This window comes from Athene noctua, chromosome 20 (assembly GCF_965140245.1).
Source record: "Athene noctua chromosome 20, bAthNoc1.hap1.1, whole genome shotgun sequence".
NCBI classification, from domain to species: Eukaryota; Metazoa; Chordata; class Aves; order Strigiformes; family Strigidae; genus Athene; species Athene noctua.
The window spans coordinates 6,603,852-7,078,934 of record NC_134056.1 but is presented as its reverse complement, the minus strand read 5'-3'; the positions used below and the strand labels follow the sequence as shown (position 1 = coordinate 7,078,934).

General features: G+C 45.7%; 26 protein-coding genes and 1 non-coding gene across 68 annotated transcripts; 15 read left to right on the top strand and 12 right to left on the bottom strand.

Moving 5' to 3' along the window:
* Nucleotides 1-6,720: 6,720 nt before the first annotated feature.
* On the bottom strand, nt 6,721-23,899 carry URM1 (ubiquitin related modifier 1). Its single transcript, XM_074924022.1, has 5 exons — nt 23,830-23,899; nt 20,982-21,052; nt 8,717-8,798; nt 7,691-7,739; nt 6,721-6,978 (listed from the first exon to the last, which is right to left on the bottom strand). The coding sequence occupies exons 1-5, from the start codon at nt 23,862-23,864 to the stop codon at nt 6,910-6,912; spliced, it is 306 nt and encodes a 101-aa protein (XP_074780123.1). The 5' UTR covers nt 23,865-23,899; the 3' UTR covers nt 6,721-6,909.
* An 8,175-nt stretch (nt 23,900-32,074) lies between these two features.
* Nucleotides 32,075-41,525, bottom strand: SLC27A4 (solute carrier family 27 member 4). Its single transcript, XM_074923833.1, has 13 exons — nt 41,436-41,525; nt 38,548-38,714; nt 37,487-37,881; nt 36,644-36,802; nt 36,239-36,308; nt 36,039-36,130; nt 35,399-35,508; nt 34,762-34,971; nt 34,387-34,513; nt 34,074-34,211; nt 33,747-33,911; nt 33,149-33,295; nt 32,075-32,898 (listed from the first exon to the last, which is right to left on the bottom strand). Exons 2-13 carry the CDS (start codon nt 38,706-38,708, stop codon nt 32,741-32,743), a joined length of 1,932 nt encoding a protein of 643 aa, XP_074779934.1. The 5' UTR covers nt 38,709-38,714; nt 41,436-41,525; the 3' UTR covers nt 32,075-32,740.
* Nucleotides 41,526-41,687: 162 nt separating this feature from the next.
* Nucleotides 41,688-41,778, top strand: TRNAR-UCU (transfer RNA arginine (anticodon UCU)). Its single transcript is given in 2 exon segments — nt 41,688-41,724; nt 41,743-41,778. It is a non-coding gene; the product is annotated as a tRNA-Arg (tRNA).
* A 1,568-nt stretch (nt 41,779-43,346) lies between these two features.
* Nucleotides 43,347-49,388, bottom strand: COQ4 (coenzyme Q4). The gene is made up of 7 exons (XM_074923393.1): nt 49,303-49,388; nt 49,000-49,172; nt 48,418-48,514; nt 46,609-46,711; nt 46,132-46,261; nt 45,160-45,253; nt 43,347-44,529 (listed from the first exon to the last, which is right to left on the bottom strand). The coding sequence occupies exons 1-7, from the start codon at nt 49,362-49,364 to the stop codon at nt 44,367-44,369; spliced, it is 822 nt and encodes a 273-aa protein (XP_074779494.1). The 5' UTR covers nt 49,365-49,388; the 3' UTR covers nt 43,347-44,366.
* A 37-nt stretch (nt 49,389-49,425) lies between these two features.
* On the top strand, nt 49,426-55,171 carry TRUB2 (TruB pseudouridine synthase family member 2). Of its 2 annotated transcripts, XM_074923390.1 has the most exons (8): nt 49,426-49,535; nt 49,620-49,736; nt 49,840-49,914; nt 50,476-50,537; nt 50,836-50,917; nt 51,520-51,592; nt 52,037-52,173; nt 52,914-55,171. In XM_074923390.1, the coding sequence occupies exons 1-8, from the start codon at nt 49,439-49,441 to the stop codon at nt 53,201-53,203; spliced, it is 933 nt and encodes a 310-aa protein (XP_074779491.1). In that variant the 5' UTR covers nt 49,426-49,438; the 3' UTR covers nt 53,204-55,171. The 2 variants fall into 2 exon arrangements, with proteins under 2 accessions (XP_074779491.1, XP_074779492.1); XM_074923391.1 differs by lacking the exon at nt 49,840-49,914.
* A 623-nt stretch (nt 55,172-55,794) lies between these two features.
* Nucleotides 55,795-60,798, bottom strand: SWI5 (SWI5 homologous recombination repair protein). The gene is made up of 6 exons (XM_074924115.1): nt 60,775-60,798; nt 58,948-59,210; nt 58,774-58,822; nt 58,171-58,292; nt 56,961-57,055; nt 55,795-56,495 (listed from the first exon to the last, which is right to left on the bottom strand). Exons 1-6 carry the CDS (start codon nt 60,796-60,798, stop codon nt 56,431-56,433), a joined length of 618 nt encoding a protein of 205 aa, XP_074780216.1. The 3' UTR covers nt 55,795-56,430.
* GOLGA2 (golgin A2) lies at nt 60,736-82,111 on the top strand. 4 transcript variants are annotated; one of them, XM_074923481.1, is made up of 28 exons: nt 60,736-60,844; nt 62,189-62,311; nt 62,627-62,707; nt 66,120-66,254; nt 66,885-66,928; nt 67,065-67,128; nt 67,602-67,661; nt 68,115-68,195; nt 70,038-70,076; nt 70,555-70,617; nt 70,844-70,937; nt 71,597-71,703; nt 72,274-72,332; nt 72,584-72,725; nt 73,849-73,938; nt 74,114-74,221; nt 74,321-74,408; nt 74,877-75,220; nt 76,062-76,175; nt 76,459-76,683; nt 76,966-77,065; nt 77,153-77,241; nt 77,855-78,008; nt 78,140-78,207; nt 78,811-78,913; nt 79,167-79,273; nt 79,469-79,637; nt 79,744-82,111. In XM_074923481.1, the coding sequence occupies exons 1-28, from the start codon at nt 60,797-60,799 to the stop codon at nt 79,992-79,994; spliced, it is 3,150 nt and encodes a 1,049-aa protein (XP_074779582.1). In that variant the 5' UTR covers nt 60,736-60,796; the 3' UTR covers nt 79,995-82,111. The 4 variants fall into 4 exon arrangements, with proteins under 4 accessions (XP_074779582.1, XP_074779581.1, XP_074779584.1 ...); XM_074923480.1 differs by having other exon boundaries at nt 74,874-75,220; nt 79,744-82,110; XM_074923483.1 differs by lacking the exon at nt 68,115-68,195 and having other exon boundaries at nt 74,874-75,220; nt 79,744-82,110.
* A 1,247-nt stretch (nt 82,112-83,358) lies between these two features.
* DNM1 (dynamin 1) lies at nt 83,359-153,522 on the bottom strand. 15 transcript variants are annotated; one of them, XM_074923496.1, is made up of 23 exons: nt 153,199-153,521; nt 128,280-128,353; nt 126,966-127,115; nt 125,626-125,829; nt 125,014-125,112; nt 124,136-124,296; nt 122,913-123,055; nt 122,694-122,829; nt 121,447-121,514; nt 116,903-117,041; nt 112,119-112,205; nt 111,845-111,915; nt 111,343-111,394; nt 110,116-110,127; nt 108,741-108,854; nt 98,021-98,130; nt 97,269-97,380; nt 96,036-96,047; nt 93,922-94,092; nt 93,502-93,743; nt 92,897-93,115; nt 89,626-89,662; nt 83,365-85,440 (listed from the first exon to the last, which is right to left on the bottom strand). In XM_074923496.1, the coding sequence occupies exons 1-22, from the start codon at nt 153,357-153,359 to the stop codon at nt 89,641-89,643; spliced, it is 2,559 nt and encodes an 852-aa protein (XP_074779597.1). In that variant the 5' UTR covers nt 153,360-153,521; the 3' UTR covers nt 83,365-85,440; nt 89,626-89,640. The 15 variants fall into 15 exon arrangements, with proteins under 15 accessions (XP_074779600.1, XP_074779602.1, XP_074779599.1 ...); XM_074923495.1 differs by lacking the exon at nt 116,903-117,041 and adding an exon at nt 120,235-120,373 and having other exon boundaries at nt 83,369-85,440; XM_074923486.1 differs by lacking the exon at nt 89,626-89,662 and having other exon boundaries at nt 83,366-85,443; nt 153,199-153,522.
* Nucleotides 153,523-160,989: 7,467 nt separating this feature from the next.
* Nucleotides 160,990-180,574, top strand: CIZ1 (CDKN1A interacting zinc finger protein 1). 2 transcript variants are annotated; one of them, XM_074923602.1, is made up of 16 exons: nt 160,990-161,207; nt 161,544-161,671; nt 163,727-163,842; nt 166,310-166,476; nt 167,506-167,641; nt 168,545-168,605; nt 171,417-171,496; nt 171,857-171,936; nt 172,978-173,160; nt 173,509-173,639; nt 174,060-174,144; nt 174,728-174,841; nt 175,163-175,342; nt 175,980-176,049; nt 177,135-177,256; nt 179,969-180,574. In XM_074923602.1, exons 2-16 carry the CDS (start codon nt 161,571-161,573, stop codon nt 180,572-180,574), a joined length of 2,232 nt encoding a protein of 743 aa, XP_074779703.1. In that variant the 5' UTR covers nt 160,990-161,207; nt 161,544-161,570. The 2 variants fall into 2 exon arrangements, with proteins under 2 accessions (XP_074779703.1, XP_074779705.1); XM_074923604.1 differs by lacking the exon at nt 160,990-161,207 and having other exon boundaries at nt 161,383-161,671; nt 180,032-180,574.
* Nucleotides 180,575-180,713: 139 nt separating this feature from the next.
* Nucleotides 180,714-185,666, bottom strand: BBLN (bublin coiled coil protein). Its single transcript, XM_074923605.1, has 2 exons — nt 185,531-185,666; nt 180,714-182,152 (listed from the first exon to the last, which is right to left on the bottom strand). The coding sequence occupies exons 1-2, from the start codon at nt 185,622-185,624 to the stop codon at nt 181,959-181,961; spliced, it is 288 nt and encodes a 95-aa protein (XP_074779706.1). The 5' UTR covers nt 185,625-185,666; the 3' UTR covers nt 180,714-181,958.
* Nucleotides 185,667-186,831: 1,165 nt separating this feature from the next.
* PTGES2 (prostaglandin E synthase 2) lies at nt 186,832-192,454 on the top strand. Its single transcript, XM_074923945.1, has 7 exons — nt 186,832-187,068; nt 188,115-188,309; nt 188,978-189,033; nt 189,665-189,817; nt 190,326-190,526; nt 190,831-190,948; nt 191,665-192,454. Exons 1-7 carry the CDS (start codon nt 186,847-186,849, stop codon nt 191,791-191,793), a joined length of 1,074 nt encoding a protein of 357 aa, XP_074780046.1. The 5' UTR covers nt 186,832-186,846; the 3' UTR covers nt 191,794-192,454.
* A 3,180-nt stretch (nt 192,455-195,634) lies between these two features.
* On the top strand, nt 195,635-213,345 carry ODF2 (outer dense fiber of sperm tails 2). 3 transcript variants are annotated; one of them, XM_074923777.1, is made up of 20 exons: nt 195,635-195,715; nt 196,423-196,576; nt 197,954-198,079; nt 198,719-198,889; nt 199,652-199,818; nt 200,858-200,987; nt 201,277-201,408; nt 202,224-202,298; nt 203,270-203,341; nt 203,928-204,044; nt 204,926-205,111; nt 205,945-206,054; nt 206,720-206,855; nt 207,539-207,649; nt 208,288-208,392; nt 208,930-209,088; nt 209,954-210,054; nt 210,588-210,750; nt 211,094-211,219; nt 211,976-213,345. In XM_074923777.1, exons 2-20 carry the CDS (start codon nt 196,469-196,471, stop codon nt 212,147-212,149), a joined length of 2,469 nt encoding a protein of 822 aa, XP_074779878.1. In that variant the 5' UTR covers nt 195,635-195,715; nt 196,423-196,468; the 3' UTR covers nt 212,150-213,345. The 3 variants fall into 3 exon arrangements, with proteins under 3 accessions (XP_074779878.1, XP_074779880.1, XP_074779879.1); XM_074923779.1 differs by lacking the exon at nt 195,635-195,715 and having other exon boundaries at nt 196,397-196,576; XM_074923778.1 differs by lacking the exon at nt 195,635-195,715 and having other exon boundaries at nt 196,519-196,657.
* A 782-nt stretch (nt 213,346-214,127) lies between these two features.
* On the top strand, nt 214,128-225,023 carry GLE1 (GLE1 RNA export mediator). The gene is made up of 16 exons (XM_074923508.1): nt 214,128-214,262; nt 214,764-214,988; nt 216,031-216,156; nt 216,358-216,506; nt 216,839-216,899; nt 217,136-217,390; nt 218,177-218,402; nt 219,014-219,129; nt 219,330-219,399; nt 219,750-219,892; nt 220,776-220,966; nt 221,441-221,570; nt 221,903-222,007; nt 222,993-223,075; nt 223,242-223,305; nt 223,984-225,023. The coding sequence occupies exons 1-16, from the start codon at nt 214,134-214,136 to the stop codon at nt 224,050-224,052; spliced, it is 2,142 nt and encodes a 713-aa protein (XP_074779609.1). The 5' UTR covers nt 214,128-214,133; the 3' UTR covers nt 224,053-225,023.
* Nucleotides 225,024-227,111: 2,088 nt separating this feature from the next.
* On the top strand, nt 227,112-279,118 carry SPTAN1 (spectrin alpha, non-erythrocytic 1). Of its 8 annotated transcripts, XM_074923311.1 has the most exons (58): nt 230,368-230,400; nt 235,870-236,109; nt 236,730-236,855; nt 239,318-239,458; nt 240,563-240,709; nt 241,324-241,457; nt 242,190-242,334; nt 242,429-242,583; nt 243,842-243,977; nt 244,521-244,622; nt 245,372-245,509; nt 245,948-246,058; nt 246,516-246,593; nt 246,756-246,911; nt 247,257-247,461; nt 247,591-247,772; nt 248,571-248,814; nt 249,131-249,253; nt 250,023-250,240; nt 250,963-251,055; nt 251,431-251,565; nt 252,057-252,205; nt 253,583-253,642; nt 255,898-256,096; nt 257,321-257,425; nt 258,182-258,205; nt 258,544-258,579; nt 259,854-259,901; nt 260,551-260,642; nt 261,037-261,181; nt 261,306-261,487; nt 261,664-261,763; nt 261,900-262,097; nt 262,223-262,369; nt 262,899-263,002; nt 263,140-263,302; nt 263,767-263,781; nt 265,514-265,645; nt 266,001-266,138; nt 266,492-266,596; nt 266,818-267,026; nt 267,910-268,030; nt 268,188-268,309; nt 268,853-268,985; nt 269,429-269,527; nt 269,754-269,913; nt 270,145-270,221; nt 270,381-270,590; nt 270,846-271,142; nt 271,634-271,746; nt 272,977-272,994; nt 274,815-274,877; nt 275,875-275,929; nt 276,427-276,623; nt 276,995-277,048; nt 277,501-277,647; nt 277,958-278,105; nt 278,792-279,118. In XM_074923311.1, exons 1-58 carry the CDS (start codon nt 230,368-230,370, stop codon nt 278,915-278,917), a joined length of 7,533 nt encoding a protein of 2,510 aa, XP_074779412.1. In that variant the 3' UTR covers nt 278,918-279,118. The 8 variants fall into 8 exon arrangements, with proteins under 8 accessions (XP_074779416.1, XP_074779414.1, XP_074779417.1 ...); XM_074923315.1 differs by lacking the exons at nt 230,368-230,400; nt 253,583-253,642 and adding an exon at nt 227,112-227,215; XM_074923313.1 differs by lacking the exons at nt 230,368-230,400; nt 263,767-263,781 and adding an exon at nt 227,112-227,215 and having other exon boundaries at nt 278,792-279,117.
* Nucleotides 279,119-279,285: 167 nt separating this feature from the next.
* Nucleotides 279,286-286,837, bottom strand: DYNC2I2 (dynein 2 intermediate chain 2). The gene is made up of 9 exons (XM_074923320.1): nt 286,693-286,837; nt 285,732-285,986; nt 284,905-285,014; nt 283,005-283,162; nt 282,464-282,573; nt 281,690-281,857; nt 281,065-281,297; nt 280,107-280,264; nt 279,286-279,529 (listed from the first exon to the last, which is right to left on the bottom strand). Exons 1-9 carry the CDS (start codon nt 286,831-286,833, stop codon nt 279,291-279,293), a joined length of 1,572 nt encoding a protein of 523 aa, XP_074779421.1. The 5' UTR covers nt 286,834-286,837; the 3' UTR covers nt 279,286-279,290.
* A 15,687-nt stretch (nt 286,838-302,524) lies between these two features.
* Nucleotides 302,525-312,932, top strand: SET (SET nuclear proto-oncogene). The gene is made up of 8 exons (XM_074923734.1): nt 302,525-302,888; nt 304,313-304,370; nt 305,388-305,530; nt 306,243-306,346; nt 306,523-306,636; nt 308,147-308,317; nt 308,416-308,562; nt 309,555-312,932. The coding sequence occupies exons 1-8, from the start codon at nt 302,816-302,818 to the stop codon at nt 309,576-309,578; spliced, it is 834 nt and encodes a 277-aa protein (XP_074779835.1). The 5' UTR covers nt 302,525-302,815; the 3' UTR covers nt 309,579-312,932.
* A 2,637-nt stretch (nt 312,933-315,569) lies between these two features.
* PKN3 (protein kinase N3) lies at nt 315,570-335,544 on the top strand. Of its 2 annotated transcripts, none has more exons than XM_074923723.1 (22): nt 315,570-315,747; nt 319,150-319,430; nt 319,983-320,142; nt 321,624-321,753; nt 321,867-322,018; nt 322,397-322,592; nt 322,895-323,086; nt 323,345-323,454; nt 323,949-324,092; nt 325,051-325,126; nt 326,101-326,287; nt 327,437-327,548; nt 328,434-328,510; nt 329,957-330,023; nt 330,606-330,697; nt 331,066-331,242; nt 331,334-331,396; nt 331,943-332,019; nt 332,597-332,739; nt 332,983-333,090; nt 333,665-333,745; nt 334,669-335,544. In XM_074923723.1, exons 1-22 carry the CDS (start codon nt 315,727-315,729, stop codon nt 334,879-334,881), a joined length of 2,859 nt encoding a protein of 952 aa, XP_074779824.1. In that variant the 5' UTR covers nt 315,570-315,726; the 3' UTR covers nt 334,882-335,544. The 2 variants fall into 2 exon arrangements, with proteins under 2 accessions (XP_074779824.1, XP_074779823.1); XM_074923722.1 differs by having other exon boundaries at nt 315,712-315,747; nt 319,150-319,432; nt 319,994-320,142.
* Nucleotides 335,545-336,471: 927 nt separating this feature from the next.
* ZDHHC12 (zDHHC palmitoyltransferase 12) lies at nt 336,472-342,413 on the bottom strand. Of its 2 annotated transcripts, XM_074924021.1 has the most exons (6): nt 342,014-342,413; nt 341,515-341,632; nt 340,613-340,638; nt 340,481-340,563; nt 339,008-339,174; nt 336,472-338,409 (listed from the first exon to the last, which is right to left on the bottom strand). In XM_074924021.1, exons 1-6 carry the CDS (start codon nt 342,096-342,098, stop codon nt 338,100-338,102), a joined length of 789 nt encoding a protein of 262 aa, XP_074780122.1. In that variant the 5' UTR covers nt 342,099-342,413; the 3' UTR covers nt 336,472-338,099. The 2 variants fall into 2 exon arrangements, with proteins under 2 accessions (XP_074780122.1, XP_074780121.1); XM_074924020.1 differs by lacking the exon at nt 340,613-340,638 and having other exon boundaries at nt 340,481-340,567; nt 341,496-341,632; nt 342,014-342,402.
* A 2,087-nt stretch (nt 342,414-344,500) lies between these two features.
* On the bottom strand, nt 344,501-366,141 carry ZER1 (zyg-11 related cell cycle regulator). Its single transcript, XM_074923467.1, has 16 exons — nt 365,983-366,141; nt 360,928-361,191; nt 359,910-360,060; nt 359,181-359,617; nt 357,447-357,623; nt 356,228-356,342; nt 355,565-355,711; nt 355,146-355,319; nt 353,941-354,156; nt 353,289-353,330; nt 352,822-352,941; nt 352,299-352,414; nt 352,004-352,192; nt 350,933-351,030; nt 350,439-350,541; nt 344,501-349,439 (listed from the first exon to the last, which is right to left on the bottom strand). The coding sequence occupies exons 2-16, from the start codon at nt 361,083-361,085 to the stop codon at nt 349,382-349,384; spliced, it is 2,301 nt and encodes a 766-aa protein (XP_074779568.1). The 5' UTR covers nt 361,086-361,191; nt 365,983-366,141; the 3' UTR covers nt 344,501-349,381.
* An 87-nt stretch (nt 366,142-366,228) lies between these two features.
* TBC1D13 (TBC1 domain family member 13) lies at nt 366,229-379,317 on the top strand. Of its 3 annotated transcripts, XM_074923737.1 has the most exons (12): nt 366,235-366,918; nt 367,037-367,110; nt 367,716-367,756; nt 368,244-368,305; nt 368,593-368,692; nt 370,055-370,137; nt 370,294-370,453; nt 371,257-371,464; nt 372,138-372,301; nt 373,810-373,970; nt 374,202-374,259; nt 375,266-379,317. In XM_074923737.1, the coding sequence occupies exons 1-12, from the start codon at nt 366,896-366,898 to the stop codon at nt 375,329-375,331; spliced, it is 1,200 nt and encodes a 399-aa protein (XP_074779838.1). In that variant the 5' UTR covers nt 366,235-366,895; the 3' UTR covers nt 375,332-379,317. The 3 variants fall into 3 exon arrangements, with proteins under 3 accessions (XP_074779840.1, XP_074779839.1, XP_074779838.1); XM_074923739.1 differs by lacking the exons at nt 371,257-371,464; nt 372,138-372,301 and having other exon boundaries at nt 366,229-366,918; XM_074923738.1 differs by lacking the exons at nt 374,202-374,259; nt 375,266-379,317 and having other exon boundaries at nt 366,230-366,918; nt 373,759-373,873.
* A 378-nt stretch (nt 379,318-379,695) lies between these two features.
* Nucleotides 379,696-382,101, top strand: ENDOG (endonuclease G). The gene is made up of 3 exons (XM_074923689.1): nt 379,696-380,193; nt 380,684-380,793; nt 381,391-382,101. Exons 1-3 carry the CDS (start codon nt 379,696-379,698, stop codon nt 381,674-381,676), a joined length of 894 nt encoding a protein of 297 aa, XP_074779790.1. The 3' UTR covers nt 381,677-382,101.
* Nucleotides 382,102-382,310: 209 nt separating this feature from the next.
* SPOUT1 (SPOUT domain containing methyltransferase 1) lies at nt 382,311-388,002 on the bottom strand. 2 transcript variants are annotated; one of them, XM_074923648.1, is made up of 12 exons: nt 387,943-388,002; nt 387,815-387,857; nt 387,446-387,562; nt 386,954-387,113; nt 386,224-386,313; nt 385,824-385,873; nt 385,459-385,589; nt 384,957-385,029; nt 384,485-384,583; nt 383,751-383,853; nt 382,992-383,139; nt 382,311-382,828 (listed from the first exon to the last, which is right to left on the bottom strand). In XM_074923648.1, exons 1-12 carry the CDS (start codon nt 387,976-387,978, stop codon nt 382,754-382,756), a joined length of 1,125 nt encoding a protein of 374 aa, XP_074779749.1. In that variant the 5' UTR covers nt 387,979-388,002; the 3' UTR covers nt 382,311-382,753. The 2 variants fall into 2 exon arrangements, with proteins under 2 accessions (XP_074779749.1, XP_074779750.1); XM_074923649.1 differs by having other exon boundaries at nt 387,937-387,978.
* A 1,423-nt stretch (nt 388,003-389,425) lies between these two features.
* Nucleotides 389,426-400,135, bottom strand: KYAT1 (kynurenine aminotransferase 1). 2 transcript variants are annotated; one of them, XM_074923646.1, is made up of 14 exons: nt 400,039-400,135; nt 397,970-398,091; nt 395,519-395,577; nt 394,434-394,584; nt 393,977-394,126; nt 393,520-393,606; nt 393,268-393,396; nt 392,360-392,480; nt 391,599-391,675; nt 391,258-391,347; nt 390,701-390,887; nt 390,402-390,478; nt 390,041-390,127; nt 389,426-389,717 (listed from the first exon to the last, which is right to left on the bottom strand). In XM_074923646.1, exons 2-14 carry the CDS (start codon nt 398,051-398,053, stop codon nt 389,649-389,651), a joined length of 1,368 nt encoding a protein of 455 aa, XP_074779747.1. In that variant the 5' UTR covers nt 398,054-398,091; nt 400,039-400,135; the 3' UTR covers nt 389,426-389,648. The 2 variants fall into 2 exon arrangements, with proteins under 2 accessions (XP_074779747.1, XP_074779748.1); XM_074923647.1 differs by lacking the exon at nt 400,039-400,135 and having other exon boundaries at nt 397,975-398,079.
* Nucleotides 400,136-403,411: 3,276 nt separating this feature from the next.
* Nucleotides 403,412-426,844, top strand: LRRC8A (leucine rich repeat containing 8 VRAC subunit A). Of its 4 annotated transcripts, XR_012634909.1 has the most exons (5): nt 403,412-403,468; nt 405,056-405,181; nt 415,819-417,982; nt 421,281-423,323; nt 425,059-426,844. XR_012634909.1 is itself a non-coding variant. In XM_074923426.1 (4 exons), the coding sequence occupies exons 3-4, from the start codon at nt 415,826-415,828 to the stop codon at nt 421,554-421,556; spliced, it is 2,433 nt and encodes an 810-aa protein (XP_074779527.1). In that variant the 5' UTR covers nt 403,412-403,468; nt 405,056-405,181; nt 415,819-415,825; the 3' UTR covers nt 421,557-426,844. The 4 variants fall into 4 exon arrangements, 3 of the variants coding, with proteins under 3 accessions (XP_074779527.1, XP_074779528.1, XP_074779529.1); XM_074923426.1 differs by having other exon boundaries at nt 421,281-426,844; XM_074923427.1 differs by lacking the exons at nt 403,412-403,468; nt 405,056-405,181 and adding an exon at nt 408,868-408,967 and having other exon boundaries at nt 421,281-426,844.
* Nucleotides 426,845-429,291: 2,447 nt separating this feature from the next.
* Nucleotides 429,292-438,765, top strand: PHYHD1 (phytanoyl-CoA dioxygenase domain containing 1). 3 transcript variants are annotated; one of them, XM_074923931.1, is made up of 11 exons: nt 429,295-430,491; nt 431,319-431,477; nt 432,106-432,181; nt 432,313-432,360; nt 433,942-433,997; nt 434,180-434,242; nt 434,344-434,365; nt 434,724-434,852; nt 436,364-436,480; nt 436,635-436,761; nt 436,942-438,764. In XM_074923931.1, the coding sequence occupies exons 1-11, from the start codon at nt 430,459-430,461 to the stop codon at nt 436,985-436,987; spliced, it is 876 nt and encodes a 291-aa protein (XP_074780032.1). In that variant the 5' UTR covers nt 429,295-430,458; the 3' UTR covers nt 436,988-438,764. The 3 variants fall into 3 exon arrangements, with proteins under 3 accessions (XP_074780033.1, XP_074780032.1, XP_074780034.1); XM_074923933.1 differs by lacking the exon at nt 429,295-430,491 and adding an exon at nt 430,506-430,958 and having other exon boundaries at nt 436,942-438,765; XM_074923932.1 differs by lacking the exon at nt 434,180-434,242 and having other exon boundaries at nt 429,292-430,491; nt 436,942-438,765.
* Nucleotides 438,766-438,793: 28 nt separating this feature from the next.
* DOLK (dolichol kinase) lies at nt 438,794-444,138 on the bottom strand. 2 transcript variants are annotated; one of them, XM_074923928.1, is made up of 2 exons: nt 444,090-444,138; nt 438,794-441,063 (listed from the first exon to the last, which is right to left on the bottom strand). In XM_074923928.1, the coding sequence occupies exon 2, from the start codon at nt 440,956-440,958 to the stop codon at nt 439,387-439,389; it is 1,572 nt and encodes a 523-aa protein (XP_074780029.1). In that variant the 5' UTR covers nt 440,959-441,063; nt 444,090-444,138; the 3' UTR covers nt 438,794-439,386. The 2 variants fall into 2 exon arrangements, with proteins under 2 accessions (XP_074780029.1, XP_074780031.1); XM_074923930.1 differs by lacking the exon at nt 444,090-444,138 and adding an exon at nt 442,027-442,790.
* Nucleotides 444,139-444,207: 69 nt separating this feature from the next.
* NUP188 (nucleoporin 188) lies at nt 444,208-473,502 on the top strand. 2 transcript variants are annotated; one of them, XM_074923927.1, is made up of 44 exons: nt 444,208-444,274; nt 446,161-446,215; nt 446,796-446,869; nt 447,424-447,508; nt 448,169-448,249; nt 448,721-448,765; nt 449,386-449,478; nt 449,619-449,738; nt 450,140-450,351; nt 451,137-451,251; nt 451,776-451,976; nt 452,659-452,748; nt 453,232-453,297; nt 453,827-453,946; nt 454,423-454,549; nt 454,670-454,825; nt 455,176-455,302; nt 455,939-456,026; nt 456,111-456,187; nt 456,352-456,466; nt 456,803-456,923; nt 457,163-457,229; nt 457,661-457,789; nt 458,996-459,129; nt 459,533-459,639; nt 460,443-460,649; nt 461,327-461,496; nt 461,826-461,895; nt 462,547-462,614; nt 463,230-463,425; nt 463,947-464,024; nt 464,369-464,454; nt 464,891-465,036; nt 466,199-466,380; nt 466,754-466,954; nt 467,632-467,724; nt 467,918-468,076; nt 468,865-469,002; nt 469,404-469,478; nt 470,227-470,436; nt 471,512-471,643; nt 471,782-471,852; nt 472,298-472,427; nt 472,643-473,502. In XM_074923927.1, exons 1-44 carry the CDS (start codon nt 444,249-444,251, stop codon nt 472,811-472,813), a joined length of 5,214 nt encoding a protein of 1,737 aa, XP_074780028.1. In that variant the 5' UTR covers nt 444,208-444,248; the 3' UTR covers nt 472,814-473,502. The 2 variants fall into 2 exon arrangements, 1 of the variants encoding a protein (XP_074780028.1); XR_012634931.1 differs by lacking the exons at nt 471,512-471,643; nt 471,782-471,852; nt 472,298-472,427; nt 472,643-473,502 and adding an exon at nt 469,904-470,085 and having other exon boundaries at nt 470,227-470,337.
* Nucleotides 473,503-475,083: the final 1,581 nt, after the last annotated feature.

The window sequence follows — 475,083 nt, the reverse complement described above, 5'->3', positions numbered from 1 at the left end:
TGTAGCCCTGCCGAGGCTGGTGGCCCTGCCGAGGCTTGTGGCCATGCCGAGGCTTGTGGCCATGCGGAGGCTCCTGGCCGTGCCGAGTGAGGCTCATGGCCGTGCCGAGGCTGGCCGAGCGGAGGCCGGCGGCAGGTGGAGGGGCGCCGGCGGGATGCACCAGAAAGCCAATGACATCATGTTGTGTGGTGGGGTTTTTTTTTTTCCAGGATGAAATGTAATTTGCAGACGACTTCCTCAGCCGCCTGCAAACGCTGGGGCTCTGCAGCGAGGAGCAGGACGGGTCCCCCCAGGACATACCGGCACCCACCAAGGGAGTGCAGGGCTGGGCCTGGGCTTTACTTTTCCCCCTTTTGGGTCAGAAAAATGACATTTTAGTTCCTAACCCACCAGTGCCGTGCGATGGGGTCCCCAGCACACAGGGAGCAGGTCTGGCTGGCGGCTGAGCAAACCACAGCCCGGCACAGCCGGCGCCAGCGCCCCGTCGGGGACCCCCCATCCCCACGGCGGGCAGGATCCGTCCCCAGCCGCCCAACCCGGGATGGCTCCTTTCGCCTCTTCCCTCTTAATTTTGTTTAGAAACTTGTCAGGTTGGTACATAAAGGAGGTGGAAAGATCAATCCCGGCTTTTCATCAGTGTGGGAAAAAGTATTTCACTAATCCATATTTATTGGTGTAAGGAGCCGAGGGGGGGGGAGGGTGAGAGACCCTAATGGTCAGGAGCAAAGGACAGAAGGGACAGTTTAAGGCTGCCCTTTTCGGAGAGGTCACATGTCACCAAAATCTTTCGGTTGTCTCAGGATTGGTTACATTCTGTTCTCTTTTTTTCTATTGAGGTTGCCAAGCAACTGGCTAAGACCAGCCAAGATATTTTCTTTATTACAAGTGGAGCAGAAAGCAGCAAGGAGGAGAGAGATAAAAAAAAAAAAAAAAAAAAAAAAAAAAAAGGGAGAGAAGAGAAGAAGTTTAGACAATTAACATTTATAGGATCACATAACTTCATTAACTCGGCCGAGATTTGGGAAAGAGACTTCAAAAAAAAAGGTGGTGGTGGAGCGTTAGGAATTAAAGCCAGTTAAAAGGCTGGCAGGTCCGGGGCTAAAACAATGCCAGAGCGTCTGCGAGCAGCGACGGGGGCTTCCCCCCGATGGTTCCCGCTTCCCAAAGAGCCGGCCGGTCCCAGGCGATGGCTGCAACCCAGCGCAGGGGCCTTCAGCTGTTGATGATGCTCTTTTTTTTTTTTTTTTTTTTTCAAATGCCGGCTTGCTTTTGATTTTCACACTCCTAGAAGTAGGTTTATTGCTAATAGCGCTGGCAGGGAGGTGGGGGAGGCAGGGCAGCCCTTCGGAGGGAGGTGCGTGGCCGTGGCAGGAGCTGGGCATCCCTCTGGCCCCGGCCATGGCATGGGGCAGGGGCTGCGGGGCCGTGGCTGTCCCCAAGCCCTGGGACACCTTCGTGACTCTGTAGGGTGGGCAAAGCCTAAAGTCCCAGGGGCAGGAATGAGCCTCCATGGGAGGGCAGCCCCCAGTCGCAGATCCCTGCCTGGCCCCGTCCCTGGGCTGTCCCCTGCCCCGGGCCTGGCCCCGCCGAGGGTGGGGGACATTGCTGCGGGCTGGGGACAGGGACTGAGGTCACCCCGCGGGGCTGGGCTGCTCCAAGCATCCTTGGGGCCGCCGGAGTTTCTCTCCCAGCACCAGCCGGTCCCTCTCCCCACACAGCCAGACCCTGTGTGAGGACACGAGGGGAGGTAGAGGAGGGAAGGGACCCCCACGGCGACCCCCCCCCAGCCCCTGAATTCCCCCTTCACCCCCCCCCCCGGTTCTGCCCAGGGACCCCAGTGACACTCAGGGCGGTGGCAGCGATGGGGTGAAGGCGGGGATCATCCCCACGCTCTTCCCCGCGGCTGCGGGGACCCCCGGCAGGTCGGGGCTGGTGGGGGGGGGCCCCGGGCGGGGAGAGGCAGGCGATGGCCCCGCTCCCCCGGCCGGAGCCCGCAGCTGCCGGCCTGGCAAGTCGGTAATATTCATTAGGGGAAAACAATGAGCATTATTTATCCCCAGCACTTTCCCTGCTGGGGGGGGCCGGGGTGGGGTGCAGGTGACCCCATACCCCACGGGGGACCCGGGCAGTGCCACCCCCGCGGTAGCAGGACCAGGGTAGGGTGGGGTCCCCAGGGGGGACCGAGGGCTTGGGAGGGGACCCCAGCCCCAGCCGTGCCCGGCGGCTCGGGGGGGGACCCCGCAATCCCGAGTGGGGCCAACCTCGGCCGTCCCCGGGCCAGGGCGCACCCCGGGCCCCCGAGCACCGGGCCCGGGCGGGTGTGGGGGCTCCGGGCCGGGCCGGGCCGAGCCGGGCCGGGGGCCGGGGTTTGGGAGCTGTGTCTTTAAGAGATGGCTGGCTCCAGGTTGCAGCTGCTGTTTCTGTGCTATAGAGACAGTGGAGATTCATTACTCCTAAAACACAATGGGCATTTATCACCCCGTGGTGTTATTCAAATCCAGTACCAATTGAAGGTCATCCCCATTCTTTTCTCGCCGGCTCTGCAACACATTTATTGTTGTGCCGTTCAACTAAAAGCCCTGCCCGGCCCCGGCGCAGCCCGCAGAGCCCCGGTGTGCGCATCCCTCCCGGGCGGATTTGGGACCCTCCCGGGTGGATACGGCGTGGAGGAAGAGGGGCAGAGCCGGGGCGGCTCGGCTCGGCGCGGCTCGGCGCGGCTCGGCGCGGCGGCAGGTGCAGCCGTGGCCCCGCCGTTGTGCCCCGCCGAGCCGCGGGGGCCGCCCGCTCCGCCCCCGCGGGACGCACTTTCCGCGCCCCGTGGAAACTCGCAGCCCCGCGGGCCGCCGGGGCGGAGGGCGGCTCGGCCAGCCGGGGGTCCGCCGCTCGCCCGTCCTCAGCCCTCCCTCGGGGGGACCTGCCCGGCCCCGCCGCGGAGCGGCCGCCGGCACCGGCACCGGCGGGGGGAAGCGCCGGCAGCGGGCCGGGATTTTCCCCGGCTGGAGAGGGGGGATTTGTTCCCAACTTCGTGGGAGCAGGTCGGTGAGAAGGGGCTGGGGGAGCAGCCTGGATTTTTCCTCTTTTTCTTTTATTTTTATTATTATTAACATCCCACACCCCCCTCCAGCCGGGCATTTATAAATTTCGGCGATTTTTCAAAGTGCCCGAATTTTGAGGGCGATCCGCTTGGAATTGGTTAATTCTCCGAGGCAGGAGCGGCGGCGGCCGCAGCGCGGGGCCGGGGCTCGGTGCCCGCAGCCCGGCGGCATCACCCCCGCCGAGCCCCCGGGGCTACCGGAGGCACCGAGCCCCGCCGGCAGCAGCCGGCCCCGGCGCACCGATCCCCCGCTCACCGGGAGCTGCTCCGGCGGGGAATGGATCGCTGCTTTTCGTTTTCTGGCTTTTTTTTTTTTTTTTTAAGCTTGATGTTGGTTTAATTTTTTTCTCTTTTTTTTTTTTTTTTTGTGTTGTTGTTGTTTGTTTTGGTTTTTGGTTTTTTTGGGTTTTGTTTTTTTGGTGTTTTTTTGTTTTTTTTAATAAGGGCTGATTTTTTTTTTTTTTTAACTATTTCTTTTTTTGCTTTTTTTTTTTTTCCGGAGGGGTGAGAAACGAGTTGATAAAATTAAACCCCCCGCGGTGCCATTAAATCGAAACCGGGATGCGAAGCGCCGCGGCTGCGCTAGAAACTTGTTGGGGCCGGAGAAGCGGCTCCGCAGGGCCGGGGAGCGGGGAGCGGGGGGCGGCGGGCGGCTCCGTGCCCGTGTGTCCTTGTTTTCCAGGCTCCAGCCGGATCCCCCCTGGAAGATCCCGCGAGCCCGGGACGGGAATCTCCGCTCCTGATTGTCCAAACGCAATTCTTGTGCGATGGAGCCGTACGAACCAAGAATTGTGTCTGGACATCTGTAGCAGAGATTTCAACTCCACCGGCCGGGCCCCAGGAAGGTGCTTTGCGGAGGAGGAAGAAGGACGGAGCTTCCCCGGGCTCGGGGCACGGCACGGTAACCGCTCCCGGCTGCAGCCCCGGGAGCCTTGGCCAGGATTTCAAGGCAACTAAATAAATCCCGGCGGCGGCTCCGCACCCGCTCAGCGCTGCCGGGGGGTTCGGTCCTAATGCGTCAAATACCGGGCAGGCACCGGGTAGGGATGGTGAGGCCGAGCCGGGGGCGGCGGGCGGGCGCCCCAGCCCTGCGGCTCGCACCATCCATCCATCCATCCATCCATCCATCCCGCTTTTATTTTCCTCCTATTTATTTATCTTTTTTTTTTTTTTTTTTTTAAATGCGTCTTAATTTAATTTAATTCAGCGGCTGCCCAGCCCTGGGGAGCAGCAGAGATCTCTGCACTGGGGGCCGAGGTCCCCGCCGGCCGGGACACCCTCCTCCTCCTCCTCCTCTGGCTGCAGCCCCGGCTCGCCCCGGGCACACGGAGGCCGCTCTGGTTGCTCTCGGTCTCCACCGAGCCAGGAACCGTCCCCGCCGCTCAGGCAGCGGGTGGGCCCCGGGGCTCCCACCGCCGCGGCGTGGCTCGGAGGGGACGAGGCGGGAGCGGAGCCCAGGGCTGCGGCGGTCCCGCGTCTTCCCGGAGCAGCCCCCACGACCCCGGGACCGGGAGGAAGGCTCGGAACAGAGAGGCTTTATGACTCCGCACGCCAAGCGCCTCCGCCGGGGCTGCCAAGGAAACCCAGGAGGAGGAGGGAAGCATTACAAGATCCGAGCAAAATTTCACCAAGAGCCTATCTAGGACAAAGCTGGAGGCAGCGAATGGTTTAAAAGGTTTTTATTTCAGAAACTTTTTGTTTGTTTTGTTACAGGATTTTGCTGTACTCCTCCCCTCCCCTGGCTTCCCTCATCTGCCCATTTCTAGCTTTTTTTAGTGATGATTGGCAGCTTTTACTACAGCAGGAGCTAAACCATCTGGGTCTACCTGCGCTCGGGAGGGGAGTAACACCTCCCAGGGAAGGAACTCATCCTATCGTGAGCAAACAGCTGGGGGGGATAAGAACAGACAAACCCAGCCTAAGGCAAAAACATAGTGTAGAGGCAGGGCAGGCAGCAGTGCAGAAGATGAACCTGCTTTTTCCCACTTGGGTTTAAGTCCGTTTCAAGCTGCACGCCATGCAGGTTCGTTGTTTTTCAGCCAGCTCCGTTACCTGGAATCCCCGCTCTGCTCCCCCGGCCCAGCAAAGCTAACGGCCACGAACTCGGGACGGAGAAGAGCCTTTGGCCCGTCCATGTCATTTACAAACGGCACAAGCTGGACTCGAGTTGCCGCGGCTGGATTTGGAAAAAGCTGAATATCGGTTCGTTACCAGCAGCGGGCTTGAAGTCGGGGTTTCTGAGACGCAGCAGCATCGTAGTCCGTTAGTTACGCAGGCTGCGGTGGGGTAAACGTGAGAGAGGAGTCACCGGAGATGCCAGGCGGGGGAATTACTCTTTGGCACTCCCTCCACGTCAGGCAGAGTAACTGCTCTGCCAGGCACAGGACGGGAAAGGCTCCTCGTGGGGAGCACTCGGGGTGTCAGGCCAGGCTGCCTGGTGCCCTGCGCTGCTCACCGCCTCCCAGCTCCTCCGCGGCAGCTCCCGGCCATGGAGGACGGCCCGAGCGGTTCGTGGTGCTGATCAGCTCCGGGAGAGCCGCCGCTCAAGCAGGAGCGCTGCTGCCGGGGCCCTGCGCGTGCTGCCGCAGCCGCGCTGAAACGCAGGTGAGCCGGGCAGGGGGAGCGCAGGAAGGACAGTCCTGGTCGGATACTCCTAGAAGCTCGCGGAGTCTCGGACCTGGTGGTACCCAAGCTATCCCCTCTGCCCCCTTCCCCCTGCTCTCGCCGGGGCCTCCCAGCTGGCAGGCAGGCTGGTCCTGTCCGAGGAAACTTCTGGAAAGCGAACGGCATCCATGCCCTAGCAGAGCCACGCACACCCACTTCCGCTGCGCGCACAGGACTTCCTCAGGGCACGCAGTATGAAGCCTCCCCCTCCCACTGACGGAAAGGGTTAAAAGCCACTGACTTTCTCTGCCCATCTCCGCTTTAACCGTGCATCTCCAGCCCCAGCCCCTGCCCGCCAGGCTTCAGCAACGCAGCTCCCCACTGCACAGAACGCAATGCAGGCTGATCAGTTCTGTCCATCACGGTGACAGAAAGATAATTTGCTGCCCTTATCACTCTGTGTTGTCTCAGGCCAGGCATGGGTTTGTTTCCCCTCCAAACAAATGGTTATAAATTGACACTGCTCATGGGCTAGTACTTCACCCTGCCTCAGCTCAGGTATGGAAGAGGCGTAAGGCATCAGAAAAACAAAATCAAAAAAGCCTATTGCTCTTCTTCTTCTCATAAATAAATATCACAAGTGGAAAGTCACTACAGAGGGTTCTGAAGCTGTAATGTCCGCTACCTCGCAGAAAATCTAGTAAAGTAACCTTTTGTTTCCTTGCATTTCGTGTCTCGCCCTTCCCATGGCTGGTGCACAGACTGTACCAACACTAAATACTGTGTTAAAAGAATCCCAGTTCCCATCACCAAGGCAGAGGCACCCCAGCCTTGCCCCAAAGCAGGCACAACTCCCCCAGAACGCCTCACTGCCTGCAAAGGCATATCATCCTACTCAAGGTTCCACACCCCTCTCCCTCCTGTCACAGAAAAACAAAGTCCCACATGCTGCAGGTGCTCTCTGCTTGTTAGGGTACCTGGAAGTGCAGTCAGGAGAGGTGAAATGAGGACCAAAAGATGGATGCTGTTGTGGTGGACAGCAGGCCACGTGCTGGCAGGGCTTTATTTGGATGTCTAGTAACAAGTGAATGCAGTGGGAAGACGCAGAGACCGGACACAGGCAGTTCAAGAGAAGTTTGGGTGGGCTTAGGTTTTTGTTTGGGTGTTTTGCCCAGGGATCTGGATTTACATCCTCTTGTTTTTCCAGGAGTTCACCCGCCGTGCAATGTCGAGATGAAAAGCACATTATCCTGGTCCTGGAGTTTATAATCCAGCTCACCCTGCAGGCCAAGGAAAAAAATGAAAAATGGTTTAAATGTCATTTTCAAATACTAGCTGCAAAGAGAGAACAGCTCATAAAAAGATGGTGAGTGTTAGGGAGAGCAGAAGGGGAGAGACTGATGTTTTTATCCAAACGAAAGCAAAGGTGAGAGATCAGACAAGGAGCTGATGTTCATTATCCGACATCGCTTTCTGGACCAGGGTTTTGACAGAACAGGTGGTTGCCTGAGGCAGGAAAATAGTTCGGGGCTGTTTGTTGTCTGAGCACAACATCAGGCTGAAAAGGGAAGATATTCACCAGTTGCCTGTCCGAGTAGAAATCTCCCCAGGGCTGCCTTCACCTGCTACAGCACCACCTTAGTCGAGCGAAGGCGGTCTGCTCAGGGCTGTGAAGCTGCCTGGTTCCCACCAAGTTGTTACCCTACGCGTGGGGGAGACCTGCCAGCAGCCAGAGGGGTGAAGCCCGTTGCCGGAGGCCAGGGAACACGGGTGATCTCTGTCCAGACACTGGCTGGCTGATGGGACTCAGCAGGTCGGAGATCTGAACAGCCCCAGCACAATACAGGGAGAGAGATCCCAGCCTGCCCCTTCCCCCTCAAATACGAGATGCTTCGCTCGGGGCAAGAATCAGAAATAGCTTATCTGAGAGCAACCACAGACCAGACAGAGCAATATTTTCAACAAAGAAAGTCAAAGTGAAGGAGTACAGACCATTAGTTCCCAGTCTGCGTCGTTGATGAGCACCAAAATTCCTGGCCTCCTGCAGAACAGAGAGAAATAATTAGGATACAGGGCTGCTACAAAGCTTTGCAAATAGTTAAGAACAAGGGATGTTACAGCACAGATCACAGGCTGACTGCCTATAAAGCCAAAGAGAAAAAGGAATCCTATCATGGAGGTGGAAACTGGTACAGTCTGTGCCCTTTCTAGATCAAATAAAGGGGAGGCAGGAGCAATCCCATAGCTCATTTGAATCAAAATGCACCATTCCTGAGGATGCTCCGAGATGACTACATTTCCGTACGATGTAGAAAAGCCAGGTAATTAAAACCCACGCACTACAGTCGAGCGCAGAGAGCTCGATGTGAAGGTAGGGAAAGCTATTCCGGTGCCCCTACCAAAGGCACTAAACACCCGGGATCCACTCTGAGCCCGATTACAGGCAAAGGGATTCCCCCTCTTTGATCTTCAGTGTCCTGCAATTGTCTCTCCTGTTACCAGGGGACCTGGCACACGCTTCAGCTCACAAAGATCCGTGACGAATGTTAAACACCCCCAGCGCCACCCCGCAGTCAGGGATGGCTTGCACAGCTCACTCTGCTCCATTTCTCTTGGCTTTTTTTTTTTTTTTCCCCCCTCCACGAGGTTGGCCCCATTTTGACAATAAAAATACATTTCCCAGAAGAAATATTTGTTGGCGTTTCTCCGAGTGACTGCTTCAGTCCCAGTGATGTCAGCAGGGAATGGGCAGACCTGCTAAAACTCCTGGAATTGAGGATACAGGCACTATGCTGCTCCAGGTGAGATGCCTGCACCCAGATTTGGGGTGAGGGCTGCAAAAGACACTCTCCATGGAACAGGGTGAGGTGTAGTGTGGAACACCTCCCATTATCACTTCAGCAAATCCCATATTTTCATGGTCATTAACTTGCTGCTTGCAACCAACAGGAAAAATGTATCCCAAACCGGGGGGATCAACAGAGAAACACAAGGAGGATTCCTAACAGCTGTACTTACACAGATTCCCCTTGCATAAATAATTCTGGTCGTTCTTTCAACAGATTCTGTTTGATCCACTTTAGCAGGTTTCTGATATCCCCTGAAAGGAGAAAGGACAAGAGTTTACAAACTAGCTAACGGCTCCTAGCTGATGCCAGAACAAAGTGATTGTTTATCCACAAGAGTAGAGGAGGGATATGCAGGATGGATGGAGATAACTGCAAGCATCCAGTCAAAGAAACCACCTAACAGTCCTTACCACCTAACCTTCCTTACCAGCATCTAACAGGCAGCCCTGCCCCAAGGGAGCTCAGAGCTCAGGGCTCTTGCCCCAAACCCCACGGTTTCACAGAAGAGGTTTCCTGCAGAAAAAGCATCCCACAAAGAATAAATGCAGTTCACGCTGAAGTGCCAATCCATGTTGAGATGTCTTTAACACATCCCATATCCTGTGCATTCTGTCATCACCTCACAAACTGATGTTTAACTCTGTGTGTGTTTAATTAGATTTTAAAAGTCTAAACAAGCAAACCTAAGTACCTGAAAGGCCTAAAGGTGGCCACTACTGGTACCAAAACCAGGACACACTCCTGGAGACAGGAGTTCTGGGGCACAAATGTGTACATCACCATGCATTAAACAGGCACGCAGGCCCCAGCCACAGCAGTTGTGTTCTGGACACTTGCAACATCCCTTGGCATCACACCTGAGGCCGTGGTGTGTTCCCCATGCTGTGCCTGCTCCCTCCCCTTACACTTTGTGCTTAGAGCTGCTTTATTAAAGCTCAGCCTTTATCTTTCCATTTCAGTAGGTGACAGGAAGGATTTGTCTTCATGTAAAAGGAGGAGGAGACACTGCTGGCGGGTTTTTATAGTATCAATTTTACTTTGTGAGGCAAAAACAATTTCTTTAGTGATAGCATCAGTTAATTTCCTATTGGAGAGGTGAGAAGCGACAGAGGGGGAGAATAATCCGTTACAGGGTTTAGAGAAGCTGACAAATTGCAATGTGGAGTTCTCCTGCATTTGCTTCTATATTTCACCGTTCCACAAACCACTTCATCATTCTGAATCCACAATCAGTTATTCTCCCGGGGCTCCTTTAAACAGCCCTTTGAAAGCCCCAAAAGAGTTTTGTTTGTTTTGGAGGCACGAGGAAGCTTTTCGAAGGCACAAATGCAACAGTGAGGGCTGGAGCCCCGCTCGCAGGACGAGTGGGGATGGCAGGTTGGGTTTCCATGTCTGTCTCACGTGTGGTAACCTCGCTGTAGTCACAGGGAACCTTTCCACACGCGCCTCTCTGAGCTAAAATCAAACTCTATGTACCATTCCCCATGTGTTTGCTTCACAATGAGCAAAAATAAATGTGTGTGTAGTTGCTCGACCCAGTCCTTGCCTTATCTCAGGATTTTATGGGATCGCCGGATGCTACTCAGAGCAGAGCTGGGGTTCTTCTGAATAATGCTACCCCCATCACTTCTGTCACACCAAGGATGAACAGTCCTGGCGCAGGCAGGTGCACATCAACCAGGCGATGGGGACATGTCCATCTGCAGCAGATGGGGGCCTCATTTCCCAGGGAAAGGGGGAGGGGGATGCTCTGAGATTCCCTCTGTTGCCCCCCGGTTTCCAAGGGCATCAGTGCCTCTGGATGAGAGCCTGACCCCCAGCACACTGGTCCCACCGCAGGGCTGCCCGGAGCATGACAGGTATTGCTGCCTCCGAGCACTGGATCGCTCTGATCAGGGGAAAAAAAGCTGCTTTGTGCCTGAAAACTGCCGGGTGAGCTGGATCACCTGCCTGGGGCCAACCCATGACTCCTCTGTAATTGTTAAGAGCACAGAATAAAATTTTTTTAAAATAGTTAAGAGCACAGAATAGACCATTTTCTGCCACTTTCCTAGCAACGTGCAGCAGGGATGGTGAGCGCCGCTCCAAAGGTACATCTCTACCACGCCGGTCGGTCAGCTGCCAGAACAAGAGTTAACTATATTTGCCTTCCCCTGAAAAATGCTGCTGCAACGTAAAGCCCTCAGGATCTCACACCCAAACGGCTCCTGCTCTCCATCACCTAGAAATGAAAGCCGGAGAGGAAGAAAGATGGAGAGAAGCCTTCAGGAGAAGGAGGGGGGACGCGAAGGGGACACCAGCCCCCCCTGCTTCAACACCCGCGAGCTGTTTCATATTTATGCACTTGCGGCAGGGCACACAACAATGAACTGTGCCATATACCATTCTCCTTGCGTGGAATAAGCAGCCCTTTCCTCTGGGACCTTTCAGGAGAGATCATTTAAACAGAAACACGCTGCACCAGCTGGATAAAAGACAGCCACCTAGAAGCAGCCTGGACGAAGGGGCGAGAGGACTGATTTATTCGAGGCTGAGCTGGAAGACTCCCTCACCCCTACTCCTTCCATAATAAATGTTATTTTCAGCCCCACCTGAGCCTACATTCATTTACCGCTCCCCAGAAGTCACGTACACACATATTGAAGAATTTAGACAGTAGGAAAAAAATTGATACCCCTGTGCATGCCTGGAGCTTCTCTCCTCCAAACAGCAATGAAAATTAAGACCCCTTCTCCGCAGTCAACCTTAACACATAATACTTTTGGCTGCTTTCTCAGCATTGAATTTTTTCCCCCACCTTCATGTCTCTACATTCTGTACACCAATATTACTAGAACAAATCAATTATAAAGGATGAAAAATGACCAGAGACACACCAAAACCATCTCCCACAAGTAAGATATTGAAAAGGAACAAGATTACTTCCATTGCAAGTGGTCTGGGGAGAAGCCATCTTGCAGCTCAGTGCCTCAAATAGCAGTCTTGATCAACAGCTCGGGATGCTGTATGTTATCATGATGGAAATAATAAGAGGTAAATTATAGCACAACTGCTTATCTCTTACAGTTGACATACACAGTGTCCCTAAGACATTTTCTTTCTGACATATGCCATGGGTCTAACAGGTTTCCAGCTCCCTAGGCTGAGGATTTGCTATGCAAACAGCCGGTTCTCTATAAATGACATAGAAAAAAGGAAAAAAATCTCAACCTGGTCAGGCACCACATCCACTGACAGGTTAAACCATCACTACGACACAGCAGTTTTACGCTCGTCTTGGTTCTGAAGCTGGCCCCCATCACAGAACAGAGGCATTTGCTACTTGCAGGAGTACAGTTGTACTGTGTATGCTGCCATGGGGCTGCAAAAGCAACCGTGCATTTTGGACCAGGAGTGAGGTTCAGGTGAGAGCTGAGACGATACAGCATTTTGTTTCCACATCACCAACTCAAGTCCAGCAATATTTTTATCGTTGCTGCACAGTCTCAATGAAATCCTTTTGGTAGCCTACTCCATTTCATTCACAGCAAACAAATATCCACACCAAAAAATCCACTCTAATCATCATTAACTATCCTCACCATTGGCAGCATCAGCAGAGAAGCAAGAGTGAACCAGCCAAGGAAGCTGAAATATTCTCAAACTGCAAAGGAGGGACTGAAGCACATGGTAGGAAATCCCTCTCTTATTTGTATACAGAGACAGCTTCTGTTGCCTGTGCTAACAGTACATCAAACCTCTCCAAATTCTCAGAAAAAATAATCTAAAGTTAATTAAAAAAAGAAAAACCGACAAACGTTTGAGAAAACTGCTTAGTTCAAGTGCACAGATGGGAGCTCAAATCCACAATACATACATAAAACAAATCACCCAGCGAAACACACAGCTCAGGAAAACGAAGTGTGTGTTTGCAGTGACACAAAGTCATTGGCTTGTCACGCAAGCAGACAGGATGCAAAAACTGCAGCGAGCGTGCATACAAAAACCCAACAGCGTCGGCTCATTTTCAGCCCAGCTGCATCATAAACACTCCTGGTTGTGGCAGACAGAACTGCACAGTCTGCTCGGTCCTCTTGTGTATCCTCCAAGGCCTGATCTTCTGCATTACCCCAACTGTTCCTTGATGAAGAATCTGCTGAGCTTCCTCTACAAGAGTAATGTATCTAAGACTCCATTTTAGCACTGCCTGGAACAAGAGCCCAGGTTCATCCAGGCTCACCCAGCCCTCAAAACCAGGGCTGAAATCCATAGATCTTTCCTAGCTCAATAAAACCTCCTGGGTCTGACAGATTCATCAGTGATAACTCAGCAAAGAGGACACTCACTGTGTGCAGAAAGAAACCAGGAGCCTCAAATAAGAAACATCAAGCTGGGTGTTGCACGAGAAGGATCTCACACTGAACTGATAAATGTGCAGAAACGCAGAAGGATTCTGTGCAACCATAATACCAGTTGACACGGACACGCAGGGAGCTGCACAGGTCGCGGGCAGATTCACACACACACGTGCAATGACCAGACACCTCCGTGTCCCCTGCCTTGAAATCCACGTACAAACCCGCACAAAGCACACGCTGCCTCCAAGGGCACCCAGAGGGTGTAATTACACCCATATTCTTGCCTTGGCTGCAGAACTGGGAGCTTAATTCAGGGAAATAGGGGAACCCTACAAAGGCCGAACCATGGAAAATTCCCTTCTGGTCCGTAATAAATAAGATATATGCAGCACTGGTCACTAAGGGGTCAGTGCTGCAAGAGCACAGCGCTTTCCCGGGCCGCCTTGCGGATACCTCCCTGTGGGGTACCATTTCTTTGACCCAGAATAAGATCATTTATCATACTGACCATGGCTGAGCTCCAATTTGCTGAGGTCACTAACTCTGGACGAACGCCGCTCCACCCACATTCTCAGCCACCGGCCTGTAACCATGACAAAGGCCCTTCCCTGCCGCTCCTCTGCCATTATTCCCCCTGCCTGCATGGAAAAGCATGGAAAGATAATTTGTATGCCCCTTTCCCTGCTTAAGCAGCTTGTTTTTAAAATACATGAACCAGCTCCCAATACCTGCTGCCCCTCCAGGTGTGTGCCTTCCCTCTGCTCTTGAATCTGATGGCCCTCCAGGAATCTGCTCTCTAAAAGAGCTTGTTACAAAACCTGACCTAAGGGATCCTTGAGACTTCTCCAGCCTCCCATCTCATATGCAAATCATTCACTGAAGCAGACGATGGTGTGCCATAAACTGCAGAAGAAGACCTGCAATAGCTGATATAAATGGAGTCACAGGCAAATGGGTTTGGTACTATGCAGACTGAGCAGCGAGGCAAAATTTTGCAGCAAGAGCAAAATCCGTCTTCTCTGACAAATGCACAAGCCAATCCTGCCATGCACTGGAGTGGGCAGTGATTTAAGTACTAGGGAAAAAATTAGGGGGTAACTACAGCCAGACATAAGAGAATCCTAATCGTTGCTCTCATCTGTTCTTGTCTGCTACAAACGAAGACTGAGGTCTTGGCTTCTGTAATTTTTAATTGCGTCATGTCATCTTCTTCTCACTTCTCAGCTAGAGGGGCAACGCTCTTCTCCATTTTCCTGGGGCCACAAAATGGGAAGGAATCACAGGGGTCTTTTGTAGCCCTCCTGTTAGCAGTGAAGACTCAGATTCCAGCCGTCACTCAGCAATTTTCAACCCTGAGATTTTAATCACAATACCAATACTCATGAATTGGAGAGGAGCTGCTTGGGATCTTCCACTCCCCACAGGTTGCTGGTAGGAGAACACAAGTTCAAGGGATCTCCAATCTCACTCGCTAGTCAGCAGCAAGCCTCCAGATCCATCAGCTCCTTTGACACAAAAAGCACCTCCAAGCTGATTCTCAGGGTAAACCTAATCCCTACTCATTTCCAAAATCAGAGCATCTAATCCCGTAACACCCAACACTATTGTCACTTCAGGCTCCCAAATAAATGCCAGTGCACCAAACTGTCTCTTTTAATTAGGATCAGAGATCACTACTGCTGGCCCAGGGTCTTGCCTCTCGTTCAAAATTGTCAAAGAAAGGAACCGAGAGAGCCTCAAAGACTATCACACCAGCAGTGAAGTGCCAGATTGGGAATTGTAGACATTAAAAATAACATCTCGTTAACTGGTCCTGTGATTTTATCCCTCTGCCAGTGCAGAATTATTCTTAACAAAAGACCATCCTGAGCCTCACCCACTCCAATTTTAAGATGCTTTAGCAATGTAGACCTGCTACCAAACCCCAAGGAGACCATGGCATGGTCTAATAGTTTTTGCAGTCAGGAATCTTCTACTAATGCACCAAACTCCCATTTCTTCATTCCTCCCTATCAATCTATGCTAGATGATATTGCGTCACCCTGGCTATAATCTGTCCTTCCCAATGATAAAGGAGATATCCCACCTCATCACTTTTCCATTCATTTATCCTGCTTAACCTTGAATGTTGCTGGTTAATTTTTTTTTAAACTGCTCAGGAAGACAATTCAGAGAATGCATTACTAACTGCAGGCATAAAGCTCAGCTGAAACCCATCAAACTCAAATTTCCCTTCTCTCCTATTTTCTTGGCTTCTGGGTTTTGTGTGCATGCACATGCATTGAGGGTTAAAAAGGAAAACCTTATCACTATTACAAGAGACTGCACAGAGCTGATATAAGACCCCAGAGCAGAGAGGAAGGTGGCTACTCCTGGCAGTGAGCAGAGGGATTCCCCGACAGCCTGGCACTGCCCTGCACGCAGCCAGCCTGGCCGAGGGGATCCCCCGGGCTGGGCTCTCCCTGGCACTGCCAGCTGGATCAGAAAGCGCCTTGAAGTCAACTTGTCCCCCTCCCAGCCTGGCCGGTGGCTCGTGTCCCCCCTGGCTGTTGGATGAGTCAAGTGTCTCAGCTCAGGAACTGCCATGATTTCATTCCTCTAAACAGAGAAATCGCTCCGAGTCCAGTCCTCGCCTCTCACACTTTCAGGCTCAGATCTGCTTTGCTATTATTAGACTTTCATATATGGCAAGCACCATTAAACCGATTCCTGTCCACCCAACCCAGCCACCCCCACAGATACTCCAAGCCCCTCAGTCTTACTTGAAAGGGGAAAAGAAAGGGCCAGTGAGATGATCAGGGTGGAGGAGAGGGGGGGTAAGATTTACAAGTGAATGGAGGTAAGAATGGAGCAGTTTGTGGGATAAAGGGGCTGCAGAGGGAGCTTTACAGATGTGCAGAGGGACGGCGGCTCATTGTTTAATTAAGCAGAAAGTGGCTCTTTTGAAAAGCAATTTTGCACAGGAGCTCTGAGCTCAGCAAACAACTCCTGCGAGTGAGGGCAGGAGGAGAAAGGAACAGCTGGCCCGGAGCCGTGTGAACCGCATGCTAAGCGGTTTAAAGGGCCCGGATCCTCCTCCCCAGCCCTGCTCCGCTGCCACCCTCTGAACAGTGCTCTCAGCACAGCAAATCCCACCAAGAGAAAAGAGAGAGCAGAGGCGGGGGGCTGGCACAGAGAGGTTATCCTGCTAGGTGTCCGCACTGCAATACAGCGGCTGGGAAGGAGGGTGGAACAGCCAGGCTTTGTTATCCCAGGGATTTGGTCACACACAAGAGCTGGTTTCTCGGTGCCTGGGAAGCTCCTTCCACAATGAGTTGGGATGAGCTGATCCCGTAACGTGGCTCCACGGCCTCCCGGGAGAGCGCTGGGACTGCTCGGGCGCGGGCATGCGTTTGTTCCTCCGTCCCCTCCGTCGGAGTCGTTCCTCGGGCAGACGCGACGCGTGGCCTCGCCGGGACGGCGCCCCGAAGCTGTGCACGCAGGCGCTGAGCCCCGCACCAGGGCTGCCGAGGTGGCAGGGGCCGCTCCATGGCAGCTCCCTGCAGCAGCATGCCGGGCTCCCGGCGCTGCAAACGCGGCTGCTCGCACCGACTGCTGGAAAGAGCTGCCGGGATCCAGGGCTGAGCCAGTCCAGCCTGAGGTCCTACCACGTGTAACCCACTGAGTCCTCTTTCCTTGCCAGCAAATAAATAATTACCTGCCTGAGAGAGATGCACAAGCAGGGGAATAACCCCGGAGTCCCTTGGGACCTGACAGTACCTTACACTGTGGTTAAGAAGATTTGACTGCATGAAATTCCACAGAGCTACAGGGGTTTTTTATCATTCTTCTAATAAGTCTCTGCATTATCAAATATATATTTTATTCTTTCTTTGGAGCAAGTTTGAAAATGTTCAGAATAATAAACAGAGCAATAAAAGCATTTCAGAATATTAATAACTACGACACACTACCTAGCAATAGCACTGGGCATTTACAAACAACTGATGCCAACTGCCACTCTTGATTTTACATGTTGTTTTGGCACAGCACCCCAGTCAACCCTGAACACATGCCATGCTGTATTTTTTAAGCCACTCTGCCCGTAGCACAGGTCTGATATCCTGAGATCCCCAGGCTCTTTTCCAAGAAGATGAATGCTCCCAACTCCCCAGCAGTCCTCCATGCTGCACAGAACAAGGCCCCTGGAAAGCAAAGCTCTTGAGGAGCAGACCATGCTCTTCTCCATGGAGATTTAACATAAGCAGCACTTTGCAGATTATTTTAATTTTCCCTCTAAAAAAAAAAATCTGATTAGCAACAGGCTTTTCCCCTGGGGTTTTGGTAAAGGGAAACCACAATCAATTACCAAAACATACTGATTAAAAATTTATCCTTCCAGACTTCTAAGTGCCAAAACACACAGTGAATTCTTGATTACCCCAGAAGGTCTGAGTGCTTACTGCTGAAACTGGTCACCACTGCTCCAAAAACACAAGTCCCATCACTGAAACCACTGGAGAAGTTGGAATTTGAAGGCCTGGACTGGCAGCTGAGCAGCCTGCAGCACAACTGCCAGAGACTTTACAAACAGCCCCAAGCTCTGGATACAACATCCAGCAGACAGCACAGCAGAGAGGTTTTGTAAACACTCTTCATCAGCATGAGGCTGCTGAGCTAAACCTGAAATGACTACAAGGGTTAAACAATGCCAGTGACTTCCTACCCTTCCAACAGCGTCCATGCAACTCGCATGGCCATAGACAAATCCACCACTGTGAGTCCCAGTGAGATGGAGGAAGGAGCCCCGGCATCGCTTGCAGAGCAGTCATACAATGATCTATTTGATTACTGAAGCACTTGGTTAAATTACTGTGGCTTGTTTCAGGAGGAGACTGCCAAATACATTTTCAGTTTTTAATTTAGGGTTTCTCTCTTTTATGCTCCATTGTCTCTAATAGCCTCCTAGATGCTTGAAAATAAAGTTGATTTCCCTGCCAATTTAATCCTCTCTCCATGTGACAAATATCGTTATTCCCCCAGCTGCTTTCTCCCCCACACACTGTTTTTATGCAGAATAAGCCAACAGGGCATTAATGTCTTTACATCCTCTAACAGCATTATCAATGAGATCATCAAAATAGCCAGCAATTTGGGACAAGATTCTTGTTTAACTTGAGGTCTTCTTTCTAAAACAGCTCTGTAAGATAACACACTCCTGCACAAACTGTGGCTTATATAAATCTGCCCGCCTATGCAGATATATCACACCTTTTTAAGTTCCTACTTGGCAGCAACTTCAACATGCAGGCTAAGACAGCTCCGCTTTGGAAATAAAGAACTGCTGTTTTACTGACATTAGGATACAAGAAGCCCCATGGATAATAAAAATAAGTCCCAACACATGGCTGTACCCCTCGTGGCTTGCTCTTGTCCCATTTGCAGTTTCCTTCCTCCTGCCTTTCCTAATCCCTCCAGGAGCCCATCTCCAGGCATCAGAAAAAGACAGAGAATCAAAGTTTTTTTAAAAAGTTAACTGGATCTGGAACCCACCTACTTTCCACCTAGTGCCTGTTACCAGGAAAAAGGAAATGACCACACAAGAATTTGTTCAAACAGCATTATTATCATTCAGAGAACACTGCCCTTGTCAACTACAGAGCACAGCTTGTTTTATCCATGTAAATATTTGCAGGTATTTCTTCATATAATTTTCCACCTCCCTTCACCTCTGGGATATATATAAAAATGCCTAAACACTTAAAATATAGCTGGGCCCAATGTCCCAGAGAGAAGCAGCTGCTCTGCAAAAAAGAGGACAAAGACAAAAATAACCTAGAAAGAAAGGAAGAATGGGTAAGAGAGGCCAAAATGGCCAAAAATAAGCTTGCCGGCTAATGAAATCAGTTAAAATGGGGTTAGAAGTGCAGGTCTTCAAGCAGTGTTCATAACACTCTGGGGAAAGATCTGTAGTAAGTGATGGACATGTGGGGTAAGATAAGCAACAGGATGCACCGAGTAGAACTGAGCCGTTTTATTTCTCTAATCATTATAATTCTGGCTGCACGAGGGCAGCAGGGAACATACTAGATATATCTTTATTTACCCAGAGATAGGTGAATTAAACTCTCTTAGTGTGAATGAGGAAAACACATGGCATTAGGAACAATGTAAAATTGCAAGAATTCACCCAATTTCTTATTCACGTTTCTGATATGATTATACTGATTCCTCACCACTACAAATTCTCATCTGGAAATCTTACGCAGAGGTGTCTCTAGCTATCCCTTACTGTCAGACATTAACCCCACATCTGCTTACATCATCCCTGTGCTTGGTGTAAATGTCACTAGAGCAGAAGCCTCACAACTCAGTGTCTGTTCTTCAGTCGCTCCAATCCACAACCAGCCCAAAACCCAAAACCTCCCTGTCACTCAATGCACATGAGAACAGCAGGTTGCAAACCAGGGGAGCTGGCAAGTGGACACACTGTCCCTGCTGCCACTCCTGTCACAGGGATAGCAGCACCTGAAAAACAAGGCAGCGTGAAAAGCTGGGAGCAATAACGTGTCAGATGAATCTGGAAGGAATGACTGGAGATGACGAGTTTGAACCCTGAGACTGAGCCAGATCTTCAGGGAAAGATTTATCCTTTAGGATAAATCCAGCTCCTAGTGAAGTCTACAGAAGTCTTCCCAGCAACTTCAAGTGGGAACAGATTAGGCCACATACAACTGCACCATTGACAACCATCGGGCTAGAAAAATCATTCTTTGATATTAAACCCCACCTTCCCCTGATAGAAATAAACATCTCATGTAATAACCTCTTCTTCTTGAGCATCTGATCATGACTTGAGCACCACCAATGTGGTGGATATCAGTGTGTATTTTAAGTTTACAGAACACTGAAGAAAACAATGCTCTAGCCCCCAAGTTTATAAACTAACTAAATGAGTGTTTTGGCATTTCTTTACTATCTTCCAGTTAAGGATCTTAAGTGTTTTAACAGTCCTGGAATTTAATGTTGAACTCTCTTGTGATGCATGAAAATATCACTACTACTTCACTAGCAACAGGGGAAAGTTAAGAACACAACTAAACTCACAAAGCAAATCAGCATCAGGTCATGTTTCTGGATTCCTAGTCCCTGTCCTTAACCACCAGATAACACTACTGCAGTGCTCCTATTACATTTGAATTACACATACTTATGTCCAAGCATCAAAAACGCTTCTACCAATCTCTAATTACTTCCAGGCACAGCAAGAAGATTTCAGGCCTGAACATTCACAGCACATAGATTATGGTATTAGCCATTCACGAGATATTAGTTGTTAACATTCCCTGATGCTTTGTATTATTTTGGTTTATAATCCTACTCTCAAATAGCATAAAGCACTGCTATCTAGCTGGAAGAATTCAAAACATACCTGCTGCAAAATTACGTTGCAACTGAAGTATGCACACACATAAGGAGAAACGAGAGAGTTAGTACAGCAATTCTCAGTATTGATATCCTGAATCAAACCAGAGATTATGACTATTTATCACTGCAATACTCAAGTCTTTAGCTTAACAGCATCTTATTTTTATTGTAGGGAGGGCTATAGGCAGGATGTCCAGCATCACGTTCGAGCATTAGCTGTGTCATTTTCAACTGCAGAGTTAATATAAAACAATTACATATACTTGAAAATCAAATGAGTAGATAAAATATATTAATGTTACACTGCTACACACCCCCCCACATATATATATGCTACACACACACACATATATATATGCCTCTTGGAAACCTCAGAACAGGCAAGAGAAAACAAGGGAGAGAGGAGGATATTGGTGGTTTCAAGTATCAAGACAAATGTAGACTGGATGGAAACATTCAGAGGCCGTTGTCTATCCAGGAGGAGGAAGGCAAAAATCTTAAGGAAGGATTCAAGTCACAAGTGCTTAGAAGACAGGAAAGATGCTCGGGCTATTTCTGCTTGGTATTTACTTTGAGCACTAACCAAGCTATCTGATCCATGGCATGTCTGAAAGCATTTCTAAAACACAAACCAGCTTTGTTTCATTTGTTGTTATTCTTTCAAGTTATCCAACAGGTTCTGATACTCACAAGGCTCTGGCTGACAGGGCAAAGTCACCTGATGCTTTTTGACACCATCGAACAAGAGTTCTGCACCACCTCTGAAATAAAAACAATGAACCACTGAGATTTTGCTTTATTGTCAAAAGGAAAACAGTACAAAAGAGGCGATTTACATAGATGCCACAACAGAGAAAACAAATGACACAGACTATGTTTAGCACAGGATTCTCTTTGTCTTTTTCCCCCTCTTGCAAACCACAAGTTCATAGGGGAAGTTGCCATCTCCCATCGCCAACACATACAGGAGGCTCCGCTGCGGGCCAGAACCCCACGGTGCCAGGCATCACCCCAACAGAACAGGAAGATGGCTCCCATCCCAACACGCTTACAAACCGCCGTGCAGCGTCTCGCCTAATGCCTCCCCTCTCCCGTCAGCTCTCGGCATTGCTTCAGTTCAAACAATATTACAGCCACCACGCTACGTCCAGCATCGCTCATCCCTCACACCTTTTAGCCAGAAGTCTCAAGGCGTTTCACAAAACATGAAAAATCGTAGCATCTTCTGGAATAAATATTCCCCCAGTTTCCACTTGTGAACAGAGAGAGGAAATGACTCACACGAGGTTACACAGCAAGTCAGCTGCAGAGCCAGCAGTCCTTGAGTCCTGGCAACCCTTTCTTATTCTACATACATTCCCTCTCAGGAGGGACTTGACTGGGAGAAGCAGAGAAACCAACGAGGATGACAAGTTCAAGTAAAAATAAACAAACACACAATCTTCCTCCTCTGAACAACCTGGTGAACATCCCTTTTCTGGTATTCAGAAGGTACTGGGGGACTAACCTCAGATAACTAAGTGATGGCCTCTGCAAGCACCAGAGATCAAATGTGAACAAAATATGCAGAGGCTGGCAAGTACAGGAGCTGGTCTTCACACTTGAAAAAAATGGGATTCCAATTGGTTCCAAGTACCTCATCTCCTTAGGCTCTTAGAAAAAACAGTTAATTTTTGTAACTGCAACTCATAAGTCTCAGCATGCTCCTCACCCATATTCCTTTTCTAGAAAAAGAACAATTAGGAAAATCTTGAACTTTACAAACATGTCAGTTTTCCTGATGTTATGAGGGCACAGGCCAAACTCAAGTCTTAGAGGATTATGAAGCTTTATGTGAGTAGGAACATGGATAATAAACACAAATGCTACTTCAAGATACAGAACACAGAAGCAGGTAGCGTAAGCTCTTGACTGAATAGGATAACCAAAGTTTTAACAATTAGGGAATTCTTACAAAACTCAACTCGATACTCAATTGAGTTCAAAAAATGACAAACCCATTTTCAAAGAACATATAATTGTGGCAAAATGTTCTTCCAACTTAAAACATAGATTAGAAAGATTTTCTTATGAGGTCACTTTCTGGAAACTTATTGGTGCCTCACATCCCTTGGAAACAAACACAATAAAGAGAAGTATTTAAAATAAATAATCCCCACCTAAATATCAACAAAGATACATCCAGACATTACTTAAGTTCCTTTAAATTCAATATCTAAAAATGCCACACTAGGTTTTCTTGGCTCTGCAATGGAAGAGCACAACAGGACCCTTGTTATGCCCTCGGCAGCATTACTTATATGCAGCAACTCTCCTAAAGAGCACTCTGTTGGTGTTCTTCCACCAGCTCACAAAAAATAGTTATCTGAAAATTGAAGCAGCGATTATTAACATGAGCCGAGATTCATGCGAGAGAACAAGCCACAGCAATTATATGAAAAACATTTTTTTATGTAATGAAAACAAGGTCACGCTTTGTTACAGCGGGAAATGTAGATTGCAAGATAAGGTCCTTCTGTAATGCGCTAGCTGTGGGGAACTCAGCTGTGATTTGTACATAGAGAGCTCATTTATGCATTTCCAAGGGAAGCAAAAACGCATCTCACTCTTCTGGGAAAATTAGGAGAGTTACTGCAGCTGGAAGTGGGAAAGACTGAGGAAAGGATTCTTAAGGAGATGGGTATTTAAAGGGTTATGGCATTTCTGTGTTCGTGAAAGGGTGGGAAAAAGCAAATAAATAGTAGCCTTTTAGCTTCTGCTAAAAGGAGGCTTTAAGAAAATCGCACAAGTATTTCCACAAATATGCACAGACTTCCACCGCAAACACTTTTAAGTTCCCAGTGCCAGAGCGTTAGCAATGCAGATACTACAGCAAGGAAGACCTGAAAACCGAAATGTTACAAAGCGAGAACCCGGCTATTTTACGCTGAACTGAAATAACTGAAACACATGGCAAAGTGAGTGCGCGTGTACACACATAAACACACACACATATATATATCTATGTACGGAGAAAAAAAGCCGAAAAACGAGTAAGAGGTTTTTATAAATAATTTTAATAATTTAAAAAAAAAAAAAGTTAAAGGGGAGAAAGGAAAGGACATGTACCAGACGCTCACACAGAGACGTAAGCGAGGCCGCGCCGCCGCCTCGCCCGGGCGCAACGGGCAGGGCAGGGCGGCGGCAGCGCGGCCGCAGCTCCGCGCTCCCCGGGCAGCGCCCAGGGCCTCAGGGCCGCTCCGCAGCGCTGCAGAAAACCGCCCGGCCGGTGCCCGGGCCCTCCCGGCGGTGCCTGACACCCCGGCCCGGTTCCCCGGGGGCGGCTGCACCCGCCACCCCGGGCCGCTGCCCCCTGACAGTGGCGGCACCCGGGCCCAGACGAGCTCGTCGCGGGCTCCGCAGGCCGCACGCAACAGCCGCTCCACCTCAGGGCCGCGGCCGCCTCACCGAAGGGCCCAGCCCGGCCCTACCCTCCGCCCGGGTCCCCCGGCCCCCGCTGCGGCCCCCAGGCCCCGCCGCCGCCGCCGCCCGCGCTCACCCGAACTCCACCTGCAGCGACACGGGCGCCGCCATCTTGGCGGCGGCGGGCGGGAGGGGAAGGCGCGCGCGGGCCGCGCCGGAAGTGCCGCGGCGGCTTCCGGCCGCGCCGCGTTGCCCGGCAACGGGGGAGGAGGGGGCGGCCATGGCCCCGGCGGCCGCGGCCTCGCAGGGCCCCCCCGGGCCTTCCCCCGGGCTCCCGCCGCAGTCCACGGTTGGTGCGGGCGGGCTGCGGGCCGGTCTGGCCTAAGGAGGCCCCTCAGTGGGAGCTTCCTCAGTGCCGGGGCCCAGCGGCCGGGCGGACGCTCTCCTCAGGGCTGCTGGAAGGGAGGCCCGCTCCTCCAGAGGTGTGTGCTATGCAAGGCGATGTTATTTTAAAACACCCCTTTCTGCATTAAGTTCACCTCTTGCTACACACAGAGCCCTTTTTCACACGCTGACAGCACTTCAGCTGCCCAAAGGCACGGAGCTGCAGCAGGCGTTTCCCAGCAGCGAAACCAACCTGCTGCCTCACAGTGAATTTGAATTTTTAGTGGAGAAGCAGAAATAGCCGGCCCGGGTGAGACTAACGACCTCTCGTGTCGCCACCATGGAAGACGTGCTTCTGCGCATCAGAGAGGGCGGCAGTTCAGCATCCCCTTCTGCTCGGGGCAGCCTCTCTGAGCAAGCACATCTCCACGGCACCGGGCACCTTCCAGCACGGCGTTAAACAACGCGGTTCACATCTGTCGCCTGTTTTTTTTTCTCCCCCCCTGTCCCCAGAGGGAGAAGCGTGTGCACGGGCGGGATGGAGCCATGGCGGTGACAGCTGGGCTGTGCAACGGCGCAGGCTCTGCTCCCCCACAACATGGAGCAGTACTGGGCAGCACTGGTGGAAAAACTGCAGCCCCTTAACCCTCCCTTCACTCAGCGGAGGGTTTGGATTTAAAAAATACGTGTACGCGTGCACACATGCACATAGAAATGTAATATATATGCATACACATGGTGCATTATGTGTAAGGGGCATAAATTTACACAGACAGATTGCTCTTCGTTTATGCTAACGGGGGTCAGAGTATGCCTAACCCCGAGAGCAGAAGGTGGTGGTGTTTGTAATGGCCTTTTGTTCTCAGAGGAGATCATTCTCCAGGCTGGGCCCCAGGAAAGGCCGATCCCCAGCACAGATGAACGCTGCCGTCGCTGCCGGGGTTACGTGATGGCAGAGACATGAAGCTGTTGACCGTGGTCTTCATCCAAAAATTCCAGCTGGATTTTAAATGTATCTAAATCCCAAGGCTTTTGAGTATCACAGAGATACAGCCCAGGATGTTGAACTGATTGTATGGGAAACTGGCTGAGGAAAGAAGCCTTAGACAAAAATCTTACTTCTATACACTTCAGAAATGACTGAAGCACTCTGTATACAGAGGATCTGGTAATCTGGACTCCAGATCAGTGTTTGCAGTTACAGTTTTATATGAGCTATTCTTCCTTCTTCCAGAAATCATTTATGAGGCCAAATAATAGGAGAACTGGCTCCTGAAAGAATCTCGATTCCAGAGTTATAGAAATACAACAAAATATTACAGATTTAGTGTTAGTACTTTCCCAGAAAAGCAAAAAGAAATTAAAAATAAAGAGAACAGTAATCATAAATACCAATTTGGCTCATTCAAGCATTCAGAGCTGGTTACTGTTAACAATTGCCCTGGAAATACAGTCAGCCAGCACATGAGATACGGGGGACGTTTTTATGGACATTGTGTGCTTGGGAGAGGAGCGAGTCCAGTCTCTGTGCCGGGTGCTGAAATCAGAGCATCACAAATTCTCCAGCATATGCTTAGGGATGGGGAAAGCAAGCACGTAATCTCCTTGAGGAAGTGTAATGCTGACATCGTTATTTCTAAAGTGCTGTAAACACCGATGGTATTTGATAAACAGGAAGATAAAGCAAAACTAGATAAAGACAAGGCTCCTGCCTTGAACATGTACCCTGGGTTCAGTTTGCTGCAACACACGGTCTTCTCGTGCAAACCCAGGGATGTGTCACTCTGCTTTACTTAAGAGAAACTTCTCTTTTTATACCCAATCTTCCCTGGCAGATCCCTCACTTGGTCCCAAGCGTGGAACAGCGCTGGGCAGGACCAGGCGTCCCCAGGCAGCCGGGGTGCTCACCCCGGTTACGTGGGACAAGAGGCAGCCGACCAGGGTGCTCCAGCTGCACCCGCCTTTCCCCTCCCGCAAAGTCAACTGCACCAAACAAAAGAACAGGTTGGAAATTGAGCCTGGCAATAAAGAGGGTTTAATTTCTTTTGTCTCAGCCCTGGCTTTTTTTTTTTTTTTTTTTTTCCCCCTGCCATTTGCACGTTTTTTCTCTCCCCTTGAGTGCAGAAGGGGCATGCCTCTGTCCCTCCACTGAAGGTTTATTCTGGAGGAAACGGTTTAGGTCGCCATCATGTTTTACAGGGAAACGTAGTTTATAAATACAGCAGGGCCCAGCGCTACAAGGAAACATTTTATCAGAGAGCCCCGAACTGACGATTCAATTATTTTTCAATAAAACATCAGGGGAATGCACAAACAGCTGCTCGCATCCTTCCACACAGCAAGTCAAACTTCAAGGGGAACAATAGCTGGCGAAAGGGGAGCCATCGTGGAGGCGGTGACAATGGGTTTCCTTACTCCGGGCTTTGTTTGATTTCCCCGTCTCAGTTTTGAACTCCCTCCACCGGAGAAAGGCGAGGGGGTAGGACGGGGAGAGGGGGAAGCAGGCAGAGGGGAAGGAGGGTCAGTGGGAGTTAAAGCCTTTTGCAGCCTTTCTCTCCCATTCATGTGGTAATTGGGTGTCAAGCAGAGATCAGTAAGATGGAGCCCGGCCTCTGTGCCCGGGTTAAACTGCAGCAGAAAGAAAGCGGGAGCTGAACCGATGGAGGCCTGAATGTCATTAGGGCGGGAGGAAGCGCCTCTCCCCCAGGAGCCCTTCTGCCGGGGTGCTGGGCTGGGGGGGCCGCTTCCCATTCAGGGCATCCCTGAAAGCAGCCAGACAAAGCGGGAGGGCGTCAGAACAATGCTGCACCCCCGGCTCTACCTTCAATAGGGAGCTCTAAACAGGCGTTTAACCTTCAGAATAGCTGAAAGTGATACTCAAAGCTGAGGAGGTGGCTTGCCCGTTGCTGTTAGCCTCTTCCTGCGGCTGAGCCGGAGGCCACTTGGATGGCCGGAGGCGAGGAAGGAGGCTCTGCCCGCCCTGGCTTCCTCAGCCCCGTTGGCACGGCGCTGGGGTGTGCAGGGCCCCGTGCGGGTCGTGGGAGGTGTCACCTCCAGGGCAGGATCAGCCCCGACTCCCCAGGCTGGTGAGATGCTGGTGTCCTGAGAGAGGGCTGCTCTGCACCCTCGAGGATGGAGCTAGAGGAAGGCAGGGTCATACTGAGGAGAGGGACGTGGCATAGTAGGGGTTGTGTATCCCACTTCCCAAGCCTGGGATCATTTGGTGAGGGATCTGGGCAACAACCCCCATCCTGAGCAGGAATATGTCCCAGCCTAGGACACAGTCACCATTGCCTGGGATTCTCCAGGTTGCCAGCCTGCACTGCATGAGCCCAATGGCCCAAAGCTCTCCCAGGGCCTGGCCTGGCATCATTTGTGCCTCTGGGTAGGATTTTTAATTAACCAGGAGGAAAGAGGATCAAACCCCAGGTTATCTTGGAAGGTGGGTTTTGCCACTGAAACAGGCCAGGCTCAAAAAGAGCAGAGCAGGACCTGTCCCGTGCTCCCGGAGCCTCACCCTGCTGCACAGCCTGGCCATCCCGTGCTGTTCAGGAGCTAAGCAGCAGACAGCCCTAAAGACATTTGCTTTGCTAGTGAGGCCTTTCTGCTTTAAGGAGAAAAGCTTCCGTCCCTTCTCTCTGCGCCCAGGATGACAAGACGCAGGCGCTTTCCGCAGACCATCATTTTGATGGAATCACCTGCAACACAGCCCCTTCGAACTGGAGGGGGAGAAGCTGTCCTTGGCCCTGCTCCTGGTTACACTGGAACCACTCAGGAGAATCGTGTATTTCCATTTCTAAAGAGTGCACCAAAGGATAGACCCTCCTTTAGTCCAGAATATTTCCCTCTCCTGCTTAAAGGCAAAGCTAGCTTGCCAGCGTGTGGAGGAGTGGGCGGCTGTCATTGTTTGGGAAGACTCCAGCACACCAAGAGTGGCAGGAGAAGGCTCGAGAGATGCAGCACTAAAGATTCTCAAAGACTTTCTCAGCAGAAGAAATTAATTTCATCCAGAAAGGTCCTGAGCAGCTTGCAAAGCTCCTGCCTGCATTTAGGCTAAAATACACTCCAGTTTGTTACACACCAAGCATGGCTTGGCTGAGCTGGACCTAGAGCTGGAAAGAGATCCTGATCAGAAAAAAAGTTGTGGCATTATTTTTCTTTATATTATTGTCACTGTCCAGGATGCAGGGTCTGGGGAAAGCAGTCATCTCCATGGTAAAAAGCACATTTGGTTTGTAAAGGTCTTTGCCTTTGTTTAAATTAATAGGCTAATAATAATCCAGGAAAGGATTTTAATGTTTTCTTAACCTCATGCAAACAGCTTTTAAAGTATTTTAATTAAAAAAGAATAATACCTCATACTTTATATATAGCACTTTTATCTATATGCAGCTGTTGAGCCAGACTAGCTTATTGATCAAAGGAGAGAGATAAGTCTCACAAGGTGTCTCTAATCATAGACAGAAGATTCAATTAGCTTCTTCCTTAAAACCGCACAAATAAAAAGAAATTTAACAAAATCAGACTATGATTAAGCACCGGCTGCTTCTTTCCAAACACCTCTCTGCTGGAAGTGTTTTGTCCCAGCATTGATCCTGGGCTCAGTACTGCACTTGCACTCGTATTCCTGGGCTGAGAGCTTCAGGGACGCTTGCACTTTCATTTTTCCAGCGGAGCTGGGACTTTAAAAAGGCTCCGGGATTTCAACCCAAAGCTGACAGCCAGTGGAAAAACTAATTGGTGTAACTGGGTTTTGCAGGGAGTCTCAAAGCATTGCCAAGATCGACACAACCCTCCTCAGTAAGGACAAACACAGCGCAAACGGTGAATTGTCCTCAGCCACCAGATCTCCAGCGGGGACCAGAGCCGCTACTTTTAACCCCCTCGATGCTGCAGTGCTGTCAGCATCGCCAGGCGGGGTGGCTCCTTACAGCATAACTCACGGCCACGAACACACCTTCGTGGGGCTCCCCCCTCCCTGGGAAACCCGGCTCGGAGGCGTGTGTACGTGGGACGTGCACAGCCCTCCAGCACAGCACCGCGCTGCGCCGGTACTGCCCAGCTCTGCAGGTCTCCTCCATCAGAGCCCCCCCTGCAGTTTGCTGAGAGGTTTCCCAGTCATTCAGCACCCTCTGTCTCCCCAGAACAGGAGCTCTCACCTCAGGGGGGACTCATCCTGCTTCTCTAGCCTGCACTCTGCAACTACGACCTTCCTCCCCCTCGCAGCCAGCTGGGAACGCAGGGCTCGGGGTGAGCTCCCTGCTATGCTCCAGCCAGGGCCCAGCCCCTTGGTTATGTTGGCACCAGCAAGGGCTAAATCCTGCTCCTTGCATGGGCCTCAGCTGTGCCTATAATCCCCATCCATCCCTAAAACTCAGCAGTACAAGCTGGTCTCCAAATAAATAACAACAGTACTTCCATAAGCTTCCAAAGCTATTTGCATCTGTGCTTAACAGGCAGCGCCCCAAAGCAGGATTTGTTTGGCTTTTTTAACCTAACCTTCTCTCAGACAGACGGAAACACAGCGCTGAGCTTTGCCCCACAGTCCCTCTTCCTTCAGAGCAGGTTTGTGTGCAGGGCAGCACGGCCACCTCTTCCAGGAAGGGAGAGCAGCGCTCCTGTACCCTTCTGTATCACTTCAAACCATCCATCTCCAGACCATGACCTCCAGGGCTGACTTTGGGGTGGCCAAGCTTTCACCCGTTCCCTTTGCAGAGCGCTGGGTGAGGCCGGGTGGTTCAGGTGGCTGCCCCACCACCCACCTGGCACAACAGGGGGACCTCGGCGCTGCTCAATGTTTCCACCAGGCACAGGAGCGTGAGCAGAGGGGAAGCCAGTGCCTGGGATTGCTGTGGGCCTCACACCCAGCACGACCTTCTGTACCCGAAATTCCCTCTCCGCCTCAAAGAGGGTCTGACCTCTCCCCCGCATGAGCGACCCCCCTGCTCCCAGCGCTCTGTGCACGCACACCACCCCCCCTTCCCTCCCCAGGGCTCTGAACACCCCGGGAGGGCTGTGAGAGCCCAGGGGAGCCCCTGAAGAGTTTCCCCCCTGAGGTGAGACATTTGCTGAGCCCAGCCCGCCCTCCACCGGCGGCTGTGAGAGGAACAGCATCCAAAAGTGGGACCCAAGCATCTGCACACCCTGCACCAGCCCCTCGAGGCCTGGGGACACCCCCAGGCCTCTAAATATGACCCCCCCCCCCCACAGGCAAAGCCATCCTGTTTAAGGGCTGAACCCCACAGGCACTGCTGGCCTGGGGGGATGAGGCCTGTTTTCCACTGAGCTGGGGGGCTGCTTTGGGACAGAGGCTGTCCCAGGAGCTGCACCCTTCCAGGAGCAGTGTCGGACCACGCTGCTCGGCCACGCCACGCTCCTCCTGTCCTCACTGCACCCCCCCGGGGCTGGCTGCAGAGGAGGCCAGATGCAGCTCTGAGCTGGGCCCTGCCCAGAGTCACTCTGGCCAGGGGACTGAATAAGCTAAAAGCTTTAATTTTAGTTTGAGATGCTGTAGAACTCATCAATTTGAGCATGCCTGAAGGTATATAACAGATGCAAATTCTCAGCACTTCTCCCATGGCGTGTCTCACCTGGCAACACACTTCACCCAGGCTCATGCAAGATATTTCTCCCTGGTACCTACATTACCATGAAGGAGACTGTTTCTCCTGTCTCCAGGGTTGGATGCAAAGCACCCAAAAGATGGTTCTGGCAGTGAGGGAAGGGGAATGGGTACCAAAAAAACCTGTTGGCAAGGGCAGAAATGAGCTGGGAGGTTAAGCGTGGCCAAACATGGAGAAAAGCAGCAGCAAGAGGAAAGAGGGAAGAGGAGAAGGGTGGAAAATCCAGACATGCCAGAGTAAACAGGGAAAACTGGGCCAGGACAAACTGGGATGGCAACACTGAGAACAGAACCAGGGGAAAGGGGGAGTGGGGGGGTGGTGGTATCTCATCAATAGGTTGTTTTCACACAGTCATCAAACCCAGCAACAAGGGACTTGCTTCCCCATGCTCTGAGATGAGCTAAAGTCCGCACTGGGAGGTTGTGCTCTGGAGTGACAGTTCCCCGTTCCCAAACCAGCACAGACCCCCACCGCCCCACAGAGCAGGACTGCGCAAGGAAGAGGTAGGAAACTCCAGCATAGCCCATACTCGCATTTAATCGTGAGGACAGGACAAACTGGGGCAGGCAGGTAAGTTGGCATGGAAGCACAGCTAGAAGAGCAGGCGCACCCCGCCCTCACAAAAGACAGATGCCATTTCAAGGAGTAACCCTGCTAAAAGCATAGAAACAAATCATTAAAAAAACCAAAACAAACCCAACCCAGAGTTTTCTCTGGAACAGATGTTCCTGCGTGGTTTCCGAGGACTGGAATCAGACATCACTACTAAGGCTGTTTCATGTCAGACACAACACGGGGAATTCACATAGCGCAAATCAGGTGTTGAACACAGACATTCCAGTTCGGGGCCTGTCTCCTGCGCTGGACAGGGAGGGCTCTTGTGGGAAGGGATGCAGAGCACATGAAGTCAGGCTCTCTCAGAGACCACCCTCTGGAGGACTCTCTCTTTCCCCTAGGCAAGTTGCCTCCCACATTCAGGGCACAGACATCACAGCAGGAAAGCCCCAAGAGCTGCTCCATGGTGCTGAGTACGTCTAAGCAAAGGCAAACCAGACCCTTCATCCCCACTCTCCCACCTGCTTTCTGCAAGGCAGAAGGTGCACGAAACAAGGCTGCATCCACAAAAGGTGGACGCAAGAGACCCAGAGAAGTGTCCACAAGATAGCGGGGTTTGCTCATGTCCTTCACCGTGGAGCAAAGCCCCAAGGATGTACACAGCTGCACCCACGCTGGAAGAGGAGAATCAGTCCCAGATGAGTGTCCCGTCTCCCTACGAGAGAAAAGGGCTCTCCCAAGAGAGGACAAGTCTGGGCTATCCCTCCACCTAATGCACAAGCCCAGGACACATTCAAAAGTGTAGACAATAAATTAAGATTGAAAAAAAAAAAGTCAGCATGTATAATATATATATATATATATAATATAATGTGCGTGTGATTGTGAAAAATAGAAATGTCATTCCCAGGAGAGAGCAAGGCATGGCAGAAACACATCCCTGTCCTTCTCCTGAGCCCAGCACTACCCTGCTCCCCTGATTCACAGCAGAAACACACCAGCGGGGCCATGCAGGGGTTATGCCTGGCACCCAGCTTCCCTCTGCCAGCGGGGACCCTGTGCCAAGGAGGAGCTGGCTTCTTGGTGGAGGAGTGGGGAAAAGAGCCCAGCACTGGTCCCTTCACAGCCTTCACCAGGAAGGGTTGCTGCAGGCAAGGAAAGGGAGGGAAAGACAGAAAAGCAAAGTGGAATGCCAGGGGCACCCCCACCCCTCCTCAACTGGCCAGGGCCCTGCCCCTCCTGTGGCACAGGACCACCACTGCTGTACCAAGTAGAAAATAAAGCCATAATGAGTCTATGCTTTGGTATGTAACCATCCCCCTCCCCTTGATCCCCACTGTGTTCCCCTCAAACCATTATCTGTAAAACTCGTCAAATAAAATCTCTAGTGTGCCTTTATATTGCTCCTCGAACCTTTTCTTCCCCAGTGCCTGCCTTGCCCCCCTCTCCCCAGCAGGATTCAGGGGGTGCCTTGAGCCCCATCAGTTACAGCTTCTGCTGTCCCGACTGGATCCTGCCGAACGCTGCCTGGTCCAGTGGCAGGTAGCGGCCTTGCCTGGAATCCAGGAAGTACAATCTGTCCTTCACCAGCGCGGGGTCGAAGCCCTGCTTCCGCAGCTCCATCTTCTGGAACTTGTAAGTGCCTGGAGCATGGAGAGAAGGAGGATTGAGGGGTCACTGGCCACACACACTCCCATCCCCACCGCACCTGTGGTGCCCCAGACCCAGCCTTGCACCCCCACACCTCCAAACCAGCAGAGGAACTGGCTGGGGGCTCGATGGGGCAGAGTGGTTCCATCCTGACCCTACCACAGATTGGTCTCCATAACCAGGTTTCCCACCCCAGGCCCCCCCAGCTCTGTGATCGGTGTGAGTGCGTCTGCCGTGGCTCACTTGTCTTGGAGACTTCATGCAGGAACCGCAGGAAGACGGGACGTGCATACAGTGGCAGGGCTTTTTTCAGCTCGCTGGCAAAGCCTTCTAGGTCACAGGAGTTACTTGGGTCAGCGATGGCTGCCATTCCTGCCTTCCCTTCAATCCCTAAGAGGTAGAGAAGAAGGGAGAGCACTCAGACACGCTGTTCATATAGCACCATCTCCCACTGCCCCGCAACAGCAAGGCCTCTGGCACAGACCCTGCTTTGCACCAAAGGGCTGGCGTGTCCAGCTGTGTCACCACCCTGTGGCTACGGCTGCCAGTAACACCCTGCGGTCACGGTCACCTCCTCCCTGAGGAGGCACTTGCAGCCTGTCCAGAAAGGACACAAGGTCCTTCCAAATCAGCCAGAATCAGACCAAAGCTTGAGAGAGGGAGGGAACCCTCTGGTTCCCACTAGGCACATCCTCAGTGGCCTCTTCCCAGCTCGCCCACAGGGAGCCTCGGTCCAGCCTCTTGCAAAAGGACACGTTGATCTGGACGTGCAGGACATGCTCACATATAAGTGCCAGAAGTCCGCCTGCCTCCCCTGATTGTCCTCTTCCCTCTCAGCTACCTGGGATCTCCACCCCATAAACGACCACGTCCGTCAGGTTGAGGATGCGGCTCAGTGTCCCCTCCACCTCTGTGGTGGAGACGTTCTCCCCCTTCCAGCGGAACGTGTCCCCAGTGCGGTCCCGGAAGTACATGTAGCCGTATTTGTCCATCACCAGGACATCCCCTACAAGAAAGTGAGGAACAGGCGAAAAATGGGGTGTCAGAGGTGCTAGGAGGAACCCTGGAGCACCTCAGGGCAGTGCCACTAGCCTGGGACAGCCCCCACACCCACCCAGGTACCCTTCTCCTCTGCTCTCAGCGGATGGAAGGGCCCTGCTTGCCTCACCTGTGAGATAGGCAGTGTCCCCTTTTGTAAACACGTCCCTGGCTATTTTCTTGTTGGTGGCTGACTGATTCAGGTAACCGTCAAAGTGCTGCAAGGGGTTGCTCTTGACAATGCGGCCCACCAGCTGCCCTGGCTCCCCTGCAAGGAAGAGAGGGGATAAAGTGGGGAAGCAACCACCCACACCCAAGCAAAAAGGGTGTCTAATGGGAGTTTAACTGAGCAGAGACTCAAACTTCAGAAATTATCTTGAAGTATTTGGACAGATACACACAGACACAGGGCTGAGGAGACGTATCACTGTGGTTGCCCTCACCTGGTTTGCAGCAGATACAGACACCATCCGGCCCCCGGATCAGCTCCATGGTGTCCTCATCCACCCTCACCAAGCCAATGGGGTACACACCTGGTAGGATCCTGCTGTTGAAGCCGCACGACCCAACCTAGAAGAGAAAGAGCTCAGAACTGTGGGCAGCAGGAACATCTCTGCCGCCCCGAGCCCACTGCCCACACACATCCAGGATACCACAGAGCTGGCACCCCACAACAGCCCAAACCCCTACAGGTGGATGGCAACTCACACCAAGCCTCCTGGAGCAAGAAACTATGAACAAACAGCCCATCTGGGTTTCCAACCCTGCCCAGGCCAGCAGGCACCCCCTGAGACATGTGGAGAGCGGTGGGGTCTTACATTGTTATCAAAGTTTCCCAGGCTGCAGTTGCACTCAGTGGCCCCGTAGAACTCGGCCACCTGGGCGATGCCGAAGCGGGCCATGAACTCCCGCCAGATGGAGGCACGCAGCCCGTTGCCCAGCGCCATGCGCACCCGGTGCTGCCGCTCCACCTCCTGGTACGGCTGGTTCAGCAGGTAGCGGCAGATCTCCCCAATGTACTGCACAATCTGGGAGGGACATGGAGGGAAAACTCACTACGACCCCTCTGCCAGGCCCTGGGGCTTTGGGGTTTCTTCAAGGACAGGTAAGAATGTCACAACATACCCAAAGTCCCCTAAAGAGGCCTCAGTAAAACCCAGGAGTCCTGCTAGCTCATACCGTGCCCATCCCTCCCTGATTAACCCCCTCCTCCAGTCTGTGACACCTATCCAAGACCTCCTGGCTGATGCTGGAGCACGGGAAAGGTCTGGACATGTAGAATTACACCCCAGGTGAGAAAGACGCAGCTCCACCACCTTGGAATCTGGTTTGGGATGGACAGGCAGAACCGATCCAGGCCTCCCCCTCTTCCAGCAGCTGGGGTCTCCCCAGCACGGCACAGATCCCCAGGCTCCATTCCCCATTCCCAGCTGGCCCCTTGCCTCACGGCCTCACCGTGCAGTTGTATTTCACACAGTCGTCCCAGAAGTGCGAGGCCGAGAACTTCTTGCGGATGACAATCGTCATGCCCTGCAGCAGGCACTGCCCGACCCCCACGATGTTCCCTGCAGAGAGGCAGCCAGGGGAGCCCTCAGTCCCCAGACACCCCCAGCCCAGCCCGCTCGGGGAGAGGCCTGGCAGGGCAAGGGGGACAGCACACGCTAGCTCACAGCAGATGGGGGTTCACCAAACCAAAGCCCCCAAGACCACAGGCACTGGGGAGGAGATGTGTGGCAGTGAGATCTGGGGCAGCACTTTGCACCCAGACATCCCAGCAGGTCCCGGCCAGCCAGGCGGGCACCACTTCCCCTTCCCCTGACACTCCACGGGGAGCAGCAATAAGGAGCAGCTATTCCAAAGCCAGGCTAGGAGCTGGGATAACACCCCACACACACACTCCCCACTCCAAAGGTCAGCCAGATCGATTCTTGGCTGCCGGGGAAAAAGCAGAAAGCCTCCGTCAGACCCTGCCAGCAGCAGTCAGCTCCTCCTCAACAATGAGATTGCTGCTACACCAGCCTCCAGCCTGAGCCCCGGACTTGGCTGAGGGGAAGACACAGTTCCAACACGCAGGGCTCCATAGGGCACACGTTACCTGCAGCGTGGTAGAGCGGGAGGCAGTCGTACATCACATCGTCAGGCCTCATGTGAAAACCATAGAAAACTAAGCTGGCCATGCGGAAGTACCTGGGGTGGGAGGTGAAGAGGCATGTCAGCACCAGAGCCAGGGGCGCTGTGCTAAGACAGGGCAGAGCTCAGCCCTGTCCTCCGCCGAGGCCCTGCCCACGGCCTTACCGGCAGTTCACCACAATGGCAGCCTTGGGCAGCCCCGTCGTGCCGGAGGTGTAGATGTAGAAGAGTTTATCTGGAGAGCAATGAGAAGACAAGGTCACTGGGACAGGGGAACAAGTCATATTTATACACTCTGCTAGTGCCAGTTGAGCCAAAACTCTAGGTGACAGTGTCAGGAACATGCTGGGTTCACCCCAGGCAGATCAGGACAGGTGGAGAGCACAAAGAGGGTACTGCTCCACACAGTGCCGGGCTTCAGACACCAGAGTAAGACCCATCCCAAACACCCTAGGCCCTGCTGCGGACGTCTGCCATCAGCATCCTGAGCAGATGTTCTTGCCAGTGTTGTAACTGGCTGATCCACAGAAACGCCACCGCAAGTTTGGCCCCCAAGAGCTGACCACGTACCAAGAAAGCCCTTATCGGGGGGGGTTGGCTGGTGCCGCTGGGCCATCTGCAGGAGAGGGTCCAGGTGTTTTGCACCAGGAAGCGTGGATTCAGGGCTTCCTTCCCCGGACCAGAAGAGATGAATAGATTTCTCCAGGGAGGGCTGCACTTCCTGCATTGCTGAGAAATTAAAAAGGAGAGATGGTGAAAGACTGCAGGGTGGTTATGGCACAGAAACCCCCTGCCCTCCCAGACAGTCTCAGGGCAACACTGCCCCAGGTAGCAGTACCCTCGCTGTGCTCAGCAGAGTCCCCAAAGGGTGACAACCATCACAGGTGGATGTTGTTTCCATGATTAATAGATGCTGAGGCCACAGCTTGGGCCTCTCCAGGGACTAGAAGATCCTGTTCTCCGCCTCTCCCCAGCCAAAACCTCTTTGGTGCCAAGAGGTCTGTTGACACCATCAACCTCAGAGGTGTGGGCTGAAACACATGGAGCTGAGGTGCAGCAGGGATGTGGCTAACAGCCACAGAGAGCAAGGGGAGGCTCATCCCCTGTGGTGGGGCAGGCCCAGCCCAGCCCAGGCCTCTATGCAGGGGATGGAGCCGAGAGGCACAAGAAAGAATCCTCACACCCAGGCTGGTCTGTTGGGAGCCAGACAGCACTGAACACCAGATCCTGCCCAGCTCCAGATCCTGGCCAGTGGCCAAAGGGACCAACAAAAAAAAAACCCCAACAGATACAGTTCCAACTGTCCACTCTTCCACATCCCTGCTCTGTGGTGGGTGGAAAGGAGGACTAAATACACTGAGATGCCCCCCTCCCGAGTTCAGAGCACCCCTGACACATCTGCCTGCCCCTCACCTTCCATCATCTCCACCCCAAAAACCACAGCCTTGGAGTTGGAGATGGTGATGCAATGCAGCAAGGCCTCCATGCGCAGGTGGGAATTCACGAGGGCAGTTTCCACCCCAATCTTAGCCAAGCCGAGCCACAGCCCCACATACTGATTGCGGGACTCCATGAAAAGAGCCACCACGTCACCAGAGCGGAAGCCTTGGCCATAGAAGAAATTGGCCACCTGATTGGAGTACTCATCCAGCTGCCGGAAGGTCCAGCTCTCGCCCGTGCCTTGGAAGATCAGTGCCGTCTTCTCTGGATACCTGCTCGCGGTCTTCTGAAAGATCTTGGCAATTGTGTTCTTCTCCCTCACGTGCCTCCATACCTGCCACTTCACCCGCAACAGGACCAGCCCCGTGCTGCCAAAGGAAGATGAGCAAGAGGGCAGCTGCTCAGTGACCCCAGCATAACCACTTCCTCCAGCAAAGCCAGCACAGCATGAGGAACTTCCTAGTAGCTTCCTTCCTAGCCCAGCACTACTCCAGGCCCTACTCTAGGTCAGCAGCAGCTCTGGGTGCTCCCCTGAGCAGTGTGGACATAGGCAGAGCTCATCTGCAAAGATGCTTATAGTCAGGAACTGACGGAGGCCAGGGAGAGATGTGTTTTGGAAGGCTGCAGACAGGGATGTCCCGGGTCAAAGGGGCATCTTTGAGCCTCAGCTGCTCTCCAAGAGGTGTCACCACTCCCTCCCCACAAATCCTTGCCAGGAGCTGGCACAGCCTGGTACCAACTCAGAACCGACCCTGCACAGGCACCTGGTGCCATGCCAGCAGCTTCAGGGACAGGGTGAAGTACAAGGACAGTCACTAGACTTCAGAGCTCAGCTGAAATCTATCTTTCCTGTGAAAACTTTGCCCGAGAGTTTGGAGCCGCTCGGGCGCGGCAGAGGGAGATCTTCCAGCTGGGCCAGGTGCCAGCAGAAACCCAGGGCTGTGCAAGTTGCTGGGGGCTCACACATGCACCGGGGCAGAGCAGCGGGCCAGGGGGAGGGTGGGTGGTTGGGCCATCCCAGCCAGGACACCTACGTGACGTCCCTTCGTATTGTCTTGATGAATATGAGGAAGAAGTCCCATCCGCCGGATCCCAGGTAGAAGATGAAGAGAGCAGGGATGGCCTGGGCCCAGGACAGCTCCAGACTGACTCTGAAGAAGAGCAGCAGCGCTGCAAAAGCAGCCAGACGCAGCATCGTGGCCTGGGGAGAGAGAGAAACCACGGCCATCAACCCGTGCACACTGGGCCTAGCGATAAACGAACCCATGGGCGGGGGATGCGTTAGCAGCCCCCAGTTTCCTGCATGAGGTCCCTGAGTCATCACTCCTCCTGGCAGCAAGGATGTAACCCAACAGCCCAGAGCTCCCACAGATGTAACTTTACCAGACCTCGGAGATAGCCTCCAATTAAGCCTCCAGCACGGCATCGCTTAGTGCCAGCCGAGAGCCCGGCCATTCCCACCCGAGAGCCACATCCTGCCCACCAGCCAGGGGCACGAACGCGCCCCAGCAGCGTGAGACGCAGGATAAAGTCACTTCACAAACGTGGGAGCAGGGTCATGGCAAGAGACCTCGTACAGATGTTTGTCAGGCACCAGGGTGATGCCGGGCAGGACTGGCTCAGCCCCTCACTCCCAGCCTGGCAAAGCCCAGCTCTAAATTTCACCTTACCCCCGGGATCCCTGTCTCCCCATAACCCAGCTCTCCTGCACACCTGTCTCTGGGACAGCCAGCATGGCTGGTGGGAGAGCGCAGCTTTACATGCTCCCCGACACAGCTCAGACAGGAACAGGGACAGGAAACTCGGTCCTTTGAGCTCGGCTCATGTTTGCAAACCCTCCTGTCGGTGGGCAGTTTCCTGGCCTGGCTCTGCTGGAGACACTGCCAGAGCAGGTCAGGGATGAGGTCAGAACAAGGCAGGCATGCCCTGCCCAGGCTGGAGAGGGCAGAACAAGAGCTGTCGCTGCTGCCAGGAGTGCCCAGATCCCCACCCCATGCCCTGTGGACAGCAACTCAGTCTCTGGTACCTGTCCCCCAAAACCAGCACCTCTGTCCCCATGCCAAACACACCTCAGATGTGACTGTTGAGACTCACGGGAGACCATGATCTAGCAAAGGCTCTTTGGGCAACAGCATCGGGCAGAGGAAAGTGACAGTGACGTGAGCCTCACAGCTCAAGGGCTCCTAAATAAAACTGGTCCTTCCTGGCATGGACACAGGCCGACGGGGAAGGAAACACTCATGTCATTTCCCTTTCCCTCTTGAAGGTGGATTCACTACTCGAAAGCTGGCAGCCCTGAGTAGGCCCTGCCACATTCGGTGGGGCCAGAAGCCACACTTGTGGCTCTCCCTCTGCTCCATGCAGTTCCCCCAGGTGCGGGGAGCCTCTGTGGATTTGGTAGGAGATGCTGGCAGGGTGAAAGCCAAGGCAGTGCCACGTGGTCACCGTGCCCTGGCATGTCACACAGGCTGCCTCAACTCTGAGCCGTGCCACTGGCAGCAGGCAGGGATGCACCAGAGCGCAAGATGCCACTGCTGGGTGGGGGCCCGGGGACATCCTCCTGTCCACAGCCCCTGCTGAGATCCCCCCTTGTGCCAGCAGCCTCTGAGCTCTCCCCACCAAACACCTCCCAGGCCTGAGGTCCCACAACACAGTCCCTCAGCCTTTCAGCAGGGCAAGACCCACTGCATTTTTGCCCAGGAGCCTCTCTCTGCAGTTAAACAGGGCAACTCTTAGATCGGTATCAAACGACTACGCCTCGGCCAAGACCGGGGCCCTTTGTTACATCAAACAGACAGACGTGGAGAGCTGGCGGTGGGGAGCCACACTCTGTGTGGGCAGCAAGGTGCTTAATCTCCCACTTGAAGGCAAGACAGGCCCAGACAGGCCCCTGTTATCCTCTGCTCACATCTCTGCCTCACACCGGCATGCCCGGTGCCTCCTGCCAGGAGATAACCGGTCCATTACTGAGAGATAACCAGTAAGAGATTACCGAGAGATAACCGGTGCATTACTGCCAGGGACGTCCAGCCCTGCCGTTAAGGATTCAGGTCTTGTCTAGCTGCATCAGCACAGAGAAAATTAAGACCTGCCTGTAGTTCCAGGGCCAGCGGGCACAAAGGCAAACCGCAGGGATCCATCACCCGGGGGCACAGAGACCCACGGAGAGCTGGGCAGAGGGACCGGCCTGCGGAGCAGGTGACTGGGCTCCAAGAAACCCCAGCGCTAACGGTCAAGCTCCAGGGGCTGGGAGATCCCCTGAGTCATTTCTCCAGCATGAGCAACTGGGGAGGCACCTGTCCCCCCACTTAGCCCTGGGCAGGGTGATGGAGTCCCCCCCGTCCTTCCCCGGGGCCGACGGACTCATCCCCAGCAGGGAGGGCAAGCAGCCCAGCCCGGCCCCATCTGAGGGGGCAGAAGAACCAGGAGGCCCAGGGGGGCCTCACACCGGGGCTGCGCCCCTGACTCTCGCCCTCAACCCTGGCCAGGCCCCGGAACTGCCCGGGAAGAGCCGGTATCCCCGGGGGGAGCCCCGCAGCCCGCTGAGCCGCGGCGCCTCTTGAGGAGACCGGGGAGGCTGAAGGGTGCCGGTACGGCCCGCAGGGCCCCAGCGCCTCATGAAAGAGACCGGGGGTTTGAGGGGCCCCGGTGTCACCCGCGGTGCCTCAGGAGCCGGCCGGGAGGCTGAGGAGCCCCGGTACCTCGTGAGGAGATCGGGGGGGGGGGGGGCGCTGAGGGACCCCGGTACCACCCTCAGGGCCGCGGCGCCTCACGAGGAAACCGCGGGCCGTGGCGGCCCCGCCCGGCCGCCCGCGGGGAGGCAGCGTGGCGGCCGCGGCGGAGCACAGCGGCGCCGGGAGGTGACGGCGCGGGGGAGCTGGCGGCCGAGGAGGGGGGGAGGAGAACGGTGCCGCGCTCTTACCGGGCTCCGGGGCGTCCGCTGCGGCCCGGCCACCTGCGCCGGGAGCGGGGCCGGGAGCAGGAGCGGGTCCCGCCCGCCGCTGCAGCAGCGCGGGGCGGGGCGGGACGAGCGGCGCGGCCCGCCGGGAGTCGTAGTCCCGGCCCGGCCCCGGCAGCGCGGCCCGGCGGCGGGGGGGCGGGGCGGGGCGGGGCGGGGCGGGGCGGGGCCGGCGCGCGGCGGGAAGAGGCGGTGAGGGCGGCGGGGCAGAGCGAGGGCTCTGTGGCGCAATGGATAGCGCATTGGACTTCTAGCGCGTGTGACGGGAGTCATTCAAAGGTTGTGGGTTCGAGTCCCACCAGAGTCGCATTTTGCCGCCCTCCGCGGGCTTCCGCGAACCGCACCGGGCCGCGGGGAGCCGCCACCGCCGGCCGCTGCCGCCCCGCGGGGAGACCCGTTTTCGGAGCGGAGCCACGCTGCGGCGCAGGTACCGGGAACGGACCCGCGGCCGCTGCCGGGGGGCTCCGTGTGTCAAACGTACCTCGGCCTGTGCGAGGTGCAGCGGCAGCGTCCCCTCCCCTGGAAGTCGCCGTCATCGCACCCCCAAAACAGCCCCCGCAGCACAGACACGGGCTGCACCAAAAAAAACATTTTCACACGGCACGGATCTGCCCCCTCCAAAAAAAATATTTTCACATGGCTTGTGCCTGACCTGCCCAAATCACCCCCGCTTCCCCCCTCTGCCGCTGCCGCCTGCCTTCTTGCAGACTCGGCGAGCGGCGGCCGTGGCGAAGGGGAGCGGCGGTGGCCGTTAAGTGACCCGGCTGAGCAGATGCAGTTTAAAATTACATGATGTGCCATTTCTGTAGCGCTGGCACCAGCCCACCAAGCAACACGCGGCGGCACAAAGGCGGCACAACCGCCGCCGGCAGCACCAGCACCACAGAAAATAACCCAAAGTGCAGCGAAACCCGCTCTCGTGACCATCGTTTCCCGTGTTTCCTTGATCGCTGCTCACAGCTTCTGGAAGCGACGAATCTTTTCTGCCCGTTGGTTTAACCACCCCAAAGCTCCGACACATTTCTGATGCAGAAAAGCACATTTCCAGGTCATTTTAGGGCCAAACGCTTCTTTCATCTTGACCAGTGCAGTAGGACAACCCCCACCCTGTGCATTTCACCAGCAGCTGAGGGATGTATTTATATGATATCTTTTATTATCTTCTTGAAATAAATAACTCCAGAGGCCAAGGGGAGGCATGAGCCTGGTTTTGGAGAAAAAACCAAAGTGTGGCTGATGGGGGGGAGGGGGTAGAGGGAGAAGTTGAAAACAGGGAGTCAGGCACCACAAGAAGGAAGCCAGTCTCTGTCCTGGTGTCTGCTCTTAAACATAGCTCAAAACCCAAGAGTTTTGTCCCTGTCAGCCTCTGGGGATGGAGTGACACACCATCAGCCTCTGCTTCTGCCTCCAACATCCCTCAGGAGACTGGGATGGGGCCAGTGAATCTCACAGCAGGGCAATGCCCCGTCCCCCGGCTGCATAACCCCTCCCAGGACCACCAAAATACCCCAGTCAGAGCACCCCTGCCCTCCCCTGGGAACCGGGATCACTTTAGGAAGCCCCCAGCCTTGCCGCCCTTCCTGCTCCACACCACGATCTTCCCCTGTCTGGGCCTTTCTGCAACAACCACCACAAGGAGCCACTCAGCAGCCCAGCACCCCCAAATCCCAGCTGGAAAGTTGCAGCTCCACAGCCCGTTTTGCACCCCGGTCCCCCGGGATGTGCGGGCACCCCTGTGCCCTGCTATCACCTGCCACCATGAACAGCAGACCCCGCTGGAGCTGAAAAGGGGTGAGGTTTCACATCAGATCTCCCCCTCAGAAGGGCAGATGGGGTGGAAGCAGAGGGCTAACAAACCACAAGCTCTACCGTGGATTTTATTAAGCAAGAAGGAATTTCAACAGCAAACCCACACATACAGAGAGCTCCGGGCCTTGTGGCTCTGCCCTCGCATCCGACAGCTCTGCTCTCCAGCTGCTGGCAGTCTGGAGCCCTGTTTAATTAACCCAGACAGCAATCAGCTCCCAGACGCAGAGCAAGCAGCCGCCGTTTCTGCACTCTCAGGATTCAGCCCCTTATTCCCGATCACGTAATTTTGTTGCCCAAGGAGGGAATAGTTCCTCTTGAAAAACAAGCGCAATCACGTGGATTTCAGCATTTTTGATGGGGAAGGACTACGAGGAGACACAGCAGACTGGGATCAGCTCTCAAACAGCCAATCCAGCAGGGATAATATCGAAAGGTATTTCCCTGCCTGCTCCCACGGGCATGCAATTGCACACCGCCTGGTCTCCAAGGCATGAGGCACATTCCACATGACCCATCAGGAGACCAGTTAGGCACCAGTACAAGAAGGGATTTCACTGTTGCACATACCAAACCTGCCCCTGGGCTGCTCTATGAATCAGTAGTTTAGCTTCAGTCCAGGGTGGCCCCAAGACTTCAAGCCTCAACCTTTCCAGGGAGGGTGGGAGAAGGGATTTACCTCCACAGCCCAGAGCTGCAGAAGGCTGAGGAAGCAGTTTGCTGCAGTGTGTTGTAAACCAGCTCTGCTCCCTTCCCATCCCAGCATTTCAGAGAATCACTACTGAAGCGCTGTTGCTGGGGGGTACCCGAGCAGCCAGACCCAGCTGGCAAAGGCATGGCGGGTCTTGCCATCCCTCCACTGAATCACAAACAGCAAAAAGGGTCAAGTTTTGTCATGGCACAGGGAGGTGCCACTTGTCCTCTACCAACAGGAGGGTGCCAGCTCTTGCCAGGAGAAAACTCAGCCCTTGGGTCTGTGGTGGCTGGTAGCAGAGCCACATTGTGCTCCTGGGCAGGAGATGGAGCGTGGCCGGGGACAGCTGCTGTCTGCCAACGGGGATTCCCTGTCCCCTCCCCAGACTTGAGCTCTCACACTCGAACGGCCGGGGGAGGGAAGATGCCGATCTCCTCCCGCAGGGACTCCACTGGCTGCTCCCAGCGCTGCTCGTAGTAGACATTCAGGATACAGCTGGCATTGCGCCCGCTCCGAATCGCCCAGGGAACCAGCTCAGTGGCCAGGACCTGCAGCTTTCTGGAACAAATGATACAGGAGGTGACAGTTTTGATTTCCACGTTTTGTTTTTGATTTCCTTCTCTAAAGTCCCCATTGCAGGCAGATGCCAAACCCATGTGTCCCGTGTACCCCTCCACCCTTCTACCATCCCTCCTGCTTAACTCACAGGGAAAACTGAGGCACAGAAAAGAACAGTGTGCCAGGAAGGTTACAGTTGGCAGCAAACCCAAGACTAGACCTCAGGTTCTCCACACCCCAAACAGTGCTGGTCCACCAAAACAGATGTGGTGGGGCAGGGAACAGCCACCAGTGTGGTGACGGTCCTGCTGGCTCTCAACATGTGCCCAGCCACGGGCAGCCAGGCCTGGGCATTGCTCCTCCTGCCTGGCACAGGAGATTTGGTGCTAGAAGTAGATGAAGCATCAGGTTCTGCTTCAGCAACCAGGCAAAGCCATGCCTCCTGCTGTCACTGCTTCCCTGGGCTGTGGGGACAGAGCAGCAGGTTCGCACGAGGGATCCCTGACTGACTCCCCCCTGCAAACGAGCTGTGCACCCTCTTCATCCCCAGAGGACACCAGAAAGTATCACCTAGGCTGGCACATCCCCGGGGCAGAGACTCCCTCCTCATCGGGCAGTGCTGGTGCCTACCGTGCACTGAGACGGACGGGGCCGAACGCTGCTCCCAGGACACACATGGGCAGCCCCGTCTGGACAGCTTCGAACCACTTCACCACGACCTCACCTGGGAGGGAGCAGGGAGCTGTCAGCAGGCAGGGCACCCGGGTCGAGGGAGGGCCAGCCAGGGCCGTGCGGTCCCTCAAGGCAGGTGCACAAGCTGCCCCTTCCCTGGGATGCCCACACACCCATCCCCTCTGTCCCTGTGGCAGGACTCAGGAATGCTTCCCAGGGCTGGCTGTGGCCTCATCCTGTGCCAGGATGAGCCTCATCATACACCACCCACACGAAAGGGATGGCCCACAGGGAGCAGCACCTCACACTGATGCCCCATGAGCTTGGGAAACACCTCCCAGGCAGGACAGCTCCCTGCAGATCTTTAGACACGCAATTGCTGAATTGACTCCCTGCGTGGCTCTCCCTGACTCTCAGCACAGGACAGACTTTTTACAGATGCTGCCAGGGCTCAGCCAAAGCCTGCGTAGGAGACCTGACATGCTGGTTCCCGCAGGCTCACCAGCAAGGCTCGACTTGCGGCTTGCTATTGAGTCAGACACAAAATGAGGGCAAAGGACATGGAGACACACAGATAAGGAGAAACCGGGAACCCTTCACTTCTGCCTTCACTCAGAGCTTGCGAAACATTCCTCCCTCACTGCCACCCTCCCTGCCAGGCAGCAAACACCCACTCGCCTGCCCAGCAGCTGCCTGCACCCAAGGCTTGGGCAGAGCATCTCCCAGCAGGGGAAAGGTGACATCCCATGCCCTCTCGGTCACCACAGAGCCAGTGATGCAGGACAGAGATGATGCAAACCGCCCTGCACACCAACCCGGGCTGAGGATCAAGGAGTCTGACCGGTGCAGCCTGCTCCGTCCCTGGGAGATGGAGCTGAGCATCGTCAGTGGGGTTTGGCAGCTCAGCCCTCTGAGCCCACTGCTGCTCACCTAGCATGTTGGTTGGCATGCCCAGGAGGGTGTGCATCAGGTCGTGGACTTCCCGGTACCGCTGGATCACATACGCCAGCTCTTCATCATCAACAAACTTGGGTGGCATCCGGGTGTCTGGAGAAACCTTCTGCAAATCCAGAGAGGTCCAGTTCAGCCCCTTCCAAACCTCCGGTTTCTGGCCTCATTGTTTAATACACAGCAATACATGGTACCTTTCCTCAGTGCATCTCCCGGCCTCCAATAACAGGGGTCAGCATCATTTACATAGATGAAAACTAAGGACTGTGCAGCACTGGTGACAAATCCAGCACTGTCCAACACTCAGCATCTCATCCTGTCTCCTCAACTCCCTCTCATTCCTGGAGGGTTCCCCACAGGTTCCTCCATGGCTCTAATCTCCCTCTAAACCACATCCATGCTCCCAACACAGGGATCAAGTCCAGGCATTTGCACCCTATGAAACCCCACACTCACGTTGTCCTCCAAGAACCGGACGTACTCTCGGCCCAGCGAGCCGTCCGGCAGCCCCCGCAGCTTGGACATGTCCAGGGTGGAGAGACGAATGCGAGGCCGTTCCCTGAAAGCAAAACACAGGTCAGTGAGTCTCCCAGTGAAACCCACAGCAGGGAGTCCTGGAGAAAAGGAGCCCCTGGAAGCCCTCATCCCCTGCCTCTGCCCCTCCTGGGCATTTTCCTTGCATGGATCTTGACTGCCCACTGCAAGGATAGCATCATCCTTATTTCTGTTGCTGAAGCTGGGACACAAATTGCTTAAAGGATCTATCTGAAGCCTTAGCAACAAAATTGCTCTTATCTTGCACCCCTGTAGCAACTCCAGTTGCAAAAACACCGGTGTCCTCCACACCAAAATGCTGCTGCCATGTGGGCTGTCAGCCAGGCAGTCTCCAGCAACAGCCGGTCCCGGGAGAGCAGAGCTCTTTAGCATCTCTGCAAAGCAGCCAGAGCTTCAAAGGAACCCTAAAAAGGGGAGGGAATTCGTTCTAAACACAGGTTTAATTTTTCTCCTGCTCAGGCTTTCACTGCCAGCCACGTGGCAACCATGCATGGAAAGGTCTTCTCTCCAGGTTGTTGACAAACAGGTGCCCCACAGCCCTGGAACTAAACAAAAGCCTTTTTATTTCCATACACAGGATAAATTCTTCCCATGATAAAAGCCCTGGATCCAGCAGCTGCTCAGCCCCTGGAGTGGAGGTGTCAGAGATAAGCAGGACTAGCACCAGCTTCACCCTGGCTGCAGGCTCTTCCTTCTGTATTTGGTGTCAAAGGGACCTCAGCAGCTAGAGAATTATATGGAAAAAAAAAAAAAAAGACTTGTGTGCACAAATCACCACTGCAAATCCACGCAATACCACAGGGCAAGGAGCCGGTGGGGACACCTCTCCCCAGGCCACAGTGCCTGTGCTGTCCCCTGTCCTTGGGCAGTTCCTCTGGGTCTCAGCCCCATCCTGGTGCTGTGTGTCCTTTGCCAGGTCGGCGTCTGGAGCCAGGATCAGGCTGCTCTGCACAAACGTGTGGCAAAAGGCAGCTTCTCCCCAGCCCCTACGTGGTACAACCCAAACAATACACAAGCGGCAGGCGTGACACATAAGAAGGAGCAGGGAGAAAGCAAGCAAATAGGCAGTAAGATCTTGGTTAATAAGAGATTCATAAAGTCCCTCCCGACACACTCGACAAGTCCCTGCAGACATGGAAGCAAAAGTGATCAAGACTTAACAAGGAAGACAAGAGAAGTGGCCTTATTTCACAGCTTAGGGAGATGCTGCAGGCGCTGGAAAAGAAAATACGGAGGTGCCTAAGGAGGAGGCAGACCAGTGGAGACAAAGCCTCCAACGCAAGGAGTCGCAGCAGCAGGCACAGGGGAGAAATCCATGGACGTGGTGGGTTTTCACCCATTGCTGAGCGGTGATGAAAACCCACCACGTCCATGGATTTCTCCCCTGTGCCTGCCGCTGCGACTCCTTGCGTTGGCACCTGCCAGTTCCAGCAGTGAAGCAGAACAGACAGCCAGCAACATTTGAAATAGGGCTGGGCCCAGCGCCTGCTCTGCTCTTGCCCTTAGACTTGCCACAGAGCTCTCGTGATCATTAAAAACAGAGTAAAATAAACAGCCTGGAGGGTTAGAGCTAACGAAAGGCCTGTGCCATTTTCAAGCCAGGGAGCGCAGGGCTCTCCCTTCACAGGGCCCAAGAAACATGCTTGGACTCATGTCTCTCTCCCCACCACCAACCACGCAGCGAGAGAGGGGGGATGCGGAGGGACGCACTGGAGGATGCGGTAACCTTCAGGGTGGTGTTTCATCTTGTCTCGCAGGCTGGGCAGGGCCAGGCAGCCTGTGGTCTCCCCAAGGACTGCTACCATGTCTGAAAGAGAGACCAGAGAGTGACCCAAGAGTGGTTTTTGCAACATCCAGCCGTCCTCAGTTGGCAGGTGAGGAAATGGGGCAACGAACCCCTTGGCCAGGAGCAGGCAGCAGCCTGTGGCAAAGCAAGGAGCCCCACAAACCATGATCTTCAGCTTTGGGCTTCTCTGCCCCGGTGACACCCGCAGGGAAGGATGTAGGAGCAGGCGTGAGGCCTGGGGGACCGAGGAGGAATGAGATGGGGCTGGGTGGCATCACAGGGGGTCAGGAGGAGATCACTGGGGTGTGTTTGGGGTTCCTCACCCACTTTTCTACAGCCTCCTGCCCCGGGCCATGGCTCAGCCCTGCACTTGCCCCATTACTAGATGTCTCACTCGATGGGAGGAGAAAAAAAGTTCCATGAGAAATTCCCGGGAGACACGGGGCGGGATTTGCTGGACGTTAATAAGGCCGCTGGGTGGAAGGAGCCCCCCCAGCTCAGCTTACCGTGTCTGTAGGGGTCATAGAGAGCCATAAAGGCCGAGCCGGCAGCCAGCAGCGCTTTCTGCAGCGGGCTGGTGGGGATGTGCCCGGGGTACAGCTGGTAGCACCCTTCCTCCTCCTCCTCCTCCCCGCTGCGGCCACCCCGGGCCGGCGGCTCGGCGCGGCTCAGCCAGGCTCTGCCTGCGGGGAGCAGGGGGTGAGGGACCGGCCCGGAGAGACCCCAGCGCCCGAGGGCACCGGAACGGGGCGGCCACCGCCCCGACGGTCCCGGGGCTGCCGGCGGAGGGCGGGGACGGGGACAGGCACTTGCCTGGGGAACCGGGGCCCGCCCGCAGCAGCGGGACCAGCGCCCGCCGCAGCAGCAGCATCTCCCCCCGCCGGCGCCGCCGCCTGCCCCGGAAGCGCCCGGCGGGGCGGGGCGGAGCGGGACCGGCAGCGCGACATGGCGGCGGGCCCGGGCGGGCTCTTCGCCGTCTACAAGCCGGCGGGGGTGGCGTGGAACCGCGTCCGTGAGGCGGTGGAGTTGCGGCTGCTGCGCGGTGGGGACCGGCGGTGGGGACACCCCCCCTTCCCCCCCTCGGGGCTGCCGGCCGCCCCTGACCGCCCCCCCGCTTCTCTTGCAGAGCTGAACGCGGCGCCGGGGCGCGCCCCGCGGCAGCACGTCCGGTTCCTACCGGCCCCGGGGGGGGCGGTGGGGCTGGTGGCCACCAGGGTGCCGGTGCTGGCCGACCATCCCCTCGGTAAGAGCCGCCGCGGGGCCTCGGCCGGGGGGAGGCGGGCGGCGCGGTGGGAGCCCCGGGGTGGCGGAGGCTGCTACCGGCCCCGACACCGTCTCCGTTGCAGTCCGAGGCCCGCGGATCAGGGAGCTGAAGATCGGAGCAGGTCACCGGCTGGACGTGAAGGCCTCGGGAGTCTTCGGTGGGTCTCGTCCCGGAACGGTGCCGCGTCCCACCGGCTGCGAGGCGATGGGTTTCCGCGTGGGGAAGAAGCGGTGAACGCTCCGCCGTGACCCAGCAGTAGCCCCCGGGTCTCACAACCCAGCTGGGAGCATAAATGTTAAAACGCAGAAGGACCGATCCTGCAAGACACTGGCAAGGCTGGGGAGACGGGAGCGACCCTGCACCCCGGCACTGTGAGGCACCAGGCTCCTGCCAGTGACACCACCAGCGATTGCTCACGTAACCCCCCATCTCCACCCCGCCACTTGAATCGGCTGCCCTGTGGACAGCATTGACAAGGTTTTGCCCCGAAGTCCCCAGGTGGAAAGTTCTAGAGAAATCCAAGAGCCCTAGTTACAGCCTTATCATAGTTTTGATGACAGGCAGTAATTTGGGGGTCTAATTGCACAGACATGACCTCTAAGGAGGTATGGCCCGTCCAGGGGGAAGAAAGGCAACGTGAGTGTGCAACGCTGTGTAAATGCACATCAGTAACTTTCTGTGCGGTTGAGTAACGGGTTCCCCCTCTTCTGTGTTTCAGTGCTTGGCATAGGCCATGGGAACAGGCTACTCACTGATCTGTACAACTGCCACCTGACCAAGGTAGGGCTTGGCTCTGACCGGCCTCACAGTATCCGAGCTCAACCTCACCCTTGTTTCCTGCCCCGGTGACCCAGACTGGCCGGGTGACGGTGGTTCTGCTGTTGAGTCTCAAACCCACCAATACTTTTGAGAGCTTTCCAGGGTCCGGAATTTCACATGGCTGTATGAGCTGAGGACGCTGCTGTCTTTGTGCAACTTTGTCATAGCCTGCACTGCCTGGCAGCCGCATGGCACAATGTTGCTACTCTATTGCTTGGAGTATTTCTTTGATAAATTGCACTCTTTGCTCTTCTTCAAGGTTTACACTGTTGGGGGGCTGTTTGGTAAAGCCACTGATGACTTCTCGGACACAGGGAAGCTAGTAGAAAAGACAACATTTGGTAAGAAACTGGACTGATGTATTGCTAAAAACAAAACCCCAAACCAGAACACCAAACAACATGCTAACTGTAAAGTATTTAACCGGGTAAACTGCACAGCGATAAAAGGTCCATCTTAAGTGCTTTCTAGTTGTTACTTTTACACGCAGCCCATGCGCAATCCTGACGTCATAGTTCATCTGTTCTAAATACAACCACAGTATAGACAAAGCCAGTATGAGTCCCGATCACAGTGGTTGCTATAGGGTTGGGTGGGTCGCAGATCTCTCTGTAAATCATATTTAAGAGACAGTGGTTAGAAACTTTAACTGAATGAAACTCTTCAAACAGCCAGTAAGAGAAACTGGAGCCAGCATCTTGAAATCAATTAAGGAAAATAATTCTTCCCTTTGTATCGCGGTGCTGTGCTGCTCAGTGCGTTACCACAGTACAGCCAGGAGAAGTGACTCTGCTAAAGCCACCTCAGTGGTTCTCATCAGCCCATTTTGATGTGACTGCCTGCCAAAGGGACGGTAATACCCTGATGGCACATTTCAGACTGCTGTCTCTTTCCAGTTTCTGGGTGGATAATTGAGACTTTGTTTCTGCCTTAATGTTTGCAGATCATATCACAAGGGAGAAGCTGGAACGGATTCTCGCTGTCATTCAAGGAACAAATCATAAGGCCCTGCTGATGTACGTATCCAGTGGGGAAATGCAGCTGACCTGATCCAACTGCCATTTGCTGGTCTTTAAAACAAATGAGATGATTTTGTTAGCCATAATCAAAGTCTTTAAAGGTTGTAGTGCTAGACAGGAACAGAGAGAAGTTACTCAGAGTGCGCCGTGCTCTGGTGAGAGGTTGCAGTTAAGCATCCCTGTATCCTGAAATCTCCAGCTATTTTAGGACCTATTAGCTACACTAGGACCTACAAAAATATCTTGTAGACATGACCGAGTACCTCCATCCCAAACTGTGCTACACTACTGACAGTACACATACAGCATTAAAATATATGCAAAGACTCAACACACAGGCAGTTTTAAGAAGAAAAATTGCAGCTCTGCTTTACTGGGGGCGAAGATATTTTGAATCCCATTGAAGAGAGTTAGTGTCTGCTTCCTTTCTTCTTTTTCCAGGCATTCTAACATTGACATGAAAACACAAGAGGCATATGAGCTGGCTGTCAAAGGGTTGATCCGCCCCATGGGAAAAAGCCCTCCAATCATCACAGCAATCCGATGCCTCCAGTTCGCACTTCCAGAATTCCAGCTAGGTAGGACTGGTACAAAATGTACTGGGGAAGTCTGAGTACGTATTACAGCAAGTCAGTCAGTACACTGCAGTTTCTTTGTGATTTAATGCAAAATGAGTGGCTAGAACTTTGTATCAACACGTAACTGGTAATCTCCACAAATTTAGTTTTATAGTTTCCAGAGTCACAAAAGCACCTGCTTGTTAGATGAACTGTTTAGTGTGGTTGAAAGATTTTTCGGTAGGGCAAGACCCGGAACCTCACAGTACCGAAGCTGCTTTATAAATCAAGCCAGCTGCACACTTAGCTCACAGGTTATTCCTTGCTAGTTCCAGATCTTAGACTGAAGCAAGAAAATTTGCATGGTGAATACATACGGGGCAAAATTCTTCCTTATCCCAGTGTTTCAGTGTAATGCAGTTCAGTGTTAATGGGGTTTTTTTTAAGGTGTGGTTTGCTTTCCTGCAGCCAGTCTCCTCACAAACTATTTTACTAAAAGGGTACCTTTTCTTACCCACTTTGAAATACCTTAATTTCTACATTACTCTCCTGTATCTATGAGTTTGTTCTGTAAAACATTCATTTTGGGAGGGGCTAAGACACCCTGCAGTATTCTGGAAAATCATAATCCAACCGTGCTGTATCTTAAATACTCTCTTTTACCAAGCCAGTTCTTTCCGGTAACTGTGAGCGGTGTCTGGATTTACAGACAAGGTCTGAGTTTGTTTGCTTCTTCTGAAGGAATCTCTCTGTCCTCCTAGAAATCCAGTGCTTGCATGAGACTCAGCAGTACCTCCGAAAAATAGTTCATGAGATTGGTCTGGAGCTGAAATCATCTGCCGTGTGCACGCAAGTGCGAAGAATACGGGATGGTGTTTTCACACTGGATGATGCTCTCCTGAGAACCCAGTGGAACCTGCAGAGTATACAGAATGCAATTTGGGACTGTCAGCTTAAAGTGAAAACAGAGATAGAGAAAACGCTAGGCCATCAGGATAAAAGTCCTCTTCATAAGATGGATGTGGAGATGGCCCAGGCTGCAGACAGCTGAGTGTGTGCCACGGAGGGAACGTGCACAAGCAATCTCTGTAGCACAATAACGCAGCTACATGCTGACAACATGATGGACAGCAGAAGGAAAGAGGTTAATTGCGGTTCACTTCTACCCTTTCCTTGAGATGGCTGTAATCAGAGAAGCATTTTTTTCAGTGACAGGCTGTATAATTTTTTTTTAAAGCATCGCAAACAGCTCATTAACAGGAGTTAGCTGTGCCAAAATTCCTGTTGACTTTGGGAACATTAGGTTGCTAAGGGATATAAAAACCCATCCCCAAATTGTTTAGCAGCAGGAAATAGACAGCATCTTAGAGAGCTGTATTCCCTTGATTGCACAGATTTGTTTGTTCCTTGCAACTGGCAGCATAGCTTATCTACTATATGGATTTTATTGTCCCCTGTTGTCTTGGAGTATTTTCATTCCATTAGCCCTGCTTTCAGACACGTAAGAGCTCAAAGTCAGACTAAAAGAGGGACGTGCAGGAGGAAACACAGCTTGCACAAAGCAATGCAAGGAAATGGTTATATCCAGAGTAGGCGTGTGTGATGAGGAAAGTGGCTTGCAATAGCCACTTGATGTGTAAGATACATAAGAAATAAAACTGAAAGTGACCTAAAGGGGAAGAGCCTGATTCTTGGCTCAGTACTCATCCATGAGTACACTAACTCATTGAAAAAAGAGCATGCTGCTTTTAAAAATTTCTTTTTTTCTTTTTGTATTCCTGATCAGCCAAGGGTGTTCAGGGGTGTGTGCTATCCTGCTCTGCAGCAGCTTCATGCAGACAGCATGTACTGCCCTTCAGTGAAACTCCGTAAGCTCTGTCATACTATTTGTTCTCTGTTAGCTCATTATAGCCGGGTCTGACCTAGCAGAAATACACTTTCTTAATTTAAATTAAAAATCTGAAGTTAACACCATTATTGCACTCAGTATTTTTGCAGCTATACACTTAGTTAGCAAGTTTGGAGATTTATTTATAGAAAGCAGTAGATTTGTTCTGTTCCTCTTCTGGATTTGGACAAAGGCCAGCATATCGTCCTCCAGACAATACCCATTAAGGTACAAGAAGTAACTCTGGGAGGAGCAGTAAGAGGGGCTGTGATGAAGAACCTAAAGAGTGCTCTCCTGTCCTGAAGCACCCCAGGAGTCATTAACTTAGACCCTGGAATCTGTTAGTTCTGTGTTTCCCTGCTCTGCACAGAGCAGCAGCAGCAGAGCGGAGCTGCCACCACGTGGCACGTCACCGTGCCAGCCACAGGGGCTCCCCAAGGGCAGTTGCTCTTATCTCAGCTGGTTGGTTCTGTGGGTGTTCATCCTCCGTGGACAAGGAGTGGGGTCAGGGCCCTTCCCATGGACAACTGTCTTGTGCTAACTGAAAAGCAGACCCATCCCTACAGGAGCATGAGCTCTGGAGTCAGCCACAACACTCCCACAGCTACAGCTGCAAGTTTTAATCCTTCTGCTCCTACAAGGAGGGGAAGAAAACACGGATTTCTCAGTCCTTAAATAACCTTCAGTAACTTCGGTAATGGAGTATACTTCATCCCCCCTAGCTTACACCTAACACAAACTGAAGGAATTTCTGTACATACTTCCCATTGCAAAAACCATTTCCAGCTGCACATGCCGCTGCCAGATGAACGTTTTGGCTAGAACACTCCAGGCTCAACTAGTTCTTCCACGCAGAAAATACCAGCCAAAACAGCAACACGCGTATTGAGAATAAAGTTAGCGTTGCCCAGTTCTAGCCGCCTTATGACTTTTTTCCTCCCCTTAAAACTACAAAATGCAGGAGCTTCCCACACTTGGCATGAGTAATTTATGGTGGGAAGGATACACCTGTAACCATACCCCTGAGAGTCCATTCCTACATGGCCACAGTAAAATCCCTCCCAAGCACAGCTGCACATCAGCAGAGACTCACTGGAATGAATCTCTGCATACACAGGCTTTGTCTGTGCCCCTGCTCTAGACCCCTCCCCACAGCTTTTGTGGCAAAACAAGATACTTATTAGTGATGCTTCCGTGCCAAGTCCAGAACCAAGAGCACAGAAACAATTATCTGTTCTCAGCAGCAGCCTTGTGACTGTTTTCTGGTTTCTAAGCACTATGAAGACAGATTCGACTCAAATTTGGAAATAACGAACAGACCACAGCCTGGGCCTGACTGGAGACCAGGGCAAACTTACTGGCGAGAAGGTCTTAGAAGTAAAAATGGGCAGAAGGACATCAAGCTTGAGTGAAAAAGGGACAATGGGTCTGCAGTCAGCAGAGCACTCTATCACTTAGAACTGCCCAAAGCAGCCAAATTTAGTCTGTGCAGTCACCCTCGATCCTAACACCTGACATTGAAACGCTCATGTACTCAACATAATTTTGTGTTTAGGACACCACTCACTTTCACAGTGACTCTGCATTTAGAAGAGTAAGGGTAATTCTGCACCCACCCATCCCTGGGTAGCACTGCCACATGGTCTCCATTAAGAGTCCTCAGAAAACATCTGAATAATAGATGTTAGAGTTGTCTCAAAGTTTAAGAATTTGTTCCCAGGTTCATGTGATGTTTTATAGGCTCTTCAAGTGAATTACTGAGAAATGGGATATCTGCTTTATTCAGACCGAACAGTTCAACAAAACTTCACATTTTGCCATTTACCACAGAAATGATACAAAACCTCTAGATACCAGAGCAGTTAAGTACAAAAATGCAGAACATGCAGACTTATCCAGATTTGATCATAAAACAAAACCCCCAAACCACAACAACTTCAGCCTTCTTCCCGCCCTACTTCTGAGGGTTTTTTTCCTTTTCTTTCATAGCAGCTATTACATTGCACATTTGTACTCCCTCCCTCCTCTATCCGTTCAGTATCCAAATAGCCCCAGATGTGGTAGAGAAGCAAAGGCTCCATGGAAAGAGTCTTAACACCAACCTGAATTACAGCCTTCCTGATAAAAAAAATAAAATACTGTTGATCAGATAGTAAATGAAATTATCCAAAGTCCTACATCCCTTTTCCACAAGCAAGAAACAGTTGACAGATTCAACAACTTCCAAGTTCCAAAGCTTCTCAGAACTAAGGCTGCTAACCCATACTCTGTTGCAGTTCTACATACATACGTGAGGCCACATTATGTCAGTTCTAAACTGATATGACACCAAAACACAGTGGCCCAGTAACAGTCATTTTTGCAGGACGTGGCAATCTTTAGGTTCAATATTAGTCACTAAGCTCCAGATCGTATTCAGGGTAGAGCTGCTTTGTAGTAACCCCTCGGATAACAGCTAGAAAAGAAAGAAATACCATTGCTTTCATGAAACAAAATTCAGATCAGTCAGAAAATTTGTGTTTTCCTCCCAGTAGCCCTAACTATCCCAGAAAACCTCCCATAGCTAAGAAACCAATCTCAGGTTTTGCAGCTATGCTCTCTGCTTGTCTCAACACTTTTATTTTTTTAAGCATATGAAGAACCAAACTGACAAAAATTAGTAAGACTTCCCAAATTTTGGTAATCCATAACACAGACTAAAATACGAGTAATAACAATTATTTCATACGTTCAGTTCTAAAAACAACCTAAGAAAATAATGACAGAAGCATTTGTGCTTGCACAAGCGATTGGGTAATATAAACGTAGAATTGAAGAATTTTTAAAACAAGCTCTGCCTTCATGGCATAGTGGCTTCCCTCCCTCCATCTATATGAAAATGTTGACTAAGAAGTCCTTCAACAGCTTTCCCCTTCCTTACCCAGCTTGCCCAGCAGCATCTGTCCAGCATCTTTAATATCATTATACTCATGAAGCAGAGAGATGTGCTTCTCCAATTCCTCCAGGCTGTAGCCTCTGCAACAATAAAACCAGAAAGGTCAGAGATGACACAGAGGGATTGCTGCTGCTGCAGAGCGAGTGCTGCCACTACTGACCAAGCACAGCAAGGATATCTGAGGTACCCAAACTTGGCACATCAGAAGCAGAATCTAAGGCAGCAGGTACAGTTGCTGCAAGTCATAAACATGAAAGCTACAAATGAGGAGATCCTCATTTTGAGTTTTTTTGCCACATCAATACTTATAGAAATAACCCCAATTCACCTGAATTCTCAGAATCAAGCAGAAGCAGGAATAGGCTGTAGTGAATTCAATTTATATGTATCTCTAACCTGTAGCTATGGGAAAAAAAAAAATCAGTCTGTTTATCCTAGAGGATAAAACAAAAAAGCTTTTGGAACAGCCTTTGTTGTTCTACTGTTTCCATTCTATGCACTAGACATTATCTTAGAAAATATCACTCCTTTGCAATGAATAACCACCGAGATTCCCTGTCTTTTAAAAATCAAGCAGCAATTTTATCTCAAAACAGTTGCAAATAAGCAGCTGCCACAGCATGTCACAAGAAACCACAATAAAACAGTTGCACTACCCTGTATGTGGCACCCGTCATGTCAAAGTGTTCTACAGGCCCCCTGCTTGCCTGGAGAATACCTCTGCTTCTTGAACACAAAGGTTTAACCCACTCACCTCACGCAAAACAAGTGAGCACTTGATCAAGATGGAACAAAAAAGGAAACAGTTTTATCTGGGGCTAAATTTGGCAGGTCATACAAGTAATAATCTCAATTTTAATTCTCACATGAACAAGCTCTTCTGGTAGCATGACGTGTTGTGGTATGATGGTAAAAATTATTCGTTCCCAGTCTGCATGTAATTACCTCAGCAACATCTGTGATAAAGTTAAAATCATCTTATGCAAGCTACTAGTAAAACTTGTTTTGCTTTACCAAATAAAACAAAAAGAATTCCCTCTTGTAACAGGTCCTGTAACTCAAAACAACAGTAATCAACCACAATAAAAACGGCATCATAAGGTCAGCTTTTAGCTCTAATTCCTGGACCACATTTTGTTTTAAAACCAAAATAATTGATGCATGACAGCAAACACTGAGCTTGCCAATGACATACTCTGACAATAATTGTGCAATTTCCTGGTCTAGAGCAAGGTCTTTCTGTTTCAGCTCTTCGATTTCATACTTCAGGGCTTCTGAATTGGCTCCATTAGGTTGGCAGGACCTCGGAGATGGGACCTGTGGAGCACAGAAGACATTTATACACTAACTCAGCCCTGGATAAGATGCTACAGTGCTGGAGGGCACTAATCAGAAAATACTCTGTGTAGAAGATGAAGAAAAAAGAAAAAAGTATCTCCTGGGCAGGGAGGTGGGGGAAGCTCTTATCAGTTTCTGTAAGGTTAGCCTGGTCCATATCATGTTCTACAGGGCTTGGCAAATTTACAGCATAAAGTGAAAATAAAAACTAAAAATCACAATCTGGCTTTTAAGAGAAGCACCCACGACATCGCAGCGCCAAACGGCTGGGCCGGCAGCTCCTCAGGCAACGAGCAACTTCAGGAAAAATCCTCCCTGCTGAGCCAGGGCGAGCTCCCGTAAAGGTGCGAGCGGCTACCGGGGGGCACCACCCGCCGCCGGTCCCTCGGCCGCAGAGGCCGCTCCCGGGGGAAGCCACCAAGCAGGGCCCGCCTCCCCCCCAGCCCGGGCGGGGACTCACCGGTGACTTGAAGCCGGCAGTGCCGCTGCGCCGGCCGCCACCGGGGGTCCTGGCAAAGCAGAGGGGCACCGCGTCAGGGACCGGGCACCCTCGCGGCGGGGCCGGGGTGGGGGCACGGCCCGCGGCGCAGCGAGGGAGGGGGAGGGGGAGTGGCAGCGGGGAACCGGATCCTACCTCCTAGACAGGACCCGAGGCGGTAGAAGCGGCTGGCGGGGGCTGCGGCCCGCGCCCGGCGGGACCCCCTCGGCCAGGGCTGCCGCCTCCCGCCGCACCGGAGCGGCCTGTGCCGCAGGGCACGCTGGGAAATGTAGTCGGGCCGCCGCCGCGGGGCACGCCGGGGGGTGTGGTCGGGCCGCCGCGGGGCACGCCGGGAGTTGTAGTCGGGCCGCCGCGGGGCACGCCGGGAGTTGTAGTTTTCCCCTGACAGGGCCCGGTCGCTGTTCCCGCGCCCGGGGGACAGCGCTTGAGAACAAACTTCCCCGTGTGAAGCTGCAGGTGATATTTAGGTGGGGCAGGATATAACCATCCTAATTACTGCAGCCCAGGTGATTACACTCAGTGCCTTCAAAAAATGCCTCAGAGCCACCTCACCTCTGGGGCTGCAGCCAGGCTCTCAGGGAGAGCTCTGAGGTGCCTGTGGGGCCACTCACACAGTTATTATTTTTGTAGGGGAGAAGCTGCCACTTCCCGAGCCACCGGCTGCCCCACACGTCCTGCCCGGCCAGAGGAAGTGCTCGTGGGTGGTCCAGCGCAGCTCCTCGTGTGTGGCTGTGCCCTCCGCAGGCCCTGGCCCTGGTACCAAAACCTTGCCACGCAAACCCAGTGCAGCTTCTCAGACCAGCGGCTCCTTCCCGCAGCTCTCCTGGCCTGGCTGGTGAAGGTAAACGTGTCCCTGTGCAGCGCCAGGTGCTGGCAGGAGCCGTATCTGATTTCCCGGGCTGACCGCACGAGCCAAGCTCTGCTGTTGTCACACTTGGAATGTCAAAGGCCTTGGGAATGGGATTCCACACCAGCAAAATCCGACCGCCTGCACTAGCCGTGACTTCAAAGGCAGAGCTCAGACATCAAAGCGACGCATAGGAAATAGAAAGCTATGTACATTTGTAGGATGTGCCCTACAAAGGGCAAGAGAAGCCTGCCCAGCTCCCCAGGCTGGTTTCTAGCCAGTGTGTACAACTGAGTCAATACAGGAGCACGGAGTGGGGCACAGTGTCACACAGGAGGAGCGGGGCAGGGGGCTGCAGGGTGTCACACCAGAAGACCAGCACAGGGTGTCACGCTGGACGAGCAGCTCAGGGTGTCACACAGGTGGAGCGGGGCAGGGTGTTGCAGGTGTCACAGAGGCGGAGCGGGGCAGGGTGTTGCAGGTGTCACAGAGGTGGAGCGGGGCAGGGTGTTGCAGGTGTCACAGAGGCGGAGCGGGGCAGGGTGTTGCAGGTGTCACAGAGGCGGAGCGGGGCAGGGTGTTGCAGGGTGTCACACAGGTGGAGCGGGGCAGGGTGTTGCAGGTGTCACAGAGGTGGAGCGGGGCAGGGTGTTGCAGGTGTCACAGAGGCGGAGCGGGGCAGGGTGTCGCAGGGTGTCACACAGGTGGAGCGGGGCAGGGTGTTGCAGGTGTCACAGAGGTGGAGCGGGGCAGGGTGTCGCAGGGTGTCACACAGGTGGAGCGGGGCAGGGTGTTGCAGGTGTCACAGAGGTGGAGCGGGGCAGGGTGTTGCAGGTGTCACAGAGGTGGAGCGGGGCAGGGTGTCGCAGGTGTCACAGAGGTGGAGCGGGGCAGGGTGTTGCAGGTGTCACAGAGGTGGAGCGGGGCAGGGTGTTGCAGGTGTCACAGAGGCGGAGCGGGGTGCTGCAGGGTGTCAGGGCGGAGGAGCGGGGCGCCGCAGGCCGCCGCCCGCCCGGCACGGAGCCGCGGTGAGCGGAGCAGAGCACCGGCCCGGCGAGAGGCCGGGGCGGGGCGGGGCCTGGCGGCCGCCTCCGCCGCTCCCCGCCGCGGCTGACGTGGCCCGGGCGCGGGGCGGACATGGCGGACGGCAGCAGGCAGAGCAGGCTGGCGGCGGCCAAGAAGAAGGTGAGGGGCCGGCGGGGGACGGGACCGGCGGGCCGCCGCGGGCCAGGCAGGCGGCGGCCGCTCTCCACGGGCCCCGGGCGGATCGGGAGGCGCCGGGCCGGGCTCGGCCTCCCCCGAAGGGCGCGGAGCAGGCCCGGCCGCCGCCGCCCCGCTCGCTGCGGGCCGGGCTGCGGCGGGGGCCGCCGGGAGCCCCCGGGTGTCCGGCGCTGCGGCCGAGCCTTCCCGGCCGGCGGCCGTCCCCAGCCCGGGGGAGGCGGCCGGGGAGAGGCCGGGCCTGGGCTGCTGCGGTGCTGGGCGGTCTGCCTGGCTTGCTTTGGTGTTTTCCCTTCCCCCCGCATCTCCCCCACTCCCCCTTTGTGGTTTTTTAATATTTTTTTTTAGTTTTTCTTTTTTTTTTTTTCCCCCCCTTATTTTTTTCTCCGGGGCTGCTCGGCCCCGTCCGTCCCGGCGGGATGCGCCTCTATCTCAAAGTCATACGAATGGGAAAGTGTCCTGGAGCAGTTCAGGCTTCCATTTTGAAATCCTCCGAATAATGGGATCCTTCTTCTCATGTGTTATTTTTTTCCCACCTTGACTCCGAAGCGCGGGCGCAGCCATGCCCGGCCTGCCGGTGTCTGGCGCAGGGGGACGGGGGTGTTTTGGCTGTGCCGGGGGCAGGTGGAAGCGGGCAGTTTACATAACTGCCTGGGACTCGCTCGGTCCGGGGTTTCGGTGTTCAGTAACATACACAAAAATGCCGGAAGACCCAGCAGGTTTCAAGTTACAGCTTATCAGACTAGCTTTTCCTGGGTGAAGTGGATATGATTTAAAAATCAGTTGTAGATTGCTTCTTCTCTTACTTCACAGTTATTACAATACCTGTGGCGATTGTCATTTTCCTTCCTAAAATCTTTCACAGAGTGGAAGATCTTGCTATCAGGCACTGCTTTTTCACTTTGCATTCAGGATTAATTGCCCGTTAATAATTTTTCCTTATTGATCTTAGTGATAACACTAAAAAACCCCAAAATACTTCTTTTAATCTCCTTTCAGTTGCAGTATGGAGTATCAGATTGTTTCCCAAGAACATCATTAGATGTATACATAAGTGGAACATTTACAACTCTGAGCCTCTTGCCATAAACCCCTTACACTAGTTCTTTAGGCTTCTCTGGATTTGTTCAATATTTTTTTTCCCCCCCCAGAGGGACAAACTCTTTGAAGACTGCTTTTCTTGTCCTTACACTTTTTACATTCTTTTACCCTGTGGAGTTTGTTGTTTGATTTTTTGGGGGGGGCGGTGGGATATTTTATTCATTGAAGGCATATTGTGGTTGGACTTCAGATTCTTCCTTTTTTTCTCAGCTGAAGGAATATCAGCAGAAGAATAGCCCTGGAGCAACTGCAGGAACTAAGAAAAAACGCAAAACTAAAGAAGGCAGTAGACCCGAGACCCCCACCAATGATGACCGGCAGCCTCCAGAGAACGTGAGTGTCTCATTCTTTCTCCCAAATCATTTGCCACCTCCTTGTTCTTTGGTTTTCCAAAGAGCTGGGGAAGGGTTGTGCCAGTGTAATAGATGAATGGCGTAGATGCCTGTGTCACCAGCATATGAAGTGTGCTACAACAGTTAGCAACTACCTCTCCTGGAAGGTGCACACTAGAGTCAGGGTACATGCTGAGGTGGTGTGTGATGTACACGAGCTGGAGGATGCTGGTTTCTTTGGCTGCCTTTGATTGCCATTTTCTCTCTGTCCTTTTCTGAGCCGTTTCTCTTTCCCCTTTTCTTTCGCCTCCTTTAGATTCAGAACATTCTGAAGGTGCTGGTGTCAGACCTTAACCGCTCCAATGGGGTAGCCATACCCTCATTGGACAAGAGGAAGGTGAGGCAGTGCTCGTGTCCCTCGCAGTGACGCGCTCTCCCTCCTGCATGCTTCGGGTTCTGTTTACACTGACCTTGATTTTTCGGATGGAGCCTTGTCCTGACATATCCATTGTCAGTCGCTTGAGTTTTGTTGCTGTGTTTATTAACATGGAGCTATTTGTTACCATCCATTTCCATTGCTCCTAAGTGCTTGTTCCCTTCTGGTTTGTGTCAAACTTAACATGTGAAAAAGTGAACCTTGTCAGAAGTTCTTCCTTGAGACAGCTGAGCTTTGAGAAAAACTGGGAATTTGGGGTGAGGCAATAAACTAACGTAACCACTGAGGAACAGTGCACTAGGAAGTGGTAGTGTTTTCTTAGTCTGTATTTCTCTAGTTGTGCATGTCATTGCTGAATTTTCTAGCACTTCATTTCTGAAGGGCAGGTTTCTGCTTATCTCCAGGCAAGCAGCTGCCCTAAGTAAGCTGCCTAGTTATTCCAGCCAACCCATTTTATGGCAGGCGATGAAACTTGCCCAGGTGATGTACAGTCTGGCAAGTACCACTGGTTTAAATATGTATAGGCAGGAAGTCAGATACTTCGAGTCAAGCATTTAGCGTCTTCATGTTCCCAAGCTTCTGAAGGAAAGGGCAGGAAGCATGCCAATAAGCAATAGAAACGTGTTCAGGAGCAAACATAAACAAGCCTTTTCAAAAATTTCTTTTCAGACAGTCAGTTTATTTGAACAAGGCTCAAATTGTGATAGCTCAGGGACATCAAATTTTGTAGCCCAGAATTTCCTTTCAATTTTGTCGTACCAGAGCTCTGCTTTTCATTTTCACTTGCATCATTTTTGTAGCTTATTTCCCTACCATTGTGTCAATTTGGTTGTCATAAAGTAACTCATTATTTTTACTGCATATCCCTGTGTCTCCAGCAATAAATACAATTATAGTAATCACCAGGGTCACTGGAGAGATGCAGTGAAACCTGCAAGATGGAATGGAGTTCTCTGAATTGCCTTTGTATCCCTTTTCTCCTTTTTTTTTTTTTTTTTTGTATGTGTGTGTGTGATAATACAGCAGCTGTTTTGTCCAACAGCCAGAGTGAACAGCAGAAACTTTCTCCAACTGGAATTTTGTGTGTGTAGGTTGTGTATCAGTAGAACTTGAGCGACGTGAAGACATACTGTCAGCTTTTACTTGCTCCTGCTGCCAGACAGGCACACCATGTATTTTGATTGAAGCTTCACTCTTGTCATGGGGACTATTTTCAGTTAATACTCATAAGCTCAGTGTAAGTGGATCTTGGAGAAGGAGACTTGTTTCACATTGGAGGGTGAGATGAAGATGGGTGGTCCAGTGCTGTTGCTGAGATGGCATGTGCAGTGAAGGCCTACCTGTGTCTACAGTTTTAGTCCTGTTCTGAAAATGGAGAATTTATTACTTCTGTGTGCATTCTTGTTTTCCCATTGTTTTTTCCCCTGTTTCTTTAGCATAGATACATTTTGATCTGATTGGCTGTTAAAGGAATTTGTGGATTATTTTGTCTGTGGTTTTAGGAATAATTTTGAAAACTTATTTTTAATTGCAATATTTAATGAAAGAAAGGTTTATCTTTCCAGTTGCTGTCTTGTAAAAATCCTGAGTCAGGAAAATGCTGTTCAGAAACTCACTTGACGCTAATAGGGCAGAAAAGCTGATCCTTGGCATCTGAGCTACTGCTGCCATTGGTGTCTTAATGTGAGGCAGACCCCTCCCATTTCACCCTCTTCAGCTTTCTTGGCTGTGAAACACAGAAAACCCAACAAAATAGGAGCCTTTGTGTGAAAGCGAATGGATCCTGCTATAAGCTAAGCTGAGCAGAATGACTAACTTTACATTATTAGAGCCTCACAATGCATAATTTCCACATAAGTGTCTTGTTCCTAACTATTTTTGTTTCCAGCAAATTCAGCTTTTCAAATAGTCCGTTCTTTTTAAAAAAGTTATTTCAAAACTGCTTATTGTGAAGGCAGAAGGAAGGAGTTCTTGTGGCTAAAGGCACGTTACTGGTTTTTGCATCTTGAAGCATTAAGCAAAAAGAATGTCCTGATCAGAAGAAATTAGGGAAACATTTTTGAGATGTAGTGGGGAAGGTATTCCTTCTGTCCATCTGATGTTCTCTGTTGATGAGTGTCTGAACCAATAAAGCTGCAGTAACCTGTAGCTTTCTAGGGAATTCCTGACCTTCCTATTAAGCACCTAACATATGTTGCTCCTTGAGAGCACAAGTATCTGTCCTGCTAAAAAGAAATTAAGAAACTTCTATTTGTTTCCCTCTGCAGTCTTCCATCTTACTGCTTTCGTTAAATCTGTCTTCACTGTTACTGTACTCTCCTTGCTGCTTGATTCATGAGTGAAGTGCTGAGCAGGTAAACAGAGAGTGCCAGGAGAGAGATTTCTTGTTTCCTCTGAAGTGCCAAGAAGGAAGTGACTGGAGTAAGAGGTAGCTCTTTCAAGATGGAATAGCAGAGAGCTGCAGTATATTGGTGGGGTTGAACGTTGACAGGCAATTTCATTTGCTTTGTAGTGTTGTTAAATGGTGACTTAACTGAAGCTGGATGATGCAATAAACCAAATTGCCATAAAACACTAGAACAGTGCTCTGGGCCTCTACAGCTCTCCCATGCTGTACAAGATAAATGAAATTGTCCAGTTCACTGTGGCTTGGTAGAGGTGTCATCAGATGGTATTCATCCTCCCACGAAGGCTGGATGAGAACTTGCATCGCTGTCCAGAAATAGTTTTTTGGCCCTTCTCTTTTCTATTTAGATGCTTGTAGTCACGGGATTCCTAGCCACAGGCACCTGCTCCCAGCCATGTGGAGTTTGGCCTGTTCATAAATGTCCTGTTTCTAAACTTGTGGTTCATGGCGTGCCACAAATTTCATCAAGTTTTAGATGGAGCGTTTGAGTTTGACTAACCCAGTTTTCAAGCAGTCACTAACCTGTTCTTTTCCATCTTACTTGCAAACAGTGATCAGTGTTTTCCCCAGACACATCTTGAAGGTAGTGCTTTTCAAAGCAGAGTGACTACCATCTGGCTTTGCCCTTGCTTGCTTTTTGGCAAGTCCTTTGCAGTAAGTCTAGTGTGTGGACTTAAGAGCTGGGTGCCGTTATTTCCCTGTGTTAAAGAAGCGAGTTTGATTATGGGATACCAGTTCTTCAGACTGTCTCTGAGAGGGCACAGGTCTGGGACGGTGTTTGATCGTGGGTTGATGGAGTCACCTGTTTGCTCTGGGGAGAACACAGATTCCCTTCCACATGTTTCTAAATGATTAATTGTTCATATCTGTCTAGTTTTCAGAGATAGATCACAAGGTGATGCGTTCATGTGTGTGTTCATTCATTTTGCATGAAGGCTGTAATTCCTGTGATGTGTTTTGTGACAGGCATACTTTGACAGTGATGTTGCCACTCGTAATGCTGAACAGCTTGCTACCGATGTCCCTGTGCTATCTAACAGCAACAGTCTACCTAGTTGTGGTTCTGTTCTGCCTGCTCCTGCGAGCATGCAGCTGACACAGGTTTGTGAATTATCATGAATATTGCCATTGAATATTGGTTAGACATACCACATTTTTTTGGGGGAAAGATGATCTTCATAAATATGACATGACTAGTTCAGATTTTCTCCTGCTAACAATACTGCATTCTCCACTCTCCATCTAGTCACTATCTGTTTGGGAGAGCAAGGAGAGTACTAGCATGCACATGCCCCTGCGTCTTCCAAAGCTGTTCTCCTTCCCCTTGTCTCCTATTTCAGTAGCAGAAAATACCCTTAATAAGACAGAAGGTCTCCAGTCAGATCCAGTCAGATCAGTCAGATCAGTGTTTCCTTTCACTACTTAAAGATTCAGTTGAAGTTTTTTTTCCAGCAAAGCAAAGTGTTGGTTATATTGATAAATAGTAAAGCAAACATAAAGCCTGTAATACTTCAGTTTCTCCCTTCCAAGAAACCTGGGCTCACACCACTCGGAAATTATGTGTAAGCCAGGACTGAATTGGTGGTTTTAAGTTCATCTTTCTCTGGGAAGCAGTAATTACAGGCACTGGGGAACCTGAGCCCAGGTGTAATCAAGTCTTAGTGACACATTCACAAATGTAACTCCCATCTTCTTTTACAGGCTTCTAAGTTTTTGTATTTCAATCCACAGATTCATGAAGCTGAAGATCATAAAAACGCTTTGGATGAGAACAGGTGAGTGTCTGTGTTTGATAAACAGTTTTGCAACAGGATCCCAACAAATTTAAGGTTTTATTCCTCCCCAGTGCTGTTCTGATTGGGGCGGTTCTCTGGGAGATATTTTCATCGCAAGGTCCTGCTTTGTTCTCAGGTCTTTCTCGTCAACAGAGAGTCTCCGCCAGTTGTCTGAACAACTCAATGGCCTGGTTTCTCAGGTACGGCCTCATTTTGATCCACTTGTCCTATTAATTCTCTTGATGTTTGATGTGAAGCTTTAAGCAGTCAGGTCAAGGAAACACTCCTCAGTCGCAGAGGTGTCTGCAGTCATCCTACTAAACAATATGATATTTAAACATTGAGAAGCAAATAATCCTGTTATAGGCATGTGAAATTTCAGCAGTAGGAAGAAAAGTAGAGTGGGATGAATGAACAGCATGTATTCATGGAAAGACGTATTCTTGATTTAGTGTAAAGGAATCTGAAGTCAATCTGCATAATTCATATCAGCTTGTCACAGAGGGAGTCTTGCATCTATCCTTAGCCAGGAAAGTGTGTTTTCTGTGCCTGTGTGTGGTAATTTGAAGTGAAAGGTGCTATAAGAAGTATTATTATGATAGTCGATTCTTACTTAATAGTGATTTGTTGCCTTGGGGATTAAAACTGATTTATTTGACTGATTTACTTGTAGTCTACGTCGTATGTGAATGGGGAAAGTGCTGTTTCTTCCACAAATATTAAGGAAATGGAAGTAAGTTTTTCTTTATCTTTTTTTTATCTCTCTTCTTTTTTTACTTTACTGTTGATCACTTACCTGGACTCTGTGCTTGCAGCAGTGTTACTGAGACCTAACTGAATGCACAGTTCATGTACATTGCTGTCTAGGGTCATCTTGTGCTGTAGCTGGGTAGTTGTGATCAGCTGTAGGAGGCAGGTGTCAGAGGTGTTTCCAGTTTAAGGACTGGGGATAATCTAGCTTCCATGAAACTGCATTTGTCAAAATGAAGCCTCAGTGGAAAAGGATGAAGTATCTTGATGTCCCAGCTGCTTTTGTTGAAACCTTAGATTTTGTTTTGTTTGGAGAATCTGATTGTATCAAACTGTGATAATGATTTATTTTTCTGTCCTTTTTAATTATTGCTTTTTTCCTCCCCTCCTCCTCTTCTGCTCCATCCTTTTTCTCCTGATTGCATGTGCCCATCAGACACGTTACCAGGAGCTGGCAGTAGCCCTGGACTCCAGCAATCTAACTAACAAACAGCTCGTTACAAAGATAGAGGAATTGGTAAGAAACAATCCAACCAACCAGTTTGACATTGTCTTTGCTGCTCCTCCATGCTCTCTGGGTGTCTGCAGGGTTATGGGTTCTCTCATAGTGCCACAAGGAAGGCTGTTGTAAGGAACAAAATGGGCTGTATGGAAAACTCATTAATAGGATCAAAGTTTAAGGCCACTTGTGGATGTATTGGCTCATCTGAGGAACAAGAAACAATTTAGTTGTTTCCATTTAAGTGTGCTCTGTTGATCTCATCATGCTTTCCCTGGATGATAAGCATCCTGATAAAACAGCTATTTCTGATCCTGGTCTGCATCCTTGAAATACAGAATTCTGGTGCTGGCAGCAGTGTGAAAACCTGTTTCTGCAGGTGGTGATGCTGTTCTAAATATACCAGCAGAGTGGGAGCAATAGGTCTAAGAGAGAGCCTGGGGTGGTTTCTGATCATATCCTCAGCTTCTCTTGGCACGATGAATGAACTGCTTTGTGCTGTGGCCTGCATGGATTCCTGCTGCTGCTTTTCAGCCTTCAGCTTTAACACTGCAAGAAATGCAGCTAAGTGGACTTGTTTCAGTCTGAAAAGAGCCTTTCTTGTGCCCAATGCTTTCCCCCATTTTGTTCCTCTCTAAAAACTACACTTTTCCCAAAGTTCAGCATTTCCCCGTGTACCCCATGACCCCTCTTGTTGTTTTATTTCTGGTTTTGGGTTATTTTTGTTCCATTCTGTTTCTTTTTTTTTTTTTTTTTTTTCTTTTAGCTGGGCTGCAGAGGTACCTGGTATAGTGTGTTGCCCACCCAAGATTCTCCTTGTTTGCCTGCTTTTCTGTTTGCCTGGAACTATGTAGGGCCTTTGCTGCATTCGTGGTCTTGCCTTTGCTTTTCCTGGTTATGTTGTGCACTGGCATTGTTAGAATCAAAACTTCTAACTCATCACCCTTCCATCTGTAGCCATGTTTCAAAATGCACTGAAGTAGTAGTAGTAAAGAAACAGCTTGGCCAATGTTCATTCTTTGGGAAGGGGAAAAAGTACTAATTATATAGTTACTTATGAGGCATCTGTGAGAAAACTGCCAGGGGGACAACAACAGCAAATGGCAAATGCAGCAGCACAGTTTGTGTGGCAGCCTGGGTAGACAGCTGCCACTGGTGTCTCCCTCACCTCGTATCTAGAGATGCACCATGTATAGTCAACAAATCTCCAAATACTTAGAATCATGGAATATCTCAAGTTGGAAGGGACACTTCACCCATAAGATTGAAATTGGCTAGGACAGAATTATCCCTTTTCTTTGCATTTGGCTTCAGCTTGCTCTTGTACCAGCTTTTGCAGAATCCTGCCAACATAAGTGCAGCTCTGCATGACTTAAAGGCCAGTTGTTAAGTGGGATAAGGGTCTAAGGTCTGCATTAAAGGAAAAGATTATGGTTTTTGATAGAGGTTTGGATTGTGGTGTTGTGTTTGTTTTTTTTTTTAAAAAAAGCATTTTTGGTGATTATCCTAATACACTGGGATTACTACGATTAATTTCATAGACGTGGGGTGAAGTTTAACTGAAGTTGGTGGATGCTCAGATATGACCTACAGGGGTTTCAGCAGTGGTATTTGGAAAGAACTGTGGTAATGTACCGAGCAATGAAAAACATATCTGGCATATAAAATATATTAGTGAAGGGAGCCCCAGATCTATTATTTTTAATTGCCAAGACGAACTTCCCAGTCTTCTACAGAAATGATAATGGAAATTCTGTTTGCATTAATTGGGCATGTATCCTACTTCATTAAAGTGAAAATGTGTTTCAGCAGTATGAGAGTATTTTCTCTTAACACTGGCACATCAATTTTCTTCCGTAGAAACAGCAGAACCAAGAAGCAGTGAATCAGCTGGAGAAGGTAAAGTGTGTCCTATTTTTGGATAGATACAGAAATAGGTACCTGTTTCTGTGAGCAGAAAGCATAGTGGACTGTGGCACAGGCATATGTGATCTTATGTTAGATTCAGTTTCATTTGTAGCATAACATTGAATATTTTGACTTCATGAGTTAGACCTGGCAGGTAGCATTCTTATTTTGCCAAAAGCTAATATTTAAATGCTCAAGTATTGGAGGAGTGCAGTGGAGGCAAGAGATGCTTGCATTCCAGACTGCCACATTTATTCTAGCAATGCTTGTGTTATGCTGTCATTGCCATTCTAGGATGGATAAATAATGAAGTAGTTCAAATAATGGAAAACTGAAGTATGTCTTTAAAAGTACTGGTTTAGATGCTGGAAGTACTACCAGTAAATCACTGCTTTTTTAGTTTGACATAAAACGACAAGGGTTAACTATTTACATTTTTGTGCTGAATAGGCATCATTTGTTTATACAGGAAAAGAAGGATTTTGAACAGAAATTTTCTAAAGAGCAAGCAGCGCTGAGGGAACAGCTACAGGTAAGGCAAAGCCTCCATTACAGTAAGATCACCTGGCTTCTGCTGTTTTCTGGATTCCTGACCACTCGTAGTCTTTATCCTGGAAGCCATGAGTTCATTCCTTCAGGAACACTGGGAGTCAGTCAGCCAGACTGTACTGAACTGCAAGAGCTCTTTACCCTTACTAAATTAATCCTTAATTACAAGCAAAGATGTTTTGTACTTAGCTGATTTTCCTTTCCCAAAGGTTCATATCCAGACTATTGGAATTCTAGTTTCTGAGAAGTCTGAGTTGCAGACAGCGCTTGGACATACTCAGCAAGCTGCACGGCAGAAATCAGGTAATTGTGAACACTCCAGCTCAAGCTGTTGCTTAAACTGTGGATTTCAAGTCACCGGCATGATAGTTGCTGGCAGCCAGCTCACAACACACACCGACTCCTTAATGAGCAGTACTTGGCACCGTCACCGCTTCTGTCATCGTACTGCCCCCAGATGGGAACGTGTTGATCCCATGGCAGTTGAGGTTCTTTTGTGCATCACTAAAGCCTTGTCAGCCCTTTTTGGGCCTGGTGACTACCCCAGACTGTTCCTTTCTGACTTTATTCTGATGCTTTTAAAATTTTGTTCTCTTTTCTCTGGCCTCCCTCCCTCCCACACAGCTGTCGTTAATGTAGGTTTTACCCGAGCCTTTCATTCTGAACTAAATTTGAGCAATTTATTCTATTAGAAAAAAACAAACAACCAACATATTGTCTATTGTTCTGCAAAGGAAGTGTCATCATCTCCCTCTAATAGTGAGGAAGGTAGTTATAGAGAGCTTTAATGCCTGGAGTTGCTCATGAATCACCTGTAGAGCCAGGAGTGGAACCAGGCCTACTGATTTACAAAGCGCTGCGCAGCCTTAAAAGCTTGTTGACAAAGTAGAAAGTGCTGTTCAGCCAGTTCCAAAAAGCTCTGTGTGGTCTAGCCTCAACTGACTCTGCTCTGACTTGTTTAGGAGAAGCTGAAAACCTTGCTGCTCGTTTACATTCATCTCGCCAGAGGGTATCAGAGCTAGAACGTACTTTGTCCTCCATCTCTATGCAGCAAAAACAGTCAGAGAAGGTAAGAGTCACCTCTATTTATGCTTAACCAGCAGCTCTGCCTTTGGCTATTCACTTGTCACTACACTACTGCAATGTCTGTAGTCCCTGCTTAGAGAAGAGACAGAAACTAACCTTGTTAATTGTTAATTAACCTTGTAAAGCCCTGTATTCTCCATGATCAAGGCAAACTTTGTTCAGGATTCTGTGACCACTAATCATATGGTCCAGTTGCTGTCTTCAGATCTGGCGCTTTACTTCGTTAGTCTTGCCAGCTCCACGCAACAGAAGCCTGACGGAGACCTTGTCCCAGGAGGGTCTCCATCAAACAGACACTTTAGTATTGATGTTCATCCAAAAGTTTGCAGAAATAACCTCATGTTCAGTTAGTAGCATCACATTTGAAAAGACTGAGCAGACTTATTCCTGGCAAATTCAAGAGGTTCTAAGCAAACTTGTCCTGAGGATTGTGACAAAGTTATGACCTTTTCTACTTTAGCTGATATGCTAAAGGTGAAACGAAGTATTTTTTTAACATTTTATTTGTTTGGCTAAAGTCAGTAGACGAATCAATAATTTCCTTTTTCTCCAGCATAATAAAGAGTTAGTGAAGGAACGAGACAACTTGAAACTGGAACTGTACAAACGAAGGTAAGTCCATTCTGCTTGTTACTGCAGAGTAACAGTACTCTTCTCAGTAGAGCCACAAAACATAACAAGGGGCATGGACCACAGGTGGTGACTTGGGAGGCTGGCTATTCAATTAAAAAAAAAAAAAAGTAATTAGATGTGAGTTTCTGTTGATTCCAGCTACTATGAAGAACTGGATTGTAAATTTATGACATGGACATCAGCAGACCCATAGTACATAAAGTGACATTTTAATTGTTTGCTTGTTTCAGCAAAAGTAGTGAGGAAATAAAGCAGCAGAATTCGGAGCTGTCAGAGAAGGTTCACTCCCTGGTTTCCAAGAACTCTGCTATGAAGTTGGATATGGAGGATTTGCATAAGAAACTGGAAATGGCTGAACTGATGATCCAACAGGTAACCGTAACACTTCTGGGATGTGAGGGCAGATCTCACTGATCATTGCAACACTTTGCTTCTGACAGTGGGGGCAAGACTTAACTCTTATTTTTAAAGGAAAGCAGAAAATCCCATCAGGACATCCTCTTTGAAAGGCTTTCGCTGAGGCCTCTGAGGAACAGACAGTCTATATTCTAAAGTTTAATGGTTGGACTGGATGATCTTCGAGGTCTTTTCCAACCTAGATGATTCTGTGAGTCGGAGCAGTAGATTGAAAGACATTGTGACACTGGTCTGCTAAAAGAATGTCACACAGTATGAGAGGGTAACTGAACATACCAAGTGTGAAAATATGGTGACTTTTCCTGCTTGTGTCTGTTCAGCATTTTGGTTACTTGGTTGTTGTGTGGTCTCACTGAGTTGGGTAGGGGTGGTGTTTGTACTCGCCCTCGCAGAGGGAGGTGAGTTGGACAGTGACAACTTGAAGGTCAGCTGGGGAAAGTTAAGAGAAGCAGCTGGTTAGAAAGGGAATGCATGAACTGTTAGCAGTTCAGAGAGCAGGCTTGGTGTTCAGGTGAGCCTATGAGGGTAAAAAAAAGGTTTTTTTCCTTTTTTCTTTTTTTTTTTTTTCTTCTCTCTAGACAGTGGCTTAAGTTACCCTTGAAATAAAGCCAACTGCTACTCTCCTGGGAAAAGTACTGTGTGTCAACTGAACCAGCCTTGCTACTTAGCCCACTGACATGTTTGACACTGGCTTTAAATTCCTGACATGTTTGACAACTTTTAAGGTCACAAGCTTTTATACCATCTGATCTGGCTGTATAATACAGAATCTGGAAACACACAAAGTTTCTGAGCCAAATTGTTTGATTAAAGCCTATTTTCTTAATTAAAAAACCCAGTAAATATAAAATTGGTAGGGAGGAGCTGTCCCGTTCAGCCTGTTTTACAGGGCTAAAAATCTATGGGTTTTGATTTTATCCTTTTATTTTTTTTTTCATCGAACTTAACTGAGTTGGAGCACTTTAAAGAGCTATAGAAGATTACAACATGGATCATGTGGCAGGTTACTATCAGGGGAAAGGCTACGCAGAAATTGAGTCTTAACATTTTGCAATAATTTTTTGATTTTTGTTGGCAGTTCTCAAATCAAGCAGGGAGTCTGGATGCAAATCAGCAGTTGCAGATGGCACTGGAGGAGAAGGCGAGCCTGGAAACCCAGGTTGCTCAGGTAAGAGGTTGTATGAAATATGATCCAAATCTTGATGTCTGTAAAGAAACTTGTGTGGCAGAAGAATGCAGCCTGAGCTTTGCATTCACACTGGTTTCCTCAAGCTTTATTCCTTAAGCAGTCACTGCCAAATTTATTTAGATTTTAGATTTTCTCTGTGTTTGATTTTGAACAGCTCTCAGAGTCACTTCACCAGCTCCAGGCAGAACGAGATCAGTACGTAGAGAAACTGAAGGAGGAGCGGAGCATTTGGCAGCAGCGGGTACAGCAGCTCTCGGAGCAGGTAACATCAGGGGCAGTATCACAGCTGCTTCTGACAAACACAGGCAGGAGGAAAGGCACCGTGAACATTGTTTTAACTTCCACTTGTGTGACCTTGCAGGTCCACACAATGGCAGAGGAGAAGGAGAAGCACATGGCCCAAATTCGGGAGCTGGAAGCCAATGTTGCAGAGCTGTTGAGCAAATCAGGTAGGGCTTCCAAAGTGGGGCTTCACATTGCAGAGTACCGCTCTGTCGCTGCTGTGCAGGAACTTCTGCACATGAGGAGCAAGTAGGTGTGATGCTCTGAAGCTGTGAAGGCAGCTGAAAGCCTGGTGGCCCTAAGAAACCTTTCATCCTAGGAACCAGCAAGTGAACTACTTCAGCTAATGGACCAGACTGTGTCTTTAGCATCTGCCTGACTGTGCTGGCAGCCTCTCTGGCCCAGGAGTTTGGGAAGGCAGGATGCTCTTGTGAGGGCTGTGAGGGAGTTGGCAGCACGTGGCATGTGGGGTAGTTTTGCTCCTGCGTTCCTTTCTGTGCCCTGCAGCGAGGATTGGATACTGCAGCTGGTGATCCCCTCTGGGACGCAGAGCCCTATAGGCTGGGGTATGCTTTGTGTGATGTGTATTACACAGAGATTTGACTGAGCTGCTTTTGATTCCATTTCCTCAGCAGTTAAGCCCATGGATGTTGAGCCTTCCTCACCAGCAGAGCCCACAGCAGCTGAGCTGAGCCTGCAGGAAGAGATCCAGCGGCTGCAGCAGGAGAAGGAGGAGCTGCATGGGCAGTACCAGGCCCAGGTCCGGGACAACGAGCAGCTGAGCCACCTCAACCGGGAGCAGGAGGAGCGGCTGCTGGAGCTCGAGAAGGCTGTGCAGCGCTACAACGAGGAGTCTGCGGACAGACAGCAGATCCTGGAGGACATGCAGAGTGACAAGGCCACCATCAGTAGGGCACTGAGCCAGAATCGGGACCTCAAGGAGCAGCTGGCTGAGCTGCAGAATGGGTTTGTCAAACTGGTACGTCACATTCATGCATCTTTTCCCATTGCTTCCCTCACTGGTGCAATCCTTTTGTAGCACAGATGTAAAAAACTGGCAGAAGCATTATCTGTTTCTCATCTCTGAGGCTACGGATGCTCCTTTTTCTGTGACACATACCACTCTGATAGGAGGTTCCCTGTAATTCCTTACTCCCTCAGGTGCTCTGGCAGATGAACCAGTACCTTTGTCCAGAGCAGTTTCCTTTTCCCTTTCATCCCCTGGCAGTCAGGCTGTTTCGCTGTTTCTTTCTGCAAGTATTCCTCCTGCCCTTTTACCTTTGAAGATACCTGTTCTCTGTTCCCTGTATTTGCCCGTGAGGAAGAAGTTCTCAGCAGTCATCTCTCCTGCTGCTGTTATTCTTACCCATCCTGGAGCTGAATCCTTGCTCTTACTTGCTTCTTCCAATGTAACAGCTTCCCCCTCTGGGGCCCTGGCAAACTGACACATGGTCTAGCCACTGATTTTTCTTCAGTCCTTTCTGAACTCCTCTTCCTTGTTTTTGAATGTCTGTTGGCTCTGTTTGGGATATTCATGCCACCCATCTGCTTTGGAGCTGACAGGCTGTGTGACGTGCCAGGCCTCTTCTTGGCACTGTCCCAGTCCCAATTCCCTTGGCCCTCTCCCTGCTCTTCTCCCATCTTCTGAACCTTTCTTTAAGTTATTTACTGCCCTGAGCAGTCAATTTGTGGCCCTTATTTACACCCCAGAATAACACGAGGGATGGCACCCTGTTGTATCAGGAATGAACATGGTTTATTGAGAATATATTGTTTGTTGGTCAAGGCAATTCCCTTATAGTGTGGTATTTGTCTTGCAGACAAATGAAAACATGGAGGTTACAAGTGCCCTACAGTCAGAGCAACATGTAAAGAAGGAGCTGGCCAAGAAGCTTGGGCAGCTGCAGGAGAACCTGGGGGAGCTCAAAGAGTCGGTAAGCAACAGCCGGCAGGATGGCAGGGCAAGTACGTAGTTTATACTGGCTGGCAACTTTCCAAACTGTGATGGGAGGATGGAAATTGGTATTGCAATGATCAAGCTGGGAGCCTTCCCCTGTCGTCTGCTGTCTGATGTGGGGGACCAGCATGTGGGGGCAGATGGTGGCTGCCTGCCTCGTTGGTGGCTTTGGGGCAATGTTGACAGTTTAGATCATGTCACACGGATCAGCTTTTCTGGCAGAAATGGTTTGATGTGACGGTTCCATCTTGTTGTGTTAGCTGGAACTGAAAACACAGGAGGCTCGGGGTCTGCAGGAGCAGCGGGACCAGTACTACAGCCACTTGCAGCAGTACACCGTGGCGTACCAGCAGCTGGCTGCCGACAAGGAGGAGCTGCACAAACAGTTCTTGCTTCAGACACAGCTGATGGATCGGCTACAGCACGAGGAGGTGCAGGGGAAGGTGACAGTGGAAATGCACCTCAAAGAGCTGCAGCAGACCAAGGTAATGGTAAAAAGGGGAAAGTGGAAAGATGGGAGGAAAAGTGCTTAACTACATTCCGTATTAATTAAGCGAAAGGTTGGACCAGGTGATCTTTCGCAGTCCCTTCCAACCCGGGCTGTTCTGTGGTTCTGTGATTACATCCTGTGTGATACAGGTGAACAGTACCTGGCTGGAGCAGAGGCAGTGCTTTTGTGTGTGTGTGACACTACTACCTGAAGATGTAGTGACCGTCTCCAGTCTGGCTTGTGCAAGTTTCAGTGACCTTCTGCTTTTCTCTTGCAGGAAAGTCTGGAAGCTGTAGCTAAGGAAAACAAAGAGCTGCAGGCCCAGATCAGTCAGTTAGCAGCAGACCTGGATGGCAGGATTCTGCACCGACTAGAGGGTGAGTAGCTGCAGCTGGTCTCCAGGGTGGAGGTAGAGCTGGGCTCTCTGCTGTACCACCTCCTTGTTTGCCTTCCTCCTTTTACAGGAGACGGAGTTGAAAGTGAAGCAATGACCGAAGACATTCAGAAATCTTCATTTGTGATCCCAGAGAAGTTTGAAAGCCATGAAGAAATGGTGAGTGTTAATGGGTAGAAAAGCCTTTTGTTTTAGTTCTGTACAAACCTTTAAAAAAGGAGGCAGGTTAAATTGCAGAGAGGTTCTGCTGGGTGATGGAGTAGGCTGTTTATCAGCTGTCATCCCTGCCAGCTGAGGCGCAGTAATGAGGGAAGTGTAACAGTGCCTTGTGCAGAGCAGCAAAAACCCAAGACTTCTGCAGCATCTTTGCAAGATAGGCTGGAAGTCTGGCAGTGGCTTTAATTAGGAAGACAACTCAGCTGGCAGAGTAGCTCTCTAATTACAGTGATGATGTTCTCTTTAATTTGGAAGGTAATTTAGAAATGGTGTCGAATATCTACTAGATTTTTCTGTAAGTACAGTCATAATTGAAAAATACTGCAAGCAACCAGCTATCATGGGAGCTAGTATTTAACCTGCGTATTTGTACTACTTGGGAATGAGAAAAGATGCAGTAGTTGCTGCTTGGTTTAGTTCCAGGGCAGTCACTTACTACTTTGGTTTTGTACCCACAAATAAAAAGGGGTGAACTGCTACCCTGTCCTGACATGCACCACTGATCATGCTTCACACAGGAGCAGCACTAACGTGTACACTCTGGAATTCTTCTCAGGTCACTTTCTTGACATCTGCCATGTCCCAGGTGGAGAAGGAGAGAGAAGACATGAGGCAGCACCTGGCTGCTCAGAAACAGCAGTGCAGAAGCCTCCTCCAGCAAATAGCAGCTCTCAGGCAGGAGCAGCAACGTAACGTCATGCTGGGTGGAGGTAAAAATTTGGTGCAGTTTGGGTCAGTGTGAATACAGAGGCACATCCCCACCAGCTGCTCTGGCCTCTGAAAGGTTTTGTGAGCACATCACGTCCAAGGAGGAACTGTAAATTACATGTGTCCCTTCCAGGTTCCACTGTGGATACTGTTCCAGTGGAGGTTCACGAGGCTTTGAAAACTGCCATGGAGAAACTACAGGTAAGCAAAGGATCTCTTCTTCTTCCAGCCCCGCTACACTGCTCAGCTAGACTCTGATCCAGCATCGGCCTCTTCCAGCACACACAGACAAATTGTAGGGGAATAAGTAGCAGATGTTCCATAATAATAAGCCACTTCCTATAAAGCTTATCACTGCTTATCTCAGCACAGCAAAGCTTGCAGCAGTAACTCCCCTCCCACCCCCAAAGACTGAGTGTAAGGGCCTAACACTGATCTGTGGTCTTCTTCTAAAGAAATAGCTGAAAACCAGACTTGAGTATCTTCACCCTGCTGGGATGAAGCAGGTGGTCTGCAGCCTTGGAGCCAGGTATGACCAGAGCTGTGCTGTTCCAGCAATGAGAAGGTTAAAAGGCACTTTGTTTCATCAGCCCTTCTGCTTCCCAAAACGCAGAGATGCTTTTTTACACCTTTTCTAGCTCTCTCCTCTCTGTTCCTTTTTAGCATCAAATTGGACACAAGTTGTAAAGGCAGCACGATTTGTTCCCTAGGCTCAGGCCGGTGTGAATGGAGGGTGTCGTCTTTAACGCGGGTATTCTTTGTACGTGAGCAGTTCAGATGATTGATACCCATTTTTGTGCTCAGTCCCGTTTCACAGACCTGATGCGTGAGAAAGCTGATCTGAAGGAACGGCTGGAAGAGTTAGAACATCGCTGCATACAGCTGTCTGGGGAAACGGACACCATTGGTATGTTCAGGCAACACCCGCACACGCTGAAGCTGGCTCAGTGTGTTATTTATTTGGGGAACAGAAGGTCCCCGAGAGCTTTTGGAGCTGGAGTCCTCCCTCTACCAAGCAGTTCATGTCTCCCGCTGCTGCCTCACTAGGCTCGATCTCCAGTCCAGGGCTGGATCCTCACGCCACATAGTTGTGTGCTCACCATAAGGCTTGTACCCTGATCTTGCCAACACTCCCTCCTTACACTTCTCCTGTATTCCAGGGGAATACATCGCGTTATACCAGAGCCAAAGGGCCATCCTCAAACAGCGGCACCAGGAGAAGGAGGAGTACATCAGCCGACTGGCTCAGGATAAGGAAGAGATGAAGGCAAGGAATCCTTTCTGCACTGCTGCTGCAGGCAGGGCAGGCCTGGGGAGCACTTGCACAGTCCAAACCTCCATGTGCCGCTCTTCTGCGAGCTTTTAACTTTAAAGCTGCTAATTTTGTGACGGAGGCAGGACAGCAAACCGTAGCGTGGTGTTTGTGTGCACGTTTCACAGGCTTTCCTTTCCTTTGGTGCAGATGAAACTACTGGAACTGCAGGATTTGGTGATGCGTCTGGTCAGGGAAAGAAATGAATGGTACAGCAAGTATGTAGCGGCTGCTCAAAACCCAGAGCTGTTGGCGAGCCAGAGTGAAAGCGTAGTGCCAGCGGAGAGGCGCATTGAACTGAACGCTACCGATGGAGAAGGTAAGCTGCAGCCACGACCCGCTCTGTGACGTGGAATAACCCACGCTCGCAGGGTCCCGTGTGGAGGGGAGGAGTCACCTGCCTGCCCGGTCTGTGTTCCCTGCAGGGCTACGAGATGTGAATTTGTCAGATGAAGCAGAACAAGAGGCTGCTGCTCTTCATCAATCTGGTTTCACCCCTATTGACAGTAAAGCTGCTCAGCCAAGCCAAGAGGACCCCACAGCAAAGCAAATAATGCAGCTTCTCAGAGAAATCCAGAACCCTCAGGAGAGGCTGGGCTCCCTGCTGGAAAACCCCTGCATTCCCTTCTTCTACCGTGCTGATGAGAACGATGAGGTCAAAATCATGGTAGTTTAAGTGGCGCTATATCTTATTTACAGCAATTTTCTATGAGCCTGCAAGGACTTAACTGATTTGTATGTGCCCACACCTCTGCTCAGTGCCCTTGGGCAGAACAGAGTCCTAAAGACATCAGGAAAGAGGGATTTCGTCAGACAGAACTTGAGTATGAGACCTCATCTTCTCCTTCTCTTTCTTCTGTTACTTGGTGTGCTTGGAGTACGGGCAGACTCAAACTAATCCGGGGCAGCGGCTGGTGCTGGGACTTCACCTGGGCCAGGTGCAGGCCGGGGGGAAGGGGATTCCCTAACTTTGGGCAAGATGATTTAATCCCTTACCACAGAGTCTGCTGCCAGCAGCGACTGAGCAGCAGTTCTGATCTATCACTCATGACCGTCATCGGCCTCGTTCCTTCCAGGGCTCCCAAAGTAACTAACTTATTCTGGTAACGAACTCTTTGGACTCTGAACAGGTTGTTTTTGTTTCATACTACGTATCTTAAACTTCCTACTTTCTTCTGCAGCCTGCCTCTTGCAAACTGTATCTGAAACCGGCCTTGTCATCTTGAACAGCCCCCAGATACGGGCTCCTGGCGAGCTGGGCAGCACGGCCGCCCCTGCAGGCTCGCGGCTAGGGGAAGGGACTGCAGGTTGCCTTCTGAGTCTCTTTGGTTACTTGACAAAGCTTTATGTGATTCTTGGGAGTGGGGTGGAAATGTAACTGCACTTTGAAGGATGGTGTGTTTCACTTGTATGTGTCTGAAGGTTTTATTTATTTAAAAAAAAAGGGGAGAAATAAGTAAAAGGAAACCACTTAATAAACATGCTTTGTTTTGAATTTCTGGACTCTAGGGGTTCTAGTTCTCCATTGCTTAACTTTCCTTTTCTCCCAGTTTGGCAAGGAGTGTATTTGATGCACAGATTTTGAGATCCTGTGCCCCTGGTGTAAGTTCCTGGGACACATCAAGAGAGGTATCAGCTGGCACTGCCCTGAAGCCAGAGCCCTAATTTTAAGGAGAAAACAAACCACAGTGGGAGGTGAGAGTCCCCTGAAGCAGCAGCAAAGCAGATCCCTCGGATGTACAAATAGAAGTGAACTGCACGTGGACATCCTGCAACTAAATCTGCCTTTCAGGCGAGAATGGCCCTTGGTGGGAGGGTTAGTTTGAGCAAGGGAGTTTTAAGGAAGACTGCAGGGGAGGTTTAAGGGACATGACAGTCACAGCTGGAGCCTGGGCTCATGCCTGAAACAGCCTGCGCCACCTCCCTGTTCACCTGTCAAGAGAAGAGATGGGAGCACAGGAACACAGTATCAGTTTTGGGTTTTTTTCAATGACAAAAAGAGACAGTTCATTTCTTCTATGTCCAAGTTTGTCAAGGTTTACACCATGGTAGAGAGCTTTTAATGCCAGAAGCAGGTAGTATGGGGTTGGTTTAGTTGTTTTTTAATGGTTCATTGTGATGTTTCCATATACAACTGAAAAGAGACACACACAGAACAATTAGTGCTTTTCTGTGAACCCACCAGGGGAAGATGGAAGCTGTTGTTTGAACTCCCTTCATCGGAATGGTGCTGGTGGTGTCAGCTACTGGCACAACCCAGGGGCCAGGGGCTCCCGGCTGCATGGGTTTGTGTACATAGTGTATCTGTGTAAAATGCTGTATATTCCTTGAAGAGAGACTAAGCCTTTTGCAGTGTTCATGTCTGCTTAGGCTATTCGTAAATCTGTATCAGAACTAACAGGGGCAGGGCTGTGATTTAATACAGAGCATTATTATAAATGGAATAAATATTTATTGGGTGTTCTACTCTAGTACTGTGAAGGAGACAAGACCAGTGAAGAAAGTCTGCAGGCTGGTGCAGAGGTGACTTAATCCTGTTACAAATTTGCTTTCTGAATAAACTTATTCAGATGGGCACTGACTGGATGTATTTCTTCTGCATTCATCACCTTGAAATTTGGCCAGAAAAAGGAGAGTAAAGAATGAATTCTTTATTAAAAATACCTGCACTGGTATCAATGCCCTATTTCACTTTGCTTTCATGAATGCTTTTCTGTAGACAGGCTGCTGACAAGCCTGAGAGCTCCTGGCTTGCATTTCACATTCAGACCCTAGGTTCAGATTCATTTTGTGCCCCCTTCCCTTTAGGAGTGTGGCCCTGACCCCACCTTTACTTGGAGTGAACTAAGAGCAGGAACTGCTGTTCAGCTGACACAGAGTAGCTTTAAATGGGAGCAATTGACAGCCTCTGCACATCTGATTTCAGGAAAAGGTAGAAAAATGCTTCTTAAAGGCCATAAGCACCAAACAACAGGAAACAGCTGTTACGCTGGAAAGAGAACACAGTGTGACAAGGTTGTCGATCGGGGGCAGGGTAGCAGGTACTCTCATCAAACATGCTTAACCTCTGACAACCAGCCACTAGAGGTTTCTACTTCTGCAAAATAAGGAACAGTTCAGTGACAGAAAAAAAATAGGACAGGGTAGGGCAAGCAATGGTTATTGCTTCAGTTGCCTAGAAGCTGCAGTTACAACACAAGATGATGGAGAGAGCTAGAACACACCTAGGAAGGAACTGCTAGAAATCAAGTCTGTTCACTCAACCCACAACAGTACTACAAATAAAACCTTCAAGGAGATTTCTAGCTTATTAAAGCCTTAGTAGGGTGCTAGGGAGATGCCCCAAGTATCAGAGTCAGCTGTAGCCAAGAGCACTCAGCTGAATCAGGCACTGATGTTACGGTGATTTAAGTCAGCAACCCCAGTGCTCCTGGTCCCTTCCTGCAGAAGTAGGGCTGGAGCCCCATTACACAGGGGCTTAACGAATCTGCTGCAGTTGTTGGGATGACAACAGTGCTAAATTCAGGAATTATGGAGAGAGATGCTTGTCACTGTGGGAAGCAGCAACCGTGATCTGAGACTACAGCACTCACTGTTTTGGCATGGAGACAGCAGGAACAGGTTGACTCCGTTTGTATCGGGGCAGAAATCCCTCTTCAGCTTAAAAGCAACTCCCAAGTAGGGACGGCCCTGTGTGTTAGACTGCACTTCAAATACGGGCCCAAAAGATACCACCTGACAGAGAAACTGCAACTCAACACCCGCTTGCTGTGTTCCACAAACAGCCTAGGCAAAAATACCTTTTTAAAACCAAGCAATTTTGTGTGCAAAACTCCCACCTTCTGTATGTCCAGTCACTGAAGCACCTCCATGAATTTTCCTTTACAATGGAGAAAGGGAGTTAACTTCCACATCTGACAAGCTGTTTCACTCTACTGCAGCTCCTGGACACCCCTCCTGATGCAGATCTGTTCCACCTTCCCTATCAGTGACAGCACCTGCTTGCATGTATAGCTTTTTAAGCTCTATGGGATGAAAAGATCAGGTTATAATTAAACACTGTGAAAATCACCCAGAGAAAGAGATGGTTTTATTCTAGTCATGGAGACCTTCATTATACAGAAATGATAGTTTATTTCATCCAATAAACAAGAGTGACAGGTAGATCACAAACTGCATCACAGCTACTACCAGCACTGAGACAGTTCACCCACAAGTCTGGGGTAATACAATAACCCAACTGCACACAGCAGAGAATTCAACGATCAGCTCAAAAACTCAACATTAGGATTTGGTTAACTTTTTGGATGTGTGTGTGTGTGTGTATATATATATATGTATATAGATATTCTTTCCATACTTAAGTATTTCCTAGAATCCACATGGAAGCACAAATGGCTTTAAACACCTGGACATATATAGATTTTTCATCTTATATATATATTTATAGATATTTATAACAGTAAAGATATGTTTCTCATTACTACAATATACTTGTTTAACTCCTTTAAGCAGCTGGGAAGAAAAAAAAAAACAACAAAGTGTTTCACTACAATCACATCTGATATGCATGTGTCACAAAATACAAACAAAACAAGCCATGTGTGAGATTCGAGTCAGACCATTCCAGGACAGAACAGCTAAGAGGCAGGCAAAGAGTCTCAGAGGGAGCAGGCCTACATGTCAAATGGTGGTTTTGGGCTCTCCGGGCGGGAGGGACTGGCCTTACCCGGCCGGCTGGAGTTTAAAGACAAAAAAAAAAAACAAAGAAAAAAGGAAAAGGGGAAGGGAAGGAAAAGGGGGAGAAGTAGTAAAACAATAGTTAAAATACAGAAAGGAACTAGCATCAGAACAATAGGATCCACAACAGAAATAAAGAGCAATAGCACTGAAATAAGATAAATCTGAATCAGGCCTGTGAAAGCCTACAACACAGGTGGCTCAGTTAGCTCTGGTAGAGACATGACATCCGAGATGTACAGGGTTGTTATATTTTTAATTCTCAAGTATTTTTTTTTTTTTTTTAATACACGTAGCATGAAAAGTAAAAACCAAACCTTAAGAAGATGAACTGCGATCAACAACGGTTACAAGTTTCCCCAAACACATACCATCCACATGCAAGAAGAAAAGGCTACGGAAGAAGTCACCACAGTACCCAAAAACACTGAAAGATGTGCTTATTCAAAGCAGAAATATTTTTCAACAAAACATTACACAGCAAACTCCCTGAAAACATTTGGTTGTCCGTTTGCAAGGGGGGAGCAGCGTATCTATCCCCCTCTCCCTGCTGGGTTCAGGAAAGTCAGCCAAAAGTGATGATGCAAGAGCACTGCTGGCAGGAGCCAGTGTGTCACCAGCAGGATTTCCCCAGCTCGTCCGGGGAGCTGAGCGCGAGCAGGTCCGTGTGCTCCCTGCGCGCTGAGGTGTGTGCGCTATCTCAGACTTCACTCTAGCAGGACTATGCCAATCCATTGAGTTCCCCCCTTTCTCGATCTCCCTGCCTCACTTGGATATAAAGTTGATTGCACTGTTCCCAACATGAATTTTTGCACCTTAGAAGTCAAACTAATACACAGGACATTTAATCTGTTCCTAACGGTGTCACATGTTTTGACAGTAATTTTAAGTCACACTTTTGTCTTCTTAACTACAAGAAAAGAAAATAGCTACAGATCAGTCCTAGGTGCTACAGCTAACTGATGCAGGCAGGACACTTATCCAGGCTAGACCAGGCAGATGAAATTACTGGATGGACAGCTGCCACTCGGACTTAAGGACGTCCCTGCGGCTGCTCTCTCCAGGGAGCCTGTGTACTTCAGGGATCCATGCCACGGAATGAAGGCTACTCTATGCTCACAAAGCAATACAGGACGCACAAGTGAAGACGAAGAGCTCGATCACTAGGCTAGTGTTTTACGACACACCAGGAAGGGGTGGTGGGAGGCAGAGATGTGGGATGGATGAGAAGAGTGACTGTGGCTGTGGAAGGGAGGGTGGAATGGGGAAGCCGCCAGCACGGCGTTCGTCGCCAGCTGTCTACAGCCTCGAGTTATAAATCTAAGAGGGACGGTTCAGCCGGTCGGATTATGGTAGGTCGAGTAGGTGAGGCAGGGCCCCTTCTGCTGTGAAAAAGCAGAAAACAAAAACAAGAGAACACACACTGTGGTTAGCACAGCAATTGCAGTCACAATCACACATGCTTCTCCACCTCGCCTGAGCCAGCAAGAGAATAAAACTGGAGGCACAAACGACTAGAGCGTAACTCCACGAAGGAGCCTTCCAGGTTTACACCAGGCCTCGCACTGGCCTTTCTGCACAGCCTGGATCACCACTGGACAGCAAAGTTTTTCTTTCCCTCTGAAATTTAGAAGTGCAGAGATGTATTGCCAGTGAGCGTGCTGGCTCTGGGATGAGAGTTGAGAAGCATGGACAACAGTGAGCTCCTGTATCAAGCACATGACAGTCACACGGCATGGATGGGGTCCTCTGAGACGCGCTGCTGTCAGAGGCTCTTGGCTGGTTTGGAGGAGCACCTTCTTCCCCTGCCCTCGAGGCCACTGAGATTCCCTATTCCAATACGTGACACTGATCTTTGATGTTAGGGGCGAGTTTGCTGCTTTCAGTTCTCTACTTCTGGTGCTCAACAAATGCAGCTTCTACTTCAAAAAACCGAATTGCTACTCCATTCTGTTCCAGCTCTTTTGCTGGTCCTTTAGCTAAGTGGGCAGCAACTCAAGTGTTTGCTCTCTGCATAGATTCAAGTGTTCTAGGATCTCCTTCCTGTAAGGGACTGGGGAAAAAACAAAACCCCAGAAGACAACAAGCCTGCCATCTCCCTCATTACTCAAAAGATCACTTCAGACTCAGACTACAGGCTTTAAGAAGTCTACAAATAAAAAAAGTGTTCTGTAAGTCAACAAGTCCAATCTGTGTTTTTCCTTTAAAGCATGCTCCCTGCAGTGTCTGCAACCTAAACAACCTACACATGATGGTGTATCATTATGATAATTAAATTGTTCAGTACCAAGCCAGAGTAGTTTTACAGTCCAAACTGCCCAAGATGCAAAGAGCAAACCCAAGAGGATGTAGATCTGGTAGAGAGGAAGTATTTGCATTGATCATACAGAACCAGGTGTTATGGAATTAACGCCTGAACAATTCCACACTGATAAACTTTAATTTAGATTACAGAGAATCAACTGACTGCTGTCAATGAAGGCCCTCCCCTAACACAGAGGCTGAGGGACTGGAGGAGATTTGCACCCGTACAGTTTTCTGAGGTGGGGAAGTCTTCCTTGTGTACTGACTCCAAGTCTATAATCATGCTGTCACCAGAGGAGCTCTACTCCCATAAATTGGGGCAAGCTCCCTCATCTTAGCAAAGGAACCAGAGCATCTCTACAGTCCTGTTTATTAGACCTCAGCAGAATTTATTGCTGCATCTCTATCAAGGCCCAGATCTCAAAACAATTAAAACCACTTGTTCCTTGCCTTGGGAAACGATATATTAAAAAAGCTTAAGGCAGTAAACCATTTCCAAATGTTATTTCCTCAACTGAAAATGTCAGTGGAGACTGCAAGACCCCACTGTCAGCATGTCAATCAAGTTACTGCTCCTGTACAGCAAATAATGATGGGATTGAGCTAATCTGGAAGCTGCAACCACCCTGGAAAGATGCTGAAATAATACTATCTCCCAGAAGCAGAACTTGCAATGAGATGTTACAGCTGGGGAATCTGTGAACCTGAGCTTCACGACATGAGGGATCTGTGCGTTATCTCTAAAGGGTGCTCATGTGTGAATGCAGCCATGTAAATGGCTACTACTGTCACTGGAACAGTAACAGCACTTGAATTAAAACCTTACAAAACCAGCTCAACCTTCAGTGAGATGCTGCACATGTGTTAGAAGTCATTTTTTTGAGAAGCTTGAAGGGCTGTTTGCATTTCAGGAGTTTGGACAGTTGTGTTAACAGACTCTGTGGATTTACATGAAAAGGATGCTTGAAGTTGCTGGACCATGTAATGTGTTCTGGCAAGAGAGGTTGCTTGACCCTACGAGAATGAATAGGGCTGAAAGGAGCACGAATAATTTTCAGGTAGATAGGCTGCTTTTTTTGTAGTGTACTACGATTGATTTCTGCAGACACTTCTTTCTCTCAGCACTCAGGGTATTTTAGGGGGAGAGGCTGTCACTTTTTAAAGCTACAGGCTTTGTCTCTGCTCAGGTTTTCTGGAAACACTTTCAGAATCTGCCTGACAAGGTTACAAAAGGCTGAAAGCTTTCTCAGCACAAAAAAGGACAGAAAAGTCTCTCAGACAGCAACATTCACCCCTGAAATGCTGCTTCAGTCTGTCCCACTACATTGCTAGCCAAGCCCTTTTACATCGCTGAAAAGTCACTTTCTTCTGTCAGAACAACAAGAAACAAAGTTTTGCTCACAGGGAAGCCTGTGGCAGTCTCCAGGTCAAGGGAAGCATGACTTGGGTCCTGACAGGAGCCCAAGGAGATGTGTTATACTGACTGTCATGTCCCTTGAAGTCAGTCTTTCAAGCCATACCCAGACTCGAACACTGAGCTAGTCCTATCTAGAAACTAACAGCCTAATAGTTCTGCTGATACGGTCCTAACAGAGATGATAGAACATTACTTTTACTCCCTTGGGCTGCAAAAGGTTTGGGGTGGTTTTTTTTTTTTTTTTGAGTTGTTTGCTTTTTGGTGTTGTTTTGGTTTTTAATTTTTATTTCCTTGGTGCTCTTCATGCCAGATTAAGAACAGAACGCCCCATAACAGCGAGTCCCAGAATGAGGTACAGACAACAGCAAGCGTCTTTCCTGAGGCTGTTCACCAAGATGTGTGTTTCTAGGGCTGCAGGCAGAGTATTGGAGGAAACTGCTGATTGCTCCAACACCTCTGCAGTGTGTCATCACTGAGGAGGGCTGACGGATGACGTCCTCAAAGAACATGTCAATCACTGAAAAATCCCTGCATTGGTTTGATGTGATGTGGCACCTCTCAGCTCTCACTGCAGTTACATGCAGTAGTTACAGACAGACATCTGCTGCAAGATGGGGGCTAGCTGTGACACCAACCCCCCCGCCCTGGAACAGGGCTTTGAATATCTGCTATTCTCACCGAGATAGGGCACACACCCCCCACTCCCAGTTCTCTCTGCCACAACCAGCAGCAAGGGAATCTACAGGAACTGCTGCTGCTCCACTCCTCTCAGTCAGACCTTTCACTTCAATAAACAACATCTACAGAGAAAGGAAGAAGGGGCCCAAAAAACCTGCCCTGTTCTGCCCTCTCTAACCTTTTTGTCAATAAGGGCTGGAAGTTCCCAGGAAAAAAGACTCAGGAGAATTTGCTACATCTCCCTCTTCATGCCCACTCTCAGCATTAACAGGACAAGGAAGAGTTGTTGGGGCAGCAGAGTACACGTACACCTGCCCCAGTACCTTGCTACATCACTGAACAAGTACAAGGCTGCAAAATGCAGGGAGAGATAGGAAAGGGAAACAGGCAGGAGGTCAGGGCAGAGTGTTTGGGGGGGGGGGACACAAATCACTAAAGGCTTCTTCTCACATGGGCAGAAGGCAGAGGAGAGAAGGCAGTTTGGAAGCAGAAGAGTAACCTAGAAGGGAGAGGGTCAAGTGGAGAACAAGCAAAAGGAGTTCACTTCTAACTGTCATGATGGGACACAGGAGTAACAGGGAACATTCAATGTCAGAGTCACCCTGCACTCAGACATGGAAGTCCTGATATTAGCAACCCAAACTCCTCCTGCCTTCCATGAGCACTAAGGACACAGCAAGAATGGGAGCACTTCTCCAGCCAGACATTAGAATAAAAGAAGAGGAGTCTGAACTAACAGCTCCCCAAGTCTCTATCTTGATCCTAACAGAGCTGACAAACCAAACCAAAATAGAGTTCATTCAGCTGATCTCCCTGTCAATATGGATATAAGCCAAATGAAAGACACACACAGTTTAGTCCTTGTTGCCAGAGCTCATTCCCCCATCCCATCTCCTCTATCTAGAAGCAGAAAAGAATCCTCTAGTGACCTTAAGTCAGGTACTGAGGCTTTCCCAGCTCCTGCAGCTCAAGCAGCTGCTTTGTCTCTGATCAGCCAGTTTTTCTGTTCAAGACTCCTCCTTTTATGAGATCCTGGCAGAGGTGGTTCATTGGACAAGGGACTCTGTTACTAATACAAGAACTAGGCAGCAGAGGTGAGCTGCAGAGCAAAGTAATGGAGGATGGGGACACAGCGACTCATGCATTGCAGGGAGAGTGCAAAACGTACCGTGGCTGCCAGTCCTCAGGGGTCACTGATAGTGATTCTGAAAGACAACATGAAATCAACATGGCAGTTCAGACAGTTCAAGGCAGAGGCCACACAGACTGTCAGGAAGGTGGAACAGAGACACATGCGCTTGCACAGACACACGTTTGCACGTCCCCCTCCAGAACATGGCACCAGCGTGCACTGCTGGGTCGGACTGCTCTCCACCGTGCAGGACTTCACACACACAGTCACAGCATCATCTCTGCACACATCCAGAACGCTGCTGGGCACAGGAGTGCGCTGAAAGCCATCCAACTGCTCACACACCCACGGGCCATTGCTCACTCACCCACCACTCACACACCCAGGCCGAGGTTCATACCTGCTGAGCCAGCAGTATACCTGCGTCTTGGCACAGGTACCTTCACTGTCACTGAGGATTCCTATCTTCTGACCATATGAAATGCTAGAGTTGAAACAAATGGCTCAGGAAAGAGGGAGATGCATTCCTGAGCACTACCCAAAAAGGGAAGCAGCAGGTGAAGGCTTATATTTTGAAGGTCACAAATCATATGATCAGCTACTCCGACTTCCTGAATAATTCAGGTCATAAAGCTGTGTGAAGTTATTCTTGCAGTGATGCTGATCACTTGCATCTTTTTCCTTAGATGTATCAGAGAATGGAGAACCCATTAATTCCTTCAACAGATTTTTCCAGCGGTTAAAGTCATTCTCACTTAAACTTTCTTATTTCTTCTTTGAGCTTGCCTAAACTCTTTCACCTACAGTTTCTATCAAAACTATTTTAAACTGAAGAGCCTAAATTACCTGGAGGAGTATCTTCAGAGTTCTCTTTTCCAGAGCAAATCGTCCTGCATAACTCCAATAGGCATATAGTCTGAATGCAGTCCTTCATTGCACACAGACAGGACCTTATATTGGCTGTAACTTTCAGCTCCCAAAGGTATGTGTTTGGCAACATGGACTTCCATAGTAGACTGAATAAATGCTAAGTACAGTGGCAAGGGTGGCAAGTGTTCTAAGTGTCCTTAATAATATGGAGGAAAACATTTCTGTGCAAGCAAATGGACCATGTGGTGTTTATATATGAAAGCATGTGTCTATACAGTTATGTTTATGAGAAAGGAGTGACACTTGTCTAAGTTCATCATTCATAAAATCAGATGCTCACATCAACTGGAGGCACAAAACTGCCAAACTTCTACACGGGCATCAGTGTGCCTACACACACAAAGTACATCCAGCCACAACCATGGACTTCCAGTTCACTCCATAACACCAGTTTCTACAGCAAAGCCCACTCACATCATATTCAAGAGCTTTGCTACACACACACACACACACACACTCTAGTGTAGCCCGGTTAGCAAGGGAAGAGATGGGTGTTAAAAAAGCAACAATGGAGATGGCATTCGTTCACCCATGGCAGAAGGACCCAAGTCCAAGTGCTAGCAGGGAACATTCTTATTCTATATACAGTAGAGGAAGAGAAAGAGTCCCTTGTCATTGGAAATTCTCCATTCATCAGTGAACTCAAATGACAAGCTGGTATCAGGATCCGGAGGAGTCTATGAACAACTGGAAGAATCAGAGAATGAGCATCACTTCACAGCTTCTGGAATGACATTCTCAACTCCAGATCAGGGCAGTCAGAAGCATGCAATCCAACCATCTCTCCTTCTAAAGCAAGGGATCACTCAGTTAACTATGAAGCACACTTTTTCTCCTCTGCTCCAGAGCTGTTCCCTACCTTTCCCTAAACCCTTCTACCCCATGCAAAAGGCAGAAAAGCCATTAAGATAGGCTATAACAGACGTCTTAAAAAAGGCCAATTCATTTCAGGCCTTTTGGGGAATCCTATAATGACGATCAGGTATATAGAATATTTTCATGAGTGAAGAAATGAAACTGAGTGAAAGAAGAAAGATGGATACAGAAAGAAGCGTAAGTATACTAAAGCCAAAATCACAAAAGTAACAGTATATGGAAAAGCAGGATCACAGGAAGCAAAAGCCAAAATACACAGTAGATGCATGCTGACATCCTCTGCAGTCCCTGGGGCAACACTGAGACACACATGTGGACAAGTTACTGTGGGAGCTGCATCGAGGTGCATAGGGAGGACTGGGGCAGAGACACCAAGAAAGTAAAACCATTTGCACACACCAGAGTCAAACTGGTCTATAATCTCTTTGGACTCATCCACCATTGGGCTGGATACAGCTGGGCAGAGAATACTTCCCCTCCAAACAGGCAGCACCAAGTATGAGCTGGGGCACTATCACAGAGGGAAGACTGAACTGTTTCTGCCACATAACCATCACCACCCATTGACCATCTGGGTGTTGTCACAAAAAGTGGCAAAGCTTTAGACGTGTGCTACCAGCATCCACTGGAAGAGATGCATTTGCCATGAGGGAATGTTCCCTCTGGCATGTCACTCGGGAGTTTCTGGTTATGTTCATGCTTTACTCTGAAATTACCTTCCCTTCCTCACGGGGAGACCCAAGTACCCAACACAGAAGCATTCCCGGTTCCAGACTGCCTCCTAAGTCCTATTCAGGAGCACGTGTTTAGCTGCACAGGGGATTATCCCTTACTACTATGTTGAACTGAGTTTGAAGTGACTGACAGAAAAGGAATTAAGTCTCCTAATGGAAAAAGCAAAAGCCCTGTGATTTGAATCCCCTAGACTGGAAAATGTTCAAGTCGATTACAGAAGCAACAAAAATGCCTAAAAAATCCATTTCCCTGCCAGTGATACTGCAATATTTTCCTAGCCAAAAAGCATCTGGACAGCTTAGATGAAGGTGTCTCCAACTCACCTTGAAGAACTCTCGGCCAGGAGAAAAAGGGGCAACTTCAGACTTTGGGGAGCCCTATGCAGAGGGAAACTGCCTTGAAAGATATACTGTCACTCCAGTCCTGTGATTTTTCTGGTCACCACCACCTACTTGTGAGCAGAGGCATTGGTATGATTGCTTTAATAAAGCGCTTGGGAACATGGTCCTCTTCCCCCAAGCTTTGCACAGAGGTTTGTGCAGAGAAGAGGCTGCCCCTCTGTTCCTGAGAGCTGCCTTGACATTGCCTCATCTGTACAATGAAATCTCAGTGGACAACGATGCTCCTGCCTATGGACCCAATTCAAATAGCCAAAGACCACACACTCCATTCTCCTTCTATGGCCCAGGCAGGCTAAGTACTGCCACGGCTGCTACCCAAAAATTGGACGTATCCCACCTGCATGGAGCAGCATTTCAGGACTTACCTGGGAACACCAGGAGGAGCACGATTAGGCCGAGAAGGAACCTGAGGTGGGGGCCCAAATGGATCAGGAGAGGCACCTGGCCTGGAGGGCACAGGGGGGGCACCACCCAACGTGGACCCACCAGCAGGAGGTGGTCCAGGAGCTGGGCCTCGAGACCCAGGTCTGGCGGGTGGAACAGCGGGAGCTCTCCTCTGCGGTGTGGGGCTGGAGGTAGGAGACCTGGCAAACAGACAGAGAAATTCAACTGCAACAACAGGCCTAGGATCCCTCTGTGTCACCATCAGGTCCCCACACGCTGCCTTCAGTGTTCCTTTGTTAGTTTCATGTCACTTTACGTACCACCATTTGGCTTTCAGGTTGCCTTCAAAGCTACTTCAGGCCCCATCTAACTTAAGGGTTTAGAAGCCTCCACATCCTCTGTAAAGATGTAGCAGCCCTACACGGCTTTCAAGGCCTAGGAGCCTCCCAGCACAAATATCCAGAGCTCTTCATCCACAGGGAGAAGAGGGAAAGAGGAGAACTCCCTGTCTCAGTAGGAGGCCCCAGCTAGCCACTAAAGAGGCATCAGGCAGGTCTGTGGGGCTCTCCCCCTGAGCCTCTGGTACCTGCGTCCAGATGGTACGCTCTGCACCTGCAGCCAAGAGTCGTCCACCGGTGGGGGCATGGGGGTGCTGATGGTGCTGGTGTTGATGTCCCCGATGATGTTGAGGGCCTCTTTCAGGGCATGGTACATGCGCAGCATTTCGTCACGTCGCTGGGCCTGCTCTGCAGATTCCTCCATCAGCGTATTTTGGTCACCACAGGAGTACAGGTTTGCCAGCAACTCCGAATGGATAAAGTCCTTAGTCTGCAAACAAGCACAAAGGGGGAATCAATTTCCACTGTCTTCTCCAAAAGACTCTATTCTGTCCCCACCTCTTCCTCCTTCCAAGATGCCTTTGGTTTTAACTCATTCTTCCTCTCCTTCCCTACTTTTTCCCTCCTCTGTGTCTCCCCACCACCATTGACCCCAGTCTGATAAGTACATTGTTTATCATGAGGTGCATGATTGTCTTCGGCATGAGGTCTCTGATGGTTTTGTTGACAATTGCCATGTAGGAATCCACCAGGTTCCTGATCGTTTCCACTTGTCTCTCCAGCTGAGGGTCCATGGAGTGCATGAAACTGTCTGATCCATTCTCCTCTGCTTCACTGGCCTGCAGAGAAAAGAAGAAACATTGATTCTTCAAACGTAATGCAAAATTTCCTTGTCAGAGCGCTAAGAAAAGAAGGGGACACGCAGGAAGTACATGCAATAAATAAACTCACATTTTGAGCTGTGACTGTCAATGCACAGCTCACCTTGTACAGACTTCTTCAGCTCAGATCTGAGGAGCTTTAACAATAAATCTGCTCTCTTAGCAGAAAATTATTACACAAAGGTGAAAGGCAACAAAGACTGCTGACCCCTGTTCACAGGTTATGGCTGTAATGAATACTCAAAGCTGTATTTTTATTTATAAAGTTTACAGCTTCCTGAAAGGTTCTTCATTTGAGCTGGGTTTTCCATGCCCAGATTCAGGTTAAACCTGAGAATCACTCGCCATAAATTAAGTCCTACAGGCTCTGACACACTGCATCTTTAGCCTCATTATACAAATGAGAAAAACAGAGAGGTGAAATAACTGCACACCTCAGTCAGATGACCACAAGTAGATGGAATAAAAGTGATCAGGATGATTTTCTAGGTTAACTGCAAATCCTGCATCGTAAGTCATAATTATCTTTTCTTTCACACCAAGCAGATGAATCTTCCTGTCTGCCTTAAATGCATTGTTTAGCTTTCCATAAGGTAAAACCTGGTGTCAGGGTTTCAGCTGGGAGAAAGTTCATTTTAGTAGTTGGTGCTGTGTTTCGGATTTAGTATGAGAATAATGTTGATAACACACTGATGTTTTAGTTGTTGTTGCTAAGTTGTTGCTAAGTAGCACTTATCCTAAGTTCAGGATTTTTCATGTTCCCCTGCTCTGCTGGCAAACAGGTGCACAAGAAGCCAGGAGGGAGCATGGCCAGGACAGCTGACCCGAACCAGCCAAAGGGCTATTCCATACCATAGACCATCATGCCCAGTATATAAACTGGGAGGAGTTGGCCAGGCGGGGTGAATTGCTGCTTGGGCATCAGTCAGTGGGTGATAAGCAATTACATTGTGCATCTCTTTTCTTGAGTTTCATGTCTCTCTCTTTTTATTATATATCTTCTCATTACAATTATTATTACAATAGTTTTTATTATTGTTATATTTTATTACTGTTATTATATTTTAGTTATTAAACCGTTCTTATCTCAAGCCACAAGTTTTACTCTTTTCAGTTCTCCCCCCCATCCCACTGGGAGGGGAGTGAGCAAGCAGCTGTGTGGTGTTTAGCTACTGACTGGGGTTAAACCACGACACCTGGACTGTGCTGTCTGACAGCAAGCAACTGCCAAGGCTCATCCATTTGTGATCAAGTTCAAAGCAGCAAAGCATGAAAGACTGTGGTCTTTCTCAATGCTTATTTAAAAAAACCCCTTGATTTTGTAAAGAAAAATATTTCTTTTAAACAGTCCCAGTCTGAAGGATTTGCAGCAGTGGAGGAAATTGCTTTTGTTTTGGGGAACAAAATATATGAGAAAGGGCAAATTCTTCTGTTCATTTGAGCTGTTCCTGGGACGTTCTTACATAATGAAGAATGCAAATTCTCAATGAGAAATAAAGTAAAGGAAGTGGATGTCAAACTGGACAACTTAAAAAAAAAAGGGTAAAAAAAAAAGTTTGCACTGAGATTCAGAAGTCACACAAAAAGGAAGAAATAAAAAGAAAAAAGGAAGAAATAAAAAGAAAAAAGGAAGAAATAAAAAGAAAAAAGGAAGAAATAAAAAGAAAAAAGGAAGAAATAAAAAGAAAAAAGGAAGAAATAAAAAGAAAAAAGGAAGAAATAAAAAGAAAAAAGGAAGACTCAAACCAAGAACAGAAATGAACAGCAACAATCCAACAGAAGGTACAAAGAGGGAGAAGAAGCAAATGCTTCTCAGGAAACTGTGACAAAAGGGAAAAACAAGAGAGAACTATCTGGTGAGAGCCCCAGAGGGCAACACAGGCAGAAAGAGTCAGACTTACTTTGTCCTTGTCCTGGCAGGCCAGTTTGAGCATATGTGGAAAAAATTAAAACAAAAAGGGACAAAAAATAAAAGAAGACTTTTAGTTGGTCTCAGAATTTGGAGAAGATCCCATAACAGCACTGAAAAAGCAAAAGAACAATCCCACTAAAAATACATAAATATCTAGATTACCCTGGAAGAGAAACAAGTGAATTGCTTTGATAAGCCAAGAATCAAAATGGGACCATCTGCAAAGTAAATCTTACTGTTCACAACAAAGGGCAATGGCTGCTTGTTAGTCCTTACACAGGGTTTTGGGACAGTCAACCTAGTGATCAGTGCTCCTATGTCAAACCACTCCGTTTGCACATCAATAGGTGGCACCTATCCCTTGAGAATGTGTTTAAGAGGCCCAGTCTGGTTCAAAGCTCATCTGAAGTCATGTCACTGTTAAGGTCCATCCCTAATCCTCTTTTTTCAATATTACATCAGTTTGTCAGGAAATGCTTTAAGGCAAAAAACCACAATCTTAAAGTGTAACAGGGAAGATGAATGCAAGAATTCTATTAGGAGCAACAAATACAAACAGATTAGCAATTATCACTTTTCTAATGGGAAAACTATTTATAGCAGCTTCCTCTCACAGAGGAACAGGAAGGCTTTGAACAGGAACATATACCACAATTCTCTAGAACATACTTTTAAAGCAGAGCATAATGCTGACAGCAAGTGCTGTGGGACAAGGCTAAGGGAAGAGATAAGACATCTTGCTAAAGTAGCATATTAAGGTATCTACAAAGCAGAAGAAAAATTCAAAGAACATCCCTTCCTAACTGGGCAGGGGAAGGAATGGGAAAACAACTACTAAGCAGACAAAAAGCTCCTAACAAGGCTGTACAGCGTTACTGAAAAGGATGGTGCCTTCGCTCAGTGGACACATACCACTTCTTATTCAGGTAGCTAAATGTCCTCCTTATATTGGAAATTTAATGCCCACAGAACAAGAGAGCTTAAAGGAAGGGTTTATCCAGGCAGCCTCTCCTACTTTCAAGCTGCCAGTTACTTTATACCAAGCTTCCTTAAAGGAAGCACCAGGACATAAAAAAAAATTTGGTGTTTTGTTCAAAAATATCCTCAGCTCAGAAAAGAGACAAAACCTTCCCAGACTTATTTTTAGCGTAAGAGGATGAAGCTACCCTTCTTAAGATACATGCTGCGTTCCTTCTCATCCATTATGATGGCTGTAACTTACCCCAACACGCTCTGGGTAGACTCCTGCCCGAAGGAAGGAAGCCTTCCAGCTATCCACCTCCTCCTGGGTCTCGCAGGCCAGCTCCAGCTGCCGGTAGTCCTTGTAAACATTCCTGAGAGGAAGACAAACATTTTATTCTTCTCTATTGCAAATCAGAGATTTGCCCATATTTGACAAAGATGTCAATGACCAGGGAGTCTTCCTATCATTTTAAGGCAGAGACATAGTCTCTTGCTAGTATCATCATGATGACACTGCAGAAGGGAAAGGAAATATTTTTAATGAGCAAGTTTGCCCCCAAAATTGTGTATTTCAACAGAGCTTGAAAGATTCCCTTTTCAATTCTGCTCACTGTTGGACTTCTCCAGCCAACCTCAGTCCCCTATCTCCTATGGCTTTTCCTAGTCACTCATTAAGAACACTGATTATAAATATATATACTCCAGCCATAGCCAGACCCAGGTAGTCATGCCAAACAGATGAAGTCCTAAGGTAATGCTGCAGGCCATGAACTGGTGAAAAAAGAAAATGGTACACATCTGTAAGATCAGAAGGAATGAAGTCTGAAGTCCCCCATCTCCTTCAGAAACGGCTGTCCTTAAAGGATACACACATCCTTCCTGGAGAGCCATCCCAACACACTCATCTCTACTCCCTCCTATCTATATAAACATATTATTTATGTAATAAATAGTATTACATAAACCCCGTCCCTAGCTTCAACAACTCTGAATGTTGAGATGTGAGCATACCTCTGTTCAGTGTTGAAGAGAGCAAAGATGTGCTTGCTGGACATGAACCCCTTCTCAACATCTCGCAGTTTCAGGTTATCCACTGGTAACATATACTTCTTCTCCTTCTCCTGAAAAGGGAATCAGTAACAAGTCACTCACTGCTCAAACGAATCCTCTACTCTGCCAGCACAGAGGAGTCAGTCAGCAATACAGCCCCCACATGACCAGGGAGGCTTTCTCAAACCAGGTCCTCTGGTCCCTTAAATCTGTAAGAAAAAGGGGCCTCTAGAAACAAGAGTTTGTTCTTTCTGACTGATTTTGTCCTGTGGTCCAACAACCCCACTCCATTAACTCCTCCAGGAGCAGGCAGCAGCACGGCACTGTCACAATTCCCCCGGTTGTGATTGACATCAAGGTCCTCACTCTTCCCAGCAAGGGCTCAGTCAGCACCGAGACCCTCACCAGCCACCTGACACCCAGAGCAGGTCTGCCTGGGAAAGGTTCCTCAGACCCCTTTCTCAGGACAGCATTAATGGGGGGAAACACTGCTGCTGGTCAGAGAGGGGGCACAGCAGCCCTCACAGCCCCACTGTCACCACCTCAGTGTTTTCCTTTTCATCACTACAAGCCTGCATCCAGGTTCAAGAAAAGCCAGGCCTGTGATAGAGAAGCTGGTTTGACACAGAAGTTATGAACTATAAATTCACCTCTTCAGTAAAGCTGACTTTCCCACTTCATTCCATCACTCTCCTACACTCTATTGGTTACTGTGAACCCTGATAAAGTGTTAACTAACCAATAATAAATATGCATAAGATAATTAAAGACCAAATCTGGCTATAATAATACATGTTACCGTAAGGTTATCTGAAGGCCTCCTGTGTTGAAAAAAATCAAGTAACTATGCTCATTAATGAAAAATCTCATGCTCTGAATGATTAGACACTCACGTAATACAGGCACTTTACTGCTTGGTGAATGTTAAAAACCAGAGTCTGAAATTCTGGCAACCAGACTCAGAGAACTTTAAGGGATCCATTTTTCAGAGTAACTGCAACCACAACCCTCCTGTCTCGTTCACCTCCAGCTAAACACAGAACAAGGCATTCAAAAACCCAACTCAATTTGACCCTAAATATCATCTTTTAAACACCAAGCTTAATCTTAATTTTTATGTTTACATTCAGAAATCACCCTCCCTGCTTAGTCTCAAATTTAGATCTACAGCAAATTAACAGAAGTTACCTTGGTTTAAGGTTCCCATTTGGAACATTTTATTCCAGCTGGGTATTATACCCCAACATAACAAGAGAGGGAGCCATCACACTGGTCTCCAAAAGGCAAAACGCAGCTATCCAAGACTGAAATAGAAACAGAAGATGCTTTTGTGTGCAAGCATGCATGTGTGACTGTCCCCTTGTGAGCATCTTGTGTGTTTGTAGACCTTCCTTGGCTGGAAGCAACAAACATGATTACTCTCAGGGGAAACAAGAATGGAAAAACAAAGACAGTCAGTGAGCTGAGATCCTGAAGAGCTAGCTAGAAAGGAGGGGCAGACAGAGCAGCAGATAAGGATGACAAAGCTGCTGAGCTCAAACACCCAGAGGATGGCAAGTCCAGCCCAGCATCCTCTTAAGTTTCAGTTAAACTGACTTGAGTTTGCTAAGGACACTGCACAGTTCAGATCAAACTATTCCAGTCTGTTACAAAATTTATCCAACAAGAATATCCCAGAAGCCAGCATCCAGAAAACGGAAAAGATCATTTGGGTAGCTGCCAAACTCTCCATGCTCTCTCAAAGATGCCAGGCTATGAAAGGAGGAGAGCTCTTCCAAGCAAATTTCCCTGGATTTTTAATAACACTGATCAGTCTAGATTAGAAGTGGGCAAGCATTTTTGCAATGAGACATCTATCAGCCAGTTACTGGTCTGAGCCACACAGACCATTCCAGGTTCTATAAGCCACAGCTTCCAACTTCGGGTTATTATTGCACTTGTTTAGGTTGAACTAGTGACCTAGAACTGAAGAACACCAACTGCTAAGTCCCTAGGCAAGACAGACCATCCCCACTGGAACTCCCTGCATCCACCCCACAGAGACTCTGGGCTAGTAAAAAATAACTGATGTTGAAGCTGTCTGATAAAAATAATTCTGCATTAGAACCACATCATTCCATAGAAATTTAGCAATAGAGTAATTCTTCAGAAAAAAAAAAAAGTCAAGAGGTAAGGGAATCCCGTGTCCCAGATATGGAAATACACGCTGTTTGCCAGAGTTTCAACTTTCACCCCTTCCAAGTTCTTGCATAAATGCTGCTGCATGATCAAGACAACACTATCTCTGCATACTGATCTTTCCACACACCAGCAGGAAGACGCATGTATCTGTCTGCCAGCATAAAGTATCAGTCCTCTGACTCCAAGGTAGCAAGAGCATTTAAATGGAGGTAAGAAACCCCCAACCCACACAAGCTGCAGGGCAATGCACACTGCAACCGGCCCCTGCCACTCTCCATCTCCCCACACCTCCCCCACTAGTCCCCCCACTTCAATCTTTCCAGCTTCTCAGTTTTCAACCCAGCCTGTTTTATATCAACACTCTGACTTCATTTCCTGAATGTAGAGACAGGAAAGTGTGGAATGAGCTGCCAAGGGCTGAGCCTCTCAAAACTTTGGCTGAGCCCTCTGCCCATATGTTAGCAATCTGGCAGTATGTGCTATGGCTGAATAGCATCCTGGCCAAGAGGGGAAAAGGGCTTCTCTCTCTAGCTTTCCAGACTTGGAGGGGGGTGGGGGAGAGAAGAAAGAGCCAGCACACATCGAAATGGGAAAGCAGTCTGATCCCAAGAGACTTATGTTGCTCATATCTCCCCTCATCTATAAGAAAAAAAAAAAATCAGGCAAAACTCTCTCAGCAGCAGAGTATATGTTATGTAAAACATGCAAGTTGGCCGCGAGTTAATCTGTAGAGCCATGAGGCCAAGGAGGGGTAGTGAAGTACGAGAAGCACTCAGACCAGCCATAAAAAAACAGAACATGGATGCTCAGTGTTGGTTGGCAAGTCTTGTAGGCACAGGGCTAGCTACACCTAATCACGGCTGCTGCTCCCAATGGGAGTCACGCTGCTTGCATGGAGAACTGCAGAAAGAGATGACTGCAAGCTACTTGCACAGGCAGAATAAGTGCCAGAGGATTACTCCCCCGCCCCCAACATAGTGCAGATACAGCCATATGGCTCTGTACTTTGCATCTACCAAAGAAAGAAAATACACATGGCCAGGAAGGAGACCAGAATCCATGAGCCATTCCGATTTTGGGGTGTGAAGCACAATAGCTGGAGGAAAAAAGGGATGCTGCAGTTGCAGCCTGATGCTGCAACATCCTTACTGTGGCTGCTTTACGGTGGCTGAACTCTAGAGATTGGTTTTGGCCAGACAGCAGTGACTTGCACTATCATCTGAATTGTCTGTTGCTACCCTGTAGGTAATAACCTACAAGTAGTTTACAAAATTCAGCAGGCAGCAAGCCAGCCTGACTCAGAGCATTTCCTCCATTCAACTGGACTGTCTCAACAGCAAGTTAAATTTTCCTACTCTTGGATACATGTGAAATGAAGCTGACAGATGCATGTGTGGGCTCCCCTAAGGTTGAAAATTGGCACCCAGTACAAGAAAGTAATTGGCAGAATTATTAGGTCTCAGTTTGCATTTGGAGCACAAATAAACTAATTAAAGGTTTTCCTGTAGCTGTTATGACAAACACCTTTTGTACAGAGACAAGGGTCTGTGGATATGAGAAAGAACATTGCCATTGTTTTAATCGGTGGCTGTGTGAAATTAGGAGAAATTCATCTTGCTTAAACCTCTTAATCTCCTTTCCTTCTTGTAAGATGTAAAGCACTATGAGTAAACAAACCTGCCCAGAGATGACTGAAGTTTCAGTCAAATCATTTCTGTTAGAACATGCACAACATTTTGTGAACTCCTGTAATAAAACTCTACTCAAATGGAAAAACATTAACATCGTAATTGATAATAAACACACTGCATGAATACATGCACACTACAAGATTATTAGGAAGAAGTCTCTGAAAAACAGTCTAGAGTATCTGAAAGCAAGTTAGCTGAGCATTTTAAATTGAACCACTCCCCCCAGCCCTCCAAACAAGAGGTTACCAACTGCTTTCTGCTTCTTGTCTTTGTGAAGAAAACGCACATTAGAAGAGCTGAATTTGAGCTGTGATTCTTCCAGGAAGCTCTGGTCATCCCACAACATACACAAATCTCAAGACCATCTTTCTAAATCACAGCCCACCTGTGTCACCTAACCATCACCCTCAGGACAGAATTTACTGGACACTTCGATCACTGCTCCAAGCTGCAAAGTAATGGGTTATTTACATCAGAAAGCTGCACTGGTTTAATTTAAACAACACCCTCTAAGATTTTAAGCTGATTTAATACAAAAAATCTGTGGACACTAGGCCTAGACTCATGTGATTAACAACAGCCATTCCCATTGCTTAGTAAGCACTGCAATGGCAACCAACTTACTGGCACAAAAGTAAAAGATTTTTATTTACATCAGCTGAAATAATGTGTAGATTTAAACATGCAGCTAAGTGCAACCCTAGGAAGCCATCAGAGGGTATATAAGAAAGCACAGGCAGAAACTGAGTAGCTTAAGAAGCTACAGTGCCCAAAACTCCACTGCCATGACCTCTCTAAGGTCACAGCAACATCCACCAGCCTTCACAAAGAACAAAGAGGCATTTCTTCCTACACCTGTACCTGCGCCAGGGCTGGCATGAACCATCCCAGAGTATCTGACTTGCTTTGATGAGGTAAAGTGCAACACATGCAAACTGTTGCACACCTCTGTGAAAAGGAGAGGTTTGGTTACCCTTCCCCAGTGCAGAGAGCCAAAGTGGGGAGTTTTGGGTGTTATTTTTTTGGCCACAAGTCTTAACTGTCCACCAGCATGCACACCCGAGAAGGGGACCCTGGACAGGAGACACGTGGCGTACATAAAGCCCTCTTTATCCCTGCAGCACCAGGGAGAGAGGGAGCAAACCGCACGGGCTAGGGCTAACATCTGGAATCGTTACATGGGAGCCAAGCGCCACAGAAAGCGACAGCATTCCTCAAGTTTCCATGCGGGGTAGGGAACCTTTCTTTCCCCCCACAACCCCATCCGTCAGCCGGCTCACTTCCTGCCAACCTCCGGCCTTCCCAGCAGCCAGCAAGCTCCTCCCTCGAGTCTAGTTAGCTTTCCACTGCCACGTCAATTGAAGCAGAAGGACAGAAGGGAAGCAAGAAGGGAGGGAGCAAAAACCAGAAGAGGGAGGGAGGGAGGCTCAGCAATGCCAGACATAGTGGGGGGGAGAAAAAGAGGGGATGCGGATTGCTCCTGCAGTAGCCGGAGGTGAGCTGCAAAGGCAACTGGCCAAGGTGGGTCAAAGGACCCTTCTGAGGACTTGGAAGCAAAGGCTGGTCCTGTTTGAGCTTTGCTCCGGACCCCAGGCAAAGGGCTGATCTACAGGACAGAACTGGGCAGAAGGAGATCAGGGTGCATGGGGCCTGGGAATCCTCCCACACAGCTCCACGGGGAAGAAAAGGAGTTGAATGAAGCAACAAGTTCTGCACACCTGGGTGACAGCCAAAACTTCACAGCATTTCCTCCCCAAACAGTAGTAACTGATTTTTTTTTTTTCCTCTTTCTAAAAAGGTGCAGCATACCACAGGTGGAAACCAGGTACCAGCCTGATATCAGCACTGGAAGAGGAAGGAGCTTGGAAGTTTCCTCCAAATTGGAAACACGCAGAGAGCAACATTTCTTCTTCCCAGCTGCCAGAGGAGGACGTGTTTTTTTCCAGTCAGGACTTGGACTTTCCTTCACCCCATCTCTGCCCCCAAAGTCCCATCCCAAAAGCAGGGAGGGGAAAGGACTAATGAGCTGCTGATAGCCGGAGAGCAGATCGCAGAGGCTCCACTCCGTCTGCCCAGTGTTCAGACTACCTGTTCAGGACTACGAGATTGTACAGTAGTCTGCACATTGGTTAGGCTGTGCTGGGATACACCACACACTGCCAGTGCTGCACGGGGACGGCAACACCTGCACGGCAGAGGGACATGCTTGGAGAGGGTGGGCTGCGGGGATAGCTGCATGCGAAGTTCACTCATCCCTCAGCCTGAGAGGATATAACTCTTTAGAGCCATGCTTGATGATAACTTTTTACCTGCCTGTTCACCAGCCTACTCACAACCCTCTTATTCCTCCTCCATCTCTCTCATCCCCTTCTTATTCCTTTTAACTTCATGCACTTGTGCCAGGGATAGCTGTGTTCAGGACGGCTTGCGTTTCACATGCTAAACTTTGCCATAAAACGCAGAGATAGACACATGGGCCTGGCAGTTACAACTGCACTGTGCTTTGCTACCTGAGAAGGCCGGATTAAGCACAAAAAGGTGACTGGAGAAAGGGGATTTCACATTGTACAGAATGCTGGTCATTAATATAAAGAAAAACCCACAAAGGATTGAAAATTGGAGGTTTGGATGCTCTGGAAGTTGTGTGTGCTTTGATGTTTGTCTGGAAAAGAAAGAAGAGAAACAGTGAGTGAAAGCACGAGCACTGATTAAAACTAAGATATTAACCATGAGAAAACACGCACTTGTGAAAAAAAAGGAGTGAATGAATGAAAGAGCTCCACAGAGGATGTAAAGAGAAGGAACATGTTCCAGAGAGCACCTGAGAGCAGTGTGAGAGCAGGTGAGGAACCTCAGAGCAGACCTGCTCCTGTGGTCTTTAAACAAGCTGGATGCAAAATGTAGCTGCAGCCAGACCCGTCACAGCAAGTTTCTGATGACTTGTGAGCATCAGAGCAAAGACAAAAGGATTTCTAGCAGCTGAGCTTGGCATCAAGGACATGGACTATTGGGGGGCCAGCGGGAAGAACTGGGGGGAGTGAATGTGTGTGCAGTGGGGGAACAATCTCAGTATTGATCAATGTATTTATTTTTAAACTAGAATTGGGTACAAGACATTGACAGGTACAGAATAAGCAGCTATCTAGTGACTGTCGATAAGGTCACATCTTCCCCAGAAGAGGAGAGAATACCTTTGTACTTCAAGAAAAAGAGAAGGCATGAAGACAGAGAAAGAGCTCAGGCACAACTGATGCAGCAGGAATCAACATGATGCAGAAAGAATATGAAGCACCCCCCATGCACCTGAAAGTACCTAAAACTCTGCACCCACCCCTCCCCTATACACACACAGGACCCAAATGTACTGACATTGCATGCAACACGTGAATACCTTCACACAAGCAACTAAGGTCATATTCTTTTCACGTAGTCACCTGTTCTTACAAGCCCCAAATTTTTAGTACATGATTTACCTGAGTAAGGACAGAAGGTCCCATCTGTATTGTACATTCACACAAATTCCCAAAGGAAACGGCAGATACATCCATCTACCCAGCCGTGCAAACGCTCCGGCACACAGTGACACAGCCACAGGCACTCCAGCAGAAACAGTCACCCTTGCAGAGCAGAGAGCGTAGGGTCCGCTCCAGCAGGCAGTGAGCTTTAATAGGAACCACTGAGCAAAGCACTCATTTCATCTTGCTACAAGGTCCCCATCACCAGCAGCTCCAGCTCAGCTCACAGACCCTCTTTTCCAGCAGGTGGGAAAGCCCTGCACAGAAGTGGACTCTGCATTTCATAAGGGATTCTGGCAGAAGGACTATTCAAATCAAGCTCTTGTGTCCATTGTGGTGTTTGCTGAGCAGCTAACCAGTGTGCTGTGGTGCTGCTCCAACCCTGGGGAAATTCTGGCCTCCCTGAGCGAGGAAATCTCATTCTATTGCCAGCAGGCAGAGGAGGCTCCTCCCCACCTCTCCCTCCCTCCTCTGGCCTGCAGCATAATCCCACAGGCTTCAGGAGGTGCAGGTACCTCCGGAGGGTCTGCAGGTCTTGGGCGGCCAGCTCTCTGTGGGGCCGCTCTCCATGGGGCCAGTGTTTGACTCATTGAAAGGAGACAGGAAGAAAAACAGAGCCCAGGAGCACACACACATGCTCTTGGCAGCAAGGCAGAGTGGGGAGCCAACTTCCCACCCCCGCCTGGCCTGCTCTTTCCTTCCCCTCCCATTCCCCAGCACACTCCTTCAGGCCCCTCCAGAAAATCAACAGACATATCCCTGCTAACATGTAACGCTGGGCCCTTTAAAACATTTTAAGTTTCAGTTCCTTTTTTCAGAGGCAGAGGAAAAACAAGCCAGCACTGCGGAAAGACTGGTATTTCACTAATGGGGTCCAGATGTCTTCATTCCACAGACTCTGGGTCTGGGCTTGCAAAACGGGGCAGGGAAAGGCTGTGCCCCCACTCCTCCCAGCTCCAGAGGTGCTAGCCTAACCTTCACCCTCACCCCACCACACACCTTCTCACCCTGCTCCTTCTCCCATCATCACACACAGCTCTGCCACCAGCACTCCCATCCACACAAAATGGATTCAGCTCCCTCCTCGTTCCCTCTGGAAAGCTGCCAGAACACAGGGGAACTGGGACAAGAGAGCCCACAGAAGTGCAGGGTGGGGCAGACAAAGCCTCCCCCTTCCTCCCAGAGCTTAAGTGAAGAAAGATCATAGTGTACAGCCTTTAAAAACAGACGAGAATATTTCAGGAGCTGTAGAGGACACAAGTCCTCCTGGACTGATGGAGAAGAGCTCTGGGACAGACATGTGAAGATAACCCTGTCTGACAGAGGACCATGCACTGTAGACAGCTCTTCAGGATGAGGCCAGCTCCATGCAGGACTGAGGTTTGGGATGGGAGTCCCCATGCTCAAGGCTCTCCAAGCTGCCCCTCAAATATACCAACTTTTAGCCTGACTCAACTATGGAGTCCAGGTGAACATTGCTTCCTTTCTCCATCACAGCTGCCAGTGATCAAGGAGTTGAACTTGGGGAACTAACAAAAATATGCTTTCCTTTCCCCCCTGCTCCCACTCAGTTGAAGACAAAGGCTCCTTTCTCAGGGGCAGCTCAGACCTCACCAGCAGTGGCTCTCCTGTGTGTAAGGGACCAAGGCTGGCAGGGCACTGCTTTCATTAGGCAGCTCTACCTCTTGCTATGCAGAAGGGAAGCGGTGCAGACCTCCAGTTGCTATTGTCCCCCAAGGCTGACCTCCCTCAGGAGGGAAGGGAGGTCCAATCCCCATCTCAGGCAACTGGAATCTATCAACGATTTACACATCCCCACAGCAGCCCTCCCTCCCACTCCCCAGGGAAGAACAGGGAGTTCTGATCATCTCTGTAATACAGATGTAACAGCTGGCTTTGATTAAACTACTTGATGTTTATAGCCACTCAACCAGCATATGCAACCTAGAGGAAAGTGAAGCCTCCCCGAGCAACTCTGAATACAAAGGGCAGGGGTCTTATAGCCAAGATTTACTGATTTAGCAAAAGATATTTCAATGCCTGGTTCTTTAATTAGGAAATTGCTGCCTGCTCATCCATAGCAGCACAGCAGTAGTCTCCATGCAGAAAGCGGTATTTAGAGGCTGATTCATTACCATATTTGTCATCATTTCCACCTGCTGAGAATGAAACAGGCCCACTGATCCGAGCTAGACAAGAAGCCAGGCCTAGCTGCAGCTCCCAGGCACAGCACTGTGCGCCTCAGAACACCTGAGGGACACAAATCACAATAAGAGGCGGAGCAGTTTATTTGTAATCAGAAACCCCCATCACCTCAAAATGCATGACCATACCATACCAGGCATTTTTCACCCCCCAGCACACGGAGTGGGGCTAACCCTTTTGATCATGTCCTTACTAAAACCATCCAGCTATTCTTTCTCTTTTCAAAGTAATCAGAAAAGACAATTATCTACCTTTGTCTTGCACAGGAAGCAACACACTGTTGACAACGATAATTTCAGCTGGGACAATTCTGTCCACTTACATAATTTCCTACTGAAGCAGAAAGACACCACAGCACATTGCCAGAATTCCTAATACTCAAGATTTTCAAGCAACTCTACAGAGTAGGTCCATGTTCCTATCAATGATATTCTACACATCACTGTACTTTTTTGATCAGCAGTACTCTAACCATTACAATTCAAAAGATTTTACAAGTAATGCGTTAACTGGCATGTTCAATACGGAAACATTAAAAAGACATTCCTGCTTTGCAGGTTTAACAACTGAATCGTGGAGAGGTTTAGTAATTTACTTGAAGTCAGAAGGAGCCAGCACCTGAGCTGCAGCTTCAGGTCCACAGCTCCTGCTGTCATGCTCAGAAAAGGAGATAGCTTTTTTTCTTGTGACCAGGAGAGATGCACGAACACCTCTGCCATACTCCTTCAGGAAACTCTTCATGGCTGCCCCACAAATACCAGAAAGTCCAAATCTTGGAACTAACCCATCACACCCTTGGTCACAGCTGCCACAAGGCAAATAAAGGTCAAATTCATTCCAACTGCGTGTCAACTTTCTGCTGAGCCAGGGCTTCAAGCATAGATGTTACTCCCTGTACATCAAAAAAGCCAAGTTCACATCAATTCTGAAATGCTCAGCAGTGCTGAGACCACAGGGAACCCAGCCCAAGGATAGTTTCAGCTTTTGTCACGGGCTGCAGACAGTACTTGAGGATACATGTGTAACGCCCAGTGAACTGAAGGCCTTATCAGATGCCTGAGACTCAAGTCACAGAGTTAAGTTACTCACCTCATCATCCTTGTACCAGGAGAGGTTCTCAGCTGTCAGGACAAACCAGTACTCCTTGGAGCCACCCTTCATGATCCCAATATTGTTGATGGTGAGCCAGCCCTTTCGGATGACCTAAGGGGGTGGAAGCAGTGAGCATTAACAAGGGCCCTAAAAGCTTGGCCTTAGGTGACAGAGGAAAGATCAGAGGGTATCCCTACACACAGAGTAGTATGGAAAGACAAGGAACACCGTGCTCTCTGCTGCTGCCAGAAGAGCCCCCCACTCAACTGGCCAGTGAAGATCTTTGCCTCAAAATGGCCAGGAATAGTATAAAAAGGACGCAGGAAGGAACCTGGCAGTGCTGTGCATTATACCCTCTGCCAAGAGGAAAGAGATGCAAGTCAAACTGCATCAAGAGTGTCTCGGACACTGGCACAACCTACAAGCACCAGATCACAGCAACACACCCAGAAAAGGCCATGCCTAGAGAAAACCAGGACACCAGCACACCTTTTGGCACACTGCACGTGTGGAGTGCTTCACCCAACTCAGGGGTGGGGGGAAACCAGTTCAAGAAGAGATGGGCAAGCAACCCAGAAAGAATTGAGTTTAGTAAAAAGGAGACACTAAATATAACAGAACAAAATGGTGCATCTGGAATCAGTACCCTGGACTTCAGCATACACAGGTATTTGAGTAGTCATATTACTTTACGGCAAAACAAGTTATTTTAAATTTAGTCTGTAAAGAAGCCAGGCTATTACTCTCAAGGGAACTCCAATTCACCAAGTGCTGGTTCAGAGCCTCACACATGCAGTACTCAAACACAAGTACGTGTCAGCTTCAATGCATTAGCTTTTACATGTAGTACTGCACTGTTAACACCCAGAACCACCTGCATGCATTATGTGTACCTTGTTGTATGGATGTGCTTCCTGAAAACGACCTGGCATTGAAAAACCATGTGACTGCACTGCATATTAGCTAGTTGCACTGTGTGAGCAGCCTACCACAGAGATATGTAATCCTTTTAATTGTCAGTTTACTCCATAAAGGTAAATGTAATAGCACTGAATCTTCCTCTCATGCCTACTGTTAAACTCGAGATAGTCCTTTTCTCTCTGTGGACAGAAGGGGGCAGTGAAACAGAACCACACATCCTTGGATTACTGCTTTTTATCTCCACCCACTCACAAGACATACCAGCAGTTCTGAATTCTTCTTCAACATACTACCATTTCACCTCATTTCTGCTTCACCTGTGTCTAGTGCCAGCTGCCCTCCTCTCCCCATCCAGCAGCAGAGGGAATAATTTGTCTATGCACTGTTCTTGCCTTCCCAGATGCAACATTAATGTTCATTAGCACACCCTGCTGAGTGGCCTTCTACTCACCAGGATCTCATCCTGCAAAGGGGAACCATAGCAACAGCAGCAGAGCAGAGAGCAGGAGAGGAGCAAAGAGAGGAGAGATTGTTACTAGGAAAGCTGGAGCAGGAGAAGAGAGGCTCAAAAATAAAATAAATTGGAAGCTGGTACCAAATCTTTTACCCCAGGTGTTAACAAAAGCAACCCCCAATCCCAAAATAAAGTCTGCTAATGGGAAAGCCAAAGCACTTTACAAGGTAGATCCAGGGTTTGTCCTTTGTGTTCTTTTACACTCAGCAATTCTGCAAGGTATACTGCAGAAGATGGGGCTCCCTACAGCTGCTCCGAGATCCCATGAAATGGATGTTTGGCCAGCCCAACCTGCTGACCTACCTGCCTGCCAACAGTACTGGAACAGTCTGCATGTTTATGTGCAGCGAAAGGTGGTCAAACATGTTATAAAGAGGACGGATGTCAGGAGAGAACATCGAGCAAAAGCATTTGCTTCCATTCTCCATGAAGCTGCTTATAAGGCTTTGTTTCTACAAGATCTTCTGGCCTAGACAGCCTTGCCACGTTCCCAGCAAATCTGGGAGAAAGTGTCATTAGCCCCTTTATTAATTGTATGTACACTCCTTACAGTTCCTGAAGGAACAGGGAACTCCTCCCCTCCACTGCTGTCTTCTCCCATGGGTGTGTTCTTATACATACCCAGTACAACCATGGCTATAAAGATCCTTTGTCTCCCTGTACAAAGGTTTAAGTATTTCCAGTGAAGTTTTCCAGAAGAGAGTCCATGAACTCTTCTGAAATCCCTTTCCAGAAAGTAGATACCACTGATGGGAAAGACAACTAGGAAAGACAATTCCGTACTGTAACAGTTCAGACCTAGTGTTCTGTACCCCTCACTTCATCAGAAGAGTTATCAGAGCTAGTGAAGGAGCTCAACAAACAGGGATTTACACAATATTAATAGGGATTTCTACCAGAAAAGCAAAACCAGATCTTGATTATCAAGCATCCATTTCCCTCTATAACAATTTCTCTCCATTGCTGCTATGTGCTCAGTTCTTTCTGACTACAGTGAGCCTAAAACACTATCTTCCAGGTATAAACAGAGTTTGATGTGTAAAAAAAAAAATAAAATCCAACTTAGAGCACTGCTGCATCCAGCCCAGCACTTGTCCACCTGGTAGCTTCCAGGTAGCAAACACGTCCTTCTTGCAGCAGTGAAGGAGATGGAACTTGGCCTACCTGGTTGCCAGCTGCCTTCTTCTTGCTCATCTGGCTGCTCCTCTGCTGAGCACTGCAAACAACAGCAGAGACATTCAAAACCCCTCAGGCTCTTCTTGAATCCTGCTCCCATCGGATAGCTGCTACAGTGAGTTCATGCCCCTCATCACTGGCTTCCAAGCCTTGATGGCCCAATCTATTTCCATCCGCTCTCTCAGGCTGGTCTACTCATCTTCTGGCTCCCACCTGAACAACTCTTGGGTCACTAACCCTCCACAGCTTCTGCTTTTTCCCCCTGACACAACCCTAATAACTTTAACTCCCCCTTCCACACATTTCTATTCTCCTCCCCAGCCTTGCAATCCAGAGCCGCTGAAAAACAAGCAATACTGAGAGCTGAACCATACTTTGAGACCACAGCATCTGCACCAGGACTTATGCAACCATTTACTGGAGCAGCTACAGGACAGAGCCACAGGAAACACATGCAGAGAAGAAGAGGCACTAGGATGTGGGTGCTTACTTGGCAAAGCCAATGAAATCCTCATGGTTTGTGTTCATGTAAGCCAGTTCGATGTCTATTAGAAGCATGACCTGCCAAACAGAGGCACAGACAGAGGTTAATGATTGACACTGCTAATAGTCAGGGTCAGACAGAGCCTTGTACATGGTTCATCTGATCAGCCCTCTGCTGCCAGACACCCCTTGGCTCAGGCCCCTATAGCCTAGACTGTCCGTTCAAAGGCGTCCCCCATCCCACCCAATCCCCCTTCTTACACATACTCCTGATCCCCTACCTGATCTTTGGTCCTGCCTTCTCTCTCACGGATGTGAGTGGTAACAATCCTCTCCATCTCCTCACGAAGATGAGGGTACTGGCTGAGCTGCAGAAGAGAGAAAACACGTGCACATGGGAAAGGGAGGTATAAAGGGGGGAGCAGCCCCCCACATGTATGCATGCTTACATACACCCTGCAATCATGTATTTTCAAGGGAAGTTCTAGAAAGCTGGACTTGCAGACAGATGTTTCCAAGTTCCTGGAGGTCTTCTGGGGAAAAGTTCATTCCGTTTTGCTTTGGGCTTCAGAGAAAAGCCTTTTACACTCCTGCAGCAACCTTTCTGCCTCACTGGAGGCCTGCTCCAAACCCACCGTGTTCTTCCTGGCATGAGGCTCTTGACAAACTCCAGATAGAAACACACTGCTTATTTCTTAGTGGGTTTCTCCCATTAAAGTGAACAAATTCTCTAGACATTCATCATCTTGTAGTCAGCTAAGTAGGTGAACAGCCTATAGCTACAACCTCCTAAATCCTATGGGAAGTCTCCCTGGGAAGTGGATCTCAATTCCCATTTGCTGAGGCACTATGTGAAAGCAGCTGGCCCTCTCCAATATCTGCAAGCAGAGACAGGGGAATCTGACCAACTCCAGGGTATGTGTCTTCAAGAAACGCCATGCTCCAGGCATCTAGCTGCTTCTACCTGCTCTCCACCTGTACTGGGGCAGGATCACATAGCTGAGGCCTATATTCACATCCCACCTACACCACTTTTTGGCACGTTACTGAGGAGGGAATCCTTTGCTGCCTAGACAAACAAAAGGACTTTACTAATTGTGGTTCAGAAGAATATCTACAGATATCATACATTAAAAACTTCCAAAATCAGCACCCTCTGGGTTTCACATGGCACCTACCTACTTGCCCAGATTCATAAGCCTATAGTGACTTCAACAGCAGCAACTGTACACTTCTCGGGTCAGGCCCAGCACAGTCAAATGAAATTAATCCTCCAGGATCTAGCCCTTTCTTTCCCACTTTGCCTACCCCCGTGAAATCATTTCCCTATGTATATTTTAATATTACCTCCAGTTTGACTATAATGTCAAACAGCATTTTCTAATCAGTCTTATGTCCCCTCAAGGGGGTGTATAAAAAAAGAAATCTCATCTGTCTATGATCTGTACTACATTTGTTTTGTTCCTCCAATTTACACGACAGCTTCTTAAACTGGTTTGGCCTCTGTATACATAAGCAATTACAACATGCTAGAAGGAACTGGCTCCAAGTGTGCAGCATCACTACTGGAAGCCAGGTCCCACACTAACCAGCCACAATATTCCTCACATCTGACTATAAGCAGTCTCACACCTTTTCAACACCCTTACAAGTTAAACAAGTTGCAATAGCCTGGAACTGAAATTGAGGACTAGCCTTAACACTGTCCATTTTCCAAGTGTGTGTTTTGTTTTGAAGGCAAATGACCCTACATAGGCAGGAAAAAATAAGTGGAATTAGTGTTCCCCACCACCACCTTGTCTTGAAAGCACAAACTGGGTGTTCTCCATGATCTTTTTGGTTCAGGCAGCTGGTTGCTTCAGAGACACACAGGCAAAGCTTCCTGTTTCCTTTGGGGGGTTGGCAAAGGATAGATGGGCAAGTTATGTCTAACAGAAAAACAGGAAGTTGGAAAACCTCTAAGCAAGTCTCAGCTTCTCTGCTTCAAATTAAAAAAACAGTCAAACAAAAAAAACACATCAAACCTCCCACCACCACCACCCCTCCCAACCAGTACAAATGCACACAAAGTGCAAAACAAGTTGTGGTTTATTCAGAACCCAGGTCATCCAGCAACAGCAACGTTCATGTGCAAAAATAAATTGACGGCATCAGTCCCCATGCAGGAGCTTCCAACCTCAAGCATGCACAGAAGCAAGGGTGGGCAAGGAAAGAAGACACAGACAAGCCACAGGATGTCACACCACGAGGGAACATGCAATAGGGCATTAAAGGGGCAAGGAGTTATCACCAGCAGTACAAACAGCACCCAGAAACGCCATGACTCTGAAAGACAGGAGAGCAGGCGACCCTTCAAGGGGTTAAGTCTGTCAGCCTGGGATCATGTCCCAGCTCAAATGGGTTTTCAATCCTGTTTTAGCTGCATTTGCCTGTTCAATCAAAACACAAGCTTACAGCCCTCTTTGAAAACCAGTTTGTCCCAACGTTCCTTAGTTCCCTTTGCAGATTCCAGGAGACCTTGCCAGCACACCAAAGATCAACCTTTAGCTGAGGGGTTGCTGACTTGCAAGACCTTCCTGCACTTGCGAGATGCTGCAGTGCAGTCTGGCACAGAAGGTTCCTGCTTTTGGAAAAATACTAGCTAGAACATATCCTCCGAAATGTAAGGGCTTACAGGCTTACATCAGCTTTCTGTTGATTTTGGAGCTAGTCTCCATTTAACCAACTGGAAGAAGCTCAGAATCAGGCCAGTCAGAGAACAGCTGTTAATGGCTACCTTCTCTTCAGCCCTCAGCTTTGTCTAATAGGCAAGAGGTAGTCAACTGCAAATCTCTTTTCATACAGGAAAGCTGTATTTCTGTAGACAACAGATGGGTTTGCCGCCTTCTGTGTTCTTTATTGATAGTCTCATATTATTCCATCTATGCAGCTTTACCAACTGCACATACAAAGATTTCTCTGCCATCTGTGGTGAAATGAAATAATTGTGACAGCACACAAACAGTAACACACAATAGTTCAGGACAGCAACAAACCAAGGCTACAGGACTGTTAAGCTAATTCAAGAGATGTTAGCCCAAGCAGTGTTCCTTTCAAGAAGCCTTGCAGGACTTCTTGTGATTTAAAGGTTTGTTTTTGTCATCTGAAAGGCAGCATCAGTCCACAACCAGCGGGCTGTATATTACCTTACAATTAGCATCAGTCCTAAAGTAGCCTTTTTCAGATGCCTTCCCTAATTGCACATGCTCTTGTCCACATCAAGCAGTAAGGGCTATAACATGCAAGATAAGTATCAGAAATTAACTAATGCCCCTGTGCTGTTACTGCCTTATGCCATCAGAATACATCTCAGGTTGGCTGCTATCCTAAAGTGGTGTATGGCAGTTACCTTCTACTCTTTCAGAGCAAGATACAGGCAAGATTAAGCTTCTCACAAAACCTTCCTTTTATTTTCCAGTACCATTATATGTATCTTCACTCAGGCAGTTATTTCTTATCTCTAACATCTGCCTCCCTGGCCTTCCCAACTTTTATTACAGCCATTAGTCTCCTACAGTGTCACTGCTACTATCACCTTCCTTACAGGATGTATCTTGGTTGCATTACCTTGGAACATCCTCACAGGCTCCTCCATCATGTCATGAATAAAATCCACTGAGCAAGCAGGTATCCAACCTCTCTAATGATGTGGTTCAACAGAGAAACTGGAATTCAACACCCTTGAGGTTTTTATGATCCTTCTCCCTTCCCACCCAGAACCGACATCTCCAGCCAGATACAGAAAACAGCATAAGCAGTCAAACCAATGAAAATAAAAATCCACAAGAGAAGCTGGCTGGAAAGGAGTTATTCTGCCTTGCCACATCACTCCCCACAATCTGGCAACAGCAGGACTCTGCAAGAAATAGACTGAGCAGAGCTCAGGGCACATCAAAGATGTCTCCTTACCAGAAGTGGAGGTGCATATTCTTAAGTACAACCAGACCTTATTAGCTCAGCTTTCACCTTCACTCTGAACTCATATCAATTCTTAACTTCCCTTCCTTCCCAATTAGAAGTATACATTGGTGAGTCTGGCTGTAACCCTGGAGGAAGAGAATTTTAATTTTCAAGTCCTAAAATAACTCACAACAGTCCATTCCAACTCAGTTTCCAGAACATACTTCTGTTGTGCCACAGACAGGTTTCTGGCCCCTCACTGGGAAGTTTAACACAAATTGCCACATCTGCCTTTTTTTTTTTTTTTTTTTTTTTTTTTAAAGGAGGCATGTGGTGCCCCCTCCTGGAGGAACCAGCCTGGGAAACAAACCCAGTCCTGCCCCAGCCGCTGAGCAGTGTTGGACATGCTGCACTGCTGCTGCCCTCCCCTAGCCTAAGGCTTCACCTCCTGTGGTTCACAGCATACAAAGAAAAGTATCCACACTACCCCTCCCACTGAGCATAGTCCATGGAGCGAGATCAGCAGGAGAATGATGCAGAGGGTGTAATGCCTGGAAAAGCTTTTCCCCAAGTCTTCTGGGACAGTACTCTGTTGACTCTGAATGTCTCTTGCAGAACAACTTGCACCTCAAACTTCTAATCAACTGGTTTTTATAGATGCTATTGCTCAACATAGCTCTGCAGACAATGAAACTTGATGACCACTCATGCTGGAGGGATGAGAGGTCTTTTTCTGGCTTTTTGTCTTTTTCTAGGGTATCTGGATTTAAAAAAAAAAAAACCAAACCCAAGAAGTTCCACATGTGCAGGCAGCAGCACAGCAAATGGGGCTTGATCCACACTGAGGTGAATGCTGCTGAGCCAGAGAGAAGAAAAGGCAATGCTAGAGTAATCCACTGGATCCCAGCTCACTGCTCAGCTGAAAATCCCATGAGCTGACTTCTCTTGGCCTGCTTTTAAACTGCTCTTATACCTGCAGGTTGCTGCTCTCCTTTCGATGCATCTTTCTATCCATTTTCTCTCACTAGGTTTGCTGGAGTTCCTGGGGCATGTGTGGAGAAACAGCATGGAAGTGTGTGGGAAGGGGGTGGGCATTGACCTTTCTTTGCATTTTTTGTTTCTTTACCTTTTCGCTACACTTTCTGATGGTGGATGTGAGCTCACTCACTACCATATCCACACACTTCAGACTCGGCTCCTTCAACTTCTGCACCTGCTTTTTCACTATGGCTTCAAAAGCGAGGTCAGGCGTGAAGAGACCCGTTCTGCATGGCAGGGGCAGGGTGGGAGGAAGCAACGAGGAAGAAGAAAGCGAAGCAGAGAAATAGCAGGAAGGAGGAAGAAAGAGAAGGAAGGAAAAGGGAAAAGAGAGAAAACACAAGGCAAAATGAGAAGTGAGATTTTGGTTCATTCCATTAGTTTATTGAACCAGGTGAGCATTGCTGTGGGACCTGTGCACTGCCAAGTATCAGGAGAGTCTACAGGCAAATGGAAGTGGCAAAGGGGAATGAGGTAGGAGCAGCTGGGCCAGTGAAATGGTGAGCTGTCAAGAGCAAGATGAATGGATGGAACCCCAAAGGGATCAAGTGATCTTCTCCTGAAGGAAAGCTTCTTTAGATTTTTAGGACAAAGCTGCTTGCCACAGTGAGCCACTGCCTCTCTTCCTAGAGGCTCACCATGTCTCGTTTCCCTTTGTCTCAGCCATTCCCCTTTCCTTCCCACCATGGTTATCTTCTCTTCATGTTTTCCTTACTCCAGCTGCAGGAAGCCTGAACAGGAGCCAGGCTGTCTTGCAAAGGTCTGCCACTTGCATCTTGTTTTGGCAGATCTGAACTGATTTGATGTCTCTCAGTTTCAGGGATTCAGACAAACTGTTCCACTTATGGAGCATACTTCATCTCACTCGCCTTCCCTGCAACATTAACTTCCTCAGTAAGAACAGATGTACCCAGTATTTAGGAAAATGCAAACATGCTACAGGGCATCCATAGCTATACAAAGCATCTGTTCTGCCCCAGCTAACCTGTCGCATCAGATCCAACACAGGCCTGTTGAGGTTTAAAGGGAAATATTAATATCCACTGATACTACTTAAGTGGCCTGTATTCTCAGTGGCTCCACTATGAAAAGAGCAGAAAGTCCACAAAAACTGAAGTTACTAAAATATGGCCAAGATTAATCCAATTCAAGAATACTGCACCCAGAGAAGTTTTCCAGCACATCTTCAACACTTCAGGGCTTCTACCAGGATGATCTTTGTTACACAATCTTGAGCTACTCGCTTTAGCATGGGGCATTACTCCTCTGCCAGTGCTTTCAAGGGGGCAATGTCCCCTTGACATGGGAAGGGCATACTGCCTTTCTAAAGGTACAGTTACTAGTCAAACCTGGAGTGCCTACAGCTAACAACCAATCCAGGACTAGCTATAAATAACCACCACCTCATTTAAATCAGGTATTTATGTCTGTGGATAACACCTGCAAGACACCAAGCAATGCCAATATTAAAAAAACTCTTCAACATATATTATAGGACCTACAACTAGTCTGCCTTTTAAGCAGAAGAGACATGGAATATGTTACAGGATTCAGCTTCACCCAAGAGTCTCTCTCAAGGTGCCAACAATGCCCCTTTTGAGCAAAGCAAGGGCATTTCCAGAGCTAAGTTCACATCCTCTGACTCAGCAACAGTTTCCTACTAATTCAGTCGCCCTGCTAAGCTCAATATACACTGTTTCCCCCATTTAAAAAAATCGGTCTCTTCCAGTACCTGAGCATCACCTGAATCACAGTATCTTGTTTCTTCAGATACAAAATTATAACTATGGCTACTAGACCACACAGAGCAACTAACACTGAAGTCAACCATCAAGTTCTTAGCAGTAGGATCTAAGCTAAAACGGAATGGTTTAATCCTGAATCTGTGACACTTCCTTCCTCCCATCCCTGTGGTCTCTTCTCCCTTATTTCCCACCCTGCTGTACCCACCACCTGATCACTTGAAGAACCTGCTGCTGTCAGAACAGATGGTCTATTCTGAAATTCAGTAGAGAGGAAACAAAAAGAAACAATGAAGAAAGAAGTGGGAAGTGGAGGGAAGGATGCAAAGAGAAAGAATGAATGGTAAATTTTGAGTAGCAACCAATGGATAGAGAACAAATCAAGAGAAGCTTCAGAGGGCATGAAAAAGGAGGGCCCTTCTGATCCAGTTAGCAGGCAACTCTGGATACTTGGCAGCCCGAGGGCCTGTGCTTACCTGTCGCCAGGCTCTAATGGCAATTTTCTGGGTGCTCCCCACAGTCACACACCCCAAGAGAGGACAGCAGGACAGAAAAAGGAAGCTCCTCCAGCACTCTAGAAACCTGAGCAATCTCTCACTACTTTCCCAGTCTGTCCTGGGGGGCGAAGCACATGCCTGCATGCCTGAGTCCTTCTACAGAGGCTCTTGGCCCTAAGGACTAGGCACTGCTGCAAGTGATGGCAAGTATCACCACTTGGGCACCTTTCCCCACCCTTGCAGGGACAGGGTGTCAGACTCTCCAGACACCTCCTGCAACATTCATTTACCTGCACCTGAATAGCCAGTGGTGATTCCAGTCTCCAGTGCCCACACCACCAACCTAACTGAGGTGCCTTTTCACCAGCGCCTAGTCCTGCCTGAAGCAGCAAGCCATGGCTGAGAGGAATGGCACAAATCTTTATCTTGCTGCCTTTCAACCCCAACCTCAGAAACAAAAGCTGCTGTATACAAAGGGCATAATCAAGGCAGGTTCCCCCCCTCAGCCTCAACAAATAACAGTATGGATCCCAAAGGGCAAAACCTGAAGCCCCCTCAGAGAGGGCAGGAGGACCCCAGAGGTTGATGGACAGTTCTAACTTGCTTCTCCTCAGCCATGTGCTGCTCTTCCAGAACAGGATATGGACCAAGCCAACCAGAAACCAAGCCAAACACCACAGGAACATTTCCCTGCAATACAGCCCACAGCTATAACTGCTGCAGTCTCTGAAGTTGAGCCCCATACGCCCCCACCAGCAGCACTCAAAGGCTACTTTGGGATTAACCCTGTCCTACAAGAACAGAGGGGAAAAAATTTAAACCCCAGTTTCCAGCTTGGAAAAAACCCATAGATACTAAATTTCATGTCAAATGTGGCCGCATAAGAAATACCCTTGGTTTTAGAAGGAATTACAAGTCATGCTACAGACAGAAGGGTGGCCAGGACATCTCCAACACCCCTCAGCTCTAAAACATTCAGGGAGCAGGGCCATGGCCCACAGTGGTTCATGTTTGGCTTGTTGGCTGGATGGCCCCAGGCTGGTACCACTCAGGTCTCGTCATGCTGAGGAGGTGGTTAGAACACCAAGTGTGGCTGCAGGCAAGTCCCTGCCCAGGTCACAATGCTGCACTGCAGCCAGCAAGGGGGTGGAAGGTGCCAGCTCCATGCTGCCTCTGGTTACCTTCTTGGTGCACTGTCTAACGGTATTGATTAACTCCGAAATGACCATGTCCACGCATTTCAGGCAAGGTTCTTTAATCTTCTTCACCTGCTTTTTCACAATGGTCTCAAAGGCCATGTCGGGTGTGAAGAGACCGGTTCTAAACACCCAGGGGTGGGGATAAGACAAGGCAGGAGGGTGAGAAGGGGCAAGGAGAATGTCACAGCGTTACACACACATCTTGGAGAAGGCACTGCCATCACTGAAACCCGGCACGTGGGGCTGGGGAATGTCATGTCCCCTGGACAAGCCCTGACTGGAGTCCATGGAAAATGGGGGACGCATGGCACCTCCCAGGAAGGAGGTGCTGAGGGAAAAATGGATCCCAGCAGGACAGCCATGGCCAAGCCACCATTTCACCTCAGCCACCAGGCCTAAGGGTGTCAAGGGCTGACCCCTCTGCAGAATATTTGACCTCAGAGTTGTGCAGCAGATGGGAGGCCTTCTCTGAAAGATTTTTCTTAATGATTAGAACACTAACACATTTGATATCCTTTATCAAGCTCAGCTAGTGACTGAGCAAACAAAAGGAATGAAGATAAATCTAGGTCAGTATTTGTTCACATCCCAGCATGCAGGAAGGGCACTCAGAGGCACCAGACCCTGCTCACCTCCCCAGAAGCAGCACAACTCAGGGTCTCAGGGCTGTGCTTTCTGACAGCTAACCTCCACTGAGGGGAATACAAGCATGTTTGCTAACTACGTCCTGGGGACAGGGGGATCCTGGTGATGGGCAGCCCAGTGCTCCCTCAGATCTCTAGGGGAGGAGGTACTTGGTATCAACAACTGTTTTGAACAACTAACTGTTGGTTAGTATGGAGGCAGAAAGTGAAAACCAACATTTTAGTTTTAACTAAATGAAGGAGTAATATGGGCTTGAATCCCTCTTTTTATCCTTTCTTATGTCAAGACACAAGAAGGAGGGAGAAAATGTCTAGTCACAAAGGCAGTTTTACCTTTTAGGCTTCTGCGACTCTCACATGGGAAGAGAAAGCAAACTGACTTGAATGACTGTCCATACTCCCAGACTCAAGCCACCGGGGTGGTCCAAGGAGCTTACCCCTCCCCTTCAGCTGACCTACCGTACCTCTGAAGTCTTCAACTCCACGCGGAAGGTCTAGAGGTATTTACAAGGCTATGCAGCCAATGGTCTGCCTAGTGCGTGATACATGCCTGATACCATGGATGTTCTTGATGGCATAGCTGATCTCCCGCCGCAGCTCCTTCTCATCAAACTCCATCTGCATCAAGAGAAAATTGTATCAGAAACTGTTCAACACTTACTTGCGTAACCCCAGGATACACAACAGCATGCTTTACAGAGAAGAGGTCCCATGCCAGCACCATCACGTGACAGATGAGATATTAGCCCAAGTGCTGCATACAGATCCAGCCATAAAGCTTCTATTGCCAATGCAGACATCCTCGACAAATATGAACAGCCAAGGGCCTACATTTACAGACGCCAAGCCCCAGCAGCTCTCAAGGGGTTTCTTTGAGATAAAGCAATAGGACTGAAGTGCTAGATTGCTTTCTAAAACAAACTGTTTTGTCTCCCAAGATTTAGTGTGAAGTCTTGACAGCTGTTTTTTCAGTCAACACCACAAACAGATTTACAATGGAGATACAAAAATGGATTATCCCATACAAGGCAGGCTCTTGTATTTAATCAAAAAGGCCTCATCTTATTCAAATGCAAAAAAAAAAAAAAAGTAGAAAATCCAAGAATGGTATGATTTGGCTCTCAAGTCTGTTCCAACTGACATAAAAAAAGCTTTTCCATACCCCTTCTAATCAGGCTAATGTACTTTGCCATCCAAGAAAACTATCATTCAATAAAAATTCTCTTCAACTATTATGACAGCAGAAGAGTTTCTACTCTGTTCCCACTTTTAGGCCACTGATAGGGGAGAGACAAGTAAACCCAGGTGTATCTACATCCTCTTTCCTGCTTCTTGCATATCTATTAGGGCAACTTTAGGTCTAGCCTAGTGCTCAGGATCAAGGAAGTATAAGTTTCAGCACCGTTTGTACTATGTGAAATTCAGCCAAAGTAGCTTTAACACAACATATCTGCAAGGGCATTCAGTCATTGATTTACTACTGTTTATGTTAAAGGAAGATATTTTGCACATTTATTTTAGCATATACGAATTGAACCAAAGAAATACTGTCATTTAACTAAGAGAAGGTTAAGTACTGTCACAAGGACAGGGACCAAGGGAAAGGTCAGTATTATGGAAAGGCTCCGATAAGAGGCAAAATAAATAAGAAAGGTGATAAAAGGAAAAACATGAAACAAAGTAGACAAAGATAAAGACAGATGATAAAAGATACCAAGAGGAGTAAGGACTCAGACAGAAGAGGTAACAGACAATAGGCAAGACAGTGTGGATCTCAGCAGCACAGGGAAACAGTACCTTCACCAGTTCAAAGGGGAAACGCTCATGGAAGATGCGGTTAATCCTAGCTCCTCCTGACAGCTCATAGGTATCAATTTGGTCTCCAGAGCCTTCAATGCGTTTCTCAAAGTCCACAGCAAACTGCTGGACCATCCTGAAAGAAAACAAAAAGCATGATGTAGAAGTCATGGCCGAGCAGTCACCTCCAGGCAGGGACACACAGCTGAGGCCACTTACTGAAGCAGAGCTTTGGTCTTGCGAGCAGGGTCATCAGGGCGAAAGTTCTTGTACTCCTCCACCTCCTTCTCGATGGAGAGAAGCTGGCTTTGGAGCTTGTTCCGCAGCCCTGGCAGGGTGTCACGGATGTGGTTGGTCAATTGCTGCAAAAGAAGAAGGTTTAAGATAACAAGCCTCTAGGTGGTTACTGGGAAGAGTATGCTACCTCTGCACCACCAAATAGAGGGGGATGCTCCTCTCTTCTGGGTTAAATCCTTCTGAGTGGTCCTAATATAAAGTCTATCCCAGGACATATACCAGTTACGAGCTGGGTGTATCCTGCCTCCCCAGCACCCACACATTGCACCCCTGTATTCTTGACCTTCATTTTGCCTTCTAGTCTGGTACAAAACTCCCATTCATACAAGCCTGTTGTCTCCAATCCAAGAATAAGTTTCACATACAAGCATTGGCATCTGATAATTACACCAGGGTAAAGGCTATTTTGTCTTCAGATTAGCACACCACTGGCACCCAAGATGGTGATTAAGTGTGACAAGGAAAGATGGAAGGAGCCAAAGCCACTGATGAGGCTCTAATAAGAGGGTTTCCACAGAGCACAGCTGTGGAAAACTCCAGTTTAAGGATGAATATTTAAATAAGGAAGAAAAAGGACAAAGTAACTCTTCAGTTAAAGGAGTATTTCAAGGGAGGAGAGAGGGAAGCAACAGTAAGTTGCTACTGTATGAGACAGGAGATAAGACAGCCTTAATGGGAAAATAGCTACCAGTATCATATTTAAATCCATCTTTGCAGCTCACTGTTAGGTACAGAGACCGCTAGAAATTTAGAAAGTCTCTTTTAGCTTAACCAGAAGGACCTTGCATTCTGATAGCGTAAATGCCACGAACCAACTATTGATTTTGCACCAGTGTCACAGAGGATAAAGCAGTGCTCTGCCCGCAGTGTGTCTGCTCCATTACTGGCCTTAACGTGTTTCACTGTATCAGCATTACACAAGTCAGGCAAACTTCATAGGACTTGGCACCAAAACGCCTTTTATGATTCAGAGGAGGAAGACTTAACCAATCTTCTCACTACATCAAAACAATTTAAAGTATTTATTAGTTTGTTGACCACAAATCTTAGCTTTTCCTGTATTCTCCTACCTCAGCCGAGCCCTAATGGCCAGCCTAGCTATTCTTGTGACATAGTGGGCAGCAGTTCTTAACTGTTGACAGTACCTGGTTCAATACTTTCTGCAGGTAGGGGGTTCCCATGCGATCAGCCATGTGTCTGTAGGCTGGGTGGGAGAGAAAAAATTTTCTCTCTGCAGCCAGAGCTGCCTGAATGTCCTTCTTGCCATCAATGTCCTTCTGACTTCTGTTGACTACACCAATGTAACCTGTAACAGTGGGGTTAGAGATCAGATGGTTCCAAGGATGAGAATGTAAACAGGACTTAGACTGAGAGGGAAATTACCCAGCTGGCAGCACTGCAAAAGGGGAATTCTAGTGGCAACAGATTATTATGAACCAGTTGAAAGAGTTTAAAACTAGAATTTCCTCTGAATGGCCCAGGTTCTGATATTTCTGTATGCAGAATGAAAATAACTATGCAACTGAGAATTAGCTTATTTATTACTGTCCCCCCAATCATAAAGCATACCCTAGTATCATTCATTTGAGACTCTTCTGTTAAAGTCCTTAGGATAGGTACTTTGCTAAGGCTAGACACAGCATGTACTGCTGTGTCCACAATCATTTCAACTGATACACTATGGTGATCTCATCTAGACAAAAGACAAGGCATCTTTTAGACAGAAGTTCCATTTTTGCAGCTTGCTTTATTAAAAGAAGGAAAGACAAAGTAAATACAAGGATAAGGCTATGCTTCTGCTAGGACTACATATCAAGGTGCGAATACAAGTTCCTATTAACAGTGTGACTGATCCCTGTTCCCCAACTTTTCTCAGCTCCAGCTTAGAACACAGATAGCTTAACCACAAGTTGTAACAGATGTTGCAGGAAGGGGATGCACTGGAGGAAGGGGATGAGGCCAGGACACCTCACACATGGAAAACAGAGGAAGGAGATCACAGACAAAGCATGGGGAAAAATACCTCTACGAAGAGGAAGTAATTTATTTTCTAATACATCTCGTGCATCAGTTCCTTCATCCATAAGATCCAGCTTAGTGATGACTCCAATAGTGCGTTGCCCTATGGAAAAAACACAAGCATACAAGTTGTTTGCTTGATCAAGAAAAATTTTCCTCTGTTCTCTGAGCTTACATACTGCCCAACTTGGTTACTCAAGGGCCTGATCTCAAAATATTACAGTTCCTAACATGTGCAAGAGACCACGAGAGCAAAACGGACAACGATCAAGCTCAGTTCTCACTTATATCCTGCTGAAACACGCACGTGGTATGACACAGCAAAAAGGGATTTTAGTGCAGATTTTCCTATTTTTCTCCAGGCAGAATGTAGATGACTAAAGGAAAGGAAATCCTTCATCACTTCAGAAATGAGGCTCAGAAAGGAAGAGGGGAGTAACAAAAATTCTATTACAGAAACTGTTGACACTCACTAACGCTGCTCAGAAGAATGTATGAAGATACAACCCAAGACAACAGGCAGGAGCCCACAGCTACTGGGCTAATCACAACCAAAAGGTAAAAGGAAAATCAGACCACTGTCTAATAACGTCATGCTCAGTTAAGAGATATTTACCTTGAGGATCCACCTCCTTTGCAATCTTCAGGGCATCAGAGTTGGCCAAATCGGAGTTGGCTGGGGATACTGCCAGGATGAGGCAATTCTCTTTGGTGACAAACTGCATGAGCATATCTCGAATCTGAAACTCGATGTCAGGGGGCTGGTCCCCTACTGGGACTTTTGTCATACCCGGTAGATCCACCAAGGTCAGGTTCAGGACTAGACATAGGAAATAGGAGATAGCACAAGGGAGTGGTGAGGTAGGAACGTACTGGTCTTCAAGTACCACCTGTAGCTTTAGTGTCTCCAATATACAACAGGCATAACAGATGCACACACAGAATCACACAGAGCTTCCTCATTCCTTTTTGTTACTGCTTAGTAGGAACTAGTTGCTAGCTGTTACTAATTGTGACTGTCAGTGATCTCACCACCCTTCCCTTTAAACCACTTATTTTCACACTGATCAGGGAAACCGTGCCTTCAAAGTCCTTCCACATATGTTCCTCTGAAAGGGCAGGGATAACATTACATTTTTTCACCTCATAACAAAGACAGGAGACAAAAGAATTGGTTCCACTCATTAAGAGCTGTCACTGGTATTGAAGAGCTCAGTCCTGCCACCCTTATTCAAGGGAAGCTCCTGTCAAAGTCAGCTGGGCCTTCTCCTGAAGGACTACAATATGCAGCCCTATAACTGTTCAATTGTCTCGCCGAGACAAAAAAAAAAAAACACCTAAAAATCAAGCATGAGTTCTACCCAGCCAAATGCTTTGTAGCACTGAGCTGCTGCTTTCCAAAAAAAATGCCCATACAGCTGCTCACATTTAAAGAGCTGGCAAATTTGGGACTATGTCACTCCCTTTTTAAAGCTGAATTCTTCCACTGATATCAGCTGTGTATGACATAGGCACTACCTGAAGAAACTACTACACAAAGTAGTTTTTACTATTTACATGCAAACAGAAGACAAGTGCTCTTCAAGAAAGCCACTCTCCCCATCAATTCTTTTTTGTTCCATTTATTTGCCCAAAAAAGCAGTAGCAGAAAGTAGGAAGAGACAGCAGCTCTCGCTGTGATGCCCATACTGATGGAAAGGAACAGCCTCAGGAACAAGTTTCTGCACAGACATCAGTTACTTCAAGAAGTTCTGCTAGCAGTCAGCTACTGCAGCTGGCAGACAAACCTGTTTTAGCAGTGTGGCTAAGGCTGGCAGTTTGATACAGCATGGCCCAGGCACACGGAAATTAAAACCCATGCACACTCTCTGTTTCATCTCTGTTCTTTCTGTCTTCATGACAAAGCAGCAACCTGCCTCATCTATCTCCTGACTGAGATGCTGCATTAGGACTCACCATGGGGAGAGTAGACTCGAAGGTTGATGGGCACAGGGGAAATCCCTTTGTTGGAGCCAGTAACACGATCCGTTTCAGCCTCAATCTCCAAACGGACCTCCTCAAAATCAGTGAATTTCTTTCCTTTGCAGTGTAGGAACTCACCATATTCTATTTAAACAGAAGCAGAGAGTCAGAAATAGTCACTGAAATCAGAGAAACACTCAAACTGTAATGAAAACATCACGTCCCAAAGCAAAACAAAAAACAGTTGAAGGGATGAAGGCTGGCAAGGGCCTTTCCCACTAGGACCTGGCAGGCTGGCACTCAAGTTACTTCAGTCACGTTATCTGATCAGCATCTGAGAGAATTCAGCTGAGGCCAACATCTTCACAATCCAGCTTTTGTCTCAGCAGGGGTGGCACTCTCACCTTCATTCAAGTAATAATCCAGGACCTTCTGTGTTGATACTAAGTGAACTTAGCACACACCTGCCTGCAGCAGCAGTGACTTCCACAGCTACACTGGGAGATCCCTTGGTACTCAGGAGAACTTAGACTATCTCTGTATTAAAGTGCTGGGAGTAAAAAACAGTCTCATTATGTAATGAGAATAGACTCAGGAGTCTCAGGGGAGCAAAAAACCAAAACCTTCTCTTAACACGGTTTTGAACTGGCTGGTGGTTGGGGTTTTTTAAGTGTCAGTTTCTGAATAGCCTAATCAATCCAAGAACCCTCTCTTTTAATTTTAAAAGCATAAAAGTCAAATTGTCTCCTTACTGTAGGCAAGAGGACTGCCATGGATAGATAAAGTTCATCTGGCAAAAGAGGAAAAGTACCTTGAAACATTCACTTGCCAACTCCTGGATTAGATCTTAACTTATATTAAGGAGAACGGTAGTGAAAATATCTTGAAAGTGTGTAGCAAAGCCAGTGAACTGCCCAGAACTCTGTAGTCTATTTTCCAGACCCCAGTGTTCTCACACTGGGTTTTCAGTACATTATCTCACCCCCTTATTTCAGTAGATTATCAGAAAGGTCATCTGGCTTTTAGGTCTTACCCACTCACAGCTGCACAGGCAAGAGAAAATTGTGACAAGTGTATGCATGGAGCCTTGCCTAATAAATTAAAACAAAAAACCTAAGAAGCCTTTTGCTTCTGAACACTTAATGCATCAGATGTTAAATAGGTAGAACTGAAAACCAGCTGCAGATCATTTTTACTGGGGAAAACTCATTTATTTTTTCCACACTGATCAGTGCCACTGATCAAGTAAGACCTTTCTTGACTAAGACAGCAATCTAGCTGGACACACAGGGAAGGTAGCTCACATACCTGTGCTGGAGTTCACCAGCTGCAGGACCAGCGGGCGTCTGGTTACGATGCCAGATCCACGTGGCAGAAAGTCCCTGAAATGAAACAGGAAGTTTCAGATGAATGAATGATTGTTTCCTTCCCTTTTCAGTTTTCTGCTTCTATAAGCATACATAGATTCTAAGAGGGAGACTCAGCCACAGGCACAAAAAAAATTAAGGCGCTAAAAACCAAGTGCTCCTCCTTAAGGAGGATAAGAGTTTGCTCTTCTGAAGAAGCCTATACTCACAGCACATCCCTTCTAATCCTCCCTGTAACACAGTGAAATGCTGGGGTTTCAACCCCAAGCCCCAAATGAAGGTTGACATGTGGGTGATTCCCACAGCCCTTCCCAAAGGGGGGTGAGTTTCCCTTTAGGCTTCCCTCCAGGGTGCTCTGGCCTGGCAGACAGAGCCACTGGGTAAAGGAGCCCCAGGGGTCTGCATTCAGTAACCCAAGGTCAGGGGTCCCACGGAGGGATAACAGCTGGGACCCCTTGCAGGAGGGGCAGTGTCTGTGTGTGAGGTGGGTGCCCTGTGCAGAGTTCCCTGTTGGGGAAGGACCTCCCGCCTCCCTGGGACTGGGCTCCAGTCAGGTCTGGCCTTTGTAAACACGGGCTGTGAAGAGATTCAGTATGTGGCTTCCTTGGTCTTATGTGTTTGGTTTGTTGACTCGGTTGTCTCCCGTCCCTTCTATGGGAGACTGCATTTCACCATTTATTCCACCCATTGTTGGTCATACAGTGTCGTTGTTGGGGTCAGTGGGATTGATGTCGGTTATGTATAATCTGACTTGTTTGTACCCCCAGCGCTCACCCATGTACTGACCCCTTTTGTATCAAATACAATTTGGTTATTGGTTCATTTTTATGCTGGCTGTGTCCTTTATGCTAGGCCTAATAATTGGCAAAACACACATATAGCTTGGAGCTTCAGCTGAAGGAGCTAACAGGCCCATTCAACACATGTCTGTACTTTGGAAAAAAAATAATATATTTCATCAGAAAGAAAAAAGAAGTTGAAGCAGAGCCTGAAAACTAGCATGTATATTGTCAAAAGGAGGCAATTACCTGAACTATAATGAAATCACTCACGCCCTGCACTTTGGGGCTTGAGAAGATACCACATTGTTCTAGCATGCAAACACCATACAATACATCTGACAGATTAAACAGCACTCAAAGGCTTGCCTCCACCCAGGGTTTCTCCTGGACAACCACTCAAGATGTAAGTATTGCCAAGGCAATGAAGCAGCAGCTTCATTCTATATTCACAAGAATCCTGAATTTTTGTGTACTTCAAATCATTGCAAAGGAAGAAAGCCTTCCACTACCCTTCTCCAAATGCTGACTTAGCAGCCACAGCCCACAAGTTCTCCTTTGCTTTTTCTTTTTCCAAATCCAAATGCTTTGAGCAAAGCTAGGCATGTTCTCTGCATCTGCTGATGACCTTGCTAGTTTGTGGCCTGGTTTTCAAGTATTCAGCAGTTCACATGGCTCTTCAAGAAGCACTGAGCATTTCTGAAAATACGATCAATTGCTTCCTTGCCTAGTGGGAGAAGCATCATTTCAAAACATTGTTCCTACAGTATGAATATTGTTTTCTTTATTAAAAGAAGTCCTACTTACATTGCTGGGATTCTGGCGCACAATCCTCCCTCTCCTGATAGATGGGGCAATGAATAATTTTGCTAATTCAGTAAGAACTAACTGCTCCGGTGAGTAAGAAATCCAAGACTACCCGTTTTGAGCATCTTGCTCTTAGTCCTGCATGAGTGTTACACTGACAAAGGGTGTGAAGATGAGGAATGAGCTTTTGTTTTAACGCATCACACAAGGACTTGAGCAGTTTTGTTTCAGCTCCTGGTTTGGCCACTGATTTCCCGTGTAATCCTATGCAAGTTCTACTTCTCTGTATTTCCCTTTCCTCAGCTATGAAAGTAATTCTCCATCTGTGGGACTGTTCAGAATAACTTGATAATATCAAAAACTGCAGAGTAGTTTCAAGGGAAGGGAGGGTAAAGAGGCATCCTACAATCTCTAACATCTCGAAAAATGTCTCCTGTAAATTACTAAATCTGGAGTAATGAGACCTCTGGTACAACTCTACCAGTTAAAATAAGACTGTAACGCGTTTTCATTATTTCAGACTTTTCAGAAGTATAAAGAGTTAACGGGGGTTTGTCTTTCATTTGTTTTTCAAATAATACAGCTCTAGTTTTTCCATTCCAGTGGGATTAACCCGGGAATCTTTGAGGCACTGCATCATTCCAGCAGCTTTCTGCTGTGTCAGCTCCATTCCTATAGATGTCTGTGGTCAATATGTGAAAAAGACCTACCCTAGCATCAGTTTTTAGCATAACAAATCCATCTGAGCCACACTGACTTTATTTTGAACTTACTGTACCTGAGAAAAAGTAACCTATTACTACAGATTCCCTTTCTAACACACTGAGACAATAATCTAGTTATTGATCTCCAACTTGCAGTATTAAATCCCGATTTACTGTAGGAAAAGCACCACTTTGCATTTGCAAGCATGAGCTCTCCAGGAATTAAGATTCCACTCATGTTGTGCTCCATGTTTTCCTGATGCTTTCTGCTTTGGCCAAAATTCTGATTTCTCTGTTGTCCTTGTCACAGCTACTAAGGGAAAAACTCAGGACAAAGATAGATGCAATGTGGTATGTGGCATCTGGGTTCCAGTGTTATAAAAAAAGTGATCCAATTTATTGTGAAAAATGGGTAGCTATGGAATAGCTAGGCTATTCCAAGGAAAAAACACTAAGTCCTCATAGAAGACCAAATCTAGTCACCTAAATCAACAGTCTTAATGCCACTTTGATTCTGAATGAAAATATGTGCAATCTGATCCTTAATATCAGAAAAAGGTATGCGTGTTCTTATCTACAAACTACTGGGGGGTATATACAGTTCAACTTTTAAGTTTTCTCTATGCATGGCTCCTATCAAGAGTTATTTCCAAAAAGCTCCATAAAAAACAACTGATGCAGTATCACCCCACTGTATCTATACTATTCCCTATTATTTTATTCACCTACTTTTTCTCTACAATATCTGGGACAAACAAACTCCTTCCCCCTGCTCTAGCTAAGCCTTTCAGATCATAAACACCAAAAAGTACAGATTAGTAAATTCTGCGGCAAACTGGCTGGGTGCCAAGTAAAAGGCACTGTAGGGAGTCTTGCCTCCCCTCTTGCAGTAGGCGTAATAAATTGCTTCTGTAAATAAACGACAACAACAGAGCGCATGTGGCATGGACAACATGCACAGCTCAGGTTTTGAGGAGCCAGGGGAAAGTTCTACACACACACACATCCCCTATTCCCTCAGAAAGAGCAGCACAAAGTGATGAAATTAAGTCTGAATCAGGGAAATGATACATGAGATAAGAACAACCACATGCCAGATGAATTGGGCAGACAAGAACAGAAGGGTCAGAGATAAACTGGCTTATTCAATTCCAGCACAGGAGATGTACAGCAGCAAGGCTAAAGAAGGGATATAGAAGGATGGAATAGGTCTTCATAAATAACATGCTGGAAGGCTCTGAGTGTGGAACAAGGGCAGCAGGGATTCCGCTTGTAAGACAAGGCAGCCTCTAGCATGACATCAAAAGCAGCCTCACTACATACATCTCTACACAAGACTTCGTACCTGACATATGTTAATCCATTAGGTTGAGAGTACCAACACCCTGTTTTCCTCCTTCACTTTGTGTCTTAAGAACTGAAAATTACTTTTTTGTTGCGTTGTTTGTAACATGCAGAAGTGACATGACAACAATTGATTTTGTATGCTTTTAAGCAGGAATTCCACACTGTGCTGTTGCAGGTTAGGCTTCATCCAGAAAGCACAGCAAAGTAGCAGCTAAAACAGCAAAGCTGTATTCAGAGAATACTTAATTTGCTTAGCTATTGACTCAAAATTCCCTATTAAGATACTGAAGTATCAGTTTTAGCAATGCAATTCCAAGCATTTCATCAGGGTTGGAACACTGAGCTCAGATCAGCTACATTCCCCAAACTGTTAGTTATTGCAAGACTGTCTTGTACATATTTCACACTCATCTTTCCTTAACTACTGTCAGAGAGGATGTTGATCTAGGTAATTTTTTGATCTGACCAGTGATAGATCTCCTCTTCTAAACCAAGACAACAAAAAGAGCCAAGGATGAAAACCCTGATGGGTCTCAGGCTGAAAGAGTTTAGGCAGGGAATTGACCTGAAAAGGCATTTATTGTTATATTTTGCATTGCTCACTTCTGGAGTGCTTATACATATTCTCAACTAGCTTCATAGCTACCTCAGGGCAAACCCAATCACATCATCCCTTCCAGTCTTATTTCTATTTTAGTATGCAGAGCTGCGTTAAAGTACAGCTTTGGGCTGAAAGCTGCATTAGTAATGCAATAGTAAAAAAATAAAAATAAAAATAGAGGGATGGAAAACAATTTAGCAGTTATTGTAGAGCAACATTCGAACAAAATCCAAACACATGAGAAACATTTTAAGGCAATCTCAATGTCATGCAACAAATACATTTATAATCAAGGCACTTGTAACCTGAGGGTTTCCCTGCTAATTTTTTTAATTAAAGCTAGACACTCTATATAGAAAACCTGCATGGATTCAGTATCTTGGAATCTTACAGAACAAGCAGGTGCTATTAATGACAGAAAAACCACGTTTGCTCTATAAACAAGTTTCCAAGTTCATTTAATGACTTGCACAGTAGAAAGGATTAGAAGTTAAAGGTAACGTGGACCAAAGACATTTCCCACTAGAGTATTTGCACGACACAGGTGACTGACAAACTGTTTGGATAATTCAACATATACTGTATGGAAAGGGAAGAAAACAATGATAGATGCAGTCAAAAGAAGTAGGACAGATACCCATATGAAAAGTTTGGGACTTCCTGAAGAGGCACACGTTGAAACTTTCAAACAAGTTTGTTGTGCGTGTTCTTTGCTACTACATTGAAGAAAATGTGACTGTCACCATTAAAAGACAACATGCATGAGCTGGTTTGCTGCAGTATGGCCACATTTGTCCCTAAAGGACATGCACAATTTGCTAGTCAAAAAAACCCAATTTGTTTACCCCTTTGGTCAAACACTTGATCTGATATTTTCTTGTTAAACAAGAGATAACTAGATCTTTCAAGGAAGAACTAGTCCTCCAGCATCTCAGTGATCATTATGGGCATAATGTGCTTGGCGTATTGTGCTGCTTTATTAGAATAAATGCTCTCAAACCTGACAAACACAAGAGAAAAGCAATTGCATGAGCAAGTCCATCCCTTTGTGCTTTGCTAGAAATGGTTAGCTCACTGTTACATGTTAGTGCTCTAACACTTAGAGATCCCCCGTAACAGTTACAGTGGCATTTAATCCCAGCAATACAGCATTTGCAGGTAACCTGCCTACGATCTTGTAGCTGTGACATTCGGCAGTGACAACCATAACTTCCTAAAGAAAAGGAATGTAACATGCTAATGGCATCCTTGAGTATCAGTTCAGCCTGCAATTGCTTCTTAATACGTATTTTGCCGCTGCAAGCATGAGCGTTGTGCATTCCCTCCTTCCACCAAATTCAAATAGAAAAGCACCTCTGCTAGTCGTCTCCTTTGCATCACATATAGACACTACTTTTTTGCAGCTCATCACTTTAATAAGAGGCCTCCTGAGGTTTGTCAACACATCACTATGTGGTACTGACCAAGAAATTTATTTCAGCCTTAAACACACCCATGCGAGGCAACTGCATTAATGCAGATCTTCAGAGAGACCCAACAGAAACACTGTCTTTTTGCTCATATGTTCTAGAAACCTTAATGTGGCCAGATAAGAAGGCTTACCCCAATCCTTTATGCAACACTACAAATGAATTTTAACAAGCCCAGCTCTCAACCCATCAAGAACTCAATTTCAAAACAGAAGGATACATAGAAAATACACAGAGAAACCCAAAAACATTTGTCAGTTCACAGGACAGGCAGTTAGGACTCTGGACCATACAATTAATTTTGCCACCGGTTTACCAAGCCTCAGGAACAAGTTACTCTGTACTGCAGAATTAAAGTGGTTTTGCACCTTCTCCATCCACTGGCAATCTGTATTTCTGAAAGGACTTTGTGTCAAAGCTTTTTCACGCATGATTTCATTCTTCACTGAAGTTGCAACTAAAGTCATCATCAGTCAACAACAGAACCAAGCCCATGGTACTGTCTCTTCTTCAAAATGGATGACAGACCAAATGCATCTACCACCACTTACTTTCCTCCCCTCCAGGGAAGCTGGAAAGCTTGAAAAGCTGTTTGTAGAGGGCTCTAAAATACAAATCCAGGCATAGCCTATATATATCAATACAGCATCCTTGCAGTTTATTATTTGTCAGTTCTCATGAGATTCTTGGATTAGAATGCACTAGAGAAGGTAAAGCCTCAATTAAAAAGCTGAAACAGCAGCTTATGAAGACATAAAAGTAGTTCCAAAGAACAGAAGAGTGACCACTACCATCTGATCATTAATCTCTATTTGATTTGTTATTAAATATCTACAGACAAATAAGGTATTAAGGGATGTGATTAATACCCAGTTTGGATTATATTAGTTTCAGAAAATTAAGATTCACACAGCTGCCACAGTTTCACATGGCTGTTTCTGTTTAAATCCAGTATTTGTTATTTTCTCTGTTCTGGTGGTGCACAGGGACAGCAATCCTATCAGAACTACACGGCACTATGCCAGTAATAGAGAAATACAGTTCCTGTCCCTACGGATTTTACTATCTGGTTACACAGTTGGAATCTGCTCCTGCTTAAGCTTAGAACTTATATTTATAGTTGATCATTCACCATTCACACACATCCCAATCAAAAGTTCATTAGCTCATCATGAGACAATGCATTACAAGAATCCCAAGACAATTTAGGGTACCTTTGGTATGCAACTCTTCTGATCATTGCACTGATTAGCAACAGTCACATCCTCTTCATACAGGCTGCATTCTATGAACAGCTTATAAATCTCTCTGAACAGCACTTCATTTCACCGCACAGCAGCTATGTTTTTTCAAACATATTTTTACTCCAGCATGTGTCTCTCATCAGTCCTTAAAACACAGGCTGACACCTGTGCGACACATTAGCCACAGAATACCTGCAAGGTTAAAAATATTTGCTATTAATCTTATTGACTACTAAAACAATCACCTCTGAAATGGCAGTAGCTTTCCACTTCTTAGACACTAACTAAAGGCTGGTGCTCCTTTGTAATAGACACCATCAAGTTCTACCAGAAGGTAGAAACCTGATGCAGGAACTGCCCTCGAGAACACCTTCCTAGTCCAATCCTTCAAGTGACATGCAAGTACATTCATAAACAATTCCAGAACTCTGACATGGGACAAAAACAAGGACAAATTTGGTCTTTCCTCTGCCACCCAGTAGGATAACAAGAAGCTGCATTACAGATGTAGACTTGACTTTCCTGCTGACTTTGTGGCTTCTATGAACCCTTACGTTTCCTGAACCTAAGTATTTATCAAATAAAAAAATCCAGACAGGCCAACATGAACTGCAAGCATTTAAAAAGTGGATGCATTATGATCAAAAGCACCCATCAACCTGCTATTCTGTTTCTCTCTGCCCTTAACTTTCATCTTCCTTTCATTCTGCATCAAGTGAACTTGGGACACCAGTCCTACAGCCTCATAATCACATAAGACTCATTCCTAGGTAGCCACTTTTTTTTGCATTAAGGTTAGCACTTTTAGACTCAAAGAAGTTTAAGCCATGAGATGTATGCTATGTATCTGACAATCACAAGAGTGCGCCTAGCCTTGACCCACAGTGAAAGAAAGCAATTTCCTAAGCACTTGGTATAATTTCTTAGGGTGTAATTGGTACTGGCCACACAATGAATACATATAGAAATAAAGATCTATTGTAAGTACACCACATTCCAGCATACTGACAATATTATTGTCCACAATGATTCATTATTCAAGAATACAATTGTGAAAAATAAAGACAGGCAATAGTTCATGAGTGTCATCATAATATACATGTTAGCAGAAACAAAAAACGAAAGAGAAGGCTTCCCACTGCCTTGTACCTTGAGTTCCTATTTACAGTAGCACTAAGGGAGGTTAACACTATTGTGCTGACTTGGAACACTTACAATTGCTCTGTTAAGTAGTTCTGGCACTGGAAGAGCATCATCCACCTAGCCATTTCTCCCCAGTACAGCTCTTCAGATCAGTAACCTAGAAGAGCCAAGCAGATCTCTTTTCAAGTTTCAGAATCTGCTGTACATAAAGTGAGTTCCCAGAGACTGTCTTAGAGGTGCTGTCTGAGTAGGGCAAAGCACAAATACTAGTATAAGCTAGATACAGTTATAGCATACTACTGGATAATTTGCAAACAAGAGCTATTGGGGATCAATAATGAACTAGAAAGTAACTTCTGAAGTTTACACCTTCTCCTATTCCCCTATCTGCCTTGAGTTCTTATATTCCTTTGCACAACATTGCAGTTGATACCAGCACAGGTCCCCAGCAAGTGTGAAGGGTATTCTGTCTGGTTTGACTTTATTAAGGTTTTATGCAGAGACTGGTGTTCAAACATGAAAGAACAGCAACTGTGATAATTCACTGTAAGAAAAAAAACAAGTGTAGAAGTAGGTTGTATTACATGTTCACACACACATCCTGCTCCAAACCTGACACGATTCTCCCTGCAACAATCACGTTTCTGTTTTGTTTCCTCTGCCCCTTTTACAACTGACCAGAATGCGTGGTCTGGAGCTCTCCTCCATCTTTTTCCTATGCTGTGCTCCCACTTTATTCAAAGTAAGAAAACAAAGTAGTGTACTCACAGAGTTAGCATATGAAGTAAATAAAGCCAATAAGAAACATATATTTACAGCAAAAGGCAGCATTTCCAAAGCCATAATGATCCCACATCACAGGTTTTGCCAAAAAGACAGGGAACCTTTCATGAGACTGCCCCCTCTGAGAGAATCCACCTCCATAGCAAACTGCATGGCTGGCTGTATGAAAGCCTACATACACCAAGTGTGGCAAGTCAAATCCAGTTCTTCGTGAAGAAGCATAATAGTGGGGCTTGTTTCACTGACATTTGGGACAAAACGATGTGCCATGGAGAGACAGCAGCTGAATAAGCTTCCATCTCAGCCACAGGGCTTGTCTTCTCATCATGGGACAGAGTAGTAGTACTTGGTCACTGATCTAGATATGCAGAGGTGACAGTCTCCAGTACCATACTCTGTGCCACCTTCCTGGTAATTCTTGGTAGAGCACAGATCTTCTCTTTCCTATGGAACAGCATAAAGCTTTTTGTTACTGAAATACATTATCATATTTACGTGCTCTTGTTGGTCTCTCAGAGGACTCACATGCCATGAACATCAAAAGCGTTAATCAAAAATGTGTTTCCCTCACTCAGAACACGTTCATTGAATCAAGTGTGGTCTGAGGGGGCTCAGACAACCAGAGAGGGGATAGGCCCTGTGCAATCTTCTCCCACTTCTCTGACACTTCAGCTGCAGTGGCCGTGTTCAGACTCCAGCCTGCAGCCCTTCCATAAACACTGCTAAAGCAAAAAGAAAAGCACATAACAATTTTTACATGAAAGCTTGCTTAGAAACAACACACTCCCCTACCCTCCCACAGCACACTAAATCTCTTCCAGGGTGCACTAAATTCTGCTTTTCTGGCTTATCTCTGGCTGCACAGACTGGTTCCCAAGAGTCACTGCAGTCAGTGCCTCTCTCATTCACTCTTTCCGCACCTCTCAAGCCTTCACATGCCTCTATGCAGTTCTCAAAGCAGTGGAATAAGATAAAGATTTTTTCTATTGTTTATTTTTATTTGAACCCTTAGGGCTGACTTTTCTGTTTCACACTCCACTAGCTTCAGGGTACATCAAAATCTGGAAGACAGCTGTATGTGTTATGCCAAGTCATGGCTGCAACTGAGCCTCTGTGCACAAATTAATCTGATGCAAACCTACAGAGGTTCATAGCTGTACTGCTTTCACAGAGCAAGAGACAGACAAGGAGGTCAGAAGCATTCTTACACCTTAGCTATTACACTTTTATTCAATGGCCTGGGGGCCCGCCAGCCCACAGAGTAAACCGCCAAGAGTTTGCCCCTGGGATTTCTGCTGCTGAATGTCTACAGTAATTCCAAGGAAGCCAATATACCCCAGCTTAATGCTTGGTAGACCTTGCAGCAGGATCTGGCCTGACTCTTGAGGTGCACTATATGTATTTTTAAATGACCTGAAAGTAAGGCAAAGATGTTATGTTCTTCTGATGCACCCCTGCAAACTCATAACCAAGGGTTACCACATCCAATCAACTCACTGGCTGCGTCACAAAGCAAGAATTTCTGATAGAGCTGCACTCCATCCCTAACTCAGTTTATATAATGTGCTGAAGGAGAAGAGGAGAAAGAGCCAAGACACGGGAATTTCTCTCCATTAGAGAGGGTTGTACAGCTCCTGCACTACATTTATTGGAGGTGAGGAAGAGAACAGATAAGGCAATACCTTGGGAAGGGTTTCAAACACATACAGGTATTCCCATTTTCGCCAGTGGTCTGCTTTCTATCTAGAAATCTAAGCTTTCCCTCTTAGAGTCATTGCTGGGGCCTAGATGGATAAGTACCTTTAGGACATGAGAGTTTTGAAATACAAGAATTTGAATGTTCAGCACTAGAACCTTGAACAAGGTCCATTCATTCTCAGTACTACAGACCACTAGAAATATATGGGGTTTAGTAAGTACTGGTTTTATTAGAACCTGTTGATGGATATTTATATTCATGCTTTGGTTTCTTCTCTGGTATCATGAGATTAACTTTAATTTTAGAAAAAAGGTTTTAAAATCCAGTCACAGGACTTCAGGTGCTGGGACTTCCCAAAGGAGTACACCAAATATAACAGGGCACACAGTAATCTCATCAGCAAGCAACATGTGAAGCCTGCCTGAAAGCTCTCAGCTTCCCTAGTCCTTACAAATACTACAAACAGTTCTCAGCTCTTGCCCCCAATGTGTGGTAGTGTATAAGTGCAGTTCACCACCTTAGGCATCCGAATCAAAAAGTCTGGGCAGGCTATACACTCACAGCTGCCTATACTGTAATGCAGGCCTCCTTTCTGGCTATGAGTGACCAAGGTTAATTCCTTGCTTCTAAGTGCCATGGAGGGCTGTGACCCTGGGAATCCTGGCACACAACAACAGTGCCTTGTGTCATCCCTGCTGAGGAAGCCTGAAATGGGAGCAGATTGGATCTACACATTTCTCTCCCTAATTATGATCACTGTCTAGATAGATAATCCCTTCATGGGCTGCTGCTCTACAATTGCAGTGCAGCAACCAATCCCATCAGAGCCAGAACCAGACCCAGGGGGGAAATTCCCCTCCTACTTCCCTGTAACATGGTGAAATCTACTTGTTTCCATAGAAACAAATCAGTTTGATATCCACACAGCTCCTGCATCCCTCACTGCTGTGCATCAGTCCCAAGCTGCTGAGGCTGATTTCAAGCAAGTGTCTACAGCTATAGGTCAAGAGTTTGCATTAGAAACAAGGTGTATTCCTGGCATACATAACCCATCATCTCACTTGAGATGTCATTTGCTTAAATTCATCTCTGCTGTGAGAGAATTAATCAGCAATATCCTTCTCCTCCATTTTGGGGGTTGACTTATCTGCCAGATCTCTCCCTGCTATCTTCTGCAGATGGGTTAGCCCAGAATACGTGAGGATGTAGAACGCAGATGGGGAGGGTACTCCAACACCTCAAGTGCACTTGTGAGCCAATTTCCTCTTTGTATTTTTGCAGGTAAAAACTGTAAAGGGATTTCCTTGTTTAGAACTCTGCATTTTACTGTGGAGGATTATTTAGAGTGGTACAGCCTGCAGTGCATTGCCTGTTCTCAAAAAGTCACTGCCCATTATAGCAAATGCCGCATTGACTCTAGGCTGCAGCGCTGGGGAAGGAAAGAGTCTTGTGAGAGTAAAAATCTGCAGCACTGCTGCTGTGCAGCTTCCCCTGGGATCTTTTGGGTAATAGAAAATGAAGTCCTAGATTTTGCTTGCTGCCTTGGGATATCCAAGGTAAAGAATGACACGGTGCTGATTCTACATGACAATATCAGAAACTCAAGGGAATAAGCAGCCTAGTATATCCTGAATGGATGTGGCTGTAAGGATTACACATTTGTGGAAAATTCAGCTTTTATTTCAAGAATTACAATCCCAGGAGAAAGAAAACAATGCAGGTTTCGCTCACTAAAAAAAAAAAAAAACAAAAACCAAACACCAAAAACCACAAACCAAAATGCCAGATCTGTATAGCAATACCAGGATTCAGGGGAAAAGCACCACAGCACTGGCTGGGTCAAGATGCCTCCAGAACCACAGGTATAAGAAATACTGCACTAGCATGATGTATTCTCTACCCCAGCAGCTGTAAACCAGACCTTTCTGTCTGCCTTGCTGACTTTGCATCATCATAGCATGAAAGCAAGTTTTCCTTTTGCTCCCTCTGAAGCATATATACCCTGGCAAAAAAAGTCATACAGAATCTCCCTGCAACTTCCAGTTCCCAAGAGGACAATACCAGACATCAACAGCACCCTAGAGCATCAAACTGGTCCAGTCCTGATGGCAGTAATGAAGAGACACAGGGGGTTTTTTATGGCCATAAAAATAAACCCATGAGCCAGCATCTTTGCTTGTCTCTTTCTCAAGCTGCACTGATCTGTCATAATACTGCAGTAAAACTATTCTGCTTTGGCACAAACAAATCTACTGATAAATCTTGGCTTTGCCATAACAGAAGGGTTGCGCAGCCTTGAAAAACATGACCTGTACAGCACCTGCAACTTGAGCTGGGAGAAAACAAAAGGACAAGCTGTACACTAAAACTCTGGGACAGGAATAACTGATGGGAAAGCACAGCCACAATAACACCCTAGGATTAATGTATGCTAAGACTGATGAGCAACAGGCTGACCTTGCTATTTCCCACCACCAGTGTCTCAGGCTGCAGCTGAGTCTAGACTAAAGGCTGTCCAACAGTAAAGGCTCTCCTGTGTTCAGGGACACCACTAGACTATGCAGCAGTAACTCATATTCAAGCTATTTGTCACAGAACTCTGGATAAAAAGGGGGGTTTGTCCCTTTTTGCCCTTCTCTCTTTCAGAGAAGGAAACCAGGTACAACAGCAGACTCAAAGATACCAAACACACATGGTAAGTATCACCTTATATTTCTTGTCAGAACTCCACTGCCTCTGGAGTCCTGGCATTTGCTGCAAGACCTAGGAGAACGCAAGACCTAGGAGAACAACAAATGTAGTTCAAGACACATTTCATCACAGCAGTATGGCACTTCCTCCACTCCCAAACAGCACTGTGTGCTAGAAAAGGAGACAGTCTCCCCAAAGCCTGAATGCCATAAAGGGTACAGACAACAGAAAGACTTCCCTGGAAAAAGGCAAAAATCACTTGTGTGAGCCCACTAACACAAACCCAAACAGAAGCTGTATGAAGGAGGTGGTACCTCAAGCCACGATGTGCTATTAGTGGCCAGACATGGATGGTGGGTTTATGAAATTGAATGCATGTTCCCTAATAATTTCTCTTGGTTCAGTGGCAAGAGGCAGGGCGTGTTGCGGACAGGGAGGTAGGCTGCTTCCCTCCCAACGGGCCAGGCAGGAAGGACAGAGTTCTGTGGGGTACAGAGTTAACACGGCAGTCGAGCACCCTGACCAAACTGTCCAAGGTGCATGGTTGTCCTGCAGAGGGAATTTAAGATGCCAATTTATATCTCTGCTCTGCCTGAAATATGCAGGAACAGTGCCAAGCTCCTTGCTATGCACTGCACCTCTGCAGTTTCAGATATAATTAGGATCACCCTGGCTAGAAACATGGTGCAGAGGCACTGCTTCTTAAGCCCTTGAAGAAAAACCAGCAGACTGACTGCTAACACCTCTGGTGCAGAGCAAAGTCAGAGGCATTAAACTCTACTTCAAAAACCACACAAGAACTCCCCATTTCAGGCTATACCAAAATGAATGTTGGATCAGTGGTTCCAGAAGCGATGAAGTTTTTGACCTCCTGGCTGGTTCCAACGTGTCTGCCAGAGTTCCTTTGACCAAGCAGTGGGACAGCAATTTTCATGCCCCAAGGATTTTTCTCTGTTCAGGTTTGGGCAGTGACCACAGGAGGCCACCAAAAGGCAGGTTTATATACAGATACACATCCACAGAATTTCTAAAGGAGTCCAAGTCTTCATGGAAAACTTTTAGGGCTTAAATTCAAAAAGGAGGGTCAAATTGATGTTGCCTATTAATGGGCACTCTGAATCTATAGAAAAATTGTGGTGTAGTGACCTGTACAAACAGACCAGAGTCTTCTGGTCTTCCATTCCTCCATTCCTTTCCCTGGCATCTTCCCCTCACCCCTTCAAAACAATACACTGATTTCTAGTAACATTTGCTTTTGCCTGTCCAGGTGTCCAGTTTGAATTCAACTTTGTGCAAACAGAAGATGGCAAAATATCAAGTACTAATGCAGTGCCTCACTTGTTCTTTAGAAGTAAGTATTCTTTAAATATAATTTTTTCAACAGTCTATACAAATTCATTCAGGAAACGGACCTCTTTCTCTAAGATGAGTTTGGGGTGCCAGATAGTATGCAGGCCTGGCATAACAAACACATCTTGTATGAACAGGCATAAACAGAGAATAGATCCTAGGAACAGGAACATCAAAGTAGCACAGCCCAGAGGAAAGTACATTGCTGGGATCTCTGCTGAGAGCCGCACTGATGTAAAAGAGATGACCTGAGTTACAGCACTGGAGCTACAGCATCAGCTCTGCAGTGTGACCCCTTGTCATGCACCAATCCCTGAGAGTATTCTGCATTTTGGTATATACCAATCTCTTCCTTACCTCTGGCTATAACCCCACTGCAACAGATCTCCTCTCAAGGCCATCATGCTCAGACATTTCCCAGCTATTCATAGAGGAGCTTCTATTAAAAGTAAAAGCACAATCAGCTTAAGAAATAGCCAGAGATTACTCAAGAGATCACAGCAGCCAGAAAGAGAGAAAACTGAATACATGTATTAGAAGCAAGGGGCCTCATCCTGACCCAGAGCAGCATAAGTTTACCATAAATCTTAAGGAAGTCAGTGGAGGTAAATATCAGCATAAAAACTGTGAGGGTTAGAGCTTTGGTTTTTACTGGCTTAATTCTAAACTAACAGGTCATCAGGTGTATTCCCCTGCTGACAGAATTGTTCCTGTGCTGGCAGGTAGGTGGCAAATGGACAGTTATTTTCCTTATAAGCCCCTGTTTGTAGAAATTTATAATTACTTGGATGAGGAGAAGTTCTCAGAGCTGAAACTACCTGTTAATTTGTTGTCAGAGCATTGAGTCAGATCCTACATAACCTACTCTGCCTTTACACATGCAAGAGTGGCAGGAAAGCAAAGACGAGGAACTGAACACAGACTTCAAGACTTTTGCCTTTAGGTACCTCTTTCCTTGTTCTAAGAAATTCAGCACAGCCTCCCCCATCCCTGGATCTCTATTCTCAAAAAAAAAAAAAGTTTTTCCTAGTGCTCTCCAGGGTAAGTTAGTCCTGATGTAAAAACATTTGCAGATGTTGAGAACCGAGTACTCAGCATCTCTGTAGACTTCTGCCTATTGATGCTTTGAGAAAGGGTCTACATGCAGCTGAAGAACTACTCTGAAATACAGCTGCAGTTTATGCTCAGCTTTTATACAGTATTACAGCAACACTGCCTGCTCTTCGGCCAAAATCCATAGTAGTATCAGTTTAATAGCAGCTATGTCCTCTCTCAGGTGCCCCATATACTACACTGGCCACTCTTACATCAAGACTGTTTCACAGCCACAAAATAACAGTCCTAGCATAGTCAGACAGGATCCCAGCAATTCTCATGTTTGTTACAGTAGTGTTAACTCTTCACCCTTCAACACAGCTGCAACAACGCAACCTAAAGCTGTAAGAAACAGGAAAGGGAGTGTTAAAGGGGACTGTTGAGGCAATACATTATTAAAATTGTATTTTCACCCCCAGAGACTCGAGTGCAATTCCTATTTCAGCCAAAAGTGAGGAACTGGGTTTACTCCAAACCTCATTTTGTATAATTTATTGTTCATTGTGACTGAAACACAAGTATTTTAGCAGAGTTTATAGTTTTGGGGCTAAGCCCTGATTTTTAGGAAGGGAACAGTTGACAATACAGGACTTAGAAGTTCTGGAATTCTTTATACTTGTCTCCAGGAGCATTTAGGGAACAGCAAGCATCTTTGAAAAAAAAAAAAAAAAAAGTACCTTCAAACATCCATGTTAGAAATTGATGCTTTCAACACAAAAGATATGCTGCTCTTCTGTTAGCTTAATGGCTATGTCCAGGGCTCTAAGAAAAGCCACAGAAGTCACAAGACTTGCAAAAAAGTGGCAGAAGTTGGCGAGTTTGGTTCCAGTCAGCAAGACGCAGCTTGAGGAGTTTGCATAACGTCTGCTTTCAAGATGCTTTCCAAAAGCATGTTATGCTGAACTGCAAGAAGCTACTGACCAGGGTTTGAAACACCATCTCACTACCATTTGGTCATGTCTGGATCTGCCAAGCCTTTCAGAGCATCTAGCATAGCAGAGAACAGACACTTGTTTTCAGACTCAGGGCTTATTCTTCCCATGCTGTGTCTCGAAGAAAAGAAAAGCAGTTATAGTCAGCACCAGCCTAGGAGCTGTGACAAGCCTGAAGGTCGTGCAGGAAGCAAACTTTAGCAACTTAATTGTCCTGTCTGCCCATCTATATAAAACTGCTTAAGAAAATTACTGAGCCACTTTACATTCAATTGTTATTAATTAAACTATTCACTAATAGGACTTTGAAAAAAGCTGGACATAAATACAAAGTATTGAGTCACCTGGAATAACTGTTTAAATATCTAACATTAAATTGTGCTCTCGGTTGCCAGTCACAATGTTTTGATGCATACTCTTGCCTGCTCCTCACTAAACACTGAAATGTTGTCTCAGTCCTCTCTTCATAGTCACCCCAGTATTTATAGTAGGTAGTCCTGAGCAAGACATCCAATCCTGATGGCTAAACTCCACTAAGTCACTCAAAAATAAGCATGATGCATCCTTAGAAAGATCGCAGATAAACATAAAGAGAAAGAGCTTTTTGGAGCTTTTCAGAACTAGTCCTGCTTGCAGTCTGACCACCTCCAGGTCTGATCAGACCATCTGAGTGTTTAAAATCACTAGGAACAAGACCCTGGCCTCATTCCTCTATGGGGCTGTGTCACCCATCTCTGCTCTGAGAGACAATGCTCAAAAATTTAAGTGCTACTAGTTCATCCAGCGCAGCCTCTCATCTCACAATGCTTTCTAAGAATACCCTGCCTCCTCAAATCCTGTATCTGATCTATGCTAGCAGCTAAAGGTGGCTGCATCAGTCCCAGCCTCTCTGCAGAGCAGACCTAAGTAACCAGAAACACTGAGCAAACGAGGCTCCATGAACAGCTACAGCTCTTGGCACACCACTTCTGGAGAGAAGGCAGCTCTTCCTAAGGGCTCAGGCAGACATCGCTGTACCACCCTTGCCGAGTTTTAGTTGATCGTTAGGGAAAAGAGTTTCCTACTTTATGGTTAACCTTTTCTAGTGCTATTTCAAGTGTCCATTAATGATATACACCTACATGACAAGAGACAAACAGCCTGTCCTTTCTACAGATGGAGAAAAAGGTATAAAATAATTAGTCACACAATAATTTAGCTCTTATCTCAAGGCTGAACATGCCTGTCTGCCTGTTATCAGAGACAATATTCCTTTACCTTAAGCTTTCATTCTCTGTGAGGATATGCAAAACCAGGTCTGAGATCAGAAAAAGAAAATTTCAAGTGGAATGAGAAATTGTCCCAGTAGTGAGTTATTTTCCCACCATGCATGACTAGATTTTTTTTTTTTTGGACCAGATTTAGTTTTAGTTCTCCTCCCAACTAGCAGTACTCTGACTCATATGGTTACAGATCTGCAAGTTCAAGAAGGAAAGTATTACACCCAAAGTTTTTTGGGTGGTTTTTTTAGTGGCATATCGAGGAAATAGGTTTACCCTGCATATTACCAGTAAATTTCCATTCACAGGTGCAATCTCAATCAATTTTTCACTGGGCATATAGGCTGAACACCATATGCTTTTAGGTGACTGCCTGACACTCCTTCAGTAAATCTTCTGGGTTTCACACTCAAATGAACTGCCTGAAACAAAAAAATCTGAGTACTCACATGGGTGGAGCACACACTGATTTGCTCTTGCCTAATGAATTTGCTGCTCAAGGCACCATAAGAAGTTTCATCCCGTAGCTAGAACACAGCAAGAACTGTTTTCTTGACTAATCTATGCTAAATTGTCAACTTCTTCCATTTCTCCTCAAAAAGACTCATTTTAAAGACACTAGGAAATCCTTACTTGAAAGACTTTTTATTCACTCTTGTACAGGCTCAAACCTGAAGTACAAAGTAGGGACATTCAGTAATTCACCAGATCAGGAAGGGGATTAGCTTCCTGCCTTAGAATAACATTTTCAGAAGCTGCCTCAGATAGGAGGTGCTGCAGACAGACTCTAACACCTTCAATTCAAGTCTAGCAGAGTTCTGTCTGCTCAGAGCATCTGGAAAAGGGTGGGTTCAAGAACTTGACCTGGCATCCCCAGCTAGGTACTGAACTATGACTTATAAAAACAATCAGTAGCCTTAAAACATTTAAGTTTTTCTTGGCTTTGCCTTTTTTTTTTTTCCCCTGTGTGAAAAGATACAAGCATGTGAAGTTTTTCAAAACAGTAGCAGCTGACAGTTTTAGCATAGGGGAATGCTTTCAGGAACTTTTGACTTCTTTCACCACTGGTTTTGCACTCTTTACACCCCTGTATCACAGCATACAATTTATAGAAAAAAAACCAACAACAACTTACCTATCTCAAAGTACAGTAAGGACTAATTGAAACTCAGGATGCTCTAAGATTCCCAGCATGAAGATTATCATGGTAACAAGGTCCATACTAGCAAAGAAGGCATCCTCTCGATCTGCCAGCTATAGGGTAGTGAATTCCACCAGTGACAAGGCAAGCTGTCATTCTCACACACCAGTAGGTCAAAGCAAGCCCCAGCTTGCACAATACTGAGCATCAGCTTCCAAACTGGAGAAAGAGCTGGCTTCCTTTCCCTGGGTAAATTCTGATATGATCTGAGACATGCCATAAGGATCACTTTTCCTAGTGTATATAAGGCTATTGGGCAGTTACCGAAAGGATAAGATCACTAAAGAGTTAAGCTGAAGAATACAGACAGACAAGATCTGCAGAGAACATCTAACTGATGCAGGAAGTAGAAAAGATTAGACTTGTATTTATTTGAGCCAATCCCTATAACATTAAAGCAAGTAGTCACGAGGACAAATACAGGCAGACACTGCATCTACAATCATTGAGATTCATGCTTTTTTTTTTCCCCCCCTACAGCCATCCATGTTATGTTATGTTTTAACTTAATTATGTATCTCCTCCTAGCATTCCTCCTCCCACAAGCATTTGCTCAGAGCTGTACAGATTTCTCTTAAGTTAAATTATTTGATCTTGTGGTCTGCTGTAACACATTATCCATTTCCCCCAGTCGTCCACATTTTCTTCCTTCCCCAATTAATCTGAGATGAAAATAGGTATTTTCTTCACTGAAGACCAAAGACTTGCTGTCATTTGTAGGATAATTATTTGACCATGATTTATTTCTCTAAACAGCAGAATCCTACTCCTGGATCTTGCATCACCTTTTGCAACCCTAAATAAATCCATTCCCAAGCAATGCCTATGTCTTTAACCTGCAAATACACAACGGCATTTGGTCAGCTCACAGACGTGTTTATCTTACAACAATTAAGGGTCCGTAACTTGCAATTACACTCTCTGCGAGCACTCTAAGCATGTAAATGTATCTTAAAGAAGAATTTAAAAAAATCATATTTAAGAACACCTTTTGTGGCCAGAGCAGAACAAATCAGCAAGCGTATCTACTTGTTTAAGTTTAAACCTGACACTAAAGTACTGCATTGATGCTCAGCATTACCCAGTACAGCAGACACTCTCAATCTATACTATGATTTTTAGAATATTTAGACCATCAGTTCTCTCTCTAGCACTCAAACTCACAAAGCATGTACTACAGCAGAAGCCTGAGCAACTTGAAAGCACAAAGATCGCTGACAAAACAGCATTCCTGAAGTATCTGAACAGGCCAAGTACCTGCATCTTTATATGCATCCCTATAGGATCCTTCACTTCTAGATAGTTGCTAAATACTGCTGTTCGCCTTTGAAGGTATTTTGCTGGAGAAGCTTCCCGTAACAAAGCAAAGTGCTATCAAAGAAGGCATTCCCTCATCATATCTTGGGGGGTGTAAGTATTTATCTCTGTATGTCTGGGGAAGGTTGAGATATGAAGATCGAATGTTGCTCCTCAAAGTTATACCTGAAACCAAACTAAATCCTGTGGCTTCAAGATCTAGCTCTGCATTTTCAGTATGTAACACTGCAAGGCAAAGACACGGTTGCAGCACGTGCTACCTGGTGCCTGCCTGGTTTTGTCAAGGCAATTACAATAGCACAAGTACCAAGCTTAATAGGTAATTATCCTCACCACTGCCACAGGCATTGCAATGCTGCATTTTCCCCACTCTTTTAACCACGCTGAAATTTCTGTTTGCTAGGAGAGGCAAGGCTAGCCCAACAAAATCCATGCCTGCCTCCCGTTGCCTTCCAGGCAACATAGAAACATCAGATAATCCAGCATATACCATCAGACCCTGGTGACAGACTGCTAAGTGCCCCTATTTGGTTTGGGATATAAAAGATCCCAAGAGAGGATGCTTTTGGGGTAATGCTCAGGTCTGGGGTCAAGTAAACCCTGATTCACTTCCCACAAGTGGGGAAGGCACTGCTTAGCTCCCTTGATCATAAATGAGATGGTTTCACCTCCATTCAAGTCCCTCCACCTACTGTTCCCAGTTCTTAGTCATTGCCTCCTCAGCAGCCCCCTTAAACCATCTGTTCTCCCCAAGTCAGAGGTGCCTTGTTTTCTCCATGAAGAGCAATGCAGCTGTCCTAGCAGGGCTGAGCAGCACGCTGCCTTGGATCAGACAACAAAAACACAAGGCACAGACGTTTATGCAGCCATCTGAGCACAGCCTAGTGCTTTCAGTTTGTCTTGTTCGTAAAGCAGAGATAACAGTAATACTCCCACAAATCCAAAGACTTGTGTAACAGTGCTCTGAGATCTTAGATCTTAAAAAAACCCCACATTTATATTTGTTATTTTCACATGGCAGAATAAGTGGCATGACCAAGAATGATTTTACAAACAGCTTTGTGGGCTGCCCTGTACATCCCTCTTTTCAGTCCTTTGGGCTCTCTCAAGTCAAATTAGCACATGCCACACGCTTTGTTCTTTTCATCTGACCAATTTTGCTGGCACTAGTGCCTGCTCTAAAACCTTCTAATTTAAGAAAGGTGGCAGCAGGGAAGTAACAACACCATAAGAATGGACTAAATGACCCCTGAGGTCCCTTCCAACCTGAGTTATCCTACAAGCCTATAACCACACCAACAGGAAATGCCTGGAGCTGACCGGATTAACCTTCTTTCCAGTCCTGGGGCCCAGGATAAACCAGTCTGCGAAGAGATGTGTCACCTGTCTGTCTGGCTTCTACATGGCTTCTCTCGTCTCTTCAGTGATTTTTAACACCATCAGCTGGTATCCTAGTCACCATGCTGAGTCTCCGGCAGCAAAAGCACACATAGCAGCCACACTGACATCTGGTATTATAAATACAGGCTCTGCACTGTTGGATAATCTGTTAACAGCAGAGTAAGTGACACTGGAAGAGTAATTAGCAGCAACTAGTAAGCCATTGCATTCAGGAGGGGGAAAAAAAAAAATATTTGTTTGGTATAAGACATGTAACTAAACATTGATTGCAGTCAGCATCACTCCTTTGTGCTTCGAGGTTTCCAGCATGTGTGGGATTCAGTGCTACTGCAAGGTGCCAGCAGCAGCCCAAGGCTGAAGTCCTATATAGCCACAGGCTGGGTCTGGCAGTGGGGGCAAGCGTGCTGCCCTGCTACATGAACAAGGCTTGATGACAGTCTGAAAGGAGCCCCACAGGTACTGAGCAGGGAAGCCAGCCCCGGCAAGGCATCCAGCCCCTCTACTGAAGTGTCCCCATCAAGCACATCAGTCAGTACCAACTGCACCAGCATTTGTCCTTGCACAAATTTCCATCCTCTCAGAGAAACTCATCAGCGCTCAGATTTGCTGTGCAGTGAGCAGCTGCTGAGCGAAAGCTGCACCACCATCCTGGTATCAAGCTCGAGCAGTGACATATGTCATGTCCACACTACAGCAATAATTGTATTTGTACACAGTAGGTCTACACACTATTTTTTCTTATGCCTATTCAAACAAGAAAACAGCCCCATCACAATTATGTTGAGGAGCCATGCTTCTGGATACTATTTCCATAGCTTCTTATCATGGTTTCCAATACCCACACAAAAAGAAAAGAGACTATGCATTACAGCAGGGCCCCAACATTATTTTAACAGGATTGGGTTTTGCAGCATATACACATACATTCTGCGGTAAGATGTCTCATGTTACCAGTCTCTATACTAGCCAGCACTCAAGGGTATCAAATGGAAAAAGACCTCTTCCCTTTGACATATTTTCCATTTCCACTCCAATTATTTCCTCTAAATGCTTTTCTACAGACAGGTCTCTCAGCTTCTGCTCAGGGGACCCTTCATTATTTCATTTTCTAAAAGCCACAGCACTATAACTTGCTGCTAGAAAGACAACTGATGGGACACAGTGAGGTCACAAGTTCTCCTGGGACAGCAGTCATCAGAAAGAGACAGAAAACAATTTAATTCATTTGCTCTCAACCAGGCAGATAAAATCCCCAGCTCTCAACCGGTGCCAGTGGAGATGCACCAACGATTAATATACCTCCTTCTGTTTGCTCAGTCTAAAAGAGAGAGGCACCATACCCCAACACTCTGACTGTCCTTCAACAAACCCTCCTCTGGCCTGACAGCCATACATTATATATTACGCCACTGCAGCACTGACTGCATAGATCCTCTAAAAAGGATTTATGAGGTTAGGCTGCCAGTACTTAGAAAGCATGAAAACAGCAGAGCCAACAGGTGAACCCGTTTTGCTCACACTTTCCTATTTTCCCTGTCTTCTTAGAAAGCCACGGCACAACTACTTTTTCACTTTGGTGGTAGGAATCACTCTTTTATTCCTGTGCCTACAGACAAACAAGGGGATCCTGGTCTATGTAAAATGTGGCTCAGTAAAATATGTTCCTGCAACATCCCTGGCATGATTCCCAGCACCCTGGGGGATACTGCACGGACTGTTGGAAGTTAGCTTCCAACAAGGATCCCAAACTCTTTCAATGTTTATATATAGTGAAGAAATAAAATAATCTTATTCTGACCACGGTTTCTTTGCACGAGACATCCCTCCCTGTGCCTTCATCCTCACAGACACAGCACACCCTGCATTCGGCTGCTCAAGACTACCCTTGCACAAGTCCAAAATTTGGGGCTACTCGCAACTAAACAAGCAATTCATATGCACCGTAGACCCTCCAACAGTAGAAAAGCTTTATAAGCCATCCGGCAGCAAACAGCTTAAAAGAAAAAGTGGGGGTGGGGGAATGACATCCAATAGATGTTGTCACAAATGCAGTTTGCTGGAAGAGAATAACCCACGCAAGCATCTGACCAGGTATCACAGCAGTCACTGCTTCTAAAACAAGTCACCTGCAACTTGCAGGCCCCTCATAGCATAAAAAACCACTCGCTAACTAAAGCCTGTGTATCACTGAATACAATTAATTAACGAGGCCTGAGGAACAACCCCCCTCCCCAGGTGTTGTGTGTCCACACTGGAGCAGATAACCAGGCAGCGCAGTCTGCAATTTACTCAAGTTGCAGATGATGAATGCGAAGGTCACATGAAGGGAAGGCATCAGTATATTGCCTGTCACAAAATGGTAGCACCCAGGGATTTGAGCATATAGGAAAGAGATAACCCCGTCCTTCCTATAGCCTCCCCGCAGCTCCTGACATGGCATCCGCTATGGAGAACGGCAGGGCTGGCCTGGGGGAGGGGGATGGAGCAGATTAAACTTAAACACACACACACACACTCCCCTTTCCAACGACAACATCCATCGCCCCGCGGAGGGGGCACCCTGCCGGCCCCGCACGGCGGAGGGGAGAGGATGCGGCTGCTCCCCACCGACACTCCAGCCCCCCCGTTATGTAACAGCCGGGGCGCACCTCCCGGCGGGGAGAAGCGGGGGGGTGATGGTGGGTTTCCACCGGCCCCAAAGGTGCGGTAAAAGCGGGGACCCCGCTGCGGGAGATCCCCACCACCCGAGGCGGGGAGACCCCTCGCCACCCCCACCCCCCCTGCACCGCAGCGCCCGGGCGTCCCGCAGCGCTGCCCCTGCGCCCAGCAGCTCCGCCGGCAGCCGCGCTGCCCCTGCACCCCGCCGCTGCCCCCGCCGCCGGCAGCTGCCCGCGCACCGGCGCCTCTCCGCGCCCCGCGCTCGTCCCCGCAAGCGGCAGCTCTGCCCGCGCCCCGCGCTCCTCCACGCACCCGCGCTGCCCGCGCCCCCCCCAGCCCTGCCCGTGGCGGGGCTCCCCAGGGACACCCCCCCCCGTTACCTCCCGACGAAATTCTCCAGCACGGAGCTCTTGCCGGCGCTCTGCCCTCCCACCACGGCGATCTGCGGCAGGTCGAGGTTGGCGTTCTGCCCGATGGCGGCGAAGGCGTCCTGCAGCCGGTTGACCAGCGGGATGAGATCCTCCATCCCGCGGTTCCCCATGGCTGCGGCGCGGCACCGGCTCCTCGCACAGGCGAATTCACTCTACCCCTTCCCGCGACCTCAACCGGCGGGTAACCCGGCTCTCCCCTCCCCGGCCGGCGGGCACCGGCAGCAGCCCGCGCCCCTCGCCCCGCTCGACGCCGCCCGCTCCCGCCCGGGCTCGGTCCCGCCTCAGCCCGCCCCGCCGCGCCTGCAGGCACCCGCGCGCCGCCGCCAGGGGGCCCGGAGGCCGCGGGCGCCGCGCTGCATCCTGGGAGATGTAGTCCGCGGGCGGGGGCCGCCCGGAGGTGCGAAGGCCGCTTACCGCTTACACTAGGGCAGGGATGGCGCTGGGAACCGCCCGGCGCGCTCCCCCGGCACCGGCGCAGCACAGCCTGTCCCCAGGCCTCGGGCGCTGCGCGGGGCAGGTTGACACGGGGGTATGGCCCAGGCCCGGTCAGCGTGCCCCCAGGTTCCATCAGCCGGTACCTGTCCGTGAGCCTGTGCAGCTCGGTCCCTACCCCCGGGGTTCGGTCCCTATGTCCCTGCAGTGAGTCAGGATCGGGTCAAAGTACCCGTACGGTTCCTACGCGCACACACTTTGGTCTTTACACCCATCCAGCTCTGCCAATCCACCTGTGCAGCGTGGTCACAGTACCTGTACCGACGGTTGATACGCCCGCACGGGACGGCTTTGTGCTTTGTGCCACACTTGTGGAAGTGTCAGAATACAAGAAATACCCGATACGGTTAAATTGGAGCCTTGCAATAACGCTATTGCGTTTCTGCTGCTTCATCTTCATTCCAACATAGATGAAAAAAAGCATCAATTTGTGTTTATAGCTGCAAAACAAGAGATGTTGTTGCTATGTTTGTTTTACAGAAACACAAAGAAATGCTTCGTTAAACAGATTTTGGTTTTAAAAATCACTTGTCTACAACAAAGAGGAAACTGATTTTAGGTTTTTAAAAGGGATGGAGTTTTAATAAGAACATAGTGCAAGGCCATATTTGATTTGCAAGTATAGCAGTGAAAGCAAGTGTTCAGAAAAGAAGCTGATGGCTAGCAGTGACTCAGGAGGATGGAGAGTGCTGCATTTCAAACACCTCTCAGTGCGTGCTACCCAGTACTCTTGTTCACAGCTCAGAGAGAACCGGGGGTGGTGGGGGAAAGGATTAACAAAAAACTGCAACAGATTTTGAGTTGTATGTTTTGTTTTAAATAGCAACTTTGTGTTTATAATGATTCTAAGATTTCACAGATGTCCATCAAAAGTAATCCATGTAAAAATGCCTACCTGGGTGTACAGAGAAATCGGAACAACCACATCGAGGGGTAAATTTCCCCTCACTGTGTCAGTGAAGATGCCCAAGGAAAATGCCTTGAAAACATCACGAGTGTGCAGGTAAGAACACTGAAGGAAGGGAAAGGAGCGGCTCCATCTGTATGGGTAACACCATGGCAGGGCATATGTGGGCTGTTTTGGGGGCTGTCAATGCTATTTTTTCCTCTCAGCAAATTGCCCAATAACTCTCAAGAAACAAGCTTAAGAAACTCCATATAGACTGTGGACAAAAAATCTCTGAGCATCTATGCAGCCACTCTGATCATTTATGTTAAAGGAACCTGGAAGAAAAACATAAGGTTTTTTTCCTTCAGAAGTTGATACCTACTCCTTGTTAGAGGTCACCATAAAAAGAATAGTGAGGAGTATAAAAGACTTGAAGAATGGTATCACCTTCCTCCCTGAATCAGAGCTGATGCTTAGGAAGCTTCAGACCATGAGGATCTTTGAAGCTTTATTTGAGGAACCATAAGAAAAAAAAAATTGTTTTCTTCTCAGAGATTGCTATAGCCTGAAATTCACCCACACAGCTATAATTTCAGAGAAGGAGTACCTAGCTATATCACTGCAATCCTCTCACATAATTTAACAGCTGTACTAATAAGCCTTAATGGCCATGACCAGCCCCACCTGAGGCTTTTCCCCACATCTGTGGGCCCAGGAGCTCTATTTAAGCTCAGCCCAGGGCTATCAGTCCTTGATGAATTACAAACAGGTGTTAGTATGTGGTTTAGTTGAAGCCCTGGATGCTTATGGAGGCCTTGATTCTGGTTTAACTTGTAGGCTGACTCTTTAGCTCTGTCTCACTACTAAAGATGTGCCTGGTGATCACTAGATCTAATCCTGGCTTGTAGGTTGGTATCTCTGCTTAACATTGGATGTGACTCATTGTCATACTGTTACTTCATGATCTAAGCTTTTTGTTGGACACAGATGTTTTCTTTGGTCTGTCCTGCTTGTTTCCATCGGGTGCTGTGGGTTTGGGCCCTGACTGGCAGCAACTTTGCCAGATGCAGGATTGACCCTTTAGCTCCTGCCTACTCTTCCCCTGTGGAACAGCCCTACTCTTGCTGTTTCCTGATAACAGCATTAGCTACTCAGCTAGTACATAAAGTGACCTCACTTGGTCCCCTTATTGTCCCTTACCCCACCCTATGAATCCATACCTGCCTTTAATACTTCTACAAAAGCAACGATATTTAATTGTGACTATCAAAATTTTTTTGAATAGAAACATCAACCTGCGAGTTGTATACTATTCCCTGCTTAGCACGCTAAGCAGGTATTTTGTTCTGGGTAAACCCACTCCAGTCCAGGAACAATCATTCAGGTTTATATGAATTTCTGGAAAAAATAAGCTAATCCATTTGTTTTGAGAAAGGTTTGTGAAAGAATACTCAAAGTACAGTGTGTCAGCAGCTGATATTAAGCAGGGGGAATGGGGTTCATGTTGTGGGTTAAGGAACTAGTACAGCAGAAAGGCTCCTGTGTCACTTCACAGGTATTATTTCATATGTTCTCTGGGTTTATTTTTACATGCAACTTGTACTTAATTATTGGGAAATTTGTTCCTGGAGGGGTGTCTAAGGGGGTCCTTGGTCTAATTTACTGTGGTCTCAAAGGGTGAAATTGTACTGGAGGGACAGGGGAAGCTAATAGGGTGCTCTCCAGGTAGATAAAGGAAGAAAAGAAGTGGTGGAAGTGGTAAAAGCCTGCAGAAATGCTGGCAAATTATACATAGATTTCTCAGAGGATCAATATTAGTGTGAAACTGTAAGATGCACAAAATGTGCTCCTGCTTTGTGTCTTGCGGAGATGCTTGTAAGCAAAGGAGACCACAGCATCTGCTGCAGCGTTACCCCTACAAGAACTCGTTAATATCGTGGAGTCTATCTAAACACTTCTGCAGCAATTGTAATCGCTCAGCCCAGAGAGACACGAACTCGAGCATCAGAGACAGTGAGGCTTGGTTTTTAAGAAGCTTAGAAACCTACACCTCCCATTGATGAGAAAGAGAACTGCAGGCACTCAGAACCACTCCTAAAGCCTTCCATTTTCTCTCCAGCAAGAAACTGAGTTGCAAGGATGTTAGCAGCAAACAGGCTTTTGATTCTGTTATACCTCCCACCTGTGACTTATGCAGCAGCATGTAGCCGTTATAGGAGGAAAAACAACTATGTGCTCATCCTTCATGGGAAATACTGAAAAGCTGCCATGTCTGTGAAATAAAAAGGAATTTTATAAACTAGAGTGGACAGGGAAAATCTATTTCTTTCTACCTTGGTAGAAAAACTTAAGAATAAGCAAAGAAAAACAAGAAAGATGAACGATTTCTCCCCCCTCCCCCAGGTGCTATAAATATTTCTGGGTGTACTTTAATGTGAATCCCTAAAAACGCATGTGGGCATAACTATGTGTGTTTCTATGTATGGCTATCAACATAACGACAGTTTTGTACGCTGATTTTGTCACCTCATGCAAATAGAACTCCCAGTTTAGTTAGCATAATTAGAAATAGACACTTGAGTGCTGGATTCTGTCCCTCATTCCTTGCCCTTGCAAAAATAACACATCTAGTCCTCAGTGGAGAAAAAAAAAGAAAAAAAAAAGAGAGGCAAAAACGTGGAATACAATTAGCTTACAATTCTCCTAGTGATCTGCAAACTGTTTCCACCACTCCAGGTAGAGTTGTGAATGTTCAGGTCATTTCACAGTGGGTCATTAAGTGGATACTCCCAGTCCTTTGGGTTCTTAAAAAATGTTTATAAACACAGGTAAAAATTCAAATCGAATATTTACAAGCAGAGGTTAGAATATAAATTCCAGGAAGAATCAGGGCTAGGATTGTCACTGTCTGTATCAATATAGAATAGGTTATACAGCTGACAGTTAAAAAACTTAATTAAAATTAGCATCTTAAACTTACATGACTAGGTAAAGCTGCCTATAGAGATAGAAATGATTAGTATCTATTTTATAGGTACTTAAATGCTACTGTAGTAGCAATGATACCATAGTAACATCATTGATCTCTTGTGGTATCGGTTGCTCAGATAGAAAAGGTTTCTCTCTAATATTCCTATTGATTGGAAAAGCTATCTGAAAGAAAAACAACCTTTATTTTAAATTTTTCAAATATAGAGTTTTTCTCTGTAGAATAACATAGTAAAATGCTTCCTTTTCTGTTCTGAAACAGATCATTTGCTGAACTGGTCTGTGAATCCCTTAAAAAGGGCTAAAAGAAAGTAAATCTAGTGTGTATGAGACACTGGGTCAGGTTTATCTTTAGTGTGATTCCTCAGAAGCCAGAATATACATAATAAATCAACTGATGTTATAGTCCACAAGGAAAGGGATCTGGGCATGGATATGAGTTTAAATTAGTATTTCAGCAGCAACAAAGGTGAGTTGTCTGCACTTTCCACATCCAGTGAGATGATGCAGAATAGCTCCTGGAATGTATTTTACCTGAAAGTCACAGTATCTTAGTTTATATCCTGTGGGCCTGTCCTGCCAATCAAGAAATATCAGGAATAGGTTTCCAGAGCAATTGAACAAAGAATGGGTGCAAATATCCCTTAATGCACAGGTCATTTTGCTTTGGAATGTTGTGTGCTACTGCTTTCATATGTGTGAATACAGTCTTTCCCCAGATAAAACAGACATGGAAAACAGCGTAAATCCGGTAATTAATATTGGCTGTTGAGAGCAGGGCTGGTGAAGCCTGACTCATTCTTTCAACAGACAGGCCCCAAAAGCAGGAGGGAAAAGTACTTTAAAGCTCCATATGCCTTTTTCTCTAAGGAGTTTGGGAGGTTTAAAGACATTATGGTGAGAACTAGTTATATCCTAGTGAAATGAATGAGTAATAACACCATCCTTGCGGATTGCAGAGGAAATTGTGAGCACCACAGTATCTTGGTGCTGTCATAGGCACCGAGAAACTTGGATTTTTGAAAGCTATGTGGCTTCACCAAGCGTTGCATACCAAGCTGAAATTAAAACATACAACTGCACAGTCCCATCATGTACTGGAAACTAGAAATCTGTGGTTATCTGCACGTCTGATCTAGTCCCTGGAACAAATTCATATAGTCCAGCAAAAACGTGGCTATCTAATGCAATCCAGCTCCTGAATAAAAAGCATTCATATGGTCTGTCTTATTATCTGCCAAGAAATTTCATAACCCTGATCTAATCGTACAGAGGTGTAATGCAGGTTGACTTACAGTGATGATCCAGCAACTCCACTGATGGTAGTCTCTGTATTGCACGGTATTTTCTGGGTCATTTTCTTACCTTGAACTTCTTAATTTTTTTCATTTACTCTCATCAGTGAGACACAATCTTTGTGTAACCACCCTCAGCCTCGTGGATACCTGGGTTATTATTGAGTGATAATGTAGTCTGCGTTGTAGCACCATGTTTTACGGTTCCATGTATTCTCCCATTATGACATGCATTTAACATGGCATACTGAAGAGCCAGTTGCTTAATAATTGAAAGGGAGATGTTCCTTGCAGGAAAAAACACCTGTCAATAGATGGGAGGTCAGGATCTGTGTACCAATGCTCAGTGGGCACCGACAGTACGTACCCTTTGGCTGTCTGCTCAAGACACGCTGTTCTATTGCCTGTAATGGAAGGAAGGATCCTAGACAAATTTTCTGCACTGTTAACCTTACAACTCTACGACTTTCAAACTGAACAGCGTGATCAGCTGAATCTGGAACCTTCTCTTCTGGATTCAGTTAAACCATCTCCAGTAGGTGTGATGTTTATGTCTGGCACATAAAGGCATCTCTAAAGATCAGACTTTGGATCGTAGGTTGATAAAGCAGCATGTGTCTTCACTTCCTACAGCCCTAATCCTGACTTGTGTTGTGCATGCACAGGACCAAATCCATGTCCAGATTTGTGTTTAATGCACTGAATTGTAGGCTCATTCATCAACTCCCAAAGGCTGCTTATTTAATAATTTGTATATAGGACCCCACAGAAGAAAGCCCAGTCTTTGAGGGGAGCCTCTAGACTGTCAGAATATAATATCTAATAGTGAAAAAACTGTAGACTTAAGTTACATATCTCAGTAACATGGTGCTTTGTAGATGTCCAAATGTTACATACGAAGAATACTCACAAGAACTTTAGTGGTAGAATTAAGAACAGAACACATGGATTTCAGGTTTATATTTATTTATACAACCTGAATTCTGTCTTTTGCATGTCTGGCTAATATATAGACTAGCAAGACATTTGTAGGATCATAAAGCTTAACCCTCTCCCCCATCCCTACAAACTAGCCAGGCTGGTACCTGCTGTAACAACATGATTACAGGAGCAGAGGATCACTTATGCAAAATGATTTGAAAAAGACTCCACTTAGGTTTTCTGCTCCATGTGTGTATTCCCTGGGATGATACTTAAGCTTTGATGCTTGACAGTAGAACATTTTCTCTGTGTGCAGACAGCTGTGGCTGGATAAAGGACTCTGGGCATTAACATGGTCAGTCATTGATTAGTATGGATGGGCATCTCCAAATTGATTATTGTAAAATCAGGGTGGTATAAAAAGGCCCAAAGGAAAAATCAACATACGCTGCTGTGTTGAAAATTATTAATGCTAACAGTGTATCACCAGCAACTGTGTTCAGCTTACAATACTTTCAGCTCAAAATCAGTTCTGAGGCCTTTAATGAATCAAGTAGTCTTTACTGACGTGACTAATACGACTATAAAATAAATTATTTCAGGATGGATTCTCTGGAATGGCAAAGAGCAGAAATGCATCTTTACCCTTGCTAGGTTTAAAAGAAGATGAAATGACAGTCACAGTATATTTGCATACAGAGGCTGTGTGCACTGAACACTCCTGGAATGAATTAACTTACAGAAAACAGGTAAACAGGTGCAGCAGGAAAGATTTTGCTGCAAACTCACAAAAAAAAAAAAAAAAAAAAAAAAAAAGGATGGACCTGCTAGTCATCTCAATTTACAGCACTGAGTAATATTGCAAAAGTCCCTGTTCGTTTTCTTCCAGGTTCTCATGGCAGTCTTGCCAAGACGTGACCACAGTGAATGGCCAGAGGCTCTGCTGGGTTTATCCACCCTCGGTGAGATGGTTACCAAAGATTCCCCTGGACTATTTAAAAAAACACAAAGCGCAGAAAACCCACGCTGTTGGATGCCATCTGCTCTCCCTCTTCAGCCGCTTATTCCATTCCCCCTGCCCAGCCCTGGACAGATGGTGTCCATCCCCTCCCAGCCCTCTCGGGGGACAGGGGACCGCGCTCCTGCTGCTCGGCGGGGGATGAGGAACGGAGGTGTCGCAAGCTGGGGCGACCTGAGAGGAGGCTCCGGGGGTGATCCCGAGCCTTGCGGAGGCGGCCGGCTCCTCCAGCCCCGCCGAAGGAGCTGCCTCCTGCCTGGGCTGGGCCGGGAAGCGGGGCCGGGAAGGTGGTTATTGTCCCCGGCGGGAAGATGGAGGCGGCTGGCGGGGAGCGGTGAACGCCGCGGGCTGCGCCGTGAGTGCCGGCGGGGCGGGGAGGGGAAGGGAAGGGGCCGCGGCGCCCGGCCCGGCCCGGCCCGGCCCCGGCGCGGCTTTCGCGGGGCGGGCTGCGGGCTCGGCTGGCAGGGGAGGGTGGGAGCGGGTTTTGGGAGGTGGGGTTTGGAAACCTCCTCCACAGGCTGCTGCTTGCGATGACCCCGGGGGGAAGGAGGAGGAGGAGGCAGGGGGGGATCGGCTCAGTGAATGAATGGGCGGCAGCGGCGGCGGCGGCTCCCCTGCTCAATGGCTGCTGGGCTGATACGCGCCAGCCCCGCAGCCGGTGCCTCCCTCGCCCTCCCGTGTTTTGTCTCAGGCTCGCCCCGCTCGGGGCTCCCCAGACATGTTCAACCAGCAGCAGTTCCAGCAGCAGCTGCTGCAGCTCCAGCACCTCCTCCAGCAGCAGCAGCAGCACCACCACCCCCCGGCGCAGCAGGGAGGCCGGTAAGCGCCGCTACGCGAGGCCGGGGATCTGGGGCCTGTCCCGGGGGGCAGCTCTCCTCCGCCTCCCTCCCCTCCGTCCCTCCTCGCCCCGCGAAAGCCGCGGCGGGGCTGGCCGCGGGCCTGCCCTCCCCCGGCGGGGAAGGCGACAAAGGGAGGCGGGGGCGGGCGTGGGGGGGCGCAGGCCTCGATCGGGGCAGAGCCGGGGGGGGCTGGAGGCCTTGGGGGGCGGCCGGGGAGGAGGAGGAGGAATGGGGGGGCCGGGGGGAGGTGGCGGGTGTGTGGGGGGTAACGCCTGCGGGAGTGGGGCGGGAGGGGCCGGGCTGTGGGGCGGCACACCCCGCTGTGGGGAGGGCGGCCGGGTCCTGCCGGAGCCCTTTAACTCTCCCTCCCGCGCTCCGGGGATGCCGCCCCGCTCCCGCCGCGGAGTCCCCGCGGGCGCGTAGGGTGGCCCCGGGCAGAGCGGGCGGGAGGGGACGCTCCGGGGCCGGGCGGCTCCCCGCACGGCGGGCGCGGGCCCGGGCGGCCGCCGGGCCCAGGTGGCGGGAAGGGAGCCTGGGGGAAAACGCCTTTCTCCGCAGAAAATGCCCACACGCACCTAACTGAGCCGCCCTCATAGAGACACAGACTTTATTTTATTCCCGAACTTCACTTGTTTTCTTTCTCTGGCTGGGTCTCCTGGCCTGGGTGTGATTATTTAACTTATTTCTGCGGTGGCACCAGCGCTGAGGGTGTGACTGAGCACTGTGGGGCGGCGATGGAGAAAATCATGTTTTGTTTGTTAAAAGACAAATGACATCTGCCAGAAATAAAAAGGCGAATGACTGGGGTTTTCCCAAAAAATGCAAGAGAGAAGACCAACTGCCTTGGGCAGGAGCAGTTGTGCCTGATGAGCTGAGATTTGTAGAACTAACACAAATTCTCTGAAATTATGCATTTATTTGCAGTTACTGCGGTCTTTAAATCCTCATGCTCTGCAAATTCAAAGTAATGGGATGTGAATTTAAGAAGAAAGTTAATTTGTTATTTAATAAATTATAATAATTAGTTTATCCTTACAAGGCATATGTCGGAGAGGTAAATGAGGGTGTCTTTCCAGTCTACCAGAAATATGAACCTCTAAATCCATTGTTATATGTCTTATGTTATAAACAAAGCTGCCCTTAAAATGCCAGTATGGGGGTGACTGCTAGATAGCATGGATGTATCTTACACCTTTGAAAGTATGATTTTACCCGTATAAATATCTCAGCTCTGAGACTTGGAACAATCTAGAGCAGCAAACGTGAAGATGAGCTGCTGAAAATGCCGTTAAGAGGGTTGGGTTTTTTTGTCAGCATGGATATTTTGATCCATGTTTGTACCTCTTTACAGCCCTGACAGATTTAGCTGTATCAGCAGTCATGCTTAGAGGTGGGTCTGACCTTGCAATCTCCTGAAGAAGTGCCTGCCAGTTTCTTCAGACTTTTCTCTCATGTCTGCTCCACCCTCCTTAGAACTGGAGAGTCCTTCTCCGCTCGCTTCTTCCTCCTCATGTTTTAAATATGAAGGCTGTGCTTTATTTTTCCATCCGGTTCTTGCAGTTAGGGGGCACCATTTACAGTTATGACCTGTCTGGCTCCGTGTGGGAGGCATCGATTTTGGAAAAATGCGCTTTAAGCTACTGAGAAAACTCCCTGTTTTTTAGAACTTCTTTTTTGTTGTTGTGTTAAATGTAGCTGCTGATCTAGATCGCTCGTTTCTACTGACGAGTGCTGCATAATTCTGTGGAACTGCAGTCAGCTCCTGGGCTTTTTTTATGCTGCTTGACAGGCTTTATGTGGGCTTGGTGCTAAGGAGTTCTCTCTGACCTCAAATTCCTTGATAGACAATCTGTCAGCTTTGGAAATTCCAGGAGAGTGGAAGAAAGAGGATACAGTGCCGGTGTATGGTATCTTTTCATGCATGTATATCAGCATTTCAGCCGTTCTCTGCTCCTCCGTTTTATACTTGTTAGGTGTCTGGAATTGTAGGATACAGTTTTTATTGGGTTCTTATGATTAATGCCTTCTTTTCCAGGGGTTTGCCACCACCGCAACAGCAACAGATGCTGAGCTTACGGGCAACAAATCAACCATCGCTGCTCAATGCCAATCCTATGCTTCAGCGGGCCTTACTCATGCAGCAGATGCAAGGTACTGTCGTTATGGGAGACGCTTACTTATTTGAGTTATTTAATCATCCTTCATGGACTGAAACCATAGTATGGCTATTTCTTGCTGAACCATTGCAGTCCTTGTATTTGGCAGTTCCGTTTGTCATCCTTTTTTTTTTTCCCTCTTCAAATTTGTCCATAGTCCACATCACAGAGGTTCTTCAGTTGTTGAAAATCCCATGTGCCAAATTATTCACAACTGGGAATAGCACTAGAAGGTATCAGGTTAGATACTAAATAAGTGTCTTCCCTCTTAGACTTGGTGGAGAGATATTTTTCCATCCATATATTTAGATAAAATACTTAGATTTGTTTGTCTTTTCTTGGTTGGAAGGTTAAAACAATTTTTGTTCTCTGTTACAAACACACTAACCCTGTTTGCAGGAGCTGCTTGTCTTTGTCCAAACTTAGTGCAGTACGAAGTATATTGTGATGGAAAATGGTTCTGGTTTAATTGTCTTGTGAAATTTCGATTCCCTGAAATGACTGTAATTTGTGTGGTGGATAATATCACTGTTCTTCCATCACCGTGTTTCCACAGGTGGATTTTTTGCCAGATGTGATGTTTTTAAAAAACAAATTTATGAAGCTGCCTTAATCATAGCATTGCTAACATAACGTACTAGGAATAAAGCTATGTCTTTATTTTTGCTCATGTCTTAACCTGACAGCTCTTTTCAACACAGAAAATCAGTACCCGGGATAGTTTTAAAGTGCCTAGTTTAGATTAATGCCTGCAGTTTTTATCTTGCCTGTGAATCATGCCCAGATGTGAAGACAATAGATTTATTCTGCATGTTGTTAACTCTCCTTTTGTTCTCTCTTGCCCATTTAACGAGAGGGCTCTCTAGTGACTCCAGTGGCTCTCTACAGATCTCTCTCAGGTTGTAGGGAAACTGGCAGTGAAAAAAGACAAGCCATGCTCTGAAGATAGGTGTATATATTTGTGTCAGGAAAAAAGTCTGTCTCCACTTTAGTCCGCCATACTCTTTTCAGATACGTTTGATGTTAGCATGGGCTGACCTTTTCCCTAAAGCAAAATATTTTATTGAGAAGGTTTATTTAAATAGTATGCCAAGGACCTGAGGCAAATTAGATGTGAGAGCAGGATAAGGTCTGTTAATGAACACTGTTACATGCACTTTGTCTTAGTGTTGTTCCTCTTCTTTTCACTTCTACATGCTGAGTTGAGTTGTGACTTCTCTTTCAATAATCTACATCAGCTGCCCACCGGTAACATGTAATAGGGTTGCAGTGTCCAGCATGGCCCTTCTTAGGAATCTGAAATATTTTGTCATTAAGGTTTGGGTTACATGTAAGAATATCTGATGCTGTAGTATTTCTGTACCTGGGAAACATCAGCATAAATAATGCATTGACTGTATGTGGCTTCAGCAGTGGGAGTAGGAAAAAATAAATACTTCAAGTTGCAATGGATGTGCGTTTTTCTAAAGGTACTAAACCGAGAGCAGGAGATGATTTCTTGCTTCATAGACTTTTTAAATACAGCTATGTTTTTTTACAGTAAGAGATTATTTATGGTAAGTAATAAGAGATTAGATTACTTTTGAAGACAAACATGGGAGAGTACTTCCTATTGTGTTGCAGGCTTTAAACAGTGTAGCTTGTTTTTTCAGATTTTGGGTGCCCATCTCTAAATTTCTCTGCCTTGTTTTGACAGCTGCCAAAAAGCCAGAGTATGCACTAATTTAAGTGAGAAATGAAGAACTGTGGTATAAGTCCAGGTTCTCAGAATGTTGGACAGCTTCTGAGGGTATAGCTGAGGCATCTGTGCTTCCATTCCCTCACCCCTGAAATGGGGATAGCAATGACTGCCTTCGTAAGAAAATGTTGAGACTTAGTTAATAGTCTGTGGATGCTGAAAAGAACTGTTCAGAAAGCAGAGCATTATAATTGGAAATGGCAGAGTCTCAAGTGTCGGATTTTAGGTTGACATGTTGAGCTTGCATGACAACCAGGTGGCAGAGAAGACTGTGGAATCTTTTGTTTGAAAAGTCCAGTGTTGTTTAAATGAAATGCTGTTACTGTCTTGTGCTAAATAGCATCCATACTATGGCGTGAGCTGCCAGCTGCACAAATGTGGGATGAATTTTCCTTTTTTACAGAGAATTTTTGTAAAACGAGACGTTGTTTGTTGCAAACACAAGCGCTAGTGTGCTCAGATCAAATAATTGCTCTAATGATCTTAGCCTGCAGTGACAATTATAATTAAATAGTCTGATACATAGTAATAGTTGCTATCACATCAAATTGTTCGGTGGGGGCTGAAGAGCGTAGAGCATAGAGCACCCATACAGTGCCCACTAAAGTACAGGGTTTTGCAGGGAGGAGCCCTTCCCCTCTCTACCTGCTTCTTGTACAGGTGGAAGATTTTCTCTCTCCTTGGCACGCCGCAGGGTGGTGATGCTGTGTGTTTGCATTTATAGGAAACCTGCGTGGATTTAACATGACAGCGCCAGCACTGCAGCAGTTTTTCCCTCAGGCTACAAGACATTCCCTCCTGGGGCCACCACCTGTCGGGGTCTCCTTAAAGCCGACTCGGCTGGGCTTCCCCAGCCTTCCCTTCCAGCGGCAGAACCGGACCTTTCGCAAGGTGGGCTTGTAGTCTCCAACTGGTCGGGAGCTTTGTGCTCCTTTTGCACTTGCAGCAGTTGATGGTATTGTAGGTGGAGAACAAAAGAGAAGGGAGAGAACCTCACAATGAAAACTATGTTTTGCACCATGCTGCTGACACAGAAATGCAGAAATAAGTCCATCCCTAATGTTCTTGTGGTCCATATTTACATTTATGATGCAAAGGTTTCTTGTCACTTCTTGCTCAAGAGAGAGAATTCTTCATAGCAGAACTGTTTAAACCCAAGATACAAAATGAGCCTTTAGAAGTATCAGCTTCAAAGTAATTAAAATAGAAGAAATCCTGGCTGAGTGCTTTGCTCTTCAGAGGCCAGAGTTCTGCCCCATTAGCTTTTCAAAACAGTTTTTCCCAAACAACTTGCTTATACCATGGACATGTCGCTGCCTCTTTCAGTTGTTTTTCCTTTTTTTTAAGATCAGGATCATATTTTTTCCTGTGGATTTTGTAAAATTTTTTTTTTTTTGGTAAAAACCTTTCTCACTCACCACCGTTAAGACCTCTTTTGTATACTGAAAATGGTTCTTGGATTATTTGACCGGTACTTCCCTCCTCTTAGGTTAGCTTTTCTATATTTGGCCCCATTCTGTTCAAGAGATGTGGTGGATAAGGTAGACTTCCACGCTTGGGCTGTCCTTTCTCCAGAGTCAAAAGGAAGGCGGATTATTTTGGACTATTCTTTTTCACTGCCCATGCACCTCTTGCTAGAGTCCCTCTGAAGTGACCCTACTCTCTGCAAGCAGCTGGGTCTCCTACAGCTGCTACTTAAAGCACTGGAGAAGTGTCATGGGTACCTTGACAAGTACCTTGCTCTGTTTAACCATGTAAACTTGCCTGAAGCCAGGCAGTCCATTGTAAACCATATATTCCCTTCCATTTCCCTGTGCTGGAATTCCTGTTACTGCCTCACAGTAAAACTTCGGTGCTTTGGGCAGTGTGTTGAGTTTGAGGAAGGACCAAGAGCTGGCAGTGACTCTCTGCCCATTGCAGGACTTCCAGAGGGTCCCTGACAGGAAGCGGGAACTAGATCCTGGTTCTTCATCTCAGACACAAGGTGATGAGAAAATGGAAATCCCAGAGGGAGTGCAGGCAGGGTCAGAGCAGAACAACTCCTCACCATCCACAGGTAAGGGGGAGCCTGTAGCGAAACAAATGCTTCTAGACGTTACAGAATTCTCATGGCTGTTCCCACAGCAAAGACTTGAGATGACTTCAGTGTTAATCAGCTACATTTCTCTCTAATTGTAAATACTTAAACTGCCTGTGATGGCCCTCTGCTAGGTGCTTCATATATCCTTTTTACCTGTATATTTTTTGTTTTTGTAAGCTAGCTCCATATCTCTCCATTGTAGCCTCTCAGAAGTCACTTTGACATTGAGCCCCATTTAAGACGGGGGGGGAAAAAAACCCCAAAACTGTTTTGAAATTAAAGCCTCCACATTGTCTTAACATCTCATGGCGTGAAACACATAAAGCAGAACCAGTTGCTATCAACATGCTAAGGAAAAGATGAGTTGAAAGAGTACTTGTACTCCAGCTGCCAGCGCAGAAGCTGCTGGGACTGAATCTCTTACAGTGTCAGATACAATACAGATGTGGGAATGTTATTTCTGACTGAAGACTGTCTAATCTAAAAATGCAGGGATATGATGAGGTTGTGACTAGTGTATACGCAGTGGCAAGAATTACCTGATTAAATGGTTTCTGTCAGATAGATATGTCACCTTGACTTACATTAATGTTCCTGTGATCTGGGCTCTTGTCACCTAGGTATGGGGCTGAGACCCACTTAGCAGACATAAACATAGATTTCTTTCTGGACAACACCTCATACAGTGACATCTGCAATAAAACTCAAATCTCTTAGGTCATTATCTAACCTTGTCACTACAATTCTCAAATTCAGAATAAGCAAGTGTATAGTATTATTTGCTCTAACAGAGCTTTATTGGCATTGGCCATTCAGTTAGGGAACATGCACAGGGTGGCATGGTCTGCTTTGTTAAGGAGATCTTCTGTGTTCCTGCAGAGCCAAGAACTCCAATAGAATCTGCGTTGAACACTGAGCCTGCAGCAAAAAGACTGAAGAGGTATTTATTGAATGGGGTGTTGAAATAGTTACTGAGTTTAGAATTGTTATCTAATTTTATATTTTAATAATTAGGGCTGTACTGTACTGGCCTGATGTCTAACACGTAGGAGGTATTTCAGATGCTCGTGGACAATCAGAAAATGTCATGATGCTTGCTGAGATACAGGGTGTTGTAGGGTTTGCTATGGATGATCCAACTATAAGAGATGCAGCTCATGTAAATGTGCCTGCCAGGATTCTTGTAAGAAGCAGAAAGGTTCTTTTCTATTCTGATATATTTCTCTAATTTTCTTTGCTAAATGTCAAAAAGGGAAATGAGCAGCCATGTATCAGCAGAGAGGAAAAGCCTTGGAATATATTAGGTTACTGTAGGTGTAGGAGAGGGCAGTTTATTTTGAAGTATGAGAAAGGGAAGGGAATCTATACTCCCTAGTATCCAAGCCTGCATCCATGAGCGGTGAGTTCTGTATTCCCTCTGTAAGGATCGTCTTGCCAGTACCCCTGTCTGCTGGGTAAAAACAGTCAAAGGCAACCCCATGATCCGCAAGGGATGGCTGGCACGCTGGCCAGCTTGCTGGCCACGGCGGGCCCATGGTGGCCCTCCCTGCCTCCTGGTGGGGTGCAGGAAGGCAGAGACCGGGCTGCATTGCCATCTAGTGGGAAGGCACGTCACCGGAGCTCCTGGTGCCATCTGCGCCGCGCTGCACCTCTCCCAGGACTGTCGTTGTGAGCTGGTGCAGAGAAAGTGAATCCGGATTTCTGGAGGCATGGATTTGAGAATTCTCCAACATATGTTAATGACTATGAGTCAGGACTCCTGGGTCCTCTTATCTTCCCTGTTAACAATTCACCATGTGGTTTCGGACAAGTTTCTTCACCTCTCTGTTTCCCATCTGTGGATTAGAGATTAATGGCTAGCTTTAGGGAGAATATTCCATGATTACTTTGATGTTCAGATATTACCTTGATCATGTAAAACATTAAAGAGTGATAAATATTATGTGAGCAGGGACCATCGTGAATTACGGACTCTGATTAGCAAGAAAGTGAATAAATTCAATTAAAGCTAAGTCAAATGCATTTGAGCCTATGCTTTGTTAATCTGTTTGCCAAAACTAATTTAATTTTAATTACATTAATATTTAGTAGGGTATTAATCAAAGTCCTGTTACATACACTGAAAAAAGAATCAAGTTTGAGGAATGACAGATCTCACTGCAGCAAGCCTGCTATTAGGAAAATCCTTTCCTAAACGGTAGTTAGGGACTGCCAGATTTGATGCATATATTATGGCTGGTATTTACTTAGAATAGATCATTCCTTAGCTTTTTTTTTTTTTTTTAAAGTGTTTCTGTTTACTTCCAATGAACAGATGATGGATTTCTAAAAAAATAGTTTACTCTTCTCCTATTGCCCTTCACAGATGAGAAGGGTATTCCCCCCATCCATGTCACAAACTTTTGTTTCGTGCTTTGTTGTTCCATTTCCCTTTGGCCAGGAATACCAGCCTCCTCCTTCATTTCAGGTTTTTCCCACTTCTGCCTTTTCTCCTATGTACCATCTGTATGCCTGGAACAACATCCTCATTCCAGTGCAGAAAGCACTCATCATCTTCAAATCTTCCTTGAACACCCACTTCTTCTAGCATGGCCTGACAAGTATCCATTATAATACCATTTCCTCCTTAGATCCTGGTCGTGATGGGTTTTGCTCCGCTAGATTGCTCCTTAGATTTACAGTTTAGACTGCAGACCCTTGCCCTGGAGTGCTGTCACCATCTGTGTGTGGTATAGTGTTGAGCCTGCTGGCAGTACTTGACAAATAATCTTAATGCCAGCCACTCTTGTTTTCTTCATGTTTGCACTGCCCAAACCCTGCTGCATATTTATAGCCATGTAACCCAGTTACATTATCACTTATCAGTCTGATAAATCATGCGGTGCGTGTGTGTTTGGATCCCTGGATGCAATACCTGCATAGTCTGTGTTCTTGCTTGTGTAGAACTTGCTGCTCCCTGTTCCCTGTTGGCAGAAGGACACCAGCAGGTGGGATATTGAGCCGGCCTGAGAGAGAAGGCATTCAAGCCATGGTGAAAAGTGTTAGCCCTGATGGCAAAAGGGGAGATGAGAAAGATATTGTAAAGTACACTTTATGCCCTCTGGAAGTCAACTGTTTATTTGCAGCAGTCCCTCTGTGATCTTTTTTCTCCTCAGCAGATCACAAGTACCAAATAAAACAAAGTCCTTTTGAATTGCATCTGTACGGTTCCACTTCCTCCACAAGCAGAACTGTAGGGACTCTGGAACAAAATATGACCGATATGAATAGAGCGGGCAGTTTTGATGAAGTCCCTGTAAGACACCATTGAGAACCCTTTCAGGTCTGACAGGTGTCTGTTCCCTCATGCAGCCTGGAGTACTGTCCGGGTATTGCAGTTTCCCTGCAGGTCACCAGTCAAGACAGGAGTGAGCTCTCAGAACTCCTGTTAAGAATATTTCCTGTATGAACTTACTTCCCTGCAGACCTCTTGCAGGAGAGGGCAGTGATCCAGAAAAATCAGTTGTAACCTTCTTGTCCAGATCATTTGGTTGCTGTTTCTGAATCTGTTCTAGAATGCCTGCTCTTCATTCTTATTTATTTCTGCTGAATCCTTGCCTGAAATGCCACTTCTAGTAGGTTATTGATTTGGGGGTTTAGTGGACAGTGCTTAGCTGGGGTAGCTTAGGCTCCCACCTGTGCCTTGGTTTGTCTTCTGAATCTCTTTGTCTGTAACATGGCAAATAATGTTATTTTCTTGATATCCTTGAAGTGTGACTGAGGAGTCTGCATTAGAGGATGCAATGGACAGCAAGGAAGCAGGAGAATCAAGCACCCATGTCCGAGCTGATGGTGAGTTGCTGGGCACCATGATTTGCACTTTAAGGGCACTCTTTGCTGGAAGTGCACCTGTAGATCAGCATCTGTAGATCCCATGGGTCTTGTCAGAAATGTCCTTCCTCCAGTCATATGGGATGGGGAAAAGAGGAGAAAATCTAGGAACCAAATCCAAACATAGTCCCCTAAAAACTGCTGCCTACCAAATGCAAATGATGGGAAGTTTCCCTCTTGAATAAGGATTTCTTGGGAGAAAGGTTTGTGAACTGGGCTTCTGGCCAACAGCACTGTGAGGAAATTCATTCACCTGCTGCTTTGTTTTTTCTGTCATTGCTCTTTTGATTTAAGGCCCCTAAAAGGACTCACTCTTCCTAGGTACAGACAATGCAAAGGAGTACACAACTGAAGATCTCTCTAAAGAGAGGAAATTCTCTGAGGAACCAAAGGCTCCTGAGGTGAGTAGACACCACTCCATACAGACTGGGGTGGTGCAGAACATACAACCTCCCCCTCCATCCCAGAGAAGGCCGTTGCCACTGGGAACCAGATGGCACCCACGTCTGGAGCTCTGTCTCCTGCTGGAACCTGTTGTCCCTGGCAATAAGGCATAATATGTCTGCAATTAGTGCACAGTCTGCTCTGACTTGCTGCTTTTGTACCTCTGCTAGCCTACACCTTACCTACTGCTGGCTGTTTGTGGATGCTGGGGTTCGTTAAGATTTCAGCATTCATCTGGAAAGATGGAAACTTGAAAGAGCCACCGAAAAATATATGTATGAGGGCCATAGCTAAATGCATCCCTTATGTTGCTGAAGAGCAGGTGTAAAAAAATTCAGGTGATGGTAATAAGGATGCAGCTGCTGTGGCACTTGCAATCACAGCAGGTATGTGCAGATAGTGGGAGTCTGTGCTTTTGAAAAGCAGCTTGGAAAAATGAGACACAGGTGAAGCCAGCAACCTGAGAGTCTTTTGCATGAAATACCTTGCCCACAGGGTAGATGTTAAACCAGGACTTTACGCTGTGTAAATCTGTAAGCAGACAAAGATTTACGTGGTGTGAATCAGACTTGATAGTCTTCCATAATTGGAGACATTTGTTGATGTGATTGAATGCAGCATCTTGCCCTTGTTGGAGTTCCTTACTCTGTCAGGTGTGGTGCTGAGTTGCCTTTAGTTCTGAAGTGGAGAAATGTGAGCTGACCATGTCCTTTACCAACACATTATTATAGGTCCAGTCTCCAGAGCCTGAATCATACAGTGTCTACAGAGGCTGTAGAAACAAGCTCTGTACTAATAGGCTTGGTACCATGACACAAGGATTGCTGATTTGGCAGTATTGGGAGAAGGAATGTGTATGAGAATCTGATCAGCCTCCTGTGGATGCAAGCTTAAATGGATTTTCTTAAGGGATAGAGAGCTTAGGTTGGATACAAAAAGCAGGTGTAATTTTCAGTGTCTTTTACTGAGAGATCAGACTTGACTCTTTCTTTTGGCAGGTGTTGAGCTCTGGAGGTTCACTGAAAGTGACTATTCAGCAGAGCAGTGAGAGCAGAGCTATCAGTACAACAGCTCTGAAACCGGGGCACTGGACCTGCGAGGTGGGCACAGCTGATCCCAACCCTGAATCAGTCCTTAAATTCTACTGTTACATCTGCAAGACCAACTGCTGCAGTCAGCAGGTAAAAAACCACAGGCCTGACCGGGATATGGGTGGTCAAGAGAAGTGAATTAGCTGGCTGCCATGGGGAAGTGCAGTAGGAGACTTGTTAGTAAGGGCTTGTGCTTCAGGAACAAGGAACGTAAAAAATGATGACAGGCATGCAGATAAAATAAACCTCTCCTGAAGAGCTGGCAGTCAACCTGCTAGCGAGCGAATGTGGGTGGATCCACAGGCAGCCATGCTCTTAAGCTTTTATACCATTTCATTGTTAAACAGCAGTCAAGAGAATGGAAAGCATAGCTCATGCCTATTATTTTCTGTATTTTGAATACATTTAAATGGATTTTTCTCCTAACCTCTCTCTCAGAATTTCCAATCCCACATGGCTGGAATTCAGCACCAGCAGCGACTTGGGGAGATTCAGCACATGAGCAATGTTTGTTTTGTTTCACTGCTGCCCATGGTGAAGGAGCAGAAGGTGCTAGCAGAGAAAGATGGGTAAGTGTTGGTCTGTGGCTAGAAAACTCAATCTGAGTGTGGACCTACATGGGTTCTACAACTCCTTACTGCACCAGGGTGCCCCTTTGTTCTAGGTAAGGTACAAAATCCCTCCGGTTTCAGGGGCCTTAATCTCCTTCAGGCAACTTCCTTCCTGCTGAAGGATACCAGCATTGACTTTGATCTGCTGTGTAGTTTTTAATACAGTAGATCAGGTTGGAGATTTGTTTTAACCGGTGCCTTTCTGTCAGTGTGAGCTAAAGCAACCTATATAAATGGCTGCCAAGGGGCGAAGATAAATCTGAGCCTATAAGGATAGCAATTTGGGGGAAAACAATGCTGAGAACAGATTGCGAACTGCAGTATTCCATGGAGAATGTAAAAAGGTGTGACTTACAGATATATCCGTTGTCACTTCAGAGAGTCCCAGCAGCGATGGTGTAACACTTGTCAGATACACTTCACGGGGGATCTAATCAAACATCGCAGGACCCAGGAACACAAGGTAACAACCGTAGCATGATTTTGTCTTTGCACTGACCTTTTGTGGGGATTGAGTGGAAGTGTGTAGCATGTCCTGCTCCCCAAGCAGCAAAGTGATTGGAGTGGAGAGATGCACATGAAGTTCTGCCAGTAACATCCTTGCTAAGGGCGCTGCCGTGCTACCTCTGAACACTGGCATTTGTGGAGCTTCCAGTTATTGTGCTGTGTCAGTGTGGCCTGAAGCACCTCTAGTTTATAATCCTTGACTTTTCCCAATAAATATGGCCTATCACAGTCAATTAATTAATTGGATGGAGGAATTGGTGGGCAGCTTATAAATTTTAAAGCTAAAATTTAGGCAGGCCATCATATTTACTGGCTCCCAGGGGAGAAGTGCCAGCACACCTTTAATAAGCCACATTTGCTTTGCATGTATTCCATCTTTTTGACAGATAAGAGCTAGGGAGTCCTTTCTGCCGAAAAGACGACTCTCTCTGTGGTGTCCCTGTTTTAGAGGCAGGGCTGTGACTTTGTTTCTCTCAAGATTTACCTGCATTCCTCCAAAGGGTGCCTCTTGTGACCTACTGATGTCCCTCTTTCCTTAGCTGGCCAAACGCTCGCTTCGTCCTTTCTGTACTGTCTGCAGCCGCCACTTCAAGACCCCTCGCAAGTTTGTGGAGCATATGAAGTCCCCTGAGCACAAACAGAAAGCTAAAGAGGTAATACTGCCCGAATGGAGAGCTGTGCAGGACTGGAGGCAACTACACTGTGGAGCAGATTAACTTTCTGCTTCCCTGACTATTGCAGGGATGAAATGAAGATGTGTGGTTCTTCCAACCCTGCTTTTTCATCTTTTGCTGCACTTCAGTTGTTAGAGCTTAAAGAAATTAAGTGAAAACGGGGAAAGAAGTTAGATGTGATAGCTTTGTGCTTCTCTTGCAGTACCTTTTCATCAAATGCATTCTGTTCAGAGTCTGGGGTCTTCCTTGGTTAAATGTGAGTGCAAAGTTCATCTGTTTTTTTTTTTCTGTACTTGACAGGTGAGGCTAGGAGAGAAGGAGTTGGGCAGCCCAGAAGATTCAGAGGAGTTGATCACAGTGGATGCTGTTGGCTGTTTTGAAGATGATGATGATGAAGAGGAGGAGGAGGAAGGGGGAGCTGGTGAGGAAGAAGATCTGGATGTAGTGCTGGTAGAGAATGAGGATTCTGCTGCCAAGCAGGTATGCCATGCAAAAGGAGAAGGAATGGCCTCTCTGCTGTAGGATCCTGTGACTTAGTCGGTCTTTGCTGGTTGAGCTCAGGGTCCAGTCAACCTTGAATCCTACAGCGGGAGGGTGAGGGCTCTGGGGTTCTTCAAGAGCATTGGATGATGCAAAAGAGAATCAGGTACTATGTGTGGAATGCCAGAGGGTGTTTCTGCTGTGCCACACAGCTCCTACTGGTGTCTTCAAATATTACCGTGTTGAGGACCACAAGCAATGTTTTTTCAAGGGAAAGAATTTCTGACAAAGACATTGACATAATTTCTTTGAATAACCCAGCAGTAGCTTGATCTCAGAGAAAACGCATGCGTGAAGGTTTATCTTCATAAATATTTTCCCAGTAGAGAGCAGTTACCAAGGAGGAGGTACATAGCTAAGCTACTTCAGGCTTGCAGTGCAAGGGGGTTTTTTAACCCTTGTAATGAAGTGGCCTGCTGACACTGGGTTTTGTATCTGGCCCTAACCAGGTGCTGTGCAACTCCGTCTCTGGTATGTGAATCCTCTGATTTGCTCCCAAGCTTACCAGAAAAAGTTAAGAGCCCAGGAAGGAAATTGGCATAGATACAGTAGGCACTAATGTTCTTTTGGTTTCCAGACTGGGCTGAAGGAAGTGTCTTTGGAGGATTATGAAGGAAGCGAGAAGTATTGTCCAGACACAGCCTATGGTAAGCAAGCAGAGTTAACCACAAAGGCCCACAGAGCCTTCTCTGGCCACATGCTGTACCTGTAAGAGAGGATGGTCTCTACCTACTGCTGGAATGACTTCTTGGGCCATGGGTGCTCCAGCATCTGCATTGGACTGGGGCAGGTCACTGCTGCCTGGAGAAGGAGCCTAAATGTTGCTTTATTACTGTGTGATAAAACATAAGGTTGTGATTGATGTTTGTCAGCTGCCTTTTGCTTTGAAGAAGAAAGGATGAGAGCCAGATACCTTACTAAGGTAGGAAGTGGGACAAGTAGAGCAGGAGTACTGAAGAAAGTAGGTAGCAAATGAGGGATGCTCCGGAAAGATGGAGCCTGAAAGCATGTTGATTAGAATGCTTTCCAACAGAAATGCAGCTTGTGTAGAGATACTGAGCAGTACTGACAGTATCGAACTCTCTGCCAGAGCCCAAACTGTGCATGTGTCCTCCGCTTCAGAGCCCCCACGCTCTACCTAGCAGTTATCCAGACATGTTGCTGGGCTGGTGGGCAGTGTTGCCTCCAGATGGCTGTCTCTGGTCCCCACCCTGTAAGCGATTCTGACTTCAAACCTCTTAACGGCCACTCGTGTTGTGAGGAGGGCAGCTCTGCAGAGGCTGTTTTGTGCCCAAGGAGAGCTCTGTTTACACCAATCTTCCATATCGCTGTAACCTTCCACTATCGTGTGGCAGATGGAATAATGATTCATGCTGTGAATGTTCTCTGCGTGTTCCTCTTGCGCGCCTGCTGTCTTCTGCTTGGTTTGATCCCATTACATTAGATCACATGTTCTCTGTAGTTTTCCATTGTATTCTTTTTTTCCCTTTTCCCCCCCTTAATGCTCTGTGTAGTTTCTTTGCTCTGGCAGCCAGATTTCTCTCTGAATATCAACCACACAGCCATTCCATGGTAAGATGAGATATTCAGCAAGTCATCTTGCAAATCCCCGATTAACAGAAGCAAAGCTTTCCACTTTCCTTTTTCTTCCTCCCCTTCCCTTTAACATGCTTTCATTATTTGAGTTCCATTCAATGTGATCTGTGATTTCCCTTCCCCTCCCGTTTCGCAGGCCTGGATTTTCTGGTCCCCGTCGCAGGTTACCTCTGCAGGCTGTGTCACAAATTCTACCATAGCGACTCTGCTGCCCGGCTCGCACACTGCAAGTCCCTGATGCATTTTGAGAACTTTCAGGTTAGACCCTTTGGCGATTGCATGGCCTGGCATTGTTACCCCTGTGTGTGTCTCTTCAGTGTGTCCACCATGTTAGCTGTCTTGTCTTCAGTCCATTTCTGTCATCCTGCGTGTCCATTGTGCCATAGCTTTCTCCTGGTGTGCTCTGTGTTTTGTCTCCCATCACCCCTGTAGATCTGAAACCAGTCTGGTCCTGCTTCCCAGCTACTGCTGCTGTCACCTTGTTGCCCATTTCTGGCTGGAAATCTTCCTCAGAGCTCTGTTTGCTGAACCTGTGGAGTCTGTTGTTCAGTCTAGGCCTCTTCTCTGTTAGACAGATTACAGGTGGGCCGAGATGGGGGAAGAACAAGAGACAGAGACTGTTCCTTTTAAAGAAAGCTGGTACTTACGCATCTTTTGATGCAATACTAGAGGAACAGCTCCTTTAGCCAAAATTGTGGGTGTGATTCATCCATGAAGGGGCCTGGTAAAATCAGCTGCTCACCTTAGAAATCTGGAAATTTGACATAACAGACTCTGCGTGATGGAAACTACAAGCTGGTTAGAATCCATTTGGTCCCCAGGGTCAGCCTGCAACAGGAAGTCAGTCTGTCTGTCTGTCTGCTCCCCTTTCCTAGAAACTCCTTAGCACAAAGCTGTGCCAGCTGATGCTGCTCCTTTGCTTTACTGGCTCCACCTAAAGAAGCCGTATTGCCCCTTGCTGCTTTTGTATCTAGAAGCTTTTCCTACTGGGCTGGCCTGGAATCTGCCTCCATCGTTCTGTCCTTGTTGACTTGCCAGGGGGTGAGGGGCCTGGATTAGTACCTTGTGGTGGGTACGCAGGGCCTGCACTGTCTCTGCCCTCTCCTGTGACCATGCCTGGGCCCTGCCTGTGCCGGAGAGTGGTGTTCCCTGACCCTGGCAAGGAGGGAGGCTCCCACACTGACTTTGTCCTCTGCCTGCACCCAAAACCTGCTCCAACGAAAGCTGCTGGTGCTTCCCTAAACACTTTGATAGTGTTTTAAAAAAAGAAACCCAAACACCCCACCCCACCCCTCCCAAAAAAACCCCCAACAAAACCCCTTTGTGTTTTTCTTCTAGTCTTCAGACAAGTTAACTATTCCTAGTCAACTGTCACTGCCTCCAGCAAGGGGTGGGGTGCTGCAGGAGCCAGCACTTAGAGCAGTGGATTTGGAATGGCAAGTAGCAGAAGACCACAGCTGTTCCTTCATGGTTGCTCATCCTCTCCCACTCCTGCAGCTAGTCATTTCAGGAATGAAGGAATCGGCCTTGCAGTTTTCCTGGCTTATTTTAGATGAGCTTAGAGTGAAACGGCAGCAGCAGTGTGTATGCCTCCCTTTTGGCCCACTTAGAGCTGAAATCAGATGCTCTTCAAATGGATGCCAGAGTGACCGGGGGGGTTATTTATGACAAGAGTCCAACCTTAAATATTTGCAGGCAGATAACTGTTATTTTTGGCTGCCTAGGTGCCTTGGGGTTGTCACAGTCTGAGTTAAATCACTGCCAGTTTCTGGGGTACTCTATCAGAGTAGCTCAGCAGAGGATTTCCAAGCAGAGAATTGTCTGCTGGTGAGGCAGTTCACAGCATCACTCTGAAAACAAATTGGCATACTTGAACCTGGTTTAGTTTGGGTACAACATTATGACTTTACTGATCTAGTTCCAATGCATTATGATATTGTGCATATCCCACTATTTGAGGACAGATAAAGAACAAGCTTGCAATGATAAACTGAATTACAATGTAAAGCTGCCCAGCTCATATGCTGTAATTCCACAGTAGCACTGCTTAAGGCAGTGGTGAAAGCCAGTGTGCTCAACATAGTCTCCTTAAATTGTCCGGTCTAATGCTAGTGCCAGTTCAAGGGACCCTTTAGCACAAAGCTGAAAGCGAGTTGATTGTGGAGGGAACAGCTGTGTAAAAGAGGGAGCTTTGTTTTATTTCTTTAGCTCATGCTCTGCCTGTATCTTGAAGACCAGATTCCTGCTGCACATTAGCTAGCTATACAGAGTTGTTTTTCTGAAATCCAGTGTTGAAAATGGCTAGTAGCCATTTTAATCTCTTCACACATCATGAGAGTGCAAATGAGTCATTTTATTGATGGTATGCTTACTTTTATTCTGTAGAGAACCTCCATACCTTGTAAGAAGAAGATATTCTTGATATGTTAGTGTTCCTGTCAACAGTTTCACTGACTGCACAGATTGTATCGAGTGAAAAAATCTTAACCTCTCAATTTAAGTCTTGTTTTGGCTGATAAACATTAAATCACACCTCTGTAGCCAAGGGCAGTGCATAGCCTCCTATATCCAGGGTACATGTCCAGAGTTATGTCCTGGCAGTAGCTGAAGCAAGAGCTGTCACTTGCACTGTTACATCTACAGAGTCACGAGTCTGAGATTAACAGTTGCCAGAACATGATTTTTGTCTCAGGAGCCTCAGGTCTGCCATGCACTCGCTCAGCATTAAGTAATGCAAGAGGGACTTCAGTTTTTAATATCGCCACTTTTCCTCACAGGAGCTGACCCTTCTCTGCTTTAAAGTCTCAGCAGCCAGGCCAGGAGAGCTGCCGAGACAAGTCGTGCCCCTGCAGATTCTAGCTGCCACTCACCACTGTTTTTGTACAGGTTTTCCTGGACCAGCTGCCACTTGCTGCAGTGACGGGAGCTGAGCTGGGCTTGTCTCTCACATTGCTTTGTTTGTATTTGCAGAGATACAAGGCAGCGAGGCATCGTGCCACAGCTGCCTACCCCGAGGCTCCTTTGCATTCCCAGGGCTCCAGCTCCCAATTGCTGGATGATCCAAAACAGCCTCCTGCGACAACAGCAGAGACCAGCAAGAAGGTGAATGATGATTATGGGATAGACAAGGAGGGTACAGAGCTCTCAGCCCTGCAACAAGAAGCTTCAAGGTCTTTGGAGGGTAAGGGTGAGCTGGCCACCTCTGTAGCAGAGGGCAGAAGCCTAGCCAGCGTGACTGATGATGTATGTGGAATCGTGGTTGTAGAAGAAGAAAACCTACAGGAGGAGAGCAAGTCCACTACCACTGGTGGCGGGTGCCCGCTCCCTGAAGAGAACCGCACCATAGGGGAGTTGCTGGGACACGCTGTGTGTGAGGAGGAGGAAGCCGATGCGGCCAGGCAAAGGGAAGGCACAGACGACTGCCAGGATCCAGGGAGTGGAGGGGGTTTAGCACAGAACGAGGCAGCAAACACAGGCCAGGAGGCAGCGGCAGAGTTTTCCTCCCTGGCCAAAGGTGAGACAGCCAGTCTTACCTCTGCTGGGTGCAGACGCTCTACCAGGCGCAAACCCAGATAGAGTGGCCTTAAAGGGAGAGCCCTTTCCATATGATATTTGCTGGAAATGTTTATTTTCTGAGTCTTTTAATAGAGCAAAAACCTTCAACTTTACTGCTGTTTTTATTTTAAGAATAAAATAAGCCTGGCTTTAGCGTGTCTAATACAGGATGGTGTTGGTTATTACTTGTACAGTTGGCATGTAGCAGTTATGTGGAAAGACTGAGGCTTGGATTGTGAACCTAAAAGATGGTAATGTGATTTCCACTGGGAAGAGTTCATGAAGTAAATGGACACAGATTTATTTCTCACTAAGAATTCTTTGTAGTTCCTCTCTTGTTTCCTATCCAGGCAGAGGACAAGTTTATCTCTTGGGAGACTGTGCCCAACTTTGCTCCTCAGAACAGTTTCCTTTCAAAGATGCACACTACTAGACAAGCACTGTGTCCTAAGCTAGGCAAGAATCTACATCTTGGTCCTTTGTTAATACTACAAGGCTTAATACAGTCTGTTCTCATAGTGGACACTCAGGAACAAATTTTGTTTCAAACTGATTTTAATAAAACAGATTTCTTATAAATAACTTCTTTAACTTTCAGAAAAACTTCTTTAACTCTATAGAAGTAGAACAGTAAGACCTGCTTCACCATGCTGGCCCCACGCCTTCCTGACAAGATCATGAAGTTTCGGGCTGGAATGCTCAGGTGTGCTCTTGTCAAAATGTGCAGGGAGGATGCTGCTCTGCCCCTCTCTAATGCCTGAGTTCTTAATGTCATCTTAAGGAGTTAGGTAGTTCCCAAAACCATCACCCTGGTAGCTTGTCTTTTCTGCTTGGAAGGGGATAGTAGTGTCCAGTGATCTGGGACCATCTGCCAGTACGTCGTATGTCACAGTTAACGTGAGTAATGGGAAGCTGTAGTTTCAAGACAGGAGCTGGCCTAGAGCTTCCCTCTGCAAGTCTGTCGCTAGCATTACTCTTAGGGGCAAGCCTGGAGCCAGGACAGCCTCTGCCTACGTGCTTTTTGAGGGAAGAGGCTACAGCCATAACACTCCTTGCTTGGATTGCACAGTGCAAAAGAGCAGAGATCATTTTTCCTCTTTGCGAAGAGGGCCTACTCGCAAACAACCTGCATGGCATCAGGTTTCCTACAGCCAGCTTTAACCAAGTGTCAGTGCCAGGCTTGTGTTGGGGCGCAAAAAAGAACAAGCTCTCCTACATCCACCTGTGTGCTTCTGCACCTATCACACAGCTAAAGAAAAACAGAACATGGAGGTGAATGGCAGGACACAACTACAGGAAGGAACAAGTAGCAGGCACGAGGTACCTCGTCTATTCAAGTTTTACATGAAATCAGTGACCAGTAAATGTCCTCTTAGCAACACTAACAGAGCTTGCAGCCAGCACGCTAGCCGGGAGGCTGTGATCCCTGCACATCAGCTTGTGTGTTCTGCTGCTCACTCTGCTGCTGGAACTCCAGGCGGGTCTGGCGGTTGGACTCCAGCAGTTCTTTCAAGCAGGCATGTAAATAATCATTCTTCTCCTCCAGGTGATCCAGGCAGGAGCTTATCTGGTCCAGCATGGAGTTTATTTCTGCGTATTCTAAAAGGAAGGGAAATGAGAGACCGAACAATGTGAAGTACATCGTCACTGCAGTCAGTGAAGGCAATGAGAGCTCTTGCAAAACATGCCCACAGCATTTTGGCTGTGCTTTTGCCAAGAAAGGTTGGACCAGATGATCCTTGCAGTCCCTTTCAACCTGGTATTCTGTGATTATGTGCCACTGGGTGGGTGAAGTAAAATGCAACTGAATCCTGTATGTTGTGTTCACGATCAAACAAGACCAATGGGAAGCTGGAGGACTGGTAACAAGGTGTAAGGCAAGTTACTTGGGCAGTACAAACCTGCTGTCGCCGTATCTGACAGCCTTTGATCTTGTACATAAACAGCTGACCACGGGCTGAGTGCTAGAGCGCAGCGATCCACACAGCCACAGTACCAAATAAATCCCAAGGACAAGTCAGCCTTTTTAGCTGCCTTAGGGATCATCTTTCCTGACAAGAGTGCAGGCATTCTGGCAGCGTGCCGAAGTGTTTGCGTTCTGGCAATTACTTGCGTAAGGCTCCCAGGCTGGGGTGTGCTTCGCAAGGGCCTGGATGGGGTCAGACTGCCAGAACAGCACAGCCGTTGCTGTGGCAGGAGCAGGGATGAGCCCGAAGGTGCTGGTACTGGCATCATTATTGTCAAAGGGACCCAAGTGTGGGGCATCAAGTTCAACCAAAGGATTTTCATGTACCATTAAGGCTTTGGGTACTTCAGATTAAAATCAAACTCATTTGGAATGATCCTGACAGTTGGCTCCCTTGGTACAGTCTCTTACTCACGGCATTTGTCTAAGTGCAGAAGTGTTAGTACAGTGGCATTTCAGAGGGATGTGTATTAGCACCATTCATCAGATGAAGATCACAGAATCATCAAGGTTGGAAAAGATCGTGAAGATCTTTTCGTCCAACCATGAACCTCACACTGACCATTCCCAACTCCACCAGATCCCTCAGCATTGGGTCAACCCAACTTCTTCAACCCCTCCAGGGATGGGCACTCCCCCCCTGCCCTGGGCAGCCCATTCCAACGCCCAACAGCCCCTTCTGCAAAGAAATCCTTCCTCAGAACCAGTCTATCCAGTCTGATAGCTGTGCTACTCTGATGAAACATGCTTTTGGATTTCTCCATGCAATATTCACACAATCCTGAAGAATAACAAAAAAACCTAAATGAAAAACCAGACAAGATAAACCTCTGCTGACAAGTTACTCAGGAACCTTGGGGGTTACGGGAGACCCCAGGTAGAGCCAGTTCCATGTTTCGTTCTGAAGCCACACAGGCTGAGCGACTGCAGGGAGGCAGGCAGGGAGCTGTGACCCGCGGGCTGATGTTTGTGAGGATCATGGGCTGCAGGACAGGGAAAGATGCCTGTGTGGGTGGGACAAGCCCACACCTCACCAGCTGGGGCTGGCTCCTCTCCACTCAGCTCCTCCGAGCAGCTGGGGGAGCGTTGGAGCCAAGCGTGACGCACACAGTGCCTGGCTGGAGCGCTGCTCTGAGCTAACAGAGAACACGGAGAAAGTGAGGAGGATGAGGGCTGAGCCGTGCTCAACCCCCCAGCCTCACAAGTCCAACTCTGTCCCTCTCAGCTGCCCCCTTAATGCTTCTGTAGGCAGGATGCCCTGGTGCCCCAGCACACCAAGCCCTGGCGCTGCCACTACCAGCAGCGTTAAAAGAACTGTTAATATTTAAATATTGCCATCATTTTAATTATTAATAGCTAAGGAGAAGTTTCATTATAAAAAATCTGTCTTTTTTTTATACTATTTTGGAGTCAATCACAGCAGTGTTGCAGCCTTTAATTCCTTGGAGAATTGCATACGTAGCACTTAAGCTTGTTTATAAAAGCTGGGCCTTGCAGGCATATGCAGAGGTAGTATTGTGAGCAAGAGCACTGCTGAGTCCTTGCATTTAAAAACCAATCCCACAAACACTCTTTCCAAAATGGGGGTAATTATCAGTATTTTTCAAACCCTCTTTCAAAGTATGTGAGAACGTCTGTGAGTTACAACTCTTTTCTTCAGCCTAGTATTTGATGCACCAAGTTCCAGTGAAACAGTGAGCAGATGCCAAGCAGCTATGGTAACTACTTCTGACAAGTGGTATCAACTTGGCAAGAAGTCTGTAATCACAGCAGGAGCCTAACTGTTCTCAGTGCCCCAAGCTACAGAAGTTGTGAAGCTTTGGGAAGTGAAAAAACTTTAACCATTTTTATATAATCTGTAAAAAAAATTTGTCTTCTGTTAGTTGCAAGCTTGGTGTGGTTTTGTGGAAATGTAATCCTAATGAAAATGTTGACCAGGAGTATGGCAATCATGTTTGTTTGCTGCTCTGCATTCTTACAGGAACAGTTGCCAAAAAAAAAGGTTTCCTATTTGAGATCAAGGAAGTAATCCACAGCTTCAGCTCCACAAGACCAGGAAATAGCTACAGACCTTTATGACCAGCTACTGCACTCAAAGCTCCAGCGACTTACAAGCAGAACAATTTAACGCACACTCGATGTAGATCAGATTTAGTGACTTTCTCTGTCACATCCAACGTGTCTCCTAAATCTTCGGAAAATCTGAAACACAAGTCACTGTGATGATACAAAGCAGTGAACACTTTTGGGGTGTTTCAGGGCAGAAATGACCCTCCTGTCACTGCAGGTGGATCACAGCCACAACTGCAAGATTCACCTGTGTGGGTCACATCTGGAAACTGAATGGTGTTTTGGGAAAACCCAACTCCACCATTTTCAAGAGTGCCTACCCTTTGAAAGATTTTCAATTTTAAGAGTGACCTGTACATACACATTACAGCTCTGCCATTGTCTCACTTCCTCCATTGGCTTTTCTAACTGAACAGGCCAGTATCAGAACTGTTATACCTAGGTGCTGTAGAAAGGCCCAGAAATGGAATTTGCCAAGCTAATTGCATTAAATTCACTTTTCCACCCATGACTACTCCCAGATCTGCCCATGTGATTTGTCCTGTGGTTTCAAAATCTGAACATCCTCTTTCTCCTTTGTATGGTGTCCCACACCCTGTACACCAGCAAAAGCACAGAATAATCTTTTCAAAATTGGGGAAAAAAAAAAAAAAAATGTCCAAGGCAGCGTGCAGAAACACAGTGGCCCATGGGGGTGCAGGAACCATCCCAGCCCCACTGGGTTTCCAAACCCACCTGCTTCGCAGCCCCTCGCCTCCCACCGCCGCCCAGCGGGCGCACCCGCCGGACACCCCCTTCCCACCAAAACATCTGGGCACATCTGGGCCCTGCCACCCGCACCAGCCAGCGGACCCGCGGCCCAGGGGCCGGGCCAGGCCACCGGGGCCCCACCGGGGGTGGCAGCCGGGCAGGCGGCACAACCCCGGGCCGCCCCCACGAACCTTCCTCCCCGAAGCTGTCCCCGTCCTCGTCGTCGTCGTCGCCGCCGCCGGCGCCGCCCACCGGCACGTGCGGCTCCCCGTTGGGCCCCGACATCCCGCCGCCCGCGCGACGCCGCGGCCCCGCGCCCGCCCCGCCCCGGCCGCTGCGTCACGGCGCCCGCGGGGCCAACAGCCAATGGGGGAGCTCGGCGCCACGCGCGTCACGCAGGCCGGCCGGCCGGGCGCGGGGGTAAAGCCTGTGGTTAACGCGCAGGGCGTGCGGCGGGCGGGGCGCGGGCGGGAGGCGTTCGGCAGCGGGGCTGCGCCGGGGGAGGGGAGCAGCTCCGCGTTCCCCATTTCTTGGGTGTTTCCACAGCACCCGCCGGCGCTTCATGCACTTGGGCACGAAGTGAAGTTGTCCTGAGGGGCCGCCATCGGTACCCAGCGCTTCTGTCCCCGTGCAGCTTATGATCCAGTGAATGGGTCAGCTCTGCTGCCCGTGAGGAGCCCCCCGGGCCGTCCCGCGGGCGCTGAGGCCGGAGCGGCGCATCACCGGCCCTGCTTCCTCCGCTGAGCGGCTTGAACCACCCTCAGGTCACCTCCAGACCTCCTCTTCCCTGAAGGAACGAGCACAATTCACTTTGCCCTTCCTTGTCTTTGTCCCAGTATTGGCCCTCCCTCGTATGCCTGAGGAGATCGAAGTTGCTGTGTGGTTTTTTTTTCATCCCTGGGAGAGATGTCACCGAGATGAAAATAACTTGCAATTAGAACATCAATCCAAGCAGTACTCTTGGGATAGACAGGGTTGGAGGACTCCATTATTAAGTGGGTATTTGGGGCAAAGAAGAAATAAAAGGTTACGTCCTCATTTAACATCGCTGCAGCTCTTTCTGTGGGGCAACCCTGCTGTGTGCTGCAGAGTTGGGCCCATGTTATGCCCCAAGTAGGAAAATTGAACATTAGAGTGATGAACAGATCTAATCACACTTTAATGAAAAAGATGACGATTTTCAGTGCAAAGCTTTGTGCTCGAACTGTGTCTGTATGCTGGTCAGAACCAGCAGCCCCCACCAGGCCAGACGCACTCTTAAGAGGGCTGATTATTTTATTTCCACTTTACGCTTTGGCGTTTTCTCAGGGAAACCAGATTTTATCGTTACTGTGAGAGAGCGAGGCCGCGCTCACCGTGGCTCTCTGCCCGCCCCGCAGAGTTTAACACCGGTGTGAGGTTCTTCACCCCAGCGCGGCGCCGCTGCCGCCATTTCGGAGGCGGCGCAGAGGGGCGGGGGGGCCCCTTTAAGCCCCGCCCGGGCGCCCGCCCGCGCCGTGCCGGGAAGATGGCCGCCGCCGGCAGGGCCTGGCGGGCCGCCGCGCTGCTGCCGCCCTGGTGGCTGCGGGCCCCGGGCCGAGCCTTCGGCGCTGGGGCAGGAGGAGGCGGTGGCGGTGGCGCTGCTGCTGCTGGTGGCCGCCTGCTGCTGGGCGCTGCCTTCGCGCTGGGCGGCGGCGCCGGCCTTTACCTGGCGGGGCGGCACCGCCTGCGGGAGCATTCGGCCGCTGAGGTAACGCGCCGCCGGGCCCCGCTCGCCGCCTGAGGTGGCTTCCCCCTCCGCCCGCGGGCTGCGCTCTCCTTCCCTCCCTGCCGCCCCCCGCGGCTCCTGCCGCCCCCATGCCCGCCTGCCCTTCCCCAGCCCTGGTGAGGCCCGGGCCCGGCTGCGGCCGTGAGCCCCTGGAGACAGCGCTTGGGGGAGGGCAAGGAGCGGTTTCTTCCGGCTCTGCGGACTAAGCGGCTGTTTTCGCTCCGGTTTCGGTGAAGAAGCCGCTTAAAATTGTGTAAAGGAGGCCCCGGCAGCATTCTGCATGAGGAGCTGTGAGGAATGTCTGTCGGAAAGTGAGAGCTTGTTGGGGACGTGAAGCAACATCGTCTGCTGTTGCTTTTTCCCAGCACCCAGGGAGGGTTGTGTAACCCAATTAATTGCAAATGAGAAGCAGGGTGAGATGACTGCGTTTGTTTTTACAGTGTGTGAGTAATAATTGGCATGGCCTGTCAGATCGCTGAAGTATAGCGGTGTTGGGAAGCATCCCTCACCTGATGCCTCACTGCCGGTGCTGTCCCGGCTCCTCCCTGCCTTGTCTCAGTTGAGCACAGGTTGGTTAATCCCAGGAATCTGAGCTGGGGCAATCAACAGCAAACTCGCTTTATGCTCTCCCCACCCAGTGGCCTCAACAGAGGTTATTGGGGGTGAAAATTGGATTTTAAAGGCTATTTTGGTTTTGATTTAAAAATTATTAGAATAGTTTTCTGTTTGTCTTTTAGTTTCAGATTTGTGTTTAGAGGGATAAACTGTCTGGGGTTAATTTACTTTTTCCTGGTTGTGCATTGGAGTTTCCAGCAGTTTAAATAGATGTTTAGAAAAACAGGTATTTTGTCCCCATGGATGGTGAATATTTGTGATGCCAGTTGAAGAAAGCATCTGTTAGCCGAGATATGCTGGTGATCATATGTTGAAACTGAATGTCAATGACTATGACGTAAGTAAGGGTAGAAGGAAGATAGTATTTGTATTTTCAGTAAAAAATGGAAGCTTCTGGTCTCTTCCTTCTCCAGTTGCCTGCAGGGAGCCTGCAGCTCACACTCTACCAGTATAAAACGTGTCCTTTCTGCAGCAAAGTCCGAGCTTTTCTTGATTATCATGGATTGCCCTATGAAATTGTGGAAGTGAACCCGATAATGAGAAAAGAGATCAAATTCTCTTCTTACAGAAAGGTGCCTATCCTGCTAGCTAATGCTGGAAGTCCTCTGGTAAGTCTCACTGTGTTGAAAGCTTGATTTCCCCACAAGCAGTGGTTTGGAGGCTTTGTCTCTGGCATGTCTCTGTGGTTTATCACATGCAGTGCAATCTTTAGATCGTCTTTTATTCTCTCGAGAGCCTAAGATTTTTTTCTTGCTTCATGGTTTCCTATGCCTTAGTCTTATTAGAGTATTTTGTTGGTCTTTCTTATAAAGCGTGTGGTTTGTGTAGTGATTATCTAGCTTCTATCAGCCCTTATGCAGGACACATCGTTTGTACCAGCGGTAACCAGATCTGCTTTCTCGTGGGAAAAGAATGAGATCTCAAGAATACTGAAGATTCAACCTGGCTCTTTTTTTAATGTTAATGTTGTTTTCCTCCTTTGATGCCAAGAGCCTAAATCCAAAACCCTCTAGTATTGCTTGTGTTCCTGACCCTTGGGGCCTCTGTTGTCAGAGTGAAAGACAAATTTTAAGTGGTACTCTGAAAAAATCACCAAACAGATCTGAATGTAGGGCTCTCTTTAGATGTGTGTGGGCTCCTGTTGAAGTGCATCGGGGGGGAAAAGGGACTGCAGTACTAATATAAAGCCTCAGCGTGCAAGGAAAAAGGTTTTGAAGAATTCCCTTTCCCATTTCACCAACTTCTTGTAAAATTTTGGTTTAATTATGTTTTTCAGCAATTGAATGACTCTTCGGTGATCATCAGTGCAATAAAGACATACCTTATTTCCAAGTAAGAAAACGGGATGATGGGAGAAGGGTTGAATGTGAATGGCCCTAGCGAACTAGAGTTTGAGAAGAGTCTCAGAGCTGGTCATAAGTATCTTGCTGACCTTGGTCTCTGAAACTCTGGGTTTTTGGCCCAGCAGACCTGGCCCTGGCTGTGGTGGTGTGGATGGTGCCTTTATATGTTATGATGTATGTGCAGTAAAGCAAAGCTTTTACCTTCCAGAACTACTCTTTTTTTCACCTGTGAGATTCTCTTTGCACAAAACCTACTTAAACATCAACTAGTGTTAGTCCTGGAAATAAGCTTACATGTAGCTAGTTAAACATCTAGAATGAAGTGAAATGGCTGTGCCTGTGGCCTGCCTCTGTGCTACAAAGCACTTGAGAATGGTAGGTAGTTTTATGCCTGCAAAAATGTCTGTTCTGACAGAGACAAAGGTATGTACGCTAATAATAGTTATTTGCAAGTAGCTGTTCCAGTCTCTTTTCAAAATATATTTCAAATAGACTTTGGAACCTTGTGCACTTATCTTTAGAATAATACATTTTGAAGGGTGTATCTCTCAGTCTGTCCTTTGCTCTTGCTCATTTTTTGTAGCAGCCAGGTCAGGTGCTAACTGTGTTTCTGTCCACAGGAGAAATAGCTTAGAAGAGATCGTCTCCTTTTATCCTCCTATGAAAACTGTGACTGAGCAAGGCAAGGAGGTATTTGAGTATGGGAATAAATACTGGCTCATGCTGGATGAGAAGGAGACAAAGCGAGTCTATCCTGTCAAAGAAGTGAGAGTGTAAGTGCTCTCAAGTTTCTGGGCTCTCCAGGTAGTGTCACAGCCTCCTCCAGATGTACTCAAGGATGGTGTAAATATAAAATCCCACTGCTGCTGAGAAATCCTGTCACACCCTCCTTATTGTTTAAAACCTCAATAGTTAGAATGGTGTTGCTGTATTTCTTACATAAGTTGAAACAATGCTGTTAGCCTAGTTACCACCGTCATGGATATGCTAATCTTAGGTTGCCTCCAGTTCCTTTCTTGGCCTTTCCTTCATGTCACGGGGCAGTGCTATGGAGTGTGTTTCTCTCTCTGCTGTAGTTGTTACATTGGGAGGAGAAGTGAGTGCTCTGTCTTACTCTGAGTGCATTTCACAGGGGTCACCAGAGCACAAGGCTGAGCAGGGGTTTTTGACACACTTGTCCTTGGCAGAACCTCTGGCTAATGCCCCTGTGATTCTGCCTGCCTCCTGTAGCCCTGCAATGTGCTCTTCGTGTGCTGAAAAGTCTCTTTTGAATGCTTGCAGGGAAGAAATGAAGTGGAGAAAATGGGCAGACGATTGGCTTGTTCACCTCATCTCCCCCAATGTTTACCGTACCCCCAGGGAAGCCTTGGCATCTTTTGATTACATTGTCCGTGAGGGGAAGTTTGGCACCGTGGAAGGTTTCTTTGCAAAGTACATGGGGGCTGTTGCCATGTTCTTCATTAGCAAGAGGCTAAAGAAAAGGTTGGTACCACCACGCACACAAGAGGAATAGCTCCTTAACCTCCTTAGCTGAGAACACCAGATGTCAAAGGGCAGGACTTCCGTGTTTTAAACCGAACTACTTAATCCAATGTAAGAGCTGTACTTCTTTAACTGGAGGTACCAAGCACCTCTACTCATCTACTATTCAATCACTAGCTGCCCCCTTCACTCTTAAATACCTTCCTAATTCCCAGGCAAAGGCAAGCCCGCAAGACTGGAGATGATAAAAGGTTAGAGAAAGAAACAAACTCGTGTCTTCAAACTACTTCTTCTCTTTATCCAGACATCACCTTCAAGATAATGTCCGAGAAGACTTGTATGAAGCAGTTAATGAGTGGGTAAGAGCTGTTGGCAAACATCGACTATTCATGGGTGGAAACCAGCCAAACCTTGCTGACTTGGTAAGAGGTTAATTCCTGCATTTATTGTGAGGTGTATTACAAATTACACAGTTGCTTGTCTGTGTGAAACAGCTCATATAAATACAGGCAGAGAAGGTGAGTTACATGAGATACACTGACAGTGTCCTTTGTGTGGCAATACAGTTCCCGCATGAAGGGGACTTACATTCCATAGGACTGTCTTTGTTGTTTTCCCCCAGAGAAACGTTTCCTAAGATGGAACCTGCAGGTGGATGTTACTGGTCATGTGGAAGCATGATAAAAGCAGGTTACAATCCAGGACACCCCTCTGGCTCGTGAATGCTGGTGAATAAAGTCTCACACCAGCAGAGGTTTTATTGCATTCCATGGTGCTGGGGTTCCCTTTGCAGGCAGGGTGCAGGGTGGAGCAGGATTCATCCCCTGCACTAGCAGTTCTCCTTGGAGTGGAAGTGAAGCATTTCAGACCAGGGCTTGATGCAGAGATGGGATTAACTTTTACCCCATAACTGCATGTAGATACTGATCTTTTCTTACTGCTACTGCTCGGATAAACTTCTTTATTCTTAACTACCTTTCTGCCATTCAGTCCTCCTTGCTATTTAGAGTAGTACAGAAGATGGTAGGACAGGGAAAGGCCCTTACTGGCTAGGCTGTTAAGACACTTAGTGGTACCGTAAACTGTTCTCCACTGCTGACTCTTTCAGTGTTGTTCTAATCTTTATCCTCTGGTACAGGCAGTGTACGGGGTCCTCCGAGTCATGGAGGGGCTGGAAGCCTTCGATGACATGATGGTTCACACCAAGATTCAGCCTTGGTACCAGCGCATGGAAGAAGTCATTCAAAAAGCTGTAGTTGCAGTCTGATGCCAGCTGCAGCTGCCTTCCTGAAGTACTTGCATGGTAAAAAACTTCAGAAGGAATGACACTTACTTTTGAGGAGTTGAACGGACTGGTCACACCTAACGGACTGACGTGCAGGCACAGACTGTCCTGTTTAGAATATCAGGTTGCAGTGAGCAGAAGGGATCCAGCTGGGTATATGTTTGAACAAGGTATTTAGAAGGACAGGGACAGGTAAAAGGATCTTGGACACTGCTGGAAAAGAGAAGCTTTGAACTGAAGAATGCTGCAAATAGGCTTCTTTTAGGTGAGAGCCATTCTCAGTGCAGTTTACTGTAAAAGCAAGATGCTCTTGGCTAGTGAATATTACAGCCATATCAGATACAGTGGGTCTGAGCAGCTTTTGCTTCAGGCTGTCTTCCACTAGTCATCCATGTCATCCAAAGTGTTTTCCTGACTGAGACACTGGATACTAGTCTTTAAGTGACAATTTTCCTGCAGTAGAATCCTGTAAGCCCAGTGCTGAGGGAACTGGAGGAATCCACAGTACTGGGAAAGGCATCCTTCCAGTGGCGGAAGCGATGCTGCACTCGGCAGATTGAATGCTTTTACTGTTCCATCTAAACGGTTCTTTCAGCACTTGATTCTGTACGGTCTGCAAGGATAAAGGCTTGCTTCTTTCTGGGCCCTTTGTGAGATCTGTGAATTCTTACCTTAGCTGTTATGCTTGGAAAGCACACCCCACACAAATCACTAAAGCAGAGCAGTTATTTGAAAAAATCTATCCTGCATGAAATCTCTTTGGAATACCCCTGAAAACCACTTTGGTTTTGCTTTGGAAAAAGAAGAGTTAAGAGGAATCTGCATGCCCAGGGGTCTAGATGTTTCTGCTGTGCAAGAGTAACAAAGGGTTTGCTGTTGTAGCAGTTGGACTAGGAGCCATCTCTGCAGGTAAGGTGAATATGAAGTTTACTGAGCTGTGCGGGGTAGAAATCCCTGATGTTCCTTGTAGTGAGAGGCAATGCAGGATTGAATGGGAGTGATCCTCTGTGCAGCCCAAGGCTTGACACCTTGATAAAGTCCTGTTTCCCCAGAAGAAAGGGCAGGTTTGGGGGATGCTGTGGGTTTGAGCTATTTTGAGTGCAGCTGAAATTGCTCTGTAATGCAGCTCCTTGTAGGCTGTGGGTTCGGGGGGGGGGGGCACTTTTATTGTGTGTAACAACAAAGGTGGTGATAGAGTTTGTTGGTTTTTTTTTTTCCCCGAGAGGTAAGACTAGTTACAATTCAGTTATGATCTGACATGGAGGGGAGAAAATGAACGTTTGCAGTAAAAACAGCTGTGTTGCTGGTCTGTGACTGTATTTAAGCTGTGGTGTACTGAAACTTGTGTTCCACAGTATGGAAAGAAGAGTTGAGGCAGGTGAGGTTGTTTGAAAGATACTGACTGCACACTGCCAGGAGCTTGAAGAAACCCTTCATGATCACTTGGACTGTTTTGAGTAAATCCCCGATGGAGGAAAAGCCTTTCACAGCCTCCTCAGCCAGAACACAGGAACCGAGATGATGAAACCCCGGCAGCCCCGGGACGCCGCTTCCCTCCCCGCTGCCTCGGCCCGGCTGCAGCCCCGCGGCGGCTCCGCTCGGTCACCCAGCCCCGGGACGGGCGGAGCGCGGCCGGGCCCAGCTCCCCGCGGGCCGCCGGCGTTCCCGGGGAGCTCGGCGGCGGGCCCGGCCCCGCGGGCCGCTTCGCGTCGCTATGGCGACGGGGCCTGTCGCGAGGCGGGGCCTTGTGACGCGGCGCCTTGTGACGCGGCGCGCGGCGTCCCCGGTCACGAGGAGGGTTTGAATCTCCCAATGGCGGAGCGGCGGGCGGACGCGCGGTGGCGGCTCCGGAAGTACGGCTGCGCCTGCTGCCCCCGGCGCGGCCTCTCGCCGCCCTCCTCGCCCCTGCCGTGGGGTCCCCATGGCAGCGGCAGCGTCTCCCGCCGCCTCCTCGCCGATGACGACGAAGGCCTGAGGCGGCTGCGGGCCCCGCGCGGCCCTTCATGGTGAGGGGGCCGGTGGGACCCGGGGGGGCGGGCGGGGGTGCCCTCGCCGTGTGGCCGCGGGGAGGTCTGAGCCCCCGGGAGTTACCCCCTCGGCCCTTCCCCGCCGTGTCAGTAGTGGGAAGTAGCCCCTGGGGCGGTCCTTCCCGCTGCGAGGGAAAGCGGGAACGATCAGGCGACTTCAAATGTATAACGGGCTTGGTATGGGGCAGGGCTGGGGACGGGCTGCTCGGGGTGTGGCGCCATCCCTGGGGGTTTTCCAGCCCCAAGAGGGTAAAGCCCTGCTCTGAGCTCAGCGCTGCTCCTGCTGTGAGCAGGAGACTGACCCCAGACCAGGTCCCTGCCAGGCTGAGGCAGCCGCAGATCCTTTGCAAAGGCTCCAGAGATGGCAGGAGAACTTAAACTTCTGAAATAAACCCTGTTGCTAGGGGCAGCTGGGTGACAGCAGCCGAATTGCGGTGATGCAAAAGCTCTCTTAAGTTTTCAGTCAGTGCTGTAGGGGGTCTGTACATTCGGGCCCGAGGAGAGTTTAACCCTTCTTTGGAAAGAAGAGGATAAAAACACCCAGTGATGCTTCGAGTTGGTCATAGCCAGAAGCTGGGGAATCCTGTTCCTTCAGAAAACTGCCACTTCTCATTTCTGATGGAAGGAAGTACTGATGTGTCTTCCCCTCTGTAATTTTCATAAATCTGACGTTATATACAGGTGTGTTTAAGACAAAATACATTACTTCAAAACAGGTGCAGTATTATTAGTTTTATTTAGAGTAGGCTCTTACATAAACCTTGACAAACTGACAGATTAATCAGTGAGCTATAGCAAGTGATCTAAGTTCTAGTCTAGCAGAAACATTGTACAAAATCCTGGTCTACTGCATTGCAAGTAACACTTTACTTGTAACACTTTTTGTTGTGTGGAAATCATGAAGGAGCGTTACCCTAAGATTAGTTAACTAAGCCTGGTGTCATAGAATCAGAATGGATTAGCTTAGAAGGGACCTTAAAGATCATCCAGTTCCAACCCCCTGCCCCGGGCACAGACACCTTCCACTAGCCCAGGTTGCCCAAAGCCCCGTCCAACCTGGCCTTGAACCCTTCCAGGGAGGGGGCAGCCACAGCTGCTCTGGGCAACCTGTGCCAGGGCCTCAGCACCCTCACAGGGAGGAATTTCTTCCTTACATCTAATCTAAATCCACCCTCTTTCAGTTTAAAACCATTGCCCTTGTCCTCTCACTATGCTCCCTGATAAACAGTCCCTCCCCAGCTTTAAGTACTGGAAAGTCTCCCCGGAGCCTTTTCTTCTCCAGCTGAACCCCCCCCAACTCTCTCAGCCTGTCCTCACAGGAGCTGCTCCAGCCCCCCGAGCATCTTTGTGGCCTCCTCTGGATCCGCTTGAGCAGGTCCATGTCCTTCTGATGTTGGGGGCCCCAGAGCACTGCAAGGGGGTCTCATGAGAGCAGAGTAAGAGGGGAGAATCCCCATGCTCAGCTTGCTGGCCACACTTCTGATGCAGCCCAGGACACAGTTGGCTTTCTGGGCTGCGAGCGCATGTTGCTGACTCACAGTCAGTTTTCCATTCACTAATACCCCCAAGTCCTCCTCCTTGGGGCTGCTCTCAAATCCCCTCATCCCTCAACCTGTATCTGTGCTTGGGATTGCCTCAACCCATGTGCAGGACCTTGCACTTGGCCAACTTTTGTTGCTTGGGTTCGTATATTTGATGTGTTTGAGCCTGCATGTTGCCTTACATTGTAAAGAAAAGGATGTTCAGAAATGGGCACCTTTTCCTGTTAGTTATTTTATTATTTCTGTATCAGGTGTCCCTCATCTATCAACGATGAAATGACTTCAGTCTATTCATGGAGCACAGTCTCTAGAAGAGCTAAAAGTTTTAGAATAACTGTAAGTAATTTTAACTAGGCTTACAAAAACCTTTCTGCCAAAATCAGGTTAGTGCTGCTGGTGGATTTTAGTAAGATTTGCAATTGCGTTATACTGTTATCTTAACCGAAGCATCAAACCCAAAGGTGATGACTTTTAACCTTGCGTCTCCAGGCTTTTTCTGTGTTGTGTTAGATATTGGTTAAGGTTATGCTTTTTTTCTGAAGACTTAAGAAATGTTATGATCTAAAAGTTTTTAAACATTTATTTAACACCAAAAAGATGAAGTTAAGCACATATGAAAAAGTTTATAGGTTCAGAGTTCTAGGATGGAAGGATCTGATAATTTCCTGTTTTTTCTTAACTAAACTGTTCTGCTAAAAAGTATGTTAAAGGCTCCTCTTCTCTTCCCTTCACTCTTCATACTCAGATTGTGTTGGTTACTGGAACTCTTGATTTGCTCACTTGCTCTAAGACTTTGAACTCCAGTGACTCTTACAGACACTTGCCATCAATCCAACTGCATGTGGTCTTTAATAACCATGCTAAAAGCAGAAAATAGCAGAAGCAATTATTTGCATTAATCCTAACTTTACAGCAAAATAGTGTGCAATTCAAAATGGCAGATGCTACTGAAAGAAAGCTCCACCTTTAACCAAAGCCAGCCATTGTTGCCCTCTGGCACAGAGGGAGGGAAGTGTTGTTATTTCCAGTTTCCTTATTCACAGGTTTCCTTTCATTGTATTGCCCTTTCCCATCTGTGGGAGAAGAGCCATGAAGAACCGTTCCTCATCTCCCCCTTTGCACGTCCATGTGGATGAAAACACCCCTGTCCATGTCCATATTAAAAAGGGTCAGAAAACCACACCTGCGAAATGCCAGGTAGGAGTGTGTACCTGGGTGTTTTGTAAGGGCTACAAAGAGGAAGGTGAACGGTTGTAGAAGCACTACAAAATCTTCAAGGTTTGTTTTACTGTTGTATTAGAACTCTAAGACTTGAATTCATATTCAGTGGTGAATTTCCAGTAATGCGTCTTCTCTATATAAGATGATTTAAGTATAATATAGAATATATAGTTACTTCTCGTGTTCAAGGGTCACTGTGAGGAGCATTGATTCCAATGTGATGTGGTTTGGGGGAATTTTTTTATTTCCTGGATTTGTGTCCTGATAATGATTTATCTTTGGCTTTATCCCAATTTTTATAGGAAAGGTTTGGGGAAATGTAATATCTAGGCATTTCAAAATCTATCTTGATTGTATTAAAATAAATGTATTTAGAAAAAGAGAGTCTGGATTCAAACCATGTTCTGGCATTAAACACCTTTGCAGTCCACTGAGCTCTGCAGCAGAGGATCTCTTCATAGCCTTATCCACAGTAGGCAGAAGGCAATACTGAAGTTTTGTTTCTAGTTATCTCATATCCTCTTTTGTAGCTGGATGTTTGTGTAAATTTGTTCTCAAAAGGTGATGGAAATTGCTTGCTTGCTCTTCCTTATGTGTAGGCACCCTGTTCTAAGTCCTCTGTTAATTTTGTAGTTGTTGCTAATGGCAAATATCACAATGGGGTAGAGCCTGACAGTGAAATCAATTACTCCTATTAATTAATTGCCTGTAGGGAATATTTAGAATATCTGATTTTTCTCTAGGTTTAGAATTGTGCTAAACCACTTTAACTTTCATTCAGTTACAAGCACTTTGAGTTCAATACAAATAAATGTGGATCTATTAGTTGGCTGCAAAGCAGGGAAGACACTTCAGGGGCTTTTCATAACCAGTCACACTGCACTGTTCTTTTTTCTCTGGTAGTGTTGTCAAATGGTACACCTGCTCTTTTGTGAGATGAATGTGGAATGGAGAAGGGATCTCCCAGGTTGTTCCTTCTTCACATGAATGGGTTGTATTGTGGTATTTTTTTTGTGTATCTCCATACAGAGACTTCCTTCCCTGCCACCTCAATCTCCCACCCCTGACTGCTGGGTAAGGCTCTTATCACCTCAAGTGCAGGTATCCCAGTAACAGAGTTACTACATGGTAAACAAGAAGAATTTACCACATCTAGCCATACTGTCAACTGAACGTGCGATAACCTGGCTGCTGTTAGCCTCCTCCGATGGCTTCTGGCTCATCTGATCTGATGTATCATGTGAAACACTGTGATATTTTTGTTTGAATGGTCTTTCATTTGTTTTTGCAGCACTAAAAATTTTAAATGGTTCTTTAAAAGTCTGTGATTTATTTTATTTTCTCTTTCTTTAGCAAAAGCACAAACAGAAAATAAAAACAGATACAACGAATGTGTGTCGAACTGTCCGGGTGAAATCTAAGGCCCCCTGGATGCCCCCAGGCAAAACATCTGTTGGAGAGTCCACCTACAAATGGGAGGTACGGCTGGTTTTGCTCTTTAAAACAAGCTTTCAGGTTTATCTGAGGTTGAAGAGAGCAATTGTGTAGTGAGGGAGCTGGGCTGATCTGAAAGAAGGCTACTGTCACCTACTATCCATTTTAGGTGTCTTCTAGAAATCTTTTTCACTTTTTAATATAGAAAAATTGGAAATTAATTAGCAGCCTATGGCCATAGCATGCCTTTCTTCCTCTAGAAGCCAGAAAAACTTACAGATTTGTTTGTTTATTGTAGTTTTATTCATCCACTTCAAGATTTCATGTGGAAGCACAGCGAGGGGCTGCTGTTCTTAGTTTCTTCCAAAGCGTGGAGCATTTGTGTAGTATTGTGTAATATTTTCTTTCTCATGGGTTGATAGCTTTGCCTTTTGTATTCCTGGCTCTTCCTAGATGAGAATTTGAACTTTCTTTTTTTTTTTTTTTCTTCTTTTTCTGTTCTAGTCTTTCTGCATTCTCGACTTTTCTCTGATGGAAATGAAAGAGCTGCTTACAAATGTTTTTTCCCTTATTAGCCTTATTGCATGATGCGACCTAGTCTCTGTTTTTAGCAGAGTTAGGGTTAGAACACTGTTTATAATTTTATACTAAAAAAATTGATTCTCTTTATTGCTTTTCTAACAGGGACCAGCTCGACGCCTCGAAATTACTTCTCCAGATTCCGAAAGAATGCTCTCAGTATTGCGCCTGAGTGACCTCTCTACAGATGAGGAGGATGCTGTTTACAGCAAAATGAACAAATATGAAAAGAAGATAGATAGCCTGATGAATGAGGTGGGAACGCTGAAGAATAAGGTGAGGAGACAGCATAAAGACCTGCTGACTTGGGCTTTGTAGCTGATTGTTTTGCAAGAGGAGGCTGGAGTCAAGTCTTGGTGCAGTGGAAGGCTACCCAGGCCACTGGTAGCTTACTTGAAAAAAAAAAAAAAAAATCAGAGTTGTTTAGAAAAGCTGAATTATCCTAGTGAGAAATTCACTAAGCCCGACTGTGAAACTTTTTAAAACATTATCCATTTGATATGGTATTGCTTTGCTTCAGTTTCCAAATAATATCTCTTCTGAACAAGTCCAAAATCTGAAAACTGGTCATTCTAGAAGGTGAAAAATACAGTATGTTGATGTTTTATTAAAGGGTAGATAGAAACAAAATGGCAGGGACTATTTGGGTTGATTCCACCCAGTTCCCTGGATCTCACGGAGCAATAGTGGAGCAATGGGAGCCATCTCCAGCATGTGAACTGCTACCAGAGCTCCTTTCCTGCCATGTTTGAGGTCTGTCACATGTCTCATGCTGATAACAATTTTGGACTTAGAGCCAGGGTGCTTATGTCTCCCTGTGTGTGTGGAATGGAAGGTATTTCCAGGCAATAAGTGAATTATGCCCTTTGTGCACAAAACCAACCTGGAAATATCTAGGCAAAAAAACCCTCAAACAGCTATGGTCCTTTGTTGTTTGTCACAGCGGAATAGCTGGCTCATTGGTTTGAGATGTGGATTCTGCCTATCACTTTAAAAGCACCTGGTTTGCCTTAAGTTCTATTTAAATATCTTCTTCAGGCCAAGCTACAGAAAAAGGAGGAACAGCAGCAAAGGACAAAGCGTCTCCTTGAGGAGCAGAAAGAAGAACTGAATGAGGTCACACAAGAGCTGGCAGAAACAGAACACGAGAATACGCTGCTCAGGCGCAATATTGAGCGCATAAAGGAAGAGAAAGATCTGACTGTGTAAGAAAGCTCTGGTTCTCCATTGTTACTACAAGTAGTAGTATCTACAGGGCACCAACCTCCTTTTTTGCTAACATTATTTGAGGTTCTAGTTTGTACCCTGGGTTGCAGTGCTACTGAAGAACTGCAGTATTTTGATTTTTTTTTTTTTCTGTCACCTTTTAGAAGGGGGACTTGAGATGGTGATAGCTGCAGAGGAGGTCTCTAGCATGATTATTGGAATGGAAAAAGCTACTCTGAGAGGAACCTGAGAGTGGTTGGCTTGTATGGCCTGCTGGAGGGCTATCCTAGCTCTGCAGTTAATATCTTGAAGGCTAAGAGCTACTATTTGAGTTAGGATGATATTGATAGAACAATAAATAAACAAACATGGAGCTGAAAACGAGAGGAGAATTTTTGGCCTTTGTGAAGATCATACTGAAATGAGAGTGACAGCCACTGAGAAAACTGCATCATAGTGTTTTGTTTTTTTCTTAGTGACCCTGAGGGTCTCAAAGTCCGACATTTTTGCATCTGTTTTGTATCTAAATTAGGGAAGTTTGTGTCTCCAGGGGGACACTAGTGTTTTAAGAGAGTTAGTTATTTTTTCCTTAAGAAATGTCACTTGGAAGTTACAGAAAACTTTGTGAATACTTCTGAGATTGCAAGCCCTGGTTAAGAACTTTGAGCTTGGTGTGCTTTCCTATTTCATGTTCAGCTATTTGGAGTCTTACTTCTGGTGTGGCTTAAGTGCCCAGGAAAAGCACAGCATTGTGTTTTGGGTTCAGCAGTGTGTGCAGGCTTTGGTACCGGCCTGCTTTGTCCCCTCTCAGTTACAGTTTCTTAGCTATGGTCCTAGCAGGCTCCTGGTGTCTACTTACTGGTTTCTCTCACAACTTCCACACTAAAAGCAGGTAAATCTGAAGTAGTGTTTGTTTAAAGCTTTTATTCTCTGATTTGAGGGTTTTTATGAGTTTTAATCCAATCAGCTGTATATCAATAGTGGCTGGTACAGCTGTCAAAGCTTCTTGTTTGTCTGATGGCTGAATTCTCATTACAGGCTACAGAAAAAGTACTTGCAGCACGAGAAAGAATGTTTGATGTCCAAGCTGAGCGAGGCAGAAAGGGATGGAGCAGCAGCAGCTAGGCAGATCCATGCCCTGAAAAACACAATTGGGAGACTCAACATTGTAGGTGTTGTCTTTTTTTTTTTTTTTACCCTTTACTACATTGTCCTGTTACATGGCTGTCTTAAAAGTGTAACGTTACAGTTGCTGATCCAGAAGAATGTAAGGAAAAGTGAGGGGGTTTAACATGTTTAAGGTGTATGCTAGTTTTGTTTGGAAGTGGGGTATTTACGTTGCAGCATCCAGTCACCTTCTGCACACATGGTGCTGACTGTTGCACTGCTCATGCTTGTATCAGCTTCACACATTAATTCCATGTGAACAATTCTTTTCTTGTTTTTTTGTCCTCTAGGAGAAACACATGAGCAGTTCAGACATTAACGGACTGACAAGACAAAAAGAGCTTCTGCTCCAGAAGTTGAGCACCTTTGAAGAAACCAACCGGACACTACGAGAACTTCTCAGAGAGCAGCACAACAGGGAGGTGAGCAGTCTGTGTGCTTGAACTTGGATGACTGCAGGAGGCTATGTTGTCTTGTGGACTGAGATGGAGTTTCAGAGCTTTTAACTTTTTTTTTCCCTTCCCCAACTCTGCTGTTGACCCTGTGTCGTAAAGGGTGAATAGTTTTTTTTTTTTAATCCCTGCCTACATCATAGAGTGAGACTGACTTTTCTGCTTTGAGGATATTAGAGCACCTAAGTCTTTGTATTAAAAGGCATAGGCAGCACTGTTTCTCCTGTGGATACAGCTGTATCTGCTGCTCCTGCTAGTCTGAAATGTAACTGCTACGATGGCATTGGCTGAACTTGAAAGACTAGATGTGGCCTTAGCTAACGGTAGCCTGAAGATCTTCAGACCTTTATTTTTGTAGGTTGTAAGAGCAATAACAGAGAAATTATAAACAGTTCTGTACTGCTTGTAAGAGCAATACAGAAATTAAATTCCTTCTGTAGTTTATATTCCATGTGAGCAAAAGCAGGCTGATGGTAACAGTTCTTTCAGCTACCAGTGAGACTGGATAAAAGGACTGAGTTCTTCCACATGACTTTCCCTGAGTAGCAGGCGGGTTTGGAAAGATCTTAAATTGCCATCATGTTTTTTATGATAATCTTTGACTGAAAAGTGGAAAAACTTTGAGATGGGTGATGTGAAATATTTAGCAAATTTGATGCTTCTGGGTATCTTCTGAGAACTGCTGCTGCAACTGGAAGGAAATGGTTCATTTGTCCAGTTCCATTTAAAGAATCTGTATAAAATTGACTTTTTAGTTTTCAATTTTTCTCACATTTCTTTTGTAGAAGGATGCTCAGAAGATACTGGAGCGGCAAGGAGCACTACTGAAAAGGCTGGCTGACTCAGATGCAGAGAAAATGGTAAGCAAACCATAATATCTTTTTTTTTTTTTTCCCCTTAATGATAAAGCAGAGAGATCTAAAATGACAAGCTCTTCTTTGTCTTGTATTCAGCCATCAAGTCTTACACTAATGTCTTTTAGACCAATAAAAAATAGTTTGACTTTTTTGGTAATCAGAGCTACTACATTGCTCCTCAGGTTAACAACCTACATTTTAAAGTGGATAGATTTTCATAGCCTTTGAAATATGGGGGGCTTAGAATGGGGATGGCACAACTGCACCTACATATAAGAGCACCATCAGGATTTACAGTATTCAGCTCTAAATGAGAACTTAAGCCTGTTCTTATTATGTTTAAGTACAAATGATTATGCTTACCTCTTCTTATGGCACTGAATGTAGAGAGCAAGAATCGTACTACATATTTCTTTAAAAAGAAAACTCTGAGGGTGGAAGAGAAAAAAAATATCTACTGCCAAAATACACCTGACAATCAGGATAGAATTCTTCAGTTTGGAAATCATCTTATTGTTTCTGTATGTTTGTCAGGTTATCCTTAGAGACAGAAAAGCACAAAGAGGATAAGCTTTCTGAATCTGCTTCTGTCACTGAATGAGTGACCTGGTGCCAGTTTTTGTTCATTTCATTATCTTTAAACTGAGAAAAGAGTCCTTACACTGCCAGAAATTATAAAACTTGCTCTGAGACATAGGTAATGCCCTCTTTGTCTGTAGAGTATGTAGTCCTGCTAGGTCCTTGTTCTTGATTGGGTATCCTGTGCCCTGTTGCACAAATGTACGTGTATCCCTTTTGCTTTCTGCTTGAGGAGGATGCAGCCTGTTTCTCCAGAGGATGCTGTTGCTGTGGTTACCAGAAAGAGTGCTATGGAGCAGAGGGTCTCAGGAGGGTGGCAGTTACACCTCTTTCCCTCCACCTACCAACCTAAATGTGCTTGTTACTTAACATTTGAGTGGTGTTTGTTTTCCCAGCAACTTCAGATGAAGCTTCGGGAGAAAGAAGAAGAAGTGGACAATCTTACCATTCAGATACAGGCAGAAAAGGTAGTTTCCTGTTTCTATTTTCCTCTCTTTGCTCCACCTTCCAGTTCTGTAGAACCACAGGTAGTCCAAAGTATGGGTTTGTACTTGCAGGTGATTACTTTTTAAGGGTTCAGATGACTGGCTTGCTTATAAAACTAGACAGCTACCTGTTCCCCCACAGTTGTAGATTCCATATTCTGCCAGTAAGACCTGTCACAAAGATGAATAAGTGGTCTTCTCTTTGCTTGGGCTTATCACTGAGTTGCCATTCTGTTTAGGGTCATTTTGGTTCCTGATGTCAAATTCCAGTCTCTTCCTCAGTTTAGGAAGTAAAAAAGAAATGTAGTGGAAGAGCTCAGATGTGAAGGACGTGTTGCCTTTGAACAAATCTTTCAGGCCAGTCATTCACATCTGATGTAAAATAAACAGCTACTCATTTGTTGCCCATTTTGTTGGAGCAGAGAAGATGTGAAGGTGCATCTGAGGAAAGTGGAGGTGGCTGGAGATCATTTGGTGAAGAAATCTGACACTGTTACATATTATAAAGTGTTCCTTCTAATTAGCTTGTTGAGGAAGGTGGTGTGTGTCATTTTTGCTTCTTATTTAGGACCAAGCAAAGACAGCATGCGAACTCTCCAAATCTATGGAGACTGTGAGAGGCCGCTTACAAGCACAACTGCGAAACAAAGAAGCTGAGAACAACCGTCTGACTATACAGATACGGGTATGTTCTCAGTGGTCCCTGGGGGTTGTCTTTTCATTTACACTGATGGACTGAATTGACTGACAAGGGCAGTAGCACTCACCAACTATTCTTCTACCACTGGCTGGTGATGTCTGTGCCACTAACATGCCCCATACTTTTCAAATGAAGTAAGAAAAGAAAAGCTTTTCACTTTTGATGCATGAGGCAAATTCATAGCCTTAAGGTCTGTGTGCATTGATTAGATTTTTTTTTTTTTTTTTTTTTTGCTAAGTTAATTACTACATAATTATTTAAAAGATGGGTTTGGTTTAGGCAAGCATCAAGACAGATTGTAAACTATTTGCTTTCTGGGAAAAGTGCTGTGCCATGAGTTCCTGTGTTTGATCATACTCATGTGCTTTCTACAGTATTAATGAGGAAGAGAAAGTTCACCTGGTTTATCTTGTTCAAAGTTTTATGTTTAACCTATCTGTTGATGTTGTGATGAACATATGTATGTTAATGATTTAGAAGAGCTTTATTTCTGTTAAGCTTTATAGCAGTATAAAGCAACATAATTATATGCGAGTATTTCAATTAAAGAGAATGTTCTCAGGTAGATCAAAAGACGGGTAGACTAGTATTTATGTTGGTCAGGATAGGAAATCAGTATTCTAGAGAGCAACTTACGAAAGAAAAAAGGAAGACTTTTGGAAGGAAAGGAAGACGTGTCATGCTGATATGTCTGTCAGCATTAGGACAGGACTGTGTAGGTGAAACATGATTGCAGGTACCTCCAGGCTGGAGGTTGGGGGGTTATGCCCAGCTCTCTCCACTGTTTCTAGGAAATAAGTTGCTGCTTTGGGTATACCTGCATAAGGACACTATTCCATGTGGTGTGTTTTCTTCCCCTGCTGCAGAATCTGGAGCGCAGTGAAGCTCAGCATAAGGCAGAGGTGGAATTTACCATGGAACAACTGAAAGAACTAAGGCAGAAGGCAGACCGTGATAAAGAGGCCCTGAAGAAAGCCATCCGTGCACAGAAAGAGCGGGCAGAGCGGAGTGAGGAGTATGCAGGGCAGTTGACTGTCCAGCTAGCAGAAAAGGTACCTGATAACATAGGAGGAGAGACCTCATTTCAGCTTATGCATCTAGATCTTTGATTTCTGGGAGCGGCTCTGGGGACAGTCTCCGCTTTCAACTAATGAGATTTATTTCTATCTTGGTGCCTTGGCCCATTTATGCTAAGTTTAGAACAAATCCAGTTTTCTCAGCTGTCACTGTATTCGCCGCATGTCCTTAACTTAGGACATGCAGTAACTTAGATCACACTAAACTAACAGATGTGATTTTTCTCCTGGTTCTTTAGAATCTGAGGGTTGAAAAAAGCCAGTAAAATGAAGCCTTGTGGCTTTGACTGAAAGTGTGAATGGAGTTGGTTGCTAATCCAGAAACTAGTCAGAGCAGGGAAGTACAAAGACCTAGAGGTGTACAGGAATTTCCTGTTGAAAGATGACTTAAGGATATCAAGAAAAAGTAGAAGAGTTAGGAGTAAAACAAATCAGAAGGAAACATGGATTTTTGCACTACTTGATTGGTTTTTTTTCTGCATTGATTTTAGAATTCCAGGGACCAGAGCCACTTGTAGAGTCTTAGCCATGCTTTGTATTTATGTTAGTTCACCTGCCTTCAAAGAGGATTCTTCTTCTTTTGCTGCTATTATGTCTGTTGGCTGACAGTAGTGTTGGGGAACACCTCTCTCTGAAGGATCAGGAAGAATAAAAATACTTGTGCTCAATATTTTTAAAATATTAGTGAAGTCTCTGCACATATCATGCTTACCCATATCAACATCTCTGTGTATTGTCTGCATATCCCATGTTCAGTGACATTTTTGTCCCCCTTGCTCTTTTCCTCATGTATGTATTTTGTTTGGCAGGACAGTTACATTGCTGAGGCACTGTCTACTCTGGAGTCCTGGAGGAGTCGCTACAACAAAGTAGTAAAGGACAAGAGTGACCTTGAACTGGAAATTGTTACGCTGAACAGGTTAACATAAAATTAGTTTGGAGAAACAAGCATGAGTGGGGATGAGTTCTAAGTTCAAGGATAATTTTTTTAATTAAATTAATCTAATTGTAAATATCTGAGCAAAACCAGCACTGCCTGAGAGCTAAAGCAGAGTTTGCAGTGAATGAGAGGGAGGTGTGGCTTCTGCTGCTGACCTGCCACAGGAAAGACAGGTGGTAAAGGGTTTCCTGACCCTTAAGACTTTCTGATCCTTTGCCATTTTGTAATGCTTTGGAAGAATTGTTACCTTTCTTTGGAGATCTGTTTGAGATGCTTGAGTGGAAGGGATTAGAAGAGATAGGCAGAATAGTTTGTTCCAGTTTTCTTGTGTGAGTAAATAAATGTGTTGGTATCACTGCAGTACAGTTGTTGCTGCAGGAAAAAATAGGTAGATACCAGACAACAAAGAGGTACCTCTTTATCCTGTGTGTCTTGGAGGCAACATGTTTGAGCTCCAAGGGGACAATTCAACTTCCATCAAGCTGAGGTGGTAGAACAGCATAACAGATAGGGTGCGTACATGACTGGAGGAAGAAGATGAAATGATAGGGAAAAGACATATTTCTGAAGCTAACTTTCAAGGGTTAGGAGTCTAATCCTTAAGTGACAAGAAAGAATAAATAAATTTTCTTTCTGTCTGGCAGCCGTGTTGCAGACTTGCTGGAACAGCTGGCAACCCTGGAGGACAAGATGCGGGACGACAGAGAAAATTTGATGGATAAATTACGTGAACAGACTACAGAGACCACTTCTTTCAAAATGGAGAATGAAAGGCTAAAGGTCAGTTATTCTAGGAGTTTGATGCTGAAATTCTAGGGGGAAAAAAAAGAGAAATTATACAAGTTGCTTGTCCTCTGAGGACAGAGTTGGTTTGCACCCATTGCTACCGTTTAGTTTCAGAACAGGTTTACTATATTCTGAGCGTGATAGGGCAAGTATGCTGGGAGGAGACATAAAGAAAGAAAGTGAACATGCTGGGAGGACTGGGTTTCTTCCATGTTTTGACTAGGAATATCTCCAATCCAAGTACTGTTTCTTCCAGCTGAGATCTTACATCTTGTCCTTACATCTTCATGTTGCTGGCCAGAGAACAAACCGTAGCTCATTCAGAGAGAATGGTAATCTCCAGAATAAAAAAAAACAAATGGCTGGTGCATTTCTCTTGTCATCTCTTACCACTGGTGATCTTGTAGGTGACCTACATAATTTTCTTCTTGGAAAGCTAGGCATTGATCCAAGTAAGGAGTGGCCCCAATCCAAGTAGCACAGCTCATTCAGGGAGATGGAAAGATTGCACATCCCAAACCTCTGTGCTCTGCTGTAAATTTGGCAATCCACTGAGGTCTGGAAAGTTTTGCCGACTTACACTGACAAAAGACTTTTTTCTCAGTCTAAGCAATGTTAGGCAGTTAAGGTGGCAGATACTTCTAAGCACTCAATGGAAGATGGTTTGTTTTTTTCAGTCTAGTGTGGTCCCAATGGAGGAAAAGCTGAACCAGGCGCAGATGGAAGTGCAGCAGCTCAAGAGCTCTGTCAGGAACTATGAAGGGCTGATTGAAAACTACAAGTCACAGGTAGGTATTTTATCAAAACCTTCAGCCCTGGCATAAACATGTTTTCTCCCTTCACTGTTGTGGCTTACTCTGTAGCACCTTAACTCTGCGCTTGCTCTTGGAGGATGTTGCGATTTCATGTGGTTTTGGTTCTTTTGTCTCTATTAGCCTGACTTTTTCTCAAACGGCAGCATCCAGACTGCCATGTGCTGTATGCCAAGGTGGGGAAGACTTGTCTTTCTCACTATGTGCTGATAACTTGGTTGTTAGGAAGACCTGACTCCCACAGCAGAGATCTTCATTAATGGAAAAGACTCGTTTGAATTATTTCACTTTTCCTTGCTTATTTACAAAGATGAGGTGCTTTCTTCTGCCTTTTAGTATGGCAAGAACTGTTCCTTGGCTGCTTTTCTGGGGGGGAGTTTGGATATTGTGGTAGTAGGAACATAAAGCAAGAGGGAAGAACATTTGTTGGAAAGCCCAAATGATCCAGGTGGCAGGAGCAGAAAGTGAACTTCCAAATACAGTTCTGGGGTGGTGGTTAGTGTGGCAAGAAACTTGTTGCTGGTCCTTGAGCAGCTTTAGCTACTCCAAAGCACCGCACATTTGTTGAAAACTATATATGAGAGATCAAGTATGTGGGGTTTTTGTGTGTCCAGGTGTTGAAGGCCCAAATCGAAGCAGATGATGTGGCAGCAAAACTGGAGAAGTGTGATAAAGAGAACAAGACACTAAAGGATGAAATGAACAAGGAGATTGAACTGGTAATTATTCCTCTAAAGACTCATATGTTGTAGACATTCATGGATCTTAATGTTCTGAATGTAGTGAAAAATAGCTGTGAATAGGAAATAAAGGGCTTATCTGAGTTTACCTTTTACAGTAGTTTTTTCTCAGCAGCTTCTTTTTACTATATGGCATTCTTCCAGAGGTGTTTAAATTGCTTAGTGTGTCCTTTTCTGCAGAAATAATGGTTTAGAGCAGTGAACTATGCAGGTTGCACCATTGTCTGGTATCAACAGCTGTCCCCAAAAAAAGAGTTTGTACTTCTAGTAAAATTGAAGCCCAGGCCTATCCAAAATACTCATTCTCACTCCATCTGTAGAGAATGCCAAATCCTAAAATAAAGTCTTTTGGAGTAGGAGAAGACCTTAGACTTTCAACTCCCAGCACTGGCCAAATATCCACACAGTGTCATTGTGGCTGCAGATTAACAAAGCTTCACTGAAGTTGAGAAATTTTTTTTAGTCTTGATCTTACGAACATTTGGAAGTTCCTCGTGTTCTCTTCTCTAATTGTAGGCACGTAAGCAGTTCCAGTGTCGGCTTGCTGAACTGGAGAAGCTGCCTGAGATCCTAAAGATCACAGAGACACAGCTAGCAGAATGTCAGGACCAGCTTCAGAGTTATGAGAAGAAGAACGTGGACCTGTCTATCATCATTGCAGATCTTCGTCAGCGGGTAAGGGACTGGCAGAAAATACCTGCACCACTGCAATCCACAAGTCTTGAGACCAACATGAATTTCTAATCACAGCAAGGTTCAAACTTCGTCTCTGTTCTCGTCTCTTTTTGAAAAGATTAAACGTGCACTGCAAAATAAAGGTGTGTGCCATGTCTTTGTGCAAGTAGCATTCCTTACTGTTTGAAAGGGTTTTCATCCCTTGGTGTGGAACCTTACTGGGACTTGAGTACCAGCAGTGAGAACCCTTGCTAATGCCAACACTTGCTTCCGTTACTTCCGTCATCTTGTCAGCTTTCCCTCCTGTGGTTTTCTGCTGATAGTGCTGTCCCAACCTTGTTTTCTCACCCTGATTTCAGGTTGTTTTCCTAGTCCGTTTTTTTGTCCCCAGGAGGAGTGTGTAGGTATTGCAGGACGATTACAGACAGACACGACTTCTATAACCATGCCTCGAGACACAGCAAATGATTTCACAGTCTGACTGCTTTACCCTGATTGCCTTGGAATTATAAACCTTCCTGATAGTTCAGGCTCTAATGCCTTTGTGGGCTGCTGTCATGTATATGGCTGCTTCTAACGCATGTGCTTCGCTGTGCTTACACCTGGCTGCTCTGCACGCAAGTGTTTATGGACTTGGCTTTTCATTTGTAGCACAGAAGAGTTTTCTTTTACCTTTCCAAACATTAACAGGAAGCACCACCAAAATGGATGTTTAGTGCTTTGCTTTTCTATCCGCTGTTCCTTTTCTAGGGCTTTCTGGAAATTACGAATTGAGCATGTTTCCTTCTGGAGAACATATGTTTCAGGTGGTTGGTCGTGTGTGTAGTGACTACTCTGTAAAGTAATTAATTACTGTAATTTTTAGATTGAGCTCCAGGGGGACAAAATGGAGATGACAAGAGAGAGATATCAGTCTGCCCAGGAGGACAAAAAGCAGCTAACCTTGAAGGTGGAAGAGCTAGAAAGGTTAGAAATATTAGGCTCTCTTGCTCTCTTAACCTTCCATTTCCGTCCTCTTCCCATTGTTTTTTCAGGGGATTGAAATAGCATCAGTCTTGTTCCAGTCCCCCATGTGCTTCCAGGATTCTGTGCATTTGCTTATCCCACAAGGATCTCTAATCAGTAGCTGTCCACTGAAGAGAGTGTTACAGGTTTTTGCAGCACCTTTTATGAATGTTAGAAAGGATGGTGACTTACACAGCAGACAGACCAGCTTCTTGCCCAATCTAGCCTGACAATTTTGAGGTTACTGAATATTACAGTGTTTATAAATGCCTTTTAGTGACAATGTCTGAGAAAATGCAGGTATGTGAATACTCTGTATGTCCTTCAATCTTTGAGATTTTGGTTTGAGACATGGAAAAGTGTTTCTTGGGGCTCTTGCCTTTCACGGGGGAATAGAATTTATTCCCAGACTAGTCAGGACCTGACAAAAAGGCAGACTGAAACACACTCAATTTAAAATGAATAGGTTTCATTCCCTTATTGTCTTAACCTAGAAAACTAGAGACAACGAGTGCCCAGAACATAGAATTCCTTCAGGTCATAGCAAAACGTGAGGAGTCGATTCACCAGTGTCAGCTGCGGTTAGAGGAGAAGACCCGTGAATGTAGCTCCTTGGCACGTCAGTTGGAGATGGCCATTGAGGATGCCAGAAGACAAGTAAGTAGTTTCTTGTGTTTGTGAATTCTCCCCAAACTCAAACTCTTCCCCAAAAAGGGAAGCAGCAAGAATGCTGGAAATAACTCCTCATGATGATTAAAATCATCACATTCAATGAAATACAAATAATAAAATGTGCTGGTACCGTTTGCACTTAAACCGTGGAAGAACCGAACCCCATGTTCCAGTTGGCAACAGAAGAGAGAAAAGCACAGGACTGAACTGCTGCTTGTGTATGAGAATTTGTATAATTAAACTTTATTGGGCTTTTATGGGCAATGGGATAGGGAAAAAATCTTTCTTCCTTAGACAACCTAAGTTGTTGTTCTGTTGCTGCACTTAGGTGGAACAAACTCGAGAACGAGCAACATCTAGAGAGAGGGCAGCCCAGTCCAAGATGTTGGATTTGGAGACCCAGCTGAGTAGGAATAAAACGGAGCTGAACCAATTGCGTCGGAGCAAAGATGATGTGAGTGACTTGCAAGGAATACTCCTGCTATGGTGGTGGTGTCCTGGCAGTAGTTGGAGTCCATAAGCCAAGGTGCTATGGACATGCTGCAAAAATCATGCAGAGCTGTGTCTGAATGTGACATGCTGTTGTGTGTGTCCCTGACAGATGTGTGAGACTGCCTGTCTGTTGTGTCACTGATTCAGGAGTGGGGACTCTCATTTGCTCATTACTTGTAGCAACGATCCCAATGAACTTGCTCTAAACTTCGTGTGTTTAAGAATCACACCTTACGTTCAAACGAGATTTGCACCAGATATCATGGACAGATTTCAGCTTCATGTGCTGTGCTTGGTTATCTGATAGAGAATGCAGCTTCTCTTCTAGAGGAAAGGACTTCTACAAGAAAGGGGGATCTTCCACAAGTCCTATTTACCCTGCTTGTTTACTTGAGTTTTACTTGGAATTGCATTGGCACATGGATCATGTCAAGCTGCTTTTCAGAACAGTGTGTTTAATTCCCCACAACTGTAGCTAATCAGTTTTAAAAGCCCAACTGATTAGCTGCATCGTCTCCTGTTTTTATCAGCGGGTTGCTGAATGGAGTTGGAAACGAGCAGAACAAATTATAAATATCGTAGTACCATCTATGGTAATGTCATCTACTGCTGTGCTAATTCTTGCTGTCCTCAGTAGTTTCAGGGAACAGCTTAAGTTTAACGTGAATAAGATGAATGTTGCTGTCTTTCAGCCTGTGTTTTGTGCTTCTTTGTGTAGGCAGAGCGCCGGTTTGAAAGTCGCCTACAGGATTTAAAGGATCGGCTGGAGCAGTCGGAGAGCACCAACCGCAGCATGCAAAACTACGTCCAGTTCCTCAAGTCTTCCTATGCCAATGTTTTTGGAGAAAGTGCCTTGCTGGGCTCCACCAGCCGCTCTCATTCTTCTCCATGAGGACAATGGTCTCGTTGCACCTCTGCTTTTAAGCACAAAAAAGGAGCCCTATTTCAAAGCCATATGTTATTTAGGTAATAGGTTGGCATTTCAGGGTCATTGTCAGGAGACATCTTCCTCTTTTTCCTTGCAGCATGAGATGATAAAATGATGTCCTTAAGTGTAGGGTGTCAGCAATACCAGTTTAGTGTTGGAGGTTGGTGTTGCACCATAAACTGTGCCCCCAAAGCAGATGGTTTTGTGTATGATGGAAAAAGGTTCTTTTCATCCTGTAAGGTCCTGATGGTTTCAGCTCTTAAAACCTGTCAGCAGTTTGTTGAGCATGTTAATGTTGAAACAGTTCTTTTCCTCTTCATGCTTTCTTTTTCATTCTGTTTCTGTGTTGGGGAGATCATGTGGGGGGTTTTGTTTGTGGGGGTGTTTTTAATATTTTTTTAAACTATTGAACATTGTATTAATACATTGGATGATAGGATGGTGGGAGAGGATCCACCCACCAGAAGTGTAAAGCTGAAAATAACTGAAGTGCCTGGGTTCTACACCTACAAGATACCTCCTGAAAAATGACAGTGTTCACAAACAGTTTTATACCAGAAATAATGATTTTTGTGGGTTTTTTTACTTGATTCTTGTATACTCCCTGATCCTCACCTTTTTTTCTGAGTGTGATGCTAATGTTGCTTTACTCTTCTCACCCTAATTTCCTGATCCTGAATATCCCCAGGACTGAGCCAAACCCACCTGAATTCAAAGGAAAGATTGAAGTTTAACCTCAGTGGCACTTCAGTTGAGGTCTTGGTGTGAATGCCATGTGAGTTCAGGGTGTGCATGAAATACTGACTTGGTTTTAAGCCAGTTAAAGAGCAGCTATGAATACTCAACTTCCTCATCAGACTAGTCTGCACCTTCTCTTGGAAAATCAGGTCTTTAAGAGTGTTGAGTCCCTAAAACTCATGTGCTCTCTAGTGCCCTATTCTTTCCAGTAAATGGTTCTTATGGGGGCAAAAATAAACATTGGATTTTTATCTCTTCTGTATCCTATTTATGTGCGATGTGGTCACTGAGCAGTATTTGTCATAAAGGTTTTCTAAGTTAATCATTTTTTGAGAGTTCTGTAATTGTGTGTGTGTTTTTAACACGTTAAAAATCCTACAGGTGCTATAGTAAAACAAACAATAAACTACTTTTTAATTGGTTATGGTGGGGAATTCCTCTTTGTTGTGCTGTATCAAGGGTTTTCTGGCCCTTATTTTGGAAAAACAAACATATCCCAGGGCTGTTGGTGCAGGCAGTTACAGAGTCACAGAATCATCTTGCTTGGAAAGGCCCTGCAGCTCCTCCAGTCCAACCTTGAACCTCACCCTGACTGTTCCCAACCCCACCAGATCCCTCAGCGCTGGGTCAGCCCGACTCTTCAACCCCTCCAGGGATGGGGACTCCCCCCCTGCCCTGGGCAGCCCATTCCAACGCCCAACAGCCCCTTCTGCACAGAAATCCTTCCTCAGAGCCAGCCTGACCCTGCCCTGGGCAGCTTGAGGCCATTCCCTCTTGTCCTACTGCTGGTTACTTGCTTCGAGAGCCTCACCCCCCGCTCTCTGCCCCCTCCTGGCAGGGCGTGGCAGAGGGCCAGCAGGTCTCCCCTCAGCCTCCTCCAGACTAAACCCCCCCGTTCCCTCAGCCGCTCCTCATAAGCCAGGCTGCAGCGCGCTGGGCCCCAGTGCTCCCTCGCAGGGCTTCTCGGCGAGAATACACGACACAAGGGGAGAAGCGGCGAAGCTGCCGGTGTTTCAGGGCCCTGCCCCTCTCCTCGCCCCGGGAGGCGCCGCCGGCGGGACGCGAACCCGCGGCGCTGGCGGGGAGGGGCAGGGGTCCGCCGGCCGCTAGGGGGCAGCCGTCGCCGCTCTTGGGGTCCGCTCCGCGCCGTGCGGAAGCGGCCGGTGGTGACCCGGAAGCGGAAGGGCGGGGCGACGCGGGTCAGGTCGCCATGGAGCCGTGGGGCGACGCGGCTGGGATCGCCATGGAGCCTCGGCAGCTCCGCTGGAAGACTCTGGAGGCTCTGCGCGCCTCCAGCAAGGGCCGGCTGAAGTACTACCGGCACTGGCACCAGGATGAGGTGAGGGCTCGCTCCTGGCAGCTCCCGCTCCGCTCACTGGGAGCGGCGCGTCCCGTGGACGGCTGACGGGGGGACCCGTGGGTAGGGCCTCCAGGCGCCGTCCCAGCGGCGGTACATCGGCTCCTTGTCTTGTTAACGGGGCTTGAAAAACGTAAATCGCCCTTATCCCCGCAGCCCGCTCCTCCTTGCATGTCCGCGGCTGGGCCCCGCTGCTCCCCCCCCCCCCCCCGCCCAGGTCGGGTCCTGGCTCCTTCGTACTGGCTAAATAGTGCAGCGGAGGAGGCGTTACCGGCGGAGGTTTACGCGTGTCAGTCCTGGTGTCCTGCAAAAGTCGAGGAGCCTGGGAAAAGTGTTGAAAAGATGGGAGAAAAAATGGGTAAATGGGGTACTGAGCTGCGGTTATAAAACACCTGCTGACCTGTGTGAATGTTTTCAACGTGCGTTAATGTTTCACTGCTTTTTTGATATGTTTTGGGTTCACAGAAAATGTTTTTTCTCCAGGATATCTTGGAAGGATGCATATCTCCTCTTGTGCTGTCCCCTTATTCTGGCTGGGTCCTAGACAGAGTGATTGGGCAATCAGCCCAAGAAATCACACTTTCCAGAAGTTCAACACCTAAAGGATCCACTCCCCTCACAAACCGGTCCTGTTCTCTGGAGCAGATCACATCTGCTAGCCAGCAGGGCTCTTCACCACCTTCATCTACAGACCCAAATGAAACTAAGGTAGCTTGCTGATTATAATCTGTATGTGAGCAGCTGTGAGAAAAAATGTGCTTATTTGTTGTCATAAGTTGTCTGATAAAGGTTGGATTGTGCTCTGTTAACTTGTGGAGAAAACTGTGCTTAGTTTCAACTTTCTGTAGGATAAACAAGCAGTGATAAAATTGCTATTAGCAAGATTTTCATAGAATTATGTTTCATAGTAGGCCAAAACCAAACTCCCCTTTTCACTGTAACTAAGGAAAATTTAGTTGGAGCTGTACAGTTAAATGGATTAGCAGCATGGGATTCATCCATTTGGAGGGATAAGTCACAGAGCGGGGTCAGGCCTGTTGTAAGAGACCATGAACCCCGCCCCGGGTTTTCTGGAGTCTTTGAATGACTTAGATGTGTTATGGATCTTAGACAAGGCAAAAGGGTAGGAAGCTGGGCAATGAGTGGTTGACTTGTGGAGATAATGATGAAACACCTGGAAAGAAACAAAATGTCCATTTCTATGCAGTAAATGGTGACTTCACCGCATAACAATGATACTGAGCAGCAAAGTTTTGCATCATCTTGGCCCCATTTAGACTTAAGAAATATATTGAGAGGAAAACACCTTAGTGAAATAGCAAGATCTGATAAAAGTTATGGAGTCTGAAGACTTCTCCTGAAGAATGATTCAAAGCATAAACCAGTCTTGACTTCTTCCAGTGTAACATCGTCACTGAATGTAAGGAGAAGGTGGGGAGTTTGTCTCGCCTTTCTAGGTGACAGTTGTCCTTCATGAATGTCCTGTAGGCTCTTGGTATCTCTGCTCCCAGTTTTAGTGACTGGGAAAAGCAATTATCCCGACCTCATATATGTGCTGGAGAATACTCAAAATGGTGAGGCTACACTACTGGGGTATATAATTGCTCTAAAAAGGTGTGCATTGGTTGACTCCTTTATCTGTTTCTCTACAAATAACTTGCCATTTAGGAGACCTGATTTACCTAGTTTCCTCCATGAGTTGCTGTAACTATTTTCAGTCACTGATTTTGCTTATGTGCTGACCACACAGGGAAATGATGAACTTGGTCTGCTGGAAATGGATCAGGAAGACCTTCCAGCAGTTCTGCCATCTAAAGTTACAGAGGTTGAAGGCTGCATTCAGATGTATGAAGAGATGCACAGGTTGAAAGGAAAGGTAAAAACCCAAAATATTAAGGGTGTATGTGAATCACAGGAGAGCTACACAACCAGCTGTAACAATGCTCTGTTAAAAGTAGCAGGACAGTAAGTTATCCTGAATGTTGGCCCACCTTGGGCAGTTTAATTTGTATTTTCTTCTGTCCAAATTATGGTGCTTACTACATTGTGGTGCTTCTGGCACCTCTGCAATCTGCAGGAGGGGCTAAGGCAACGGCAGGAGCAGCAAGAGCAGATGGTGAGGGCAGTGTATGCCCTGGCAAGTGAACAACTGAAGCGCTTTGATGAACTGAAGGAGCTAAAGCAGCATCAGGAATTCCAGGATTTGCAAGAAGTAATGGAGAAGAGGTGAGATTACCTCTGGTATCTTTAAAATACTATAGCATTTAATCACAGTCAGAATTAATTCTTGTGCCTGACAATTCTATGCTAGTCACTTGTGCTTGAAAATCTCACCTGTTCCTTTTTTATACGTCAACTATCCTGTTATTGTTTGTCTTTCAGAGAAGGTCTCTGGCTACTGTTGAGGTTTGGTTAGAAAAAGACTGTATTTGTGACAGGTTAAAGTTCCTTTAGTCTGGCTTATTTTAAAAGTAACTTGCTGTGTGTATTTTGTCTTGTGCATGTCTTGATTTTTTTTTTTTTTCTTTTTTTTTTTTTTGTCTTTATGTGTATTGTAGCTTAAAGGAGGCTCAGGGACAGCAAGAGAAGTTGAAGGAAGAACACCGACACAGAGCTAAGGTCTGAGACGAGACTTGTAAGAGTTGTCTTTCATAAAAGACTGTAACTTCTCAGTGGGAACTGGAAAGATCAATTGGTTTATTTGTATTTATGTGGCACCCCCAGAGTGAGAATGTATTTTCTGGTGCTCTCCTAGTCACCTGTTGCGCTGTTGTGGAAATGCAGTAAAGGCACGTGCCTTTTAGGAGCAGGAGTTATTGAAGTATTTTGTGTGTCTTCTGTCTTTTTCTCCACAGATATTAAACCTCAAACTGCGTGAGGCAGAGCAGCAGAGGCAGCGTCAGGAAGAGCTGGAGCGTCTGCGTAAGGAAGAGGGCCAGGAAAGATTGCGTCGCCTTTATTCCATCCAGGAGGAAGTGCTACAGCTCAACCAGCAGATTGATCCCAATTATAGACACAAAGACTTGCCAAGAATCGATCTTTCTGCGTACAGTAATCGTGGCAACCAGATCTGTGGGCTGGTGTCAGGACTCATCCGCACCACAAGCGAGGTAGAGGCTGTAGAGTTATTTTTAACATGGGTTGTAATTCCTTCATAAAGCTTCCTGTAGTTGTCTTCAAAGGCAGCTTGTTATGAGGCTGTTAAATAAGATGTCACAGAAATGTTTTTAGATATTCACCCTATAAAGTCCCTAATTTAAAAGAATAATTTTTTTCTGTGGTACTTGAGCTGTTCTATTGAAAATGGCTTATAAAAATGCATGAAGAGTTCTACAGGAGAAGGACTGAATATTAAAATACTGCAGATTCTTGATACTGTAAAGTTCCTTTTTGAGACAGCCATCGAAGCAAAGTGGTTCATAAATTGTTAAATACTGAACACATTATGATTCTCCTATACTCGTAAGCCTTTTTGCAGTAACTAGGTTTCCTTGAAGATTTTTTTTCTCTATGTAAAGGTAGGATATAAACCTTGAAAAAGAAAACACTATAATAAGGGTAATTCTCTGTTCCAGCTAGTTACAGCTGGGTTTCTGCAGAGGAAGCTGCCTAGGCTTTGCACTGGGGCTCCCTTATACTTGTAAAAGTGTGTTATTAATTTCTGTTGTCCGAGATCTTGTGAGACCTAGTCATGGACTAACATTATTTACAAATGTTATGACTAATGTCATGTACAGAAAAGGAGAAAAAGATACATTCACCAAAGAGGATAAAATGTGTAGTTGGCTCCCAGATTATCTGAATGCTGATGCTTCAAAGGCTCCTCGGTTTGCTGTTGGTCTGCAAATAGTGGAACAAAAGATTGGTGCTATATTACTTCCTCTTTTTCTTGACAGAGAGGTTTCCCTACCCAAGTGGATGTGGCCAATACTGAACGAGCACTGCAGGAGATGCGAGGGTTGATATCCAGCATGCAGCAAGAAATCGCTGCAGCTGTGAAAGAAAAGATGAGAGATGAAGAGGAAGAGAGGCAAAAGCAGAAAGAGTTACTGAAAAAAGAACAGTTGAAGGCTCAGACTCCTGCCCCTGCACAGCAGTCAGCAGGAAAGCAGCAGAAGGAAGGTTGGTTGGATTTTTTTTTTTTCCTTTCCCCCTCCCTGCCCCCTCTTTTCTCTCCTTGCACATTCTTTTAATGTTAGGTTAAATACTACTGTGGAATCTTATTGTTGTGACAGTGCACTTTCTTGTAGCCTTTACTTTTAGCCCAACTAGCAAAACGGGCGTAGGACTGCTGGCAGCAAACCTTTTAAATTAAACTGATGCAGCATAAATGGACTGTATTAACTGGAGCAAAACCTGCTCTTCCTAGACGGTGTGCCATATATTGCAATATTAGAGAATAATACTGGGCCTTTGTGCAAGTGTAGATGGGTCACGTGATATGACAACACATACAAGGACAGACTGCTGAAATGGCTTCCTTCTTGACAGTAAGTTAAGTCCAGATATCCTGCACGTATAAGCTACTAAGCTGAAGGGAGGACTCATGTATAGCTTGCAAACGTGGAGTTCACTTCTGAACATAACTTTCTAAACTAAATTCTAGGAGAAAAGCTTTCATGCAGCTGTTAGTTCCTTGCAATTTTTTAAAATAAATTTTCTTACGATTTTCTAGAGTTTTGGGTCTTTCTTAACCGTCATCTTTTTTTTTTTTTTTTTTTTTTAAATATTAGGATTTCAGGTGAAAGGAGAAGAAAGTACCATGCAGTGGTACCAGCAACTTCAAGGTGTTGCTGAGCAGTGCGTTGCTTCTTTTAGTGAAATCAGCAACTGCAAAGACAACAATGAGGTATGAACAAACGATTAATACTGCTGAACAGGGATTATCTTAATTTCTAGGGGAAATAGGACAGCTTTAATTTAAAAAAAAAAAAACACACCACAAAAAACTAACTTAGCAGCCACTGTTAACAGTCTGCTCATCCAAACTATCACAGTAGTTTACTTTCCTGTGAAGGTTTTTAAAGTTGTTGTTTGTTTGTTCTGCAGGTTAAGAAGATAAAAACAGACTTGCAGAAAGCAGCTACAATCCCTGTGAGCCAGATCTCTAGAATAGCAGGTCAGGAAAATGCCAAGAACCCAATCCAACTGAAATGCCTTGTGCTGTAAAGATTTTAGTAGGACACAACATATCAAATGTTTCTATAATTATCCCTACAGCAGAAAGCTGCTATGCCTACAGCTGAAGTCTTTGCAGTGTCTGCTAATGTTCTGAAGGTCTGTTGCTTCCCTCAGAGGCATCTTGCTTCATCATGATTGAGTTTCTTCAATCAGATGTAGCAAACATGCCGCTTGAGGTGCCTCGTCCTTCAGGATGTAGGTCTTGTTTTTGTGAAGTTGATGTGGTCTGGTTAAGACCTGTCTGCTGTTTCCTAATCTTTTCTCCATACCTTCCTTATGTATTTGCAGGCTCTCAGCTGAGAGAGGTATTTGACAAGATCAATAACCTGCTCTCTGGAAAGTCTGTTCAGAGTGGAGGGCGAACTGTATCAGTGACTCAGCATCCACAGGGTCTGGATTTTGTTTATTACAAACTTGCAGAGAAATTTGTGGTGAGGAAATGTTCTCTTTCTTGGGGTGGCAAAGGTAGATAGTGCTTCAAGAAGTACTTTTGGACACTGTCCTCTGTCTTCAACTACTAAGAACAGAATTAGGTGTTTAGCTTGCATGTATTAATGACCATATTGATTGGAGAAAGTGCTTTTTGGATTTTTTAAAAAGTTAAAGAATTAGTTTCTCTTTCCCTCCACTCTCCTATTTTATCTCTTCTAAGAGGAAGAACTGTTTTAAATTCAAGCCTTACATATTCTGAACTAGGTAGGTATAGTGTTAGTGGAAAACAAGTTGATAGTTAATTGATGTTCTACTACAAAATTGTATATATGCTCAAAACTTTGTCTTGGCAGAATTGTGGGAGGAGGGAAAGCTAAGGCCTAAGAGGCAAACTTCTGTCCCTGCTGTGTAGTTAGCACCTCCCAAGAAATGAAGTGTCATTGTTTAAGTTTCTTTTTGAAGTTAGCTTTTTTTTTTTTTTGTAGTCTTTATTTGCTACATTTGGGCTATTTGAAACTTTCTTTTGTCCCTGCAGTGACAAACATGGGCGTAAATTAGCCCACAGAGTAGAACTGTGACTGATTTGTAAACATCTGAAAATGATTGTTTGGAGTAAAAATATCTGTGCAGCTTTGCGCTTTGTGCCTGTATTTGCTAACTCCTTTTTTCTGTTCTGAACCAAAGATTATTGTCATCCTCTGTGGGACCTGAGGACATAGGGCTTTATCAGCTTTTCTGTGGTTGGCTGCATAGCCATGGAAACATTAGGATCCTTCAGCGGAGGCTAATTACACAAAAAAGAGGATTTTTTTTTTTTTTTTTTTTTGGTCAGACAAATGGTTTGAAGGGTGGGGACTGACTTTCCTTCCCCCCCCACTACAGAGTCAAGGAGAAGAAGAAGTAGCTTCTCACCATGATGCAGCTTTCCCAATTGCTGTGGTGGCCTCAGGAATCTGGGAACTACACCCTCGAGTTGGAGACCTCTTTTTAGCTCATCTGCACAAAAAGTGCCCCTATTCTGTGCCATTTTACCCTGCATTGAAAGAAGGGACTTCTATGGAAGAGTATCAAAGGTAAATTTATTCCTGGGCTTCTTCAGCATGAACCCTGTAAGGGTAAAGACTCTCTTCTTCTGGGTGAACTCCACTTTTCCCCATCTCTGATTATGTAGGCACTGTGATGTGCTGGCACAGACTGGAGATTCCCTCACAAGTGTGCAGCTCCCCTGACCCTGTTTCCCTGGAGGATGCTGTGTCTGTCAGCTTTGGAAGTGTTCTGCTTCCTCTTCCTCATCCTTCTCAAAGAACAGTTGATAGCCATAGCTTAATTCAAGTTGAAATATCCAGTACATAACCTAAATATTCTACATGGTATAAAATAATAGAACATATGATCCAGAGAGTAATGATCAGCCTTTGCAATAATCCGTGTGTGGTTTTGGAGTATCCCTGTTCTCAGTAGAGTTGACTTAAAGTAAGCTGAGAACTGCAGGGACTCAGAGGAATGTGTTTTGCTGTACTAATACTGGAAGGTCTTCTCATACTTAGGATGCTTGGATATCAAGTTAAGGATTCTAAGGTGGAAGAGCAAGATCACTTTCTTAAACGGATGTCAGGACTGATTCGTCTTTATGCTGCTATCATTCAACTCCAGTGGCCTTATGGAAACAAAGAGGGGGTATGTGCATATGGCATTCTAATTAGAACCTTGTTATTATCCCAAGAGTCTATTAAACGTGTTGTAAACTTGATTTGCAGTTAAAGTGTGCTCAATTTAAACCGGATAATAATATATTTGGAGATGATCATAACCAACAAAGCAATGCTCAGTAATTTGTAGTGCAGATCTTTACTTCCTTCCTTTATATTTTCATAATGATCAAGTTTTATGCTAGGCTATTGTAAAATAACTTTATAAAGAAGAAAGTAAATGAGAAAACTGCCTGTTTTGATAATATCATTTTGCAAGTCGTAGAACAAGTGGTGGGTAGCTTTTTTGTTGCTTTATAGACACATCCTCATGGACTGAACTATGGATGGCGCTGGCTTGCTCAGGTCTTGAATATGGAGCCTCTGGCAGATGTGACAGCCACAGTTCTTCTAGATTTTCTGGAGGTAAGTGATACGGATTACTAATGATGAAAGAGATCTAAACTGGTGACCGTTTCTGAAGGGATTGCTGAGGTGAGGTTCATTGTGTTTTTTAATAGTATTTTTTTTTTAGCTTTTCCTTCAGAAAGGAATGTGAAAATTTCCACCTTCTTGCAAATATAGCTTTGGAGCTGAATGATTTAAAAATGGAAGTTTTTATACATGCAACTTCTGTTGTATTTGGTTCCGTTTAGGTTCCCAATATTTTAAAAATAGTTACATAGTCCTGTAAGAATAAGGTCTGCTCAGCACTTGGCATCATTTTGTACAATGCAATGAGGTCCTGTGACCTTTTCAGCTGAATTACTTCATAAAACAGGATGGGGTTTTGGGGTTGGAAAGGACAGAGCCTAATGTATATTAATTGTGTATCCTAGGATATAGGCCTGTGCTAAGTAAGAGCCAGTGTTAAAGGCTGAAGTCGGGGGAGACAAACACAGCTGAACACAGGCAGCTTCTGTGCTTAGCAAATGCCTTCTAAAGAACTTTAAAAGTTGAAATGAGAAAGTACAGTACAAAGTTAAATACACCATGGGAATTCTGTTAGTGGTGGTGAAGTCTGAGGAATGTTTGTCCTCTAAACTGACCGTATGAAGAAAGCTGATGAAACCACACTGCAGTAGTCAAGGTGGGGCAATGACCACAACATGCCCTAGCAAACGGCCTCTGAGAAAGCTGTTATTTTTGGAGGGAGACTGGGGTGAGAGGAAGAATAACATAAAATTGGTAGCAGAGGCCACCACACACAGTCAACAAGGCAAAAAAGGCAATTTTTGGTAGCAGTAATGGCGTTTAGAGGATTTGCTTGTTTTATTGTAGGCGTAGGTATATTTCTTTAAGTGTCTAGATAAAATATTAAGTGATTGATATTGAACAGGTTTGCTGAAGGTGTCATGTTAGTCTGAAACTCAATTCTGGAACCTTGTCTTTGTGAATTTCTGTACCATAGGTGTGTGGCAACGCTCTCATGAAACAATATAAGGCTCAGTTCTGGAAAATTATGGTGCTTATCCAAGAAGACTATATCCCAAGGTAAGGTATCTGTGGTTAGGAATGTGAAATAATCCTTGTTTTTTACTCGTGTCTGCTCTTAAATGACTCGTCCATTTTTTCCCACTCTGCCATTCACGCCCACACCCACTTGTAAATCAAACCCAACTTTCTAAGTAAATTTTGAAACATGTTGTTATTTCTGCAGAATTGAAGCAATCACCAGCTCTGGACAGATGGGCTCTTTAATGCGTTTCAAGAAATTCATGGAGGTAAAGTGGGTTTTTCTAGTTTTCAAGTGGTTTGGTTTTGATGTTTTCTACATTTAATATATGCCTCATTTTGATAACGAGCCTGGTGCTGCTTGCAGCATACCTGACAGTCCAGACCTGTCACTATGATGTAACCCATCTTTTGTAATTTTTCTGTTACTGAATTACCTTAATGGTAGTTATGATGTCAAACATCTCACTTTTCTTACCTCAAATCTAATGTTTTTCAGAGAAAATGTATTTCAACTGTAAATTAAGTTCAGTGACGCTAGTTGCAGTGAGAGGACAGTGCAGGTTGAGGATGATTCTGCTGAGTCACTTCTGTAACAGCTATTTTTATCAGTGGTTTTCTTGTTTTTATCTGTTGTCCTGATTAGATACATGAGGAAGTAGATGCTTTGAACCACTCTAGCATTCATTTAGCATTGTATTCTGCATCTTTTTTTTTAAAGAAAGCTTGCAAAACTAAAATACTTAATTAAATTGTTCTGTAAATATTGACTTAGATTATGATATTAAAATATCAGAGTTTGTACTTCCATTTCAAAAATAATTTTGTTACATTAGCAATGCTTTAAATGTGTGCAGTAAGAGCCATCAAAATTGCTGAGAAGAGATGAAAAATTAAGACACACATTTATTTTTTTCCTCTGTTCTTTGTCTTTCTCTCTCCACTAGGATTGTTTAGAGCAGAAGAAAATTCCGTTGCCAAAGGGCACTCTGCAGCCTTCCTTTTGGAAATCATAAATCAGTTTATATTTCTTTCCTGTTGGATGTCAGTACTTTCAGACCTGGCTTCCTGTTTACATGTAAAGGCAAAAAAATAGATTTTATATGTAGAGGAATGTGGAGAAGATATTCCATCAACCTCTTAATGTTTAATTAAGTTTTACATTGAGCAGAATAAACTTAAGTTTAATTTGTTGCAAATAATTGGAAGTTATTCTTTGCTTTGGATTTCTGTAAGTTTTTCTGTAGTGGATTGTGGAAAATAAAGACTCTTCCTTCGTATGTTTAAACGTGCAGACGATGTTTTAAATATAGTATCCTGGTGATCTCTGGGCTTCAGAGATTAGAGACTCTTGGATTGAAAATTTGCACAATGCTGTTCTGTTCATGGAAGTGAAAATACCTCACATCTTTATGAAGTCTTAAAAGAGTAATCAATCTCAGAAACTTACTGATAGAACTTTATTTTTGTATTTATTACATCTGTCTTTTGTAATTCAATTTGAATTTTGCTGACGTACTTGCGTTGTGTTTGAATCAACATCTTAAAACTACAGTGAGATTGGTAAAGGCTCTTGACCTGGCAGTGTTGACATTTGCCTCTGTTGAATGTAACTTTGCTCCACAAGAGGCAGTACTCTCGATTTGAGAGGTAGATTTGCTATTTTAAGAGGTTTGCATGGATAATATAAATCCATGGGGGAAGAGCAGAGTTCCTGAAACTACAAAAACTCTGTGTCCGTTATCTGTCAGATGGATGGAAGCTAATAATCCGTTTTCTTATTAAAAAAAAAAAAAAAAGTGGCAAAAAAAGTATATCCATTCTAGCACTTCCGTTGATGTTCTGCCATCATTTGAGGGGAAAATAGTATGCTTGGGTTACCTAAAGTGCATTTTATAAGGGATCTTTTTACATAAATGGATTTTTTTTCATTGATAAATATTAGGATATTTTATCTATCAAGTACTGTAATACTTTTGTACCAGTGGTGGCTTATTCTGAGTTCATTCTAAAAACCTGTTCAATATTAAAGTTTTATTTTTCTTTTTATTCTGAAGCTGGTGCAGTTTGTTGGGTTTTTTTCTGCAGGAGAGGGATGGTCAAGAAAATCTACAGCTCCTTGGTGAATAAAGGAGATCAAGAGTATGGGAGATTGGAGTGATGGGAGATTTGTCTGATTTATGGTGCACTGTCCTTCAACTATTTTGGTGGCCTCTAAAATGAGAAAATTTGCTTCTGAGTTTTAGAAAGTAGCACATTATTTTTGCAATACACTGTTGCAAGTCAAAATTATTTAGATCGGTTTTTGTTACTCTTAGAGGCACCGTCATTTGAAGCTGTAGAAAGAGTTGAGGCCATATAAGCATCTGAATTTGGTTTTTATATAACTCTTGAGATTTCTGAGAAAAGGTTGTAACATGTACTTTGGAATTTGGGCCTTTAATATCTTTAACCTTGGCTTTAAAACTGATTGGTAAATAAGTTAAATTTGGGTTTGGTTTATATATTTTGTAAACTGACTCTGGAATTCTTTAGACATTGGGGTACATCTGGAAATCTCCTTCCAGTAGCCCTTTACCAAATAACACTGAAGCAATACAACTTTCGTTAGTATGCTGAGTGGGGATGTTTTAATTACATCTTGCATATCTACAATTATGTTGGAGACTCATTTTGCCAAGGTAGTAATTGGTCCTGTCTGTTAGAAATAATTGTCTGCCTGTGCCAAACCACAAGGAGTGATTTGATGACATGTATATAAGATAGAATAGCTTTCTTTTTTGCTGACAACTACTAGGGTTTTCTAACGTTTGTGGTGGCAATGTAAGTATCTATTTTTATAAATAAATATGGTATCCTTTTCTGCCTCAGTAAAGGGCACCTAGATACTTACATACTATTTTAAAACCAGTAATAATTTCTAATTGAATAATGAGTGCACTTCAAAAGAAACATAAATCAGTATTTACTTTTAGATGTAACTTAAGGTTGCATCTACTGCTTGAACTGATGGTTGACATGTATTATCCTTTTCTGGTTTTTGTCATTTTAGTGGTTTTGAATGTTAGCCATTTGGTGTTACAGAAATATAGTGCAAATAAGGTCTTAGGCATGTATTCGTGGTCTTTTCATATGCATATTCATATCAAATATGACAAAGGAGAGCATCTCTGCTGTGAAAATACTGTGCATTCAGGCCAAGATGCGTTAAAATTGCCGTGAGTCATACTCTTCCTTGGAGACAATAGTTCCAGGCAGTCCCACGGGGTGCGATACAATGTCAGAGAAAGTGTGCATTTTCCATTTAAGTACTTTAATAAAAGATAGCGTTAGCTCGAAAAATCACTCAAACCCACTCACCACTTTGATCCTGGAATGTTCTTGCTGCCTTACCAGGCCTCTTAAAAAAAAAATAAAATAAAAAAGAGAGACATGGCAAAGAAGTTCTACTTTAATCTATTTTAAACATCTAGTTCATACTGAAGGCTCATTTTTCTTCGACTGTATGCATCGGCTTTTCAAAAATAGATTTCTCTTGACAAGCATTTGCAGCTTTTTGGATGCTCTGTCCTTGCCAAGGTTGTGGTTGTGACACTACACCCGGCTTCAAAAGGACAGCCTCACCTATATATATATATATATATATATTTAATAATGTAGCACTAACGAGGCTGCTGCTTGGAGTCAGGGCTGTTGATGTAAACCCTGAACCCTGTCCCCATCCTCTGTGCCCTGCGGCCGCAGCGGCTCGGGCCTTCAAGAGCCCGGACAGAGAAGGGGGCTGAAGCCCCGGCGGCCGCCATGCTGCACGGACACGTTAACTGCTCCCCCGTGTCGTCTCGCCCTTTTTTTCGTGTCCGACGGCTGTCACCGCGGGCCCTCCGGCACTGCCCAAAAGCCCAACGCGGCGCCAGCGCCCTGCCCCACCTCTCGGCTTTTTCCGGAACCGCTCGGCACTTTCCGGAGCCCCTCGGCTCGCTCCGGCCCTCCCCGGATGCGCCGGCTGGGGCCCGCCCCCCGTTCCCGATTCTTTCCGAAGTCCTTCGGCCCTTTTCGAAGAGACCGTTCTGCGGCGCTGACGTCATCTCCGGCTGCCTATAAAAAGGCGGGCGCGGGCGGCGCGCGGCGTCCGTGGCGGAGGGCGCGGAGCCGGCGGGGGAAGAGTTGCGCACCGAGCCGGTGAGGCGGCGAGCGGGGCGGGGGGGACAGGGACACCGCGCCCGCCTTCCTCCGGCCCCCCCACCCGTCCCTCCGGTAGATAGAGCACCCCCGCAGGCGCTCCGCCGTCTGCCGCTGCGGGGACAGGTGTAGGGCTGCGCGCTCCCCTCAGCCGCGGGGGAGGCTGGGGCCGGCCCTGCCTCCGGGGGCTCCCCGCGGCGCCTCGGCTACTGCTCGCCCTCTCCGGCGGCCGCTGCCCTGGGGTTGTTGTGGTTTGGTTGTTTTTTTGTTTGGTTTTTTTTTTTATCGCAGGCTGCCGTAGAGCCGCGCCGCGGCAGCGCCCGGGATCTCTCGGGGGAGGGGAGGAAAGGGGGGGGGCGCGTCGCGGATAAAGGGCAGCGGGCGAGGAGCGGCGGGATCCGCCCTGGGCAGGCTCGACCCGCTGCTGGAATTTCATTCAGCGCCCTGGGGAGGGGATAAACAGGAGGGTAAATAACAGTGACAGCGAATCTCCGCTTTGGCGGGCAGAGCGAGAGGCCCCCGCCTTGCCCGCCCTTCCCTTCGCCCCTGTCCGGTGAGGTTTGGGGTAAAACCCTGCCTCTCCCCTGAGGAGAAATCCCGGGGGGGAGATGGAGAACACGGCGCTCTGCGGTCGCCGGCAGAGGGGATTCATTGCACAGCAATGGCTTCCCTCAGCGCTCCCAGCCCAGCCCTGTCCAAGGTCAGGAGATGCAGCAGGGGGTGTATGCGAGGGGAGAGGAGAAAAGAGAGCGGTGGAGGGCCTGGGTGCTCAGAGATGGCTGGAGAACTCTCTCCTCGAGGAGCTTGACATCGCTCTGAAATGACGAGCACGTAAATGGCATGCCCAGCAGACGTGTCCAGCCAAGCAGTAAGAGGTGTAAAAGAAATCCTCCCAACCTGTGTGCCTTTCATATGTGTGTCATTTTGGTATATAGGTCAAGCACTAAGGTTTCCTTCATAAAAGAATCGGGATTTGTTCATCCCATGATCATTTTTTTTTTTAATTTAACATAAATCAAAGTAATGACAGTCAAGTTTTTCTCAATTTGTTGCCTGCACACAGCTCATCTGGTTACAATGATATAAATCTATATTGCCAGGTCATAAATATGTACCAGTAAGCTAATCATTTGACCTGATATTTAAGGAAAAGCATAAGCAGTTATCACTGTATGTTTTTTCAGCAGGTCCGTGTTGACTGTTTAGGATTTTTAGTAGCTATTTTGTCATAAAACAGCTGCGTGTTCCAGTCTAAAATGTACGTGACTATCGAGCAGTCTTTCATACATATTTAAATAGGTTCTGAGGAGCAGTTGTCTGGAGATGGAGAATGAACACAGTAAGGGGGGAAAAAAAAAAACCAACCAAGCCCAAAAAACCGACTCAGCCTGAAATGGTTCTGTATCTTTCTGGAAAAAAAAAAAAATCCATTTTCTTTTGGCATTTTGTTTTCAGCAGAGTGCCAGAAGATTCCAATGACTGTATTCACTGAAAGGCCTTGGTCAGGGATTCAGATTTGTTCAAAGCAAATATTACATCCCACTGCGTGATTTTTATGCATTTAAATGCAACTACCAATGATTTCTTCCATGAAATCTTCATTTGTCCTTACTAATAAATTGTGCGGAGAAAATGATGAACAAGAGAATGGGATGCTTTTTGCTGCATTGTGTGCAGGATCTAGAACTGTAGTAATGGAATTGTTAAGCTGTGGAAAATACTTGAACCAAGATAGCAGGTTACATTGTTCACAAGAAGTAATTTATTCCCATTCCTGTTGGGGTGGGAAAAAATACATCTGTACTGGTTGGATTGAAGTAGAAATTATATTTGAAAATCATACTTAGATGTTACACTTCTGAGATCTGTAGTTGATGAAGTTAGCAAACGTATTTGTGGTTGTTTTCTAATAATGAAAGGTAGCAACAATAACAAAAACGTTGAATGTCAAAGACTGTCTTTTAAGTGTTTTTTCTATGTTTTTCTCTTGCACAGCAGAAAGGTAGGAGAAGTCTTAAATCTCTTGAGACAGGGTGGTACCTCGGTGTGAAATTCCAATTTCTCAACTATTACATTTATTACTAACCTTAGTTATTAATGCAAATAACTTGATACCTTTGCTGCCTTATTTTTTTGTCTACTTAATGTATTTATGGGGTTGTAATTGTTTTATTCGTAAATACATTGCTTTCGGGGGGCAACTAATTGCTTCCCCTGTATTGGAGGAAATTATACAAATTCCTCCCTTTTCTCTGCTGCATGTTAGTGTAGTGTGGGAGTTTGTTTTTTCCATTTGTCCCTGGAGTGTAGGCAGCAGAAAAATGGGGTGGAGCAGATTGCAGATGCTGTGGATGGAGATTGCCAAGCGTAGTCCGGCATCGTGCTGCCATAGCTGACCGTGGATCAAATGGAGTGACAAGCTGCCTTCTCACTGCTGCAACTGATACACATTAAGCTATGCAAATGCCACAAGAGATATGCACTAGCTTCAGCAGACACAAAGGCACATAACTGCAGTTGTCCATGAACTGCTTCAGGGATTGCAGCCTACTCATGGGGAAAATGTGTGGTTAGGGGAGGCAAGGAAATTTTCAGCAAAAATTTCAGTGGGTTAGATACATTTAACACCTACAAAATTAGCCAGCTAAAAAAATACCTTCTGTCACAACTGCTACTTGTCAGTATTTTTGTTGTGGTAATTGGAAGTTAATGTCTTTGTAGATACTTATATTCAAAACCTTCTTACTGAGTTTGTGTCTTTACATTAAGCCACCACACTTGATTATGCTGTAGCAAGAAGTGTCATTTGCTAAGTCCAGATAACTTTCTGTTTTGACCTTCAGATTATGGTAGGGTTTGTCAGGTTTTTTTAAACTAACTGGAAAGATTAGTACATACCAAATTAATCAAGTTTTCTGGTGATATTTGTGATCTTTTTTGCATGGGGAGATCTGTTGTTTGCAGTAGCTTGTGTGACAGTAATGCCAAATTGTTGTATGTAGCAAGGAACCAAAAGGGAAGTATGAAACATGTACTATGATGGCATATGTATTTGGAAAAAAAAAAATAAATGAAGCCATGTCCTTATGTTAGTCATTAGTTGAATGTTATCTTGATTTCCCCCTCCCTTTTAGACTCTACATTCCTCCATCATGTTGTCATCGTTTCGTAAAGTCAAAGTCCAGGTATTTTTACGTAATGCATGAAGTGTCATCGCCATACTTGCTTGCCTTTATTGCAGTGACCTATTTGTAACAAAAGGCTCTCATTTGAGAGTTTGTTCTATATAGCAGATGCTTTATTTGTACTTCATTGTTGAGTCTGATCTGCCTTTTCTTTAATATCTTGAATTTCCTAATTTCTGTCTCTCATGCATGGTGTGTGAACATTTTATAGTTGTTATAGTTCAGTATGATTGGATTTTGATGTAGATTAATTTTCTAAGAAATTTGTGTTTTAAAAAGTGCTTGAACAGTATCTTTTTACTTCTGGCATCTAAAAATCAACCATGATAAGATTCATACTGTAGAACATTATGCATTTGAAGTTGGCTTTGGTTCCTGTTCCAGCCACTTGCACAGATTTATAATCCTTGTATTGTTGTGGTATAACTGTTCATACATCTGTGTTGTTTTCCATTCAGTGATGGTAAAATAAATAGGATGTGTGGACCAGACTTCAGCTGGGTAACACAAGCAACTAGGTTTTATTTGGAAATTATAGTAATGTAAATGTTTATACTACAATTAAAATTACAATGGAAAGATAACAAATGGGAATGGAAAATGCTGGGGTTAATTACATAATATCACATTACCTGTAAACTCTGCATTTCTGCAATGCAGTCAAGGTAATTTGCTTTCTCAGGAGTCTTGGCAGAGTGCAGCCCTTGCCAGCACTGCATGGTTTTATCAAAGGTCTGTGGTGATACTGAAAAGAAAACAAAGCCAAAAAAACCCTTGTTCACAAATGCACCGAATTCAGATAGGCAAATTCAGCTGCTCTTATTTGAATAGTAGAATTAAAATTTTAAGATTAAATGCCTAAAAATGAACCGATCTTTAATCATCTCCCGTATTTCAGAAGTGCATAGTTAAGGCTGTGCACAAACCCTCTAATCAGCCTCAGTCACCATCTTCACAGTCTGATTTAGTTCAAACATAACTCACCTTTCTTTCTTCTTTCAATGCTACAGTTTCTTATGTCCCCGTAATACCTACTTAAATCTTGGGGCTTGTTTGAATGTTACCTGTGCTGCGGTTAGTCTCACAAGTCTACAGCATTAAGGAGCGGCTTCAACACACCTTGGATTTCTGTACTGCAGCACTTGGCTTGTTTTTCTGGCTTGGAATTTGTAGAGGTTTGAGGCAGTAGGTGACCTTCCTTAACAGCAACCAGAAATATTTGGATGCAGGGTTCTGCTGCATGTAATCCACCCTTAAAATTTCTCTAATTTGTAGATTCAGATTCATAACACACCAAATCACTGGCCATAAAATTTTGTCTGAATAGTGTTCTAAATCTCTATTCTAGGGTATATGGTACAATATCCTTCAGTTACTTCTTTGTATCACAATATGCTCATTCAGTTCCCTTCACAGGAGCAGGAGCCAGTGCCACGTATACTTTTCAGAGGGATGATCTTTTATTTACCTGTGGTACTAAGTACGTACTAACTTAGCACTAAAACTCGGCAGTTGCGGTGTTTTTGTGGTCAAGACATACATAGTGGCTTTACCTCTTCCCTAGTGTTCTGAGGAAGCTCTAAATGGGAGAAATCAAAGGTGGAAAAAAATTTACTTTTTTTTTTTCTCTGTCCTTTCCTTTTGAAGGTTATTTTCACATCCAATATTAGAATTCAGATTTTTTTGCTTAAAGAAACATCAGTAATCCATTCCAGTGGATCCCACAGAGGAGCCAGTATCAGTTAAATGTTCTTTTGACAGGATTTCTGATGCGTAGTATTGATGAATGCAAAAAAATGCATCAAACTGCTGGTGTGTGCACTTGGAAGCAGGGAGTGTTTTGATAGGGAAAAGTTCTTGTATTACAGGCTGCTAGAGTCATGTATACTGAATATATGTAAAGCACATCAGGACTTGTCTTAAAAGAAAGTAATTATTTTACTATCTCAAGATAGTGATCTTTACTGATAATCTGATTGCTTTTCAGGGAAAGAAGTTTAATTCTTTAAGCTTCATGTAATTGTTTTAAAAAATATGCTAAAATCTTCTGTATAGAGCTGAATGTATCTTTTACATTCACATTTTTAAATCCCTGAAAACATGTTTTGGTAAGGGAAATGCTGACAGCTCTTGCGTGTCTGCCCTGGTGGCACCGCTGTAATTCCTGTTTAACCCACCTCGATACCGCTGTTTCCAGAACTTGAATGATGTTGCTGACATCATCGTTGTTGCACTGCAGTGTCTATAAATATCTGCAGTTGTATATTCACATTCAAATTTTAGTGTACCCTTTGTATAATTTGTCTGGGGAAGGCTAATCATTTTAGATTGAAAGATGAGAGTAATAAGTTTGTTTTGGGTTTTTTTTTTGTCTTAAATTTACTATTTTGCTGTCTTTTTTTTTTTAAAAGAAATACCACCACAGTGCTACAGTGTGAGGAAGCATTTCTGATTACTTTTTCAGTTAGACCTAAGCTGATGAGTGGCTTTCTAAAGTTAGTCTTGCAGCCTAACAGTACAGTGACAAATGCCTTCGGGACAGTTTAAGTTCCACTGGTTTGGAGATGTCTTTGCGCTGACGCCTGCTTTGGCTGTTGGGAAGGCCGAGGCTCTGGGCAGGAGCTGGCTGGTGCCTCTCCTCCTGCCTGCGCTGCCTGGAAGGTTTGCTCTGCCTGACCTTATCAGCAGGCACAGGCAGCGTCGGAGGGGCCAGAGGCAGCAGCGACGTGGGGAATGTTGTCTCTGCGCACAGCGCCAGGGACGAGGCCCCTTATCTGGGGTTGGGCTGGGCATTCACGTATTTCACGTTAAAAACATAAAGCCCAACTTCTTGGTGGTGGTTCTCTCGCTGGGGGCACAGAGGTGTATCACAGGTGATGTCTTGAACCAAGAAGGTTTAAAAACATCTGTTTTGTATTTAAGGGGGGTACTGCAGTTTGAATGTGAAAACATCAGGGGTAGGCTGCATCATTCTGCAGCATCGATGACTTTAGAGTTCAGAGCTCCCCAGTGACTGCTGATCGCACTCTGGCAGAGCACAGACTTGCTGACGTCAGCTGATCCGCTGCAGGAAAGAACAGTCTATTATTGCAAGACCAAAGCACTTCTTTTACAATTGACTAGCTCGACTTACTGTAGTTATAAAAGGAGCCTTTCTTTTAACGAATTCCAGCAAAAAGATGAGCCAGATTGCGTGACTTGTGTGGTGAGAGGCAAACGAGCTACCAGGCTAAATTATAAGAGGTCTCCTATTTGTTTTTTAAAAAAGGAAAAAGAATTTTTCATTATAATTTATTTAGGTTTTTTCATTATTTAATAATTTAAATAATTTAAAAATTTGAAGTGATTTAAAATCACCTGGGCTGTGGAAGTATATTTCTGATACTGAAATATAAGTTGACAGCAAAAAACTGTACAGCATTCCAAAGACTAACTAGGATTTCATTTTCTCCCAGTAATGTCCATAGCCAGAGTAAGCTGAGAGACAGTCTACAGTTGTCCAATACATTTAGACTAACTGCCACTTTTATTCCTGAGCACAGTTCAGCTTAAAAGAAATGGTGTTGGAATTCAAACACAGTGTTGACAGTACAGGAAGAGAAGATTTTAGCAATAACTTGCTCTGCTGGAGGAAAAAGGCCGTTTGAAACAGGGCTTGAAAAAAAAGCTGCTTTCTCAAGAGATCAGATCTGTAGTTGAGCTCAAGTTATGTTCAGGGTTTTGATCTTTTAACACTCAGATACACTAATCAAGTGGAGCCTTTGGTACCACTGCCAGGTGAAACCTGCACTTCATTTATATAATACAGTCTACACAGACTGGTTGTTGTTTGGTGGGGTTTTTTGGGGGTTTTTTTTGCCCTCTTTTGATAATAATGAGTGAAACGCCCAGGCCTGGAAGAGAAAGGAAAGCTGAATTTTCTGTCTTTCCTTAAACTGCCGCAATGCAGTTGGGGCTCAGAGTTCACGGGAGTAACAACTGCTGCTGAAATGGCTGTCCTCTCGCAGGGTGGGACTTTGGAAGAGAGCTCAGGAATGTGTGAATTCGCCCCCATATGTTTCTTTCTGTCAGATGGTCCCTTTATAAGAGCTTGGAAACCAAACAGAAAACACGGCCGTATAGATCACTTTCCAACCTGTGGAGTTTTTCCACACAATTATGCAAGATACCTGTCTAATTAAAGCACGTAGCTAAATAATGACTAAATAACAATTTAATATTTAACAAGGTATTTTATGAGATTGCTTTTGTCTTTTAGTATGCAGTTGTAGACTGGGTTTCTTCCCTATCTTTGATAGGATCGATGAGAAGTACATTTAGCTTGATGCTTACAGAATTTATAATAAGAGCATGAAGTGAACTATACATGTAAACACTTGTACATCAAGACATTAATTGCATAATTGTTCAAGCACGGAGTGTTTATTGCAACAGCTTCTTGATGTGCAAAGTCAGTTGTCAAGTAAGTGGGTAGATATCCAAACTCTGATGACAATAACGATACTATTTTTTAAACTTATGATACAGTTCTGTTCTAATGCACAGACCTCTTACTGAAAATCAAATTGCTCTTTGAAAGTAGAGGAACTGAAAATTAAAGGTTATTCTAATTTTAATAGAAAGGAGATCGAACAACTGACTACTGTTCTACTTTCTCTCCGTGGTAACTAACAGGGTTTAGTATCTAAAAGCAATGTGCAAGGGTTTTCAGTCGGAGCAGTCAGAGCAAGGGCACTGGTTACATGAAATGCTCCTTGACTGACTTGTCTAAGGTCAGATCTACCAAGCACTGTGAGCCTTTGTATTGGCTTTTGAAGGGTTTTGTAGGGAGTGGCAGGATCACTTTGTAACTTTTTTTAATTGTCTGAGAGAACAGAAAGGAAGTGGGTTACACAGAGGTGTGTGTGTGTATTTATATGTGTATATATACATATATATTTGTGTAATGTATTTATATTCTTTATATATTTATATATTTTTTTATATATTTATCATATATATACATATATGTGGACCAGTTAGCTGTTGTTTAAAGAACAGTAATATACTCACTTTGGTTTATCTATATTGAGTATTTTAAATAAAATGTTTCCAGATTTTATGTTGTACAGGAAACATTTTATGTCTGTGTATCTACTATATATATCTGTGCACAGAAACACGTTTTTGACACTTGTATTAGACACTTGCATGCTACAGTTCAGGATGACCTGGCCTTTGTATGACTGCAGCCATATTTTTCCAAAATGAATAGGTGTTTAATGTCTTTGCAAATATTTCTTTCCTGTTATTTTCTGCTAGAAGTGTGCTTTTATTGATTTATATTTTATATACATACCTTCACACACAGGGTAAGACTGTAAGTAAACCACATGTGAGTTTAAAAAAGCGGGCTTCTCTTTCATGGATCTCTTCCTACCCTACCATTGTTTTATAATACAAACAAAATGGGGTTTTTTTGGCTTTCAGAAAATGGATCCGAGTGGTGTAAAAGTGTTGGAAACAGCAGAAGATATCCAAGAAAGGCGTCAGCAGGTTTTGGACCGTTACCACAGGTTCAAGGAACTATCTTCTCTAAGGCGCCAAAAACTTGAAGATTCCTATCGATTCCAGTTTTTCCAGCGTGATGCAGATGAGCTTGAAAAATGGATCCAAGAGAAACTGCAGATAGCATCTGATGAAAATTACAAAGACCCAAGCAATTTACAGGCAAGTCCTACTGCCATTTTATGTTTCCTGTACTATTAATTTTAGGGTGTACCAGGTCAATGGTCTGGTCATAGACAGAGCAAACCATAAATGTAACTTGGTCTGAGAGTGGTGAGGAAAGATGGATACAAATACCCTCAGCCTTGCAAAGTGTTCTTCAAAAGCCTGGTTTCTTTGCTGTTATAATTGGAATATTTCTAATAGTGGATTAGATGTTAAATCAATGTAGAAAAAGTTACTTGATACAATGTAATGTAAAACCAGCTTTGTTTAATTTTAGAATTTGTTGGACACTGGTTCTGTAAATAAACGTGAATTAACTCTTATTGTTTCCACAAAAAGAAGGTATTTATAGAAAACATACTTGTGTGGGTGGAACTAGCTGATGGGCTCTCAGATGTTTGAACACTCTGGTGTACAAGAGTAAACACAGTAATGAAATAACTAAAATTGTGATGTTTGAATCCACCCTTGAAACATATGATACAATTATCATTTCAACAGTGTTATTTATTGTTTGTTTGTTTGTTTGTTGTTACTGAATACTAAAAATACACTGGAAATGTGGAGGAGGGCTGTGCACCAAATCTCAGTCACATTCTTTGATGTTTTACTTGCAGGGGAAGCTGCAGAAGCATCAAGCCTTCGAAGCTGAAGTGCAGGCCAATTCAGGGGCTATCATTAAACTGGATGAGACTGGAAATCAGATGATTAATGAAGGCCATTTTGCATCTGAAACCATAAGAGTGAGTTTTAAAACTTTTTTTGTTGCCTCTTACAGGCTTTTCCTTAAACACATTGTGCATCTTGCATGGATAACTCTATATTCTAAAACACTTTTTAAATTCTATAGATATATGATTAGTGAAATCACAAAATTATTTGTATTTGTAAAGCTTACAGATATTCTCTTTCATGAGCACCCAGCTCATCTTTTCTTGAATCCAGTTCTAAGGTGAACTTGTCTGCCGGTGGAGTCCAGGAACTTGGACTGGAAAATCATTAGTAATTCAAAGATGTGTTGAAAGTCACAAAACAAATGATTAATTATATTTGTGTTTCTTCCCAAAATGGCACAAGGGGTATCAAGAAGCAGCACATTCACAAGGCCTGCTCTCAGGGGTGTTGACCACTAATCTTTTTGCTTATATATAGCATTTTAATTTTCTGCAATGATAATCATAAGTAACACAAGCCATGGTACCAGTCAATTTCAGACATCTCATTTCTGTGTGCTCTGGCTCAGATCAGGCCTCTGCTGATCTTTATTTTCTGGTTAAATTGTACTGGCCATAGGTTTGAATCTCGAATTCATGTTCCACGGCTTTTCTGTGAGCTCCAAGTACCGTGCTCTGTCTGCTTTGTTTATCCGGCAGTGAACATCCCTTAGGACAGCTGCTTCCTCAGTAACAAGCAGCAAGCTTTCTTCAAATCCTTTTCTGAGATCTACTGTTGTCTTTCTCTTTCTCTCTTAAGTTTCCCAACCTGTGTAATGCAGTGACAAAAATCTTTGCTGCTGCACTAGATAGCTTTACATCTGACAGTATTGAGTGATTATCAGTGTTTTAAAATGTCTGAGAAAACTGTAAATTCTACGTAATGACTTGCTAGTTATTTTTTACTCCTTCTCTGTATTCTTATTTTCTCTGGTTTGTTAAGTGTTTTCTCTCTCATTCCCACACACATGTGCACACTCATACTGCACCAGTAAACACTTTTATTCTGCATACCAGCTTCCTTTCTAGGACTCATTTTGTTAAATCTGCTGTTTCTGGGCCTCACTTGTTCCAGTCCCAGTAATGGCTGCATTTTTCTTTACTGTTGAAAGCTTTTTTCTTTATAAGATTGGGATGTGAGCTGTTACAGCTTTTCAATAGGAGAAGTTGTGTGATATTTTTGTAGTGATTATCAAACTTAACTGATACATTCAACATTTCATTGTAACGAAGAAAAGATGGTGACTAAGAAAGCAGAGATTTTTTTTTAATACATTGTAAAAAAAAAAAAATCTCTGAGGTAATGGTATTTTAGAAATTGCATTGTGATCATACAACCTTTACCACAAATAGAGGAAAAAAAAAAAAAAATGCTTTGCAGTTGTGTGATCTTAAACAATAGTGTATCTTAGCTGGTCAATGTAAGTTGTTATTTGTGTTTGGAGTGGTAATTTGCCTTTTAATGGTTCAGTCTTTCACGCCGTACCGGACTGCGCAGCGCCCAATAGTAACGGCTACCCAAGTTGGGTCCCACATACGAGTAGGTGAAACTTCTGGCTGTGCAGTGCAACTTCTTTATGCAATGTCTTCTTTCTTCCTTGGTTGGCAGTTTGCACTATCCTTTTGGGCAGCGCTAGAAAATAGTGTGGACTCTTTCCTCCCTCGAAACCTACCTAACTGAACTTTCTAAGTGGATTAAATGGGTATCCACCCATGCTAGATGTTCAAAAGCTTCTCTAGCGTGACTTTCAAGTTTCAGATCTTGATGAGCAAAGCGTTATAGATGATGGGTGGAGCAGATACTTTCCTGTTTTACAAGTTGTGTTTCTGTGTGGGAGTGTGGTTTTTCTTTTAATTGTCTATAAACTATATGGTTGCTCCCAACAGTTCTGAAAGGCAGAGTGCAGACAGAGAGGGACTCAATATTAAAACTAGTAATTTCTCCTAGTATTTCAGTATAGTCTTACTTAACAATGTTGGGTAAATATATTAACTGACTAGTGCTAAGAGAAATGGTTAAAATACTGTAAAGTGGCACAAGTTTGTCTTGAAACAAAATGTGTGGTGTTAAAAATAAATCCCCAAATGAAGACGAGGTTCACTTATTGGGAGTTGACTTCCACGTAAAAGACTGAACATTTGAAGGGGACAGCAGCAGATCTTTGGTCTGACTTCACTTAGCATACCATTTAAATCAAATTTTATCTCAAAATGTTTACCTCATATTAATGTAAACATAACTATTTGATAGCTTAATTAATAACAAGTTTTTAAATACTCAGTTCAGGCATTTCTAATTTTGTGTTATATCGCTTTACATCATTTGAAAACTAATGACTGGAGATGAAATTGTTATGAGGTTTGTCCATCCTTTGTCTAAAGTAAGGTTTAGGATGTACAACTTCAGGAAAAAAGATCTATTAAGGTCAGGAAGGGAATAAATCCAGTCTTGTCTGATACAGGATTTTAATAAGAACATCCTATTGTTCTAGACTCGGCTACAGGAGCTGCACCGACTATGGGAATTACTGTTGGAAAAGATGAGAGAAAAGGGAGTCAAACTGTTGCAAGCACAGAAGCTGGTGCAATACTTACGGGAATGTGAAGATGTCTTGGACTGGATCAATGACAAGGTATATCATTACCTGCCTTTGCTGTGTTTTTGATGGGAAATTTGATGTGTTTGTGTGGAAACTTTCTATCAACGTATAGTTGCTGGAGTTCGGGCATTCAGAGAGCTTTTATTAAAGGTGTCTATACATTTTATTTAGTTTATTCATATTGCATAAACAGTAGGTATGTAAACTACTATTCCTTCTTTTGCAGTCACAAAAAATAGGTAGTAGACTTAAGAGGAAGCCTGTGTGTCGGAAAGCACATAATCAATTCTTTCTTTGCTTTAAGGAGACCTTCGTGTTTCTCGTAGTAATAAATTTTCCTGTAAGGGAAATTTACAACATATTAAAGCAAATGTTTTTTATAAATGTTCTAAGTTATCTGTTATAGAAAGCAGCCAGCCTAACCAGCAAGCAGTGTGTACATAGTTGCTTATTGATTGGAATATCTTTAGATATACATTGCACAGACATTAACTTCAGGAGAACTATTGGTTCTTGATTTTTTTTTTTTTTTAACTCTGAGGAAGCAGACCACAAACCACACTATCAAGAAAAAAAAGCCACAAAATGATCACAAAGGTTTTCTTAATGATGGTTTGCTATTCTGTGTCAATGGGTTCAAACTGTAAACCCTGCATAACTGTTACTGAATATGACAGTGCACTTTCCATAAAGAAATCTTGTATCAGAACCCTACGACAGGTGCTCATAAACAGTCTAAAAACGTAAACAAATTCTAGTCCCCGTGTGTACTCTGAAATAGCATGGACAATTATTTTGTGGTTTTAAAATTATCTTTTTTTCTGTACATGTTTTCTTTCAGTAATTTAGGTTGTTGTAGATCATTGTGCACAGAACAGAAAGCTTATGATAGAAAAATCGGTTTTATTCAGTAACGTGGAAAATGAATAAGAACAAGCAAGATGAAAAAAAAATACTCTTAGTGATCTTGCATGTTTTCTGCAATAATGGACAGATGTTGAGGGGAGGAAGTGGGAGTGGAGTTTAATGGAGGAAGCTTTGACCTATTCAAAATTAGGACACTTTGCTTCCTGATTTTTAGTAGCGATTTTCTATAGGATATACTGAAATTTACATTTTTTTTCCTCAATGTGGTAGGAAGCAATAGTGACCTCAGAAGAGCTTGGGCAGGACTTAGAACATGTTGAGGTTTTGCAAAAGAAGTTTGAAGAGTTCCAGACAGACCTTGCAGCTCATGAAGAAAGAGTTAATGAAGTGAACCAGTTTGCTGGCAAACTTATCCAGGTAAACATTCATGTGTGTTGAAAATCACTCTTGGCAAGTCTGGTATAACACAGCAAGCTTTTGTCTGCAACTACTGCTTTTCCTCCCTGGTTTGGTAGCAGATATTTAAGCTTTACTCTGCATGTGCCTAGATACTTGGTTATCATTTGATTCATTTGTTCTGCTGAACGGTTTGAGTAACTGCTCCAGCTGAGAATGTTCCTGAAAATATGGAGAGTAGTGATTAGTAAGAGAGACTGTTGTATTTGGGATTAAATGAATTTCCCTTGGACAACCAGGATTGGTGCATCTTCTCTTCTGGTATGTTATCTAGGGCTTGATCAAGGTTGGACAGAGGGCAGGAAGGTATTGCGTTCCAGGGGAAAAAAAAAAAAGATGCTGTATACAGCCCTCTTCCCATTGACTAATTAGTGCATAGGGAAACTTAAACTACTACAAGAGTATTGAATGTTTACACAGTGGGTTTCAGGGAAACTACTGAGTTGAGTGATTGTCTGAAAAATACAGTAATGATAAACTGATCTCTTGAAAAACTGTGGTGTTTCAAGGTTTTGTTGATGGATGTAAAATCACAGAACATATACGAAAATGACATTTTTTTCTTTGCTTGCTAGGAACAACACCCTGAAGAGGAACTGATAAAGTCCAAACAGGACGAAGTAAATGCAAGCTGGCAGCGTCTTAAGGGGCTTGCCCTTCAGAGGCAAGGAAAACTCTTCGGGGCAGCTGAAGTGCAGCGCTTCAACAGGTATGATCTTGGCTGGATCTGCTGAAGTGATGTAATATTTTGTGATGTTTAATGATGTTCAGCTGCATACAGTAGTATGGGAAGAGCTATGGTTGTCTGTTATGTTTTTGCTTTACTTTTCCTCATGACTTATTGAATGAGGACCTTGTTTTAGAATTGCCTTAGAATAGTCATTCTGATTTAGCTTTTCAACACTTGGCATTTTTGTTCATTCCTACTAATGGCAGTTTTACTTCCCTTACCCCTGAGGGCTTTTTCCTCCAATTCCTGTCCTACATGAGCCTTTTAAGGTTGGTTTTTTTTTCATATGGATGTCAGGTCAATTGTTCTGGGGGTCTGTGAGCAGTGTCTTCCTATCCTCCTCTCCATCTACAGCATTTTGACATGTGCTGTAATTAAGTTGGAGAAGGGCTCAGAGTGGGAAATGGACCTAGTAGGTGATGGTGCTCAGTGGTGCTATAATTCCTTGGTTGCATCTGGTGACGCCATCTGAAGAATGGCCTGTCAATATGCTTTGAGTTTTTTTGAGATTTAAGAAGTCTATCTTGGGGGGGGGGAATTGGGGAGGTTTTTTGGGTTTGTTTTCTTTTAAAGGATGATTGTAGTTGGCTGCAGTGTGTATATATCTGGGTTTGTATGCCAGTACGTCTGGCGTACATACAGGAAAATATTCTGCTTTCTTCCTTTTTCCATACAAGATAGACTGCTTTCAATTTGTGCTTTGTTTTGAAGGGATGTGGATGAAACAATCAGCTGGATTAAGGAGAAAGGGCAGTTGATGGCCTCAGATGATTTTGGCAGAGACTTAGCCAGTGTGCAGGCTTTATTGCGTAAGCATGAAGGCCTGGAAAGAGATCTTGCAGCTCTGGAAGATAAGGTATCCATACGAGATGCATTTTACCTACAGTTTAAACTGAATAACCTGCTTGTAAAAGGCTAGAAGCTTACTCACTGTTTGTGACTGGGTTTAGGTTAAGGCCCTTTGTGCAGAAGCTGACCGTTTGCAGCAGTCTCACCCTATAAATGCTTCTCAAATTCAAGTGAAACGGGAGGAGCTGATTGCCAACTGGGAACAGATCCGAACTCTGGCTGCAGAGAGGCATAGTCGCCTTAATGACTCCTACAGGTAGGAATGCTGTCGTGCTGAAATGACCTTTCTTCCTTATTCAGATTTGACAGGGCTCTTGGGAGGAGAAGAAAGGGATGCTGTTTCCAAAATTTTTGGATGATTCCGGTGTTTTCAGAAGCAGTCTTTGTTCACCAAATTATATTTTATACTAATTTCTTGTAGTAAAAGAAAGACTTATATGATAAATACTTACAGCTTTTGGTCATTCTCTAGATGTTGATCAGTTAGGAAAATAAAACACCTTCATGTTTTAGACATCTGCTTTTTTCCCTATCTGCAGCTTAAAGTACGTTTTATGACTATCTTGTAGTTTTGTTGGGATTTTTTTAACACATGTATTACAAATCTGTTCACTATGGAGTCCTTATGATTCTCTGAAGACTGAAGTATGGTATATTGTTTGATGTATTGTCCTAGAGTAAATGAAGTACCTGTTTCTGTCATAACTGCTTTGTTGCTGTGGGATTTGTCTTCATCTTGTTTCTATACTAGCCTGGCTGTCTGAAACATAATGTGTTAGATCACTGTTGAGAAGCCATACTAAAAAGAAACTTATCCCAGTATGGTGGTTAGTTTACATCCCTTCTGGTTTTGTTTTTTCTGCTGTTTGTTCCCTCCTATAATGCAGGATTTATGGTGGTGGAGACCCACACAAGTAATCATTTTTCCTTTGCCTTCCCTGTCATAATGTCTTCAAACCAATTAACAGCAAATTTAAAAGGGAAGCAGAAAATGATCACTTCTGCTGATAAGTGTTAAGCACATGCCAAAGGCAATAGCTGTAAAGGCTTGCTGAAAGGAATCTGAGAATTTGCTTGTTTTTTTTAAAGGCTGACATGTGCAGTTGAAACTTTCTGTCAGTTCCCTCACACACACTGTGTATGGTTGTGACAGAAGCAGTCGTGTGGACTATCTTGAAACAGTCTGCTTGAGAAATGTCTTTTGATTTCTGTTGTCTTCAATATACAGGCTTGTAGCTAGGAATATTCCTTTTACTTTCGATATAAGTTATATGCAAAACATGTCTTTGAGAAATTGATTTTGAACCTAGCGTGTTCCTAAATTTAAAAGGTGGCTTTTTTTGATTGAGAGCACATTCAGTTATTTAATATTCTGATTGTGTTTTGATATTGTCCTGTTTTGTTTCTATCTGAGGAACAGCTTTTATGTTTATAATCCTTTCCTTGGAGTAAGGATGGAGAAACTATGCAAACAAATTATTCCCAACCATTTTTTTTTCTTTTGCTTCCCTAAGGCTGCAGCGCTTTCTTGCGGACTTCCGAGACCTCACCAGCTGGGTGACCGAGATGAAGGCTCTGATAAACGCTGATGAACTTGCCAATGATGTGGCTGGAGCAGAAGCCCTTCTAGATAGACATCAGGAACATAAGGTATAATGGTTGTACAGCCAAATCCAGCCAGCAGCCCTCAACAACTGATCTGGGTGTCTAACACAGACTCTGAGTCAGAACTGCTGAGGCTGTATCACTAGAATCCTTTGGTCATGCAACTAACACAGTACCAGATTGCTGTCCTGATTTAATATTTTTGTTTCTTGATAGTAGATGTACACTATTAAAAAAGTATTTAAGAGTGTTTATGATGCTTTAGAAAAATAGTTGGACATGATTGTTGGACTAATGACTGTTTTAGTTCTCCATCATGAGGAATTGCTGTAGGTGAGAAGGAATGCAGCTTAAAACCAAGCTTTAGTTTCATTTTAACATATGAATTTATACTTACTTTATCTGCATTGTAAGGTAATACATTTCATTCTAGTTTTCATGTTAAGTGTAATGTCTTTAAAGGTAGTTCAATGTTTATCATTCAGGTGTTTAGACTGTTGTCTCTGCGTTACTTGCAATATCAGTTTTCATATGCTGACTGTTCTAAGATAAACTTGAGTAACTGCTTATTCGTGTCCGCTTTTGTAGGGAGAAATCGATGCCCATGAAGATAGCTTCAAATCTGCTGATGAGTCTGGCCAGGCTTTGCTTGCAGCTGGGCACTATGCTTCTGATGAAGTTAAAGAAAAGGTAAGTTGAGAGCAAGAGCTCCTAAAAGAAGTTTTTTGTCTCTATCTTCTGAGTCCCTTAACTTAAAATTTCCTTTCTTCTTAAGATTGTAAGCTTCAAAGTCTCATCTCTCTAGGTTACAGTGCTTTTTTCATGTGTATAAGTAACGTGCTTTTCAGTCTCAAAATGACAGATTCTATCTATTAGTAGGAACTACTAGAACTATTAGGAACTATTAGTATATCTTTCCTCTGAAAGAAAAATGGGTTAAGTTCAGGTTTGCTATTGAAAGGGTCAGTAAGTATTTAGTATTTCTAGATTTTGGTTTGCCAACTAATGGGGCCTCTCATGAACTCTGCATATTGAAACGCTGGTCAGTCAAGTCAGACACCATAAGTGAGAGTTGATCAAGGAGATTTCAGAGGCTGAGAGCACAGGATGGTTTGCTGAAGAGCTTCTCTTATTGTAATAGGCCTGCAGTCAAAAGAGCAGTTGTCCATTAAATCTCTCTGTGTAGATTTGGAAAAGGAGAGATTTCTGACTGAAGTCAGAACATTGTAGTCACTACTCAAGCTTGATAAGCTGGGAAAAGGCTTGCCCTATGTGACGAGGATGATGTCAGGAACAGGAGAATGATTCTTTATGCAGGAGGTCATTTTCAGTCCAGTGTTAAACCCTTCTTTAGAGTCACAGCTTGATTTTACGTTGAGATGGAAATGAACCAGACTGTTAGATAAAACTATTGTATATTCCTCTTCCCAATCCATTAGTTGACCATCCTGTCAGATGAAAGATCTGCCTTGCTAGAACTGTGGGAGCTTCGCAGACAACAGTACGAGCAGTGCATGGACCTGCAGCTTTTCTACAGAGATACTGAACAAGTTGACAACTGGATGAGCAAACAAGAAGTGAGTGCATATCTTTGAACTCTCCAGATATGGTTGGTTTTCATTTTTGGCTGGTCTTCTGTAGCCTTAAACAGTTGGTATTGACTAGTGGCAGTGATTGTCACTAAACGTGCGCTAGTGAGTGGGGTGCTGGCAGTTATCTGACTGCCCAAGCTGCTACAGTGAGTGTTTCCATCTAATGCTGAAACTACTAGTTGTGACAAATTGGCTTGAGATTGCTTTTATGTCTTAACTCTTGTAAAATGCTGTTTGAATAAGAAGCTAAAAGAATTATTCAGAACCTTTGGCTGTTAGAGGTGTACAGGGAACACCATCCCAGTACATCCTCCTTTACTTTTCCGTAATATCACACAGTAGGAAGCATCACTGGCCATGCTTGAGTTGACTTAGAGCAACTGACCATGGAAACATAAAAATGTGTTTGTTTTCTTACTTCAGGCATTTCTGCTGAATGAAGACCTTGGTGATTCCTTGGATAGTGTGGAGGCTCTTCTAAAGAAGCATGAAGACTTTGAGAAATCCTTAAGTGCCCAAGAGGAGAAAATCACAGTAAGACATTTACATTAGGTGATCACTAAGTGGGCAAGAAATAAGTGAATTTGTTTACTGGGGATGAAACACTGCTGGAGGATGGCAGAGAAGGATGAGGTTTGCTCTGCACAATGATCCGCTGTTATGTGGGATGTATTACCTCTAAATTACGTGTATTATCTCTAAAATGAAAAATAGTGGAAAAGATTGGTTAGGGTTTGATTGCTGCTTCAGAGAGCGGAGTTAACCCGATGCCTGCATATCATACCAGCACAAGTGTGGATGAAGATTTGTCAAAAATCTTCACTCTTCCATGTGTAAGATGATGATAGAGATAAAAAGGGTGTAACAATAGCTACCTTAATGGCTTTCTGTTAGTTTTACTGTGATAAACTTTTGAGAATTAATCTACTAATTAAACTTGCACAAAGAATTTCTATTACACCAAGTAAATGGAAACTTGTTTTCTCTTTAGGCATTAGATGAGTTTGCTACTAAATTGATTCAGAATAACCATTATGCCATGGATGACGTTGCTACACGCAGAGATGCTGTAAGTATCTAAATCAGATTTGGACCGTAGACTTCAAATCGTGTTCTGCTTTATCATTTTAAATGGTATGACTGCAGTATAGGGTAATCAGTGGGGCTGTCCCAAAAGTACAGGTACAGTGCTGGTTCTTAGCTCAAAGACTTTCAAAACCTTTTTTTTCAGCTGCTGAGCCGCCGAAATGCCCTTCATGAAAGAGCTATGTACCGTCGTGCTCAACTGGCAGATTCTTTCCATCTGCAGCAGTTTTTCCGAGACTCTGATGAGCTAAAGAGTTGGGTTAATGAAAAAATGAAGACTGCAACAGATGAGGCATACAAGGTAAAGATGAACATTGGAGTAATTTTAAGGCGATACCAGGCTTAATGTAATCAGTCTAATGATATGAACCAGTGTCAGCCAAAATGTTGCTGATAGTAGGCAGTATTAAAGACGACAGGAGGACCTGTAATTTCTCCCTGACCCCAAGGGGGATTTTCCCATCATTCTGTAATGATACTTATTCAGTAGCTTAAGTGTTCTGATTTCAAAGGCATATATTTGGCACCAAATACTTGAGTGACATCTTGGCATGTATATGAATATAGTCTTGACTATAAAAATTCTTTGGAGATCTATAGGTACTAATTCTGGATTGAAAGGTTCTTTTTCTTTCTTCATCTGTAGGATCCATCGAACTTGCAAGGTAAAGTTCAGAAACATCAGGCTTTTGAAGCAGAGCTTTCTGCTAATCAGAGTCGTATTGATGCACTGGAGAAGGCTGGCCAGAAGTTGATTGATGTCAATCACTATGCATCTGATGAAGTGGCAGCTCGCATGAATGAGGTTATCAGCTTATGGAAAAAACTTCTGGAGGCCACTGAGCTCAAAGGTACAGCTTGATCAGAAGAATATGGGCAATTCTTTTTCTGGAGAGCTTAGGTGGGAGAAGACAGGAAGTGAGTTAAATGAAGTGGAAAACCTAAGTCATCTTTTCCTCTTGCCGCTCTGTCTCGGTCAGGTATAAAGCTGCGTGAAGCCAATCAACAGCAGCAGTTTAATCGCAATGTGGAAGACATTGAGCTGTGGCTGTATGAGGTAGAGGGACACTTGGCTTCTGATGATTATGGAAAAGATCTCACTAATGTTCAGAATCTTCAGAAGAAACATGCCCTGCTAGAGGCAGATGTTGCTGCCCATCAGGTAGGGGGAATAATTTTTCTTTCTGCCCTTTTAGATCTCCTCACGCAAAACACTCCAGAGACCTTAGCAGGTCTGTATTTTCATAACTTTTGTAGCTTTTGGGCTTTACAGTTATTTATCAGAAATCATTTCGAACTGAAGCATAAATTGTGTGTCCATAAGAACAATATCTTCAGGACCTGGACAAAAAAAGCTTTCTGGAAAAGTAAAATAATTCCATACTGTGACCTGCTGACAGCACAGCATTGTTTTGTGCTGTGAATACCAACTTAAAAAGATGTGCTGTGCTTTGCATAGGAAATAATTCCCCTTTAGGCTCTCCATTGGCAAACAGCTTATTCTTGTTCAGTTTGTTTCCCTGTAGCTCTAAGAAATGGGAGGGGAGGTAGAACAGATCAGTTTTTAAATGTAGAACTTTACAGCAAATGGTTCCTTCATTTGCAAATGATCTTTAGGGGAATTAAATCCACAGCCAGACAGCAACGTCTGGGTTCCCACAACTGGAATTATTAGTTGTTAATAATTAAAAAACTGTTTGTCTAGAGTAGCACACCTGTAAAATTAATGTAGTTTCAGGAATTTTTTGTTTATTTTATGAAATTGACAGATTAAAACCAATTACATTTGCTTAATGTGCTGAATATTATCCCGGATATAATCATTGCACTGGCAGTGTGCAGCTGGGGCTCTGTTCTTCTGTCACAATATAATTTATTAACTAAGACCTGAAAACATTTTCTGTCACTGCAGCCATCTTACAGAAATTCTGACATAATGCTATTGCTGAATTAATTTTAGGATCGTATAGATGGCATTACCATCCAGGCACGCCAGTTCCAAGATGCTGGGCACTTTGATGCTGACAACATCAAGAAGAAACAAGAAGCTTTAGTAGCTCGTTATGAAGCTCTAAAGGATCCTATGGTAGCTCGCAAGCAGAAACTTGCAGATTCTCTTCGCCTGCAGCAGCTTTTCCGTGACATTGAGGATGAAGAGACCTGGATTAGGGAAAAAGAACCTATTGCAGCTTCAACAAACCGAGGTTGGTCCATCCCAGTATTGCCAGGATTTCGATGTCAGAATTGTTCTGTTGTGTCTTTATGGAACGTTCCCCGGAAATTTCCGACATGTTTTTTGTAATTAATACTGCCTGGAGTTACATATTTGCTATCACCCATGGTTCTTTTAACTGTTATGTTACTTTTACAATTTCAGTGGGTAACTTGGTTTTCATAGTGCTCTATCTTCATTGTAACAGTGCTTATTCTGCAAGTTTGTCTAGCACTGGTCGCAGCTTCCTGGAAATTTTTTAGTCTGATGACTCTGAATTAGCTAATTAATTATTTTATATCTTTCAGGCAAGGACTTAATTGGTGTTCAAAATCTGCTAAAGAAGCACCAGGCTTTGCAGGCAGAAATCGCAGGCCACGAGCCCCGCATTAAAGCAGTCACACAGAAGGGCAATGCTATGGTGGAAGAGGGTATGTCTCAATGTTTTTTAATTCTTTATCTTTCAGAAATCCAAAAATCTTTATGCTGGACTTTGTTCTCTGGCCCTGTACAATTAAGAGTTTCTGCCTGTTTTTATCCAAGCAATAAGTACCTGCTAGCAGGATGAACTTCTGCTCATTCTTTCACCTGAAAATAAAAATAGATTCCTTGATGGGAACCTGTCACGATTTTCACAGTTCTCCATCTGCTCTTGACAAACACATATGAGTTCTGTATTCAGCAGCTTTGTGCCTATAGTATTTAGTCTCCCATTTTTAAATCTATTGAAGGCTTGTATCTGAGATACATAATCATGATGTGAGAGATGATTCTTCACAAAGGCAGTAAGAGTCAGTCCTGCTTTTAAATAAGAATGTATCTTTATTTCTGACTAGGTGTTCTTAACACCAAAATACTAAAAAAAAATTCCCTGATTCTAGGAAGTGTCTGAAAATATATTTGTCTGCTGTCAAAACTCTGCAAACTGGAAAGAGATGACCTTTCCTGTTTCATCGCTGAGAAGAAATATTATCATGTGACTTGATTTTTTTTCTTAAGGATTCAAATATTCCTAGTACAGTTTGACAGATGCAGTGTTTTCCGGTCAGGCAAAAGGACAAGCTGAGTTGTGCTTTCTTTATTCTAGCCAGAATAGGCTACATAGGTTTAAATGGGTCGAATTTAAACGACTTTCAAGAAATACAAGTAATCTTTTAGTGTTGTCTCCTTAAGTCCTTCAGTTCCCTCTCTGTTACCTAGGTCATTTTGCTGCTGAGGATGTGAAAATCAAATTGAATGAGCTAAACCAGAAATGGGACTCTCTGAAAGCTAAAGCGTCTCAGCGTCGACAAGACCTAGAGGACTCCCTGCAAGCTCAGCAGTACTTTGCTGATGCTAATGAGGCAGAATCCTGGATGAGGGAAAAGGAGCCAATTGTCGGCAGTACAGACTATGGAAAAGATGAAGACTCTGCTGAGGTATTTGGGACTGTTGCTTGAATCAGCTTTGTGAGGATTTGTCCACTGGTAAACAGATAAGGAGCTCTGCTAATTTCAAGATTCTTAACAAAAAAGGCAGAAGATTCTAGTATCAAACTGAATTTTGGCTTGGGGCCAAAAGATGACAGTTTTTCCTGGTGTCTTAGTTATTGCACATGAAATTTTGGTCCTCACTATATTAAAGCAATTGTGAGGAAACTTTACATTTGTATTCACTTTTTTATAGGTCTTTTGTAAAGTATAGTAAGACTAACATCAGCAAATTCCTCATCTGATACTGGATTTGAGTGGGAGTCTGATTTTCATCAGTTCTCATTGGTCTGGAAGTAATTTTTTGTCTATAGTTATCTTATAATATTGTTTTGTGGCCAAACCCCATGTCTCAGACACTACTGACAGACATTTCACCAAAATGAAGTGCAGTTTAAAGGCATACTTTCAAACTTAACACTATTCCTAGAGTGATACACGGTCACAACAAAAGAATGTTTCTGAGATAAGGTGGAGGAAAGGCACCAGAAGCATTCGGACTACTATCTAGCCTGTGAATAAATAGAAGTAGTTATTCTCATGAGAGTCACAAGACCAGCAGCTCTGAAAAACCCACATTCTCTGTGTATGGAGCCAAAGTATATGCATTAAGCAGAGGAGTATTTGTAAAATGGCTAGGTATACATGTTGTTTTTATTTTTCGCTTTCAGGCTCTTCTGAAAAAACACGAAGCTTTGATGTCTGATCTTTCTGCTTACGGCAGTAGCATACAGGCATTACGGGAACAGGCCCAGTCATGCAGGGTAAGGGAAGATGCTAAATATGTTGCTAAAATCCTTGGGTCAGCAGAAGGTAAAGACAAAGCTTAATAATAGTTGTTGGTTTTGAAACCTTATTGCAGACTGTACTTTATTTTCTCAAAAAGTTTACTGGTCTGTTTTTAGAATCATAACAGTCAGCTATGTTGCATTGGAAGAAAACAGTATAATGTGGTGGTTTTCAAGGTCTGAACCCAGACACTACCTAAAATAAGTCTATCCACATTACATTTATTTCAGCAAGAATCATTTCATGGCACTACAATAGCTCTAACTAAGGCTGAAGTATTTTATAGGACAACTACATTGATTGTAATAAACATGGAACAACTCATTTTTCTTTTGCTGCTTCTTTGTTAGCAACAAGTTGCTCCCACAGATGATGAAACGGGGAAAGAGCTTGTTCTGGCGCTCTATGATTACCAAGAGAAGAGTCCCCGGGAGGTGACTATGAAAAAAGGGGATATCCTCACCTTACTCAACAGCACTAACAAGGTATGCACTTGCCTTTTGTTTTGCTGAACTCCTTGGCTCACTTGGTGTTATGTGTTCTGCAAAGCATTTTTGGGTTTGTTTTTTTTGATTAAGAACAAAGAAGTTAAAGAATTTTCACGTTTAGTCCATGTTCCCATTCAGCTTTTTAGCACACCTCTTCAGCTCGTTCTCATGACTTTTCTATAGCTGCCAGCTTTTCTAAGTTAAATAAACAACATGTGCTATAGGGCATGTGTCTGTGAGAAAACTTACTTCCCTACTGTTAGGGAATTTGTTGAGGACCAAACACAAGGGAAGTAAGACCTAGATGTCTTCAGGAGGCAGTTTGTTTGAAATTATCTCCATGTAAAAAGAGCAAACTGTTGTGAGCATCACTGTTATTTTTGTGTTAATAGAAGCCTCTAATTTGCACGTTTCAGTTGCTTAGCATGCTTGGTGCTTGCCTCACAGCAGTTGCCTTTTTTTTTTTTTTTTTTCTTCCCTCTTTGCAGGACTGGTGGAAGGTTGAAGTTAATGACCGTCAGGGATTTGTACCAGCTGCCTATGTGAAAAAACTGGATCCCGCCCAGTCTGCTTCCAGAGAGAATCTCCTAGAAGAGCAAGGCAGCATAGCGTTGCGACAGGAGCAAATTGACAACCAGTAAGATCTAACTGATGAGATATGACACCCATCCAGCATTTGCTGGCTTGGCCTATGTCTTGCATATGCCAGAAGTTTGGGTTGATGCCTCTTACTCTAGGGAGTAATTAATTAGAGCAAAACAAGGGGCTTCTTTACCAGGGGCACCATATTCAGTTGTTTTATTCTTATTCTAGATTTTCTTTTTGCTTTTCCCATTTTTTTTAACTGTAAAACTCATGACACTAGACCTCAACTCGCTGTCTGACTTCAGTATTTTATGTGTTCCTTTTGTTGTTGTACCTAACAACTTAAACTTGTTTGTGAGTTATATCTGTCCTAAGCAGCTCTTGTATTTGTAGTTGTCACTGCTTAATGTGTGATCTGTTTTGAAAAGCTTTCTTAAATTTGGTTACATAAAGTACAGTACCCTCCCTATATAGGGCTGCCTCTGGAGGTGATCTCCTTAGAAGCTGTGACTATTTTGGCTCGAGCTCATTACTTTTTTCCTGAAATGTGGTGCCAGTATTTGTTGCCATTACATGGGCTAAAATGTGCCCTCCTTTTTTTTTTTTTTCTTCTTGTTTCTTCCCCACCCCACCCCTTTTTTTTCCCCTTTTAAAAGAGGAACATGCCATTGCAAATAGAAAAAACTGTATGGCTGCTTGGTAATAACCTCCTAAAGCACATGGTATTTGTAGATTAGTTCAAGCAAGGGCTGTGGGTGATAGCTGTGAGCTACTGGCTCATCTTATCAAGCCACTTGGAAGCGAAAGCTGAAAGTTTTATGCATACTCCCATCTGTTTACACAGCGACGCTGTCATTCTGCATGAGAATTTCTTCCCGCTCAGTTTTTGAGTCACCAGTTATTACAGTGACACACGGTAATTGCTAGCTTTATCTTTAGAATTAAAAACAAAACCCAAAAATGAATAACAAAAAAACCCCACAACCCTCCCCCCGAAACAAACCAAAAATAAAAAAGCTGTAGCAGTGAGAAGAAGGGATGCTGGAAAATTGTAACAGGATTTTAATAATGTGTAACTTTCTGTATAGTTTTGCATGCTGCTTTTAAGAATTAGAACAGGGTGCCATATTTTAGAGCCAAGAGAGGGGACCACCCTTTAGCTTACAATCACATGGCACAGCGATCAGAAAATGAGGAGACCTTATAGAGAGAGTTCAACTGTACTGCTGAGGTTTCCTTATGTGAATTGTACTCCTGGTCTGATTTGCTTTGTTTGCTTCTGAATGACACCTAATTTTCTCCATTTAAATGTGAACTCTAAATCATCTCCTATCACAGACAACCCATGGATGGAGCTGCTGCTTTCATTATTTTTGTTAATCTGACTAATTTTTTGCATGCATTTGCTGTGCTCCCTCTGTCTGTGCAGGACTCTCATAACTAAGGAAGTCGGCAGTGTATCTCTGCGTATGAAACAGGTCGAAGAACTGTGAGTAGGATTAGCCCTTTCTAAACCGTGCTGTCTCCATACTGTCACTGTTCATTCTCCCTTTGGTTGTTTCTTTCTTTGGGAAAGCTGCTCCAAAGAGACAAGAAGGAAGCAATTTCTGCAATGTGAATTATTTTAATTTAGATGAGTGTCGTGGTATGTGTACATGGTATGTGTTTCAATGTGTTCTTTATAGCCAGCCATCCAGCCAGCTGCTTATCTTGTTGGTCACCTCTGCGCTGCTAAATTGGTTGATGACGTTATTTTCCATTATCCTGATTCTGCTTACCAAATGTGGCTTTAGTGATAATCTAGACTATTTTCTTTAAAAAGCATCTCTTGCATTTTCTGAGGTGCAGATAGAAATATTGTTCATATAAATATTTAACAAATATATATATATATATATACCAAGTATTACATCACATATGAATGTCTTAGAGTTTGGGAAGGGTGGGGTTATCACTGTTTGTCATATAAAGTTTAACATTCATACTGGGTAGTCAAAAACCATTTATATAGTATGATTGGTTTTTATTACAATTTTCAAAGTTGCGTTCGTGTCTCCTGGAAGAAATACCAAGTTTTCATTATGGTCTTGGAAGTTGCTGAGAGATCCAAAGCAATAGTGTTCATTGGCTGTGCCTGACTGTCTTTTCATAGAGAATATATTTCTTGCGAATCAAAAGTGAAAGTATTATAGTAATCTGTGAAGTGTTGCAAAGCAACTTTGAGATAAGGAATTTTGCCCCAGATCCTCTCTGAGCTTCACAAGCATTTCATACTTAAAATTGGGTGCTGAGGCAAACAGCAGTCAGGGCAGGCTTCAAAACAGGGTTTTCTTCCAGTCAGGGGAGAATGTTTCTATCCAAACCCAATACGAAAGATTCTTAGTTCCTTTCTATCCAGTCTTAAACCAGGATAGACCAGAAACCACAAAGTCTCTGCTTCCACGGAAGGACTTAAAAGTTCATTATCAGTTTGATGTATAGACATTACAGCCCAGGGTATCAAGAATTTTCTTCAACAGACTTTGTCATCTTTGAGTTATTGGTTAGGAAAATGCTACATCAGTGAACTCTTCAAGCTGGGAGGTGTAATTGCTCAGTGTTTGCCTGTGTGCTCCAGGTGGGAAATGAAAATGTTGTAAGGCTGCCCTTTACCCCTTTGAGGCCACTGCGGGTATCTCAGCAGTATCTTATTTGATTTAATAACATCAAAAGGGATATCTTCATGGCTTAATAATGAGAATCAGTTGCCGCTTTTAATCACTGTAGTAGACCAATGTGTGATCTGATTCGGGGTATGAAAAACCCCATCCACAGGCAGCTAGAGTGTCTCATCTTCTGGAAGACTTAAAATAGAGTAACAGTAAGAGTGGGTCTTAAAGGTGTGGCTTTTCTGAATGCAGGTTCTTTAAAAGCAGGCATTATGCATTGCTAAAGAGATCTGTAATTCAGTATCAATGACTGTAAAACTTCTGATGGCTTTTTTTCAGCAGTAGCTTGGGGAAGGTCTTGTAGGAGCATCTGTGTCTACCTGGTTATCAGGAATCAAATAGGAGACATTAGTTTTCTCATGGTTTTAAATAAATGGCTGGTCTTTTGAGGTTTATTTGCCCCTTCAAACCTATTTAAATATTTTAGAGGTTTTACTTGGCAATTATTCTGATGTAAATGAGAAGTAATTTCACTGATGTTTTTGGGAATTCCACAGATAAAAAAAACTAGTGTATGTGAAATGAGTTTCATGGGTTTCCTAGTTGAATATAGTTGTGTTATCAAAGAAATAACAACTTTAAAAAAAAAAATCAGCAGATTTTTCACTGAATAATGGCTAGGTAAGACATTTATGTCCAAAAGCTGGAAGGCTAGTGGATTTTAATAATCTATTGGAAAACTTGATATACTTTAGGAAAATACTCTTGGAAAGTAAGATCCTATGGAGTCATTCCTGCACTGTGATGCTGCTGTAGCTGAAGAGCCTGCCCTGCCCTGAGCTGTGATTTGGGTTTGCTTTTGCCCAGTGAAGTGTTGCATGTGAGAGATCTCATTTTGGTGTGCATATCCACATAGAGGAGAAATATGTACAGTTTACATTTACCTAATGAGGTAAAATAGATCATTCTGTAGAAGAAGAGCGTGTAGACTGCAGGAATTTCCCACATCTTTGGTGATGCCAGTTCTTGGTAAATTACTGTGACTCTGCTCAGTTCAAACTGACTGCCCCCTGCTTTCCTTTTCTGCATGTTCCAGGTATCACTCTCTTCTTGAGCTGGGAGAAAAACGTAAAGGCATGCTAGAAAAAAGCTGCAAAAAATTTATGCTTTTCCGTGAAGCTAATGAGCTTCAGCAGTGGATCAATGAGAAGGAAGCTGCACTCACAAATGAGGAAGTGGGTGCTGATCTGGAGCAGGTGGAGGTGCTGCAGAAGAAATTTGATGATTTTCAGAAGGTATGTTGTAATGCTGCATAATGTGTGTGTTGGTTTTGGCCTTTCTCGTCAGGCTTTCTGATCTGTGATAATTTTTTGTAGCTGAGCATAGTTAAGAAGGAATCATGGCTTTGATTGGAAATAAAAAGGTATATATGCATTTCTTTGTTTTGTGAGGATGGAGAGCATCCCACATTCAAAAGACTTCAGTTTGATTACCAGCTTGCTACACACTTCCCAGCTCCCAGAGAATTCGAACTCTCTTTCAACACATTCAAATATAGAATCTGCCAAGCTTTGGAGGAGTTTCATTTTGTGTAAAGCATAACCTTCAGTTAGGCTATTCCTCTTCCTTTTTGTTGAAAGGAAAGATGCATTTTAGTTTCCATCTGTGGAGTTTGTCCCAAAGTATGAAAAAAATTATTCTCTGGTTCAAAATGCCAGTAGGCTTTTGGTTTTATTTTTTTCTCCCAATCTTTGCAATACTAGTTAACTTTTATTTTTTTTCTTTGCATGAGGTGGGAAAAAATTGCTTGGGCAGATACGTTTATTCTGTTCACTTTGGTAAGATACTGAGCACTGAAATGCAAAGATGTCTGACCTTACACACAGGAAAGGACAGTGATTTGACAGTTCTGTGGATGTTATCGTGTCTACAGCTTTAAAGCTGGCTAACAAACAGTTGGAGCCAACCTAGTATTGTAGGTGAGAAGATGATAGCAGTTACTGGGTTTGGGTCCTTTTAGAGTAAGCTAATGGTTGAAATTAAAATGTCACACCTATTAAAATTCAAATGCAAGTTCTCCACTACTTCTTTTCTAACCAAGTTCCCTTTCTGCTTTATAGAAGCCTCTCTGTCAATCTGTTTGGCTGGAAGCATTTAAGTGTCACAGTAAAATGCCTTTTTAATTCGGCCTTTTAGCGAATTCGTGCAGTAAGATCATCTTGTTAATGTTGTATACCTGACAGTTTAAAAATGTATTCCATTCCTGGTTGTTAATTAACTTTCGTGTGGAAAGCTGATAGCGTGTTTCTTTAATCCATTGCTGCTTGGCACTGGCAGCTGGGGTTTCTTGGCATAGACTCCCGTGCATTGTATAGTCACTGGGAACTGTAAAGGTCAAGTGTGCTGAATTCCTGCTGTTTACAAACCACGTACTTTCTAGCACCCCTGGTGTGCCAGCTTGTTCCACATGTTTTGCTTGTGTGAATGTTAACGCTGTGATATTTTGCTGTTCTGTGCAGGATTTAAAAGCTAACGAGTCACGTCTGAAGGACATAAACAAGGTTGCAAATGACCTGGAGTCAGAAGGGCTGATGGCAGATGAAGTGCAAGCAGTACAACAACAGGTCCCATTTTTCTATGACTTAGTCTAATCCTTTCGAGAAGCAAGAGACTTTTGTCTGTTGTCTTCTGCTTTACGCAGGATACTGGCTGTTCATTTTTGCTCTCTGGTCTGATAATACTGGTATTTTAACCAGAGATACTTAATGCTGATTCTGTAGTGTGGCCATCACAAGGGTACCCTTTGAATTGTTTCGTTTTAGTTAGTCCTATAGCCAGTTGCACCATTTAGAGCTTTTTTAGGAATGGAAAGTCTTCTAAAGTAATATTAAAAGTCATGGAGAATCCATGCATTAGCTTTGCTGCTTATAAATTTGAAATTTCAGCCTTTATTTCTTTGCAGGAAAAATGGTGAGGAATGCTAGGAGAAAAGAGAAATAAAATAGAGCTTAACTTACAGTGGACAGATTTTATGGGTTTTCTGGTTTGTTTTTTTTAGTAATATACTTTTCCCCCCCCCCAGCTTTTCGCATACTTGTGCTATTTCTGTAAATAATTCTATCTGGCGCCAACAGAATATTCAAGCAGCTTATTTTCCGAGCTCTAAGATGATGCATTGCAGAAGATGGTTGAGTAAAACTCCCATTTCTGCTGCACGTTTGTTGTGTGAGCACTGTTTGGTTTCATGACATCCTGGTAACCATTTTGTAGAAGAAGGATGGAAGCATATCTCCTGCTATCTTCTCTTTCTCAAAAACAGTATAAACTTTATTTCTGTTAGAAAATAACAAGTTGTTTCTGTTTGTCCTTTTCCTTTTCAGGAAGTCTATGGTATGATGCCCAGGGTAAGTGTTAATTTCTGAGATAATGTGGCAGTTATAACAGGTTTGGGGTGTACAAGTAGAAGTTCAGCCTTAATTGTAGTTAATTTCCATGAAGGAACTCAATGACTTTGAATGGACATAAAATCTTATCTTTGATCCCTTTATTTCCTGAGTGTCTTACCCCACATCACAAATCAATGCAGAGCAGGATAACCCGAAATGATGGAAATACTTACTTGTAAAAATTTATTTACTCTGTTAAGGACTAAATATGGAGAAATTTGAAAGACTTTTAGTATATTCTGATGGGTTTAGATTTTGCTTCCGATTTAAAGCTGTTTCTTCACATTTTCAAACAGGATGAAACTGATTCTAAGACAGCCTCTCCTTGGAAGGTAGGTGTCATTACTTAGTAGCACACAATGAGAAAGTAAAACCAGAACTACAGCACATCATCTTTTTTAGACTGTACACCTTCCCATATGCTCTTTTTTAAAATTCCCTCCCTTTTTTAAAAACAAACAAACAAAAAAACCTGTTGGCAAAGTGAATTTTAGTGGTGTCCTAGTCTCAGCAAGTGTTTGAGTTGGTATTGGTTTAGAGTTAGTGACTTTCATTTCGTTTTGCTTGTTTACTTCAACAAGTGTTTTACAAAAATTTGTTGAGCATTCAGCAGGAATTCACTTTCATATACTTGCATACAGATTCTCTCAATATATAAAATGTCACATAGGTACTACTCTGTTTTAAAACCAAAAACCATCTAGGCAAAGTTGAGCAACTACATCAGCTCTCTGTTTGCAGATATGAGAATAGTTATGAGATTTCCAACAGAATTGCTCGAGCTGTAGAAATTGCCAGCAATCCATTTTTCACCTCTCTGCTGTAAAACTCCATTTTGGTTTGAGCTGGTACTATAAGACCGATTCTAGTTTTTATACCAATGTTTTGGGGTATTACATGGCCACTAGATGAGAAATGGGCCGTGTTCACTTGGCAGGAGTTCTTGTTTTTTATGTAGTGAGCAGAAGGAAATGGTTTTATTCCTGAAAGTCGAAGCCATTTATGTCAGTATTCCTTTAGTAAGGATTATGGTGTATGTGTATAGCAGTATCTTTGTCTTCATTACTCATCTCTAGCTCGTTTTCTACAATAGTTAGAAGAAGCCTTTCTCCATTCATTAGTGGCTTACAATAGAATAGCTGTCACCTGCTGATGCACAAAAACATCTTGAATATTTTTGACATTACCCAACATTGTGCTTTTCTCTAGTATCTCATTCCCATGTTTCATGTCTTGTATCCACTCTCTAGACTCAAAGCTGCTCGTACATCTTTTAAGCTGTGCAAATGTGGGAAAACCAGCTAAGTATGCAGTATTTTGACAGCATTATAGAAAATGCAGCCATGTCAACAAGAATTGGTGATTTTTTTAATTTAAATAATTTAATAAAAATCTAAAAATTTAGTGGTTTCCCTTGAAACATTAAAAATCTAGGGTGTTTGTTTCTTCCTACATCTCGTAGACCTGTCTTTTACAAAGTCTGTATTTCTGACCTAGGCAAAGTTATTATGAATTTTTAAGGTGTTTTCTTTCAGTCTGATTTTGGCTCTAATTGGTTAGAGTTGAGTTTAATGCTACTTTTTTTTTTCTCTGCCTTTTCATACAGTCTGCACGTATGATGGTACACACAGTGGCAACCTTTAACTCAATCAAGGTAATAATACAAAAAAAACCCTCTTTCTGAGCTGATTTGAAAGCTGGGAATGTTTTTTTGCCTTCCCTTTCCATAGTCTTTGTTTTTCATTACTGTTTATAAACCCTTTGAATTAACTTATTGAAAGAGGTATTGACATGTACAGCATTTGCTTCTCGGGTTACATCAGTATCTTATTATATACATAAAATAATTTGGTTTCACATATTCAGAGAAACCCTTCAAATTATTTAGGCTACTTGAATTTGTGCATTCTTCTGGAGCAGAGTATAGTAACCTTCACCTGCAGCAAAAGGCCAGTCTTGACTTATTTATCTTACTGACTGCTCGATGAAGTTTATATCCTGTAAAAGAAAAAAGTGTAGCTATTTTAGGAAATCTTTCTACATTGCTATTGAATATACTCAGTAGACCCCTGAAATAAAGCTTATAAGAACAGAGGTGAAGAAGGGGTTGTTGGTGTGTTTGCAAATGTCAGCAAAATAAAGAAGGTGCAGATAAGCATAGTGAACAAAATGTTACTGGTTACAAGTTTTCTGTTTGACATCATAAAGCTTCAGTGAGTCCAGCCCAAGAGTTTCTTATGTAAACAATAATGCCATGAAACTGTGGTCTGCAGTATCAGTGGGTTGTTTTGTTTGATTTGCAGGAACTGAACGAACGCTGGAGATCTCTGCAGCAGTTAGCAGAGGAGCGAAGCCAGCTGTTGGGCAGTGCCCATGAAGTCCAGAGATTCCACAGGTGGGGTCTTTGCATCATATTTGGTCTTAATTCAGTAAAATGCTTGTCTAGTAAGAGTTCTAAAACATAGTGGGGCCTGTTCTAAACAAATCATATTTCAGTCCCCGGCTTGTTCATTGGAAGTTAGACCACCAGTGGTCCGACAAGAATTCTTTATATTCTTCATAGAAAAAGAAAGACTTGTTAACATGAAAGCATGGAATTGCTGCAGGCTTGGGAGGTCTGGACTATTGTCCTGTTTTGCCAAAGTTCACTTGCGTCATCTTGGGAAATAACTTAATAGAACCATCAACCACATGAGCTTGTCTGGAAACTGGTGACCCTGCTGGGTATCAGAGGTCCGAGTATGACCTCCATTTTAATTCTCTTTTTGCCTTCCCCTCACTCAAATCAGAGATGCTGATGAAACAAAAGAATGGATAGAGGAGAAGAATCAAGCATTAAATACAGACAACTATGGACATGACTTGGCCAGTGTGCAGGCTCTGCAGCGCAAACATGAAGGCTTTGAGAGAGACTTGGCAGCTCTTGGAGACAAGGTGAGATTGTGAGGACAAAACCAAAAGCTTTTTTTTTTTTTTTTTAAATCTAGCAGAAATGACTGTACTATAGAAAAGATTCTTTTTGTCTGCATTGTGTTTATTCCCCTTTCTCTAATTCTAGGTGAATTCTCTTGGTGAAACTGCCCAGCGTCTGATCCAGTCACATCCAGAATCTGCAGAAGATCTCCAAGAAAAATGTACTGAGTTGAATCAGGCTTGGAATAGTCTGGGAAAACGTGCTGACCAGCGCAAAGAGAAACTTGGAGATTCTCATGATCTGCAGCGTTTCCTCAGTGACTTCAGGTAAAGATGCTATTCCTCCTGTCCCCAGTTTGCCTGTCTGGTATATTATTAGTGAAGTATATACGGCTTATTGTTGCACAGGAATATTTCTGAGGAGGTTTCAGAAAAGGACTGTTTTTCCTGTTCTGGCTTAATTCAATGGAGGAAGGGAAAAATTCTATATTATGTGTTCACAGGGACCTTATGTCTTGGATCAATGGAATCCGGGGCCTGGTCTCCTCAGATGAACTTGCAAAGGATGTGACTGGAGCTGAAGCTTTATTAGAAAGGCACCAGGTATGTGGAAGATAAGTGTGTATCATTAACATCAACAAATGTTTCTTTTTCTGACTGCTTTCCATTTAGAGTTCCAAAAATAGATCAGTTTCAGCTCTGCTGCCTTTATTTAGTAACACATCTCTGTACCTTGCAGGAACACCGCACTGAAATAGATGCAAGGACTGGCACTTTCCAGGCATTTGAACAGTTTGGACAACAGCTTCTGGCTCATGGACACTATGCCAGCCCAGAGATCAAAGAGAAACTGGATATTCTAGATCAAGAACGGACAGACCTAGAGAAGGCCTGGGTCCAGCGCAGGATGATGCTAGACCAGTGCCTAGAACTACAGGTACTCTGCTGCATTTCAAAAAGAAAAATAATTCCTTCCTTCATAAGAAAGTTTGTCCTTTTGTAGTGATGAGAAGTGCTCTTGGTCTGTCTTTCTCATGCTTTAGAGGTTTTTTTTCTCTCTAGCTGTTTCATCGGGACTGTGAACAAGCTGAAAACTGGATGGCTGCCCGAGAGGCTTTCCTAAATACAGAAGATAAAGGAGACTCCTTAGACAGTGTGGAAGCACTGATAAAGAAACATGAAGATTTTGATAAGGCAATCAATGTCCAGGTGAGGAGTGTAGCTGAAATAAGGGGAAAATTGTGTTGGTTTTCTTATGTAGAATATTCACAAAAGAAGCTACTACCGTGTACACTTTCTAGTATAAAGTTCTTAAATATTCAGCCATTTGGGACTTGCTGCAGAAGTTTAGAAGCAGCTAATGCAGATGGGGATGTATTTCACTGCCTACAAACAGTGTAGGAATAGTGAGACGTATATGTGTAAATCTATTACTGATTTGAAGTTATTGTTTCTTTTTTTACAACAGAAAAAGGTATATTTTCAGTTTCTTGTAACAGGAAGCTGTCTGCTTTTAAAGTCCAGAAGATACTTTTTTTTTCTAAATGCCACAGGTGAAAGATGTTCTGAAGTTGAACTTTCCAGTCTTGTAGAAGACAGACTTCCTTCATGGAGTCACATTGACAACAATGTATATTTAAAGAAGGAAAAAAAAAAAAGTCTTGTTCTGTTCCAGATGTTGCTTATCACTTGACTTTAAGGAACCACAGTTCTAACTTATGGCTTCTGTTTTTAATAGGAAGAGAAAATTGCTGTTTTACAGTCTTTTGCTGACCAGTTGATCTCTGCTGATCATTATGCAAAAGGAGTCATTGCAAACAGACGCAACGAGGTTCTGGACAGGTCAGTGTTGCCCTGTTAGGAGGGATGCACATACTGCCCAAAAGAGAATGCTCTTCAGCAGCATTTTGTAGCTGTTAAACATGATGCCGTGTGCAGTCCTAGTTTTTCATTGAATGTACATATTTGATTGCATACAGGTGGCTTCGTCTGAAAGCTCAAATGATTGAAAAGAGATCAAAGCTTGGAGAATCTCAGACACTCCAGCAGTTCAGTCGTGATGTGGATGAAATAGAAGCTTGGATCAGTGAAAAACTCCAGACTGCAAGTGATGAGTCATATAAAGATCCCACAAATATCCAGGTGAATATGATTCTTAGCTCCAAAAATCAAAAAATTTTTAACTTTGCAAAGCATACTCTGGTTTGAGAAAATATGCTCAGGAGTTCTTGTTCAGTGATAACAATAATATCCCATGTTGGACATGGTCTCCATTTAACAAGGAGAAAAGGGAAGTTACATTATGCATGAAAGGAGACCCAAAATAGAACTCACTTGTTAATTATTAATGCATATAATTAGTAAGTACATGATATCTGCAGCAGCAAGTTTCATGAAGAAACTCCTGAGTAGCTATTCCGTCTTTGACCCAGCATCTAGATAATAAAATAAGGAAATAGAGTTCTTGGGTCTCATCTCTGTAATGTTCTAAAATGCAAAGGCTCATTTATTTTTCAGTGTTAAGGAATAATTAATTAAAGTTACCTCTTATGTTTTAATACTGGTTTATGAATGCACTGAACTACTTCTCTCGATCTGTTTTATAGCTTTCCAAACTGCTGGTAAGTAGTTTGGACTAGCCCTGGTATGTGAATTTGTTTTCTTTGTATAGCTTATGTGTGAGCACAAGGTCTGGTTGCAGTCTGTTGCTCCATCCATCAGTTCATGCAATCTCTTTGTTTTCTATTAGTTCTTGACCTACATCCAGGTACAGCTATTGATCTTCATGTGCCAGATGTGGCTTTTTTGTTAATGCCTGTTCAGCATCATTTATTTATGTATTCGTTTTGCAGGTGTTCTGCATGATCTGTTTAATTCGTGGTGTAATAGTGATGTAGTTTGGTGGGGTTTTTTAGGAATTGGCCCATGGAAAAATGGGTTTCTATCCTCCTTTTCCAGAAATTTGTCTATTGGGCCTGTCATCCTCCTCTCTGGATCTTCAGTGGTGATGATTTAACACGTGACATAACGCCAGCTCTGTTAGCTTGTGTTTGTAGAACCAAATGCTGAAGATGGAGGATTCAATAAAGTTATAGACCTAGATGCCTTAGTTCTTGCAGCAGTAGCATAGAAGGGAATAATACAGAAGGAGCACTCCAGAAAAAGGTATCAGATGGCAAGCTGGCAGGACTTGTAAGAATCAAAAAAGTGGAGTAAAATGAGGATATATGGAAGGAGAAGATAGAACGAAGAAAGGGGAAGGTAACTAGAGGAAGAAAGGAAGGAACTGTTGTCACTTTAGGCTGTGGTGCATTAATTTTTTTAATTATTTTTTAAGTTGAAAAAAATTAGAATTTTATATTAAACCAAAAAAGCTTGTCTGGGATTTGTTGTCATGGTAATTATACAGAGATATGCAATTGGCAGCTTTTAAATTAAATTTTACATGTTGTTAAATCTAGCTTTGAAGGATATGTTTTTATAATCTCAGCCTTCGGGATTAACAGTTTCCAAAATAGAGCAGTTCATGCAGAATTTCTCATGCCAGCACTACAGTATTTTCCATCTTTTATTTTTAATCTAATATTTCCTGTCATTCTGTTCTCTCAGGGCATTGTAATACCCATGTCCAATGTTACTAGCATTTCCAGTTAATACTTGTAAATTCTGTCTTGTCATTTTTGTGCTACTGTTATCTTGCTGGTGGGTGGATGGATTATGTATATATGAGAGAGAACTGCATACTTCCTCCCACACCAAGGCTCCTATTGTTCTCATGGTGCTCTTAGCTCAGCAGAGCAAATTTTTTAACAAATAATTCAGTTATTTTTATAGAGGTTGTTGATTCATTAATATGTAATGTGGCTGTGTATGACTTTGACTGGTATCACAACTGTGCAGAAAGCAGGCTGCAGCAGTGATTTCTCTTAATTACTTAAAGATTAGGAAGGGGAATAGAAATTTGTGAAATTACTGTAGAAGGGATGATCTACGGTGCTTAGGGTATGTATCATTGCTGCTTTTCAAAGGTGATGGCATTGAAAATGAGAAAGTTTTACTTAAGTAACAGCTAAGCTTAATGCAAGGAACATTGCATGGGCATCTGTAAAATGCAGATGTTACCCGAGTTGTGTATCAGCTCTCCGAGAGTCTTGCTAGGTCAAAGCCTGATGTTTAACGAGAGCTACTATTGGAGTGAACAATACGTTCTTACTGAGAGGGAGAACTTTAGAACAGGCTACATGCAGATTTCTTTGTGTGTGTCGACAACTCTTGTGCTGTCCGCCTGGCCCATGAGAACAATTTAGGAGCCCTTTGTGCAGTCTCTAACAGTTTTGCTTTTGTCATATTCAGAGCAAACACCAGAAACACCAAGCCTTTGAAGCTGAGCTCCATGCCAACGCAGATCGGATCCGCGGAGTCATTGATATGGGGAACTCGCTGATTGAAAGAGGAGCATGTGCTGGCAGCGAGGATGCTGTGAAGGTAGATGCAACAACTCTTGGAAGATTTGCTTAGTTTTTGCTTTGAAAAGTATTTGGATAATCGGGGGAGGAGACTGTCCCTCAAAAACAAATCTCGTTTTATAGAAGCTTTTCTATTTCAACCACGCAGTAGAAATCAGGGTAATCATTCTGCTTTGTTCTCAAGGACGAGAAATTTTCCAGTCCTACGATGGGGATGTAAAAGTTGAACTGGATTATAGCTAGGCAGCATGAAATCGTGACTTTGTAATCTGTGTATCTGGAATCGACAGCCAAACTTGCACTAAGTTCTGGATTTGCATTACCAGAATTTATGTTTTTAGTTTGTAGCATTTATCTTTTCCATTTTATAACAGGCACGCCTAGCTGCCCTGGCTGACCAGTGGCAATTCCTGGTACAGAAATCAGCAGAGAAGAGTCAGAAACTGAAGGAAGCTAATAAACAACAGAATTTCAATACTGGAATCAAGGACTTCGATTTCTGGCTTTCAGAGGTAACTGTGATTGGGATTATTGACTTGCAAGACTTGTCTTTCTAATATTTGATTCCTTTTACTGATGTTAGATTTTGTGGAGCACAGTCCACCTTTGAGCAAGTCCAGCCATTCTGAAAAAATCTTTATTGTGACTAAAATCTTGTGGGTGTTTTGCTATTATTTCTAAACGATAAGGTGAGAAGAAGCATATTTGCACAGAATCTGTTAGGAATTAAACAGGTGATGAGGCCAAGGTTTATCCACGCTGTAGAAAATTGAGAATTAATTTGCAGAGTTTTAAAGACATGATAATTTCAAGGGGTGGTGAACACAACTTATCCTCCATTCCCTTTTTTCTTCCCTACCCCCAGGTGGAGGCTTTATTGGCATCTGAAGACTATGGGAAGGACTTGGCATCGGTTAACAACCTTCTGAAGAAACACCAGTTACTGGAAGCTGATATATCTGCTCATGAGGTACTGCTTTCTCTTTTAGTTTTGGAAGATAAATCATAGTAATTAGCAAATTCTGCAGATACCACTTCAATACATGCTGCAGTCATACACTTGCTGAAACATGTTTCCTTAATAAAAACTGTGACTCTGCACAGCAGTTGGATTATGATTTTTATACTGACATAACAAACACAGAAATGAGATCCAAGCAATTCACGCACTTTTTCACCCAACGTTTCCAGGATCGTCTGAAGGACCTGAACAGTCAGGCTGATAGTTTGATGACCAGCAGTGCTTTTGACACATCCCAAGTAAAGGATAAACGTGAGACCATTAATGGGCGCTTTCAGAGGATTAAGAGTATGGCATCTGCCCGCCGTGCAAAGCTGAACGAGTCCCACCGTCTGCATCAGTTTTTCCGTGATATGGATGATGAGGAGTCCTGGATCAAGTGTGTATTTTGGAAGTTCTAGGCTCTGACGTGGGTGCATGTGCTTGCTGCCAGCTTGCCAACAGCATTCATAGTCTGTAGTATGGGTTTATAACTCGCCCTTTCCACAAGTATGTGGAAATCAATTCAAGAAACCACCTTTGCTCCTTAGTCAAGCAAAACTATATTCAAAACTACTTCAGCGCTAGCTGGGGTGTGGCTTCTTATCTACAGTTTCCTTTGGTCAAAGCCCAAGAAGGAAAGCTTTGTACTGAAAAAACTAACACTGTTTAGACCTGGACCAGATAACTGAAATTTGACTTTACTCTTTCTGGGAAACTTCCTAGCAAAAATTCAAACCTTACTTTTTCAGTCTAAAGTACTTTTTTTTTTTTTTTTCTTGTGGGTGTGTGTGTTCTACCCAGTTGTAGTAATTAGTCAAATGCTCTTCCCATATTGGTGTTAATATCTTCAGAGGAGGGAAAGAAGTGAGTGAGCCTGACTGAAATAATTCAAATTAGAGAACTTCTTTTGTCATGCTTGTAAACTAAAAAATAGCATTGGATGACAGTGGGTAAACTTTACAAAAGGTATCTTTCTTACTAGAAGGAAAGAATACAAAGAAATTCTTCTCCTTCAGAGAGAAATGGTGGGGCCTCTATCACCTCCTTTCTTTCCCCCACACATTATTCCTGAATGTGCTGCCAGGAGCTAGCTGCTGTTTGCTGATAACTCATGTACACAGTTTCTTACATCCAAGATTTTTGTGCTGTGAGGAGCATTTCCTTTTTGGCAGTGCTTTGTTGTTGTGTTGGGTTTTTTTTTCTTTTCTTTTCTTTTGTCAGTTTTGTCCTATAGAAGTAATTTTCAAATTTTATCTTTCTCTCCTCTCTCTTGAATTTAGAGAGAAGAAACTGCTGGTTAGCTCAGAGGACTATGGCAGAGACCTAACTGGTGTGCAGAACCTTAGGAAAAAGCACAAGCGCTTAGAAGCAGAATTAGCTGCCCATGAACCTGCTATCCAGGTAAATGCCCCTCTCCTTGACAGATTTCTCTGTAAACAGTGTCTGTCTTCCACATGGAAATATGGAAGCGAGGAATAGGTTTGCTGGCATCCAAATAGCATGCATAAGAAGAGAGCAAGTGATGTTCCATTACCTCTGTGTTTCTCTGCTTTGCCAGGGTGTTCTAGACACTGGTAAGAAGCTTTCAGATGATAACACAATCGGAAAGGAGGAGATACAGCAGAGACTGGCTCAGTTTGTGGATCACTGGAAAGAGTTAAAACAGTTGGCAGCTGCTAGGTATGTGAGATACGTTCTTCAGTATTAATTAAAACAGTCATATGGACTCATCATGACCAGATTTAACTGAATTTCAGGGGTTTAGAGTGTGGGTCATTGGTCAGTAATATGATGTAATAGCGCATCACTGACGACAGACTCTTGGAGACTATGAAAAAGAGTTTAGTGATAATGTTCCTCAGTAGAAATGTGAGTCATTTTTGAGGTGTGCTGTGTTAAGCCTTTTCTGGCACCAGTTGGAAACCATAGAATTGAAATTAACTGGCCTTAATCCACTATCAGGATGCTTTTCTGAATAGAAGCTTTTGGGACAAAATTATTAATTTTAGTCCTTCAGTAGCTACAGGCTTTGTGGCCCAGTGAATTTCTAGAGCTGTAGACATTGCAGCCTGCTGCTGGAGAAGTGAAGTATAAATGATGGTGTGTTTAGGGTTCAGTCTGTGTACATTCTTAGGTTTTTTGCCTCTGTAATTTGTTTTTACATCTTGCATCTAAAAGCCATAACGCAGCACCGACTAAGCTTACCTTTCTCTTCCCATACAGGGGTCAGCGTCTAGAGGAGTCTCTGGAATACCAGCAGTTTGTAGCGAATGTTGAGGAAGAAGAAGCCTGGATCAATGAGAAAATGACATTGGTAGCCAGTGAGGATTATGGGGACACGCTTGCTGCTATCCAGGTATGGAGAAAGTTGTCAGCTCTTTGTGGTTCTTGTTGCATGATTGTTGGTTAGAGCTTAACGAACCTTTTCTTGAACTTTCTTTCCAATTTAGACGTTGTTATTATTGGTTCCTTTTGAAGACCTACATTGTAAAAAACATGAATTAATTTATAAAAGCATCCCAAGTACGTTATTTCCTGTAAAAATGACTTGCAGTTTGGTGTAGCTTTGCATTTCTTGACCCCTGATGGGCAGTCCTGGTTAATTCAGGTGCCTGAAGTTTTACTGGAAGTCAATGCCAGTCTCCCTTTGTTCACAGAAAAACAGCAAGTTGTGCTAACTAGCTAAGATTAATAGTTTTTATCAGAAGAAGTTTATGCTGATACGAACAATAATTTTTTTACATTTTTAATAAGTGGTGAGAATTTTTTCTTTTTAATTACTGTCTCTCCTATTTGCAGGGCTTGCTGAAAAAACATGAAGCATTTGAGACTGATTTCACTGTCCATAAAGACAGAGTGAATGATGTTTGTGCTAACGGAGAGGATCTCATTAAGAAGGTGAGCATAAACTGGTAAAAAAAAAAAAAAAAACCCTCTTACTTTTTGCAGCTGAATAAGCTTTTGATGTTAACTGCTTTCAAAGCTATTTCTTGGACTGTGTTTGTACGCTGAGAACAAAATATATTTCAGTTGAAGTCCTTGCTCTGTCACCAACTTCCTGGATGCTTTGGAAGACCTTAAGATCATATGGCGTTCATTACTTTTTTTTTCTCCTGTCATGTAGAACAATCACCATGAGGAGAACATTACTGCTAAGATGAAGGGCCTCAGAGGCAAGGTGTCAGATTTGGAGAAAGCAGCTGCTCAGAGGAAAGCCAAGTTGGATGAGAATTCTGCCTTCCTTCAGTTCAACTGGAAAGCAGATGTAGTGGAGTCATGGATAGGTATGATCTGTACTGGGGCACAGTACCGTGTCACAAAGAAACTGAAATGCTCCTTCCTTTCAAAAGATCTCTCACAGCTGCTTCTCTCTTGGTGTCGCAACAAGCAGACCTAAACCCAAAGTAATCAGCAGTGCTATACCCGATTTAGACTTTTAGGGTAACCTCATTTGGAATAGAGGGCACATTTGAGACAGAGGTTGACATTTTTACTGAATTTGTTTCATTTTCCAGGTGAGAAGGAAAACAGTCTGAAGACGGATGATTATGGACGTGACCTCTCTTCTGTGCAAACGCTGCTCACCAAACAGGTCAGTGCTAATGCTGCTTCCACCCCATGTGGAGAAGACAGGTGAACTCTTCTGGAATAGACAAGAATCTGGTATTTCTGTTTGAACTATGTGCAGGATATTGGAATGGTTAAATAAAAATACAATCTAAAATATTTTGCTCTTCTTTCAATGCTTCAGGAAACTTTTGACGCTGGACTTCAGGCTTTCCAGCAGGAGGGAATTGCAAACATCACTGCACTGAAAGACCAGCTACTAGCAGCCAAACACATCCAGTCAAAGGCCATTGAGGCTCGACATGCTTCCCTGATGAAACGCTGGAATCAGCTGCTTGCTAATTCTGCTGCCAGGAAAAAGAAACTCTTGGAGGCTCAGGAGCATTTCAGAAAGGTGAGTGAGTGGCCAAACCATGGGGCTGCAAAAATCTAATTGTTCTCTTTTGAAAAAAACACTTGGAACTTCTGTAGCTTTTTCATTTGCAGCTAATGTTTATGGAGATCCTGGAGACTTACAAGAATTTTTTTAATGCTTGCAAGAAATAAGTAATAAAGGCAAACTATCACTGATGCACGTTAATTCCAGACCAACGCATAGAATATTTGCATTACTGCAGACTGAACAACTGGACTGTGTTCTCTTTTCTAGGTTGAGGATCTGTTCCTGACTTTTGCGAAGAAGGCATCTGCCTTCAACAGTTGGTTTGAGAATGCTGAAGAGGACCTGACAGATCCTGTGCGCTGTAACTCGCTGGAAGAAATCAAAGCACTGAGAGAAGCTCATGATGCTTTCCGTTCCTCGCTTAGTTCTGCCCAAGCTGACTTCAACCAGCTGGCCGAGCTTGATCGCCAGATCAAGAGCTTCCGTGTCGCCTCCAACCCGTATACTTGGTTTACTATGGAGGCTCTTGAAGAAACTTGGAGGAATCTGCAGAAAATTATCAAGGCAAGTCAGAGAGAGAAAAACTCTTTTCATCGTTTGCAACCTTTCGAGTCTTCCTTGGAAGTTGTCTTCCAAGATAATCAGCACAAGAGCTTGTCACTACATACACTCCAGATGGAAGTATCGCAGAATTTCTGAGCAAGGAAGAATTTCCATTAGCTGTAAACTTGTGCTGTTGTTGGTTGTTTTCATGGTCTTTCATTTGCAGTCTTTCAAAAGACAAAGCACATGTGCCTCCCTTCCTAACTGTAAAATAAGTCCATGCTATGCAGTCGAGTAACTGCTGGTTCAATTCCAATGCTCAAGATTCAGTAGGAATGTTCTGTGTTGTCATCTGAGATAGTTTTTCTAGATATCCAGGACGTGCTTTGAGTACTCAGTCTTGTTTGGAGCTTTAGAACTGTGCTGGTATGCAGCTCTTAGTTTTTGTTTTCTATTAATACAGGATGAGGGCAAGCATGCTACCTCTGAAATTATTTTTGTTCATTTCTCAGGAACGTGAATTGGAGCTGCAGAAGGAACAGCGAAGGCAGGAAGAAAATGACAAATTGCGCCAGGAATTTGCTCAGCATGCTAATGCTTTCCATCAGTGGATTCAGGAGACCAGGTATAGTTTGTCTTCCCAGAAGCTGCCCTTAGAGAATTCCTCAGCTAATGTTTGTTTCCAGGATACAAAAAATCCATTCCTTTGTAATGAGGAAACCTTATAGTGGCCTTCCAGTACTTAAAGGGGCTACAGGAAAGGTGGGAGGGACTCTTGATCAGCGAGTGTGGTGACAGGATGAGGGGTAATGGTTTTAAACTGAAAGAGGGTGGATTTAGATTAGATGTAAGGAAGAAATTCCTCCCTGTGAGGGTGGTGAGGCCCTGGCACAGGTTGCCCAGAGCAGCTGTGGCTGCCCCCTCCCTGGAAGGGTGCGAGGCCAGGTTGGACGGGGCTTTGGGCAACCTGGGCTAGTGGAAGGTGTCCGTGCCCAGGGCAGGGGGGTGGGACTGGGTGATCTTTAAGGTCCCTTCCAACCCAAACCATTCTGGGATTCTGTGATCCATCCTACATCTCTTTGGTCTAAGTTGTAAATGTCTCCTGCTGAAAAAGGGCTATTCAGGACTTGTTCATTTGCTGGAGCTGGGATTTGAGGGAGGCCCTGTTAGCCACAGGGAAGAGGAAGTCCCTAAAACACCAGACTTCAAAAATGTTTATGTTTCTGAATTAATTTTCCTGCAGTAATTCCAGTTATCCAAGACTTCACTCTGGTCCAGTCATTCCCGACTTAGTCTGCAGCACAGCTGGGGGGTGGGGAACAAATAGCTCCAAGCAGACTGCATGAAGTGCCGGTGGTGTTTGTGTTAATGCTCCTTTTGTGTTGTATAGTTAGAAATCTCACTAGAATTTCAGTAGAGAAAGAAACTGTGGAAAAAAAGCTTAAGACTACTTTGTAATCACTTACTCAGGGTGCTGTTTAATAATATCCCTGCCTAGGGAGTGGGAGTAAAGATTTAACTGCATTAAAAATAAAAAAAATCTCAAGTCAAGCATTGCTGTGAACTGAACAGCATGTTTCTAGAAAACAGAGGTAACGGTGCTCAGACAGTGCTGTTAGCCAGTTCTGAGGCACTCGCCTTGTGAGTTGGAGGAGGTGAGCTCTCTTTTCTTGTAATCCTGTGATTCTCTGTCTCTGTGTGTTTACAAATAGCTCTGTATGTGTCTTCATGAAACAATGAAATATAAATACGATTTTTAACTTTTTGATGTTTGCTTCCCACCCAAATCTCTGTCCCTCTCTTACTGTCTTGTCTCTGTCCTGCTGCCTGATGTTTGGATCTTCACATTCTACAGGACTTACCTGCTAGATGGGTTAGTATTGAATTTTATATCTTTAAAAATGTGGTGATGTGTTCTGCTCTGTCTGTGTGTGGTGTTCTGTCATTACAATGCTCATGAAAGCTGCACTGAAACCCCTTTTATTTGAAAAGAGCAATCTCTGGCTGAGGAGACAAGACTTTGAAGCAGATTTAAGTATAAACCAGTAGAAACATAACCATTTCCCAGTCTAAAGCAGAAGAAATTATTAACAGGTAGCCACTGGCACACCATGGAAGTCCAAACTTCTGTTCTTGCTCTCTCTGAGGCCTGCACAGGAAAAGGCTCTTAATGTGATGAGATGTGGGAGGACACAGAAGGGTTTGCCTTTGGAAAACAGCTGACATTCCTAGTTTTTCAGCATTCAGAGACTTGCTTAGTGAAATAAACTTTTCTCATAACTGTTCTCACAAAATTTAAAGCTTCAAAATATTGACTGTTTTTGGTAAGGGGGAGGGAAGTTTCCTATGAAGAGGCTTTACTGAAATTATAATAGGTATCTTAAAACTCCATAGCATGTAAATATGAACTGTCCATTTTTTTAATCTGCTGCGTAACTAGGCCCCACAAAGATTATGTCCTTGATAGGAGGAAACAGAACCTTCCAACGTGAACCTGTGAACTTGCCTGGGTGTGCAGGCCGTTTGATGCCTGCAGTTTTAAGTCCACTTTGTGCCCCTGGGAATAGTTCTGATGAGGACGCATGCTGGTCATTTGTCCAGAAGTGGAAAGGAAATAACAAGATCTTTAAACATCTTCAGATTGCCAAACCCTCTCAGAGTGTGTCTGTCCATTTAAATTTCCTCAGTATTCAAAGTCTGCAGCACAATGGAAGCTTTGTAATAAGACATAATGTAAAATGCTAACAAATAGCGTATGGGCCTGGCGCAGAGGCCTGTGTCAGGCCTGAGTAAAGTGCTGGAGCAGTGGCAGGGGCCTCTCATAAAGAGAGAAGGCTTTTCATAATAAAAGGGTGGAATCTTCATGGATAACTGTGCTTCTTATTTGCTCTGTAATGATCACAGTGTCTTGTGTTCTGCTGTTTCTGCCAGATAAAAATCATTTGCCCCATTTTTGTTGCACAGTTTAATGGAACCAAGCAGATTTTCCTGGAACGGATGCTGAATTCTCTGCTCCTTTGTAAAGTAGTGTTGGACATTAGTTCTGGTATCCAAGAACGAGCAAACAGAAAGGAGCCATTTACTAAAAGATGTAGGGTCAGGGTTCAGGATCACCATGCCAAGCTCTTTTGTTGAACAAATTACCAGAAGGCTGCTGATATGCCAGGCAGAATTTGACCTTAATTCTGCGTGAATAGATTAAAAACGCAGACTTAGCTGAGAAGAGGCACTGGCTGTGCTAAGCCTTCCTTGGCAAGAGGGCAGGCAGAGCTTCTGAGAAGTTTTGAGATAAAAGTTGCCATGCGTACACCTTGCTTTGCAGTGTGCTGTAGCTGCTTGTGTGCGCCCGGCGCTGCCTGGAGGAGGGTTTCTTTGGGGTGGGGAGGAAGAATTTGGAGTTTAGGAAGAAGAATGCCTTTAAAGAATCTGTAGATGAGTTAACTGCAAGGCTTCAATTCGTGTCTTAGTGAGATTCACTTTTTGTGACTTAACGCAAAACTAGTAACAGGTTTTTGTGTTTGTGCAACCAGAATTTGAATAATTTTCTTTCATTAAGTACTTGCTTGTGTTTGCTGCAAGGTGGTGCTGGCTTGGAGTGTGGCTCCACTGCCGTGGCCGTGTTTGGGTGTGCTCTTTCCTCTGTTCTTTCTTTCTTCCTTTTTGGAATTTACTTGGTTTCTTTTCTTTGACTAGCATAGCATATCGTCGTGTCATTCGTGTCTATCAGTATGAAGTTGGGGATGATCTATCTGGAAGGTTTTTTCCTCTTATTTTCTTACCTCACTTTGGTTTTCAAATGCACTTTTTAATTCTAAGGCTCGCTTTCCTTCCAACTAACTTTCACGGCTTAGAGATGCTTGGAGGTTTGTTTCCCTGTTGTCTCTTTCCACGGTTGGTTCCCAGCTTCCTGCTCAGGGTTCTGGGCGTGCGCTTCATCTCTCCAGGCGTGCACTGAATCTGAGCCTTAACCCTGTGGTGAGAAACACCCAGATGTTTGGTGCATTTTCATTGCTACAGAGTGATTCAGAAGCTTCTCAAGAGGCTCAAAAGCATGTAGGAGGATGGATTTCAGTGGGGACGAAAACCTGGTTTTAGTGATTTAAATATCAGTGACTTAAGTTTTAGGGACTTAAACACCCCCGAGTAAAAGGAGAGGACAGCCCACCTGCACAGCCCAGCCCTGTTGTCACATGCAGGTCCTTCACTGCTGCTTTGTAGGAGAGGCCTATAATTTTCTGCAGAGATTATGCCCTATTAAGATTATTTTTAAACCAAACCAGTAGTTTTTGACAACTTTTCCCCCTAGTTTATCCCCACATAATGCACCTCTGTAGAGCTCCTGTACCTTACTGGCAAACACAGCCCATCTCCAGTGAATCACCTGTAGTTGGTGTGTGCGTGTGTGTGCTGGGCACGGGGAGGGGGTGGGACAGCACCAAGTTTCTAATTTCATTAGGTCCAGAAAAGCGGGCGCTTTGGATCTGGCATGAAGTGTGGCTGCTGATCATGTTGCCTTTCAAATGGGGCTAGAAATTAACTATATAAAGAAATGAGAATCAGATGAAACGTGCACGTGTCAGTCTGCAATAGGATGAGTCAGAATAAACAAAACACAAAAACAGTGTTTAAAATATCTACAGGAGAATAATACTGCTGTAAGGATTTTTAATTTCAAGGAAGGACTGTTAATTTCAAGCCCCACCTGCCATTTTTGTGGGGTTGGTGCTCTTTCTGACTGTGATTCTGTGTTTAGGTCCTGCATGGTGGAGGAATCGGGAACACTGGAATCGCAGTTGGAAGCTACTAAGGTAAGCAATGCTCAGTGGTAGCTGAAACACCTCTCCCAGCTGGTGACACGGGAACACAGGCTGGGAATGGGAACACATGTGACTGCACAGGAAAATCTGAACTGATTTTACACATTCCCAGTACTGAAGAGATTTTGGGATTCTCTAATTATGTATCTGATGTCTACTTACATCACAAGCCATTAAACAACACAGATAGAGTTTTCCTTTTTGTTCTTTTTCGTATATGAGTGGGGTAGGGCAGAGAAGATACAGCATTGCCAGCACGTTCCTAACAAGAGGGGTTTTTGTCTCAAGAACTGTGCAAGCCCTGGTGGCTTCCAGTACCATGTGTGAAGAGGAACGTTGGTTTGAATACTAGTTTACAAATCCCAGTATATGTATTTATAATACACGAAAAAGAAGAGTATAACCCTTCCTCCTCTGCCAGTGTTGAAACTTTTTAAGGGTTTTTTTTGCGCTCCTCCATTTTTCTCCTCTTCACTCCCTCCTAACAGCGCAAGCACCAGGAGATCCGAGCGATGAGGAGCCAGCTGAAGAAGATCGAGGACCTTGGAGCGGCCATGGAAGAGGCACTTATCTTGGACAACAAATACACGGAGCACAGCACCGTGGGGCTGGCCCAGCAGTGGGACCAGCTTGACCAGCTGGGGATGAGAATGCAGCACAACCTGGAACAGCAGATTCAGGCTCGGTACTGCCAGGCCCACGTGCGGTGTAAAGCCGGTTTAACTGGGGGGCGTAGAGGACAGGAGACAGAGCTGCCTGTGTCTGAAAACAAACCTCTCCTGTGCTCCAGCTGACGGGTGGAGTGAGCTCATGAATCCCCCCCACCTCCCGGCCCTCTTCAGAGGGATGGCCTTAGCAGTTTGGAAGTAATTCCCGTTGCCCGTTAGCAAGGACGAGATCTTACAGGAATCGGTTTATTCAGTTGGGCCGTGGGGATGTCGTGTGCTTGCTCATTTGTCCTCACCTTCCGCTGCGGATGCTGGCTGGGGGCAGAGGGGCTCCAGCAGAGTTCTGTGGTTGAGGAGCTGTTCACCAGCTCTGCTGCTTCCTTTTCAGAAACACGACTGGAGTCACGGAGGAGGCCCTGAAGGAGTTCAGCATGATGTTCAAGTGAGTCCTGGGAACGCGTGCCAGAGGAATGCTTGGGAGCTATTCCTGGCACGTGGATGGCTCCTGTTGACAGGATTCCCCTGACTGATCTGGTTGTCGCTCCTTTGTTGTCTGCCCGACTCTGCGCTGAGCTGCTCCACGCTCTGCCAGATGGCAGGAGCCTCCAGAGCCCCCCGCTGCCGCCTGGGCGCAGCCAGCGCCGCGCCAGAGCCTCTCCTGGGCACACTCACTGCAGGAATTCCAGCTGGCAACACAGCCATTTTTTCGATGCTTTTTAAGCAAAGTAAAAAAATTGTCCTCACGTTTTATGTATGTTAGATGGGGACTGTTTATTCCATCAAGCTCATTTATCCAGAACAGTGGGCTGTTATCATCTGTTCTAGTTTTCAACACACTGTGTAGCTTTTGATACTCAACAACTGACACTTTAAAAAGTGCTTTTGTGTTTTTAGGCACTTTGACAAAGACAAATCTGGACGACTTAATCACCAGGAGTTTAAGTCTTGCTTGCGCTCTCTTGGCTACGACCTGCCGATGGTTGAGGAAGGAGAACCCGACCCGGAGTTTGAGTCTATTCTTGACACTGTCGATCCCAACAGGTACGTGAGTTGCACCTTTTATATTTCTAGTGCAGAATATGTATCCGTACCCTGTGGGGAGGTGGCTGGAAGGTCTCTCACGGCCTGAGCCGTGCTCCTGGGGAGAGGCTTTTCACAACAATTCACGTACAAGTCTCTGAAGGTAGGCCTGACACTTGTGAAGAAGAAATTCACTTTGTCAGCACCAGATCAGTCCCCAATCTCCTGCATTAAGCCCTTCACCCCTCCCAGAAGAGCCGCAGCCCCTGGGAGGGTGTGGGAGCCCCGTGCTCTGGCTGTTTCCAGCTGTTGACACGCTGTTTCCCGGCAGGGACGGGCACGTCTCGCTGCAGGAGTACATGGCCTTCATGATCAGCAGGGAAACGGAGAATGTGAAATCCAGCGAGGAGATCGAGAGCGCTTTCCGCGCCCTCAGCTCGGAGGGGAAGCCCTACGTGACCAAGGAGGAGCTCTACCAGGTGAGTGAGTGCTGGTTGTGGCCCACCGGGAACAGACGGAGGCTTTGTGTTCATAGATCGTTAACAACAACCAGCACTAATTGCCTGGAGGTTCCTATCACTGTAGAGTCAGTTCTGAACCTGCCAGGGTCTCTGCAGCAAACACAGAAAGGATGGTAACAGCCCTGCCTACCCAGCTGCCTTCCTGCCTCTGGGCAGGGAGAGGAGCTCTAACTGCCAAAGAACGACGCGGGCTCAGTAAAGCAAGAGCTAGTCCAGGGCCTAGGAAGGGCGCGTGCTCCCTGTGTCTGTCCTCAGACGCTGCTGCTTCCCTCCCATCGCTTGGGAGACTAGAGGGAGATGTTTCTCCAGACAGTGACTTAAAGGAGAAACTTAAGCCTAAGCTTACACAGCGGGAACGTCTCCTCCCTCTCCCAGCCCTGCCCAGACAGCAAGTTTTTCCAGTCTGAATCCCACCAGCTGGCAGAGAAACAAAGAGGCTGCGCTGCTTCCTCGTATCGGTTACCTGCTCTGTCTTCTCTTTGGTGGGAAGAATCGGGTCAGACCTTTCAACCCTTAACCATGCCAGGCGTAGTTCTGCTGCTCTGGGTTCTGCCCCGAGCTGTGGGTGCCCCTGGACAGGGGAGGGCCCCTCGTAAATGCTCCCCTCTCCACGTCTCCACCTCCGCCCCGTCTTTGTCTTTCAGAACCTGACCCGGGAACAGGCCGATTACTGCATTTCTCACATGAAGCCCTACATGGACGGCAAGGGCAGAGAACTTCCTTCTGCCTACGACTACATAGAATTTACACGTTCACTCTTTGTGAATTGATCTGAAACACTAGTACCAAAAGATGCAAAGAACATGCTCACATTTGCTGACTATAGCTTTGCATGTGTCTCTCTCTCTCTTTGTGCTCTACAATAATCAATGTTACTTTATGATGTAACCTTAAACTGCTTAGCTTAAAAATCTTAGGGAAAACAAACATATTGCAGTGTGCTTCAATAAAAGTTACTGGTCGAACCACATCATCTTGTGTTTAATGGTTTAAATGCAAATTTAACTGTCACGTGGATGAAACTCCAGCTGTCAGAGTTCGGTGTGTTTTTCAGGCCACTGCAGTGGAAGAGGTGAGTGAGCAGCTTTTCCTGCAGCCGCAGCAGTAACGAGCTTTGCGTTGGCAGGCGGCTGCGTGGCTGCCTCAGTCCGTGATCTCGCTCGCCAGCTGCTCCAGGCGATTCATTTCCCTGGGTCCCTGCTCGGTGAAGTCAGAACTGAGCTGCCAGACTCTGACCGCCCCGGTAGCATCCCCTGCTGCCAGGAGCTGGCTCTGCTTGACGTTAAATTCCAGACAGTACACGGGGTGTTCGCCCGCGGCCTGCTTCAGGGAGAGGGCAGGCTTGTGTGAGCTCTTCTCAAAGTCAAACAGGTGCACGTCTCCTGTAAACCAGAAACATTTATTGCAGCTTTATGGCAGCAACTTCGAATTTAACAGCAGAGGAGTATCTACTTGTCTGGAGCTTGGAAGTTCTTTTTTGCCTGTTTCCCCACCCTCTGATGGGGTCTAGGCTGTGACAGCTCACATCACTGCAAGACACTGCAGATTTATTCTGCTGTCAGAAGCCTGAAACCAGCTTGCCAAATTCTGTGAAATCTTAACTCAAAAATGTTTGGGCAATCCCCTAAGGAGAAAGTTCTTGTTTTAAACCATTAGCTCTAAAATTAAACGTCAAAACCAAGGAAGCTGGAGCGACGTTTTAGCCACAGTCACGCTGCCGTGTTAGAGCCCTGTGAAGGGCCGTGGCAACAGAAGGGAGTGTCAGAAGTGAAAAATAACGGTGACTGAAGGCATCCTGCTAGAGTTAGAAATTATTCTGTTACACTAATTACACAGTACAAACAATGGTCAGTGCTCTCTGCTTAGGGGAAGTGCTAATCAGTACAATTGACTTGTGCTAATTAATACCCAGCACAGTCTTAATTTTCTGTCTAAGAATAGGCACCTGCAGTTACTTGCCTTCCCCTGACGCAGCTGCAAAGACCAGTGGTCGAACTGGAGACCAGCGCACGCAGAAGAGGTATTTCTTTGATAACTGAAGAGAAATGAGGGGTTGTGTCTGCAACATGGAGTGCAAGTGAACTTGTCCGTCAGTCCCGCAGCTCAGGAAGAGGTTCCTGGGGGAGGGAGAAGCAAGAAACAACTTGATTTGGCTTTATTGCTAAAGAGAGAGAACAAAATTCACCAAAGGAGTGTGACCGTGGGCGATAGTGCTGCTTCGCAAAGGTCTGAACGTGTTTCCTAAAGCAGCAGTTTCCAGGCCGTGCCCCGGGATGTGGTCGGTAGAGACAGAGCTTTGTCACTGACCTCAATTAAGGTTAATGAGGGCTCATGTTGTCCACTGAGGGTTGCTGGTGGGTTGTGGGCCAGGGATGCCTGAGAACTGCTGACCTGGAGCCGGGCATTGTTAGGGCTGTGTTTGTCTCATGCAAATTAAACGCAAACCTGGGCTGTCAGCATGTTTCACAGAAACGTGGCTTGGGGCCGCTGCCCTGGCAGAGCTGTGAGCTGCTGATTTAAATGCAGGCAGCTGCCACTAAGATGTCTGATGAGCAGATCCTTTAAGCACTGATAAGTAAATGACTTTTAGCTCCTCCCCTTGTCTTTAATCTTTAATATTAATGTCGCGGATGATCGAAGGAAGGTGCTAATGCTTTACCCTGGCCTGGGCACAGACGCCATTTCGTGTTTGTGTTGTGCCCACACGCAGCGTCTTCGTGTGGGCAGCGGCACCAGAGCCAGTGGCCATTGTTTATCCTACGGCAGGAAGGGACTCGATCAAGTTCCGGATGCCAGGTGAGCCTTTTTTGGAACTTGTACTCGCTCCCACTCGAAGGCTATTTGAAAAAATGCACGTTCAGAGCCAGGCAATAACTGCGTCCAACATGCAGCACTGGAACCAATCCCCAGCACTCGCCTGTGGAAGGGCGAGCAGCTCACAGAGTAGACGGGCCCACCGTGCGGGGCGAAGGCGAGCTCCGCGGGAGCCCGGAGCGGGACGGAACTGCTGGCGCCGCGGAGAGCCGGCGTCGCTGCTGCCGTGGAGCACTTCAGGGAGTAGCCGCCTTCCACGCCCACAACGAACACGCGGGGATCGAAGTGTGAAAAGGAGAGCGAGGTCACACCCACGGCGGCCTCGCCCCAGGCGAACTGGGAGAAAAAGAGACAAAGCTGGTGGGAGCTGGGGGCTCCAGGGAAACACAGGCGGGGTTACGGCTGCGTGAACCAGCCCCCCAGGGGCACAACTCACAGCAGCTACACTCTCTGTAGCACTGCTCAGCTGTTAACCTCTGCAGTATCCTCCTACAGGGGGATTTGTGTGAATTAGCGTTACAGACAAGTTCTCTTCTCCATAGAGCGTGGCAAACCTCAGCTGTTTCCAGTCTTCCAAGGAGTGATTTCAGTATGGGATGGGAGATGGGGGTCAATGTTCAAAGGGGCTTTTCCTGGCTCTTCCCACATGGAAGGCAAGCTCTGCCATGAGGGCTCCAGTGTTTAGAGTGGTTTTGTCAAAGCAGCCCTCCTGGAGCTGCTGAACTCACCTTCTTCAGCTGAGTGCTGCGAGGGATCTGCTGAGCCACCACGGCGAATCCTTCGGCCAAGGCCAGGCGCCCAGCCCGCTCCTCCCTCCACACCAGGATCTTCCCGTCGGTCGACGCGCTCAGGAGCCGGGAGCGGTTTCTGTGCTTGGCGTCGGGTAACCAGGTAACCTGCTCCAAACGAGGGCGATGAGAGCGACTGTCACGGCTGATCCCAGGTGCCAGCCAGGGATCCCGGTACCAAACCAGCCCTGCGGGGAGCTGGCACGCGGACACCAGCGCAGAAATGCAGTTGGGGTCTCAGGCTGAATGCTGCAGAGCAGTTTCTGGGGTTCACCTGCCATCATTTTTGAGATGTCACATTTATAGCTATAAACAGCAGCATTTTCCTGACTTTCAGATGAGAAAATATACAGGTTGCCCAGAGTCACTGGACCCCGCAAGGACAAGAAGCATTAGGAAGCCAGACTGTAGGACATGCTTACAGCAGGTAGCAAAGGATTTGCTACTTAACATTTTTAAGCCACCATGGGTATTGTGAGCTCCATCTGCATCAATAAACAGTTACAGCATGGGAACGGGCCTCCTCTTCATTTATTCTGAACAGCAAGGAGTTTTTTTACAGAGGGAGTGTTGAGTTCAGTAGCCAGGTTTGGGGCAAAATAGCCAACCAAAAGAGAATGTAACTGCTGAAATGCAGCAGCCTGTCTGGACAGGAACTGAAGGGCTGAAATAGAGCAATGGCAACTCCCTCCCCCCAGCCCTGTCTGTTGTTACCTGATAGACCGGATCGGTGTGAGTGTCGCCTGTCATCCCTGTCCTCCAGACCACAGGGTCTTCTGTCCTGCTGGTATCCCACACCACCAGCTCCCCACTGAAAAGGCCGCCTGAAAGGACAAAGATAAACCTTCTAATACCTCAGAGAAAATGCACAAATGAAGCTTTGGTGGAAACAGGCCTGCCAGCTTCAAAAGGCTGGCAGCTCTATGCAGGGCACAGTCAGCTCTGGTATGAGAAAATGCAGCTCTACTGAAATAGGGAAACTCTTCCCACCTACACCTGGGCTGAGCTTCCCTCCCTCATCTCTCTGAGGGGGTGATATGAAGGCAGATGTCCCTGAAAAAGCAGCAAGTCTCAGTTCAGAAGCAACAGCGCAGTTATAGCGATGTTGGTGAGCATTAGTTCCTCAGTCCGAGGAGCTGCAACACCATGCGTTCTGCAAGATACCTTAGGCTGAGCTGAGAGAGAGGAAAGCCATGATTCAAGGTGAGGAGATGAGGATACAGGTCAGATGGGATCCAAGGTAAGAGCAACCTACCAGCTATCAGCGACAGCTGGGAGGGGTGGAAAGCCAGGCCCATGACACAACTGGGAACGTCCACCACGAGGTCAGGGCGCTGCGGATTCAACCCTCTTCTGTCCAGGTTCCAGGTACAAACGTAGGATTTCTCTGTGCTCCAGTCCCCACCCTCCAACCTGAAGAAGAGAAAACTATGTCTTGCCTTGTCTGTTCCACAGAGCATCCCAGTCTAGCAGAGCTCAGGCATGCCCCACTGGTCACTTAAACGTGCTGCTTTGTGGCTCGAAAGAAAACTGAGGCAAAGGGATCATGAGGTGATGAAACCTCTCTGCAGGCTGGAATATATACAGTACGTGTCGGTGTACTTACAGAACAAAGTGCCAGCAAGGAAATTTCAGATATGATTCACTATTTCAAGACCTATTAACCATTCAAATGATGGGAACAATCTAAAGGGCGCATACAGAAAGTTGCTACAAGTATCTGGGAATGAAAAATCTAAAGAGACCAAATTGCTGCTGATTTGCAAACCACATTTCCTCTAAACAAGCACTCAAAGAGCCAGGGTCTGAGAATACCCAGCGAGGAAATATATTACCTGGAGGACTGATAGGGGCTGAAAAGACTTGCTGAGTCTTGCTTTGCCTGAAAGAAGCAGCACGATTTGAAGTCCAGGTGCCTCCCCAGGAACAAAGAACATTCTTCACAACCACCAAACGGTGCTGATGACCCTGCACAAATCATGCCACGCACCCCAGCTCAAGAGATTTCAAGCCAGTCCCATGCCCATTATACTTGTTTGTCACAAGTGGATCATGAATTATTTCTCTGGGATGGCCAACAGACACCTGCCACTCTACTTCATTATTTCTACCAGTTTCACTCATCGCACACTGACCAAATGTTACGTGTATTCTGTCACTCGCACCACCTGACCAATGTGATGTCCTGTCCTGCTACAAGGAGACGATATGGAGGACAGAGATCTACAGAACAGCCGGTGGTCAGGACAGGAAGCAATGATTCTGAGCCTGACTTCTACTGCCTCTATTTGATGCTCTTAATCCTTTTATTGGAAGAGATATGATCAAATAAAAGGAGCAATTTTGCATACAATGGGTAGTTGAAACTCCTTATTAAAGGATGCAGTAGATGCTAAAAGTTTACACAGATTCACAGAGACTGTGTGAGTTCATGGAAGGGAATTCTGCTGAGGGTAACCACAGACACAGAAACCACATTATAATCCGAAAACAGCTGTGGACTGGAAGAGCAGGAGCAAGTAACATACACGTCTGCCCTGTTTTGCTCTTCCCTACACATTCACTCATTCCTTTTTGCTGGGGCTTTTAATCTAAGGAAATGGTAGCAGAATGGAGAAGGAAGAAGTGCAGCAGTAGGGCACAGAAAGGAGAGGCTGCTATAGACACGCAGAGATAAGATGACCGTTTTGTCCAACCCTCATTTCAGAAATCCCTACATGTTTGTTAGCACATGTCCGTGGCATCAGGCGCACGCGTGAACGGGTGCCAGGTTCACCCGGGGTGCTAAGAGACCACATTAAAACAACACGATCTTCAGTGAAGATAAGCACCTACTTCCAAACCTCACCTACATATATTTGCAAGTGCATCTGCTCTTTACATTTTCTTTCCAAACAGAATCTATCTAGAAACAAAGCAATAAGAGTACATGTATCCATTTTTGGGGCAGCGGGGAGGTAGAAGAAATAAAAGCCATCACTTAAGACTGCCTGGAGATTTTGTTTCTTTAAATATGAATTATTTAAGTTGCATAAGGTGGATATATATATACATCTAGTTTATTACTGCGGAGAAAGCGAATGTATGTGAAACTCAGGTCAGCCTGAGACGTCACACCAGGCTCAGCTGCACTCTCGCTCCGTTCAGGTACTCACCGGCCATAGGAACATGCAACCACAGATCCGGTTGCATTCCAAGAGATGCTGGTAACCTGCAGGTTTTGATCCTGAGCCTCTGGGTATGACAGCGTATGCAAACACAACACCTGGAAGAGATCAGATTCAAGCACTCAGGCAATAACCTCCGAACACAGAGAAATGAAATCTGTGCAGGCCCCTGCATACGATGGTACGGTTACAGCGTTGGCTTCCCCTCTGTCCAAGCAGCACACAGGTATACATAAAAAAGTTATTTAATTCCTACTGGGAAAAAACAACCCACAACACATGACCCTACCAAACCAACTGTCGCCACATAATTACCTCTCACAGGCTGCACGACAGCTCTGGAAGGCTGTGCCAGGAGGATTTACAACAGCCCCCCAGGTATGACTCTAGCACTCGCTAAGTTTCACAAGCAATGGTTTGAAAACAGGTACCAACATGCACTGACTGATACGAATTGCTTGAGCACTGTACACTAAACAAACACAATCTGAGTAGGAAGAGCTGCCAGATCACTGCCTGCAACTGCTCTGAGCGACCTGCTACTCTGGCATGCTCTAAAGGGGCTACTTAACACCATCTGCAGGCTTCCTTCTCACAAAGCTGCTGCAACACAGTCATTGGCAGGAGGAACAGTTTGAGCAAGTGAGGCCAGACCACGAGCAAGGGAGAAAGCTGGAGAAAAAACAACCAGCAATGTCTAATTATTAGAATCTGGCAAGAACAACCACAGCAGTAAGAAAAAGAACTAACAAGTTAGAGCAACTGCAACTCGCTCTGCTTGGGAAATAACAAAGATCTGAATTCTGTCAACTTACTGTTTCGTTCTGATCTGTCCAGTTCACTTCAAAGCCATCAAAGGCACGGCTTTTCCAGTTTTTATTTAGCTCTTTGATAACAGCATCCTCCACTCTCTGAAGAAATGATAGAAGGCTAGTGTAATCTACTTGGACTTCTTGCTGGAAGTCTTGGACAGCGTCTTTACTTTGATCCGTCTGCACACTGGCATCTCGGCTAGTATGAGATTGTGCTGCACTTTCTACTGTTGAAATTCTCCCAGTCTGGCAACTTTTCTAGTAAAAGGAGACAGACAGTCTATAATCCAAACAGGAAAAAAAAAAAAAAAAAAAAAAAAAAGAGTGCTGTACATAACATACAAAGCATCTTCCCTTTTTTAGCATTGCACAGAGATATTTGAGCACATTCGCACACCTCTGGTTCATGGTTAAAAGCAGGTGCCTCTGCAACTGTCCGGATGACACGATGTATTTGTGACCCTCGCATGATCTGGTATGAGGCAGAGATACCTGAATGCCCGTCAAATTCGGGCCATGTGCTCTACAGCACAGTGGAACGGGGTGGATGAGAGAAAGCAAAAAGGCAGCGAGCCTCCAGAGAGAACAGCAAACACTGAACACGATGACAAGGGCAGCATTATCAGCTCTCAAACTACCGGCTTTGCGGCAGCTGCACGTGCATTTCTTTGAAAATTTGTATCAAGGACCTAAATTCCTAAAACGCTGCGAAGGGGCAGAGCCAGCAGGCAGACACCGGCTCCGCAAACCCTCTGCGGGGAAGGTCTCCGACCCGGGCCGGGCTGGAGCAGCGGGACCCGCGGGGGGTTCACCGACGGGCACGGAGGGGACAAGACGGCGCACGGTCGCCCCTTCAGCAGGGCCAGGGGCGGAGGGGAGGTGCGGTGCAGAGCCACCTCCGGCCCGGCCCCTGCCGGGGGTATAAGAGCGCGGAGCGAGGCCGAGGCCGCCCCGGGTCTCTCACCGCCTCGCAGCGCGCGCTCCGGGCGCTCCTCCACAGCGACTCCACGTCGGCGCCCGGCGCCGGCCCGTCCGCAAACATGGCGGCGAGGGGGCGGGGGTCGCGGCCCGGCGAGCTCCCCCTGCCCGCTCCGCGGGTTCCCATGGAAACGGGCGAGGCGCTGGGAGATGACGTCATCGCGAGCGACGGGGCCGCCGGCCTGCGGGCGGTAAACTGACCCGGCGGGTGCCATGTTGGGGAAGGGCAGGCGCTGGGCGGGTGGTGGCGGGGCGCGGGCCGGGCCCGGCGCCGGTGGGTGCCTCGGTCGGTACCTTTGTTAATGCCGTAGGTGGGGCGGGGGCTTCTCCTCCACCTTCGCCCCCCCGGCTGGCCCCGCCGCGCCGCTGGGGGCACGAGCGGCGGTACGGGCGGGAGGGCGCGGAGGCCGCCAGGAGTTAAGATGGCGCCGGGGTGGCGGAGGCACGGGGGCGACAAAGCCGAGCGCGGGGGGAGGCTGCGGCGGGAGCCGCGGGGCGGAGGAGCGGGCCGCAGTGCGAGGGAAACGATTTTTGAGGAGAAAGCGGGTATTCGGCGCATGGCGGCACAAAAACCCCGGCAGTGCTCAGCGGTAGAAGTTGCGTCCCCTGAGGCCGCGCCCGAGCTGCGGGCGCCCGTGGTGGAACGGCGCTGCCAGAGGCCGTGATGCCGCTCGGACACAGGCCTGGGGCTCTGCTCCGGGGCCCTCCGGAGGAGGAATTATTAGTAATGCCAGAAACGTGGTGTCAAGGACACTGCTCTGGTGTAGCTTGCTGAGGAGAGGAGTAGGGGAGGCAACTTCAAATGTGTGTGTAAAGCCCAGGGTACATTTTGATTTCTTTGCTTTTTATGTTTGCTGGTTTCGATGAGGGAATTATGGTAATTTGTACTGTGGGTGAATTACAGTTTAACCTCACTCCAAGCTCGCTGCACACCTGCTGGGTTGGCGGAGCTGAGCGGTTTTCCTCCCGGGAGCACCGGAGAGCTGTAGTTAACCTGGTGCAAATCTGCCCATCAGTGTGGGTACAGCTGGATAACTGTCATCTGCAGAAACGTTTCCTGGTGTCACAGCTTCCTTAAGTAATTATTCCTAACAGGTATGACAGTGCTTATGGGTTTTTTTCTAATTGTAACTCCATTGGAACAACTTAATGATGAACGCACAGGCTAAATTTAGCTCTGGCATAAGCAGGCACAGATGCACTAACTTCAGCGGAGTTATTCCTGCTGTTGCTGGGAAGGAGTTTGGCCTGTATGTAAAAATCAGGATTGCAGGATACAGAGTAGGCGCTCGTGAGAACGGACGTAGCACTGCTTTAGCACATGTGAATCCGTTTATGTCAGACTGAGTGCAACAGTTCTTTGGAGGAATTTAAAGTACTTCACAAATAATAGCAAAATAAAACTCATGATAAAGAACTATCACAGCCATTTTACAGATAGTGAAATTGAAGCAGAAAGAGGTTAAGTGGCATTTCCTTCAAAAGTCAGGAAAAAAGTCCCAATGGAACTGAAATCCTGCACTGTGTATCTGTTGTGGTTCTTCCCCTGGTTTGTGTGGTTCTTCATGATACTCCGCAGTACACCTAAGAACATAAATGCATTCTTGGGTGGGCCTGGTGGTCCTTTTAGCCCTGTAGTCTCTGATTAGCACTGGTGTTAATCTGAATTTCCAGAGTTCAAGTTCAGCATCTCCTGCAGTGGGAGGTAGCTGGTACATGTGGAAGCTCCAACTGGCAGCAGGAGACAGGATGTGACTCCGACCACTTTCATAGTCCACTTCTCTGGTAGGCAGGCCCCTGGCACCTCGCTTCTGGTCACTGCCATATGGCAATAAATAACGGACTTGATGGACTGTTGGTTTGACCAAAAAGGTTATTTTTTTTTATGTGTTTTTTTTGTGGTATGGCTTATTTTTTGTCAGGACATGAATTCCAGTACTTAATGATAAAGTATACTCTGCTGTCCTTTTCTACCAATTTTAACACAAGTGAAGCATCTCAAAAGCCACAGCTCTAGCACTCTTTAGATCTTCAATCAGGTGTCTCGAGCCGTGGGTTTGAGATTACTTCACCATCTTCATTTCTCACTCAGCTTTCTGTTTCCACCTTGTTTTAAACATCCATTTACAAGGCAGCTGTAAAAGACATAAGAGCATTGGAAACAATGTACTGGTTTTGTCACAGCAGGATTCCAGTCCCTTCTTTGGAGAAAATACTTGATGTTCTGTCTCAGTGTATTCATTCAAGAACTTGACTGCTATATCGTAAAACAGTTCTCTGCTGCTGTTATTGGTGAAATCCTAGTATGACGCTTACTGAGAATGCTTATTTTTTAAGAGATCAGCTTGAAGATGCAAAAGAGTGACAAGATAATCCATCCCTTAATGAGTGAAGTAAATATATTTTCTATTCAAATTCACCAATCCTATTAAAAGTACATAAAGTGAGCATTGTTGGATGAGGTTTTTCTACTGCAAATAGTTAAATACAGGAAGGAGGGGGATTTTTTTAATCTCAGTTTACTTTGTGTTGAATAACTGATACTAAATATTTGAACCCAATAGCAGAGTGTTTTTTTTTCAAGAGGTTGTTAATATTTAAAATCTATCATCTATAAATAGATCTTCTTAAGTCATCACTAAATTACCTTTAATTGGTATGATTAGAACTTCCAAGGAATATTACTGTTTGGTGGTAGAGTAAATATTACATTTATGTACCTTCTGCATCATAATAAAAATGCTGAGCTCAAACTGCAATTTAAAACCTTTAAATAACTTGTCAGAGGGAATTTAAGGATAAAAGTTTGCGTGTTTTGAGATGGCAAAGTGAGATAAGAAAACTGGAATTTGAATATATGAAACAGACCAAACCCAAATTTTTCAGCAGGCAATATGCAAAGTTACTGCAAATGTAGTACATTGCAAATGTAGTACATGCTCCCTGTAACGTGGTGCACGCCTGGACTCCTCCTTCCCTGAGGATGAGAAAGGAGCAAACAGCTCCAGAAGATGAATGTTCTAAGTAAGTGCAGTTTAATCCTTCTTTATTCCTGTATCTCTAATTTGCTGGGGTTTCAGTAAATCAACAGTGTTTCAGTTTTTCTTTCTGGCATGGCAGTATCAGAGACATGTTTGTTTTGACATAGTTAACACTACACTGGAAAGGAGGTAACATCACAGATAACTGCAGGATGGTTGTTACTAGCCTGAGGCTACTGAGTGTCTAAAGTGACTATTATTACTACAGTGCTGATCTGTGCTTTTTCTTCTTTGTATTTCATGAGACAAAGTATCAATAAGTTTTCACTTTCACACAAGGGAGCAAACCAGCATCAGAAAACAAACAAGAACATGAGAATATTGGGGTAAAGAAAAAGCAATGTGGGGAGAAAGTATCAGAAAAAAAGAGTAGGATACAACCATAAGCGTGCACACTGGGGGTATGATTTCTCTGACCTGGGGCAAAACAAGTATTCTAAACTCCATCGCAGTAAAAATTCACCCACTAGTGGGTGCAGTAGCCACCCTCTATTTGTGATAAAATGGAACAACTGAGTTCTGTCGAGGCTCCAGACAGCCAAAACAGCAGTCAGTACCCAAAAATAGAGAGAGATAACTGACCCTTTCCCTTTCACATCTTCCCCTCCATTCTGTCCACCCCAAACAGATGCAAGTAAGGATGAAGTAAACAACATGCATAGCTCAAACAAGAAGAGAGTATTTTGGCCTTGAGAGAGCTCTTGGGGCTTCGATTGCTGGTGAAGGATTTGAAATGGGATCAAAGGCATCACCTTTTACTGACTGATGGTTCTGTTCAGAGGAACAGAACTTTTTACATACTCTCATTTATCAAAAAAGGAAACAAAACACAGCCAAACAAGAAAACTCTTCAAGCAATAGAAAGGGTTTGCAGCAAAGAATCATCACTCCAGAACCTCCCAGCTAGTATAACCAGCGAGACCTAATTCTGTTTCCCTGGTTGTTCATTTCAAACCTGTGCACTACTGGATTGCCTAGCGTGACAAATTTGGTTTGGATGAGGCCTGGGTACTCACTTACCTGTATTGCCTTTGAATTAACCAAAGTATGCAATGAGTTTAAACTGGCTTTATGCTGACATTTTGTACTTGTTACCTGGGTACAGACAATATCTATCCGCTAGTCCCATACTGTTAGCTCTGAACTAGGTCTTAAGTGTCACTTTCTTTAGAGTGAGGTTGTTTGCTCTACTGATCTATAAGTTAGTCTCACTGAGGCTCAGAGGTCTACGCTAAATGGAAATACCTCTAGGGAAAAATAATCGAGGTGTTACCCAGAAGGAAAATTACTGAAAAGCCCCTTACATCTGCAGCATTATTTAGAAGGACACCTCTTTAGTTTCACCAATTGTCTGGTACAGCTTGTTCCCAAAGGTTTTTAGCAACAGCAGCACCCTATTGCACTACTGTAGGTGGTGATTTTGGAGTTCAAATGCAAGACCAGGAAGTCATGAGTTGACTGAAGTCTGTTTATCTGCAGTGTTACCTGTGATGCTCCTCATCTCAGAATATACCACAAGCATTTATTTTACCCTTAGTAAAAAACTGTTGGTGCCATTTTTTGACAGGGAAAATTTCAGGTTTAAGGGTTTGATGACTTACCAAATCATGCTGGGAATTTATGACAGATGGAACAGGACTCACATTCCTAAATTGCAGAGTGGTGTTTCAACCATATCCAATACATATTTTGTGGGTGCATTGCTAATGTACACATCTTCTTTTTGTTAGAGATTTGTGATTTTAAAACATCAGGTATTCACACATTCACTAAACCTGGAGGAAAGAAAGGCCACCACAGCTGCTCAGTGTTGAGAACACAGTGTCCATGTAACCAGCCAGATGCTCAGTAGCTTAATGAGGGTTGCGTGAACTCGGTGTGTTACCTCAAGCTGTGTCAATCCTCCAGCTATTGCTTCTCCAGTGCCATTCATAAAAGGCTCATGCATCTTCTCTAATTTCTGACCTCCTTTTCCCTGTGGCCTCTCCCAAATGTCCCTGGCAAATGCTGCACCATTTTTGCTTTAAAACTGTACTTTCAATTTAGACAGAAAACACGTTGCCTCATTTCTGAAGTTCTGTTACACCTAGAGACACGATACATTATAAAAAAAATCCATTGCCATTAAAATCATAGATCTGTTATGCTTTGTAGAATTAGAGTTGGAGGGTCCTTATTAAATATCATGGGTATGATTTCTTGCACTGTACAGGTATTGCCTATCCCATATTGATTTCTACACTGATAATAAGACAAAGATTTTAGTCAACTGTAACCAAAGTGGGAAGAAGCACAAGGAAAGCTTGCTTTGTGGCAGGTGTCAGCAAGCTACCACCACAGGGGTGCAAAGACACCCCGCTGGCGGGTTCTGAATGGCAAGCAAGAGCTGGCACAGGGCCAAGAGCCATGGCATATCGAAAGAGGCATCCGTGAAAGGCTCAGGATCCCAATTCCTGGCTGTCATGGTGTTCCGAACCCGGTGGCAGCTGGGAGCCTCTGCCTTGGACAGAGGCTTGATGCTGTCAACAAGATGATTGGCAGGGTCTCTCTCCTTTTAGACTCAGCAGCCTCTAGTTCCTGCTGAGTTTATACCAGCATGCCCACTATCTAATCTCAGAAATAAAAGTACAATCTGGCATGCCATTCTTAAAAGGTAGCTGACCCTTTGCAGCGCTGACAACATGGAAGAAAATGCTGAGATCCCTTAAATTAATCCCATATTCAGTAACCATGCGTGAGTAAAAATTATTTATCTGTTCTGTACATCACTTCCTCAACTCATACTACATCTACAGTATCTGAAAACAGTTGTTGGAATTTTAACTGATATACATAAAGCAGCTGGCTACCCCAAAAAGCATTGAGGACAGGTATTACTCATCTGAACAGAATTGGCTATTCTTTGTAGAAGTGTTGTTTCAAAAAAGGACATTCAGAAATAAGCAGTTACATTCCACTCAATATCATCAGATTTGTACTTACGTAAAGCAAGCAAGCAGAATCTGCATGATATTTTTTGATCGCTCTTAAATCTACTTATTTATTTCTTTAATTTCTTATACATTATTTCTGTGAACACTGAATGATCAATAAATAGATCATAGCTTTACTGGGATACAGATATGTAATTTAAGGGTGGAGAATAAAATAAGGTTCCTACCCTGATGTTAATTAATGCAGTAGGAAAGCCAGATTTGCAAGGACTCCTTTTATTGATATAAGTTTCACCTCCATTTAGAGAGTTTGCAAATTGCCAGTTTAGCTAGACCAGCAAAAATCACCCTACCCTCAGTGTGACAGCCATTTCTTAAACAGCAAATCAAAATACCCATTTTGATTGGTCTGTTATCCCAAGTATAGCAAGGATACCAAAAGATCCTGGAGCCTATACAAGCACACACACACAGATTTACAGAGTTATGCATTGCAGAAAGATTACCATCTTCTCAAAAGCACATGGAAGATTAAGGGGAGCAGAAATCTTGTATAGACAAATTGGGTATGTCAGTGTGAGTGTTTCGACTGCTGCAGAAAATGCCAAGTGATTTGTAATGATCACTTTATTGCTTCTGTAAGATGACACCTTTATCTTTTAGGAGAATGACAGGAGAGTAGTCTGGTACTCAGAAATAACAGAATGAACCACCAATATAGCCAGTCTGGGTAACTTTTTTCTTTAGTGTATATGTAGGGTTCCCAACACAAGTACTGATGCCAGTCTAACTTAAAAAAAAAAAAGAGTGAAAACATGACAAAACAGGGCTTAAGAAGGCATGAATGTGGCTCTCTGTGGAGAAGTGTAAAAGACAATTGCACCAATTACATGCTGGTTTTGGAACTCCATGTAGCCTAAGTCTATTGAAATATATATTTGTAAGCAGGAGTGGTGGGGAGGGAGGATGCACTGGAATGAGGCCTGGAGCTGAAATGCTGTCGTAAAGGCAGTAGGAGGAGGGAGAGCTATAAACTGGCTGCGATCCTCAAATTTAAAAAAAGGTCCAGAAACATTTTAATGCCAAATTATGTGACACCTTTCATTCCTGTTTTTCTTTTGTCCTTAGTTTTCCATTTAATTGAAACTTTTCCTATTTATGCTACCAACTGTGGAAGCTGGGTTGACTAAAGGCATTTTTATTTTGCTCTGTTCTAGCCTGACAAACTCTTGCTTATGCAACAGCTTATACCTTTAATAACACCAGTATAACTGCATCAGTACTAAAAAGAAACCCGAGATTTCTTAGCATCAACAAGGCCCGGGAGAACTTGCGGCAGTGCTGGGATGTGACAGGAGGCAATTTATAAGGAATTAACTCTGACAGTCACTTTATACAGCTGATTTTCAAAGATCTAGGCACTAAAGATGTGTTAATGAGGGTACTGAGGCTTCATAATTAATTATATTAGCATCTCTTTGTTACTTTCTACAACAGTAGTGCCTGGTTGACATTTCAATAGGAGTCTGGTAGTATTCTTTGTTATTATTATCCAGGAGTACAGTTATACCTTAACTCCCAGAGGGCAATGTTGCATGTAAATGCCTCTGTGAATTGCAAGGGCCTTTGGATCTCAGTAAAAGCCCTTGAAGGAGACCCTGCTGGAAACTGAATGGATGTCAGTAAAATTTCTCTAGTCTGGAGTCTCTCTTCAGATATGGACTCTCCTCCCCTTTCATTTCTCCTTTCCCTCCCCCCCTTCCTTTCCACTGTGCTGGTCCTTCTCACAAGGCTTAAGAACAGCAATATCCAGCACTTACTGAATGTTGAGTTCCAAACCTCTAAAGGAAGGAATACTGACCTGAACGAAACAGTGAACAAAGTAACCTGAAAATAGAGAATATTTTCACATGCTTGAACTTTCAGTGCAATAAAACCAGTGCTGCCAGAAGGAGTCCCAGAAGTGGTGAGTCAGATAATAGATGTACAACTGTGGTGGGAGGGAAATGGTCTCTACTTTGTTTTATTTCCCCCCCCCCCCGCCCTGGAAAGGCAGATGAAATTATTTTCCAGTCACACCACTGCAAAAACAAACATGGAGTTTAAAGGTTATTTCCTTTATGTGTTTCTGACAGACGTTATTTTTGAATCCGAAAGGGGAAGGATGAATTTTTGTCAATGATCTCAAATTCTACTTTGAAAACTTTTACAGTATCACCTGAGGTGGCAGAGCAGCTCTTTTGTTTATTGACAGATTCCACTAGCTTGTGGTAATTTAAACAAAACTTACCAAAATAACGTTGCTGGTTTTTTCGCACCAATTACAATTACAACCTTGTCATGGTTAAGCTAAGTTAAGGGCACAATTTGACAAACACACACCTCTTCTAAGTAAGCAAGACTTATGCAACATGTTCCTTACCCTTTCCTTGTTCATTCCTGCCTTCGTGGGACCCTCTTTCTCGAGAGTAACCTTGTTCATGCATCTGCATCAGGGAACCAGATTAGGTACTAGTTGGAGTTAAAAATAAATGGGTTTCAGGGGAACTATTTCTAATTACAGTCAGTTTCCTGATTCAATTTAACATGGGGCTACACAAAAAAACCCCAAAACACTGCACTGGCAGAATTCAGGGACAGTGAGAAGGGGAAGAGGGGAGGAATGTGTGGTGGGGAATGCATAAGTAGCAACTTCTACCAAAAAATAGTTTGTCAAACTATGTCCTGAAAGACTTTACATTCCTCCAAGCCAAAACCACCTCTTTGCTTTGTGTTCAGGTAGCACCTTGCGCAAAGGGATCACAGTCACAGAACTCTCCGGACTTCCAGAGCTATTGTAATACCAAAAAATAATAAGCGTTCCTACAGACTGACACAATTAACCAAATTCCACTTGCAGATCTTCATTGTTGGCAACTAGTGCAGCATTTTATGTAGCCGAAGTTGGAGACTAGTTCTATTCCTGAGTTCTGTCTCTGGCTCTAATGAGGAATAACTCTGAATAACTCTGGCATTCAGTTAACCTACCAATAAAAGAATTACTTTCCTCACAGAGCTTTTTATATTTAACTAGATTTTTTTAATGAGCTTTGACATTCTCAGATAAAAGTAATAACGTGTACAATGTATTATTATAGCAAAAACTGTATATGACAGATCCCTAAGTATTTTCCTCTCTTTTGTTTCACCTTTTCTGTCACTATACTCCTACACAAGACTCAAGATATACTGCAAATGTTTGAATAATGCCAACTTGAAACTACGGAATTGTAAATAACATACTCGCCCTTCACTGAGCAATGTTGCGTGTGTTTACTTTAATCTGTTATTTTCTGGCTAGAAACAGAGGTTACTCCCCCTGAGAGTTCAAATATCGATAGTGCACTATGTAACAAGGGAAGTTTTTAACAACAAAAACAGATGCCAGTTGGTAACAAGACAAAGGATGGAATACACACAGTGTAAAATTTTAGTCTCTACTGCAATTCCTGAGGGACCAAATCTTGAAGTGTTACTCAGCTTTGTTTAGGATTCAGCAAGATTTTTCCTGCTATAGGACTGAGGAGATGATAAGTAGGAGCTTCAGGAATTGGCCAGAGTTAAAATCCTGGAAAGCAAACACTTATAAATTGTCTTTGTATAAATGTTGGCTCTCCCTTAATTTTCCCATGAGTGGAGAAGAGGGAGAGGATCATCTGAAAGTCTCCTTGCAGGAGAACCCACAGAAGCACAAAGTACAGTTCTTCCTAGTCCTCAGCAGTGCTCTACCCCTAATGCTTAGTTATCCTAAAACTTCCATTCAGCATTCATTTTAATTTATAATACTGTCACTTCCATTTATCCATATCTTTTGTGTCTCATTAGAAAGACTCTATCTAGCACTAGAGCTTCTTCCCTAACTGTGAGGAAATTACAGCCTTTCTTCAGACATAGCACCACTGAAAGAAAGCAAAGACTAGCAGCTACTTCCCCTGTGAATTATTTCAGGGCCTCCTACATAAAAAATTGTTTGGCACAGCTATTCCAGAATAACTCCCAGTATAAATACTGCAGTATTCCAGTTTGAAAGTGTTTTTATTTGTGATTGATCATTCTACCTAGGAATACTTCTTGTAAGGGGTCAGTTTTTTCAACAACTTCTGTTTAGAGGTTTTATTATGCAGGAGTGCATGTATTAAAGTAAAGCCTCAAACATAAACACAAAGCCAACCACAACATATATCATTTATTTCAAATAAATATCTTGTTCTTGAGACATTTTCTGTGAAACTGTAGCTGTATTAGGCTTGGTTGAAGTCTTCCATTGCCTCAGTGCAGCATGGATTGGCTCTAATACTGTCCTGCAACCTAGTAATTTTGTGTCCCTGTGGATATCTTGTGAACACCCCCTGGTGTGAATGCGCCAATGAAATCTAAATACTTGCCCTTGTAACACCCTGCAGGTGTTGCAGATAGTGAAGAGACACGTTTGCATATGCCAATACATGTTTTCAAATAAAAATTTTTACATTTTAGATCCTATCTTGGACTGTGAACTCCTCAGGCAAGAGGAGATGGATATTCATATCTGGAAGTGGTAGTAGCACATGTGGACAAGTTGATATTTAAACATTTTTGCTTTTAGAAACTGCAATTCATTAGTTCTGGACTTATAACAGCATCTATATACGTGTCCACTGGCACAGTCAGATAGTTAACACCCACAGGGCTCCACCTAAGCCAAGGAACAGGACAACATCAATGTCTGTGATAGAAAATCTGAATGAAAGTCAAGAAGGGCAGGAAACTTCTCCAGTCAAATGTTTCTTTGGACAAGGACTCTTAATTTCATAATGCAGAATGTAACTTCAAGAGAATTTTCCAATAAACAACTTCCCCTAATATTCTGGAAGGTACAAATCAGTTCAGTTCTCTACAAAATTCACAACTGGACACCTTATGTGAAAAATAGGAGCAAAACATTCTTAAGCACCCACATATCTGAAAAGCTTATGTCTCGTGTTCAGAAGTGCCTTAGGTTTCATTGACTTTGAATTGAATTTAAGATTTTTAAGAATATTTTGACTGCCTCTTTGTCTCTAGCATGTGGGAACAAGCACTAGTGTTACATGACCATCCTGCTCTTCAAAGATTACAAGCAAGTGCTCTGGTAAGTTAAAAATACTGGTATAGGAAAAAATAAAAATCAGGTTGAGCAACTATGTCTAATGGGAACTTTACCAAAAAGAAAAAAAAATACCCAAATAGAATCACTGGATTTATTCAACTACATACTATTAGTCACTCCCTGTCGTCTGTGTTACTGAACCACCATCCTGCTTCAAAGGCAGTTATCAGCCCAGAAATATTTTCATCCGAGGGTTTAAACTGCAACAACTGTGAGGACACGTGGAAGATTCTTCCGTCATTATCTAACCATTCAGTTCTAATGCGAGTGCTCGACTGGGAAAGTCTGTGACTAGTGGAGATGGATAAACAGTTGGAGGGGAGGCATTTGACTGTTTAATATGTGTGCCAAACTGTCTTTCTAGGGTCATGGAGACTCGGCAGTTCCTGGGGGCTGTCAAACTGATTACACGCAGCAAACCAGCCGGTGTGTCTCTGCCTGCTGCTTAGAGTAAGCACTGATATGCCACTCAGACTTTACTATCAAGTACAAGCTTATGTGTGCTTGAGATGTTGTGCAGCCTTCAACTCACTGGTGTACTCAGTAATTTAAAAGCTTTCATATACTCTAAAAAATTTTATCTTGCACTCCAAGGGGGAATCTTTGTTCCTAATACAGAGCCCCAGTCTGCAAGTTCTTTGTGGAAGACCAGGCTCCCAGCATAGATGTACAATTGTTAAGCAGTTGGTTGCATTTCAGCAGTGGTAAAGTGATCCTTGTTTTATATTTCTCTACAATAATTTCTGTGAAGGCTGTGAGATTCTTTGGGATGGAAGGCTATAAAAATGTAAGTTGCTATTAATTACATTGACTTGCATAATCCTATGTATGCCCATTTTGCCTTGCAGAAATACTTAGAAGGAAATGTACTCTTCTTTCTTTTTCACACATCATTGCATTGTATTTGAGAGGATTTAGCACATTTTCTGATTTCACTTGCCAAATCGAGCGTTCGTGTTTAAAATTTACAGCTGACTTGACATTCCAGAAACTAAGCATGATTACCAATTATGTCTCTGTCTTGTAGTAACATACCTAACTAAGGAAAGAAATATTGGGACATCTGAACTTTTACATCAAGGAGCAAAAAGGAGATTATCTTTACAAAGAAGCTCTGTTCATTCAGTTCTTGAGAGAAACGTGCAGTTACTGCTACATTCTGTGTATAATTCTAAGGCTGTTAATCATTATCAGCTGCTGTGAAATCCCACATACATCCCAAATATACATAAAGGAAAACTAACACAAATTTTCTTTGTTTGTCTGACAAAGTCATTGCCATCCGGCAGGCTGCAAAGATCTAACTCCCTTATTTGTCAACACCAGAGTACTCCTGAGTTTGAAAGATGCCACATACTGTATAGTTTTGTAACTTGAACCGTGCAATCTGAAGTTCAGACAAAAGCAGGAATACTAACTCTGTAATACGGAGGGAAAAGAACTATTTGTGATATAGGCAGCATACCTACTCAGTTCAGGAAAAAATGTTACTGTTCTATTATAGCGGATGTAATCAGAGTTGAGAAACATCTTGGAAGAAGATGAGAGGACAGTACCTTTTCTAAATACGTTCACCGCCCCATATCACAGGATTATAACTGTACATTTTAACCCCTCAACAGTTATTCAGGGACTAAAACCGCCTTAGAGGTTAGTTAGAGATAATTAAAAATATTAGAAGTGAAGGGTGGTAACTGAATATTTATCAATTAAACCTCTAACTATTCATTATTTTTGCTACAGCATCAGGGATATTAAACAGTTATATATTAGGTCTAAGCATTGCATGTAATTTCTGGAATTCTTATGTAACAGCAGGTAACTCATGTAACAAGGCTTTATACCACCTAGATACTATTTTCCTTCCTTTGTAATGAAAGTACATGGGGTTTGGGGTACATACACAGAGGAACAGTTTCAGACTGAGTTGAGAGTTGTGCTGCTACTTGCTGCTTCACAAATATTTGAGTCATGTTCCTCCTGAGCATACATGTTAACAATGCAGCAAGAACAAACAGTAAATCAATTCGGCTGCACAAGCCGCTGGGTGCTCTCCTCTGATCCTTCCTGGGGCTGAACAACTCCTCTAACTCAGTGGCTTAGTTTTACTTTTTCTATTTTCTGTAAAGCAAGGAGGAGAGCACAGAGAGGGCATCATTCTGTGAATTGTTGTCAAATTCTTTGAGCCAAGCCCCAGAAGCATGTAAGCACCTGTTGTTTTGAGACCTTTTATGAAATGTACCCAGAAGTCAGCCTGCAGTTGAACTGTGCAAGCAACGCTCTGGTTTGAAAAGCAGAAAGTACAGGCTGTTAAAGCAATAGTGCTTGGTCAGCTGAAGAGAAAGGATGTATAACTGGAGAAGTATTGATGTTATTAACATAACTTTTCTAACAGGAAGAGAACTGAGGAAGAGTTAGGACAAAAGGTTTATTAGAAAGCTGGGAACAACACATCACCAGCACTAAACTGAAGAAAGCAAGCAAAAACGGAAAGTAACTATGTGAAAGAATACAACTTCCTCCCCCCCAAATTGAACTCTTTGCTTTCTCTTTTCACATGAAAACATAGGTTTGTATTTCGTGTCTCAAAATTAAATGTATTTTTAAAGTGTTTAATATTAATATATATAATATATACTCTTTTCTTGATAACTGCTAGTTTTAGGGTAGGATAAACAGATCATGGAAATAGTTTTTAACAGTACAGCAGTTAATATTCATGATTACTTGACTTTAGATACATCAGTGGATCACCTTAATCATGTGCTTCAGGAATACCTAGGAATTCTAGAAGGGAGCAGGCAAATGCTGCTTGGATCATCATGTTCCTGCTTGGAACTAGTTTTCAAACATGGTATGTATTGTCAAATAACAGACCTTCAAAGGTTGGTCTAGAGAAAGTCAACAGATTAAATTACAGGTGAGAAAATGGGGAAAAAATCAGAAACAACTGCATAGTAAAGAGACTCAATGGAAACAAGGAAGAAAAGCAAGCCACACACATGAGCTTACCTTGTCTGAATGTGAAGATACCCATGTTAATTATCTTGGGAGATGCAGACAGAGTACGAGAGAAGTTATCTCACTGTGATGAGCTTCAGGAAGGCCCTGAGACATCCCTCTTGAGAAGGATTCGATAATCTTGCATTTATAAAGTTGTGATGCTTTGCTTACCTTTTGTGTCCAGCAGTTAAGCTCATCGCTGTATGTGAAAGCAGAGGACTAAGCGATGGCAGCTCCTCTCTGCTGCCGTTTGCATGGGGAAGCACAGTACAACCTGGACATGCAGCAGCAGTTGTGGGTGGCAATGGAAGCAAGGACATAGCTGGTGGGAAGTGACAGCTGGGAATACAAAAGAAAAAGCAACTGGGATTTGGAAGCAACAGGTGGGAGCAGGAATCAGAAAACTATAGTTAAGACCTCTGAGGAGGCAGGAACTAATCCAGGCCCTGTTGAGTGAGTCCACAGGAAGGGCAACTTGGAAGAGGAGGCAAAAAAGGAAACAAGCAGGGAGAATATGATATTCTGTCACTGAAGAGCAAACACAAAAGGCAAGTTCTTACTTCATCAAAGCTGTACTTTTTTCTTAGCCTCATGGCTATTGTAATATTCATCTGTGAATGATATGCTGTGTATCTTGATGGAGAAGAGTGGCTCTGGCTGTTACTTTAAGAGCAAACTGGGGCTAGCTGTAGCAGTGAAGCTGCAATGAGCTCTTCCATGACAGGTGGACAGGAAAGGGACAAAAAGAGTTATTTAAAGTCTGCTTGCTCTTAGTGCAGTGGCAGGTGTGCTGGCAGACGGCTGGGCTCAATGACCTTCTAGAGTTGTGCTCCCACATTAACTGAGTGTGCTGGATGTGACTGACAGGGCCTCTGCGCCCTTAAACTGTAACATCTGAAGTTATTGCTTTGGGTCATGTTCCAGCGAAGGGAGTCGCCACGTCCCCAGAGCAAGGCAGGGTGGAAGCGTGGCCTCACCGCACGCGGCGTCTGCCGGCACAGGAGGGGCTGGGCTGGTCCGGAGGGGCCACCTCAGGCAGGGGGGCTGCTGGCCACGGCACCCGTGGATCGGTGGTCCCGAACACCGCCCTCCCCGTTCCCCCTGGGGTGGGGGGGGGCTTGCCCACCGCCCCGCGCGGTGAGAGACCGACCCCGTCCCGAGCGCGGCCCCTCGCAGCGCGGGGGCGGCGGCCCCGAGGGCCCGCGCGAGCCTCGAGCGCGGGGCCGCTGCGGAGGGCGCGCGGCCACGTGCGCCGGGCCAGGGCCGCCAGCGCGCGCGCACGCATGCGCGTTCCCCTCCCCCCGCACACCTGCGCGCGCCGCCGCCCCCCCCCCCCCCCCGCTCTCGCGCCGTCCTCTGTGTCTCCGCGCCCAGCCCCGCCCCCCGCTCCCTCCGAGGGCGCCCGGCCCGGCCAATGGGCGCCCAGCGTGGGGCGGCCGGCGGGGGCGGGGCTGATGAGCCGCCTCTTTGCGGCTGCGCGCCGGCCGCCCGCGGCGAGGAGGCGGTGTCCGCGCCTGCGCAGAGCGGCGCGCTCGCCCTCTCTCGAGGAGGGGAGGGGGACGCGCAGGCGCGTTGCGCCGCCCGCTGCCCAGCACCCTGGGGGGGGCGCGGTGCGCCTGCGCGCTGCGGCCGCCGTCCCCCCAGTGCCCCGGAGGGGGGGGCTGCTGCGCATGCGCGCCGCGCTGCCCGCCCCTCGCCAGCAGCAGCAGGAGGAGGCGGCGGTGGTGGTGGTGATTCTGGCTGTGGAGAGCGTGAGGCAGTGCGAGCGCCGCTGCCGCCCCCTGTTATCCGGGAGCCTCAGGTCCGGGCGGAGGAGGCCGGAGCGCCCCGGCGGCGGAGGGAGCCAGAGCGGCGGTGGCAGCAGCAGCAGCAGCAGCAGGAGGAGGAGTCTGTGCCGGGCCCCCCCTCCGCTCAGTCCCGTTACAGCCCCCCCCTCCCTCCGCGCTCCGCTCCGCAGCCACCAACATGTCGGCGCCGGCGGCCAAAGTCAGTAAGAAGGAGCTGAACTCCAACCACGATGGGGCCGACGAGACCTCAGGTGAGGCCGCGCCGGGGGCGTGAAGGGAATGGCGGCAGCCGCCGCGGCCTCCGCCTCGCACCGCGCCGCACCGACCGCCATTTTCCCCAGCCACACGGGCCGCGGCCGGGCCGGAGGCGGGAAGAGCGCGGGGTCGGCCGGGCGGATGTGCAGGCCCCAGCAGCAGCAGGAGGAGGCCATGTTAGCGCCCTTTTGTCTCCGCTCCCCGGCCCGGCCTCCTTCCCCACGGGCGCAGGCGGGGCCGGGCGGGGGGCGCTGCGGCCTTGGCGGAGCAGCGGGACCCCCCCCGCCCCCCCCCTCCCGGAGCAGCATCCGCGGAGCCTCATTGTGCTCCGCCGCCGCCGCCATGATGCTTCGCCGCCTCCTGGTCTCGGCGCCGCCGCGGCCGCGTGGTGCTGCCCCGCCGCGCGGGGATGGAGCGGCGCCGGCTGCGCCGCCGGGGCCTGCCCGCCCCGGGGAACCACGCGGTGCGCGGGCGGCGCGGCGATGGAGCCCTCCGCGCCGTCCCCACGTGCGATCGCGGCAGCTCCGGGATTTTTAAAGGTCGCCGCGCCGTGGGTTTCCTCCCGGCCGCCGCCGCGGGAAGGGCGCAGTGCTCTCCTTCCTCCTTCCATCAGATCCGCCGTCGCGCCCCGCGGTGCAGCGCCCGCGGCCAGCTCCGGTCACACACGTGTTTTCCGTAGCCGGCCGCCGCTCCGTCCTGGGGAGGGGGGCAGCGCATCCACCCGCGCAACCGGGGAGAGCTGTCCCCTAACGCGGGCTGAGCCGTGCGGGAAACTTACCGGGGGAGGAGTGAGCGTGCTGCACTGCTCCAGCGACTTCCCGCTGCCGTTCATTCATCTCCCGGCGCGATAGGTAAACAGTCCTCCTGTAACCCAGGGCTTTGCCAGGCTTTGTCGAGGGGAGCTTCCGACCAGAAAATACCTGTCAAACGGCGACTGGGAGGTCTTTTCTGCTCCTAACTGCCCTTTCGAACGTTGTTTTCGGTTGTTAGAAGGTGGCATGTTCCCCGATAAGGCTCTGTCTATTGATATTTCTGTCTTTTCTAAATTCTTTTAACGTTCCTTCAAATGTATTGGTCTTAGCAAATATGGCTTATGCTATTTTAATTAAATTGTTATTAATCTGTCACGATTGACAAATCATTTAAGTTCATTTGTAAAACTGAGTAGAAGAATGTGAGCTGTGATTTCTAGGGGTAAACTGGCTTTGAGTGCCGTTCCGTCAAACTTTTTCTGCACTTCATCCGTAGGACACCCTGGAAATAGCTGAAGCTTTAAGGCCTAGTAACATTCATGACATTTAATAGGAATATCTGCATACTTCTAAAGTAGATGACTAGAAAAAGTCTTAAGTGAAAACCCCAGGTGATTTGTCAGACTTGAGAATGAAGGGATTTTGATGCATTTTTGTTTGTTTTTCAGAAAAAGAGCAACAGGAAGCAATTGAACACATTGATGAAGTACAGAATGAAATAGACAGGTAAACAAATGTTTTAGCAGAAATGAAGATGTAACTGAAATATAAAAATATTTAGTAAAGTAAGAACTCAGTAGTTCTCACTCTCTTTAAACTCTGCCAAGATATACTAGTGTTCTGACTTGATTACATGTAAGAAGTATTTGTGTATGATAAAAATCTGAAGTAGTGTCCTGGTTTCTTGTTTAATTATGTATAATTAAAAGGATAGAACTTGAGTTTAAAATTTTAAATTAATTGTGATAGGTTTGATAATAGAAATTATTTCATAGTGGTTTTTCAAGTTACCGTATATTCTGTTTTGCAAGAGTATTTTCATGTTTGCAACCGAAAACTTGGTTGAAAAGTTAGCTTTTATTATACTTTTTAAAAAATTATGTATTCATGTGTTTGTAGAATAATACGTAGAAAGTGTGACTAAAACATTAGTTTTGTATGCTGGAACTCTTCGTGGGTTCTGTGTTGGTATTTGCCTGGATCTTGTCTCCATGCACACTGTCCTGCAAAGGCTGCAGGTGACTGCTGAGGCTCTGGCCATGTGAACCTGTTGCACTATCAGGGCTCTTCCTTTTTACAAAACCAATTAAATGTTACATCTTAAGATTTTACTTGCGTGGGGTATACAAAATTGCTTTGCTGTAGCTTGCCTGCCTGCCCAAAAGTTACAAAGAGCAGGTGATAGTGTTACGTGTTATCCGTCTTCAGGTCTTTTGCAAATAAAATGTTTAAGAGGTAAAATACTACTTTGCTTTGCATAAATAAGGGTCCGTCCCTTATGTCATGCTGCAAAACACACAGTGTGCTCAGAATGCTTCATTAAGATCAGTGAGATTGCCTCTGGTAGCATGATTCTTAAAAGTTGTTAAAGGTTTGGGCCTCAGTTTTTTTGTTTGAGATCTCGTTTGTTGAATATGGCAGACTAGTCTAATCAGACTCAAGCCGTTTTTAGCTAACTACTGATGATGCGTCTTTAAATTTCAGTTCTCTCTCCAGTGGTTAATGTGGTTCTTCCTATTACAGACTGAATGAACAAGCCAGTGAGGAAATTTTGAAAGTAGAACAGAAATACAACAAACTCCGCCAACCATTCTTCCAGAAGAGGTCAGAATTGATCGCCAAAATCCCAAATTTCTGGGTAACAACATTTGTCAACCACCCACAAGGTATGTTCTTAATGTCCCCTTTTTTTTTTTCTCTAAACTCAGTGTTTGCTTGGGTGTTATGGGAATATCTGGCAGTGCTGAGGGTTTTCTAGAGTTGTTGCTGGGTGTATGTTTAAATGGAAGTCTGCTTCATATGCAAACACTTCCTTCTTGTTATAGTATGTTTTGTTATAGAGTATGTTTTAAAAGCTTTCTATTTCTTGCATTTGTTAACCAAAGGAACATCTTGTTCACTAAAATCCCATGTTGGTTTTCTTTCTGCATTTTAAACGACAAGTTTCTCCTTTTTTTTTAGTTAATTGGGCCCTTTAAAGGAGAAAATAAAATCTAGTTTGTTTTTTTTTTAATTGGAGGTGAACTCCTTAGGATTCTTGACAATAGACTTTCTGAGAGGGCAAAACAAGTTTGTAGCCTGCTTAGATTGGGCAAACTACATCTGTGAAAACGCGTTTCAGAGATGTATGCAGGTAGCTTTTGCTGCTTTTTAATGTTGAACTACAACAAGCGAACGTACAATGCTTTCACCTCGGCAAATGCAAATCACACCAATGCTAATAGTCTGTTGGCTGGTAACTTGAAAAAAATGGGCTGCGAGAAGTTGGCTTGGACTGTGTTGCTTTTCAAATCCTACTTGCTATCAGTTCCCTGTATTTCATCTGCATGATACACATTTCATAGCTTTGGTAATACGGGCTTCCTAATTCTGTCTTAGTATCTGCACTGCTGGGAGAAGAAGATGAGGAAGCACTGCATTATTTGACCAGAGTTGAAGTGACAGAATTTGAAGACATCAAATCAGGTTACAGAATAGATTTTGTAAGTACTTGAAATAATTCCTTCACTTGTGATTTTTCCAAGGTTTTTTGAACGTGATCACATATTGGGTTGTAGTTTGTAGCTTAATCTTTTCGGTTGTCCAGTTAGTACCAGGTTTGACTTGGCATGTGTCTTTACATTATGTGGGTTCTAACTCTTTGCTTTCAACTCTGCAGTATTTTGATGAGAATCCATACTTTGAAAATAAAGTTCTCTCCAAAGAGTTTCACCTTAATGAAAGTGGAGACCCATCTTCAAAATCAACTGAGATCAAATGGAAATCTGGGAAGGTATGTATGTGCTTCTGGGAAAGATGATTGCTGCTCTCTGTGATACCGTCACTTTCACGGTGTTCATTTTACTTTTTATTTAATCGAAGCTGCCTTGTCCTCCCTTCCACTCTCCACCCACTTTCCACTTCTCTATGTACGTAGCTCATGCCTACCTTGCGAGGTTTGGAATACCCTGTTTACATGGAGATCTGTAGTGAATTCTCTTGCTCCGTTGAGCACCACCATTAAAACCATGAAAGCACAAGTATGACGAGAGGGAGGGATTAACAAGTGCATTAACTTGCTCTAGAATCTGTGTTCTGTTGTTTTCTTAAGGTAACTGTTAAATTAGGAATTGTGAGGACAGCAGGGTTTGGGGTGTTCGATAGGGATGCATGATTTATTTTTTGTTGGTTTTCCCTTTTTCTTCAAATTCATTTCCAGAGACCACATCATTGGAGAAGTTGCAGCCAACAATAATGTGGGCATGTCTTTCATCCAGACTTTGTTCAGTCATAATTAATTTGCTGTAGTTAGTGTCTATAAAAGTTGGGAGTACTTTAATGTGAAGATTTGAAATGAGTATTTGAAAGTAGAACTGAGGGTTGCGGCTAAGTCACTGCTTATTTTGTCACCCTCAGACCAAGAAAACTTACTTTTTTTCACTGAGAATTAGAACTTTTCCTCTTGTACAAGAAGTTACAGTCCACTACAAACTAGCTGAATGATCTTTACAACATACCACAAAATCAGCATGAATTCTGGTATTCTTCATTAAACAGTCTAAATCTATAAATGTTGTGATTCTATAAAGAAAACAAATACTAGAAGTTTGGAGTTACCATATGATCAAAGAAAGAATGGATTGAAATAGTAGATGGTAGTTTTCAGACTAGGCAAAAAGATTGTTGTAAACTTCTGCAGTTAAGGTGATACAGGATTCGTGTATGGTTTTGTGACCCGTGTCTTAGCGGTTTATGGTGTGTGGGGTTTTTTTTTAATTACACAAGATGGCCTGAAGACTTTAAAGTAGGACATCTTAGGATAAAGCTAGACATTTATCTCAAGTTAAAGACAGAGCTTAGAGGTGTGGAGACTGAGTGTTTCTTAAATTGTGTGTATGTAGTAGTCATAGCATTTAGCTGCAATTACTGCTAAATGCTCTCAGAGTAGCATTTAGCCATTTAAGTTCAGTATGTCATTAAACACTTACTGTACTTCTTTCTTGTGATTGGGAAGCATAAATCAAGTGCAAGATCCTGTGAATTTTCAGTATTTCAGTGGAGGTCATTAAAAGAAACAGGCAGTTTTACTGTTTTCCTGTGTTCATGAGAATGCAGTTGTCTTCTGTGAGTTGTCTGGGTTTCAAAAGATTGTTAAAGACTTCACCCTGAAAGAGGGAGCAGTAAGTGCCTACTTGTGGTTGTTCAGACAAGAATGTTTCTAAATGGTGCTTACTAAAAAACCCAACCAACCAAAGGCCACGTAAAGGCTGCTTCTTTAGGGAACTTCTTAACTTTCTTTTCAGGATCTGACAAAACGTTCAAGCCAGACACAGAACAAAGCCAGTAGGAAGAGGCAGCACGAAGAGCCAGAAAGCTTCTTTACCTGGTTCACTGACCACTCCGATGCAGGGGCTGACGAACTAGGAGAAGTCATCAAGGATGACATCTGGCCAAATCCATTACAGTACTACTTGGTAAGTACAGCATGGAGTTGTTGATCCACACCCATAATAGCAGGGTGCAAGTGAAAGTGAATTTGATCACTAGTTAATGTTGCATCTGTGTCTTTAAGGTTCCTGATATGGATGATGAAGAAGGGGAGGGAGAGGAGGATGATGATGACGATGAAGAGGAAGAAGGATTGGAGGATATTGATGAAGAAGGAGATGAAGACGAGGGGGAGGAAGATGAAGATGATGATGAGGGAGAGGAAGGAGAGGTGAGTAATGTTATACCTTCCATCGCTGGTGTATGAGAATCAAAAGAAATTTTTATAAGAGGGATCTTGTAAGAATACTGAGCCATTGTTACAAAGGCAAAATAGTTCTTTACAATCACTGACAAGGTGTTTGGAGGGGAGAAGCAGAACTGTTACTACCTTAACTTGTGCAGTGGTTTCAGTGTAGTAATGAGGTTTTTTGTATATATGAGAGACAGTACATACAAGCAGTTTCAGTAAATTTGTAAGGGAGGTGCTCTAGAAGAACTAGGATATTAGTGTAACAAAATTCTTATTTAACTAGTGAACATTCTCGCAAGGCTTTACTTGTTATATCAACAAAAGTTATTTACCAGTTCTGTCATCCTCCCACCTGTTGGTTTATTTCTGCTTACGGCCAGCTTAGCTAAGACTGTTGGGTTCAGGAATTAGAAATTTCCCTTAGCTGCAAGTGGGATTCCAGGGACAGCATTCAGGGTGTTGGTAACTTAAAGTTCAGAATGTCTCAATTTTTTTGTAATTGGGTGTAATGTGTCTGAATTTCAGCAGCAAAAAACTATTTGTATCGAGGTAGGAGGGTTGTTGTGGGCACCAGAATCCTGCGCTCACCTGGAATTTAGTATTTTTAGTAATTTAGTACCTGGAAGTTGAAGCAGTTTCCTCTTCAGAGTTTAAAATAGGGGGAAAAAGGTGGCCCCTTCACTTCCTAGATGTCAATGTTTGTAGTGATTCTAAGTCACAGTAGTTGTTCAAACTTGATGTTTCTTCATTGGGACATCCAGTTATTAACTGATTTCTGTGTAGATTGTACTCGTGGCAAGTGTTACTACTCCTTAGTGAAGAGGGAAGGAGAGATCATACAGCATGCTACGAGTAACACTGTAGGGCTGTTGTCTGTAGGGTAGAAAAACATTCTGGTTATTGCATTTGATAGTTCGTGCTACCTGAAGTTTAGTGATTAGATTTTTTAATTGTTGCTTATGTTTCAACAGGAGGATGAAGGAGAAGATGACTAATTGAACACTGATGGATTCCAAACCCCCTTTTTACCTTTTTAATTTTTCTCCAGTCCCTGGGAGCAAGTTGCTGTCTTTTTTTTCTTGTGCTCAGTCGCCTTGTTCTCTTGAGGTCTCTTTTTCTCTCCTCTACACCATGGTTCACAATTTATTTTGGGGGAAATACCTTGAGCAGAATACAGTGGAAAAGAATCTACCAGTTTCTGTTTCAAGTTCATTTTTATCCCTTTCTGTCTCAAAACAAAAACTGTTTATGGAATCAACACACCATGTTCTGTGGGAAAAAAGAAAACCTTCTGCTCCCTTCACTCTGCTGGAAGCTGAAGAGTGCTAGGCCCCTGTGTAGTAGTGCATAGAATCTAGCTTTTTTCCTTCTTTCTCTGTATATTGGGCTCAGAGATTACACTGTGTCTCTATGTGAATATGGACAGTTAGCATTTACCAACATGTATCTGTCTACTTTCTCTTGTTTAAAAAAAAGAAAAAACTAAAAAAAAAAAAATGGGGTTATAGAAGGTCAGCCGGGGTGGGTTTCAGATGTTTGGGTGGGTTAAGTGGGCATTTTGACAACATGGCTTCTTCTCCTTTGGCATGTTTAATTGTGATGTTTAACAAACATCCTTGCAGTTTAAGATGACACTTTTAAAATAAAATCTTCTCCTAATGATGACTTTGAGCCCTGCCACTTGATGGAGAATCAGCAGAACCTGTAGGATCTTATTTGGAATTGACATTCTCTATTGTAATTTTGTTCTTGTTTATTTTTAAATTCTTTTTTTTTTTTTTTTTTTGTTTCACTGGAAAGGAAAGAAAGATGCTCAGTTTTAAACGTTAAAGTGTACAAGTTGCTTTGTTACAATAAAACTAAATGTGTACACAAAGGGACTGGTTGGTCTTCACTGAAAGAAACAGTTTTAATATCCTGTTTTGAACTTGCTTGTAGTTTCTTGGCATTTTTGGGGGCATTTGGTCAGTATTTATGTAGTGCAATGCAACCCTGGGGTTGCGTGGACTGATCATTGGTGCATTTAGTTTCCACTATTTCAGTACTTGTAAAATGTTTCCTTTGGTAGTTACTACTGCACACTTGGTTTCTTGAATTACCTAACTCTAAGACAAGGCTGTAGGTACACATGTCTTGTGTGAAGACAGGTTTATAGTCATGTTTTTTAAAAAGAAAAATCACTTGATTCTTATTTTTTTTTTAAAGTAGTAACTTCCAATACTGTATCTCCAGTAAATCAGTTTGCATGAAAATATCATGCAAGCTCAGAATAAAAAGACCAAGAGGTCTTATAAGAAGATTTGGGTTTTTTTGTAAGTCATTTCAGTTGAAAATAAATCTTAAGTGGAAGCTAATTTTTGGGCTATTTCAAAGAGCAAGATTCTTAGCAAAGCTCATGTATAAAAAGTTGCTACTTCACTGCTTTCTTTCCTTGGTAGCAGCATGTATATATGCTTTAGATATATGTACTCTTCTTCATTTTAAGAGACTGCTTTTGAGTAGCTTGTAACAATTTCACATAGAGCTTGTTGGTACTGGTATTCCACAGAGTGTAATGAAAGTTGTTTTAACATGCTGTGCTTTTGAAATATTTAAAAAAAAAATGTTGTATCAGCTAATCTAAGATTCAAACAGCTAGTTCTCTTTGGATGTGTAGAAAAAGACTGTCTTCTGGGAAGACTTGCTGTTATATTCTCTGATCCCTTTTCCTCACAGAATTTGCTATAGTCAAATTCAGCTTTTTTTGATGCTCAAGAATACAACTTAGCAGAACAAGATTAATGTCTATGTGAGACATGCCCGAATAACATGTATGGAGGAAACATTCTGTGTATGGTCCAGCTTGGATTCAATCTAGCTATGAGACAATGCGACGTCCAGTCTGCATGTGATCAATGCAAAAATACAGCAATGTTTACTTTATTCTGTCTCAACAAGACCTGCAGCCCTGATCCTGCTTATAGAGCAAAGTAAAATGTTAATTGGTAATGGTTTCTTATCATGTAGAGAGAGAAGGAACAAAACCTATGAAGTCTATAAATTTTAGATTCTTTTTCATTCGATTCCTTTTTGTTGTAAGATTGAAAACGGCTTCCTGTTGTGGTAGAGGGTCGATGTGCTATTACTTGCCATGATGCCTCGTTACTTAATTTTTATGTAGTCCTAATTGATTGTAGTTCTTCAAGGAAAATATTTTTTCTAGTCTTCAATACTTTAGGAAAAATATTGTGCCATATTTGTTATACCCCTGTTGATTACTAGCAGAAAACCTATAAAAACTGTTTTGAAAGTAATCAGAGCTTCAGGTTCTGTAAAGTTAAATACCATGAACAAGAAATGAGAACTCTGGATAATGAAATGCTACTTCTGAGATTTTTCTTGCACGTTCTTTAGGATTTTACAGGGTGCCAAAACACTCTTGCTACTGTACTAATAATACTAGATTTCCTGTGAAATTTAAGGGTTTACTCCTGGCAATGGCTAAAGAGTAAACTAACATGCTAAAAGAATAAACCGTATTTGTTAAGTGTAATCTTAATTTTTTTTTCTAGCAATGGAAAGAAGTAGGGATTAACACATTCCTCTGCAGCGTTGAAGAAATACTACAGATGGCCATCATGTGCTCTTGACTGTTCACTTAATGTCTAATTTGGCTGAATTTATGTAATGGGTGTCCATTTTTACTTGATTTAATTTGTATATGCATATAAAGAGCATTTAAAGGTAGATGTTCACCTTGGATAAGAATGGGAAATTCATTCTTATTAAATACCTGTCTGTATCTCATTAATTCCCCACTGCTGCTTGAGCTTCTCGCATCCAGTTAATCCTGCCAAGTGGAATTTGTCACAGGTGGAAGCTGAATTCAGGCTTTGTGGCCTGAATTTCCAGAGTTAGAATATAGAGTTGGCAACAATTTAATAAAGGTGAAGCTACTGTGCTGGGGCTGTACGACTTAAATGACTCAAAGGTTATTTTTATTTTGAAGTTTTAATTGCTACAAAATGGAATCTTTTGTCTGTAATTTCTAGTGCCAAAGGAAAGCAAATACATCCATGTGTGTAAATACAGTTAGAAAGGTTTGGGTTTTTTAAAACAGATTATGTGTGCTTACTCATACTTGTCAACATAGTTTTTGTCCCTGTAAACAAGCATTATCTGAATGGATTTCTCAGTCGCTTATGCCATTCACTTGAAACTGTAAGCTTCTCTTTGTACCACACTAAACCAGGCGCATAACGATAGTACTTTGTTTATTGGATACTGTTCCTGAATTTTGAAGCCATGCTTTTTTTTAAGAGAATGAAATCAATGAAATAATTTCTCTGATGTACCTTCAAGATATCCTTCTGTTTGAAGGAATTAAAGTACATTTAACTGTTACTTGATGTTACCATTTCTAAGAGTCTTTTTCAAAAGAATCAGTTCTTAGTCCCAAACTCAGCATCGCCTTTTACAGGCAAGGTTGCTGGCTATCAGGTGCCCAGTGCGATAAGAGTTGACCGGAGGTCACGAGTGACTCTGGAACAAGATGCTTGCTTCCTCCGCGGAACAGATTGATGCTTAATCTCTTGCCCTCCCTCTCCTGGATTAAAAATGGAAACTCTAAGACTTTTTCTCTTGATCATCACCTTCTCTGAGGGAATGTGCTCTAGTGGAGGGACTGCTCGAAGCTGTGACCCCCCGTGCCTGCTGGAGCAGAGCCGGTGGGACTCCCGTGTCCCCCGGCTCAGCCGTGCCCGTTGGGGCCGGCTCCCCGAGGCACCGGGAGCATTTCTGCAGCACCCGGCGCGGGCTGGGGCAGCGCTCCCTCGGGGAGCTCCTGCCTGCCGCCCTGGGAAGGGTATTCCCTGGCCGGGAAGGACCGTGAAACGGGAGAGTTGGCCAAGGTGAAAGGCAGAGGGCTCCGGGAAGCGAGGGCATCCTTCCACGCCGCTTTCCTCCCCCCCCTACCCCGCCCCGCTTTTAGCGCTCGCCTAACCGCAGGCAAAACGGCCAGCGGCTTTCCTGGAGCCGTAATTCGCCTACAAACCGGTGCCGCACGTCCCTTCTCCTCGGGTTTAGCGAAGGGCAGCAGCTGCCGGTTCAAGGGCAGGGCCTGCCTTAATCCCCAGCACCCGCTCCGGGAGGCGCCCGAAAGAGAGCCCGCGGCTCGGAAACCGCAGCCCGCCCGCCCCGCTCCCCCCCCCCCGGGCCGGTCACACGCTCCTCTTCCCGGTGATATTATCTTCCCGTGGGAACAGAGGTTGCCGAGTGGGCAGGAACTGCTGATCCCACGCACCGGCCCCCTCCATCCGCGGGATTTGCAGGGGACAGCTGCCCCGTGCCCGTGGGATGGGCTGAGGCCCCGACTGGGAGGCGGAGGGTGGCAAAGCGGAGCCCGCACCCGGGAGCACCCGCCGGGCATTGCCCAGCCCCGTCCCTCCAGGCCGGGCAGCTCCTTCAGCCAGAAGGTCCTCGGCCAACTCCTCCAGCTTTCCAGGCTGCCTGAACTGCTTCCCTGGAGGGTACGAGACGTGAAGGAAAGCGGGGGAAGCCCCCATGTGAATCCTGAAGGCAGCAGTGGACAAATCTCCTCTGCCTCCTCCCACCAAACCTCTCTCCAGCTGACCGAGCCAAACACAGCCCTGATCTGCTGGGACAGGTTTTGTCTGTCGAAGGTATGGTAGTGTCCCTGCTCCTCTGAAACTCAATCTACACCAACTAGTTTGATTTTCCCCTTTCCAGTATTTCCACTGAATGAACAGTCTAATTAAAATAATTCCTTAAACACTAAACTGAGCCTGGACCAAGTTACAAATAGCAACAGGTTCCAGAAGAGTTTATCTTAATCTAATGCAATTGATTTATTAACAATAGGAGTATGTTCAAAGGTTTTATAGAAGTTTAAGGCTTTATTGATTCAACTCAATTAAGCTAGATTTAAATTGTACATCTTCTGGTGATTTACTAATTACTCAGCTGCAGATCATTTACAAAAATGCTTATGCTAGAAAAAAAACTGTTCTAATTAAAGGAAAGTATTTGTTTATTTCTAAATTTGTATGTGGGAATACTATCACCTCTGGATGCCTTCTGACTCAAAAGTTGTGCATTGCTCCAGGACTGAAAAAGCGTATTGGTGCAATCATACGATTATGTAATACTACTGAGGAGGGATCTTAAGAGTAGTGGTCTTTACCACCTGAAAGCATTAAGCATCTGCTTCACTTGTTTTAAACACTGGGCCTACGACATTACTGTATATTGGTTCTGCATGACACGATGGCAGTACAGCAGTGTGGTGGTTTTTCACTCACGACAGCTGGGGGATTACCACCAGCCTTGCCGATGCATTTAGGTTATTTTTTCACTCAAATATTCAGCTGAAACCCCAGATCCTACATGTAGAGGAGTCGTTCTGCAGAGAAAAAGTCAAAAACCAGCACTGGAGACAGGCATCGCCCCCTTTCCAGGGAAGCATCCCACCTAAAGGAGAGTTGCAGTTTGCTTGTTCCCCTACAAACAAACGCCAGTTACGACTCAGTCTGGAGAACTAAAACTGGAAACCACCTGATGGACCCAGCGCAGCAACCTGGCCCCAGCCGCCGGGATTTCTCCTCACAGAGCCCAGTGGAGGTGTCAGGAACCGAGCGGGGCCCGAGTTAAGGAGATCTGTCACTCTGTGTGTCCCCGTACCGTCCCTGTGGCAAGAGCCCAGAGTTTTTGTGCCTACAAAGGCCACTGACCCCCTAAAACCTCTCCTCCCCCCGCAGCCCGACGCGGAGGGCGATGCCCGCGCTGGGAAGCGGGAGGTACCTCAGTCTCCTCAGCGTCCGGCCTGTCGCGCCTCTCTCCTTCCCGCCGCCATCCCGGGCGCGCTGCGGCATCTCGCCGCCGGGTCTCGGCTGCGCATTTCCCCTCAGGGCGGGCGAAAGCAGCGGGACGAGCTCCTGACAGGGGCGGGAGCTGCGGCGGGACGAGGGCCCCGCGGGGCAGGGCTGGGGGTGTGGGGAAGGGGGAGGCTCCCCGCTCCCTCAGGGCCGCCCGCCGGCAGCTCTCCCGGGCCCGAACCCCGCGAGAGGGCGCTGGTGGCGGCACGCCGCTTCCCGGGAAGGCTGAAGTTTGAAAAAGTGCCGGTTGTTGGCGGTGCCGCACGGAGCAATGGCGGCGGGGACCCCTCAGGTGAGCGCCGCGCCGAGGGCTCGGAGGGGCGTCAACATGGCGGGCGGGGCGCGCCTCGCCTCAGGCGAGCGGGCTCCCGTCTCCTGGGTGGCCCTCTCCGCCCTTTGGGAGCTCGTTCCTCCCTTTGGGGGCCCCTTCCGCCTTTTGGGGGGTTCTTCCCATCCTCCCTCTGGGAAACGGCAGCCCCCGGCCCCGGGGAGGGGGTGGCGGTGTGGGGAGCGGCGCTCCCCGCTGGCTCCTCCGCCTCTCGCGGTTGGCCGCGCCCCGGGGAGGTGGGAGAAGTTGGGCGAAGCAGGTGGGATCCCCTAAAAATGTCTCTGCTCGCCTCAGCGAAATGGGGCTCGGGCCGAGTTGGTCCCCAACGCGGAAATCCCCTCTCGGCATCGAGGAGGTGTGGGAGGCGAGGCGGCTGCTGGGGCTGGCACACGGGAGCCGGGGGAGGGCAGCCAGCCAGCCTCCGTGCTGGAAAAAACATTCATTTCTGGAATAAACTCCCCGGAGTGGAGGAGATGCCCTGCCCTCTTTCTTTGAGGCGTTTCAAGCCTAATCTGGGAAAGAAGGGATGGAGAGACCGGCACAAAGAGCCCGCGCTGCCGCCCAACCCGCTCTCCCCATCTCGGTGCCTCCTGAACCCGCAGGTTTCCACCCTTACTAGCTCATGCACAACTCGGAGTTGGAAAGGGGACTGGCTCCACACAGGATCGCAATTGCCTTTTTCCAAACCTTTTAGTGGCTTTTTCTCATAAAAAGTGAATGTAGCCAGTGTGAGTCTGTCCGACACAGGCCTCAGCCCTACAGCACAAAGCTGCTGTGAAAGATGCGATTTAAAATGTCCTGGTGAACACGTGTGGCCTGCATGGAGGATGGCTTCCTCATCACTAGCTCTTCAAATCAAATTGTAAATGAGTTTTTATGTTAGTGGCCAAACTGGGCCAGGTCTGCTCTGGGCTTTGTGCAGGTGAAGCTCATTGCCAGGCTGGGCATAACAACAGAGGGAATGGGATGGGATCTCCCTGAGCTGCAGTCCGAATGGGATGGGATCTCCCTGAGCTGCAATCCAAAGGACTCAGTGCAACTTTGATACTGCTGAAATTTTTGCTATTTAGGAAGCAGTCTAGACGCTTCGGTATGACATGAGTCTAGCGGAAGCCCTGGGTGAGTTCTGGCAGCCTCACTACAAGTACCAAAAGCAAGCTAATTTAAGCTGGTTTGCGTTATTTCTCTGCAAACGTGTTTCAGGATTGCGTTGGAGACATACCCTGAAGGACTGACCTTCCCTGGGAACCCAAGAACAGCTGCAGCAGGGGCTGTGGCAGTATCCTGACACCCTATCGAAATTCCTGGGTCAGAATGCAAAATGGATCAACCCAAATGCAAATTCAATTTTCTCACCCTCCTCAATAATATAATATTTTACCTTCCTGGTGCAGCATCAATGTTATGGCATTCTCTGGTCCATAGAGGGGAAGAAGGATCCAGTAAAACATACCATGCTTACATTCTAAATATATTTAGAAAATTAGCATGCTGCATTAACTGGTATTTAGACTAGCTCTTGGCAGAGGGTGATGTGAAGGAAAATTGACCCAAGAGCTGCCCAGACTGTACCTGTTCTCGAAATCAATAGCCAGGTCTCTGTATTCAGTACCCTGTGCTGGCATTACTCTTGCACCACTTATCGTTCCATTGCTCTGAGCAGATCCAGGGTGTGGATTGCTTATACCCATTTGCATAGTTTGGATAGAAAATAAATAAGAATGCTTTTTCTAAATATTTAAATGAGAATTGCAACCAGTGATCTCCTTTTAGTCACTTGCTATAGACTGGATAAAGAGTTTTCTGATTTTCCAACTCACAGCTGGTAAAGGTTGCCTGTGACTCAGGAACTCCATGATTCAAGTTCTTCCTCACAGAACTTTGGATGTTTTTCAAAGCTCTGGCTTAGTTCCTGGCTTTACTAATTGGGCGAGAACTTCCTGGACTCAGGATGTTAATCTGAACCTTTTTGTTTAGTTACAATCTGAACAACTCCTATTTTGGATATTGTGTATCTGTTGCAGACCCAACTTGGTTGTAGGCCAACTTTAAAATAGATTGTTTTTTTCTTAAATCTTCTTCAATGATTTTGCTATTAGACTGAAATTGTAGCAAAAACTGATTGAGGATGTTTGGTTGGGTCTTTGAGCTGCATAACAAAATACACTAATATGATTAAACAATTGTTTCTGTATGAGTGGCATAGGTTTTGGATGCACAGCACACTCTTAAAGTGCAGTAATGTACACAAGTGACAAAAACCTAGTGTGGTTTATTGTTGGAAATGTGGTCAGCTGATCAAAAGAGTGTGAAGGCAAGTTGGGATACCCAAGTTCTGTCTTGAGTCACGGATGTGCTGTGTAACATTAGGTTGGTTAGTGTAGTGGAGCTGGACTGTGCAATGGTTTCTTTTGCATTTAAGCAGGGAGTAGAATGAGTCATTCATGTTAGGTTATTAATATATATGCTCTGAATGCCTCCTCCTGTTGAAGAGAAGAGCATAACCTCTTGCTCGGATCTGTTTGTTACGGTTTTAGGTAACATCCTCGTGGATAAAGCTCTTGCAGCTCCTGCCTGAGTTCAGTGCTTATTCAGTCAGTGAGATACACCTGTGCTGCTACTGCCTGTACTGTGTATGTCCAGAGCTGTTGATGAGGCATATATCACTAGAACAAGTAGTATTGAAAATGATGTTAAACAAAGCCCAGAACAAGCCTGAATGCCACTAATGCAACTGAGAATAATCAGTGCTTTAAATCGGCCTTACTAAGACTGTAAATCTCAAGAACAGAGATTGAGACAACAGTCTGGTTTCCTTTTCAGATACATCAGAAAGTTAAGCTTACTCTTTTGCTTGCTCATTTTTTGAAACAGATGTAGGTTTTACATTTTTCTTCTTCAGGGTTAACAACCGAGAACTAATGCATGCTTGTGACATTCCTAAAAAGCTTTTAACAGGTTAGAGTTGTGTCTTTGAACAGTCCGCATCAACATATTCAGATAAAAATCTGTATCTACTAAATCATACTAGTAAAAGTTAATGTTTGTTGATCAGAATAAGGGCAAAGATTGGCTGAGCTTTGAAACTTGGAGAATAAAGATGTGTATAGGTATTAAATAACAAGGAGATGAGTAAGGTGAAGATTTTTCTCCATTATGGTTTAAAACCATATTAAGGCATGTTAAGATCAGAGTTGTGTTCTATCCTCTGCGATTTAAATATAGGTCTGGTCTTCTTGAAAATTTGGTGAAAAGATTGGCTTCAGAATTCACGTGAACCAGTTTCTAAATGAAATGACAGTATTATAAAAATGGTAGAACTGTGTAATCTCTGAAATCCTTTGGCCCAACACTGCTTGCTTGCAGGGCAGCTGTCACTTGCAGCTGGGCAATGGTGTGAACTTAATGGATCCAAGCTTCCAGCAAAAACTGGAGGGTGAGAAGGAACTACTTCGCCGTGCTATACAGAAAGAGCTGAAGATTAAAGAGGGAGCAGAAAACCTGCGCAAAGCGACAACAGACAGGAAGAATCTTGTTCATATAGAGCATGTGCTGAAGTCTTCCAACCGAAAACTGGAGCAACTGCATTGGGAACTTCAGGAGCTTAATGCAAGGATTGTAATAACAGACAAAGAGGAGAGTAAGACAGGTAGGTGTTGGGTCATGATTGACAAGAAAATTATTATATCAATTCAATATATATAAATATTGAAGCACTATAAAATAATTTTCTGTTGAGAGCTCACAAGCATCAGGAGTTTCTTCTGTTGGTATTTAGCTGATGAAATGCTCTGCGCAGTAAAAAGTTGAGAATGGGGCAGTAAAGGTGAGAGGAGGCAACAGGAGGGATCAGCGTAGGCAGATGACCAGCTGAGAGTGCTGGGCATGGGCAGTGTTCAGGAGCAGGTTGTATGTGGAACTGAAGAGATTTGAAGAGTTTTGGGGCAGTTGAACATCCAAGTATCTTAGAGGATGAACGGCTATAAAATTGGAAGTGCTTTTTAAGATGGGTTCATTGATAAACTAAGAAATATTTACAGATAGGAGCTTGAGCTTCATTTGAAACAGTGTTTTGCAGTCAGTTTTGTAGATGAGACCTTTTTGTATCTTATTTATAGCCTAACCTTCTTTTGTAGAGTCACCCATCTATAACCCAGTGAAATGACACAAGAAAAGATGACTAATGGTATCGATTGTATTGTTTGTGCAGATGGATCTGTATCTCCAGATCCTTGTCTCTGGGATAGAAACCCAGACCCCATGGCGAGGAAGGTGGAAGCTCTGAAAAAGCAGCTGCATGTTGAAATGAAAGTGAAACAAGGAGCTGAGAACATGATCCAAATGTACTCAACGTCCAAGGTAAGCAGGAAGAAGCAGCCGTTTGGGAACGTGGATTCCTGGGTCAAAATTTGTGTTTAAAGTCCTTACACAAAAACTCTCTCTGATAATTGGTGTGTAAAAGAAATTAATTTGCGAAGCTTGCTTGACTGAGTCCTAGCTCTGCTTTTTGGTTCTCAGCATAGTGACAGAGTGCTGTGTTACTGCACAGGACAGCCAATACTGCAATTGTGCATTAGACTTACTGCAACGTGTTACAGATTTCAAGAATTTAGCAGGCATCAAAAATGAATTGAATGGTGCATGTTTCATTTGCCAAGAACTTAATCCAATATGTAATTGCTGGATGTTAGGAAAAGGCTTTTCTCAGAGTCTACTTTATTCCACTTTGGCCTGTGATGTGGTTGCCTGTGCCTGTTTCTAAAGCATCTGGTGGTGATCACTGTGAGAGGGGAGTTATTAGACTGGACAGACAGGCATAGTCTGCCAGTTTTGATCCTTTTGGCAATTCTTACATGGCAGATGCTCATTGTGCTTCTGCTCTTGAATGTTGCTTAGTGGTATTAATGATAGAGTTGGGAATCATGTTGTTTTAACTTGACCATATAAATCCTTCTGTAGTCTCAGTGGGAAGTGCTAGGTACCTAGAGAGTGGCTTGTGTTATCATTCTTGAATAGATGAATGTCCCTTTGGAAAGACCTACTTCTCCCTACCAGCTACAGGCTCTGTATGACTGCATTGGACTAGATGCTTAACTTAGCTGGCTGAATGCCAACACAGAGCTGGCAATGCATCTAACCCCAGTGCTCACAGTGTCTCTCGTTAGAGGCAGATTTGAGACAGAGAAAACTATCTCATAGGAAGTGGCGTGGTAGAAGTGCTATCACTAGAAAAACTGTTCCAAGCCTGGGAAGCTACATTCAGTCACTGATTTGAGGAAAAAAAAAAGTTAAAAAAACATTGGTATGGTACACTGAGTTGATGTGATGTTTTGATATTAATAGGTTGTTTAGGGTAGAGCACAACATGTGGTGTCTCTTTTGAGTAAGAAAATTTTTCAGAGTTTTACTGGCTTCATATTCATCTCACTTTTTGAGTTTGGCATAATCGTATTTAAAAGTTAAAGGATAATTTAAAAAAAACCTCTAGGCTTATTATGAATTAAGATTCAGTAGAGGGTAGTGATATTTTTGTTTGGTCAAAACCTCTGCTCACAAAGCACTGTAAGCACAGTCAACCAGTGAACCACAAGTCTCAGGGACTGCAAGGTTTGGTATTAACTGGACATGTCCTTGACCTGTCCTTCCCTCTACAGATGGAGATAGTGATCTCCAAGTCTTTGATCCTCAGTGGTGTCTCCTTTACATAACTGCTTGTGTATGCTGTTTCAGAATCATTTATGACCCTTCTTGCAGGTACCACCTCATCCTCATACGTGAACACATCATTGTAATCCATTTTTAATGAACATGGCGCGCTCTCTATGCTTTCTTTTTGGCAGGAGCGGAAGCTGCTGGCTACAGCTCAGCAGATGCTTCAGGACAGCAAGACAAAGATTGAAATAATCCGCATGCACATTGTGAAAGTATCTCAGTCAGCAGGAGGGATGGAAGATACAGTGGATCCAGCAGGTAAGGTGGTTTAAGTAACTGATACAGCCCAGAACAGATGTAGTCAAAGCCCTAAGATCCACAATACTCAGTCAACTTTCATCCTTGCCATATTTTATCTTCCAAATGGCCAGTGAGGATGGGGACCACCATCAGTGCTTTGGAGCTGCGTATTGAGGAGCTGAGACATCACCTGCGCATTGAAGCTGCTGTAGCTGAGGGGGCAAAAAATGTGCTGAAGATCCTAGGGGGCAGTCGGGTACAGGATCGTAAGTTTTTGGCTGAGGTAAGCACTTAAGCCTTTTTGAGAGGATGGTTTCATGCCTCAACGTTAGTGATTTAGGATGAAAGAGTAGAGTTAACTACGAATTATTAATTTAGAAAGTTCCTTTGTCTCTGTGAGGACAGACTGATTTGGATCACTTTCACTTCTGGAGATAATGTTCCTTGCTTTGGTGAAATTTCTCAGGAGCATCAGCAGTGACACTGATGGGGTGGTCAAGATCTATGGGAAAATATTTCATCTTATTCCTTTATTAGTAAGATGTTATCTGGGCTTTTTTTTGAAGCTTGCTCTAGTAGTTCATAAAGGATCAATAGTGCTTGGACTGAGGCTGTACATTGACGATCTCTGCCTGCTTTCTGTTCTACTTCATGATGCTAGGCTCAGAGTCGTTTGCAAGAGTCCTCTCAGAAGATTGACCTGTTGCGCTTGTCCTTGGAACACCAGCTTAGCAAGCTTTCTCCTGATCACCCCAAAAGAGCACTCATCAAGCAGGAACTAGTAAATACTTCTTCCCTGGGAGCTCAACATGGCAGCATCCAACCCACTTCAGTTATCAAACCTACAGCCCTTACAGGTACATAAATCCTGCATGTTGTGAAGAGGACAGAGGGAAAAACGAGTTGCTTTTCTTCTCATTGTTATAAAGCTTCTTGTTATATGGACCCTTGATTTTCTAGGAACTGGGCTTATGTCTTCTAGGCCAGCCAGAGCTTTCTGATCATATGGATTTGCAGTCTTATTAATCTGGGGTAAATGTGAGCTATTAACCAAGCAGTCATGCATCTGACAAATTCTTGGATCCCTATGAGGACAGGCTGACTGGAATCACTTTATCTTTTACATAATAATATTCTTTACTCTCCTAAAATTCCTCAGGAACATTGGAAGTGAGACTGATGGGGTGTCAGGATCTACTGGAGAATGTTCCAGGACGTTCTCGAATGACTAGTTCTTCTCCCATCTGTGGCAGCCCAAGTGATTTGAGATCCCTTTCCCGAACACGAGTTGGCCTGGGTATCCATGGCCGTAGCGTGGCAGGAAAGTACCTGCGGAATGAAGAGCCATGTAGTGAGTATGGGGTTCCCTGTTGAATTGTGAGCAGCATATGGGAGTGTGGGGGCTTCTCATCATGCTGCTAGGTTAGCCTGGTATGAGTGTAATTATAAGAAACCTGTTTTCTACAAAACTTAAGAGGGAGAATGAATTGCATTATACTTGGTCCTCCTAGTACTCTCCTGGAAACGACATTTGATTGCAATATTCACACTCAGCATGAGAATTTTTCTGTGGTAAAGTATTAGAATCCATGTTTTCTCCTTTAACTAGATGAGGTCCTTGCTGTGCTCAAAGTGGACAATAAAGTGGTTGGCCAAACAAACTGGGGACCGGTTAATAACCAGGCGTGGGACCAGAGCTTTGTCATTGAGCTGGACCGGGTGAGTCTGCCCTAGATTCCCTGTGTTTTATTTGTTTTTCCATTTCACCTTACCTGATTTGCTCATTCAGCTGCCATTCCACTTCATTCAACTTGGTATTGCTGCTGTCCTCATGTCCTTTTACGTGCCAGTTATCTTAGCCTTCCCCTGAAGGCAGTGCATCTCTGGCAGATACTCAGCCTGAACAGCATCTGTTGTCCTTCTCTCTTCATCTGAGCAGTTGTATTACATCTTACCAGCTAAGTGGCTCTCTCAGGGATTTCTGAAATGGGGAACCAAGGCGGCCATCTCCAAGAGGGTCTGTAGCTATGAAGATCTGAAGACATCAGAAAAAGCAGGGAGCAGAAGGATTAAAGAATTTTCCTATGCAGACTGTTTAGTTCACTGATTTTTCACAACAGCATGTGTGTGGCATTTCCAGAGCATGGGTCAGTATGTAACTCTTCTGCTTTTTCCCCCCCCCCCCCTCCCCCACCACTTACCCATCCCCCCAGTCTCGTGAGCTAGAAATTGCAATTTATTGGAGAGACTGGAGAGAACTATGTGCAGTGAAGTTTTTACGTTTGGATGATTTCCTTGATAACGAACGTCATGGGATGTGCCTCTCACTCGAACCCCAAGGAATGCTTTTTGCAGAGGTATAAGTGTAAGCTTTGTTTCTTTTTCAGAGAACTCTCTGTTTAGGGTGCCTGCCCTGAAAGCAGTTGTTCAACCCAGGATACAAGGAGTGGAATGAGCAATAATCTAGAAGGGTAGAATGACACCTGAAATCCTTTTGCATCAATATCACGTATAAGGAACGTGATATAATAGATGTATACATGCCATAGCCCATAGTGACTCTTCAGCTGCTCCACTGTAATTATATGTGTGTGTGCTGTGAAATCTGTTGGGTTTTATTTGCTTTCGTTATGAGTCATCAGTGACACTTTAATTAAACATATGGCTTAATGGTCAGAACTGAATCACAGAGACTGTAGAATGAGAGATCCAAATCCCCTCTGGGTATGCTTATTTTATCATCTTTCTGAGGCTAATAATAGTTTGAAGTGCTATCAGTGAAGAGATCATCCAGATAATCCTTTAAAAGCCACAGTACTTTCTCCTTTGTGTTGTGATGAAAGTTCCTGTGGTTATTTTTCCAGAAGTAGGATCTTGACCTCATGTTCCAAAACTTGCCTCTTCTCCCTGCCTTCTTGGTTTTTATGGTTTTGTTTTGTGGGGGTTGTTTTTGTTTGGTTGTTTTTTTTACTTCTGTGCCACAGACTATTACTTTTTTTACCCTACAAATGGCTGTGTTCATTATGCATGGCTTTACAAATTAGATTAATCTTGTTTGGGGTATGAATTGGTCTTAATGCTGGGGGGTTTCTGCACTTAAGTTAGCAGAAAATTCCAACAGCTAAAACCACAGCTGAAGTAACAGATGTTTAGAGGGTGAAGCTAGAATAATGCAGTCTGGAGGCTATGGGAGTGACTCCTAACTTACCAAATAGACATGAATGGAAGAATTGATGAGAGAGCAGGCATGTGTGAAAGTTTGTGTTCACAGTGTAAATGAAGAATCCTGACAAATTCCCTTTGCTTCTCTGACAGGTGATGTTCTGTAATCCTGTCATTGAGAGAAAGCCAAGACTGCAGCGGCAGAAACGCATTTTCCCCAAACAGAAAGGTGAGCTGCTAGAGAACTGACTGCTTACTCTGTAGGGTGTGTAGGTGAGGGCAGGAGTTTGCACCAGCAGGCTGGCATGCAATCCTATCTCCTTAAATTTGTGAGACGTTAAAACACTTGCTAATGACTGTTTGTAAGTAGGGGGCTTTGTTAGAATGTGAAGGTTTGTTCAGTCACAAAAAGTGCAGGCAGCCTGGCTGCAGCGTGGTGTGTAATGTGATACTGGTACCGTGTTTCTATTCACAATTAACATTGTTAGGAAGATATAATTACTAGTTATTTAACAGACTTCTTAGCAAGATCCAGGACTCAGACTTTACAAATTTAACCAGCAATGCTCTTACTGATGAACTGATACTGAAAGGTTTTCTGGAAAGCTGTGAACTACAGAAGACTGTAGCGTGAACAGGCTACTGATTGGCTGTCAGGTCTTTAGAGCTGCCATCTCAGATTAATAGTTTAGGGACTGGAATAACTTGCATACTTTCTTTTTTGTCTATAAATTCTTTCTTGTGAAGGTAAATAAGGTAATACTTCACATACTGAGAACTCCTGGCAGTGGGGATAAATGAGATTTTATATTTATATTCTTCAGGAAGTAGTAAAAATACTGAAAACATCCCAAATATTTTACTCTTTTTAAGATATTTTCAGAAACTTTCTGTTAACAGGCTGCATGATTAAAATGCAGTGTTGAAATAAATGAAAACATGACTTAAAATCAATTTTTAATGTTTTATGCAATTTCTACTTGAGGATTGTTGTCATATTATGTGGAGCTGAACTTAGGTGAAATAATAGATGTTTCATCATCATCACTATTGAACTTTCTTTTCTGAAAAGAAACCCATTCTCCCTAAGGTGAGCTACCTTTCTGAGTAACCTAGTGTGTGTGAAAACAATAATTTAACAGTATGTGAGATTGTAATTTGTGCACTGTAATCTTGCTGGTATTTTGACTCTGACTCCTACAGGGAAGGAATTTCTCCGAGCTCCTCAAATGAACATAAGTGTTGCTGCTTGGGGTCGCCTGATGATGAGTTTCCTCCCTCCGTGTAGTTCCATGAGCACTCTCAGTCCCCCGCTTCATGATCCCATTCACACAGACTTCTCTCCAGTTCCCCCACAAAATCATGTTGATTCAGTGTCCAAACTGAGCAGGTGAGTCACGTTCTTGAGTGTTGCCGGATGATGCTCCGGAACGGGGGTAGGATAGATCTTAAAAACCTGTTGCACCTTACTGAGGTGGAGGAAGGTACTGATGAGAAAAATGCATCTGTGGAACTTAATTCAGGATTTTGAGAAAAGCCAATGCTGCCTGAAACGACGTGGTCTTAGTGGAGTGTTCAATACGTTGTGGCTGATTTATTGGTAGCAGTTGGACTGACATGCAGAATTGCTGTCCTAACAAGCAGCAGTGTTCCAGAGCCAAGGGAACTTCAGCAGATTGTTCTTCCTCTGCAGTAAGATCTGTGGGCATTAAAGTGGTGATAAGTAAACAATGAAAAAAAAAAAAAAACAAACCCCAAACCAAAAGCAGATTTTTGAAAGTTATTTTATATATGCAAAAAGATGTACTGTTTCTGCACTGTGAAAGAAAGAAAATTGCACTCATCAAGTATCTTCACCAGTACAGTAACTGAACTCTATGCAAGGTCACAATATGATTGTTGTGGTATAATAAAAATGTGCTCTTCTTTCAAGAGGTTGTATGTACCACAACCACTAGCATAATGTAGCACTCGGAAGGTACATAGCTAAGCTTTTACATGTGCTGTAGAAGAAAATGCCCCCCCCCAATAATATTTTTAAATTGTTGGAATTAACTTTTAGAGAATTAGTCATTCTGTAAAAAGAGGCTATTCTTACTGATTCACAAGACCTAGAAAATTAAAAAAAAAAAAAAAATTGAGGCAACAACTAGTCTAGTGAAAGGTGTCCTTGCCCATGGCAAGGCAAAAACTAGATGATCTTTATGGTCCCTTCCAACCCAAACCATTCTGTGATTCTGTGATGCTACTGTGTTGCTATTAAAGTCCAGACTTCCTTTAATTCTTGATCATAGTGACTAATTTCTACACACATTAATTCTGTAACATCAGAGAGCTAGTGTTGGAATGTGAGTGTAACCATCACCAACTTAATAGCTCATTTTCTTTTAATTCATTTAGGAGAACATTTGTCTTGTTGATACTCCACAGGTGTGAATCCGGGCATCCTGTTGTCCAGTGTATTGGGCTGAACTGTACTTTGCATATACAATGTTCTGCCCTAAGGCAATCTCCTTCAATTTTTGTCTTACAAATGCAGTGACTTTCCTGTGGGTAAATTTACGTTTGTTGATGAAGCACCACCCAAGCCTCCACGTGTTTTTCTGATGGCCAACTCCAAAGAATCAACTCCGTCTCCTGCCGATTCTCCGGTAATTGTCTGGGCTAACAGGGAGGCTTTTCTTTTTTGATTGGTATTCTTTCGAGGCCTGGTTCTTCTTATTTGTTTACTACTGGAGATATTAACTGTACTTTAGGCAGGGACCTCCTCATTAGCTGGCTGATCTCCAGGGATTCAAAAATCCGGTGAGCTGTTTTGGCATAGAGTCTTCACAGAAGTGTCGCGCCTCTTCTTTTTTTGTTTTGTTATTTCCCCCCCACCCCTTTTTTCCTGCTTTTCCTTTTTTTTTTTTTTTTTTAAATTAAGGTGCTTTTCTTGAAGAAGCAAAATGGGAGGTAGGTCAGCATTGGGAGTTCAGGGCAAGAGTACAGAACAGGTGACTGCACAGAGAAAGCGGGGAAGGAGGGTCAGCAGGCTTTTAGGACCAGATGAAGTTCTTTGTCGTTAAAAAAACCAGGCAAAACCAAGAAGAGCTCTACTTTTCTGACAGGAAGGAGCAGGAAAATTGTTTTGAGTAGTACAATGGTTAATGACCTGTGTTCTACCACATCTTACGCTTTCTCATTTGGCTTTGGTTATAGAGGAAACTGCATTCTTTGGTCATTGTGACTCTTTTTGGCACATGAGATGCCTTTTTTCTAGAAAGAAAACATAGGAAACATTTTATCCTAGACTTTTAAAAGCATTTAGTTTAAAGGGTTTGACCCTGTCAAAAAAATATTTTACATGGGAATAGTTTTGTGTGACCGTGGACAATCTGCTTTCATGTTGCTTCCCTCCAATCAAAGCCAATCACCAACTGCAAGACCTGTAGTTATGTTGGATCATGACAGAGGAAGAAATTTGGATATTGGTGTTCGGGTCTGACTTGATAATTCCAGAAGATGACACACGGTAATTTTCTTTCTGTTCCTAGTGTCTGAAGAGGCTGCATGTTGAGGAGAAGTCTTGCAGCTCTGCTGTAACAGAATTTCCAATCCTGGCATCTCCAAGGTAACTGTGGACAGCGTGGGCTGTCTTGGGTCACAGATTAAAGAGGCACTGGGCTGAAATTTTTGAGCATGCAGTATAAAATTCTGTTCAAGGTATGCTTTGGTTTCTCAGCAGCAGACACTTAGTGCTGAGTGTAGACAATACCAGAAAAAGTCTGCTCTGAACTTTAATTGTCCAAATGTCTGCTGCACCTTATCTGGTTATTAACCCCAATACTTAGCCTAGTCACTTAACTGTCTTCAAGTGCTTCCTTGTGTTTGAAGCTTTCTAGTGTAGCATATTTAGATGTGTCTGTATTCTAAGTAATGCATTTTAGAAACACTTTCAGCATCCCTTACACACCTGTTTTTATTGATATGCAAGATACACTGTCTTTCATTAGGTAGGGAGGCATAAAAGAGTAAGTTGTTTATAGTCTATGACAGTTACATATACGTAATTTGTATGTAATAAGGATACATAGCAGTAAATATATCAAAAACAGGACAAGTAAAAAAAATTACTATTGTAGAACAAATACTGACCGAAAAAGCACAAAATCTAAGCTGATCTTGCAGTTCAGATCACAGAATTATATTTATAATTTCATTATCACTTTTGAGGGGTCCCATCTTCAAAACCATGTAGTCACGATACAGTCAGGCACCTACCTATCTTCTCTCTGAGGAGGCTGAGGAGAGGGGGTTGAATCCTTCATGGGTAGATACTTAGCCCTTCATTTCACTTACTGGAGGAGTATGGAGTGTCTGCTGCCTTTTAAAGATGATCCTGGACTAAAGCATTTAGGGAGTAGGTTGGTTTGTGTTCGTTGTTGGTTTTTTTTTTTTTAATTCTTTCCAAGCAATTCTGCAGCCTGAGTTTCCTTGGTAACACATTGTGGCTGAAATAACATTCTATAGCATCTCTTTATTCAGCTACTTTTTTTTCAGCGACATCTTATGTCTGTTGTCTCACTGTGCTTCATTTCTAATTCCTGTTTGAGAACTTCTTTTTATGTCCTTGTCCTACTAGCACTTGATATACATGTTCATGTCTGATTAACACAATTGCTGTTGAACCTGCTGAAAGAAGTGTAGGCGAAATTTAATTTTCCTACCCCAAGGATGGGGGTGGAGGGGAACTAATCCTGTTATGAGAAGTGACCGAGAGAGCAAGCCTTGGAGAGTCAGAATTGTTGCTCCTGTTGCCAGTACAGATGGCAGTCAGACTGCTGCCACTGGGAACAGTTTCCTCATCTTATGGTTATCTGCTCCTTTCCTCAGTGGCAGAACAGCATCAGCAAGTCTAAGTTTTCAGGATTTCAGTTTAGGTGAGGAGTAGTTGACACAACTGTTTGCTTTCCCTTTTGTATACAGAGCTGCTTCTCCTAACACAAATACACACTCCTTTGTTATCTGTATATGCATCTTTGAGGTATTGTCTCAGCAATTCTCTGTTTGTCTGCAGGAAAAGGACAGTTCAGCTTGAGGACTTTCACTGCATTGCTATGTTGGGACGTGGCCACTTTGGGAAGGTAGTGTAGAGGTGTACGCTTTGTGGGGGAGGGCAGTGGGACTGTGGTTGTGAAGATGGGCCTCTGCCTCCCAGTCTGAATACAGAAAAGATTGCAGTACAGAAAAGATTTGTTGCGATGCAGATATACAAAACAAATCCAGCCCAACCACACAAGTAGCTAACTGTTGTTAACAGTCAAAACTCTTCAAGATTTGTGGCTTCAAAAGAACTGTCCTGGGAGTGCTAATTCATTTCGTAAAGCACAGCATTACCATTCCTTTTGTTATCTTGGTGATGACTAGTGGAATAGCTCTATTCCCAAAAGCTGTGTGCATAGTGGCTTGCTGTGAGAGCTCTGAGGTGTTTGTAAAGCCCTGGGCCAGCTGTGATACTACTGTTTGTGAAAAGAATATAACTTACACTGACATTCTTCTGGACTGCTGCAGCACAAAGAGCAGAAAAAATGTGCTCCATTTTTGGAGTTACTTGAGCTTTGTTTTGAGAATGACTGTCTGGAGTGCATGGAAATAGTTTGTGTCAATGGGAGTCAAAGTAATCCAAACAGATTTGTTTGAAGTACAGCTTTTCTTTTGTCTTTCAGGTACTGCTGGCCCAATATAAGGCAACTGGGAAGCTGTATGCTATCAAAGCCTTGAAGAAAAAAGATATTATTAGGAGAGATGAAATTGATAGGTGAGCTTTGTTTAGAGATGGTACTATTGTCAGAGGCTACCTTAACACGCCTGCAATCGAATGCTAGCGGGTGTGATGTGTACTGGTCATGGTACTGCTAAGGTTAAATGTGACCTTAAGGCTCAGGTAACTAAAGTCAGGAATAAGGAAACTTGTAACCATGCTGCTTTCTAGCTTCTGGTGGAATAACCTTAAGAACACTCTAAAACTCAAGGTTTGGAAATATGTAAGATAAATATTGTATTAACCCTCACTTTTTATTTCTCTAACTTAAGATGTAAAGATTTTCTTCTTCATCCTGTCTTTCTCAAAACAGGCTTTTCTGCCAGGTTTTAACATTGACGTTTACTTTCTTTGAATCCTGGCAGCTTGAACTGTGAGAAGCGAATATTTGAAGTGGTCAATTCTTCTGATCATCCATTCCTTGTGAACATGTTTGCCTGTTTCCAGACACCTCATCATGCTTGTTTTGTGATGGAATATACTCCGGGTGGTGATCTTATGATGCGCATACATGAAGATGTCTTTCCGGAGTATATGGCACAGTGAGTTAGAATTAGTCTACTTTCCAGGCACTATAAATTTTTTACCTTTTATTCTCGTATATGTTTCCTTATAACTATTTCTCTCTTTTAGGTTTTATACAGCCTGCGTAGTCTTGGGGCTCCAGTTCTTGCATGAGAAGAAAATTGTTTATAGGTAATGCAGCAAAGAATCAAGTGTAAGATAGTTCAGCAACTTGGAAGTTTATTTTTCCTGTAGCTATAAGTGTGGAGCTCACTATCTGGCTGGGGTTTCTAATCTTTCTGTCTTTATTTTCCCTGTTGCCTGTTGCTATCAGCATGTTCATCGTGCTTACAGTAAAGAAAGTCATCTAGAAGCTATTCATCTGACATGTTGCAGGTGATTAATCCTCTGTGACATGTCAATACGTTCTGGGGGGCACCTGTAAGTCACTGCCTTTCTTTTTTACTGTAATGTCAAGTAATTTGTTATGCTGTTGTGGGATGTTCTTTTCCAGATGAATAAGCTCCACTCAGCTCCAAGCTGCTTTGTGATCCTTTCATTAAGAGGAAAATATCAATAAATAGGGAATCTTCCAAATAATACATTATTTAAATCCAACGTAGGCTTTACTCAATTTAGATTTTATTCTCTAGCTTCTGCTTCTTGCAAAAAAAAAAGATGTTGGATGGCAATCCTCAGACTTCACCCACCATTTTCTTTCCTCTCCTTTGCCTGCAGGGACCTGAAATTGGATAATCTCCTTTTAGATGCTGAAGGATTTGTGAAGATTGCAGATTTTGGATTGTGTAAGGAAGGTGAGTGACTTTAGTAAAGCTGACATTGAACCATCAGAACCAGTTTAGGATCTGGGTTTTAGTAATGTGTTCACAAATACAGATCCTGAGGTGGTTGTGTGTAACTTGTATTCATCCCAATCTTAACAATAAAACAAACCCCACCAAAACCAAAGCAAAACAATACTCCAACAAACCAAACAACAAAAAACCTCACCTGTCTGGCCATGGTGAACTTGGAAAGAGTACTTTGTCCCTTAATCTTCAGGAAACTTATGAAGGAGTTTACAATGTGCTAGTTTGTTCAAAGGAAACAGAATATAGGATACTACAAAACTGAGCAAATGAGCAATGGAATCTGCAGAAGTTTCCTTGCTTTTGCTGGTTATTTAAGCATTGTCTGTGTATTTCTTATTTGGAGTTGTTAGGGGCCTCAGGTTTCATACTTCCTTGTTGGTGTTTACAAGCATTGATGAGAACCCCTGCCCCGTTAACAACATTAGAGTATCAAATGATAAATGCTGGCTTTCAGAAGGTGAGGCTGCATGTAATCCATTTACTAACTAGTGCTGGATTTTACAAAAGTGTTCTTCTACAGGAATAGGCTTTGGAGACCGCACAAACACCTTCTGTGGCACCCCTGAATTTCTGGCTCCAGAAGTCCTGACAGACATCTCATACACTCGGGCAGTAGACTGGTGGGGATTGGGGGTGCTCATTTATGAGATGCTTGTTGGTGAGGTAAGGCCACCTCTCTCTAAGAGGACCTCTCTAAGCAGTCTTGGGGAGAGTAGTATCTGACCACCTGAGATAAAATTTTGCTGAATGTAGCCAACTATTTAGTAGAACTTAAATTACATTTTTCTCATTCATAGTGCTTGCCAAACGCTAATTAATCCATACAACTCCCTGCTATTCTCATCCCTATTTAATAGTGAGGAATGGGTGCTATGTGGATTAAATAATAAAATGTCACAATTGCAGTCACCATTCCCTGGAGATGATGAGGAAGAAGTCTTTGACAGTATTGTCAATGATGAAGTCCGGTATCCACGATTCCTTTCATCTGAGGCACTTTCTATAATCCGTAAGGTAATGGGCTTGATGGGTCTCTGGGAGCATGAGGAATTTGCATTTACTACTTAAGTAGATCCAGAGGGACCCTATTAGGACTGGGTAGCGTTTGTGCGTGTAATCTGGAGCTGCCTACACAGACTGAGCAAACATCTAAAATTTACACATTTTTCATTTCCTTCTCTTTACATAAATGCTATTCTTCTGCCTGAGGATGACTAAGCAGGCTCCTTACTGAGGTCTGTTGCTGCTAAGTCTGAAATGGAGACACGTGGATTCAAGGGCAGTAATGTCAGAAACGTTCAGTGGAGATGGCTTGATTCAGTTTTTGCATGTGACCCAGTAGTCAGAGGTGCAGGGTTAGGATGAGATGCTTCGTGCAGTTTATAGTGGATATCTCATTGATGTTGGCAAGTTGTTTGCAAGGAACTAGGACTGAGCTATTACTAGCAGATGATGACCTTGCTGCAAAGTGAGAACGAGAAGATACCGAGGGGTCAGTCCATCTCCATTCTTTTGTTTTTCTCCCTAGAACATCATTTCTGTCCATCCTTGTTCCTGTTGTTTAATTTTGAATTGATATTTCCTGCAGCTTCTTCAGAAATGTCCAGAGCGTAGACTGGGAGCAGGGGAAAAAGATGCAGAAGAGATTAAAATCCAGCCCTATTTTAAGGTAGGAACTCACTATATCCCTCCCCCTCATGTCTTGTGTTTGAGCTGAGTGATTTGCTTTCTGTTGGTGTTGAGGCATATTTCCATTAGTTGTCAGTGAGATCTCAGTGGTAGCTTCTGTTGCACCTCATTGCTCTGTTCAGAAATACGTGTTTCAACTCCTGTTTGAAATGACATCCCCCAAGTGTGTTTTCTGGGATCCATAAGCTTCCAGAGCCAGTTTGTTATTTCTGATTGTGTTACTTCTACATACAAATATAGCTACCTTTTGAGCCATCAACAAATACCCCTTTTTAAATCAAACTGCAGCAGTCAAAAATGCTGTCTAGTGATGACAGTGATTGCCAGTCAGTCTCTGTGATGGCACCCGCATTTGCAGGGTATACATGAATCCTAAGAGAAATTGAGGTTAAAGACACATTTGTTTCACGTCAAGGGTGTGTCTGTTCCAGACAAAGGTGTTACTATTCCTCCTTGTCATTATCCATCTGCCAGAAGTTATTAGAGCCCCTGGCTCTTAGAGCCCCTGGCTGGCTTTGCACTGGAATAAGAAAAGAACTTGGATGTCAGCAGAAATTGCTGGGAAGTCCACAGATCCACCCAGCCACAGCTGTGCTTTAGTTTTGTCCCTCCTAAATGCAGTTTGAGCTGTAGCTCTGTTTCTTAGTGTTCTGAAGAGCAGCCTTTAGGCTCTATGGAATCTCTCTACTACCTGTCTTGCACCAACCGTGCTATTTTTTTGGACGTTTTTTCAATTCTCTCTCTCTTTTTGTGTGTGTGCAGTTTTTTTTTTTTTTTTTTTATTAGTAGGAATAAAACATGTTGCAAATGTTCTGGAAGGAAGGCTGCAATCCTCACTCTCACTTTCACATTTCATAAAGAATCTTAATGTCAACCTGTCCTGTTCACTTCCTTCTCTTACAGGAGATTGATTGGGATGCCTTGTTTGCCAGGACTCTGAAGCCCCCTTTTGTGCCCACTTTGAGAGATCCGACGGACATTAGCAACTTCGATGAAGAGTTTACATCACAGAAGCCAATCCTTACTCCTCCAGAGGAGGTTGCTCTCCTAACCCGTAAGGAGCAGACTGTCTTCAAGGACTTTGACTTTGTCTCCAGACACCTTTTAGATGTTTGATTCCTGTGCTGTAAGAAACATGAACAGATTGTTACCACCTTGAGAGCATAGAGAGGACTTGGCATGGGCAATGGAAGAGTCAACAGGATTCATAGAAGTAGTGCTGATGGCCCCAGGACGAGAGTGCCCTGCAACCTGAGTTAATTACTGTGTTTTTTTCAGCCTCATTTGTTGGAGGGATACTGGATGTCGATTATCTTTAAGGAGTAGTTACTGTTTGACTGGATGTATCTTCTGCTGCCACTGAATATAGATGGTAATTAGGAATTTAAACTGGACTTAATTTAATGAAATCAAATCATATCTGCAACCCAGGTTACTCTTTGCAAAAAGCCCAAGTAAGCAGCATGGCTTTTTAAAGTTGCATAGTAGCAGGGGGAATGGCCACTTGTCATCTATTTTTCTACAAAAGATATGCAGCATTCCCTTTTTGTAATGATTTTATGCCCATTCCTACTCATAACTGTGTGTATGCCAGAGAAGGAATGGATTTTTACACAACCAGGACAATGATGTTTGGATTTGATAATGATCCAAGTGATCTGTCTTAAGGATAAGGAGTCTTTCTACTCTGAGGATGCTAAATCGTAGCTATTGTTTTTAATTATATAAAAAAGCCACAGCTTTGCACATGCTGTTTTTTTAAAAATAAAGATACCTTTCCTTATAATGAAATTTGAGCTTTTCATCTCCTTTGCGTTAGCTGAATGTTTCAGATCAGGACTAACCGTATTCTACTCAAAAGACAGGGTTTTATTTTTCTCTGTAAATGTCAGTAGTAGTATTTTCTTCCTTCTCATTCAAGTGGTCTGTGTACATATTGCACAGTGTCATCAGTTGTCACATACAAACGATCACAGGCGGGTTGTCTCTCCACAGATTTTATCAATGTGTATATCCTATATCTCTTTTGGGATAGCTAAATGATGACAGTGTTAATATTGGAAAATTGGTAAGTTAAAGGGGATTTCATTTGCCTGGTAACATATCTTGTAATTATACTTGTTAAGATACATTTTCTTCTCTTAGATTCATAATGTTAGCTTGTTGGGCAAAAAGAGGAAGGGTATCTGGAAATAAAACATCACACGTGACAAATAGGGATGCACAGCCATTACCCTTTCGATTTGTCTTCAGCAGGGGTAGAAGAAGTTGAACTAACACAGCTGTGTTGTATCTGGAGATAAGGTTTGGGTGCAGCTACTGAGTTGTCATTATTAAATCAAGGCTGGTCATTATTAAATCAACACTTCACAATTCAGAGAGGTAAGAACTATGTTTGTGCAAAACAGAAATAATTCACACTGAGCCTAGATTTCCTATTTTCAGAGCCAAGTATAACTGCTTCTGAAAATTCCTGTGTACAAATATCCTTCCAACCTCCTGCTCTGCCTTGCAGTGTAATGGCCCCTTTAAAGCAGGAGACACATTTTCCTCCCTCCTGTTTCAACAGTAATGGTTGGCTTGCTCTTGGCACCTGCAGTGTGTTTTGTGACTTTTCTTAAGGTCAAGGCTTCTGTAAAGTGGTAAGTAGCACAGGTGAAAGCTAGGACTTGGGTTCAAAGAGACAGGCATAAGGAACCAAAAAAGGCATATTTCATATTTTAATTTATAGTTTATCGTAGAATAAAAAAGACTGTACATTACCATCCTGGTGCATTTTAAAAAGAATTACCAAACAGCAAAACTGTCTACCCGCTGACAAATTTTTATCTGACTGATACCTGAAGAACCAGAAATCATTAAGTGGCAGATGAGCCATACTTTAGCAGGCACCACACTGACACAAACTGCAGAATCCTTTCTGGATGGTATACGATATTATGAAAACAATTCTTAGTGTTCTGATAACCCTCTGATAGGGGTTTCTACCCTGAACAAACAGACCACCCAGATTACAAACTCTGGAGTTGGTCAAAAGAGGGATCCTTCTGCTGTTTTTAAACTGCTTTTGGACTGTCGTGCTGTATTAGTGACTACACTCTGCCTTCAGGAGTGCTCATCAACTTGAAACCCTGAGTGCATCCTAGCAGCTTGCCAGATGTGCGCTTGAGCTGGTGTTATTTCCTGAGCCAAGGCAATTAAAGCACAAAATAATTTAAACTCGGGTTTTGTTGTGGTGCTGGGGTTTTTTTTAAACAGAAAAGGGTCAGGACTAAAATCCACAGCCCAAGTAAGCTTTGCTGCCATCCTAGAAAGCTATCAGCACCTCCTCATCTCAGTGAAACACACAGCATCTAGAATCTTTCCTCTTGCATTAAAACTCTGTATTCTTTTATTAAAATGTTAGTAGTACGTTGAGGCAGTAGTATTACTAACAGTGTTACTTTCAGCTAGGCAAGAAGTACCCACCTCTGCTACTGGTTCTCTCCCCAGAAGCTACAGGAAAGGCCTTGAGCATGAAGTTAACTGCAGAACTAATTCAGCAGGCGAGTATTACTTTTCTGTTCAAAGAAAAGTGGATGGTATCATTCTTTGTGGACTTGATTCAAAATAGTCTGTGAATTGTTAACAGCACCATCAGTTTAAAGAAAAAAACTGTTAGGAAGCTGGTCAGGGCATCACAAAGTACAGGCTAATTATCTCATAAGCTAAATTGGGTGCCTTACAGCTCTTTCTCATGCACATTGACACCTTTAAGCCTCAAATCTTTGTGAAAAGCATTAATTCAAGGCATGTGGTCAAAATGAAATTTGCTTTTGACTGCCCAAATATTTACTTAAATATTTCTATTACATGCTCAATGCTACTGACAAAAGGCACTGTGGTTCTCACAGTGAGAACTATGTTGAAGAAAGGCCATAGGAATTATATTGATTCTGTCTAGTTTTGTCTGTAATAGCTGCTGTTCCCTAGCAGCAAAGGAGAGGGAAGCTTTGGGGAAGAGAAGTGAACACTCCTCTTGCATCTATCTATTCCAGAGAGGTGTGGATCAGTTCACAAAAGAAAGTAAATTTAGAGAGATGCCTTTGCTCAGTCCAGAAATCAGCTCTGCTGGCCTTCCCAGAACCAGTGTCTCGCCTTTAACCGTGTTCTATAAAAAACAACCCTGACTATCCTTGAAATTTAATTTGCAGGATGAACAGGTTTTGGAACAGGTTGCGTAGTTCATGATGTACTAAAGTTCCATGCAAGGAAACGGCAGTGACTGCATTAGCAAAGCTTTACCCAGCCACCTGCAGCTGTGTTGGCACTCTAGCAGGTAGGTACGACTGCCACTAGACAAGCTCATTGTTCCTGTGAAAGTAGATTTTCTCCCATGCAGTGAGGTGGCATGAACAGAAGAATCTCCAAAGGTTGAGGATTACCCCTTGGTCAAAGGGATTCTCCAGCTCAGAGTGTCGCAGGTAGGAGATGCGATGATGTGACATGAATTCCCAGGTGGTGGTGTTGCATGAGATCAGATAGAAGTGTGAAATAAGCAGCAGCAGGACAACAATGGTGAATATAACTATCACGAGGAAGGACATGAGGAGGAGAATGTTGTGCTGCAGCCACTCCCAGGACTGTTCAAAGTAGAGGCCTGACCTTTCAATTCAAAGAGAAAGAAATTCACAGTTAAAGATGTAGAACTAGTTACATAAGCCAAGCAAACTTGGTACATTTAAGTTTGATTTGTAACTGGTGAGCTTCTGATAATCATTCGCTGCAGAGAGTCAAAATAGTATAAACTCCTGAGAGACTGCTCCAGTGGTGACTTAGATTCTAAACTTAAAAGATGCTGACTCCCCTGACAGCCGAGAGAGACAATCATCTTCAGTTAACTCCTGCCCTGAGCAGGTGTACAGGTGAAACCCTGCTGCAGTTTCCAGTACTTTGATTTGTAAAGAAAGATTGTATTACGGTAACTGAAACAAAATTAAGTAGCTTTTGTCCTGTTGTTAATTCTGTTAATTTAAGCTTAAACCAAAGATGAACACCGAAACACAAACTATCAGATTCTGTTCCACTATTGATCAGCTGTGTTGTCCCTCAGCAGAGCTGATCTCCAGGATGCAAAAGGGGGTAAAGATACAAAGTCAATCCAAGGCCATTCCAGTCGCTGCTGCGTTCTACATAAACCCTTCAGTGGGGCTCCAGGAGCACCAAAACTTTCAGCAATCTCAGAGCTGACTCCAGGCCTTACCAAGCAACGTGACCTCCCCAGAGCAGAACTACAAGCTGCACGCTCAAGTAGACGATGAAGAGGGGGTGATTCTTCTCTCCCACGCAGTTCTCAATCCAGGGACAGTGATGGTCGTAACGCCGTACGCAGTGCTGGCACAGCTGGCAGTGCTTGGCTCGCATCGGTTGCTGCAAAACCAAACCAACCAACCAAACACTAGCCCATTGAGTCAACTCCCCGTTTGGTACAGGAGAACATCACGCAGTATCATCTTCCTCAACAGCAGTGCTGTCCCAACAGCACTCCCTTTTGAGGTGACAGCACAACATAAACATTGGTAAGACAATGTGTTTACAAGGGAATCGTGATTTCCCCTGGTACAGATCCAAATGAGTGAGATTCAAATTAAATTACTCTCCTCCACTACTTCTAGCTATAAATTTTCTTTATTATCTGCCTATTTATAGGAAGTCCAGTGTGCAAAGGAGGGAGATGGAGCCAGTCTGTTCTGTTGAGGAAAGCACCAGCAGAGTGTTGAGGTGAAAAACTAGGACCACAGCTACTGAAGAAAGTGTGCAGGGATGGGATGTCTTTCTGGGACTGCACAGAGGAGGGAAGGGTCTCTACTCTGTGTGAACACAAGACACTTGCACAGGAAAGCAGCTCAAGTACCAGGAACAGAGAAGATGAAAGACCCAGCTGAGGAAGGTAGTATGAATGTGCTTCCTAAGATTTGTTCCCTGAAGCATGTATTTATATGTTTTACCAGCTTTTCCTCTTGCAATAAGCTGGCTTCTCCTGGTAGATATTCTTAAGGAATTTATGGAAGCTGGGATAATGCTTGATTTTATTAAACTGATAAGGATCACTCTGAAAACAGGCACTTCTATGCTTTAGGCAAACTGGTTTAAGAGCTAATTTAATTGCTCAAATTTTTCCTTCATGCTATCTTTTACAACTCAGGCTAATGTTTTGTTGTTTTTAGGCCTCCAACCAAGCTCACAGCTACCAGCAGTTCTTAGATGTCACGCTCAACTGCTTTTCTGACTCTATCAAGATATCTTCACAAATAGCCTCTTTCACACTCCTATATGGTCTGATATGGCAGTAAGCACACAGACTACAATTTTTCCATGGCAAAAGATGGTCCTTGTTTCTGTGACTTGTTCAAGCCTCGGAAAACTAGCATACGTGCCAATGTCCATCACTACTACACCTTTAGCTACACAATTCCTTTGCATCACTTTATAATTCGGGACTGTATCTAAATTCAATTTGCTAGTTGTATTTACTTTTTCTGTTTGTTTTCAGCAGGAGGGTGACCCTATGGCAGAATTAATCAGATCTGCCATGCCTCCAAACCACTGAGCAGTGAGCAGCAATGATAGAGCAGAACAAACACTGGTGACAGCAGCTGAACAAAGATGTTGCCAAAAAATGTTTAGCTTGCAAATTGGTCATCCCATTATCTTCTAGCGTGTTATGAATGCCTACCTTCACCATGCAGTAACCACAACGACGCATCTTAATATTACTTGGAATCTGGGGTGTCACCATGCTTTGTTCTTCACTCTTGTCTGCCTACAAAAAAAGAGACGGAGTGACTAAGGAGGTTTTGTGTGCTGCTCTCCTGGCGTGACTGAGTCTGGATCCTTTTCACAGTTACACAGTGCTGGTTATCTCTGTCATTAGGAGGGTTAAACAAAATAATTCCTTAGAATTCCTACAGAAGCTGCAGACAATTAAGGTACAGTGAGAGAGAACAGGCTCCTGTAACCATCAAAACAACATCTGCACAGAAGCAGAAATAATTGTGGACAAGATAACACACTGATCCCAAGGTCACACTTTCAGACAAAAATAAACAAGGTTATACTTCACTTCCAAACACAAGAACAATGTTTTTTCAGTGCTACTTACTCAAAACACAGCCAACACTTACATTAATGATGAATGATTAAAATTGGCAATGCTTTTGTCCTACACAATCTGTAAGGCAGCAAACCTGGAGCAGGCTCCTCTCTGTTACTGAAACTTTGCGTCTGCATTGACTTCAGTGTAACTTGTTTGTGTACATGTCCTCTGAGAGGGCAACAAATCTATAGACAGTTCGATAAAGAGAGCTGCAGAAAGCACTTTCTCCCAACCTTGCCATTCAATTGGGGTTTTTTGTACTCGTACCACTTAGTGGTCGTTAACATAAAACAGGTCACGTATACATTCCATAGGATACTGCACCTCTGATGCAGGAGAGGACTTTGCTCAAATGCCTCACTGCATTTACAGCCGGACTGTGGTGTAAAAGACACCAAGTCAGTGAACCCTATTGAACAGACTACGAATCAGAGACTGTCTGGCCTAATCCCCAAGGGTCTGTGTATGGTTTTTTTTTACGCCAAGTGCAGCAGAAACTGTTTCAGCTTGCTCTTACGTAGCAGAGTGGGAAAAAGAAAAAAAGCCTATAGATTTTATAGCCTCACCACTTTGTTCCATTCATGAAGTGATATACCTCCACTTCTTCTTCAGACTTAACAAAACCCGGATCCATGAGAGACACCTTAAAGTACAGCAGGACAGAGCACAAAACCAGCAAGACGAAGATCAGCGACTGCAGCAGCTCTCCGCGCTCCACTTGCTTTTGCAGATCTGAAAGGTACCAAAAAAAAGAGAGTAGTTCCTTGTGCAGCGTTTAGGATTTTTCTCTCTGGCCCTAACAAAGGGGTCCCGCACCTACGGCAAGGGGGACGGGGAGAAAACGGGGCCAAACCAGGCGGTGAGAGGGCGCGGGGTGCGAAGGGCAGGAGCAGGCAACGGAAGGGGGTGCCGAGCGCCCCCCAGCCCCCCTCTGCGCTCAGGGCACCCCGGAGGGCCGGAGGCCGGGCGGAGGACACCCGCCCTCTCCCCCGCTGCCCGGGCGCGGGCACAGCCCGGGCCGCCGCCGCCTCGGCTCAGGGCCCGGCCGCCCGCTCCCCGCGGCGGGCAGCCCCCCGCGGCCGGGGCTGGGGGGCCGCGGCGGCCCCGCCTCACCTGTGCGGTGCAGGAGGAGCCCCAGCGTGAGGCCGGCGCTGAGCGCCGTGTGCGCCGCCCTGGCCCAGAGCCCGCCGGCCCCCATGGCGCCCGGCGGCGCGGGCAGCGCCCGGGGGAGGAGCCGCGCCCGGCCCGGCCCGGCGGTGAGGGGCCGGTTTCCTCAGCGCGGCCCCGGGCGCTTCCCGGAGGGGCTGGGGACCCGCGGCCGGGCTGGGAGCGGACCCCCCCGGCTCGGCTCCCCCCTGGGCGAGGACCGGGCTCCCTCCTGCCGCGCCCCGCGTTTGTCGGGGGAGGCCCGGCCGGAGCCCGCGGGCCTCCCCCCTTCCCCCCGCACCGCCGGCCTGCGTTGTGCCGGCCCTCCATTTCGGGAGCCTTTCCCTGCGGAAAGATGCTTCCCGCTCGCCCTCCCGCCCTGAACCCCCGGGCTCAGCACAGCCCCTCGGCCGCCAGCCGGGTTTATTTCAGCTGGGAGTTCGGGGAAGGCAGGGCTGCGCCTTGGTAAAATTCCTCCACCCGAGGAGAGGCGCCGCTGGGCGCTGTTGGGGCGAGATGCTGCACCGCGGTGTGTTAACCCTGCTCTCGCCAGTTTGATTATTTCACCTGTTGATTTCCATCCCCTAGAGAGAAATGCAGAGGTTGTGCCCGGCCGAACGCATTTCGACAGCCCTATTAATGCAAACAGAGCTTGTGAAGTGTCTGACATAACTTCGGCAGGAGGCTGCCGGGGTGGGATCTGCTGTAACTTCAGATGTCTGCAGTGAAGATCGGATCTGAGACTCCCCTGACAGCAGCAGAGGCATGTCTACAGAGACCCGTCCCTCTCAACTGAAAGCAGACGTCTAAAAGTAGTTGAATTGCACCCTAGATGTGTTTTTATCTCTTGCTAACAAAACAAGATGACTAGCTTACATGTACACATTTACACTTGGAGTATCTATTTAGATATAGGGGAGATGAATCTCATTACAGGCCTGTGAAAGTTCTGAAATCTGTGTTTTCTCTTTCAACTTGTTTCAGTTTTAACACAGATGTATCCTGCTGCTTTTGTTACCTTCTTTCCCAGTAAAAATTTGGGAAGAAAAATCACATTCTTTGCAAATTTATCCTCCAGCACCTAAAAACTAGCTGATTCCTTGGTATTGTTTGACCCCAAATGAGGTATTTCTTGATTTAGTCTCCTTAGGTGAGTCAGTGACCACCTGCTGATTCCAGGAAAGCACCTCCTGTCTGCACAGGTCACTGAAATGATTTACCTGAGGCAGTTGTGTTGAAATGTTAATAAAAATCATAGTCTAGATTTCCAATAATCATTCAAATCCTTTTGCTTTCTTTGTTTTTATTCTAGGCAAATGCAAAACCTACAGAAATCCTCCGACACCTCATAGATCACATCAGTGCTTGTCAAACCTCACATACAGAGTTTGTATGTGAGATGGCTCTGCTATTCTCTGCCTGTTTAAATATCCTGAAAATCTTTCTTGAGTTCCTTGAGTTGCAAAGGAAGCCTTCCAGAAGAGTAGGAAGCTCAGAACAGTAACATCAGGCTCTGCCTACAAACAGAAAGGTGGTATTGTCTTTCTGTTCTTTGCAGAGAAGTGTAAATGATAAAGCTAAATGAAGGCCACTTGAGTAGTAACAACATTACCCACTTGAAAGTAAAAATGTTTTAATATTCTAGAATAATCTGTCCTGAATAATGTATTCTTGTTCTTTGTGATTAATTTGGTGCATGTTACGCTTTTTATTGTTTCTTACAGTTTTGAAACCTGTCTTAGAGAGATCAGAGCTTATCTCTGTCTCAAGGGTTTCAACCTAAATGACTAGTTGAAATTAGGCTTAGTTCCAGAAAGTCTCTGTTAACAAGTTTCTGAGCAGAGAATCTAGATTCTTACAGCATTCCAGCTAGGAATTTCATGCTGCTGGAAGGTAAGCCTCTGTACTCTTACAACACGGTACATTTTCAGCTTCCTAGAGGCAGTGCAGCTTCACATGATTCCTCCTCCTACTTCAGCCACCTGGAGTCTGATCCTTTGGAGAGTTTACAATGACCAGTGGATTACAGTGAATTAACTGGCAGCCGAACCCTTGCAGGACTGAGGTCTTAAGAAGAAAGTCACGCTGGCCTTAAAGCAGATCAACTGTTTTAAGCTGGAGTCTTTTCTTCAGTACTCAGCTTCTGCCCACTTACAAAGCTTAGGCTGTGGAATGCAAGCCGCAGATCCGTTACAGAGTTCAGATGCAATCTGTACAGTCAAATATTGTTCTGATTTTTTTGTCTCCTCTCACATAATTTTATAACAATACGCTCTTCCTCCACGCCTCTTTTCTATTGACAAACACTATTGTATCCCTCAGAGTGATGAAAGGAAAAGCCACTGAACTGCATCATCAACACATGGCAGTTCCTTTCATTTTTAATGAAATATATGACAGCAAATGGACTAGTAATGTACCTAAATAAACCACATTCATAGACCAAAGGAAGAAGACATTGTTAAGCACTAGGTTTAATACACAGCGGGTATCCAATGGATACAACAGAAAAGTTAATTCATTCAGAATTGTAAGGAAGCAACAGTTGTGCTTTTTTTTTTTTTTTTTTTTTTTTTTGCTTGGTTTCACCATGTACAAACATTTGAACCAGGCCTCTCAACATTAGGCAGGTCAATGGACAGAGTAAAAGCAGACGCTTGCTCATTATAACTGAGGTTATTTTCATTAAGCAAAACAAGGAAATACATATTTGGTTAGCTTAAAAACTTTTTTTAGACAAGAAAAGAATTACAGAGAGAATCAGTGACAATTGTATGAAATCAAAATATAGTCTGCTAGAGCAGAAATGTTTCAGTTCAGCAGCAAATCTCCCTCATTCCTTTTTCTAAGTGCTGTCTTCTCATCCAGCCCCCATGTTGCTTTCATCCATTCCTGACCACCATTACCCTCCGTGCTTCATACGCACGGTTGTCTTGGAGACCAGCTGTTTCCCTACTTTTGATTCTCTTTTTCCAGCACAAGTTACCCTCTAACACCTGAGCTGTAGCAGGCTCCTCCCTAAACAGTCTCAAGAAAACATCTTTTCTGTGTAGTGCCTGAATGCAGTGCCCCTGTAGCTCTCGCTCTACTGGTAATTAATTGCCTTCTTCAAGTGATGAGAGGGGAACAGGCTCACAGCTCCAAGACTTTTCTTCCCACTCATCTTGTGCAGAGACCAGAGTGACTGCAGCCCAACCAAGGTGACGAGCTGGGTAGGATTCAGTGCTGAGCAGATAATCATTTCAGCCAGTAGGTAGGTGTAGGTTAACAGCAGCCATCGTGTAGATGGGGCAGATGAATTATCTGCAATGTTACTAATTGCCACAAATATCAGTGCTAAACTTTCTTGGCTTGATCTAGATGAGAAAGTCTGGTGCTGCTGGGTGTTAAGCATCACACAAGTAGATGCCAATCTGCATAAGCAGTTCCTCCCACAGACCTTGTAAAATGGAAGCACTTGTGGTAAGTTGCCCACCAATTTGCTCTCTTATCTATTCCAGAGAAAATGGCAGACACCTGGCACCCTGCATGTATCACTGACTTGGGCCACTGACTGGCAACGCATCCTCCAGCCAGGAAGGAAGCGACATACAGTCTAAAGGTAGAGGGTTCCTTTGTTGGCACAGCCTGCAGAGAACTACTGAGTTGTGTTCGTGCTCTGCTTGCCAAGCTTTTGAATATTAAAAGCAATGTAGTAGTGAAAACTTGAATAACAGTCTGAATGGGACAACAGCTCCAGAGCCCAAGGAGCCCCTCTACCATATGTTTACACACTATGAACTTCTCTCCAGCTGGATTTTCATTTGACAGATAGAACCCTGTTCTAGTTTTCTGGGCACAGTTAGTCGTTTGCTCTGTAATTCCGTGGGAAGTTGAAGTCTCGTGGTTTGTTCCTTTGCTCCAGCAAAGCTGAAAGGCCTGAAATGCTTCTCTGTAACAATCAAGCATTTCAGGGTATCCAACTTCCCCTTTTACGTTAGACCTTCATAAAAAATCAGCTACTTTGCCCTCCCCTCCTTTACAGAATATTGGTATGATGGCAGCAGACAACTATCCTGTTCTGACCCGAGGGCTGGGTCTATGGCAGCAATTTGTTAACTCCTCTTTGCCTCCAAAAGCTGCTTTCAGGCCACGGTACGTGCACTCTGCCTGGGGTGCAACAACTCCTGCTGTTTCAGTTGGGGAATCCGAGGTACAGCCTAGTTTCAAACTCCCAACTCCAGGAATTTCTGGATTACACTCAGGTGTTCAGCGGATACCTTCCTCTCTTTTGCTCCTTACTGAAAGTAAATGCTATTTTTCAGCTCATAAAGTTTGTTGGCTTGAAGACATTGAAGCTTGTAGCCAAAGCTCACGTTACTTTAACAGGGATGCTCTTTCTTTTAAAAGGCTGTCTCAGGGATTTACCTTGCTGGTGGCCTGACTCAAACTCTTACATGTAGTTAGCTGTAACAGACCCGTTATAGTTCCCCCCTTCCCCCTGGGACCAGTGACAGATTTTGGTAAGCTAAGCTCTTCTGGCAGGCTGGCCTGACGCCGTTTATCCCTGCGTTCCTGGGAATTTGGAATCTTTTTAGCCTGCTTCAGGCTCAGGTGGAGCTTGTGAACGGTGAGGACAGAGGTTACATTTACAGTATGAAACCAAGGTTCAGTGCAGCTCAGATGGTGTTAGTTTGGGATGCTGTGGCCCTGCTGGCAGCAGGTGACAGTTCAGCAACAGCTGAACTTACAGGGGCACTGGTTTGAAAAACCTAAACCTCTGGGGTCGTGAGGCGGATGGAACCAAGCCATCGCTGGTCATTAACCTCGATGCAGTTGTGCCCAAACCTCAGCTAAAGCCCGATTGTTTGTCTCTGATTACAGTGCAAGGCTGAGCTCTGCTCGAGCCGAGACGGGAGCTGCTGAGCTCCAGCTGTCTCCCCAGCGTGGCAGCTGCGCTCTGGGGACGTGGGTTTCTGACACCTCTCACATCTGAGATGTGGCCCCTTCTGCTCCGCTCCCACCTTGCCAACACAGTCAGAATCTTGAGTGCTCTGTCACATGAGTCAAGATTTTTGCAGCAGGAACTTTCACTATATGGGCATTAGAAAGGAAGGAAGCCTAGTGGGTGGCACTGTGACGAGAAACAACTTCTAAAGGACAGCAGCGCTAAATGGAGAATGGAACCAGCAAAGCCTGACTCCCCTAATGCACCGGGGCTGGCTGGCAGCATTTGCAGCCTCTCTTAGTTTTGCATCTAGAAGGAAGATTAGCAAATGTTATACAGAAAACAGATCTTGAAATAAGCTTCCCTGTCTCAGAGCTCATAGGGACACAAATTCTTAGGGAACAGGAATAAGAGAGAGAGAGAGAAATACATTTCAATCAAACGACTGCAAAAAAAGTATAATTCATCAAGTTTTGCAAACCATATGAAAACAATTCAAAAGTGACACAAAAATATATATAAGTTTGAAAAATACTTAAAAGAAAAAAAGTACAGATCTCACAATATCAAAACAAATGACGTATGGTTAAAAAGGAAAAAATAAAAACATTGAGTAACACCATATTGGCAGAAAAAGTAAACCTCTCCAGGGCAGCTGTGTTCTGTCATTTAAAGTGTCAGTTTGTGTATCTAGGATCTGTCTATAATGTGCTCAGCAATGACAACATTAACTCTGAGCATTAGAAGAACCTCATAGCAGCGAGTCAAATCTGAGAGCAATGTATACAAGGGAAGGGAGCAGCAAGGGTTACGGTGCTCAGAGGCCTGCAATGTCCCAGCTCACATGGCCGTAGTCTCCTCTTACCACTACCAGACATAAAAATCTTTCCTGAATCCCTTCTAAGGGAAGATTTGGGAATGGTGGCGAGCGCAGGGCTGGAAGCGTGGACTGCACACTGTGTGCTGAGCACCTGGCTGCGAGGCAAACCTTGGCCTTGGGCTTCTTGAGCCTTTATAGGCCTAGATCTTACAGGTGAAGACCACCTTAGCGGGACTCCTCTCACCTACGTCGTGTAAACTGGAGTAACGCTGCTGATGCAGGCAGGACTGTGCTGGTAGGTGCTAGTGGGAGTCAGAGAACAGGGCCTTCTGCTTCCTGGAAGAGGGAAAGACGCTGGGCTGGAACAAGAGGTGCTGTTTCCTGGGATCGCCCTCCAAAGGGTGCTTGGAGCTTGCCCAGTCTAAGGAGAGGACTTCAGCACCTCCAGTCACAGCACTTGTCCTGCAGTGAGCTTCCTACAAAGGGGCATTACTTGGCCACTGAGCATGGCTGGCACTGGTGCAGGCTGAGAAAGAGCCGAACAGCTCCAGTCCACGGCTGGGACTTGCACAAGTGGTACAAGTTGCTCTGGACTGGGGCCTGGTGGAGCTTATGACGCAGAGGGGAAACACCTCTCTGGCCTTTGGAGCCCTTCCCCATGAAACAGAACTAAAAAAGGTGAAGGACTGGAATAAAGGTGTGTAGCCCTTTGTGAACAAACCTCGTTCCTTGTTGCACAGGCTCCCTTAGAGAGAAAAGCTCTGTGCGGGCAAGGATGTGTAACTGTTCTTACTGGTCACCCACCCGAGGCTGGGTGGGCGGCAGATCCTCCTGTACCACCAAAGGGGACAAACCAGACCTCTTGACTTTAAGGGGAATGTCTCACTTCCAAATGACCCACGTACAGTACGCAATGCTTCCATTACTGTGAGTCTCCTATAAAAAACCCTTTATTTAAGGATTGAATTGACTTAAAAGATCTTTCTTTTTCATTTCTTCCATTTACAAATACCACAAAAAAAGGTCAGTCCTTTTGGTCTAACTCTGGTATTGTGTCCCCCAACCTCTCTAACCAAATAACTAACTCATCACTGCCTGTAACCCCATTGAGCAGCCAATACTGGTTCAGGACTGGTGTTCTTGCAGACATTACAGGACCTCATGCAATACAGCAAAAGGGAATTTTCTAAAAAGTGGGAAATAAAAATGTCACACTAGCGATCACACAACTAGTTCTTCAAGCTCATGATCATTTGAGGCTCTCTGTGTGGTCTAAAATAAAAAGGTTAAAAGATACATAATGTAGTTGTCTTTGTTTTTTTGTTTTCTTTTTATACAGAAATCATACACACAGAACTTCAACCTGAAACTTCATAACAAAAAAAAAGTCCACTAATTTAAGGAAAGCATTTTGTTGTGCAAAAAGTCCCTCCCCCCTCCCCTGTTCACCTTCATCTACTGAGGGTCTCACACACACACATAAAGTTTCCTTCCAACAGGCGAGTTGGTAAGAAAGAGTCCTCCCTATATACAGTGAATTAGAGAGAAGCTGGATACAGTGCTGGCAAGAGGCATTAGATGATTGCCTCTATCTGGAAGTGTCCATGTTCTCCTCCTTAAAGTTACTGCAGTGCTCTATAACTTTCCTATGGATAAAACAAGGACAAGGAGAGAGGGTTTAGTTTAAAGCTTATTGCATGACACTTGCGGGACAGCGACATAAGAACTGTCCAACAGCTTGGTCTCTATGTAACTACCCTGCTTGCAGCCCGCAGTCTCTTCTGAGATGGGCATCCTCTGGTATTTGTGTCAAAAGCAGCTTCAGAGCTCAGAGTTTCTCCCCGCGGAATTTTGAGTCCTGTTAGTGTAGGGCCAGATCTGTGCCTGTTCATGCATCACCCCCATATCCGACTCCTCGGGTGACTTTGGCACCAGCAGACAGACAGACAGACACACACACACGTGTCTGTCGCTGCCCCCTGCTGTCCTGCCCCTGCTTTTCCTGCTCCTTCACCATTCCCGCGCTGCCCCGTCGCCACACGCCATCTGCCTGGCCCAGAGTCCCCTCTAGCTGCCCCCTCACGCTCCCTGTTCCCCGCCGATCTCTGCCTCCCCTTCAGGTTCCTCCTGCAGGGATGAATTTTCAGCTTGCACTTTGCCAACGATCAGAAGCTGCAGCTCTGACAGAACGACTCCGAAGGGAGGTCGCCTAACAAAACGCCGTGGGGAAGCTCACAAAGCTGATGGACTCTCCCCAGTTTTTTTTAAAATCCTCTCATTTTAACTGTTCAGTCAGCAATTTTACTGATTCTGGAGACAGGGAGCCCCTACAAGGATGGAGAATAGTGATGCCTGGAGACTATCAGCATAAGAGATGCAATTAGCCATGTGGCTTCCCTGTCCCAAGAAGCCACTTCTATGACCAATTTTCCCGGCATCCATCACCCCTGAATGACCTGTGTGTATTGCCCACCTATAAATGCCTCTCTAGTCTGTTTTCATCCTTTTTTTCCTGCTCTTCTCCTGTGTTCACCCCTTGTACACATCAGTACAGGCCTTGCTTTGGGAGCCTTACTTGATGTAGAAGAATAAAAACTGAACTAAAGCTGAACTGACTGTTTGATGATAGTGCATTAGTGTCCTACCGGGCCATTTCCTTGGTCTCTTGCCGTGCCGAGGCCATTTTAATCATGTCCTTCAGAAGGGGAATCCCACCTTCTTTGATCAGCAGCGGGCAGTACTTGTCAGCTGCAGAGAAAAGAATAAAACAGGTCTTTGTGAATCTTCACAGGAGCGCTATAAAGGGTGGCAGGAGGGGAAGGAGGAGCCCGTGGCCTGAGAAGCCACAGAACTTTCCTCGTGGAGCCAGCCTGCTAAGGGTGCCCTGCCTGGGAAAACAGCCACAAAAGGGCTGACAACGTCAGAGCACGGCCAGAAGGAGCCAAACACTGAAGGAATTTCCCACACACTACGTCTCATTGTTTTTTGTTTGGCTGCGCTGCCTGGACATTCCTGCCTCATTCAAGGAATGTTCTCTCTACCTACACAGCTGAGCTGGGAACTTTTTCAGCTGAGGAGCCCAGATCTACACCCTCAACTTTTACAGCTCAGTGGATGTGATTTTGAAAAGGGAACTTACGGTAGACAGAGACCAGGTTATACAGTGCCCAGGTAGCCCAGTGCTGGCTGACTGGGGAGATCCCTTGTGGAAGAAGTCGAAGGATTGGTTCAAATGACCTGCATGGAAATATTGGAGAAGTTGTTAGAAATCCAAGAGCTGCTTCTTTCAGCACCTTTGCCACTCAAAGCCGCACAAACTCCGTGCTCACAGATGCCATAGCAGTAAATCCGTTGGCACATCAAAGATTCTGGCATCAAGCAGTCTGTGTCACACGGCAATACTGGCAGGCTTACAGGCCCTACCACTTCAGCAGAAACGTGCTGCCCAGATAAAAAGCTGCAACGAATGCAACCGAGTCCAAGAACCGATTTCCATCCTCTGTCAGTCATTTCCTCATGACAGCTGAAACCCAGCAGCCCTGATCTGTCTGCAGAGGGGTGAAAGCAAAATGATACGGAGCTGAAGGTGGCTGCTCACGTGCAGTGGTGGCTGTGATTCTTCTGACAACAACGATGTGTCTGTACTGTAGCTCAGGCACTGGAATGCCATTCGTTCTGGATGCCTGTCAGGCACTAAGGGAATACACTGTACCTGATACCCTCTTACAGGAGGATTCCACCAGTTGTATTAACCCTTGAAGGGATTTCTGGGAACTGTGTTGAAATATCCCCCAGAGAAAAGCAAAAGTTACGGCAATCCACGTGACTCCCAGAAGCAATCGGATTTAAGGAAGTGCAAAGGACAGCAGTCTCAGAGGAAAATGCTTAGGCAGGCCAGCATAGTCAGACCGCGGGTCTCCTGAACTACACCATTTCACCAGAAACATGCAGGAGAAATTCTGTTGAGCCCCCACACTTCTCCCATAGGGATTGCCAGGCAAGGTGTCTCATTTCAGCAGCCTGTGTAACATGTTTCAAAGGAAGATGTAAAACCATCACTAAAGAATACGTCCTAAAGGAGGATGTTTCTCCTTTACTCTGAACAGAGCCTCCATGCTGAGCTGTACCTCTTCCCTTCTCTCTGCTGGTGCTCGCTTCCTGTGATAATCCTGACTCCTAGGTGAGTGGGACAAACTTTCCTGTTCCTCACCTGTAATTGATATTCCTCCTGGAGTTGATATCCCAGCTCTGGATGGCTGCCCACATCCTCTTTACAACTTCCTCTCGGTGGGGCTCACATATACCCCAAGCCTCCGGACCATCAAACATGATGTGGGAGAGCACACCGCAGGCGTTATAGGATACCTCAATCCCATCTGCTTTGCTCTCCAGCAGGTTGCTGCCGAGGGAGAAGAGATCATTTAGAGGTGCCCACGCACCAAAGGTTTAAAAGTCTCCAGGTGATTCAGAAGCACCAGAGCACTCCCCCTGCCCCAGGCACTCACCTGAACACACTGATGAACTGGGAGGTCATGAGCTGTGGGCGGAGCTCCTTCACCTCTGCGACATTGCCCAGGAGGCCCAGCATGTTGCGATGCAGCTCCTGTTTCTCTGGGAACTCCTAAGCAAGCAAACAACAGGATTACACAATCACAGGGCTGTGGTGATGCTGACAACAAGCAACACTGGGGAATATACAGCACATTTAGAAAGGCTGAATACTTTTGGTAGATCCCAACTGGGATCTCTAGTGTTAGACACATGTGATGGGAGAGAATTAAGGCCAGGACCCACTATTCACTGCTGTTCTACTTAGGGAGGATTGCATACAGGATGGGGAAAGAGGAAGATGTGTTGGGTCCAAGTTTCTTTGTTCTGCTTGTTGCATGGATGGATGTGACAAAGAAGAAAACATGCAAGCTTTTTCTTTTCTGTTTGTGTGACATAGGAAGTGCTGCTTATGGATTAGCACAGCCAGGGATCCTGCCTGGGCACCTGCATCCTCTAGAGGAGACCAGACATACTTACTTTCAAGCACTCCAAGAACAGTTTCATGCCGCTGTAGTTAAGGAACATCTCGCAGTTATCAGGGGTCTCATCAGTGATGTTCCAGAGAGCACTCCAGGAGAACTCCATCACCTGGTCACACTGCAGAGCCACAGACAAAGGGACAGAAACAGTTTTGCTAACGTGGGAGCCCAGTGCAAACCAACCACTTGTGTTTTCTCTCTGCTATCACCCTACATGGCTCCAGAGGTAAGAAAACTTTGTTATTCACTTTCAGTTTGTCAGCAAGTGGGTTTTTTGTTTAATATTTTTTGCCTCCCCATCACATTTCCCTAGCCCTCACCCTGGGACAGGAAATTTTGCCGCATCAGCTGAGATGTCTTGTATTTGTTAGAGAAGCTGAGCTGGCACTCTAGACTGATCTCCATGCCTAAGTCAGACTGAAGAGAAGATACTCTATGTATGTATTTTCGGGGGGAAACACTCACCGTTTTATCAGCCAACTTCTTCTGAATCAACTTTAGCATTGTCTGTGGGCAGAGGAAGGGGAAGAATGAAAAATGGTTCAAGAATCACAGTGCCAAAACTAACTGCTGTAGTACTGCAGGGCTGGCTATGGCCAATGCAGGCGTATGCAGCTCTGATCCTCCGCAGAGAACCTACTTGTTATCTCTTTCTCTAAACCAGTGGGACTGGGTTATGCTCAATGTTGCACGTATTGACAGAGCTGAAGCATGTCACAGTTCCCTGAGCTGTTGAGTTTGCAGTCAAGTAGTTTTGCTCTGTAGGAGCGAGTCTGGAACATGGTACATCGCACCAAAGCAGCGGCCTCTGCAGCTCTTTGAAAAGGTGAGGGAGAGGGGTTGACATGAGCTGGGAAGCTGATGCGAACTCGGGGAGATGCAGAAGGAGCCAGTCACAAGCTGGTACCAGTTGTACCTCTAAGCTCATGGCCTCCAGTGCTGGTAAGTCAGTAGGAGGCGTCACATGGAGGGATGGGCCCTGGGAAAGGACAGCCTGGTTAGGACACTAATTCCCTCCTGTGACGCTGCGAGGTTGGATCACTGTCTGGTGCACTCCTGCAAGGGAACTGTGCTAGCCTGGGTTAAGGATAAGTAGACACCTTGGGACCATACCAACCATGACAAACCCCATCTTGCCCACAGCTTCTTTGTGATCGTTGTCCACCTGGCAGACCAGAGCGTTACAGAGGTGCACAGCGATGCGCTGGATGGACTCATCCTGCCGGCTCTGGTTGAGGATGTTCAGCAGCAGCTCGTTGACTCGGCGGTACTGGAACTCCAGCTCCTCAGGAATGCTGAAGTTACACAGGGTCAGGCAGCAGTTTCGCTGTACCTGGGTCAGAAGGAAGCAAACACTGAGCCAAGTGGCTACAAAAGCATAGACCCTTGGTACTGAAACCATCTTCTTGCTTGATTGTGAGCACTAATATTTCTGTATCCCTCCTATCTAGCACTGTGCTTTAGCCAGGCTCGGTCAGCACCCTCTTCTCTCTCCCCATCACAGGGAGACACAATCTCCCAAGGCCCATCACTTTCCAAGCCAGTTCCTTGCTGCCTGAAATCTTTCTACACAGCAGTCACCATTCTGCAACCCAGTGGCACCATAATGTCAGCTCCCTTCCAGTACAGTGAACTGGGATGTTTCTTCCCATTGACTCAACACCCCCAGTGCCCACACCCTTCTTACTCCACAGTCAGTGCTGTGTGTTGTATACACCCTCTGACCACTACCATCAGATAAAAAGGTGCCTTGATATCATCACTTTCTTCCCCTTGTTCTGGGAAACATCACGTGGATTACTGTTTAATCTAGAGAAGAGGAGGCTGAGGGGAGACCTCCTGGCCCTCTGCAACTCCCTGACAGGAGGGTGCAGAGAGGGGGGATGAGTCTTGAACCAAAAAACAAACACCAGGACAAGAGGGAATGGCCTCAAGCTGCCCAGGGCAGGGTCAGGCTGGCTCTGAGGAAGGATTTCTGTGCAGAAGGGGCTGTTGGGCGTTGGAATGGGCTGCCCAGGGCAGGGGGGAGTCTCCATCCCTGGAGGGGCTGAAGAGTCGGGCTGAGCCAGCGCTGAGGGATCTGGTGGGCTTGGGAACGGTCAGGGTGAGGTTCATGGTTGGACTGGAGGAGCTTCAAGGGCTTTTCCAACCCAGATGATTCTGTGCTAATCCCCATCACTGCAAGGAGCAGATCTGAGCAACAGCTTCTCTGGTGTCTGCCTTGGCTCATGTCCTAGAGGTTTAGAAGACCCAGATGCTAACACCAGGCTAAAAACTTAATACAGGGAGAGGGGGAGCTGAAGGAGGCCGAGCAGCTCTTACTGTGACTTCCTGGTAGGCCTCCATGCCGTTGAGCACCACCTGGATGACCTGGCGCCGCAGCTTCACGCTCTGCTCCATGCGGTACTCGGAGTTGGTCAAGTAGAAGAGCGCCGCGCTGCCGGTCACCTGGATGTTTTTGTCATCCTTGTGGCACTTGAGGGCTGTGATCACCAGCTGCAGAGGAGCAACATGAAGCTTCAGTGCCACTGACTGAGGTCTTGGAGTGACTGTTACAAGCCTGCAAGGAACGTGTGGCCCAGGCATTGCAGGAACGTGCTTATGAAAGGAAGGTACCCAGATCCACTGCGCTACTGGAACTTCCTCTAGAATGGCCTGATGTGGCGTCCCAGGGTGAAGCAACACTGGGACTGCACAATTCCCCTTCTCATGGTGAGGTAAATGCTAAACCTGGGGCTTACCTGAAGGGCTCGCAGCAGCTGGCTGCAGCGTTCGATACGGGCAATGTCAAAGAGGAGGTTGATGGCCCGGGAAGTGATTTCTGGCCGGTGCTCAGTGTAAGCCTCGATGGCATTCAGGACTTGCTCTTCGTTCTTGTCTCCACTCACCTGGCGTGGAGGAACAAAAAGAGTCAGGGAGGAAATGATGAAAGAGGAAAACCACTGTGAGAAGGGAATGCTGAGGGTACATCTGGAAAGTCAAAGGGTACAATTTCCCTCTGCCCTGCTGGTAGGATTAGGCCCAGGATGACAGCAAAGAGGTTGAATCACCTCTCAGCCCGGAGGGACAAGAAATGGCACCTTTGAGGCAGGAAGATGTCATTCACAAGTAAGATTCCTTTTCTTTCCTTAAATCCTTTTCTTGTAGCCACAGGCATCATGGTCCTTCAGCCAAGATAGTTTTTTCCAGAACCTTCTCTGAGGCATGTTTTTTAACCCTTGTAAAAACCATGTGGGTTACAGGTCCTGCCATCTGATAGTTTTCCTGCATTATCAAGTAGCTATTGAAAGCTCAGAGCTCAGTTGTCACACCCTAAGAACTCCACTCTGCTGGCAGCCAGTAATTTTCACGTTCTTTTAACTTCTACCAAGTACCTACTGCCAATATTCTCGTGACCTCGTTACCTTGTAGGCTGGAATATGTGTCAGACGGCAGAGAGATGTTTCAAAAAGGCCCAAGAACTGGAGCGGTCGTTTCAGACCCCGGAAGGGAGCAATGCTGCTCTTTGCTGGCTCAATGCTGAGGAAAAAGAGAGATTTCTCATGTTGGTACTGTGTTTCTTCAGGTGTCCCCTGCCACAGAGAGAGCTATCAGCTCTCCATTCACTCTGACCATGCTGCTTCGTAACTAGAGTGGTAATAGCCACGCTTCAGTTGTACGTTAGCCTGCTTCTCCTAAACGTAACGCTAAACATCCATCCGGGGTGATCCTGAGTGAAGGGCTAAATGTGCTGAACAGAAAGAGCAGTAAGAATTCACGCAGACAGAATGCAGCTTTCTCAGGCAGAATTTGTCCTGGAAATTCGCTAGCTGGGGTGAATTTCCTCCTAGAAAAGGGCTGTGGATTTCACTGAACCAAAGTATTTCCAAACTGGACTGCATGTCATCTGACAGACACACGAGTCTGCTTCTGATCATGCAAAAACACTAGCTTTGCTGTCACGTTCCTTACTGACCAAGAGCCAGTATTTTTTCACCAGCTCTGGAGAAAAGGAGCCAGTACTGTCCCACTTGTTTGCTTTTGTTCAGTAAGTGCTCAGGGAATAGGAGGGGAGAATTCTGGGCTGATCTAGAAAACCAGACCCCTAGGTATGCCCCTCTGAGGTGCACCAGGATTTTCAAAGGTTGATCTGCCCAGTACCCAGGTCAAATCTGAAAATATGTCTTTAGATTCTAAGTTCCTAAAACACTCAGCCCTTCTATGAACACTGATGTATTGACTCAGTGTAGCAATGTTCTGTCTCAGAAAAGCCTGGATTTCAGTGAGGGTAAGAATGTTCCATGCAGAAAATGTGTAAAAGGCTTTGGAGTCCTTTCAGAAAAAATATAAACCACTGCAAGAGATCCCTGTAAGAATGTGTGTGGAAAAGAACCGAAATATTTCTTCAGATTTGTATGGCAGGCAGATAGGATGAATTCTTTATTACTCTCAAAAGTCCTTACATGCGTCACATACCTCAGCTAATTCCCACACCAGTCTTTACCATCAGGAGAAATTAGCAACAGTTGTATCCTTTTCAGTATTAATTAGACTTATAGAATTTAGAAACTTAGAGGGAACTGTTCTTAATACAGCCAAAGATGAATCCATCCAAGCAGACCGCAGTAACTGCCTTTTCCTTACCTTGTCTGGCCCATCTTCTCCTCCATGCTTGGGATAGTGCAGTTCTCCAGCATGGTGTGCCCTGAGATATCGAGCGAAGTGAGGTTTACCAAGTTTTCCACAAACAGGTTTAGAACCCGCCGGGTCAGCTTGAATTTGTAATAACTGGACAGATGGTCTCGGGAGATATCCAAGTGCCTGCAAATGACAGAGAGTGTCTCAGAGCCTGGAAAACATTAGCTGTGGCTTCTGCCTCAATCCCAGAGGAAGATGAGAAGCCAAGTGTGATTATTAATTTGTATTTATTTTTGTATTATTTCCTTCACAAGATACAGGAATGTGGTTCTGTAGGATCTGGCAGCAGGATCTGGCCCTGTGTGTAACTGAAGCACACAGGTATCTGGTAGAGGTCTGCTTAGAACAGAGCACAGTGAATGAATCACTTGGCCACACATCACAAAGGGAGTTGCTCCAGGCTCAGGAACGGTCTTTCCCAAGCTCCATCACAGCAGCCACCTGAGCATTTCTGCCTGGTGATTAAGACGCATCGGAGGACCTTTGCATCCCCAGAAATGTATGCTGCCTCATCCCACAAATTAAGCTACATGAGATTTTTGTCTGCTTCCCCAATCTTGTTTTTTTTTTCTACCCCAGGCTACTACACCGCCCTAATTTCATTCAGGTAATTAAATGCTTAAGCTTTGGGGAAACCCTGGTGTTAAGGGAGTGGTGGGACAAACTGACCCATCGCCATGGGCAGGTGGGATCCCTCACAGGACAGGGGCTGCTCTTGCCTGCCAAGACCCTTGAGAGAGACTTCTCTAAACTGCCCAAGACGGCAGCCAACATCCCACTCAAAGTGTCTTCTACCTGTTGTAGACCAAGTTTCATTGCAAGTCACTGGGAGTTAAAAGTAGTTGGATTTAGAAAATGTTATCCAAGATGTTCCCCGAGACTCCAGGTCGTACGTTAACGTGGTACCCCCTAGTGTCTGCAGTCAGTAGAGATGATACTAAAGCCATAGCAAAGCATCCTTTGTGGGACTAGTACAGCCCTTCTCTTTGGCTTGGAAAGTCCTGGATCCCTTTCCTGATACCACTGTGCAGTTTGAATAGCAATTGTCTCAACTGTGTTTCAGGAAGTCATTTCACTGTCAACACTGTTAGGTCGGGAGGGCCTATTTATTGACACTGTTTGTTGCCTTGGCTGCACCATCCGTGCACAGGGTGCTTCCACAGAGCACGGCGAGTCGACAGCCTGAGCTCTGAGTTTTTCCTAGTTTTACCTCAGAGCCAGGCTTAAACTTTGGACATTCCTGTTTGACAAGTGGTTTGGAGGACTGAGTTTCACAGTGTGATTATTGCTACGTTAGTTTATGCACGCATCTCTAGTAATTTTTTGGCTGTCTTTCAGGCACTCAGCTTTTTGTTTGGCTCGGGGGGAGTGGTTGGTTTTGTTTGGGGTTTTGTTTTTTTTCTTTTTTTGGTGTGTGTGGTTTTTGGGGGTGGGGGTGTTGTTTTCTGTCTTTCCAAGAGGGAGTTTCTGCTAAGTGGTGTCCTTCTGCAAGCAAAACGCAGGCTGGCTTTAGACATGTCAGATACATACAGTGAGTCAAGAGTGAGCCTGCTCTTAGGAAGGTTTGGAACTTGAAACCAGCAGTGGGTGGCTCTCTGTTAGCAGGCAAGCAGACCACTCCTAAAAGACCTTTCCCTATCAGTGGGAAAAGGATAAACAAGGAAGAACAGATCTGCTGACCTGAGCTTGCGAAGCTGTGCGATCACTTGGATGTGCTCCTCTGAAAGGTCCATGTTGTAAAGCACTAAGGAAACCAGACTGTCCTTCCACTGGGTCAGAAATCCCACATCATTCAGCTGGATCCCAGAGAGATCGAGAGCTGCGAGGGAGGCCAAAGGCCGAAGCAACGTCTCCACGTTTACCCCTTCGATCAAGCGGCCCAGGTTCAGGAAGCGCAAGCGGCTAAAGCCTTCAAAAGTAAAGTCTTTGACCAAGACCTGGCGAGTGGGGTTCACCAAACAGTCATCTTCACAGCCTCCGGGGTTCTCCTCCTCGTAAAAGATATTACAGCAGCCAAAGAGGCTAAGGGAGATAAGCGTGTGGCTGAAGCTCACCAAGGTTTGCAGACTCTTGGCTGTCAGCTTCTCACAGTTAGTCAGGTAGAGCTCAACAAGATCCTGGAAGATGGGAAATCAAAGTTAGAAATATTTCACAGGCAGAGTGCCCACCCTGTTTGCTACACCACCTCCCACTGGGACAGCCTGAGACCACATCGCTGAACTTGACCGGTGTCCCCATCCCGCTCCCTGTAGTGGCTCTGGGAGTCGAGAAGGGAGAAGCTGAGGTTCTCCTAAAGAAAATTTGGACAGTGAAGGATGGAGTCTTGGGAATCTCTGGGATTCTAGCTGGTGCCCAGGCAGCAATGCTGCTATGCAAAGTGGCAGCTGGAGGCTGTCTGTGCAATACCACCTGCTTCCTGATGGCCTCCAGGTCCTGGTCCTGCACAATCTGCTCCCGCAAGTGGATCCGCGCTAGCCTGGTGCTCCGGGGATCCGAGAACAGGGTGAAGAAGCTTTCGTGGGGTTCAAAGCTGCTGTCCGTCTTCACCAGCTCCACGTACCTGTATTGGGGCAATGGTGTTAGCAGAGCACGACACAAAGGCTCAGGTACAGCTCTAGCACCTTCACTGGTTATGAGAACACGTGTCCAAGCACACAGGCACATGCAGGCTCCCTCCTGATCATCCACAACAGCCTTTGGGGTGATGGGAACTGGCCTATTACCTCTTCTCTCACAGAACTAACGCTCCTGAGGAAAATCTCAGGCAAAGATTTGTGCAAGGTCATGTGTGTGTGAGCAAACTGGATTCTGGCAGGCACAGACTCCAGGATTGTTTTTTTTCTCCTAGCTGTTTAAAACTAGTAATTTTGTTTTTTTTCATCTTTCAGAAAAGTAGCTGGCCAAAGTTCTCTGCCAGGCTTTGTGGGCAGGAATTCAGCCAAGAGAGACTGTGATAGCCAAATTATAGAAATCCCTGGAAACAGGTTGCTTTGTAAAACTATGGGAGCAGCAGCCGCCTTAAAATTTAACATCTGTTAGCACTTTTCACTCTCATTTTTCTGGTTTGAGAGAGAGTTGTAATACTTCAGTGGCAGGAAATGGGAAAGCTCCTTTGTTGCTTACTGATGTTCTTGGAAGAAGCAGGGACTCTCTCACTCTGGGTTTACCTATGTGGAAATGGTGATTTCCACAGAAACTAGAATGATATATAGTGCAGTACAATAACCCCTGGGGATGCTTCCTTCTGAAGTTAATGCAAATCCTTGTTTCCAGTATGAGGATCAACTGGAAAAAAAAGAAAACAGCCCTGTGAATTCTTCCCCATTTTTTTTTTCTTCCCTTTTCTACCACTCTTTTTAGAGAACTATATTCCCCCTTCCCTGAGCTCCTGGTTCCTTCCCAAACCAGACAACAGCCTGAAACGTACTCATTGACAAGTTTGTCACAAATCTCGCTTGGCAAGAAGATGTCAGGATGGAGCCGGAGAGTTTCATTGTCCAGTAGATAGCAGAGAGTCCCCTCCAAGTTGCGAAGGCAGTAATCTGTGCACAAGGTCATTAGTGACTCGGGGCTATCGGATGCCATCTTGAAGGAAGTTATGGGAAGGGGAAGAGCAGAAGGAAGCTTTTGATTCAGTAGATCCTCTCCTCAAATGAAGTTCCAGGATGAATTTACAGGGACATCAGGACAGCTATAAGCAGAAGGGGGGGAAAAAAAGATGCATTGAGAAAGGCACATTAGCAAGTGTTCCCACAAAGCTGTTGTACCAGCAGGATGTCGACAGTTGTATTTACAGCCCATCACTTGCTGACTTCAAAAGAACCTGCAGCATTTTGGCCTCTCTGGCAGTATGCCCTTAATTCCTTGGTATCGCCACCCCCAGGAGACACTGCAGGAGTGAGTTAACATGAAACGTGTTTGGAAATGGGGCTACACAGCAAGAAAATGTTTCCTCATTGCAGGAGTTATCTGGCTGACAAAGGCCCTCTGAAAGGGAAGTGGCAGAAGCCACATTGTTTGGTTTCCTTCAGAGCGGGTTAGATAAACCACCAGAAAATTGACTGTTGGGACGATCCTTTGTATGGCCCCATTGGGAACTGGTGGCCCCATATCTCGTGCTTGTAATTCTATTTGTCACCATTCCAAGTGAAGTTTCATGTTCAACCTGAATGTTTCTCTGTAGTGCCAAGCCAAAGCTTCATGCAAGTCCTTGAACTAGACCGTGAAGCAGATCAGAAGCCAGAGGGAAACACAGAGACTGGTTTGGCTTCCCTTTGAGCGCAGTGTAAAGCAAGGTTTGTGCATGTGCTGGACATGGGGAGCACTCACCCAAACCATTCCAAACCTGTCACAAAGTGTGAGTGACTAACCTGAAAAAAGGCAAAACACTTTTGCCCTTCTTCATTTTTAGTACAGGATAAAGAAGGACGGGTGGGGCAGACAATCGGGGGAAGCTATTCCTGTCTGTTTTCTTATTTGAAAAAAAATCCCATGGCTCTAGTATTAAGACTGGCTCACTGGCACTTGAAGGAGGCTGTGCTGGAGCCCTGGAGGTGTTTAGCAGAAGTGACTGAAGACCAACAATGCCATTTCACTTTCAAAGAGTCAAATTGCATTAGAAGCAACACCAATGTGAATGCTTCCATATATTTCCACGGACACACAAAAATTGTGTTGAAATGTTTATTTTTAGGTAAAACCTGTGTTTTATCAACAAGTATGTCCCTGTTGGCAGTGAGAACACCAGTGCTACGGAGTCAGTTGTTATTCTCTGTGCCACAGCTGAGCAGCCATTGCTGGGGAAGTTGTTGCAAAATGTCCTTAACTATATTCCGTTTCTGATCTTTATCCTGCAGCTGCAAAGATCAGGACACTTGTTTGTGTCTCCATCTCTCTGCTTCTCTAAAGCCTCCAGTGCTCTCTCTTTCCTTCATTCCTGCAGTATCAGGACAAGACAGAAGAGTTTAATTCCCTTTCCTCACCTTAATCGCTATCCCCGGGCGGATCAGGCACTTTCCCTCCACCCCCTTCAGATGCTCTGTTCAGCCACTGCCTGGGTGATGACACCCGTGTGAAGATCAGTTATGGCTGTGGATGAGGTAACCTTTTGAATTCAGGCACCAAATGGTCTGTCTGGGTGACAGGAGCCCAGCTGTGCCTGAGCCTGCCCAGCAGCCTGGGTTCCCGGCCTTCTGATCCCTCCCTGCGCCACAGAGAGCATTTCCATGCAGACATGAAGGCAGCACAAGTTGGAAATCAAAGCTCTTTTCTTCATTCCTTCTGTGTTTTATTAATTCTGTTTCTGAGGGTGTGCTTCAGTGCCGAGGACAAAGAGCTGGCCAAGGAATTAACCCAGGACAGAAAGGAACCTCTCCAAAAGCAAGCGGAGATCGGCAGAACTGCTCCTCGCTGAGCCGCGGAGGAACGGCCGTGCTGGGTCACCCCTGCGGCACGGCCACCCCCGGCCTCGGCCCCCTGGGCCAAACCTCGTTCCAGTGTAAGGGGAACAAAACCAAAAGTGGACACTGGTGATGAACTTGACTCGCCTTTTGGCTTTACTTGAATTTGATCTATAGTTTCTCCTTCCTATAAGCACCTTTGGGAATTGTATCTGCAGGCAACTGGCAGGATTCACATTCCAATCCCAAACTCCTTCTGACCCACTGTGTTCTGACTTACAACTCTCAACAGCCTTTTCAGTGGGGATCTCAGACAGGTTCTCTGCTGGTTTTGGCTCAAGAGGCAAAAGGTCTCCAAGAAAAAGCAGATGCTGAGAAAAACAAACAACCCCAAAACTCAGCAATCACGAAAATTGTATTTAACAGCCTGAGCAGACAGTTTAAAGGCCTGTTCTTCTGGGTTACTGTGTCCTGAGCTGGGGTCACAGTAACACAAAACTGTGGCTTTTCCAGAGTGCCACAACAGCTCAGACACCTTTGAGATGCACGTGCTACAATGAAAATGATTAAGAAGGGGGGGCCTTCAATTTGGAAAAAGAGGGAAAAGCATAATACACCAGCCCTCTCCTTTGTAGTGAAGTCAGGAGAGAAGTCAAGGATGAAATGGCCACTGAGTGCAGAGTATCGTCTCACTGGCCGTGAGAAATGCAGGTGGGAGGAAGCTGTCCCATGCTCTGCACTGTGTCTGCTTTGGAGACAAACCCGCTTCACCTCCAGAACGAGTCCCTCTCACAGATTTTGCCAGAAGCTTGATTGAGAGAATCTTTCCAGAAAGGCAAGATCGACAGGAAGATCTGAAGCAGTTGGGAAACGTGTTCTGCTATCCCTACCAGCTCCCCTGAGCTGTCAGACAGGAGGTCCCTGCAGCCAGTGTTCCTCCACTGTTTACTACTGATGGCCAGAGAACTCGAAAACAAATTCCCATTGACAATCTATTATCACGTGCAGCTGGAAAGGGCTAGTGCTTGGGACTTGTCCAAGCAGCTTAGAGCACTAAAGGGCGAGGACTGGCTTCCTGTGGCTCTGACAATCCTCTATTCCCCCTCTGCTGAGACCAGCACAATGTGGCTGGTTGATCCTAGCCCTGGAGATATCAGCGGGCCTTTAACTTCTGAGCTCCCCGTGATCCACCAACAAAATCCCACACAGAAGGTTAATATAGAGAATATTAATACAGAGAAATATTAATATAGAGAAAAGTGGTTAAACTGCCTCAGGAAAATAACACCAAAGCAAAGCATTCATCCTCATGATTTATCATGGATATCTGAGTAGCACCCAGAGCTGCTGCTGTGACCTTTTGTAGAGGACACGATACAAGCTAACCTCTCCCTCCTCACTTAGACTCAAGACGTGACACCTGGGCAGAGGGAGATGGAAGTAAGAGTGTCAATAGCTGCACTGATCAATATTGTCTCTAGTCATAAGCTCAGTGTGCTGATAAAAATAAATGAACTATAGATGCTGACAAATCATTAGCGTTTGCCTAATCATTATCCTCAGGCAGCTTTCCACAGGCAACAGATCAGCAAGTTGCCTGCCCAGCAGACTGTCACCAGCTCTCTCCAACGATGGGCAATGAGCTGTCTAGTGCACGTGTGTTTTTGAAGGCTCAAAGACACGACATGTGAAACGTGCCGAAAATTCAAGTGCAGGAATCAAAAAGTGACTAGAACTACAGCTGCCAATATTTTTCTCAATTTATTTCTCTAATAGGTTTGCTTCCATCTTAATACATGAAGGAATCGAGTCCCCTGGAGACACAGGAGCAGGCATGTAAAAGTCTGTATGCCCAGCAGCAGCCTGCTCCGCGGAGTAACAGCACAGACCTAAAGGAAACAGCAGTACACGGAGCTTCGCTCTCCCCCATCACCAGCCTTCCAGGCCCTGCCAGCCTCTTTGGCAAATACTGCTTATTTGTAGGCTACAGCCGTATTGTTACAGCATTTCAGGCAGCTCTGGCATGCGAGGCTTGAGACCGCTCTTGGCACTCCTGGGGCCCCCCATGCCAATATTCTCTACCTTGGACTTCAGACTGATCTCCTCTTCCAGTCTCTCTCTCTCTCTCCAGGCGACTGCCCAAAGCCAAGCCTGACTCACCGTGGCTCCACACCAACAACATAACGTTTATACTGTTGCTACAAAAATGATTGGCAAAGCTGACTTTTCCAACATCAGGGACTTGCCCAAGGAGAGGGCAAACAATATGCACAGACGTGAACTGATTATGACGACTTCAGAATAACAAATGTAATGTAAATGCAGAGCTTGGCACAGGTTACATTTTGAAGGAAAACTGCATTGTCATTTTAGCTGGCATCTTGCAGCTGCAAATCACTCTGGTTTTATTAATTGATGGGTCATCGCAGCTTGTGCGGGGAAACACCATCCCTGCCTTACAGCAGGGAAACTGAAGCAGGAGTAGATTGAAGTATTCTGTGGCCCAGCAAAGCCTGCAATTTCTAAACTTGTCAGCCTGCCGAGACCGATATTGCAAATGAAAGGACTCGTGCTAGCCAGGAACCGTGTTAATCTTTGTGCCTGCCTGCAGTAAAAACGCTCCTTCGGATCACTGGATTCTGCCGTGGATTTGCTTTCCAAAAGACCCCCCGCCCAAGGGGGACCCCGGGGAGCTGCCGCTCCCCGGCGAGACCGCGACGGCCTCTGCCAGCCCCGTGAGGCAGGTCTGGTCACAAACCCAAACCCTCCCTCGCTCCCCCGACACGGGGCGCCGGCCCCGCTCCGTGCGGTGACTTTCCGTTCCCGGGGCACTCAGAGGTCACCTCGCCCGGCAGCGCCGGGGCTCCTCCCGGACGGGCTGCGGCGGCCCAGAGCCCGGCTGCTCCCGGGAGTCCCGGGGAGGGGACGGGGGCTTCGCCGGGGGGTACCGGCCGGCGCTGCCAGGGACGGCGGCTCCGCTCGGGGCGGCGCTGCCTCCCACCCTCCTCGGCGGGCAGGCCCGGTGCCCCGGGGCAGGGCGAGCCCCGCGGGTTGGACTGAGGAGGGGGAACGCCGGCACTCACCTGGCGCCAGGCCCCCGCCCGCGGCGGCGGAATGGGGGGCGGCGGGAATCCCGGTTCGTCCCGGCGCCGCTCCCCGGGGCGGGCAGGGGGTCCGCGTCCTCCTCGGGCCCGCTCCCCCCGCCGCGGCCTCCGCTGTCAACAAACCCCGCCGTCACTTCCGCCAGCCGGGCCGCCCGCACCGGAAACGCCGCCGCTTCCCACCCCCCACCCCCCCGGAAACACCGGCCAGCCCGGAACGCTCGGGCCGCGCCCGCCGGGCCCCGCCGCCGGGCCCCCGCCGGAGCCGGAAGGCAGCGCGGGGCCGTCGCGGTCCTGCGGGCCCCGGCTCTGCCCCGGGACCTCACACGGTGACGGGACGTGACGGCAGCGGCGCTCACCGCGAGGCCGCCGCTGCCCGATGTCACGGCGCGGGGCAGAGCGCGGCGGCTGCCTCCCGCCAGCGCCCCCCCGGGGCTCCCCCCACGGCGCCCGGTCCCCACAGCCCCGCGTCTCCCCCTCCGCCACCACCCGGCGCCAAGCCCGGGGTCCCGCGGCCCGCACGGTCCCCGCTGGCTGCGCCCAGACTTCGGGGGAGCGCGGCCGCCTCCGAGCTTCCCCCGGTGCTGGAGCGGTTCCTGCCCGGGGGGTGTTTCCTGAGGCAGCCGTAGGCGCCGCTGGCGCTCGGCGCCCGGAGAGGGAGCCCCGGGGGAGGGGGGTGCGGTGCCCGTGACTGGGCGCACCCGCAGCACAACCGCTGCCTGGCGGGGAGCCGGCCCCGAGCCCCGGGGGGGGGCGGCGTTACCGGCACTCCCCCACCGGAGGGGCGGGGAAAAAGCCCGTGTGGGCGGTGCCGGGGCGCGGCGTGTCCCCCCGCGGGCAGGGTTTCCAGCCGGAGCGTTTATGCGGCGCGCGGGGAGGGGGCGCGGGGGCCGCCATGTCGCGGTTGCACCAGAGCAGGTCGGTGTTGGGGCGCTCCGGGGCGCGTTCCTCCCCGGGGCTGGGGGCGGAGGGTTCCGTGGGCTCGGGGGGAGGCCGGTAACACGCGGTATAACGGCCACGGCTCCGCTCCCCTTAGGATCGCGGACTTTCAGGAGGTGCTCGGCGAACCCACGGTGGCTCTGGGCAAGCTCCGCGATCTCTGCTTCAGCGGTGAGTGGCGCGGGGAGCTGCGGGGAGCGGCCCCGGCCGCGGGGGGAGCGTGCTGGGCACGGCCCCAGCCCCCCCGGGGAGCTCCCGCCGGCGGTGGCCCGGGGCTAGTGCTGGCCCCGCCGGGGCTCGGGACCCCCCGAAGGCGCAGGCTCGGGGCGTCAGGCCCAGGGTGTCCGACAGCTTCGGGCCACCTCCGCTACCGCCGGGTAATCCCCTCCGGGAGCTGTTGTGAAGCGGCGGGTGTTGGAAACCCGAGGCAGCGGGTGCGTTTCCAAGCCCAAGCTCCATCAGGCCGCAGCGGTCCCCACCCGACCTCTTGAGTACAGCCACAAACTTCCCGGCAAACCCTTCCGCCCCCCTCTCCGGGATGCCTGTGGCTTTCCTTGCTTCTGCTGTGCCCTGTTTGTCACCTGCACGGTCCCCGGCTCTCTGCTTCCACCGCCGCCGTGAGAGGCACCGGGCATAACCCCTACAGCCTCCCTGTGAAAACTTCTTGCCCCCTGGGGAGGCAAAGCGCTGCCTCGCCTGTTTGTGTGGTGTCGTTAGCAAACCGCGGCGAGGAAACTGGGGCTAACGGAGTTATTTCTCTGCCTGATGTTCCGCAGGAATTCCCTTTGATGGTGGGCTGCGCTGCCTGTGCTGGAAGGTGGGTTTTGCTTGGGGTGCTTTTGTTTCTTGCCAGTGATGCTTCGGGTTGCTTAAGTACATGCTGTTTTGGGGCACTTAAAATTGTAAACAACAAAAGTCCAGAGCTTAAAAGCCACTCCAAATCGACAGTAATTTGTGGAGATCAGCACTGGCACAATCACAATAGCATTTACTGACACAGGACAGCCATTGCTGTGGATGATAGAAAGTGGCATTCTGCCTTTGCAGGAGAACAGCCCTCCCTATTAAGCTAGGAGTGCATTTCCATCGGGTTAGCTATCGATCAGTCCTACAGATAGGTCTCTCTTGAAAACCAGTCCCCAAAGTACTCCTGACTGCCGCTTGGCAAAGCACTAGGCTTTCTGGAGAAAGCTCCCACTATTTTCAAAGAGCGAGTTTCAGCCACTGTGTTTGGTTTTCTTATCTTACAGCTGTAACAGCTCATTCTCCAGATACTAATTTGTGTGCATCTCTCTTCTGTGCAGATACTCCTGAACTACCTCCCTTTAGAGAAAGCCTTATGGAGCTCTTTGCTGAAGAAACAGAGGTGAGGACATCAGTACTTGCTGCATTATTTCTAATGATGTCTGTAGAGAAGGAGAATAGTTCCTTAAATAATTAAGTATTGTCATAATATGAATTGTTCTTGTGTGGAATGTACTGTTCTGTGCACTGTCTGTCGGATTGACCTCTTCAGTGAAATTCAGCTGAAGAGAAAATCAAATGCCTTCTGGCTGAGCAGGGTGGTACAGAGAGATCTTTTTGAACTCGGTCTAGGTGCTTATGTTGATTTAATCTTCTGCTTCATTGCAAATTCCCCTTTTCTTCCTTAAGGGATCTGTATTCCCAGTTCCTAAAGGAAATGATTATCCAGCCTGGGATCGCCAAAGCCAACCTGGGTGTTTCAAGGGAAGATGTGACCTTAGAAGATCACGTAAGTGTCGTTAAGCCTTTGTGTTGCAGAAAATTCCTCAGAGCTGCAAACTGTTGTTCTGGAGTCTGGACCCCCTGGGCAGCTCTTGGCTCTGTTCTCAACTGTTTTGCTGTGCTAGCAGGAGGGATGGTTCCTAGGTACCAGCCTGGCACTTGTGTTAGTAACCTTCAGTGTGAATTATTGGCGAAGCACCAGCAGTTCTGAGGAGAGCTGTTTTCAGCTAAGCATATCCCTTCTCCCCTCCTCTGGGACCAGCTGCCCAGGCTGTGGGTTTCCTTGGGGAAGGGAGAGGCTCACAAGAGGTACCTCTAGCAAAGAGACACTGGGAAGTTGGGTCCACTGGTGAACTCAGAGCAGGCTGGTCGGAACAGAGGATGTAGAAGAGGCAGGAGAGTCAAGTTGGATTATGGCATGGAAGGCTGGGGACTCATTTCTAGTTCTGCTGCTGGCTTTTTATTTCTTTTAACTGACTGTTTCTTGCATCACCTTCTCTGAAAGTACTGTTAAGAGTGTATATGTTGGGGGAGAGAGTGAAGTAACTGATCAAAAGAGACTGTAAAATGATAAAACTGCTTCCATGACGTCTTGAACATTAACTTCTCTGCTAGCGTGCAGTCATCTGTGCCACTGTGATCTCTGGAGGCCTTGGTGCTGTAAAACTAGCATGTTTGTAAAACTCCACACGTTGGCAGGTGGCAGTGATCTTTGAATCTCTTGGAATGTTGCTTTTTTTTTTTTCTTCTCTTAGTTAGTTGTTAACTTTGCAAGGATCTTGATATGGAGAAAGTGTGTGTGTGTGTGGAGGGGGAGTTAAGTTTGTCATATTGGAAAACTTGTCAGCTACTGGATAGATTGTTCAGCGTAACACATTTTAACTCTTTCCTGTGCATGATAGTGGTGCTTAATCAGCCTTCTCAGAGCTCCGATACAGGGGATACTTGTAACTAAGAACCACAACTCTTAAGTGCTGAGCGGGTGGGTAACTCTTACCCTAAGTACAAAGACCATCTCCATTGTGCAGGTTGGAGCTGCAATCAGGAATCTTGTTGACACAGGACAGGATACGTGGTCTGGGAACAATGTCATTAGAGGCAGGTGAAAAGGGATTGGAAATGTTGGCTTCTGCCTCTTGAAGTGAACCTGCATGCTCACTTGCTTCACAAGCTCTGATCCACTTTCTGCACGCTGTGTGAAGAAACAACACTAACCGTAGCTAGTGACAGAAAAAAAAAAACCTGATGAGCTCAGAGCGTGCTGGTACTAGATGACAGAGGGATGGCAGAAGTGTTTAAATCACTATTTACTGAGGATTTTGATGCATGTGAAACATGCTTGTTCTGTTTCTGTTGTTTATTTCTTTAGCCCCTCAATCCAAATCCAGACAGTCGATGGAATACTTACTTCAAGGATAACGAAGTGCTTCTCCAGATAGACAAAGATGTCAGGTGCGTGAGGCATAATGACTCAGGTTTCTGAACCTGAGTGGTTTGGTTAACACATTGTACTTTGAAAACAAAGTTTAATATTAAACCAAGCCCCGTTTAACATGAGGCATGTACTTCCTTCTTCTTCTGCCTGATTTCCTCCCATATCCATCCTAGGAGGCTGTACCCTGACATGGCATTCTTCCAGCGCCCAACGGACTATCCCTGCCTTTTAATCCTGGACCCTCAAAATGAGTTTGAGACGCTGCGTAAGCGGGTGGAGCAGACCACGCTCAAGTCACAGACGGTGGCACGAAACCGCAGCGGGGTTACAAATGTGAGATCTAGGTGGGGGCTGTCCATGGGGCATGGCGGCTTAGCTGATAAGGGGAAGGGTGTTTCTTGGGCTTTTTTCTGTTTCTCTTTCTGCTTGTGTGGTGGAATTAAGTGAATACCCCGGCAGGTGCTGTATATTCTGGTGGCTAGACAGCTTTGTAGAACCAGTTGGTATGCCTGACAGTTAGTAGGGAATTATAGGTGTATTTAAAGATTATTTTTTCCTGACTTCTGGTGGAAGTTGGGAGTCGCAGGAAGATGCGAGTATTTTATGATTCACATTTGTCTTTTGATGGGAGCAAAGCACTGAAGGGTTAATTTATTGAAGCTGAATTTACAGAGTCTTCCAGAAGTGGATCTCATAAACCTGCAAGTGGAAAAAGGGCTGGGTATCTGCTGAAATATGCGTTGTCTCTTTCGTGAGCTTTACCGTACAAGTGCCACGTGCTGTTGGGGAAGGTGGTTTGCTACCACAGCAGATCTATACTCTTCCTCATAGTACTAACAAAGAAGTGGAACTGCTGTGGTTTCTTCCTGCACGGGATCAGGTGGCGCAGTGATTCGGGGGAAGTGTCTGTTGCTGCACAGACTGCTTTGTTCTTCAGGGACAGCCAGCGCTAGGACTTCACTGCCTTTGTGCTTCCCGAGTTACTTGTCTTGGTTTATGTGAGCACCTGCCTGCTTGGTATAAGCTGCCCAAATCTTTTGGGGGCCTGTGTGTATTAAAAGCGCAGCTTGCCACGTGTACAAAACTGTCCATGGCGGCTGGATATCCTGAATCAGCCCTAGCCTTGTGCTTTTCAGGTAAGCTCCCCTCTTAAAACAACGCCTAATTCTCTGAGCGAGTATGGAGTTCTGCCCAATGGCTGTGAAGCTCACTGGGAAGTGGTGGAGCGAATCCTGTTCATCTATGCCAAGCTGAACCCCGGGATAGCCTACGTTCAGGGGATGAATGAAATCGTGGGGCCTCTTTACTACACTTTTGCTACAGATCCTAACAGCGAATGGAAAGGTGAGAGACTCTTTTGGCCGCTCAGTAACGGCTGTTGTACTGCATGCTCTCTGTGTTAACAACTGTTTTGGGAATGAGACTCTTGTTATTTTTGTCTGACTGGGGCCAAAAAGCAATTACAGCAAGAGATGAGGAGTTTTGGTGTCTATAGCAAATTGATAGAAACTGAATGAGCTGTGAGTGGTGAGGACATGGGAAGTAAGGATTTTTGAGGGGGTTTTGTTTGTTTTGCCTGGATCTAAGCTACACTTCGTGAAACTGAAAATCCCCTTAGAAGCCCTTGTTTGCTCGTACTGTATATACCTGGTAAGAAAAGAATAGAATGGGAGTACTTTGTTGCTTCTACTTCACAGGAGCTCCAAGGGTGTGTGCTGATGGTGGGGAGAGCAGGTGATGTTCTTGGGCATAGATAACTTGTGTGTGACCCAGTGTCATGAAGACCTTGTGTCTCATGTAGGGTTTGTATCTGCAGTGGCTCTGTAGATATTTCTAGCTTTAAAAAAAAAGTGTCTAGTCTTGTCCCAGACCAAGCAAGCCAAGATCTTGTGGGATCTGCTCTTTGAATCCAGTACAGCAACCCAGTTATGGAGCAAGAACACTTCTGTGTGCCTTTGTCAGTGATGCTTCCTCTATTCCCCCATCATTTTTAAATGTTATTTTTTTTCCCCCCCAGAACATGCTGAAGCAGACACATTTTTCTGCTTTACCAATCTAATGGCCGAAATTCGGGACAACTTCATTAAGAGCCTGGATGATTCGCAGTGTGGTATTACCTACAAAATGGAGAAGGTCTACTCTACCCTGAAGGAAAAAGATGTGGAGCTGTATTTGAAACTGGTGAGGAGCTAGGTGTTTCTCTGAGTCTCAGTTGGAATGGCAGGAGAGGAGCTTAACAGTGCATTTAAATGTCAAACAATTTTGTTAAACTGTTAATGGTGTTTGAATAGAAAGGTTGAAAGAGTGTATGAAGGACCTACAGGGCATAGAGGCTCTCTTATCTGTGAGTTGAAACAGCCTCTCCTTGGAGTAAGCCTAGAGCAAGCTGACACAGCAAGGCTTTCCTCCCCTGCCTGCCTGTGAAAGCAAACAATAATTGTTGCAAAGCTGCCAGCTGTGAGGCCAAAGTGACTTGGCCACGATCCCTGGTCACCTGGGTGGAGACCTAGTTGGAGCTGGAGTCTTTCTTCTAGTCATCAGGCAAAATGGGAGTTTTGCTGTAGAGTTCCTTGGAGTCTGAGCTTACAGGAATTGTGTCTCTGTCCTTAAAAACAAAAGAACCACCCACCCTCCGACATTTTTGCCACTGGATGCCCTAACAGCACTAACTTAAACTGCATGGAGGTCATTCCAGAAGTAAACTTAAATCAAGCAAACTGGTCCATCCCACTCACCGAATTCTCTCCTTCCCCTTCATGCAAGGCTCTCAGAGTGCTTTGGGTTGCTGTGGGTTTTGTAGAACATCTAGAAGGCAGCTTTTGTTGAAAACATCTTCAGGTCCTATAAGCCATCTGGTGTTAAAAGTCCAAGGAGAATTTGGAAGGGAAAACTGTTCTCGTTACTCCAACCTTTACCAAATCACACAGACTTTTTTTGTGTTTAGAGAAATCAGGATATATTTCTTTTACAATCCAAAAGATTGTTTGTCAGCACAGTGACATGACCTGCAGTGTTGGCTGGTGGCTGATTCAGTGGGGAGAAAATAAACAGTTTGACTGGCAGGAAATGGTCTTGGCTGTGCAGCAGCTGGTCCTTAAGAATATCAGCAGGATCCTGAACTTGTTTGACCTTGATTAAACTTACAGTCCCTTGGATTTAACAGCAGAAAACAAGAAAGCTTCAGGCTAGAAGCGCTTACAGTATGTTTTATTGACCATCAGTGTGAACTCTGTTTCTTTTTTGTGAATAGTAAACCTTCTGATAAACACAGGGCTCTGGAAAGGAGAGGAAATCCTGACAAAACAGCTCCTCTGCTAGAGGGGGAGGACTGTGGCTTTGCAGATAAAATGCTGTTCAAATGAGAACGCTGAAATTACTTGGCAAGTTTAACGAAACTAACACAAATAGTGCCTTTAGGAATAAAAGCTTCCTTTACTCCATGTTATGGACAGAGGAGCATTTTCTGGCTTGTGTGTAGAAGTGGAGCGTGGCTGCATTTAAAATCTTTGTCTAGCTTGAATGTGAGAGTCTCCAAAGGAGGCAGTGGGTTGGCCGATGTTGCAGTGTGAGTTGGCAGCTTCGAGCAATATCAGGGTGGAGATGGGGATGGAAACATGGGGTGCATTTCTTACCTGTAGGGAAGTGGCCGAGAGCACGTATTCATTCTTTGCCTGGTGCATGTCTGACAGCAAGAACAGAACATCAAACCCCAGTTCTTTGCCTTCCGCTGGCTGACGCTGCTCTTGTCCCAAGAGTTCCTGCTGCCAGATGTCATCCGTATCTGGGACTCCCTCTTCGCTGATGATAAGCGCTTTGATTTCCTCCTGCTCGTCTGTTGTGCCATGTTGACGTAAGTACAGAGGTAGCCTTCCTGTTCTTTTCTTTCCCTCCTTTACCTAAATCCATGGATCCATGAGTCTTCTGTAGGCATGTGTTAAGGTATCTGGTGAAGAGGTTGTAGTCACTTGTTACAGTGGTAGCAAAAGTGTTTTCAGAAGCCTCTATAAGGGCACAGTGTGGTCTGTTTTTAAACTTCATCTGTAAAGAGTCAAAAGTAGCTGGAATAATTTCCATCTTTCAGACTAATCCGGGATCAGCTGCTGGAAGGAGACTTCACTCTGAACATGAGGCTGCTGCAGGTAAGGATTAAATATAGTTGGCACAGGGAGTAATTTGTAGAGTCTTGAAGTTGTACCGTGAGAGGATGATAGTAGGGATATGCCTGGCTGAAGAGAAGTACTAGATTTGTGATGGTTGCATGCAGAAAAACCTTCAGGTGGATCTTACAGTGTGGTCATTACTGGAAGTGTGAATCCACCGCCTGCTGGGAAACAGCTCATGACAGATGACTGCTTCAACTTCCTTGCTGGTGGCGTCTCTGCTCCCTGTGCTGCTAAATGGGTTTTCGCTTCCACATGCAGAAAGCGGCTGTACAATCTCTGTTTTGTCATTCTAGCTCTGTATGTTTCTCTTCTCCTGCCTCCCCCTTTTTAGTGCTACAATAGCAACAGGCCCTGTTTCAGAGAGTGCAGTATTCCTTCTCTGATCTTCTGTTGGTGGGGCACAGTGCTGCTGTCTGGAGCCCAGCTTTGCCATTAAAATAAAGCCTTCTTTTGCTTGCGCACCCATTCCAACCTACAGAGAAATTGTCACAGACTAGAGGTTTTTAACATCTTTCAGTTTGCAAAAAAAAAAATTTCCAGCAAAGATGTGAAACCCTGTGTAACAGTGTTAAGTTTATTGGCCGAGGGCTTTTGTTTAGTTCTGAGATCTGTGGGAGCCCAAGGTTCAGAACACATGTACTGCATAGTAGGATATCTCTGATTCTGCCAGTTCCTGCTTTGGGCTGCGCAAGATACTGGCGTTGATAAGGCTTTCTGGCACAAAGATAACCCTTGTAACAGGACAGCTTACTGTACCCTTGGAGGACAAATTAAAAAAAGCAAACAAAAGCCTCCTTGAAGGGTATTGAGGCTTGATCGGTTACAAAACAGGAAACTGTTAGCTGTTAAGGGAGTAACTGTACATGGCAGAACCTTATAATAGGCCAAGATTGCTGTTGTCACAGTTTGCCCTGCTTAAGTGGAACAATGTGTACAAGAAATGCTAGGTAGTCATTTATATTGCTTTGTTTCTTTGACGTAGGATTATCCTATCTCTGATGTTCACCTGATTTTGAAGAAGGCAAAGGAACTTCAAGATTCCAAATAGTCCGTGAGCCGAACAAAAGGTGTCAGAGAAACTGTATGGCAGTGGGTCCCAGGAGACGCCCCCACGCAGTGTGGTGCATTAAAGCTCCTAGTGGTCTCTGCAGGACTTCAGGTTTCATGTGTGGGCTACTGGCCACCTTGAAGACTTCCTTCTACTCTATTTATTAGGTCAAGGACTGATTACTTCCCCATCTACTTGGGTCCTGCACTCCAGATTTTTTCAAATCTCAAATGCCTCTGTGCTGCCAAAAGCAGTTCTTTGTATCTTTTTTTAATGACTTTAAGTTCGAGGAGAAAGAAACCATCTGTCTGCATATCCCTGAAGGGATGGACTCCTGTATCATGGAAGTAACATGTGGCGTAACTTCTGATGGGGAAGGGACAGGCTGAGTCCAGTGGAGTCTGGTGGGTGAGCGTAGAAGGATCTTCCTCCTGTGAATAGAATGTATTCCAGTGAAGTCACACATCCTGCCGTTCAAGTAGCTTCTGGATTCCTCTTCCTCATGTCTGCACTTGGCCATCCCTGGGGTGTGCAAAGAAGATTGCATCCGTTTCTGGTGACTGTCATCTGACATCTGGCAGTTTGGACCCCTTTGCCTGGGAAAGAGATCTGGAGAAGCTGAGATGGGAGGACATGATTACAGCTGGTGGCTTTGTGCATTGAAACTGCCTGAATCCAGAATCGCCTTATCAACAAGGTCTCCTTGAAAGCAAGACTCTGGTGGTTTGAATCAGTGAGTGTTGTTTGAAGTCAAGCCTTATTACACACAGCCTTAGAGCAGGAGCTTGTTGCTGCAGGGAGGCCTCACACTGCTTTCCTGGTTCTGACCTGGAGCATAGCCAGCGACAGTTGGGATTCTGAAATACAAGAAATGGGCATCTAGTCACGTGCAATGAAGACAGCCGTGTTGAGGGGCTTATACAGGCATGGCTCTGGGGTTTTTCTGCTTCAGTGGCTTGTGTAATACTACCCTGCGTAAGCTCTGGTCACAGTACCCTTGATATTGTCTCAGTACTTCTTGCCAGGAAGAGACGTGGTACAGGTCTGACCCACAAGTGAGAGTCCTTTTCAGGTGTGATGCAGAGGGCATACAAGTGTTTTGTCATGAGCTGACTGCTGGGCTGATCCACTGTTCTGTGTACTGGTCCTGTTGGAGTCACGGTCCTGAGTGGGACACTTGTCCTTCCTGCGAGGGAAACTGCTGCATTTCAAATACAGTGGAGCTGGCTCAGGTGAACATCGACTAAGACAAACTACAGAGAGAACTGCTAACCTGTCAGCAGTGTCAACCTGATCAGAAACAGTAATCCTCAGAGGGAGAAACTGCCAGCACCCAGGTGCTTGGGTGATGCAGAAGCTTTTGAGTGAACACTAATCCAGTGTGCTTTTCCCTTTCTTTCTGTGCTGTGCTGGCTCACCTCTGCGTAGCTGTTTGCAGTTTTCAGTATTTATGGGTATTGATTTGTTAAAGGTCAGTCTTTGTAAGATCTGCTTAAGCTGCTGATGGCCTGGAATGGCCCTAGCAGGAGGGATGTTGTCAGCCTTCAGCTTTTTCACTAGTGTTATTTCCCTCACTGAAGGCCAGTTCTCTACAGGCTACTGTAATTCTCAGAAAGGTGGGTGGGGAGAAGACCGGAGGACAGGTTGATGCATGTACCTGTGTTCTCGCTGGCAATCCCAAGCAATCTCTGCCTCTTCAGAAAATGCTTGAGTAACACTGGTGCAGCCAGGTGTTGCTGCTATGGTGAAGCAAAAGCAACTGAAGACTTAAAACAATCTGTAATTAATACCAGTGGCTAACAGTATCCCTCTCTGCTGCAATCCTTTCTAGAGGGTAGAGTTTTCTTCCAAGAAATACGGAACCAATAGACCGGGACAGCTGCTCTAACCCCCCAAAGGATGTTCTTCTGCCTTGTATCGCTGAGCTATTCCGGGTGGTCTCATGGTCTCAGCTCTTGGGTACCCTGCACTGGAGAGGCCAGTAGTCAGACCTCTCCTGGCCAAATGGCTAGCTGGTAGGCACAGATGTAGAACTGGAGGGTCAGACTCTTAGGCAGAATTGGACCTCCTCTAAACACTTCTGTTTCAGAACTGCTCTAAATATGGCTGCAGCTCTCTCACATTCCATGTGCAAGCTCTGCGTTCTCCTCCCTGAATGCCTCAGCTGTCCATTTTGGGTCCCCCTGACAAGCGTAGGGTTCCCTTACACTGTATTTTCTCACTGCTGACAGGACCAGCCATGAGGGTTCCTGCTCTGAACAACTAGAAGTCTCCTTAAAATAACCTGAGAAGGCACAGGCAAATCAGGGTTAAAGCATTGCTTGGACATGAACTTCTGCTTGTTTTCAGAGTAGCCGTTGGCCTCCTGCAGTGGAGTTGCCCAGCTCTGAGCCAGGTGCTGGTCTGTAGTGTACAGACACTCGAGGAAGACACCAGGGAGGTGGCTGGGTATGGGTGTCATTCTGTCTTCTCCCTTCCTAGGTGCTGAGGGGCTTACATTATGCCATCTTGCTTCTCTTCAGGGGGTGGCAGTAAATGCTTTCAAAGGGAGTCTGCAGTGGTTTAAGGGGATGCGATGAGAGCTTTGGCTGCTGGAAGGGTTCTCTGGGATAAATTCTGCAGCCTTATCCAGACTATGGCTGCTAAACTGATTGGGGAGAACTTGTAACAACTTTGATAACCCCAGACAGGCTGGTTCCTGCATGAAAAGCTTTTATATTATTCCTTATTCTCTCCTGTGTGGTAGGACTTCTGTCCTGTGTTGAAAGGAGTAGTTGTACTCTTCAATGACTTAGGAAATCCCTTTCTTTATTTCAAGATTTTCTTCTTTCTTTAAGAGAAAAAACAGATTTTCTGAGGGGAGAAAAGTCTTGTTACCAGCTTTTGAATCTCCTCATGAGTTTGCTTGGCTTTGTTCCTCAAAGGCTTTTGGTGATTTTGTTGTTGTTGAGGTCAGACAGTATTTAGCTAGTGGTTCCTTGCTTGTGTGACCAAATAACAACTGCTCCACCCTTGAGATGTTTCCATCTCTGATTTTTTTTCAGTCCTAATCTGCTGCAGGAGCAGTGAGGTTGGCTGAAGAGGCAGTTCTCTGGGTTGAGAGGTGTTAGTCTGGGGTGCCTGGGGGACACCTTGTCTCATAGAGGCCTAAACAGAGGACGTTTAAATAGCTCTTACAACGCGTTCCTCACAGGCAGGATTACTGCCAGGCTGGGGAAGGGGGACCCATCCTCAACTGGGAGGAAAAACAGGATGCTGTGCTGGGTGCGGGGAAAGATGGGCCTTCCCTGGGAGGATGAGGTCTGCTCTACCTGCACCCCACTGTCATTCAGGCTTTGAGAAACTGGCTTTGCCAGTGAGGTAGAAGCAACAGGATACTGGAGATCAAGTCAGTGGTGGCTGTCACTCAGAACACTGATTTTGAGTTTAAATTTTGTGACCTAACCTAGAATTATTCACCCTTTGGCAGTGAGTGTAATGAAGGCCAGAAGTTGCTTGGGGGGAGTCTGGGGTGTTTGGGAAAGATGAGGCTGTTTTCCCTTAAGGCTGTCAGTGACTTTGTTTTAGCTGTTTGGAGTGCTCTTCTAAAATGCCCTTTCCCTGAAAGAGAGGAACAAATAACACTTTTTTTTTTTTTAACCTTGTCTGGAAAGAATTGCCAGAACAGGGTGTAGAGAACACTTCCATCACTCCAAAACTCCTTTTATGCTTCTTTTTAAACACTATTTTTATAATGCATCCTTTAACCAAACGGGTGGCTTTGTGTAAACATCTGTTGATGTGACTCACCGTGTTGAGCCTGGAGTTAATGCTGCTACAGGTGCTGACTACAGTATTTCGAGATGCTTTCGGTGGTGGAGGGAACCGCAGCCGCGGCGGGGGGGTGCAGTCTCCATCGCCGCCTCCTCGGGGCAGGACGGTTCTGCTTTGCCTTCACCCAGCCCGCGGGGGTTTGTTGTTGGGGCTTTTTTGAGGAAAACGCTGCAACCGCGGCTGCTCTCGGGGTGGGCTGGGGGGAGCACAGGCCCGGGGCGGGGGGAGCGGGGGTGCCGCCTCGTTGACCGCTCCGCTCTATTTTTGTACTTTCTCCCGCGGCCCCTGGGACTCTCCTCGGATGCTGTTCTCCCGTTTGTCCCAATAAAGTGGTTTCTTTGCACACCGCAGCCGCCTCAGCCGCCGCCGGGGGGTCCCGGGGTGAGGCGGGGGGGGGGGGAGCGGGTATCGTCCCCTCAGCCCGCCCGGGGAGCGCGGCGCGGCGCCCTCTCGCCCTTAAAGCGGCGATGGCTCCACCTGCAGGGAGGGCCCGTCTGCGGGGAAGCCGCGGCCCGTTTAAGCGGCGGCCGCCGGCGCGGCGCAGCGCGGCCATGCTGAGGGGCCGGTGGCTGGTGCCCGGCGCCGCGCTGGCGCTGGGCGCGGGGCTGGGCGCGGCCCTCACCGCCCGCCGCCGGGACCGGGGCGATGCGGCCGGGGGGCTGCTGGCCCGCCTGCCCGTGGTGCCCGCCGTGGCGGCGGCCGGTCCGCCGGCGGTGCCGGGCTCGGGCAGGGCCGAGCTGACCAAGTACGGGCTGCCCGGGCTGGCGCAGCTGCGGAGCCGCGAGTCCTACGTGCTGTGCTACGACCCGCGGAGCCGCAGCGCGCTGTGGGTCATCGAGCAGCTCAACCGGGAGACCCTCGGCGGCACCTCCGAGCGCGCCGCCTGCGATTTCCAGGAGGACGACTCGGTACACGAGTACCACCGAGCCACCAACGCCGACTACCGCGGCAGCGGCTTCGACCGCGGGCACCTGGCGGCCGCCGCCAACCACAAATGGAGCCAGAAGGCCATGCGGGACACCTTCTACCTCAGCAACATCGCCCCGCAGGTAGCACCCGCCGCACGGAGACGCGGGCGGAGGGCGGGGAGCGGAGCTGCCCGTGCTCAAGGGCAAACGCTGCTCCCTGCTGGAAACCGCCTCGGAGCGTCTTCGGCTCCTCCGGGCGTTTGCTCGGGCAGAGAGGGGCCAAGGTCACTCGGGGGGGGGCTGTAATTCCTGTTAAACTTAACGGTGCCGATCCTGCTTGCCTCCGCGCTCCTCAAGCCGTGAGAGACCCTGTTCAGTGCAGCTCGTTGCAGGAGCAGAGTTAAACAGGCAGACAGGTGCTTGCAAAAATCACGGTCTGAGGCAAGCGGGTCCTGTTCCTGGCTGTGCAAACCAGGACCTTGCTGTGCACGGTGCCCAGAGCTGAGATCTCTTCTGGAAAGTGCCCAGGGTGCCGTGAGACACGTCACAGAAAATGCAGGTGTTATTACTCTGAACAGTAAAGAACCCCACTGACTGACTTTGCTGTCTGTATCGCCCTGGTTGTTTCTAGAATCCTCATTTAAACCAGAATGCCTGGAATAACCTTGAGAAGTACAGCAGAAGCTTGGCGAGGAAAAACAAGAACGTGTATGTCTGCACAGGACCCCTTTACCTGCCCAGGTAAACGCGAGGGCCAAGCTGGGACCGTGAGTGAGCTGCTGCGGCCTCACTCAGTAGGTGAGACCAGCTGTGTGCAGAGGTTCTGTGGAAAGCTACTTCTGTGGGATTAGGTTGTGTATTACCCATTCAGTTATTTCATGAGTAAAGGTGGGTTTCTTGAGCTACAACATAACCAAGTCACTTTTGTTTGCAGTCCTTAACGATCTAGTAGCAGTAGGTTACTAGATTATTAGATTAACAATTAGACTGCAGACCCCTTCCCTGCAGAATAAAACTTTTAGGTTTTATTTCATGGACCGTTTCTCCATTTAAGAGCATGACTTTATTTGCAAAGATCTTCCCATGGCGCTAAAGAACAGCTGTCTCATGTTGAGATCTCTTCAACAGGAGAGAGAGCGGGGAAGGAATCTGGGGGAGCAGACCCAATACACAGCTTGGCCTCCGTTTCAGCAATGTTTCTACATCCCTACCACAAATGTAGGGCTGCTCCCTGCCACTCTGTGGGGTGGGGGATCACTTTGGGGGGGTGGTGGAGGGCTGAGGGGGCAGGTGTGGCACCAGACTGGGAGGTAACATGGGATGTTGCTGTTGGTGCAGGATGGAGGCCGATGGGAAGATGTATGTCAAGTACCAGGTGATTGGGAAGAACAACGTGGCTGTTCCCACCCACTTCTTCAAGGTGCTCATCCTGGAAAAGGAGAGCGGGGAGATTGAGTTGCGCTCGTATGTGATGCCCAACAGCCCTGTGGATGAGAAAATCCCCCTGGAACGATTCCTGGTTCCCATCGAGAGCATTGAGCGAGCCTCAGGGCTCCTCTTTGTCCCAAATATCTTGAAGAGAACAGGTAACCTGAAAGCCATCACAGCTGGAAACAAGCTCTGAACCCTGACTAAACAAATCATGGTATCTCCTGGGAAGGGACTGACAGCAGTTACCTCCAGAATAATTGTTCCCTGGGCAATTTTAAATGTGGGAAGAAAGAATCAAACCAATGCTTCTCGTTATCCTTCCCCTTGTTTTGTGTAACACTAACACGTACATGCACGAGGCTCCCAGGCACTTGCCATCCTATCAGGTCTGTAGAATTTGCCCCTAATAGGCAGCACAGAGAATACTCCTGTAACTGCTGCCTTTGAGTTACATGTGGCTCATTAAGACACAAAGGGAATTTCTGCTATTTATCAGGGAAGGACAGGAGCAAGATGGGTGCAGGGGGAGAGGTTCCTGCCTTTCTGTGGCCAAAGGACTGTCTGATTGTTTTCTTTCATGAGATGGTTTTAGCAGTAAAGCTTTGAACACCCACAGTAGTGGTTGTTTCTTATCTGCTCATTCCAAAGCTCTGAATGTCTCAGCAGGAACGGGGAGGACAGTATCAACTTTTCCAGCTGTTTTCCTGTTTAAGCTCACTATAGGCAGAGCTATTGACTCATAGATGGAGCCAAACTGTAAGGAGCTATGCTGATTGCTTTAGCACTGAGGCCCAGCTGAAGCACCAGCCCTTCCTGCTGTTGGGAAGGATGAAGCCTTGAAGTTGAAGCAGGGATGAGGGGAAGTCAGACTGAGACAGGAACAGCTTCTTGGCATAAAGATTAAGTTTTGATTTCCTTTAAGTGTGAAGGCCACCTGGCTCCAGAAGCACTGAGTGTGCAGGATCTCTGGACCCTGAGTGCCCCTCCTCTAGCCCAAGACAACTGCACATGGACTTCAGGGTAGCTGTGGTTCTATAGTGCTTTATTCCCCACCCCAGACTCTGAATTGCTGCAACTCAGTCTGCTGCCAGGCTTGTCCCCTTCGCTGGGCAGGACAGTGCAGACCTGCTGCTCCCACCAGCAGGCAGGCTCTTGGTTGAGCAGCACTGCCAGCTTTAGTCACGCTGGATTTTCCCAGCACCTCGCCTTTGAACAGCCGCTTCCCTGAGGCAGTCCTCAGCTGACGGCAAGGTCAGTGGTTTTCCTTCCCTCAGCTGTCACTGGGTGTCTTCACAGCCTCATCGATGTGGGGTCTCAGTGCAGACAGAGAGATCAGCAGTGCTTCCTGGAACAGACCCAGGCACCACTCAGAACTGCTGCTCTCCAAGCAGCAAGAGGCGAGCCGGCCGCGCTCTGCCGAGGCGTCACGCATGGGCTGTGTCACTGCCCGAGCTGCTCTGTGCATGCGGGCACTGTGTCCCACTGTGACCACCAGCCACCTGCCCTACCTCTGTCCGGATGGTTCTGCTGCCTTGGCTGGGACAAGTATTCAGGTAGAAGTCAAACAGGACACTTGGGTCGGTGACCTCCAGGTTTGGGTCCACGTCAACTCCAGCTTCCAAGCCTTCAAGCCCTCCAAACACGACAAGGGCATGCCTGGGGGAGAGCACAGGGACAGAGCAGTGAGACTGGCTCCTACCCCTGCACCAAGGCAGATGTTACAAGCTTTACACGTACCTAGAACATTTGAGTGATTAAGAACTGGCTGCACATCAACAGTTCTCTTAACTTGATCTGCAGGAAGCAGACTCACTACTTTTGTTCAAGTATCTGGGTCTGTGTTCAAGCTCCTCTGTGCTCCTGAAGCAGGGAGCTGTGTCCCTCGCCGACAATGCCCAGTGCAGCTGCCTCTCTAGAAAGCCCCACAGCACTTGGCCAAGGGGACAGTCCCTGCTACCACGTGAATGGGGAGGACAGGAAAGGAACTGGCATTGTCCTGGGGTACTCGCCCCAGCTTCTGCAACGCAGAGGAACGTGCCTTGGTGTAAAAGGGAGCAGCAGAGCACAGGAGAGAGCCTGCAGGCAAGTCTTGCACTTGTATCTAGGAGGATTCCTGCCTGGGAGAACACCAAGGCCACAATGCAGCAACTTTGCTGCCTGTGGTGGCCTCGCTGGAGGCTCCAAGTGGGGTCAAGCAGGTGGGATGTGAATCTGAAGGAGGGGAGAGTGGGGGCTCTCGAGTGGGCCCAAGCAGGCAGGACACAAACCTGAAGGAGGGGAGAGTGGCCTGGTCCACAGAGCTGCCGCGCTCCGAGGTCCCAATAGAGAGATCGTAGCCTTCCTTGAACGGACACTCTGAAAAGACAGCACCTGGGAAACAAACACAATACGAGGTTATTTACCTGGTGCCCTTGCTGCACCTTTGGATGGGCTTAAAGACTCCACAGGTGAGTGGGGGCAGCAGAGGGAATTGTTTTTCAGTGCCACTAGTGCAGCAGGAGACAGAAGAAACCTCTCTCCTACATAACTCCCTTGGCTGCAGGAGTCTCTGGCATCTTTCTCAATCACAGCACCTTTTCCTCAAAGCTCAAACAACTGCCGGGAGCCATTCCTTGACTTATGATTTTCCTAGGAGGTACAATCATTCAGGAGGAGAAAGATTTTACAGGGCTCTTGAGCTCAAATGTCACTTCTGACTCTGAAGTGAATGAGCAGGAGGAGGTTATGGTGGAAATGGAGATGTACTGGCTGGAGGTGGAGAGCACCAACTCTTTGTCTCCTGCTGCACAACAGTGAGTGGAGGCAGAGTATTAGTGGGTGACGGGTAATTCACACCCTTAGCTTGAGCCCTTAAAATTGCTAAGTGGCTGCTAGCTGCAAGTGTAAACTGTCTTAGAGACAAAAGAGATGTTAATGTGTGCAGATGTGCAGCCAGTAGACCTAAAATAGGTGTGGAAGCCAGACAGACGCGGCAGAGTGGAGAACTCCTGTAAACACTTACTCAGGCAGGAGGCAAGGCGGACGCTGTAACCCCAGTACAAGCCCGACACCATCCGAGGGTGGTGCGAGGACACCACGGTGCCTTTCCGCACTTTAGCTTCTGAAAGGGAGGCAAATAGCTGAATAATTAGTATCACAGGGATTAACAACCCCTGCGATATCCTAGTGAGAGCTGGGCTGGACCAGCCACATATGGCAGTTTCTCACAGGGTACAACCAGAACTGCCCTTTGGAGCACGTTCTGGAAAGCGTGCAGGTATGTTTGGGCTGGTTATTGTTGGTGAAATAACTGATAGTTCTTTCCAGTTAATTAGGGAGGTGTGGTAAGGGTGTTATTAAAATTGTGTGTGGACTGAAAGGAACATGCAGAGCTGCTGGGTACCTTCAAACCTCAGTCACCAGCAGGCTGTCGTCCAGATGGACCAACTCCTGCAGGACTGAAGTTTACAGATGCGAATGGAGCAGCGGGTTACCTGGCTTCTGGGGTTCCTCCAGGCGCACGGTGACTCGCAGGCCAGGGTTCAGCTGTCTGTCAATCTGCACCTCCTGCAGTGACAGTCACCATCAGGCATTCTGGAAGTACTGGGGAAGGTGGGGAAGGAAGGGAACCCTCTGAGGGAGTGGGGGTCTGTGCTGGCCTGGAGCTGGAACGACGAGCTCTGCCATCAGGGCCTGCGTGGTGCTTGCGGTGCAGAGCAGGCTGAGGGTGCTTGAGTCAGCAGTCTGAGACTTACTTTGCTGCTCAAAGGTTTAACTCCAGCAGTGGAACAATGATGTGCTGGAATGGGCAGACTTACCAAGACTCAGGAAGCCTCAAACATTAACAAGCCAGAAGGGACAAGACAGCAACTGCATTAAACCCTGCACTAGCCTGCTGTGGCCTTCAGAAACCCAGCAGTACCCACCCTGCCTGCTTCCTATCTGCCAGAGACAGGGAAAATTGTTCTGGGATCTGTGGGTTACAGACAGACATACCTTCCTCATCCCACAGTTAACAAAAGAGCCTCTGCCTGGCTTAGTTGGCCGGTCCAACACTACGCCTTCTCGGTACTCTGCCTCCTCATCCATCCGCATGTGGTGGGGGCTGTCCAGGGGGTTGAGGAGCCCTAGAACAGCACAGGTGAAAGCAACTGCTAAGGAGGGGACACAAATTGTGAGACCAAAGGTGCAAGTACAACTGTTCTGCTGCCCTCTCCCTCTCCGATCCATCATTCCTCAGCATAGCGGCTCACTTGTGCTCTGAAGCAGGGAGAAGTTATTAAATTCTGTGCATCCCACACAAAACAAAAGCTCAGGAAGGGAGAGCCAGCTGCTTGGGACAGAGACAACTGAATCCTTACCTGCAAACTGCAGATCCTCATGTTTTGGAAAAAAGGATTTCCTCAAGTACCTGTTAGCAGAGAAGGTTCAAATGTGGAAACAGTTGTTTCTAAGGAATACAAGCCTCAATTCTAGTTCTGTTCTGACTTAAAGGTGCTGAGTACAGAGAAAAGCATACTTATGTCCCTCAAGTCCCTGATCTACCTCTAATGTATCATGCAGGTTGTATCCTGCATTCACTGCTATTCTTTTAGTTGAACTTCTGAACCAGGCATGTGAAACAATTGGATCCTGTGTTCCTGCATAATTATGCAATATAAACAGAATATGGCTCCTGCTCCCATAGCCTCTAGCGTGAGATACCCATGGTAGTCAGTTCTGATGCAAATGTGACGCACAGTCTGACCACGGTGGACTTACTGAGGGCATTCCAGGTACTGCAGGATCCGAGCCAACTGCACACAAGCCTTGCCCTTCCTCCCAATTCCTTCAAAGTCCCCCTCCACGCTCCTGTAAGAGAAAAGAGAACAGCTTGTGAACTCAGCATGAGACTGCACAGCCCCAGATGGCCAGGTCTCCAGAAGACCAAGCCCTTCCCCTTAATCTGAGAATGGCAGCACACCCCCGACTCCACTCCCTAGAAGTAAATGGGCCACCTTGTAAAAGTGCTATTATAGAAGTAGAGTCTGTTAACAAGTCATATTTAGAACTCTCTGTAAGCCAAATACTTTATTTTTTTTTTAAATATTTGTATATTGACACAGCCCAGCAGCTGGATGCTACAGGATTGCATGTCTTGGCCAGTTAACTCAGATGCAGGTCCAGATGAAAAGCTGAAGGAACAGAAATTGGTCTTGCCTAAGAATATAGGCCCACCCCATCCCTTCACATCAAGATTGAAGAGTACAGGAGAACTTGACCTCCTGCTGCTTTGTCATCCCCATGCTGGGATAAATGATCTTAGTTGCCAGGGCAGTTAACCTCTTTGTCCAGTGGTGTAAGGGCTCCCTGTAATCCTGGCATTTAAGAGAGGTTCAAACATTTGCTTGAGGTACACACAGTTCTCTGCTGGTCTTAGTTTAATTAAAGATTGAAGAAACAGAAAGCAAAGAGGGAATGCTTTCTGCAGAACGAGATGGCTTCTCCTTACTTTACATCTTCTCCATGCTCGTCAAACACTACGATCTCATCCACACAGAAGATGGCACATGCCCGAGCAATCTGTCCCGCAAGGTACGTCCGCAGCTCCAGCGACTGGGCGTTGTTCAAGATAGAGCCTGGCAGGGCTACGCTCAGCGTGTAGTGACGCCCTGGGGAACAGAGGGTGATCAGAAGAGAGCCACAGCGTGACAGCAGCACGTACAGCATTTTATTTACTACTTCAACTGCAGTTATGGTGTGGGGGAAAAATAGCAACTTCTGCTTCTCAGATTTTAATCACAGGTTTTCTCTTAAGAAAGGTCTCTTGTGCGGCACTCGCTGCATTGTGTTCCTGCCTGTTTATGTGTGTGGATTAATCTACGTCAGCTATACAAAGCTGAGCAACACCCTTCCTATTCATACGTAAAACTGACAGACCCTTATGACCAAGTTCTCCCAGCTTTTTCACCCAGGCCTCCCCATCGGGTCACATCAGCATCACCTTTGTCCTCCTGCTCCTCCTGCTTCTCAGCTTGTTTTTCTGCCAGCTCCCGCATCCTCTGTTTTTCCAGTTTCTTCAGCAGTTTCATTTCCTTCCATTTTTTCTTCTCTGCTTTCCCTGGAACGCAGAGCAGCACCTCGCTTTAAACAGCGAGCCCTGAGCGCTCAGAGCTGGGCTGCTGTGGAGGACGGCACGAGGGCCGCCGGCCTAGACACCGCGGTGAGGGCCGCCGGCCCGGACAGCGCCGTGAGGGCCGCGCCGGGGCACAGAGCGCTCAGGGGCGGCCCCTCCCGGCGCGACGCCCCCACCGGGGACCCCCGCGGCTGCGGCCCGGTTTGCCCCCGGCCCCGGTGAGAGCCCCGGCCTTACTTTCCTGCTTCCAGCGCCGCCAGTCCACCCTCCTCTCCTCAACCTGCGGGAGACAGCGACCGTTACCGCCGGGTTCCCCTCAGGGGCCGCCCGCGGTAACCGGGACAAGCACCGCGCCCCGCCCGCACCCCTTTGGGCCGCTTCGCCGCGCTGCTGTCCGCCATCTTCTGCCCACGCTCCGCGGTCACGCCCCCCAGGGCGGTGATTGGCCGACGTCCGGCGTCACGTGGTTCAATGGCCGGGCAGGGGGCGGGGCCAGGGGCCGTGTTCAAGCGGCGGCGCGGGGCCGGTCCCGGTCCCGTTTCTCCGGGGGGTGGGCGGTGTAAAATCCGGACACCCACGTCTGGGTGTCTTCGCCCAAGCACTGCGTCCGTGGTGGGGCATGGGAAGATACATCCTGCCCCTTGTGGGGTGTGTCACGGCCTAAAGCAAGAGCCCACGTGCGTGGGGATGGTGCAATTCTTTATGTTAATAATCTGGTCTCGCAGTCGCTTATCTGTTTCAGTGACTGCGGCTCTCCCAGCGCTTAGCACATGTGTGGGTGCAAAAGGACCTTCAGCAGCACCCTCACCCACCCAGGCGGCGCAGGCAGGTGAGATGGGGCCCGTCTCCCCTAGGTGAGGGCAGGAGGTGGGTGTTTGCCTCCCTCCCGCGGGCGGGTGCGGCTCTGGCTCCGAGGGGATCGGTGCCATCAGCTGCAGCCTGATACAGAAAACCTGCAGAGCCACCACCGCAGGACACAATGCAGATGTTGTATGGGTGATGGCAGCTCTCCAGCAGAGCTGTGTCAGCCCTATAATCATTAGAGATGTTTACTCTTCAATAATTGCAATAATTCATCTTTAATAATTTAACTGCCACAAATACTTATTGCACAGTCTGTTACACATAACTCCTGCAGGATTGATGATGCTGGATTACATTCTTACCCGGGTTGAAATCAAGAATTACCTTTCAAAACACTACTCACGTTACCCCACCAGCCCAGTGGGTGGCGGGTTGCGGGGGCCACCAGCAGCAGGAGCAGCCTGAGGCCACTGTGCCCATCCTTCCTGGTTGCCATGTGCACTTGTCAAAGGCCTGAAGGTTTTGTTTTGCAGCCTGGGTGATGCTGCCAAGCCCTGACAAAGCACCGGGGGTAGTTTGGGGGCTGCAGAGGGAAGGTTTGGCAATAGCTGGACTATTTATGAAAGCCTTTTTCCTGGGGGAAACCAGTTACTGATTTTGTGATTGCCTTCTGGAGATGCACAGAAGAAACACCAGTAAGAAAATTGTTAATTATGGGAAACACCATTTCACTGGGTTTGTAATTTTCAGGCTTCAAGGAATCAACCTTCTGAGGGGCAGTGATACTGCCCGGTCCTGTGGCAAACACAGATGCTGGTGGAAATGCTGCCCTGTGCCCTGGGGTACATGAGTGGGGATGTGGAGCAAGATAAGACACAGTAACCCACCAGCATAGACCTAAAGGTAGGTCCTGAAACACCTTTTCAGAATTTGGTGGTGGAAAAGCCCCCTGGAGCCATCCTTACCTTGTGTCTTGCTGGATGCATCCCAGAACTGATTAGCAAAGTCTTTAAACATAAGAAGGAGAAATGCTGAATACTGGCAGTGCATGAGAAGGTTCACTTTTTGCAAGGAACAGTGCAATCATTTCACAGTGACATAGTGTCCTCCAGACCCTGGGCCTGGCAAACCTCTTAACCATTTATCTGAGAGAAAATGTAGTTGAAAGCACAAAAAAAGAGGACACATCAAAGTTTGTAGCCAAGCAAAGGAAGAGGAGGAAGAATGGTTGTGGCTGGTGTGGACCAAGGTTTTCTCTCCAGTGTGCTCAGGGACTGGTTTTCTCCCGTTTCCATTTTTGCAATATGTCATTTGCTGCCTTCAGTGTGGCTTCCTCCTAAATAAACACCATAGGTTCAGTCAGTGGCTTCCAGCCAAATCCCCTTTCCCCTCATTGCAGTTCAACGTGCACCCAGCAGACTCCCTGCCTTGACCAAGAAGTGTGGGAAGCTGATGGGGCAAAGCTTAGGCTGGCACTGGCATCTCTCCTGCCCCCAGCTCAGCTCACGTGTCTGCAGGAGGGGGCTGAACCATCTGTGATGCCACCATCAGGCTCTAATCCCCAAGGCTCTATGCATTTCTTTGTGGTATTTATTTCATTAAACCAGCCCTGATTATTACTCCCAACCTCACCCTCCTCCATGCAGCCACATATCTCACCTTTGCGAAGCAGAACCGGATGAAATGGTTGTAGTTGTTCTTGTGGGCCCCACAGTAGAAAGCAGAGAGCGGGATGGCGGCAAGTCCCTGGGAAGGGGAAACATGTGGAGCTGAGGTTGCTCTTTCTGATCTGGTGTGAAGCCACCCACTTATTGCTCACAAGCCTCATGGAAGGGCTTGTAGATGCCCTTGGTGCCCTGTCTGCTCCCTCTGCTTGAGCTGAGGCTGCCAGAGTTGAGGCCGGCTGCTGAGAGGCACCCCAGGCACCCCCTGATGAGCTGCTGCACCCGGCAGAGCACAGCCCAAGGAGGGCACCAACCCGCCCAGGCCAAACGCAGCCGAAACGGCCAGATGCGCTTACCTTGTTCTTGACCATCCACTTTGCAAATCTGGAGTCGTAGGGCTCATCAGAGTCGGGGACATCAGGGAGGTCGGATTCTGCAGGAGAAGCACAGCAGCACAGAGGTGGGTCCTGCTGCCCCGTGCTTCAGCCAAGCCCTGAACTCAAGGCCTCTGGGAGCTTGGATGGGAAATACGCTATTGTCCATCCCTGCTTTGGTGGTGGTTTATGCAGGTTCCTGTCTGTGCTAGTGGTACCACTCTGAGCTGGGGACCCCGTATTCAGCCCTGCCTGAGCAAAACCGCAGCTGCACCACTCACTGAACTCGGAGATGTCTGCCACCAAGAAGTAGGTGCCCTCAGGGATGATGGGTTTCATCCCCACTGCATCCAGGCTCTGGACCAGCCAGTCTCTCTTCTGCTGCAGCTCCTTGGGTAGACGGATGAAGTAGCTTTCTGGTTTCCCATAGAGCTCAAGCTCCCTCTGGAAACCCTGAGCTACGGCCTCCTGTGAGGAGAGAGGAACCCGGTGGGAAAATGGTCAAGGCTTGAGAACCAGTCTTTGCTCTGATGCAATTCACAGACGATTAGGGAGCAGGAGGTGATTTCTCATTGCACCAAGCCAAGCTCTCTGCCTCCAGCCCCTCCAAATGGCCCCTTGGATTTATCATTGCAAAATAAGGAATATTTCCAGGCAGGCTGGACTCTTCCCTTCCTCCCAAGCACGGGGCAACTGCAGGGAGAAGGGAAGGAGCCTCTCCAGAGTGCCACACCACCCTGTCTGTGCTTTCCAGGTCAGCCATGGGCAGAAAGACCCTCTGTCACCCCTGCTTCGGGGGGTTGGGAATTGCAGGGCCAGCTGCAGAGAGCTGCCTTACCTGGGCCACTGTGGCACAGTGGTACGCTGAGTTTTGGTGCACGGTACGGAGGTGTTGCAGCAGCTGGTTGGGTCCCACAGTCCAGCCCACCTGCAGCCAGGAGAGGAGGAAGAAGGTGGTAAGTTTCTGAGTACCTGCTTGGGCTCCTCTTTATCTGCCTGCGCTGGCTTCATTGTATTTTCCAGACAGGGCTATGGTAAAGCAGCTTTGGTACTTTCAGACCCTGAGGCTCAAAGCGGAGCGTGCGGCAGTGCTGTCCCCAGTGTTATGCAACCGGACCCACACCCTGGAGCCAAGGGGTGGTGAGGGGAGACAACGCAGCGCTGCACGGGGGAATTCACCTTCCATCCGGTGGCACTGAAGCTCTTCCCAGCGCTCCCGATGGTCACCGTGCGGTCCCACATCCCCTGCAAGCTGGCTGGCAATGAAACGAGAGAGAAACACCGATGGCAAAGCTCAGCGTGCTCGCTTCTGGCCTGCATTAATGAGAGAACTCTTAATTACAGAGGGAGCTCTTTGCCCACCATAAACCCATAGTGGCCTCTTGTGTTTGCAGCATATCTTTCAGCTGGATGAGCCTCACCCCAAGCAGGCAGCCAGGTTTCTCAAGAGCATCTCTTTGGAAATAAGTGTTTTCACATGCTTGTACCCAGCCCCAGGGGCTCCCAGAGGTGCCAAGCACCATCACCTTGCAACAAGGTGATTGCATGTTGCTGTAACAGGAAGAACAGGCCTCTGAAATCATGGTGAAATGGATGTCCCAAAACCAGAGACACACAGAAAACTGTGGTGTTACGAAGTGTGGGAAAAAAATCCAGTTTCCCTGGAGCCAAAGGGCTCTTAGCTCTGGTTCTCACACTGGGAAGCCAACTCCCTGTTTCCTCTGACTGGCTCTGAAGTCAGGACTCCAGTTTAAGTCCTGGTTTGGAGACTGAGACTAAAGTGCAGCAAAATACCTCTAATGGGGCCACATGCCTGGTAGAACTGTGCATGCAGGCAGCCCATGTAATTGCCAGGGAATCCCAGTTAAATCACCAGTTCCTTCCCTGAAGATGCTGTACCCAGAGAGTACAGCCAAGCTGAGCCAAGCGATTCTCCATACCGATGCGGATGTGCTCCTTTCCGTCGTAGACCAGCCACTCGTACACCTCATCGCTGATGCACAGGACGTCATGCTTCACGCACAGGTCTGCAATGAGCTCCAGCTCCTCTCGGCTGAAAATCTGCAGCAGGCAGGGAGTGGAGCAGAGATGCAGCAGGAGCATTGAAAATCACAGAACCACTCAGGTTGGAAAAGATCCTCGGGATCGAGTCCAACCCTCAGCCCTACTCCACATCCCCCAACAGCTCATCTAAACGACCCTTAAACACATCCAGGGACGGTGACTCCACCCCCTCCCTGGGCAGCCTATTCCACTCTCTGACCACTCTTTCTGTGAAAATTTTTTTCCTAATGTCCAGTCTGAACCTCCCCTGTTGCAGTTTAAAGCTGTTCCCTCTTGTTCTATCACTAATTACCTGTGAGAAGAGACCAGCACCAACCTCTCTACAATGTCCTTTCAGGGAGCTGTAGAGAGTGACAAGGTCTCCCCTCAGCTTCCTCCTCAAACTAAACACTCCCAGCTCCTTCAATCTCTCCTGATAGGATTTATTCTCCAGGCCCTTCACCAGCTTCATTGCCCTCCCCTGCATTCGCTCCAGCACCAAAACTGGACACAATACTCAAGGTGCCCCTCCCTGCAAAAGCTGCACACCCTGCCTGCGTCATCTCCCAAGATAGGGCAGGCAGGAGCTGGCTGTAGTGGTCTAACTGGGCAAAGCCACTGCTAGCACAAAAGACCAGGCTTAAAAACACCAAAAGAGTGAGCCACAGTGTGCAGTGCTGCCTCAACACCCATTTCCCTTGTGTGCAAGGAAGGTCAAGTCGCTGCTACGCTGCAACTGTGGCTGGTTGAGCTGTAGCAGCCCAGCTGCTTTCAGGGCCAGCCACAGCAAGGCCAGAGGCATTACCTTGCCCAGAGGGTTGTTGGGTGAATTCAGGACGATGGCTTTTGTCCGTTCACTGAATTTAGAAGCCAGTTCAGCTGGGTCCAGCTGCCAGTCTGCGCTAGACATCAACTGTCCATCTTTTGGAGCTTTCTAGAGAGAACAGAGGGGAATCTTGGCTTGCTTTGCTACCTCTGCACTTTGCTTACCACTCACCTCTTCACTCACTTTGTTACGACCCCTCTCTCCTTGACAGCTTTGCTCTGACCCACTCACCGGTCTCAGCTGGACAAACACGGGCATCCCACCAGCCATTTTCACCATCGGCTCATAGCAGTCGAAGAAGGGCTCAATGATTATCACCTGGAAGAAAGGGATTTGTCAGCACCCTCCTGGCCTTGCTCAGACCTTCCCTGGGTGCAGAGAACAATGGGAGAGAGAGGAAATTTTAATCCCTGAATTACTGTCAGGAAGAACTTGCATTGCCAGTGGGCAGTAACAGGGAAGAATAACATCACTCAGGGCAAAAAAGTTATTTTGTCTTATGCAGAAATGAGACAGTGCCCTGCAGCAGAGAATTTTTTCCTTTTGAAGCTCAAATACTGGAGAATGGGGATAAAACCTTTCTTGCTCTGCAGAAGGACAATGAAAACCTGCCCCTGGCAGACCCACAGCAAAGAAGGGCTCTGCCGGAGGAAGGTGGCCTGTGCAACAAGCCTAAATCTTGCATTACCTCATCACCTTCATCAACGAAAGCCTGGAAGCAGCAGAAAAGAGCCTGGTATGCCCCCACAGTCACCATCACATTGGTCATAGGATCCATGTCTCGTCCAAGCAGCTTCCCAAAAAACTGGGCTAGGATCTTCACCAGAGGTGGGTGGCCCTGTGGGGTGAGAGGAGGGGTGGGAATTGGATTGCAGTGGCCTCCAAAAACACAGATGAGCCCTTGGAAGGGGCCTGGGCAACCAAGCACCCTGCAACAGAGTGTGTGGGGCATCTTCCACTCCAGCTGCTTCAAATGCCCCGGTGAAGCAGGGCGTTACAGCCCTGGGCAGGGGGTGCATGGGTTGATGTGTGATTTGCTTCGTGTGGTTTGCCCTGTTTATTGCTGCCTGATGAACCCTGAAGTGGCCAAGGCTAATGGGGAGTGAAGGGGGTGTTGCCAAGGAGGGGGGAGTCTGCCTACGCACAAAGCCACGGGTATACTGGTGCAGCATGTGGTTCTCCCCGCTGAGGGCTCTCACGAACGCCTTCTTCAGAAAGTCCGGTGGGGGGAAATCAGGGAAGCCCTGGCCCAGGTTCACCGTGGAGTAGGTGGCAGCCAGTTTTACAAATTCCACCCTGGAAAGAAGAAAGGAAGAGAAAGAGAAGTATTTAGAGAGGGTCCGGGCAGGACGGTGGCACAGGCTCCGCATCCCGTGGGAAGTGGTGAGGTTGGTGTCCTTCCTGTGGAGCCGTCCCACCGCTCGCAGGTGGACCAAGCACAGGTCATTTCAGACCTGTTTTAATTAAACCAAGGATGAGGCATTATTGCACCGGGGGCTGGTTTTAATTTGTTTATGAGGGAAACAGCCATTGTGCTGTCTGGCTGTGTGGTCGCAGCTGAAGCCACACACTGCTTTAGATCAGACCACACTGAGCAGGAGAGGACTCAGAGGTTTTCAAGCTCATACCAGTGCTGTAAAATTTAACAGCTAGACACCATAAGGCCTCTGCAGAGGCAAGGGCAGGCTGAACTCAGCACTTGTCTCAAACAACAGCCAGTTCATAGGCAGTTCGTAGCTTGAAACCAAGCACAGCAGAGCCTTGGGGAAAGCCCATTTAAAACTCTTTTTCAAGCACACAGTTTCCCCATGCCCTACTGTGCCTGGCAGGCTGGGAATGGCATTTGCAGCATCCCTTCACCTGCCTCCCTGCTTGCAGTGCCCTAGGGTGGGCTTGAAGCAGATGCCAGGCTGCAGCCAGTGTGCTGCAACCACTTGGCTCAGATTTGGGTGCTGCTGGGATCACTCAGGCGGAGGGAAAACAAGGTGTTCCCGCCTGCCTTCCCGCATTAAGCGTGAGCAACAGGCGTAAAGTGTGAGCAGCAGGTACAGAACTGAGCCAGGGTAAAGTCTCCTGGGACAAACTTACCCTGATGTGCTTCCTGAACAAATGCAAAGCAGCTGAGGGAGACTGCTGCTCTGTGCTATGTGGCTGTGGTGGTTTCTATCTGTGTTAGGCTGCCTAAAACCACATCTACTACCAGTGTTAACCAGACATTCTTTTAACTCACCAGATATTCTTATCTATTCCCTCCAGTCTCCGAGCTTGCACTGGCCTTGACATTTTTGCCTGCAGAGAGAGAAAGGAAGTGAGTTTGAAGCTTCTACTAATGGCAATGGGGCCATGTGTGAAGGGGCCATCCCCAGGTATGTTTTTGCAGAAGACAATGTACTCTTTAGTGTTGCTTCATGGGTTGTTGCTGACTGACCTTAGAGCAGTAACACTGTTGCATTGGTTTCTGGAAAAAGCTTCACACACTTTTTATGAAAGATCAAGTAGATGAGACCTGGCAGAGGAGGACGTTTCATTTACAAGTTTCAACAAGAACTGAGAAAACAGAGGAACAAAAGAAGCACGTGTACACCCACTGGGGAGCTGGCAATGCCTTAAACCTCATTTTCAGTTGGAATAAATCATGGGGTCAAGTGAGCTCAGCCAAGCTGTAACAGTCAGGCCAATGACCCCAGACCTCAGGCTTTTGCCTTGCACAGCCTCTCTGATCCTCCCGTGGAAGGATATCCTTGTCTGCAGGCCACAAAATATCCCCTATTCCTAGAAGAAGAAACTCTTTTATTCCACGCAGCTCTATGGAGTAGCAGAAGTATTTACCCCTTTGTCCTGCTGGAGCGCTTGGTGAATGGAGTTGCTTTAGATCCTAAGCAATATGCTGGTTTTTGCACCTAAAGTTCATGGCAAAACCAGGCAGCAACTGGGTACAGGCAAGAGGGGGGCACAGCACACGTCAGTGATTTATGGAGACACTAAGGCACCAGTTGCCTGACTGGTGTCTAATTTCCACATGCATCATATTATGGCTAGGGAGAGTGGGAAGAAGGACAGTAGGAAACTGAGAGCAAAATCCTCCTTCCAGCTGGATAAGCACAGTGGGAGAAAGTCAGATGTGCTTGATGGGGAATTTATCACGAGGATGGTGAAAAGCAGAGGCAGAATTTAATAACTTGACAGCACAGGGAAAAGGTAACTAACCAGACAGCGAAGGGACTGGAAACTGGTGACAAACAATTCTCAGTGCACCAAGAAAAGCCAATGCAGGGATGTGAGGAGGGCGTCTCTGAAGCAGTGAACCAAGAAAACAATCGCCACCACAACAAATAAAATACATTTGAAGAGGGACGAGGAGGGCATGTGAAAGCAGCTGAGAAGTGAGGTGTTGAGCTGGGATGTGAGGGGAGAGGGTCTGTGCAGTGCGTGCCGGGATGGTGGTGGGGATACAAGGTCAGTCCCGCGCCCCAGGCTTGGCCGCAGCAGTAATTCCCCACTTACCTGCTCACCTCTGCCATTCCCGGAGGGCTGCACCAGAATTTGAGAAGTGCCCCAATTATATTTTTTTGTTAAGGTCTTTATATTTTTATACAGCTTCAGCCCTCACTAGGGATCTTTGCAAATAACTTGCTGAGGAGCCCTGTGTTTCAGAGGGCACAGGATGGACTCTGTGCTCTCCCGTGGTGCCGGGCAGGTAGCCAAGGGTGAGCAGAAGTTGCTGTCTCCCCAGGTCTAGGAGAAGCCCGCTCCTCAGACCCCTGCTTTGTCCTTTCTGCACAAGTTCATGGATATTATGGTCAGCAAGATGCAGTGTCTGAGTTGATTTTGGTGGGAGTAGAAGGGTTGGTGGCTTGGGAAGTAAAAGATAGCTGGAGTGAAATATTAACAGCTCCAGCACTGTTCTTGTGCAGCGGGGCTGCTGCTGGCCACAGTTCAGAGAATCTGACAGCATCAGCAAGTGCGATGGGGGTCAGTGGGAAGAAGGTGCTTTAAGCCTAGAAATTCCCAGTTCTGAGGAAAGGCCTTGTCTGCTCCAGCCCTTTCAGGAAGGGAAACGACAAATGCTTTCTTCTTTTGGTGTCCCCCCCATCCCATCCACAGCCTGCACGATGCTGCCATGGGCGGCTGCTCATCAGGCCAGAGAGCAACATGGGCTTGGGGCCAAGCAACCCCCAAATCTGTTTCAGTCTGTTCTGTTCCCCAAACCAAACAATGTGTTTCTCCAGTTGCAATTTGTCTGGCAGCCAGACAGGATAGTTGAGTGCAAATGTAGAAGACTTAGGCGGCCACAACCTTCCACCACTGACTCCCTGCCGCACGTCATTTCCTTGCTCTGCATGTTTGTATTTCCAAGAGGGATGTTGATATTTCTCAAGTACTTTGCAACCCAAGAGGCTTTAGTAGAAGAGCCCACCAGATGAGGCAACCCCACAAACAATGAGCTTTCTTCTGTATGAAGAATATTCTCTTGCTTATGAGATGTTCCCCTTAAACAGGTTACCTGGAAGTAAGCGAGCACAGAGGAGATTGCACCAGTGTGGCTTTTCCTGATGTGCCCTATCTGTGGTCGCTGCCAAGGCCAGCTCCTGGGCAGTGACCCACCCGGGCTCCACACCACAGCAGCCTCAGCCAGGGCCCAGGCTGCCGGCCAGAAACAGCCCCGCTGGGCATTCAATACCTCACTGGAGTACGAGCTATATCCAGCGCTGCTCTTCCTCTCCAGCAAGAAGTGACGCAGAGACGGTCCCACTCTCCTGAGCATGCCACAGCTCCCGCTGTCTCACTCGTATGGGCACAGACCTGCATTTCCCCCAGACACAAAACAGAGGGGTGAGACAATCGCTCCACAGCTTCAGGTATAAAGCAAATGCTCCCATGTACCTTGGGATGAGGCAGGTCCAGGACCAAAGCTGTGGTTATTCTGCCAGAGAAAGGAAAAGGGGAAATGAGCTGCTTTGTGTGTTGTCGCTGCAGTGTGAAACAGCACTGGGACTGTACTTTGTGTCCGTGACACACACAAAGTCGGGATCACAAGGGCAATCATGGCTTCTGCCTCCTCTCTCCCCAGTTCCAGGCTCCCCCTTTTCCTCTGTGCTGGGGAGAGCAGTACAGACACCATTGAGAAGGCACCTTGGTGTTCAGTATCAACTTCCCATCCAGTTTCACTGATCCCAGGTATCTCTTGGCTCTGCCCTTCCTCCCCTGCAGCACCTCCACCTTCCTTGTGATGGGGCTGTGCTTGGCAGGGCTGTTTGGACACTCTGCCTCCTGGGGCTGGCAAGTGAAACAAGGGGCTGGACAGACCTACCCCACACAAACCCACCCCTTCCTCTTCCTTCATGTTCTTAAGGTTACCTAAAAAAAAAAAAAAGAAATCAAAGAAAGAGTGCTGCTATTTTTGAGAATCTCTGGCCTCTCAGCTGCTGCAACTCCAGGCTGTTTAATCACAAGTTTTATTCTTATTAACAAGATGTCAGCTTCCATCTTCAAAGCGATTTTGGTCTTTACTTCTCCTTCAAGGCCCCATACAAATTAATTTCTGTGCCTCATGCAGCCTGTTCCCTCACCTCAGGTCCCCTCAACTATTCTACAGCATTGCTTAAACATGGCATTGAAGCTAAAGTAAGTTAATGTTTTGTTAGGTACTTGAGATAAAAGCAGTGAGTCTGGAGGATGCATGCACCTTTCTTTTGACCAGCCATGGATTCATTCACCCAGCTGCTAAAAAACAAAACAGGTTTGAAGTTGGCCAGCCCACAGGTAAGTTCTCAGTACTGCTAGTTGCACTTTCCACCCTTACATGCAGGATGACAGTCCCCACTGTTTGCATTTTGTATGATTTCTAACACAAGTGCAAAGTGGCTGCTAGCTGAGACCAGTGAGATTTTACATCTCTGCCCAGGTGCGAAAAAAACAGCACAATTTATGGAAAAATGGGAAGCCACAGCATAATACTGCTCGGAACTGCAAATTATGCACCTCATCCCTGTGCACGGGATGGCTGCATGTCGGGGGCAGCCACTGAGATGTGGGGGGTAACTGCTTTGGCATGCAAAGCGAATGAGTACTGGGAAGAGGGGACTAACCTGCAGGTGACAAAACAAAAGTGTGGCAGTAAAAAGAGCTTCACTGGATTACAGGAAGCTGGTGTAAGAGCTGTACACAAGGCTCCTGCAAAGAGCTAGAGGCAGCAGCAGGGTCAGGGTGCTGCTGACAGTGGGAGCAGCCGTCTGGGGGTAGGGCAGAGGGCTCTGCCTCACCTCCCCAGCCCTGGACAATGTTTTGGAGCGGGGGCAGCCACCAGAGAGTCCAAAAGCCTGGGAAAGGCTCAAGGAGCCTCTTACGTGGTTGGGCTTTTCAGGCTGTGCTGTACACACACTCCCTGCAAGGGAGCTGGGGCACCTCTCGCCCTGGCGGGGGGCGCAGGAAGGAGCACACTAAGGATTTTGGAGGTGACAGCTGAAAGGTCACCGTGAGGACTGGTCACTCGCCACCTCCTGCCCTCCAGCCCACGGGCACCAGCCGTCTCCACTGTCCCTGTGCTCCTCAAACACCTCCACAGTGCTGGCCAGCCTGGCCACCCGCAGGTGCACCCAAAGGGCTCTGGGGACAAAGGTCCCCCCGAATCCGTCACACCAGGGGGTGCAACGCCACAGCGGGAGCACAGGCAGCAGCAACAGCCAGCAAGCGCATACACGGAGGTGCAAGACAGCTCTCAGAAGGGGTGAGGGGGTAAAACCGACTTACATCAAGCTGGGCCACGCTGTCTTATGCTGCCAAAGCCTGGCAGAACCGCCCAGGCTGCCTCCGCACACATGCTGCCCTCTCCCCGACTCCCTGCAGCTGGGACTTCCTGGGAGGAGTCGGGGGGGCTGCAGGAAGGCAGGAGTCGAGCTACAACACTCTGACAGGGAAAATCGTACCGGGGAAAAGGAGATCTCGGGTCGCTCTCTAAATCACCAGGGTGAGGGAGGAGAGGGCTTTTTGGGAGCAGGTCCCTTCCTCCGGGAGGCTTGGAGACAGAGCTGCCAGATGATTTTGGCTGCCTGGGAAAATATGTCAGCATATTGTTCAGATGGAGGCTCATACTGGCATAATTATAGCAGGATAATTTTTGTGGTATGGCTATAATTACTCTGGCGTGGCAATGGCAGGGAATTTCCCTTTGAGTGAAGCCTTCAGTCATTTTGAAAAATTAATTTTTAAATCAGTCAGACACTCTCAAAAATTTCACCCTGCAGGCTTAATATTATTAGAGAAAAGAACAGATCACAGGTACAGAAGGTGTACCATCAGCTTTGGGTTCATCAGAGGATGATGACCAACTGTCCACAATACGACCTAAAGCAGGATCCTGCAGCACTGTCAGACCCCTGGGCTGTGGATGGGCAGGGAGACACAGAGCAGCCTCAGAGGAGAATTTTGGTGCACGGATGCAGGAGCTGAACTCTCCATCAGCTGTTTGAGAGGTGACAATTGCTGCAATGAGGTGTAGAGAGAAAATTGTCCTCTCTTGGCTTCCCTCTTCCTTTTGTGACAAGGCTTGACATGCACCGATGAATCAGGTCGTGTAGGTCTCCCCAGTGAGTAATTGCTGTCTCCCTTTCACAGTAGGAAAAAGTGAGCCAAGGGAAAGGAAGCAGCTGGTGTCTGCTATGCCAAAGATTCCCAATCCCAACCCGATGTCTGGCTGCTGGGCTCACAGCATCCCTGCCATGACTAAACAGGAGGGAATGTCTGTGCAGGCAGATGCAAACTCTTTGTTTTCTAAACTTCTGTTTTAACTCAAACACTGAAACAAACAGATGGAAGAAAAACTTGTGGTTTGCTTCTGTAAGAATGTACACAGCACACTGTGAGCCATCTAATGGCTCAGTGCCATTTTATCCTCTCTCTCCTGCTGCCTTTGCTATGCTTTCTTTGCCCTCTCCTTTGCCAGCCTTGTACCTTCCCTGGTTGTTGTTTGCCCATGGGCTGAGCTTACTTGACTTGCTAAATTAGCAAAAAGTCAACCTTTTGAAGAAAATCAGAGAGTTTTCTGTAAAGCCTGTGAGTTGAACTAGATCAAGGAAGGGTGGGTGTGAGTGTTAAGGCACTGCAGGGAAATAAAGATCTGGGTAGGGACCAGAGCAGAGAGGAATGGGGAAGAGAAGGGATGGACAGGAGCATGAGCCCTCACCCTTTTTAGCAGGATTTGGCCTTTATATTGATTCAACTGTAACATGTAACTTCGCCTTAAAATTCAGCAGAAATTGCTGGATAATATGTATGCAGCCAGCAAGGAAGAGGACACATCTGACCTTGGAGTTTGTGCTGTAAAACTCAAGGAAAGTTAGGACCGTGTCTTTCTTCAGGTTGCTTTAGTTTAACAAGTGCATCTGGACATGAACAATTCTTCTCAATGACCTTTTTTTTTAAAAAATCCAGCTATTGCACTGGGCTGGTGAGTGTCTGTCCCCTGGCAGGTGGGATCATAGCTCCTTGGGTACAGGTCCTGTGCATATGTCTACAGGACGATGCTAAGACATATAATGTTCCTAGAAAGCCACAGATATGCTTGTTTTACTATAGCAGTGATCACTGGTGTATACAAGTTAAAATTGGCTGCACTTAACCACTCAGAACTGCCTCTTGTACACTAATGAAATTATAATGAATGCCTTTGAACCATCCTTTATGAATTTTAAATAAAATTATGCTGCCCAGTGTCCTCCAGTGAGTCAGCCAAATGAAAATAACCATGAGTGAATCAGCCTGCTTTTTTCAGGTACCACAAAATGACTGTGGATATATCCTTGTAACACACCAGGGTTACTATTCCTGCTGAAAGCATTTTTCAGTGGCCTTAGTTCAATGAGCTGTTGTTAGAGAAATGGAACGGGGTTTTCAAAGTATTCCACTTTAGAAATGTCACATAGGTTGGTTCTTAAGGAAAAAGTCATAAAAGCTGAAATTTAAATTATTTTCGTTATCTTATTGTTAACTAGCCTTAATGTTGATACTAGTTGTATCCACTATTTTTTATCTGAGGCATCCAGTGAGATGTGCATAAGATTTTCTCCACCAGTCTGGACCCTGTGCCACTGGTCTCTAAATACAGACAATGTCTGCGGCCTCAGTTATTGCTCGGTGATTTGAAGGATGGGAACTGGGCGTGCATCAGAGTTTTTGCACTGGTATGGGTGTGTGAGAGGAGGACTGGGTGGTTGGGCCTGGACTATGTACCATTCCTCCTGCCACACAGGGCACAGCCACAGAGTGAGGCAGATGAAGCTGATTTTAAATGTTTAGGAGCTAAGGAAAGGTTTTAATGTCACCTGAGAGGAGATAGGGCCCTGAGAAGGAAAGGCACAGCCTCCTTTTTGTCTGTGAGCCTGGAGGTGATGCACAGGTGGCCTGGACAGCCGAGCAGAAACTCCTCTCAGGGCTCTGGATGGCTTGAACCACGCCGAGGGGCTAAAACTAAAATAACGTGGTGTCAGGGCAAGGCAGCTATCCTTTTTCACTCTTCTGTGTTTTCACAGCAGTGACACCAGCTTGAATCAGGGCCTGAAGAGGTCCTTGGCAGTCTTGGCTTTCCTCCCTTCTTCCTGAGAGACCGAGGCTGCTGTCCCTCAGCGCCACAGGCTGCAAGACTGAGTTGCTGTACATAGAATTACATTATATGAAATAATGATAGAAGGCTCCATCATGATTGGGTCATAAATCTTAATAAAGAGCAAACTTTTATTTTTTTCTGACAGAAAGAATCGATTCTGTACTCCAAAGTCCTGCTGTCCTGCCACCCTCTCCTTCGCCTGCCCAGCGCTGAGGCTGGAATTGTGGCGGCCCCTTTAAGACGCTCACAGTTTTGCGCGCTGCCCTTTACCAAGATGGCGCTCCCGCCCTCACTTTCCTCTCCCTCCCTTCATTATCGCCCCCTGCCACCATGAATGCCGCCCACTCCCCCTGGCGGGCCGCGCCCTGCACAAAGATGGCCGCGTGCCCTTCTCGGCGTGCCCGCTCTCAAGATGGCGGCACCCTCCTTCGCTCCTCGCCGGCGGCGGCGGGACGGGCTGATGGCCGCCATGCCGGGCGGGTGAGGTCAGTTCCGGGGTGGGGCCGCCGCCGTGCGGTTTAGGGGCGAACAAAAGGAGCCGGAGCCGGCGTGAGGGAGGGCGGGGGCCGAGGTGGCCAGGTGGGTGTTGGCGGAGGGGTGCCGCGGCTCGGCTCACGCCGCGATCCCCCTCGGCGCCCCGGGTGCGGACGCGCGGGGTTGCAGGGACGTGTCCCCCCGGGTGGGGCGGCCGTGAGGGGAACGGGAGCGGCCCCCGCGGTAAGACAGGGCTGCGGGGCCGGGGTCCGATGGCGGCGGGGCGCGCCCGAGGGGCCGCAGCCCTGAGGGGAGGGCAGCGGCCAGGTGGGGCCTGAGCGCCCAGCTGCTCCCCTCGCACCGCCCGGGCGGGCGGGGAGGATTTGCTGACTAATTCGGCAGTAATTCGTTTCCTCCGTGTCCCCGCCGTCCCTGCCCCGTCGGGCGGCTGCCGGCGAGCCGGGGCTGGGGGCAGGTGAGTCCCCCCCACGTCCGTGGGGCGCGGCGGGGCCGTCCGGTGTGTGTGTGCTGGGTGTCCCCTCCGGCGGACCTTGCTTCCCCGCAACGGCGGGAGACGTCCTGTGTTTGTTGCCTGACAGCGGGGATGGGGATGGGCGCTGGTTGCTTTTATTATTTCTATCTCCTAACAGAGGGTGTCTGTTGAGTTTGTGGACAGCTGGGGCGGGGGGCAGGCGGGGCTGGTGCGCAGTCTGCGTGTGGGGGAGCCGGCGCTGAGGTGCTGAGGCTCTGGGCTGGTGCCGAGGCCGTCGCCCGAGAGGAGGTGGGGGGAGAAGGTCAGAGAGTCCTCTCCTCGGAACGCTTCCTTTGCTGCAGTCTGTCACGGCTGGAATAGAATAGCTTTGATTATGAGGGTGTAGCTCTGAAATCTGTCAGCTCTAAGGGTAACTTCGGGGTCAGGAGGAATGTATTCTTGAACATCTTCACCGATATGTGGGTTTTTTTTTCCTTCCAGTGATGTCCCTTCCTTTTAATTTTTCCCAATTGTTGACAAAATGCTTTCTGATGTTCTGCAGTCCTCTCTGACATAGCTAGGAGGCTGGATGCTTGAGAGATCTCTCAAAGCTTAGTCTGCTCCCTTGACTGTTTTCCCATGCCCTATGCTGACATGCAGGAAGCAAGAAAAAAAAAAGCTGTTGTAATTCTTGTTGATAATGCTAAACTGCTGCCACTTTAAGAAGATATGTATTTGTAGGTAGGTGTTGAGAGGAAAGGGGATATTTTCTTGAATCCAGGGTGGTTAGGAACATGATCTATATTTTCAGATATTCCTGACAGTAACATTTAAAAAAAAAAATCAGGCTTTTCAGATGAGAAAGTAGTTAGTAAAGCCATTAATCCTTTTTCCTATTAAAAAAATCTTTCAGGAAGTTAATCTGTCCCTACCAGTTTGTGCTTAGTTTTATTATTAATATTCAGCATCTCCTTTGACTGGGTCTGCAGCAACCTGCATTTTGGTAACTTCTGTTGAAATAACAGATGTTGGAGACTCCTTATTCCTAAAAGTTTTACTCGACTTTTAGAGTTCTTACTATCTTTCTAGGTATCAGGGTGTCTCTGGTTCCCAGTGACCCTCTACATTACTCCTTAATAACCTTTACCAAGCTTTTACATGACATGGTCCCTCTGAACTTGATCTCCTCTTCTCTGTTGATCATCTCTGTTTCATTTCAGGGAAGCTGTTCCCATGGCGTGTGGGGAATGCAACGCTTCAGCACCTGCTCAGGATCCAGCACGCAGGAACATCGTCCACTTCCAGCACAGAGAACTAAAGTGCAGATAGCAGAACCCAGCTGCAGGGTAAGGGCTACAGGCTAGCTATTGAGTGGTAAAGTAAAGCCAAAAAATAACCAGGATACAACTCAAACATAGTTGCAAAGCACAGGGCAGTGGTGAGATGACTGATAAGGGGAAAGGTGGTTGATCAGAGGGTGATATGGGGAGAGTGGTGGTATGCTAATTGAATTCTGCAAGCCCTTAGTCAGCTTTAAGATGAAAAAAGGGTAAAGGAACTGAGTATTTTCCAAAGTAGAATGTGACTCTTCCATATTCACCCATACATCTAACTCCTGGCCATGTAAACCTGGACTTCTCAATGCACTAAATGGTAAATACTTGAAGGCTGTCCAGTAAATGGTTTGGTGACTGCTAGCTAAGAGGGATGCAGCTGAGAGGTAGCAGGAACTGTTCAGTTTGGTAGGGGCTCTTCCGTTTCCTGCGGGGTGATGTTTGCAGAGCTGTACAGGCATCTCCTAGGCAGTTGTTCACAGTGAGCTCTTAGGAGTGCGCTGGCGAGTCACCCATGTGGGTGTCAGTTAGGCAATGACAGAAACTAGTTGCAAGAAACTCCCTGCTTCCTTGGTGCTTCACTAGGATAGTGATGAAAGGTGTTGCAGAATTCTGTGCTTATCTTCAGAATGAGAAATGCTGTCCAGATCGGCAGTGTTCTGAGCAGCGAGATGGGCAGGATGTCGCTTCCAGCATACAAGTATCCCTAAGACTTGTCTGATGTTCTGGTTAGTGTTATGGCAGTTCACTGATTTGTTTTTCATACAGATCCTCTCATGGTATTTGGAAACCCAAACTTTATTCATGTAGGTCAAAGACAAGGTGCATAAATATTTTTCTTAAAGTATGCCAGAAGCCATGTGTTTAAAAGTTAATGTTTCCATGTTTGAAATGTGGAGTGCCTGAAGCCTTCCAGTGATGATTTACTGAATGTTTTGAGTTGATTAAATTCTAGCAAATGCTGCAGGCACTCAGAAAGATGGTCTGTGGTTTGGGGTTCTGTGAGACTTTTTTATTTAAATAAGCAGTGGAGGCAGCGGTATAAGTTTTTGTGTTATTGCTGTGTGATTGGAGCAGGCTTATTAGAGGCCTTCATGTAATTTCTCCACATTCTAAATGGTTTTGTTTAGGAGAGTACTTAAAAAGGAAATGAAACTCACCTCTCTTGTTAAATTGAGCCTAATTGGTATCTAGGAAAACAGAGTAATGTCGGGTGAGTAGCGGTGGAGTGCAGAGTGAGAAGGGTTTAGGAGTTTAGTGTGAGGCTCCTTATTATGGAGGGGGTGTGTGTGCATAGCTATTGTTTTGGTAATGATTAAAAATTAAGTCAGCTGCAGTGTGGTGAGCCTCCTTTATGCATTTTTTCAAAAATAGCCTCAGTTTAGGATACACACACTAATACTGAACAGGTGTTTGACAGTGTACATGTTTTGACGAGCATATTTTGAATGCTTTCAAGCATTTTTTCCTTAAACTGTTGATGTGGTGTGTGTATTTTGTATTGCAACTTGAAATCCAGTTCATATAGCTGGTTATACATATTCCTCCTGCTGCTATGAAACTGTATTTGAAACCAAAAGCTATTCAGTCATGACCTCCCTGCTGAAATAATAGTGCTTCCTTCTTGTGTACTAAGCATTGTTAACATTTGCTATAAAATTACCTTGGCAATTCACAAAGCTCCTCTTGTGACAAATTTGCAAGCTGCCTTCTCTAGCTACAGCCTACCTTTGTGAACAGTAAAGGTGTGTACTGGACTAGTTAACAGGTTCTGCTTTTGAGTCTTGGTTTTGTCATATCTTGGTGATGAAAGGATAGATGGCCTGTCCCTTATTAATTGACTAATGCAGTCAGAAAATGTTCTGAGCTGGAAATCACAGACAGTGTTTTGGAGCTCATGGTCCTGAAGACAAGGCTTATAGAGTATGGTGAATAGGTGAATATGTACTTATTCCCCTTTCTTGCCTCAGACTGAGGCTAAATATTATTGTGCTGATAGCCGATATCTTACTTATCTTTCTTTGCTCTCATCTGCATCTTCTTTCATCTTAACTGGCTCATCTTTTTGAGCTTGAAAACAGCTGTGGTAACACTCATGGATTTCTGCATGTTGTGACAGTCTGTCAGCAATCAATTAAGATTATCCTTCCTTAAAAGTTTTTACTCGCATTGAATCTAGTATCTTGATTTCTCAACCTGTTGTTAGATATGTCAAAGCTCTGTTCTGTCCACCATTTCTGTCTTTAGCTGAAACCAGTTGGTTACCTTTTTTTATATGGCTCTTCTCAATGCTGCAGTTAAATGCTGAAGAGCCTTCTGCAGCTAATGAGGTGCTTGAAGCTGTTCTGATTGTTACAAGTTAATGCTGTTGCTGTCAGTTTATCTTAAGTAGTAACTAACAGAATTAATTCAATCACTTGCATTAGTCAGTACTAGGGAGTGTTTCATAGTCTCCTGTTGGAATAAGGCAGTTGTCCTTTTCCAAGACAAGCTCCAATGCCCTGTCCTTGAAGCATCTTTTTTTATGGCGAAGAGTAAATTAATTCTGGATAGGAAGCCTGTGACCATGTACATTCATAATTTATAAGCTGACACAGACATTTTTCTCTGGTTTGCATCACTGTTGCAAGTCACCTGATAGCACTTAAATTTATGTAGCTGTATGACACCGACATACAGTTCCTGTTGCAAGCGTCAGTGGTGCTGATAACTTCAGACTGTGTTCAGTTCTATGCAGCTGGGGCAAAATGCTGTCCGCAATCAAAAAATGTGGCAGGCCAAGCCAGATCTCTGGCATGGATTGTTCTGATAGTGCAGATGTTCTTCCTCGTACTTGTTAGGACAGGCTTGCTTGTGTGATGGTAAACAGAAGCTGTTGTGCTGCACTGTTAAGAATGTCAGTCTTTCATCTGACAGGAAGAATCAATTAAGGGATAGCTGTGAAGATGATAGTGCTGTCCATAGTGTAGGTGGATGATTCTTTTTCATGAGCTTCAGTAAAGATGTTGTGACCCAGTCAGTTCACTTTGTCCTGCTGTATCTTTGGGGCTTGGGTGGGACTGAATGTTGCCTACAGCTGCTGGATGGTTGTGCGAAAACCAGCTTACCTTGCTCTCAGGGTTGAGTTCACTGGCTGTTCCACTAAGTGAAGAGTGTAAGTTCTGGCAGCTGCCATTCTGCTACTCTGTCCATCAGTCTAAATGATAAATGACCCTTTAAAATTCACGTGTTCGCTTCTCTGTCTCAGAGGAAATTGTCCCACAGGATAGATTTTTTTTTTTCTTTAAGGCAGAAAGGGCCTGATGTAGCGATAACGGTTGGCTCTGGCATCTGGCTTCACTGCTGTTTATTTCCAAACAGCAAAGGACAAAATCACTTGAGTTGTTCCATCTCATGTCTTGGACTTTTCCAGTTGATCACGTGGCTGTCCTTGTGCTTGAAAGGTTTTCTGAGGGGTTCCTGAAAGCAGCTCTGTTTCAGCCTCCTTTTTTTCTTTTAATTCTGGGCCTAATAAACATGGGGGAGGAGACACCTAAATTGCCAGTCCCATTTCTGACCAGCAAAGCTCTTACATTTCCTGGTTTTTGAACAAAGAGCTCTGTGTCATGCCCTTCTTTAGGATTTCAGGTGGCAGCATGCTGGGGAGGAAAGCTCTGCTCTGTTGAAAACTTATTGTAACATGTTGTAGCTCGTCAATAATCAGGGCTGTAGTCTTAACAGCATCGAGGTTTTTCTTTCCCTTATCTACTTCTGATGCTGTCGGCACATGAACAACTCCTTTCTCTGGGCTTCTGAAAGGTAAGAAATTCTGTCAGCAGTGCTTGACTTCTGCTTTGCTGTCCACAATCTCAGAAGGAAATCTACTGAGAATTAAGAATATATATATAGTGGAAGCTAAAGAGTTGAAAGAACTAATATACAGTGCATCCATGTCTACTTACCTGGAACTGTATTATGAGAGTGCCTCACCTGAAAGCTGCATTCCACTAAAGGTGAGGAGGACTTCCCTGATTTCAGGGAGGTCCTGGGAGTAGAGGGTGGAAACTTAAATTCTTGTGTGTGTCACGATATCTTGCATGTAGTCCTATTTTGCCAGTAGCTCCATTCATAACAGAAAGGAGGAGGAAAGAGGAGCCTGGATAAAGTGTTCAACAAATGATGAGTCAATCTGACAAACTAGCTAGTGAAACAGAACAGTGATGTTGTTTCTGTTCACTTTGTCCCTAGCTGGGTATGCTGGCCAGCAGTTGTAGGCAGGAATTTCAAGCGCCATTTAGCCAGGTGTCTGTCAGCAATAAGTCAATCTTCACTTGTTTAGGTTGGATGGTTTTGGATAGAGGAGTTGTCCGAATCAGAGGATGTTTGCTCCTGCAGCAGTTGCTATCTTTGAACTTGTTAAATATCACAGGCGTCCTGGGGTTTGTGGAAAACATTCACACTCTCAGCTTTGTCAGCCTTTTATCGCGTAAAGTACATGCTGCTTTATGATGTCTCTGTCAGCCAGATACGTTTAATCTTGTTTCTGACAGGTTCTACTATTTAGGTGTGGTGTGCTCAGAATGTCCCTGTTCTTCTAACATGAGTGATTATCTTTCTCCTCCAGGTGTGTCTAGTAAAACACAGGATTAATATTGGTGATGCTTATGGTTGGCTGAAGTCGGGGTAGGTTTGGCAGGCTGGTTATGTAAGTCTGAAACTGCTGTTTTTGTCTGTCGTATCAGCCTGTTCATCATTAGTGGTGAGGCTGTGCTGCACATAGGTAGGTGCCCAGCTGGCTGAGGCAGGGATGGTTGTCAGGCAAAAGGAGTCTGTGGTGGGATGCAAACTTGGATCCAGGTGAATCTGGAGGCACTGAAGAGGTATGTACTATTTAAATATGGACTGTGCAAAGATTTCAGGAGCCCATCTATTCAGTCTGCTTTGATCCCGCTGTATGACAACAAGGCTTTAGCATACAGATCTTTCCCTGTACAATCTCAGATATTGCTGGTATAAACTGTCCTAAGGTGGCTCTATACTGGATATGAGTTGTAGTGCTGCTTTGGCGTAGCTGAAACTCTCAAAGGTGAAGTAATTTCTTGGGGAGTGGTGGGTGAGGGACTGCTCAGGGACTGTGTGGTAGTTAGGAAAGCACTGTGGAATTCAAAAGCTGAAACACCTCCGAGACAGACACTTGTAAGATTTATTTTTTTGTCCTTCAGCATGCAATACCTAAAGCCTGCCTATTTAATTATACCCTTGGAAAACTTACTTCCTTATGCTTCTGATAAGTTGACAGGAGTTTACGCAGAGATGTTCTGAGCTTACGCAAGTTTAGTGAAATCAACTTGCCTTTAAACTTGAGTAAAGCACTCTTTCAAAATCTCAGTATCAATGCCTTCCATGTGACAGAGTTAACTCTACTGTCCACAAATTCCCTGTTTCTGAGCTCCAAATGGCAAGTTTTGCAACTTGAGGTATATATGAAGGAGCTTGGATCCTTCTTCCCCAAGATTGCTCTGACACAGTACTTCCTTTCCAGTTATGACTGTTCCTTTCTATAAACTCCTTCACTCAGTTCATGTTCTGTGCTCAGCCTTCAGTGAGGCTACATGATAGAGCTGACTTAGGAAATGAAGCTTCTTCCCAGTAAACGCTTTCCTGCTGACAAAGCACACCGGAGTTCAACTGTTGAAAAGAACAGAAGCTTGAAATCTCTGCTGTTTGTCTGCTGGTCCTCTGGAGCTCGGTCTGGTCTTGGTCACAAGGGAGGTAACTTTCTTTGTTAAGCTGTTTTTGTGCAAGGATTGTTCCTAGTCTTATGCCAGGATACTATCATCCATGTAAATCATTCCCCTGTACTTGTTGGGAGAATGTGTTCCAGCTACCTGCTTGGTTTCTACATAGTGGTTGGAATCACAGTGCCTATGGGGAGAATTCTAGCATGCAGGGGAGCATCAAGTGACAGAGATGGCCCCTGAGAATCTGACTTCTTGGAGTTAGTCTGCCGTTGTCAATCCTAGCAGCAAAACTGCTTGTTCTAATACAGAAGGGAGAGTGTTGCAACAAGAATCACATTCTAAAATGATGGCAAAATAAAGTCCAAAAAAATAAAAATGACATTTGCATGTCAATGCAGAACTGTCTTTCAGGAACTAGAAATGGATTGCATGCATGGGAAATCTGGGTGAGGAGGGATGCAACTTTCTCACCTACTTTCTCAGGTTTTTGGTGGGCAATTTTCCCTTTTACTGCAGATGGAGGAAGGTTAGATAAGGTATGGCAAATTCCAGCTTCTGTAAAGGTGGCCCCCAGTTGTATTGTTCTTCTGGGAGTTGGAAGGGTCTCCACTGCTGCCAGGAGGAGTGAGGACTTGCTGTGAATGTCCTTTTCTTCCTCTAGTGATCCTGTCATTGTTACTGGAAGGCAGGAGATTTCCTGCTCCACCCTAACCGGGGTTTAATTGGTGACACTGAGCTGTAATAGACTATCATGGGACACTCAGATGATTTTATTTTTAACTGTCTTGTAGGTGCACTGTGTAAAGGGAGATTTCCTACCCCATGTAACTGGTAAATAGAATTAGGGAGCCTGCTGTACTAATTTCTTGCCGGTTTCCTTCCTGACTATCTTGAGATACAAATCAAAGTAAGCATAAGGTTGACTTGTTGGAAGAAATTAGGTGTTTCCTGGATTGGGCAGAACTAGCAACCCAGCACTACAACCAATGTCTGAAAATGCCTTAGCCATGAGACCCCAATTCCTGAAAAGAATAAGCCTGCTGGGGTAATTAGGAAGGGTCTAATAATTCCTGCAAAAATTTCCCTACTAAGAGTGATGAAACACTGGAGGGAGGAGGAGGGATCTCTGGGGAGAAGTGGTATCTAGGCAAGAGAAGGAAAGAGATAAATATGTAATTTTTTCTGTGTGGAATAGGAGGAGTAAGGAGTTGTTTAAATAGAGTAGTTTTTTATGAACCATATCAGTGTTTTCACTGCATGTTCCTGAAAAGAGGGATAGGATCTTACACAGCATTTATGGAGAGCAATGAATGGTATGGCAGCATTTGAGTTCTTAGATGTAGTTTAGAAGGAGTCATTACAAAAGCCTTCCATTGCATCTGGCAAGAGTGTTTAAGATAGATGTGTACGTGCTGGGAGACTGCCATCAGGCTCTCATGGAGCCTTAGGGTGGAGTGTAGTGAGACCTCTGGCTCTCAAAGCCCCCCTGGGTTACAAATCTGATAGAACTGAAGCTGTGCTCACCCGCAAGCATAGTTGGATTTCGGAAGCTAAGCCATGTCAAAGTGAAGTGTTCCAGCAGGTAACTTCAGTAGCTTTTGTGTTCCCCTTTTGCAAACCTTTCCAGGCTTTCTCTTATTTGTATTGTAGAAGTGCAGGGCTCTGCTCCCTCTGTCTGATTATGGTGGGAGGGATGCAGGGGGTGACAGAGGGCACGTGAGTTCTTGTCTTGTTTTTCCTTGTGGTTCAGCAGTATGTCAGTAGTCCTGCCCTGGCTGTCAAACCTTTCAGTAGCTGAACTTTCTAATTTCTCTATGCATTGGCTTCCTTTCCTAGCCTGATGTAGTAAGGGTCCTAACAAAAAAGCCTAATGAACAAAAAGACAAAAAAAAATCAGGTATATATCCTGTTTTGATGGTTCTGAAGAGGGAGGGAATGGATGAGTAAGGGGCCTGGGATAGTATAAGGCTTCTGTCCCACCTAGATTCTCCTGCGGAAAATACAGAGATGAAGTGAGTTTTGACTTTGAATTTTCTTGTCTGTGTAGGTGAAATGCTGGGGTTTCAACCCCAAGCCCCAAATTAAGGTTGACATCTGGGTGATTCCCACAGCGCTTCCCAAAGGGGGGGTGAGTTTCCCTTTAGGCTTCCCTCCAGGGTGCTCTGGCCTGGCAGACAGAGCCACTGGGTAAAGGAGCCCCAGGGGTCTGCAGTGAGTAACCCAAGGTCAGGGGTCCCACGGAGGGATAACAGCTGGGACCCCTTGCAGGAGGGGCAGTGTCTGTGTGTGAGGTGGGTGCCCTGTGCAGAGTTCCCTGTTGGGGAAGGACCTCCCGCCTCCCTGGGACTGGGCTCCAGTCAGGTCTGGCCTTTGTAAACACGGGCTGTGAAGAGATTCAGTGTGTGGCTTCCTTGGTCTTATGTGTTTGGTTTGTTGACTCGGTTGTCTCCCGTCCCTTCTATGGGAGACTGCATCTCACCATCTACTCCACCCACTGTTGGTCATACAGTGTCGTTGTTGGGGTCAGTGGGATTGATGTTGGTTATGTATAATCTGACTGACTTGTTTGTACCCCCAGCGTTCACTCGTGTACTGACCATTTTGTATCAAATACAATTTGGTTATTGGTTCATCTTTATGCTGGCTGTGTCCTTTATGCTAGGCCTAATAGTTGGCGAAACAGTAGGCTAACTGAGGAGACATACATCACCAGGAACTGCGATTCAGGGAGCTGTTTAACTGCTGGCTTCATTTGAGGTGTTCTGGGATGTAGGGGGCATAAAGAAAAATTCTGTACCCTATTTTATTCTGGAATTAGTATTTCTGTAGTATGCACAGACACGTTTTCTCAAATGTTTCTTGCAAATGGGCTCTTCTCCCTGAGGTGGATGTATTTAGAGAAGGAAGCTGAGGCATGGCTGAAATGCCTTGCCGTAAGCTAGCAACAGGACTGGGAGGAGGGCTTTGGACACCTTGTCACTCTTATTCTAGCTGTTCAGAAGACATTCAGTTTTGCCTGTTCTTCCCTCTCCCTGTGAATGTGTAATCCTCTTGCCCAAATCTGCTCAATGCAGTCCGTTCTGCAGAGGCATGCCAGCCACTTCGCTAGTGCTCTGCAGCCTAATGGGACAGTAGTTTCTTCTGGCAGTGCTGTGTATGGCCACTTTCATCCCTTGTTTCTGCATCCTATGCCAGGATTGCATGAATTTACTGGCTGATAAATTAATAGATTTGATGTTGTGCTTTGTTTTATGGAACTTCTAGAACAAGTATTGCCATTTTGTCTCTCAAAATTCCCCACTCTGGAAAAAAAAAAAAGCAAAAATTTTTTAAAAATTTCATGTAGTGTTATCTCAGGTCTGTCTTTTGTGAACTAATGTAGTATTGGAACTGGGTGGGCAGAAGGGCAAACTCTTCTTCAGGGATGACTGTCATCTTTCAATCTGCAAGCAACTAGAGGTGGTAGCCTTCCCAAATAGAACTAAGTCAAAGTTGGCATTTTACCATTTATTGTTGTAAGCAGCAAACCAGGGAATAGAGTTCTGTATTTTTAGTGTCTCTAGGGAGTGCAGTGCTTTTTGAGTTCATACTAGCAAGGGCTTCCTTTGCAGTTCTGTGCTGGAAGTTCATTTTTAAATACAAACCTGAATTCTATCAAAGCAGGTTGTGTGGGCACCCCACTTGTCAAAGAAAGCTTTCTGCTATTGACCCTGTAGATCCACCAGGACTTGTTGGGACTGTCTGTACTAATAATATCTTATGGGTTGGGGAAACATGATGGAATTTTTGCTCCTCCTCCTTTACCATCAAATTCATTTGAATTTCAGAATGACTGAAAGATTAGTGCTTGGCCTACTCCTGAATTTTGCTAGCCAGCATGATGTGGTATTACTGCTTTTTCACTGTCATTAGAACAAGTTACAATGACTTCATGTTCCTTTCTTGTGTTGCCTGTCAGAAGGGGAATTTTGTGACGGATTCATGGATCAGTCAGGCTTCCGGGCTTTCTATGGCTTGTTGAAGAATGTGCTCGAAGTTTCATCTGGAAGTCTGAAGAACAGAACAAGCACTGCCATAAGGCTTCTGCTTCCCAGAACCTTTTGATTTTCTTTGTGACACTTAAATCCCAGCTGAGATGAACTCTAGGTGGGAGTGGTTGGTCAGGGAAGTGAATTCTTCTAAGTATGTTTCCCCCTTCCCCTACTTCTGAAGTAAATAAGGCAAAGAGCAGCTGTTACAGGATTTCAGTACTTAATCTATCAGAGGGCAAGTAACTAATCTTTCCTTGGAGAATTAATGCAAAGGGAGGAAGGCAAAACTACTTCCGTGGAAGGAAAAGTCGTCATAGCAGGCAACTTTGTTCTCTTTCTCCAGCTTGCTTTATCAATGTGAAGTGATTCTAGGAAATATGACTGTATTGTATGTAAATCATCTTCCTTGCCCCTGCAGTTTGAGAGCCACACAAATGCGGAATTGTTATTTTCTAGCTCAAACTCATGACAACTATACTCTGTGCATGGATTTTATTGCTTCTAACAGTGCTGGCAAACTCCTTCATCCCTGAAACTCCCTAGATAAAACAGTAAACTCCCAGATACAGGTCTGGCTGGGGTAGTTTAAATCTGTCCTGTGAGCTTTCTTCTAAGTGTGAATGTCTTTCCCCACAGACTGCTAATGGCAAATACGGGTTCTGATGTTTTGTGATGATTGATCTCTTGGGGAAGACAGCAGCAAACTAACTTCACAGCCTCAGCTGTAGCAAATTACTCACAGGGACCCTCATTCATTTGTCTCCAAGTGACTTGAAATTGGGTCTCAGCTAATTCCAGTCTTGCTGTGCCGGTGCTTAACATGAGTTTTGTGATGCCCTCTTGAAAAGCAGAACAAAACAGTTTAAGCTGTTAATGCCTGCTTCTGGTTTTCTTTCAGGTGAATCATGATTCCAGTCACTGAATTGCGCTATTTTGCTGACACCCAGCCAGCATACCGCATCCTGAAACCATGGTGGGATGTCTTCACGGACTACATTTCCATAGTGATGCTGATGATTGCAGTATTTGGAGGGACACTTCAGGTCACCCAGGACAAAATGATTTGTTTGCCCTGTAAATGGGTTACCAAAGACTCTTGCAATGACTCAGTCAGAGGTTGGACAGCTGCAACCCCAGAACGTACCTACTATAATTCTAGTCTTGTGCCCTCTACTGATACAGGGCCTACGGGGATCCGGTATGATTTGGACCGGCACCAGTATAACTATGTAGATGCAGTGTGTTATGAGAACCGTCTTCACTGGTTTGCTAAGTATTTTCCTTACCTGGTACTGCTACATACACTAATCTTTCTGGCTTGTAGCAACTTCTGGTTCAAATTCCCAAGGACCAGCTCCAAGCTGGAGCATTTTGTGTCTATTTTGCTAAAGTGTTTTGACTCTCCGTGGACAACCAGGGCATTATCTGAGACAGTGGTGGAAGAGAGTGATACCAAGCCAGCGTTTGGGAAAATGAATGGCTCCATGGACAAGAAATCCTCCACAGTCAGTGAGGATGTGGAAGCCACTGTTCCCATGCTGCAAAGAACAAAGTCTCGAATTGAGCAAGGGATTGTGGATCGGTCTGAAACTGGTGTCTTGGACAAAAAGGAAGGTGAACAGGCCAAAGCACTCTTTGAGAAAGTGAAAAAGTTCCGCACACATGTGGAAGAGGGAGATATAGTTTATCGCCTGTACATGAGACAGACCATCATCAAAGTGATCAAGTTCATTTTGATTATCTGCTATACAGTTTACTATGTCAACAACATAACGTTTGATGTTGACTGTAAAGTGGACATTGAGAGCTTGACTGGCTACAGGATGTACCGCTGCGCTCATCCTTTGGCCACTCTCTTCAAAATCTTGGCATCTTTCTACATCAGTTTGGTGATATTCTATGGCTTGATCTGCATGTACACGCTGTGGTGGATGTTGAGGCGATCACTCAAGAAATACTCCTTTGAGTCAATCCGGGAGGAGAGCAGTTACAGTGACATTCCTGATGTGAAAAATGACTTTGCTTTTATGCTCCATCTGATTGATCAGTATGACCCACTGTACTCAAAGCGCTTTGCTGTCTTTCTGTCAGAGGTGAGTGAGAACAAATTGCGGCAGCTCAACCTCAACAATGAGTGGACTTTGGAGAAGCTGCGCCAGAGGATCACCAAGAACTCCCAGGATAAGCTGGAATTGCATCTTTTCATGTTGAGCGGCATTCCTGACACAGTCTTTGACCTCATTGAGCTGGAGGTCTTGAAGCTGGAGCTTATCCCTGATGTCACTATTCCCCCAAGCATTGCTCAGCTCACCAGCCTTAAGGAACTGTGGCTCTACCACACAGCTGCCAAAATTGAGGCTCCAGCCCTTGCCTTCTTGAGGGAGAATTTGAAATCTCTCCACATCAAATTCACAGACATCAAGGAGATTCCTCTTTGGATTTATAGCTTGAAGACTCTAGAGGAACTTCATCTGACGGGGAATTTGAGTGCCGAAAACAATCGGTACATTGTGATAGATGGACTGAGGGAACTGAAGAGGCTGAAGGTGTTGAGGTTGAAGAGTAACCTCACCAAGCTGCCTCAGGTGGTGACAGATGTTGGTGTGCATCTTCAGAAGCTTTCCATCAACAATGAGGGCACTAAGCTCATTGTTCTTAACAGCCTTAAGAAAATGGTCAACTTGACGGAGCTTGAGCTGATCCGTTGTGACTTGGAACGCATTCCTCACTCTATCTTTAGCCTCCACAATCTGCAGGAGATAGACCTGAAGGACAATAACCTAAAGACCATTGAGGAAATCATCAGCTTCCAGCACTTGCATCGTCTCACTTGCCTTAAATTGTGGTACAACCACATTGCCTACATCCCCATGCAAATAGGCAACCTAACCAATTTAGAACGCCTTTACCTGAATCGTAACAAGATAGAAAAGATCCCTACCCAGCTTTTCTATTGCCGAAAACTTCGATATTTGGATCTCAGCCACAACAACTTGACTTCCATACCGCCAGATGTTGGACTTCTTCAAAACCTACAGAATCTGGCTGTGACAGCCAACAGGGTAAGTGAGCAAGGAGCTCAGTGTTCCTGTGTGAGTAAAAGTAACTCTGGCACTTCTGTTAATCAGTGTGACTAAACATGCTACAGTGCTGTGTGAAATACTCCTGGCACTGCTGTTCTGTTTAAATTCTCAAGCTTTTGTTTCTCTCTGAGAGGTTTATCTAAGGCAAAACATTGCAAATACCTCCAGGGGTAAGTCTTTCTTCCAACAGCCCTTGTTCGGTAGCATTTCCTCTCTTAGTGAAACTGCTTCTAAGTGCCAGTTGGAGGCTGCTTAGAAATCCTGCCTGTGAGTTGTTTCTCTGCAGTTGGAAGCCTGTAGTCTCTGGAACTATGCACTTAAGCCTGTGTATTTCAGACATGTACATACACTATGGCAGCAGCCGTCTAAGGCGTGTATGTGTGTGACTTACAACTTTGCATTTCTAGGGAATACTCCATAGTTTGGTCTTGTAAGCATACACTTTTTGTGGAAGGTTGGATATGGACAGACTTACGAAAAATGGTTCTTAAGATCTTACTTTTAAAATGCGTTGTTTTGTTCCAAAGGGTGACTTTAGAGAGACAGCAAAGACAGCAAAACAATCTTCTGCAGTGTCCTTACTTGGGGCAGAGTGAACTAAACGACATTTTTCAATTGTCAGTTAAATGTGAAAGTGTGAACTGTGGCAATTCCTTGACTTTCAGGGGGGAGGAAATACAGTGGCACTTTGCTGTGTCTCAGCATGATGGCTGTGGGTTTTCTTGTGTAATCCCAGATAGGTTAAGTCTAAGCCTTAACTGTTGAAGTCTAAGATCTGGGCAGGTTAGAGGGGATGACCAAATGTGCTATGCTGCCTGATTACCACAGGTTGTTTCCTGACTTGTGTTGGAGGGTGTTTATTTGCTTAAAGCAAACTCTACCCATGTTTTTTCTGGAACCTTTGTTCCTGTGTTTTTGATTACGGAGATTTCATTTACTGTGTATCACAAAGATCAGTCTGTGACTGCCCAGACTGATGTGCTGAGCTGAATGTCTTGTTGAAGCTTTCATTCATTCTGTCTGCAAATTCCTGGGAGGCTCTTTTTCTCAGAGTTTATTACCACCTGAAGTTACAAAAGGCTCTGACATAACTACAAATTGCAGACAGATCTAATTAGTGGCTTCTAGGTTCTTCTGGGAACATGCAGTGGAATTGTCCTGGAGCAGTCCTGGTTTTCACTGTCATATAAAGATCCTTACTGCTATTGGCAAGACACATTCATAACTGAACATTGTCAAACTGCCTGTAAGAGGCAGAGCAGCTCTGGTATGGTATGGCTTTTCACAGGGGAAGTGCTCTCAAATCAAGTATTAATTGCTAACGCAGTTCACTATTACACAGGATTCCTAAAACTCCATCCAGCATTTTGCAGTCAGTGTCTGAAAGTTCAAGTCTTTTGTTGACCACTGAAGAGTTACTGCAGGCAAGAATCACCCATTCAGCTGTCCCAGTTTAATAGCTCCTCACTCAGTTTTCCCAGCACTAACAGTCTGTTCGTATGGGTAAGCCCTGGTAAACGTCATAGTACGCACACATTTCCTATTAAAAGCCAAAATATTTCTTCAGGGCAAGTGAGGCTGATACAGGCAGTTTCTGAGGATGGCATTCACTAAAGATGAGGGATTCTTAAGCTCCAGTTCAGAACTTGGATAATTCTGTGCCATTTGTCTTCTGGCAGCCTTCCTAGCACAGCTTCCCAAGGGTTAATCTGCAGTGTATCCTCAGCAGTCTTGGGGTGGAGTGTCTCTTGTATGAAAGAGAGGCAGCTCCATTTTCTGCAGCACAGTGTGGCACCACCCATTTCTCTATAAAAAAAAAAAAATGCTAATGCAACAGGAAAGCTGGAGCAGCCTTTGCTCCACTCTGTTCTGAAGCAAAAGGTGGTGGGGACCCAGTGAAACAGCTGAGCTGTTTCTGTTTCTTCTGCAGGTGTCTGGGCAAGGCCACAATTGCCCTGGGGCTCTGACAGCCTGGTTGCTTACAGTAAACAGTGACAGCAAGAAACACAAGGACTGGTAGGCTGGCATTTCCCAAGGCCAGGAATTATCTCAAGTGTCCTCTCCTAGCTCAGCAGTCTTAGCAAATAGAGGCCTCTGGAGTTGGCTGGTACTAGTGTACCATTCTGGGAAGCAGGCTGTATTATAGCACGCTGCTTCCTTCCTAAACCAATACTTGTCCCTTAAATAACACTATTATTTTCAAAAGCCTGTGATCATTTGATTGCATGTTGCTGTTTGCAAAACACTTGACAGTACCAGTAACAATGACTGAATTGAATTGTCTTTAATTGGTCTGGTCTCATCTTGGCTTTTCCTTGGACTCCATCTCATTCAGAACTGATTACAGTCTAATTTAGCCATGAATGATATTGTGCATAATTGGAGTTTTAAAAAGGACACAGTTGCATTTAAAGGCAAATGATAGCTTCCCAGATGAGACTTTGAGAGGGGAATACTGAATTGCTACCTTTAGTTTGTAGCTTAGTGCTTGTTAAACCTTCGCCTTATTGTTTTCCTATAAATTCTTTGGGAGGACTGGACTATTAAAAGGCTTTAATAGAAGTAAGCCTTATTAAATTAGTGACTCATGGATTCATGAAGGTGGTGGTGGGAAAGCTAACAGCTGGTGACTTTAGGTGTTTTTTCTTGTTAATTTTGACACTGTCCAAAAAAACCTGTGCTTTGGAGACTAGAAAGTCCTTACCACATTTCAAAGCCCTACAGAAATGATGGAAGAATAGTCCCAGTTCTCAGGATCTAGAGATTGTACCCGGGTAGCTTCTGCTCTTATTACAGCAAAATTAGGTTTCCTGACTAAATCTGGTCTTCATGGTGTTCAGTAGAATACGAGTTGTACAATGGCTACTTAATACAAAGGAGCTATGATCCAGTGACAGTATAAAGTTTGGGTGGAATGTTTGTGATGGAAAGAAGCTAATACTGATGGGAGCATGTGACAGTATAGGCCAGCTGTGAGCAGCTTTCTGGTCCTCTAATCCTGTCCTTGGCAATGCCTTTTGCTTTAGCAGCCCTCACTGGTGATCTTTTGTAACTAATGCAATTGAGTGTCTGAAAGAAGAATCCGTATGATCATGGTGTAGTGACTTTTACTTTGGGAACAGCCCTTATGGTGGGAAGCAGGAGCTTACTCAAAGGAGAAGTGGATGATTTAAAAGCAATGCTCTGTAAACATTGAAGCATTGTGTGAGCTTGGTTTCTTATGAGCGTGTGTCCTGTTTGCTGGTGACTTTGCCTATGATTTTTTTTTTTTTCTCAGATTGAGAGTCTCCCACCAGAGCTGTTCCAGTGCAGGAAGCTGAGAACCTTGAACCTGGGAAACAATGTGCTGCAGTCGCTCCCATCCCGGGTTGGAGAGCTGACAAATCTGTCGCAGATAGAGCTACGAGGGAACCGCTTGGAGTGCCTGCCTGTGGAGCTGGGAGAGTGTCCTCTGCTGAAACGCAGTGGGCTTGTGGTGGAGGAGGACCTCTTCAACACACTGCCCTTGGAAGTCAAAGAGCGGCTGTGGAGGGCGGACAAAGAGCAAGCTTGAACCCCTGAAAAAAGGGAAAAGCCTCTGACCAACAAGAAGGAGACAAAAGGCCATTCCAGTCCCCTTTTCCCCAGATCCTCCCCTTTCTCCCTTCCGATCACAACCAGACTAGCCAAGGAGTCCCTGAACAAACATGACTCTGGATGAGGCTGCTTCCTGCCTCAGATGCAGGATGGGGGAAGCTTGGGATCAGGATGAGGATCAAGACAGCTTAGTTGGCCTCTGAGCAAGGGCCAGTGGGAGTAAGAGGTGTTGCTGTTCTTCTGGACAGGAAGTGGGGTGAGGTGGATGGTACTGGTGAGAAGAAACACCTTTGAATGGAGGAGAAAATGAAATGTGGTGATTGCTGCATTGCTCCAGATGGGGCTTATATGTGTCAGGGACTGAGAGTGTCCAGTGTCCTGCAAGCAAAGATCAAGAGACTAGGAAACTCTTGAACCTGCATCTCTGTGACACCTGGTACTGTTCCCCTCTGACCTGGAGATTCAGTCAGTGAGGCCCCACACTGGGGTGGGATAGGATACAAACAGCTGATTTTATCTAGATGCTGGCATTAGAATTTGGGGGATAAACTTTTCAGACATCAGCTTGAATGCAGGATCTTTTTTTTTTTAATCAATTGTCTTTCCCCTTTGCACTCCACACCTTCTCCTCTGCCCCTAGAGAAGGAACCAAACCACCCCAACTATTTCTTCATTTAAGATTGCACTATTTTAACAGTTTCAAGTCACTTGTTCTGAGTAGATCACGTAGCATCCTTCTCCAGCCGGTGTGCTGGAGGCACTAACTGACATAATTCCAGAGCTTTAGCCTGTTCTGAAATGGATGATTATAGTGCAAGTGGGAGAAAGATCTGGATAAAAAGCAGTCAGACTGTCTAATCTACTCACCAGAAGCACTGAGTTGCTTCAGGATCTGGCTTTTAAAGTTTTTAAGCTACTTTTAAATTCCTGATATTTTGTGATGTATCAAATATGAACATACAACTGGCCAGTGTGTTGGGGTGTCTCCTCGGGTTGTGGTGTTAGTACAGAGGAACACTCAGGTTTCCTCTGCACCTTTTGCCTCCCCCAACCCTTAAGCTATTAGATGCTTTGCCAGTGTTTTTCATGAGTGCAGTCTATGGAGCTGCTTGATTTTTTTTTCTTTTTTTTTTTCCCTGTTGTCCTCTCACTTTAACAGCTGTCAGTTCCTGTTACACCTCTTGATGTAAATAAGAGGCTAATGCTGATTGAAATTGGTGCTGGAAAAGAAACCTGTCCTCCTATTTCTTCCCCCTTTCATTCTGTCAGCATTAAGGAGTGGTATGAGAATCCTCCATGGACTGAGTTCCTCTAGATCCCTGGGACAGAGCAGTTTTTATTGAAACAAGTCTGACCTGTTTGGTATTGTTTGACAGAAAAAACCCGAACCTTCTGCACTGGCAGAGGTAGATAACTTGTAATAGCTACTGATAATCATGTCCTTAAGGTGGGGTGGTTAAGGTGTGCCTACAATACACCCTAAGTCTGCTCTTTTTCATCAGAAGGAAGAGGAGGCTCAAGGACCTGCAGGTCCTGGTTGTAATACTCTGCATCAGACATCAGGTTGGCTCCAAAGTGCTGGCATGAGAAGTTTGGAGGCCTCCCATGTGTACCAAAGGGGGAAGCTGCAGCCATCTCCAGAGCAGTTCCTGGCAAGCTGCCAGTGAGTGCCCTGGCTTAGCAAATCGTGGTGATCCCTTGGATGTTGGGGCAATAAGGCACACTGTGGCTTTCTTCATCAGATGTAAGATATGAACATATATACACTAAACATGCTGAAACCATGAACAATGTTAACTGGGCGCTGGATTTGTTGATGTTCAGATGCTTAAATAAAGCTACATTTAAATCCAGGAGATCTGTTTATAAAACTGCTTTTAAGAAAGATGTAAATTCTGCCTCCCTTAGTCCATTCACTATGAAAAGTTTAAACAGTCCAGGGAATAATGTAATTAAATCTCCCTGGGAGGCAGGGTACTGTAAAAGCTCTTCTTGTTTCTAACAGGGTTAGTGTCTTGAAATTGTGTTAGTTGCGGCTAGTGCTGAAAGAACGGGGAAATATAGATGCTGATGCTGCTTGGATTGTACTTGTTCTATTTGCACAAGCATTTTGGATCAACAGAGAGGGCAGAAATTGCTAGGTGGGCTTAGTGCTTCTCAAGTAAAGCAGGAATGGCTTCAGGCTTAGCTACAGTAATACTGTTTTCCAGTCAGTTCCTCATGCTGGGTGTGGGGATTGTTTGAATTGTGAAGGAAACTTTTTTTTTTTTCCCTTACTCTGTGCCAAAAGATAGTGCTAGAGAGTAATGGCTACTGCATAGAGACTTGAACTGTTTTGTGTTCAAGGCCACTCGCTAACTGGTTTACAACACATTATTTTAGACTAGGTGGGACTGAAAGAGCAGAGCACCTCACAGGATCTTCACCTAGCTTACAGGAGCAGAGAGATCTCTTCTGTATGCCTAGATCACTGTAGATGAGTGCTTTGACTCTTTTCTAGTTGTGGACTTAGTTACACAAACTAACCCTTACACAGCTATGTTAGAAGCTTCTATAAGCAGCTCCTGAAAGTGTTCTGCAGTGCTTCTAGAAGCTCGCAAGTCTCCTGAACTGCCATGTATCTCGGTGCTGAGTCCCTAGGACAAGTGGACAATAGGCTACTCTGCTAGAAATGAGAGACTGTCTCTAACTTCTGAGCAAATAACAGAGCTGTACTCCTGCTGCTTGCTGAGTAGAGACTGCCCTATGCCTGAGGTCTACAAAGCAATTATAAGACAGGCCAGTATTGATTATGCATGAAAACACTAGCTTTTTGCTGCTGTTGAAATATTCCAAGCTCAGTTTTTTAGATCGTGGCTGCTAGGGCTTGAGATAGCTTCCTGTGTGGCAAAATTGGGATGATGAGCAGTCTGATAGCTTTTTGTACCAGAAATGGGTGGCACAAAAATACATTGCCACTCTGGAAGAGAGCAATATGTTTTATTTACTCCTGATATGTGCTTCTTGGTCTTCCCTCAAATAGATACTGATTCCAGAGTATCAGTCTTATGTGGTGAGATGGAAGAAGCTTTAAAACTTCAAGGATAGGGTCTAAACCATGAGGTCCTGAATGTGTTTACTGCTCAGGACTCCTGCAGAACTCAACCCACAGCAGAGTGAGTCATCCACTTCCCATACTTGTCTGGATTGCTCAGTCTGCGGGATGAGCTTACACCAACAATCCTTCCTCATTTGCAAGCATTCAATCAGTGTATATTTCCTCCTTTAAGTTTCCATTAAACTGAAGTTTAGGGGTTTTATTTCTGAGACCGATCTGTGCATTCAGAAAAAATTCAATTTAAGCAAACAATCAACAGTCTGGTCAGTGTCTTGTTCTCCTGACAGGCTTTTCAAAGCACTCTAGTAGTAGCAAACCAGATTATTTATTAGCTGCTAAACCATACAATAACTTGAATTAAAACCAACTGTTTCCTTAATAGCACTTCTGAGCTGACTGAGTTCTTGGAGCTCCTGTAGATCACAAGCACACTCATCCTGTGTTAGGACTGAAGGTTAGTAATTCTACCTTTCCTGTTAAATACCCCAAAAAGTAGTAAGTTGCAATTATTTTGAACCAGCTGAAAGGCAAGGAATACCAAGCCTATTCAATGTGTTAAATCTTGCTGTATCTCTGAAACTATGCACTGGAATGTTAGCTGAAGTTGTACTTTGAGATTGTTTTCTGATTTTATGATTTGGTCTCTGGTTAATTCAGCAGCTGGAATTAATTTACTCTGCCAGTCTGGTTAAGTAGCTGTTACAGGTATCTTTCATGATGTGGTGTTCTTTGGTATAAATTGTCACTTCCGGATAATATCCTACCTCATTTTTTATTTTTTCTTATTACCATTTATACACTCCATTTAGCTCACTTCATTTTAATTAAAGTTCTTGGTGTTCATTACCATAAATAGTATTAAGTGGCTTTCTGTTGCTGAACCACGGTGAAATCCTGGGGTTTTTTTTCCTCTCTAACAAATTATTCTAGGAATTTTGAGAACAATAGCACATCCTTTACAGATGATGTGTATGGAAAAAAATTTCAAATATTATCAATTCAACATCTGTGACATTGTTTCCTTTCCTTACCTTTTTTTCTGCTTTGGGAAGGGAATCGCATGGTTTGAGCTCTTGGGATTTTTTTCTTTTTATGTTTTTTTTTTTTGTCCTCCTTCAGGGGAGGAGTAACTTTCTCTTTTTTTCCTCATTAATAGCTGTGCCTTCTCTAGAGATATATTAATGTAACTTCTCCACAGAGGCACTTGTTCCTTCAAGTGTGTTTTTAATAGTCTCTGCCTGAAGCCAGCTGTTCCCTCTGATTCTTTTTCTTTCAACCATGGAGAGATTTCTTAACTCTTGGCGTGACTTCTCACTGACAAACAATATTGTCATATCATAGAGTCATCTACTCTGAAATGTTACCTAAGGTAAGGCTGTGTGAATGCTAACTAGTAAAACTATTGCTTAAACTTCACTTTTGAAAAGGAAAATTTTTTTTTCCCTCTCCGCTGCCTGGCCACACAGTGGATCCTGTAGTTTTACTAAGCATGTGCCAAAACAGTGAGTTTTCTGTCTTACCTGCATTCTAATAGTGCATGAAGCAGAATTGGAACTGGACAAGAGTATTGTTTGACTCCAGACTTTTCTCCCTCCATCCCTTCAGCTGCAGTGGTAGGTTAATATTCAACTGCTTTGGAAATATGAAATCCTCCAGAAATCTCACCCCTGAAATCCCTTTTCAAAAGTAGCTGTACGTGAATTGCTGGACCCCAGTAGTAAAGATGAACTTTGTGGGAATTCACACAAAGAAAGGCTTAATTTAGGATTTCTGGAATTACCCTTCCCTTCTTCCCTCTGTCTCCTTTAAAGGAATTTTATTGAACAATGGGGGAAATTTTTCTAGAGGAGACTTAATGAGAAGGGGGCTAATGAGCCTGAGTCATCTTTTACAGCTGACAAATGTGTCCATTTACGACACTACTCATGGCTTAAACATTGTTCACTCCCACTTTGTAAATGCACGAGCAGGGTTGTGGTTTGGCATCTGAGACCTGCAATTTTGATGTAACATTTCAGAATCATGACATTCACTTTGTATGTGGGATTGTTTGGGCAGCTGATCAACAGCACCTCCACCTTAAGCACTGAAGGCTGCTATTGTTTTCTCTGAAAGACTTGTAAGACTGGACACTTTAACAGAATAAAAGTTTTAATTTTTAATTTGCATTTTCCTTTTATGTCTGCTTTCTTTTAAGTCTTCTGTATGCAGAGGCACTTCTGTCTTCTGAAAAGCAAGATCGATGTTAATAACTCCAGCTATTGTGTAGGATTATTGGGTTTTTTTACTCATCACATGAGTCCTTGTGGATTATGACATTCCTTTATGAATAAGCAAAAAGTAGATGTACAGCAAAAGAGGTCCTGCTCAGCGACAAGCCTGGACTGCTTTACTGATTTCACCATCACTTCAGCAAATAGCTGAAAGAGTTTCATTGCCAAATACAGGACTGTTGGGAGTATTGTCTACATAAACCTGTAGAAACTAAGTTGGGTTTTCAAAATGCAAATTGTGCTCTTGGTCCCTAGGAAGGGGATAGGGACTGAAGTCAATGGAGAAAACTGCCTGTTGCTGTAGAAACAGTGTCTTCAGTCAACGGCTGGTAACAAATTGTGTGTTTCCTAGCTGTCTGCCTACCCCACGCACTACTCTTTCAACTGAAAATGCTGGCAGATAGCATCTTTCCTAAGTGAGCACTTTCATGATGTGTTACAAAGACTCAGCCTGTAACTTTCAAAAACAGTTTGTGCAGCTCATTTATTGTACGGAAAGGTATTTCTCTTGTGTTTTTGCCTTCCCTGGCTTCCTTTGTCCCAGACTACTTGACTACAGTGACATTGGCCTCACTCCAGTGACAAAATGGGAGCAGGCTGTGAAACAGGTGAAAGGTTGTAGGCTCTGATGCTGCTTATTGGCATTGATGACTTTTTTAAATGAAATGCTTAGCAGGACTAAACCAAGAAAGAAGAGGACAAAATGCTCCGTGGCATTTAAGATTCTCTTGGACTGCAGTTCCTTTTGGCAAGGATTTACCAGCTCTTTGAATAGCTGAGCAAAAGGAAAGAATGAAAGGTATCATCAAAGAAAACTGGTGCTTGCTGGATTCCTGCAGGACTAATACAGTGATGGGGAAAGAGTCCAAGGGTAAAGAAAACTGATCTGTCTTTGGAAAAAGACTGCTAATCCTGATGATTCCAATTTTTCTATGTAACTCACTTAAAACTATAGAGTAAAGATTCAACAGAGGCAGCTGGGACTATATTGGTTTTATTCTTGTAAAATCCCCTTGCCCTATCACACCCTAAGCTTTTTACCTTGCTGATTTTCAAAGCAAGTAACAATCTTGTTTTTACCTGTTGATGCTAATGAGAATTCTCTTGATGGAAAATTACTGCATCTCTGAGGCTTCTGATAACTTGAAAGAATGGAATGCCAATACAGGGGAAAACAAAAGTATTCAAGTATCTATGCCATTTTACAAACTAATATACAATTTAAATAGACTTTATGGTTATTGTTCCTGTGCTCCTTATTTCTCAATAAATATTCTGTCACTTGTTGCTGATCATATGGAATACTTGAGGAGAGGTGATAAGAAATCAAGTTGAAATTTTTGCTTGCCTAATAACCCTGGCAGCTCCAACAGTAGCAGTTTTGGTGAGAGTGCTAAGCTCTGGAGAACTGGCAAGCTGGCTTGGCTCCAAATAGTTTCAATAGAAACTCTTATTGAGGAGGAAATTAGGATAATTGTGCCAGTCAGAAAGGCCTTTGAAACACTTGTGCTTTGTCTGCTGCAGGGTTGTCCATGTTCCAGATGCCACTTGCTCCTGTACCTTTGGTACAGACATGGGATGGGCTTTGGCAGCCTCCAATGGAGTTTATCAGAAGTGCAGTTTTCTTGTGGAGCTGGCAAGAGAAAATGTTCTTTAATAGTCTGGAAAAGAGCTCTCCGAGGGGGAGGAAGGAGAGGAAAAGGGGGTAATTTCCCAGTTTTGTCCTTTCTGCCTTCCTTATTTAAACTTACTGGAAGGTATTTACAAAGATGACATCCTTCTCTTTGACCTTTTTTGGGGCATTATGTGGTGGGGGTGGTTTTCCTCTTGCAGAAAAAGTTTTCTAAGCCTCAAAATAGGAGGATGCCTGGAGCGACAAAGAACTAGAGGGTTCCTAAGAACAGATGCTGATGAATGCTGCTGTAACCAAGATGCCTCTCCTAGTTTATGCAGTCAGTTATTCTCTGGTACTTGCTGTGTTGTGTGCTGTGGTCTGCTGGTTATATTGCTCAAAACAATCCACAGAACAGGAAAACTGTGGTTTACTGTCATGCATATGAACTGAAACAGCTTCTGAAGTCATCATGTGTGCGTAAGGTGGGGAGTGGAGAAGATGACGTACTAAATTACTGGAAAAAGAAAGACTGGGAATGAGAAGTACACGACATGACAGCTGATGGAGGTAACGCAGAGCCCGGAGGAGTGGCACAGGAGTGTGTACCAGTGTGTATGAATTTATCTTTTTAAGCTACTGAATTCGTATCCTCTTCTGTGCAGGGAGAAGTTTGAAAAGAAACTGTAAATGCTCACAAAGAGAGGTTTTCCAGTGAAAACACTGAATTCCCTTTTTATTAAAAAAAAAAAAGGAAAAAGAATAAGATGAGAGATTTTTTTTCTCCAGAGTGGATTCCCTTACGGACTAGCGGACATTCCTCCCCCCCCCCACATCTCTTTAAGATGGATTTTCAGTTGCTAGCAAATATATTTGGAAGTGACCACCGTCCCATGAGCACTTTGCACTCCTCCATTCTGCTGAGTTTTCTTTTGGCTAGGTGAGTGATGCATAAAACCGCCCCCACGATGTTACTTTGTGAAGTCTTGCTGAAAGGATCTTTTCAGTGTTTTCTGCAAGAGCCAAACACTTCTTTTCTCTGGAGAGGAAAACATCTGCCCCTGGGATTCCAGTGCAATGGGAAGGAAGTGTTGGTGGGGAGCGCCACCGCTGGGCTGGCGTCTGTTCTTCACTCCCTTTTGCCTTTTAGATCTTTTTGCATTTTTCTCCCTCTGGTTTGAACTGTGGCTTTGGGTTTATCTATTCACACGCACGTTTGGAGCTGCAGGAGAGTGAACGGAGCAAGTGAAGCTGTACATCGCTAAAGAGCAGCTGTGATTGAAAATAACAGCTCTATGAATTTTCCCAAATCCTTAGTGAAAGCTTTTTAGCTTTAACACCCTTTAGTCTGACATTTGTCATCTCATGGGTTGCTGGAGGCCCTTTCAGGTGCTGAAGCACCAGCAGGACTCACTGACAGCCTAAAGGGCTCTGTAGGAGCCTGAATTGCCACTTCAAATTTGTTTCAAAACTTTTAGATCTTTTCATCCTATTTGAATTTTATTTTACCTTCCTTATCTTATTTTCCCACTGTTTACCATTTTAACTGCTCTGGTTTTTTTTAAATCTGGGTTATTATTTAAAGCAGTGATTTCTCCTTTGATTTAAGAAGTGGATCAATTTTGTGTTCACACCCGAGCAGAACGTTTTTGTGTACTTTGTTAGCACCAAGAGCCAAAGCAAAACTTTGCAGCCCTGAGTGTCCCTGCCAGGAACAAATGGCCAGAGTTGGGGACAATTCCTCGTGAGGCAGCTCTGCTGGCTGCGCAACAGTTCGCTTGCCCAGCACTACTTGTTATCACAGTGCTCAGGATCACGTGAAGAGGCGGGGAGTCAGCCCTGCAGAGCCTGGGTGGCTTCTGGTGCTGCTGCTGGGATCCTGGGAGCCTCTGCCCCGATGGCGTGTTTAACCCAGCATCAGATCCAAAAGGTAAGGAACTGCCCTCTGGGGAAGGAGCCTGTCTGTAGTGCAGCTGGTAACGCTGCTTGTGAGATACGGTCACTACTAGTTAACCTGTGGTCACTTCTGGTGAAGATCTGCTTTACAAACACTATATTCTTCTCAGCTTCTTGTATCACATTCATTTTGAGTGTGTGAGGACCCTGTCGTGGCTACAAAGTCTTCCATCGGGCAACTTGTCCTGTAGAGCTCTTGGAGGAATTTCTTTCATGCCCTTCTGTCTCTGCTGCTCAGGTCTCATCCGTGAACTCGAAATCTGCCTGTCGAAGGATAATCTCCAGGGTATTCTATATAAAGAAACAGTAGTGCCAACAGAGTTCACTTCATTTTGTAAGGGATTGTGTAGTCATCTGTGAGACATCACCCAGGAGTTTTTCCCTTAGAGAAAACAACCCTTTTCATCTTGTAAAGGAATCTCATTCTTATTTGGTGTGCAGGTATGACTGCTCTGTTCATGTTAGCAGGCTTTGTAACTTAATAGTTGCTGGTTGTGTATCTTAGGCAAGATATCCTTAAACCACAGAGGCTTTAGTGATGATATCTTCTCTGCTTTGTGGACTGAGAGGTTGAGGTATGTCATAACTGAATGAAATCTGACCCTGTTAACAAACTATCTTCTTACAGTATAAACCCTTCCTGAAATTAAGAATTATGAGCATGTTGTTCAGCTGCAGAGCTGAAGCTGGGGTGCTTCCCACACTGAGCTGAGGCACAGCAAAGGGTCAGAACTGTTTTCTCTTGCTTTGTGCTGCTCCCCCGAGGACTCTGGAGGAGAGCAGTCACCCTGTCTCTTCCAGTTCCGCGAGGATGGTTTCCTTGTCCTAGAACACTTTTTCACTGCAGAGGAGTGTGACAGCATGAGGAATCAGATTCAGAAAATCGTAGCGGAGATGGAAGTGCCGCCGCACTGTCGCACCGAGTTCTCCACCAAGGAAGATGAGCAGCTCCAGGCGCAGGTACTGAGAGGGGCAGGGCTGTCCCCATCGGGGTGTTGGAAGGGGAAAGGGAAAACGCAAATTGCTGTTCAGGATTCATTCTGGGGGAACAGTGACTCGTTCTCCTAACTGAACATCACGCCAGGAGAGGGATTTGCTCTCCAGCTTTCTACAAATGCTTGGTGGTGGTCTTTTCAGAGGGTGAAGGAGGAGAAGCCACGTGTAGCTCTGCTGTGCTTTCAGCCCCCACAGCTATGGCCCTGGTAGCCACAAACAGCTCTCGCAGGTCACTTTGTACTTGTCCTGCAGACAGAAAATAGGTTATTTTCCAGGCAGCCAGCAAAATAAAAGCAAGGGTAGCCTCTATGTGAGAGGTTCTTGTAAAGTCCTAATCAATGCCAAGACATTTAGCAGTATGGAAAGCCTATTTATGAGCTATTTCTATTGACCGTTGTCAATAAAACATAATTAATATTATATATATATATAATTATATAATTAATATAAAAGTCAATAACAGAACTATATTGTTCTGTTTATGCTGCGGCTTGATGGGGAAAAAGATGCAGGTGAGTGTTAACACTTTGATTGAAAGTTCATTTATGTTTTTACAAGGATACTGTCTTTACTGGGCTCTTACTCCTGGCAGGGTAGCTCGGATTATTTCCTAACCAGTGGAGACAAGATTAGATTCTTCTTTGAGAAAGGTGTTTTGGATGAGAAAGGTAAGCCCTGGCCTGAGTTAGCCACAGGGAGGGGACAGGAGAAGGCTGAGTGAGGGGTCAGGGGCTAGTTTCCAGCTCTAGGGGCAATTCCTGCTTTGCAAACAATGTTAAATTCTGGTTTTGTTTCGTAGGTAACTTCCTAATTCCAAAGGAGAAATCAGTCAGCAAGATTGGCCACGGTATGTTTAAAGGGAGGGGTTTTGAGAGTGATGCAAAAAAGGGATGTGGTTTTCAGACATGAAGATTTCTTCAGACTTGCTATAAATAACCTTGGCCATTTGACTTGAAACCTTTCTGAGCAGAGAAGCAACTTCCCTCTTCTGTTGCTTCTCTGTGCCTCTTGGGGACAACTGCATCAAATATTGCAAACCTCACCCCCTCTTGCCATCGTGGCCACACAACCCCTGTCTTTACAACCCTGGGCTGTTTTACTCTTGGCTGCTGCATTAAATTCTTCAACTGGATTTCTACATGTCAGTTTGCTTTTCCCCATGTGTCTCTCTCACTTGTGCTGCCCCTCACTCTGCTGTCAAAGGACTTAAAAATCTTCCATTATGATCCTTTTCAAAAAAACCCTTCTAGGAGGTTTCAGATATGCATAGCGCAGAGTCACTGATACGTGAAAGTTTGGACTTCAGCCCTTGTCTCTTTTATGTAAGAGATTGCTCTAATTTACCGCCTAAGACTGGTCACATTCAGTACAGCTCAAGCTGTGTCTGTCCTGTGCAGTGGTGGGTTGCCAACACTGAAGCTGTCCTCCCTCTGGTGTCACCAGCACCTTTTCTGTACCCTTACCGGTTTCAGTTTGACCTATTTCCTCTCTTTCAGCTACCAAACTTGTGTTTTGATCCCTTTTGTTTTCAAACAATACATGGAAAAGAAGAGCAGGGTTCACTCTGTCTCCAAACACATGAACTTTGTTCAGATTAAACTTCACTAACTTGGAAATCCAGTATTGAGACTTCTGTGTTCTTTGGTTTTCTCAGAACCACTTTCACCCTCCCAGTCCCCCTGTCATTCTGTTATACTTCACCTTTTTTTCCAAGGGAAGTGAAAACAACTTTAAGTGCCTGCTGACTCAGCAGTTTAACAATTCAAAGGGCTTCTTTAGACTTTTTTGTAATTGCTCCTTTCGGTCGAGTCTTGCCTCATCCCTTGCTCAGGAGCAGCCCCTGCTGGACCCAGTCGTGTGTCCTTGTGGCAGATTCGATGGCAATGAGATGGAGGCACGATTCCAAGTCTTTGCTCTATGGTTTTGTGAGAGCTGGGCTGTAGCGCGTGTCTGCATGCAACCAGCTCTGACCTCTGGGCTGTGGTTCTCTGCAAAGGGCACCAAAAATAAGCCCTAGCTCATTTTTGCAGTAATTACTTTTTCTGGTAGGTCTCTAGAACTGTGGTGTTAAAGGATGAATTCACCTCTGTGCCTTAGGGTCATGTATTGTGGTGGTTGTGTTAGAATTTGCATGAGAGAATCACATAATACTCAATTTTTGTTCACTCTTGTATGCTATTTTTTATACGGTTGCAGTTTGTGGCCAGTGAGTGATTATATTTTTGGTCTCTAAAGAAGATTGTACAAATCTATAAGTGTTGTATCACTTTAGGCATGCTAAGCCTTGTATATCCACTCTTGGGAGGGATGAAAGTTTCTGGCTGCAATTTATCTTGCTTGGCTGTTGTCTCTGCAGTTTATCATTGAGAGGTGCCAAGTTCTCTTCTGTTAGTGAAGTCTTCAGTCTGAGCCTCTTCTTTCCCCTTAGCTTTACATGCTTATGATCCTGTCTTCAAGCAAATCACCCACTCCTCCAAGGTGCAGGTGAGCTGTTACTAATTCCTAGAATGGTCTGAGGAAAAAAACATCTCCTTGTGGAACAGTTAATTTTCTAGACTCCCAAGGATAGTAATTTTGTCTGTAAAAGGAAATTTAAATATCTTCAAAGAATAATGCTTTATAGTGTGCAGAACGGCAAACATAAATCTTGGAAAGTTTTCTTGCAGGAATTGGGAAGAAAACTAGGCCTTGAGAGACCAGTAGTTGTGCAAAGCATGTATATCTTCAAGGTACAGTAATTCAAGTTGTATTGTCACTCAGAAAATAAGACCCTGTTACGTGGGTAGATGTGAAACACTTTTTTCCACACATCAACTTTCTTTCCTTGCAGCAACCTGGCATTGGTGGTGAAGGTGAGATTTGTGTTATCTCTTTATCACTGTACATAATACTCATTTAGAAAAGGAGCATTACCAGGAAAAAGGCTCAGAATCAGACTTAAGCCTGTGAGTTTTGTGGCCCAAACCTTAAAATTATTAAAAAGCATCCATGTTTTCCAGAAATGTTTCTATATCCCATGCAACTTGAACAAAGAGCTTTTACATTTTGTAATAGGCTGAAAGGTGGCATTTTAATGTAAGATTTAATCTCTACAACACATAGGTGGGCAGAGTAGATCAGATCAATAACTCGGGGAGAACAAACCTGCTGTTCTGGTGGTACTGAATTCCTCAGGCATCAAAAGTCCCTAACGACTGTATCTCATTGCAGTGACGCCGCACCAGGATGCCACCTTCCTGCACACAGAGCCTCTGGGCAGAGTCCTGGGGTTCTGGATTGCCCTGGAGGATGCCACGCAGGAGAATGGCTGCTTGTGGTTCATTCCTGGCTCTCACACCAGTAAGTCGCTGGTAGCTTGGTGTGTGCTGTGAAACTCTCTCTCGTCTTGGTTAGGGGTGGAGGGTAACACGGACTGTGTTCTGTTCTCTGCATCTCGCAGTGCCTGCAGAAACACACTACTCCTGTTTGTTGAAAGGGTGACTTTATTTACTACAAGGATCTCCCCCTGTGCTGTTGTCAAATCTACAACTACATTTTTCAGCAGGTTATTGACTGTTTCATTTTGCTCTTCGCTACCAGTCCATCCCACGATCCAAATATGTTTTAATAAAAAATAGGTAGTATACATGACTGACACTGTGTCTAGTTTTGAGTTGATATCTAGCCTAGAAAAAAAGAATCCGGGGTACTGGGGCAAGGAAGTCCAGTCCTCCTGAATTTTTATTTACTTCAGAGCCTGTGAAGGGGAGGTCTGTTAAAATGAAAGATCCTGAATCTTTCCTTTTCACTTCAGTATTATTTCAAAAGCTTCCCCTGCAAGATTCAGTCTTCCTTGCCAGGCCACTGAAATTAAAGTACATTAAAGAAGATTCTTAAACTACTGCCTCCTTTTTTCCTGTAATGAAACAGGTCACTGCTATATATTGGTGCTGCTTCCACAGCTTTGACTGTAGCCCTGAAAATATTCATCAAGTCTGATGTGGACTGCGAAGAGTAATAATCCTTCCAGAGTAGGAGTAGACAGAAAAATCACTCTTCCCCGCCTTCACTCACAAAATTCTATTTTCCAAGTTGCATCCCTTTCACAGAGATCTCCTCTTTTGCCCTGGATTTTTAGTCCTGACAGCCTTATGTAAGGGGAATAAAAATCCTCTTACACACACACACACCACTGTCAAATATTGGTCTGAATTTCAGTAAACAAGGAAAGCCTCCAAGCCTACGCAAGGATCGCTTGGACACCATCCAAGCCATTGGAGAACTGTCAGTGTCCCAGGGAAACACACAGCCAAAGCCAGATGAGTGCAGACTCATGAAATGGTTGTTGTGACCGATGGTAGTTGCTCTGTGTGTGTAACCACTACTGCATTACCAGCAGAGTTTTCTGTTTCTCACTACCTCTAGGGCACACTAATCAGCTTTAAACTGTTGCTCCCCTAAGTATTCACTCAGTGAGTGTAATCATAGTGCTCTTGAGGTTTGAAGGCACTCATCCCTCATAAATTCTGGAGCCAGCTGCACTCCAATTGTAATTTATGCTCTTATGGAAAAGAGAAATGGACCAAAGGTTGGCTTTGCGTAAGTGTATGACTATTTGTCTTCCTAAAGGGCTAGGTTGCAATGCACAGAAAGACAAAGGCAAACAAAAAGCGGTTATCTGTTTCTGCCACAGCTGGAAAATCCTAAATATTTGCTTATCATAGAAAGCTACCCAAATTACTAAGGAAAAAATTAAATATAATAATAAAGTTCCTATCATTGCCAAGAGAAATCACAGACATTGCTCCTCTGCAGTGCAGAACGTAGCTAGATGTTTGTTCTATGTGCGTGTTTGTTCTGCGCATTTGCAGGTGGAATTACCCGGAGAATGGTCCGTGCACCTTCAGGTTCCTCAACATGTGTAGAGTTTGTAGGGTCAGAGCCATGCTACGACGACAGCCAGTTCATACCTCTGCCTATAAGTAAAGGTAAAAACAACCCCCAAACAAGTCTGCTTTACAGCTCAAGGAGAAAAAAAAAAAAGAGTGCTAAAATAGTATTTTAACACTTTCAACTTCCCTTATATTTTAAATCTAGCACTCACAATTTGAACAAAGCAATACGAATGTTTCTTTCAAACAGGTGGACTCATTCTCATCCACGGCGAAGTTGTCCATAAGAGTGAGCTGAACAGCTCGGAGTCTTCTCGCCATGTGTTCACCTTCCACGTGATGGAAGCCAAAGACACCAGCTGGAGCAAAGAGAACTGGTAAGGTTGCCATCCTAACAAGCAGCTGAGGAAACTAGAGCCTTTTCATTGTAACAGCCAGGACACACTCTTACTGGTGGTCCTGCCTGTCACCCAGCTTCTGTTGGTAGGATTGATGTCACACTGGCAGAGCTGGAATAGCCTCTGAAGTTTTGTTTTTACCTCTTCCTTACTCCCTAGGCTCCAGCCAACTCCTGAACTGCCTTTCCCATCGCTCTACACTTGAAGTTAATGGTTGGCTTCTGGAGTGAATAGTTGATCCATATTCCTTTCTGATCGTTTGTTCGTGCTCCCTTTAAATACAACTTTCACTGGATCAGCTCTCAAGATTAATTTATCCTCTTCTCAGGACAAGGACCCCTGACACAGCCTGCATTAGACAGGCATGAGCCTTACTGGTATCAGAATAGTCACCCAGTCCTTTTGGTAAGGAAACTTCTTTGGTCTTCAGAATAGACCATTAAAGACCATTGCACCTTGACTGGGACCAGTTAAGTAGTATTTCTTCTTGCAGATACTCAGTGTTTTCTTCTGTTTAAATCAAGAGCTTGTCCAGTGCATTACTTGGCTGTGTCAATCCCAGCAAAGTAGGTGAATGTGTCATGTGAATACGTCTGACTTTTATTCTTAGGTGTCTCTCCTGTTGTTTGAATAACAGTGATTAAACATAAACCTATTGTGGGCAAAATGAAGCAGGAAGTCTAATTTTGTAATCAATCTTCTAAGTATTCTAGCAAACTGTGGCTGAGTGTTTGATCTCTGGGTGCGTTGATTAAAAATATTACAGTTCTTAGAGTCATGCTGAAATTATGGAAACAACCCCAACCAAACTCGTATCACTTAAATAAATAAAAAACCCCTCTCCTTTTAATCTCATCTTTTTTAACTCCAGTACTATTTTATCATGTTAATGGTTAAGGCTGTGGCTCATGATGGAAGCAGCTAAAGCTTTTTCTGTATCTTTCCACTAGAAGAGTTAATTTAAATAGTACCTTTCTGCTGAGCAGTGATGGTTTGTCCTCTGAGTATATGCACTACCACCTGCGATGTACAAAAACATCTAGTTCAAGTGCATAAATAAAAGCAAGAAGCTGGATTGGACTTGCAGGATTTCCTGAAGGAAACTCGGTCTAGCGCAACTACCGAGTTTGGTTTCTTACAGGGAGTATCTGATAACTTATTGTGTTGTTAACCAAAACCAACTCTGGACAATTTAGACATCCTGAGGAAAAACAGTATCAAATTTCAGGGGGGGGATAAATTGGGCAATGCTCTCTCTTGGCTATTTGAGTCCTGGCTTGTTACAGGGCCAAACCCAGTATTAGATTCTGGGGCTTATTTTGCTGGCTTGCTCTGCTGCCCCAGAGCTCTAGTTTCACTCCACCCTGGTATTACTTCCACTCCTCAAACACAGTCTCGGGACTAGGACTGCAGGATGGTATTGTGTAAGGTATCTTGGACTTGCACAAAACTGCTCCCAAAAGTAAGTGTCAGAAGTTAACTTCATCCTTCAAACAAGAATTGTGGAATGCAAGTCTGCTTGGACACTTCTCAGGGAAGGGAAGGGGCAGGGAGGACACGTGCTAATCCCTTTTGTTCTAATGGACCCTTGGCAAACTGATGAGATTGTCAATACCGGAGTGTTTAATACATAAAAATAAAGTGAGTTTTTTGGCCACAAAATGGTAGTTATAGTTTGAATTAAATGGATAGAATTAAATTGCTGTACTCAATTTGTTGATAGAAGCATTTTAATAAATTATTTGATTAAACATCTAGCTGAAAAATGTGAAAAGTAGAAAATTGTAATAGTATTAGAAAAGTTTGACTTTAACAGATTTTTCTGCTTTCAGGATTAATGTATAATTAGTTTAATCTGTGACTGTTTAGCTTTTTCCCCTATATTGAATATTATTCCAATTAGAATATTACTCCAATTTAGAGTTTAAAAGGGCTAAAACTGCAACCTTCTTGTTAGTACTGTCTGGAATAACCAGTCTGGTACATTCTCAAATCTCGCTCTTCTAGCCTGGATAAACTCCGCTGTTAGAGCTGCGGAGTCTGAAGCCGTGTTTGGGCACTGCAGGGCATTAGATGGCTCCAGCTGATGGTGACTGGATTTGTTTGGACAGTCGCACTCACATCCTCACAAAACACAGTTTAAATGGTGCTTATGCAGAAATGAGGAGTCCACATGCTCAGTAACACAAGATGGCAGGACTCAGTACAGCAGAACAAGTTTTGGCTCTGATACAACAGAGAGGCGGCAACATCTGAGAGGTTTGCTTATTCTTTTTTTTCCTCTAATTGACTTACCTCTTCTATTTCCTTTGCTTCCAAGTACCTAGCAGAAACTTAAATTGGATTATTAAACACAAATGATATTTCTATCAGTCATGTTTGTGTTCCTGTGAGAACATAAACCAACTCATGGTGTTTTAAACAGGGAAAAACAAGACCAAACCAAACCCTTTATTTTTAAATGGCTCTTTCATTTATGTTTTTAACAATTTCATCTGCTGTACCAAAAGCAGTGTTTAGATCAGCTTTGATCTCTCATTACAGTCCATCATCTTGTACCATTTTTCTCTAGAAAGGGAGAAACCTCTGTTCCTGGAAGTAGTGCTATGCCATAAACATTATGTGGAGGTAGAGAGGCAACAGCAGATTATCAATTTGGGTAGTGTAAGCTTCCAAAAGAGAAACTAAGCTCACAGATGCCAGAATCCAAGCATAGCTGGAGTTCAGGTTCACACTGCTGTCAAAGATCAGAATAAGAGCCACAGCAATGATCTGAGCAAAAATAGCTGTCATTGTCCCTTCAAAGGTCTTCTTTGTTCCCGGCCATTTGATTTCCCCCATTGTACTGCCAAAAACAGAGGCAATGGTGTCTCCTACCCCTACTGCCAGTACCCCAGAGTAGGGCACCAGTGCTCCTGCCCCAGACAAGGTACCTTTAGGAGCACAAGATCTGGGGAATAACCACACTGGGAGGGACATGCCAAGGAGGAGATAAATATGAGTCAGGATTAGAGGTCCACTGTCTCTTTCATCCAAGAAGAGAGACAGCAAATACCTAAGGGTTTGGCCAAATGGTTTGATCCTGAAGTACCGAATATACTCTAAAAAGATAAACACTGCCAGACACAGTACTGCAGCAACGTAGAGGAGCTGGCGGTCATAAATTAGTCCAGGGACATAAGTGGCTACAACAATGAAATGGAAATATTTCCTGGTTATAGTTGAGGCCTGGTGTTTTTTAGATTCAGATGATCTCTTAGCATTCTGGTAGAAAACTATGCCACATGCTGAAGCAGCCAAAAAGGTCCAATATACAAGAAGGTAAATTCTTGTCTGTGTCTGAAAGAGAAACTGGAGTAGCCAGAACAAAGGGTTCTTCTGGATCAGTCTGTACAGCCAAGGCATGATGACCCCTAAGCCTAGCACTGCTGTCATCATGTGGAAAAACATGGAGGAGATCCACGTACCCGAATCCATGAAAATGAAGAGCACAGTGAAAAAAAGCCCAAGAAGAACAACTCCAACAACTGCCACCAGAAGGAAGAAGTCTATGGGATCACCTCTGCCCTCGATTACGTTCAGTGAGCGTTTAATGAGCTGATTGAGAACAAAACTTACACCTCCGAGAACTAGCAATGCTTCTCCAGGAGTAAAACATCGAGGCAACAAGTACAGCAAGATCATACTGAGGTAGACAAAAATTAGCAGCACTTCTAGGACCTCTATCACTTCTGAAACAGTCAAAGAGTGCTTCATAGTATAGATAATTATACTGCCAGCCACACCAGTAAGTATGCAAGTGTTGGTTGGCACAGGTTTTGTGACGCCAACTGCTATCACAGACAGAAAGAGAGCAACCAGCATGCCAGTGGAAGCTACAACTATGCCAAAACGTTCAAAGTACACAATGCCAGCGGACTTGCACCTCTCCTTCATCACTATCCCCAACAAGGGGATGACCATGCTCGCTGGCAGGAGGCCGCTGTTCGCTGCTGTACGGAACTGGAATACGGCCCCACCCAGCTGAAGCAGCCGGTCCCATTTGAATTGGACATAAAAAGCCTGGATGGCGAGAGCGACAGTGCACCAGGAATACCGGTCCCACACCACCGCGTGCACGAGGAGAACGATGATGAACACGATCAGGGATTCTGCCAGCACTGGCTTGTTTAACATGATTCCAGTCCGACGTGGCTCAAGCCTTCAAAACCTTTCACAGGAGTCCCGATGCGCTCAGTAGTTGTCCATTAGGAAGAATTCCCTTTCATGCTACTGCAATTGCTATTAAAAAAACAAACAAACAAACAACAACCAAACAATTGAAACAACTACCAGAAAATCTGAAGCTTTCACACAGCTGTTTTTTTTCTTAAGCTTAATTTAAACTGATAGTTATGTGCTAGTTGTTAATGACAACATACAGGTGAATAAAAAAAAGAAAACCAATGAGGTAACAGATCAGCCCAAACTGTTATTCCCCTCCAAGAATTACAGAAGTCAGCCTGCAGTGACAGAAATGAACCACTGGATACTGGGGGTATTCAGATACAGTTTTAAATATTTCTGTTGCAGTGTCTTTAAATTGAAATGTGAAGCAAACAATCCATAAATACTCCTTGAATGCTTCATTGTGATGGTGTGAGTTTGAAATAGTTAATTTAAAAGTTTAAAGGTAATTTTAGAACCTAATTTGGTATGCAGCTTTCACTGTATTTTTACAGAATCTTCCTCCTTTTATTAATACTTCTCCTCCCACTGCTGTGCAAAACCCCTTCAATACTCTCTCCCCTTCTGTTACTGGTGTTATGATTGAATACTTCTGCTACTGCAGCAGGTATTTTATAATGCTACATAGTATTTACAGGAGAAGTAGGAAAGAAAACATCACAGTCATTAAAAAAAAACCTGTCAAATGGCATACTTTATCTAATTTTGATCTATTACCAGAACTGTCAAGATAAGCTAAGTTGGAGTCCTGAGCACAGAAAATGAAATGAACAGACCTCATCTTGCCTGTAGCTATGACAGGATGTTCATCACACCCTGAGTATTAAGCTGCTTAAATTGTTTTGCTTCTACAGCACTGCTGGGTTATATTTGTTACGAAGATACCTCTTCTGACATATGCTTCTAGTCCATCTTGACATATTGGTAATACTCTGTTTAGGATGTGTTGTAGCCGTATGATTTAACTATTATACAGCTTCATATGTGAGTAAATGAGTCTGATTTATTTTTCCTTACTTTTAAAGAAAGGTATTGGCTTCACTTCTCTTTAACCCAAGGCACAGCCTCTTCTCGCTGTTGGCTATCTTGATTCCCATTTTCCAGGTAAGAACCCTGCACTCCTATTTTACACAGACTCTACATCTGTATAAATAAGTGAAATATTTTAATGTTAACAAATATTGGCAAGTCTCATCCCCAAAATGCATCATTACTTTATAAGTGATTTGTTTAACCTCTGGTATGCACTATTTTCCTCAAATTCTTCAAGAGTAAGTAAACCTTGTAAGATATTCTTGATCATAATCTGTCATTTTTTTGTCATTGTTTTCTAAATCCCCTTGTCTTACTAACACTTACTGCATTTATAGCACTTTACCTTCTCTGAATCAAGGCTTGCAGCCAATGACAGCTGCATTGCAAACTAAGCTGTCCTTAAACTTTTGGAGATAATCAGCAATACACACAATGACTCTATAAGTTAAATCATATCTTATCTTCTTCAATGTATTATGGGCACTCAAAACATAGTGTAATTCTCACCAATGTTTATTGCTTTCTGACAACCTTTATTTCTCCTTATCCATAATGTGATATTATGCCTTAGCCATACCTACGTGTGCCATTATACTGGCATCTCTTTTGGGTTCCTTTAAGGTATCAGTTTCTGTATTTCTGTTGACAACAGAACGGCTGATCCAGTTGCCTGTGTCCCTGATGGATAAGGTAGCTTGAACTGAACCTTTGGATTGCTTCGTCCTTTCTGGCCCACTCCTAAGCTGACAGCAATAAACTCTTATCAAATTCTGCTTCCTAGTCTCATTATTAATATCTACATTAGCCCTCTTATGGAAGCCTGGACATTTATTTAAAGTTCTGGTTTGGATTTTCATCCAGTGTTGAATAGTGTCACCGATTATACAGCTGATAAAGATCTTAGTAGTAATATTACTGGGTAACTATTAAGGTTTGTACCATTAAACTCCTTTACACTGTGGGTCTGGAGCATTTAGTTATTTATGACTTAGTACTGAAAACTCTTATTATTAATATATTGCTTTTTGGCATCCTTATCCATATAGCCTGAAATACTTGATTGCCAAACAACTTCATTACATTTACTGTTCCTATACAGCTAGATTGGGCCAAGTGTAACCTTTTTGCCATCACACTTCATTTTTAAACAGAATAGAAGAATCAATCATATAGTCAGTAAAACAGAACTGGCATGGGCAATGTCTACCTACAAACAATAATTGGTTTGGGGTCCCACTCATTGTTTCTGAGGGCAGAAGTGGAAGTTTAAAGCTTATTTGAGAAGAGGCAGGGTAAATACCACAGGCTAGTCAAATACTGAAAAAGACCTCCCACTCAGTCTGGCAACTTTAAGGTTGCAACCCAGCTCTTGCATCAATAATGACACATGACAGCTTCCCCCAGCAGGCAGCCTGCCAACTGGGCTATAAAACAAGAATTTCACCCTATGAAACACTGGTGTCTTACTGTAACGCAGCAGCTTTGAAAGCCACTGACCTGTGAATATGCAACACGATGTATTTCACTGCTGAATTATTTACTTATGCGTGCTGCAATTCTCTCCTCTACCCCTTTTTTGAGGTAACGCGAAGCTCTTTTAACACTCCTGCTCTCTCACACATTGAACGGGACTCATCGCCCCCAGTTTCAAGCCGGACTAAGCGTCTTCTGCCCGTTTCGCGATCTGCATCCCCGCTGCTCTGGGTAGGGAAGCTTTCCCACTGACGTGCTCCCAGACGCCCGGTAGCCCTCGCCTCGCTGCAGCACCTGCCTCCTCCCTCTCTTCCCTGTGTCCTCTGCAGCGCTGCGGGCTCCCGTTGCCCTGTCCTTCCGCGCCGCCCTCCACCTCCTCTCCCCCTCAGCCGCGGCACCCCGCAACCCAGCCTTCGCTACCAGGAAGCTGAGGCGAGGAACGGGCCGCAGCAGGGATAATGGCCGCAACAAGCTCCCGGAAGGCGTCGGAGCCGCTGCCCGGGTGAGCGCCGGGTCCCGCCGAGGACCAGTGGCCTTTCCCCCCGCAGCCCGGGAGCCAAGCGCGCACCCACCTCGCAGGACGCCGCCATCTTGTCACTGCCGCCTGTCACATGACCCGACCCGGCGGGTGAAGGCCGGAGGCGGAGTGGCGGCCCGACCACGTGACGACGGCGAGAAGGGGAGGGGGGAACACGGCTCCGCGCGGCGAGTCACGTGAGAGGGGAGCAAAGATGGCGGCGGGCAGGCAGTGTGCGAGGTGCGGGGCAACGGCGGCGGCGGCGCCGGGGCGGGGGGAAGGCCAGGGCGGCCCCGTCCCTTGCTGCGTGCGGGCCCCCCTCTGCGGGGCGGGGGGACGGAGGGGACGGGCCGGGGGGGAGGGGGGCAGCGCCGGCGGGGTGGGAAGGTTTAACGGCAGCGGGGCCCGCGCCGGCCTGGCCCCGCCCCCTGCGCGCGCAGTGAGGCCCCGCCCCGTCCCTCGCTGAGGGGCCCCGCGGGGACCCCCCAGGCGGTTAAATTCGGTGTCAGTAGCGTCTCTGTAGCGATTCTGCGATTTAGTCTGGCGTATTGTAAACGATGAAATGTGAAACGGGACTCTGTAAAAGCCTTTGCGAAGCTGAAGTCTCGGTTTACGCTGACGGCTCGGAGGTGTCTGTCAGACCTCAAGTCCCAGAGCTGCTCTCGTGAAGAGCCAGAGCATTTAAGGGTTGATTTTTCTGCTTTTGGACAACTCTTTGCAAATATAAAATTCAAAATCGAAATGTGGAAGATCTATAAAGGAAGTGATTCAATGAGTCCCGGGTTCAGTGATCACGTTAGATCAGTGCTTTCATTTGTCCTGGCACATTTTTTGACAGTTCTGGTAATGGTTTTTATGCTTTGGAGTGTTCCTAGATGTCTGATTTTTATTAAATGAACGCCTATAAGGCTTAATGGAGACAAGAACATCGCTGTTACATGTGATCACATAAAGAGAGCTTTTCTTCCTTAGCTGTCTTGGAGTCTAATTAATGAACTGGCCACAAACCATGGTCTGTTTTATTCACAGAAGAGATTAGAAGGGAATGAAAAGTGAGGGGTTGGCTCTGCTAGACTGGTGCTCAGTTCTACACAGTGATTATTTTCTTGGTAAAATTCTGTGGTGTTTCAGTGGTCTGTGTGAGCTGGAGAGGTTTCACCCACAGCTGGTTGCTGACCAAGTTTGTTAGCTTATGCGCAGGGAGGTGCAGCTATCGAGGAATTAGCAGGTAGAAATTATGTTGATAGGTCTACTGGAAATAATAGCTCTTGTCATTCAGTTAAGTGGCACCACATGTCAGAAGCTGCAGATGACTTTCACTGCCATAGTGAGTTATTTTGATGATGCTATTCTAAAAATAAGTTAATGAGTGTTCTTGCTTTTCTAGACAGTCTTTGTGTGGGGAGCTGTGGTGTTTAACTCCTCATTTGTATGATGTTGCTAACAAATCATCATTTGTCTAAGTTCCTGAAATACTCTTTTTGGCAAATATCTTTTTTTCAGAGCTGTTGTAGGGAGACTTATTTTTCTGGATGCGTACACCAGGGTCAGAATTTGATCTGTAACACCTTATAGCGCAGATTCGCTTTTCTACAGAGTTCTTGGGAAGAAACAAGAAGCTGAGGGTAAATGTTCTGAAGGCCTGTGGCAAATCATTCTACCATGTGTAAAGGTGTTGCAGTTTTTTGCTTCACCCAGTTTTATGTTCCACTTAGAGTGAAGGATGAAACTGTTACAGAATAATTTATTTGGAGAAGAGCATTGAATGTAACTGAATAAAATATTGCTCTATACTTTGATTAGGTTTCTTTTTACAAACCTCAAACGCCCAAGTAGCGAAATCAAATTGAGCTGGTAAACTGATATAAACGTGATGCTTCTTTGATATGAGTTTGCAAGTCTTGCTACAACAGTTGTCACCTTCTTTGGGTCTTCCCTGGGTTCTTCCAGGACATGTGAAACTGGTCAGCTAAAAACTAATGTTCCTTAAATCGTTTTCCTTGTATCTGGTATCGCAGTGTGATCTGCTCTGAGTTAATTGTGGGTTTGAAAAGGTGTAAGCTAAATGGAAGCCTGAAATAGTGTTCATTATTAAAATACTCTCCACCCTTTCTCTTTGTTTACAGGAGCAGCAGGGAATTATGGACAATTCTTCTGGGCAGATCAGCTTTAAGAGAACCAGTAAGTCTGTATCACGCTAAGCAGGTTTGCCCATCACTGAATGGACTCCATGGCCATATATATAATTCATGTGTCTCTTTGAATATTAGTGAGAATATGTTTTGCTGCTTTTCCCTCTTCCTCACTGTGACTTTTGTTCCTCTGTCTCAGCTACTTGTTCATTCTTCCACTCCTTGTTTATAGCTGCTTCATGAACTACCTGGTTCTCTGGAGTGGACACGAGTGCTACTTTCTAGACTGGCTGGCCTGGGGTATTCATGAGTGGTACAGCCTGCTTCCTTATTTTCAGGGATGGAGCCTGTGCTTTTAAGAATTTGCCCAGAGGTTGGAAATCCAAACGTTTCTGAATCCAGTCCATTGCCTCCTATTTCCTCTCCCTTCCTGTGATTAGGCAAGGCAGTGAGCTGTCTCATACAATAATATGCCTTCAATCACTCTGAATCATAGATGCTTGTCTTGTGTTGTTCCTGTCTCTTTGTGGTGGTGGTGGAATTTCTTTGCTTCGCTTAAATTTAACAGATCTGATAGGCGGCACTGTACGTTGGGGAATCTGTTCAGTAGTATTTGGTTCTTCTTTTAGGCACAGATTGCGGCAGAATTGAACAAACACTGGCAGAGATTGTTAGAGGGACTTTCATATTATAAACCGCCAAGGTATAGTAATTGCCTGATTTGTAGAAATTAAGCTCTAAAATGGGGTCTCCTAATAAGTAGGGGAGCATGTTGAATATTTCTCTCTGATTAAAAATAGATTTTTACTCTCTTGCATGACTTGAGACATCAGGAGAGAAGTAGCAAGAGAAAGTACTTAATCCACAGAACATTTCTGGGCATGAAATACAGACCAGAAAGAAGTAACAGCAGTTTCTGCTGTCGTTACTAATGTTAGGTAGCTCTTAACGCTTGCCTCTGTTGAGCTGCAGCGGTCGTGTGCAAGTGGACAGCCTGTGGAGAAGTGACTCCTCTCAGTCACCCCAGAAAGATATCGAGGTTCCCCCACTGGAAAAGGTGGAAATGGATATAGCCAGCATTTATTATAGTATTTCTGGTTACAGAATATTGTTGTATGAAATGTTGAAAGGCCATGGAGGAAAAAGCAAGTGGTCACTTTAAACTGGTAAAACTTAACACCTTTGAAATTAAGCCTGTTTAGTTAATTCCTCAGGATTGCTGCATTTTTAATGACTAAAATTTCTTTTTTTCCTTAGTACAACTTCAGCAGAAAAAATAAAAGCTGATAAAGATGTATCTGCTCCACTGAAAGAGTTGGGTCTGAGGGTCAGCAAGTTTTTGGTGAGTGAAGGTGCTATATGATTATTTTTTATCCCTGCACTTGGAATGCATTGTTATATTTAAGTAAGCTTCTTCATATTGAATAAAAGCAAACTTAAGTGCCTTTCCAAAGGATGTTAGAGGTACCTGTTGAGGCTGTAGGTCAAAATTTTCAAAAGTGATTAGTGACCTCGAGGTGTTCTGATTTTTCTGATTAACATCCCTTTCTGCTGGAAAGAGCCCTGCTCTTCAGAAGCAGTCACCCACTTTTGGTCTTTCTTGGGTTCTTTCAAGACATCTGAAACTGCTCAGCTAAAAACTGATGTCCCTTAAATCAGTTGCTGTGTTTGAAAATACCCACAAGGTACCTGCAACGTTCCTTCAAGCCAGAAGTTTAGAATTCAGCAGCTGGTGGCCGGACCTTTATTTTAAATGATTGTTATGCTCCTAAAGTTAAACTGGCTGCATCTAAGTGACATCAAAGCTCATGTATTTTGCTTTAAACAGAAGTGCTGACTAAAGCAAGCATCTGTCTGATGCAAAAATTTTCTTTTGGCATATTTTGGAAGTTACTTGTCTTGAAGAGAAGAGCTGCCTGAACATTTGGAGAGAATCTTCATCTTTAATGAATTCAGGTGCCTTTTATTCATTTCAGAGCTTTTTTTTTTTTTTTTTTTTCAGGGTCTGGATGAAGAGCAGTGTGTGCAATTGTTAGAGTGTTATCTTCAAGAGGATTACAGAGGAACAAGGGACTCCCTGAAGGTTCGTAGCTCACATTTATGTTCTGTTTGCTCCACATCTGCTCCTTGATACCAGTGGTTTGTGGATGCATATGGTCACGCGTGAGTCTTGAGTTCTGATTTGGAAGTGGCTTTGTAGCTTTTCTTATCTGAACCTAGAATGCTCAAGTGCCACTTTAAGGAAATGTAGTAGCAGATACCCAGGCCTAACTTTCTAGTACCTCTTCCTGCTTGAATCTCTCTGCAGCTCAGCTCCTCTTTCTATCATAGGAATAGTACAGATTGGTGAAGGAGAGTGAGCGAAAAAGAATAAATACATGGTTAAAAATGAATGGTTTAGCTTTGTGCTTTTAGAATCTGTCTTTCCAAAAGAAATGGAAAGAAAAATTGTTTACTTCAGCCTTGTTTATGAATAGGTATTTTGAACATGTATTTTTGTCAGTAGAAATTTCTGCAGTAGATATTTCTTTATTTTGTTGTGTTTTGCTTACAGACAGTTCTTCAGGATGAAAGGCAGAGTCAGGCTCTGATGCTTAAGGTTAGTCATTTTTATTTGTATTTTCTGTCGAAAAGATCTGTTGACAGAGAAGCAATTTTACTGCTATAGATCCAGAAAATCTTGGAATAATTGAAGTATCCTTTCATATAAGGAATAAATTTTAGGAGATGATTCCGAAATAGGGGGATGTTCTTAAAGATTTAAACAGTGTTAATAGTTGCTACAGAAAGAAAATTTTAGGCTTAATATCAGGGAATTTAGCTTGGCAGACACACTCTCCCTTGTTTTCCAAAGCTTGTAGGTTTATATTATATGTTACTGTCTGAAGTGACAACTCTGAAATGGAGACTGGTGATCATATCTGGCAGAGGATAGTAGGGATGAGGAATGAAAGATCATCTCTCTCTTTTTGCCTTACCTTTCCAAGTTTTCTCACTTGGCAGTGTAATTATAGACGTGTCCCAATGGGCATGTTTTATTGAATTCTGTCAAGTTAATTAAGTTATCTGAAAAAAACCCCCAACTTAAAATCTACTTAGTTGAAACTCCATCCGTAGTAATGTTTGAGCACCGTATATTTTTGTGATGAAGGCCTTGGGAAAGTGCATGGGAGTTGGACGCAATACCAAACTGCTATTGATGACACTATATATTCACAGCTTGCTGACTATTACTATGAGGAGAGGATCTGTGTTCTGCGCTGTGTCCTCCATCTACTCACTTACTTTCAGGATGAGAGGCACCCTTACACAGTGAGTACAGGAACCTTTTCCTGGCTGTGATGACATTGAAATAGGCTGAATATGTAACGTGTAGTAATTGTCTACTTGTGATTGCAAAAAGCACGTGTGTGTGCATGTGAGAAGTTCATTTATTTATTTGTTTATTTAAGGCACAATACTTCCAGTGTGTTGAAAAGTTGGACAAGGAACTAGTTCCTAATTACCGGAAACAGTTTGAAGCACTGTACAAAGCAGAAGCTCCTACATGGGAAACGCATGGAAATCTCATGGTATTTTGTTTTTTGCTATTATTTATCAAACTTATAAAGTCTTTATATGTAGTATATTGGAAAATGTGTATTTGCAGATGCCATTAAAAAGGCTGTTTCTCCTGGTCTGAGAAACCCAATCCTTGTTTCTTCTCTAGTAGACCACACTTTTGCTAAGAAACAGGGAGTTGCATGGAACGTATTGTTCCTTCCAATAAATGCATTGATAACCCTAGGCTGACAGGTAGTTGTTCATAATCTCTCTGCATCAGCACCCTCTGTATTTATAGTGGCTTTCCCTGCCATTCATACAAACTGCTGGCTACACAAACTGTTCAAGTGCTTCAACGCTTCTCAGTTTCTAACTGCTTTGACTGACCTGTGAGCTTCCACATACGATGGTTAAACTTTTCCTTGTGCAGACAGAACGTCAGGTTTCCCGCTGGTTTGTGCAGTGCCTCCGTGAACAGTCCATGCTCCTGGAAGTCATCTTCCTCTACTATGCATACTTCGAAATGGCACCCGATGAGCTGCTGGCATTTGCAAAGATGTTCAAAGAACAGGGATTTGGCACTAGACAAACCAACAGACATTTGGTGGATGAGAGCATGGATCACCTGGTGGATCGTATTGGGTAAGTATCGTGTATATTTGTGAAGTGAGTACAGAGAAAAGCAGTTGTTTTCCTCAGGAAAAAAGCATTTCTAGTTCTTCCTGCTGCCTCTTAAAATCACTGCTATTTCAAGCTCAGCTTATTGTTATGAAGGCAGAATAGCTTTTCTGGTCACGCTGGAGGTTTGTGGCAAGATGAAGGTGTGATTGCAAGTAGAGAGGTACCCAGATATACTGGTTTTAGTATATAATCTCACCCCTGATAAGAATGGCAATGAGAACACAATACCACTCCTTCTTAGATGGTCTAGTGGAGAAGTGACACTGCATTTACAGTCCTGTGCTGGTAGTCCTTCTGCTGCCTGCCTGGAGCTGTGCACACTCTGGCCTGTATCGTTATCTGTGCTGCCTCAGCTCAGGCTACTGTGGGTCTGCTTATAAAAATGGCAGGAATGTCTTAATTTTGCTGCATGGGATGTATCTTGAGCTGCAGCCAGGGGGAATGAAAATCCTCACAGGTGGCAGAGAGTTACAAAGGTGGAAAAGCTATCTTCAGATTTCAGTGACCTTTTTTTTTGGTCTGTTCAACCAGCAATGGTAGTTCTGAAGATTGTGATCTGTCATATACTAGTATTTCAATACAAAATTTGGATTGCCTGCTGTTAATATAATTTTTTTATTGCTTCAAAGAACGGCTGAATGAAAGCAAACTAAAGGTTATTTTTTGACCAGTTATAACTTTAAAAAAAAACCCAACTGAATTCTTAGATAAAGTTTTTGACCTACTTATTTTTTTCCTGCCCGTAGCTACTTTAGTGCTCTTATTCTGGTGGAAGGCATGGAAATTGACTCCCTCCACGAGCGTGCTTTGGATGACAGGACAGAGGAGCACAAGTTGGCCAATAACGAGCGCATCCACCAGGTAAAGCACTGCCAGAGTGACCCCTTGTCAGGCCTAACAATACAGAACTTACTGTGATTATCCAGGCAGTGCTGTTTAAAGATTATGCCTGTAAGTTTCTGTTCCTTGGGTTTGTTGACTGAGTGTGGGAACTAGCATCCATGTAATATTCTGGGGTAAATGTGAATGAAATGAATCTCTCTCCCCCTTATATTTCCTTGGTGTTCCTGGGACTTTAGAGAAAGAAAGTTGTGTGCAAAGGAATGAGCATTGTGAAGTTTCCAGAAGGGAATGAAACAAAAGATTGGTAGTGTCAGTGCTTTTAGGACAGAGAACGTCTGAGGTTGGACCAACTATAAGTCTGTAAACCATGCAGAAAAACAAACTGAGGCTGCAAATGTATAATTTGGTCGGCTGCATGTTTGCAGTAATTATCTGCAAGGGAAAGATGACTGGTAGCAAAAAGACACAATCAGATATATGCTTGCTGAATATGAACTTTTGGAAGTTCTCGGTTATTTTGCTTTTGTCTTGTCCTTGCACAGGAGATGGACAATCAGCTGCTGCAGTTAGGGGATGTCTCACATCATGCTCTGGTGCTTTTGGCCTGGGCTCTGCTCCGTCACACTGTAAACCCAGAGGAGTCAACAAACGTTATCAGGAGAATGGGCAGCACGGCTATCCAGCTGAATGTTTTCCAGTATCTGACAAAGCTGCTGAGATCGCTGAGCAGTGGGGGGAAGAATGTGAGTTTCTTGTAATTGTATATGTAAATTCTTGAAGGTTTTTAACTGCTACTGATGTAAAGGTATGATGGGAAGCAGATGATTTTAAACCAGCGTCCTTTCAAACTAAATCTGGTTTTAGGCAGAGTATGCAGTAAAGTGTGTTTTGTCATCTTGGCTTCCTTCAGTGAAGATCAAGTTGAAATGAAAGAGATTTTCATGCCCAAAGAATAAAAAAAAGCTTTTGTAAGTTGAGAAACTGCATCTCTTTTGATCAGAACAGGTTGCATTTGCTGTTTTGCCTCCATAAGTGTACTTGCCATTGTGGATCTTGAGTATTAGATGATTTAACTCTGCACTATTCTCTGTATATGTTTTCATTAGACAATGCCATGTAAGAGAATAAGCTACTTCGTAGGCAGAAACCAGTGAAAGCAAATCCTTTTGATTTCTATGAACAGTTAGTGCTTCTTTTTTTGATGTTTGGAGGGCTTTTCTCATGATAATGGTAGTGGCAAGATTGCTTATTTCAGTGAAATGTTTCATGTTAATGTTGAGCTTAACTAATGAGTGCTTCCTGTTTTGCTGCCCCTCTGCTGACTGCAGCAAGGCTGTATGAAGAAGGCAGTTACTTGGTCTGTAAAGCAGACTGAGTACAGATACACTGTGTTCTGTAATGGCCTTGCGTATCCTTTCTTTCCAGTGTACTGCCAGCACAGCCTGTATGTGTATTTATGGACTTCTCTCCTTTGTCCTGACATCACTGGAATTACATACATTGGGCAATCAGCAGGTGAGCATCCAAGATTCATTGTGTCTGTTACCTAATTTAAAATAACCTGTGCTGGTGCTAATTACTTTTTGTTAAATTTTAATCCTGCATTCGAGACTGCAAACTTTATGTGACTTAGATCTAAAAGAGTGATTTGCTGTTTTGTCTTACTGCGTTTACACAATGCAACCTTAGTAAACACCTCTGCAAGACTGATTATTAATGAAAGAGCATATCTGGCATTTGAATTCCTATGGATTTGAAACTTAATTGTTCACGTGTCATTTCCAAAGCAACAGAAATAATACGTGCTCCATTTCTAAGTTTGAGAAGGTGTGTTGTGGGTTTGGCTGTGGTGGGTGTGTGTTTCTGTTCTGACTAGAGGAAATAGTTACATCTTGACTGGTAAACATGGAAACTTAAAAGTCCAAAGATGTGGCAGGACTTGGTTGGGATGAAATCCCCCTGTGTAAAGTAACTTCTTCATCCTCTCTTCCTTTGAAGGATATAATTGATGCTGCATGTGAAGTTCTGGCAGCTTCCAGCATTCCTCAGCTCTTCTGGAAGACGGTGTGTTGGCAACTCCTTTGACCCACCTTGCTTATAACTGAAACCTGGTAGAAGATCCCCTTGTAGGAAGGGAACAGACTGATTGTATTTAGTTAGTTCTAGGCCATGGGCATGAGGAGCTAGTGTTCGTGTGTATCTGTCTTTGATTTACTTTTTGCCCTTTCCTGCCTTTTAGGTACAGCCTTGGCTTTACTCTTGAAGGATACTGGAGCAAGTTTTAATATAGGTGATAGTTTAAACCAGGGCTGGGGTTGCAAGGATTGAACTAACTGCTGGCAAAAGCATCATGCTTATTTTTTTGTTGTCACAGAATTAGGATGATATGTAACGCATTATAGTCTTACTTCCTGCCTTATACTTGCACACTGCCTCATGCTTTAGTCTGTACAAGGACTGGAGTGATAACTTCTGTGCATGATTAATGTTAAATGTACAACTTAAAAAAGGAACTGCATCCTTGTGCTATACTGAGACCATTTTACCGTTTTCTTTTAGTAATAAGACATTTGTTTTCTGTTTCCACCAACAGGAACCTACTGCAGGTCTGGGTATTATCCTGGACAGTGTGTGTGGAATGTTCCCCCATCTTCTTACTCCTCTCCTCCAGCTGCTCCAAGCCCTTGTGTCTGATAAGTCTACAGCAAAAAAGGTACAGGATCACTCTTGGTGTTTAAGACATGATTCATTTCAAATCAAGTATAACATGCAGTGTGATACTGCTGTGTGGCTCTTTGTTTCCATTATATGTGCTTATCTCAGCTGCAATGTTAGATAACAGACATTAAGCTCTTGTCAAAACCAGTGTACAAGGTCTCGTTTTTACTCTTGTGCTGTTGCAGGATATTGTTTTCTAGTTTTTAGAAAACTTGTAAACTCTAATGGCTGAAGATTAAGGTACCGCCTAGTCTTTCATGTTGTGTTTTACTTGTAAGAAGTTTCTGTTTTGTTAGATGAGACTTGTCTGGACATGTGGACTGTCTAACAATGTTTTGGTAGGACTGACATGTTAGAAGAATATTGTACACGTCAAGAAATCTTGCCTATTCCTGAAAACGACCTGGTTTGATTAATTTTTAAGAAGACCTGGCTCTTTGGCTGTGTTGTTCAAGCTGTCTCTGTATGCAGGTATACAGTTTCCTGGATAAAATGTCCTTCTATATTGAACTGTACAAGCATAAACCTCCTGATGTGATCTCTCATGAAGATGGCACACTTTGGCGAAGACAGGCTCCAAAGCTCCTCTATCCTCTTGGTAAGAAAACAGCACTTAACCTTTTCATATTGAAATGCTTTGGGGAATTTAGTTCTTTATCTGGCTTCTAACTCGTGGGTAAATTTGTGACTTTTTTTCACTTGCTTCTTCAATCTTTAGGACTAGGTCAAACAAATCTGCGGATACCTCAGGGAACAGTGGGCCAAGTGATGCTGGATGATCGGGCTTATTTGGTACGATGGGAATATTCCTACAGCAGCTGGACACTGTTTACCTGTGAGATTGAGATGCTGCTCCATGTCGTATCGACAGCAGGTGAGATAGGCTGGGAGTATGAAAGAGAATAAGTAATTGTTAATTGGTATCTGTTTGAGGTTATTAGTAGGATTGAACAGCTTGGAATACTTTTGAAAGAGCATGGAATACTTTCCCAGAAACATCATTTTTTAAATTACTATTATAATACTGTAAAATTCACTGCTAAAAGCTAAGAGCATGTATTGAGATGAGATAAATTTTAGATAAGGGAGAAGTCAAGATAGATAAATTTTTTTTGATATGGAGAATGATCATGGGGATGTGTGGTAAGATTAACATACGTTGTTCCAGATTTGATCACTGCTTAAGTATGACTTTGCATTCTAGTGTTTGTTTTCTTTACCCAGATGTGATTCAGCATTGCCAGAGGGTCAAGCCCATAATTGATCTGGTTCATAAAGTCATCAGCACTGATGTATCGATAGCAGATTGCCTTCTGCCAATCACGTCGCGAATCTACATGCTCCTGCAGAGGTAAATCACTGACTGGCCTGAAGTCACTAACAGCAGAGGTACCTGAGAAGAGATAATGAGCTGAAAGAATGGCTAATTACTCATTTCGCCAAGAGCTTTGCAGAAGCACGTCTCAGTGCTTAAACTCCCCAAGACTGGTATTCAGTTCTCAAGACTGTTCTGGCTATATGCTGTTGAATGCTTTGATGCAGCAGAACATCCCCTCTTCCACTTAATTCCTGAATATTGTGCAGTTTTATCCATTTACAGGCATTTTTATTGGTAACTGTATTTACGTGAAAGGGGAGTAATACATATCATTAGAGCTGTAGCTTCCAGGTGTTAAAACAGTTGTACTTATTAACTCTCCTCTCAGTGTTAACTGCCTGGGAATTGATGTTCTGCTGCATAATTATTGTTTGCTATGACAGTCTGCTGTCTTGCCAGCGTTGCCTCTTGCAGTAAATTGATCTGACTCAGGTGTGAGGGGGAGGTGGCAAGTCTAGACTGAAAGTGCAGGCTCCGGTGTCTGTATTTACCTGCTTAGATTTTATACTTGTGTATTTCAGTGAGAGAGAAGCCTCTTTGATTAAACAAACAGTATATAGGCTAGACCACAGGTGTCTGCATTTTATGCCTACTATTTATCTTTTGTAGGCTAACAACTGTAATCTCTCCCCCTGTGGATGTTATTGCTTCTTGTGTCAACTGTTTGACAGTACTGGCTGCTCGGATGCCAGCCAAGGTGAGGAAATGACCTTCTGGGTTTGAGAACTAGTGGACAGGTATATGTGAATGAGAGGAAATATCTGTACTCTTTCTCTTGCAGGTTTGGACTGACCTTCACCATACAGGGTTCTTACCATTTGTTGCCAATCCAGTGTCCAGTATGAATCACATGATTAGGTATTCATGATCCCTTCCCTCCTTGTTTTTGGTTTTGGGTTTTTTTGGCCTCACCTATTCATAACATGTCATAAGAACTTTTTCCCAGTATGAAATCTATGTATTTGACGTCTCTCATTCATGTCAGAATCCTGCTCTAATAAACCCTCTTGCTAATTTCACAGTGCAGAGGGAATGAATGCTGGGGGCTATGGAAACCTCCTGATGAGCATAGAGCAGCCTCAGGGCGAGTACAGTGTTACCATCTCCTTCCTGAACCTGGTAACAACTCTTGTCCGGGTGAGTGCTTCTGGAATGGTCTGCATGTGAATCAGCTGTTACAATAGGAAAGTGAAATACAGCGGTGTCTGAGATCCATCTCCTGTGCAGCAGGTCTCTATGAGTAATCATTGGTTGACACTGTGCTACTGCTTGGGCTTTCTCTGTAGTCTTAAAAAAAAAAAAAAAAAGTTTTGATTCATCTGCTCTGCAAAGGAATAGAAGTCACTCCATGAAATCTGTATCCCTGTGCTTGATAGTTTTCTTGCACTTTAAAGACATATGTCATATCTTCCTGAAAACAGTTTCTTGTCCTTTTAACCAGAAGGGGGACAATAGCATTTCTGTTTCTCCTAGGGACAACTTGGTAGCACCCAGAGCCAAGGCCTTGTGCCCTGCATTGTGTTTGTCCTGAAGGAGATGTTACCAAATTACCACAAATGGCGTTATAACTCTCATGGAGTGAGAGAAAAAATCGGTAAGGATGTTGAAGGGGGAAGAAGAAGGAGGAGGGAGGGGATAAAAGGGATCACTTGTCTTCTCAGACAGTGTGTGTGAATTTTTCTACCTTTTTTATCATACCTTTACTAGCAGTCATTTGGCATTTGCTTTGTACGTCTACCAGTATTGCTAGATGGTGTGATTTTTTTGAAAATAGTAGGAACTAGGCAACAGATCTTCCCAAAAACTGAGTAGTCCATTTCATTTCTGTTTTAGGATGCCTAATTCTGCAGTTGATCCATGCTATACTGAATTTATGCCCTGAAATGGATCCTCGCAGTAGGTAAGACACGTGATGGATTTCAGATCTGTGCTAGCCTGGCTTACAGTGCAGGAGTTACTATGATTTTGTTTCAGTTTTTGAATGCAGATGATGAGGAGTGAACTGGCATAGTTGTGTAGTGCTGGTTTCAGCTCTTTTCTGTGTTACTGAGTACAGGAAGGGTAAAAAAGATGAGGGACAGAGCAAACCATATTGGTTTCTAGAATACCTGGTGAAGAAAGGGAAAACAGTAAATAGATTTCCTGGGACAGACTGCCATCCATTTTCTTATTTGGTGTATTCACTCTGAAGAAAGCAGAAGGGAGAATAAAGTAGGGTCAGTGGGGGTGTGGAAGTTAAGAGGTTACTTTGTGGTAGTTTTCTAAGTGCTACGTGGCAAAATACTGCAAGTGCTCCTAGTGATGAAGTCCTGTGTGGTTTGTGTCTCACAGCAATGCCCCCAGCCTGCAGTCCCTGTGCATCTTCAGCCTGGCCAACACCGAGGCAGGGCAAGCTGTCATTAACATCATGGGAATTGGTGTGGACACTATTGATATGGTAATGGCCTCCCAGCTTAGTAGGTGAGTGGTGTGGGGAAAGAAGCAGATGATATTTGAAATGTAGCTTTGACTTGATTGCATTTAATGGGGGATCAGCGTAGCGGCTGGCCGTGGCAGCCTGCCTTGTACGCTCTGGAGGAACAAGCCTTGTTTGTTCCAGGTCTGTACGTAGTCTTTGCTGTGCACTCCATTTCATGCAGTTGTTTTAGTTTTCTCTTTCTAAATGACATTTGGAGTATGCTGGTGGGTGTAAATGTGCTCAATTGTTTAATGTTTGCTAGCAGTTACATTTTTTTATAAAGAATTTACTTGAACTCAATTTTGTAAGATTGAATGACTGAATTAGAAGCAAGAGGATTAGAGCCAAGGTTAGAAGTTCTGTGTCTTCAGGTAATACCAGAGTTCAAGTCAAGCTATGCCCATGAATAAATTGTAATAAAGCTTGAGCTGTAATTTTGGAAGTGCTAGGGTTGATCAGTTTATTCAGGATGGTTCTGAAGGCAGCTTGAAGTACTCTGGAAGTACTGAAGATACTTTCAGTGTTGAGTACTTTAACTTCCTTGCGTGGCTTTCTGAAAGCTTGAATCTTTTGCTTTAGCTGTGGTTGAATCTCTCTCCATCCTCTGTTCTCTTCTCCTGGCCAATTTATTTGACACATAGCCAGCCAAACTTGCTAGCATGTTGTTTCTGATAAAGTCTGTCATTTTCTTCTTTCAAAACAAGTCTGGAAGGGAATCCAGACTTGTTGAGGAGAAAGTGAGACCTATTTGAGAAGTCTTTTTGGCTTTAATGTCTCTCCAGAATGTTTATCTGATAAAGGAAAATCCTAGGGAAAAAAACCAGACTTGGAGACAGTTTTATCTTCATCCAGTTTTGGTTCACTATAATTTTCTGTGAGATTGATTCTGTAAATGTTTCTCCCTCTGTCTTAATACATTTTAAATCTCTGTATCCCAAAGAGGGGAAAAAAGTGACAGTAGGCTGTTGGGCTCTTTTTCTTTTGTTTGATGCTGAAAACTCAGGGCTAGGTAGACAGTATTTTCTTGTGGATATGTGAGGGTTTGTATTTCAGCAGATTGTATGTGGTGACATGACAGTCTGAGTATAAATGCCTTATAACTCCCAATTGACAGAGTATAGAATTTCCTCTTTGAATGTTGCACAAATAATAAATGTCGGTTGTCAACAAACATCATTACTTACTTTGGTTTCTTTTTGGAAACACAGTGATGAGTCACAAGGCCAAGGTCAACTGCTGATCCAAACAGTGAAGCTGGCATTCTCGGTTACCAATAATGTCATCCGGTTGAAGCCCCCCTCTAGTGTAGTATCTCCATTAGAACAGGCACTTACTCAGCACGGTATGTATTTCTCCATGGGGGGAGCCTGGGTAGCTCTGCTTTTGTTATTGGCAAATAGTCAGTGTGTGTCTCATTACAAACAGTAGTTAAGATTTCAAGGTTCCAAGAAGTGGTTTCTAGTGATGGGAGAAGGTCTATTCTCCCTCTTCTAAGACATTCTTCACCTCTGTGACAGCTTCTAAAGTATTAAGCAAACATGGCTTGTTGTTTGCTGCTTTGTAATAAATTAGGTGTAATTACAGAATGTAGTAAATCAGCTGCCGTTAGTACTTCTGGATGGGCCAATGTCTTATTCTTTTGGGAGAGTGACCTAATTCTCACCTTCTGTTGTGGAAATGATTATTTGGGAAATAGTTATATCTTATTGTGGTTTCTTCTCTGATTTTAATTGTGTTCTCTCCAGGTGCTCATGGAAACAACCTTATTGCGGTCTTGGCCAAATATATCTACCACAAGCATGACCCTGCACTTCCACGCCTGGCCATCCAGTTACTCAAACGACTGGCTACGGTAAGATGAGACTCCTTTGCCTCTCCCCTTGTGACTGATTCCACCACTAAAAGTCTTTAAAGACAATTTCTTCAGGCTTTTTTGTATCAGGGAGCTTAATGCAAGTCTGGTGAAGGCAGTGTGGACTGAAAGCCGTAAGGTAGAGCACATTAAAAATCACATAAAGGGTCCTTTAGTTTTTTTAGTGTCATCTTCTGCTGTTTCAGAAGTCGCTTAGGATCTCACTGAGCGGCTTCACACGAGTGGGGTGTTTTCTGCAAAGTGTTTGCACCTCCAGTTGACCTCTTTCTGCTTTTTTCAGCAACTTTCCCAAGTCACGCTCGTAAATACAATTCCTACACCTTCTTAACTTAAACTTTAAAATCTTACTGAGAGAAGTGGAACCTGTTTAAGTTTTTATTGTGAGCTTTCAACTTTGCCTTTTAGATTTACTCTTTTTAGCTACTGAATTCCTGAGAATGTATTTGCAGTTTTATTAAAGCATATAAATCCAGCTCTGAGTTTCTTTATTTGAAGAAACATTATTCCAAAACTGATTTTCTTTGTCCTTTTCAGTTTTGTCATAACCCTTGAGAAACAGGTGAGGGATAGAGCAGAATTGCCAAAGAGGAAAATTTCGATCATTTTGCAGGTTTCTTCCTGCTTAACGACAGCAACTTACTTTTGAGTTCCCTCACATACATTCATAGATTCAGTATCAGATATTTTGGAGTTTCCATTTAAAAGGCAAATCAACTTTTATATAGACAAGAAGCGTTCTGTAGTTTGGTTATTTTTCTTCTGATGTTTCTTTCCTTTTGCAGGTTGCTCCCATGTCTGTTTATGCCTGCCTTGGCAGTGATGCTGCTGCCATCCGTGATGCCTTCCTCACCCGCCTGCAGAGCAAGATCGAGGACATGCGTATTAAGGTCATGATACTGGAGTTCCTCACAGTTGCGGTGGAGACACAACCTGGGCTCATTGAGCTGTTCCTGAACTTGGAAGTGAAGGATGGCAGTGATGGGTCGAAGGTAGAATAGCAGATACATGCCCAAACACTAGTCTTTTATTGTAGCATTCATAGCAGTCTTATGGCACTAGTCTCTAAAATTGATAGTTCTTACATGGAATCTGATGTGCTTAATGTAAAGATAAATGCAGCTTGTGCTTGCAGTGAATAGATGTGCTGCTATCCTGTTCCACTTTTCCCTATAACCAAAGAGAAGCTTTCCCCAGTATTTTGAGGCAGATAGTGAGTTAACTAAGAACATCTACTGGGTCAGACCAGAGATTCCTGTGGCCTCTTCTCTTGACTCTGATGGTGGCCTCATCAGAGAGAGAGTTGAGATTGTTGAAATTAAGTGAGAGAGTTGAAGATTGATATACAATAGCTACTATCGGTTTTCCAGAATACCCACTCTGGTGCTTTGCAGTTCAAGGTCTTCTTGGGTTGGGACCTTTTGAAGGCACTTGGTCTCATTAAGTCTTAGCTTAGCTCATTTTTTATTCCCCTAAAAATATTTTTTTCCTCTCCTATGTTATGACTGCATTCCTTGTAGTCATATACAAAATATATGACAGCATCATGTACTCAATAATTATTTCTCTTTGTATTGTTCAAGTTGAATCAAGCACATTCTGCTTTAATAGGTGCCTACATAGTGGTTCTGTGGCAACGTAACCTCTCTCGTATCCTTTTTTGCTTTAGGAATTCAGCTTAGGGGAGTGGAGTTGCCTCCAAGTAGTCTTAGAGCTGATAGACTCCAAACAACAGGACAGGTACTGGTGCCCTCCCCTCTTGCACCGGGCTGCCATTGCCTTCCTGCATGCTCTGTGGCAGGACCGTCGGGATAGCGCCATGCTAGTTCTGAGGACAAAGTGAGTTGTTGTTTTTCTACAATGCATTTTCTTTCCTGTTTTTCCAAAACACTTTTTCTTTGATTCATCAAGACTTTTTGGGGGACATTTGCATCTTAGTCATTGTGTGCTCTGGTAAGGGTACACAGTGTGTGGGCTTTGAACTTGAGTCTCTCAGAAAAGAAGATGAGAAGCCCCTGTGGATATTCAGAGGCAAATATATTTCTTAAAGATATACAAAGCTTGTATTTACCAAAACATATTTTCTATAAAGTTTGGAACAGTCAGAATGCTGCTAGGCATGTGATGTGAGGGAGTTAACTGATACTACTTCTGTATGTATCTTTTAGGCCAAAGTTTTGGGAAAACTTAACCAATCCCCTCTTTGGGACCCTTCCTCCACCTTCAGAATCATCAGAGGTGAGTTACATCCAAACAAAATGAAGGTAGTTATGTACTTCTCAGACAAGGTTTCTAAGTTATGTATGTGGCTCTTCCCTCTGCTTGCAGTTTTCTAAAAAGAATTATGGTCAAGTGGTTTAAGCACAGGCAGGAGATGAAGTGAATGTTTTCAGGCTTTGCAGAGACTCTACAGCCATAAAGTCTTTTGAAATTCTCTGCTTTTTATTCACGTATGAAACAAAGATAGATGTTACCTAGCATCTGTGGTAACACTCTTTGAAAGGCATGCTGTCTGTAGTGTATCTGTGCTGTACGTCATGTGCTGTTTGGCAGAAAAAACTTTTTTTTTGAGGCATAGCTCAGGCTGACTATTCTCACAGAGGAATCTATGAGGTTTTTGTTATTATTCCTTTCTGTGGGAGTTTTCCCCTTCATTATGAAAGTCCTGTGCTCTCACTGAGTGCCCCTTTGGACACAGCATTCTTTCCTTATTATCACCAGTCTGTGGTCAAACAACATAACTATTGCTGTTCTGGGAGAAACAAGTCTCCTGCAAAACTGGATTATCAGCCACTGCAAGTGGATGGGTAGGGATAAATCAGAATTCTACTTACCCTGCGGAGCTAGGTGCTCAGATTTTGCCTTTTTTTTTTTTTTTTTCCTTTATAGCTCAGCGTCTTGGATACTTGTGCCTTAATCATGAAAATCATCTGTTTGGAGATCTACTATGTTGTCAAGTGAGTCTTTGCTAGTCTCTCCTTCATCCCTGTGCTTTTTAATTATGTGTTAAATCTTGATAGACTATGCAGGCTTTGAGGGACAAAGTACATGTAATCCTGTGAAAATGTGGGAGGAACAGTGATTTATAAACAAATTACAAACATGCATTTGAGATTCTTGTAATCACCAATTGCAGAAAGAGGTGTTACAGTCTCTCTGCAGCCTGTAGGTGAAAACATCAGTATTTTCCTTGTATCCTGGAATGAGAATATACAGTATTTATTAAAGCTAATTGTAAACTAAGCTAAGTACACCTACTGTAGTGGTTGCTGAATAACATTAGTAGTTTTCTCCCACTCATTTTATTTTCCCAAATGTAACTGTCCTTTAATATGGTGAAAAGTCAGGATTAACTGAAATCTCTGCTTAAAAGAAAAATCATAGATTTTCTTCAGGGATCATGTTTTTCCTTCACATTTGATGCAAAAAGTGGGATTCCCTGCACAGGTCTAATATGTGGAATAACCTTCACTTGCAAGCTGTGTCCTTGGCTTTCCTACCTGAATCTCAGAAGAAATATATTTTCTGACCAAAGAATAAATGAAGATAACTTCTCCTCTTGATTTGGTCAGGGGCTCACTGGATCAGTCCCTGAAAGACACGCTGAAGAATTTCTCCTCCAAAAAGCGCTTTGCCTATTGGTCAGAATATGTGAAGTTACTGGCATACCACGTGGCAGAGACAGAGGGTAGCAGCTGTGCCTCCATGACAGAATATCAAATGCTCATCTCAGCCTGGCGGATGCTGCTGATAATCTCTACTAGCCATGTAAGAGCTACCTCTCATCTTTTATGATAATCTGAAATTAACATTTTGAATAATACAGTATCAACCTCTTAGGGCCAGCTAAACTTTAATGAAGAATTCACTGGTTCTTCTTTCAATTTTAATATATATATGCTCACAACACAATTTGGCATGAGCATGGTACAAGAGGTTGGAGTAGGTGGTGTTTTGCTGTTTGACCAAAATGAGCATACTGTCTGTCTGAGCAGAGGAGAGAGGTAGTAAATAATTTTTACAGCGATTCTAAGTAATTCTGTAATCCTGAAGAGATTTTGCTGAGTCAAGTGAGTCAGGGATGCACCATTAGGGAAGTTAGTCATTGCTGTCTTCTTGTCAACTATTAATGTAATACTTCAGTGATTTCTGTAAAACTGCATCATTCAGCAGCTGTGAAATTTGGCAAATTCTTAAAGCAACAAATTAAAACAGTAGACTGATGTTAGACTGCTAAGAAGGTACATCTTTTGTTGTGCTTGATTGATCTCTGTATTTGTGGTTCTTAGGCAGATATAATGCATCTGACTGATCCTGCAGTTCATCAGCAGTTGTTTCTGGATGTGCTAAATGGGACCAAGGTTTTGGTAGGTGGTGCTTCCTGTCAGTTCTTTTAATTTCCCAATTGCTCATCATCTTTGTACTGTGGGAGTTCTGTTTCTGCAGCTGCTTGCCATCATAGTTTTTTTTTAGATCCTGTGAAATTGCACTGAAACAAAGTCTCTCTTCCTAAATTGATGAGCTTCTTACAAATCTGGATTTTTGTGTGTGTCATTCTTGTCATCACTGAGTGACCCTGAGCGGGTTCCCTCGATGCTGGTAGCTGCTGAGGAACAAACCTGGTCATTTGGTGGCAGTCCTTGGGCTGAGAATTTCTTAAATATTCTTCCATGTCACTATTGCAACTGTAACTTGCAGTATTTCTTCTTAGCTCCTAGTTCCCATGTCAGTGTCCTGTCTGCAGCTGGGGTCTATGCTATGTACCCTTCTTCTGATCCTGCTCAAACAGTGGAAGAGGTAGGTATTTCGTTTGGATAACTACGAGTCACTGCTAAATATAAAAACTTGGGAGATTATGTTTAAGTGTTTTGCTCTAATGAGATTCCCTTAGTGATTTGGGGAGGAAACTGAAACTTTATCATAGCATTCTCTTTTGGGATGGCAAATGTCTGTTGGCTGTTGCTGAAATCTCTTGTAGCAATGCAAGAGATGTTTGGTTTCCTGCTTGCTGGTGAAAAGTGTATCAAAAAAGCTTTTGTGATAGTCAGTCCTGCATTCTCACTGTACCGTGGAATGTCTTTAGTGAGATCCATGTGGTGACTTAAACTTTACTTGGAAGAAATGCTTTTATTTGTGCGGGTCGTAAGTTATATGTTCCTCACAGCTCAGTCAAGCCAATATATTTATTGAGGGATCTTGTCTAATCTGAAGAGCTCTCCCTTTTTGTTGTCAGCGAGTTGGGTTCAGTGGATAAAATCATAAACTCCTTGACGCAGATTCTGGAGGGAGTACTACAGGCAGATCAGCAGATGATGGAGAAAACCAAAGCCAAAGTGTTCTCAGCTCTTATCACTGTTCTGCAAATGAAGGAGATGAAAGGTGAGGTGGTGCATGTACAAGCGTCAAGAGCAGGGCTGCCATGGCTGAATACACCCTAATGCTCTAGTGTTCCCAAGATAAAAATGCATATGGTGTTAGTAGTAGTACAGGATGCTGGATATAGTCACCAACCTCTGGGACTTCTTCACCTTTTTCTTGTTTTAGCTAGTTTTGAAAAGAGGTGAGGTTTGTTGTTCACAGTATGTGTATGTCTTCCCTTCTTTTCTCCTTCCCCAACAATAACCTCTGTCTTTGATTGACTTGATAGACACAAGATAGGGTTCCCATCTTTTTTTGAAAATAGCCCAGCAGGTGTGGGAGGGATCCCTAGTAATGCCATTTCACGTAGAGCTTAGCTTCTGACATGACTTTTTAGTTAGGATAAAAAAAAAGACCCAAGCACAAGGAAGTCTTCTGGGGGTACATTTTGTTACAAAACAGAAGAACTAGACCAGTCCTTACTCCTGTCACTTGTGGGGCATCTTACATTGCAGTAGCATGCAAAGACCCTCAGTGGAATCTGGCAGTATTTCTCTGTACAGCACATACAGAGGCAGCTGTGGTGTTGTGAAGTGTATCAGCTTATCTTTCTGTCTATTCCTCGTCCCACTGCTTGGGCTCTGCAAGCCCATATATTTTGGAAAATAAATAGAAAGTGAAACGTTGGGTTGTTTTTAAAGGTTTTTCTTCACTGTTGAATTTGAGTTTCCAGTCACGCTGGTAAAAGGTGGTGCAATTTATTATAATGGTTTTTGATAAGAATGTAGTGTTTATATGGACTCACAGAACACAGACTCACCCATTTTGCATGGGCCAGTACCAGCAGTCTGGAGAAATGGGTAGGAAATACTGTAGTGGACAGTTATGGAATAATCTGTTCATAGTAGTGCTTGATTTGTGCTTTGAGAGGTTGTGAGTTTATACAACTTGGTAAAACTACATGTTTTTGTTATTCAGATGACCATCTAATCCCTTATTATATTTTTCTAGACTTAATCATTTACCTTAGTCACAGTTTCTCACATTCTGTTTTGTAGGTTTTGAGCTGAAAATAGAGTAAATATTAACTCCAAGAAATGTGGCCCTGTGATGTTATCAGTTCAACTGGAAACCTAAGTACAAGGATTGTTGTTAACTGTTGTCTGTTCTGTGTGTATCGCAGTGAATGAGATCCCACAGTACTCCCAGCTGGTGCTGAGTGTGTGTGAAACACTCCAAGATGAGGTCATTGCGCTCTTTGATCAGACTCGACACAGCCTGACCTTGGGAGATGCTACAGATGACAAGGACAGCATGGAAACAGATGATGCCTCCCGAGTTAAACACAAAGACCAGCGAGATGGGGTAAAAGACCTGTTCATCTGCTTTGCAGCCATGTTTCTTCTCTCAAGACAAAAGTTCCATGTATGTTTGGAACAACTTTCCCTTGCAGCCTGCTGCCTTCAAAGGAAATGTCAACAGTTTCTGTTTCCAAATTACTCCATGTCTCTTTGGCACACATCAGTCAGAAACTGGTTGTTGCTGTCTCTCAGATCTGTCCTAAAAAATGTTGTCAGGATTGCTAATACAGCCAGCGAGCATGCGGAGTGTAATGTGAGGGATACCTGATGCCTTCATTTATGATTCTGAGAATGATTGAACTTTAGTAAATGTTCTAAAGGTTTTCTTAGTACCCATGTCAAGCCTATACCTCGTTCTCCTTTCCTTGTCACTGCAGGTGTGTGTTCTGGGTCTGCATCTGGCTAAAGAGCTCTGTGAAGTTGATGAAGATGGAGACTACTGGCTGCAGATTACTAGGAAAGTCCCCGTGCTTCCTACTATCTTTACTGCTCTGGAGATCAGCCTGAGAGTTAAACAAAACCTTCACTTCACAGAGGCCTCATTACATTTACTGCTGACCTTAGCAAGGACTCAACAGGTGAGACATGCAGAGAAATGAGAGCATATAGCTATACATTTTTAATAGGAACAGTATATCTCATTATTCTGTCTGCGATGCAGCTGAACAATGATCTGTAGATAAAGGGGTTTTTTTAGAGGCTGGCGAGCAGTAGGTCCTGTATGTACTCCGCTTAGTTTGCCCTGTTCTTCTTGATAATGGGATGTCTCGGATGGAAAAGCTGAGCCAGCCAAGAGTAGATGTGTAATTCAGAGTGGGCACTTTTACTGAATGTGTTCTTCTGCAATGCAAATTATCCCCCCTCTAGTTAAAACAGCATTAAGTGTTGGAACCTGCTTTCTCATTAGTTGCAATAAAGTGTCATTTATCTATTAAAAATTCAACTTGTGTGAGGCTTTAGGTGAAAGCAAGGTCATTCCCAAGCCAGCCCTTTTCGAAGATTATCTATGCACCAAACTAGGTGATATCAAAATGAAATTCATAGTGCAGTTATGCAGGTTAGATGTTACTGGAAGAACAGCGTTGCTTTTCTTGATACTGAATTTTTAGCAACATGGAAGTGTGTGTAGATGAAAGTTCTCTAAAAGGGTGGTGACAGTGCAGAGGACAGAAATATAATGCAAAATAAGTCTCTTTAGTCTCAGAGAGCAGACGCACATGCAGATTTTAACAGCAGTTGGCTCTGTGCCTCGCAGGGAGCAGCAGCAGTGGCCGGAGCTGGTGTCACGCAGAGTGTCTGCCTGCCCCTCCTCAGCGTGTACCAGCTCAGCACTAACGGAGCCATTCAGGTGGGTGCTCCCTCTTCTGCTGTGGGAGGGTGCCCGGAGACCTTGCCCTGCCCTGCCCTGACTTGCAGGCTGTGGTGGGAGCAGCCACCCCTACAGACTGGTGGCTTCCAGAATGGTGTGGAGGGTTTGTGGCGTGTGCCACGCTGGGCAGCAGTGGCAATAAGTCATTTATTTTTGTATCTGATTTCTTCAGACATCTGCTTCCTCTCGAAAGTCTCTGGATGTCCCCTCTTGGCCTGGGGTCTATCGTCTCTCCATGTCGTTGATGGAACGCCTTCTTAAAACACTTAGATACAACTTCCTGACAGAAGCACTGGACTTTGTGGGGGTCCATCAAGAGAGGATTCTTCAGGTGTGTCACATACTTCCTTTGTGATGGTTTGCTTGGCTTCTGTGTTGCGGGAGCAGTGGAAACACGTCAAAGTGCAGAAGCTTTGACAAGAGGCTCCTGCCTCAGAAAGATTCACAGTGGAAATAATTCAAGAGTGGCAGAAGGAGGACAGAATACACAAGCCATGTGGTCAGGCAGGGATGATTGTTACGACACTTATTAGAGCTGGGCAGTCACCATCTGTTCTTCCTGTTCACTCCTGGGGTTATAACTTTGCTACAGGTGTTTAATGTGCTTATTCAACACAGTAGCAAAAGTGAGAGTTTGACAGGAACTTTGTGGCTGGCTGTTCCGGAAAGGAAAGTATGAGAGCTGTTCTTGGGGGTGGCTTCAGCTCAGCCTTGCTCAGGTAATGAAAATGCTGTGGTCAGGGTTCAGTCACCACTGGGGTCAGCAAGCTCTCAAGTCCTGCAGTACTGAAATACCTGTACTGGCTGGATTGTGTCAGTGCAGACGTGCTGAAGGGTCCTGTTTGTACGTAGGTGCTGAATTACCTGTTGAGGAGCCTGTTCCCCAGACAAACTGCTGCCTGCTCGTGTGGCAGCACGGTTCACAAAATGCAGTGACCTCTGACTAGGAATATAAAGTGCTCTGGGTCTGATCCATGTGCTGTGTGGCTGCGTTTGTGAATGGACTTTCTGTCGCTAAGGGCAGGTCCTCTGCATCTTCAACTTTTTCTTCTAGAGAAGGGAATGGGCTTTTTATGATTTAACTGTCCTTGTGCTGATTTACTTCCCTTTGCTTTCCAGTGTCTGAATGCAGTACGGACAGTACAGAGCTTGGCCTGTCTAGAAGAGGCTGATCACACTGTTGGCTTCATTCTTCAGCTCTCAAATTTCACAAAGGAGTGGCATTTCCACCTGCCACAGCTTATGAGGGACATACAGGTAGGAATCAGGATATTGCTGTAGATAATACATTGACTTGGGCCACAGGGATTTGGATGTGTTAAGAGAAAATGGCACTATATTACCTTTCTATTACTGCTCTTTTAATAGAAACTGCTGTTGAGGTCATTTAAATGTCTGTTTGGTCAGTACCTTGTCTGAATTGAGTGATGAAAGATAACTATTGGGAACAGAGAGATGATACTTTGGAGTTCAGTTTGGGGAATTCAACGTCTTAGTTCTCACTGCCAGGTGACTCCAAGAAAGTACTGAGAAATCAAGAGACTGCACTGATCCTTTACGATCACAGTTCTAACTGAATTTTCTCGCTTCCACCGATGGCAGTGAATAGATGGGTTTTGAGTTTTTAAGAGATTTCTCCCTCGCCTTATTTATTTCAGGTGAACCTGTGTTACCTGTGTCAGGCCTGTACCTCCCTCCTGCACAGCCGCAAAATGCTCCAGCACTACCTGCAGGTGAGGAGGATGGGGACTGCACGCCGAGCTGCCAGTTAGGAGTGTTGCATGCCCGTGCTCTCTGCTAAAAGGCAAATACTATTCAATCTCCAGGCTCCTGGATATTGAATTGATTGTCAGTAATCCTAGTGGTGATTAGTGACAATCGTCGATAGTTAGGATTTGCATTTCTCCACAGCAAAAAAAAATGTTTAAAGAGTAGTCTGGACTCTTAAAAACTCTAGGCTGTGTAGAGCCAGTCCTAGAGAAACAGCAGCCTGTGTTTGAACGGTGCTGTTGTGATTTTATAGCTGCTTATGCTGCAGCAAGAAGGCTGCATCACTGTAGTACTCTGTAGTGCCATTAATTAAGCCACTTTTGACCTGGTGTCCTTGATCTGATTTAATTTGTTTGAGAGAGTGCTCTTGTTCTTGGGGAATCCTTAGATTCATGAAGTGGAGACGATGCATTGCCACTGATGTGTTACTTCAGCATGGCTAAGGCTTGGTGTGTTGATTAGAGATTCTTCTTACGGAATGTGGAATCTAAACAGCCTCTGCAGCTGCCTCCCTGCAATGCAGTGCCTCCCCCGATGCACACTAAGTGTAGATTCTCATGCTTCTAGCAGGTGACAGACTTTGGGTGCCTTATTTCCTTGTTCCTTTTGTTCATAGCATAATTTTTTTTTTCCCCTCAAAATACCCATCTCAGTGCAAAATGATCATATCCATATTCAAGACTTTTTTTTTTTTTTTTCCTTTCTCCACAGACAAAAAATGGTGATTCCCTTCCATCAAGCGTGACTCCACGAGTGCAGCGTAATCCCCAAGCCTCCTCCAAACATCCCAGTCCTGAGTCAGAGGCAGCAGAGCAGAAAGCACTGCTTACGGTGCAGTACAGCCTCTTGAAAATCCTCAGCAAATCTCTTGCTGCACTGCGCCATTTCACCCCTGATGTCTGCCAGATCCTTCTTGATCAGGTAGAGAAAGAGGAGGGATGCTGCTCCTTGAAGGGGTGCTTTCCAGCATTTCAGGTGATGTTCTGGGTCTGTGTAGGGGGGCACAGTCTGTCCTGCTTGAGATGATGACCCTGCCATGCCTTTGCCTGCTGTCCTGCTGCACAAGGCAGGAAGGCAGGACACAAGGAGCTCCCCTTAGGCACTTATCGCTGTGGGAGGAAGGCTTGGCTGAGCTGTTGTGTGATCTGCACAGCACTGTACCTATAACCTTCCTGGAGCAGACTAATAACCCAGCTAGGGTTGTGAACTACCTGAAAAGAGGTTGCAGAGAGGTGGGGATGAGTCTCTTGAACCAAGAAACAAACACCAGGACAAGAGGGAATGGCCTCAAGCTGCCCAGGGCAGGGTCAGGCTGGCTCTGAGGAAGGATTTCTGTGCAGAAGGGGCTGTTGGGCGTTGGAATGGGCTGCCCAGGGCAGGGGGGGAGTCCCCATCCCTGGGGGGGTTGAAGAGTCGGGTTGACCCAGCGCTGAGGGATCTGGGGGAGTTGGGAACAGTCAGGGTGAGGTTCAAGGTTGGACTGGAGGAGCTTCAAGGGCTTTTCCAGCTGAGATGATTCGGTGATTCTGTGCTCTGGATGCCACTCTTCAGAAGAGACATCCTCTTTTACCCTCCTGTGTTGGTGTGACGTAGTGGCTGGTCTCCAAGTGCAGAAAAGGAGGGTTTAACCCTTGTTTCTGGCAGTGCTGCTAACTTTTGGGTAGTTAACTTCCTTTTCCTGTGCCTCATATGCCTGGGTGTTTGAAAACAATCTGGAAACAGTTATTGCTTCAGTTTGCCACTTGGTGGCAAGCTGTACGGCTTGGGAGCTGGAGAAGGTTCCTTCATGTGAGGAACCTCATGTGGTCTGAGTGTGCAGTGCTGTACAGAACGCTCTCCACTGCTCCATCTGTGTACCTGAGATTTGGGAAATGATCTCATGCTTCTAGTTCTCCATGCAAAAAGTGTGATACAGGGACTAGGCATCCCTGTTACTATGACAACGGCATACTCATGGCCTCAGAGATCACTCACTCCTCTTTCCGTTTCTCCACAGTCGCTGGACCTTGCCGAGTACAACGTGCTCTTTGTTTTGAGTTTCACCACACCAGCCTTTGATTCAGACGTCGCACCTTCCTTTGGGACCCTCCTTGCCACAGTCAACGTGGCCCTTAACATGTTGGGAGAGGTACTAGCCACTTCTCTGTTTGAGAGAGCACAGCAGTTGCAGTGATCTCAGAGCACTCATTCAACTGATATTTTGAAGAGTAGGAGTATTTCCTTGTTTGTATCTCCTGTCTCTAATGCCTGTCTTTTCCCCTCTCAGCTGGATAAGAGGAAGGAACCTTTCCCTCAGGCTGCAGGGCTGAATATGCAAGAGGGAACCAAAACCCTCAAGTAAGTTTGTAGCTTTTTGATTTAGTCCTGGCCAAGGAGCAGAACCAAATGCTCCTCAGATCAGAACTGAGGTTTGCAGGCATTCATGTAGCTTCAGAACTGCTCCCGCTGAATCCAGGGAGTTCAGATAGTCCATCAGTTCTCCAAAGCAAGCAGGGATTTTTGGGGGGGAGGGTGTATGAAACCATCCCATCCTAAGATGCAGTGTAGAGAGTTGTTTGACACTTATTTATCAGTACATTTAAATCAGACTCCCCTAATGGCCAACAGGAATGTCTGCTGTGCAGACCATAGCTTTTGAGTATTGCTGCTTGAGCAGAAAGAGAACTGTCACAGCGTTTCCTCTTATGTACCGTGTGTGTGACATCTCTCTAAGAGTATCTGACCTTGAAACTAGAGTGTGCTGACCTTTTTGGCTCCTGCTGATGTGTGTTTCTTTGCACAGGTCTCTGCTCATGTTTACAATGGAGAACTGTTTCTACCTGCTCATCTCCCAGGCCGTTCGGTACTTGAGAGACCCAGCTGTGCACCCCCGTGATAAGCAGCGGATGAAACAGGAGCTCAGCTCTGAGCTGGTAAGCAGCTTGTACCATCCTTTCTCGCTGTAAATGTGTCTTGTGGGAGAAGGTCATTTGCCTTTGGCTGCCCATAGAGCCCATTCCCCAGCATGAATCAACAGCCGTGGGCTGCAGGTACTGGCGCCTGTTCCTCTGCCACCAGCGCCTTGTGTGGGGAGGGAGAGGGGCACGTGTTTGAAAGAAGCTCACCCGTTACCTGCCCCCCATTGCAGAGTACACTGCTCTCCAGCCTGTCTCGTTACTTCCGCCGTGGTGGCCCCTCTTCACCTGCCAGCGGGGTTCTTCCCTCTCCTCAAGGAAAGTCGGCCTCCAAGCTGGGTCCCGAGGGGCAGGAGCCTTTGTTTCAGCTCGTGCAGGCCTTTGTCCGGCACGTGCAGAGATAGATCCTGTCCTGCCCCTGCCTCCCTCTTCACGACGTGCACCAGAACGACTCACGTCCACCGCAGAAGGCATCACCTTTGGCAGAGCTTGCAACAAGGACTGGGAAAGGGAGGGAGGCCTGGGGTGGGCAGTGGTGTGAACCCACCTGTCAGAGCAGCAGCGAGATCCCGTTGAACTCGTGCAACCCAGTAGCAGAGTGAATGTAAGGAAGGGTGAGAGCGGCTCCTCAGCGACCAGCCCGCGGGGACAGCCCACCCGCTCCATCTGCCAGAGCATCCTGGCTGGGTACAAGCGCTCAACAGTCAAAACCTTTATTTTTATAGCTTGTACCTCAGCTGGGGAAGCTGTGGCTGGATGGAGAGAGGAGACAAACTTTCCACTGGGCATTAACTCTGCTCTTAACACAAGGTGCAATCTGCCTCTCCCTCGCAGTCAGAGTCCATTTAAGGCACAACCAAGGGATCAGCCAGCAATTCAGAGACCATCTTTCTACTGCTATTTTTGTACTGAATGGTTCCAGGCAAGATGGTGTATGTGTGCTCATGCCTTCCCTTCACCCTGCAGTCTGTGTGTTGTGTGTGTTTCTGAAGAGCAAGGCCTCACTCAAGGTTTTTAAGTCAAAGTTCCATTGCTCCAGTCTTGCAGTTTTTTGTAACTGTGCCCTATTTATACTGATATTAAAACCTTTATAGACAGCAGCTGGATTCGTGGTTTTGTATTGGATGTAGCAGCCTGCAGCACCGATTCTGCATCTGCTGAAGCCCCAGCTGGCAGTGGTGGGAGCTGTGGCTTGGGAGTGACAATCTAGATACCGTTTGAGGCGATGATCATCAAAGCCAATTCCCTTGGCTTTCCCACACCCACTCCCTTTCTTACTCTCACGTTGGGGAACTCGTAGGAGGTTTTAAACGAGCATCACTATAAAATACTCCTCAGGAATGACTCTTCTGCACACGATGGTGTGGCCCACGTGCATGGATTACTCTCTGCACAGGTCCAAGCTGCTGCTCTGCCTGTTGCACCAGCAGGGGAGGGTGTGGGTTGAAGCTGGAAGACAGACGGTGTCTACAGTGAAGCTGCATCGTGCTGTTGTAGCTCTCAAGTAGATGAACAAACTTTAAGGCTCTAAGGCTCAATGTGTGATGGAGACAGTAAGAGAAGGTCAATCATTATTGCTTAAAATAAAGCCTGAAATCTAGACAGACACTTCTGAGGTAAGAAATCAAATTTCAATGTAGCTGTGAGCTGGTAACCTGCCAAATCTTTCCTAGAGACACTTGATTGCTGTACTAATCAGAACCTTTTTAATCTCGCTGGTTTTAAGAGACCAGAGTGAGAAAATTAGATTATCTTGCTTTGAGGGTTTGGTTTTGTTTTTTTTCCTTGTAAGCTCAGGTGCTGGTGATGTTCTAGCACACTTGTTTGATCTAGTTTTAATTGCCCTGGAGGCTTGGGAGAGATCTGAACTGGCTGGAGCAAAGTGGTCTTAAAGTAGAAGGCAGAGGGGCTTTGATTACCTTCCAAAACCAGCTGAGCTGCTCTGACAGAAGGGAGGTGGTGTGACAGTCCTAAGCCCGGTCTGTAACCATTAACGCTTTCTGCCACAGGGGAGCTGTGAACAGAGAGATTTGAAGGTGAAGAACCGTGCAGAGAAGACAGCAAATTGGTGCCAGGTAGCTACGGGGAGCAGGAGTAAAGCCAGAGTGCAGCACATCTGAGCAAGTTCAGCAGTGCTTAGGGCTGTTAGCTGATAGCTCTGGTAGGTATCTTTCCCTTTGTTACAGCTTTAGAAGTTAACACGTGGTGCTAATTGCTTTATTAGTGTTCAACAAGAATGGATAGAATGAGAATTGAGGGAGAAATGATATATTCTTTTAGATATTTACTTAAGCACTAGAGTGAGAGTTTATGGTGCTAGGCCGGAGTCCTTGGTGCCAGGTAGCAAGGAACAGTGGATGCTGCTGGTGACATCTGTGCTTTAGAGTGACAGCTTCACTTTAGACAGCAGCATTTCAGCCCTCAAGTGTACCTTTACCTGCCCCTCAGCCCCAGAGAGGTGTGGAACAGCCTCCGGCCAAGACACCTGCAGATAAGCAGCAGGAGAGTGTAATCTCTGCAGAGAGCCACTCTGAGATGGCAAGAGATTTTGCATGTGCTCTTTTCTAACACAGGGAGGGGAGTGCTGTTGCTAGAAAGGCAGGAACAGACTTTCTTCTGGCTGTTCAGAGGGCGGAGACACCATTTTCTGCATCATTAAGCTGCTGCTGGTTTT

What these genes read in the sequence shown, in the direction of transcription:
- URM1 (XM_074924022.1), bottom strand. Translation starts at nt 23,864, where the DNA reads ATGGCGGCGCCCGTGTCGCTGCAGGTGGAGTTCGG. An exon ending in GCCCTGTCAGCCAGAGCCTT is followed by an intron (nt 8,799 to 20,981) that starts GTGAGTATCAGA and finishes TTCTCCTTTCAG; the next exon opens with GGGATATCAGAAACCTGCTA. An exon ending in ACGCAGACTGGGAACTAATG is followed by an intron (nt 6,979 to 7,690) that starts GTCTGTACTCCT and finishes CTTGGCCTGCAG; the next exon opens with GGTGAGCTGGATTATAAACT.
- SLC27A4 (XM_074923833.1), bottom strand. Translation starts at nt 38,708, where the DNA reads ATGCTGCGTCTGGCTGCTTTTGCAGCGCTGCTGCTCTTCTTCAGAGTC. An exon ending in ACAATACGAAGGGACGTCAC is followed by an intron (nt 37,882 to 38,547) that starts GTAGGTGTCCTG and finishes TTCCTTTGGCAG; the next exon opens with CACGGGGCTGGTCCTGTTGC. An exon ending in CCCCGATAAGGGCTTTCTTG is followed by an intron (nt 36,309 to 36,643) that starts GTACGTGGTCAG and finishes ATTGCTCTCCAG; the next exon opens with ATAAACTCTTCTACATCTAC.
- COQ4 (XM_074923393.1), bottom strand. Translation starts at nt 49,364, where the DNA reads ATGCTGCTGCTGCGGCGGGCGCTGGTCCCGCTGCTGCGGGCGGGCCCC. An exon ending in GGCCCCGGTTCCCCAGGCAA is followed by an intron (nt 49,173 to 49,302) that starts GTGCCTGTCCCC and finishes CCCCGCAGGCAG; the next exon opens with AGCCTGGCTGAGCCGCGCCG. An exon ending in CTATGACCCCTACAGACACG is followed by an intron (nt 48,515 to 48,999) that starts GTAAGCTGAGCT and finishes TCTCTCTTTCAG; the next exon opens with ACATGGTAGCAGTCCTTGGG.
- TRUB2 (XM_074923390.1), top strand. Translation starts at nt 49,439, where the DNA reads ATGGCGGCGGGCCCGGGCGGGCTCTTCGCCGTCTACAAGCCGGCGGGG. An exon ending in ACAACTGCCACCTGACCAAG is followed by an intron (nt 50,538 to 50,835) that starts GTAGGGCTTGGC and finishes CTCTTCTTCAAG; the next exon opens with GTTTACACTGTTGGGGGGCT. An exon ending in AGTAGAAAAGACAACATTTG is followed by an intron (nt 50,918 to 51,519) that starts GTAAGAAACTGG and finishes TAATGTTTGCAG; the next exon opens with ATCATATCACAAGGGAGAAG.
- GOLGA2 (XM_074923480.1), top strand. Translation starts at nt 60,797, where the DNA reads ATGGCGGACGGCAGCAGGCAGAGCAGGCTGGCGGCGGCCAAGAAGAAG. An exon ending in ACCGGCAGCCTCCAGAGAAC is followed by an intron (nt 62,312 to 62,626) that starts GTGAGTGTCTCA and finishes CGCCTCCTTTAG; the next exon opens with ATTCAGAACATTCTGAAGGT. An exon ending in TTGAAAGCCATGAAGAAATG is followed by an intron (nt 77,242 to 77,854) that starts GTGAGTGTTAAT and finishes AATTCTTCTCAG; the next exon opens with GTCACTTTCTTGACATCTGC.
- SWI5 (XM_074924115.1), bottom strand. Translation starts at nt 60,798, where the DNA reads ATGTCCGCCCCGCGCCCGGGCCAC. An exon ending in ATTGCACAATTATTGTCAGA is followed by an intron (nt 57,056 to 58,170) that starts GTATGTCATTGG and finishes TTATTGTTGCAG; the next exon opens with AGGCTACAGCCTGGAGGAAT. An exon ending in GATGCTGCTGGGCAAGCTGG is followed by an intron (nt 56,496 to 56,960) that starts GTAAGGAAGGGG and finishes TTTCTTTTCTAG; the next exon opens with CTGTTATCCGAGGGGTTACT.
- DNM1 (XM_074923486.1), bottom strand. Translation starts at nt 153,359, where the DNA reads ATGGGGAACCGCGGGATGGAGGATCTCATCCCGCTGGTCAACCGGCTG. An exon ending in AAGAACATCCATGGTATCAG is followed by an intron (nt 117,042 to 121,446) that starts GCATGTATCACG and finishes CCTGCCATGCAG; the next exon opens with AACGGGTCTCTTCACGCCTG. An exon ending in GATTTCATTGGCTTTGCCAA is followed by an intron (nt 111,395 to 111,844) that starts GTAAGCACCCAC and finishes TGTTGTTTGCAG; the next exon opens with TGCTCAGCAGAGGAGCAGCC.
- CIZ1 (XM_074923602.1), top strand. Translation starts at nt 161,571, where the DNA reads ATGTTCAACCAGCAGCAGTTCCAGCAGCAGCTGCTGCAGCTCCAGCAC. An exon ending in TTGTCCAGACACAGCCTATG is followed by an intron (nt 176,050 to 177,134) that starts GTAAGCAAGCAG and finishes CCCGTTTCGCAG; the next exon opens with GCCTGGATTTTCTGGTCCCC. An exon ending in TGCATTTTGAGAACTTTCAG is followed by an intron (nt 177,257 to 179,968) that starts GTTAGACCCTTT and finishes TTGTATTTGCAG; the next exon opens with AGATACAAGGCAGCGAGGCA.
- BBLN (XM_074923605.1), bottom strand. Translation starts at nt 185,624, where the DNA reads ATGTCGGGGCCCAACGGGGAGCCGCACGTGCCGGTGGGCGGCGCCGGC. An exon ending in GGACAGCTTCGGGGAGGAAG is followed by an intron (nt 182,153 to 185,530) that starts GTTCGTGGGGGC and finishes CCTTCCTTTTAG; the next exon opens with AATACGCAGAAATAAACTCC.
- PTGES2 (XM_074923945.1), top strand. Translation starts at nt 186,847, where the DNA reads ATGGCCGCCGCCGGCAGGGCCTGGCGGGCCGCCGCGCTGCTGCCGCCC. An exon ending in AAGACATACCTTATTTCCAA is followed by an intron (nt 189,034 to 189,664) that starts GTAAGAAAACGG and finishes TTCTGTCCACAG; the next exon opens with GAGAAATAGCTTAGAAGAGA. An exon ending in CCTGTCAAAGAAGTGAGAGT is followed by an intron (nt 189,818 to 190,325) that starts GTAAGTGCTCTC and finishes GAATGCTTGCAG; the next exon opens with GGAAGAAATGAAGTGGAGAA.
- ODF2 (XM_074923777.1), top strand. Translation starts at nt 196,469, where the DNA reads ATGAAGAACCGTTCCTCATCTCCCCCTTTGCACGTCCATGTGGATGAA. An exon ending in GAGAGCAGCACAACAGGGAG is followed by an intron (nt 201,409 to 202,223) that starts GTGAGCAGTCTG and finishes TTTCTTTTGTAG; the next exon opens with AAGGATGCTCAGAAGATACT. An exon ending in TTGCAGATCTTCGTCAGCGG is followed by an intron (nt 209,089 to 209,953) that starts GTAAGGGACTGG and finishes TGTAATTTTTAG; the next exon opens with ATTGAGCTCCAGGGGGACAA.
- GLE1 (XM_074923508.1), top strand. Translation starts at nt 214,134, where the DNA reads ATGGAGCCGTGGGGCGACGCGGCTGGGATCGCCATGGAGCCTCGGCAG. An exon ending in CTTATGGAAACAAAGAGGGG is followed by an intron (nt 221,571 to 221,902) that starts GTATGTGCATAT and finishes GTTGCTTTATAG; the next exon opens with ACACATCCTCATGGACTGAA. An exon ending in CAAGAAGACTATATCCCAAG is followed by an intron (nt 223,076 to 223,241) that starts GTAAGGTATCTG and finishes TTATTTCTGCAG; the next exon opens with AATTGAAGCAATCACCAGCT.
- SPTAN1 (XM_074923311.1), top strand. Translation starts at nt 230,368, where the DNA reads ATGTTGTCATCGTTTCGTAAAGTCAAAGTCCAG. An exon ending in TTGCTGGCAAACTTATCCAG is followed by an intron (nt 240,710 to 241,323) that starts GTAAACATTCAT and finishes TTTGCTTGCTAG; the next exon opens with GAACAACACCCTGAAGAGGA. An exon ending in TACTCAACAGCACTAACAAG is followed by an intron (nt 251,566 to 252,056) that starts GTATGCACTTGC and finishes CCCTCTTTGCAG; the next exon opens with GACTGGTGGAAGGTTGAAGT.
- DYNC2I2 (XM_074923320.1), bottom strand. Translation starts at nt 286,833, where the DNA reads ATGGGAACCCGCGGAGCGGGCAGGGGGAGCTCGCCGGGCCGCGACCCC. An exon ending in GGAGCGCGCGCTGCGAGGCG is followed by an intron (nt 285,987 to 286,692) that starts GTGAGAGACCCG and finishes TCCTTTTACTAG; the next exon opens with AAAAGTTGCCAGACTGGGAG. An exon ending in GTTGCATGTTCCTATGGCCG is followed by an intron (nt 283,163 to 284,904) that starts GTGAGTACCTGA and finishes TCTCTTCTTCAG; the next exon opens with GTTGGAGGGTGGGGACTGGA.
- SET (XM_074923734.1), top strand. Translation starts at nt 302,816, where the DNA reads ATGTCGGCGCCGGCGGCCAAAGTCAGTAAGAAGGAGCTGAACTCCAAC. An exon ending in GTACAGAATGAAATAGACAG is followed by an intron (nt 304,371 to 305,387) that starts GTAAACAAATGT and finishes TTCCTATTACAG; the next exon opens with ACTGAATGAACAAGCCAGTG. An exon ending in ATTTGTCAACCACCCACAAG is followed by an intron (nt 305,531 to 306,242) that starts GTATGTTCTTAA and finishes ATTCTGTCTTAG; the next exon opens with TATCTGCACTGCTGGGAGAA.
- PKN3 (XM_074923723.1), top strand. Translation starts at nt 315,727, where the DNA reads ATGGCGGCGGGGACCCCTCAG. An exon ending in AGGAGAGATGAAATTGATAG is followed by an intron (nt 330,698 to 331,065) that starts GTGAGCTTTGTT and finishes GAATCCTGGCAG; the next exon opens with CTTGAACTGTGAGAAGCGAA. An exon ending in CACTTTCTATAATCCGTAAG is followed by an intron (nt 333,091 to 333,664) that starts GTAATGGGCTTG and finishes TATTTCCTGCAG; the next exon opens with CTTCTTCAGAAATGTCCAGA.
- ZDHHC12 (XM_074924021.1), bottom strand. Translation starts at nt 342,098, where the DNA reads ATGGGGGCCGGCGGGCTCTGGGCCAGGGCGGCGCACACGGCGCTCAGC. An exon ending in GCTCCTCCTGCACCGCACAG is followed by an intron (nt 341,633 to 342,013) that starts GTGAGGCGGGGC and finishes GGTACCTTTCAG; the next exon opens with ATCTGCAAAAGCAAGTGGAG. An exon ending in GACTCAGTCACGCCAGGAGA is followed by an intron (nt 340,564 to 340,612) that starts GCAGCACACAAA and finishes TTTTGTAGGCAG; the next exon opens with ACAAGAGTGAAGAACAAAGC.
- ZER1 (XM_074923467.1), bottom strand. Translation starts at nt 361,085, where the DNA reads ATGGCATCCGATAGCCCCGAGTCACTAATGACCTTGTGCACAGATTAC. An exon ending in GCACAGCTTCGCAAGCTCAG is followed by an intron (nt 357,624 to 359,180) that starts GTCAGCAGATCT and finishes TGTCATTTGCAG; the next exon opens with GCACTTGGATATCTCCCGAG. An exon ending in GAGAAGATGGGCCAGACAAG is followed by an intron (nt 356,343 to 357,446) that starts GTAAGGAAAAGG and finishes CTTTTTCCTCAG; the next exon opens with CATTGAGCCAGCAAAGAGCA.
- TBC1D13 (XM_074923737.1), top strand. Translation starts at nt 366,896, where the DNA reads ATGTCGCGGTTGCACCAGAGCAG. An exon ending in TCCTAACAGCGAATGGAAAG is followed by an intron (nt 371,465 to 372,137) that starts GTGAGAGACTCT and finishes TTTCCCCCCCAG; the next exon opens with AACATGCTGAAGCAGACACA. An exon ending in GTCTGTTGTGCCATGTTGAC is followed by an intron (nt 373,971 to 374,201) that starts GTAAGTACAGAG and finishes TCCATCTTTCAG; the next exon opens with ACTAATCCGGGATCAGCTGC.
- ENDOG (XM_074923689.1), top strand. Translation starts at nt 379,696, where the DNA reads ATGCTGAGGGGCCGGTGGCTGGTGCCCGGCGCCGCGCTGGCGCTGGGC. An exon ending in TCAGCAACATCGCCCCGCAG is followed by an intron (nt 380,194 to 380,683) that starts GTAGCACCCGCC and finishes GGTTGTTTCTAG; the next exon opens with AATCCTCATTTAAACCAGAA. An exon ending in GGACCCCTTTACCTGCCCAG is followed by an intron (nt 380,794 to 381,390) that starts GTAAACGCGAGG and finishes CTGTTGGTGCAG; the next exon opens with GATGGAGGCCGATGGGAAGA.
- SPOUT1 (XM_074923649.1), bottom strand. Translation starts at nt 387,978, where the DNA reads ATGGCGGACAGCAGCGCGGCGAAGCGGCCCAAAGGGGTGCGG. An exon ending in CAGTACCTGGAATGCCCTCA is followed by an intron (nt 385,874 to 386,223) that starts GTAAGTCCACCG and finishes CTCTGCTAACAG; the next exon opens with GTACTTGAGGAAATCCTTTT. An exon ending in GCAGAACCATCCGGACAGAG is followed by an intron (nt 382,829 to 382,991) that starts GTAGGGCAGGTG and finishes GGTCTGTTCCAG; the next exon opens with GAAGCACTGCTGATCTCTCT.
- KYAT1 (XM_074923646.1), bottom strand. Translation starts at nt 398,053, where the DNA reads ATGCTCAGGAGAGTGGGACCGTCTCTGCGTCACTTCTTGCTGGAGAGG. An exon ending in TCGTTGATGAAGGTGATGAG is followed by an intron (nt 393,607 to 393,976) that starts GTAATGCAAGAT and finishes CCTTTCTTCCAG; the next exon opens with GTGATAATCATTGAGCCCTT. An exon ending in TCAGTGCCACCGGATGGAAG is followed by an intron (nt 391,348 to 391,598) that starts GTGAATTCCCCC and finishes TCCTGGCTGCAG; the next exon opens with GTGGGCTGGACTGTGGGACC.
- LRRC8A (XM_074923426.1), top strand. Translation starts at nt 415,826, where the DNA reads ATGATTCCAGTCACTGAATTGCGCTATTTTGCTGACACCCAGCCAGCA. An exon ending in TGGCTGTGACAGCCAACAGG is followed by an intron (nt 417,983 to 421,280) that starts GTAAGTGAGCAA and finishes TTTTTTTCTCAG; the next exon opens with ATTGAGAGTCTCCCACCAGA.
- PHYHD1 (XM_074923931.1), top strand. Translation starts at nt 430,459, where the DNA reads ATGGCGTGTTTAACCCAGCATCAGATCCAAAAG. An exon ending in AGGTGTTTTGGATGAGAAAG is followed by an intron (nt 432,182 to 432,312) that starts GTAAGCCCTGGC and finishes TTTGTTTCGTAG; the next exon opens with GTAACTTCCTAATTCCAAAG. An exon ending in CATTCCTGGCTCTCACACCA is followed by an intron (nt 434,853 to 436,363) that starts GTAAGTCGCTGG and finishes GCGCATTTGCAG; the next exon opens with GTGGAATTACCCGGAGAATG.
- DOLK (XM_074923928.1), bottom strand. Translation starts at nt 440,958, where the DNA reads ATGTTAAACAAGCCAGTGCTGGCAGAATCCCTGATCGTGTTCATCATC.
- NUP188 (XM_074923927.1), top strand. Translation starts at nt 444,249, where the DNA reads ATGGCGGCGGGCAGGCAGTGTGCGAG. An exon ending in AAAGCTCCTCTATCCTCTTG is followed by an intron (nt 454,550 to 454,669) that starts GTAAGAAAACAG and finishes TTCAATCTTTAG; the next exon opens with GACTAGGTCAAACAAATCTG. An exon ending in ACAGGCACTTACTCAGCACG is followed by an intron (nt 459,130 to 459,532) that starts GTATGTATTTCT and finishes TGTTCTCTCCAG; the next exon opens with GTGCTCATGGAAACAACCTT.